Raw genomic sequence first — 451584 nt, 5'->3', positions numbered from 1 at the left:
CTGTGTAATTTACTGGTTCAGTACATTTATCACTACACAGTTTAACCAGGCATATTTGCATGTGTTTCCATATACCTGCCCAGAATGGAAAACCGTTTGGAAAGAGAACGCCCCTGTGGTGCTGGTGCCAGAGTGAAAGCCAACATATGACACTTCTGTTGCATTCTTTTTGGAGATACCATCTATCAAATACCAACAGATATATCTGACACTGTCACATAAAGTGTGCAAAAAGTGGGAGTACGACCAAGGAAACCAGACACTGGAAGACGTTCTTAAATAAAAAGACTTTATTAAAGATTTGAAGACTCGACACGTCGTGTTTCGGCCGTCAGGCCTGCATCAGGAGTTCAAAAACTGATATCGTATTTGTTGGCAAGACTGACCTGCCGTGCAGAGTGCTACGGAGCAATGGCGATGGAAATGCACTGAGAATTTTTCAGCAGTCTCTTATACGGATTACATTACAGATAGTGCGAGCAGCGCTTTTGACGAATTTTCTCAAAACAGTCTTTTTTAAGACTACCAAGCCATTTTTGAAGATTTAACCCTATCACTCCATAGCAACTCTCCGTATAAGAGACTGCTGAAAAATTCTCAGTGCATTTCCATCGCCATTGCTCCGTAGCACTCTGCACGGCAGGTCAGTCTTGCCAACAAATACGATATCAGTTTTTGAACTCCTGATGCAGGCCTGACGGCCGAAACACGACGTGTCGAGTCTTCAAATCTTTAATAAAGTCTTTTTATTTAAGAACGTCTTCCAGTGTCTGGTTTCCTTGGTCGTACTCCCACTTTTTGCACACTGTTGTTTTTACCGTGGGGTGCTTGAGTTTTCCACCTTCTAGTGGATCTTCCCTCACTGTCACATAAAGAACATATTTTTTGTGAAGTTAATAAGTTAAGAAAACTATTAAGAAAAAGCTTAAACCCTAGAGAATCAGTACATTTGCTTTCTTGACTGGTTTCTGTTTTCTCAAAGAATTTGGCTTGTTGAGGATAAATATGTGATCCATGTTTGTTACAGTATTCATGGATCTGTCCTCTGTGTGCAATTTACTGCACTATGTTTTTCTTTTAATGGAATAGAAAACCAGCATTGCTGTGACAGAATAGCCAATAGAGGTAGACTGTCTTATTTAAAAATTAAAAAAAAAAAGACAGCTTTGTACAAAATTACAATGGAAGCATGCGTCTTAATTTTATTGCTTTTTGTAGGAGCAGAAACATGGTTTACAAGATGGATTAAAAATAGATCTAGAACTCCAAGGCATGGTTGTGACAACTATTTTGAGATTGGAGCCAGCACAGGCAGGAGTGACTGGGGATCATCGTTCATAACATAATATATGTGTTGCCATACTGAGAAAGACTGAATGTCCAGTATCCTGTTTACAACAGTGGCCAATCCAGGTTACAAGTACCTGGCAAGAGCCCAAAACTGTAAAATAGATTTTATGCTGCTTATCCTGGAAATAAGCAGTGGATTTTGTCAAGTCCATTTAATAATGGCTTATGGACTTGTTTTTTAGGAAATTATCCAAACTTTTCTTAAACCTTGGTAAGCTTTTACCACTTTCTCTGGCAATGAATTCCAGGGTTTAATTACACGTTTAGTGAAGAAATATTTTCTCTGGTTTGTTTTAAATTTACTACTTAGTAGCTTCATTGTGTGCCTCCTAGTCCTAGTATTTTTGGAAAGCGTAAACGAGCAATTCATGTCTACCCATTCCACACCACTCAGTATTTCATAGGCCTCTATCATACCTCCCCTCAGCTGTCTCTTCTCCAGGCTGAAGAACCCTAGCCACTTTAGCCTTTCCTCATAGGGAGGTCATCCCATCCTCTTTATCATTTTTGTCACCCTTCTCTGTACCTTTTCTAATTCCGCTATATCTTTTTTTGAGATATGGTAACCAGAATTGCACACAGCATTTGAGGTGCAGTTGCACCATGGAGCAATATAAAGGCATTATAGCATTCTTGTTTTTGTTTGCCATTCCTTAATAATTCCTAACATTCTATTTGCTTTCTTAGCTGCCGCCGCACACTAAACAAAGAGTTTCAACCAGAAATTTAGCCAGGTTTTGATGACAGGGGTAGCAGACTTTTTGTAAAAGAGGTGTCAATATGCAGCTGAAAGGTTTATCTCCATAAGCACCATTTTATTCAGTATTTGTTTGGAGGAGTGGCCACTGCCCTTGCACCCCCTTTAGCTATGCCTCTGGTTTCAACATATCACAATGACATCTAAAATGCTTTGTCTGCTATTAAGACTTGGTTATTTCAACAAGCTTACAGCATGTAGTTCGGGTGGGGCCTGCTAGGCCTTGATCACAATCCTGCAATTTTTACATTTGATTTATTTGCTGTGACTGATTTTCTGTGATAATGAATTGAATCCTTTTTGCATCTTTTTTTTTTTTGTGTGTAGTTTATTTCTTACTTTTAACATAGTCTGTACCCTGCTTTGTCCTGCCTGTCAGCTAAAGCAGTATAGTACATTTTAATAATAATAATGAGGAGAGGAGCTAGGGAGGGAGAGGAAAGGGGAAAGTTGATTGTAAGGGACAGAAGATTAGGAGTGGTGGGAAAGGAATGGGGATGAGAGGATTCTGGATTAGGGAGAGAATTCAGGATGTTAATGGAGAAGGGTCCATAAGAGAATGAGGAGGAGGAATTGGGAAAGGCAGTCAAGAAGAGGGGAGCAGGAGAACACAGCAGACAGAAGTAAGGTACAGAAAATATTGAAGTATCCTCTTTAAAGGAAAGAGACAGACAATGCTGTACACCGCCTTGGGTGAATCTCTTCATAATGGTGGTTAGTAAATCCCAAGAAATCAAATAACTCAAACAGAAAAAAAATACACCAACGTTTGGCAACTATTTTAGTACCTTTATACAAAATATTAATAGCTACAATGGAAGATATTCTGGAACCCACTTAAAAGCCTCAGATTGGAATGTCTCTCTCACACAGCACTTATATATTGAGAACGTGGCTTTTGTTGGCTAATTGGAATTTTTCTGATTCGTAACTCCAGCTCTGAGGAATTTTGTATGGAGTTTGAAATATTGATTGGCAGTAAAGGGGTTGAGAAGTAGCCTAATGGTTAGGGCAGCTGTGGTCCTGGGTAGTCACCTTACCCTTCATTAATTTGGGATGGCTAAGGGCAGCACTGGCAAATCATTCCATTCATGGCCTGCTATAGGTTATCAATAGAAATCAAACAAAATAAAACATGGAAAAGAAAATAAGATGATACCTTTTTTATTGGACATAATACATTTCTTGATTAGCTTTCGAAGGTTGCCCTTCTTCGTCAGATCGGAAATAAGCAAATGTGCTAGCTGACAGTGTATATAAGTGAAAACATTCAAGCATTACTATGACAGTCTGACAGGGTGGGAGGATGGGGGTGGGTAGAAGGTATGCATGGGGACATCAAAGCATATAACTGATATTCTAACAGGATGGGTGTGGATAGGTGAGGAGTGGGGTGATCAACAGAGACATACAGCTTTATGGTTTATAATGGGCCAGGAACCCCAGATCCTTGTTAAGTCCTTTCTGTTGGGTGTTAAAATATTCAATCATTCTGACTTCAAAGGTCTTACGTTCTTGTATGGTTTTAAAGTTACCTTTCAGTATTCTCACTGTGAAATCACTGGTACAGTGTCCTGGTTCTGTGAAGTGCTGTACCACCATACTTGTGGCAACCCCCATAAGTTGTGTTCAGAGGAAATGACCCTACCATATTAGTAATAAATTTAAAGAAAGTGGGTCCAGTATTCAAAGGTGGAATGTCATTATCCAGATACTTCCCTTCACCTCAGCTAGCCAGGGATTTCAGCAGCACAATCCGCTTAGTACTTGATTCAGTACATGGCACTGAAAAATAGGCAGCTTGAAAAACCAGCTCTCAGCATTATTCTTTCAAGGGCACTCCAAAATGTGCATCCTTTATAAAATAGCATTCCCATATCCAACGTTAGGCACATGGACTTATGCCAGCTGAAGCCTGTTGTAAATCCTGACAGGCGGGTTAGAACAGATCCACAGAATTCCATAAACTGCACACATCTTTTGCAAACACCTGACCTGCCCATGGCACTCCCATGGCCACACCCTCTTTTGGGTTGAACGCTATGGGATTTGGGAGCCCAGGCTTATAGAATAGCATGCAGTCCCTAATTGGTACAAATTAACATCAATAATTGATTGCATCCAGTTGTTGCTAATTGGCTCGTTAATCAACTAGATTGCAGGCATTGCTTTGGATTATGCCCATATTTGGGCACTCTTTATAGAATCTTGGGGATAGGGCCACTGATTATCTCTGCAGAGCACCTTAGCCCTATCCAGATAGGACTAAGCAGCCACCTAGGGCATCAGCTTTTGAGGAGGCAGCAAAGAGCTGATGTAATCAAAGCAAATAGTATGTCATGAGAGCTGCACAAATTCAAAGAATCATCGATGCATACTTTTACCTGCATGAAGGATGGGCATACAAGCCCCCACACAGCAACATTTAGGGGTCCTATTACCAAACTCTGGTAAAAAGGGCCCTGCGCTATTGGCAGGGTCTGTTTTTGCTATGCACTGTGCCCCTTTTTACCACAGCTTTTTAAAAAAAAAATGGCCATGCGGTAAGATATCACTTACTGCGTGACCATGCAGGGGGTGCACTTAACACCACCCATTGAGGTGGCATTAAGGGCTCCCATGCTAACCCTGTGGTGACTGGGTATCGCATGGTGCTGCCCGATTACCGCCGGGTTAGTGCCATGCTGGAAAATAGCTATTTCCCCTACTGCGGCAAATGTCGCATTCCAGAGCTGGAACTACCACCAGTACAAATTGGGCTTACCGCTGCTCTGTGAAAGGGTCCCTTAATATTTAAAGATAGGATTTCCAGTGCTGCATTTCTACAGGATTGTTGTGGGATAATCATGATGTTAATAACATAAGAATAGCCATACTGGGTCAGACCAGTGGTCCGTCTAACCCATTATCCTGCTTCCAGCAGTAGCAGCAGTACCTGGCAGAAGCGCGGTTAGTAGCAACATTCCATTCTACTAATCCCAGGGCAACCAGTGGCTTCCCACATTTCCATCTCGATAACAGACTATGGCCTTTTCCTTCAGGAACTTCTTCAAACCTTTTTTAAACCCAGATATGCTGACCACCGTTACCACACCTTCTGGCAATGAGTTCCAGAGCTTAACCTTCGAGTGAAAAAATATTTTCTCCTGTTTGTTTTAAAAGTATTTTCATGTCTCTGATCTTTCTACTTTTTGAAAGAGTGAAAAATCCATTCACTTCTACCCATTCTACACTACTCAGGATTTTGTATACCTCAATCATATCCCCCCTCAGCTTTCTCTTTTACAAGCTAAAGAGCGCTAACCTCTTTAGTCTTTCCTCATATTTGAGGAGTTCCATCCCCTTTATTCTTTTGATTGCTCTTCTTTTAACTTTTTCTAATTCCATTATATCTTTTTTGAGATACGATGACCAGAATTGAACGCAATACTCAGGTGAGGTTGCACCAAGGAGCAATACAGAGGCATTATAATATTCTTGGTTCAGTTTAATTATCAAAATCTTGGGAGAGGGGATGGACTATGTTTGTTTATTAAAACAATTTAATGTACAGCCATTTCTGTGTACAGGTCACAGCGGTTTCAAATTTAAAAAAAAACAGTTAATAGAAAAGAACTCCATTTAGGATAGGAAAGAAGTACAATTATGCACTTAAAGAAAAGTTAAAACACCAGCCACAACCCAAGGATGCATTAGTCCCCAGTCCAACCAAACTCTACTGTTCAAGAACTCCAAAAGCAGACTGAAAGCAGTGGAATTTTAAAATAACTTTACACTTAAGAAACAAAAGCTCTGAACGGATGTAAGATGGCAAATTATTCCAGAGTAATGGGGATAAGAAGAAAAAACGCTGACTTATCTGTTGACTCAAAACTGGGCAATTTAGGAGATGGGAGAAACAGTAAGTGTCGAGGGATCGCAATGCATGGATGGGCGTGTAAAGGATTGTTAAGGATGACAGGATGGAACACCTAAGTGCAGAGATTTATGAGTAATACAGAGCATCTAAAACCAAAGGTGATATTTAATAGGTAACCAATGCAGCTGCTTTAAAAGTGGGGTAACATGGTCATGTTTCTTAGCAATACATAAAAGAGGGATGGCCAAGATTTGAAGAGTTTGGAATCAATGCAGTTGAGAATAAGTAATACCACAGTAGAGGTATTGTAGTAATCAGTGCAAGACTCAATGAATTTGCTAATAGAATGAAGATGACACAGCTAGAAGAAACAGACCTGAATAACCTGCAAAATTTGCTTATCAAATGACGGGTAAGAATCAGTAAGTATGCTAAGATGGAGGAATGAATCAACAGGCAGAACAGGAATGTTAAAAATCATTACCTTCAAAGAGGGAATGGGATGTCTGAAAGTTTATTGGGGGGGGGGGGGGGGGGAGGGATGTAATGTTGAAGGTTCACCTAGGGCACCCACTAGCCTTTCATCAGCCCTCACCCTAGGGTCATGCATGAGTGAAATCTGAAGTTATCTGTTATGTGATGATTGATTTCCAACCACTCTCCAGATGACTTATTGGATAAAGTTAAAGCAGCAAAAAAAAAAAAAAAAGCTTTCCTAACTGTGACTGGATATCACTGATATATGGGTAGAGGCAGCATTCACCATCCTATTCAGTTATTTAGTGCTTTCCGCAATCTAGATAGTGGTGCTGAAAATCTGAATTTTCTTTAACTGTCACAGCAGCCATTTAAAAACACACTGACCACGACAGCTGGATATTAGGCTGAGTGCTTTTTTTTTTTTTTTAAGAGTAGCTCACTGTCTTTTTAGGCTGTCTTTTCTTTCCTAGTAAATGATTGTAATTTCTCCTCCTTTTTCTTCTCTTGCTTGCTTCTTTTAAGCAGATGCTTGCGATATGAGTTGTTTGTTTTCTCTGTTATAAACAATCTAGATAGTGCTGTAATTAGGCAAAATATCAGATAAATCCAAAACTTGAATTTTGCATGGGAACAGGTTCACTGGTCAGCCACCCCTCTCATACCCAAAAATGAATTGTTTGCACACTACTAGCATTGCAGGGAACAAGTGTCCCAGGTTCACTCAGCAGAAATTTGAAAGATTTACACTAACTCACCACACATGTAAAATGTGTTCATATGCTTCTCGTTGTCGGCAATAACTTAATATGTAAGAGAAGCATGTGAAGGGCTCCATTACAATCCATGAGGATTCGGGGAGGATGGTGGAGGGTAGCACAGTAATTGTTTGCTCAGGGGAGCAAAACAGGTAGCACCAGTCATGCATGCTTTTCCCACTTATTAGCCTCCTTTAGATTTCCTTTTCCTATGATGGATCAGAAATATATGTGTACAACAGAAGTCCAAATCCAAAGCTTCCTATACTTATTAGTATAGTATTACTAGATGTATACAATGCTGCACAGTTACATATAAGAGGCTGTGCCTGTTCCATGGAGCTTACAACCTAGTCAAGAAAAACATAACAGGACAAAGATTTTAGGAATTTCATTTATTAAGAAAATGGTTAAAAATAATAATGGAAGATTTGGCACAAATAAAATCACACCCAGAGGTCTTCTGCACAAATCACAGGGTCATTTAAACTGCCACCCCAGGAGAGCACCTACTTCCATCCCCTTCCTATTCATAGCAAGTTGCTTCCAGATGAAAGGGTGGGTGTGGAGCAGAATATATCAATATTGCTTCATTTATTGACTGGCTGGAGGCATTCATGTTTAAGGCTTCCAGCTAATTCCATTGATCCCCAACAGGATGCTCCAGTTCTGCTTTTGTCTTATTGTATACAAGGAGATATAGCTCTGATTTCTCTGATAAAGTAGGACTACAACATTATGTATACTTTGGATAAAACCAGGTGGAGCAGGGCAGGCGGGCATCAAAATGGAGCCATCTGATAATAGTACACCTGTCACTGTGCGCTAACACTGTGCACAGTATGGGAAGGGAAAAGTATAAGAACACCTGTGGCAGTGTAGGTGTTTCTGTGCCAGTGAAAAATCAGCTTCAGCTTTGTCTCTGAAAAGCATGTTCTCTGTGTAGAAGAAACAGCAGTTGGGAGTTTGACATTTTAGGAGGGTTTGAATATGTAAATAGGGTGACACCAGGGAGACAAGAGGGACATGTTTTGAGGACTAGCTCACTTTGAACAGGGGTCAGATACTCTACCCATAAAGATAATGCTGTTGATGGCTACTTCCCGAATAAAGACCAAGAATGGGTGGTTAGCCCTGAAGACCACCCGGTCTATAGGAAAAGAGCGCCCGGTGATCACGATTGCTGTAGAAGCTGAAGCCTCACTGCCTTCCTCATTCACCTGCCAACCAAAGGAAATAGATTCTGTAATAGCATGCTTACACATAGGATGCCTAGAAAGCAAATTCTCACACTGAAAGCAAACATTTTGACTGAACATCTCATAATCTGGTCAAACATTATCCTCTCATTCTATAATTCCATGCCTAAATTTAAGCACCATGAACCAAATTCTATAAACAGGACCAAAAAATTGCTGCCAAAAAATATAACACATTAAGTGCAATTCTATAAACGGGGCTGAAAATTAGGTGCTGTTTATAGAATATTCTTTGCGCCAAGATCAGCACCTAACTGTAGACTTGAGGATTGTACAGCGCTGCGTAACCCTAGTAGCGCTTTAGAAATGTTTAGTAGTAGTAGTAGTAGTAACATAAACATAAACCCTGGTGTAAATCCTTGCTTTGAAATTAGGCGTGGATCCCTCTTATTCTATAACAGCATACATAAACTCTAGGAATGCCCCTCCTATCATCGCGCTCCATTTTTGGAGACATAAACTTTAGGCACGGATCATCACAATTAAAAATGCATGTGTAAATTTCAATTAAGGCCAATTAGTGTTGATAATTAACACCCAACTACTGGCTGTAATTGGCTTGTTATTCAATTGAATTGCATGTGCAAATTGAGTGCACGCCTAAACTTGCAAATGCTATTTTAAACATCATTTATAGAATTTCAGGGCAAGTGTGCAATTTACTTGGTACATAAATGCAAGGGGTTGTTCACAGGGAAGGAGCTTGGGTGGGACCATAACTTACAGAATACTGAAAGATCACACACTGAAGTGCTGCATTTAGGTGTGCGCATTTACGCCTGCTATTGGCATGGCATAATGGACGCACATACATGTAGGCATATAAAGGCTAACTTACTCTAGTATTCTATAGTGGAATCTTTGTCCCAGATGGCATTATAGAATTTGCACTCGGCGCACTGAATCTAGGTACCAACTTTGGCACCCAGTTATAGAATTGCCCCCTGTTTAAAAATAGGAGGGCTTAGAGGTGTTATCCCAGGAGGGCTACAAGATAAGCAGATATTCACTATCCGCTTGTCTTTATCGATTAAAATAGGAGTGCATACATTTCTGACCTATCTGAAAATCTGGTATAAAGAAAGGAGACGAAAGTCATTCATTCATGCTGTGGCTCTTCCAATAAATATTGACCTCATGATGTTAAATCTTTAAAATAACATGAGCTCTACATCTCAAACCTCACACCACATGTGCAGCAGTACTGTGCAGTAATTGAAGCTGCTTAGGCAATTTGGGGTTGCCCATTAAACACCACATTTCCAAAATCTAGCGATAACTAAGGCTTGAGCAACAATCTGCAACTGATCCATTGTCAAGGGAGGTCAAAGCTGACAAATCATTCTCAAATAGAGGTAGACTGATTGAGTCAGTTCTGAAAAGTGAACTGCAAATAACATCTCTCTATGAAACCAGACGCCTACATTTCTAACTGCTCTCTGCAACTGCACCCTCAGTATTCTGATTTTCAACGCAAAGTCATCTTCTAAAGCATCTCTACCTATCCACAAAGACTTAGTTTGGCATCATTTAGCACTACTTTCTGTTTTACAAGCCAGCCCACCATGAAGTCCAACTTTCTAGAGAGCAGCAGAATTTTCTCCATTCAATTCTGCCATAACAGAATAAAAATCTGAATGTTGTCTGCAAACTGTGGGGTTCTTTTTCTAAGCTGTGGCAAAAGGGGGCCTGAGCTGGTGTCGGCACCTGTTTATGATGCACGCTGAGGCCCCCTTTTACCGCAGTGGGTAAAAGGCTGCTGTTTTTTTTTTTAAAGAATGACGATGCAGCAAGTGAAGCCGTTTCAGAGGGGACGCTGGATAAACGCCGGAAATGGCATGCGCTGTGGGTGGGAACTACCGCCGGGCTGCTGCAGTGGCCCGGCAGTACTTCCGTTTTAGCAAGCGGTAAACCCGCATTGGGCTTACCGCCACTTAGTAAAAGACCCCCTGTGTAATTTTAACTTCAAAACTTATATAAAGAGGCTAAAAAGATGTTGAAAAAAAGAAGTGACAAGATGGAGTCCTGAGGCAAATTAATATAAATATTAGTTTTTAAAATCTGTGTAATTAATTTTTTACAATGCTACAGTGGGGGAAATAAGTATTTGATCCCTTGCTGATTTTGTAAGTTTGCCCACTGACAAAGACATGAGCAGCCCATAATTGAAGGGTAGGTTATTGGTAACAGTGAGAGATAGCACATCACAAATTAAATCCGGAAAATCACATTGTGGAAAGTATATGAATTTATTTGCATTCTGCAGAGAGAAATAAGTATTTAATCCCTCTGGCAAACAAGACCTAATACTTGGTGGCAAAACCCTTGTTGGCAAGCACAGCGGTCAGACGTCTTCTGTAGTTGATGATGAGGTTTGCACACATGTCAGGAGGAATTTTGGTCCACTCCTCTTTGCAGATCATCTCTAAATCATTAAGAGTTCTGGGCTGTCGCTTGGCAACTCGCAGCTTCAGCTCCCTCCATAAGTTTTCAATGGGATTAAGGTCTGGTGACTGGCTAGGCCACTCCATGACCCTAATGTGCTTCTTCCTGAGCCACTCCTTTGTTGCCTTGGCTGTATGTTTTGGGTCATTGTCGTGCTGGAAGACCCAGCCACGACCCATTTTTAAGGCCCTGGCGGAGGGAAGGAGGTTGTCACTCAGAATTGTACGGTACATGGCCCCATCCATTCTCCCATTGATGCGGTGAAGTAGTCCTGTGCCCTTAGCAGAGAAACACCCCCAAAACATAACATTTCCACCTCCATGCTTGACAGTGGGGACGGTGTTCTTTGGGTCATAGGCAGCATTTCTCTTCCTCCAAACACGGCGAGTTGAGTTCATGCCAAAGAGCTCAATTTTTGTCTCATCTGACCACAGCACCTTCTCCCAATCACTCTCGGCATCATCCAGGTGTTCACTGGCAAACTTCAGACGGGCCGTCACATGTGCCTTCCGGAGCAGGGGGACCTTGCGGGCACTGCAGGATTGCAATCCGTTATGTCGTAATGTGTTACCAATGGTTTTCGTGGTGACAGTGGTCCCAGCTGCCTTGAGATCATTGACAAGTTCCCCCCTTGTAGTTGTAGGCTGATTTCTAACCTTCCTCATGATCAAGGATACCCCACGAGGTGAGATTTTGCGTGGAGCCCCAGATCTTTGTCGATTGACAGTCATTTTGTACTTCTTCCATTTTCTTACTATGGCACCAACAGTTGTCTCCTTCTCGCCCAGCGTCTTACTGATGGTTTTGTAGCCCATTCCAGCCTTGTGCAGGTGTATGATCTTGTCCCTGACATCCTTAGACAGCTCCTTGCTCTTGGCCATTTTGTAGAGGTTAGAGTCTGACTGATTCACTGAGTCTGTGGACAGGTGTCTTTCATACAGGTGACCATTGCCGACAGCTGTCTGTCATGCAGGTAACGAGTTGATTTGGAGCATCTACCTGGTCTGTAGGGGCCAGATCTCTTACTGGTTGGTGGGGGATCAAATACTTATTTCCCTCTGCAGAATGCAAATAAATTCATATACTTTCCACAATGTGATTTTCCGGATTTAATTTGTGATGTGCTATCTCTCACTGTTACCAATAACCTACCCTTCAATTATGGGCTGCTCATGTCTTCGTCAGTGGGCAAACTTACAAAATCAGCAAGGGATCAAATACTTATTTCCCCCACTGTATTTCACAAAATTATTTGTAATATCAGTTTTTCTGCTACGTAAAGAACATAAAGAATAGCCGTACTGGGTCAGACCATGGTCCGTCTAGCCCAGTATCCTGCTTCCAACTGTGGCCAGTTCAGGTCAGAAGTACCTGACAGAATCTCAAATAGTAACAGGATTCATGCTACTGATCCCAGGGACAAGCCATGACTTTCCCCTTGTCTATCTCAATAGCAAACTATGGACTTTTCCTCTAGGAACTTTTCCAAATCTTTCTTAAACCCAGATACGCTAACTGCTGATACCATACCCTCTGGCAACGAGTTCCAGAGCTTAAATATTCATTGAATGAAAAAATATTTCCTCATGTTCATTTTAAAAGTAGTACCATGTAACTTCCTTGTTACTTGTGAAACAGTAAAAAAGTGATTTACGTTTACCTTTTCTATACCGCTCAGTATTTTGTAGACCTCTGTCTTAGCCCCCCTCAGCTGTTTTTTTTCCAAGCTGAAGAGTCCTAACTTTTTATGTCTTTCCTCATATGAGAGGAGTTCCATTCCCTTAATCATTTTGGTCGCCCTTCTTTGAACCTCTTCTAATTCTGTTATATCTTTTTAAAAATACGGCAACCAGAATTGCACCCAATATTCAAAGTGTGGTCACACCATGGAGCGATTCAGAGGCATTATAATATTCTTTGTCCTATTTTCTATACCTTTTCTAAAAGTTCCTAGAGTTCTGTTTGCTTTTTGGACTGCCACCACACACTGGGCAAAAGATTTTATTGTATTATCCATGATAACACCTATGATTTGGATTATTCTGCCCAATGTGCATCACTTTGTGGCAGAGCCGGTGGTGGGAGGTGGGGCTAGTGTTTGGGAGGCAGGGCTAGTGCTGGGCAGACTTCTATGGTCTGTGCCCTGAAAACGACAGATACAAATCAAGGTCAGGTATACACATAAAGAATCACATATGAGTTTATCTTGTTGGGCAGACTGGATGGACCGGGCGGGTCTTTCTCTGCCGTCATCTACTATGTTACTATCAGGCTTATTTTTGAAAGTGATCACCGGCGATCTTCCGACATAAATCGGGAGATGGCCGGTGATCTCGCAAAAGCGGCGAAATTGGTGTAATCTAACGCTGCTTTTTTTACACCATCGCTGCTTTCCCGTCGCCGAGCCAGCAAAAGTTCAAGGGGGCGTGTCGGCGGCGAAGTGAAGACGGGACATGGGCGGGCATAGGCATGGCTACCAGATGGCTGGCTTTTGCGGATAATGGGAAAAAAAAGCGGCGTTAATCAGTATTTCACCGCTTTTACTTGTCTGTTGCATGCAGAATGTTTTTTTTACTCAGTTCCCTCTTTAACATACAGTGCAACCCTGCCCCATCCAATTTGACCCACCCTATCATTGCAATATAATTTTTACCCTGGTAACAATGCTTCATTGATTGTCCTCCTTCCAGCAGGTTCAAGAGATACCTATTATATCTATCTGTTTATTTAGTGCTATATACTTTAAATCTCCTAACTTATTTTTTAGGCTTCTAGCGCTTGTATACAGACACTTCAAAGTGTGTTTTTTTTCCTTGCATCTACAAGCTGCTTAGAAGTTGACAGGGATAATTTGCAACATTTGATCTATTCTACCCTTAAAAACTCCTGGCTTTCTTTCACCTTTGTTGAAACTTCTCTATTGCGATTCCCTAAATCCCTAAATGTCCTATTATAATAGTAGCCTTCAATGATACCTCACACCGAACCATGCACTCCTGAGTAACTGTTGGCTTCTCTCCCCCCCCCCTCCAATTCTAAATGTCAGTTCCAGCAACCTGGTTCCATCCCTGTTAAGGTGGAGTCCATCCTTTCAGAGTAGGCTCCCCCCCTTCCCTAGAATGTTGCCCATTTCCTAACAAATCTAAATCCCTCCTCCCTGTACCATCATCCACGCATTGAGACTTCGGAGCTCTACCTGCCTCTTTAGTCATGTGTGTGCAATAGGGAGCACTTCTGAAAATGCTACCCTGGAGGTTCTGGATATTAGCTTTGTACCTAAGAGCCTATATTTGGCTTCCAGAACCCTCCTCCCACATTTTCTTATATCTGTGGTACCCACATGTACCAAGACAGCCGGCTCCTCCCCAGCACTGTATAAAATCTTATCTTGGTGATATGTGAGGTCCCCCAGCTTCCCACCAGGCAGTCAATTAACCAAGTGATCCTCATGTCCACCAGCCACCCAGCTAGCTACATTAGACTGTCAATTACTACGTTTTGGCAATCGTGTCAAATGTCTAAGTATGATGTTTTCAGGGCCAGGACATCTTTATCAATAGGTAGTGGGAAGTAACTTACCTCCAGGGATGCCTTATGATATGCATCAGAGACATACAGATCTGTACGGCCACCTGAAACTATACCTGAAAATTAGGAAAATAAACAAAGTCTCCCATAAATGTGACTTACTGAGATAAAAACTATTAAAGGGTAAAGGGTCATGGATCTGATACAACCGGTTTACATATATTATATGCAGGTACTTTCTCTGTTCCTAGTGGGCACACAATCTGAGGGGACAGCATTAAATTAATACAGAACTAGCACCAGCGTTAATCTGCGCAGAATGGTTAAAACATCCAAACCATCCTCAGGTCCACCCCTTATACACTTTTTAACATTATATGTTAAAAGACTTAAAAGCTCCCATGTGAGTCAACAGCAAATTTATTACTCTATTATGGAGACTAAATTCTTATCATTGGATTGGTACATCAAGTAATGAAATAAAAGCCAATCAGGTAAAAAAAAAAAAAAAAAAACTCCACTCAACCAATTTGTGGAGAAAAAAACCTCATGGCAAAATACAATAACACAATCATATATCAATGTGGAAACCCAAAGACATGGCTTAGATGAAAAAATGGAGTTCAAAAACTAAAATAAAAAAAACACCAAACACATGTGAATGGAAAACAAACAACTTATCTGGGTGTTCTCTTAGCATGCCTTTCAACTTACGCCCTAGGGGACCTTTGGATTCCTCTTCATCAACCACACTTTCAATCTGTCACTATAATTCCAATGGTAATCCAATATGTATGCCACTATCCAGGAGTTCAAACACCACGCATCACCTGATATTCTTCTAATTCAATGGTCAGGACCTTCGACAAAGGCCAATTTATTTTGCAACGTCTACTGCAGGAAGGAGAACTCATGCCAGTCTTAGCCAGCACAAGATGGTGCCAAGAACTTAAACAAATACCATCCCTTCTCTCAACCAATCATGTACCTAATATATTAGGCTGTAGAGCCTAATGGAGTAAACAATGCGATTGAGTGGAATGTATTTTTTTTTAGTGTGTGTCCCTTTAAATTATATTAGGTACGTGATTGACTGAGAGAAGTGAAGTGGTAACATTTGTTTAAGTCCTCAGCACCATCTTTTGCTGGTTAAGGCTGGCGTAAGTTCTTCCTGAAGCAGGCGTAAATTCTTCTGCCTGAAGCAGCAGTTGTGAAACAAGTTTTTTTGGCTTTTATTTCATTACTAGATGTACCAAACCGATGATAAGAACTGCGTCTCCATAATAGAGGAGTGATTTTGCTGTGGTCGCCCTTGGGAGCTTTTGAGGTTTGGTACATAAAGAGGGGCATTTTTGATACATCTAAATGATGCCAGAGACGTTTATTGCAAAAAATCCAAAATTGCACAGCCATAATTGAAAAAAAGATAAAAGTTCCAGACACACAAAAATAGGTGAAATATACATCTTGAAATTATACATCCCCAACCAGTGGCTAAAAACGTCTCCGGCATTCAAAAATATACTGTGCAAAATGTCCATTGTCAGTACATGTCCCAGAAAATGTGTGCGGCAACAGTAGGACATCTTCACATGCAACACATCCATACATAGCTCCATAGGCGGTCGGTGGCCCAACTGTTTGGGGAGGCTAAAGGGGGCGGGGTTAGGGGTGGGACCAGGGGTGGAGCTTAAATCCATAATTATCTGATAACACACAGAAAAAAATAAATAAATAAAAATAAAAGTCACAATACCTTTTATTAAATTTAGATATTAGATATGTATCATATGTAAAAGAATAAAGTGGTTTTGCTCAAAGCATATTCTAACCACAATCGCTCAACTGCAAAACACTATGCACAACTTTGTGCAAAAACACATTCAGAACCTTACTGTACCATAAATATTACACTGGGCAGAACCTAATACACCAATATATCACCCATATGGAAAATGCAGACCGTCAACAATATGAAACAAGGGATCATATCATCACAATTCTCATGTTGAGCCACAAAACACCCTAATTCATGTTTAATGTGGGTTAAAATACCATAAATAAGTAAATAAATATAAACTTTTAATGTTGAGCACCTGATTCTCAAAGTGGACATATTCCAAACACTATAATGAAAATAAAATGATTTTTTCTACCTTTGTTGTCTGGTGACTTTTTCTGATCATGCTGGCCCAGTATCCGATTCTGCTGCTATCTGTCCTCAGTGCAGGTCAGGAAGTCATCCTCGTTAAATATCTCCCTGGCAACCCAGGACACCTCCAGCCAACCCCCCCCCCCCCTGCTCTCCCAGCAGTAAGGTAAACAAATTAAACCATAAACCAATTTCTACAACTGGTTACACAAGGCTAGAGGGCTTTCAATGCAGCTCCTGCTGTGAGGATGGAGGTAAATCAACAATTTAAACCCCTCAGAGCACAGCAGGGGAGGCTTAGCCTCTCCAAGCCTCTTATACCGGGCGCCTATGCATAGCTCTGCATGTGGAGGAACATCCAACACTGTGCAAAGATGTCTCTTAGGAGAGAGCCTAATTATTCCCTCAAGGAGATATAGCTCCTGTATAAGAGCTTGGATACAAAAGAGTCATCTTGGCAAGGTAAGTGTTCAGCATTGCCCCCACCCTTCCCCAGATCATAACACCCTTCATGTACAAGCACCAGACATGGTACAGGCACTGAGGTCTCTTTCCTGTTGCAGTACATGTAATAGCTCCCTCACCACTCCAATTTCTTACTGTAGTTCCTCATTCAAGTGTAATCATGGTTGTAAATGTGCACATCCATAAATACAAAATGAAATACAAAAAAAAAAAAACAGCTATTGCTGAAATCTGAATGTACACCCAATCCAATGCCCAGAAAGTATGGGGCCACCCCATCTACTACTAATGCATTTTTGTCCTTTAGATTGTAAGCTCCTTTGAGCAGGGACTGTCCTTCTTTGTTAAATTGTACAGTGCTGCGTAACCCTAGCAGTGCTTTAGAAATGTTAAATAGTAGTAGTAGCTATAATGAGGGACCGCACAGACCTGCACCCCTTCCCCCACTTTCCTGGCCCCCACCTACATGGTGATGTGAACACTGGCAGCAGCTCTCTAAAGTACATGCGGATGCCCAAAGGAGCACCATCTTTACCGCACTGCCCATCCCCATATCCCTGCAATACTGCACATGCTGCACAAAAAGGCCACCATGCCATTCTCTGCCTCTATGTCCAACACAGCTCACATATCACCTGTGCTTGTGTAATGCATACTCCTCCCCACCCTCATCTTCCTGTTGCTATCTGTCACAGCCTATGTGAGGAGCATTGCACAACTTGGCTTCAAGATTAATAATGCATGTGAAGGTAAGGCCCATCACCTGAACTCCAGACTACCAACTTGTATTTTGCAGGTGGTATGGCATCCACAGGGAGATGGAGGCCCTGAGGCGCCGGAGGGACAACCCAGCTCTGATCCAGAGCATGCTGGAGCGTCTCCACACCCCATGTAAGTATTACAAACAGAGCACCCCTATAAAACCTCTGTCCCAGACTGAGGGCTGAGGATGCAGCTACCCTCCTTAGAGTGTGCCCACAACCCCCCATATGTGTTGCACCCAGCCCCCAACCTATGAGATGACATGGAAAGGAATGGGGGAGGGGGAACCCCTTGCTCACTATCCAATAGCCACCAAAACAAAAGGGCTCTACATAGTACAAACACCTACCTAGTACACTGCAGCCTCGACAACAGGGGAAATAAAAGAGTTACCACAAATCCCTGCAGTGGGAATCTAACCCACAACCCTTGTATTCAGGTACCACTGCCCTAACCCCTATGCCAAACACACAGCTGACAAAGAACTGGCACCACCAATGCATTCTGCACGCCCATTGCCAGACCACTCTCCAAGACTCCTTGCTATGTCATCTCAGTGATGCCACACCTCAGATATATCCCCCCAGGTAACAGAAACTGCCCACAGCCTCGACAGCCTGCTGTCTCACTATAGATGCCATGTAGAATGTGCTGATCTCAAGTGTCACCCTTTTACACACACGGCACCCTCTGGGTGAACAGGAGGCAGACAACTACAAGCCAGCAGTGCCCACAGCAGGCAGGAGCTGAGGCTGCAGCAGCTGCACAGCAGGCAGCATTGCAAGTAGCTCAGGAGGCAGAGGCAGCAGCTGTGCCTGGAGATGCCATGGGAGGAGGTGGTGGCAGAAGTGAAGGTTGACAAGGAGGAGGACAAATAGAGAGATATGCCCCCCCCTTGAAGGGGGAAAGAGGAGGAGCAGCAGGACCAACATCCTCCTTCCCCAGCGCTGACACCACAGCCATCTGCTGTGGATTCTGGCACACAGCCAGCCAGCCAGCCTGCGGACACTTGTCATGCTGGTGTCCAAGTCCAGCTCCATTCTGGAAGCTGGGTCGCATCACAGCTATCTCACGCCAGATATATTGGTGCCCTGCTGTCTGCAGGTAGAGGTTCACATGTACTGATGTGGGCTACAATTAGCCTACCCGAAGCATTTCAGTGTCTTTGCATCAAGAGACCAGCCCCATTAACCCCCCTGAACCTGCAACCCCACACCCTTTTGACACACAGCATAGAGCAGCTCAAAGTAAAGGTATGTTGTCTTGCACTAGCAACCTGGCTGGTAGCTACCAGCAGATATGCAGAGGCAGTGCCTAGACTACAGTTTACACTCTGTTCTGCATGCTTCCTTACCCACAAGCAACATGGTTGAAGGCTTGGAAAGACATGCAAACAGCTGCTTGGTATGTACACATTTACTGCAATGATATAAATTGGTGAGGAGAAAAGAAACATCAACCATGTACAACTATGAGGGATATATACATGAGTGAGGAGGCAAAGGAACAGTCAGACACATGTTTATTTTATCACAATTACAACCAGTCAGGCAGGGGTAGCCCAAGGCAGGGATAAGATGACACTCTGGTATTGCACCCCTCCCCCTCCCCAAGTCCAACATCTTTCTAAACTCTGCCAACTCCATCCCTGCCCCACAGGCCATGGTCTGGCATCTCCCCCCTTCCTCAACCCTCCCTTCTTTTTTTTTGTTGTTTTCAAAAGTAGGTGGTGGCAGCGATCCTCATACGCTGCCCTGCCACCAGCATTGGCGTCTCCTCTATACTGCTGCCCGCCTCCGAGGAAACAAGAAGTTACGTCAGAGAGGCAGCCCATAGAGCGGAGGAGTGGCCTAGTGGTTAGGGTGGTGGACTTTGGTCCTGAGGAACTGAGTTCAATTCCCACTTCAGGCACAGGCAGCTCCTTGTGACTCTGGGCAAGTCACTTAACCCTCCATTGCCCCATGTAAGCCGCATTGAGCCTGCCATGAGTGGGAAAGACTCCCAAACACAACTCATGGATTTCATCTCGAACTCCTGCGTATCCTCCTCAAACATCCTCATACTAGGAGACATCAATTTACACCTAGAAGATGACACCTCACCAAGCACACGAGAGTTCAAAGAATTCCTAAAACTTTGGGATCTGCAAGCACCCTACATGCAACCAACTCACGAAAAAGGACACACACTAGATATCATAATGAACAAATTCGAATCGGACTCAACTATCATACTCACTGACACAAGTTGGACACCTACACTATGGTCAGACCACCATAAAGCAAATGTCACTCTCTGTTGGTGAAAAACACACTTAAACACGACCAATAAGCCCAAGCGAACAACATACACAACGAGAGGAAAAATAGACTCCACAACATTCTGGCAACAGATCTACCAGTACGAATGGACAACAAACGCTGACACCATCCAATTCCTCCAAGAATGGGATGAGCTACGTACAACAACATTAGACAAAATCGCCCCAATCCAAACCAGAACATCACACAGGAAAAAAGCAAACCCATGGTTCACCGAAGAGCTGAAAAAACTTAAAACACAAGTCAGGAAACTAGAACGAGCTTGGAACAAAAAGAAAGACGAACAAACACTAAACGACTGGAAATTACTTCGGAGAAAATACAAATACACCATAAAACAGACAAAAAGACAACATTACAAAACAATAATAGGACCAAATTACAAAGACACACATAAACTCTTCAACCTCGTGAACAAACTGCTAGATACCACACCAGTTACAAACAACGGTAAAAACATACCAGACGTCGACAGCCTTGCGAAGTACTTCAAGGAGAAAATTATACTGTTACGACACAAAATACCCGCCAGTCCCATAGAGTACGCCACTCTTCTAGACTGTCTAGACCCAGAAGAAGGAACACACCCAGCAGACAGAACCTGGACCGAGTTCGAACCACTATCAGAAGACCTCATCTCTAAAACTCTCAAAAGATATGCCAAATCCAACTGCAAACTAGACGCATGCCCAAACAGCCTCATGAAATCAGCCCCTCAACAATTCATAATTGACCTAACGAACCATGTAAATTACATGCTACAAAATGGACTCTTCCCAAAAAAAAAGGAAAAATCTTACTCACCCCAATTCCTAAAGATACAAAGAAAAACTTGAGCGAAATTACCAACTACAGGCCAGTAGCATCCATACCACTAATAACCAAGATAACCGAAGGAATGGTAACCAAACAACTCACAAACTATCTAAACAAATACTCAATACCGCATGATGCCCAATCCGGATTTTGGTCGAACCATAGCACAGAAACAGTACTAGTCACCCTTATGACCAAATTTAAACAAATAATAGCAACCGGGAACAATATACTCCTCCTACAATTTGACATGTCAAGCGCCTTCGACATGGTCGACCACGAAATCCTACTACACATACTTGAATACTTCGGCATTGGAGGAAATGTCCTGAACTGGTTCAAGGGGTTCCTAACTCTGCGCTCGTATCAAGTCACATCACACTCAACCACGTCCAAGGCATGGACACCTGAATGTGGAGTTCCACAAGGATCACCTCTCTCACCAACTATTTTCAACCTAATGATGATCCCTTTAGCAAAACTCCTATCAAACCATAACCTCAATCCATATATATACGCCGATGATGTGACAATATACATCCCTTTCAAACAAGACATCAAAGAAATCTTCAACGAAATCAATCAAAGTCTACACATCATGAACACATGGGCAGACACATTCCGTCTGAAATTAAATGCAGAAAAAACTCAATGCCTGGTACTCACCTCCCAATACAACACTAACGAATTCAACGCGATAAATACACCAAACCTAAACCTTCCAATCTCAAAAACGCTAAAAATCCTTGGAGTCACTATCGACCGCCACATAACACTTGAAACCCACACAAACAACACAACTAAGAAGATGTTCTACTGTATGTGGAAACTGAAAAGGATAAGACCATTCTTCCCAGGATTCGTCTTTCGTAACCTAGTGCAATCCCTCGTCCTCAGCCATCTGGATTACTGCAACTCATTATACGCAGGCTGCAAAGAGCAAACACTGAGGAAACTTCAAACAGCCCAGAACACAGCAGCCAGACTCATCTTCGGAAAACCAAAGTATGAAAGGGCAACACCACTACGAGAGAAACTACACTGGCTTCCACTTAAGGAACGCATCACTTTTAAGGTATGCACACTAGTCCACAAGATCATTCACAGCGAAGCCCCAGCCTACATGTCCGAGTTGATTGACCTACCACCCAGAAATGCTAGGAGATCTTCCCGAACATACCTCAACCTCCATTTCCCTACTTGCAAGGGCGTGAAATACAAGACGCTATACGCGTCAACCTTTTCTCACACGAGCACGCAGCTTTGGAACACACTGCCGCGCAACTTAAGAGCGATCCACGAACAAGCATCCTTCCGCAGATTACTGAAGACCCATCTATTTGAGACAATTTACGGAAAGAACCAAAACACATAGAGTCCACACTCACTGTTCATCAATGCATCATACATCCACTTATGATCTCTCATCCCCCATAATTCCACATTACTCATACATTTACTCACAGAAATATGTACACCATGTGCCTTTGTGTCTTAACACTGCCCTTAAGCTTCCCATTGACTCCTCCCAATGTCTCAATGTTGATGTCCCATTGTGATATTCCTAATGATAATTCGATTATCTCGCATAACTTGTACAATATAACCCATAACCAAGTTGTAACAAATGTATTTTCATTATTCATATCTTATTGTAAGCCACACTGAGCCCGCAAAGAGGTGGGAAAATGTGGGATACAAATGCAAACAATAAATAAATAAATAAAGCGCGGGGTACAAATGTAACAAAAATAAAAAAAAAATAAAAATAGTACAGAAGAGATGCCAGTGCTAGCAGCAGGGCAGCACATGGAGATTGCTGCTGCTACCAACTTCTAAAAAACAAAAATAGAAGGTAGGCTGGGGAGGGGAGTTGAGGAAGAAAGGGGAAAAGATGCCACTCCAAAAAGAGTGCTGCCTGAGGCCCCTGCCTCAGTTGGCCTCATGCTAGGGCTGCCACTGCAATCAGGCACTACACAGCAGGAGAGTTTGCCCATATGAGCAACTAGCCTCAATCTGGAATCAGCAGGCCACAGGCCAGAGGAACAGTGTAGGCACCAGGCTAGAGGTGCCTGCAGGGGATGAAGAGCAGGATCTGTAACTGGATGAATCCCTCCACCCCCCTGAAATATGCTGATGGACCTGCAGAAGGTGAGGGGCCCCACCTCTGGCCTTACTGAATATGGGTTGCAGGACTAGAGAGAATATTTGAATTTCCACAAATAAGGAGGTGAGTCACTATTCTGGAAATGACAAACAATACAATGGTCCCCCCCCCCCCCCCTGAACCTTGGGAACAGGTGGGCACATGAAGAAAGGTGAACGGGGTTCAACACACATATACAGTAGAGATGGAGCCAACTGAGGAGAAATGTGAAGTGCAAAGCTGGAGAACAGCCACCAGATGTGGACCTCTGTGAAACAGGTGAAGATAGACATGAGATTTAAAGCTGGGGAAAAGCCACAGATGGGGATCCCTTGACCCTGAGTCCAGTGGAGAGGATAGTACACAGATCCGTTCAACTGGGTGTGTCCAGTTGAGAATGAGACATATATACATAGGCTGGAAACAGTCTGTATCAGTATCACAGTCCACTGCTGCCCTTTGTGTTCCTGCTGACCAGTGGTTGTGGTCTATCCTGTCCTGCAAACAGGTCATGAAAAAAGCAAGGAGTCCTTGGTTAGCAGATACATAGGACAGAGCATGTCTCAGGTCTGCTTCCTAGAAGGGGAAGGGTTGGATGAGAGGTCTGTGCTTACCTCCAGACTATGGCAAAAGCTGAGTCCATCTGGCTCCAGGCTTCCTAGGTGCAGCTGGCTAATATTAGGGGGAGAGAATGGAGGGCAAAAGAGTCAGGTATGGAAAGCACCGAACAGGTGAACAGCCACCTCTGTTATATGGGGAAATTACCAAAAGAGTTGTTACAGAAATGCAATCCCCCCAAACGTCTTCACAAACAGGCCATAATCAAATTACGTCTATCATGTCAACAATTTCCTGGAGACGTTTTCAGGTGTGGTCTATAATCAATAAAAACCCATCCATCTCCCAAATGTCTAGCCCACACCGCCCAATACGGTTGCGGCAGCCTATATAAATGTCCACTTTTGTTTCATTATGGCTCAAAAAAAAACTGGCCTCAAGCTGGAAAAGTAATTTTACAGATGCTGAGATAGAGCTGCTGGTTAAGGAGATCTCAGACAGGTAAGCCAACCTGTTTGCGACCAGGGGCCACAGGCTATCTACCTCCACTAAGGGGAGAAAGTGGGGGCGGGGCCACATGCGCAAGGATAAATACAGTCCACCACAACAACAGGGAGGTGGAGGACTGTAAGCAGAAATGGCGCCAGCTGAAGCACGAGGTCTGGCACAAAGCTGGAGATACCAGCAACCTCATTCCCCTGGACCGGATGGTGCACACTCTCCTCCCCCTGGAAGCCTGAGGAGTCTGGTATGTTTGGGACATGAAAGGTGTTCTGTCTCTTCTCTCTGTTTCACTCTCCTTTCCACAAACAGGGACAGTGTGGGGTACCTCCTTGATACCACTCCCATGTGTAGCCCAGGTTCTCAGGTAGGTGGGGGAGGGGTGAGAAGACATGGTGGAAAGCTGGTTATCAGGGGCCATGACCCAACAATTCAACAGGGAAAAGCAGTTAATGTGTAAGTCATGGCCACTCAGTTAGGTGAGTGGAGGGCCTCAGTATCAGTCATATTTTAGTGCCTTCTTTCCCCCCTCCGTCTTGAACCATCACTAACCAGTTCATATGTCTTCTTTCCACACCTCTGTGCTCCAGTAACTGTGCCCTCTGCAACTCTTCCACAATCCTTCTTTCTCTAACCACCTGCCTGTGTGGCTGTCATGTTGATTTCTTAAGTACACAGTGCACCATACTCCTTGGCTCCAGCGGTGTTGCATACAGAGACACACATCTTTGGGTTGTGTGACAATGACATTCCTCATCATCTGTTATCTTGCAGTGCACATAGAGTGATATGTACATCAATGTTGCAACACAGTGGCAGGTAAGGTACCTAGATTGTAAGCTCTTTGAGCAGGGACTGTCTCTCTATGCCAAATGTTCAGTGCTGCGTGCGTCTGGTAGCGCTTTATAAATGCTGCATCATCTAATGGCCAAACACCAGCAAAATGTGCCAGCCTGGACCCCCTAGCACAAGATCTCAGGCCACTAACCATCAGGTGGCCAGATTTTCAAGGGGCAGCAGAGGCAGCAAGTGTGTCAAGTGAGGACAATGGGAGCCCCACAGGGGAGGGTGATGATACTATGTCTGCAGCTGGGAGGGCCAGCATGCCTGTAGCTGCTCGTAGCCAGGGGAAGAGGTACATCCCAGAGGAGATATGGATGGGGAGGAGGACTACTACTACTACTACTATTTAGCATTTCTATAGCGCTACAAAGTGTACGCGGTGCTGCACAAACAAAGAGCTTACAATCTAGTAGACAAAAAATAAAGCAAACAAATCAATTAATGTGTAGAGGAAAGAGGAGAGGAGGGTAGGTGGAGGTGAGTGGATACAAGTGGTTACGAGTCAAAAGCAATGTTAAAGAGGTGGTCTTTCAATCTAGATTTAAAGATGGTCAAGGATGGGGCAAGACGTAGGGGCTCAGGAGAGGAAGTAGGCTGAGTGACCGGCTACTTAGCTTGCTGTGGGAGGGTGTGTGTGTGATGGGGTGTGTGATGGGGAAGTGCAGGGGAGGGGGTAGGAGGGTGTGATGGGGAGGGATGTGATGGGTATGTGCATAGAGAGGGTTGTGGTGGTTGGTGGGGAGTTGATGTGTTTACATAATAAATACTATTTGCCTTCGATAGAAACAAATGTGTCTGTATCAGTGTTTCCCTTGCTCAGACCCTCAGCTGATGGGCACTCTGCTCAGCTCTGTAGGGAGGGGGAGGGCTCCTCATCCTTGGCATCTTCGGCCTGTTGCTGGGGTTGTTGTCTCTCTTCTGGCAGGGCCTATCTTCTTCTGAGAGCCAGATTGTGCAGCATGAAGATCTTGGCTACCTTTTCTGGGCTGTAGAGGAGCTCCCCTCCAGATCGGTCGAGATATTGGAACCAATTCGTCAGCCGTTCAAAGGTTTGCTGAATTATGCTGTATGCGGTCCGATGTCTATTGTTGTATTCCTCCTTCACCATAGTTTGGAGGTGGACAATGGGGGTTGTGAGCCAGGTTTGTTGGGGGTATCCTTTGTCACATGTGGGGGAAAGCAGAATAGGAGACAAGGGTGTGTATTGGCAGGTCTGGTGACCTTGTGGTAGTGGGATGGTGATTGTGGGGACTTAAAGAGGGAGGGAGGGAGTCTATAGACAGTTTGTGGGAAGTTGGGGAATACCTGTAGCACTTACTTAGGAGCCAGCCACCAGTGATCACCCCTCGGTGGAACCTCCTGTAGATTCCAGAATGCTGGAGGATGTAGGAGTTGTGGGTTGAACCTGGGTACCATGCACATACATCCACAATCTCCCCCTGGGCATCACACACAACATGCATGTTCATGGAGTGGAAGGCTTTTCTGTTTCAGTAGCTGGTCTCATGTGCCCAGGGGGCTCTGAATACAACATGTGTGCAGTCGATGAGGCTTATGACCGAGGGGAAGTGGTCTACGGTGTAAAACTCTGCCATGTTGTTCTGGAGGGCATGGGGGTAGTGGGGAAGGTGATATAGTCTGACATGTGGGTAAGGAAGGCATCAAAGAACTGTGTGAGGCAATTAGAAATGGCAGGCTGGGTCAGTCCCATGTTCACAGCTAGGATAGACTGGAAGCTACCAGTGGCCAGAAAAGCAAGGGAGGCAGTGACCTTGAGGTGGACAGGGATGGGGTTGCTCCTATGGGTCCTGGGCTGCAGGAGGGGTTGGAGCTGGTCACACAGTTGCCAGATGGTAGCCCTGTCAAAACGGTACCTATTGAGGCATTGCTGGTCAGTAAGGTCCAGGAAATGGGTACAGGACTGGAAAACTCTGGGATGTGGGTATCTCCTGTGGGGCCTCCGCTCCAAACTCTCCTCATCGTCCACCATGGCGCAAGCCACCACTGCATACAGTGCATCCATATCCCACCACCACAGGTGCAACCCACTAACCCCAGACATACCACTGTGCACACCTTTACCTACTTACCTAATGAGTCCCACCACCAACAAACACCACCCAGCATTCATTTTCCCACCACCAGCACACAGTCCTTACACACACAGCAGCAGCAGCAGCAATTACTCACTCTCCCACCACCGACAAACAATGCAGTCACACACAGCAGCAGCACACAGCACTCTCTAAGCAACAGCAAACACGTTGATTCTCTTAAGACCGCCTATATCACGCCCACATCATGCCTCTGAAAGCCCCCTCTGCAGACATCCTGATGTAAATGTACTAGCAATTTGGACCGTTGTTTTTTCTTTTGTTTGATTATACACTTTGGACATTTTTTGGCAAGAAATACATCCATCTGCCTTTTGTGCCATTTTTTGGACAATAGGAGCCTCCTTGCGACCAGTACGTAAACTGCTCAAATGTTGAGCAATTCTTACTTTAATATTTTGAGTTGTTTGTCCAATATACCAAAGCTGGCATGGACACTGAATACCATAAATGCAATTTTTTGTGTCACAATCAGAGGCTTCTCTCAGTATGTATTTCTTACCATTAGAATGAGGGATTTCCACAGATTGAACTTGCATCGCAAATTTACAATAAACACAATGACCACATAGCCCGTGACCACCGCTACTCTTATCACTAGCATCTACCCCTTCTGCTGATATGAGCACAGAGTTTGCTGGATGGAGCAGCAGGAGCCTATGTCACAGTTTCCTACTGCCCTTCCTTCTCCTCAATGCCGGCCCTGCAATCATGTTCACAACTCATGGTTGTGGGCCAGCTCTGCTTGCTGCTGATGTGGGTATGGTGCCAGGATTGAGGAGGAGGAGGAGGAATGGTAGAGAACTGCAGCACAGGCTTCCAACATTCAGTTAACCCAAGGGAGAAATGCAGGCAAGGGCCAGATATTAGGTTGGAGTGAGAGGGAGGCAGGAAGTGAACTAGTGGTTAGAGCAATGAGCTGAAAACCAGGGAAGCAAAGGTTCAGTTTTCACTTCTGCCGCTGACACTCGGCGACATTGGTCAAGTCACTTTATCTCCATTTGCCTCAGGCACCTTATTAGAAAGTTCTGTGGGAAAGGGGCATGTTTTACCTGAATCCTCATCACTTGTGTACAGTTCTGCATATGCCTGGCAGTGCTAAAAATGCTAAGCAATTATTATTATTATTATTTTTAAGGGGAAAGAAGAGACAAAGAGACACAGGAATAGATGAATGCTTAGCAAAGGGGAAGAGGCAAGATGGATTCTTGTACTGTTATTGTTCCTCAGTTGACTAGAGGAACATGTTCCTTCTCTAACACATACTCAATCCAAAGCATACACAGGCAATATTTGTGTTTTTCTTAGTACATGCGCACAAGATAGAATCAAAGTTTACAGTGATTCAAATTTACATTTGGTTGCATAGCTAGCTGTGTGAGTAGATTTACTGGCAGTGAAATAGCCCATATCATTCATCAGCCCAAGAGATCCCTTTTGAGGTCAATTATCATCAGAAACTCTTTCTACAGTTAGCTGTTAGCTCTCACCACCTCCTGATCTCTACTGCGGATTATTACCATCTGGAGTTGGCAGAATATCTTGCCCAGCTCCCTGCGTTGTGTGGAGCCAGCTTCAGAGAAACTTCTCCACCCACCCATAACTTGGTCGGGGGGTATCGAGGGATATAAGGAGAGGCCCTATGCCAATGAAAGAGCACAAATGAGCAGTCCTTTGTCTCATGTAGACTTCGGGCAGATGTAGGGCTGCACACTGTGTAGGTTGAAGTAGTTAGTTTTGGTGAAGTAAGTAACTGGATAAATTTGAAATAAGTTTGATGGGTCAGTAGGTGAAGGATCTATGGAATCTTAATGGAGATTGGGTGGCGACGCCAGTATTTGGAGAATAAAACCGGTGCAGAGCGGACTTCTACGGTCTGTGCCCTGATCGTGACTGAATAGATATGGAGGGGCTGGGTTGTAAATTTTAAGGGGCTTCGACATTAGCTTCAGAACTTTTAGTACAGGAACAGTGCTGGGCAGACTTTTACAGTCTGTGCCCTGAGAAAGGCAGGAACAAATCAAACTCAGGTATACATATAAAATATTACATACCATGTAAAATGAGTTTATCTTGTTGGGCAAACTGGATGGATTGTTCAGGTCTTTATCTGCTGTAATTTCCTATGTTTTTGTTTTTACATTTGTACCCTGTGCTTTCCCACTCATGGCAGGCTCAATGCAGCTTACATGGGGCAACGGAGGGTTAAGTGACTTGCCCAGAGTCACAAGGAGCTGCCTGTGCCTGAAGTGGGAATTGAACTCAGTTCCCCAGGACCAAAGTCCATCACCCTAACCACTAGGCCACTCCTCCACTCTTGAATGTAAGATTTGATTGGGAATCTGTTTTTCTTACATTGCAGTCATAATAGGGAGAGGAAGAAATGGAGATTTGAAAGCAGGGGCGTATCTGTAATGGGGCCAACGGGTGCTTGGACCCCGTACATTTGGCCCTGGCCCCCGCTACCGCCGCCAACCCCCCCGTGCCGCCAATGGAAGCCTATGGGGGGGGGGGGGAAACAGCCCCCGCACTTTGGGCTCTGGCCCCCCCTACCAGAGAAAGTCAGATACGCCCCTGTTTGAAAGGTTATAGAAATAGGTTGAACTGAGTTAAAACAATTATTAATGTCCCATTAGAACAATCTGTGAAACCTTTATTGTTCTAACTTGAAGATACACAGGTCACAGGTATGGGGCAGGATATCCTCGATCTTCTTCATAATGGACCAATTGTCCTACAAAATTATTATTTTTCGCACCTCTTCCCCAGGCTTTCCTATTAGTTAGTACAAACTCCACCAAACTATTCAACATTACGATTGCAATAGCTAGTCATATCAATGTGCTTCACTGGAAAAATAACCAGCATGTTTTCTATCATAAATGGTGGAACACACTATCTGCTGGATTCTATATATATCGCACTTTAATTTCCGCATGGAAATCAAAGCGTATTCTATAACAATGCACGTAACGTAATTGGTTAACTAGCTAATCAGCACTGTCAAAGGGATGTTAAGCGCTTAGCACTAATTAGCATTAATTAAGATTTACGCGCACAACTCGCTAAGCATATTCTGTAATGTGCGCTTAAATTCTAAGTTGCATAGCTGAAAAGGGGGCATGGCCATGGGTGGGGCATGGGCATTTCTAAAATTTATGCGCATTGTTATTGAATACACCCGCTGTGGGCCCAATTCTATATATGGCGCCTAAAATTAACACGCGTTAGGCAATTACACGTAGTTCATGCAACTAAATCTACGCACATCCATTTACCAACGAAAAACTGGTGTAAATCCCTGTATATGGATTTACACGCACTGACCCATATTTTATAACAACGTGTGTAGATTTTGGAACACCCATGAAACGCCCATTTCCATGCCCCTAAGCATGCCTGTTTTTGCCTGCGTACATTAGAACTTAGACACAGTATGTTACAGAATATGTTTAGCAATATATGCATGTGAATTTTGATTTTTGCCAATTAACGCTCATTATTGTTAAAAGCTGTTAACAATGCTTAACAGCTTATTAAAACAATCTACTTGCATAGTTATAGAATACGCCTAGGCTTATACGCAGAACCGCATGTAACTCTAGGCGTGCTATATAGAATCCGGGCATCTGCGCCTAATCTAGGCATCAGGATTTACGCTAAGTAAAACATGGCATAAATGACTGCAACTAAATTTGGTCGCGTGAAGAGGTGCGCAGAGTATTCAGTATACCGTGCGGATATTTAAGCCTATTCTATAAAATTTAGGCATACTTTAGAGAATACGCCTAGGCATATTTTTTTCCCACGTGAAATTTTCAGGCGCCATATATAGACTCCAGCCTTATATGCCTATAGGAAATTTGAAGAAATAGGGGCTCTTAAAAGAGGGCACTTATTATTATTCCTCAAGTCCTGGTCTCTGCTAGAGAACTATTGCTCTCAATCTCCCGATTCATGACCTAATTGTCTGCACGCATATTTATTGTTTACTGTCCATTTCTTACCTCACTATAACTTTCTCGTCCCCATATCTTGAATATTTCTACAGCACTAGTACCACCAGCTGGATATTATCTGTTTATACTGTTTGTCATGCCTGTTTTTGACATCTTTTGTATACCTCTACAATTGTATGATCTTTGATAATTTTTAAATAAAATGGGAACAAAGGAGAAAAAATGTTTCTGAACAATAAAAGATATTAGTACCCCATTAAGACACATTTGTTTCTATTTAAGTGTCTGAGGTTGTTTTATATGTATTCCTGTATATAGCACATGGAGGCAGGAACTATAGAGGGAGGTAATGTTACAGTATAAATATATGATATATGTAGTGTGAGTGTTGTTTTGTGTGTGTGTGTGTGTGTGTGTGTGTGTGTGTGTGAATATATATATATATATATATATATACACACACACTATATATATACACACACACACTATATATATATATATATACTAGCCGTTGAGCCCGTAAAAACGGGCTGGTATAGAGGTTTTCCTCCCCCCGCGGTCACCACCGCTCCCCTCCCCCCCCCCCGCGAAGTCGCCACCGCTCCCCTCCCCCCCCGCGAAGTCGCCACCGCTCCCCCCCCCTCGAAGTCGTCGCCGCCACCCCTCCACCTGGTCCGGGCCCTCTCTTCACTTCTGAACTTACAGATCCATTCGCCGAACGCAGCAACGCACATCAGCTGAGCTGCCCCTTCCTTCTCTGCCTGTGTGTGTCCCGCCCTCACTGACGTTACGTCACAGGAGGGCGGGGCCACAGGCAAAGAAGGAAGGGCTCACTGCAGCTCAGCTGATGTGCGTTGCTGCGTTCGGCGAATGGATCTGTAAGTTCAGAAGGGAAGAGAGGGCCCGGGCCGGGTGGAGGGGTGGTGGCGGCGACTCCGAGTGGGGGGGGGAGCGGTAGCAACGTCGGCGGCGCAGTTTCCCTCTCTGTCCCGCCCCCCCCGTCATCACGTATTGACGTGGGGGCGGGACAGAGAGGGAAGTCTCTACTGCGCATTTGCAGTGAGTACGGTCACTCGCCGTTTATATGTTTGATATATATATATATATATATATACACACACTATATATATATATATATAAAATTATTATGTATGTTGATGGTATAATCCACCTAGAGAATTGGTGATAGAGTGGAATAAAACATTCTAAATATATAAATAACTATATTACAATACAATAAGGGGTTTTTTTTTCTATCTCAGTTCTAGTCCCTACTCTCTTAGTACCTGGGAGTCTGGCAGTTTCTGGGTTGAAAATATCCACCAGTCCCATCTGCTGTAGCTTCTCCTTCAAACTGAAACTGTCCTCAATACGGAACCGTGGCACGTAGACAGAGATGGTGGTCTCAGTAATTAACTCTAACCAGGCATGCAGCTCATCTGTCGTCAAATGCTGCTCCACCTGGGAAAGAGCTACATTCATACGGGGCAGGACCAGCACCATGGTGACGGCATCACCCTTGTAGGGCAGCTCAAGCACCTGCACCTGGTCATTCGAAACTGAGGCATAGCGGAATTTGCTTTCTTGGTACATGGTTGCAGTGGCACATGTCTGGCCATCACTCTTATGGAAGTTCTCCAATTTTGTGTTTTCATCACTAAACATGGACTTCCACTGACCCTAAAGAAAGCAAATAGGACAATAGTTAATATCAACATTTAGGCCTCTTACTTTCAAAGCCATGCAGAAAATCCAACAATCTGATAGTGCCTAGTGCTTCAACTGGTCTTGGAAAAAAGTGACATTTTTGAAGATTTCATTTAATTTTGCATTTACAGTCTGCAGTTTCAACAACTCAAAGAGGCTTACAGAGCAAAAGTACAAGCAGTCACATGGGCATTAAGTTTTGCATATATACAACAATTATACAAGATATTCAACTACAACACATTCATCAATACATTTAACATAATGAATGCCACTTTTTTGCTGAACGCTCTTAATGCAGCATTGTCTAAGGTTTGGCAATTAAAATTCAATGCGAAGAATTGCAAAGTGATGCACTTAGGGAGTAGAAATCCAAGAGAGGCGTATGTGTTAGGTGGTGAGAGTCTGCTAGGTACGGATGGGGAGAGGGATCTTGGGGTGATAGTATCTGAGGATCTGAAGGCGATGAAACAGTGTGACAAGGCGGTGGCCGTAGCTAGAAGGTTACTAGGCTGTATAGAGAGAGGTGTGACCAGCAGAAGAAAAGAGGTGTTGATGCCCCTGTACAAGTTGTTGGTGAGGCCCCACCTGGAGTATTGTGTTCAGTTTTGGAGGCCGTATCTTGCTAAGGATGTAAAAAGAATTGAAGCGGTGCAAAGAAAAGCTACGAGGATGGTATGGGATTTGCGTTACAAGACGTATGAGGAGAGACTTGCTGACTCGAACATGTATACCCTGGAGGAAAGAAGAAACGGGTGATATGATATTTGAAAGGTATTAATCCGCAAACAAACCTTTTCCGGAGATGGGAAGGCGGTAGAACGAGAGGGCATGAAATGAGATTGAAGGGGGGCAGACTCAAGAAGAATGTCAGGAAGTATTTTTTCACGGAGAGGGTGGTGGATGCTGGGAATGCCCTCCCACGGGAGGTGGTGGAGATGAAAACGGTAACAGAATTCAAACATGCGTGGGATAAACATAAAGGAATCCTGTGCAGAAGGAAGGGATCCTCAGGAGCTTAGCCTAGAATAGGTGGCAGAGCTGGTGGTTGGGAGGCGGGGCTAGTGCTGGGCAGACTTATACGGTCTGTGCTGGGGCTGGTGGTTGGGCAGCGGGGATAGTGCTGGGCAGACTTATACGGTCTGTGCCAGAGCCGGTGGTGGGAGGCGGGACTGGTAGTTGGGAGGCGGGGATAGTGCTGGGCAGACTTATAGGGTCTGTGCCAGAGCTGGTGGTTGGGAGGCGGGGATAGGGCTGGCCAGACTTATACGGTCTGTGCACTGAAGAGGACAGTACAAATAAAAAAGTAGCACATATAAATTTATCTTCTTGGGCAGACTGGATGGACCATGCAGGTCTTTTTCTGCCGTCATCTACTATGTTTACTATGTTGTTTGGAGTGGCGGCATTAAACATATTTTTTAAAAGCACACCTTTGCTTTACTGGAAGGATATTCTCTGCACTCCACCTATGCGTCATTGACAGGACTCCTGAGGAAGGCTTGTAACCGAAACACGGCCTATATTGGATCAGAATTGTTAGTGCACCTTGGGTCAGATTTGTCTACGCATCTTGCATTTTCAATATTGGAGAATAAACCTTTATATGTTTTAGAAGCATTGGACTTCTTGTATTTTATTGGTTTGGTTATCTTAGAACTTCTCCTTTTGGAGTCTTCCACCCCCATTTTTTCTTGTTTGACTGCTGTGAACGCTTTGTTTTCCCCTTTTTTGTGTTTGGTATATGTGTCCCTGATAGGATGTATTAGATAAGGAAACATAGAAACAGAGAAAAATGGAAGCAGATAAAGACCATATGGCCTATCCAGTCTGCCCTTCCATGCCTCATCACTACCGTAGAGATCCTATGTACTTGTCCCAAGCTCTCTTTTAATTCAGACACTGTTTTCATCTCCACCACTTCCACTGGGAAGCTGTTCCGTTAATTCACTACCCTTTCCATGAAGAAGTATTTCCTCAAGTTACTTCTGAGTCTGTCCCTTTTCAGCTTCATGCTATGCTCACTCGTTCTTGAGCTTCCTTTCAATTGAAAGAGTCTTACCTTCTGTACATTTGTGTCACATAGATATTTAAATGTCTCTATCATATATCCCACCTTTCTTCCAAAGTATACATATTGAGATCTTTACGTCTGTCCCTATATGCTTTATGACGAAGACCACTGACCATTTTAGCATCTGCCCTTTGGACCAACTTCATTCTATTTATATCTTTATGAAGGTGCAGTCTGTCCCGGCATGGTGACGCTTATGTACTTAATTCTTGGATGTCAGTTAATAGGTTGAAGCTGAACGTCTCCAAAACTCAGGTACTGGCGCTGTCTTATTCAATCTCAGTAGAGTTTCCTTTGAATTTTGTTATTGGGAATGACATTATACCTATTGAATAAGAATTGAAATATTTAGATATGATTATGGATTCTACTTTATGTTTTCAACCACATGTGAAGGGTTTGGTGAAAAAGATCTTTAAATTGATGGTCTTGCGAAGATTGAAAGGTCTGTTAACTGATGAGAATTTTAGAACCGTGTTGCAATCTTTGATAATCCATTATTCTATTACTGTAATGTTCTGTTTTTGAGTTTACCAGCTTATGTTTTCAAACCCCTGCAAGTGGCCAAGAATGTAACGGCTAGACTTATTGTTGGGTTATCCAGGTTTGAATGCATTTCTCCAATGTTGCGAAATCTGTACTGGTTGCCTGTTAAATATAGAGTCCAAATTAAAGTGCTTAGTTTGATTTATAGGGATATCAATGGCAAGGTCCCGATTCCTCTCATTACTGCACTTACAATATATGTTCAATCTCAAACACTGAGATCTACTGGAAAGTTATTGCTGTCAGTGCCTACTTACAAACAAGTTGCTCTTGAAGATATTGGATCAAAAATATTTTATATTGAAGGTGCATGCTTGTGGAGTGGAGTACCAGAAGAATTATGCTTGATGAATAATTACCTTGCTTTTCGTAAATGTCTGAAAGCATATCTATTTACTCAGGCTTTTAATTAATTGAATAGCTAATGGAATAAGTTATATTTGTGCTGCTGGATTTATGTTAGTTTAGATTTATGTTAGTTTAGATTTTGAACTGTCTTTGTATTGAATCTGTGTTATTTTATGAATGTTTTTATTTTGTAAACCACCTAGAACTTGGGATAGCACGGTCTAGAAACTGTGTGATAAATGAATAAATAAGAACAAAAAAAAAAGTTAAGAGACAAAGGAAAAAGAGAAAAAGAGGAATTGCTTTTTTTTTTCTTCTCTATACAAGGGATGGTTAGGATTTAGAGTTGGAGTTGTCAGATTCTCTGGAATGTAATTCAGTGGTCAGAAGGTTACTGACTTCAAGAAGCCCAAGGAGTTTGGGAAAGGAACACTGTGGCAAAATTTATCAAGGCCCTTGGGAGGACAGATCATGTTACTCCTCTTTTGATCCAATTGCACTGGCTGCTAATTCAGTTTCAAATCCATTATAAAAAATTTGTGTTGACTTTTAAGGTCCTGCTTGGCCAGTGGTGTAGCCAGACTGCCAATTTTGGATTGGCCTGAACCCAAAGTGGGTGGGCACAAAATTTTCTCTCTACCCCCCTCCCCCAGCAAAATTTAGTCACGCTAATCAGATGCATTTGTCACACAGGGTAAAGTGCTGCTTTTCAGTGCATCAGATTTCAGAAAATTTATTTAATAGCCTAACACCCTTTTCAGTGAGCTTTCAGAGGCCAAAACCTCCTGCCTCAGGTCAGTATAATGCTGTTACGGTATCCTCGCCTGACCTAAGGAAGGAAGTATTGGTCTCTGAAACTTCATTAACACAGGTACCATATTACTTTATCCTAAATTAAAAAATAAAATTATTTTCTTTACCTTTCTTGTATGGCCATTTACTTTTTCTCATTGTGTCGCTCCCAGTCTCTAGATTCTGCTTTCCTTCGTTTTCGCTTAACTCTTCTGCCACGGTTTCCTGGCCTTTTCTCATTTTTCTCTCCTTTTTCTTTGCTTTCTTCAATATTTTTCTGCCTCTCTCTCTCTCTCTGTCCTGATTTAATTCATTCTTACTATCCATTCTTTAATTTCCTTCATCTACTTATGGCTTTTCATCTTTTTCTCACCCTTGTTCTCCCCATGCCCCTTCCTCTTATTATCCAGTCTTTCACTACTCTCCTTTTCCATCCAGCAGCTCTCTTCTTTCTCTCCCCATCCTTCCAGTCTCCCCTCTCTCGCCCCATCCTTCCAGTAGTCTCCCCTCTTTCTTTCTGCATCCTTCCGTCCAGTGTCACCTCTTTCTCCCTACCCTTCCATCCAGCGTCTTCCCTCTTTCTCTCCCCATCCTTCCATCCATCTACCCTCTCTCCTGATCCTTCCATCTAATGTCTCTCTCTCCCTCTTTCTAACCAGTGTCTCTGTATCACTCTACCCTTTTCTGTTCAGTGTCCCTTCTCTCTTCACATCCTTCCAGTCTCTCCCCTTTCTCTCTGCATCCTTCCAGTCTCTCCCCTTTCTCTCCCCATCCTTCCATCCTGAGTCTCTCTCCCCATCCTTCCATCTGTTTTCCCTCTTTCTCTGCCATCCTTCCATCTGTTTTCTATCTTTTCTCCCCATCCTTCCATCTGTTTTCCCTCTTTCTCCCCATCCTTCCATGTTTTCCCTCTTTCTCCCCATCCTTCCATGTTTTCCCTCATTCTCTGTCATCCTTCCATGTTTTCCCTCATTCTCTGCCATCCTTCCATCTGTTTCCCTCTTTCTCTGCCATCCTTCCATCTGTTTTCCCTCTTTCTCCCCATCCTTCCATGTTTTCCCTCATTCTCTGCCATCCTTCCATGTTTTCCCTCATTCTCTGCCATCCTTCCATCTGTTTTCCCTTTCTCTGCCATCCTTCCATCTGTTTTCCCTCGTTTTCTCCCCATCCTTCCATGTTTTCCCTCTTTTCTCTTTTCCTCGACGAGGCCCGCCCTGCATGCCAGCCCCAGCCCCAGCCCCAGCTCCCATTGCCGGCCACTGCTGCTTTTCCTGTTGAGCAGCAGGGCCGGCACTACAAAAAGAAGAAGCGCTAACGGCGCTAAGGACGAAAAATGTTTTTAAAAAAAAAAGCGCGGCACCGGCAGGCACTGTCTTGGCAGCCTTGAGGCATTGGCTGCTGGCTCGCAGGCTCCTCCCGTCTCCTACGTCACTGCCCCTGGAGCGACGCAGGGGCAGTAATGTAAGAGATGGGAGGAGCCTGCGAGCCAGCAGCCAATGCCTCAAGGCTGCCAAGACAGTGCCTGCTGGTGCCGCGCTTTTTTTTTTTTTACATTTTTCGTCCTTAGCGCCGTTAGCGCTTCTTCTTTTTGTAGCGCCGGCCCTGCTGCTCAACAGGAAAAGCAGCAGTGGCTGGCAATGGGAGCTGGGGCTGGCGCTGGGCGGGCCTGGGCTGAAATTGGGTGGGCCTGGGCCCAGCCAGGCCCACCCTTAGCTATGCCCCTATGCTTGGCACCATGCCCGGTTACCTTTCTAGCAAGATTCACCATTATGTTTCCAGTAGGGTATTTTGTTCCCAAGGTGGGAAGTGGTTGAATATTCCTGGGGTAAAAGTCATGGGCGTAGTTTGGGGGGGGGGGTGAGGGGGCAGTGCCCCCTCAAATGAACTGCCTTTAGTTGAACTTGAAGCCCCCCCCCCAAAAAAAAAGCTTGCCACAGCACCGCTCTATTTTCCTCTCACTCTCTCTCTCTCCCTCTCCCTCCCCGCGACACCCGGTATCGCTACCCACCACCCCTCCACAACACCCTATCTGCAGTCCTCCAATCTTCCAGCTGCCGACAGCCTCAGCAATGAAAGCTCACTGCTTTCAGCCTGCCCTGGAAGCCCTTCTCTGTCCAACGACGTATGTTGGTTCCCGCATAGGCAGGAAGCTGTACAGAGAAGAGCTTCCAGGGCAGGCTGAAGGCAGTGAGTTTTCATTGCTGAGATACAGTGCTAGCATGGTGGCTAAAAGATTAGAGGACTGCAGGCGGGGCGAGGGGTGTGGAGAGCCATACCGTACCTCACGGAGTTGGAAGGAGAAAGATGCCACACCCACAGGGTAAAAAAATCATGACGGGGGGGGGGGGGATAGGGAAGAGAGATGCCAGACCCAGGGGAAGGTAGAGAGGGAAGCAAGAAAGTGAAGAAAAGCTGTATGGGGGAGTAGAGTGACAGATTCTGTGATGGGAGGGTTGGGGAAATTGGGAAAGACACTGGATCCATGGAGGACGACAGATAGTGTGTATGTGTAAAATCATAATGAATATGTATGCATGCAAATGAATATGCTAATGTGCCAAGCCCCACCAAATGAACCAGGCAAACTACGCCCATGGTAAAGGTGTTAGGAAGAACTGTCATTGTGATAGGGTGCTCCCAGTTCAGGCACTGTCAGCTGGGTTAACGGGTGAGTAGGATTTGGCTGATTAAGAGCTCTTAAAACTTATCTTTTCAGGTTTGATCTAAGTATTGTACTGCAGTTCAGTGTCTGTACTATTGTGTTCCCCACTTAGAAATATTTTGATTATGTGTATATGGGGGCTTTTTGGGACTTGAATATTGCACTGCTGTTCTTTTTGTACTAGTGTGTTGATGACATACTGTTGTTCCCACTTTCCTTACTGTGTGGGCTTTAAATGTAAATATGAATAAATAAATAGTTCGGAAGACCTCTCTCACAATGGTCAGCACTCAGTGTCAGAATAGCTGGACTACCAGGACAGGGGTTAGTCAAAGTGACTGCATGGCCAAAGAACCTGAGAATTAAGATTTTTTAGATCTTTTGGAGGCATCAGTCCAGAAGGTTTGGGAAATCTGCTTACCTAGATGACCTCACTGTGTTCAAGGAACCAGAAAGAGGAAAGCGTTAAGAGTACTGCTGGAGTTTGTGAAGTGTGCTCTGCAACTGGAGCAGCATGGATATGAGATCAGCAAGAAGAGGAGAAGTCTTATGTCTGATTAAGAATGTCCCCAAATTGGTAAATGGAAGTACTCATCCCTTGATACACCTAGTGGCTGGATGGAGAGCCCATGATACAGAGTTCTGGAATGTGTCAAGGTACACTCCCAGCCTCAGAACCATCACTTCAATGACCAGACTAGGAACAGTGTAGGAGAGTCTATTAAAATTGAAGAAAAAAAAAAAAAACAATCCGTGGGTATTTGTGAATGAAGGCTCATAGCGCCAGTATCCCATCAGTGGTTTGAACTGAGCTGGAAAGAAAAGAAGCAGGGAGGAACCTACTGAGACAAAACACATTACTTTGTAAAAATAAGGACCACAGGTTGCCCACAAGAAGCATTTTCAGAAACAGGATTGTCTTCTTTTTTCTCTCTCTTCTACTGGATGACCCTGCTCTGGAAATTGTAAATAGAGATATAAATAAGAAAGAACCATGCTCTCGCTCCCTATCCCTTCCAAAGGCCAGGGAGGAACTCCATACCTTGAAGTAGATGGTGTTGACCAGTACCAGCGTGGTGAGGTCTGTGATGGCCCCCTCCGGTATGACATTGGTGATATGATTCTCTGTTTTATTGGCAACCCAGGCATTTATTGTGTTTCTGGCCTCCTCTGCCTTTTCCTTAAGAAGGAAACAAGGAGTGTGATTGAAAAGACTACTTATTCATTTCTGGAATCCCTGAAAGTTTTATTTCAGAGATTTATTTTCTACTATAATTATTTCTGAGTTGACAGAGGAAAGAAAGAAGGAAGATAGACTATGGTAACACAAAAAAGGAATTCTGCAAAGGAAGACAGCCAGAGAAAATGTTAACAAACATAACTGAGTCAGATTGTTCTCACTTTCCTTCTCTCCTATGATGCTGCATTTTTGTGATAAGAGAGAGATTTGGGTTTTTTTGTTTTATTTTTGAGGCAAATTGTATAACAGGTCACCTATGTGAAAAGTCCAAAAAAGGAGCCTTGTCAGTGTGCATATTTATACATGTGTATATCCCCCCAAGAACACCTGTACAAGGTACACATACACTATAAGCACCACCTTGTCTGTGTGCATATTTATATGTGTGTACCCTCAGGAATGGCTATACATTGTACACATACAATATAAGTAAACACCATCTTGTCAATGTGCATATTTATACTTGTGTAACCCCAGAAACACCTACACATGATATACATACAGTATAAGTAAGCACAACCTTGTCAGGGTTCATATTTATTTGAAACTCCAAAACCACAGCTTCACACTCACTGTGTATAACAATGGATATAGGAACCAGTATCACTCCAAATTGAGTAAGAAACAATCAACATATAAAGTGGAGAAAAAAGGGAATTCAGTAACGTCACCCAGCCAGCCCAAGGTCATCGGACTATAAGGCATGGGATCGATGCAGCATCATATGGCCCCCCCCCAAAAAAAACTCCACACTTAGTTGAATGTCCAAATACCGACTGGATCACAACTGACCATCTTGACTTCCTACTTATCAGCGAAACTTGGATCCATGACCACAAAGATCCAATAATACTAGAGCTCTGCCCTCCGGGATACAAAATTACCCACTGGACAAGAGAAGGAAAAAGAGGAGGAGGAATAGCAATAATCTATAAATCTCAATTCACAGTCACAACAACAGCAGAATCTATTCTTCCCCAACTCGAAATAGCCTCAGTCAGAATCAACCACCCCAACCTATGTGATCACCTAAACCTATTTATTCTACAATTGGCAAGATTCACAAACGCACTTTCTGGACTTTATATCAAACACCTGTGTTACCACCCAGAACCTTCTCATAGCAGGAGACATCAATCTTCACCTTGAAGATAATAACTCAAGCAATGTACGCGAATGCAAAGACTTCCTGCAACTATGGGAGCTCCACTGGCCAAACACACAACCCACCCATAACAAAGGACATACACTAGACATCATCACCCACAAATTCTCACCAGAACCAATTATCACACTAATAGATTCAAAATGGACAGCTAGGCCATGGTCCGACCATTACAGTGCAAACTTTTCCCTCCACTGGAGAACAAAAAAGACACAACAAAAACAACAAACATATACTACGAGAGGCAAAATAGGCCCACTAACATTCTGGCAACAATTCTACACCGACGAATGGACAACACCTACAGACTCACCCCAATTTCTCCAAGATTGGGATAAAAGATGCAGAATAATACTAGACAATATAGCACCACTTCAAATCAGAACCTCACATAGAAAAAACTAAATACCATGGTTTAACGAAGAATTGAAAGAACTAAAAACACAAGTCAGAAGATTAGAAAGAGCATGGAGCAAGAAAAAAGACGAAAACACACACAAAGACTGACAACAACTACAAAGAAAATACAAATACACGATCAGACAAACTAAAAGGACCTATTACAAAACCAAAATAGGACCAAACTACAAGGATACACACAAACTCTTCTCGCTCGTAAACAATCTTCTAAATACTACCAAGGTCACCTCCAACAACTCAGATACCCCATCAGCAACCAACCTTGCAAACTACTTCAATGAAAAAATCATAAAGCTCCGACTCATGATACCCACTAACACAACGGAGTACACAAATATCCTCGAATGTCTAGACCCAAAACCCGGAGAATGCCCAGCAGATCGATCATGGACCGACTTTGACACGCTCTCATCAAAAGAGATCTCATATTGGCTCGGAAAATACGCCAAATCACAATGCAAATTAGACATCTGCCCTAACAGTCTAATAAGATCCGCACCCAAACAATTCAAAACAGACCTCATGAACCACATAAATTACAGGCTTCAAAATGGACTCTTTCCCGTGGATAAAGGAAACATCCTACTCACTCCGTTACCGAAAGATGCTAAAAAAAGCACAATGGACCTAACCAACTATCGACCAGTAGCATCCATTCCACTCATGACCAAACTCATGGAAGGCATAGTGATGAAACAACTTACTGAATACTTAATTAAACATTCAATTCTGCACGAGTCCCAATCAGGATTTTGGACGAATCACAGCATTGAAACTACTAGTGTCTGCAATGAATTCAAACAGGCAATTGCAACTGGTAACAACATCCTCCTCTTACAATTCGACATGTCCAGTGCCTTTGACATGGTTAACCATGATATACTAATACATATACTAGAATACTTTGGAATAGGAGGCATAGTTCTCAAATGGTTCAAAGAATTCCTGACCACAAGATCATACCAAGTAACAACGAATGCGGACAGATCACCCCCATGGACACCTGAGTATGGAGTCCCCCAGGGATCCCCTCTCTCACCAACATTATTCAACCTAATGATGATACCTCTAGCCAAACTACTAGCCAATCAAAACCTCAACCCCTACATTTATGCAGATGACGTCACAATCTACATCCCATTCAAACAGGATCTAAATGAAATCACCAACGAGATCAACCAAAGCCTCCAAATAATGCACACTTGGGCAGATGCATTCCAACTAAAACTTAATGCAGAAAAAACACAATGTCTGGTACTCACCTCACAACATAACACAAAAAACTTCACCACCATAATCACACCATACTGTTCCCTTCCTGTCTCACAAAACCTGAAAATTCTAGGAGTCACCATTGATTGAAACCTCACTCTTGATACCCACATGAAAAACACGACGAAAAAGATGTTCTACACCATGTGGAAACTTAAAAGAGTAAAACCTTTCTTCCCGAGATACATCTTCCGTACCCTGGTACAGTCAATGGTAATAAGTCATCTGGACTACTGCAATGCACTATACGTTGGATGCAAAGAACAGACAATCAAAAAACTCCGAACTGCTCAGAATACGGCCACCAAACTCATATTTGGAAAAACTAAATATGAAAGCGCAAAACCCTTAAGAAAGAAACTTCACTGGCTCCCACTTAAGGAACGCATTGCGTTCAAGATCTGCACGATTGTACACAAAATCATTCATGCAGATGCCCCAATCATGCACTCGATCTGCAGCCCCTCCTTACCTCTCTACCCTCATCTCCCCTTACGTTCCTACCCGTAACCTCCGCTCTCAAGACAAATCCCTCCTTTCAGTACCCTTCACCACCACCGCCAACTCCAGGCTCCGCCCTTTCTGCCTCGCCTCACCCCATGCTTGGAATAAACTCCCTGAGCCCATACGCCAGGCCCCCTCCCTGCCCATCTTCAAATCCTTGCTTAAAGCCCACCTCTTCAATGTCACCTTTGGCACCTAATCACTATACCTCTATTCATGAAATCTAGACTGCCCCAACTTGACATTTCGTCCTTTAGATTGTAAGTTCCTTTGAGCAGGGACTGTCCTTTTTTGTTAAACTGTACAGCGCTGTGTAACCCTAGTAGCGCTCTAGAAATGTTAAGTAGTAGTAGTAATCTACATGCTAAACCTAGTAGATCTACCTTCCAGAAACGCCACAAAATCATCCCGCAAATTTCTCAACTTGCACTACCACAGCTGCAAAGGACTTAAATACAAGCTGATGCGTACCACTACCTTCTCTTACATGAGCACGCAGTTAAGGAATGCATTACCTACAGACTTGAAAGCAATCAATGAAACAACTATCTTTCGAAAATCTCTGAAAACATTCTTCTTCAACAAGGCCTACAATGAGAGCCTACTACCTCACTAAGTCACCTCATCAACCCACTCAATTATGAACGCCCAACTTCGACAACTACCCCAATCACTCTCTTCCTTCTTCTCTCTTCCCTTCCCTGATCGCTACACATTACTAACTGTATCTAATATCCTGAAATGATAATGTTAACAAATCTATGTAAGCCACATTGAGCCTGCAAATAGGTGGGGGAATGTGGAATTCAAATGCAATAAATAAATAAATAAAGTTAGACCAATGCCTATATCCAAAGTGAGGAGATCACAGAATCAATTGATCTCTCAAAACATGTCTCTATTGTGTGCTTTACAATTTACAAGTTACAAGTTAGTGCTCTAATGAAGCTACCGATCACTTATCTTAATCCCACCACACTGGTGTTGCACTCTCGGTCTGTAGCTTCAGTCGTAACATGTGTACCCTCAGGTAGTACACAGTGCATAGTTATACTGGGATATACCTTCTTTCAATATTACAAAAGACTTTTTCTATGTGTAGCTTGACTTGCTTTCACAGGATACCTGCCTATTTACATTGCTCACCAGATGAGCGTGCACCGTGAGCCAGAAGATCCCAACCTTTAGGTCACTGAGCAAATTCTTTGGGCTTTTACCACAACCCCCCCCCCCCCCCCCCCCCAAGTGATTCTGTTTCACAACCGTTAATAATTCCTCTCCATATCCCCAATCACCATATTTTCACAGAACAAATATTGTGTAACTTTTCAGTTTTCAAAGCTGGAAATTTGCTTTAAGATTGTGAAATATAACTGGCTGCAGGTAAGCGTCCTGTGTTTTTAGTTATTAGCTTACTGCACAATATGTCCTCTTATCTCCACCGGTCCAGAGATAGAGGTCTGCTCTATAAATATGTCCCAGTCATTTTGTTTTTGTTTACAAATTTCTGTCAATTTACCTGTTCCTTCTATTACTTTAGTCACTGTAATTAAACCCAAAACTTTCAATTACCTGTCTCATGATAGAATAATTTGTTTTACAAAACTTGCATATATTGTAGGTACACCATTTCAATAAATTTGGGGAAAAACACTTGTTAAATGGAAATACAAGTATTTGGAAATTACGAATAATTTTATAGTTACAAAACAATGTGTTAATTTTAGGCGTTTTTCATGCTAGAAAACACAAGAGCATTTCAAGCTATAATTGTACCCTGTGCAATACGCCTTCTAGTGCCCCCATCTCACCCACTGTGACACAACCAAGCAGGGGAGACAGTGGATAGGAAGCAATTTTCACACCCCTGTCTTCCTTGCATCCTGCATGGCTGTACCGCTCACACAGGACAGCCCTGAGAAAACAGTTTATGGCTTGCTTGTTTTTTTTACATATTTTCTCAGTTGAAAATACTAGGATGAAAGTGTAACCCCAGTTAAATCCCAATCAATAAATAACACACTAAGCATAATATGTAATATTAGATCCAGCCACTAGGTGGTAACCAAGGGAATTACTGCTGAAAGTTCTGTCTGTGTGCAAGGATCAACTGCAGACTGCTTCTGACTAATCTTATGATAGCTGAGCAGGGTAGGCCCGAATCACCAGGCAAACTATGTGTCCACCTAGGGCAGCTCAATTTGGGGGAAAGGGGGCAGCACAGATGCAGCAGTCAAAGTATCTATGTTTAGAACCTTCCTATCAACCCCCTGTGGTGTTTGTGGTTCGTTTGTTAACTATAAGAAATTCACATTCCATAATGCAGAAAGGAGCACATGCCCATGTAGAAGGAAATCTGGCAGCCATGTTTAAGAGTTTCTTCTTAACAAATTTTTAAAGTAATGACCCAGCACGTTCCTTGTGGATTCCAACTCAATCAGAATTCTCTATAGAATCACTGGGGTTGTTTTAGCTTTTTATCCCCTTACCCTAGGCCAGCCCAGTGATGCTGATGGTAACTTCAAGTCACTGCAATGCAGAACGTCCCTGATTCCTGGATTGGAATTTCCATTCCTTGGGTTGGCCGGGGCAGGGAAAGCTGTGAAGGCAGTGTTCAGAGCCCCTCAGAGGAAACAGGCATTGAGGTCATTGAATGAGAGGGATGCCTAAATGGTCAGTCACAGCCCATAGTTGTGAGGTTCCATAGAACAGCCAAGCTGCATGGGGCCCAGTCCAGGATGATTGTTGCAATGATCCAACTGACTATAATAGGTAGGTGGAGAGGAATATAATACAAGGGAAGAACCAAGTCTGGTTCCAACTGAACTGGAGAGAAAAAAAGCAGGAGAGAACTGCCAGGTCAAGCCCCCTTCTCCCTCCTTTTTTTATGACTTTAACTAGTCTAAATATTGCTTCCTCTTTGTGGAATCCAGTGCATATACATCCTAAATTAGGACACCTGTCCCTTCGTTCCCCTAACGTAAGCCCTGCTTGAGCACATAAGTTATAGAATATTAGCATGTGCATAAGTGCTTACAAGCATATGTCACATAGGGCCAGATTCAGTAAACGGCACTGAAGAATTGGCGCCAGAAAAAAAATCAGCTCTATTCTATAAAGGACGCTCCCTGCTGAGAACAGATCATAGCACTGATTTCAGCACTTATGCCTACTGAAACTAGGCACATCCCCAGTATTCTGTAACTGCACCCAAATTTTTGAATGCCCCTGCCTCATCCATACCCTTCCTATGGCCAAGCCCCCTTTTGGGTTGCACGCTATGGGATTTGGGTGCCCAGCATTATAGAATTGCGCGCAGGTAGATGTACACACAACTACTAATCGGTGCCAATTATTGTCAATAATTGCCTGCTAGCATCCAATTATTGCTTGTTAATGGCTTGTCAACCAATTAGGTTGCCTGCGCACATCACAGGATCATGCCCAAATTTGGGCAAACTTCATAGAATCTGGGGGTAAGCCTGTAAGTACGAGGGGGTGTACACATGGGTAGAGCATGGGCAAGCCATGGGCAGTGTCCTAGTTACACACAGAATTTACAACATACTGTAAGTCAATTTTTTCAATTACCAGCGCAGTGGATGCTGGTATTAAAGAGGTAACAATATATTTTAATTTGATGGAACAATGGGCTACTCGATATAAATTGAAATTAAACACTAATAAGACAAAGATCCAATGTTTATCTCCTCCATCAATAGAACCAGTTATTACATCACTATTATGGGCTCCCATTTTATTTATTTATAGTACATTTCTATCCCATTTGTATTGGAATCTTCTTTAAGGGTATTGGGAATATTTTAGACAATCAACTGACTATGAAGAATCAGATTAAGTAACTTACTAAAAGGGTTTTCTCAAGTTGAGACAGTTATAGCGCATAAAATTGGTAATCACTCATGAATGTTTTCAAGTGGTGGTTCGTGCACTGGCACTGTCTCAGCTTGATTATTGTAACTCTTTATATTCCTGTTGTTCTAAATTGATACAACATCTGCAAATTCTGCAGAATGCGGCAGTAAAATTTATTTTTAATAAGCGAACATCAGATCATGTTACACCGTTATTGAAAAGCCTCCATTGGCTTCCACTGGAGGTTCACTACCTATTTAAAGTATGCACTTTAGTACATAAAATACTCTATGGTTTTGCACTGGATTATTTGGCCGATATCCTCTCTTTTGGGAAATTGAGTCTTTTAGCTTGTGAGACCAAGGCTTCCTACAGTTTCCCACGCCTAAAGGAGTAAGGTATAAATCAGTTCATACAACGGGTTTTGCTTACATCTCAGCATAATGCTGGAATTCGTTGCCTTTAGAACTAAAATTAACTCGCAATCATCTATGTTTTTGCAAGCTGTTAAAACCCCCATTATTTGGACTATACTTGTAGTTAAAGGATTGAGGTTCTATTTGATAATATTGGCAGTTTAAGATGATGTTACTTCCTAGGGTTACCTAGTTTCTTTTATATATTGTAATCCGCTCGGATCCAGCAATGGTATGTAGCGGAATATAAATTTTGTTGTTGTTGCTAAAATTCCACATTTATACATCAACAGTTATTCCTGTCATGAACATGGTGTGTTGGTGCCCAGCAGCATGGAAAGGGTCAAAAGCCTTCAAAATTGGGATAAACACTAGTCCTTTATTTATTTATTGCATTTGTATCCCACATTTTCCCACCTCTTTCATTGAACCGACACCTAATTGACCTCTGACGCAGGCATTTAGTGCCGAAACACGGCTCGTGTCAGGTCAATGAATAAAGCACTAGTGTTTATCCCAAATTTGAAGGCCCTTGTTGCTGTTATTTTTATGAAACTGTTGGTGCTACTGCCTACATTTATGTGTGTCAATGCTCACGTATGCTACTTTTCTACAATGGAATCTGAGGGCAAAGATGCTTTTATAGAATTAGCACTCAGATATAGAATTGTGGCGTCCTTTTATAGAATTGCTTGCTAGTGTCAGCCTAGTGTGATAGCTGCAGCTCCCTCCTCCACATCTAGCCAGCCTGAAGAGCAGAAGCCAGGCTTGCAGATCAAACCTAGATTTCCCACACGGCAATGCACAGCACTTCTAGTAAACCCTCAAGCTGGCCCCCTCCAAAATATTTGCAAAACAATTCTCTATAAACTCCAAAAGATACAGAACTGAAAGATTTGTTTGCAATGCTGACTGATAAGAATAGAATTTCAAGGTCACTCACCTTGAGCTACTATTGAAAAAGATATGAGGTAAACAAAATAAATACATTTCTCTGAAATCTGCCTAAAACATTGTCTGTAAGGTAAAAGAGAATTTCTTAACTAATCTGAAAGAACAGTTTTCAGTACTGCGCAGTTTGTTTGAGTGCTAGTATGTTCCAGGTAAACTTTAGAAATATTGTTATATACACAATAGAAGGACATCATGTTCTCTTTACAGTGAGGAGATATTTAGGTTAATAAACCAGAAGTCAAACCAACAAAATGACCAACTGAACAGAGTCTGCAAGATAAAGCTTCAAATCATATGACTCACTTTGAAGTTTAAGGGCCAGAGCTTGGCCCCATACACAATCTCACTGATGTTCTGGTAGGTCTCATTGAACGTGAGGGACTTCTCTCCAAAAAGGCGATTAGCTGACACCAACTCTGAAGATTCATTGACTTTCCTATACAGCCGGCAGTTCAGTTTAGCAAAAAAGAAATGTATTTGGTCTGAAGCCTTCTCTGAAATGGTATCAAAGTGAAAAACCTACCAACCAGAAAAGGAGAGAAAATAGAATTACATTATGCTACTTCCAAAATTCTTTTCTTCATATTTCATCCTTACAGCCCTCTAGGTATACATCCACGCTAATATTTTAAGAATATTTCAGTGCTTATTTGACAACGATCCATTGTTTTTCCACCCTAATATCTCTATGACATTCACAAATTACCATAACGTTAACAGAAAGGGTAAAAGGTTACTCTGTGAACAGGAGTCAGTTAATTTGTTTTTTGCCTACCTGAACGTAGTGGTTGCAGGTTCTCAGCTTCGGGGTGGAAGTCACTGCTTTCCTCTGGGCCCCCTTAACCTAGCTCTGGCATGGCCTTTTATACTTCCTGGGTCATGTTGGTTCCACCCCTCCCGTGTCATGTGTCCCTTAGGCGGGACTAGAGGTTTAAGGTGGCCCTGATACTGTGAGGGAGTTTTCTTAAGAAGTGTTAGCATTCTATAGACTTCCTCATATCCCTCCTCCTCAGCTCAACCATGTACGATTGAGTGCCTGCCACTAACACCCAGGATTCCCGAAACTCACTCGAGATAGATAAGGCTCCCAAGCTTAACAGCATGTGGGGTAAATAAGTTGTATTAGCCATTGGGACCCCCAAACCAACGGCTTCGACATCCACCTGGATCTCTGGCGTAAGGCACCAGTCACAGTGTTTGGCAACCAAATAACAGCTCTTTATCTGATAGGTGGCAGAATTCCCCATCAACATCCAGGAGAGACAAGTCTCCCTCCTCCTCTTCTTCTGCTTTGTCACTGTCTTCCTCAATACCACTGTAGTCATCAGCGAGGCCATCAACCTCCAGGTCAGAATCAAGGATGTCCTGGTTGTCCTCAGCGCAACCCACATCCAGGGCATTTTCCTCCATCACCTTGGTCCCTTGTCCCAGGGTTAAGTGCAACAACCCGTCAAGGTCCGTGGGTATTGGAAGCTCAGCTTCAAGGACATGCTTCATTACTGGCATGAGGCTATGGTCCACAGGTTGCATGCTAATTTTTACTTGCTAGAAGGTTTCAAAATCTCGAACCCAAGTTACTTGAGGTTTCAAAAACCTCAACCCAAGTTAATTCAATGGGGACGGGCTTTGGTTGACAGGCTGTGAGGTTGTTGCCGAGAAGAAATCTCCAGCAATAGAAAGCATTGATCTAGGTGTACGGTTATCTCCTTTGCCACAGCCCTGGGATTTCACGAACTCCCCACTTCCCAATAGGACTCAGCCAGTTGATTCCAACTATGTACTGGTGACGGTGCCTTCACTTCCTACTCCTTCTCTACACTGCTGCTCTGTGGCACCTCCAGGATAAGGGTAACCCTAGAGGATACTATCTCCTCTCCATATCCTTTATCAGAGTCAGCTGGCATGAAAGTGGATCTGCTTCCTAGCCTTTGATGCCCAATAAGACTTGTCTTGTTAAATAAATTGCTTGTACTCCCCCCAGTGGCTGGCCCAGTCCCTACTCGCCAAAGTTCTTGTTGCCACAGGAAATTAGCTGGGAGCAAGCTTGGTCTGTTGAACCCCGTGACTGGGCAGGACTCCGATCACTCAAGTTCTCATCCTCAGTGTCAGGCAGATTACCCTTCTGGGAAGTTTTCTTGAACCGACTAGTTAAGCCCTCCAGCTCTTTGTACATCACATGGTAGATGCTTCCACCTGGGTCAGCTGAGCCTGGGTGTCGCGTTCCGCGCCCCTACCTGCGCTCCCGCTGCGGGGAGCGGGAGCCAGCGGCCTCCACGGCACGAGAGGACGGCCAGGGGGGTCCCGCATAGGGGCCGGCGATGCCGCGGGACTGGCGGGTCAGGCCGGGACCGGCGGCCGGCGACGGCGAACGCCGACCTCTTGGGGGAAGAAGGTCGGGACAAGCTTCGTGCCGCCCATGTTGGCGGCGCTGGTCCGTGAGAGCCGACGTCTTCTTCGCTCCAGAGCCGGGGGGCTCTTGAGCTCCGCCTACCTAGCACCGGATTGGAGGACCAGGGCGATGACTCCGCCTGGAGCTCGGGCAGAGCCAATCCTAGGGGCTCTGCCGACTCCCGGGGCCGGATTGGTGGGTTTCTTCCCCGAGGGCGGGGTGGCGCGATATTTAAACACAGAACCTAGCTGACATCCTTGCTTCAGGTTCTGTTCCCGAAGCCTGCGCAGCGGTTCCATGTTGCATCTTCCTGGACCTGCCCAGAGACTGCTTGAACCGTCTATGATCCAGAGACTGTGTTATTCTTGACCAAGGATTGCTAGCCGTATCCAGAGACTGTGTTTATTCTTGACCACGGATTGCTAGCCGTTATCCAGAGACTGTGTTACTTGACCACAGATTACTAGCCGCCTGCCTAGAGAGCTGTTCTGCGCCCGACGGCGGTTTACTGCTTGCCCGTTACTCCCGACTCTGGTCAGGTCAGCCGTCTACCCCGCGGTTCCAGCAGTCCTGCTGACCGCCTGCAGCTGGGGGCTCAACCTCTGGTGAACGGCGGTCGCCGCGGGTGAAGATTGGGGTTGCACGGCTGTCCTCTGAGGTCTTTTGGGCCTTGCGGGACCTAAGGGCTCACTGACATTAAAGACAAGACACTGGGCCTATGCTATCTGCTCCTGCAGGACCCATTTGCCACTGTCCAGCTTTGTTACCTTCCCTGGAATTCTTGAACTTGCAGTTGTAGCATGGTATTCATGCCAGTCAGTATTTGGAGTTGTTCTCACTACGTATTATAGATCTATCAGGTTCCCATTAGTCACTCTTGCAGCTCAGAGTATTGCCACAGGAGTACTGTGCCTGCCAGCTCCTGTTCCAGCTGCTTAACTTCCCCCTTGATGCTTTTGTATCGTACCATATTCATGCAAGTGATCTCTTTGGCTTCCTGCAAGTCCTGGAGCAGTTTTTGGCCTGTTCCGGCGGAATCTTCTGGTAAGGGCTCATGGCAATTAGTTGCTCTTGTCGCTGCTTTTACTGCTGCAGTCTGGGTTTCCAAACCAGGTTTTAACTCTGTAGTTTCCTGCTTTTTTTCCTGGGATACTGATGGGACTTTTGGGAGTTTGGATTTCAGCTGCCATATTTCTTCAGCCTGTTGCTCAGTGGTTTCGAGCAACTCTTTCCTCTTTTCTTTTACAGCATCACAGATGGATCAAAGTTTTGCCATAAATTTTCCATTGTGCTTTATAAGGGTTCTCAGGTTGCCCTCATATTCCTTCACATCTTGAGCTTGCTTCCTAGTCTGGTTCTGAGCTTCGGCCAGCTGAACATGGAGAGATTCTTTCTGTTCCCTTAGTCTCCTTATATACTAGTCTCTTGTTCTAAATCTCCCTCCAAATCAGCAATATACTGGTTAAAACTCCCCACCTCACTATATTGACCTGAAGGTCGGTTGTGAACTCCCATTGGCTGACCCAGAAGAGGGTCCATACACTGCTGGAGTCTATCAAGGCCTTGTAGGGGTTCCCGTTTAATTCAACTTGGAGCACATATCTCCCATCTCTCAAGTGGGGAAAACAGCAAAAATGTGGGGCTACTATGTTCACCTCCATGATGTCTTCTACTTCAGGGCAGTCCCGGGCCATGTGGCCTTTCTCTCTAAACCTGAAGCAGGTGAGAGAGAGCTGGTCTCATGACTGAGTCAGTGGAGATTACTGTGCTTGTGGGAACGAGGGACTCCCTCGCTCCAATCTCCTTCTCTAAGGTGTCAGGCAAGGAAGTGGTTTCAGGTCCTTGAAGGTTAGGACCCTGTCTTTTCTCTTCTCTTCTCAGGATTTCCTATTTGTCTCCTATCTTTGTAGAGTTCAACTTGGGGTTGGGCTTGGAAAAAGGTCTCAGCTGTCTCCAAGGTGCCTTCCGGTATCAACTTAGGATATTGCCTCACCCACTATTTCATGGATGTAGGTAGATCTTCAAGGAATTGTTCAAGGAGGATGACTCTCGCTGACTCCAGAACAGTCTTCCCTTCCAGTTGGAGCCATCTCTAGGCTACTTCTTTGAGCCTGTAAAAGAAGCTTCAAGGATTCTCTTTTACTTGTAGAGACCCCTTTCAAAATTGCTGCCAATAGGCTTCTTGTGTGCAACCTCCCCTCTCCAGAATGGCGGTCTTTTCTGCTTAAGCGGCTATCCCATTGGAGTTGACATCCTGGAAGGCCGTCTGGCTACTACCAGTTTGAAGGTTTCCTGAATAGGTCATGATGCTTCTGGCTAACCAGATAAGCAAGAGGTCCTCTCAAAATTTGTCAGGAAATAGTCCAGTTCATCTTCCATTACCATTTTTTTCGGTACTGGAACTAAGGGAGTGGCTTGCACCCTGGGGGCCTGTAGCGCTCATGTCACTTGTTTCAAGGAGTTATGCTGCAACAGCTGCAGTTGTTCACATTGCGTCTGTACAAGTGCCTGCAGCAGCTGCTACTGCTGCTGCTGCTGCCCCTCTACCAAGGTGTGGAGCAGTCTTTCCATGTTTTCCACACACCTGCAGTGTGCACTGTGCGAGAAAACAAAATAAAAACCTGCCTGCCCAGCTCTTAATAAACTCTTTAAAGGTTCCCTCTCTCTCAGGGCAGAGCTAATCTCTTTAGCTTGTCGGTCCCACATGGCAGTCCTACAAGGCCAAGAGCCCCAGAGGCTAAGGATTCCAGATTTCTGGCAGGGTAAGCTCTGATCCTACCACTACTACACTTTGTGGTACCATGAGCAAGGGAGGCCATGGGGCCAGGTAAGACAAGCCACACCCACTCAGCAAGTTACAGTGAAAACAACAAATATTTATTAAAGATATCTGGAAAGGGCTCCTGTTCTGTAAATATAACAGTGTTCTTGGGTGGCCTGCTCCTGCAGGGTCACAGCTTACATGAATGTCTTTCTCTCAACAGCAATTCTTACTAATCTCTGGCCTGGTCCCTGGATACAGAGTTACCAGCACATTCTTTAGCAGGCACGCAAGGCTAGCCTGCAGCTGGCCAGGTCAAAACACAAATTCTTCCAGGTTCCAACCTGAACTTGGCTTGCCTAAACATAGTGGTTGCAGTTCTCAGCTTCAGGGTGGAGGCATCTGCAGTGAACATCACTACTTCCTTCTGGGCCCCCTTAACGTAGCTGTGGCCTGGCCTTTTATACTTCCTGGGTCATGCCCTCTTGGCTTCTCCCCTCCTGTGTCACTTCCTCCTTGGGTGGAACTAGGCATTTAAAGTGGCCCTGACACTATGAGGAAATGTTCATAAGGGGAAATGGCAGTGTCCTAAAGAGTCCCTCACAAACTTCAAACTTTTGACATGGCTGAATGAGATCTTACCATCATTCATGATGGTCTTGCTCAAAGTAAGGTCTGGCAAGGCCTCTTTTGGCGTTTCAGCTGAGTGGGAAGAGAAATGTTTCATAATGGGTGATTGCTGCAGTACCCTGAACTGGAGGAAGGCCCTGAATGTCCTTTCAGTTTGGTTTTACATTAAAGTAGCACAAAACATCAGAAAGGTTAATCCACAAGGCAGTATAGAAACACAAAGCTAAACACATACACAGCACTGCACATACTGAACTAGATTCTATATGGCCACCTAGACGTATTCTGTAAACTGAGTCTAGATTTAGGTGCGATTTATAAAATACGCTTAGCCAGTTTATAGAGTATTCCTGGTGGCTATGCCTGTGCCTAACTCTAGGCGTGTCCATTTACGCCAAGTAAAACTTGAAGTAAATACCGGCTCCTAAGTTAGCGGAGCAGGTGTATTCTATAACCATGAATTTAGATTTGCAGAACGCCCATGGTCTGTCCATTCTATGCCCATGGCCATGCCCCCTTTTTGGCAGCATGCATTAGAATTTAGACATACCACATTATAGAATACACCTAGCAAGTTGTGTGCGTAAATTCTAATTAACGCCTATTAGCATCAATACTTGCTTGTTAAGTGGCAATTATCAGCACTGATTGGCTTGTTAAATAATTTTATTGTGCACGCAAATCCAGAATACGACTGGATTTGCATGCGCAATTTCCATCATGCTATATAGAATACTGGGGACTATGTTTTGCTTACCACTGTCTTGTTCTCCTCACAGGATTTCATGTTGCACAGTACAATTTGTTCTAAAATACGTAGTGGCTTTTGACTTACCTGCATGATTTCTTTCAGAGTGTTTTCACAGGCACCTAGCTTAGTCATGCTGAAGGCCTGCGAGATGCTGAGAGGTGACATGAAGATGTTATCGGTGTCAGACTTGGAGTCTGCTACATGCTTGTAGAAATCCATAGCAAATCTGGAGTTCGCCTTAGACAACTCCCAGACACGGGGGTTAGTGGACCCTGGGAGCTTCTCTTGCTCTGCCCCAACTGTCTCTTGCTCTTTCTTTGCCGGGTTCCGGTAAATGCAGATGGGGTTCACAGGAATATCCTTGGGCTTTGCTGTGCAGATATCAGGATGGTGATGGGCTACAATACCCCAAATACTGAGGGAGAGCAAGAATAAAAGATGCATCCTGAAATCAAGAAACAAACAGTTAAAAGAGTGTCGCCTTATATCTTGTGTGCTTATTGTTTTGAGGGCATTACATTATCAGTATGAAAGAGGAAAGTGCCCAACTTCAGAACAAGAGAGGTTTTTGCTAAATGTGAGTGTGGCTGTGTAAAGAGTTCTGAAGAAGAACTGTATAAGTATAAAGGAAAGAGAAAGCAGAAGAAAGTGAGTATCAGCATAAGCATATAGGGTAACTATGAAGTCTTGGCAAGGATGGATGGAGAAAGAAAAGTTTGAAAACATTGGATGGCTCAATGGCAGTGCTTTGCGTTGCCATCTGCAGGGTCTTGGGTTAAATTTCCTGCTCAGACCAGATCCTGGAAGGAGGGGGACAGAACAATGGAATCAGGTGCCATAAATCTAGCCACTAGGTGTTAACACTAAAGGTGCATGATCCCCCTGCTGAGGACCATTGGTGCCATGACTAGGTGTAAAGTATGTCAAAAAGAGATATAAAATAACAAATGAAGGTTCATGACAATAGATTCCAGGCCTGGTTCCAACTGACCATGAATAGATAGATAGATAGATAGATAGATAGATAGATATTTTTTTTATTTGTTACATTTGTACCCCACATTTTCCCACCTATTTGCAGGCTCAATGTGGCTTATACAGTACTATAAAGGCGTTTGCCAAGTCTGGTAGAGAACAAATACAAGGTTATATTGTGGTCGAATAAGTTAGGTGTGTTTCAGGCACCATGAGGGTCGAAGGGAGGGAAGGTTGTATATTGTCCACTATAATTATTGGTTTTGCTGTGTAGCCGGGAGTGGGGATTTACGTTGGATCGGTAGGGTAAGCCTTTTTGAAGAGGTTGGTTTTTAGTGATTTCCTGAAGTTTAGGTAGTCATGGATTGTTCTCACATCTTTTGGGAGTGTGTTACATAGTTGTGCGCTTGTATAGGAGAAGCTAGATGCATAGGTTGTTTTGTATTTGAGTCCTTTGCAATTTGGGTAATGGAGGTTTAGGTATGTTCATGATGATCCGGTTCTGTTTCTGGTTGGTAGGTCTATAAGCTCTATCATGTATCCTGGGACTACGCCGTAGATAATTTTGTGGACCAGGGTGCAGATTTTGAAGATGATCCTTTCTTTGATTGGGAGCCAATGCAGTTTTTCTCTTTGGGCAGTCTGGAGTTTTTTTGTGAGTTGTTCTTTGCATCCTGCATAGATTCCATTGCAGTAATCTGCATGGCTTATCTCTATATCTATCTATGTATCTCTCTCTCTCTTTATATATATATATATATATATATATATATATATATATATATATATATATATATATATATATATATATGTGTGTGTGTGTGTGTGTGTGTGTGTGTGTGGCTGTGAGCAGAGCCAATGAGGCTGCAGCCCTGGCAATTTCCTTAAGCCTAAGACAGAATTGATTGGAGGATCAGGCAGAACTGGGTGGGCCTCAGCCATGATTGGGTGGGCCTGGGCCCACCCAGGCCCACCCTAGCTACGCCCCTGCTATAGCTGTTTGAAAATTGCTCTCCCTCAATGTGGCTGAATGCCTATGTGTGTTTTTCCATGATGTGTGTATAATTTCAGCTGCACTGAGAGTAAGCAATTCAAGGGCTGTGTTTTAGCATTTATAAGGAAGCAAAGTAAAATGCAGAGATTACATTGTCAAATCTGCAAGCAATAGATTCCATTGAAATAGCACCTGAACACTAGGAGCAAAGCCCAGGGGTAAAAAGTAACTGTGGACATTTGCCTCAACCAAGTTCTCCTTTTCAGCCCCCTTGTGCTTTTCCATTTTCTTCAACAATCCCATATACATACACATCTAAATCTATCTATCTATACAGTCTCCTGGAAAAAAAAACAGGACCCCCCCCCCCCCAACATTTTTCCAAATAACCCCAAAACAAATACTATTACTAATCATTTCTAAAGCATTAATAGACATACACAGTGCTGTACACATTATATACAGGTACTTTCTCTGTTCATAGTGGGCTCACAATTTATATTTTGTACCTGGGGCAATGGAGGGTAAGTGACTTGCCCAGGGTCACAAAGAGTTGGGAATCAAACCCAGTTTTCCAGGATCAAAGCCCACTGCACTGACCACTAGGTTACTCTTCCACTGTTAGTACTGTTATTGACAGGTATTACTGCAAGATGCTGTAAAAATGGATGACCTTTCTTTTCAAAATGATATTCATTAAGATCTGCTGTAGTAAAATGGTGTTTAGCAAAGAAGATAAAATTGCAATTAAATTTTTGCGACAAAATAAGGCATATGGTGCAAAGCATTTGCTAAGGAAGTTTCCTAATAAAGGTTGAACTAATGTATTTTTAAAGGTCATAATAACCCCCCGATTTACAAAGCCGCACTAGCAGCTACTGTGCAGCAATGCCAACGCTGCTGTCACTGCTTCTGGTGGCCTGCCCTCTTGCCTTGCTGTCGCTGCTGCTGGACACATGCTCATCCATTGCTGCAGCCACCGGTAAGTAATTTCGGTTCTCTTCTTCTCCCCTCCCCTGAGGCCTAGTGGTCCTGGTCCCTTCCCTCCCCCAATGTGGTCCAGCTGTCCCGGTTCCCTTCTCCCTTCCCCCCCACATGGTCCAGTGGTCCCGGTCCTCTTCCTCCCACCACATGGTTGGACCCGCCTCCCTCTGGCATGTTGTTAGGGTGGGGGAGGAGGGCAGGAGGGAAGAGTTAGTCGCGTGACTTACTGCATCTGTCTCCCCCCCCCCCCCCCCCCACAGACTGCCTGCCTGATCTGAGTGGAGGAGTGGCCTAGTGGTTAGGGTGGTGGACTTTGGTCCTGGGGAACTGAGTTCGATTCCCACTTCAGGCACAGGCAGCTCCTTGTGACTCTGGGCAAGTCACTTAACCCTCCATTGCCCCATGTAAGCCACATTGAGTCTGCCATGAGTGGGAAAGCGCGGGGTACAAATGTAACAACAATATATAGTCACAGACCAGGCATGCAGCACACAGTCTGGGGAAGGGGGGACTGGGGTGAAAGACAGATGCAGTCACACACAGTCTCTTTGACTGACTGCATCTGTCTCCTTCCAAAGTTTGTGTGCTGCATGCCTGATCTATGACAATCTGGGGAGGGGGGAGACAGATGCTGTCACACAGGCTGGCTGTGAGTGACTGCATCTGTCTTCCCACCCAATCCTGCAAAATTCCTTCCTAGCTCCCATTTCCCACAACTAGTGGCTCACAGGTTCCAGGTTTTTTTTTAATAGTGCGATTAATCATGCGATTAAAAATAGTAATGCAGCCCTAATATATATTTATTTTCTGACCAGTCCTAGCCAGTGCAAAGATTGAGATGGTGGTAGAGTATACTACCTGCCACAGAAAATCAATTAATTATTTGCCCTGAAACACAAAAATTATAAGATTGTACAATCACAAAATTAGTGAACTGGAAAAACTTTAGAAATTTTATAGCCCTGATAATTATTTCATAACCTCATGGTCTATAAATTTTAATCATGTGGCATAAAACCCTCTCACTCTAACATAAATCATTTAGAGGCCCTTTAACTAAAGCATAGAACGTGCTAAATTCTAAGAAGCCCATAATGGGCTCCTTAGCGCAACCTAATGCCTGCTAGCGCATGCTTAGTAAAAGGGCCCCTTAAATATTAAGTGCAATTGATTTCTCAGTATACTTTAATTTTCAACAAGATCTCAAATGTTCAAAACCCAATGAAGGCCAGTGTTTCCCCAACCGCTGCCTCAGGGGAAAAATTGTAATCAACAACTTTTTAAATTTAACTTGCCCTCTTTTGCCAACACAGCATGCCTAGGTCGAGAGGCCTGGAGAGAAGCTTGGGTTACTGGGCATTGTCCTTCTGTAGATTAGGAATTGGTTATTGGACAGAAAACAGAGGGTAGGATTAAATGGCCAATTTTTTCAATGGAGGAGGGTGAATAGTGGAGTGCCACGGAGATCTGTACTGGGACTGGTGCTATTTAACCTATATATAAATGATCTGGAAAACGGAATGACGAGTGAGGTGATTAACTCTCCTGTTTATTAAGCCATGCTAGTGGCTGCTGCGCGGCAATGCTGAATGGGCTATGTTGGCATTAGCGTGCGGCTTATTAAACGGGGGGGTAAATTTGCAGATGACACAAAACTGTCAAAACATGCAGATTGTGAAAAATTGCAGGTAGACCTTAGGAAACTGGAAGACTGGGCATTAAATGGAAGATTAAATTTAATATGAACAAATGTAAAGTGATGCACGTTGGAAAGAATAATTAAATCATATCTGATGCTAGGGTTCACTTTAGGAGTCAACACTCAAAAAAAAGGCCTACATGTCATTGTAGACAATACACTGCAATCTTCTGCCCACTGTGCAGTGGTGGACAGAAAAGCAAACAGGATGCTAGGAATTATTAGGAAAGGGATGCAAAATAAGACCAAGAATATTATAATGCCTGTGTATCGCTCCATGGTGCAACTTCACCTTGAGTATTGTGTTCAATTCTGGTTGCCGTATCTCAAAAAAGATATAGCAGAATTAGAAAAGGGTCAAAGAAGAGTGACCAAAGTGAAGGGGCTGGAACTCCTCCCATATGTAGGCTAAAGAGGTTAGGGCTGTTCAGTTTGGAAAAGAGACAACTGAGTGGGAATATGATTGCAGCCTATAAAATCCTTAGTGGTGTAGGATGGGTAGAAGTTAATCGATTTTTCATTCTTTCAAAAAGTACAAAGACCAGGGGACACTCAATGAATTAACATGGAAATACTTTTAAAACAAATAGGAGGAAATATTTTTTTTACTCAAAGAAAAGTTAAGCTCTGGAACTAGCTGCAGAAGGATGTGGTAACAGCAGTTAGTGTATTTGGGTTTAAAAAAGGTTTGGACAAGTTCCTGGAAGAAAAGTCCATAGTCTGTTATTGAGATGGACATGGGGGAAGCCATTGCGTGCCCTGGGATTGATAGCATGGAATGCTGCTACTAATTGGGTTTCTTCCAGGTACTTGTGACCTGGATTGGCCACTGTTGGAAGCAGGATACTGGGCTGGATGGACCATTGGTCTGACCCAGTATGGCTATTCTTATATGCTTGCTTTAACACTATGAATGGATAGCCCACAGTTTCAATTACTTATATAATTTGATAGCTCGGATTGTAAATTCTTCTATAGTAGAACATTTTGGTGCTTATCAAACGTTTTGTGGCCATGACCCCATGATTGCAGCCAAATAAAATTTGTGACCCCCCCCCCCCCCCCCCCCTGTGATGGAAAATATTAAGGACTGCTTTTCAGTCTTGCTTTGATTGATAATACATTTTTTAAATCTTCTGTCTTTGACCAAAAGTGACTTTCCTTGTATATCTCAAAGAACAGGCTGGAATGTAAGGCACACTCAAGAACAATGTATAAGATAAAGCACATCTCAAGAACAATGTATGAGAAAAGGCACATCTCAAGAACAGGTTGGAATGTCTCTGAAGTCAGCTTGTCCAGGAGGGAGGCGGGTTTTGCTTGAGGTTCGGGAGATAAGCCACCTGGCCAGTGGTTTGTTTACCTGAACTGAGAGCATATGACTGAATCCTCATGTACCTGGATAAGTTTTAGCTTAATAAAAAGGGGGCTTGTTGCAGCAGAGCTTTGGGGCTCATTCTGTGGATGGACGCATCGTGCAGAAAAAGACTTGTTCCTGGTCATATGGAGACTTTGGGCTTTTGCTGCAATGGACCTCCCAGCTGATGAGATAAGGGCCTGTGGTATGTATATATATATATATTTTTAATCTTATTTTACTTTTCTATAGCCTTCCTTTAGTAATGTGCTCGATTAGTGTGTGTATTTCTTAATCATTGTGTAGTCGGAACAATAATGACTTATACACTCTCCAATTAAAGTGCAAATAAAGAGTTTCATTTACCCAATACGAATCTAAAAGAATCTGTAGTATTTTGGTCTTTGAGCAGTCTGTGGTGATCAAGTGAGCAGGCTGCAGTACCAAACCAATACACCCCCTTCCCCCAGATGTGCAGAATGATGATGCACATATGGATAGCCCACCCAGGTTACAACCACAAATGCAGGTTTTGTGACTCCTTTTAGGATCCTGACCTACAGTTTGAGAAACTCTGGTTTATATTGTAAAAAATGTGAAAAATGAAGATTGTCTGTTTTTCAACATCACAGGAGGGTAACTAGTATATTGTAACAAAGTGTTCCTAAAGGAACAATGGGCTTTTGTAGAACTGTATTCTAAGAACCCAACAGATAGGAACACTACATTACAATATGATAGTAACCCAATCTCCATAAGTACATAAGTATTGCCATACTGGGACAGACCAAAGGTCCATCAAGCCCAGCATCCTGTTTCCAACAGTGGCCAATCCAGGTCACAAATACCTGGCAAGATCCCAAAGAAGTACAAAATGTTTTATACTGTTTATCCCAGAAATAGTGGATTTTTCCCAAGTCCAATTTAATAATGGTCTAAGGACTTTTGCTTTAGGAAGCCGTCCAAACCTTTTTTAAACTCTGCTAAGCTAACCGCCTTTACCACATTCTCTAGCAATGAATTCCAGAGTTTAATTACACATTGAGTGAAGAAAACTTTTCTCCGATTCATTTTAAATTTACTACTTTGTGGCTTCATCGCATGCCCCCTAGTCCAAGTATTTTTGGAAAGCGTCAACAGACGCTTCACGTCTTATCATGTCCCCTACCTCAATGCAAGTGGTGTCCTCGGGCTGCGCAGGGTCCTGGCAACACTCACACTTGACTGGCTCAGCCTTGAGCCATGTCTGTGTACTTCTTCTCTGGCTGCAGGCTCTTTGATTGCCTTGCTCTTATGCACCTGGATCTGCTCTCTCTGCCTGGCTTCCAGGCTCTTTAATTATCGTTTATCGTTTATTCATTTACTAGACTGTCACTTATTACAAAAGTAAATCAGAATGGTTTGCAATATAAAATAACATTAAAACAGTAAATAAACATACTCTGAAATCCATTTGTGATAGGAAAGCACTACAAAAAGACAACACACAGATTTCACAGACTATGGTTGTAAAAACATTAGTAAAAACACATAACTAATAATTTTTTTTTTACTTAATTTATCCTTTATTTTTGTTTTAAATATTTGTTTCAACTGACTCTCGAAAAAGATATGTTTTTAAACCTCTACGAAAATGAGTATAAGAATCCTCAAGCCTAAGTTCTTTAGGAAGACAGTTCCAAAGAGATGGTGCTAGAAAGAAGAATGCCGATGTCCGTGTTGATTCCCATCTAGCTTTAGATGGAGAAGGAATTACAAGTCTATTATCTATCAACGACTGAAGTGTCCGAGTTGGAGTATAAGGGATAATAAGGTTAGACAGATATGATGGACTGAGTAAGAAAAAAGCTTTATGTGCTAATGTCAAAACTTTAAATTTTAGCCTTGCTACCATGCACCTGTGTTGACTTTCTCTCTGCCTACCTGACCTATGGAAGCTCTCTTCTTCAGCTGGTTCCTGTCTATGTCAGAAAGCCCGCACTATTTCTGGGATGCTTTCCCTCAGCCTCATTGCTTCGTCTTCTACTTGGGTAAGCATTTCTCTTCAGTATACTCTTCTGTTTGCTGCCTGCCTGTAAAGACCCTGCTTGTACCTGGATTACTCTTCTGTTTGCTGCCTGCCTGTAAGACCCTGCTTGGACCTGGTTACTCTCTTGTCAGCTGCCTGCCTGGATATCCTGCCTGGACCTGGCTACTCTCTTGTCTGCTGCCTGAATATCTTGCCTGGACCTGGTTACTCTCTTGTCTGCTGCCTGCCTGGATATCCTGCCTGGACCTGGTTACTCTCTTGTCTGCTGCCTGCCTGAATATCCTGCCTGGACCTGGTTATTCTCCTGTCTACTGCCTGCCTGAATATCTGTCTTGCCTGGACCTGGTGACTCCCGGGTCAGCTACACGCCTGTATACCTGCCTGGACCCAAGACACTCCTTAGCCTACTTCCTATCACTCTGTTGTGACCTGCTCCTGAACTTCTTCCTTCTGCTCTCCTCTGGCTGGTCTCTCTGGGTACCCCTTTCCTGGCCTCTCAGTATAAGCCCTGTCGGCTGCCCACACCTGGGGGCTCAACCATCGGGTAATGGCGGTCACCACAGGTGAATTTCGGGGTTGCTTGGCCGCCAAGCAGAACCTGGGTCCGTGTCTTTTCACACCCGGTAGCACACTGCTCGGCACTGGAACTCACCATATCTGACACATCTACCTGTTCAACTCCATTCATTATTTTATAGACCTCTATCATATCTCCCCTCAGACGCCTTTTCTTGAAGCTGAAGAGCCCTAGCCGCTTTAGCCTTTCCTCATAGGGAAGTCCTTCCATCCCCTTTATAATTTTCATTACCCTTCTCTGCACCTTTTCTAATTCCACTATATGTTTTTTGAGATGCGGCGACCAGAATTTAACACAATATTCGAGGTGCAATCATACCATGGAGCAATACAAAGGCATTATAACGTCCTCATTTTTGTTTTCCATTCCTTTCCTAATAATACCTAACATTCTATTTGCTTTCTTAGCCGCAGCAGCACACTGAGCAAAAGGTTTCAACGTATTATCAACGATGACTCCGAGATCCCTTTCTAGGTCTTTGACTCCTAACGTGGAACATTGCATGATGTAGCTATAATTCAGGTTCCTCTTTCCCACATGCATCACTTTGCACTTGCTCACATTAAACGTCATCTGCCATTTAGACGCCCAGTCTCCCAGTCTCATAAGGTCCTCTTGTAATTTTTCACAATCCTCCCGCGATTTAACGACTTTGAATAACTTTGTGTCGTCAGCAAATTGAATTACCTCACTAGTTACTCCCAGCTCTAGGTCATTTATAAATATGTTAAAAAGCAGGGGTCACAGCACAGACCCCTGGGAAACCCCACTAACTACCCTTCTCCATTGAGAATACTGACCGTTTAACCCTACTATCTGTTTTCTATCTTTTAACCAGTTTTTATTCCACAATAAGACACTACCTCCTATCCCATGACTCTCCAATTTCCTCTGGAGTCTTTCATGAGGTACTTTGTCAAACGCCTTCTGAAAATCCAGGTACACGATATCAACCAGCCCACCTTTATTCACATGTTTGTTCACCCCTCCAAAGAAATGTAATAGATTGGTGAGGCAAAATTTCCCTTCACTAAATCCACATTGGCTTTGTCTGATTAATCCATGCTTTTGAATATGCTCTGTAATTTTGTTGTTTATAATAGTCTGTACCATTTTGCCCGGCACCGACGTCAGACTCACTGGTCTATAATTTCCTGGTTCTCCTCTGGAACTTTTTAAAAATCAGCATTACATTGACCACCATCCAATCTTCTGGTACCACACTCAATTTTTAGGATAAATTACATATTACTAACAATAGTTCCGCAAGTTCATTTTTCAGTTCTATCAGTACTCTGGGATGAATACCATCCAGTCCAGGAGATTTCCTACTCTTCAATTTGTAGAACTGCCCCATTGCATCCTCCAGGTTTATAGAGAATTCGTTCAGTTTCTCTGACTCGTCAGCTTCGAATACCATTTCTGGCACCGGTATTCCTCCCAAATCTTCCTCGGTGAAGACTGAAGCAAATAATTCATTTAATCTCCCTGCTATGGCTTTGTCTTCCCTGACCACCCCTTTTATCCCTCGGTCATCTAGCGGTCCAACTGATTCTTTTGCTGGCTTCCTGCTTTTAATATACCTAAAAAAAAAAATTTACTATGTGTTTTTGCCTCCAACACAATCTTTTTTTTCGAAGTCCCTCTTAGCCTTCCTTATCAGTGCTTTGCATTTGACTTGTTATTCCTTATGCTGTTTCTTATTATTTTCAGTCGGTTCCTTCTTCCATTTTCTGAAGGATTTTTTTTAGCTCTAATAGCTTCCTTCACCTCACTTTTTAACCATGCCAGCTGTCGTTTGGTCTTCCATCCTCCTTTTTTAATACGCGGAATATATTTGGCCTGGGCTTCCAGGATGGTGTTTTTGAACAGCATCCATGCCTGATGTAAATCAAAGAACGCATTGCCTTCAAAATCTGCACCCTGGTCCACAAAATTATCTACGGTGAAGCCTCGGGATACATGACAGACTTGATCAACCTAACAACTAGAAACACATCAGAATCAACACGATCACATCTAAATCTGCATTACCCAAGCTGTAAGGTCTTAAATACAAATCGACTTACGCATCCAGCTTTTCCTACATAAGCACACAATTGTGGAACACATTACCAAAAGCCTTGAAAACGACGTACGACTACCGAAACTTCCGGAAATCACTAAAAACTAACCTTTTCAAAAAGGCATACCCCACCGATCCAACCTAAATGCCTGATCCCTGCAACACAACAAATCTAAAGTACGTAATGGCCAAAACTCAACTCGTTGTATGTTTCCCTAATGTGGCTATGCCACATAAACTTTATTTTACCACTACATCACTTTGTATTTGTTCTCACCGGAGTCTGCATACGCCTCTCCGGTACTATGCAAGCCACATTGAGCCTACAAATATGTGGGAAAATGTGAGATACAAATGTAACAAATTAATAAATAAAATTTTGACCCTCATAGCCGCTCCTCTAAGTTTTGTTTTCACCGTTCTTCTCATTTTATCATAGTCTCTTTTTTTAAAGTTAAACGCTAACGTATTTGATTTCCTATGTATACTTCAAAGCTAATATAAAATCCGATCATGTTATGATCACTGTTATCAAGCGGCCCCAGCATCATGACCTCTCGCACCAGATCATGCGCTCCCAGTGGCGTACCAAGGGGGGGGGGCGGTCCGCCCCGGGTGCACGCCGCTGAGGGGGTCTCTCACGCGCCTGTCCGCTATGTTCATTCTGTGCTTCCTCTGCCTCAGAACAGGTTACTTCCTATTCTGGGGCAGAGGGAGCATGGAAACGAACGAAGCGGACAGGCGCGTGGCACCCCCCCCCCCACCCAGCGGCGTGCACCCGGGGAGGGGAGTTCTTTTGCCGGGGGAGGGGGCGCGCTGCACCAGGGGGGTGGGGTGCATCAGCGATACACCCCGGGTGTCAGCCCCCCTAGGAACGCCACTGTGCGCTCCACTAAGGACTAGGTCTAGAATTTTTCCTTCTCTCATCGGCTCCTGTACCAGCTGCTCCATAAAGCAGTCCTTGATTTTGTCAAGGAATTTTACCTTCCTAGCATGCCTTGATGTTACATTTACCCAGTCAATATCGGGGTAATTGAATTCATCCATTACTATTGTGTTGCCCAGTTTGTTTGCGTCCCTAATTTCCTTTAACATTTCTACATCCATCTGTTCATCCTAGTCAGGCAGATGGTAGTACACTCCTATCACTATCTTTTCCCCCTTTACACATAGAATTTCAATCCATAGTGATTTCAAGATGTGTTTTGATTCCTGCAGAATTTCCAATCTATTTGATTCAAGGCTTTCCTTAATATTCAATGATACCCCTCTACCAACTCGATCCACCCTATCACTACGATATAATTTGTACCCCGGTATGACAGTGTCCCACTGGTTATCCTCCTTCCACGAGGTCTCAGAGATGCCTGTTATATCTAATTTTTCATTTAGTACAATATATTCTAACTCTCCCATCTTATTTCTTAGGCTCCTGGCATTCGCATATAGACATTTCAGACTATGTTTGTTGTTCCTATTTACATCATTTTCAGTACTTGACAGTATTCATTTGCAATCTTTTGTATGATTTTTATTTTTTACTATGGTCTCTTTTGCAACCTCGCTATCGGGATACCCTATCTTCCCTGTTTTGGTGATATCTTTTGAAAGATATCTCGAACCATGCGCTTTTGAGCGACTGTCGGCCTTCCCCCTGTTTCTAGTTTAAAAGCTGTTCTATCTCCTTTTTAAATGCCGATGCCATCTCATTTCAAAGCAATATTAGGCATGGCTGTTGACCAAATATCAGACTGCCTAGGTTCCCTGTGTTACCTGCAAGATGAGCTTTTCTAGAGGAGTATCTGCATTTCCACTAGCTCTTCCAGTTCTCACAGTACTTGGAGTTGGCTTACTGTTCTTCCATGCTAGTTTGGTTCAATAATCCCAGCTTGATCTAAATAGCTATCATCGTAACATAGTAAAGACCAAAACAGCCCATCCACTCTGTCTAGTGAATATTTGTGAACTTTGGATAATTCCTATATGAAACCAGACATCAGCTCCCCTTTCCTCTTTGGTTTCTACTGGTCTTTCAACCTTTTTCTTCACTACTGCCCTTCATCCCTCTCCCAAACATGGCTAAGAACTTTGATTCTTTCCAAAAAAAGAAATCTTCCGAAGTGTTAATGCTGTTGCATCATTGCTTTTAAAGTTCATATCTCTGTGTAGGTTACCCCATGCATTCACCCTTAAACCACCACTTAGTGCATCATTGTCCTCTTATCTGTTCAAAGATTCATATCCAGGTGAAAATTAGTATGTTTTCCATATTCCTTGTCAGAGTTTTACTAGTCACTGAGGTAATGTGCCCACTTCACTTTTGACCCAGTAATGTGCTGAAAGTAGAATGAAGGAAAACTGGGACACTTTGAAGTGGCTTTACAGAAGAGGTTATTCTGAATGCCTAATTTTAGACACCAAGGGGTCCTTTTATTAAGCTGTGGTAAAAGGGGGCTTGCGCTAGCATCAGCGCGTGTTTTTGACATGGTGTTCAAAGCACACCATTGTGGCACCTACATTGATGCAGCAAGTTATAGAATTGCTACCATGTGTATAAATATACACTCTGCCCACATTCTGCCCAGACTCCGCCCATGTAAACACCCATCAGCAAAGTAAGCGCCATCGAATATTGACACGACTTACAGAATAGCACATAGTCAGAAACGGCTCATGTTGGAGCTTAAACACAAGCTGGCCACTAAACTTTCCCATGATGATCCTTGTTCACCTAAGTCTTCCATGATGGAATGTCCTGTGCTACTTTACTCCTGCAGTGCTTAGATAAACTTTTGCTGAGTAAAGCTGCTCCTTCCCTGGAAATGTTTATTTATAATTCAGTTTATTTGATGGCTGTGGTTTGTACACTTGGAAACCCACAGCTTCTACACAGTTTACCCTTCAGTTTGCCATTCAGTCCACTGGTGACCATATCATGCTGTAAATGTCAAATATGAAGAACATGGCCAGTCTTCCAAGAAGCAGCATACTGTAGACCAGGGCAGGAAACATCCTTCCAACTTGTATACCTGAGAGCCACTCAAGTATATGAACTATTAACCGTGTCCTACATTGGTTTATTTATAACATACTTGGGTGAGCACTTATGAAACAAAGACCTTGCTAACAACCATATCAAATACTCATTGGAAGATGGTGCTGGACAGGACCACAGGAGATCATCAAATCTGTTCCTCTGCCTTAAATCCCAGACAGAATATAAATAAATAAAATCCACTATATTTAAACTATCCTAGACAAATGTGTCCTAATTCTCTCTTCAAAAACCAGCAATGGAAATTCCATATTCTTCCTAGCTAACTTGTTGCAATGCTTAATTATCCTTACAGTTATAAAGTTCATCCTATCATCTAGCCTAAATCTCTTCCACTATAAGATAAGCACATTGCCTCTTGACCAGTCCTCAGTGGAAAAAGATCAGGAAGCTAAAGATCAGTGGAACATTGATAAGCCTGCCATCCAAACCAAATTTTTCTATTATCTTTATTTTCTTGTGTGCCAAATGATAATGATGTAGCATATTGTTCAGTTGTACAGAAAATTTTGATTACAAATTTTGAAACCAAAATCTTAATAAATCATATGTAAAAATATTACTAATAACTATGATGATCAGGAAACACCTGAACTATAAGCAAGAAACCCCCTTCAGCTGGTCGAACACTTACCTTCCGTTCTATCTGTTGCCTGTTTGGTGTTTGTGAGGCTAACCAGTTTGGGGTCAAAAAGAAGTGAAAAAGATGAGGCTGGTCTATCACAGCTCACTCACAATCTCCAGAGCAGGAAAGCGTGGGGGGATGGGAAGGTGGCTGGAGGGTCACAGGTTGATGACCAGCTGTTGGAAGGTTAGCCAAAGAATTCAGCCAGCAATGTTTAACCTGTTACGTCTGTTTAGTGGAATAAGATTGAGTCACACATGGAGATAAAACTTCAATGGTTTGCATTTTAATCTGCTTTTAATTCTGTGGCGTGGAGATAAGAACATAACATAAAAACATAAGAATTGCTATACTAAGTCAGATCAGTGGTTCATGTAGCCCAGTTTCTTGTTTTTCACAGTGGCTAATTCAGGTCACAAGTACATGGCCAAATCCAAAACAGTAGCAAGATTCCATGCTACCAAGATCAGGGATGAGTACTGGCTTTCCCATGTCTATCTCCAATGGCAGATTATGGATTTTTCCTCCAGGACCTTGTGCAAACTTTTTTTTTAAACACTGATTTGATAACTACTGTTACCACATATTCCAGCAGCAAGTTCCAGAACTTAACTATTCCCTAAGTGAAAAAATATTTTCTCCAATAGGTTATCTTCTCAGCAGCAGCAAATCAGTCCTAAAAATATGCTAATACAAAGCTGCCAGGTTTGGCTAGACTTCTGGTCACCCATAAATATGGCTGAGGTGCCACCTGAAAAGGTAAAAGTAACAACTTTGTGAAAAAAAAAAATAATGGAGCCAATTTTCAGAGGTAGTTGTACATTTTACTAATAGCTGGCAAGTGTATTACTTCCCTATCCTTGTATTTTCAAAAGATATCTGAATAGGGCTAGGGTGAAAATTTGTCTAACCCCCTGGCATTAGCCATATAGTGATAGGACAGAGGAAGATCAGAGCCAAATATCATCCATATGAGTATCCTATATAATAATTCTCACCTGGAACATTCTGTGGGAGGGAAACACTGAAGGCTAGGCTGTCAGCAACACTCACTCTCACTCATGCACCACTCACTGTCACTCAGGACCCGCCCTCAGCCACGCCCTTTCCGGACATAGTTCGCTACCCCAACGTTCTAAATTAAGCCTCAAAACCCCCTCAAAACCAGAACTGTGAGGCGTCAGAGATATCCTGTTTGCCCATGCCTGGAAACTGGAAGTCAGAACTATGAAGCGTCATGTGCCCCGCCCTCACGTCAAACGTCATGGCGACGAGGGCGGACCACACTGCAGGAAACAAACGCGATCTCCAGCGGACCACACTGCAGGAAACAAACGCGCGATCTCCCGCCTCAGTGCCCAGGCTGCAAACGCGATCTACCCACGGAAACAGCATCACCTGTGAAGCGTCGTGTGCCCCGCCCTTGCGTCACAACGTCATGACGACGAGGGCAGACCACACTGCAGGAAACAAACGCGATCTCCCACGGACCACACTGCAGGAAACAAACGCGCCATCTCCACGGAAACAGCATCACGGAGCGCGCAAGTGCCTCGAGGGGGGTTGGAGAACAGCTGCCTCACTGACGGTGGGTGGCGAGGCTGCAAACGCTATCTCCCCATGCCAGCAGGGGGCTTCAGGGACAGCTGGGTCGCTGACCATGGCTCTACAGGCTGCAAACCCCATCTCCCCCTGCCCCAAAACCTTGCTAGCGCCCGTTTCATCTCTCCCAGAAATGGGCCTTTTTTACTAGTATTCTATAAAATGGCACCTAAAAATCAGTGCCAACAATTTACGAACTGAGTGCTATTCTATAAAGGGCAACACAATAATAATGGGTGATTCCAATTACCCTGATAATTGTCTGGGCAAATGTAACATCGGGGCATGCTAGGGGGGGGGGGGGGTAAAATTCCTTGACAAAATCAAGGACTGCTTTATGGAGCAGCTGGTACAGGAGCCAACAACAAAAGGAAAAATTCTAGACCTAGTCCTTAGTGGAGCACATGATCTGGTGCGGGAGGTAATGGTGATGGGGCTGCTTGATAATAATGACCATAATATGATCAGATTTATATTAGCTTTGGAGTAAGAATACACAGGAAATCCAATATGTTAGCATTTAACTTTCAAAAACGAGACTACAACAAAATGAGATGAACGGTGAAAAAAAATTAGAGGAGCGGCTGTGAGGGTCAAATATTTACATCAGGTATGGATGCTGTTTGAAACGTAATGGAAAAAATATTAACAGAAAGGAGGTAGACTGGATGGCTCAAGGGAATCACCTCTAAGTCGTTGGTTTAGATCTGGCTTGGGTTGGCAGGGATTTCCAGAGTTAACCTTTGTAAAATGAAGAAGTGGTCTACATGACTAAAATCACCATCACAACTTGACTACTACTACTACTACTATTTAGCATTTCTATAGCGCTACAAGGCATACGCAGCGCTGTACAAACATAGAAGAAAGACAGTCCCTGCTCAAAGAGCTTACAACTTGACACCAATTGATGCCAGGCAGTGCGTTTTTTTCTAGCAAAAAAGGTACCGGTACTCAAATGCTGGGACACCCTTCAAGGGTGGGGTGATCACTGAGGGACCCACCCCACAATAGCCAGGTCCCCTGCAACCAGTCACAGAACCTATGACAAGGCAGAATTGCTGTGTAGAGCCTGAGCATTTTCATTAAAACTTGGGGCCCATGGGTCAATTTTAGCAGACAATGGAAAAGGTGCCGGTACTCAGTACCCCCTAAAAAAAAGCCCTGATGTCAGGGTTAATAACCTCAGAAAAAAAGGCCAAAGGTCACATGAGTGTCATCCATAATGCAAGGCTGAGGTGCACTGGCAGGACAGTATGGGGAACTTTGCATTTGTCCTAGGCTGAAGAAAAGGAACTGTGGATTCTTTGGTATAAAATTTTGTTCCTCATTATCAAAGAGTTTCTAAACTCTGCAGCCAATGTAGACTTTGACATAGCCTAAACATCAGTGACAGTTACTGGTCAAGTTACTGAGTAACTAATGTGGAAACAAATGTCAACAAACAAGTTGAGAGCGATAGCTTTCTATTGAATTAACGCAATGCACCTCTGACTGACTTTTGAGAGAAAGATTAGCCCTTGGTAGGATCTAGCTGCATATTATTTTTTTAAAGAAAAGCCAAAGATATTTTGTTTAATTCTGTTGAATTTTAATACACATGAAAGCTAGAGACTGATGGTACACAGTGAACCAAACAATGTTCTTTACTGTTATCCACAGCGGTTGTATATTTTCACTTTGAAAACCAGAACATGCTGGAGCCATAATTCTCTGAAAATATCAAAAGCAATGTATAAACATTCTGTCATCAGTTGTGCTATAGTTTATTCCATTGATAAAAATGATTGTCAGTATCATTCTATATAGTTATACAATATATAATAAGAACAGCAGGGCTAATATGGCCTTTTTTTCCCCAATGGACAGACTGAGGCAGTCATGATTTTACTCAACATCCATGAGCTACAAGCAGAGCAGGACTATAAGCCCATGTAACCAATGGGGGTTAAACAAGAGTAGGTTAGCCTGCAATTAAAAAACAAACAAACAAACAAACATTGCCAATCCTAAGAGAAGATCACTGTACAATTTGAGGGCCCTGTTTACTAAGCAGCGTTATAGGCATGTTAATGTTTTTAATGTGCATAAAGCATGAATGCGCATTAACCATGTATGTGTCTACAATATCCCTATAGGTGCCTACATGGTTAGCACCCACGCTAAGTGTAGGCGCTAAAAACACTAATGCATCTAAGTAAACAGGGCCCTGAATAATGAAAGTGCCACCTTCATATATCAGTGTTTTCAGACATGCTAAAACAGATATTTGATGAAAAATATCAAAATTATAAATATATTGTATTAGATATGTAACAGTCTGCTCATAAAAGGACTCGTGTGTCGCCAATTCTATGGTTTTCCAGCCCAATTGGGCTGCTTTTGAAAGTTGGTTGCAGGAAAGTTTGAGCAGTTGGGAGGTTTTGGGTTACTTACTTGCAGTGTGTGCTGTATTCGCTATTCAACAAGTGCTATTCTGGCTGTCTGTGCATTTCAGGCCTCATTCTGGGGATCCAATAGCTTCTCTCGTTTTATTCCAAGCCTCATTCTGGTGCTCCTAGTGGGTAGCCACTAAAAAATGACAAGGGGACAGGGACCAGCAGTAAAAAAAATTTGCTGCATTTAGGGGTCCTTTTACTAAAGGGTTGTAATACGGCAACCTGGAAATACTGCCAGCCCAACGTGGGTGCTGGCAGTAGTTCCACCCCCACTACATGCCATTTTTGACACTATGGAAAATTGTTCTGTATTTTTACTGCAGCAGTTACCGCCGGATTAGTGCAGGAAACTTTACTGCCACCTCAGTGGGTGGCGGTAAGTGCTCCCCCCGAAATGTCCACATGGCAAGTGCGAATTTACCACACAGCCATTTCTTTTTTCCACCTTTTTACCTGCTGCAGTAAAAGGGAACTCTGCATGCAGCAAAAACATGCAGTGCCACTAGCACAGGGTCCGTTTTACCACAGCTTATTAAAAGGGCCCCTTGTCGCAGGTGCAGGAGCAAAACATTTTACCGCCCCGTGGAAGCAGTAAAAAGTCTTGCTCCCACGGTTTTAACCTGCCCCCCCCCCCCGAGATTAACACGGGTTCAGCATCTCCTCCTTACCTCCCTTCCCAGCCCCTGGCATTTTCCTTGAAGATCCCCCACAGGCCTACTCCAGGTCCTTTCCTCCTCTGCCAACTCCCGCCTTCTGATGTAATTTCCTGTGTTGCAAAACAGGAAGTTACAGCAGAAGGCGGGAGCCAGAGGAAGGAAGGCCTCAGAACAGGCCTGTGGGGGATATTTGCTGTGAAAATGCCAGACCTGTGCAGGGGAAGGGGGCAATGCTGGACCCATGAGGGGGGAGAGTGCAGTGCTGGAAAAAGGGCTGTAACTGAAGGGGCAGTGCTAGAGGGAGGGAGCACTGGAACTGAGTGAGGGGCCAGTGCTGGGCGGAGCACTGGAAGTGAGGGGGCAGTGCAGGAGGGAGGGGGGAGCATCCCTGGAAAGAGGGAGGGCTGTAACTGAGGTGGGCAGTGTAGAGGGAGGGCTGGAGCTGAAGGGGAGAGATGCAATGCTGGAGGAAGGGACCGCTGGAACTGAGAGGGAAATGCTGTAGGGAAAGCTGGAACTGAGGGGTGCAGTGCTGGAGGGAAGGCTGGAGCTGAAGGGGACAGAGGCAGCACTGGAGGGGATGGAAGGAAGGGAGGGTGAGATGCTGCATGCAGTTGTTATATGGATACAGAGGGGGCAATGCCAGACATGGGAGGGGGTATATGGACAGAGAGGGATGATGCTAGACATGGGGGTAGGTAAATAGGAACATAGAAGGGAAATGCTGGACTTGGGGGACATAGGGACAAAGAGGAGTGATTGCTGGACACAGGGAGAGGGGATAGGAACAGAGTGGTGATGACGAATGAGGGGAGATGCCGGACAGGAAAGTATAGAGGACACAGAGAAGGGAGATGCTGAATAGGGGCAAAGATAGGTACACAGCCATGGAAAATGGATAGTGAGCATGGAGAAAGAAGAAATGTAAAATGGGCAGGAGACCCTGGCAAGTGAGTTGAGAAGGCAGAAGGAAACAGAAACCACTGTCTGGAACCAACATGATTTGAAAAATAAAATGACCAGACAATAAAAGGTAGAAAAAACATATTCTATTTTGTGATTAGAATATGTCAGACTTGAAACGTGTATCCTGCCAGAGCTGGTGTTAGACGTGGCTAGAGCCCAGGCAGAGACTTCAGAGGGGATCCCAAAGCCCACTACCAGGCCATGCCGCCTTCAGCTTTCAGCAGACTTGCTTTCTCTGGCCAGGGGGCAGCTGTCCTAGTTGCACTCCCTAATACCATTCCTGGCATGTGTGCTGTTTATATTTTGCATAGTCTAGGAGAAAATGTGTCTCTTTGTATTTCTTGGGCGTGGCTTCTTGGGGTTTTGGTTTAATATATGTTTATCATTTTTGGTCGGCTATTATGTATTTGGCATTTGTATTCCATTAGCATGAATTTTCCATGTGGCATACTGTAGTAATTTAGGGTTTGTTTTACAAAGCTGCGCTAGCGATTCCTTCACAGCAAATGAGAGGAAGCCCATAGAAATTGAATGGGCTTCCTCTCATTTACCGCACAAGAATCACAAGCGGGGCTTTGTAAAAGAGGCCCTAGGCTTGTTCAGTTTCCCCAATAGTGGAAGGGATATTTGTGAGGGGGCAAGGAAGACAGATATTCACAGATATATATATATTTTTTGTATCTTTGTTCCCTGTTGGTTGTGATTTATAAAACAGTTGTTGTATAGAATATTGTTTCTTTTTATCCTATATAATAATTCTCACCTCCAACATTCTATTCATCTTGTTGGCTAAGACCATGGCTCCTTGGTCTGCTAGGCTCCGTAGCTCAGGCTGACGTCAGAGCCGGAGGAGGAGGGGCAAAAGGGGCAGGGCACAGGGGCGGAGGCGGAGCTTCAATTACAAACAGAACCGTTGAGGGGCCTGGAATTGGAAGGGAAGAAAGGAGGAAGGGAGGGATGACGAATCTGGAACTGGGAGGGAGGGACGAGAGAAAGTGCGACCAAGATGGAGGGACCGAGCAAGGGCGGTACCGGGAGAGCTGGAGCACACAGAGAAGCCAAGTGCGGAGATGGCGGAGGCCGTCCGAAAAACTACTAACGCAGACCCGTAACGCTAAGGAGGGAGGGGACGCACGCTCACTTTAATGTCTGTTCCCTGACTTACAAAACCGTTCTTCAAACAACCCCGAGGCACTGCCCACCCCTGTGGAAAACGCACAGGTGTCAGAAACTGCAAGGAAGGGTGGACCTGCACCACGCACGGAATGGGTGGGGGACAGCCCCTCGGACAGAACCTGCACCTCAGACGAAAAGGGGGGGGTGGCCGGCCTGCACCTCCGACGGAAGGAGAGGTAAGGAAGGAATGGGTCATGGTAGTTGTAGCCACACACACACACACACACACACATACTGTGTCACACTGGAACTCACTGTCACACACACAAACACACTCACTCTCTCTCTCACACACACACATTTGTACGGTATTTAAAACACACACTACATCTCTCAAGACACTTTCTCTATCACACACAGAAACACTCTCTCACATACACACACTGTCTCAAACGTACACAATTCAAGGAAACACACACACGCACTCAGGCATACACTGTAGGGAGCCTGCACGTTGGACAGAAGGGAGGCGCCTAGACCCTGAAACTGGGCGGGGGAGAGGCGGAGGGGGGCCGGACGGACCCTGAAACTGGGAGGGGGGAGGGGCGGGCGGACCCTGAAACTGGGAGGGGGAGGGGACGGAACATGAAACTGGGAGGAAGGGGGACCCTGAAACTGGAAGGGAGGGAGGGAGGGGAGATGACCCTGGAACAGGGAGGGAGGGAGGGGGACCTCTGGCACACACTCTCATTCTCACACATAGTCTCTCTCTCACAGACAAACTCGCACCCAGTCTCACTCTCTCTGTCACACACACGTACATTCACTCTCTGTCTCTCACACAGTCACTCTCACACACACTCTCTCAAACATACACACTCCGAGGAAAACCTTGCTAGTGCCCGTTACATTTGTGTCAGAAACGGGTCTTTTTTACTAGTACTTTAATAAAATAATTTAAATATAAAATCATAACTGTCTGAGGCTTCTGCAGATGGGATCAAAAGGAGCTAATGGGGACAAGGACAGATTTCACGGGGATGGGACAGGGACAGGGACGGGGACTAACTTTGACCCCGTGCCATTCTCTAGTAGCCATTTTCTTCTTTCTGGTAGATGATCGTTCCTCTTTAACAGCATGAGGTCTGGCGTCCCTACTTACTACTTTCTGCACATTTGAGAGTTTTGGTTGTGAAAAACAACACATGATAGCAAAGTAAAGGCGGTTTGTCATTTTACAGGTTTTACACTTTTAGGCAGTTGTTTGGCACAGAGAAGAAAGTGGTAAAATTATAGTTTTGCTTCGTGAGCTCTGGCAACACACTTTAGGCTGCTTTAATCTGTGTTAACCATGGGCTTCCATTTGGGCTGTGTCACGTCTGTGGTCGTGACCCCTCTCAGGCTTACCTTATTTCTGGCGGTAAGCTTCTAAGCTGGCTTTTGTCTGTTCTTCCTGAGTTAGCTTTGTCTCTGTGTGCTGGCTGCTTCCAGCATGGCTCTGATTGCTCCACTGTGCTGCACCTGTGTATATTGAGCCTCTCTATGCTTCAGTATGCTTTCTGCCTGCTTCTTGGTTTGTGCTCCCCTCGCCCTCTGGTGGCCAGAACTGGTGGCTGCCATAGATGGTCTTGCTGTCCCTACCCGTTCCAGGCTTCAGCCCAGTCCGGTCCAGATCTTCCAGGCTGCCAGACTTGTCTTTCTTGTTTGTGCCTGAACAGCACCCATAGTTGCCTTGAAATTGCTGCAGCTGAGCCTCAGGTGCTGATGGGCTTTATTAATCACCTAGAAACTTCTGTGTTTGCCTTTGCATCATCTAAGGTCCCTGGTATGTGGGTGTGCTCTGTGCACTTCTGCCTAGTCCAGTTTATTGTCTGAGATTCTTGCCTGATTCTAGTCTAGTCTTTGTGTAGTTTATCTTGTACTGTATTGCTTGTTTCCCAGTCTGGTTTCTTGTTTGTATTTCTCTGTCTAGTTCTTGGTTGTCTGTGTTTCTTGTTTAGTGGCTGCCTGGCAGCTTTCAGTTCTGTCTCTTACCTGTCTGTGTTTCCTTTCTTAGTGGCTGCTTTGCAGCTTTCAGTCCTGACCCTTAAGCCTGTCCATTACCTGCCTAGTGTAGTATTGTCTGTCTGTGAGTCCTAGCCCAGTTTCCTGCCTTGCTGCCCATGTATATTCCTTTCCCCTCTGACCCTCAGTCCCTGTTCAGCCTAGTTGTATCCAGTGCCTGCTCTGGCCGGTTAGTCCTGCCGGCTGCCTACACCCAGGGGCTCAACTCCTGGGGAAGGGCGGTCAAGTGCAGGTGAAGTCTAGCTGTCCCTGTCAGACAGCTGCCTTGTCTCTGGTGTGGGGTGGTTTTGCCTGCCGCTGCACGGCAGTGGCCCAAGGGCTCATGAACCTAGTTTCTGCCTTGAAAATGTGACAGACTGCCTGTATCAATAGGCATCGGCTGCGTCTCTAAGGGGTCTGTTTGTATTTTGATGGTGTTCTTTGAGCGCAGAAACACTCTGATTCAGAAGATAATCCCTGCTGTTTTTTTCTTGAAAAAGACACACCTCTGATATCGGAGAAGTTCTGCTTGGTTTAAAATAGCAATTATTTGCTGTGAATAGAGCCAGAAGGGATCCGAGGCACAGAAACACCAATTTTTTTTAAACAGTGTTGTGGGTTTAGCGCATTTTTTAACATTGTAGAATGTACCCAAGCGCTTTTAAAGATTTATCTTAAATGGAATGCGTATTGTATGACTATTAGAAATCAGCAGGCTCATTTTCAAAAGAGATGGACGTCCAAAAAGGGACATAAATCAACATTTGGATGTTCATCTCACAGAAACATCCAAATCGGTATAATCAAAACCGCATTTTGGACGTCTTTCTCAGAAGTCCATCGGAAGGACGTCCAAATCTCAAGGGGGCATATTGGGGGCGGGTTCAAGGTGGGACTTGGGCGCTCCTAAGAATTGGACGTCTTTGAGCCATAATGGAACAAAGCAAAATTGTCCAGCACTAAAACTTGGACGTTTTGAGCTAGACCTGTTTTTCTTACGAATAAAGCACAAAAAGGTGCCACAAATGACCAGATGACCACTGGAGGGAATCAGGGATGACCTCCCCTTACTCTCTCAGTGGTCACTAACCCCCTCCCACCCCCCAAAAATTGTGTTGAAGAACATTACTTGCCAGCCTCAGATGTCATACTCAGGTTCATGATAGCAGCATGCAGGTCCCTGGAGTAGTTTAGTGCACTTCAGATAGGTGGACCCAGGCCCATCCCCCCATTACCTGTTACACTTGTGCAGGAAATTGTGAGCCCTCCAAAACCCACCAGAAACCCACTATACCCACATATAGCTGCCCCCTTCACCTGTAAGGGCTATGGTAGTGGTATACAGTTGGGGGTAGTGGGTTTTCTTTTTTTTTTGGGGGGGGGGGGGGCTCAGCATGCAAGGTAAGGGAGCTATGTACCTGGGAGCATTTTATTAGGTCCACTGCAGTGCTCCCTAGGGTGCTCAATTGCTGTCCTGGCATGTCAGGGGGACCAGTCTACTAAAAATACTGGCTCCTCCCACGACATTGGACGTTTTAGACTTGGACATCTTTTTTTCGAAAATGGCCGAAAATCAAAGATGTCCAAATCGCAAAACGTCCAAGGTATTTTCAAACAAAAAAGATGGACGTCCATCTTTTTCAAAAATGACCTTCTCCCCGCTTCGGAATTTGGACACCTTTGTAAAATGTCCAAATTCTGACTTAGACGTTTCTTTCGAAAATGCCCCTCAATGTCATATACCATTGTGCTATTTTACTCACTGAACTGAATTATTGGTCCTGTTATAACAGCCATTGATGCCCTTGATTTTTATGTGGACTATTATTAGTATTTTCATGCTAAAGGTAGTACTAGCAATGTTTTGCTGAAGTTAATTTTAAATACCTTGTTTCCCCGAAAATAAGACACTGTCTTATATTAATTTTTGCTCCCCAAGACCCGCTAGGTCTTATTTTCAGGGGAGGCCTTATTTTTCGGGGAAACATCGGGTCGCCCCCCCCCCCACCTGAGGTCGCCCTCCCCCAACCGAGATCACCGGCTCCCTCCGCCCTCAGTCGCTCCCGGAACTAACCTCTTAAATGCTTCCTTTCACCATTCATCTTCGCACTTGCAGCAAGCAGCAGGGCAGGCCACTCCTTCCTTCTGTGTCCCGCCCTCGCCTGACGTAACGTAACGCGAGGGCGGGACACGGAAGGAAGGTGTGGCCTGCCCTGCTGCTTACGGCGAGTGCGAAGGTGAAAGGAAGCGTTTAAGAGGTTATTTCCCGGAGCGACTGAGGGCGGGGGGAGCCACCGATCGAGGGGGGGAGCCACCGATCGAGGGGGGGAGCCTGTTATCTCGGGTGGGGGGGTGACCCCGATGTTTCCCCGAAAAATAAGGCCTCCCCTGCTAGGTCTTATTTTCGGGGGAGGCCTTATATTTTGAAATTGCAGCAAGACCTCTACTAGGTCTTATTTTCGGAGGATGTCCTATTTTCGGGGAAACACGGTATGTATTGTATGTTAAGTAAGGATAGTGTTTAATGTTATCTTTCTACTGTAGGGTAAATTTTGAAATGTGTTTTGATGGGCAATGTAAATTGAATGCAAACATTTGCTTCAAAATCTTAAAAAGACAAAAATAAAAACGTTAATTGTTCCATTAGCACACATTTACATCTGAGCAAGGATATTAAGTTCTGACTCGTATTTTCAAGGTACGTCTGCTGAATCTTTGAAATATATTTTCTGATAAAATATAAATGTTTATTATTACCATTATGTATGTTTTTCATTGTGCAGTATGGTGTTTATCATATTTTCAATATTTGGTCTTTGTCTATAAATGTTTGTAGGCCATATGATTGGATGTTATCAGTGACGTGCCACAGGGATCGGTCCTCGGGCTGGCTTTCTTTAACATCTTTGTGAGTGATATTGAAGAAGTGTTGTCTGGTAAAGTTTGTCTCTTTGAGAATGATACCAAACTCTGTAATAGGGTGAACACTCCTGAAGGTGTGGTTGGCATGTGGAACGATCTAGCAAAACTTGAAGAATGCTCCGATAATTGGCAACTAAAATGTAATGCTAAAAGAAATGCAGGGTCATGCACTTGGATTAGAAGAATCCAAGGAAACGGTACAATATCAGAAGGATCCTTCATAAATAAACTGACTCAAAACTTTTACCAGAACAAGCTATCATTGAACTCTTTTTGTTTACTTTAATCATAATGTCATTATTGAACGTTACACATTACCCTTATCCTCACATATCTGAAATGATTTATATATCTATTTACTTCTAATTTATTTTATATTTTCTGTACTTTAATTGCAATAATATTCTGTATTTCTCCTTCTGGAAATGGCGATCGCAATTACGGGATAATGTAAGCCACATTGAGCCTGCAAAGAGATGGGAAAATGTGGGATACAAATGCAGTAAATAATAATATTTATTTATTATCTCATTTGTACCCCACAGTTTCCCAACAGTGTCAGGCTCAATGTGGCTTACAATGCACCACAGAGGCAGACGCCAATGCAGTAAAATGAAGCTAATACAGCAAACCTACAAGAGATAATGGGGAAGAATAGGAATGGATGGAAGGAGAAGTTAATGCCACCTACAATAATAATGCTAGGACTAGTTAAACATACGTTGGAGACGAAGTCAGTAAAGGTAGTTCGCGATTTATTCCAATTACCAGGAGGTCTATAAAATAGAATGCATGTAAAGTGCTTCTGTGTACGAAAGAAGAACAAGACTTGAGAGTGATTGCGTCTGATGACCTTAAAGTGACCAAACAGGTAGAAAGGGCAATGGTCAAAGCCAGAAAGATGCTTGGGTACATAAGGAGAGGGATGACCAGCAGGAAAAAAAAGAGATGATAGTTCCCTTGTACAAGTCTCTGGCGAGGACACATTTAGCGTACTGTGTGCAATTGTGGAGACCACACCTACGGAAAGAAGTAAACAGGATAGAATATGTCCAGAGGGCGGCTACAAAATTGGTAAGTGGTCTCCATCATTATTATTATATTTATTGATTTTAAATCATATCACAAGCATTACATCTTGTTAAGAAAAGCAGAAAGAAAGAAAAAACATTTTTCAGTACATTATTCTGCCAACATAATTCAACTTCTTTCTTAGACCACAATAATTGTAGTGAAGGGGCCGAGATACATTAGGAGTAAATCAAAAGAATAAGTTGGGTTTTTTTAAAGAAATAAGGCCTGGATTCACCCACAAAACATTTGTATTGTGAATAACATGTTCTTAAACTAACAGAGGATCTATTTGTTCACTTTCTTCAAATCTATGAAATTTCTCAAGTGTTCAGGATCTAAGAATTGATATTTATTTTCCAGATATTTAATCTGACATTTACAAGGATATGCCAGTATAAAATTAGCACCTAATGCCTTGACTTCATCTCTCATTGCCAAGAAAGAACGCCGTCTTTCCTGGGTAGTCTTCACTACATCTGGATATATCCGAAGAGTTTCACCATAAAATGGTTTAGCCAAATTTCTAAAGTACAATTTTTTGATCATGTTCAAATCTTGTTCAAAGACCATTGAAACAAGGAGAGTTTGCCTCTCAAAAATCCCATCATTAGAATTTTCCAAGAAGGCCGATAGGTCCTGAAATCCTTCATTCCCCTCTATTCTCCTTTTAGGAACTGGTAAATAATATATTTTGTTGATTGGCGGTATTAAGTCTGAAGAAATAGATACATTTTCAACAAGGTATTTTTTAAACAACTCAAGAGCATTAATTTCAGAGGAGCGGGGGAAATTTAAAATCCGGAGATTCAAACGCCTATTGTAATTTTCGATATTCTCAATTTTTCGATGAATGATTGTTTTATCCTTAATCAATAAATCTGTTTTATTAGTCAGCAGTGAGATATCTTGTTGAACCTGCGTTTTATTTTAAGAAGTTTCCTGTTTCAATGCCTCGAACGCGATAGTTAGCGAATCCAATTTACTCACTATTTGTGTAGTCTCCTGAGCAGCTTGAGTAACTATGGAGGTTAAAGACCGAATCGCAGACAAAATAGATTCCAATGTTGGCGCCATGTTCTCCCCCACTGCCTTTGGAGTGTCTCCGCCAATTGGAAATTCTTGAGCAACGACTTCCGAATGCTCCTGGACCTCCAGACGCTCCCAGGCAGTTGTGGGGCATGGCGGCGGATTCACTTCCGGTGAGGACAGTGATGTTTCTAAACCTTGTGGGGTTAGTGCTCCTTCACTTTCCCGCACTGCAGGTAAACGTTCGCCGGTCATTCGTGGGGTACTTGTGGCAAATCGGTCCAGCGTCATCTGAGTCGTCGTACCTGAAGCTGTCAGCGGTACGCTTCTTACAACGCCCTTTCTTTTACTATGAGGCATATTCTACGATGATTTAGGTAAAGTAAAGGGAATTCAAAGACGCTCCGATTACCAACAAGTCTGATCCGCCATCTTGGAAACGCCCCCTTATATCAAGTGGTCTCCATCATAAAACATATAAGAACAGGCTTACGAACCTTAACTCATCTGCAATGTGGTACCATTTGTACTACTGGCCCAGCAGATTGAAGAGCATTTAAAGGAATACCATTATGATAAGTTGTATACGTCTCAATTTTCCCTCCTTCCAAAAGTTGTGTGTGTCTGGTTAGTAGATAAATGACTTACTACTTTGAATTAATTAGGGCTGCTATTGGCAGACCTTTCACTGTGGAAAAGCTTAATTTAGCAATTAAAAGTATAACAAATAATAAAGCAGCCAGCCCAGATTACTTGTCTGCAGAACTATACAAACAACTGATGTTCCTCTTAACGCCTACCTTCACAATGTATTGAATGCAATCACCCTGTTGCCTAAAATCCTTTGTGATCCCGATAGCCCATAAAGCCTTTTATATACTGGAAACAGATGGAGCCGTGTCGGATATTTCCTCAAAAAAGTTTTTCGACTTGGCACCCAGCTTCTGACCCAATCGCTCTACATCTAATGAGTTAATAAAATGTTTTAATTGGCAATGAGCAAATGTGTCTCCCCACTGGATGTGCTCCTCACCTAACAGCTGGTCCAATGGTCTTATCCTTCCTTCCTTCTGTCCCTCCCTATTACATCATCCAAACAAACTAAACCTCGCTCTGCCCAACGCATAAAAGTTGAATTTTCCATACCTGCCTGAAACATTGGGTTCCCCCGTATGGTTAATAATTCCGTTTCACTCAGCTCTACCTTCAGGCATTTCCCCAGAAACTTCCAAACCTTATTATTATTATTATTAGCATTTGTATAGCGCTACCAGATGCACGCAGCGCTGAACACCTGACACGGAGAGACAGTCCCTGCTCAATAGAGCTTACAATCTAAATAATACAGAGAGACAAGACAATTAAGGGCGAGGGAAGTACTGGGTGAGAAAGGAACAAGGGAGGGCAATTGAGTAGTGGCTAGGAGCCAAAAGCAGTGGTGAAAAGGTGGGTTTTCAGCATAGATTTGAAAACAGGTAGAGATGGAGCTAGACATACAGGCTCAGGAAGTCTATTCCAGGCATAAGGTACCGCGAGGGAAAAGGAACGAAGTCTGGAGTTAGCAGTGGAGGAGACGGGGGACGACAAGAGAGATTTGTCCAGTGAGCGGAGTTCACGGGGAGGAATGTAGGGAGAGATGAGAGTGGAGAGGTAATGGGGGGCTGCAGAATGGATGCATTTAAAGGTCAGTAAGAGCAGTTTGAAGTGTATGCGGAAGCGGACAGGGAGACAAACCTCCCTCAGAGGTCCCAACAACAAACTACGTCGGAAACATGCAGGAAGCGAAGCTCTATTGTGATAAAGTCACCTCCAGGATAGTTGGGTTAAGGCAGTTTCAGTCTGAAATACAAGTCCCAGAAGGCATTGCAGGCAAGGAGCCAGAGGGTGAGATGAAGAACCCGGACTGGACTCCTAGCTGCAATCAGGGAAGACATGGGTGTAAAATGGCAGGTTGTGTAGAGTGGCTGCCACTAGGCGGAAAGGAAGTTAGGAAACCCTATGTGCAGGAGCTCATCATTGGTCTCATTAGTCTAATGCTTAACTCAGCTGGTTTGGGTGTGAGGAAGCTAATGAAAGGAGAATGATTGGTTGTGGTAGCTGAAGCCAGGGATTGATTAGGCAGGTGGGAAGGAGTCCCAGGAGTTCAGTTCAGGAGTCAGAAGCTGAAGGAGAGAAGCAGTTGCAGGCTGAAAATCCTTGGGCAGGGAGGTCCCTAAAGTACTGAAGCAGGCTGAGATTCCTTGGGTGAGAAGAAGTCCCAAAAGTATTGAAGCTGATGCAGGGGAAAACCCTTGGGTAGAAGGAGTCCCTAAAATATTGAACTCTTCTGAAGGTAAAGAGGATAGAAGGTACAAAAAGGCTGCTTGGTGACTGAACTGTGATGATGAACTGAAAGAACTGTTTGTCTTGGGAATTGAATTACTGTTTATTGTGCACTGGATAAAGAGCCCAGACTGGTGCCTGTAAGCCTGTATTGAATCCTGGTATGTGCTATGCTGCTGTTGGAACTGTGTACTAGAAACCTGCATGGAATAAAAGTCCTTAAGATTGAAGTTACTGGTGGACATCTATTTCTTCATTGTACTGGGAGCCTGTGGCTAGAGGAGATTGTTCTATCCTTGGCTGCACAAGAGAGGTACCTGGTTACACTATCTACTTACAACAGGGAGAGCATGTGATAAGGAGCAAAGAATGCCTCCTCCATCTCTAAGGGGGTATAGGAAGTAGAGTCAAATAACCAATCTCTAACATGTCTTAGTATGCAGGCCGCATTATACAGCTTCACATTAGGTAACCCTAGGCCCCCTTGTGACCAACCACCCCATAACAGCTAATACCTAATTTTTGCCTTCCTTTTGGCCCAACAAAACCGCATCACCAGCTAATAAAAGCATCTCAGATCCTTGCTCAACAAATACAGTGGGAGCGTTTGCAAAATGTATACCCAACGGGGAAGAATCACCATATGAACAAGACCCAAACGCCCTGTCAAAGATAGGTGCAAAGTACTCCAATTCTCCAATTGGTTCTCAGTCTGTGCGAACAATCGATTTATGTTGAGATTGTAAAGGTCAGTTACCCTCGGTGTCAGTAAAATTCCCAAGTACCGAAAGGAACCATCCGCCCAACGTAACAGGAATGTGCCCGGCCAAGTCAAACGAACATCTGGGTCAATAGCCAGCGCCTCCGACTTCTCCAAGTTTAAACAAAAGCCGGAGTATTCTCCAAACTCCGTGAATACCTCCAATAAGGCTAACAAGGAGTCCACCGGTTTCGTAAGCACCACGAAGAGGTCGTCGGCGAACGCTGCCATTTTAAATTTGACCTTACCCAGAGACACCCCACGAATAGCCGGTTGACAGTAAATATCCCGTATCAGTGGGTCCAAATACAAGGCAAAAAGTAACGGGGACAGAGGACAGCCTTGTCGGGTGCCCCTCCCAATGGTAAAGTTGTCCGAACAACAATCATTCACCACGATTCTCGCCCTTGGTGAGGTGTAGAGCACCTTAATCGCCCCCAAGAACCAGCCAGCAAATCTATACGTCTCCAAAACCGTAAATAAAACGATAAAATCCATAAGATAACTTTGAATTTTCATCCAAACCCTCTCACCTCTCTCTCCCTTAGTTCACACCCCCTACTCTCCTTCCTCTCCCTCTTTTTCCTCCTTCTCTGAAGTTTCTACTGAGGAAACTGCCCTTCTTCTTTTCTCCTCTAAATGTTCTACCTGTTCCTCTGATCCCATCCCCACTTATCTACTTAACACTATCTCTCCTACTATAATTCCTATCATCCGTCACATCCAGGGGTGTGCTGGTAAATTTTTAACAACAGGCTCTTTCTTCGGATGTTTGGAAGGGCCAGGGGTGGGGTGGGGTGGGGGAGCAACACTTGCCTCTCTCCTCCCTCCCTTCGTGCGGGCACGCTAGGCATACCTTTGCTGGCAGCCAATAAATGGACTGCCAGCACTCCCAACGTCTTGCTCTGAGCAGCATGCTGGAATTTCTTTCACATGCTCGAGAAGTCCCAGTCTGCTGCCCAGAGCTGGAAACAAGGAGCGGGGAGCAGCAGTAGTCTATTTATTTGGCTGGCAGGGCTCAGCATCCCCACCAGCAAAGTAAAAGATAATTCAGTAGGGGGCCCAAGCCCACATTTTGGAAGCCAGTTGTTAAAGTAGCCATGGAGGGCCCTACTTTAACAACCGGCTCCCAAAATTCTTAAAAACTTAACAACCGGCGCTTGCAAGCCTGTGAGAGCCTGCTCCAGCACACCACTGGTCACATCCTTAATCTTTCACTCTCCACTGCAACTGTTCCTATGGCCTTCAAACATGCTGTTGTCACTCCACTCCTTAAAAAAACCCTCACTTGACCCTACCTGTCCCTTCAACTATCGTCCCATATCCCTTTCCTCTCCAAATTACTTGAACGCGTCGTTCACTGCCGTTGTCTTGACTTTCTTTCTTCTCAACCTATTCTTGACCCACTCCAATCTGGTTTCTGCCCTTGTCACTCTACTGAAACTGCACTTACAAAAGTCTCTAATGACCTACTGCTGGCTAAATCCAGAGGTCTCTATTCTATCCTTATCCTTCTTGACCTATCTGCTGCTTTCGAAACTGTTGACCACACCATACTCCTAGATACGCTATCTTCGATTGGATTCCAGGGTCCTGTTCATTCCTGGTTCTCTTCCTATCTCTCACTTCGCACTTTCAGTGTTCACTCTGGCGGTTCCTCTTCAACTTCCATCCCTCTTACAGTTGGTGTGCCTCAGGGTTCTGTCCTTGGACCCCTCCTCTTCTCCATCTATACCTCTTCCCTTGGTACCCTGATTTCATCCCACAGCTTTCAGTACCATCTTTATGCGGACGATTCTCAAATCTACATCTCCACCCCTGAAATCTCATCCTTAATCCAGGACAAAATTTCATCCTGCTTGTCTGACATTGCTGCTTGGATGTCTCTTCGCCATCTGAAGCTAAACATGACTAAAACTGAACTTCTAATTTTTCCCCCTAAACCCTCCTCCCCCATTCTCTATCTCTGTTAATGGCTCTCACATCCTCCCTGTTTCCTCAGCTCGTAATCTTGGTGTCATCTTTGATTCCTCTCTCTCCTTCTCTGCACATATTCAACAGATCGCCAAAACCTGTCGTTTCTTTATCTACAACATTAGCAAAATTCACCCCTTCCTTTCGGAATACGCTGTCAAAACACTTATCCACACCCTTGCCACCTCTCGCTTGGATTATTGCAATTTACTTCTTACTGGTCTTCCGCTCCGTCACCTCTCTCCTCTCCAGTCTGTCCAAAATTCTGCAGCACGGCTTATTTTCCGCCAAAACCGTTATACTCACACTAGCCCACTCCTCAAGTCACTTCACTGGCTCCCTGTCCGCTTCCGTATACAGTTTAAACTTCTCTTACTGACCTTTAAATGCATCCATTCTGCAGCCCCCCATTACCTTTCCACTCTCATCTCTCCCTACATTCCTTCCCGTGATCTCCGCTCGCTGGACAAATCTCTCTTGTTGTCCCCCTTCTCCTCCACTGCTAACTCCAGGCTTCGTTCCTTTTCTCTCGCAGCACCTTATGCCTGGAATAAACTTCCTGAGCCTGTACATCTAGCTCCATCTCTACCTGTCTTCAAATCTATGCTGAAAACCCACCTTTTCACTGCTGCTTTTGACTCCTAGCCACTACTCATTTGCCTCCCCCACCCCTTGTTCCTTCTCACCCAGTACTTCCCTCGCCCTTAATTGTCTTGTCTGTATTATTTAGATTGTAAGCTCTTTTGAGCAGGGACTGTCTCTCTATGTCAGGTGTTCAGCGCTGCGTGCGTCTGGTAGCGCTATACAAATGCTAATAATAATAAGAAGAAATCCCAACTAACACGGTCAAAAGCCTTCTCTGCATCAAAGCTTACCATCAAAGATGGCTCAACCTCCATCCCAATCTTCTCCAATGATATCAAGATCTTTCTAAGGTTCTTCGATACAGAGCGCCCCCTAACAAAATCTACTTGTGCCGCATGTACAATCCTCGGCGGCACCCGACTCATTCTGTTGGCCAAAATCTTTGCAAAGAGCTTCACCTCACAGTTCAAGAGCGAGATTGGACAATATGATGCTGGTAAGGCAACATCTCGCTTTGCTTTGGAAATCAATATAATCTGAGCCAGATTCAACTGGTTAGGGAGAAGCCCCTTCTCAGCCCAATCATTAAATGCATCAGCTAACGGTGAAGTTAGAGCATCGCCCATCATTTTATAAAACTCCACTTGCAACCCATCCGGTCCAGGTGCCTTTCCCGACTGACTTCTGCCAATTGCCCACTGAACTTCATCAGAACTTGTAGGTGCGCTTAACATTTCTCTCTCTTTCTCAGTCAGTTTTGGGAGTTCCACTCCGTCTAGATAAAGAGACCTGGGAGGCCTGAGCTATCTTCCCTCTCATATAATTGCTGGTAAAAATCTTTAAAGATGTCTCGAATTTCAGAGTCAGAATGACATAATTTACCAGTATGGTCTCTCAGAGCCACCACAACCTGAGAGGCCTGTTTCCGAGCTATCATCTTCCCTCTCTTGTCCCTGTATTTGTATAGCTGGAATTTACAGTAATCCTGCGACTTCACCTCTCGTTCATGAATTAGCAAGCTAAGGGCCACCTGGGCTGACAAAAGTTCCCTTCTCAATCGGACACTTGGCATCTCCCCAAATCTCTTACGCAGAGCACGCTCCCGAGTCTCCAATCTCAGAATTTCATTGTCATTTGCCCTTTTAAAGTGGCTCACATAACTAATCATTTCTCCCCTCAATACCGCCTTAGCCCCCTCCCAGAACAAAGTAGCACTGGAGGCCGTGTGCTCGTTAAAGAGTCTATACTCAGTCCAAGTAGCCAGCAAGCGCTCTTCAAAACCAACATCTCTAATCAGAAACTCGGGAAAAACCATGATCTTACTCTCTCTCCCAAACCTGCCGGATGCCAAGTTACCCAAACATCCGTGTGATCTGAAATTGCATAAGGTCCTATCCGAGCCTCTCCTATACCCCCGAATAGCGAGCGCGACATCAACAAGTAATCTATTAGTGACTGAGTGTTATGAGCTCTGGACAAATGCGTATAATCTCTGTCTTGAGGATGCAGAACCCTCCGCACATCCAAAAGATCCAAAATCAAACAAAAATTTGGCAGTCCTCTTGGTGACCAGGTTCCTGCTGTAGAAGAGACGCAAGATCTATCAAGGTGTGGGTCCCATGTCATATTAAAATCCCCTCCCAAAATCAATGGGGTTGAGTTTTCTTGTGAAAGGTTACCTAATAGTTTCTTATAAAATTTGGCTTCAAAATGATTAGGGGCATAGATACTGCCTAACAGTACCTTCTGCTTAGCAACCATCGCCTGACAGAAAATATAGCGACCTTCTTGATCTTTAGTTACATTACCTATCTGTGTCGCCAGTCCTTTCCTGATTAGAATGGCTACTCCCCCTTTTTTCCTCCTAGCGGGCGCTGCAATACACTCCCCCACCCACCATTTGCCAGTTTATCATGCTCTGTGTCCGACAGATGGGTCTCTTGTAGAAGAGCCACATCCGCATGGATCCGCTGCAAATATCTCAATATTTTAGATCGCTTTATAGTTGAATTGATGCCTCCAACGTTCCATGTGACTATTTTAACCATTTCAAGGTATATGGTGACATCCTATCAACCACAAATAACGGTTATCCACCAGAGAAGGCCACCCCAGCCTATGGCCTCCCTCGCCCCTACCCTTGTGATGTGTATGTATACCCGCCAACCTGTTACTCCTGATGAATTCCCCTGTCTCCTCCCCCCACCTTCCCCTCTTTAACCCCCTGTCCCCCCAGGAATCCCCTTCCTCTCTGTACCTAAAGAACAAGCCACATTTAACGCCCCTCCACGCAAATCCCCACAAAAATACCCAATAATCCATTACTGGCCCCCTATGTAAAGTAATCCTACCTCCCCCTCCCCTCATATACATCCTACTGCTGTTTATCCCTTCAGTCAGTTCCCCGTCACCGTATATACCCAGCCAAACATATACAAATGCCCAAAACATAACATTTGAGCAGAGTTACAACTTGCAACAAATCTCCCAACTACTACTAAGAGGCAACAAGCACTCAACCTGTGAACGATAAAGTCGTTTACATCAGAATCACCCACAAGACCCTCACACCAATCAACCCAGCAGATGCATCCTACAGTTGTTTATAGACGGACCATTCCATTTCCCCATTTTAATAAGGTACATCCCACCTTACACAGTCCGCCCTGTATCCACACATTAATCCTTTCACACTGCTCATCTGCTCACCATTCCCATTCTTATTCGCCCTTAATATTTATTAGAACAGATCAGACTGACTCTCAGCAGAGGTGTAGCAGGGCTGTACCCAAGTCTCACGTATCTTCAGCTACAGCAAAGCACCAAGTTCTTATGTAAAGCTTCCTAGCTCAGTGTCCAGAGCTGCAGAACTAAAAGTCTCACTGATTAATACATCGTGAACCACTGCACCCCCTCCGTGTCTTTGCCTCAGCAACAGAGGGTGCGCCGCTCATCCCTCCAGCAATTTGTTTCTCTTTCAGGCGAGTTTATACTGCAAAGGACCCCCTTAGTGTCCATATCCCGACCGCTTGATTGCCACTTTGGTCATTCAAATTACCTCTGGCTCTCAAATCAGCACAAGCCGTCCCGGAACAACTCAATCAAGCGATGCCCTTGCATCCTCCCAGCGGTCCCTTGCAGCCATATCACTAGGAACCACAACAAAAGCTTGTAATTCGCCCTCCACGCTATGTAGCATAGCGCATTTGCCAGTAACTTGTAGTCTCTTGTTTAATTAAATATCAACTGACGGTTGTACTCCTCAAATGGAAACACCAGCAGTTGTCACCGCAACCGACCGCCGCAAATCACTCATCTCTGCTCCTTAAAAGTTGCTTCACAAAGTCCTGTGTTTCTTGGATGGAATTGTAGGTTTTGGTAGTTGACTGATAAGTGATCCTCAATTTCGCCGGTTATAGTAAGGCGAACTTAATCTTCCGCTGCGCCAGCTGCGAACAAACCGGCGAGAAGCACCATCTCTGTGCTGCGACTGCACAGAGTAATCCTGGAAGCAAAGTATTTTGTGATTATTATAGAGCAGCCCCTTTCCTCCTCTCAGGGCTTGCATAATTTTAACTTTCTGGGCAAAATTGAGCATCTGGCAGATCACCACCCTTGGCCTTGTAAAATCAGTTTTCATCGGGCCTATGCGATGCGCCCGCTCGATGATCAGGGGCCCCATTTCTGGCGGCAGCTTGAGTTCCTTAGCCAGCCATGTCTCTAAAAATGGGCTAAGTTCTCTATCTCCTAGATCCTCCGGGAAGCCGACAAACCGCAAATTGTTGCGGCGAGACCTGTTTTCAAGGTCTTCTATTTCTCCCGCTTGCAGTTCCACAAGCTTTTGCAGCTTGGAGTAATTTTTCTCAACAGCCACCACCTGGTCCTCAAGCGCTCCAGTACGGTGTTGAAAGGCCACGAGGTCGTGGCTCAACTGCACCATGTTACTTTGCAGACCCTCCAACTTAGTATCCAAGCCCTGCAGTTTCTTATCCAAGATCGTTTCCCTTGCAGCTGTTACCTCACCCATGATCTCCGCTGCCCACGCTGACCCGACCGCGGAGCTCGACGGGCTTGCTGGCGCCGCCATTTTTCTTCCAGAGCCTTGCTTTTCTCTTTGTCCTTTCGCAGTGTCTTAGCTGCCATCTCTGCTTCCCAGCTCAGTTCCCAGCATGTCTAGAGCGGGGGGGGGGGGGGGGGGGGGAGGGAGAGATGCCACTAGCCGGTCCGACCCAAAACCGCTTGATTCAGGGCTTACAAAGAACAGAATTTGCAGGAGGTACACGGAGCAGAGCTATCAGCGACCGCTCCCGTACATAGCGTCATGTGACTCCCCCACGATCTAACTTTCTTTCTCTGGTCATATGAATTATCTTATGGCCATTTGGGCAAAGTTCCCTAACGAGTGGATCACCTTTAAAACACTATACACTCTATATCAGGCTGCCCCTCCTCTAGCCAATCCTTAGTTACATTAACTTTGTCGGCCACAGATCTAGCATGATTCATGTTTAAATCATCTTTATTAAACAAGCAGTAAGCATCAACAAACATCACTTGCGCTGAAATATAACAATTAAGTTCGCACACAAGATGATATCTAACAGTAAGTTTTTAAGATTAAGATGTTAACTCCCTCCTGCTCTTCCACCCCCAACCTTCTCCCCTCCCACTCCCGCCTCCTTCCTTCCCCCCTCCCTCCCCCTTCATGAAACCTTCCATAAACTGTACCTTACACCGTTAGGGAATAACATTATGAGAACAGTCAAGCCTGATTTAGTGGCCGGCTGCGAGCTGTGGGGTGTAATGTATCCCAGAATCGTTCCCAAGTGCGCTGGAATCTCACACGCCTTGTTTGGAGTTGATGTAACTAATGCCAACGCGCTCTAATTTGATTAAGTCTGTCATATGAGTCCGCCACATTGGCAAAGTAGGCGCACAGGAGTGCCTCCAGCAGAGCAGTATCACTTTCTTTCCCATGAGCATTGTCTGACATAAAAATGCCTTAAATCCTGATTGGCTTGTATCTTGACCTTGAAATATGTTGAAGAAAAGTAATGGGTTTTGAGCCACCTTACATTTCCAAAGCTTGGAAACAGCCTGCCCAAAAGTGGCTGACTGCCGGGCAATTCCAGAACATATGACTTAGATTTGCTGAACTCTGATGGCACTTTGGGCATTTCCCCTCCCCTCCAAAAGAAGCGCGATATGCTCTATGTGGCGAAATATATAATTTCAGCTTAAACTTATATTGCAATTCCACATACCGAATGAAGGGAAGGTGCTTCAATGCATCCACAACAAATGTCTTAAACTGTTCCGTAGTTAATACTGTTGCAAGTTCTTCCGACCAGACCCTCGCAAAATGGCTAAAGTTCAAGTCTTCTGTGGAGTCCAAGAGGTATCTATGATGAAACCTTAAGGGCACTGTTTGCGTCCCCAGTGTCAACGCAGTGTTGAGTCTCTTGAACATCCTCTGTCAAGTTGACCCAGCCCAGAGCTGCGACATAGTGCTGCAACTGCACATATGCAGAAAGGTCTGTTGTTGGTAACTTGAATTCCTGTTGCAGTTCTACAAATGATTTTAATTTGCCTTCGTCATTCAGCACCTGAAATAGACACTGTATTCCCACTTGTTCCCATCTGTGAAATGTGGCAGATGTAGTGCCTGCTGGAAAATCTGGATTATGATACAGTGCTAGATATGGCGTAGTCGCAGCTGAAAAATGATGTGTCTTACACAGCCACCTCCATGTGGCACGTGCTGAAAATAAAAGTAGTATGCAAACCCCCCTCTGTCCTCCCCAAAATCGTGTGGAGGAGCCAACTAATGTGTGCACCAGGATGTATACTCAGTTCCAGCTTAGTATTGGAGAATGAGTGCATTTGTGTTAACCAATCATTAATGTGCCTCCTAGAATGATTTATATAATACATTGGTACTGGGATAGATTCAGGTGCATCTATTCCAACTCCTTTATTAATTTTGGTCAGATAACTTGTAGAGTAAGGGCTACACTCAACCATGTTTTTAAACATCCACCCTCCATTATGCCTCCTTGTGTTAATTACCTCAATTGGGGAACGCATTATTCACATCTAATAAAACATTTTTGCATTGCACACATTAAGATGAATAATGATATACAATATTACTGGAATCTTAAAACTCTTCTCATCACAAGTTCCCCGCATATCCAATACTGAGACAACCAATAAACAATACACAGGTTTCCTCATCTTCTATCGTCCCAGGGCCGTGGCAGACCAGAACAGGTTTTCCTCCAGGATTTGACTGAAGTTTCCACCATCCGTCTTTCCAGAAGTGTTCACAAGCTTCCCGGTCTTTGTTGCAAAACAGCCCCACAAAATAACATCACCACCACTCTGCTTCATTGTAGGGAAGGTTATTAGATGGAACATGTCAGGAAAACTAGCCAAGGTGAAATTGAAAGGTTCGATTTTAGAAAAAAAATACCCTGACCAGGGCGCTCAAGGCCTAGTGAGCTGCTGGAAAGGAAGGAAACCTGACTGGTTAGGTGTCTCCTGAGAATGAGCTGAGATGTACTCTGATGAGGGCATTTGCTCTCCAAGGCAATAGAGATGATAAAAGTACTGCAGTACAGTACTTGGAAGATCATAGCCATTAGTTGAAACCCCAGATGGTATATCTCTTCCAGGAAATAAACTGAGGGACTGAAGACCATTGTAGAAAAGGACCAGCATGCTCAGAACTTTACACCTGAGTTCTGGGAGAGCTGGTTGGTCTTGATGCTGTGATGACATCATCACTTGTATGCCAGACTCAACCCTGATTGCCAACAGATATGTAAAACATTACATGGGGATCCTTGTATGGAGCTTATGCTGGAGAGTGGAGCAATGAGCTCCAGAGTTTAACTAGGATTTGAATATTTCTTGTGACACAGTCAGGTCAATCATTGTAGAATAGAAACATTTTGGCACTACCACTACATCCACAAAGCAAAAGCAACAATGGAGTGGCTTAGCAGGCAGAAAGCAAATATTCTCGAGTGGTCCAGTCAAGGCCTAGACCTGTGGCAAGACGGCTGCAGTCTACAGATGATTCCCAACCAACTTGAAAGAGTTTGTGCTATTCTGCAAAGAATGGGTGGAAATGCACTATACGGTGGTGCAAAGTTAGTAGATATTTATCTTAAATAACCTATGGCTGCTATTGCTGCAAAAAAGGCTTTCACCAATAAATGACTGCCTTGAATGAATCTCTTCATGAAGAGATTTTATTAAGGTAAAATGTGTGAAAATTAATGCAATCAAGACTTATTTTCAATATTTCTATTACTGGTTTTGAAGTTGAAAGCATTGAGTCTGTTGTGTAGGTCAGTGAAACAAACTCCTACTTTAATGGATTTTGAATTGCATTTTTTAAAGAGCAGAATCTGAAAAAAATGCAAAAGGATTTTAAATTTTTTACAAGACACTGTGGGCCAGATTCAGTAAACAGCACTAAAATTTAAGCATCAGGAAAAACCTGTGCTAAGCACTATTCTATAAAGGGCGCTCTGGGCTGAGCAGCCTTTATAGAATACCACTTAGCATGGATTCCTGCACCCAACTTTGTGCATAAGGACTTACACCTGCTGAAACTTGGTGTAAATTCTGATGTGCAAGTTGATTACATAATCCCAGTATTCTATAACACTGTGCCTAAATTTTGGGAACGTCCCTGACCCATTCATGGCTATGCCCCCTTTTGGATGGCGCACAAGACAATTTAGGCATGCAGTGCTATAGCATAGAATGCAGGCAGATGCAAACCCAACTTAGTGCCAATTTATGACAATAATTGATTGACACTTCATTAACCCATCTGTCCTGTGCACCCAAATTTGGGTGACCTATGGGCTTGTTGTATCACCATAGGATTGTGGGAGATCAGAAGTCAGAACATCGCTGTGTCATGGGCAGAAGGGTTAAAGCAGGCCTTCTGTATTGAATAGGTGAAGAGGTTCATTGCTGAAGCAGCTAACATGCTGACCGTAGTATACTAGTTGTTTTTAGCACCTTGCTTCACAGTCATTAACTCTCAGAACTACACAGCCATAAGAAAACTGAAGACTAGTGATGGTTGCCAAAGTGTACTATGCTAAGGAAGCATGGAAAAAAAGCCCTTAAGAATGCCCTTGTAGATACCACCTCTTATGACTAAGGACTCCAGCAAAAGAATCGGTTGGGCCGCTGGATGACCAAGGGGTAAAAGGGGCGATCAAGGAAGATAAAGACGTAGCGGAGAGATTGAATTCTTTGCTTCGGTCTTCACCGAGGAAGATTTGGGTAGGATACCGGTGTCGGAAATGGTATTTCAAGCGGACAAGTCGGAGAAACTTACTGACTTCATGGTAAACCTGGAGGACGTAATGGGGCAGTTCAGCAAACTGAAGAGTAGTAAATCTTCTGGGCCGGATGGTATTCATCCTAGAGTACTGATAGAACTGAAAAATGAGCTTGCGGAGCTACTGCTATGCAATTTATCCTTAAACTCAAGCGTGGTACCGGAAGATTGGAGGGTGGCCAATGTAACGCCGATTTTTAAAAAAGGTTCCAGGGGAGATCTGGGAAATTATAGACCGGTGAGCAGTGTTGCCAGGTGGGCGGTTTTCCGCGACCCGCCGCGGGAAATTTTTGCCCGCGGCGGGTTGCGGTTTTTTGGGCTGGTTTTTGGGCTTCAGGGCGGTTTTTTGGGCGGCTTTTTCGGCCGCGGGGGGCGGGGTTAGTGATGCTTTTGGGCGGGGTTAGTGACGTTTTGGGCGGGGTTAGTGACGTTTTGGGTGGGGGCCGATGACGTGGGAGGCGGGGCCGATGACGGGGGAGGCGGGGCCGGTGACGGGGGAGGCGGGGTTGATGACGGCGGGGGCGGGGGTGATGACGCAGGGGTGGGGGTGTCAGGGGCAGGGTTTGAGTTTGGGCGGGTTTTGGGCGGTTTTTGTGCTGGATTGGGTGGGAAAAAAATTTTCCACCTGGCAACACTGCCGGTGAGTCTGATGTTGGTGCCGGGGAAAATGGTAGAGGCGATTATTAAAAACAAAATTAGAGAGCACATCCAAGGACATGGATTACCGAGACCAAGTCAGCACGGCTTTAGTGTATGGAAATCTTGCCTGACTAATTTACTTCAATTCTTTGAAGGAGTAAACAAACATGTGGACAAAGGGGAGCCGGTTGATATTGTGTATCTGGATTTTCAAAAGGCGTTTGACAAGGTACCTTGTGAAAGGCTACAGAGGAAATTGGAGGGACATGGGATAGGAGGAAATGTCCTATTGTGGATTAAAAACTGGTTGAAGGATAGGAAAAAGAGAGTGGGGTTAAATGGGCAGTATTCACAATGGCGAAGGGTAGTTAGTGGGGTTCCTCAGGGGTCTGTGCTTGGACCGCTGCTTTTTAATATATTTATAAATGATTTAGAGATGGGAGTAACTAGTGAGGTAATTAAATTTGCTGATGACACAAAGTTATTCAAAGTCGTTAACTCACGACAGGATTGTGAAAAATTACAGAAGGACCTTACGAGACTGGGAGGCTAAATGGCAGATGACGTTTAATGTGAGCAAGTGCAAGGTGATGCATGTGGGGAAAAAAGAACCCGAATTATAGCTACGTCATGCAAGGTTCCACGTTAGGAGTTACGGACCAAGAAAGGGATCTGGGTGTCATCGTTGATAATACACTGAAACCTTCTGCTCAGTGTGCTGCTGCGGCTAGGAAAGCAAATAGAATGTTGGATATTATTAGGAAAGGTATGGAAAACAGATGCGAGGATGTTATAATGCTGTTGTATCGCTCCATGGTGCGACCGCACCTTGAGTATTGTGTTCAATTCTGGTTGCCGCATCTCAAGAAAGATATAGTAGAATTGGAAAAGGTGCAGCGAAGGGCAACTAAAATGATAGCGGGGATGGGTTGACTTCCCTATGAAGAAAGACTAAGGAGGCTAGGGCTTTTCAGCTTGGAAAAGAGATGGCTGAGGGGAGACATGATAGAGGTATATAAAATAATGAGTGAACAGGTGGATGTGAAGCGTCTGTTCATGCTTTCCAAAAACACTAGGACTAGGGGGCATGCGATGAAACTACAGTGTAGCAAATTTAAAACAAATTGGAGAAACGTTTCTTCACCCAATGCATAATTAAACTCTGGAATTTGTTGCCGGAGAACATGGTGAAGGTGGTTAGCTTGGCAGAGTTTTAAAAGGGGTTAGACGGTTTCCTAAATGACAAGTCCATAAATCACTACTAAATGGACTTGGGAAAAATCCACAATTCCAGGAATAGTATGTATAGAATGTCTGTACGTTTGGGAAGCTTGCCAGGTGCCCTTGGCCTGGATTGGCCGCTGTCGGGGACAGGATGGACCCTTGGTCTTTTCCCAGTGTGGCATTACTTATGTACTAAGCCGCACTAGAGGCACGTTAGAGTTTTTAGCGTGTGTTAAAAATTAGTGTGTGCTAACTGTGTAGATGCCCATAATATGGGCATCTACACATGCTAAAAATGCTTGCGTACCTTAGTAAACAGGGTCCTAAAGCTGCAGCAAAGTGGTTGACAATAACAATACGCTAGAAGTCATGTGTTTTAAATCTAAATACAAATAAAAGTAATACCAAGTAAAGTCATAGCTGACAGTGACTCATCAAAAATTCATACTTAGGAGGGTTTATTCTTTTTAAATATGCACTCCACATGCAGAAACACTCAAATATTCAAACAGCTTTCCTTCATCATAATTCTGAATTACCAGATGTGGAAACTTTCTTCCACTTTGTTCTGCACACTTACAGAAAAGGTCTGTTGCATGTCATTGCTTTTGAAAATTGCTTTTCTTGGGTTTTTCCTTTTGCCCATTGACATCTCTATCTATAATTCCCAGAAGGGAGGTGTTGAGATCCAAATTAAGAGCAGGCTGGAAAAAAGCCAGAATAGCAATTTTGTTTTGAAATCTCTACACTCACTTAACATTGTTTTACCCTCTGTAATGTGGAGCTTGCAAAATTCATGGGATAAACACTCCTTGTGGATCCTGCACACTGTGGATTTTAAAAGGGAAACTTCAGCAGCAGCTTCCCTTTGAAATCAGCTTTGTAGGTCAGGCCTGTAAGCACCATTGAAAGGCTGAGCTCTACATGTACCATACATAGCTCCTTGTCATTCTGTTTCTCAGCACTCACTCGTACATAGATTTCAATCAAAGACGGTTCAATTTTGTTCTCCATTCATGTATCATTTAATATAAATGCTGACAGAAAGCAGATAAACACCTTGGTGGACAACTTCCATCTTATATACAAACCAAAAAAAGGTGATTCCACTTCCTCTTTTACTCCTTTAAAAGAAATCCTTTTATCTGCAACTCATAAGAGCCTTTAACATTACGCAGGAGCAACAGGAAGCCGAGTCAGTTCCACATGGGGGAGCTGCAGGCAGCACTGTATCCAACCACATAGCAAATTGCATCTCATTGCCGTGCACACCCAATATACTTTTATACAAAATTAAGAGTTTGCCTCTATACCTCTCAAAAGCTCTGGTCTGTGCTCCCCCAGAGATATGGTGTTCCTTTGAAGTTTTTAATAAATTCTTCAGTGAAGCCTCATTGATAGAACTTAAAAGAAGACATACATCTCATATAACTCTTTGCAACATCCCATTTCAATTATTTCTGTTTAGAAATATCTGTTTGGCATATATGATCCACTATCAGCTTATTTTGTGTTACACAATTTTGAGTTAGTGGAGAATTTTTCTACTATATTTTGTTTTCAGCAGAAATATCTATGGACAAAGTCTGGAAGAATAAAGGTGGGATGGGCTTAGCTGGTAGGTTTCAATACATACATTATTATTATTATTTTTAATATATGTCTCTACAGGGCAACTGCTAGTTTGATTCCCTGTAGTACTTTATAATTTGTGATAGCTTTTACTGACTCAAATCATTTTTTGCTACATCAAGAGGCTGAAGCGCAGTGGAAGCATTAGGTTGTGAGTACTCACACTCGTATCCAATTCAGTATTTTTTTGGTTGCAGTAAAGGATATTTATCTTCTCATATTTTTTCAGGTTCACAAGGTTTTGAGAGGTATGAGTGGACAAAGACATGTCAAAATTAACATTTACTGTCTACTGTTCTCTTTCCAGGCTCTTGCTTTTGGGTGGGGAAGAGAAGTAAGAAGCTGAAGCACAGTTAACAGTTAACAATAAGTGCACTCAAGGACAACAAAAAACCAAAATCAAATTTTTTATGCAGCAATTTATGGGAACAACATGTTTGGGGAGCAGATTTCTTACTCACTTACTGCCCTCAGTTCCTAAAGTTGCTCCTAGTCCAACTCAAATCTCATGGACTCTCTTATTTATTCTATTTTCCTCTTTTTTTTTTTTTGATTGTTTTCTTGTTAAATATACCTCTGCAGGGCACAATCACATACAATCAATACGATTGGTAAATTACACAAGCTCTATCCCAAGCATATATATGCACCAAAATGTTAAAAAGTTATTTTAAAAAAACACAAATTAAACTCCACCCCAAAAAGGTGATAAATGGCTGCAAAATGTCTCGGGGAGACTGGTACAAGCCTGAAGATTAAAAAAAAACCAAAAACTAGCCTTTAACAGATAATATAAAAAGTAAACAATTTGTAGAGAAATCGAACAACTGGAAAATATTTGTGGCTTTTACAGCAGGAAAACACAATAGTTCCACTTCTGCCCCTTACAAAGCAAAGCTACAGTCACTGCCAGAAGCAGTCTGGGAGCATTAAATGTGGAGCACAATGGACATCCAATCAATCAAATTGGCAAAGAAGCTGCTATCTGTGCAGTCCTAGTGATCACCTCTTTCTTGTTCAGGAGAGGAAGGAAAGGGACAGGAACAGGCAGAAGCTCACTGCTCTTTCCAGTTGTAGGACAGACCTAGACATACATTTTCTCTTGGATACCAAAGACTTAAGAGTATCTGTCTTCAGGAACCACACTATAACACAAAAATTCCTTCTCCCCCACCCCCATGAACTGTTCTCCACCTTAAAAAATTTGGAAGACAACAAAAGTGAGGCTTGCAAGCAGATATGGTATTCAGAACACCCATTAATTTTGTTCAGTGATAGGTGTTTCAGGGTACACAAAATATGCAAATTAACTTATATTTCACCCAACAGTAGAGTTGAAAAATTAGAGTTTCTCAACACAATCCTCAGGGCGCACATTGCCAGTCTGGTTTTCAACATACTCATAATCAATATGCACAAGATTTCCATACAATGAAGCAGTACATGCAAATTTATCCTCATGTATATTCACTGTAAGTATCCTGAAAACTCACTTGGTGTGCCCCAAGGACTGAGTTGAGAACCCTACTGCAGACCATTAACACCCTGCAGACCATTAACACCAAATGTGCTACAGAATATCTATTGTAAAGGGAAAAAATATGTATTATCATTAGGGGGGATTCCAAGCAAACTGTTCTTTATCGACTTTTTTCACACTATTGGTTTTCTTTTTAACTCTGACCTGGTAAAGAAAGGACAAAAAGGCCTATAATGTATAAAGATAGCCCCTAGGTGACCATCTCTCATGTATTTCAAAATTTGCATGTTTGTTCTATTTCTCCTGTCTTCTGTAGTTATACTGCAGGTTTGCTCCCCTTATGCATATACAGAATGAAACATTTAGGGACACCTAAAGTTCATCCTCAACCATGGGTAAATTAAATGAACACAAATTGGAATTTCCTGTCTAGGAGAGCTCAGGCTTCAAGAAGGGATAAAGACTGCTGCTACAGGAGCAAACCCCATGGACACAATAAGTAGATCCAATCTCGGGAGATTTCTATTCTCAGCCAGTGATTAGAAGAGAAGGTGGCAGAGGGAGAGGATGACAAAAGAGTGAGAAGAAGCAACAAGACCATGGGTTGGACAACAGGAAGAAAGAAAACACGTATGGGCAGAGCGCCATGTGAAAAATCAAAATTATTATTTTTATGTGGATATAAATTCCCTTGGGTAGGACTTTTTTTTGTCTCTTTAAAAAAAAAAATGCAAAGCTACAAATAAATCATAGTCTTCTGATGGTATATACTTTGGTAAAAAAAAAATTAGAAATGCAAATGTTTAAATACTGTTAGATTATTTTTTGGTCCAGTTACAGAGTTTAAAAGCTTTAAATATAATTTACTCAAGTGCCAGTTACTGTCATTTCTATTTCAATCTCTTGTCAGGATTTGCCCAATGTGAAGAATTTATAAATTGGGGGGGGGGGGGGGGGGGGGGGGGGGGGGGGGGGGGGGGGGAATCTTTCAGTCTAAGTTACACCTCTCCTCTTGAAGGAAAGGGTCAAAGGATGTTCTCCAATCAATCAAGACATGCAGTTCTTCACTTCATGACACTACCAGCTGATATATAAATGTCACGCAATTCATTGTCCCCTTTCAAGCAAATGCACATGCAGTGGTTTCCCAAAGCTGTCCTGTGTACCCCACAACCAGTGTGCATTTCAAGGTATCTGCAATGAACATGCATGAGATAAATTTGTACATCTGCATATTCATTGTGTTTATCCTGAATTCCTAAATGGTCATAGGGGTCACCAGCCCGCCTCCACAAACCTAAAACAAAGACCCCTTTAAAACAAAGCAATATTTGTGGTAGAAGACAGAGAAACTCCACAAGTCTTTGGCCTTCCTTAAACAGAAAAAAGGCAATTTGTCAAGTCTATCATGAAAACAACCCTCATTTGCCTACCAGCAGGGCAATACCACGTTTGTGTATTAATGAGTAATAATATCATTAGAAAAGGCAACTTCACAGAAGTTATTGGCTAAGCGAATTCATTTGAATGCTCCATTTTTTTGTTTGTTTGTTGAGGCAGCAAACTGCAACTTTTGTATGATTGGAGAGGTGGTGACCATCAAGACATTGCTAGGTAGAAGGGAGATAGAATGAATGCATGAAATTAGACAGATACTAAATACTTTTTGGTGAGACACCCAAAAAGGCATCCACCGATCTGCTGGAACAGGATTTCAACTAAATAGGGTTTTTAAAGTAAGACCAAAAAAAGTATATAAAGATTTCCAATAATTGTTATAAAGATATTAACTACCTCCAAAGGGTGAAAACTAAATTTAGGAGTCCTTTTACAAAGGCATGCTAGCGTTTTTAGAGTGCACTAAAAATAAGCGCTCGCTAAACGTTAGCGAGCCCGTATATTCCTATGGACATTTCTAACGTTTAGTGCGCGCTTAAAACGCTAGCACACCTTTGTAAAAGACCCCCTCATTTTGCAATTCCAGAAATAAAATAGAACTTCCATGTAGGAATATAATTCACAGGATATAAGACTTTGTATACAAAATTTTCCCTATAATTCTCCTTATATTTTGGAGGGCAAAAAGCGTCTCATTACAAGGGTACCTCTGCTCCTTTCCAAATCCATTATTCTTTCACACTTGGCATAATTGCTACACTGAAACTGTGCTACTGAACTTCACAGTGATAACATATATATATGGATGAAAAGAGCTAGCACCAAAAAAATCCATTAGAAAAAAAAAGTTTGGCTGGAAGAAATTAGTGTTTGCAAATATTAACAAAATGTTTAAAAAGGGAGAGTAGTTTTGTTCTGTGCGGAAGGACATTCACCTAAGCAGGTTGGTGGCAAGGACAGTGGACATCAGGAGAAAGTACACAGCAGAGTAAAGAAACACAGGACAGGAGAATGCAGAGCCAATCTATACAGAAGCCAAATTATACAGAAACTGAGTTAGCCACAAAGACAGTCTCTCTCTTAGCAACTGAAGCATTTATTGCTTTGTTTTGAATTTGCAATGTCCATTATTTGATCAAGCAAGTTAATACGAACATTATCATGTATATAAAAGGCATCTCAGGCAATTCAGGCAGAACTGCCACACAGAGGCCTTTTTACAAAGTGGCGGTCAGCCCAAAGCGGGCTTACCCACGCTAACCTGGAGCTAGTGCTGGCCCAATGCAGGTGCCAGCGGTAGTTCAAGCCCCAGCACATGCCATTTCTGCACTGGGGAAAATAGGGCTGTATTTTTTAGTGAGGTGCTAACCCAGTGGTAATCTTACTACATGGCCATAGCTATTTCCAGCCTTTTTTATCCACTGCGGTAAAAATCCCCCCCCCCCCCCCCCCGCTTTACTGCAGCTTGGTAAAAAGGACACCTGAGTGCTTGCAAGCAGCTAAGTGGAGTAAGACGTGTTTTCATGCACTGTATGTAAAAGGGCAAGATGACATTTGGAGAAAAATATTGCTGGTTACATGAGAGCTCTAACAGACAGGAAAGGGTAGACTTTGCATGAAAGGAAATGAAAGGAAAAGAGAAAAAAAATGAAATTAAGTGGTATTTTTCTGCAAAGGATTAAAATTAGGGAAAATTCAATCTGTGGCCTACAGTAGCACATCCAATAGAAGTAGGTTAGTAGGCCCCTGGAAGCCAGTATTCAAGCACAAACACTAAAGGGTCCTTTTATTAAAGTACATTAAGCTGTTCATACATGAATCAGGGCATGTTAACAGCTACTACAGTGGCATGATCGTTTGCATGCACTATTTCACGTTAACTACATATTGTGTTAGGGTGTAGGAACTAGGCGGGTCATGGGTGTTGGCTGCATAATGCAGTCAGCACATGGTAATTAATGTACACTTCCATTTGTGTAGTTATCATGGTTTCACTTAGCACCTCCTCAGCAGGAAGTACTGTGCAGCCATGCCAACTGCAACCAAGGTTCTATGTAAGCTAATAGATATATCTATGTGTTAATTGCAGAGGACATGCTGAACACACCCCCAACAATTAGCACAGTCTTTGCACATAATGTACTCTTGAGTTTTGCTGTTAGAATGTGTTAAGTGCAAAAATGTAACGCACTTTAGTTAAGACTCCCTAAGTATAAAAGTAGTTTACCACCCATAAACCTGATGAGCACAAGGCATGATGCCTTATAGTTCTGCTACTGAAAAGCCCCCTTCTGTTTTGTGTTCATCACCACCTGACCAAACAATTCATTGCAACTTCTGCACTCATTGAAAAAATTCCTTAAAACACAGAATATATAAATATATATACATATATATATAAATCACATATATATAGGTATATAGATAGACATTATAACTTTTTATGTAAATAAAAAAGGAAAGCTCGAATCCCAAGCCAATATGTGAATATCAAATCCTTGACCAGTCAGGTCTGTAGGGCATAATCAAATTCAATGTGAAATAGCATATAATAAATGTGGTACCATGACTGGGCAAAATTAAAGAATCACGCCTCAAAAAAGTGTTGTTTGGATTTTTCTACTGGTAGGCAATAGTGGAGCTGCATTCCTACTATATCTTCCCAGAATGTATTTTAACAGTGTACTAGACATAAAGCTTATGCCAAGGCAGATATAACCCTTGACAGGATTTTAGGGTTAAGAAAAAACAAACCATAACTAGAAAAACAGAAATGAACTGTTGCTTTTACCCAACCAAAGCAATGCAATAACTTATTACATAGCCAGTGTTCTCTGAGTTAGTGGTCTCCTCCAGGAACCATAAGGAAAAGAATGGGTGTGACAGGGATGTAAAGAAAGGGAAGAAGGTGGCTGCAGTCACAGCAAACCACCTCAACTGAGATTTAAATACAGGGTCTTTCCTTAATGTATGGCCACAGGAAGCTTAGAACATGTGCAGCAGTATGACCAAAGGCAAAATTTTACCTGCTGATAAATCTTTACAGAGAGCCCCGGGGGAGAAACTCCAGCAAAAAAGAATGAGTGGTGCTAGAAGGACCAAGCTACTTTGAATCCATGGGTAAACCTGTCCTTTTGTGTGATCCACTGAATGTAAAATCAAGTTTAACTTGTACTGACCCCACTTCAAAAGAAGCACTCACACTGTATAATTAAAAGAAGCCAATTGTTTGTTTTCCCCTTTAAATTAAAGTTGTATCACAAAATGTTGTTAAAATGTCCTATCCCTAGATTTTATTTTGTTTTTTTTTTTCTGATCAGGAAATACCGAAGTCTGAGGCTTTTATGCTTCTTTCTTGGGTGTACGCCTACAGTATCTATGAACCTCCTCCTTTTCTCCATGCTGGTTAACTAATAATTCATATTCTATAATGAAGAAAATAGGAACTGGGGTGCTTTCCATGCTTTCTTCAAATGTTGTCAGAAAAACAGGTATTCTGTAATTTTGATAGTAGCCACACCGTCGAGGACCTTCACATTTTATTACAACACTGGTAAATAGGCTAGAAATGGTTGGGAAAATTATGTTCTGTAATCATGGATTCCCAGTAATACTGTATATATTTGTTAGGTGGACCTCACTGGCTGACAAGAAGTAACAGGAAAATAATACCTTCCCCCCTTCTCCAAATCATATCTGGGACTTACTTTATTCATTTCTTGTACTTTTTTTTTCTGAAGATGTGTGTTCATCCTCAGATAAACCCCTTCCATAGACAAATAATCACACTACAGGCATGATCTGAGGGAGTCTGTGGTGTCAATTACACAAGTATTTGGCCCAAGCAATTAGGAGTAACTGGTTGCTGGTACCTGAGGTAACCTGCAATGCTCCTAGAATGTGGCCGCTTCTACAAGTGCTGCTTACAAATTTTCCACAATAGTAAATATGAATTTTATAATCTGATGGATGGTGAGAAGTATTTGCTCACAGAGGTTGGCATATATCCTACAAAATTCCCTGGCCTGTGATGCTACAGTGATCAGGCAAGATGAGCAAGCTGATTCATAAAGAGAATTAGTAACAATGGGAGAGAGGATGCAGACAGGAATCTGGCAAAAATGGAAATGGATGTTTGCAGACCATACTGTGTAAGTAAGCTTGCTCCTGTGCAGTAGTCGCTACATGACTGATGTTGAACAAAACTATCAATATCCACTGTTAATGTCTACAGAAAAGAAAAGTCAGATAGAGGTAACAGACAGATGGGAAGACTGGTAATATTGCCTCAGATGCATTCTGCTGCACATTTTCTACCAAAGGAGCATTAGCAGCATGCTTCTTCTGATCACTGAAGAGTGCTTCCAGCAGGAGACAGTGAGAGTGAGGGAGATGTTCGGAGGAGGTCTGAATTGTACACTGGATATGTAATAACAAAATAAAATGAAAAAAAAAAAAAAAAAAATCTCTCTCATTAAGATCATACAATTAATCAAACAGAGTGTGTGTGTGTATATATATATATATATATATAATATCTTCCGTTTTTAAGCCCTGGATCCAAGGCGTCCAAAGTTATTAAAATAAAGTTCATTCACAGAACAAAAACGAATTTAATTTTGAATTGCTTGCAGATACTGCTAATTTTCATCTTCATATTTGTTTTGTTTAATTTTTTTTTATTAAAAAATGCATTAATGTGAACCTATGTGCTGGGGATGTTGCTAGTGGTGGTGTTATGCACATTATGTCCAGACCTAGTAATATACTTCTGGAGGCTCAGATGCCCATGAAGGGCAATATGACTGATATCACCTCCAGTACCCAATAATCTCAAAATGTAGTACTCCCCCTCTGAGAGGGAAAAGATAGTGCTTTATGAAGCAGAAGAGGATGTAACTCCAGCTCTCTGAGGGTCACTGTTGTCTCCTCCAGCCTCAGGATCCTCTGACAGGTTCAGAGAGGCAGTCTTGTTCGACAGGAGGCTCATATTTTCTTGAGACAAGGTTGATCCATTTGGCACATCACTGCTAAAGAAAGGAGAAGGGGAGGAGAGGAAGAGAAAAAACATAAATGAGAGGAATGTAATAAAATTCATCCTTAGAGGATGCCAATCATGTCAAAAACTGCTGCTGGAAATGTTACTGCCTGTAGGGAGGGAGTACAGTGGGAAAAGTACAGTGGGAAGACAGTATTCCAAAACACTCAGGGGCTCTTTTATTAAGCCACATAGGGCTAACGAGCAGGTAGCGAGTGCCAAATCGACACTACTGCAAGGGGAGCATGGGCGCTTGGCAGTAATTCCAAAACTGTGTGGGCTGTTTCTCACGGTAGAAAATAATTTTTTATTTTCTACCATGGGGGGCGTTCCCCGTGGTAATTGGCAGCGTGGCCACATTGGCACGAGCTGCCTGATTACCACACAAGTAGCAAGTGAGCCCTTTCTGTCAAGTAAATAGGTAGCATTAAGGGCTTAGGCAGTAAATAGCCACGCACTACTTTTCATATCAGCGCATGGCTATTTTCTGCCCCATTAAAAAAGGCCTTTCCCCCAGCCGCGGTAAAAAATGGCCCAGTGTGCTCCAATTTCATGCATCTAAACTAGCGCAGGGCACTTTTTACTGCAGCTTAGTAAAAGGTCCCCTCAATCAGAACAGGAGTGGAGATGGAATTTCCCGACATCAGAGTAGATACTTCAGCATTTTTTTTGTTTGTTTTGGCTTTAAATTCCAAAGGGTCCAATGCAGTTCATGTAGCAGACAAAATTTTAGTCTCCAAAGTAAAAGCATGTGGTGTCAGGAACTGAATACAGGATTTCACAGGGCACATAGTACTCAAAAGTAAAGCAGCACAAACCTTGTCTCCTCTCTAGAGAAATGACAGGATAGTGGACAAACTGTCATGGCAGGCACAAAGACAGGCATAATGTCAGGGGAAATGAGAAACACAACATAGTCTTTTGAAAGAATGGAAGCAGTTTAGAGGAGGGATATCAAAACTGTACAGGACCCATAACATAAGCCTTACAAATAGAAGTTTACAGAATATAATACGTATTTTCTGAAGCCCCGAAGGAAAGAAGTTTTCGATAGAAATATTCAATTTTTTTTGCAGCCTTCAATAAAACATAATGTGGTAACATGTTTACTACTACTACTACTACTACTACTATTTATCATGTTTAGATAGGCGGTGGAGGAGTGGCCTAGAGGTTAGGGTGGTGGACTTTGTTCCTGGGGAACTGAGTTCGATTCCCACTTCAGGCACAGGCAGCTCCTTGTGACTCTGGGCAAGTCACTTAACCCTCCATTGCCCCAGGTACAAATAAGTACCTGTATACAATATGTAAGCCGCATTGAGCCTGCCATAAGTGGGAAAGCGCAGGGTTCAAATGTAACAAAAATAAAATAAAAAAATAATGAACAAACAAGGCATTTATAATATGAAAGCTAGAGGAGTGTGTTCTAAACAACATTCTTTTGAGTGGTACATGCCTGGAATATTTTTATTTCATTTACTTATTTATTGAAAAAAATACCCCGCATATCTTACAATCCTAAGTGGGTTATAACCTATCAGCACAGGTAATAATAAACTGACAGTATTTACACAGGCTTGACAAATGTACAGAAAGTAGCGATGAGAAAATGTTTAGGGAGAGAGAATAAAAGAAATAAGGAGAGGGGACTTGAGAATTTGAACAGAGATAGTGATCTGTATGTTCCTGTATCTGAATCATCACAAGATTAAAAAAAGGGTGACAAAGAGTGGCGTTGCTCAACCAATACCATGTCATTTATAGACAACAGGATAGTGTGGCTATACAGGTAGTGGGATGACATCAGACAGTGCCAGGGTGGACCCATTCTCCTAAAACCTCCTCTAAACTCAGAGGCTTTCCCCTTTCACCCAACAGTCACACTATACCTCAGATGCAAAATATTTATTTATTACATTTGCACCCTGCGCCTTCCCACACATAGCACGCTCGATGTGGCTTACATTGTAAAAAGTAATAGAATTACAAAATCTAGAGGAGATTAAAATATCTTATTAAACTTTTAAAAAATGTAGGTAATGAGAGAGTACTTGGGGGGGGGGGGGGTGAATCATCCTGTTGACTACAGAGAACACTATTTACAGATAAGCAACTCCACTTTCTCCATCAATGAGCAAAATAGGTGCAGTCACACAGGTAGCAACTACTAAGCTGTTGGCTGAATGCCAGTGGCGTACCAAGGGGGGGGGGGGGGGGGGCGGTCCGCCCCGGGTGCACGCCGCTGGGGGGTGCCGCGGCGCGTGCCTGCTCTGAGTTCACTGACTTCGCGCGTTCGCTGCAGCTCCCTCTGCCCTGGAACAGGTTACTTCCTGTTCCGGGTCAGAGGGAGCTGCAGCGAATGCGCAAAGTCAGGGAACTCTGAGCAGCGCACTGCGGCACCCCCCCCCCCCAGATGCGTGCACCGGGGGGGGGGGGGGGGGTCTGTGCTGCACCCGGGGGGGGGGGGGGTGTCCGCCCCCCTAGGAATGCCACTGCTGACTGCTTCAACTATTTAAAGCAACTTGGGTAGAAAAAGTCGTGAGCTGAATGAAGTTGTAACTAATCATGCAAACAGGTTTTGGAAAACAGACTGCCCAAAGAATGCATCTGTCTTAAGGACTGGTCAAGGCAGTAGTGTTATGTGAACGTGTAAATGGAGAACCAAGCTGCAATCTTGCAAATGTCCATGATGGATGAAAATCATAGATTGGCTATGGAAGCTGAAATAATTTGCAGCTTAATGTGCCTGAATTCTGTGTCAATTAGCTATGTCTGCCTGAGAATGGCAGAAGGCAACAGAATCCAAATTCCTGTTGGAGATAGTACGCATGTTATCAAATATACCAATAGGCATATTTTCAAAGTACTTAGACTTACAAAGTTCCATAGTTACCTATGGAACTTTGTAAATCTAAGTGCATTGAAAATGAGCCCCAAAAGTCTGTTAACATCAATAAAGATGAAAAGATAGGAGTCTCTTTTTCCCAAGAGACACACCTTACGAATAAGGTGTTTAGCCCCCGTACTCTAACACACAAAAAGTTCATATTTATCCAGAAGAATTCCAAGGGGTTAGAATGGTATCCGTGAACCCAGTAGGGCTTCCAAATAATGTAAAATTGAAGTCCAAAAAACTTGGATAATCAGACATTAACAGGAGTGAAAGAACGAACCAGGCCTCCTCTGACATTGGGGGGTGTCCACCCCCCCATCTTGAACACCTGTGCTTTAGTCACGTATGCCCTATGCAGTACCTGAAACTGGCATTCCCGGAGTTCTGCACTCACCATAATATCTGGAATACATGAAGTCAAGTTTACAATATCAAAAGAAAGGTTTGGGTGACCCACATCTCGGGCCCAATGAGCTCTAAGGACCTCTACATCCCTCTGAGGGGAGATTACCACTAATGCCTTATAAAGACCAGACACCGAAAGTCTATCCTCTCTAGCCTTGGCAAAGAATTTGCAAACATGTGACTATGGCAAGTTCCTAAAGTGTCCCTATTTAGGGTACCAATATAATGATGTAATTGTTTATAAGCAAAAATATTACCAATTTCTATACCAACTCCCAAAGCTCTCAAACTTAACATGGTGCCTCCTCTACTCCATATACATTCCAATCTCGTATTACCCAATTTATCCCACACCTGGAATATCCTATTATCATTGCCTGGGGAAAACAGTAAATTACCCTGAATGGGCAAGAGATCCGAGGTTCCTGGATCAACTCATCCAGTACCTAGCCAAATCCCTCCACATATCTCGTAACGGGCACAGCAAAATGCTGCCCCTTACCACGGAGGGAACAACATGCAATAGGGCAGCAGCAAAAAAATATAGGTGGCATGGAGCAAAATAATCAACCTCAAGCTGCTTTGGAGTGTAAACTTGCCAATCCAAAAGCCAGTCTCCAAGATGGCGAAGATGACATGCCTGGTTATACTTCTTCAAATCAAGTAACCCCATGCCTCCCCTATTCCAGGAACCCAACAATATTCACAATGGGAGTTTAGGTTTGCACCCTCTCCAACAAAATTTACCCAGCAACTTATGCAATAATTTCAAATCTTTCTTTCAAAGGTGAAGGGGCAACATTTAGAAAACACAGAGCCACTTTGGGAACTCAATCACTTGAAACAGCTGTATCCTACCATGCAAAGTAAGCGGACACAATCTCTTATACAGAAATTGCTTCATTAGTTCATAAATGTTCTCATTCTCAATGTATTAGACTTTTGTCCAGCATATTTGATGAAACAATTTCCACCTCAAATGTTATGAATTACTGTTCTAGTTAATTCAATGTTGGATAAGGGCTATTTTCCTGGTGAGCTAGGACAAATTGTGCTCACTCCAATTCCTAAATCTAATAACTTAGATATGTCTAAACCTGCTAGTTTTAGACCAATTGCTAGCATTCCTTTATTAACTAAAGTGATAGAAGCTATTGTTGGAAGGAGATTGGTATGCTACTTAGAAAGGTTTTCATTGCTTCATGATTCGCAAATCAGATTTAGAAGTAATCACAGTACCGAATCATTATTGCTTGTTTTGTTGACTAAAATCAGAAATTTGTTGAGTCATGGCATGCAATCCCTATTACTTCAATGTGATATTTCATGAGCATTCAATACTGTGCATAACTCTATGTTACTTGATATTCTTAAAGACTTTGGAATCTTTGGTGTGGTGTATACCTGGTTCCAGGATTTTCTAAAGAAACGCAGTTATTGTGTATTGAAGAATGGGGAAAGATCTAGACCCTTGGTTCTGGTATATGGGGTACTTCAAGGGTCGCTTTCTCTCCTATACTATTTAATATAGTTATGAGTACTTTAAGTACTATCTCTATGCCAACAGCAGTATGCTTGTTTTCTTACACTGATGATAATTTTACCTGGCTCCCTGTGCTTGACAGTTTGGAATTAACTTATGCTGCAATATCTTTATGTATTAACAACCTAAAATCATGGGCCATGAGGTACATGCTGATGCTCACAGCGTTTTTGCTGTTTTACAAAGCTACTTGCTAGCCTGTGTTCTTTCACTGTTGTTTCTACACTGAAAGGTATCTAATTTACATATTGTCTATATGTGAACACTGCAGTTGTTAACCAGCAGTTCATGTAATCAGACCCCAATGCAGGCATTAATTTTCCCGAAACATGGCCATGTCGGGTCATCAGCATTTTACTGTGTCTGCTGAAATAAAGATCATTGGTTCTACAAAGAATGTACATTTCCTCACTGTGCTTGTTGCTCTTTTACAAAAGGGGTCTGTCCATCCATCCACCATGAGACCAAATTTGGCAGGGGAGACAAACCAGTGAAAACGTTCGACTATGGGTGAGATCGGAGAGGAAGTGACGTCACGGACCGGGATGGCTGCTTGAACGCGGAGCTCCGTCGGGGCTTTAATGAATGCAAGCAAAACCCATTGAATTCAGCAGCACCTTGAGGATTGGATTGTGGGGGAGAGGTCCCGGAGTTATGCCGCCAAAGAAGGGGCTGGAACGATTCCGTTTCGTGCCGAAGCAAAGCAGCAAAGCACCGGCGGTTGTGGTGGGGCCAGAGCGGAGTGAGGCAAAGATGGTGGCGGCCCCAGCGGCAGTTGAGGAGGAGCAGGTCGCTTCAGGCTCAGAGGAAGCTGGCGAGATTACTAAGGCGGATGTAGTGGGCTGGTTCCAGGACCTGAAGACTGATCTGGCGGGGGTCCGAAAGGATGTACAGACTGCCCTGAGAAAAATCAGGGCTGAACTCCGTGATCTGGGTATACGTGTCGGAGAGGTGGAGGAGGGGATGGTGACTCTTCAGCAAGACATGGGGAAACTCCATAAAGTAGTGGATACCGATGCGGTGGAAGGAGCAGGTGGAAGACCTGGAGAATGGGTCGTGCCGAAATAATTTGAGATTTAAAGGCATCCCAGACTTGGACATATTTAGCAACTGTGAAGCAGTGATTCGGGAGTTATGTGGGTACATACTGAATCTAGAGGACGGTAGGCAACTACTGGACCTCTGTATCCAAACAGTGCATAAAGCGGCTGGCCTGCAGCGAGAATCCAACCTGAGAGACATTGTAGTGTGTTTTGCAGATTTTCCCATGAAGGAGAAGATCCTGACTAAAGCGAGGCAGCAAAAAGAGATTCTTTGGAAAAACTATAAGGTTGGAGTGTGTCAAGATCTGGCATGGACTACTTTACAGAAGCATCGCTCCTTCCAAGAAGTCACGATATTCATGCGGTCAAAGGGGATTCGCTATAGGTGGCTTTTTCCATTTGCAAGGTGGCTAATGGTGGATGGGAAGTCTCGCAGAGTGAAGACCCCGGATGAAGCATGGTCTACATTACGGTCTTTGGGTTGTAGCAGCGTTCCAGGTCAACAGGAGATACTGGAGACAGCCAAGGAACCCAGAGCAGACGGTATGGATCGGGGAAAGAAATCTGACAAGCAGGCTTCCTGAAGAAAAGCAGAACAGTGCATGACTGATTCATTAAGGACTTTTTGAAGATAAGCAACCAATTTTGGCGGTGCTATATGTAGGGGGATGGAGGGGAGAGGGGAGGGAGGAAATGGCACCCTGATGAGAGTGGGGATTATGTGAGTTTGTGGGACAACTGAGAGGGGTGAGCTGAGAGAATGTGATTGGAGGGGTGTTGGGAATGTAATTATGTGGATCTGGGGTTGGTGGGGTAGATGGAGATTTGGCAGGAGTGCAAAGGCTGAATGAGAGTAGCAGATATGGGGGAGGGTTAGCTTTTGAGAGGTCTAAGCCCCGGTGTGTGTGTTTGTTCCTCATAGGATGGCTGATCATCTGGAAGATCGGCAAAGGGAAGGGGGAGGGACGGGGAGGATGGGGGAGGGGTGGGGATATGTTAAAACAGAGGGGATTGGGTTTGGAGCAGGGGGAGGGGATGGCTGTGGGGAGGGGAAGGTAGGGGACAGTCCTTATTGGCGGGTACATGGAATGTAAACGGGCTCAATAATCCGTGGAAGCGCAGTAGAGTATTTAAGGAGTTAAGTAGGTTAAAGTGGGATGTGACTTTCTTGTAGGAAACACATTTAAGACCAAGATACTCATATGTTGCGTCGTAGGCCTTTTCGGGAAGTAATGGTTCATCAGGGAAAAAGGCCAAAGAGGATGGGGGGAGTGGCCATTTTGATATGACAAACTTGTGGATTTGCAATTCAAAAGGTGTTTCAGGATACTAGTGGGAGGTGTGTGGCCCTTAGAGGGTGGTTGCAGGGGAAGGAGCTGACACTGATCAATATTTATGCTCCGAACATTGGGCAGCAGAAATTCTATCGCACATTAAAGGAAGAGCTTTTGGAATTTGTTGGAGGGCAGGTGGTGGTAGGGGGAGATTTTAATATTGCCCCCGATGCAAGATTGGACCATTCGGCAGGAGGAGGGCAGCAGAGTAGTCCTGGGTGGAAGGCAATGGTAAAATTATGTATCATACCTGATAATTTTCTTTCCATTAATCATAGCTGATCAATCCATAGACTGGTGGGTTGTGTCCATCTACCAGCAGGTGGAGATAGAGAGCAAACTTTTGCCTCCCTATATGTGGTCATGTGCTGCCGGAAACTCCTCAGTATGTCGATATCAAAGCTCCATCCGCAGGACTCAGCACTTAGAGAATTACACCCACAAAGGGACACTCTGCCCAGCTCACCACCGCCGAAACGGGGGAGGGGAATTAACCCAACTCATCCCCACACAAGTGAGGAAGGGGAATCCGTCCAGCTCATCCCCGCGGAGTGGGGGAGGGACACCACACCCGCCGATGCGGGGGGATCTGGCTTATCCTGCAACCGCAACCGCGGGAGGAGCTGACTGACCCTAACACCGCCGAAGCGGGAAGGGTACAAAGCTGCCCTACAGCCGCACGAAGCGGGAGGGAGTGCCGGCAGAATTTAAGTCTCAATCCAGCCCCGTAAAACGGAGGGGAGAGGAATGCAGCAGCTCACTGTAACACAAATTCGTCTCAACTCTTGAAGAATCCATTGAAAAACTTGAACACGAAGTCCTCCTGAACAGGAACTGAAGACTAAACTTGAACCATGAAATGCAACCAGAATATAAACAATACAGATATCTGGGAGGGACTATGGATTGATCAGCTATGATTAATGGAAAGAAAATTATCAGGTATGATACATAATTTTACCTTCCATATCATCATGCTGATCAATCCATAGACTGGTGGGATGTACCGAAGCAGTACTCACCCAGGGCGGGACATTGAAATCCCTGACCGCAACACTGAAGCTCCAAACCGGGCCTCCGCCCATGCCGCCACAGTCAAGCGGTAATGCTTGGAGAATGTATGGGCCGATGCCCAAGTTGCCGCCTTGCATATCTCTTCCAAGGAGACGGACCCGGCCTCTGCCATCGAGGCCGCCTGAGCTCTAGTGGAGTGAGCCTTCAGCTGGATAGGCGGCACCTTCCCCGCGGCCACATAAGCCGCTGCAATGGCTTCCTTGACCCATCTTGCCACTGTAGGCTTAGCAGCCTGCAGACCCTTACGAGGACCTGCCAACAGGACAAACAGATGATCCGACTTCTGGAAATCATTGGTCACTTCCAAATATCTGATGATGACTCGTCTCACATCCAGATATTTAAGAGCAGAGTATTCCTCTGGGTAGTCCTCCCTACGAAAGGAAGGGAGACAGAGCTGCTGATTCACATGGAAGCGAGAAACAATCTTGGGCAGGAAGGAAGGCACTGTGCGAATAGGCACTCCTGCCTCAGTGAACTGCAGAAAAAGCTCTCGACATGAGAGTGCCTGGAGCTCGGAAACTCTTCTGGCTGAAGTGATAGCCACCAAAAAGACTGCTTTCAACGTCAGGTCTTTCAGAGATGCCCTTGACAAGGGTTCAAAAGGCGGCTTCTGTAATGCTCTTAGCACCAGGTTGAGATTCCACGCAGGCACCACCGAGTGCAGAGGAGGGTGTAGGTGATTAACTCCCTTGAGAAAACGCACCACATCTGGTTGCGAAGCCAGGGAAGCACCCTTCAGGCGGCCCCTGAAGCAAGCCAGGGCCGCTACCTGGACTTTAAGGGAACTGAGCGACAGGCCTTTCTCCAGACCTTCTTGCAGGAATGCCAACACTGACGAAATTGGAGCAGTGAATGGAGAACATGAGCCTGCTTCACACAACGCTGCAAAGGTACGCCAAACCCTGGCGTAAGCAGTAGAAGTAGAGCGCTTCCTCGCTCTCAGCATAGTGGCGATGACCTTGTCTGAGAAGCCCTTCTTCCTCAGACGCTGCCGCTCAATAGCCAGGCCGTAAGACCAAAGGGGGAGGGATCCTCCATCACCACGGGACCCTGATGTAACAGACCCTGCTCCACTGGCAGCCGCAGAGGATCGTCGACTGAGAGCCTGATCAAGTCCGCATACCAGGGACGTCTGGGCCAATCCGGACCCACCAGGATTACCCGGCCCGGATGCTTTGCCACCCGGTCTAGCACCCTGCCCAGCATGGGCCAGGGCGGGAACACATAGAGGAGCTCTTGTGTCGGCCACTGTTGGAGAAGAGCATCTACTCCCAGGGATCGAGGGTCCCGTCCTCTGCTGAAAAAGCGCGGCACTTGGCAATTGGCCGATGACGCCATCAGATCTAGGCTTGGCTGGCCCCAGCGCTTCGTGATGCCCAAGAACGCCTGAGCAGATAGCTGCCACTCTCCGGGCTCCAAGGTATGGCGACTGAGAAAGTCCGCCTTGACATTCATGACTCCGGCAATGTGGGCCGCTGACAGCTGTTCCAGGTTCGCTTCCGCCCACTGGCATAGATTCATGGCCTCCTTGGCTAGAGGGGCGCTCTTGGTACCTCCCTGGCGGTTGACATAGGCCACAGCCGTGGCATTGTCCGACAGAACCCGTACTGGCTTCAACGCCAGTACCGGGATGAACTCCAAAAGCGCCAACCGAATGGCTCTGAGTTCCAGGAGGTTGATAGACCACTTTGCCTCTGCAGGAGACCAGAGCCCCTGCGCTGTCCTTCCCAAGCAGTGGGCTCCCCAGCCCGACAAAGAGGCGTCCGTCGTGACGAAAATCCACTCTGGGGTCACCAGAGGCATTCCTGCAGACAACTTGTCTGTCTGCGTCCACCAGCTCAGCGCCTTGCGCACTGCTGGGTCCAAGGGAAGGCGCACAGCATAATCCTCCGACATCAGAGTCCAGCGCTGCAGTAGAGAGTGTTGTAGTGGTCTCATATGAGCCCTGGGCCCAGGGCACTACTTCCACCGTGGCCGTCATAGAGCCCAACAGCTGCACATAGTCCCAAGCCCGAAGAGGAGAGGCTACTAGGAACTGGTCCACCTGAGCCTGAAGCTTGACAATCCGATTGTCTGGCAGGAACACTCTGCCCACTTGGGTGTCGAATCGAACTCCCAGATACTCCAGGGACTGAGTTGGGCGCAGCTGGCTTTTCTCCCAGTTGATGATCCACCCCAGGGAGCTCAAAAGAGCAACCACCCGGTTCACAGCTTTGCCGCACTCTGCATAAGAGGGGGCTCGGATCAACCAGTCGTCCAGATAAGGATGGACTTGTACTCCTTCCTTCCTCAGGAAGGCCGCGATGACCACCATTACTTTGGAGAAGGTCCGCGGAGCAGTAGCCAACCCGAACGGGAGGGCTCTGAACTGGAAGTGTCGACCCAGTACTGCAAAACGCAGAAAGCGTTGATGAGGAGGCCAGATGGGAATATGCAAGCACGCTTCCTTGATGTCCAAGGATGCCAGGTACTCCCCTGCCTTCACTGCCGCTATAACAGAGCGGAGAGTCTCCATGCGAAAGTGCCGAACTTTCAAGGCCCGATTGACCCCTTTGAGGTCGAGGATAGGCCGTACAGAACCTCCTTTCTTTGGTACCACAAAGTAAATGGAGTAACGTCCCTTGCCAAGCTGATTTTCTGGCACCGGAACGACCGCACCCAGGCGGATCAGATTGTCCAAGGTCTGCTGCACTGCCACAGCTTGACCGGAGACTTGCAGGGAGAGAGTACAAACCAGTCTCTTAAGGGTCGGCAGAACTCTAGCTTGTAGCCGTCTCTGATGACTTCCAGCACCCAAGCGTCTGAAGTTATTGTGGTCCACTCGCCCCGAAACGAGGACAGCCGTCCTCCAATCTGCACTGGGGGGTGGACCAAGGCCCCGTCATTGGGTACGAGACCCTGGGGGAGGACCGGAGGGAGCACCTCCGGGACGGCGGTCTCTGCGCAAGGAATGCTGCTTGGGGGAGAAGTTCCTCTTGAAGGAAGAGGAGGCAGAAGAGCCCGACCTGCCCGGGCGGTACCGACGGGCTTCCTGAAACCGTCCTATGGAGGTACCGGCCCGAGTACTAGCCCGAGCCCTGACCTCTGGTAACTTCTTGCCCTTAGACGTGCCGAGATCGGACACGATTTTGTCCAGCTCGACCCCAAAGAGCAGCTTGCCTTTAAAAGGCAATTTAGCCAGGCGGGATTTAGAGGCGTGGTCAGCAGACCAATGCTTCAGCCAAAGCCACCGCCGCGCAGAGATTGTCTGAGCCATGCCTTTAGATGAGGCCCTCAAGACATCATACAGCAAGTCTGCCAAATGGGCCAAGCCCGATTCCAGGGCCGGCCAAACAGCCCTCAAGGAATGATCCGAGGGGGAAGCCCGCTGCACCATAGTCAGGCACGCCCTGGCCACATAGGAGCCGCAAACTGAGGCCTGCAAACTTAAAGCAGCCGCCTCAAAGGACGACCTTAAGGTCGCCTCCAATCTTCTGTCTTGGGCGTCCTTAGGGCCGTGCCACCTTCCACCGGCAACGCCGTTTTCTTAGTCACCGCAGTGATTAAAGAATCCACGGTAGGCCACAGATAGGCCTCACGTTCACTTTCAGGCAAAGGATAGAGGCGGGACATAGCCCTAGCCACTTTAAGGCTCGCTTCCGGGACATCCCACTGAGCCGAAATTAAGGTGTACATAGCATCATGCACGTGGAAGGTTCTAGGCGGGCGCTTCGTCCCCAGCATAATGGCAGAACCAACAGGGGCTGAGGGAGAGACGTCCTCCGGAGAGGAAATCTTCAAAATGCCCATGGCCTGCACTAAAAGGTTGGGCAAATCCTCTGAGCTAAAGAGCCGCGCTGCAGAGGGGTCATCCGCTCCATCCGAGCGGGGATCCGTCTCCTCCAAGGAATCCGCAAAGGACCGTTGGGAGAACTCAGAAACGCTGCCCTCATCTACATCGGAGGAGATAAAGTCCTCCAAGGCCTGGGAATCAACCCGAGGGCGTTTACCTCCGGGGGCCTCAACCTCTTTACCAGACGAGGGAGCAGGGGCAGCGTTTTGCATAAGGAAGGCCTGATGCAGCAGCAAAACAAACTCGGGGGAGAAACCCCCCAGACTGTGCACTTCCGCAGCCTGGGCTACAGCCCTAGACGCACTCTCAACCGGCGCTCGCAAGAGCGGGGGAGAAACATGCTGCGCATCCAAAATGGCGTCCGGCGCGACACTCCGCGAAGGAGCCGCGCGGGAAGAACGGCGCTTAACTTTAGCCGCTTTTCTGCCGTCGCCCAAATTAAGGGCGTTCATGGCATTAACGTCTCCCACCTCAAGGGCGGCCCAAGAAGAAGCCGTCCGAGCCGCGTGGCCGGCCAAGATGGCGGAGGCGAGCAGCGGGGGATGGGCGTTTATGGCGGGAAAAACCGCCACACCGGAGGAAGGACCGGGACACTCATCGGTCACGAAACTGTCACCCAACAAGGGTGAATCAGACTTTAAGACCCCCGCATCCCCTCTAGAAGCGCACAAGCGATCCGGGGAGCGACTCTTTGCGCCCTCGCCCTCCGACGCCATAGGCCACGTGGAGATCAATCGGGAAACCCCCTGCCCGCTATAAAAAGGTAAAAATTACCTGCTTTCCGCTCCGAGCTGTAACGACCTGGTGTCCCAGTGAGTAGCTGCAATAAACGTTTAAATAACGTCGAAATAAACGCCTTTAAGGACGTTCAAAATTTTTTTTTTTTTTTTTTTTTTTAACGGAGCCAGCGGGAGGGGGGAGAAAAGGAGGGACCTGGCGCCACCAGGTTTGCACTTGCTCAAGAAGAGCCCTCAACCCCAGGCACTCAACAAAACCTAAAAATTAGGCTTGGAGGCCTAGCCAGAGCTGCTGCTGTGTGTGACCACCACCTGCTGAGATAGAGAACATACTGAGGAGTTTCCGGCAGCACATGACCACATATAGGGAGGCAAAAGTTTGCTCTCTATCTCCACCTGCTGGTAGATGGACACAACCCACCAGTCTATGGATTGATCAGCATGATGATATGGAAGCTGCAATTTATGAAGGGGCTGGAAGTGGTGGATTGTTGGAGGGTGTTACATGGGGTGCAGCAAAACTATACATTTTACTCACATGCAGCGCAGACCATTTCTCGTATAGATGGGTTATGGGTGCACTGCAATGGATGGAATATTTCATTTGTTAAACTTGTACTCCACATTTCCCACCTATTTGCAGGCTCAATGTGGCTTACATAATACCGTAACGGCATTTGCCAGTTGGTTGATAACAAATACAAGGTTGTATTGTGGTCGGATGAGGTAGGTGTGTGTCAGGCACCGAGACGGTAGAAGGGAATGGGGATTGTATATTTGTCAGTACGATCATTGGTTATGCTGTGTTGCTGGATATGGGGATTTACGTTGGATCAGTGGGATATGCCTTTTTGAAGAGGTTGGTTTTTAGTGATTTTCTGAAGTTTAGATGGTTATGGATTGCTCTTACAGCTTTTGGGAGTCCATTCCATAGTTGTGCACTTACGTAGGAGAAGCTGGATGCTAAGTATTTTTTTGTATTTAAATCCTTTGCAATTTGGGTAGGGTAAGTTTAGGTATGATCGTGAAGATCCGATTCTGTTTCTGGTTGGTAGATATATGAGGTCTGCCATGTATCCTGGAACCACGCCGTAGATGATTTTGTGGACAAAAGTGCAGATTTTGAAGATGATCTGTTCTTTGATTGGGAGCTAGTGCAACTTTTCTCGGAGGGGTTTAGCACTATTGAAGCATGATCTACTAAATATCAGCCTGGCAGCTGTATTTTGAGAGGTCTGGTTTTTTTTTGCGAGTTGTTCTTTACATCCCGCATAGACTGCGTTGCAGTAATCTGCATGGCTTAGGACCATTGATTGTATTAGGTTTCGAAAGATGTCCCTCGGGAAGAAAGGTTTTGGTGGAGGCAGCTGTGATAGAGACCATTTGTGTTGCGGATCATGCACCAATGTGGATTAAATTAACGGGGCTGGGTCAACACAGGCGGCAGGGAATCTGGAGACTTAAAGAGTCACTGCTGGGAGATGAGAAAGTGCGGGAAGATATTAAGCTTAATATTCAAGAATTCCGTCGCTTTAATGATAATGGGGAAGTAACTGATGGGGTGCTAAAGGATGCGTTGAAGGTAGTGGTGAGGGTGCCTTGATTAAATGGGGGGCGCGCAAGAAAAGGGAAAGAGGGCAATACTCGCTGACTTTGCATATGAGGTTAGTGAGCTTAGAAAAACTGCATAAAAGACACCCTACGCCGCAGATATGGGAAGACCTTAAGCAAGTGAGAGGGGAAATAGCACAATTGCAGATGGCGGACTTGGATTTTATGAGAACTAAATTAAAACAGCAGTGTTTTGAATTTGCCAATAAATCCAGTGCAATGTTGGCCCGTTATTTACAGGCGAGGAGAGGGCGCTCCCTTATCTGAAAGATGATAGGGGAGGATGGCACTATGCTGATTTAGATATTGGAAAATGTTTTGTGAAATATAATCAAGATTTATATAGTGCTTCCACGGGTACATCGGTTGCGGATATAGCTTGCTATTTGGACCGGGTTCCATTACACCGATTGGATGAGTCTGAAAGAGCTCAACTTGGGGAACCTATTAGAATAGGGGAGGTACAGGGAGTGATAAAACTTTATGTGGTGGATCCTGCAGAGACGCTACCTACGGTGTTGAAGATCCTTAGGGAGTTTGAAAGATATGCTGGTTGAAAGGTTAATATGGATAAAAGTGAGCTGTTGGGAATTTCTTTAACCCACATGGAGGAGAGTAGATTGAGAGCACTGTATGCTTTCAAATGGGCAAAGCATCATATTCAGTATTTGGGGATTCAGATTCCCAAGGATCTGGGAAGGGTGTATAATCTCAATTATGGGAAGATCATAGACCAAATCCGATGGAAAGGATTGTGGCTTTCTTGGTGGGGGCGCATGGCAGTAGTGAAGATGAATGTGCTGCCTAGGTTGTTATTTTTGTTTCAGGCACTGCCAGTGGCGGTTCCGAGATGGACACTTAACAACCGAAGGGTTTTTTTGTCACAGTTTATTTGGGAGGGCAGACATCCCCGTTTGGCGGGACGTGTGTTGTGGGGGGCTCCTGAGAGGGGGGGCAGGGTGGTGGCCCAATATTGAGTGGTATTATTATGTTGCTCAACTGCTGATGATTCTGGATTGGGAGAGGGGGGAAATAAAGCCAGCTAGCCAGGTGCAACTGTCGAATAGCCCTCAAGGGCCATTGAGTTCCTATTTGTGGACTACTGAAGGCACGGGAGTGATTTTAGCTGGGATACCAAATCCATTCGTGAGACATCTGGTGGTATTGTGGGGGGAAGTGCGGAGGAAATGGGGACAGACGGATAGGGTATCTACACTTGTGCCCTTGCGATGGGAACCGAAATTTGGGGCGGGGAAAGAAAACGCTATATTTGTGCGGTGGGAACAGGTGGGTATATTGAGTTTCCGAGCTGTGCTGCAGGGGGGTAGAGTGGAGAGTTTTGAGACGCTGCGCTCCAGGTATGGCCTGCCTGGAGGGAATATGTTTTCTTATTTGCAGATACAACATTTTGTGGGGACATTAGGTTGGAGGGGGGAGAACCCTCAAGAGATGGAAAGTCTGGAAAACCTGTGGTTTTTATTGAGAAGGGTGCCCAGACCTATATCAGTTATATATAAATTTTTTCGGGGATGGGATCCCAGACCATTTAGCTTTCAGGGGGCTTGAGAAGCAGATTTAAATTGTAGTTTTTCCGATCAGGAGTGGGAAGCTATTTGTGGGGAGGTTCAGAAAGCTTCGGTGTGTGTTTTGGTGCAGGAAAATGCGTATAAAGTTCTCACTAGCTGGTATTACACACCGGAGAGGCTGCAGCGGATGTACCCGGGTACTTCAGGTCTATGCTGGAGGTGTAACTCTCAATTGGGATCATTTTTACATATATGGTGGACATGCCCCAGGGAGGTGCACTTTTGGCAGGCTGTTATGAAGGCGCTGGTAAAGTTGATTGGATCATCTTTGGTGTGCCTCTTGGGCTTATGTAATGAGAGGGATTCTTGGGATGAGTGTAAATGGCTGCGCTGGGGGTTGGCAGCAGCTAAGTGCCTCATAGCACAGCATTGGAAGAGGGCAGACTCCCCAACACTAGGTGATTGGAAGTGCAAACTGGGTCAGTTAAAACAAATGGAGCGCCTAACGGCATACTGCAGGGAGGGGGTACTGTGACATAAATGCGGATGGGCTCGATTACAATAGTGACTGACATGCATTTAGGATGGTGGAGTATTATAGGAAGTGGGTGGGTTTGGGGGGAGGGGAGGTGGAGAGAGAGTGTCCCAAAGAATCAGGGAGCATTCTCAAGTTGATCAGGGGTTGGCTGTGGTTGGTGGGGTGGGAGAGGTGATGGTATATACTATGGGCACATGGTCTGTCTGGGGAGTGGATACTGTTTATGAGACTATTTTGATAACATGTGTTGTGGAGAAGTGTATATAGTTGATAAGCTAGTTCAAGATGTTATAGTCCAGCAAATGATGGTCCCTGCGTGGGCAAATGTGAGCAGGCTGTGCTCTTTGTGAAAATGACTGTTACAGAATTATTACAATAAAAAATTAAAAGTGGAAAAAAATGAAAATGGGTCCGATCAGACCAGAGGTTTCAGATAAAGCCTACCCCCCCCCCCCCCCCCCCCCACCAAATGGCCCAATGCATGTCTATGGGAGAAGCAGTTTCATGTTCTGCAAAATAGATAATTTGAAATGTTTGCACTACATTTATACAGCATTGAAGATCTCTTGGACTAAATAATATGCACTTTTGTGGACATTGTTTATGAATTTAGTCATTGAGCTCTATAACGTTAGGAATAGAAAGAAAAAAAAAGACAGGAGTCTCATCTTTAAACTAAATGAGGGGAAGTTTTTTTTAGACTAAGGATGTGTTTGTCAGTTGTGAGACTATTTGGCAAGTATTGCTACAAGCCGATTCATTCACTGAAGTCTTTTCCTCCTCTTATGCAGTAAGTCAACGTGGGCATATAAGAGTGTATTTGAATTAGAATTTCACATAAGAAGATTGGCTTTTAAACATGGGGATGAAATTCACAACTCCTTTTTGGATTGTGGTGTTACACATAACACACACACACACAAACGTATTGGAACAAGAGAGTTTTCCAAACGAGGCAAATCAAGCACTTCTAACTCTGATACCTAAGCTGGGAAAAAAATCTCTGGCAGTCCTATAGACCAGTATAATTGCTAAATGTATATCTGAAAATATTTTCCAAAATTAAAAAAAAAAAAGGTTACCAACAACTGATCCTGCCCCCGAAACCCCTGATTTTGGACCCTGAAAAGGGAGATGATCATTTCCCCGATGCCCCATCTCTGATTTTCTTCCCCCCACCCAATATCAACAAATGATCCCTTTATGAAATTAACTCCTGCAAACCATAGCTCTAACATCTAGAACCCCACTCCTGTTCTATGCCAGAAGGGCTACCAAAAGGTATGTAACAGAATATCAACTTATGTATTCCAACCTTCCTACCCCTTTTAAATCAACAGAATAAACCTGCCCGCAATAAATAAACTTGTGCCTTTCGTTTAACAATAATGAACCTGTCATGCTAGTAACAACCTCAAAACTGCCAAAAACAAAAAAAATAAAATAAATATTCAACTATAGTGATTAAACAGAACAAAAGAAACTGTTGTTTGGTTGCCAGCTGCTTCCCATCATCAGGGTAGGTCAGTATTAGTATCAAGTACACAAAACTACTATAGGGAACTAGCAAAAATACTTGGACAGCTCCTTGAGATAACATTAAACCAACGGTCCACCAGAAACAATGTCAGCTTAGCCTGGAACTTGGAAACTGGTCACCATCGTAGCTATATCCAACCAGCTCAGGTCATCACGGTAGTGTATTAAGTACAAAGTAGAGAGCTACATGGAAGCGGGGATAGTAGGGTACCGCAGGGATCCCCTCCATGTCTGTGGAGATGGACCCAGGTCTGCGTGAATCCCATGGGGATCGACCCAGATCCTGCAGGATCCCTGTAGAAGTGCTTTCTCTCCCCTGAGCACAGGGTGCCCTCCCGGCACATACCTCGAGGTACCTGGTAGTCTAGTGGCTTCTTCGGGGCAGGAAAGTCCCCAGTCCCTACTCTTTCCTGCCCTCTGCCGCGGCGCTGATCTTCTCCTCTCTGCTCTTTTAAAATGGCTGGCGACTTGTGAGGCTGCCGCTGGAAGTCTCGGCAACCATTTTAAAAAATCTTTCCTGCCCCCAAGAAGCCACTAGACCACCAGGATGCCTCGAGCTATGTGCCGGGAGGGCACCCAGGATCAGAGGGGAGGTGGATGGATGGAGTTGGGATTCAGGATGGTAAAAAGGGTGAGTCTGTTTCTCTTTCCTTGCGCCACTGTCATCGCCATACACTCAAAACAAAGCAAACAAACCTATGAGCTGCTGCATACACGTTGTTCTTTATTGTTGGTGGCATTTTTATTTAATTTCCCTTATATTTTCAAACATGCCGGCTTGTGCAGCATACACAGAGGAAGTATAATAACGGAATAACTGTTCATAGTTAGAGTAGTAATTTATTATAAATTGTAATCAGTCTATCATTTGGAGGGGCTGGTTATAGGGACACCCTAGCACTGTTATATTTGTGCAGAGATTTTTTTCTCCTGGTAAAGGGCCACTAAAACAGACAACATGTTACGAGAATCAGATGCTCACTATTCATAGTTTCTATCTATTTACTTATTTATTTATGGCATTGGTATCCCACATTAAACATGAATTAGGTTAAAACCTGGAAGCATTTAAAATCTTTTTTTTTCCTGCACCTACCTCAAAAGAAAAAGATGGCATGTGGAAACTTGCTCTTTTTGTTTTGTGAATTGCAGTAGTATATTATAAAAATGCACTTGACTTTTTTATTACTACTTTTTCCACAGAAACATATTGAATAATTAGGGAAGGGCTTCCTTCATACAGAAGTTTTGTCCAGCATCAGTCTAAATGTGCCAACATTGTCCAGTTCAGCACACTATTAGCCGCCAAGTTCATACAAAGTTAATTATGTTCAGTAGAAAATAAATCTGTTGCCTCAGGCTCCTTGCTATGTGAATATTCCATCACTGTTTCATTATTGCTACCAAGTAAACTGTTTTAATTCACTTATCTAGTCCTTACATGCACATAGTTTTGCTTTTAATCCCAAAAGTGAATCCTAAGGGTGGTTGAACAATTAGGTATAAACTGTGTTGTTTCTGACTTTACTTGTTTTGGAATTTGGCTGCTTTGGGTCCTGTGCTGATCTGTACATTTGCTGTCTTAACAGAGTATAGAAGAAAATGATTTATGTTACTCTTTTACTAGTATTTTTACTGCTTATAGAATCTGGCTTTCTTGGGGGGGGGGGGGGGGGGGGGGGGGGGGGTCAAGGTGACTGTGGCATGGCAAGGGCTTGGTGGACAAGGAGCTGGGACGGAGGAGATTACTTGTGGTGGGGATGGGCTAGATTCCCCACAGGGATGGATGGTGAGATGGGGATGAGAAGGATGGATTGGATTTCTGTCCCCATGCAACTCTCTAGTACAAAGTCATTTCTAACTCGAACTTCCAACACAATGCATGAGATGCTCAAATCAGTAATCAAACCTGAGCGAAAATGCACCCCCACCACAAAATATTGACCTGGAGTCCTATTACAATGAGTACAAATTCAGAAACTGAAGTGCTAATAGACCAGTATAAACCTGTGCAGTAGTGTATAATAACACTACATATGAAGGCAATTTTCAGCTGGCAACATACAGAGTTCCAGGTAGTCCCTGAAACCTTAGCCGCAGAGTCCAAAGTGTCCAGAGCTTGTAGTATTGTAATATGTCAAGTAGTTTAATTGGCCGACTAGCCATTCAGTTCTCAAGAGAACCCAAGACCAAGGCAAAATGAGGTTCCTATGATCCCCACACAGAAATCTAGAGATCCTCAGATACTGACACCTGAATGCTCGAAAACTGATATAAATTCTTGAGTAGCTTTGGGTGATTCAACCAGCCAAACAGAACCACTGAGGCTCACTCTCAATTTTGCTGGATACAGCAAAGAAAAGCAAACATGTTTTTGCCACAAGCAGCAAGCAGGCCTGTGCAAAGGTCTTTCTTTGGGCCAGCACACAGGCTAAGTAATCCTGAAAAGAGCATTTTCACTGAAGCACATTCCAAACTCTTACCCGTTCTCAATGCTTGCAATATTGCTTGCTTGTGACCAAAACTGAAGAACTTGGGAAACTACTGTACGCAGGTGGCCTTCTGTGTCCTTCCTTTGCCCAGTCTGTGTGCCTGTCCCAAGTGAAAGTGTCCCATATGGTGATCTAGTTGCAAGGACTGGCGAGCTATGTCTCACGGAACCCTCAGAACTCACCCTCAGCAACGCTCTCCAGGAGCCCAACCAACCTTCAATTTTCAATTTATCCATCTAGAACAGTTTTCTAGAGCATCGATTTTGTCTTCAAGGTACACGACTTTCTTTAGCAGCTGGGCATTGGAGGACTCCAGTGTGTGTAGTTTATCTTCAATGGTACGGTTTTTGTATTCATCAAAATCCAAGCCAAGGTTATCTAGTCATTTGTGTACTGTGTCCACTCTGTCCATAATTTGTTGAAAACTGTAGTGACTTCATTAACTATTTCCACAGACCATGTGAAGAAGGGATCACCATGGCTGCTATCTTGGATTCAGAAACCTGCAACTTTTCTCTTTCTTCTGTGATTTTGGTTGTCATTGCTGCAATTAAATGACCACTCACCACCATAGACTGAGAGAAATATATATCTGGGCAGAGGAATTTCATCAACAACTCAGTATGCGGGATGGAAAAAAAAAGGGGGAAAGAAACTGGGAGACAGGAGTTGTCACGTGATCTCTGGTCTTTTCTTTTTAAGGAGCGTTGCATAATGGTCATGCCTCAAACTTGTGACAAAACAGTAGCAATGCCTATTAATTTAGCCAGGATACATTGGGAAGACATGACATTCCTGTTTCAATGGGGTGAGAGTTCCTTTCACTATTTAGGAATTGCCTGACCACCCCAAAAGTAAATGTTAAACCACTTTTAGCTCTCATGAAAACTCTTTTCCAAAAGTGGAGTAAGTTACTACTCTATGTAACAGGGGAATAGTGTACAAGATGGTGCAACTGCCTTTATTAAATGGCTATACATATTGCAAACTGCCCCAACAAATTTATAGAAAAAGGACAGAGTACTGCATTTTCTTGCAAGGAGGGCATGACTGCATACTGGATGCATGCTCGCAAGAAAAGTGGTATGGCTATACCAAATCTAGATTTCTACACTAAGGCCTGCCAATCAATAAGTATTTGGCTGGCTGAAAAGCAGAGTGTATTTTATAGCAAGTGCAACAGAATAAGGTTTAGTGTATCACTAAACACAAGCTATATGTTTTACTAGTAAAAAAAACCCTGTTTCTGATGCAAATGAAACGGGGGCTAGCAAGGTTTTCTTCAGAGTGTGCATGTGGGAGTGTGTGTGTCCCTGCCCTCTGCCCTCTCCCCCCTCCCCCCTCCGAGTCCAGTCCTTCAGTGTTGTTTCCTGCTGTTCTTTGTTTTTGTTACAGAGAGAGTGAGGGCATCTCTCTCCCCTCCCCCCTGTGAGTCCTTCACTGTTTCGTGGGATTTCCTGCTGTGCTGTTTTCCTTCACTCATGGGGAAACCGGATATCTCTGGCGCTTCACACTTCCGGCTGGAGGCTTCAGTGGTGCCTTTTATATATATAGATATGCAAAAGCCAAGAGTTTGCCTGGTGAGATAAACCAGAGTCAGTTTATAAGGCCTTTGTGTAAAGCTTACCAACAGCTATGCAGAAGAAAAAGAATAGGAATTTTACAGGTTGGCTGCCCTTAGTGGGAATGACTCAAAAATAGACGATGATTCAAAAGGTCTATGAATTTATTGTACAACAACCAAGACTTGACACAGCTGTGTTTCGGCCAAAAAACGCCTGCCTCAGGAGTCTCCTGGATTGTTGGCAGTAAAATTCTCAAGGATATCGGATTGTCTCAGCCACTTAAAGCAATGTCTGCTGCCAATAAAAAAAACAAACACAAAGCACGCTATGCGCCAAAACGGTATCCTCCTCAGTCACTTCTCAACTCCGAACAGCAAATGGTCACAAATTTGCTGGATGATCTCTAAGACCCACTGGTCTAAGGTAATCAGGGATCCCCTCCATGAGAAGAGGCTGAGCTTTCTTCCAACATGAGGAAGGTTGTGAGTGGCCCATCACTCCTCAATAGGGACCTCTGAGGTCAGCAGAGGGAGCAATGAACCCCCCACCATCCCTAGTCCATTATGCCCACCTGAAAGGGCTGCCCTTTCTGACCCTTGGGCACCATGGTGCCCCCAAAGGACTCCTACAAGAATGATAATGTCATAAGTACATAAGTATTGCCATACTGGGACAGACCACAGGTCCATCAAGCCCAGCATCCTGTTTCCAACAGTGGCCAATCCAGGTCACAAATACCTGGCAAGATCCCAAAAAAGTATTAAACATTTTATACTGCTTATCCCAGAAATAGTGGATTTTCCCCAAGTCCAATTTAATAATGGTCTATGGACTTTTCCTTTAGGAGCCCGTCCAAACCTTTTTAAAACTCTGCTAAGCTAACCGCCTTTACCACATTCTCCGGCAACAAATTCCAGAGTTCAATTACACGTTGTGTGAAGAAAAATTTTGTGATTCGTTTTAAATTTACTACTTTGTAGCTTCATCACATGGCCCCTAGTCCTAGTATTTTTGGAAAGCGTAAAGACGCTTCACATCTACCCGTTCAACTCCACTCATTATTCTATAGACCTTTATCACATCTCCCCTCAGCCGCCTTTTCTCCAAGCTGAAGAGCCCTAGCCGCTTTAGCCTTTCCTCATAGGGAAGTCGTCCCATCCCCTTTATAAGAAGCATAAAATTTATTTTACTGTTTTGGGATCTTGCCAGGTATTTGTAACCAGGATTGGCCACTTTTGGAAACAGGATACTGGGCTTGATGGACCTTTGGTCTGTCCTGTATGACAACATGTATGTTCTCAGATCAGGTAGGGGAAAGTGAGTATAGACAGGGGATTTGAGTTGAGGGAAAAAGGGCAACAAGAAAAATGTGACAAAAGCAGAGACAATGAGATAGGGAAAAAAAAAGTATGTATCCCTTATACAGGTGGAATTCGGAAACACAGCTATATTTGTTGTTTTGGTTAATTTGTTAATTGTTGCTATTTTAGGTTTTATTTGTAAGAATAACAACTTATTTTGTTCACGGGGTTGGTGGACCCCTTTGTTGTTTTTTTTAGGTTACTTTATAATGTACCTGGTAGAGGACGGAATCTGTGGTGGTAAAGTCAGAATCAGAACTATGCGTACCTGATGTAACTCACCTTGAGCTATTACTGAAAAGGTATGAACTAAAACCAATATACTTTGTGAGTACTAATGGGGAAGTATCCCAGTTCTGCTTGCTACCATTGTTGCAGGGAGAAATGAGGATTCTGAGGATACAAAGTATATGGTTACACATAATGCCACGACAGTTACATGTGCACTGTGTCATGCATGTGAGCTTTGTCCATCCAGAGTGTCCTGATGGATAAAAGGTTGTGAACACTGTCTTAAAAGCGATCCGATTTTACCCCTTCGATAAGATACCAGCAGTGAGAAATGAGTGAGATACCTGAAAGTTAGCGTGAGGTCTTCAGCTGGAATCTTGCTCTGTGCTTCTAGCTGTCCGTTCTCTGCCTGTTTACCGATGTTCACTTTACTTTTCATATCCTGGGACTGACTCTCCTGTGAAAGATAAAAACATTCACTAATTTCAGCCCTCATGCCCCCTTTCTTCAATAAGTTAGGAATTACTAAATAGAAAGTGGAAAAGCGAGTTTATGTCTACAGATTTATTCAGGTTCAAGAAAATAAACGTGCTTGCTCATAAAAAGCAGTTAAAGCAGCAGTACTGTTAATGGAAAAATATACTGGGATAAGAGAAAATAAAGCCTTAATAGAAATCTCATGACACGGAGTTAAGTTTAAAACAGAAGGACAGAAGAAGTGATTATCACCGTGTGAGATGGCTGCTTGAGCAGGGAGCTCCTCACCATTGTATTAAAAATTAGCAGTTCCCGTTGTCATCCTGGATCTTGGGGGGGGGGGGGGGGGCTAACTATCTTTGACAGCCTTCCTGATACTACTGGGGTGCAGTTGAGATGAACATGTCACGTCTGAAGGCGGTTAATCTGCAGGATTTCGCTTACTAGCAATAAGCAGCAGAATACGCAGCAGCTCTGGGCCTAGACTGTGAAAAGGAGAATGGTGTACAAGATGAGCCTGTGTCATCAGGACTGCCTGCAGCCTCAGCCTCGCGCCCCCCTGATGCTGATAAGAAGCCAGTGGATTCCATGTAGCAGGTCTGTCTTTGGCTGCAGGAGATCTGTTTCAACCTCCTCGCGGTACAATCCAAACTTGCTGCCCTTGGGGTTGACTTGCAAGGGGAAATTGCTGACCTAGTCAAGCAAGTCGCTGATACAGAGGGGGACCTTGAGGAACAGACTGAATTGATTGCGGGGTTGCACAAGCAGATGATGGACTCAAAACAGACCACAAAATACCTCTTAGAAAAAATTAGGCAATTGATGCCGCTGCTCCAATCTTCAAATGCGTGGGTTGCCTGACTCCCCCTCAAGCCATTTTGTCTGTTAATGCTGAACCGGTTTATCTGATGACTATCACTCAGGAGAGAGCCCATAGAGCACTGGGCTCTTGTCGCTCTAATGTCCCTAAAAACATTATAGAATGTTTCCAAGACTATAAGGTAAAGGAAGCTGTCCTGGCAAAAGCAAGGACCAATGCGCCCTATGAGTGGGATACCTACAAAATCAATATCCATCAGGATTTGTCTGCGACTACTTTGAAGTGTAGAGGAGAACTTAACCCAACACCTGCATGAATCTGAGATCTGCTATAAATGGCAACATCCTTTTGCCTTGGTATTCTACAAAGATGGCAAATTGCAGCGCATATGTTCTTTAGATGAGGCCCAGGAGTTGCTTCCAGCAGGAGAGAACCCGGCAGTGGATGATTCTGCTGGCCAGGTGGGCCAGATTGGCACAGATGGCATTGGGTGTCCCAGAGGAGACCATCTGCAGCGCCATACATCTGATAAAAGGCTGTCATCCCAGAAACTTAAGACTTGATCTTATTTGCATGCTCCCGGTCTTCACTCTACTTTATTAGTGAGCCATTCACCTTTGGGACATCATGAATTGGGACATTGGCCCCTTTTGTTATGATGTGAAATTGCTCCCGTGACAGATTTGAAAGACAGTGTTATTGGGGTTCCTTGTGGTGGTGCTCTCTTCCTCCTCAGCTCGGTGTGCCACCAATTGATGTTTGACATACTGATTCTGTTGATGAGGACGGTTTCTACCAGTACCATTTGTTTTTGTTCTTGATAAATGTGGGTTCTAGGTATTGGAGTATGTCTATGTATATGGTGACTGGGGGGTTTTACGGCTGGGTGGAATTTGTGGATGGTTTGTTTGGAGTGGGTGCCCCAATGTCTGAGTGAGTTTGAATGTGCGTGGCCTTAATACCCCCGTGAAACATCAACTGATGTTTAAAGAGTTCTGCCACCTACGTGCAGATTTCGTTTTTATTCAAGAAACACACCTGAGGCAGAAGCATAAAGCTTTTGGTCTCTCATAAGCAATATCCACATCTTTTTTTGCTTCCTCTGGTTCCCAGACTAAAACCTGGGAGGTCATGATAGCTTTATTTGAGGCGCTTCCTTGGCAGGTTCGGACTGTGATTCCAGATCGATCCAGCTGTTATTTATTGCTGAAGGTGGCTGTAGCTGATACTTTATATATCATACTATGTGTTTATGCACACAACGATGATCAAGGGGCATTGTATTATAATGGTACTTTGTACTAAGTGCTTTGAAAATACACCTCTATGTAACTTTGTAAGCCTATGTGCTTTGAAAATACGCCTCAAGTGTAACTGAAGGATTGTTTTATGAATGAGTATGCATTTTGTTTTTATCAGGCTGGGTTTATCGAATTGTGTTTTACTATTATGTATGTCTTAACTGTAATCTGCTGTTCTTTTAGGCTTTCTTGACTGGCATCAGGGTTACAGCAGTGGTAATGCTGCATCTGAGTTTGCTAGACCGATGTTTCAGCCATCCTGCTGTGGCTTTCTTCAGTGCGATGCTGTGAGGCTGGTTTGTGTGCTGGTTTTTTTTTTTTGCTGTTGTTCTCACACCAGATTGGTTGGTTATCAGTCCAACCACATTTGAAAGGTGGAAAAAGGTTTTGGTGTCATCAAATTTAAAATCTCGAAGGTGGGAAAAATTGCTGGCCCTCAGTGCCAAATGTTTGGGCACTAAACTTTTCTTGTATGAGTGGTTGTCACACTTTGTTTATGTTGAGACCTTTGTCTCCACTGAGGCTATGAGGGTGTCTTGCTATTTCTACCAGTTCCTTTATCTTTCTGGGCAACTGTCAGTCTTCTTTTTCCAGAATCCTTGTCTTTTCGAATCTGACAGAAAGGCCAGGTTTCATCACATGGAGCATTACAGCTGCTTTGTCTGTGTTGCTGTGTTTGTGGTGTCTCATGTGTTCTTTAGCCTTTCCTTTATGGTGTAGATGGTTTCACCTATGGCCACAACTGCATGGACCCCAATGGCCTGGGGGTGGGGAGTCCTTCCCTCACACCAGTGTTAAGTAATAGCTATTGGGGCATGCTGTATGCTGTTTTGATATTGTTCTTTTGTAGCCACTTCCCTATGCAATTTGTCACCAATGACTTTTCCTACCTTCAGGAGTTTAAATTGACTGACAGGGAACAACGTTTCCTTCCTTTCAAATGTCATAAGAATAGCCATATTAGGGCAGACCTATGGTCCATCTAGCCCAGTATCCTGTTTTCAACAATGGCCAATCCAGGTCACAAGTATTTAGCAGAAATCCAATTAGTAGCAACATTCCATGCTAACAATCCCAGGGCAAGAAGTGGCTTCCCCATGTCTGTCTCAACAGCAGGCTATGGACTTTTCATCCAGAAACTTATCCAAACCTTTTTAAAAACCAGATATGCTAACTGCTGCTACTACACCTTGTGGAAAAGAGTTCCGGAGCTTAACTATTCGCTGAGTGAAAAAGTATTTCCTTCATATCACTGGACCAACAACAACCAATCCGGTTTAAAAACTGCTACATAAAAAAACAAACCAACCTCATAGCATCACCCTGAAGAAAGCCACAGCACAATGGCTGAAATGCCGATCAAGTAAACCTGTATGCTGCGCCACCTAGACAGCTGCTATAACCCTGTTATCTACTCTGAAAAGGCAGAATATACATGATCAAATTAAATTAATCTAAAAATGTGATTTTAGTTATTCTTAGTTACTATACATGACTCTGGATGCTGGCAAGTTTGTTTAAAGGGGAATGTCCAGTACTGCTGCTTTACATAAAGATGCTTCAGTCTTTGAACATGTTGAAGCTCTTTTTAGTCATCTATGGGAAAGCAATATTGCTTATCTGTAACAAGTGTTTTCTGTAGATAGCCAGAGTAATTAGGCACACAAGAGGGTGATGTCATATCATGGTACCAGGACAAACAGTTCTCCCAATGCTCAGAACTAGTGAAAGGTTTTGGAGCATGCAGCATCTCTTAAGTCTCCTCACTTAGTTCCACTCAAGTAATACACCTCATGGGGAGGGAGGACTTGTATGCCTGATTAAGCTACTGTCTACATAGGTAAGAAATTTTACTTCTGTGTCAACAAGCAGAATTGAATCAGATGTAAATTGGTGTCTTCCATGCTCAGGGTTGCTTCAGTTTATGAAATCAATGGGTAAGAGCTGTCTCTGTTATGAAGTGAGATTACCCATCTGAAGATACTGTCCCCTCCAACAGGTATTCTTTATACCTCAGCATCATCATTGTACTTATGAGCCAGCTCTATGAGTGCTTGAGCAGTCACAATACTCAAATAAACTCATTGACTATATCCAGGGAGGGGATTTCCACATGGCTTAGCCCTGATCATTAAGTTGGCTCCTGTGCTTACAACAGATGTTTACAATATGGACTGGGGAACACAGTCATTCACTTATGGAACCTGGTTGAAAGCCAAGAGACTGCTCAACATCAATCATTTGGAACTGAGAAAAATACTTCCTTTGAATGGTTGCTCATCTGCTCCCGGGTCAGTCAGTGTTAATTTTAGATGGACAATCAAGTAGTGGAGGTGTAGAGTCTCTCACACGATGTAAAGAGGTAACACGGATCTCAATGTACTCTATTTACAACCTAGGAACTCAGAATCAACTAAACTACATCCAAAAGAAATTCCCAGGAGACATATGGCCATTTACATTCAGGTTCATGACCTATTTTAAACACAGATGGTGAATTTTCCAGCATGTGAATTTTAAGAATATTTCATGAAGTGTATTTCTCTAGCTTGGCCAGCAGGTGGTGCATGTTTTACATTTAAAGCTATTACAGAGAAATGACTGTTCCCTCTTCAGTTTAACACAGAGAAGTTGTAACCTGCAGTGATATCGCCAGCTACTTTTTAAAAATGTTGTTCTGGGCTCTGACTGGCCCAGGAGCTCATATTCTGTCTGAAAATAATGGATTTTTCTCCAGTCTTAGTTTGGAAGTAGAGAGAGAAAGACCGCTTTACTGAGACCCTGTGAACAGTTATATTCTGTAACCTGTGAGCAGCTATATTTCCTGTACTTCGTAGTGATAAAATGTTTAGATAGTTTTATAATTGATGCTTTTTCAGTTACTTGTTATTTGCCTGCTATTTTCATCTGTTTTAAAAGTTCATTGTTCAATATTTTTTTATGACAATACATTTTTTAGCTTATTAACTCTGCTTGTCTGGAATGACTAAGAATCCTGGTGGTTTGTGGGACCACTGGGAGTGTGGCCCCAGTAACCTAGAAATCACCGGGGATAACTTCAGAGTGGGAGACTTGGCCAGAGGCGTCTGGGACCCAGTCGGTGGGAGGAAGGTGCTAGTATAGAGCACATGCCCAGGTGTAGGCAGACCTGAGATGTGCTGGGGATAGACTCTCTAAGTGACCATAGGGTTAGCCCCAGGTAAGTGGCTAGGTGTTTCGTGACAACAGGGCATGGTTTTATCTGCACCACCGCCTGTGATTCTCACATTGAGGAAGTAAAATATATATTTCTCTTTTATAATGAATACGAAATAAGGAATACACACTGGAAATTAAAAATACTCTTGAAAAGTCTTTGGAGAGCTTTGTTTCACATCCGTTTGGCACAGCAGAAAAAAATAAAACAAAGGGGACTTAAACTGGTCTATGCAGGAAGGACTGCATAAACCTTTCACTAGTTCAGAGCTCTGGGAGACCTGGGGCCATATAATGACATCACCCACTTGTGCACCCAATTCAGTTCTGCTTGTTGATGGGAGAAAATGATATATTGCAAAAATTAAAAGTGCTGCAGCCAACCAAGCAACACCATAAACCCCTCCCCCCCCCCAATCACCTGCACATTCAATATCCACTCACCAGGCTTAGTTCCCGAGTTCTCTTGCCGATTTCTCTCTCCACCTGGTGTAGCTCTAGGCTCAGCTGTTCACTGGATATCATTGCAGGCCACTTAGGGGGTAGCGGTGGCTGGCTTGGCTCCCTCTGCAACAGCAGCCTGTTACTAGCAGCCTAAATGCATAAAGCCAAGCAAAGACAACTAAGCTCACAACACACCATGCAGAAAAGGAGTGGCGGAGGAGAAAATTGGAAAGGAATAAAATTCAGGTATGCATTCTAATTGCTAAGTTCCCCCCCCCCCCCCACCTCTATCCCTTGGGATAAGGATCATAATAATCATAGTTTTAAAAAAAAATTTAAAGAAAGCAAAATAAATTAGAATCTTTGTAAGTTCAACCTGCAAATGTACATGTTCAAATGGGAATATTTTGATTACTGTGTAACAAACAATTTTGAAAAGGGAAATACACTGGCTACATTCACAACTGCTCTTTAATGAGAAAAATCCTTAAAGTACTGAGCTTTGATAAGGATACATATTTCTGCAAGACTGTACACCAACATTTTGAATCATACAGTGCTAGCCAGTGATATTTTTAAATTCTGTTATTGTTTTTGAAACCCCCCTAACTGGGAGCGCATTCTAGGCATCTACCACCCAATGCTTTTTCACAGAAAGGATTGTGGATGCTTGAAACACCTTTCTAGTGTAGGTAGATGGGAAAACAAACGGTGAAAATTTTCAAAAAGACACTGGGACAAACACAGAGGATTCCTACCTAGAGACAGGATAGAGCAAAGGATAACAGAGGGATGTACCCTACAAGGCTCAGCCGAAACAAAGGCATAGAGCAGAAAACATGCATGTTCTGTACAGAGCAGCAGGTACGACTCTAGTCACTTTGCAGAGCAGACTAAATGGATCACGCTATCTGTGGTCTATTACTATGTTACATATTTGATTTAAAAAGGAGATAGAGTTACACAGTTACATGTAACTACAATAGAAAGATGAGAGAAAGTCAGAAGGTCATATTTAACACAGACTTCTATGATCTTTAAATCACTTCCTAACTGATGTGCTGCACTACCTTTCTTGGAATTCTAAACAGCAAATGAATCCAAGATATCTGTTTTATTACAAGCTGTATATATATACACAGGTTTGAACTGGCTGGCTGACATCTCTGGCAAATGTCAGAAAGAACAGTACTATTATGGGCCCATGGAATGAGCTTACAGCCTGAATTTGGGTCGATGATAAAATTCTAGCTATCACACTGTTGTCTATAGTGCTTTCTGCTGAAAGTAGGTTGAGTTGAGGGGATTGAAGAGGCTAGGAGCATTCCCAGAGTAAGGGTTCTTACATGATACTGAGGCTCTGAACTCTCACTCAGCTAGTAACCTGAATCTATATGCCACAGCTTTGCTCTGCCATTCCCACTGAAAAGGAAAAGGACCAATAATGGGATTACCTCTTTCTAAAGCTCTCACTTCTTACTGAGGGCCAGATGAATCAACCAAACGTTAAAAAATCTAAAACGTTAAAGTCCTTAACGAATTTTAAAAAACGAAGAATGCACAAAAAAAAACAAGTCGCACATGTTCGGTGCGGTACTGTAAAGTAGAATGCATCAAACTGGTGTAATCCCCGTCGGTAATCGGCCCCTAAAGCATGCGCAGAGCAGCCAGCGTTATGCTGGCTGCTCTGCACATGCCACAAACGTCAAAACAACCAAAAAAAGAAAACCAAAACACAAACACGTTGCATAGATCAGGAAGGGGCAAAGGCGCTCGTCAGGAGCGTCCTTCACGGACGGCCTTGCCCCCCCCCCCCCCGAGTTCGCCGCTGCTCCCCACTTCTCCCTGCATCAAAACAAAAATCAAAACTTACGGCTGCCCCGGCCCCCCTCCCTTCCTCTCTTTCCCAGCTCTGCATCCCGCCATCCTTCGACCCCGTGCCCCGCCGGCCCCCCCCTGAGGTTGTCGCCGCCGCCGCCGCTCCCCCCCTCCACCGGGCCCCCTCCTTCTTACCGGGCCCGCACAGCGCCTCTCACCTCTGTGTGAAGGCGCTGCACGGGCAGAAAGAACAGCTGATGCCTCTTCGCATCTCTCCTTTCCTCTTTTTTTCGACAGCATTGAAGACGGCTAGCATGCCTGTCTAAGTTAAGTAATTTTCTACTCTGTTAATGTTGAGCTTTTTCAGTTGCTAAGATGACAAGAAAAACAAAGAAGGCGGTTTTTTGCCTATGATGAAGAAGTCCCAGCCCTCTGCCTGTCAATATATGGTAGAGGTGCTTCTTGAGGCGTTTTCCTCCTTTAAGAATAACTAGTTAAATGCTTACCTGTGTTTAAACTGTGTTTCTATATTTATACACAGGTATTTTTACACATGTTCTCGGAGGGCAATTTGGTGGTCTTTGATGCCAATGAATAGAGTAACCATGCCACTGTAACTGTAGTACACGGGGGACGGGCAGGTGGCTGTGGCAGCAAATGCCAGATCTGGGGGAGGAGGAGAGGGAGCAAGATGTAGGATGGGGGGGGGGGGGGGACGGGTAGTTTGGGAAGGCCCACCCAACTTAACTGTGGGCCCATCCAAAATAACAGGTCTGGCTACGCTCCTGCTCTGAGAGTAGTAGGGAGCTTCTTCTTTTGGCTGCTATCAGAGACAGGGTGCTGGGCTTGATGGACCCTTGGTCTGTCCCAGCATGGCGATGCTTATGTCTTATGTTTTACCTGAAAACCTCCTGGATGAGGAGGGTGCAGAAGGTGTCCGGCGGGAGAGAGTTTCAATGGTATCAGAATGCTTTTTTATGAGGTCAGTGACTTCCTCCACCTTCTCTCCAAAAAGGTTATCCCCCACCACCGGCACTTGGTATCCGCCAATCTCTGCTGGACTGCAGGGTCCAAGTCAGACACACAAGCCATGACAGTCTGCGCATCGCTATACTCTGCGCAGAGATCCTGGATGTCACATCAAAGATATCGTTAAAATTCCCCTATCTAAAAACTTAAGACACCTTCTGTTGCTTGGTCAGCTAGCAAAGAGATCTGGCTTGCTCTGGTAGAACAGAGTCTGACAAATCATTCATATTGAGCACCAAGCTCCACAAGTAAAGGCTCATGTACAGCTGGTATGATTGTATGCGGGAGATGAGTATAGAGGCCTGATACATTTTCCGACCAAAAGAGTCCAGAACTCCTGGCTCTTTTGAGCGCGGATTCCACCACCAGGGAATGAGGCAGCACCAGGGAAACTCTGGATCTGAAACATGGTGTCTATCTTCTTGGGGAGGACAGGGACCAACAGAGGGGACTCTCAGTTCTTCACCTGAACGTCTTACAAGATCTTGTGAAGCGGAACCATCACAGCCACTCTAGGAGGAGACTTGAACATCTCAGCCCTGGGCTCGTCCTCTATCTCCAATCGAATGGCAGCTGCTATTTCTCTAACAAAAGGGAGGACGGAAAGGCGCTTATGTGGAGACCCTCTTTTCTTCTGGAGAGGAGGGATCAGATGTGATACCATAGGATGCCTCTTCTGAGAAGTGACTAAGGTCCTCATCAGACATCCATGAGCGCTCCTCTTCGGTGTCAGCAACAAAACTCCTCATGGGGGGGCTGAGACCGAGCTTGCCTCGAGACAGAGGAACCATGTCCATGTGTGGAAGGATGTCAAAGTGTTGGCTCCACCCTTAACTATGGCAAAGCTTCCTCCATCAACGTTGAGGGGGTGCCAGCAAGGGTGGCTGTCAACACTGGAACCATAAGCAGAATTGGCATTAGAGACCTCACTATAGGCTAAGGGCCTTACAGGAAAGCAAAAAGAGGCATGGCTGGTGCAAGCATCCTAGATGCCAGATGCACTCTGTTGGATAAGACCCGCCAGGTGCTCATGGAGCATGGCCCAGATGTGCTCATTGAGAGCCGACAACGGGAAAGGCTGGGTCATCGGTTTATTTATTTATTACATTTGTACCCCGCGCTTTCCCACACATAGCAGGTTCAATGCGGCTTACATAGTAAATAGAATTACAAGTTTTGAATGAGAATATTACAAATTGTAGTAAGGATATGTAAATTGAACATGGAGAGGTAAACAAAGATGTGCATAGGGAGAGGTTCAAAGATAGACTGCTGAAATGTCGAGGGTCAGAGTGGGCGCCTGGTCCTGGCTGCATGGAGACCCCCGTGTTGGCACCTCTTGGCCGGTGTCAAGGCAGGTGGAGACCTGCTCGATGCATGCCCACTCCCAGTGTCAGACACAGGTCTTGTAGCCACAGGGACCGATTTGGAGCGGGCTCCAAAAATTCTCTCTTTGATCCTCTCTTGGCAGCCGGGTTCTTTTCAGAATACGCAGGCAAAGAATACAGCTGGCAGGGGAATGTTCTGACCCCAGACACCAAGAATGGGTGTATTTGCAAGAGATGGTCCGACTGCACCGAGCACAGCACTGGAAGCCACTGGGATCCTTCGATGACATGAAGGAAAACCAGCTGTGGCCAAATCAAACAACTCGATGGTGACTGTAAACAGGGACAAAGCACCAGAAAAATAGAGGGAAAAACTCCTGACCGAAGCTCAGGCCTAAGAGGGCCTAAAGAGTGTGAAAAAATGAAGGAAACCTATAAGTGGGGAACCTAACTAAAAACTGTAAAGGGAGAAGCAAGACACCCCGAAGGCAAATATAAAAAGAAGTAGGATAAAAATCCCACAGTGAAGGCATAAAAATCGCTCAAACTGTTTGCTCATGAACAGCCACAGACAGACGCTATGAAGGGCCACGGACAGTGCATTCTCTCCTCACTGCAGTTGAGAAGAGACTGCTGGTCCAACACTCTCATGGCAGACGGGAAGGCACTCATGCAAGCATAGTGGAAACTTTAGTGGGTGGCTCTTAAAAATTATATATGCTATTGTAGCATTCTGCACCACGCGACATTAATGACATCCTTGGAGATGCCAATGTCCAAGCTAAGAATCCAGGATGAAAAACCTATCAAAACAAAACAAAACAATTGTTTTGTTCGAGCTTCCACAATACAATCAAAATCAAACCAAGAACATCCTTCCTTGGTTAGTAACCCAAGACAAGACTTTAAAACAAGGGTAAAGCTAATTCCAAAAAAACTTCAAAATGGAAACCATGTGCTTGTTGTATTTATATTCAACTGCCATGACTTCCCTGAGTGGATTCTAGACTGGCCTGGCTTGGCAGGACTCAAGGAAATTAACAGGTAAATTTATGTTTCAACTGTTTTTATTGATGATACAAGAACTGTAACAAAACCTTAATATACAACCATTGATAAAGAAAATTGATATAACCTTGTGATCAAACATGTCTGTAACTTGTGTCACCAATTTGTATTTTGTAACTTTTTTCTCTCCCCCCTCAGGCCCACAAACTACGATCATTGCTGTAATTGTCACTTTTGGAACTCATAGACAAACAGGGCTATCCGAACCATCAGGGCCTGTAAATCAACAAGGGAGGCCCATGCTCAACCTGAGTATGGCAGTCCTTGCCCTCACATGACTTTCCTATAATCTGAAGCGATAAGCCTGCATTCAGATTGAAAGGGTGTACAACTCTCCAAAGACTAACCTGACAATATCTCATTTGTCATCTGCAAACTATTCAGAACACTGATATCAGAATACTCTCCCACGCCACTAGATTTGATCAAATCACCCCCCTATTCAAACACCATGGCTTACAATTGATTTTTGAATCCAATTCTACTCAGGTACCCCCACTTTCCTCTCTACTTTACTCATTCCTCATGCACCTCATAGGGTTCTTCAATCACTTAATGATAACCGCCTTCAGAGTCCCCCATTTAAACAGGTACATTACAAATCAACAAGAAACTGAGGCTTTTTTTTGCCTCAACCTGCCTCTCTGGAATTCCCTTCCTTCCAATATCAGACTTGAAGCTTCTTAATCAAAATTCAGATCATTCTTGAAGGGATCCACTAGTTTCTGCAATTTTTTACTGAACCTTTATTTTTACTGATTTTGTCTTTACTTCTCGTACTTTTTCCTTTTCTTTTGGAAATGATGTTCCTTTTCTCCTAAAACTTATTGTATTTGTACACACCACCTTGTTATCTCTTGAGGAAAGGTGGTATATTCAATATTAACAAATCATAAAACCCTACAAGGTCCAAGAGAAGGGGGAGGTCAGAGTCACCTGGACTAAAGCTCAGATTTCAAAAAAAGACCATTTGAAGTGGTGTTCTCTTATGCTTTCCCTTCCTGAGGAAAATCTCCTGTGAGCAAGCAAGCAAGCATGGAACTTTTCTGTCCAAGACCCTTGAAACAAAGCAGAACCGGACTCTGCCTTGAGAGATGTGTAAGTAATGTCTCCATCCAAACTGTGGAGGAAGAATTTGAATGAAGCTATGGAACCCTCAAGGAGAAACACTGCAAAGTTGTAAAGCTGAACCCACAGAAACTCCAAACTCTAACCTATATCAACCACCAAAGAATGCCAAAAAATCATCTCGCACATTCCTTAACCTTCACTTCCCTAATTGCAAAGGTCTAAAATACAAACTAATTCATGCGTCAACCTTTTCCTATCTGAGCACACAATTTTGGAATGAACTGCCATGCAACTAAAAACGGCCTATGAACTGATTACCTTCCGCAAACTATTGAAGATCCACCTCTTCGAAAGAACATACCACACAGATTAATACATGTGAACCCTCCTTATGAAACTAGAACTGTCCTACTCTAAGACTTGCTAAGACATTATCTTGTTTTATTATTACCACCTTTACCATAAGATCCTTTTGCTATACTAAATGTATTTTCTCAGACAGATTTCCACAACTCATGTTGAATTGTAAGCCACATTGAGCCTGCAAAAAGGTGGGATAATGTGGGATACAAATGCAATAAATAAAATATAAAATAAAATATATGGACCTCCTTGGTAGTAAACAAAATTTGTAACAACAACAAAGAGAAACATCCCTATGAAGGTCAAACCTCCTAACAGCCAAGATTCTAAGATAGAGTACAGAGAGTCTTCCAAGAAAGAGGTCACTGAACAAAATATGAAGGGGAATCCCTGCTTGTATTCTCTTTGGTTGAATAGCGAAGATACATACCTGTAGCAGGTGCTCTCCAAGGACAGCAGGCTGATTGTTCTCACACTTAGGTCGACGTCCACGGCGGACCCAGGAAAGGCAATTTTTCAAAGCAAAAATCAACAAAGTTTTGCCAGAGCCTACTGGCGCGCGGGGCGCGGCCATCTTCCTGCCTGTCGCGTGAGTGCTCCCGCTTAGTTATATCCAAAAGCAAGAAACAACAGGAACAACAACTCCAAAGGGGAGGTGGGCGGGTTTGTGAGAACAATCAGCCTGCTGTCCTTGGAGAACACCTGCTACAGGTATGAATCTTCGCTTTCTCCAAGGACAAGCAGGCTGCTTGTTCTCACACTTGGGGTATCCCTAGCACCCAGGCTCACTCAAAACAACAAACAAAGGTCAATTGGGCCTCACAACAGCGAAGACATAACAAGGATTGACCTAAAAACCAGAACATCTGAGAGTGCAGCCTGGAACAGAATAAAAATGGGCATAGGGGGGTGGAGTTGGATTCTAAATCCCAAACAGATTCTGCAGCACCGACTGCCCAAACCGACTGTCACGTCGGGTATCCTGCTGAAGGCAGTAGTGAGATGTGAATGTGTGAATTGATGACCACGTCGCAACCTTGCAAATCTCTTCTATAGTGGCTGACTTCAAGTGAGCCACCGATGCCGCCATGGCTCTAACACTATGAGCTGTGATATGACCCTCCAGAGTCAGGCCAGTTTGCGCATAAGTGAAGGAAATGCAATCTGCTAGCCAATTGGAAATGGTGCATTTCCTGACTGCGCCTCCCCTTCTGTTGGGATCAAAAGAAACAAACATTTGGGCAGACTGTCTGAGAGAGCTTTTCCGCTCCACGTAAAAGTCCAATGCTCTCTTGCAGTCCAAGGTGTGCATCTGACGTTCAGCAGGGCGAGTATAAGGACAGGGAAAAATGTTGGCAAGACAATTGACTGGTTCAGATGGAACTCCGACACCACCTTCGGCAAGAACTTAGGGTGCGTGCGGAGGACTACTCTGTTGTGATGAAACTTGAGATAAGGAGCATGCACTACCAAGGCTTGAAGCTCACTGACTCTACGAGCTGAAGTAACAGCCACCAAGAAAATGACCTTCGAGGTCAAGTATTTCAGATGGCAGGAATTCAGTGGCTCAAAAGGAGGCTTCATCAGCTGGGTGAGAACAACGTTGAGATCCCATGACACTGGTGAAGGTTTGACAGGGGGCTTTGACAAAAGCAAACCTCTCATGAAGCGAACAACTAAAGGCTGTCCAGAGATAGGCTTACCTTCTACACAACAATGAAAAGCACTAATTGCACTAAGATGAACCCTTACGCAGTTGGTCTTGAGACCAGACTCTGACAAGTGAGATATTCAAGCAGGGTCTGTGTAGGACAAGAGCGAGGATCTAGGGCCTTGCTATCACACCAGACGGCAAACTTCCTACATTTGAAAAAATAACACCGCTTCGTGGAATCTTCTTGGAAGAAAGCAAAACCTGGGTGACACCCTCAGAAAGACCCAAGGAAGTGAATTCTACGCTCTCAACATCCAGGCCATGAGAGCCAGAGACTGGAGGTTGGGATGTAGAAGCGCCCTCTCATTCTGAGTAATGAGTGCTGGAAAACACTCCAACCTCCACGGTTCTTTGCAGGACAACTCCAGAAGAAGAGGGAACCAGATCTGACGCGGCCAGAAAGGTGCAATCAGAATCATGGTTCCGTGGTCTTGCTTGAGTTTCAGCAAAGTCTTCCCCACCAGAGGTATGGGAGGATATGCATACAGAAGGCTCGTCCCCCAATGAAGGAGAAAGGCATCCGACACTAGTCTGTCGTGGGCCCGAAGTCTGGAACAGAACTGAGGGACTTTGTGATTGAGCTGAGTGGCAAAAAGATCCACCGAGAGGGTGCCCTACTCTCAGAAGATCTTGCGTACAACGCCCATGTTGAGCGACAACTCGTGAGGTTGCATTATCCTGCTCAACCTGTCAGCCAGACTGTTTACGCCTGCCAGATACGTGGCTTGGAGAAACATGCCGTGACGACGAGCCCAAAGCCACATCTGGACGGCTTCCCGACACAGGGGGCGAGATCCAGTGCCCCCCTGCTTGATGATGCAGTACATCGCAACCTGGTTGTCTGTTTGAATTACGATGATTTGATTGGACAACGTGATTGGACAACCGATCCCTGAAAGCCTTTAGAGTGTTCCAGACCGCTCGCAACTCCAGGAGATTGATCTGAAGACCTTTTTCCTGGAGGGACCAAACTCCCTGAGTGTGAAGCCCATTGACATGAGCTCCCCACCCCAGGAGAGATGCATCCATTGTCTGCACTTTTTGTGGCTGAGGAATTTGAAAGGGACGTCCCAAGACCAAATTGGGTCGAATTGTCCACCACTGAAGGGAATTGTGCAAATCGGTGAGCAAATCGGTGGACGGATGGATTGGATCCTCTAGATCCCCCACAGCTTGATACCACTGGGAAGCTAGGGTCCATTGAGCTGATCTCATGTGAAGACGCGCCATGGGAGTCACATGAACTGTGGAGGCCATATGGCCTAGAAGTCTCAACATCTGCAGAGATGTGATCCGCTGAGACGCTCTGGCCATGGAAACTAGAGACAGAAGATTGTCTGCTCTCGCCTCGGGAAGATAGGCGCGAGCTGTCTGTGAGTCCAGCAGAGCTCGTATAAATTCCAGTTGCTGAACAGGGAAAAGATGGGACTTGGGGTAATTTATAACAAACCCGAGTAGCTCCAGCAGTTGAATAGTCATCTGCATGGACTGTAGAGCCCCTGCCTCTGAGGTGTTCTTCACCAGCCAATCATCGAGATAAGGGAACACATGTACTCCCAGTCTGCGTAGCGACGCTGCAACTACTGCCAGGCATTTTGTGAAGACCCTGCGCGCAGACGCCAGACCAAAGGGCAGCACACAATACTGGAAGTGCTGCGCTCCCAGATGGAATCGAAGATACTTCCTGAGAGCTGGAAGTATCGGGATGTGTGTATAAGCATCCTTTAAGTCCAGAGAGCATAGCCAATCGTTTTCCTAAATCATGGGAAGAAGGGTGCCCAGGGAAGCCATCCTGAACTTTTCTCGGACTAGGATTTTGTTCAGGGCCCTTAGGTCTAGGATGGAATGCATCCCCCCTCTTTTCTTTTGCAGAAGGAAGTACCTGGAATAGAATCCCAGCCCTTCTTGCCCTGGTGGAACGGGCTCAACCGCATTGGCCTTGAGAAGGGCGGAGAGTTCCTCTGCAAGTACGTGCCTGTGCTGGAAGCTGAAAGACGGAGCTCCCGGTGGGCAATTTGGAGGCCTGGATATCAAATTGAGGGAGTATCCTAACCGGACTATTTGAAGAACCCACCGATCGGAGGTTATGAGAGGTCACCTTGGGTGAAAAAATTTTAACCTCCCTCCGACCGGTAAGTCGTCCGGCACGGACACTTGAACAGCGGCTATGCTCAGCTGGACATAGTCAAAAGCCCGTCCCTTGCTTTTGCTGGGGAGCCACAGGGGCCTGCCTTGGCGTACGCTGTTGACAAGAATGAGCACACTGGGGATGAGCCTGAGAAGACTGTCGAGAAGGAGGATTGTACCTACGCTTGTTATAGGCGTAGGGAGCATTCTTCCTTCCCCAGAAAAATCGTCTACTAGATGAGGTAGAAGCAGAAGGCGCCTGGCAGGAGAAATTGTCCATAGCGGTTTCCCGCTGCGTGATCTGATCAACCACTTACTTGACCTTCTCACCAAAAATGTTATCCCCCCGGCAACGGACATCCGCAATCCGCTGCTGGACTCAATTGTCCAGGTCAGAGGCACGGAGCCATGAGTGTCTGTGCATCACTATACCTTGGGCAGCGATTCTGGATGCAACATCAAAAGTATCGTAAGCACCCCTGGACAAGAATTTACGACACGCCTTCTGCTGCCTGACCACCTCCTGAAAAGGCATGGCCTGCTCCGGAGGGAGCTTATCAACCAAGTCCGCCAGTTGCTTCACTATGTTCCTCAAGTGAATGCTTGTGTAGAGCTGGTAGGATTGAATTTTGGCCACGAGCATAGAGGCCTGATACGCCTTCCTCCCAAAAGAGTCCAGGTTTCTAGATTCCCTTCCCAGGGGCAAAGTCTCTAGAACTCCTGGCTCTATTGAGAGCGGAATCCACAACCACAGAGTAGTGAGGTAACTGCAACTTCATCAACTCAGGTTTTCCGTGAATCTGATATTGGGACTCAGCTTTTTTGGGAATGGTGGGATTACATAATGGTTTCATCGAGTTCTGCATAAGTGTCTCCTTGAGCACATTATGCAAAGGAACCGTGGATGACTCCTTATCTGGCGAAGGATAGTACAGGACCTCGAGCATCTCAGTCCTGGGCTCATCCTCAGATACCACTGGGAAGGGAATGGCCACAGACATTTCCCGGACAAATGAAGAGAAAGAAAGACTCTCCGGGCGAGAAAGCTTTCTTTCTGTGAAGGAGTAGGATCAGAAGGAAGACCACAAGACTCCTCAGAAGAGAAATACCTGGGATCCTCCCCTTCATCCCACGAGGCATCCTCACTGGTGTCGGACAGGAGTTCCTTAACTGCAGTCCTAAACCGGGCCCGTCTCGATGCCAAGGAACCAAGTTCTCGATGGTGATGTCGAGAGGTCGACTCCCGTGCCGTCGGCGATGAAGCTCCCTCCATCGATGTCGACGGGGAATCGACCTGGGTGGCAGCGAACGCTGATGGCGGCACTGGCATCGGGGACCTCACCACAAATATAGAGCCAGCTGCCACTTCCACCAACGGTACGGAGGGCGCAAGAACCCCCAGCACCGGAGCAGACTGACGCAGCAACCCCTCCAGAAGACCTGGAAGAAGGGCTCTGATGCGCTCGTCTAGAGTCGCCGTCGAGCACGGCTGTGGGGTCGGTACAGGAATCGGCGTCAGAATCTGTGGAGGTCGAGGAGACGGTACTGAGCTGCCCGAAGACTGACACCTCTTGAATGGAGGATGAGCGTTCCTCCCGACGTTGGCGCTTCATGGGTGCTGAATCCTTCGACGCCCCGGAGCTCTCGGTACCCTGCTTGGAAGGAGACCGATGACGATGCTTCTTCGCCTTCGCTCGATGCACGTCATGCAGACTCCTCGGTACCGACAAAGAGGACGTGGAATCCACACGCTCCTCGGGGTCGGGTCTGCATCTGGTCGGTCCCGTGGGGCCTGTACAGCAGGAGGCTTTGAGACAGATGGAGACCCACTCGACGCCTCACTGCTCCCAGCTTGTGGTGGTCTCTGGACAGCCATTACCTGCGCGTTCCTGAAGTCGATGCCATCCCCGGTGCCGATGTTGACGCCGAGGAACCGGTAGAAGCTCCAAAACATCGGTCTCGAAGAGCTTTTCTCAACGTTTGTGTCCACTTTTTCAGGCTAAGACACAACTTACATGCGTCTGGGCGATGGTCTGGCCCAAGGCACTGAAGACACCATGTGTGGGGATCGGTACCCGAGATCAACCGGCTGCACCGAGTACACTTCTTGAAGCCGCTGGGAGTCCTCGATGACATGGATGGAAAAATAGTGGCAGCGAAATCAAAATCCACGATTGTGGCTCAAGGAAGCACACAAAAAGGAGAAAACGCTTATGCGCGGCCTAAGAGGGCCGCAACGGAAGCAAATGGAAACTTAACCAGGCCAAAAACTAAGAGGTAAAAGAAACTTTTTTTTTTTTTTAAATAAAGGGAACAGGGTAAAAGAAAAAAACGAAGAAAAAAATGAAGTAAAACTTCAAAAAACAGCAAAGGCTCGTTCCAAGGGCTGAAGAGAGAGACCACAAACGCAGCTGCTCTCTACCGTGGAAAAATGGGAACTAAACGGGAGCACTCACGCAACGGGCGGGAAGATGGCGCACCAGAAGGCTCTGGCAAAACTTTGCTGATTTTTGCTTTGAAAAATTGCCGTTCCTGGGGCTGCCGTGGACGTCGACCAAAGTGTGAGAACAAGCAGCCTGCTTATCCTCGGAGAAAACTTGCAACTCTTAGTAAGAGGTAAGGGTAATGGGATTTGATATACCGCCTTTCTGTGGTACAATCGAAGTGGTTTACAATATGAAGGTACTTTTTTGTCCCTAGTATCCTGTTTCCAACAGTAGCCAATCGAGGTTACAAATACCTGAAAAGATCCCAAAAGTGTAACAGATTTTATGCTGCTTATCGTAGAAATAAGCAGTGCATTTTCCCATTTCTATCTTAATAATGGCTTATGGACTTTTAGGAAATTATCCAAACCTTTTTTTAAACCCTGATAATTGCTTATACCACATTCTCTGGCAATGAATTCCAGAGTTTAATTACATATTGAGTGAAGAAATATTTTCGCCAATTTGTTTTAAATTTATTACAAAATAGCTTTATTGCATGCCCCCTAGTCCTTGTATTTTTGGAAACAGTAAACAAGCGATTCACTTCTACCTGTTCCACTCCAATCAGCATTTTATAGAACTTTATCATACCTCCCCTCAGCAACCTCTTCTACATTCAGAATCATTAGGTATTTTCCAGTTCCTGGAGGGATCACAATCTAAGTTTATAACTGAGGCAATAGTGAGTAAAGGGACTTGCCTGAGATCACAAGGCACATCAGGGGAATTTGAACCCTGGAGGAGCTCTAAACAAATGAAATCCTGCCCTGGCCAAGATCTCTTGGTGGGGAAGGAAAGGAGCAAACATATCTAAGAAGAAAGCTTCAGTTCAAGGAGAAACAGTACCCCCCTCCCTACCAGACATCTACAATTCACAGAAATCATTGTGCATTTGCTTCACTGGGCTCTCTTTTTCATATTTTCCTTTTTCCCTTTCCTAATAACTTCCTAAATAACTTTATGAAGAAGAATGGCTTCCCAGTGAAATGATTCTCTTTCAGAGAAGTAAAGACAACAAGGCACTTCAGATAAAGAGTTGGGGAGAAGGAAAGAGGGCAGAACAGGAAGCAACATCTGGATCTCTTGCTTCAGTCCTACTCTTTCTCCTTGTTCAACTAAAGGGCCATCACAGGCAGAAGCCCTGGAAGATCACTTATCAGTCCCTGGTCCACCAAAGGCACCCAAACCCCAGGAGCACACTTACCTGTCCCTGTTCCATTAGAATTAGTCAAAGCTGAATCTGAAACCTGGCAGTCTGCTCATTCAGAAGCTAGAGCCCTGGGGGCACACTAAACAGTACCCACCCTACCAGAGATAGCCAAACCAGCAGCCAGAGCCAAACTCTGAGTCTGCTCAACCTAAGGCTGGAGCCCTGACAGAATGCATACTAGTACCTGCTTTACAAGGGGCAGGTGACAGATGAATCCTGGAAGTATGCTCAGCTGAAGGCTGGAGCCCTTGAAGCACATTTACCAATCCCTGCTTTCTGGAAAGCAGTTTGACTTGAGGCCAGAGCCATGGGATGACTCTTACTGTTACCTGCTCTACTAACTGAATTGGCCTGAAGATCATTGCCCTCGGAGCTTGCTCAACGTAGGGGAATCAGCCATCAGGTTGTTGCTTTGGGAGCTGGGAATTCTGCTCTACCAGAGGAATCAGTCTGCAGAGTGCCACCCTGGGAGCTTGACTGGGATCTGCTCTACCAGAGAAGGTAGCCAGAAACCACTGCCCTACAGCCTAACAATTCTGCTGCACCAAGTCCACATGTGTGAACCATTGCTAAACAAAGAAAAACGCTGAAGAGTGGAAAGCAGCACCTAACCCTATAAGAGGAATGAAGTCAGCTCTAAGCATTTTTCTATACGCAGGTGGTGGTGGTGGGGGGGGGGGGGGCATTAACCACTTCTCTGGACTGCTCTTGCATGGATAAGAAATTCAATGTTTAGCACAAAGAGCTGTAGGACAGATCTTGGTGTTTGCCCATGTATTCTGAATGGCAGAAGAATTATTACAGTACGCATCAACTATTCTACAACATGAATGAGAAACGTGTATTCTAGCTCATAGGCAACCTTTTTCCTCACAAATATGACCCTGCTCCTATAAGAGTTATGTCTCAAAAACTGCACCCGAGTTGCCAGAAATGCATGCCAGCTTTCTCTTTTCTCTTGTGCTGACAAAACAGTACAAAAAAAAACAGGAAGCTTAACACACAACACTGCATTTGAGTATGAAAGACAGCCAGTTGAGCCACATAAAGATGGCACTTATCATGAGTTATCTTTCTTGAAGGTTAAGCTAAATGTGGATTTTGAAGCTATTATTGAGCAGTTTACAAACAGCTGTCAACCAGCAGTATCTGTGAAAAAAGGAATACCAGCAAGAAGTAACCCATCTTGGTCACTTCACCATTAGACAGATACAAAACCAATGAGGAGCTTTTTCCTTAATTAGTTTATTCCAGAAGCTCCAAAAGGCAACATTTGTATCCTATTTACTACACAGTCCTTTCAAAGTGGAGACCAAACTCAGTGCTCTACTATATAAAGGAACTATCTACTCAAAGCACTTCCCACTGTTTGCTCCTCAGCCCCTTTTCCATAAAACCTAGTCAAGACGATGGCTGCGCACCTCAATTCCTCGCATCTGTGTTTGCTGATTGATCTGATGGTTGAGCTGCTGTAGTTCCATCCTTAGCTGATCTCTCTCTGATGTGGGTATGGGTTTCCCATGGCCCGCCACATCTGCCATTGGTATTCGTTCTCTGATTAGGTTGAGGAAAAAATTGTAAACATATATTCTACTAAAAATAAAAAGAAATTCTACACTTGCAATATTTATTTGAATGTCTACAATAAAGATATTCCTGATGGAAAACCAAAGTTCTTTGATCCAAGTCACACAGAAATCAAGTACCACACAAATCTGTTAGGTTTCCTCTTTCCACCTCACCTATACCTGGCCACTCCAAATCACAATATAAAACACCTAAAAATATAGTAGTTACATAGATTCCAAGTAACAAAAGATGGAGGATAATTCAGTTTCAATTTGTACTTATGCATTCTGTTGCCCTGGTATCATGCACACAAACAATGGAAAAATGAAGATACATGCCTGTAGCAGATTTTCTCTGAGGACAGCAGGCTGATTGTTCTCACTGATGGGTGACGTCCACAGCAGCCCTGAGACCGGAATCTAGCTAGCAACAAAAGTTTGCTACAGCCTTCGATCTCGCACGGGTGTGCGCACCGCGCATGCACGGCCATCAGGTTTCCGCCCATCGCGCGAGAGTCCCATCAGTTTGATAACAAGCAAAGAAAAGGAAAGACAACTCCAAACGGGAGGTGGGCGGGTACATCAGAACAATCAGCCTGCTGTCCTCGGAGAATACCTGCTACAGGTATGTATCTTCATTTTCTCCAAGGACAAACAGGCTGCTTGTTCTCACTGATGGGGTATCCCTAGCCCCCAGGCTCACTCAAAACAACAAAGGTCAATTGGGCCTCGCAACGGCGAGGACATAACAAGGATTGACCTACGAAGAACACAACTAACTGAGAGTGCAGCCTGGAACAGAACAAAAATGGGCCTAGGGGGGTGGAGTTGGATTCTAATCCCCAAACAAATTCTGCAGCACCGACTGCCCAAACCGACTGTCGCGTTGGGTATCCTGCTGGAGGCAGTAGTGAGATGTGAATGTGTGGACTGAAGACCACATCGCAGCCTTGCAAATCTCTTCTATAGTGGCTGACTTCAAGTGGGCCACTGACGCTGCCATGGCTCTAACACTATGAGCCGTGACATGACCCTCCAGAGTCAGCCCAGCTTGTGCGTAAGTGAAGGATATGCAATCTGCTAGCCAATGTGAAATGGTGCATTTCCCGACAGCCACTCCTCTTCTGTTGGGGGTCAAAAGAAACAAACATTTGGGTGGACTGTCTGAAGGGGCTTGTCCGCTCCACATAGAAGGCCAATGCTCTCTTGCAGTCCAATGTATGCAACTGACGTTCGGCAGGGCGGGTATGAGGACAGGGAAAGAATGTAGGCAAGACAATTGACTGGTTCAGATGGAACTCCGACACTACCTTTGGCAAGAACTTAGGGTGCATATGGAGGATTACTCTGTTATGATGAAATTTCGTATAAGGAGCATGGGCTACCAAGGCTTGAAGCTGACTCTACGAGCTGAAGTAACAGCCACCAAGAAAATGACCTTCCAGGTCAAATACTTCAGATGGCAGGAATTCAGTGGCTCAAAAGGAGGCTTCATCAGCTGGGTGAGAACGACACTGAGATCCTATGACACTGGCGGAGGTTTGACAGGGGGCTTTGACAAAAGCAAACCTCTCATGAAGCGAACAACTAAAGGCTGTCCAGAGATAGTCTTAACCTCTACACATTGATGATAAGCACTAATTGCACTAAGGTGAACTCTTACAGAGTTGGTCTTTAGACCAGACTCTGACAAATGTAGAAGGTATTCAAGCAGGGTCTGTGTAGGACAAGAGTGAGGATCTAGGGTCTTGCTGCCACACCAGACGGCAAACCTCCATTTGAAAGAATAACTCTTCTTAATGGAATCTTTCCTGGAAGCAAGCAAGACTCGGGAGATACCCTCAGAAAGACCCAAGGAGGCAAATTCTACGCCCTCAACATCCAGGCCGTGAGAGCCAGAGACGGAAGGTTGGGATGCAGAAGCGCCCCCTCGTTCTGAGTAATGAGGGTTGGAAAACATTCCATTCTCCACAGTTCTTCGGAGGACAACTCCAGAAGAAGTGGGAACCAGATCTGACGCGGCCAGAAAGGAGCTATCAGAATCATGGTTCTGCAGTCTTGTTTGAGTTTCAGCAAAGTCTTCCCCACCAGAGGTATGGGAGGATATGCATACAGAAGGCCTCTCCCCCAGTGAAGGAGAAAAGCATCCAACGCTAGCCTGCCGTGGGCCTGAAGTCTGGAACAGAACTGAGGGACCTTGTGAATGGTCGGAGTGGCAAAAAGATCCACCGAGGGGGTGCCCCACGCTCGGAAGATCTTGCGTACTACGTCCGAGTTGAGTGACCACTCGTGAGGTTGCATTATCCTGCTCAACCTGTCGGCCAGACTGTTGTTTACGCCTGCCATATACGTGGCTTGGAGAAGCATGCAGTGAGCACGAGCCCATAACCACATCTGGACGGCTTCCCGACACAGGGGGCGAGATCCGGTGCCCCCTGCTTGTTGACGTAATACATGGCAACCTGATTGTCTGTCTGAATTTGAATAATTTGATTGGGCAGTCGATCTCTGAAAGCCCTTAGAGCGTCCCAGATCACTCGCAACTCCAGGAGATTGATCTGAAGACCTGATTCCTGGAGGGACCAAGCTCCTTGAGTGTGAAGCCCGTCTACATGGGCTCCCCACCCCAGGAGAGATGCATCCATAGTCAGCACTTTTTGTGGCTGAGGAATTTGGAAGGGACATCCCAAAGTCAAATTGGACCGAATTGTCCACCACTGAAGGGAACTGCGAAATGCGGTGGGTAGCTGGATTGCATCCTCCAGATCCCCTGCAGCCTGAAACCACTGGGAAGCTAGAGTCCATTGAGCTGATCTCATGTGAAGACGGGCCATGGGAGTCACATAGACTGTGGAGGCCATATGGCCTAGCAGTCTAAACATCTGCCAAGCTGTGAACTGCTGAGACACTCTGGCCAATGAAACAAGAGCCAGAAGGTTGTCCGCCCTAGCCTCTGGAAGATAGGTATGAGCCGTCTGTGAATCCAGCAGAGCTCCTATGAATTCCAGTTTCTGAACTGGAAGAAGATGGGACTTTGGGTAATTTATGACAAACTCCAGTAGCTCCAGGATTTGAATAGTCATCTGCATGGACTGTAGAGCTCATGCCTCTGAGGTGTTCTTCACCAGATAATCGTCGGGATAAGGGAACACATGCACTCCCAGTCTGCGTAGCGACGCTGCAACTACCGCCAGGCATTTGGTAAACACCCTGGGCGCAGATGTGAGCCCAAAGGGCAGCACACAATACTGAAAGTGCTGTGTTCCCAGACGGAATCGTAGATACTGCCTGTAAGCTGGCAGTATCGGGATGTGTATATAAGCGTCCTATAAGTCCAGAGAGCATAGCCAGTCGTTTTTCTGAATCATGGGAAGAAGGGTGCCCAGGGAAAGCATCCTGAACTTTTCTCGGACCAGATATTTGTTCAGGCCCCATAGGTCTAGGATGGGACGCATCCCCCCCGTTTTCTTTTGCACAAGGAAGTACCTGGAATAGAATCCCAGCCCTTCTTGCCCTGGTGAAACGGGCTCGACCACACTGGCGCTGAGAAGGGCGGAGAGTTCCTCTGCAAGTACCTGCCTGTGCTGGAAGCTGAAGGACTGAGCTCCTGGTGTGCAATTTGGAGGTATGGAGATCAAATTGAGGGAGTATCCGAACCGGACTATTTGAAGAACCCACCGATCGGAGGTTATGAGAGGCCACCTTAGGTGAAAAAATTTCAACCTCCCCCGACCGGCAGATGGTCCGGCACAGACACTTTGATAGCGGCACTGGAGCCAGTCAAAAACCCGTCCCTTGCTTTAGTGGGGGAGCTGCGGGGGCCTGTCTGGGCGCATGCTGTTGACGAGAACGAGCGCGCTGGGGTTGAGCCTGAGAAGGCAGAGTGTACCTATGCTTATTGTAAGCATAGGGAGCATTCCGCCTTCCCCGGAAAAACGGTCTACCTGATGAGGTAGATGCTGAAGGCGCCCAGTGGGAGAGATTGTTGACTTTCTCGCCAAAAATATTATCCCCCCGGCAAGGAACATCCGCTAGCCGCTGCTGGACTCTATTGTCCAGGTCAGAGGCACGCAGCCATGAGAGTCTGCACATCACTATACCTTGAGTAGTGGCCCTGGATGCAACATCAAAAGAGTTGTAAGCACCCCTGGACAGGAATTTACGACACACCTTCAGCTGCCTGACCACCTCCTGAAAAGGCCTGGCCTGCTCCGACGGGAGCTGATCGACCAAGTCCGCCAGTTGCTTCACATTGTTCCGCATGTGGATGCTCGTGTAGAGCTGGTAGGACTGAATTTTGAACACGAGCACAGAGGACTTATAGGCCTTCCTCCCAAAAGAGTCCAGAGTTCTAGATTCTCATCCTGGGGGCGGCGAGGCAAAATCTCTAGAACTTTTGGCTCTCTTGGAGAAATCCACAACCATAGAGTCGTGAGGTAACTGCGACTTCATCAACTCAGGTTCCCCATGGATTCGATACTGGGACTCAGCTTTTTGGGGGATGTTGGGATTAGACAGTGGTTTCGTCCAGTTCTTCTGCAATGTCTGCTTGAGGACATTATGCAGAGGAACAGTGGACGACTCCTTAGGTGGTGGATAGTCAAGGACCTCGAACATCTCGGCCCTGGGCTCATCCTCAGATACCACCAGGAAGGGAATAGCCACAGACATTTCCCGCACAAAGGATGAGAAAGAAAGATTCTCCGGGGGAGAAAGCTTCCTTTCAGGTGAAGGAGTGGGATCAGAAGGAAGACCAAAAGACTCCTCAGAAGAGAAATATCTTGGATCCTCCTCTTCTCCCCACGAGGCATCCTCCTCGGTGTCCGACAAGAGTTCACAAACTGCAGTCCGAAACCAGGCCCGTCTCGACTCAGAGGCACCACGGCCTCGATGATGACATCGAGAAGTCGACTCCCGTGCTGGCGGTCATGAAGCTCCCTCCAGCAATGTCGATGGGGAGTCGACCTGGGTGGCAGCCAAAGCTGCAAGCGGCATCGGTGACTGCACCACAGGCACAGAGCTTGCTGCCGCTTTCATCAACGGTACCGAAGGCGCAAGCACCCCCGGTACCGGCACAGACTGGCGCAGCAGCCCCTCCAGGAGACCTGGAAGAATGGTTCTGAGGCACTCATCTAGAGTGTCTGCCGGGAAAGGCTGTGGGACTGGTGCAGGAGCCGGAGTCAGAACCTGTGCAGAGGAAGGAGGCGGTACTGGACTGTCCAAAGGCCGACGCACTGACACCTCTTGGATGGAGGGTGAGTGGTCCTCCCGGGATCGACGCTTCTCAGGTGCCGAGTCCCTCGACGCCCCGGAGCTCCCGGTACTGTGTGTGGAAGGAGATCGATGCAGATGCTTCTTAGCCTTCACTCCATGCACGACATTGGTAGTCCTCGGTATCGACGAGGAGGACGTGGAATCCACACGCCTCCTCAAGGTCGGGTCCAAAAGTGGTCAGTCCCCATGGGCCTTTGCAGCAGGAGCCTTCGAGACAGGTAGAGACCCGCTCAACGGCTCACTGCTCCCAGCATGCGGTGGTCTCCGGACAGGTATTGCCTGCTCTCCCGATGTCAATGCCATCTCCGGTGCCGATACCGCCGACCTTGGTATCGCTGTCAACTCTGAAGTGCCAGGCAAGGCTCCTAACAGACATTCCCACTGAGCCTGCCTCGACGCCTGTGTCCGCTTTCTAAGGCTAAGACACAACTTACACGCGTCTGGGCGATGGTTGGGCCCAAGGCACTGGATACACCACGAATGGGGATCGGTACCTGAGATTGCCCAGCTGCACTTCTTGAAGCCGCTGGGAATCCTCGATGTCATGGACGGAAAAATAACGGCGGCGAAGTCAAAATTTGCGATGGTGCCAAGAAAAAAGGGCACTAAAAGGAGAATGCAAACGCGCGGGCTGCGACGGCGGCAAAAGAAAACTTAAAGAAGGCCCAACACTAAAAAAGATAAGGGAATTCTTTTTTTTTCCTAACACAGGAAATAAAAATGAAAAAGAAACAAAAGAAAAAAATTGCGAAAACTCGCGGCTAAACGAAGGCTCTTTCTCAGGGGAAACACACAGAGAGATGGCCAAACAACCACTCCCTACCGCGGAAAGAGAAAAAACTGACGGGACTCTCACGCGACGGGCAGGAACCTGATGGCCTCGCATGCCTGCGTGCGATCGAAGGCTCTAGCAAACTTATGTTGCTAGCTAGATTCTGGTCTCGGGGCTGCCGTGGACGTCACCCATCAGTGAAAATAAGCAGCCTGCTTGTCCTCGGAGAAAGTGTTATTACACTTTATTCTTTCAAACCCAATAGAATTCTGGAAAGAAATTAAACATATGAGGGTCGAGAAAGTCTCTCTCTGTGGAAAATATAATTCTCTGAAATGTAACGGAATAGTACAAGGTCTGGTGTGGGTGAAAAACCTCTGGAAAGACATATCAATTTGAAAAAGGGCCATATTAGACTGAAGATGCTAGAGAAAAATTCTCTCAAAAAATAGCCCAAAACTTGGTATAGATAAGCAGTTCGAGCTCTTGCAGCATACAAACTTTGATACATTGAAAATGGTGGCTTCTTTGAATCTGTTTCTCCCCTCTTCTCCTTCTCTCTCTCACAGACACACACAGAGGCAACATATACACACATGCAGACTGATGGAAAGTCTGAATGTTTTCCCCACCATATATCACCATCCCTATCCCTACTGGGCTGCTTATTACTGATTCAGATGTACATTTCTTTGTTATAAATCCTACTGTGAAAGCTAGTGACTGAACTATACAGCTTTCTGAATCGCTACAATAAATGGTGGCATCTAGTGACTAAACCATGTAGTTTTGCTCCTGGTTGCTATATGCATTGCCAACTAGTGGTAGTGAAGTATAGAAATATCTGTTGCTATAGGCAGTGGCACCCTATGGTTAACTGTAAAATCAATCCTCTGAAATCGGTTAACTACAACATCTAATAGGTTTGATATAATACTGAACTATTTTATTTTAGTATTCTTTACAAACCAACAGTTTATTGGATACCAGTTCATTCAAAAAGCCCTATCAGGGCAGGCACACAGAACAGACAAAAGATGCACATAGAGGGATTGGAAAGAGTTCTATGAGCCAATATCTGTAGTATCTTCTCACTTATTTGTACTTCATATTAAGTCGTCATAAACAATACCAGACTAACAGCCAGTGGAAACCTGGATCCAGCAACAGCAGTACACACTTTCTCCTTACTGTACAGCAAATGTACACTCAGAGATAGGAAGGACATTCCTGATAAACCTCTCTGCTTGAGACCAATAGTCATAAGCCTAAAGATGTTTTCAGAACAACATGAGCAAAACAAAGCTCTTCCTACCTCTCACTGAAATGTCCCTGAGAAGATATGGTTTGGTGAGGTGTATATTGTGGGGTTCCCCAACTGTTTTGAGTTCCATATGGAGTGTAATCTATAAAGAAAGGGAAAGGATAACACAAAATGTACAATATTCAAAATATCTTGTCACTTAAAAGAGAAAGGCACCCAGATTAGCAAAGTTTTCTTTATGTGTCAAATTTAGGCACTTAAAAAATGAGTGGGGACAAAGAAAGAGTTAAGCATGGAGGATGAATTTAAGATTCCTAAAATTAGGACTGTGTATAACAATCCTAAATTCAGGCACCTCAATTTTAGCACTTATTTTCAGTGAACCTGAGTGCCTAAGTTCTGCAGAAAATAGGTACTTACTTTTAACCACTCATCTTTTTTTGAATATTGGCCTCCAAATACAATTCACCTTTGTTTCATCCTGGTGTGACAGTGAATGATACATACCTGTAGCAGGTGTTCTCCGAGGACAGCAGGCTGATTGTTCTCACGACTGGGTGACGTCCGCGTCAGCCCCCCACCAACCGGAAGAAGCTTCGCGGGTGGTCCGCACGCAGGGCACGCCCACCGCGCATGCGCGGCCGTCTTCCCGCCCGTGCGCGACCGCTCCCGCCAATTGAATGACAAGCAAAATTATGAAACGCAACTCCAAAGGGGAGGAGGGAGGGTAGGTGAGAACAATCAGCCTGCTGTCCTCGGAGAACACCTGCTACAGGTATGTATCATTCACTTTCTCCGAGGACAAGCAGGCTGCTTGTTCTCACGACTGGGGTATCCCTAGCTCTCAGGCTCACTCAAAACAAGAACCCAGGTCAATGGAACCTCGCAACGGCGAGGATATAACAGAAATTGACCTACGAAGAACAACTAACTGAGAGTGCAGCCTGACCAGAATAAATTCGGGTCCTGGAGGGTGGAGTTGGATTTACACCCCAAACAGATTCTGCAGCACCGACTGCCCGAACCGACTGTCGCGTCGGGTATCCTGCTGGAGGCAGTAATGTGATGTGAATGTGTGGACAGATGACCACGTCGCAGCCTTGCAAATCTCTTCAATAGTGGCTGACTTCAAGTGGGCCACTGACGCTGCCATGGCTCTAACACTATGAGCCGTGACATGACCCTCAAGAGCCAGCCCAGCCTGGGCGTAAGTGAAGGAAATGCAATCTGCTAGCCAATTGGAGATGGTGCGTTTCCCGACAGCGACCCCTAGCCTGTTAGGGTCGAAAGAAACAAACAATTGGGCGGACTGTCTGTGGGGCTGTGTCCGCTCCAAGTAGAAGGCCAATGCTCTCTTGCAGTCCAATGTGTGCAACTGACGTTCAGCAGGGCGGGTATGCGGCCTTGGGAAGAATGTTGGCAAGACAATTGACTGGTTAAGATGGAACTCCGACACCACCTTCGGCAGGAACTTTGGGTGGGTGCGGAGCACTACTCTGTTGTGATGAAATTTGGTATATGGAGCATGAGCTACCAGGGCTTGAAGCTCACTGACCCTACGAGCTGAAGTAACTGCCACCAAGAAAATGACCTTCCAGGTCAAGTACTTCAGATGGAGGTTTCATCAGCTGGGTGAGGACGACGTTGAGATCCCATGACACTGTAGGAGGCTTGATAGGGGGCTTTGACAAAAGCAAGCCTCTCATGAATCGAACGACTAAAGGCTCTCTAGAGATGGCTTTACCTTCCACACGATAATGGTAAGCACTAATCGCACTAAGGTGATTCCTTACTGAGTTGGTCTTGAGGCCAGACTCTGATAAGTGCAGAAGGTATTCAAGCAGGTTCTGTGCAGGGCAAGAACGAGGTTCTAGGGCCTTGCTCTCACACCAAACGACAAACCTCCTCCACTTGAAAAAGTAACTCTTTTTAGTGGAATCCTTCCTAGAGGCAAGCAAGACACGGGAGACACCCTCAGACAGACCCAACGCAGTGAAGTCTACGCCCTCAACATCCAGGCCGTGAGAGCCAGGGACTGAAGGTTGGGGTGCAGCAACGCTCCGTCGTTCTGCGAAATGAGAGTCGGAAAACACTCCAATCTCCACGGTTCTTCTGAGGACAACTCCAGAAGAAGAGGGAACCAGATCTGACGGGGCCAAAAGGGCGCTATCAGAATCATGGTGCCGTGGTCTTGCTTGAGCTTCAGTAAGGTCTTCCCCACCAAAGGTATGGGAGGATAAGCATACAGGAGGCCGGTTCCCCAATGGAGGAGAAAGGCATCCGACGCTAGCCTGCCGTGTGCCTGTAGTCTGGAACAGAACAGAGGCAGCTTGTGGTTGGTCTGAGAGGCGAAAAGGTCCACCGAGGGGTGCCCCACTCTCGGAAGATCTTGCGTACCACTCTGGAATGAAGCGACCACTCGTGCGGTTGCATGACTCTGCTCAGTCTGTCGACCCTGTTGTTTACGCCTGCCAGGTATGTGGCTTGGAGAAGCATGCCGAACCGGCCGGCCCAACGCCACATCCCGACGGCTTCCTGACACAGGGGGCGAGATCCGGTGCCCCCCTGCTTGTTGGTGTAATACATTGCAACCTGATTGTCTGTCCGAATTTGGATAATTTGGCAGGACAGCCGATCTCTGAAAGCCTTCAGTGCGTTCCAGATCGCTCGGAGCTCCAGGAGGTTGATCTGCAGATCCTTTTCCTGGAGGGACCACAGACCCTGGGTGTGTAGCTCATCGACATGAGCTCCCCACCCCAGGCGAGATGCATCCGTCGTCAGCACTTTCGTGGGCTGCGGAATCTGGAATGGACGTCCCAGAGTCAAATTGGTCCGAATGGTCCACCAGAGCAGTGAAGTGCGGCAACTGGTGGAGAGGCGGATGACATCTTCTAGATTCCCGGTGGCTTGGAACCACTGGGAAGCTAGGGTCCATTGAGCAGATCTCATGTGAAGACGAGCCATGGGAGTCACATGAACTGTGGAGGCCATGTGACCCAGAAGTCTCAACATCTGCCGAGCTGTGACCTGCTGAGACGCTCTGGTCCGCGAAGCCAGGGACAGGAGGTTGTTGGCCCTCGCTTCGGGAAGAAAGGCCTGAGCCGTCTGGGTATTCAGCAGAGCTCCTATGAATTCCAGAGACTGGGTTGGCTGGAGATGGGACTTTGGGTAATTTATCACAAACCCCAGCAGCTCCAGGAGTTGAGTAGTGCACTGCATGGACCGGAGGGCTCCTGCCTCCGAGGTGTTCTTGACCAGCCAATCGTCGAGATATGGGAACACGTGCACTCCCAGCTTGCGTAGATACGCTGCCACCACCACGAGGCACTTTGTAAACACTCGTGGGGCAGAGGCGAGCCCAAAGGGCAGCACACAATACTGAAAGTGCCGTGCGCCCAGGCGGAATCTGAGATACTGTCTGTGAGCTGGCAGTATCGGGATGTGAGTGTATGCGTCCTTTAAATCCAGGGAACATAGCCAATCGTTTTTCTGAATCATTGGCAGAAGGGTGCCCAAGGAAAGCATCCTGAACTTCTCTTTGACCAGGAATTTGTTCAGGCCTCTCAGGTCTAGGATGGGACGCATCCCCCCTGTTTTCTTTTCCACAAGGAAGTACCTGGAATAGAATCCCTGCCCTTCCTGCCCGGGTGGTACGGGCTCGACCGCATTGGCGCTGAGAAGGGCGGAGAGTTCCTCTGCAAGTACCTGCTTGTGATGGGAGCTGAAGGATTGAGCTCCCGGAGGACAATTTGGTGGCAGGGAGGCCAAATTCAGGGCGTATCCGCACCGCACTATTTGGAGAACCCACTGGTCGGAGGTTATGAGAGGCCACCTTTGGTGAAAAAATTTTAACCTCCCCCCCGACCGGCAGATCGTCCGGCACGGACACTTTGAGGGCGGCTATGTTCCCGTGGATCCAGTCAAAAGCCCGTCCCCGGCTTTTGCTGTGGAGGCGCAGGGGGCTGCTTAGGCGCACGCTGTTGACGAGAACGAGCGCGCTGGGGCTGTCCCTGTGCCTGACGAGGCCTTCGGGCCGGCTGGGTGTACCTACGCTTTGCAAAAGAATAGGGTGCAGCCTGCCGGGCCCGGGAAAAACGTCCACTTGCTGAGGTGGATGCTGAAGGCGCCCGGTGGGAGAGCTTGTCGAGGGCGGTTTCCCGCTGATGCAGTTGGTCCACCAGCTGCTCAACCTTCTCACCAAAAATGTTATCCCCCCGGCAAGGGACGTCGGCCAGTCTCTGCTGGGTGCGGTTGTCCAGGTCAGAGGCACGCAGCCATGAGAGCCTGCGCATCACTATACCTTGGGCCGCAGCACGAGATGCCACGTCACAGGTGTCATAGATACCCCTGGACAGGAACTTTCTGCACGTCTTCAGCTGCCTGACCACCTCCTGATAAGGCCTGGACTGCTCCAGCGGGAGCTTATCGACCAGGTCCGCCAGTTGCTTCACATTGTTCCGCATGTGGATGCTCGTATAGAGCTGGTATGACTGGATGCGGGTCACGAGCATGGAGGATTGGTAGGCCTTCCTCCCAAACGAGTCCAGAGTGCGAGACTCCCGCCCCGGGGGCGCCGAGGCGGTATCCCTCGAACTCCGTGCCCTCTTGAGAGCAGAATCCACGACCGCCGAGTCATGGGGCAATTGGGGCCGCATTAACTCTGGGTCAGAGTGGATTCTGTACTGGGATTCCGCTTTCTTGGGGATGATGGGATTAGATAGCGGTCTCATCCAGTTCCGAAGCAGTGTCTCTTTGAGGACATTGTGCAACGGCACCGTGGAGGACTCTCTAGGTGGTGATGGATAGTCGAGGACCTCGAGCATCTCAGCCCTCGGCTCATCCACAGAGACCACGGGGAAGGGAATGCAAATCGACATGTCCCTTACAAAGGAGGCAAAGGAGAGGCTCTCCGGGGGTGAGAGTTTCCTCTCCGGTGAAGGCGTGGGGTCAGAGGGAAGACCCGCAGACTCCTCTGAGGAGAAATATCTGGGGTCCTCCTCTTCCCCCCACGAGGCCTCTTCCTCGGTATCGGACATGAGCTCATGTAGCTGAGTCCTTAACCGGGCCCGGCTCGACGTCGAGGCACCGAGGCCTCGGTGTCGTCGAGCGGTGGACTCCTGCGCCGGCGGGGACGAAGCTCCCTCCATCGACGTCGACGGGGACTCCACCTGCGTGGCGGTAGAGACCGACGCCGCAAGCGGCGGCGGCGTCGACGGCCTCGGCACCGGGCTAGAGCTCGCCGGCGCCACAGTCATCGGCGCCGCGGCACAGCCTGGCGCATCAGCCCTTCCAGGATCCCCGGAAGGATGGCTCGGAGGCACTCGTCCAGGCCTGCTGTCGGGAAAGACGTGGGGGCCGGTAGAGGCGTCGGTGCCGGAAGCTGCTCAGGTCCAGGAGACTGCACCGAAGTGCTGGGACCCTGACGTGTCGGTACCTCCACCACCGAGGGGGACCTGTCCTCTCGACGCGGACGCTTCGGCGTCGACTCCTCCCCGGTACCGAGTGTCGAGGGCGACCGGTGATGGTGCTTCTTAGTCTTCTTGCGGTGCCCGTCACCGGTGCCGGGCGGTATGGAGGAGGAGGAGGTCAATCCCCCTCGGTCCCGAGGAACCGGATCAGACAGGGTTCGGTCCCGAGGGCCGCGGGCTGAGGGAGTGACCGGGGCCGACTGCCCACGCGGCCTCTCACCCCTACCCTCACCGGAGGACCGGCGGGCCGACGGGACCTGTTCTCCTGGGGTCGATGCCATCGGTGCCGATGTCTCGGGCGTCGATACCGGTACCGAAGGACCGGGCGTCGATACCGATGCCGTCGAGGTCGACGTCGAGGGGCCGGCGCAAGTTCCAAAAAGACGGTCCCGCAGAACTTGCCTCGCAACCTGAGTCCGTTTCCGGAGACCGAGACACAGAGAACACGACTTGATATTGTGCTCCGGCCCGAGGCACTGGAGGCACCAAGCGTGGGTGTCGGTCTGCGAGATCGGCCGGCCGCACCGACCACACTTTTTAAATCCACTCGGGACCTTCGAGGACATCGACGGAAAAATCGCGTCGGCGAAGTTAAAGTCGTCGATGGTGGCGGAAATCACACCTCGAAAAAATAAATCGATCGCGCGGCCACAAGGCCGCAACGCGACGCCCTCGCTAGAAAATGAGGGAAAAGGAGCGCGTGCTCTCTTTTTTTTTTTTGAAAAAAAGAAACTGGAGCGCGCGGCAACCAAAACTAAACGAAAAAATCAACAAAATCGCGTAAACACGACGGTCTTTCCGGGGCTGTGAAGAGAGAGCGGCGACGGCACGACTCTCTCCAGGCGCGGAAAAGAAAAGACTGGCGGGAGCGGTCGCGCACGGGCGGGAAGACGGCCGCGCATGCGCGGTGGGCGTGCCCTGCGTGCGGACCGCCCGCGAAGCTTCTTCCGGTTGGTGGGGGGCTGACGCGGACGTCACCCAGTCGTGAGAACAAGCAGCCTGCTTGTCCTCGGAGAAATATATTTACATTCTCCAAATTAGTAAATCCATCCAGCATGAATCTGAATAAGTTAGGAAATTGTGTTAGTAGTCACTATCAAATATACAGGCCAATTCTTTCCAATCTCCAAACACCTTTAGGGAAAATATGACATGAACAGCTGAACCACCAAATCAGGAGAAATTAGTTTTAGAAATAGGTAGTTCAGCAATCTCAGCCAGAATAAAATGTGCTTACTGGAGCTGGCCCAACAGTCCACAACTGTGTGCTGTCTCATAGATTATATGTTTTCATGTTTCCAGTCTTACGGGGCTTGGGTGTCCTGCTCTAACCCCGTGCTTACAATTTTCTGCAGCCACCACCCCAAATCTTGTAGACGTAGAAAGTGCATGATCCCCAGCTGGAGGAGGACAATAATGTCCTATGAGGCAACTGCTTAGGTCATCACCCCAAACTCAGGTTTTGTGACCCCAAAGGGGCACAACACAGTTTGGGAAGCTCTGCTTTAACCCATGGAGGGAAAGAAGATGACTGTTGCTATTGCAGAGACTGGCAAGCCACAAAGCTCTACTGAGGAACCACCTCAGAACAGTCCTTCCTCTATTTGTTGGGGTGAGGAAGTGCTAATGTTGCACTGGAAGGACATAAGAAAGAAAGGATTGGAGGGAAGGAGAAATTAGGTCTTACCTGTTAATTTACTTAACTTTAGTCCCTCCGGACTGGCCCAGATTATGACTGATGGGTTGTGCTCGCCTTCCAGCACGTGGAGACTGAGAATTCTAATTCTACAGAGAGAACCAATAAGAGCCCTCGCTAGGTAGAGAAAACCCCAGTAATTCGTACCAAAGCAGGGAAAGAAAGGAACATGTTCTGTGCACCTGGGAACCTGAGCAGCCACCAGCAACAGACATATAATGAGCCTGTGCAACATGCTTTTGTGTGTCTTATGCTCTTTAGACACAAAGCATATCTCAGGTAACTTTTTTTTTTTTTTAAACAAACCATAAACGAAAAACACAGCTCTCCCAGAACAACACTAAGAAACCAACCGTTCTGAAAAGAAGAAGCAGACAGAAAATCATGGGAGGGTTCTGGGACGGTCCGGAGGGACTAAATGAAAGTAAATTAGCAGGTAAGACCTAATTTCTCCTTCCTTAGCGTCCCTCCGAACTGGCCCAGATTATAACTGATGGGAAGTAACAAGGCAGTAAATTTAAGGGCGGGACCCCAGCAAACCCACTGCGAGGACATGTGCCCCAAAAAATGCATCCCGGCGACTCTGTACATCCAATCTGTAATGCTTAGAAAAAGAATGCAAAGAGGACCAAGTCGCTGCCCTACAAATTTCCAAAGGCGGTACTAGAAAATGCTCAGCTCAAGAAGCTGCCTGCCCCCTAGTAGAGTGAGCCTTCACTCCTCTGGGTACAGGTTTTCCTGATAAGAGGTAGGCCGAAGAAATTATTTCCTTGAGCCACCTAGAGAGAGTGGGTTTGGAGGCCGCAAACCCTTTCCGAGATCTCCCAAACAACACAAACAGATGATCCATCTGTCGGAACTCCTCTGTAGCCATCAAATAATGCTTAAGAACCCTCTTGACGTCTAGACACTTCAACCGCCGCTCTACCTCAGAACTGGAAGAAGAGCCCAAGACAGGCAAAACTACCGACTGAGACAGATGAAAGCGAGACAAGGGTTTGGGAAGGAAAGAAGGGACTGGACACAACACCACTCGGTCCTTGGCAAATTCCAAAAACGGAGAACGACAAGAAAGAGCTTGCAATTCTGACACCCTGCGAGCTGAAGCAATGGCCACCAGAAAAACTACCTTGATAGTCAGATCCTTCAAAGTGCAGGCCGATAAAGGCTCAAAAGGAGGCTGAGAAAGCACGGAAAGGAGCAGACTGAGATCCCACAAGAGAAAAATGGCGCGCGGAGGTCTCAAAATAGTTGCCCCCCTTATAAATCTTACCACATCTGGATGAGAAGCCAGAGATTTCCGTTGAATACGTCCCTAAAACAAGATAAGGCTGTCATCTGAACTTTAAGCGAAGAAACAGCTAAACCTTTCTCCAAACCCCGCTGCAAAAAATCCAGAATTTGTGCTACCGAGGCTCGAAAAGGAGAAATACCTAACTCCTCACACCATGCCTCAAACACCCTCCACGTCCTGATATAATTAAGAGAAGTGGAGCGACGACGGGACCGAAGCTTGGTGGAAATGACACTCGCAGAATAACTTCTTTTAGTCAAGCACGCCCGCTCAATAGCCAAGCCGTAAGACAAAACCGACCTGGGTCTGGATGAGCCACTGGACCCTGTACCAGCAGACCGGGATCCTCCAGAAGTTTGAGAGGAGACTCGACCAACAGATTAATTAGATCAGAATACCAAGGCCTGCGGGGCCAATCCGGAGAAATCAGAATCACTCGTCCCCAGTGGCATTCTATCCTTTGGATCAGACGACTCACCAGAGGCCATGGGGGAAAGGCATACAGGAGGAGTGCCGGCCAGGGCTGCAGAACAGCGTCGACCCCTTGTGCCCTTGGATCCTTGTGCCGACTGAAGTATCCTGTCACCTTCGCATTGGATGCCGAGGCAAAGAGATCCATGTCCAGGAGACCCCATCGATCTACCACGAACTGAAACGCCCCGTCGCTGAGAGACCACTCCCCTGGATCTAGAATGTGGCAACTCAGGAAATCTGCCTGAACATTCAGTACTCCTGCCACATGAGCCGCCGAGAGGGCCTCCAGATGAGTCTCCACCCAGCTCATTAGCTGGGTTGCCTCCTGTTCCAACCTGAAACTTCTTGTTCCTCTTTGTCGATTGACATAGGCCACAGCAGTCGCGTTGTCTGACATTATATGGACAGAAGTGCCTTCCAGAAGAGAACTGAATGACTGAAGTGCCAGACGAATTGCCCTGGTTTCCAACAGGTTGATTGAGCAGGAGGACTCTTCCAGTGACCAACGTTCCTGGGCATACTGACCCTGACAGTGGGCTCCCCAGCCCGAGAGGCTGGTGTCTGTTGTAACCACTACTCACTGAGGGGTTTCCAGAGGCATTCCCTTGGCCAGGTTGGACATTCAGAGCCACCAGCGCAGAAAACCCCTCTCTTGCACTGGGAATGGCAACTTCCGAAGGAGAGAGTCCCTCTGTGGTGACCACCTGGAGAGAAGGGATCTTTGCAGAAATCTCATGTGCGCTGTGGCCCAAGGCACCGTCTCTACTGTCGCCGCCATGGACCCCAAAACCTGAAGGTAATCCCGGGTGCGTGGAAGAGGGGTCTGCAGAAATTGAAGAATTAAGGTCTGCAATTTGAGAATTCTGGCTTGGGTAAGAAATACACGACCCATCCGAGTATCGAAGCACACTCCCAGATAATCCAGGGACTGAGATGGTTGGAGACGACTCTTCTGGAAGTTGATCACCCATCTGAGGAACTGTAGAAAATTGACTACTTTCTGTGTGACCCGAAGACTCTCTTGGTAAGATTTTGCTCTGATCAACCAATTGTCCAGATAAGGATGAACTAAAATGCCCTCTTTTCTAAGAGCTGCCGCAACCACCACCATCACCTTGGTGAAGGTGCGGGGAGCCGTTGCTAGGCCAAAGGGTAACGTTCAAAACTGAAAACGTCTGCCGAGAATTGTGAATCGCAGAAATCGCTGATGCAAAGAATGAATTGGGATATGAAGATAGGCTTCGGTAAGATCGAGAGCCGTCAAGAACTCTCCGGATTGCACTGCCACAATGACTGAGCGTAGAATTTCCATGTGAAAAGAGGGAACTTTGAGAGCGTGATTGACCACTTTGAGGTCCAGAATAGGTCTGAAAGAGCCTTCTTTCTTGGGTACGAGGAAGTAAATGGCGTACCGACCCTGCCTGAACGCTGCCGAGGGAACGGAACAAATAGCTTGAAGACTGAGAAGCTTCTCCAGAGTCTCCCGAATGACCGCCGCTAAGCCCCTAAGCCAAAGCGACCTCCTAGCCGCTACTCCCAGAGCCATTGACTTGGCTGAAGCCCATAACAAATCATACAACGCGTCAGCAAGAAAGGTCGAACCCATCTCAAGCTTGGCCACCTCAGCATCAATGGTTGACAAATCGTCCGAAGATCTGTCAAGAATTCTTTCAGACCACCTAAAACAGGCTCGAGCCACTAAGAAACCACAGAAAGCAGCCTGCACTGCCAAGGCTGACATGTCGAAGCTGCTCTTCAACAACACCTCCATACGACGATCCTGCACATCCTTCAGAGTCGTACCCCCATCTACTGGAACAGTATTCCTTTTTGTGACCGCCGACACTACCGCATCCACTACAGGGGGTTTCAAAAGGGATTTGTCCACCTCAGGAACCGGATAGAGATGGACCATGGACTTAGCTGGTCTAAAGGCTGAATCAGGGACGTCCCACTGAGCCTGAATAACATCTCTGATATCCTGGTGCATAGGAAAGGTCCGACCTGGTTTATGGACACCTTTTAACAAAAGGTCAACCTTGCGGGGCTCTACCGCAGGAGATTCCTCTTCCTCAAAGCATAAAGTGGAGGAGACCAAAGCAATTAACTCCTGTAAATCTTCCTTATGAAAGATTCTAAGGACAGAAGGATCCTCTCCAGGCACAAAGGACTCCGCTGCCGCATCCCCCTGACCAGCTTCTTCCTCAAAAATACCTGCTTGGGAAAAATCATGATCCTCTAAAGCTGGCATGTCTGGATCTGGGTCAGAAAAATCTTCCTCCAAGGCCCAGGATTCTCTGGACCTTTTAGCAGAGACCTGCTGTCCCTCTGAAGACCTTTTTCCTGAAGCTACAGGAGCCGGGTTAGCCTGCTGCAAAATGAATGCCCTATACATTTGCAGCACAAATTCTGGAGGAAAACCTCCAGCCGACCCAGAAGGCAACAGGGGAAGACTATCCGAAGGAGACTGAATAGCGAGAGATGGCAGAGAAGGCTGCTCAGCTATCGCAGCTGGAGGAGGCAAAATGGCGGCGGTTCCCGCCTAAATTGGGACTACCGACTTCTCCTTACATGCTGCTGCTTCTTTACTCCCAGCTGACTGCGCTGGCGAAATCTGAACCGTGGGACCTGTCTCCGAGGGGTTATCAACGGCTGTGCAGTACTTACAGCAGCTGCTTGCTCCCAAACCGCGGCGATCACAGACCTGACACTGGCAAAGTTTCTCAGCCATCCTCACAAAGAGAAACAACGTTGCGGTTTGTTTGTTTTTATAAACGTCGGAGGGAAAAAGGAGAAGGCAGCTAACAACACAGCAGGAGAGCCGGTATGCCCGCTGACTCTGCGACCTTAAAGGAGACAAGACAGCTGCAGTTCTTTAGGATTTTTTTGTACAAGAGGTCTGACTCTCCCTGCCTAGAAACTCTTCCCTTGAAGAGACTAAGGTAACTTAGAGACCAACGAAGAAAGTGTTGTCTCAGGGAGGATTGGGAAGAGGGGGGACCCGGCCACCCCGGGTGTGACACCCCCCGAGGCTAGAATAGATCCCCGCAGACCACAGCCTCCACAAACCAGGTTAGAAAAACCCCAGGAGCACAGAAGGGAGAAAACCTAGCTAAACAAAAGACAAAGAAGGAAAAAGGAGAGAGACTGAAGGGCTCACCACTTTCCACCTGCTGGAGACTGAGGTTACTGGGGCTTTCTTTACCTAGCAAGGGCTCTTATTGGTTCACAGCTACATTGACAAGGCTATCCCAGACACAGGGGGATGCACTGTCGGCCCTAGTTACTTTGGATGAGGTGATGTGGGCTAAACAGGATTTACCTAATGGGAAAGCCCCTGGGGCTGATGGGTTTACTAATAAGTTTTACAAATGTTATAGCAAGCTAATAGCAACACTCTTGGTCCAGGCCTTCAATGAGCTAGAGTTTCAGACCGAGTTCCCGTACTCTTGGCGTCTGGCGAATATCATAGTTCTACTGAAGCCGGGAAAGGACCTGCAATATTGCGGCTCTTATCGTCCGATCTCATTGTTGGGGTTGGACTATATACTGTTTACAAAAATTTTAGTTTGGCGGCTACAGCAGGTGATGCCGAAATTAGTACACATGGACCAAGCTGGTTTTATTGTGGGGAGGCAAACATTCGATAATATAAGGAGGGCACTTCATTTGATCCATGAGGCGAATACGACGGAACAGCCTACATTGCTGCTTTCTCTGGATGCAGAGAAGGCTTTCGACTGGGTTCACTGGCCCTTTATGTTTCTGGTGTTGGAACACATGGGTTTCTCTGGGCGTTTTGTCTCGTGGCTCAAACTTCTTTATACGCCATTAACATCATTGCAGATCAATGGGACTTACTCAGACGCGTTCCCCCTGGGGCGAGGTACTCGGCAGGGCTTTGTGCTATCTCCACTATTGTTTGTGTTGGCCATCGAACCTTTGCCCCAGGTTTTATGGGTGCATCCAGATGTCCATGGTTTCTGTTTATGGACGGCTGTCCATAAGATAATGCTATTTGCTAATGATATCCTCCTTACACTGACAGACCCATATGATTCTTTGCCATCAATGATACAGAGTCTTTACCAATATGGGTGGATATCAGGTTTTCAGATTAATGTGAAAAAATCAGAAATTATGGGCCTGAGTCTGAGGGCTGAGGATGTGGCCTTCTTTCAGCAACAGTATCCCTTTTGCTGGAATACTCGTTCCCTTTGGTATGTTGGCATTAATCTTACACTTACAGGCCTATATGAGGCTAATTTTCCATCTAAAACCGGAAAATGTTTGCTTACATATGGCAAAAAAACCTCCACGAGTGCAGGCTGATGTTCTTTTTCAATCTAAGAGCGCGCGGGGGGGGGGGGGGGGGGGGTGTCCCAAATTACTCCCTCTACTATCAGGCAGTGCAACTGCATGTACTGACAGTACAAAACCATGGATCCAAATAGAAATACACTGGATAGGAATATGACGATTGGGCTCCTTACTCTGGGTGCCCAGGTGTCAACTTTCAACGTACATTAGGCGATCCCCACCAGCAATACGTTTCCTCGTACAAATCTCTTCGACGACTGAAGTACCGCGCGACCTGCGCACTGTCGGCCGATGCCATGAGATCCAACACCGGCCGACCCCACTGCAACACTATCCGCTCGAACACTGAGTGATGGAGAGCCCACTCTCCGGGATCCAACATGTGCCTGTTCAGATAATCCGCGTCCACATTGTCCACTCCTGCTACGTGGCCTGCCGAAAGAGCCTGAAGATGAGCCTCTGCCCACCCCAACAGCTCCGCTGCCTCTACAGCTAATCCTGGGCTCTTCGTCCCCCCCTGCCGATTCACATAAGCTACGGCCGTGGCATTGTCGGAAAGAACTCTGACCGCCTTGCCCTCTAGCAGACTCTGGAAGGACCGAAGAGCCAACCGAATTGCTCGAGTCTCCAGGCGATTGATGGACCACGACGCCTCTTCCGACGTCCATCGCCCTTGGGCCACCTGCCCTAGACAATGCGCCCCCCAGCCTAACAGACTCGCATCCGTGGTCAGTACCACCCAATTTGGCACCTCTAGCAGCATACCCTTCGCTAGATTCGGAGTGTGAAGCCACCAGCGGAGGCTGCGCCGAACCCTCTCCGGCAGCGCTAACCGCTCCTCCAACTCCTGGGACTGAGGGGACCAACGAGTCAACAACGAGCTCTGCAACTGTCTCATGTGGGCCCTGGCCCAAGGTACTACCTCTATAGCCGCAGCCATCAGACCTAACACCTGAAGATACTCCCGTGCCGCAGGCGCCCTCTGAGCTCGGAGCTGACGTATCTGAAGCTGCAGTTTGGAAATGCGAGGAGCCGTCAAAAACACCCGGCCTCGCTCCGTGTCGAACCGAACTCCCAGATATTCTAGAGACTGTGACGGAACTAGGTGACTCTTGGCCAGATTGACAACCCAACCCAGCGACTGCAAAAAGGTCACCACCCGGGCGGTAGCCTCCTCGCTCTCCGCCTGCGTTTTGGCTCGAATTAACCAGTCGTCGAGATACGGATGCACCAAAATGCCCTGCAACCGTAAAGCTGCTGCCACGACCACCATCACCTTGTAGAAAGTGCGAGGAGCCGTAGCCAGGCCGAACGGGAGCGCACAAAACTGAAAGTGACTCCCTAACACCACAAAACGAAGAAAACGCTGGTGCGCCTCTAGAATGGGGATGTGTAAATAAGCTTCTGTCAAATCCAATGAAGTCAGAAATTCCCCTTCCTGAACCGCTACAATGACCGAGCGCAACGTTTCCATCCGAAAGGAAGGAATCTTTAGAGCCGCATTGACCCTCTTGAGGTCTAAAATGGGCCGAAAAGAATCCTCTTTCTTTGGCACCACGAAGTAAATGGAGTAACAACCGGTACCTCGTTCTTCTGGCGGAACAGGCACCACAGCGCCTAACTCTACCAGACGTGACAGAGTGTCTCGCACTGCCCTTGCCTTGCGCCTTGAATGACAGGGAGAGACGAGAAAGAAATCGGACAGAGGACCGTTGAACTCCAGCGCGTACCCGTCTCGCACTATCTGCAGCACCCACTGGTCTGACGTGATTTGGGCCCACCTCTGGTAAAACAAGCGTAAGCGAGCCCCCACACGAACCAGAGGCTGGACCCCCAAACCATCACTGCGACACACGGGACGTGCTGGCCGCTCCCGAAGAGGCAGCTCGCCCCCCCCCCCCCGGCGGCCCCCACGAAAGGGCTGGGTTCTCTGAAAATAACGACCCCGGAACCCCCCCGAGGACCTACCCGGCCTATACCGTCTAGCTTCCTGAAAACGGCCTCGCACCGCAGAGCCCCTAGACACCTTAGGCCGAAGCTCTGGAAGCCGCGGGATCTTAGTATCACCAAGACCCCTAACCAACTTATCCAACTCGTCTCCAAAAAGCAAAGCGCCCTTAAAGGGAAGCGAACACAACTTTGCCTTGGACGCGGCATCTGCCAGCCAGCCCCGCAACCACTGGGCCCTTCGAGCCGCCACTGCGAGGGTCATATTCTTCGCCGATGCACACAACAAATCATAGAGCGCATCTGCCAAGAAGGACGAGCCCATCTCCAACTTTGCCAAATCCTGCACTAAGGCGGCTCTATCAACCTGCGGAGCATCTAGCAGCCGCTCAGCCCAGCGGAAACATGCTCGAGCCACCAGACCTCCACAAACTGAAGCCTGCAAAGCCAGCGCCGATAAATCAAAACTGCGCTTCAGAAATGTCTCCAATTTCCTGTCCTGAGGGTCCCGCAAGGCAGCCCCTCCATCTACAGGAATTGCAGTAGCCTTAGTCACCGCCGTCACTACGGCATCCACAGTCGGAGGCTTTAAAGAATCTCTATCTTCCTGCGGAAGGGGATAGAGCTTAGCCATGGCCCGTGCCACCTTACACGGTGCCTCTGGCGAGAGCCATTCCTGCGTTACCATCTCTCTAAGATCCGCATTCATAGGAAAAGTCCGAGAGACCCTTCGGATCCCCTTAACCAGCGGGTCCTGCTTCTCAGAGGGAGCTGGATCTACTGCCGGGTCAAATTTGAGCATAGCAGACACCTGCTCAATAAGATCCGCCAATTCCTCCCTGTGAAAAATGCGGACCACCGACGGATCCTCCCCGGGCACTGTCTCTCTCTCTGGGCCGGACAAGGACCCCTCCTCCTCCTCCAGGGGACTAAAGTCGCCCTCTGACTGGAGGAGAAAAACAGTCCAAGTCCTCAGCCCACTCAACACGTGGCCTCTTAGCGCTCAAGCCCGCCCCCAGACTAAGGGGCTCCGTGCGTGACGGTCCCGCCTGCCAGGCCTGAAATAAGGACCAAACAAACTCCGGAGGGAAACCCATCCTTCCCGAAACGTCCCCTCCAGAAGCACCAGCCACCGGGCTGCCCTGAGATCCGCTGACTAAATCCGGAATTCTCGGGCCCGAATCCAAGATGGCGGCAGTTCCTGCCAAAACCGGGATCGCCGCTGCACCGCTAACCGAAGCCCCTGCAACCTCCTGCAAAGCTGGCGTGGGAAGCTCCGCCGCTAACACCGGCGGAGCGGAGGCCTGAGTCTTCGGTTCCCGCAAAAGCGGCAGGAACCGCCAACCGCATCGACCCCCCGACGCGCGCAAGACTGACAGCGAAGCGGCTTCGTGGACATCTTCGCGCCAAAAAAAACAAACCTCTCCAAAGGTAAAAGAAATGGGAAACTCACCCCAAAGAAGCCACTCACAGCTCACCTCGGCGGGCTGCCCAGCTCCGGCACTCCGGAGTGCAGCTGCACAGCTCTCCACACCGTCTGGGTCTTTATTTATTTATTTTTTAAAACTTTATTGCAGCACAATTTGAGCCCTGCTGCTATAAAATCCCTGGCACTCAAGGCTGCAATATAAAAACTGCAGCCGAGGCACAAAGCTGCCCAAACTGGAGAGCTAGCTCGGGGGAGGGACCCGACCACCCGGGTGTGACACCCCAGGGGGGACAATGGCAGGCCCCACCGGCACCACCAACCCCCAGCACACAGAGTAGTCCAGGCACAGGGATGCTCCTCAGGAACGACCAAAAGACCAGCCTAAAACTCTCAACTGATTGACTCCTACCAGACCGGCCAAGCTGCACAGGCTGCCTGCCTACCCTCTGCTGAGACTGAGAAAATACTGGCTGTTGTGGGATGGGCACAGGTTATATGTACATAGTTGAAGTTAGTGTTCTCAGTCTCCCTCTGCTGGTAGGCGAGCATAACCCACGTGTCTTGACCGGTCTGGAGGGTCGCTGAGGAAGGATCATTTATATCAAATGCCAATAATGACTGCCATAAGAGTTGGTCACATTGTCCAATTTTATAGACAGTGGGATAAATATGCTAGTAGGAGATCCTGTGCTAGGACTGATCTTGAGTCCCCTAGGTTGATCATACCACTGGCCTGACGTCCTGGTGAGATGTTAGGTGACTGAAATGCTAGACACTGGCTATCAACTGGAATATACATGTAATTTGCTAGGTGAGAGAGTGGGGTTGGGATTTATGGGCAATGTGTGTATTCAATTATTGCTATGCTTGTTGTATGTTTGATGATTGTTTACATTTGAAACTTTAATAAAAATATTATTTAAAAAAAACAGCATATGATACAGCCTGATCTTGAATTGTATTTCCCAGGATGTAAGTATTATGAAAAATATTCCCAGCTCTGTCCCAGAGAGGAAAGGTGCATATGAGCAGAACTACTAAATTTTGTGCTGGGAAGATTTTCTGTATTTCCATTAACAGGTATACAGTTAAGTACACTTTAGGTCTCCCAAAATGGCACTCACATTTTCTTAACCAGGAACCTGATTATAGAATATCATTCTCAGACTGGTTTGCTGCTGTGAGATGCTTTACATACTATAGGGAACAGGCTGTCACACAGACTAAGAAACATTAATGTTCACAAATTCTGGCCCTTCCAATTACCAGGGCGCACCTGAAATGCTGACTGATTTTGTGGCAGCTCCTTGAGTTGCCATGGCCTGTAAAGGACCAGCAGCTTGATATAGGGTTTTAGAAGTGCGGGAGATGGCTCCAAACCGGGACACTGTTGGTCTATCTCCAAATGGGATGAGGTCATCATCACTAGCTTCAGGCACTCTCCTTTGCAAGTCCAACCTTTGCTCTCGCAGGCTTTTAGTTTCTACATTCTAGAAGAGAGATGAAAGAGAAGAGGGAGAGAAACAGAAAAACGATTAACCACAAACTCAGGTAAAATCAAAACCAAGTATCAATCATACCAAACAAAGCCTTTTTGAATGTCAAAAATTACCAAAATTTTGAAGAATGAAGATGAATATAGACATATATACATATAATATATGCAGACAAATGTTCAAGCTTATTTCCTTACATCATTTGATAACATGCCTCACAAAAAAAAATATTCCGTAATGGTTCAAACACAAAATTCAAAAACAAAAATATAATCATCCCCTAACTCCACACACCATCTCCATCATTCTATAATGTGAGAGCTAAGCACCATTTGTGCAGTCAGATTATAGAATACTAGCACCTATGTGAATGTTATAGATTTGTGCATAAGGGGAAAGGAATAAGGGAAGGGAATGGGACTAGATACACAGCCTTTCTGTGGTTTTTGAAACTACATTCAAAGCGATTTACATAGTATATACAGGTACTTAGTTGTACCTGCTAGTTGGGCACCAACCAGTTTATTATAATCTTAGACAGCTTGCATAGTGCACAAATACAAGGGGGACGTTCATTTGGGTAGGACATGGGCATCTCCCACAATTATACATATATTATAGAATGGTGTCATTTCCATACTTAAGTGCAACATTTACACCTGCCATAAACACGGCATAAGTGGACACACCTAAGTGTAAATGCCAACTCATGCTAGCATTCTATAATAGAATCTGGGTACCCAGATGTTGTTACAGAATTCACACAGTGCCCAGCAATTTGGTGCACTTAATAAAATTGCCCTTTTAAGTTCTTTTGAAGCATGACATTCTATAATATAGTCACCACATGCAGATTTGGCATGAGTTTTGTGGTCAACTGCAAGCAACCACAGCAATCCAGGTGGTCAGAGAAGGGTAACTGCAAAGGGTAGATTGAGGGCTAGGGTCTTTCTCTAGCTACCTATTGCAAACATATGAATTTTCTCTTAAATGGTTTCCCCATCAACACAATCTCACCACATAATTTCACATCTGTAGCAGCTCCTTGTATAAACATTTACATGAAGCCTATCTACATTACTGCATTAAGACATAAGGGAAAGAAATAATCTTCAATGCACAAACCAGAACTGTGCTTATAATTTGTTCCAAGATCAGAAAGGAGAAATGATCTTCCCTGCTAATTTTCTTTCCTTTAGTCCCAATACATCAGTCCAGAAATTGTGGGTTATGCCTATCTATCAGCAGGTGGAGATAGACAGCACAAACTGAATACTGCCATAAAGGTCATTATGCAGCTGTTCCAATTCAGTATTCTTGATAAAAAATCAGTGGAACATCTCTCTATATAAAACGCACCTCCAACATTCTAATGAAGCCTCACTTTCCCAACATTCTAAAGTGAGGCGGCTGAGACCACTTTTTTGCTCCATGAGTGTCTGCCCCGCCCACGCGTCAAACGTAATGACGTCGAGGGCGGAGCAATGACACTCAGCAAATAACAGCGCTCAACGTAAAATGACGTCCCATTAGAAGGTTGGAAACACACTATCCGCCCTTCCCAACTTCCCCCACCCCCCAAAGTCACCGACCGTCACCAAAACACCCCCCCCCCCCCAAGGTTGCCACCGCTAACACACGGAACAAAACCCCCCAGCACATCCCCCACCCACCAAAGTCGCTGCCCGTCACCAAACCCCCCCCCCCAAGGTTGCCACCGCTAACACACGGAACAAAACCCCCCAGCATGTCCCCCACCCACCAAAGTCGCCGCCCGTCACCAAAACACCCCCCCCAAGGTTGACACCGCAAATACACTGAACGCCACACCCCAGCAAACACCAAACCAGGCTGGTGCTACAAAAAAAAAAACAATCAGCTGACTAACCTGAGCGCAAACAACAAAAAATGTAAAAACAAAAAAAAAAAACACAGCACCGCAGGCAGCCTTGAGCCATTGGCTGCTGACTGTGCAGGCTCCGCCCGTCTCTTACGTCACTGCCCCTACGTCGCTCCGGGGGCAGTGACGTAAGAGACGGGAGGAGCCTGCGCAGCCAGCAGCCAATGCCTCAAGGCTGCCTGCGGTGCCACGTTTTTACATTTTCTTAAACATTTTTTGTAGTTAGCGCTCAGGACAGCTGAGCGCTTCTTTTTATAGCGCCAGCCCTAGGAGTACCAAAGATACAACATCAAGTGGCAGGGCGGCCCAGAGGAGGAGACGGTGGGTGTGTACCAGGCAGGGGGAGGAGTCACGAAGATCGCCGATCAAGAGGCAGGGAGGGACAGAAGAGGAGGAGGTAAACATCAGTGCTAGCAGACAAGGGGAGGAGTACCGAAGAACGGGATCAAGTGGCAGGGAGAGCTGGAGGAGAAGGAGGTGGGAAGAGAGGGAGGTGGGGAGAGAGAGAGAGGGAGAGGGAGGGGGGCCCCTGGCAGGGAAGCAGACAATGAGGGAGGGGGGCCACCCTGGCACACACTCTCCTTCATACACACACACTCTCTCTCTCTCTCTCTCACAAACACACTCACACACACTCACTCTCTCTCTGTCACTAACACACACTTAAATCTGGGAGGGGAGGGAGGCGCCCCACCCTGGCACACACGCTCATTCCCCCACACACACTCTCTCTCTCTCTGTCACAAACACACACTTGCACCTGGGAGGGAGGGGGCCACCCTGGCGGATGGGGGCCACCTTGGCACACACTCTCATTCTTACACACACTCACATTCCCATACACACACTCTCTCACAGAGACACTCGCACACAGTCTCACTCTCTCACACTCACAAACATACACTTGCAACTGGCAGGAGGAGAGGGAGGGGGCCACATCTGAGGGAGGGGGGCCCATCCTGCCACACACTCTCATTTTCACACTCACTCTCATTCCCACACACACACACTCTCTCACAAACACACTCACACACACTCACTCTCTCACAAATACACACTTACACATGGAAGGGAGACAGGGAGGGGGCACCTTGCAGGAGGGGGGACCATCCTGGCACACACTCATTCTCACACACACTCTCATTCCCACACACACACTCTCTCTCTCAGAGACACTCGCGCACAGTCTCACTCTCTCTCTCACACGGACACTCGAACACAGTCTCACTCTCTCTCTCCCAATCACTGTATCTGTGTGAAACACACTCTCTCACACTCACTGTGTCACACATACGCACTTCCACACACATCACACACACACTCATTCTCACAGACACACTCACACCCACACTCACTCAGTCACACACACACACTCACACATTCACTCTCTCTCTCCCTCTCTCTCTCTCTCACACTCTCTCAAAAATACACACTCCAAGGAAAACCTTGCTAGCGCCCGTTTCATTTGTTTTGGAAACGGGCCTTTTTTACTAGTAATGCATAATTGCATTGAACTTCTCCAGTTTCAAGCAAAATAACATTGAAAGAAAGCCAAGAAGCAAATTTTAAATCTGGCTGTTCTTTATTTTTTTTTAAAACAACAAGGAATAAGGTGGCATACTGAACAAAGAAGCCTTAAGAGCAGAAACATGAAGACAAATAAACAGATATGTAAGAGAAGAGTGGGTTTCTGGACTAATCTGTTGGGACTAAATGAAAGAAAATTAGCAGGTATGATCTAATTTCTCCTTCCTTAGCATCCACTAAAGATCAGTCCAGAACTTGTGGGATGTATACACAGTAACAGACTAAATGGCAGCAAATAAAGACACGCACAGTCCATACAATCTGCCTAACAAGGCGGCCCAAGCTGCACCTGCCACTTTGTGCAGGTTATAGTCATCCTTGATTAAACACTGTTTGGCAATTTGCCATCATGCCAATCACATATAGACAGTTAAGTATGATGCAATCTTGGGACAATATATGCTATAACTATGGCTGCATGTTAATTGAGATTAATGCTATAATTATTAGTTGTGATTAAAAAAATGAATTGCAGCTAATAATTGAGTGCTGCACATTTCCCTCCCTTCTCCCTCTTGCCACCCATGCACAGTCCGGCATTTCTCTCTTCTCTCTTGGCCCTACCTGCAGTTCCTTAAAACTTTCTCATTCCCCCCCCACCCCAACACCGCCCCCCCAAGTGTACCTGTTAAGAATCAAGTTTTCGCTCCAGCAGCGATACTCATAGGCTACCTATGACCTGTACTGGGTCTCTCTCTTCTGACGCAATTTCCTGTTTTTGCAAGGCCAAGACTAGTCAGAGACAAAGGCCTGGTACATGCTGCAGACAGCCTATGAGTATCGCTGGCACTGGTGCTGCTGGAGTAAAGACTTGATTTTTAAAAGGGTCATTAGAAGCAGGAGGGAATTGAGAAAGTTTTACAAAACTACGGGATGGATGGGGAGGGGAGAGAGAGATGCCAGAAAGTGCATTGCGGGGGAGGGGGGAGGATAGAGGGAAGGAATTTGAGGGAGAAGGAGAGAGAGAGATAATGGACCTGGAGAAGGTGGAGGGAAGGAAGAAAGAGAGAGAAAGAGAGAGAGAGAGGGAGAGGTGTTGGACTCTGGGGGGGGGGGGGGGGTGAATGGGAGAGAGGGAACAGCAAGAGATAATGGACCTGGGGGCAGAGGGGAGAGTTGCTGCACAATAGGAGGGGGTTCCCTGTGACCTGGGCCCCCCCACTTTGGGCTCAGGCTTCCTCCAAAGCTGCAGCACCTGTTTGATGGCTACTGGGGTAGTCGAAGCCCCACCAGCTGAAGAAATCCACTGCTTAAGTCGCCCCCTTCCTCTTTGTACTACCTCAGAAGGGAGGAAGTCACTGGTGTGCCTTCAGCCATTGATGCTGGCACTCCCCGAAAATGTCCTCTGGCAAAATGGGGGGCCCAGATCCCCAAGGAACCCCCATCCCATTGTCCAGAATCTCTCTCTCCCTCCCTCTTCCCTCTCTCCCATCCCCTCACCTACCTTTAATCATGTGATTAACTGCAATAAAAAATTTTTAATCGAAATACAGCCCTAGCTATAATCAAAACTATTTCTGACAGTATTTAACTTGCTAATTTCAACATTAAGATGTCTGCTCCTCCCCCTTGAGGTGACAGCACCTTCACTCGTACAAACTTAGATTGTGAGCCCTCCTGGGACAGAGAAATATCCAGTGTATCTGAATGTAACTCACCTTGAGCTACTACAGAAAAAGGTTTGAGCAAAATCTAAATCAAAATATGGGTGGCATCAATGGAGCTCAGCATTCTTTTTCAATAAGTTTTTTGGAAGTATGCACTGTGCATGCATACTCCTTCCCACCTGCCAGGGCAGTCTTTTTTCATCCGCAGAACAGAGATGATGTGATTTTGTTTGTCTCCCTTCAGCTCATGTCTGGCTTTGGCGTTTTGTTGCCTTCATAACTTCTTTTTTGTTCTCTCTTTTGTAAGTGCTGCACAGGATCAGTTTTTCCCCTTCCTTTGTAGTTTTTTGGCACTTTGTTTTGTTTATTTTCCATAGCTTGCTAGGCCCCTTTAGGCCTTACGTTCTCCATTCAGGTACTTTTTTTCTGTTCCTCAATCATGGATTTCACCTTGCCTACTTTCCACAACGTGTCCCAGAAAATAATGGTTTTAAAAAATGCTTCCACTTGTGCCAGGACAATGGTGTCGCACATAATTGATGACTGTCATGTCTCGGGCTGATCTTTAGGAGTCATGAAGAACAGTGCAAAAGCATTTTTGGCACCAAAATGTCTGATCCATTGACTTCGGCTTCCAGAGCTGCATCAGACCCTGGACATATGTTGGCATCAAGGAGGTCTCCCCCTGCATCAACACTGAGCGTTTAATAGTGCCTATCAGGACCGAGCATTTTTGGATCCCACCCTAGGACACTTAAGGATTCAACATCATCCTTGTCGCTGCCAAGGGATGATGTCATATTTATTTATTTACTTATTGTATTTGTACGCCACATTTCTCCACCTTTTTGCAGGCTCAATTGTAAGCTCACCTGAGCAGGGACCATCCTTCTTTGTTAAATTGTACAGCGCTGCGTAACCCTAGTAGCGCTCTAGAAATGTTAAGTAGTAGTAGTAGGACACTTAAGGATTCAACATCATCCTTGTCGCTGCCAAGGGATGATGTCATATTTATTTATTTATTGTATTTGTACGCCACATTTCCCCACCTTTTTGCAGGCTCAATGTGGCTTACACAGTATGGAAATGAGAACGTCATTACATGATTTAAGAAAACAGTCGATCATAAGCTGGGGTGAGAGAGGAATTTAGGTAGAAGGTGTTAGGTAAGGTCATGTGTGAGTGTTTTGGTGTACTTGGGTGGTTTAAGGAATGATTTGTTTCATTGAGGGTGACTTTTGTAGGCTCTGTTGAAGAGATGTGTTTTCAAAGCTTTGCAAAAGCTGGTTAGATTGGTCATGGTTTTTAGGGACATGGGTAGTGCGTTCCAAAACTGTGTACTTTTGTACGCAAAGGTAGTAGCATAAGCCTGTTTGTATTTCATTCCTTTACAGCTGGGGAAATTCAGGTTGAGGAATTTGCGGGCCGATCTTTTGGCATTCCTGGGCGGTAAGTCCATTAGGTTTAACATATAGAGTGGGGCCTCTGCGTGAATGATTTTGTGCTTGTCTGCCAGGACATTATTTTTGCCCATCAGATATGTGGCCCTGAGAAACATTCTGTGAGAAACCATCTTTTTTTCTGAAAGTCTTTAGAGCATTCCATATTGCTCTTAAGCTCTAGGAAGTTTATCCAATGAAGTTTTTCCTAAACATCCTGGGTGTGAAACCAATCTAAATGAACTGTCCAGCCCAGCTTGGACGCATCTGTCATTAGAGTCACCTGAATTGCAGGAATTTGAGGAAGGGGATTCCTTTTTCCCACCAGGCCAGTGAGCCCCACAGAGGACTGGTGACAGATGTAGCATCTTGGAGATTGTCCACAGATTGAGTCCACTAGGTGGAAAGGGTCCATTGAGCCTGTTTCAAATGGAGGTGAGCCCTCGAAGTGACATTAACAGTTGATGTTATGTGGCCCAACATCCTCAATATCTGAACAGCTGATACTTTCTGACTCTCCTAAATTTCCTCAACAGTGGAAATTAAGTTAATTATCCTTTGCTGTGGAAGATAGGCAGTTGTTCGAGAGTCGTGTCTAGCAAGGCTCCTATGGATTCCAAATTTTGAGTCAGCTCCAGATGTGATGTGGGATACGTTATGACAAACCCTAACAACTCTACCACCCAAATGGTTAAACAAACAGATCTTTCTGCTCCTTCTTGAGTTGCATATTTTACTAGACAATCATCCAAATAGGGAAAAATGTGCATCCCCAGTCTGCAGAGTTACCCTGCGTCAACCGCTAAACATTTTTTGAACCCTCAAGGTGCTGACGCAAGGCCAATTGGCAGAACGTAGTACTGGTAATGTGCTTCCTTATAATGAATTGTATATACTTCATGTGGCCAGAGAACATAGCCAGTCACCTTTTTGAAGAAGTGATATGAGGGAACATTTTGTTTGGTAAGATATTTGTTCAGGGCTCTCAGGTCTCAGATTGAGCGGAATCCTCTTATCTTTGTAATCATAAAATACTTGGGATAAAATCTCTCCTCTTTTCCCTGTGGTGGAACGAGTACTGATTGCATCAGCCTGTAACAGGAAAGAATGTTCCCTTGTTTACTGATGATGAGAGCTTAATCTTGATGCTCTCACTAGGTAATTTAGAGGCCGGTCCACTAAATGAAACAGTATCCTATCTGAACTATTTTAAGAACTCACTTGAGGTTATGAGACCATCTGTTTGCAAAAAACTTGCAGCCTCCCTCCTACAGGTAAATTGTCCAGAACAGATCCAGGGGACTGAAGCTATGTTTTCATGGAGGCAGGCAAAACTGTGTCCCTGGTTTTGGCTGCAGCATAGGTTGGGACTTTTAGGCCCTCTGCTGTCTTGGACGAGAGCAAGAACCTTGTCTAGAGAGCAGAAGGAGAGTGAAGGATACCTATGCCTATGAGAGTAAAAGGACCTCCATTGCCCTCCAATCTGATACCTCCTGGAAGAGGAGGCTGGGTTGGAAAGTTGGCCTACAGAGGGTCTTAGGGGTGTCACTAAGCTGTTGATGACAGTAACAGCTGCTTGCAACTTATCTCTGAAGAGATCTTCTCCACAGTACGGCATGCTAGCAAGCTTTTTCTGCACTTATTTTCTTAGGTCTGAGGCCCGCAGGCAAGTCTGCAGTTGCCAATCCCCATGGAAGAAGCTCTTGATATTGTTTTGAAAAATATAGGTTGCAGAGACTATGTACTGTATTTCCCTAACTTCTTTCCTTTGGCTACTAGCAAGCGGAATTCCTCTGCTTTGTCTCTAGGAAGAGTATACACAAAGTCTGCAACACTGTGCACTATGCTCCACAAATACAAGCCCATAAATAGCTGGAAGGATGTTATGAGGAAGAAAAGCATAGCATTCTGAAACAGTCTCTTTCCAAAAGACTCCAATGTTTGAACCTCCCTCCCTGGGGGCACCAAGGAGTGAGTTTTGGAACTCTTGGCTCTTCTGAAAGTAGATTAGACCACCATGGAATGGTAAAGAAGTTATTGCTTTTCAAATTCCGGAGCCTTCTTGTCTTGGTACATAGTCATCTTTCTTATTAATGGGAGGTACACAGATGGAGGTCTCCTGCATTCTCATCTGTACATCTTTTAGAATTCTGTGAATGGGCATCATTTGGGGGGGGGGGGGGGGGGGGGGGGGTCGAGGAATTTGAGGATATTCAATGTTCCTGCCCTGGGCTCTTCCTCCATCTCTAACTGAAATGGGGTAGCCTGAGCCACCTCACATATAAAATCAATGAGAGAGTTCTTCTGATGGGATTATACATCTCTCATATGTTGGGAAGGGATCTGAAGGAAGACCAGCTCCTCTAAGAAGCTCCATGACTCCCCATAAAAATCCCAGCAGCACTCTGATTTAGACTCATACAGTCAGTGAGTTTCTTCTGCCAGTCTTCCAAGGCATCCTATGGCGTCAAGACACCACCGATTCCGGAGGAAGTGACGTCAGCGGAGAAGATGGCCACTTAAGAGCCGTGCTCCGGCAGTCCCTCAATGAAAAAAGCATATTCCCCTAATATAAAAAGCCTAAATTTAACTGGAGAGCAAAGTGGAAACCGCGGAATAGCAGTGGAAGCATGACAAGAGATGCAGAGGCGCGGTGACGCGGTTAATCTCTCACAATTCGCGTTTACCAATACAGCATCCCGAAAGCACATGGCGGCAATGGAGGAGGAATCGCTTAGAACGCCGAAGCCTCCCATAGAGCAATCAGGCAGAGACTTATTTCAAACACAAAAGCCTGCAGAGGGAGGTGAGAGCGGTTTTCCCGAACTCCGGTTATGGCTGCAAGAGATTCGTACAGACATGAAGGTGGTACGAACAAAGCTGGAGACTCTAGGAGCTGAACTGCGGGGTGAAATAGCAGATATCAGTCGCAGAGTAGAGGAGATAGAAACTAGACTGGATGAGCATGCAGAAGAAATGGGAGCAATGGACAGGCAAATAACAGATGTAACAATTGGACAGCAGCACATAGCAGACCAACTAGAAGATCTGGAGAATCGCAGTAGGCGCTGCAACCTGATATTCTGCGGCCTCCCCGAAACGCCTGCATACCAAGAATCAGTAGTGCAGCAAATAGTTAGTGCACTGCTCAGTACAGAAGAAGCGCCGATAACTCCAGAGCAAGTAATATTAGAACGGTCGCATAGGGCGCTAGGACCAGCCAGAAACAACCTCCCGAAAGATATAATCGCATGCTTTCGTGATTTCAAATTAAAGGAGAGAGTCCTGAGAGCAGCAAGACAAGCAGGCGATTTCAAATGGGACTCCCACAGAGTGGAAATCTACCAGGATCTGGCGGTCGCAACTTTGAAAAGACGGGCTGATCTAAAACCAGTGACAGCCAAACTGAGAGAGATGGGCCTTCAATATCGCTGGAGACACCCATTTGCACTCATCTTCTATAAAGACGGAAAGCAGCATCAGGTTCAGACACTTGTGGAGGCCAGGGCGATCATCCCAGAAGGAGTACCAGAGACCAGATCATCTGAAGCCGTGGGGCAACGGAAATCGGCAGGATCGCGGCCCTACCCGAAATGGCAGCGAGCAGGCCGCAAGAGGTTGGAGCGCCAGCAGTCCGCGAGTCGTCTCCCATGAGTATGGGAAGGCAGGCCAGCATATGTACTGCAGACACTGGGTCCCATACCAGGACTTGGTAACTGAGACTTTGATTACAATGACTAATTAATGAGGAGGACTAAGGGATTAGAGGATAAGCAGTAAAATACAGAGGAAGTAAATATACCTTAGTCCATGGATAAATGTAAAAAAAAAAAAAAAAAGACACCACCGACTCCCAGTGCCTCAGTGAAGCTTCCTCCCCTGAATAGATACTGGTGCAGCTGACCACGACTCTTGAATTTACTTTGGCCTTGGTGTCAAGGCGTCTTTTTCATGCAGGGCATGAGTCTTGAGCATCAGCTGGACCGCCTCTGATCTTAACATCAAATGATATTGAAGCTGCAGCATCTTGTCAAGCGAAGAAGTGCTCCATCTGCTCCTCAAACTTTTGCATTAGCTGTTCCTTGAAAGCTAAGCCATGGGCATCACAGTAGGAGTGGCCAAATTGAGTTACTTTGTGTGAATAAGAACCAGGGTGTTGGTTCTGTGGAGGCTATCACACCATCTCCAACTGCACAGAGGATGAGCGGTATTCATGTTAAGGATGCTTCGAGGGCACTGGTGACCTTCATGTTGCACTTTAATGGGGAACGATACCAAGACATCTCAGCCTGATGTCCTGCATTGCACTCCCTTGACATCGATGAAGATGAGATTGAATCCTGTTGCCTTTTCAGACAGGAATCTGATGATGTCCGCTCCCTGATGGCCTCCAGCGATGCCAGTGTCAAGGGTGACAAAGATCCTCTTGATGTCAATGCATCCTCAGTGTACAGCGCAGCTCCTGGACCCACTGAGACCAAGGTTTCCCATATCGATGGACCAGTCTTATCATCAAAAAGCTTTTCTCTTCTTTTTTCTAGCATGACTCCCTCTCTTTGACATCTGTAAACAGATGAGAGTGATCAGGTATGCAGGCACCATAAATAGGTATCCATAGACCAGGAACATCTTTTGAAGCCGAATGGGGGGGGGGGGTGTAATCTTCTTTTGGGAAATTTCATCAGAAAACATAGCAGCAGCAAAATCAAAACAACTTGATGGTGACAAAAAGACTCCAGCCAAAACCTCAAGGCCTACAAACAGACCTCAATGAGCTGAAAAGAAATAAGTAAAAAAAAATAAAAAAAACCTAAGGAATTACCAGATACTCAAGGAAAGACCATGTGACAGCAACAGGCTACATAAGGAATTACTGGATACTCAAGGAAAGACCATGTGACAGCAACAGGCCTTACCGATTTGAAAGAAGAAATAGGAAAATACTCTTAAGGAAATGAGTCAACTGTAACAGAAAACACCTCTAAACGGCTCCACAAAAAAAATATTAGACTGAGGAAATCCCATACAACAGTGGCAAGTGGGAACAGGCTCGCATACATGTTGAGTCTATCCAAAGGCTTCTAGAAAAAGTTGCTGGGGTACTGCTTCCCTTACCAGGCTCCACTGGAGATGTTCCCCAATACATGAAAATTATCTGTCCTACCTGTCCTGAGAGAACACAATTTTCCTTCATCAAGAACGCTAAGATCAAGAATGCCAAGATCTGTTCAAGCATTGAGCAGGTGAATAAACATTCTTTGCCCAAACTGAAATGCATAAAAACTAATTTGATATCACCCTGATGCAGATCTACATTGCTGGTTTCAATAAGGGCAGATTATGAAGTTTGTGGACTTTTATTTTGCAGGGCAGCTCCAACTCTCTTCTGCCAATAACTAAATTTGACCTATCTACTTTTTTTTTTTTTTTTCTGATGTCAGATATTTCTATGCACCATTTCGATTCTTTAGCTCTGGCCCCCGTCTGAACTTACAAGACAAACAGATGGAGGCACAGCAAAAAAAAAAAAAAAAGACATCACAGTGCTGACAAAGACACTGGCACATAAACATTTAAAAATAGTTCCCAAAAATCTCACAAATTTGAACAAATCAGTTTAAAAATTTTTTTTCTTTTTTTTTTTTAACCAATATAATTTTTTGATATTTGTGCAATAGCACATACCGTCATCTCCACATTCCCGGCCACTACAGCGTCTTTGGGTTTTGCGTCTTTGGTTCCAATGTAGGAGCCGATGGTATCACATGACCAGGGAGAGTACTGACTGTAGTCATTTCCTTTGTATTTACCTGCTACTTTCAGGTCTTCGTTCAAGTACTGGGTAAAAGGAGGGAAAAAAAAAAGAAATGGATTTCATCAGTAAGTGAAGGTGAACAATGTTAGGAATTATCTTCACTTCCCTAAGGTCAAAACAAAATGAGTTTTTCTGACATGTGTGAACTGCCTCTGAATAGCAATGCCTTAGATGTGACAGTAGTTTTCCTCAGGGTTCATTTTCAAAGCACTTGGACTTACAAAGTTCTGCAGCAACCTAAGTGGTTTGAAAATACACATCCACATATCTTAATTTCTCACAGCAGTAAGAAGCAGGTGTAAATATTAAGCAGTATAGAATAGCTACAATGTAAAGAAAGCGAAGATACATACCTGTAGCAGGTATTCTCCGAGGACAGCAGGCTGATTGTTATCATATGTGGGCCGACGTCTGCATTGGCCCAGGAAATGGCATTTTGCAAGCAAAATATTAAAAACTCTTGCCAGAGTCTTCTGGCAAGCGTGCAGCGCGCACTGCACATGCGCGGACCAATTTCCCACCCGTCGTGTGAACACGTTCCTCAGTTAAATCAAAAGCATAAAAAGAAACAACAACAACTCCAAAGGGGAGGTGGGCAGGTTTGTGAGAACAATCAGCCTGCTGTCCTCGGAGAATACCTGCTACAGGTATGTATCTTCGCTTTCTCCGAGGACAAGCAGGCTGCTTGTTCTCACATAAGTACATAAGCATCGCCATGCTGGGACAGACCAAGGGTCCATTGAGCCCAGCACCCTGTCTCCGACAGCGGCCAAAAGAAAAATTTGTCCCGCCCATCCCTGAAATAGTGGATTTTTCCCACGTCCATTCAATAACATTCTATGGCCTTTTTCTCCAGGAAGCCGTCCAATCCTTTTTAAAATTCTGCTAAGTCAACCGCCTTAACCACTTTTTCCAGCAACGAATTCCAGAGTCTAACTATGCGTTGAGTGAAGAAAAATTTCCTCCGATTCATTCTAAATTTACTACACTGCAGCTTCATCGCATGCCCCCTTGTCTTAGTATTTTTGGAAACCGTAAACAGACGCTCCACATCGACCCTTTCCATTCCACTCATTATCTTCTAGACCTCTATCATATCTCCCCTCAGCCACCTTTTCTCCAAGCTGAAGAGCCCCAGCCTCTTCAGTCTTTCCTCACAGGGAAGTCGTCCCATCCCCTGTATCATCTTTGTCGCACTTCTCTGCACCTTTTCTAATTACACTATATCTTTTTTGAGGTGCGGCGACCAGAATTGCACACAATACTAGAGGTGCGTTCGCACCATGGAGCAATATAATGGCAGAATAATATCCTCATTTTTGTTTTCCACCCTTTTAATAATAATACCCAACATTCTATTTGCTTTCCTAGCTGCAGCAGCACATTGAGCAGAAGGTTTCAACGTATCATCAACGATGACACCTAGATCCCTTTCTTGGTCCGTGACACCTAACGCTGAACCCAGCATTACGTAGTTATAGTTTGGGTTCCTCTTTCCCACATGCATCACTTTGCACTTTTTCACATTAAACGTCATCTGCCATTTAGACGCCCAGTCTCTCAGTCTCGTAAGGTCCTCTTGTAATTATTCACAATCTTCCCGCGATTTGACGACTTTGAATAACTTTGTGTCATCAGCAAATTTGATTACCTCACTAGTTACCCCCATCTCTAGGTCATTTATGAATATGTTAACATAGTAACATAGTAGATGACGGCAGAAAAAGACCTGCACGGTCCATCTAGTCTGCCCACGATAAACTCATATGTGTATACCTTACCTTGATTTGTACCTGTCTTTTTCAGGGCACAGACCGTATAAGTCTGTCCAGCAGTATTTCCCGCCTCCCAACCACCAGACAAAAGATTGCCAATTAATACTGTCAAGTACTAAGCATGATGTACTTAGGAACAACAAACATAGTTTGAAATGTCTATATGCGAATGCCAGGAGCCTAAGAAATAAGATGGGGGAGTTAGAATATATTGCACTAAATGAAAAATTAGATATAATAGGCATCTCTGAGACCTGGTGGAAGGAGGATAACCAGTGGGACACTGTCATACCGGGGTACAAATTATATCGTAGTGATAGGGTGAATCGGATTGGTGGAGGGGTAGCATTGTATATTAACGAGAGCCTTGAATCAAATAGATTGAAAATTCTGCAGGAAACAAAACACTCCTTGGAATCACTGTGGATTGAAATTCCATGTGCAAAGGGGAAAAGGATAGTGATAGGAGTGTACTACCGTCCACCTGGCCAGGACGAACAGACGGATGCGGAAATGTTAAAGGAAATCAGGGACGCAAATAAACTGGGCAACACAATAATAATGGGGGATTTCAATTACCCGCATATAGACTGGGTTAATGTAACATCTGTACACGCAAGGGACATAAGATTTCTTGATGAAATCAAGGACAGCTTCATGGAACAGCTAGTTCAGGAGCCGACAAGAGAAGGAAAAATACTAGACTTAGTCCTTAGTGGTGCTCATGATCTAGTGCAGGGGGTAACGGTACGAGGGCCGCTTGATAACAGTGATCATAATATGATCGGTTTTGATATTGGCATTGAAGGAAGTGAAACTAGGAAATCAAGTACGCTAGCGTTTAACTATAGAAAAGGTGATTACGACAAAATGAGAAAAATGGTGAAAAAAAGACTGAAAGGAGCAGCTCGCAGAGTAAAAAACTTGCGTCAGGCGTGGATGCTGTTTAAAAACACCATCCTGGAGGTTCAGGACAAATATATTCCACGTATTAGAAAAAAGGGAAAAAAGACTAAACGTCAGCCGGCGTGGCTAAACAGTAAGATAAAGGAAGTCATTAGAGCCAAAAAACAATCCTTCAGAAAGTGGAGAAGAGAACCAACTGAAAGTAACAGGATAGATCATAAGGAATGCCAAGCCAAATGCAAAGCGGAGATAAGGAGGGCAAAAAAGGACTTTGAGAAGAAATTAGCGTTGGAAGCAAAAATACATAGTAAAAATTTTTTTAGATACATTAAAAGCAGGAAACCGGCCAAAGAGTCGGTTGGGCCGCTGGACGAAAATGGTGTTAAAGGGGCGATCAGGGAGGACAAAGCCGTAGCGGAGAAATTAAATGAATTCTTTGCTTCGGTCTTCACCGAGGAGGATTTGGGGGGGACACCGGTGCCGGAAAGAATATTTGAAGCGGGGGAGTCGGAGAAACTAAACGAATTCTCTGTAACCTTGGAGGATGTAATGGGTCAGTTCAGCAAGCTGAAGAGTAGTAAATCACCGGGACCTGATGGTATTCATCCCAGAGTATTAATAGAACTAAAAAATGAACTTGCGGAGCTACTGTTAGAAATATGCAATCTGTCCCTAAAATCGAGTGTAGTACCGGAAGACTGGAGGGTAGCCAATGTTACTCCGATTTTTAAGAAGGGTTCCAGAGGAGATCCGGGAAATTATAGACCGGTGAGTCTGACGTCGGTGCCGGGCAAGATGGTGGAGGCTATTATTAAGAATAAAATTGCAGAGCATATACAAAAACATGGACTGATGAGACAAAGTCAGCACGGATTTAGTGAAGGGAAGTCTTGCCTCACCAATCTAATGCATTTTTTTGAGGGGGTAAGCAAACATGTGGACAATGGGGAGCCGGTTGATATTGTATATCTGGATTTTCAGAAGGCGTTTGACAAAGTGCCGCACGAAAGACTCCTGAAGAAATTGCAGAGTCATGGAATCGGAGGTAGGGTATTATTATGGATTAAGAACTGGTTGAAAGATAGGAAGCAGAGAGTAGGATTGCGTGGCCAGTATTCTCAGTGGAGGAGGGTAGTTAGTGGGGTCCCGCAGGGGTCTGTGCTGGGTCCGTTGCTTTTTAATGTATTTATAAATGACCTAGAGATGGGAATAACTAGTGAGGTAATTAAATTCGCCGATGACACAAAATTATTCAGGGTCGTCAAGTCGCAGGAGGAATGTGAACGATTACAGGAGGACCTTGCGAGACTGGGAGATTGGGCGTGCAAGTGGCAGATGAAGTTCAATGTTGACAAGTGCAAAGTGATGCATGTGGGTAAGAGGAACCCGAATTATAGCTACGTCTTGCAAGGTTCCGCGTTAGGAGTTACGGATCAAGAAAGGGATCTGGGTGTCGTCGTCGATGATACGCTGAAACCTTCTGCTCAGTGTGCTGCTGCGGCTAGGAAAGCGAATAGAATGTTGGGTGTTATTAGGAAGGGTATGGAGTCCAGGTGTGCGGATGTTATAATGCCGTTGTATCGCTCCATGGTGCGACCGCACCTGGAGTATTGTGTTCAGTACTGGTCTCCGTATCTCAAAAAGATATAGTAGAATTGGAAAAGGTACAGCGAAGGGCGACGAAAATGATAGTGGGGATGGGACGACTTTCCTATGAAGAGAGGCTGAGAAGGCTAGGGCTTTTTAGCTTGGAGAAGAGACGGCTGAGGGGAGATATGATAGAAGTGTATAAAATAATGAGTGGAATGGATCGGGTGGATGTGAAGCGACTGTTCACGCTATCCAAAAATACTAGGACTAGAGGGCATGAGTTGAAGCTACAGTGTGGTAAATTTAAAACGAATCGGAGAAAATATTTCTTCACCCAACGTGTAATTAGACTCTGGAATTCGTTGCCGGAGAACGTGGTACGGGCGGTTAGCTTGACGGAGTTTAAAAAGGGGTTAGATAGATTCCTAAAGGACAAGTCCATAGACCGCTATTAAATGGACTTGGAAAAATTCCGCATTTTTAGGTATAACTTGTCTGGAATGTTTTTACGTTTGGGGAGCGTGCCAGGTGCCCTTGACCTGGATTGGCCACTGTCGGTGACAGGATGCTGGGCTAGATGGACCTTTGGTCTTTCCCAGTATGGCACTACTTATGTACTTATGTACTTATGTACCAGTCCCGCCTCCCATCACCGGCTCTGGCACAGACCCCTTATAAGTCTGCCCTCCCCTATCCTAGCCTCTCAACCACCAACCCCTCTTCCCCCCGCCACCCAATTTCAGCTAAGCTTCTGTGGATCCATTCCTTCTGCACAGGATTCCTTTATGCCTATCCCACGCATGTTTGAATTCCGTTACCGTTTTCATCTCCACCACCTCCCGCGGGAAAGCATTCCAAGCGTTCACCACCCTCTCTGTGAAGAAATACTTCCTGACATCTTTTTTTTTTTTAATTTTTGTTACATTTGTACCCCGCACTTTCCCACTCATGGCAGGCTCAATGCGGCAGGCAATGGAGGGTTAAAGTGACTTTCCTGAGTCTGCCCCCCTTCAATCTCATTTCATGTCCTCTCGTTCTACGGCCTTCCCCTCTCCGGAAAAGATTCGTTTGCGGATTAATACCTTTCAAATATTTGAACGTCTGTATCATATCACCCCTGTTCCTCCTTTCCTCCAGAGTATTAAAAAGCAGAGGCCCCAGCACAGATCCCTAAGGGACCCCACAACCTACCCTTCTCCATTGCAAGTGTTGACCTTTTAACCCTACTCTCTGTTTCCTATCTTTCAACCAGTTTTTAATCCACAGTAAGACACTACCTCCGGTCCCATGTCCCTCTAATTTCCTCTGTAGTCTTTCATGAGGGACTTTATTAAACGCCTTCTGAAAATCTAGATACACAATATCAACCGGCTTACCTTTGTCCACATATTTGTTTACCCCTTCAAAGAAATGCAGCAGATTGGTGAAGCAAGACTTCCCTTCACTAAATCCTTGTTGACTTTGTCCATTAGTCCGTGCTTTTGAACGTGCTCTGTAATTTTGTTCTTGATAATAGTCTCTACCGTTTTGCCTGGCACTGACGTCAGACTCACTGGTCTATAATTTCCCGGATCTCCTCTGGAACCTTTTTTAAATATCAGCGTTACACTGGCCACCCTCCAATCTTCTGGTACCATGCTCGATTTTAAGGATAAATTACAAATCACTAACAGTAGCTCTGCCAGCTCATTTTTTAGTTGTATCAGTACCCTGGGATGAATACCATCCGGTCTTGGAGATTTGCTACTCTTCAGTTTGCAGAACTGCTCCATTACGTCTTCCAGGTTTACAGACATGTGGGTTATCCCTAGCAACAAAGCTCACTGAAAATAATGAACACTGGTCAATTGGGCCTCGGAACGGCGAGGACATAACAGAGATTGACCTGAAACCATAAACAATTAACTGAGAGTGCAGCCTGGAACAGAACAAAAATGGGTCTAGGGGGGGTGGAGTTGGATTCTAAACACCGAACAGATTCTAAAGCACCGACTGCCTAAACCGACTGTCGTGTCGGGTATCCTGTTGAAGGCAGTAGTGAGATGTGAATGTGTGGACTGATGACCACGTTGCAGCCTTGCAAATCTCCTCAGTGGAGGCTGACTTTAAGTGAGCCACTGACGCAGCCATGGCTGTAACATTATGAGCCGTGACATGGCCCTCTAAAGACAGCCCAGCTTGGGCATAAGTGAAGGAAATGCAATCTGCTAGCCAACTGGAGATTATGCGTTTTCTGATGGCGACTCCCCTCCTGTTAAGATCGAAAGAAACAAACAAATGGGCGGACTGTCTAAAGGGCTTTGTCCGCTCCACATAAAAGGCCAATGCTCTCTTGCAGCCCAAGGTGTGCAAACTGCTTTCACCAGGGCGGGTATAAGGACGGGGAAAGAAAGTTGGCAAGACAATTGACTGGTTCAGATGGCACTCCGACACCACCTTTGGCAGGAACTTAGGGTGCGTGCGGAGGACTACTCTGTTGTGATAGAACTTGATATAAGGTGCATGCACTATCAAGGCCTGAAGCTCAATGACTCTACGAGCTGAAGTAACTGCCACCAAGAAAACAACCTTCCAGGTCAAGTACTTCAGATGGCAGGAATTCAGTGGCTCAAAAGGAGCTTTCATCAGCTGGGTGGGAACGACGTTGAGATCCCATGACACTGGTGGAGGTCTGACAGGGGGCTTTGACAAAAGCAAACCTTTCATGAAGCGAACAACTAAAGGTTGTCCAGAGATAGGGTTACCCTTTACATGGCGATGATAACCATTAATCGCACTAAGGTGAACTCTTACGGAGTTGGTCTTGAGACCAGTCTCCGACAAGTGTAGAAGGTATTCAAGCAGGGTCTGTGTAGGACAAGAAAGAGGATCTAGGGCCTTGCTGTCACACCAGATGGCAAACCTCCTCCATTTGAAAGAGTAACACCTCTTCGTGGAATCTTTCCTGGAAGCAAGCAAGACTCGGGAGACACCCTCTGAAAGACCCAAGGAGGGGAATTCTAAGTTCTCAACATCCAGGATGTGAGAGCCAGAGACTGGAGGTTGGGATGTAGAAGCGACCCTTTGTTCTGAGTGATGAGGGTTGGAAAACAGTCCAATCTCCACGGTTCTTCGGAGGACAACTCCAGAAGAAGAGGGAACCAAATCTGATGTGGCCAGAAGGGTGCAATCAGGATCATGGTTCCGCAGTCTTGCTTGAGTTTCAGCAAAGTCTTCCCTACTACTACCAATGTAGGAGAAAGGCATCTGACGCTAGTCTGTCGTGGCCCTGAAGTCTGGAACAGAACTGAGGGACCTTGTAATTGATCTGAGTGGCAAAAAGATCCACCGAGGGGGTGCCCCATGCTCAGAAGATTTTGCAGACTACGCCCATGTTCAGTGACCACTCGTGAGGTTACATTATGTTGCTCAACCTGTCTGGCAGACTGTTGTTTATGCCTGCCAGATAAGTGGCTTGGAGAAACATGCCGTGACGACGAGCCACAACCCACATCTGGACAGCTTCCCGACACAGAGGGAGAGATCCAGTGCCCCCCTGCTTGTTGGTGTAATACATGGCAATCTGATTGTCTGCCAATCTCTTAAAGCCTTTAGAGCGTTCCAGATCGCTCTTTAATTCCAGGAGGCTGATCTGCAGTTTTCTTTCCTGAAAGGACCAGGCTCCCTGAGTGTGGAGCCCATCTACATGAGCTCCCCACCCCTGGAGAGATGCATCCGTCGTCAGCACTTTTCATGGCTGAGGAACTTGGAATGGTCGTCCCATTGTCAAATTGGATCAAATCGTCCACCAGTGGAGAGAATTCCGAAAGCCGGTGGACAGTTGGATGACATCCTCTAGATCCCCCGCAGCTTGAAATCACTGCAAAGCTAGGGTCCATTTAGCTGATCTCATATGTAGACGTGCCATGAACTGTGGAGGCCATGTGCCCCAGAAGTCTCAACATCTGCCGAGCTGTGACCTGGTGAGACGCTTGAACCATGGACAACAGGGACAGAAGATTGTCCGCCCTTGTCGCGGGAAGATAAGCTCGAGCTGTCTGAGTGTTCAACAGGGCTCCAATGAATTCCAATGCTTGGACTGGGGTGAGATGGGACTTGGGATAATTTATGACGAACCCCAGTAGCATTAGCACCCGAATAGTCATTCTCATGGACTCCAGAGCACCCTCTTTCGAGGTGCTCTTCACCAGCCAATCGTCGAGATAAGGAAACACATGCACTCCCAGTCTGCGTAGCGACACTGCGACTACAGCTAGGCATTTGGTAAACACTCTGGGCGCAGACGCCAGGCCAAAAGGCAGTACACGGTACTTAAAGTGCTGTGTTCCCAGCCAAAATCGAAGATACTTCCTGTGAGCTGAAGTATCAAGATGTGTGTGTAAGCATCCTTTAAGTCCAGAGAGCATAGCCAATCGTTTTCCTGAATCATGGGAAGAAGGGTGCCTAGGGAAATCATCCTGAACTTTTCTCGGATAAGAAATTTGTTCAGGGCCCTTAGGTCTAGGATGGGATGCATCCCCCCTGTTTTCTTTTGCACAAGGAAGTACCTGGAATAGAATCCCAGCCCTTCTTCCCTTGGTGGAACGGGTTCAACCGTTTGGGCCTTCAGAAGGGCGGAGAGTTCATCTGCAAGTACCTGTTTGTGCTGGGAACTGTAAGAATGACCTCCTGGTGGACAATCTGTAGACTTGGATTCCAGATTGAGTGTGTATCCTGACTGGACTATTTGAAGAACCCACCAGTCGGAGGTTATGAGAGGCCACCTTTGGTGAAAAATATCAACCTCCCCCCAACTGGCAAGTCGTCCAGCACGGACACTTTTACAGAGGCTATGCGTAACTGGAGCCAGTCAAAAACCCGTCCCTTGCTTTTGCTGGGGAGCCACAGAGGCCTTAGGCGCACGCTGTTGACAAGAACGAACATGCTGGGACTGAGACTGGACAGGCTGCCGAGAAGCAGGAGTGTACCTACGCCTAGCATAGGAATAGGGAGCACTCCTGTTTCCTCCAAAAAACCTCCTAGATGAGGAGGTAGTAGCAGAAGGCGCCTGGCGGGAGAGAGAATCCATAGCATCATTGTGCTTCTTGAGCTGGTCAACCAGATCCTCTACTTTCTCACCAAAAAGATTATCCCCTGGCAAGGAACATCTGCCATCCGCTGCTGGACCGAATGATCCAGGTCAGAGACACGAAGCCATGAAAGTCTGCGCATCATTATATCTTGAGCAGCGATCCTGGATGCTATATCAAAAGTGTCGAACGTACCTCTGGCCAGGAATATGCGACACGCCTTCTGCTGCCTGATCACCTGGCGAAAAGGCTTGGCTTGCTCCAGAGGGAGTGCATCAACCAAGCTAGACAATTATCTCACTGAGTTCCGCAAGTGCATGCTCGTGAAGAGCTGGTATGTTTGGATCTTGGCAGCGAGCATAGCAGCCTGATACACCTTCCTCCCAAAAGAGTCCAAGGTTCTAGATTCTCTGCCTGGGGGCGCCAAGGCATAGTCTGTAGTACTCTTGGCTCTTTTGAGAGTGGAGTCGACCACCATGGAATTCTGAGGTAGCTGAGACTTCATCAATCCAGGCTCCCCGTGGATCCAATATTGGGATTCAGTCCATTTCGGGATCAAGGGATTAGACAGAGCGAACGACCAGTTTCGCATAAGGACTTCCTTCAGTACATTATGCAAAGGAGCCGTTGCAGCCTCTCTAGGTGGAGAAGGATAATCCAGGACCTCGAGCACCTCAGCCCTGAGCTCATCTTCAACCTCCATAGAGAAGGGAATAGCCACAGCCATTTCCCGGACTAAGGAGGTAGACTCTCCGGTGGAGAAAGTCTCTTTTCTGGTGGAGGGGAAGGTTCAGAAGGAATCCCATAGGACTCATCAGAAGAAAAGTACCTGGGATCCTCCTCTTCCTCCCACGAACGTTGATCTTCAGTATCGGACAAGACATCTCTCAGAGCAGTCCAAAACTGAGCCTGCCTCAAAGCCGAGGAATGACGTCCTCGATCGCAGTGCCGAGAAGTCGACGCTCACCTGGACTCAGGTGAAGCTTCCTCCACCGACGTCAGGCGGCACCGAGGTCAGGGACCTCACCACAGGCGACGGGCCAGATACCACTGCAGCAGACAGTATGGAAGGCCGGTGGCAGAATTTGTCGAGGCTTGGGAGCAGGTACTGGGCTGCTAGATCGACACATCGGCACCTCCCGAATAGAGGGAGAGTGATCGTCTCAGCGCCGACGCTTCTCGGGTGCCGAATCCCTCGACGCCCCAGAGCTCCCAGCACCATGTGTCGAAGGAGAACAATGACGGTGCTTCTTCGCCTTTGCTTGACGCCCGTCATCGAGACTCCTCGGTACCAATGAGGAAGACATGGAATCCTCATGTCTCCTCGGGGCCGGGTCCGACGAAGGTCGGTCCTGGGGGGCCTGCATAACAGGATGCCTTGAGACAGGTGGAGACCCACTCGATGCCTCACTGCTCCCAGCACGAGTTGGTCGTTCCGCAGCCATTACACCTTTGCTCCCGATGCCGATGCCGCCGACTTCAGTACTGATGTCGAAGGACCGGACCAAGCCCCAAAAAGCTTCTCTCGTTGGGCTTCTCGAGACGCTTGAGTCCGTTTCTTCATGCAAAGACACAGACTACAAGCGGCTGGGCTATGGTCGGGCCCAAGGCACTGGATACGCCAGGCATGGGTATCGGTACTTGAGATGGTCCGATTTGAAGTCGCTGGGTGTCTTCGATGACATGAAAGGAAAAACAACTTCGGCAAAATTAAAAGACGCGATCGTGCCTGTTAAAAGAAAAAAGGGCACGAAAAGAAGGGAACAACCCGACCGCGCAGCCAACAAAAACAAAGGAAACTTTAAAAGGGCAAAAAAGAAAGAAAACTATGGGAAGATTTTTTTTTTAAGTGTAAATTTCTATTAATTAAAGAAAAGAAATAAGGCAAAAGCCACAAAACGGATGAGACTCTTTCCCGGGCCTGAGAGGAGCCCAGAAAAAACTAGACCGCACCTCAACGCAGAGAAAAAATAACTGTGGAACGTGGGCAGGAAATTGGTCCGCACATGTGCGGTGCCCGCTGCACACATGCCAGAAGACTCTGGCAAAATTTTTTAAAATATTTTGCTTGCAAAATGCCGGTTCCCGGGCCTACGCAGACATCGACCCACATGTGAGAACAAGCAGCCTGCTTGCCCTCGGAGAAACATATTTTCAAAATGACTGAAGTATTTACTGGTCACAAATATCTCCGCTTACCTCTAGGCCATGTTCTAAAACAAATTTCCTAACAAGGTAGGTCAGACAAATTAGCAGTAACCATTCTCGGTAGAATAAGGGACACTGCACACTTGCTACAAAAATTGGCAACAGTCCAGGAGACAAAAAAATATATATTAGATTGTGATGTCTTGTTCTCTGTATTTACACCTTTGACTTGTATGTCAACAGAAACAATTTACTGAACCATACAAGTTTCCTGAAATGACTGACTGGGTTACCAGATTATCTGGTACAACCAACTGTTCCTTCTTCCCTTTCCTGCACTTTCTAAAAAAAAAAAAAAAAGTTTTTAGCAAATATACTTCTGCCTCCGCTAATCTCCTTTTGAAAACAGTCACCTAAAATTTCCTGTTCCCTTCCCCAGTTTAAATTGTGTACAGATGTGGGGTTAATGGGTATCTAATCTGCTTTATTTCTCTCCTCTTGCCCTTCTTTTATTCTGAGTTAGTAGTCATAAAAACATCACCACATGTTCCTAATTTGCAAAAGATGTATTATCTAGAAATCCTATCTGAAGATTCAACAGGCTGATCCCATGTTACATCACCATGACTGCTACTATAAATAACTGGAAGTTGTTTTGTTTCCCTGAAGACACCCGCTGGGAGAAACAGTGTGCTCCTGTTGGAATTTTGTGTGACAGACCAGTAACTAAAAGATGAGAATTGTTATTTCTTCTGCTACCTGAAAATTTGAAGACTGCTGATGTTTTTTCTTTGTTCACTGGAAGTTATTTTGTTAGACTTAATTTGTGCAGAAGCTAGACAGATATTAGCTCCATGTGGTTTTGGTTTAACCATTTGATGATTTATGGCGTTTTTTTCTGACTTATGGTATGACTCCTTATGACTGAGGTCTTTTTTCTCCACTCTTTTTTGTGCTGTGAGTGGGTGTTCCAGTACCACATTGGAAGAAAGTGGATATTTTTGGAATTTTGATTTTGCTCCATTTTGCCTAGCATATTTTTTCTTGGATTAAGAAATTTCAATTACCCCAATTTTGACTGGATAAATGTCACACCAAGGAATCCTAAAGAGGTAAAATTCCTAGATGTAATAAAATGACTGCTTCTTAGAGAAACTGGTCAAGGAACCGACGTGAGGGGGAGCTATTTCAGATCTAGTCCTTAGTGGAACGCAGGGCTTAGTACGAAAGGTAATGGGTGTTGGGTCTGCAGTGACCATAATATGATCAAATATGAACTAATATCGGGAGTGAAGTCAATAAGAAAATCTACTGTAGCAGCATTTAATTTTCAAAAGGGCAACTATGATAAAATGAGGAAAACAGAAAAATGTAGGCAGATAAAGACCATATGGCTGCGACTGTCAACCTTTTTCATCTCGAGGCACACTTACAAGGTGCAAAAATTGTCAAGGCACACCACTGGAATCTAACCTGTTCCCGCCTGTCCCCGCCCATCCCCTCTAAGATCCATTCCATCCTCACCCATACCTGTAACCTTGAGAAGTAGCTATTTAATTTTACTACTGAAATACATTAGAACACCAATATGCCAGCTACTGGAAAACTGGAGCAGGATGGAGTGTTACAGACATCACATACCAGCAGAATCCTTCACCTAGTTCCAGATGCAAACATGACTCTCACCTGATACAAAATAGGGAACCGCAAAAAACATGCAGACAAAAACTGAAAGCAGAGATAGTGGACTCTACATGTCTTGCAACACCAGAAAAATAGAAAAAGCCCCTGCATGTCCTCATGTACCATGCAAAATAAACCAACAGATGTAAATTCTCAACACCAACATAATTCAATCATCAAACTGAAAATAAAATGATTTTTCCTACCTTTGTGGTTTGTTGAATTTATTATTCCAATATTTGGTTCCTCTGTCTGTGCTCTTAACTCTGTTTCCAGAGCCTCCTTTCCATTTGCAATTTTTTTTCTCACCTAATGCCCTGTGTCTGTCTGGCACTGATCTTTTGCATTCAGCTTTCATCAATTTTCTCCGCCACCTCCTCAAATCTCGTTTTCCTTTTCTCTTCCCTTCATGTTCAGCTGGTCTCCCCTCTTCCCATATGTGCAGCATGTCTCCCATTTTCCTTTCATGTTTGGCTGGTCTCCCCTCTTCCCTCTTATCTTGTTCTTTTCCTTCTCTACATCTTTCTGCCATTGATCTGTTTTTGTCTTCTCTAGCACATGCCCCCTGTGTCCCCATCCCTCCCCCCGTGTCCCTGCCCCTTCTACTGCCCAGCTCTTTTCCCTCATCCAAGTGCAGGCATCTCTCTTGATTTTTCTCTTTCCATCTTTGGGTCCAGTGACCTTCCCACTCTTCTCTCTGCTCACCTGCCCCCACCCAATCTGTATCAGTATCTCTCTCTCCTTCCCTTCATTACTCCAGCCTCTCTACCACTCTCTTTCTCACTGATCTCTCTCTTATCTCTAGGTCACCCCCCCCCCCCCCCTTCCCAGCATTGTGGTCATGCATCTTTATTTCCCTGCCCACTCTGTACTGCTATGCTTAGCTGATGGGCAACATTTTTCTCTCTACAGAAATCTTCCACTCACACCACTGCCCTCACCCCCGCCGAACATCATCTTCTTCCACCCTTGCTCCCTCCCCTCCCTGAAACAGCATCTTCCACTCGCGCCTGTGCCCCTCCAGAACAGACATCTTCCACCCGTGCCCATGTCCTCCCCCAGAACCAGCATCTTCCACCTGTTCCCACCCCCCAGAGAACTGACATCTTCCACCTGTGCCCTCCTGAGAACCAACATCTTCCACTCATGCCTAGCCTCCCCCCTTCAGAAATGACATCTTCCACCCACGGTCTAGCAACTATTTTTATACTTTACTTCCTCTCCTTGATGCTCTTCAAAGTCTCTCATTCAAGACCAGGATAATTGGTGATCCAGGAAGGCCGCTCCCTGAAGCTATTTTCTGCAGTTCCCACCAATGTAGAAGTGGGAGCTGCAGAAAGAAAGCTTCCAGGATTGGCCTGCATTGATCAGTGACATTGCTGGTACTTAATAAGAATGTTGGAAAAGCGTTGCGGAAGGAGGAAAGGAATAAAAAGTTGATGGACATCACTGGTGGTGGTGGGGAGGGGGGGCAGGTGAAAGATGCCATTTGGGTGGGAGGCGCGGGTTAAAGACATCGGCTGTGGTGGGGCGCGGGTAAAAGATGCCAGTTCGGGTGGGGGACATGTGGCATGGGTGGAAGATGCGCATATCTCTGGGATCCCCACGGCTCACCAGTTGAAAAACGCTGCCATATGGTTTATCCAGTCTGCCCATCCATGCCTATCACTCCCTTAGAGATCCTATGTACTTGTCCCAAGCTCTCTTTTAATTCAGACACTGATTTCATCTCCACCACTTCCGTTCCATGAATTTATCACCTTTTCCGTGAAGAAGTATTTCCTCCAGTTACTTCTGAGTCTATCCCCTTTCTCCTTCATCTTATGCCCCCCTCATTCCAGAGCTTCCTTTCAATTGAAAGAGACTTGCCTCCGGTGCATTTGTGCCACATAGATATCTAAATGTCTCTATCATTCTGTCCCTCCCCCCCCCACCTTTCTTCCAAAGTATACATACTGAGATCTTTAAGTCTGTCCCCATATGCATTATGACAAAGACCACTGATCATTTTAGTAGCCATCCTCTGGCCTGACTCCATTCTGTTTATATTTTTTTGAAGGTGCGGTCTCCAGAACTGCACACAATATTCTAAATGAGGTCTCACCAGAATCTTATTCAGGAGCATCATAACCTCCTTTTTCCTACTGGCCATTCCTCTCCCTATGCACTCAAGCATCCTTCTAGCTTTCGCTGTCACCTTTTCTACCTGTTTGGCCACCTTACGGTCATCACATATGATCATGCCCAAGTCCCGCTCCTCTTTTGAGCACAAAAGTTCTTCACCACCTAAACTATACCATTCCCTCAGGTTTTTGCAGCCCAAATGAATGACCCTGCATTTTTTTAGCATTAAATCTAAGCTGCCGAATTTCAGACCCTTCTTCTAGCTTTGTTAAGTCCTGCCTCATGTTATCCATACCATCAGAGGTGTCTATATTATTGCAGATTTTGGTATCATTCGCAAAGAGAAAAATCTTACCAGACAGCCCTTCAGCAATATCACCTACAAAAATGTTAAAAAGAACCAGACCAAGAACCTAGCCTTATGGCACACCACAGGTAACACCCTTTTCCTCAGAATGAGCTCCATTTACCTTACCACTACCCTCTGTTGCCTTCCACTCAACCAGTCAAGTCACTCTAGGGCCCACACTGATGGCATTCAGTTTATTTATTAGTCGTCTATATCTTGTTAAGGATGTAAAAAGAATTGAAGCGGTGCAAAGAAAAACTACGAGAATGGTACGGGATTTGCGTTACAAGACGTATGAGGAGAGACTTGCGGACCTGAACGTGTATACTCTGGAGGAAAGGAGAAACAGGAGTGATATGATACAGACGTTCAAATATTTGAAAGGTATTAATCTGCAAACTAACCTTTTCCGGAGATGCGAAGGCAATAGAACGAGAGGACATGAAATGAGATTGAAAGGGGGCAGACTCAAGAAAAATGTCAGAAATTAATTTTTCACGGAGAGAGTAGTGGATGCTTGGAAAGCGAATGCTACATACCTGTAGAAGGTATTCTCCGAGGACAGCACGCTGATTGTTCTCACTGATGGGTGACGTCCACGGCAGCCCCTCCAATCGGAACACTTTCTAGCAAAGTCCTTTGCTAGTCCTCGCGCGCCGATGCGCACCGCGCTTGCGCGGCCGTCTTCCCGCCCGAACCGGCTCGTGCCGGCCAGTCTCATATGTAGCAAGACAAAGAGAAGGGAAGACACAACTCCAAAGGGGAGGCGGGCGGGTTTGTGAGAACAATCAGCCTGCTGTCCTCGGAGAATACCTTCTACAGGTATGTAGCATTCGCTTTCTCTGAGGACAAGCAGGCTGCTTGTTCTCACTGATGGGGTATCCCTAGCCCCCAGGCTCACTCAAAACAACAACCATGGTCAATTGGGCCTCGCAACGGCAAGGACATAACTGAGATTGACCTAAAAAATTTACCAACTAACTGAGAGTGCAGCCTGGAACAGAACAAACATGGGCCTAGGGGGGTGGATTTGGATTCTAAACCCCGAACAGATTCTGAAGCACTGACTGCCCGAACCGACTGTCGCGTCGGGTATCCTGCTGCAGGCAGTAATGAGATGTGAATGTGTGGACAGATGACCACGTCGCAGCTTTGCAGATCTCTTCAATAGTGGCTGACTTCAAGTGGGCCAGTGACGCAGCCATGGCTCTAACATTGTGAGCCGTGACATGACCCTCAAGAGCCAGCCCAGCCTGGGCGTAAGTGAAGGAAATGCAATCTGCTAGCCAATTGGATATGGTGCGTTTCCCCACAGCCACTCCCCTCCTGTTGGGATCAAAAGAAACAAACAATTGGGCGGACTGTCTGTTGGGCTGTGTCCGCTCCAGATAGAAGGCCAATGCTCTTTTGCAGTCCAATGTGTGCAGCTGACGTTCAGCAGGGCAGGAATGAGGACGGGGAAAAAATGTTGGCAAGACAATTGACTGGTTCAGATGGAACTCCGACACAACCTTTGGCAAGAACTTAGGGTGAGTGCAGAGGACTACTCTGTTATGATGAAATTTGGTGTAAGGGGCCTGGGCTACCAGGGACTGAAGCTCACTGACTCTACGAGCTGAAGTAACTGCCACCAAGAAAATGACCTTCCAGGTCAAGTACTTCAGATGGCAGGAATTTAGTGGCTCAAAAGGAGGTTTCATCAGCTGGGTGAGAACGACATTGAGATCCCATGACACTGTAGGAGGCTTGACAGGGGGCTTTGACAAAAGCAAATCTCTCATGAAGCGAACAACTAAAGGCTGTCCTGAGATCGGCTTACCTTCCACACGGTAATGGTATGCACTAATTGCACTAAGGTGAACCCTTACAGAGTTAGTCTTGAGACCAGACTCAGACAAGTGCAGAAGGTATTCAAGCAGGGTCTGTGTAGGACAGGAGCGAGGATCTAGGGCCTTGCTGTCACACCAGACGGCAAACCTCCTCCACAGAAAGAAGTAACTCCTCTTAGTGGAATCTTTCCTGGAAGCAAGCAAGATGCGGGAGACACCCTCTGACAGACCCAAAGAGGCAAAGTCTACGCTCTCAACATCCAGGCCGTGAGAGCCAGGGACCGGAGGTTGGGATGCAGAAGCGCCTCTTCGTCCTGTGTGATGAGGGTCAGAAAACACTCCAACCTCCACGGTTCTTCGGAAGACAATTCCAGAAGAAGAGGGAACCAGATCTGACGTGGCCAAAAAGGAGCAATCAGAATCATGGTGCCTCGGTCTTGCTTGAGTTTCAATAAAGTCTTCCCCACCAGAGGAATGGGAGGATAAGCATACAGCAGACCCTCCCCCCAGTCCAGGAGGAAGGCATCCGATGCCAGTCTGCCGTGGGCCTGAAGCCTGGAACAGAACTGAGGGACTTTGTGGTTGGCTCGAGATGCGAAGAGATCTACCAAGGGGGTGCCCCACACCTGGAAGATCTGTCTCACTACACGGGAATTGAGCGACCACTCGTGAGGTTGCATAATCCTGCTCAACCTGTCGGCCAGACTGTTGTTTACGCCTGCCAGATATGTGGCTTGGAGCACCATGCCGTGACGGCGAGCCCAGAGCCACATGCTGACGGCTTCCTGACACAGGGGGCGAGATCCGGTGCCCCCCTGCTTGTTGATATAATACATGGCAACCTGGTTGTCTGTCTGAATTTGGATAATTTGGTGGGACAGCCGATCTCTGAAAGCCTTCAGAGCGTTCCAGATCACTCGTAACTCCAGAAGATTGATCTGCAGATCGCGTTCCTGGAGGGACCAGCTTCCTTGGGTGTGAAGCCCATCGACATAAGCTCCCCACCCCATTGGGCAGATCTCATGTGAAGGCGGGCCATGGGAGTCACATGAACTGTGGAGGCCATGTGGCCCAGCAATCTCAACATCTGCCGAGCTGTGATCTGCTGGGACGCTCGCACCCGCGAGACGAGGGACAACAAGTTGTTGGCTCTCGTCTCTGGGAGATAGGCGCGAGCCGTCCGAGAATTCAGCAGAGCTCCTATGAATTCGAGTTTCTGCACTGGGAGAACATGGGACTTTGGATAATTTATCACAAACCCCAGTAGCTCCAGGAGGCGAATAGTCATCTGCATGGACTGTAGAGCTCCTGCCTCGGATGTGTTCTTCACCAGCCAATCGTCGAGATATGGGAACACGTGTACCCCCAGTCTGCGAAGTGCCGTTGCTACTACAGCCAAGCACTTCGTGAACACTCTGGGCGCAGAGGTGAGCCCAAAGGGTAGCACACAGTACTGGAAGTGACGTGTGCCCAGCTGAAATCGCAGATACTGTCTGTGAGCTGGCAGTATCGGGATGTGTGTGTAGGCGTCCTTCAAGTCCAGAGAGCATAGCCAATCGTTTCCTGAATCATGGGGAGAAGGGTGCCCAGGGAAAGCATCCTGAACTTTTCTTTGACCAGATATTTGTTCAGGGCCCTTAGGTCTAGGATGGGACGCATCCCCCCTGTTTTCTTTTCCACAAGGAAGTACCTGGAATAGAATCCCAGCCCTTCTTGCCCGGATGGCACGGGCTCGACCGCATTGGCGCTGAGAAGGGTGGAGAGTTCCTCTGCAAGTACCTGCTTGTGCTGGAAGCTGTAAGACTGAGCTCCCGGTGGACAATTTGGAGGTTTTGAGGTAGAAGCTGAAGGCTGCCGGCGGGAGAACTTGTCGAAAGCGGTATCCCGCTGGTGGAGCTGCTCTACCACCTGCTCGACTTTTTCTCCAAAAATGTTATCCGCACGGCAAGGCGAGTCCGCAATCCGCTGCTGGAGTCTATTCTCTACGTCGGAGGCACGCAGCCATGTGAGTCTGCGCATCACCACACCTTGAGCAGCGGCCCTGGACACAACATCAAAGGTGTCATACACCCCTCTGGCCAGGAATTTTCTGCATGCCTTCAGCTGCCTGACCACCTCCTGAAAAGGCTTGGCTTGCTCAGGGGGGAGCTTGTCCACCAAGCCCGCCAACTGCCGCACATTATTCCGCATGTGTATGCTCGTGTAGAGCTGGTAAGACTGAATTTTGGCCACGAGCATAGAGGAATGGTAGGCCTTCCTCCCAAAGGAGTCTAAGGTTCTAGAGTCCTTGCCCAGGGGCGCCGAAGCATGCTCCCTAGAACTCTTAGCCTTCTTTAGGGCCAAATCCACAACTCCAGAATCGTGAGGCAACTGAGTGCGCATCAGCTCTGGGTCCCCATGGATCCGGTACTGGGACTCGATCTTCTTGGGAATGTGGGGATTACTTAATGGCTTGGTCCAGTTCGCCAGTAATGTCTTTTTTAGGACATGATGCATGGGTACTGTGGACGCTTCCTTAGGTGGAGAAGGATAGTCCAGGAGCTCAAACATTTCAGCCCTGGGCTCGTCCTCCACAACCACCGGGAAGGGGATGGCCGTAGACATCTCCCGGACAAAGAAAGCGAAAGACAGACTCTCGGGAGGAGAAAGCTGCCTTTCAGGAGAGGGAGTGGGATCAGAAGGAAGACCATCAGACTCCTCGTCAGAGAAATATCTGATGTCCTCCTCCTCCTCCCACGAGGCCTCACCATCGGTATCAGACACAAGTTCACGAACCTGTGTCTGAAGCCGTGCCCGGCTCGACTCCGTGGAAACACGGCCATGGTGGGAGCATCGAGAGGTAGACTCTCTCGCCAGCACCGGCGAAGCTCCCTCCGCCGACGTCGTCGGGGAGCCTTCCTGGGAGGCTACCGCAGTCATGTCGGAGACCTCACCCCGGGCAAGGGGCCAGCCGGCGCCTCACTCGACGGTACCGGTGGCGCAAGCACCCCCGGTACCGGAGGGGAAGGGCGCAACAGCTCTCCCAGGATCTCTGGGAGAACGGCCCGGAGACTCTCGTGCAGAGCGGCTGTGGAGAAAGACATGGAAGCTGATGCAGGTGTCGAAGTCAGAGTCTGTTCCAGGCGTGGAGGCTGTTCCGGGCTGTCCAGAGTGGAGCGTATCGACACCTCTTGAACAGAGGGTGAGCGGTCCTCTCGGTGCCGATGCCTGCTGGGTGCCGACTCCCTCGGCGACCCAGAGCTCTCGGTGCCGACACAGGAAGGAGACCGGTGTCGATGCTTCTTCGACTTCTTGGGACGAAGCATGTCACCGGAGCTTCCCGGCACCGACGAGGAGGACGTAGAATCCAGCCGTCGCTTCCTCGGGGCCGAGGCCGAAGAAGGTCGGTCTCAGGGGGGGCTGTACCGCAGGAGCCCTCAGGGTAGGGGGAGACCCACCCGAAGGCTCACCGCCACCAGCAGGGGAATGGACAGCCCTCACCTGCACTCCAGACGAAGCACCACCGTCCGACGACATCAGCAGACGAGGAGGTCCCGGTACCACCGACGCCGACACAGCCTTCCAATGTCTCAGCCCCGATGCAGAGGGTCGATGCCTCGATACACTCGATGCAATCGCGGCCGAGGATGAAGGTCTGGACGCTGGCGACGTCGATGCACCCGATACTCCCAGTGCCGATGCCGACGAAGAGCCCGAGAACAAAACGTTCCACTGGGCCAATCTCGCTACCTGAGTCCGCTTTTGTAAAAGGGCGCAAAGACTACAGGCCTGCGGGCGGTGCCCAGCCCCCAGACACTGAAGACACGACGTGTGCCTATCAGTGAGCGAGATTACCCGGGCGCACTGGGTGCACTTCTTGAAGCCGCTGGGAGACTTCGATGACATGGGTGGAAAAATCACGCCGGCGAAATCAAAACTCGTAATGGCGATATAGGCACCAAAAATAGGGAGAGAAAAAACCCGAACCGAGGCCTCAAAAAAGGCCTACCACGAAAGCGAAAAGGAAACTTACGCGGGGTAAAAGCTGGAAGCACGGGAAAGGGGTAAAGACCGTAAAGGTCTTCTTTTTTTTTTTTTCAGTGAAAATCGCGAAGACGCGCGAGGGTCAACTTTGAGGGGCGAGAAACGGCGCAAAACACGACCATCCCGAGCGCGGACAAAAGAAGACAAACACGAGCCGGTTCGGGCGGGAAGACGGCCGCACATGTGCGGTGCGCATCAGCGCACGAGGACTAGCAAAGCCTTTGCTAGTAAAGTTTTCCGATTGGAGGGGCTGCCGTGGACGTCACCCATCAGTGAGAACAAGCAGCCTGCTTGTCCTCGGAGAATGCTATTAATACATCAGTTAGCCTCTGAAATAGAGAATATAGGGAAACATTCACAGAGTATTTTTCCTTGGAATGTCAAACGCTGAGAATAGTGACTGAATAGATTGTTCCACCCCATTGTGGTGGTATAAATTGGTCAATTGCGCACTCTCATGCTATTGATTTGGCTAGCATACTGGGTAAGATATCCTGTGGCATAAACTTGGGAGCAGCCTACGCCCCTGAACAGGTGACAAAAGAGCTGGTCTCTGGGGCGTGGCAAGATGACACTTGTGTGGCTAAAGTCATATAAAGTGTGCTTGCAAGCCTATTTTAAACCAGAGCAAAAGCCAGACTCTGCCACCTGACTGAATAGAAGCCTAATGAAACTGACCACAGAAAACTTAACCCAGATAGCCTAACTTTCAGTCATGAGCAAACAAAAATTAATAATGATGAGTCTTTTGCTTATAACAGTCATATTCCAACTAAGGACATATTCCAAGATTCATAGTGACGTGACATAGTAGATGACGGCAGGAAAAGACCTGAACGGTCCATCCAGTCTGTTCAATGTCCACTATTAAAAAGAGTCACCTCTCCCAATACACATGCCCATGTAAACAGTTCAGTATCTTTGCTACTGTTCTTTTTGAAATTATGCTACTTCACTAGGTTAGAGTTAGTTTTTAATTTTAGCTTTTATAGTTTATTTTATGGTTCCTCACTCCAATATATATATTATAAAATTGTATCTCGGAACCAAGAGAGGGAATTATGTAACATGGTGTCAGAATTATTGAGCAGATTATGCTGAATCAGATATACCAATATAAAAATGCAGCTTTTAAAAGATGTATTGAAACAGCATTTCAATACCTTCTTTCCACTTTTTCCTCGGACCCTCTGATAGCAGGGCCAGTCAATTACAAACACTTAACAGAGACAAAAGCTGGCTGGGAGGGTCACCAAGACATCTCTAGAGAACAAAAAACTGAAGCAGACAGAGAGTCTGGGAAGGTATAACTCCAGCTATTGACTCAGAATGAAAGGATAAACAGGAAGCCATAAACCACTTGCCACAAAGGACTCAGTGCCCCCCCCCCCCCCCTTCAGATAAGACTTCAGCACATGTAAAGACAAAGGGCTGATGACATGTGACCCCCTGCAAACTACAATACCCAAGATCCCCTGCAAACTACAACTCAGGGAACATTATAAAAAGCCTGGAAACAGCCCAGCTCTCTCTCTTGGGAAGCTCGCTTGGGACCTGCTGCTCTCTCTTGGAACCTGCCTCCTCTTGGAACCTGCCTCCTTTTGGGACCTGCCTCCTCTTGGTACTTGCTGCTCTCTTGCTCCTGACCATGTGCTCATTAATCAGCTGGACCACAGCATGCTTGTAACAAGGACTGTAAGTTAACCTACCTGTTACTTTGTTCTATTTTATGCACAAATTCTCTGTTCTAAGATCCTTTTAAAAGCTAGCTCTCATTTGTAACCTTATTTATATCATTGCATTAATCATATTGTAAAATGATAAACCTTTTGAATCTAAATATATAGTGTTCTTGTCTTTTAGATCTGGCAATGCAGGTTAATGCAATCCAATAAGTACACTTAATTCTTTTTATTCTTGAATCGTTCTTACCTTGTGGGTAAGTGGTGGAGAAATTTTAGCGAGTGCTCTTAAAATATTCCCCTGCTTTTTGTTCTTAAATATCATATTAGGACTGTGACAATTTTGTAACATTTTTAATGGATATTAAGAACATTTAAATTATTTCCAGTAACACCTCCATCTTCTTCATACAACGTAGAAGTCTCTTCATACCTAATTTGTGCAAATGCCCTGTATCACCTCCTGTTGAACTTTTACAAAACACTGGATGTGAAATTGCCTGATTTAAAGGACACCACCTTCTTAAGAAAGGAAGGAACCGGACAAAGAACCACTTTCTCTACTGAAAACTGAAGAAAGAGTTCCTTACAGAATGTCTGAATTCTTTTTGCAGAGCAAATGGCCACTGCCCAGGACACTCCTACAATGCATGAGGCGTCGGTTCCTACTGCTGCTGCTCACTCTCTCCCTCCTCCAGAAATACTTGAGCAGTTGCTGCAATAACCCAGTAATACAGCAATTAACTGGGTGCCGGGCTCCTGCCAAAACTCCACTAACACGCAGCTCCTCCCCCCCACCTTTTTTTTTGGTGGCTGAAACTTGCTCCCAGGCACTCAAGGAGCTCCCTTCCAGAGTTTTGGGGGGGTGGGGAGGCATAAGCTGACTACCCCCAATAGACTGCTATAGTGGCTGGAGGGGGGGGGCGATTCACCCAGATGTGACACCCACAGGCACAGAGACCCACCTAAACTTCCCTTCTCCCTCAAAGAAAAGGGAATATCATTTCTTTGATGCCCCCCCCCCCCCCCCCCCCCCAAGGATAAGGACCCTCAACCTGGCCTACCAAACTAGTACCAGAATGCACATATCATCCTACTCTTGGAGACTGAGGAGTACCGAGTAGTGAAGAACTGCACAGCATACTTAAAAGATGATTTCACTAGTTGAGTTCAGTCTCCATCTGCGTGGTCTGTGGGACACCAAAGAATTACCCCTTTAAAGCTTTGTATTATGTTGGTTATCAGTATCTAAAGACCATTTTCTGTGGTATTATCCCTCTCGCTCTCTTTGATTCTTACAAAGTACATATTTGAGTACTGTGTATGGCCCTTAAGAGGTTAATTAGGGCTAGGTCAAAGACCTGTTTCTTGTCCTGTCCCTCAACTGTGGGACAAATTCCTAGATTTTATTAGGCAAGAGAAGGAGTGTTATGTTCTTCAACTATTTTTTTTAATTCCTTGCAAAATAGCCAGTACTTTAACCTGGTTTGATTGTTTATTGTGATTTGCTGATTGTTGTAATATTTTCTCAGTGGAGATCCTAGGTCGGCTGCCACCCAGGGTGGATTGCCGCTGCGCACCCCCCCCCCCCAAGGTGCAGCGGTGTCCATCCCCCCAGGGTGCAGCACGACACCCCCTTCCCCGGCGCATTAAGCCCCCCCACCCCCCCCCCGGAAGAATTGTTGGCTGCTGGAGGGTGCAGAGAGCAGCCGCGCACCTGTCGGCTCCACTGGCTCCCTGCGCCCTGGAACAGAAAGTAACCTGTTCCGGGGTACAGGGAGCAGGGAACCAGCAGAGCCAACAGGCGCGCGGCTGCTCTCTGCACCCTCCAGCAGCGTGCACCCGGGGTGGACCACCCCGCCCTTGCTACGCCACTGTATTTTCTAATAGTTATTGGTTATTACTTTTTGTCAGCTGGTTTTAACTTTAGTCATATTGGGGGTCTGTTACTAAAGATTAGCTCAAGTTATCTGTAGCAGGGTCCATTTTATTCCTATGGGCCCTGCTACAGATAACTCGAGCTAATCTTTAGTAAAAGACCCCCATTGTATGCTGCTTTGATCTGACATCTTAAAAGTAATCATGGATCATAAATGATCAAATCAAATATGTGAACATGTGGATATCTGACACCATGGAAACTTTTATCATATGCCTCCTCATTTTCCACACATTCCTCTACCTAGAGCTCAGGCTCCAGAGAAATCAAACATCTTCTTCAACATTATGTATAGCCTCAACAAACCCAACTAGAACCAAAGGCTATTCTGCAAGCTAATGCTTACCTCATCTGAATGGAAAGGAGGTGGCAAAGTTGGTGATGGTGCGAAGGGCGGTGGGGAGATCACTTTTCTTTCCTCTAACTGGGCCATGATCTCTTTCCGTCGACGATGAAGATCGTCTAGGCTGGGATGAGACTGTGGTGGCAAGCGGCCATAAGGCTCCTGAAATTAAATAAAATTCACCTTATCTAAGCATGGCTTGTAGGACCTGATTTTGAAAAAAATACAGAACACTTAATAATTCTCCTCCCTAAAGTTTATAAACTGTTTCTATACCAGTGGCGTAGCCAATGGTGGGCCAGGCCCGCCCACTTTCAACTCAGGCCCACCCAGTAGCAGCACACCTATGCTGATTCCCTAGCCCCACCAGCTGAAAACTCCCAACAACTGTCCCTCCTGCATACCTTGTAAATAGCAGATGGCATGCAGGTGAGACAAGGAGAGACCAAATCACCTGTGGGACAGGGAGTGGTTCTTCTGCCCACCCATCTTGAGTCCAGGCCCACCCAAAGTTGGGTGTCTGGCTACGCCCCTGTTCTATACTAGAAAAAGATGGGAAACTAGGACAAACAGATTTTCAGTTACAAATTTAACAAAACAAAAAACCGCATACAACATAAAAGCCCAAGTCTGTTACTCCAGTGTAACCACACAGCACCAAGTCCTAACATACTATAAGGTCCTTTTTCTAATTATGGACTTAGCTTACAATATTAGTTAGCGTGCGCTAAATCTTTTTTAATATGGTACTTGTATCCCGTGGAGGGGTATAATCAGTAGCGTACCAAGGGGGGGGGGGGGGGGGGGGGTGGTCCCCCCCGGGTGCACGGCGCTGGGGGGGGGGGGGGGGGGGGGCCGCGTGCCTGTCAGCTCCGCTCGTTCCGTGCTCCCTCTGCCCCGGAACATGTTACTTCCTGTTCCGGGGCAGAGGGAGCATGGAACGAGCGAAGCCGACAGGCGCGTGGCACCCCCCCAAGCAGGTAAAAATGCACCCGGGGGGGGGGGGGGGGGGGTGTCACGCTGCCCCCGGGGGGGGGGGGGGCATCGGCGATCCGCCCCGGGTGTCAGCCACCCTAGGAACGCCACTGGGCATAATCAAACAGGGCGCCCAAGTTTTCCTGGGGCCGTCCTCGCAGGATGGCTCTGTGAAGGGGCGGGGAAACCCGTATTATCGAAACAAGATGGACGTCCATCTTTTGTTTCTATAATACGGTCGGGGACGCCCAAATCTCAACATTTAGGTCGACCTTAGAGATGGCCGTTCCCCGGTTTTCGGCGACAATGGAAACCAAGGACGCCCATCTCAGAAACGACCAAATCCAAACCCTTTGGTTATGGGAAGAGCCAGCATTTGTAGTGCACTGGTGCCCCTCACATGCCAGGACACCAACCGGGCACCCTAGGGGGCACTGCAGTGGACTTCACAAATTGCTCCCAGGTGCATAGCTCCCATACCTTGGGTGCTGAGTCCCCCAAATCCACCAAAAAACCCACTCCCCACAACTGTACACCACTACCATAGCCCTAAGGAGTGAAGGGGGGGTTTGTGGTGGGTTTTGGAGGGCTCACATTTACCACCATAAGTGTAACAGGTTGGGGGGGGGGATGGGCATGGGCCTGGGCCTGCCTGCCTGAGGTGCACTGCACCCACTAAAACTGCTCCAGGGACCTGCATACTGCTGTCAGGGAGCTGGGTATGACATTTGAGGCTGGCATAGAGGCTGGCAAAAAAAAGATTTTTTTTTTTAGGGTGAGAGGGGGTTGGTGACCACTGGGGGAGTAAGGGGAGGTCATCCCCGACACCCTCCGGTGGTCATCTGTCAGTTTGGGCACCTTTTTGAGGCTTGGTCGTGAAAAAAAATGGACGAAGTAAAGTCAGCCAAGAGCTTGTCAGGGACGCCCTTCTTTTTTCCATTATCGGCCGAGGATGTCCATCTCTTAAGCACGCCCCAGACCCGCCTTCGCTATGCTGCCGACACGCCCACGTGAACTTTGGTCGTCCCCGCGACAGAAAGCAGTTGAGGGCGCCCAAAATCTGCTTTTGATTTTGGGCGCTGATTTGGGTGACCCTGAGAGAAGGACGCCCATCTCCCTATTTGTGTCGGAAGATGGGCGCCCTTCTCTTTCGAAAATAAGCCTGATATGCAGCCTCTTGAGTTCAATGTGGCTGAAATTGTCAAAAATATCAAAAGAAAATAGCTAATACAACTTCAGTGTAGACCTATAATGTCAACACATAAAAAGATAGCTAATACACCCCAGAAACTGCAAGAAATTCATCTTCTAATAATTTAACAAAGAGAGAATTGTACTTGAAGAGGGTAGACTACTTAATCAACTATTCACTTAATACAAAATTTTAAACAAAAAAGTTTTAAGTTGCTTAAGATAGTTTTCTTGGATTCTAATTTCCACAGGTAACAGATTCCACCATTTGGTAGACTGATGAGAAAACCAAGCAGAGTATAGTGACTTGTAATACTATTCTCCTGCAATCTGGATAGTGTAAAATCATGAATTCTCTTGACTATAACACTGAGTTTCTGGTGGATAAATTGACTAATTCCTTCATGTAGCTCAGGGCTAAACCATGTAAAATAAGAAAAGTTACGGAACAGAGTGTAAATATGGAGAGTGCCACTACTGGCAGCCAGTACATCTTCATAAGCAAAAAAATTAATCAAGCTGCCTGAAAATAGGACCTAATTCATTTCCATTTCCTTAACACCTTAAAGATTTTCACAACTACTGCCCAGACTTGTTGTTCAAATGTGAGGTAGTTATCTATTAACACCCCTAATACTTTCAAACTAGATTCAAGCTTATAAGTAACATCATCAATCACAAAATAAGCCTAAAAGGGCTGCTTACTACCAAAATAGTTTCTCTATTTTCAGTTTGAAAGTTGTAGACCATGATTGTCTAAGCCCTTTTCTATTTCAGACAAAATCTCAACAATATTATCAACAAAAGGGATGAACATATCATCATCCACGTAAATGGAAAGGGTGTAATCCCCCAGTCGCCGTTTTTTTCCCAAATGGTGCCATCATGATGTTAAATAGTAAAGGGAATACTGGTGAGCCCTGAGGAACATCACATTCCGTGGTCCAGGCTGAAGAAAATGATCCCCAATCCCATTTTCACCTGATAAGACTGACTTTCAAAAAACCCTGGAACCAGTTAAGTTCCATCCCACTGATCCCAAAAAGATCAAGAAGTTCCAGTAATATTTCATGGTCCACAATATCAAACATGTTCGATATATCAAACTGCAATAGAATAACCTTTCTACCTAAACTAACCTCCTTCCTCAGCTCTGATATAAGGGTAGTTATTACAGTCTTTGTGCTATAACTCGGTCTAAAGCCCAGTAGTGCAAAATATTGTGTTAGATAGAAATTCGATCAGCTGATATGCTCTCCATCACTTTAACCAGAAGGAGTACTGAAGCCACAGGTCTAAAACTGGTCACATCATTCACTTTTTGTATTCTGATTCTTAGGAATGGGGGTCAACACTATATTCCCCCTTTCATTAGGGAATAACCCTTGAGATAACAAATTTATAAAGTCTGAAGAAGCCTCTCTCAACAAATAACTAGGACAAACATCCAACATGCAAGAGGCTGAAAAATATTTTATTAACAAGCCTTCACGGACATAGCTGACAGAGATATAAAAGGTGAAAAATATCAATCAGCCATTATTTGATTCTGTGAAACAAATTAGGTACTTAAATAAGAATCCAGTGCACAAGAGGATGATTGCGGCGTCTGTTTCCATGTATTAACAATTTTGATTTTAAAATATGATGGTAATTCGGCCTCTAAAGGAAGGGAATCATTTGTGGTAACTAATTCTTGTATATTAGATTGTTCACTGAACGATAAAGCTTTTTTGTATCTAAACAATCACTCCCTACATAGGAGAAATAGTAATTAAGCTTAGCTTGTTTAATTTTCTGCTTATAATCATTTATAGCAGTTCTCCAGTTACTCTTATTTATTTCTTTTTGTTCTTTATGCAATTTCCTTTCAAGATTCCTACAATTCGTTTTAGCAATTAATAAATCTTGATTGAACCATGGTGATTTTTTTTACCTGGTCGTTTTATAGACACCATAGGAGCTAGTTTGTCTAAAACCATACTACTTAAATTGGCCCAAAAAACTAAAAAGTTGGAAGGGCAAGATGGCGTCCGAGTAGGAGGTGAGAGAAGCAGCTCCACCGACTCACTTTCTTTTTCCTGCTTACTTCAACTTCCTTATTGAAATTTATGCCTAAAAGAAGGGGCAGACAGAGGGTTTCCCCAGCACCCTCAATGCAACCTCATCTGGGTCCGATGGATCGCTTCACCACCCGAGCAGGAGGAACAGGGCAGAACGCTTCGCTGCAGAGAGGGACGGTGAGAGGTGAACCGCTCTCCCCGCTAGAAGGAGACATCACATTGAGCCCTGAAATGCGGAGTCCTCCTGTGATGCCGGCAACGCTGCAAAATGGATGTCCCAGATCGTTAAGACCCGAAGTGGGGGAAACTGATCTGGGAGCAGGGGCAGACATTAGCAGTAGAGTGCCGAGTCCAATGCCGCAGGAATGTGACGCTGTGAATGCCACAGGAGGTGAAGGAATTACAATGGAGGGGAGAGAGCCTGAGCCTAGGGGAGAGATTCAGGAAGTGAATCTGCTACAAACAAAGGTTCTAACGACAGAAAGCCAGAAGTAATTACCTTGGGAAACATATGGGATGCCCTGGTGAGTCTGGAAAACTCTTTTACTCAAAAAATTACCTCTGCTTTAAAGCCTATTCAAACCTTTTCTGATAAAATTGAAGTAATGGAAAAACAAATTCAACAAACTAAAGTGTTTGAACAGTCTATTAAAACAGAAACTGACAAGATTAGAGATGGCCAAGTGGCACTAATGAAAGAAAATTTACTTTTGCAAAGAAAAATAGAACATTTAGAAAATAAACAACGGATGAAAACTCTAAGACTTATAAATTTTCCTAAAGTGCCATCAGTGGCCCCATTGTTAAGCTTTAAGAGATACCTCACGGAAGTTTTGAAAATATATGATCAATTATATCCGCCGATGTCAAGGATTTACTATTTAGCGCCTTATACTAAGCAATCTACAGATCAAGTGTTAACAGCAGGATCCGAAATACCATTTGAGGAGTTAAATTTAAACCTTTCTCAAACAATAGAAAATGAACTATTAGGCATACAAGCAGCTACCTTGATAGTGGACTTTGTGTTACAGCCTGATCGAGATTGGATTTTAAAGACCTTTTTTTCTCACCGTGAGGATATGTTTCTTAATTGTAAAGTTAAGATATTTCCAGATGTATCTAAACAGACACAGAAAAGGCGTCAATCCTTTTTGAAATCGCGTACTCGTGTCCTCCAATTAGGAGGAATCTTCTGGTTAAATTTCCCTTGTAAATGCGTGATAAAATTGCAATCTGTTAAGTATGTTTTCTATGAGAGTGAACATTTGCTGACCTTTTTGGACTCTAAACAAGGCCCGGCTATATCCTCCCCGATAGCAAACCCTCTGATATCTACTCCGTAAGAATTATAAGCACGGGTGGTATACCCCTACTATTTTCCTGGTAATAAGTATTATAACTTTGAATTGTGTCTTGCCTTTATTGTGGACTTGAGATGTATATGTCATTTGAGAAAATTTAGTTATTTGTGAAATTTTTGAGTTATAACAGGTGACATTATTCTTTCTGTACAAGATTGTTTCTTGTGAATTATTTTGAAATTAATAAATATTAAAAAAAAAAACAACTAAAAAGTTAAGAGAATCCAAATTTAGCTGCTTCTGTTCATTAAAAACCATCAACCAAAATGCCTAAACATGCACTTTTCCCCTAGATTCCGCCTGAACCATTATACACATATCACCCCTCTCCTCAGGTCACTTCACTGGCTTCCGATCAGATACCGCATACAGTTCAAGCTTCTCCTTCTTACCTACAAATGCACTCAGTCTGCAGCCCTCATTACCTCTCTACCCTCATCTCCCCTTACGTTCCCGCCCGAAACCTCCGCTCACAGGACAAATCCCTCCTCTCAGTACCCTTCTCCACCACCGCCAACTCCAGGCTCCGCCTCACCCTATGCATGGAACAAACTTCCTGAGCCCCTACGCCAAGCCTCCTCCCTACCCATCTTCAAATCCTTGCTCAAAGCCCACCTCTTCAATGTTGCTTTCGGCACCTAACCTTTATACCTTTCAGGAAATCTAGATTGCCCCAATTTGACTGCCTCTACTTGACTGACTGTACATTTGTCCATTAGATTGTAAGCTCATTGAGCAGGGACTGTCCTTCTATGTTAAATTGTACAGCGCTGCGTAACCCTAGTAGCGCTTTAGAAATGTTAAATAGTAGTAGTAGTAGTAGATTTGTACTGTACCGGTTGTGATGTGTTCTTTCAATTAATATTTTCCCTCCAATTTAGTGTAACTTACTATAATCTGACTAAATAACCTCCTCTCATATATAGTCTCCTATAAAAAAAAAAAGGTGTCAGCCACCTGAAATCTGTAGACTAACGAGTCCAACTGACATCCTTTAATGTAGGAGAAGAATGATTAAGAAATCGCAAAACCATGGGGAAATAAAAATTTTGCACATCCCTAGTTTTCCGATCGTCACAATTTTCTAGATATAAATTAATATCTTCTAATAAAAAAACAATGGCGCTATTAATATAAATATTAGACAAACTCCATAAAATCATACTGAGCCGGTCCTCCAACTTCCTGGCAGACGATAAAAAAGAATGCAGCTCAGTTGATCTTGCAGTGTAACACCTTGAATAGAACAGTATAAACTCTCTACAGAGGAAAACACATAATCTGAAATTAACGCAAAATGTAAATAGAATTTATAAATACAAGCAACACCTCCCCCCTTTTCCTTTGGTCTAGTAATACGGAAAATTTTAAATTCAATTGGATAAAGTTCAGTGATAAGCAAGCCATCTTTAGTATGCAGCCAGATTTCCACAATAAATACTATACTTGGTGATTCCTCCTCAATCCATTCCCTAATGATGTTAGTTTTATTAACTATCGATCTCGTATTAATATGATACATTGGAATGGGTGTATAAGAGCAAGGTGGAGATTTGCTACAAGGAACATTGACTATATGTCTTTTGTAAGCTCAGATGCTTTTGAAATTTTAATGGTAAAACTGGGCACTAATTTCCTTTTCCATACTACACAAAATATTACCAAAATTATCTGTACCATCTTGGCTACCATAATTATGAAATGTTAAAAGGGAAGATACTTACCTGTAGCAGGTATTCTCTGAGGACAGCAAGCTTTATATTCTCACATGTGGATAATGCAACCTGCATTCCCCAGTTCGGAGCTTATATCAAGTTGAAAAGAGCTTTGTGGAGCGAGGGACTCACTCCACTGCACATGTGCGAATACCATCCCTCACACCACAAGAGCGCAGGACTGTCAGTCCAATACTATAGCAAATAAAAAAAGAGAAGACAACTCCTAGGGGAGGTGGGAGGGTTTGTGAGAATATAAGGCCTGCTGTCCTCAGAGAATACCTGCTACAGGTAAGTATCTTTGCTTTCTCGGAGGACAAACAGGCCTACTATTCTCACATGTGGGGAATCTCTAGAAACCAGGCTCACCAAAAACAAATAACCATTGGTCAACTGGGCCTCGCAACAGCGAGGACAGAACACAGATCAACCTGAAACTATATACAAACTTGAATGAGAGTGCAGCCTAGAACAGAACAAAACAGGTCTAGGAGGGTGGAGTTTGATTCTAAAACCCAAACAGATTTTGCAGTCTTGTCTGTCCAAACCGAATGTCATTTCAGGTATGCTGCTCAAGGCAGTAGTGAGATATGGATGTGTGGACTGACGACCATGTTGCAGCCTTGCAAATCTCTTCAAAGGCCAATGCTCACTTGCAGTCCAAGGTGTGCAAGGACTCTCGCAGGACGGGCATGAGGTAAGGGAAAGAATGTTGGCAAGACAATCAACTGGTTCAGATGGAATTCCAACACAACCTTAGATAGGAATTTAGGGTGTATGCAGAGGACTACTCTGTTGTGATGAAACCTAGTATAAGATGCATCCACTTTTAAGGCCTGAGGCTCACCGACTCTAAGAGCTTAAGGAACAGCCAACAAGAAAATGACCTTCCAGGTCAAGTACTTCAGATAACAGGAATCCAGTGGTTCGAAAGGACCTTTCATCAGCTGGGTGAGAACGGCTTTGAGGTCCCAAAACATAGGTGGGAAACCTCTCATGAAGCAAACTAGAGGCTGTCCAGAGATGGGCTTACCGTCTAGATGTTGATGATAAGCACTAATTGCACTGAGGTGAACCCTTATGGAGTTGGTCTTAAGGCCAGACTCGGAAAGGTGTAGAAGGTATTCAATCAGGGTCTGTGTAGTGCAGGAAATAGGATCTAGAGCCTTGCCCTCACAAACGACGGCAAACCACCTCCATTTAAAAGAGTAACGCCTTTCAGTGGAATCTTTCCTGGAAGCCAGCAAGACTTGGGAGACATCCTCAGGAAGAGACAAGGAAGCAAATTCTAGGCTCTCAACATCCAGGATGTGAGCGCCAGAGACTGATGGTTGGGATGCAGAAGAGATCCCTCGTTCTGCATAATGAGGGTCAAAAACACTCCAATCTCCAAGGTTCTTCGAAGAATAAATCCAGAAGAAGAGGAAACCCAAATCTGTTGGGGCCAGCAAGGAACGATCAGAAACATGGTCCCGCGGTCTTGCTCGAATTTCAGCAAAGTCTTCCCCACAAGGGGGATATGGGAGGATACACATACAGCAGGCCTGTCCCCCAATGTAGGAGGAAGGCATCCGATGTTAGTCTGTCGTGAACCTGAAGCCTGGAACAGAACTGAGGGACTTTGTGACTGATCCAACTGGCAAGGGGATTTCCCGATGGGGTGACCCACACTCGGAAGATATCCCGGGAAACGCCCATTTTGAGAGACCATTCATGCAGTTGTCGGCCATGGTGCTGACTCTGCCTGCCAGATAAGCAGCACAAAGGAGCATACCATGCTGGACAGCACAACACCACATCCGAATGGCCTCCTGACACAGAGGCACGATCCGGTGCCCCCCTGCTTGTTGGTGTAATACATTGCAACCTGATTGTCTGTTTGAATGAGTACAATTTGGTGAGACAGCCTCTCTGAAAGCCTTTTAGAGTGTTCTAAACAGCCCGAAGCTCCAGGAGATTTACCTGGAGGTCTGCTTCCGGGAGGATCAAGCATCTTGAGTGTGAAGCCCATCTACATGAGGTCACCACCCCAAGTGAGATGCATCCGTCGTTAACACTTTTTGTGATGGAGGAATTTGGAATGGGAGTGCAAGAGTCAAATTGGATCGAATGGTCCACCACAACAGGGAGCAAGCAAGCTCCGGGGACACTTGGATGACATCCTCTAGATCCTCCTTGGCTTGGTACCACTGAGAAGCTAGGGTCCATTGGGAAGTTCTCATGTGAAGATGTCTTATGGGCGTCACAGTGGATGCCATGTGGCTCAATAATCTCAACATCTGCCAAGCCACGCCCTGCTGAAAGGTTCAAACCCCTAGAAAACAATGTGACTAGAGCATCCCCGCTCGGCCCCGGGAGGAAGGCTCAAACCTTCAGTGTATCAAGCAGGGCTCCAATGAATTCCAATTGCTGGGCAGGGTGTAGATGGGACTTGGGGCAGTTTAGGTGGAGGAGTAGCCTAGTGGTTAGTGCAGTCGACTTTCATCCTGGGGAACTGAGTTCGATTCCCACTGCAGCTCCTTGTGACTCTGGGCAAGTCACTTAACCCTCCATTGCCCCTGGTACAAAATAAATACCTGAATATATGTAAATCGCTTTGAATGTAGTTGCAAAAACCTCAGAAAGGCGGTATATCAAATCCCATTTCCCTTTCCCTAAAATGAACCCTAATACCTCAAGCACCTGAACAGTCCTTCGCATGGACTCCTGAGCACCGTCCTTTGATGTACTCTTCACCAGCCAATCGTCCAGATAAGAGAACACATTGTGAGAATCAGAGAAGCCACAGAGCCCAGAATGCAGGGGGGAAGAGAGAAAAGCCAGAGTGGAAAAACTACAGATCCCAGAATGCATTGCGGGAGGGGCGGAGGCAGGAGTGTAGAGAACACAGATTTCAGACTGCCTGGAAGAAGAGGAGAGAGGAAGACAAACGAGTACCTGAGCTGCAGGAGAGGAAAGGAGAGCGGGCTGATTGGGAGATGGAATCAGCTGAGGAGAGGGTGGAACACCTGAGGAGGGCGGGTGGATGTCAAGAGGTAAAGTGTTGACAAATGAGGGTGGTGGATCTTTAAAGCCTGGCTAAGCCGTGCTGTGTTTAAAGCCTAGCTAAGCTGAACTGTTTGAGACCTTGCTGAAGAGGGCGGTGTTTGAAAGCTGGGCTAGCTGAACTTTGGAGAGAAAGCCTGGCTAAGCTGGGCTGTGTTTAAAGCCTAGCTAAGTTGAACTGTTTTGAGGTCTTGCTGAAGAAGGCGGTGGGGGAAGGCCTGGCTAGCCGAACTGTGTTTGAAGTCCGGCTAGCAGAACTGTGTTTAAAGCCTGACTAGCTGAACTTTGTTGGAAAGCCTGGCTAGTCGAACTGTGTTTGAAGCCCGGCTAGCAGAACTGTGTTTGAAAGCTGGGCTAGCTGAACTTTGGAGAGAAAGCCTGGCTAAGCTGGGCTGTGTTTAAAGCCTAACTAGATGAACTTTGTTTAAAAGACTAACAAGCTGAACTGTGTTGCCCCGCCTTGCTAGTGGAACTGTGGGGCAGTGAGAGCGAACTGCACGGACGAGTGTGGAGTCGGAAGCAGACAGCACGGATAAGGGAGAGTGACAATTACGCGGCCGGAAGGAGCGGCTGACAACATGGACTACCAGTCTGAGTAGACATCTGGTAAAAACCCTGGGAACTGACATGAGACAAAAGGCAACACGTGGTACTGGAAGTGCTGTGTTCCCAGCCAAAATTGTAGATACTTCCTGTGAGCTGGAAGTATTGGGATGTGTGTGTAAGCATCCTTCAAGTCCACACAGCATAGCCAATTGTTTTCCTGAATGCTGGGCAGAAGGGTGCCCAGGGTAACCATCCTGAACTTTTCTCTGACCACCTTTCTTTGCCATCACAAAACAGATGGAGTAACGGCCTTGACCTTGTTTGGAAATGGGAACTGGAGGGACTGCGCCAAAGTTTTGCAAGGGCTGAAGAGTGGAAACAGCAAAGATACTTACCTGTAGTAGGTATTCTCCGAGGACAGCAGGCTTCATATGTTCACAAGTGGGTAACGCCGATCCGCATCGCCCAGTCCAGCATTTTGCCAAAGTAAAAAATAGAGCCTTGTGGAGTGCGAGCCGTGCTCCACCTCACATGCACGACTGCCTTCCTGCCCGTCACGCAAACAAGGTCTCCTCAGTTTAATACTAAAGCAAAAAATAAAATAACCAAAGAGACAACTCCAAGGGGAGGTGGGCGGGATTGTTAGAATATGAAGCCTCAGAGAATACCTGCTACAGGTAAGTATCTTCTCAGAGGACAAGCAGGCTCCAATATTCTCACAAGTGAGGAATCCCTAGCATCCAGGCTCACCCAAAACAGTGGGTAATTGGGCCTCGCAACATAACACAGCTTAACCTGAAACTATATACAAACTGAGTGACAGTGCAACCTGGAACTGAATAAACGGGCCTAGGAGGGTGGAGTTGGATTCTAGACCCCAAAAAGATTCTGCAACACTGACTGCCCAAACTGACTGTTGCGTCAGGTATCCTGGTCAAGGCAGTAGTGTGATGAATGTGTGGACTGAAGACCACATCGCAGTCTTGTAAATTTCTACAATGATGGCTGACCTCAAGTGGTCTTCCAATGCAGCCATGGCTCTGACATTATGAGCCGTGACATGACCTTCCAAAGCCAGCCCTGCCTGGACATAAGTGAAGGAAATGCAATCTGCCAGCCAAACTGAAATAGTGCATTTCCTGCTGGCAAACCCCATCCTGTTGGGATCAAAAGAAACAAAAAGCTGGGCGGATTGTCTGTGGGGCCTTGTCCGCTCCATGTAGTAGACCAAAGCTCTCTTGCAATCCTAGGTGTGCAAGCTGCTTTTGCCAGGACGGATATGAAGTCAAGGAAAGAAAGTTGACAAGACGACTGGTTTAGATGGAACTCCGACACCACCTTTGGCAGGAACTTAGGGTGTGTGCAGAGGACTACTCTTTAACATTGCTTTTGACTCGTAACCACTTGTAACCACTCGCCTCCACCTACCCTCCTCTCTTCCTTCCCGTTCACATTAATTGATTTGATTTGCTTACTTTATTTATTTTTTGTCTATTAGATTGTAAGCTCTTTGAGCAGGGACTGTCTTTCTTCTATGTTTGTGCAGTGCTGCGTACGCCTTCTAGCGCTATAGAAATGCTAAATAGTAGTAGTAGTGTTGTGATGAAACTTAGTATAAGGCGCATCCACTACTAAGGCCTGAGGCTCACTGACAATATGAGTTGAAGTAACAGCCACCAAGAAAACAACCTTCCAGCTCAAGTACTTCAGAAGCAAACCTCTCAAGAAGCGAACAACTAGAGGCTGTCCAGATATGGGCTTACCTTCTACAAGTTTATAAAAAGCACTAATTGCACAAAGGTAAACCCTTACAGAGTTGGTCTTAAGGCCAGACTCTGGTAAGTGTAGAAGGTATTCAAGCAGCGCCTGTGTAGGGCAAGTAAGGGGAACTAGTGCCTTGCTCTTACATCAGACAGCAAACCTCTTCCATTTAAAAGAGTAGCACCTCTTAGTGGAATCTTTCCCGAAAGCCGGAAAAGACCTGAGAGACACCCTCTGAAAGACCCAAGGAAGTGAATTCTAGGCTCTCAACATCCAATCTGTGAAAACCACAGACTGGAGGTTGGTATGTAGAAGCAACCACTCGTTCTCCGTGTGATGAGGGAGACTGGAGGTTGGTATGTAGAAGCAACCACTCGCTCTCCGTGTGATGAGGGTCTGAAAAAACTCCAATCTCCACGGTTCTTCAGAGCATAATTCCAGAAGAAGAGGGAACCATACCTACCTCGATCAGAATGGTGCAATCAGAATCACTGTTCCGCAGTCTTGCTTGAGTTTCAACAAAGTCTATCCCACTAGAGGTATCGGAGGATACACAAACAGATGGCCTGTCCACCAATTAAGGAGGAAGGCATCTGATGCTAGCCTACTGTGGGCCTGAAACCTGGAACAAAACTGAAGGACCTTGTGATTGAGTTGAGTGGCAAAAGGATCCACCAAGGGGGTGCCTCATGCTCGGAAGATCTTGAAGACTACGCCAATATGGAGAGACCACTCGTGCTCAGCCTGTCGGCCAGGGTGTTGTTTGCACCTGTCAGATAAGTGGCTTGAAACATGCAATGCAGGCAAGCCCAGTGCTACATCCGGACAGCTTCCTGACACAGGCGGCATGATCCAGTGCCCCCCTGCTTGCTGGTGTAATACATTGCAACCTGATTGTCTGTTTGAACTGGAATAATCTAGTGAGACAGATCGATCGAAGCTCCAGGAGGTTGATCTGAAGATTCATTTCCTGGGAGGACCAAGCACCTTGAGTGCTTGTCTGACATTGCTGTCTGGATGTCTCAACGCCACCTGAAATTAAACATGACCAAAACTGAGCTTCTCATTTTCCCCCCCAAACCCACCTCCCCGCTCCCCCCGTTTTCTATTTCTGTTGATGGCTCTCTCATTCTCCCTGTCTCCTCAGCTCGAAACCTTGGGGTCATCTTTGACTCTTCTCTCTCCTTCTCTGCTCATATCCAGCAGATCGCCAAGACCTGTCGTTTCTTTCTTTACAACATCCATAAAATCTGCCCCTTTCTTTCCGAGCACTCTACCAAAACCCTCATCCACACCCTTGTCACCTCTCGTTTAGACTACTGCAATCTGCTTCTTGCTGGCCTCCCACTTAGTCACCTCTCCCCTCTCCAATCGGTTCAAAACTCTGCTGCCCGTCTCGTCTTCCGCCAGGGTCGCTTTACTCATACTACCCCTCTCCTCAAGTCGCTTCATTGGCTCCCTATCCGTTTTCGCATCCTGTTCAAACTTCTTCTACTAACCTATAAATGTACTCACTCTGCTGCTCCCCAGTATCTCTCCACACTCGTCCTTCCCTACATCCCTTCCCGTGCACTCCGCTCCATGGATAAATCCTTCTTATCTGTTCCCTTCTCCACTATTGCCAACTCCAGACTTCGCGCCTTCTGTCTCGCTGCACCCTACGCCTGGAATAAACTTCCTGAGCTCCTACGTCTTGCCCCATCCTTGGCCACCTTTAAATCTAGACTGAAAGCCCACCTCTTTAACATTGCTTTTGACTCGTGACCACTTGTAACCACTCGCCTCCACCTACCCTCCTCTCCTCCTTCCTGTACACATTAATTGATTTGATTACTTTATTTTTTGTCTATTAGATTGTAAGCTCTTTGAGCAGGGACTGTCTTTCTTCTATGTTTGTGCAGCGCTGCGTACGCCTTGTAGCGCTATAGAAATGCTAAATAGTAGTAGTAGTGTGAAAGCCCACCAATCCAGGAGAGATGCATCCATTGTCAGCAATTTTTGAGACTGAGGAATTTGGAATGGAAGTCCCAGAGTCAAATTAGATCGAATGGTCCACCACTGTAGAGAGTTTACAAGCTCTGGAGACACTTGAAATGGCATCTTGTAGACTTCCTGTAGCTTGAACCATTGAGAAGCCAGGATCTATTGAGCTGATCACATGTGAAGACGTGTCATGGGTGTAACATACAGTGTGGAAGCCATGTGGCCCAACAATCTCAACATCTGCTAAGCTGTGACCTGCTGAGAGGCACGAACCCTTGATGCTAGTGAGACAAGATTGTCCGCTCGCATCTCCGGGAGGTAGGCTTGAACCGTCTCTGTGTGTCGAGCATGGCTCCTATGAACTCCAATCGCTGAACAGAATGGAGATGAAACTTGGGGTACTTTAAAACGAACCCTAGTAGCTCTAGCACCCGAATAGTCATCCGCATGGACTCCCGAGCACTGAGGTGCTCTTCACCAGCCAATCGTCAAGATATGGAAACACATGGACTCCCAGTCTGCGCAGCGATGCTGCAACAACCGCTAGACACTGGGTAAAGACCCTGGGAGCTGACATGAGGCCAAAAGGTAACACACAATACTGAAAGTGATGTGTTCCCAGCCAAAATCGAATATACTTCTGGTGGGCAGGAAGTATCAGGATGTCAGTATATGCATCCTTTAAGTCCAGAGAGCATAGCCAATCATTTTTATGAAACACTGGGAGAAGGGTGCCCAGGGAAACCATCCTGAACTTTTCTCAGACTAGAAATTTTGTTCAGGGCCCTCAGGTCTAGAATGGGACGCATCCCCCCTGGTTCGACCTAAATGGGCCTTTAGAAGGGCGGAGAGTTCCTCTACAAGTACCTGCTTGTGCTGAGAGCTGAAAGAATGAGCTCTTGGTGGGCAGTTTGGAGAGCCAAATGAGGGCATATCCAAGACGGACTATTTGAACACACCTGTCAGAGGTTAAGAGAGGCCATCTTTGGTGAAAAAATTTGAGCCTCCCCCCAACCGGCAAGTCGTCCGGGACGGACATTTTTGCAACTATGCTCTGCTGGAGTCAGTCAAAAGCTTGTCCCTTGCTTTGACTGGGGAACAGCAGGGGCCTTAGGCACACGCTGTTGACATGAACAAGCATGTTGGGGCTGAGTAGGCTGACAAGCTGAAGGAATGTACTTATGTCTAGAATAGTAGTAGGGACTGCTCCGTTGCTTGCCAAACACCCTCCTAGATGAGGAAGCAGAGCAGAAGGCGCCCGGCAGCACAGAGAAGAGATGGTATCAGTGTGTTTCTTCATTTGGTCAGCGACCTCCTCAACCTTCTCTCTAAAAAGGTTATCCCCCCGGCAAGGGGCATCCGCCAATCTCTGCTGAACAGAATGTTCCAAGTCAGAAACACGCAGCCATAAGAGTCTGCGCATTTTATACTTTGAGCAGAGCTCCTGTATGCCACATAAAAAGTGTCATAAATGACCCTGGCCAAGAACTTTCGACACACTCCCGAAGGAGCGTATCAACCAAGTCTGACAGCTGTCTCACCGAGTTTCACAAGTAAACATTAGTGAAGAGCTGGTAAGACTTTATACGGGAGATCAGCTTTGAAGCCTGGTACATCTTCCTCCCAAAAGCATCCAGGGTTCTAGCTTCTCTACTCAGAGGTGCCGAGGCATAGTCCCTAGTACTCCTCGCTCTTTTGAGAGCGGATTCCACCACCAAGGAATCGTGAGGCAACTGGGGCCTTACAAACCCAGGTTTCACTTTGGATTTGATACTGGGTGTCAATCTTCTTGGGCACAACAGGGACCGACAGAGGGAATAGCCAGTTCCTGACAAGAACTTCCATGAGTACCTTGTGGAGAGGTACAGTCACAGCCTCCTTAGGAGGAGATGTGTAGTCCAGAACCTCAAGCATCTTGGCCCTGGACTCATCCTTCACCTCTACAGGAAATGTAATGGCATCAGCCATTTCCTTAACAAAAGATGGGAATGAAATGCTCTCCAGCGGAGACAGTCTCCTTTCAGGTGGTGGGGAGGGTTCAGAGGGGATCCCCCTGAGGAAACTTATCTGGGATTTTCCCCTCACTCCCAGGAGTGCTCCTCCTCGGTGTCGGACAGTATCTCCCTATGGGATGTCCAAGACTGAACCCGCCTCGATGCAAGGAGCCAAGTCCTCGGGAGCAGCGTCGAGAAACTGGCTCCCATCTCAACTCTGGTGAAGCTTCCTCCACCAAAGTTGAGGGGGTATAGGCTTGGGTGGCAGTCAATATTGAGGCTGCAAGCGGTGCTGGTGTCAGAGGCCGCACCGCAAGCTGAAGGCCAGGCAGGGCCACAGTGGGAGTTATGGTAGGCGCAAACACTCTGATACCGATGCACATCGCTGCATAAGGCCATCCAACAACTTAGAAATCAAGGCCTGGATGCGCTCATCAAGGGCCGACACCGGGAAAAACTGATATGCCAGTTATGGCGCCAGTTGCAGAACCGCTGGGGTTGATACATGCGCAGGATCTCAGCTGCTTGGAGACAGTTGCATCGGTATCTCCTGTATGGAGGGAGAGCAGTCCTCCTGGCGTCGCCACTTCTCAGGTGCCAAAATCCTTCAATGCCCCCGGAGCTCCCTGCACCGTGTGTCAAGGATCACCAATGATTATGCTTCTTGGCCTTCGCCCAAAGCACGTAAGCCAGGCTCCTCGGTATCGACAAGGACAATGTTGAATCCTCACGTCGCCTCGGGGTCGGGTCCAACAATAGATGGTCCCGGGGGTCTGCTCAGCAGGAGGACTCAAGAAAGTTGGAGAACCACTCGATGCCTCACTGCTCCCAATGTCTAAGGGTCTCGAAGCAGCCATGCTTACAGATGCTCCCAATGCTGGTGCGATGCTAGACGCTGATGCAGACGCCTCCGACCTCGATGCCGATGTTGAAGACCCGAACTTGGCTCCAAAAATCTTCTCACATTGAGCCTCTCAGGAACCCTGGGACCTCTTCTTCATGCGAAGACAGAGAACATAGTTAGCAGGGCTATGGTTGGGCCCAAGACACCAAGAATGGATGTCCTTTCCCGAGATCATCCAATTGCAACAGGTACAGCGCTTGAAGTCACTGGGAGTCTTCGTGGACATGGACAGGAAAACCTAGTCAGCCAAATTAAATGACTCGATGGTGCCTAAAAATGGGCAAAGCACGGAGAAAAGAAGGGAAGAACCCGACCAGAATCAAGGCCTAAAAAACAGCCCTATGATGTCAAAAAAAGAAGGAAGCAGGAGGAAGTGACGTCACGAAGAAAGATGGCTGCCTAAGCGCCGAGCTCCCGATCACCCACGGTGGAGTTTTCGCATTCCCCCAGCAAAGAGCGATCAGGACGAGCTAAATTCGGGCAGCGGAGACCTCCCCCAGGTGCATGCGTTTCAGAGAGGGCATGGTAAAGCGTGGCAGCGCTGAGACCAACACTCGACCACGCGGCAGACAGGGAGAGACCGCACAGCTGCAGGGGAGAAGCCGGCTCGGCCCGCCAAACCCATCGCACAGATCGAACAGCTGTGAGCGGACTTCTCCGCCCGCCTCTGGCATCGCATCGAGCGGCGGCGATGAGAGAATACGGTGCCGAACTTCCACCGCCAAACCCAGCAGCAGCTGGCCGCCCACCTCGTGGCCAACCTCCGCCACCGCCGACTGACACCCGCCCGCCTCTGAAATCGCATAGAACGGCAGCGACAAAAGAGTGCGGTGCTGATCTTCCACTGCCGAGCGCTGCAGCAACTGACCGCCCACCTCGTGGCCAACCTACGCCACCGCCGACTGACACCCGCCCTCCAGAGCTTGCCGGAGACCCCCTCGTGAACGGCTTTTCTCCCTACGAGCTCATCCCCGGCACAACTGGCCAGACACGGTCGCCGGTTAACCACCGAGGCCCACTTTGCGGTCGCCCTCTGCCACTGCCAACTTGCACCCACCCTCCTGAGCTTACCGGAGACCACCTCATGGTCGACTTCGGGGGTTGACACAGGCTATAGCAAAGAACCTGCTCGCGCCCACAGTGAACTCCACATCTCCTGCCGAACAAGTAAAGGGAACCGGAGAGCAAGGAAGAAGACGCGTGGCCTAGTGGGGTCAGACTGGATCCAGCGACGACCTCATGGATGGGACAAGGCGCAGCAGAACCGTGACCCGTAATAACCAAATAACTGCCTGCTTTGCTTTAGCTGCACGTACTGCTTTCAGCTTGATTTAAAAGTTTATACTCTGCTTTGCTTGCTTTAAATAGAAGGCTTTAAGCGCATGCATCACTTTCAACTTGGATTTAAAAGTTTCTACTATGCTTTAATTGCTTCAACTAGAAGGCAAAATGAGCTGCCATACCAAAATATTTGAATGTTTAAATATTTGATGCAAATGCTTTTAAAATATTTAAATATTTGATGCAAATGCTTTAAATGTCTTGAACATAATACACAGAAGGCAAATGAACCGCTCAGCCAAAATAACATTATAAGGTAAGGGAAGAGCTTTGTACTTGCACTGCTAACAGCCTAATTTAAATGTAACTATCTCACTTGGCTTGTTCTGACCTCCAGACAAATGAGCCACCTTGCGCAGTAAGCTAACTAGATTAATATGTAACACTCACTATTATGCTCCAACTGTAAATACAGGCTTTGCTTAGCTCTGATTATAAACCAAGCATGATCAGTACGAAACGTTGCCAAGCTTAAATGCAAATGTAGGCTTTGCCTCGCTTTGAATGCTAACTAGCTGAATGTTTGCCACAGTGCCTTAAACACAGATATGAATACCAGTAAAACACTCCTAACCATTCATTGTCTCACCTACTCTTACACGCAAACACAACCCACAACCCAGATAACAACAACCCCATAACTCACAAATCACACAGCACTCACATACACACAATGCCCACCCTAAAGAACATCCATAATAACCTACCCACAATACACCAACCCTACGCACAACCTACCAACAACTCACCAAACCAAAGACATAACAACCAACCAAAAGGAAAAATCTCCGAACATGAACACCACCAACAAAAAGAGGAAAACAACAACAACAAATTCAACCACTGAAGAAACAGACAACTAATAAAAATAAACACATCGAACCCCCCACAGAACCATATCGCTCAATCCAACTAGGATACATCAATGCAAGATCAGCAGTAAGCAACTCAGTAGATATACTAGACTGGATCACCACAGATAATTTAGACCTTCTATTTATCACAGAAACCTGGTTCCATAGCCCCACAGACCCCGCCATCTTAGAAACATGCCCATCAGAATAGAAAATCACCCACTGGACAAGGAATGGAAAAAGAGGGGACGGAATAGCCATAATTTACAAACCCGAATTCACCATCACAACCACGGGTGAATCTACCACACCTTAACACAATCCTATTCTACAGACCACCAGGAAAATGGCAAGACTCCCAAACACAACTCATGGACTTCATCTCGAACACATGTGTATCTGCCACAAACATCCTTATAATAGGAGACATCAACCTACACCTTGAAGACGACACCTCAACAGGCACACAAGAATGCAAAGAATTCTTAAAACTCTGGGATCTGCACGCACCCAACACGCACCCAACACACAAAAAAGGACACACTCTAGACATCATAACACACAAATTTGACCCGGACTCAACTATCATACTTACTGACACAAGATGGACACCTACATTATGGTCAGACCACCATAAAGCAAATGTCTCTCTCTACTGGCAAAAAACACACATAAACACAATCAATAAACATGAGCGAACAACATACACAAGAGGAAAAATAGACCCCACAACATTCTGGCAACAGATCTACCAGAACGAATGGTCAACAAATGCTGACACCATCCAATTCCTCCAAGAATGGGACGATTTATGTACAACAACATTAGACAAAATCGCCCCAATCCAAACCAGAACATCACACAGAAAAAAATCAAACCCATGGTTTACCGAAGAGCTGAAAAACTTAAAACACAAGTCAGGAAACTAGAACGTGCATGGAACAAAAAGAGAGATGAACAAACACTAAATGCCTGGAAACTACTTCAGAGGAAATACAAATATACCATAAAACAGACTAAAGACTACACTACAAGACAATAATAGGACCAAACTACAAAGACACACATAAACTCTTCTACCTTGTGAACAAACTGTTAGACACCACACCAGTTACAAACAACAGCAAAGACATACCAAACGTTGACAACCTTGCAAAATACTTCAAGGAGAAAATTATACAATTACGACTCAAAATACCTGCCAGCCCTATTGAATACGCCACACTTCTAGATTGTCTAGACCCAGAAGACGGAATATACCCAGCAGACAGAACCTGGACCGAATTCGAACTACTATCAGAAGACCTCATCTCTGAAACACTTAAAAGATATGCCAAATCCCACTGCAAACTAGACATATGCCCAAACAACCTCATGAAATCAGCTCCTCAACAATTCATAATAGACCTAACGAACCACGTAAACTTCATGCTACAAAACGGACTTTTCCCAAAAGAAAAAGGAAAAATTTTACTCATCCCAATACCCAAAGATACAAAGAAAAGCGCAAGGGAAATAACCAATTACAGACCAGTAGCATCCATACCACTAATAACCAAAATAACCGAAGGAATGGTAACTAAACTCCTCACAAACTATCTAAACAAATACTCTATACTGCATGATGCCCAATCAGGATTCCGATCGAATCACAGCACAGAAACAGTATTAATTACCCTTATGACTAAATTTAAACAAATGATTGCAACTGGCAACAATATACTCCTCCTACAATTTGACATGTCAAGTGCCTTCGACATGGTTGACCACGGAATCCTACTACACATACTTGAATATTTTGGCATTGGAGGAAATGTCCTAAACTGGTTCAAGGGGTTCCTAACCCAGCGTTCATATCAAGTCACATCAAATTCAGCCACGTCTGCCGCATGGACACCTGAATGTGGAGTTCCACAAGGATCACCCCTCTCACCAACCATTTTCAACCTAATGATGATTCCCTTGGCAAAACTCCTATCAAACCATAACCTCAACCCATATATATACGCCAATGATGTAACAATATACATCCCTTTCAAACAAGACATCAAAGAAATCTTCAATGAAATCAACCAAAGTCTGCACATCATGAACACCTGGGCAGATGCATTCCGTTTGAAACTAAATGCAGAAAAAACCCAATGCCTGATACTTACCTCCCAATACAACACGAATGAATTTACCGCTATAAACACACCAAAACTAAACCTTCCAATCTCAGAAACGTTAAAAATCCTTGGAGTCACTATCGACCGACACCTAACACTCGAAACCCATGCAAACAACACAACCAAAAAGATGTTCTACTGCATGTGGAAACTGAAAAGAATAAGACCATTCTTCCCAAGATCCGTCTTTCACAGCCTAGTGCAATCCCTCGTACTCAGCCATCTGGACTACTGCAACTCACTATACGCAGGCTGCAAAGAGAAAATACTGAGAAAACTTCAAACAGCCCAGAATACAGCAGCCAGACTCATCTTCGGAAAACCAAAATATGAAAGTGCAAAACCCTTACGAGAGAAACTACACTGGCTCCCACTCAAGGAACGCATTACTTTTAAAGTATGCACATTAGTCCACAAAATCATTCACGGCGAAGCCCCAGCCTACATGTCTGAGTTAATAGACTTACCACCCAGAAACGCTAAAAGATCATCCCGAACTTTCCTCAACCTCCACTTCCCTAACTGCAAGGGCTTGAAATACAAAGCGCTGCACGCGTCAACCTTTTCTTACATGAGCACGCAGTTCTGGAACACACTGCCGCGCAACCTGAAAACGATCTACGAACAAACCACCTTCCGCAAATTACTGAAGACACATCTTTTTGCTAAAATCTACGGAAAGAACCAAAACACATAAAGTCCACACTCATTGTTTCAGTAATGCATCAATACATCCACTTCTGAATTCTTATCCCCCGAGATCACACCACACTCATACCTTTACCCACAGAGGAATGTATACCATATGTTTCTTGTTATTATATATTGCCCTTTAGCTTCCCTTGTTTCCTTCCAATGTTTCACTGTTCTTTTCCATTGCTATATTCCTTAACAACGTTTGATTTGTCTCATATAACTCTTCACAATGTAATCCATAACCGAATTCTAACAAATTGTAATTCCATCATTCATAATGTATTGTAAGCCACACTGAGCCCGCAAAAAGGTGGGAAAATGTGGGATACAAATGCAATAAATAAAGCATGCAGAACCAGCCGATCTCACGCAGTTCGTGTTTACAGGCAGCGTGAGCACAAACCGCATGGCGGCAATGGGAGAGGATGCCGTGGAGGAACAAGAACAGAGGTGAATCCCATCCTCAGAGGACATGTTCCCAACACAAGCCCAGGCAAGCGCAGAGGAAGGGACCTTCCCAGAGCTCAGGGTGTGGCTACAAGAAATCCGGACTGACCTGCAAGCGGTTCGAGCCGACCTGGCCACAATCATTCAGAAAGTGGAGAAGAGAACTAACTGAAGGTAATAAGATAAAACATAAGGAATGCCAAGCCAAATGCAAAGTGGAGATAAGGAGGGCAAAAAAGGACTTTGAGAAAAAGTTAGCGTACATACATAGTAAAAAATTTTTTTAGATACATTAAAAGCAGGAAGCTGGCTAAAGAATCGGTTGGGCCACTGGACGAAAATGGTGTTAAAAGGGCAATCAGGGAAGACCGAGCCGTAATGGAGAAATTAAATGAATTCTTTGCTTCGGTCTTCACCAAGGAGGATTTGGGAGGGACACCGGTGCCGGAAAGCGTATTTGAAGCAGGCGAGTCGGAGAAACTAAACAAATGCTCTGTAAACTTGGAGGATGTAATGGGTCAGTTCTGCAAACTGAAGAGTAGTAAATCACCAGGACCTGATGGTATTCATCCCAGAGTATTAATAGAACTGAAAAATGAACTTGTAGAGCTACTGTTAGTAATATGCAATCTATCCCTAAAATCGAGTGTGGTACCGGAAGACTGGAGGGTAGCCAATGTTACGTCGATTTTTTTAAAAGATTCCAGAGGAGATCCGAGAAATTATAGACTGGTGAGTCTGACGTCGGTACTGGGCAAAATGGTAGAGGCAATTATCAAGAATAAAATTACAGAGCACGTACAAAAACATGGGCTGATGAGACAAAGTCAGCACAGATTTAGTGAAGGGAAGTCTTGCCTCACCAATCTACTGCATTTTTTTGAGGGGGTGAACAAACATGTGGACAATGGGGAGCCAGTGGATATTGTGTATCTGCATTTTCAAAAGGCGTTTGACAAAGTGCCTCATAAAAGACTCCTGAGGAAACTGGAGAGTCATGGGATTGGAGGTAGGGTATTCCTATGGATTAAGAGCTGGTTTAAAGATAGGAAGCAAAGAGTAGGGTTGAATGGTCAGTATTCTCAGTGGAGAAAGGTAGTTAGTGGGGTCCCGCAGGGGTCTGTGTTGGGACCGCTGCTTTTTAACATATTTATAAATGACCTAGAGATGGGAGTAACTAGTGAGGTAATTAAATTCGCAGATGACACAAAATTATTCAGGGTCATCAAGTCTCAGGAGGAGTGTGAAAGATTACAGGAGGACCTCGCGAGACTGGGGGATTGGCCGTGCAAGTGGCAGATGAAATTCAATGTTGACAAGTGCAGAGTGATGCATGTGGGTAAGAGGAACCCTAATTACAGCTATGTCATGCAAGGTTCTGCGTTAGGAGTTACAGACCTAGAAATGGATCTGGGAATCATCGTGGATAAGACGTTAAAAACTTCTGCTCAGGACTACTGCTTACTCCCATTTTAGACCTGCAGGAATTCCTAATGCCATACACCGCTTTGCCGTACAACTATTTGTGGCCGCCAAATTGGTGCTGGCTGCGGCATGGAAGCAACCTACACTTCCAGAACTGCGGTCAGTGTTGCGGAAACTGGACTATATTCATCTGATGTCGAAGTTGACAGCCTTACGCACTGGCCATATTCCGCAGTACCATAAAACGTGGAATCCCTATGAACAGTGGTTATCCTCTCGGACACCTCAGATCAATGTGTCACTTGGACAAGTCTAAAGAGAATTGGTCACAAAACTTCCTAAGAGGAGGGAATATAATAGGGGAGGGGAGGGTATTAGTTGGAAACATGTTAGTTGAAAGAGGAATTCTAATCTCTGTATAAAGTGTGGATACTGTTATGTTTCTAATGGAAAATAATAAAACAAATTTGAAAAAAAAAAAAAAAAAAACTTCTGCTCAGTGTGCTGCGGCGGCTAAGAAAGCGCACAGAATGTTGAGTATTATTAGGAAAGGGATGGAAAACAAACACGAGGATGTTATAATCGACCGCAATTCTGGTCACCACAGCTCAAAAAAGATATAAAGGAATTAGAAAAGGTGCAGAGAAGGGCGACGAAAATGATAAAGGGAATGGAACAACTTCCCTATGAGGAAAGGCTGAGAAGGTTACGGCTCTTCAGCTTGGAGAAAGGCGGCTGAGGGGTGATATGATAGAAGTCTACAAGATAACGTGCGGAATAGAGCGGACAGATGTGAAGCGTTTGTTTACACTTTCAAACAACAACAAAAACCAGGGGACACAAGATGAAGCTAGAATATGGTAGATTTAAAACAAATAGGAGAAAGTTTTTCTTTACTCAGCATGTAGTTAGACTCTGGAACTTGTTGCCGGAGATTGTAGTGACAGCAGCTGGCCTTACGGAATTTAAAGAGGGTTTGGACAGATTCCCGAGGGAAAAGTCCATTGAACGTTATTAATTTTTTTTTTTTTTGGGGGGGGGGGGGGGGGTTGCCGGGTTCTTGAAGCCTGGATTGGCTGCTGTCGGAGACAGAATGTTGGGCTTGATGGACCCTTGGTCTTTTCCCAGTATGACGGTACTTATGTACCTGCGGGGCGAAATCAAGGATCTGGGCCACAGGGTGGAAGAAGCCGAGGGCCGCCTCGAGGAGCAAGCAGAGGCAATAGGGTCCCTGGACCGGCGAATCAATGGGGTGCACATAGGTCAAGAATGTATAGCTGATAAGCTAGAAGACCTGGAAAACCAAAGCAAGCGGAATAACCTCAGGTTCGGTGGCTTACCGGAGACCCCAACATATCAAGAAAGTGAAGCAGTGATAAAGCACTTGATCAGTACATTACTTGCTACAACTGACTCACCCATTGAACCTGATAAGGTAATATTGGAAAGAGCTCACAGAGCTTTGGGGCCAACAAGAAATAATCTCACCAAGGATATTATAGCCTGCTTCCGCGATTTTAAACTGAAAGAGCGAGTGATACAAACAGCGCGCCAAAAACAAGACTTTAAATGGGACTCATACACAGTGGAGATATATCAAGATCTAGCTTCAGCCACACTGAAAAGACGGCTGACCTGAAACCTGTTACAAGGAGACTACGGGAGATGGGGATTTGGTACAGATGGAGGCATCCTTTCGCATTGGTTTTCTATATGGATGGGAGAATGCACCAGGTGAAATTGATCTCGGAAGCCCGTGAACTTCTTCCCAAAGGTGACGTAGCAGCAACACCATCAAGATCTGGAGAGTCACGACCAGGACCTGCCATGAGAACCCACCCGAAGTGGCAACGAGTGGGTCACAAGCGCCTGCAGCGCCAGCAGTTGGCTGGCCGCCTCACTTGAGGAAGACTCAGGAGCATAAAATATGGTTTTTGATTTGTTGTTATTGTTGGGATACCACACAGGGGAAAGGTTTAAGCAGGAAGGAGAAGGCTTGGAATGTTTGAACAAGGGGGAGGAAAAGTGAATTGGATGTGATGATGGGGGTTGCAAATCAACAGTGCTGGGGGACCTACTCAAGAGCCACAAGATGGCAACCTGATAAGAAGTGGGGGAATAAGATATAATGGTTGTAAGTTTGGGTTTGGGTGGGTGGGTCATGACCTCTCCATAAAGCACTGTCTCTGGGATGGAGGGAGTGCTCTGGATAAGGGGGGGGAGGAGGGGGGGAGGAAAAGGGGATACGTTAGGGAACGAAAGAAGGGGAGGTGGGGAGGAGAGAGGGAGGGGGGAGACAGGGGGGTTCTTTAGTGCATGATGGTGATTGGTTTAGCGAGAGTACTATAATGGTATATGAAGGATGTTCAAATGTGTGACGTTGAATGTACGAGGCCTTAATTCTTCCCAAAAGCGAAGACAGGTATTTAGAGAAATGATACGTCAAAAATCAGACGTGGTGTTTCTTCAAGAGACGCATCTAAAGCAGAGTCATGAACATCTGATGAGAAATAGGCGCTTTCACAAAGTACATTGCACGTCCAGTTTAGATAATAAAAAAAAAACGGGGAGTACTTATAGTGCTATCCAGCGCCCTTCCTTGGGACGTACATAAAACGATAAGACACAGCAGGAAGATATGTGATGTTAATAGTTTCCCTATACAATAAGTATTACACTCTGGTGTGTGTATATGCACCCAATGAGGGTCACAGAGTGTTCCTGGGAGCATTGGAAAAGGTCATACAAGAAAATGTAAAGGGTGACCTCTTAGTTGGGGGAGACCTAAACCTTACGATAGATCCCCGAATAGATCATTCAGGGGGCAGGGTGGATATGCTAAGACAGACAGATTAGCTCTTAAGCGGGGATGGCAAGGTGGGGCCTAGCAGACCTGGGGAGAGAGATGCACGGGACAGAAAGAGACTACACATATTTCTCTCTGAAATATAGTACCTATTCGAGAATTGATTACTGGCTGGGTGATGGAGCGATACGAAGCAGAGTGAGAGAGGTGAAGATTGAGTCATGCACTTGGTCTGATCATTCCCTGGTGGCTTTGGGGTTCGGGGGGGGGGGGGGGGGGGGGACTAAAGGACAGAGACGCTGGCGCCTAAATGAAGCAATTTTGCTAGACCCACAGAATGTACTGGAAATAGAAAAATATATAGCAAAATATACTCAGTTCAATGATACAGAGGAGGTACAGCCAGCTAGTCTATGGGAGGGGCTAAAAGCGGTCATTAGGGGTCAACTTATTGCAATGCAGGCCCACCTTAATAAGAAGAAGATAGGAAGGGAAAATGCTCTTAGAAAGGCGGTGGCAGATGTGGAGCGAGACCATAAAAGAGATTCGACAGATAGTAAAAAGGCGGAAGAATTACATCAGCTTAGGTTAAAACTTAACGAGTTACAATTTGCAGATATTGTGGGGCAGCTACAACAAGTGCAACAAGAACATTTTGAATTCGGGAATAGAGCTAGTAGGCTGCTGGCCTGCAAACTCAAAGAACAGGTTCAACGTAACTTTATCGCTAACATAAATAAGAATTCAGGTAACCCAGTAACACAAACAGAGGAAATATCAAAAGTGTTTTGGGTATTTTACAATTAACTATATCAGCCTGAGCAGGCCATATCAATGGGAGAGATGGAGCAATACTTGCAGGAAATAGGTTTCACTAGATTATCGAGAGTGGAACAGGAGAGCCTGTCAGTGGTCATGACCCTGGAGGATGTGGAAAAGGCAATAGCAGATCTTCCTAACAACAAATCTCCTGGGCCAGATGGATTCCCCACTAGATTTTATAAACTATTTGCCAAATGGCTAGCCCCCATACTGCTTAAGGTGATTACCTCCTTTGACGATGCACAGGAATTGCCGTACTCGTGGAGGATGGCAGAGGTGGTCATACTTTTGAAACCAGGTAAGGACCCACTACATTGTGGCTCCTATCGGCCGATATTGCTGTTAAACACCGATTATAAGATCTTTACCAAAATACTGGCAAGCCGACTACAGGGGGTAATGCCACGGTTAGTACATGAAGACCAGGCTGGCTTTATTGCAGGCCATCAAACATATGATAATATTAGGACTCTGCTCCACATTATTCAACAGGCATGGGATGAGCTAACACCAATAGTATTATTTTCAGTGGATGCTGAAAAAGCATTCGATCGGGTAAGCTGGGAATTTTTATTTGCAGTATTAAAGCAGATAGGCATGGAGGGTAGGTTTCTGTCGTGGCTTCGACTGTTATATAATAAACCAATGGAGATAAATGGAATGCATACTAAAACACCAGAGCTTCATAGGGGTACAAGACAGGGCTGTGCAGTCTCCCCACTGCTATTTGCGTTATCGATTGAACCCTTAGCTAAGCTGATTAGGGAGCATGGGGACATACGGGGGGGGGGGGGGGGGGGTCAGAGGCAACCGTGAACACAAAATCATGCTTTTTGCTGATGACATACTGCTGACAATAGCCCACCCATAGCCCACCCACAGCGGTCAGTGAAAGAGGCGCTGGACGTGATGACTCATTATGGACAATGTCGGGCTTTAAAATCAATGTAAATAAATCAGAGATACTTAACCTTACAGCATCGCCCTCGGAAATAAGGGTGATAAAGGACACATATCCGTTTGTATGGGCAACTAAATCCATTCGCTACTTAGGGATACAGATTACACCGGAGATAGGAAACCTATATCAGGCCAACTACCCTAAAAAGATAAAAGAGCTTTTTGAGGAACTTGACAGATGGGAGGGTCTTACTGTATCGTGGCTAGGGAGAATTCATGCCATAAAAATGATGTTATTACCTAAAATATTATACCTGTTCCTGGCCCTACCGGTTCCAATACCGCGTACCTTTTTTCAACAACTAAATAGAAAACTCTTTGCATATATCTGGAGGAAGAGACCACCTAGGGTGCGTAGGGCGATGATGTTCCAGGCTCCTGCTGAGGGAGGGATGGGGGTGCCTAATTTCTACCAGGCAGCTCAACTAAGGGTATTAACTGAATGGGACCCCAGGGCTGCCAAGAAGTGGCTACACTGGGAGAGAGCACCTGCTTCCTGGGAGATATATTATGGAGGCAAGGGAGTGAAATATTGACCGTGGCTAGGATGGTCCCAGTGGGGATTAGCCACTTGCTAGGCACCTGGCTACAGATACGAAGAAGAGTCTTCCCGGACAGAATCTATTTTCAACAGTGGAGCACTGGGATTCCCACTGGGAGAGTCAGAGAAAAGTGTATCAGAGATGGGCCCACAAAGGGTTATACATGTTGGGACAAATCTGGAGTAATGGGAAAGTAAAAGATTTTGAGGAGCTACAAGAGGAATATGACCTGGAGGAAAGGGACTTGGTATATTATCAGTGTCTGAGGAACTATGTAATCAGACGCGCGAGGGAGGAACTGGAATTAGCGGAAACGGTTTTGGAGAGGGCAATAAGAAGGGGAGGAGGCAGGGGTAGTGTGACACGACTTTATAGAGCATTACTACAGCTCTCAACCCCCCAAGACTACTATACCAGAAGATGGGAGGGGGTGCTTCAGCAAACATACACCGGGAAGGGCTGGACAATGGGTTATAAATACTTGTTGAAACCGTCCATCACTCAGCCAGTGATTGAAAATGGATATAAAATACTATACTGGTGGTATTATACACCAGTACTCGAGGGTGTCAGCTGAATGTTGGAGAGAATGTGGAGCTCGGGGAACATTTATGCACATACGGTGGGAATGCCCTAAGGCACAGAATTATTGGACACAGGTCCTGGCGATGGTTAATAAGGAAGCAAAGGTGGAATACCCCTGTCGGGCAGAATACTGTTTGCTGCATTTCCGACCAGCAAAAAGTAAGGTTCACTGTCACATGCTGGTCATTCAGATTTTTGTGGCAGCCAAGGAGAAATTAGATCTTACCTGCTAATTTGCTTTACTTTAGTCCCTCCGGACCAGGATTGGACTGATGGGTTGTGCTCGCCTTCCAGCAGGTGGAGACTGAGAAAAAAACTGTGACTCTACAGAGCCAATAAGAGCCATGGTCATGTGACCCTAGCCTCAGTATTTGACTAACAAAGCAGGAAAGAAAGAAAGAAAGAATAGCTCCTGTGCCCTATGGAATCCTAGCAGCCACAAAGCACTCGGCAATGCCAAGTATAGAGCTCACCAGCAACTCTCACCAGAGAAGTGGTATGGCTCACTTGTAATATAGTTCACCAGCAACTCTCACCAGAGAAGTGGTATGGCTCACTTGTATTATAGGTCACTAGCAACTCTCCCCAGAGAAGTGGTATGACCCACTTAAACTTTTACATATATATACCAGCAACTGAGCACCCCAACAACTCTCACCAGAGAAGTGGCATGGCCCTCTTAAAGTGGAGGAGTGGCCTAGTGGTTAGGGTGGTGGACTTTAGTCCTGGGGAACTGAGGAACTGAGTTCGATTCCCGGCACAGGCAGCTCCTTGTGACTCCGAGCAAGTCACTTAACCCTCCATTGCCCCATGTAAGCCGCATTGAGCCTGCCATGAGTGGGAAAGTGTGGGGTACAAATGTAACAAAAAAAAATATATATATATATATATATATATATACATAAAAACAGATAGATATATGGAGTGGCCTAGTGGTTAGGGTGGTGGACTTTGGTCCTGGGGAACTGAGGAACTGAGTTCGATTCCCGGCACAGGCAGCTCCTTGTGACTCTGGGCAAGTCACTTAACCCTCCATTGCCCGCCGCATTGAGCCTGCCATAAGTGGGAAAGCGCGGGGTACAAATATAACAAAATAAAAAATAAATATATACCTACACATATATACCAGCCACTGAGGCCACCAGCAACTCCGACCAGAGACGTGGCATGGTCCACCTAAAGTTCCATATACAGTGGTGGAAATAAGTATTTGATCCCTTGCTGATTTTGTAAGTTTGCCCACTGACAAAGACATGAGCAGCCCATAATTGAAGGGTAGGTTATTGGTAACAGTGAGAGATAGCACATCACAAATTAAATCCGGAAAATCACATTGTGGAAAGTATATGAATTTATTTGCATTCTGCAGAGGGAAATAAGTATTTGATCCCCCACCAACCAGTAAGAGATCTGGCCCCTACAGACCAGGTAGATGCTCCAAATCAACTCGTTACCTGCATGACAGACAGCTGTCGGCAATGGTCACCTGTATGAAAGACACCTGTCCACAGACTCAGTGAATCAGTCAGACTCTAACCTCTACAAAATGGCCAAGAGCAAGGAGCTGTCTAAGGATGTCAGGGACAAGATCATACACCTGCACAAGGCTGGAATGGGCTACAAAACCATCAGTAAGACGCTGGGCGAGAAGGAGACAACTGTTGGTGCCATAGTAAGAAAATGGAAGAAGTACAAAATGACTGTCAATCGACAAAGATCTGGGGCTCCACGCAAAATCTCACCTCGTGGGGTATCCTTGATCATGAGGAAGGTTAGAAATCAGCCTACAACTACAAGGGGGGAACTTGTCAATGATCTCAAGGCAGCTGGGACCACTGTCACCACGAAAACCATTGGTAACACATTACGACATAACGGATTGCAATCCTGCAGTGCCCGCAAGGTCCCCTGCTCCGGAAGGCACATGTGACGGCCCGTCTGAAGTTTGCCAGTGAACACCTGGATGATGCCGAGAGTGATTGGGAGAAGGTGCTGTGGTCAGATGAGACAAAAATTGAGCTCTTTGGCATGAACTCAACTCGCCGTGTTTGGAGGAAGAGAAATGCTGCCTATGACCCAAAGAACACCGTCCCCACTGTCAAGCATGGAGGTGGAAATGTTATGTTTTGGGGGTGTTTCTCTGCTAAGGGCACAGGACTACTTCACCGCATCAATGGGAGAATGGATGGGGCCATGTACCGTACAATTCTGAGTGACAACCTCCTTCCCTCCGCCAGGGCCTTAAAAATGGGTCGTGGCTGGGTCTTCCAGCACGACAATGACCCAAAACATACAGCCAAGGCAACAAAGGAGTGGCTCAGGAAGAAGCACATTAGGGTCATGGAGTGGCCTAGCCAGTCACCAGACCTTAATCCCATTGAAAACTTATGGAGGGAGCTGAAGCTGCGAGTTGCCAAGCGACAGCCCAGAACTCTTAATGATTTAGAGATGATCTGCAAAGAGGAGTGGACCAAAATTCCTCCTGACATGTGTGCAAACCTCATCATCAACTACAGAAGACGTCTGACCGCTGTGCTTGCCAACAAGGGTTTTGCCACCAAGTATTAGGTCTTGTTTGCCAGAGGGATTAAATACTTATTTCCCTCTGCAGAATGCAAATAAATTCATATACTTTCCACAATGTGATTTTCCGGATTTAATTTGTGATGTGCTATCTCTCACTGTTACCAATAACCTACCCTTCAATTATGGGCTGCTCATGTCTTTGTCAGTGGGCAAACTTACAAAATCAGCAAGGGATCAAATACTTATTTCCACCACTGTATACTATCATCTGGTTTATTTATTTATTTATTAATTAAATATTCTGTTGAAAAGATGCCTAAATATGGGAGGGGCCTGGTCCAGTCCGGAGGGACTAAAGGAAAGCAAATTAGCAGGTAAGGTCTAATTTCTCCTTCCTTAGCGTCCCTCCGGACCGGACCAAGATTGGACAGATGGGAAGTACCAAAGCAGTAATCTTAAGGGAGGGACCCTATCAAACCCCTAAGAATATGCGAGTTGCATAGATTGCCTCCTGGCGACAATGAACATGTAGAGGGTATATCAATCAAAAAAGAATGAAGCTAAACCCAAAATGGCACCTTACCAAATGTGCACCTAGGGCACCAAAAATCGCTGTGAGAAGGAAAGAACCCCGCTTCTCAAGATATAGCATATGTTATAACACTCTCCAGAAATGGTCCCTCAGTGAGCAGATAAATAGAAGTTATCAATTCCTTAATCCGTCGAGAGATAGTGAGGCTGAAACAACGGCAACCTTACTTTAACTGACTAGAAGGACCAAATAGCTTGTAACAGCTCTCTAAATATATAAGAGCTGTTTTAATATGTAAAACATATGTAAAGCATATAATTTCCTGTGATCTTGAACGCCAGCAGAAGACCCCAGACCATTAAGAAAAAAGTGATTGGAAAAGATGAAAATGGGAAACTACGGTAGACCGAAAAGAAGTACCCAGGTGTAGAAGTATTCCTTACATAGAGTTACGAGCTGCTTGGAAAAAAATTCCAAAAAGAAAAAAAGCGAAACCTGTATGAGAGAAACTTGCAGTTCCGACACTCCTAGCTGAAGCCATGGCTACTAAAAACAGTGTCTTAAAAGAGAAAGAAACCTTCAAGAAAACAAGATTTCGAATTACCGTGCGAAGGAGACTAACGCCCTGCCACTCTAAGGTCTGACAATGTTGCCAAGGCACAGAGGCTGAAAGCTGAGAAGAGAATACTGCAACTACAAAGGATGCCATCCTGCTTAGCAAGGCTGAATGCCTCTCCCAGACTGAGAGCCTGTGCCAGCCTGAGTAAGAGAAAAACAAAGAGGCCAGACTGGGGAAGAGAGAAGCTCCTCTAGAGAAAACAAAAAACTCCCAGGCCCATACAGCGGGAAAAAAACCAAGGCTCCATAAAAAGTCAAAATGACAGCCCTAAAAAGCAGCCTGGTATATCTGCAAGGAAAACATAAGGGTTACCCTCCTGAGATCCAAATGCCTGATCGAAATGCCCGACCTGAAGAGAAGGCCACCATGCCAGAATGGGACGGTATGCTACAGGGCTTGTCAGATGGTAGATCTATACAAATGACCCCCCTGGAATAAAACAGACATCAACCATGGAATAAACCAAATGTCAGTGCTGCCAAAAAGAAAAAAAAATGGATGTGAACCCACCTAGGAGACAGGACGACTAGAAGTCAGAGTGGGAACCGAAGCTGGGCCTCCCCAATGATATCTCACTGCAATGTTCGCTAGATTACCCCTTAGTCTGCTTACAGAGAAGAGTGAAACATGCAGGAATAAAATGACGTACCTGTAAATCATGTAAAGAGGCCACATGCGAGCCCTGGAAAAAAGTAAAATGACCAGACAGCAGAACTGTCAGAGGAAAGGATGTACCTTCTGTACACAAGATGGCCACAGACCTACCAGGGGACCCAATGTCTACACCGAACGAGCCTAAGAAGGCAACAAACCTACCAGGAGACCGAAGACCAATCTGAAAGAACATAAGCTAGAAACAGTCCTGCCAGAGAGCAGGATTGAGTATTTTGAAGTAACCTAAGATGATAACAGTTCTATCTGAGGACATAAAGAGCATTCTGGACTAACATAACATGGTAACAATGCTGACAAAAGACAGAGTGCTCAGAATATGCCACAGGGATACCTACTTGATCCGAGAGCGAGTGACAGTCCCCTAGAGTGCCAAAATGCCACCCGGAGGAAAAGTAAGTTGCAATGTAAAGAGACCACATGTTAGCCCTGAAAGCAAACCGAATGCCAATAGGAAAAGAGGAAAAGTAAGTTGCAAAGTAAAGAGACCACATGGTAGTCCTGGAAGTAAAAACCGAATGCCAGTAGGAATGTCCTACTCAACTAATGCACAAAAACAAGACCAGCAGTCCCAGGAATGTCCTACCCCACTGAAGCAGAAAGAGAAGACCAGCAGTCTCAGGAGAAAAAACAAAAGGGAAGCTGAAAAGCAAAGGACCTGCCCCATAAACAACACGCAAAGGTTAACACTGGCAAAGAAGGCTGCAAATGCTTCAGAACACTCAAAAAGAGAAAGAGCACGGAAGTGCAGCTCATGAGACTGCAAAAGGCAATTGCCAAGGGAAAACCTTGCAACTATGTCGCAGGTGACCCCGAAATATTGTGGAGACTGCAAAAGATTTAGACGGTTCTTGGCCACCAGTACTAGGCATCCTGAGAACAAGAAACATTGCACTCCTCGGTCTGTGACCTGCTGACCTTGTCGACAAGATTTTTTTTTTTTTAATAGCTAGGTGACTAGCCATGAGTGAACAAGAATCTCTTCTTTTCTGAGGGGTAGCATAACTATGGTGAACTTTTAAAGACTGGAAAACAGTGTTGAGAGGGGACATGGTAAAATTATGTATCATACCTGATAAATTTCTTTCCCTTAATCATAGCCGATCAATCCATAGACTGGTGGGTTGTGTCCATCTACCAGCAGGTGGAGATAGAGAGCAATCTTTTGCCTTCCTATATGTGGTCATGTGCTGCCGGAAATTCCCCAGTATGTCGATATCAAAGCTCCATCCGTAGGACTCAGCACTTAGAGAATTACACCCACAAAGGGACACTCTGCCCAGCTCACCACCGCCAAAGCGGGGGAGGGGAAATATTCCAGCACACCACCACAGGGGCAGTGGGCGGGAAACCACACCCGCCGACGCGGGGGGAACTGGCTTATCCTGCTACCGCAACCGCGGGAGGAGCTGGCTTACCCTAACACCGCCGAAGCGGGAGGGATACAAAGCTACCCTACAGCCGCCCGAAGCGGGAGGGAGCGCCGGCATAATTTAGTTATCAATCCAGCCACCGCTGAAACGGGGGGAGAGGAAGCAGCAGCTCACTGTAACACAAATATCGTCTCAACTCGAAGAGACTTCAATTGGAAGAACTTGAACACGAAGTCCTCGTGAACAGGAAATGAAGACTGAACTTGAACCTGAAATATAACCAGAACACAAACAATACAGATATCTGGGAGGGGCTATGGATTGATCGGCTATGATTAAGGGAAAGAAAATTATCAGGTATGATACATAATTTTACCTTCCCTATCATCAAGCCGATCAATCGATAGACTGGTGGGATGTACCGAAGCAGTACTCACCCAGGGCGGGACATGGAAATCCCTGAACGCAACACTGAAGCCCCAAACTGGGCCTCGGCCCGAGCGGCCACATCCAAGCGGTAATGTCGTGAGAAGGTATGAGCCTACGACCAAGTAGCCGCTCTGCAAATCTCTTCCAAGGAGACAGATCTGGACTCCGCCATCGAGGCTGCTTGTGCTCGAGTAGAGTGTGCCTTCAGCTGAATAGGCGGAATCTTCCCCGCCGCCACATAAGCTGACGCGATCGTCTCTTTGACCCAACGTGCCACTGTAGGCTTAGATGCCTGCAGACCCTTACGAGGGCCTGCGAACAGCACGAACAGGTGATCCGACTTCCGGAAATCATTGGTCACTTCCAAGTATCTGATGATGACCCGTCTAACATCCAGGTATTTGAGCGCAGGGTACTCCTCTAGGTAGTCCTCCCTACGAAAGGAGGGTAGGTAAAGCTGCTGATTCACATGGACTCGAGAAACAATCTTGGGCAGGAAGGAAGGCACTGGGCGAATCGATACTCCTGCCTCAGTGAATCGCAGGAACGGCTCTCTACACAAGAGCGCCTGGAGCTCGGAAACTCTTCTGGCTGATGTGATAGCCACCAGAAAGACCGCTTTCAACGTCAGATCCTTCAGTGATGCCCTTGGCAAGGGCTCGAAGGGCGGCTTCTGCAAGGTCTGTAGCACCAGACTGAGATTCCACATAGGCACTATCGAGTGCAGAGGGGGGCGCAGGTGATTAACTCCTTTGAGAAAGCGTACCACATCTGGCTGTGAGGCCAGGGAAGCCCCCTTCAGATGACTCCTGAAGCAAGCTAGAGCCGCTACCTGGACTTTCAGTGAACTGAGCGACAGGCCTTTCTCCAGCCCCTCTTGCAGGAACGCCAACACTGAAAATATTGGAGCAGTGAAGGGCGATACAGAGCCTGCCTCGCACCACGACGCAAAGGTACGCCAAACCCTGGCGTAAGTGGTAGAAGTAGAGCGCTTCCTCGCTCTCAGCATAGTGGCGATGACCTTGTCTGAGAAGCCCTTCTTCCTCAGCCGCTTCCGCTCAAGAGCCAGGCCGTAAGACCAAAGGGGGAGGGATCCTCCATCACCACGGGACCCTGATGTAAGAGGCCCCGCTCCGCTGGCAGCCGCAGAGGGCCGTCCACCGAGAGTCTAAGTCCAGGGCACTACCTCCATCGTGGCCGTCATGGAGCCCAACAGCTGCACATAGTCCCAAGCTCGAAGAGTAGAGGAGGCTAGGAACTGGTCCACCTGGGTCCGAAGCTTGACACTCCGGTTGTCCGGCAGAAACACTCTGCCCACTTGGGTGTCGAATCGAACTCCCAGATACTCCAGGGACTGAGTCGAGCGCAGCTGGCTTTTCTCCCAGTTGATGACCCATCCCAGGGAGCTCAGAATACCAATGACCCTGTCTGTAGCTCTCCCGCATTCCGCATAGGAAGGGGCTCGGATCAGCCAGTCGTCCAGATAGGGATGGACTTGCACTCCCTCCTTGCGGAGGTAGGCCGCGATGACCACCATTACTTTGGAGAAGGTCCACGGAGCCGTAGCCAACCCGAACGGGAGGGCTCTGAACTGGAAGTGTTGGCCCAGTACTGCAAAGCACAGAAAGCGCTGATGAGGCGGCCAGATGGGAATATGTAGGTAAGCTTCCTTGATGTCCAGGGAGGCCAGGAATTCTCCCTTTTTCACCGCAGCTATTACGGAGCGGAGGGTCTCCATCCGGAAGTGCCGAACTTTCAAGGCCCGATTGACTCCCTTGAGGTCGAGAATAGGCCGAGCAGATCCTTCTTTCTTTGGCACCACAAAGTAAATGGAGTAGCGCCCCTTGACAAGCTGATCTACTGGCACCGGGACCACCGCGCCCAGGCGGATCAAGTTGCTCAAAGTCTGCTGCACGGCAGCTGCTCTGACCCGAGACTTGCAAGGAGAGTTTACAAACCCGTCTCTTAGGGGTCGGCAGAACTCTAGCTTGTAGCCATCTCTGATGACTTCCAGAACCCAAGCGTCTGAAGTTACCCTGGTCCACTCGCCCAGAAACAAGGACAACCTTCCTCCTATCTGCACTGGGCCATGGACCAGGTCCCCGTCATTGGGTATGCGACCCTGGGGGCGGGCCGGAGGACGAACCTCCGGGACGGCGGTCCCTGCGAAAGGAATACTGCTTGGGGGAGAAGTTCCGTTTGAAGGAAGCGGAGGCAGAGGAGGCCGACTTGCCCGGGCGATACCGACGGGCTTCCTGGAATCGGCCCTTAGAGGAACCAGGACGGGTACTGCCGGCCCGAGTCCTGACCTCCGGCAACCTCTTGCCCTTGGACGTGCCGAGCTCCGTCACGATCTTGTCCAGCTCGTCCCCAAAGAGCAGCTTGCCTTTAAAAGGCAACTTGGCTAGGCGAGATTTAGAGGCATGGTCAGCAGACCAGTGCTTAAGCCAGAGTCACCGCTGCGCAGAGACCGTCTGAGCCATACCTTTGGCCGAGGCTCTCAAAACATCATACAGCAAGTCTGCCAAGTAGGCCAAACCAGACTCCAGGGTCGGCCATTCCGCCCTCCAGGAAGGGTCCGAGGGGGAAGCCCGCTGCAAAACAGTCAGGCACGCCCTAGCCACGTAGGAGCCGCAAACCGAGGCTTGCAAACTCAGAGTGGCCGCCTCAAAGGACGACTTTAAGGCCGCCTCCATTCTCCTGTCCTGAGCGTCCTTCAGGGCAGTGCCACCTTCCACCGGCAGCGCCGTTTTCTTAGTCACGGCAGTGATTAAGGAATCTACCGTGGGCCAAAGGCTTCCCGTTCCCCCTCAGGCAAGGGGTACAGGAGGGACATAGCCCTGGCTACTTTCAGGCTCGCTTCAGGGGCATCCAATTGCGCTGAAATTAAGGTCTGCATGGCTTCATGAACGTGGAAGGTTCTAGGCGGGCGCTTCGTTCCCAGCATAATGGCGGAGCCAGTAGAGGCTGAGAGAGGGCCTTCCTCTGGAGAGGCAATCTTCAAAATGCTCATGGCCTGCACAAGCAGGTTGGGCAAATCCTCTGAGCAAAAAAGCCGCGCTGCAGAGGGGTCGTCCGCTCCATCCGAGCGAGGATCAGTCTCTTCCATAGAGTCCGCTAAGGATCTCTGGGAGAACTCAGACACGCTGCCGTCATCCACATCAGAGGAGACCGAGTCCCCCGGGGGTGGAAGATCCACCCGAGGGCGCTTAAGCATAGAGGCCTCATCACCCCTATCAGAGAGGTGAGCAGGGGCAGTGTTCTGCATAAGAAAGGCCTGATGCAGCAGCAAAATGAACTCAGGGGAGAAACTCTCCAGTCTGTGCATTTCTGCAGCCTGTGCCGTGACCCTAGAGGCGCCCTCCATCTGTGCTCCCAGAAGCGGGGGAGAGGCGTGTTGCGCGTCCAAAATGGCATCCGGCGCGAAACTCCGAGACGGAGCTGCGCGGGAAGAATGGCGCTTTAATTTCGCCGACTTTTTACCGTCGCCCGAGTCAAGGACGACCAAGCTGTTAACGTCTCCCCCCTCGAGGGCAGCCCAAGAAGACGCCGTCCGAGCAGCGTGGCCGGTCACGACCAGGAGGGCGGCCAGCGGGGGATGGCCGCCTAAGGCGGGAAAGGCCGCCGCACCGGAGGAAAAACCGGGGAACTCTCCCGACTCCGAAAGGACGCCCAAAAAAGGCAACTCTGCCTTCGGACACCCCACTTCCGCGCTAGGGGCGCGAACGCATTCCGGGGGAGCGTGTTTTCACGCCCTTGCCATCCGAGGCCATGGCCACATGGAGACCGTTCGGGGAACCCCCTGCCCGCTAGTAAAAGGTAAAAATTACCTGCTTCTTGCTCCGAGCAGCGACGACTTGTTCCAGTGAGCAGCTGCAAATGGACGTCCTTTTTGAACATTTTTAAAAATCTTTTTTTTTTTTTAACGGAGCCAGCGGGAGGGGGGAGAAAAGGAGGGACCTGGCACCACCAGGTTTGCACTTGCTCACGAAGAGCCCTCAACCCCAGGTACTCAACAAAACCTAAACAATTAGGCTTGGAGACCTAGCCAGAGCTGCTGCTGTGCGACCACACACCTGCTGAGATAGGGAACATACTGGGGAATTTCCGGCAGCACATGACCACATATAGGGAGGCAAAAGATTGCTCTCTATCTCCACCTGCTGGTAGATGGACACAACCCACCAGTCTATGGATTGATCGGCTTGATGATAGGGAATATTGCGTATTGTGAACTGGTCACCCTTCCAGGACCCAGCCAGGGCTGACCCTGCTTAGCTTCCTTCACACTGGGCTCTTTCCTTCTCAGTAATTCTTCTGAGAGAAATATGCAGAAAAGTTTGTATCAAAAAAATTAGCTGCACGAAGCGCCACTATGGATCGAAGGCTCTCGTGATAAAAACTTGAGACTTTGAGAGCGCTCTTGACGGCATTTAGAATTCAAATAGGAGGAAGGAAAATTCCTTCTTAGGAACTAGGTTCTTGTGATAAAGACTTGAGACTTTGAGAGTGCGCTTGACGGCAGTGAGATTCCAAATAGGATGAAGGGAAATTCCTTCCTAGGAACTAGAAAGTAAAATTGCATTCAGAAGAATCAAGAGAGGAAATGGTCTAAGGTCCAAGAGCCTTTGTAGGGAGACCCCTACTTCACGTGCCTTACCGTGAGAGCGATAGAAAACTACTGAAAACATGCAAGAGAGGAGGCGAAGTGAAGAGCATAACCAGCTAAAAATACACCGCAAGAACCCCTGGACAGAGGAAATAAGAAGATGACTGCCCTGTAAGAGTAGCATGATTTCATGACATAAAGTTAAACAGGTGAGAGTGGCATGTACCTATGATTGCATAACCTAAAACTAATAGGTGAGAACAACAGAAGAGACAAATATGCACACATAGAGCATATCTGAAAAAATCTGAAAAATAATGTGTAAAAGTGTAATATATAATGCTAGAAATAAATTATCATACCTGGACATAATCATTATGTATTTCATTCATTCATTCAATTATTTAGATTTCACTGCCAAAGATGCAGTGAATGTAAGCATGCCAGGAAAAGTAAACTTTGAAATCATAGTATTAGTAAAAAATGAAGGTACAACCATGCAGTATCTACATACCCTCAAAGAAAAAAATGTAAAGAAATATGCTACAGCCACAACACTGGGAACCCACAGACAAAAATTACTGTAGATTACAGAGCAACCCACCTGAAATAATAGGCGGAAAAGGATTTGCACAGAGGCACAAAAGCAAGCCAGAACGCCTTCCATTTAAAACCTAAAATACCTAAAACAGTAACACCCTAGACGAACCATGGATTCCCAAAACTTCCTCAAGGTAATATGAATTATAATATCTGGAGAATGTCAGGAGAAAAAAAAATGCCCGTCTCCTGAGAATCGACAGAGTACACGAACCACACTGCCTTCCTTTTTGCCTGCATACTAGAAGAACAGCCGAGAAGCGCTACTGCGAAGAAGCTGCAGCTGCAGGACCAAAATGGCCGCCTTCCGCGCTAAAGATTAAAAGAGGGAAAATAACGGAGGACACAGCCACAGACGCGAGGGATCGGGCAAACGACGAAGCAAGAAAAAACGCTGACTCCACCCGACAAAAAGGCCCCAAAGGAACCCGTAACTCCGTAGAAAATAATACTCTGGCGCTGACAAAAGCATGCTCGAGCCTCCCCTGCATGGCGGAGCTTTTTGCGGCCAAGGGCCAACGCTTCGCACCTTTTTTTTTTTTAAAGAAATTGCCGCTCGCTGCCCAAAACGCGAGGAAAAAAAAAATGAAGAAAAGAATTCTGAGAAGAAAATTGCTCGGAAGGCCCCAGACACTATTATCTTATTAAGTTTTTTTTTTGTTGTTTTTTTTTTTTTAAACAGCTGAGCTAAAAAATAGAAAGGTGCTGAAAAGAAATAAAATAGCACAGAGCTGCCTGCTTGTTAGCAGTCTGGGTTTTGTTTAGTTTCTTTCTTTTTTTTTTTTTTTAACAGCTGCGCTTGCTCAGTAAAAATCTGGGGAGAGAAAAAATATATATTCTAGTAACTTCCTAGAGTGGCTGCCTCTCCCAAAGGCAATACACCTTTCTAACCAAAGGGTAGCCCTTCCCAGCTAAGTTTAACACCCGAGTTTAACACCCCAGAGGCTGTAAAAGAAAGAAAAAGAAAGGAAGCCCTGTTCAGCGTCTAATTGAGATTCCAGGCACAGAAGAAATATTCTGAATATCTCTAATATCTTAAAAAGAAAAGAGAGAGACTAATGGGCTCACTTCCTACCTGCTGGGAGACTGAGAAAATACTGAGGCTAGGGTCACATGACCAGGGCTCTTATTGGCTCTCTAGAGTCACAGTTTTATTCTCAGTCTCCACCTGCTGGAAGGCGAGCACAACCCATCAGTCCAATCCTGGTCCGGTCCGGAGGGATGTTAAGGAAGATGGCATTACCAAGGGCATGGAAACAATTAGATACTCCACAGATGCGAACGGTAGTTTGCAAATTAGATTACCTGTACCAGATGTCGAAGCTGACGGCCATGTGAAAAGGTAATCTTCAAATGTTTCAGAAAATATGGCAATCATATGAACATTCAAGAGATAGCTTAATACCATCACCATAAAGCTGGTGGGAGGGGAGGGGGGTGGGAGAGGTGGGAGTGGGTTTCAATACATATGTTTAGGCAAGATTGATAAGAAGAAAATGTTTGTCATTGTATTGATCTGTAGAAATAAGAAGTGCTGTTATTACTAAAAAATTTAATAAATAAATTATTAAAAAAAAAAAGAAGGAAGCAAACAAACTCGGGCAAAAACAGCTAAGAAAATAAAGGATGGGTTTAAAGGAAGAAAATAAGAAAACCACAATAAAAATTGAGGAAAAAATGAGCTGAAAGGCATGAAAAGGATGCTGAACATGGATGCAGGGGGCAGGGAAGAAGCGAGAAATCGCTGAACATGGATGCAGGGGGCAGGGAAAAGGGGTGAAATCGCTGAACATGGATGCAGCGGAGGGGGCAGGGAAGAGGGGAGAAATTGCTGAACATGGATGCAGGGGGCAGGGATGAGGGGAGAAATTGCTGAACATGGATGCAGGGGAGGGGACAGGGAAGAGGGGAGAAATTGCTGAACATGGATGCAGGGGGCAGGGAAGAGGGGAGAAATCGCTGAACATGGATGCAGGGGGCAGGGAAGAGAGGAGAAATCGCTGAACATGGATGCAGGGGAGGGGGCAGGGAAGAGGGGAGAAATCGCTGAACATGGATGCAGGGGGCAGGGAAGAGGGGAGAAATCGCTGAATATGGATGCAAGGGAGGGGGCAGGGAAGAGGGGAGAAATCGCTGAACATGGATGCAAGGGAGGGGGCAGGGAAGAGGGGAGAAATCGCTGAACATGGACGCAGGGGACAGGGAAGCGGGGAGAAATCGCTAAACATGGATGCAGGGGGCAGGGAAGCGGGGAGAAATCGCTGAACATGGATGCAGGGGGCAGGGAAGAGGGGAGAAATTGCTGAACATGGATGCAGGAAGCAGGGAAGAGGGGAGAAATTGCTGAACATGGATGCAGGGGAGGGGACAGGGAAGAGGGGAGAAATCGCTGAACATACATGCAGGGAAGAGGGGAGAAATCGCTGAACATGGATGCAAGGGAGGGGGCAGGGAAGAGGGGAGAAATCGCTGAACATGGACGCAGGGGACAGGGAAGCGGGGAGAAATCGCTAAACATGGATGCAGGGGGCAGGGAAGCGGGGAGAAATCGCTGAACATGGATGCAGGGGGCAGGGAAGTGGGGAGAAATTGCTGAACATGGATGCAGGGGAGGGGACAGGGAAGAGGGGAGAAATCGCTGAACATACATGCAGGGAAGAGGGGAGAAATCGCTGAACATGGATGCAGGGGAGGGGACAGGGAAGAGGGGAGAAATCGCTGAACATGGATGCAGGGGAGGGGACAGGGAAGAGGGGAGAAATCGCTGAACATGGATGCAGGGGAGGGGACAGGGAAGGGGGAGAAATTGCTGAACATGGATGCAGGAGGCAGGGAAGAGGGGAGAAATCGCTGAACATGGTTGCAGGGGAGGGGACAGGGAAGAGGGGAGAAATCGCTGAACATGGATGCAGGGGAGGGGGCAGGGAAGAGGGGAGACAGCTGAACATGGACGCAGGGGAGGGCAGGGGAGAGTTGCTGAACATGGATGCAGGGGAGAGAGGAGAGTTGCTGGACATGAATGGAGGGGAAGGCAGTGGAGAGAGGAGGGTTGCTGGACATGGGTGGATGGAGGGGAGGGCAAGGGGAGAAATCGCTGAACATGGATGCAGGGGAGGGGACAGGGAAGAGGGGAGAAATCGCTGAACATGGATGCAGGGGAGGGGACAGGGAAGAGGGGAGAAATCGCTGAACATGGATGCAGGGGAGGGGACAGGGAAGAGGGGAGAAATCGCTGAACATGGATGCAGGGGAGGGGACAGGGAAGGGGGAGAAATTGCTGAACATGGATGCAGGGGACAGGGAAGAGGGGAGAAATCGCTGAACATGGATGCAGGGGAGGGGACAGGGAAGGGGGAGAAATTGCTGAACATGGATGCAGGAGGCAGGGAAGAGGGGAGAAATCGCTGAACATGGATGCAGGGGAGGGGACAGGGAAGAGGGGAGAAATCGCTGAACATGGATGCAAGGGAGGGGGCAGGGAAGAGGGGAGAAATCGCTGAACATGGATGCAAGGGAGGGGGCAGGGAAGAGGGGAGAAATCGCTGAACATGGATGCAGGGGAGGGGGCAGGGAAGAGGGGAGACAGCTGAACATGGACGCAGGGGAGGGCAGGGGAGAGTTGCTGAACATGGATGCAGGGGAGAGAGGAGAGTTGCTGGACATGAATGGAGGGGAAGGCAGTGGAGAGAGGAGGGTTGCTGGACATGGGTGGATGGAGGGGAGGGCAAGGAGAGAATTGTTGGACATGGATGGAGGAGAGGGAAGGGAAGACAGGAAGGAGATGCACATGGATGGAGGGGAGAGAGAAGAAATTCTGGACATGGATGGAGGGAAGGGAAGACAGAGGAAGGAGATGCACATGGATGGAGGGGAAGGGAGAGAGAAGAAATGCTGGACATGGATGGAGGGGACGGAAGAAAGAGGAAGGAGATGAGACGAGGGAAATGGAAGAGAGGAGAAAAACTGCACATGGATGGAGAAAATAGGCAGAAGTTGGATCCACTGGACAGTCAAGTCTGCAGAGGACCCAGCTTTTACTTATGAATATAGAGCAAGAAATGAAGAAGAAAGGAGGAAAGTAAAGAAATAAATGGAAAGAAAGCCCTGGAAATGGAGTTAAGAGGACAGATAGCAGCAGAATCTGATACTGGGCCAGCATGATCAGAAAAACACTTATGAAGTGGGTGAAAGATGGGAGAAGAACTTAGGAGACTGGGTAAGGGAGAGATAGAGGGGGGGGAATGGGAGTGCTGGAAAGGGAATGAGAGGGAGCTGGTCAAAGCTAGTAGGTAGATGAATACTAAGGACTAAAGAGTGAGTAAAAGGGGGGGGGGGGGGGGGGGAACATAAAATGAAAGATCAGTGCCAGACAGATGCAGAGAAGGACAGGAAGAAGACAAGAGAAGAGCAAAGAAAAGAAATGGAAAAGCCAAGCTGGAAAAGAATTTAGGAGAAGACTGACACATGAAAAGTGGAAAAGAGACTGGGACCAGCCCAACTAGAAAAACAGAATGCTCAGACAACAAAGGTAGAAAACAAAACATTCTTTTTATTTAATGCTTTTTAAGGACTAAGATGTGCCTGCTTTGTGAAATGTACATTTTTTTTTCATTTCTCTTTTACCAGTATTTGCACTGCTTACAGAGTCTGGCTTTCTTGAAGAGATCTATATTTCAGTTTTTGTGGGCATGTTTTTTGTGGTTCCCTATTTTGTATCACATCAGGGTCTGTCCGTGTCTTGCATATGTGACTGAGGTGACTGATTCTGCTAGCATGTAGTGTTTTGTGTAGGAATGTGTAACAGTCCAGCTTGTTCCATTTTCCAGTAGCAGGTATATTGGTGCTCTAGGGTCCAGGGTATTTTCATAGGTGAGTTAGGGCTCTTTTGTGTTAAGTTTTCTGTATAGATTTTGAGTGTCTTTTTGTAGGGTTTTGTGTTATTTCATAAAGTGTCTGGCCCTATTGTTTTTGATATGCTGGCTTCATATTCAGCATTTTAGTCTGGTGCGTGTGTGTTTTTTTAAATGGCCTTAACAAATATGTATGAGATGTACATATGCAAATGAATATGCAAATGTGCCAAGCCACATCCTTTGCCCCCCAAATTGAAACAAACTATGCCCATGTCTGGCGCCTATTTTACAAAGTCTGCTCCCCCAGACGCCAAAACCTAGCTACGCCTCTGCTTCTCCTCACGCAGAAAAAAGAGAACTGAGACCATGTTCGTGCGACGGGTGGGAAGGCACTTGCGCTCCACAAACTTCTATTTTTTGCTTTGGCAAAATGTCGGACCAGGAGATGCGATCAGCATCACCCACTTGTAAGAATATTGGAGCCTGCATGTCCTCAGAGAATATGGCCTTTTTCTTGTGTAAGGCCGTGCATGGGGATTCCAAGAAAAAACAAATCTGCAATTTAACCATGCAGCTTGTATGCGTGTATGAAAGCCATTTGTAGCATGCAAAGAGAAGCCATGCTTAGTGATTGGCTGTTCTGCGCATACTTGACACTGATTGGCTCCTCCCCCATACTGAGCTGCTCATTGTTTTTGTGAGCAGTTCATTTGCATCTCACTTCTTCTGAGCATCACTTGCTATTTCCAACTCGGTAATTTTTACCGAGTTGGAAATAGCGATCAGTGCGTCAATGTGTCTTTAGTGCATCAAGGCTACAGATTTCAGACTGCTGAGTGCTCATCTGTGCATGTGATGTGGTTATTGAGGTTACAATGTTTTCAGAGCCAACTTTAGCCCTGGTGCCCTGTGTAGGCTAGGGGTGGAAGAGGTAACATGTCCCTTCTCTCTCAGTCACACAGGAGTGATCCTTCCCCAGAAGAGCAAAATACATGCATACCACTTACATACCCCTAAGCTTAGCTCTAGAATTATTTCACACAGTTTGGTGCATATTATTAAATAACCTAAGCATCTCCTTTAAAGTAGTTAATAATAATTCATATATAAACCGTACTCTATGGTAAGAAGGTCTGATCTGTCCAGGATGAGGTCCCACAGGATAGTATCCCTCAACTTGCTGGTAGCGATCTCTTGTTTCAGGTATGTACGGTGACACTGTTGCTGGTGGGATGTCAATGGGTACAGGACTTGCCCTGACCATCTCTTCTCGCTGGTATGACTGAGCAGGAGGATACACACGCCGACTATCATAGTGTGGTGCATACATTGGCTGACCCATCGGAGGGTACTGCTGTGGCTGAGTGCCGTATTGGGAGCTCACCACACGATCTTGGAGGTATGGCGAGTAATGGTCTAAATAAGGAGGACCAGGCTCTGGAGCCGATGGGGGAGGTCGGACAAAACGGGACACACACTGTGAGGACTGAGATGTATAGTAGACATCTGAAAATAAGAAAAATAAGAAAAAAATATTTTAATTCTGAATTAGAGTTTTGCAGGTGTTACTCCACCCACTTTTTTTCTTAATTTAAATGTTTGTGATTTTAAATCTGTAACATGCAACATATAAACTGTAAAAATACAGCCTTCTACAAAAAAACTATCAGCTAAATCTCATCTGTTGTCCTTATATTAAGCTATGATTACAATGAAAATGACAATTTCAATTATAGTTGTAACCCCATCCCCATCCTGAACCTTTATTCATTTATACTTATTTTGCTTTTCATGGTGAAAGATCTCCCTAATACAAACAGCCCATATGAAGTTGATACAACCCCCAACCCCTTTACTCCACCCCCTTTGACTATATCTTTGCACTGCAGACTGTACTACTGCTGACCTCCAAATAATACTGTATTCTACAAACCCCAACTGTGATAGAGAAGACATATCCAGGAAGAATTATATTCTAAATCCTGGGAGGAAAAGGAATCTTCAGAATTACTAATGGTATTGTCAATTACCTATCTAGAAACACATCAAATAGACTGATCAACAGATGCAAAGGTTCCCTGAATAAAATACATACAGGCCTTAATTAGAGATATCCCCACTTGTAAAGAGCACCCTTTACTAATGTAGATTGGCTTGCATGTGTAAAAGCCATTTCAGGAAGGGTGTTTTTTTAAATATGTGTGGTAACCTCCAGGTTTACTTTGGCAGGAGGCATTGCAGAGAGCATCATATCCCATCTTACAAGGAAAAAAAATTCCAGACATCTGGATTTACACTTACCCCAAAGAATTTATAAGTACCTGCTCTAAGGGTCTGTGCCAATGCTGAGATCTGGCCCCCTGATCACACTTGCCAGCCTCCAATTCCCCTATCGCAGCCCTCCCCTAACCACAGCATTTAATCCCCCTGGGTATAACAGCCAATCCCCTCAACTTGAATTCACCCAGTAACAATGAATCCCTCTTCAGCAGACTCCCTGAACCTTCTGACCTCTGTCTCCAGCTTTACTGCTGTCATATGGGAGCATAAGCAATGCTCACTTGTTCCTGCTCGCACAACCCCCAGGTCTCAAAATGGCCATTATGACCAGAAGCAATAATCTCATGGAATGACATTGTTCCCGGCTCCCACTGGCCACCAGGAACCCCAGTTAGGCTGACAACGGGGGTCGGAATTTGGTCTGCTGGAAGGGAAATGGGGAGGGATTCACTTTTGCCGGAGATGGGGGTTTGTAGGTGGGGAATCAGCTACTGTGTCCATTGAAGGAGGCCAATGGGGAGGCTGAAGGGGTACTATAGATCAAGGCATATGGAGAGTGGGAGCAGCGATTTAAAAAAAGCTGTTCCTACATACACATGGGGGAGGCTGCATGTGTTTTTCCCATAGGCAGATTTTTGAAACTCATTGTTCCCACTGGACATGGAAGGACATACATGTACTGTCCAGCACCTATTTTACAAGAGGCTCTATACTGAATTCTCTACATTCCAACCTGGATGTGTGAATTCCCCTCTCCACATCACATCTAAAATCTGCCCCTATATGTCACACGCAAAGCTTAAAAAGACATGAGGATCTTGCATAAGAAAGCTGACAGCAGGGAGAAGTGGATAATCTCTTGGTAAGAGCGGGTAATGGAGTTTTGGAAGGGAAGTCTTTACTGGGCTCTACGGTGGAGGCAGGTATAACTGTTTTGCCAAAACCTAGGAAGGATCCTACTATATGTGGAGCTTATAGACCCATCTCTCTTCTTAACGTTGATGCAAAAATTTTAGCTAAGGTTTTGGCTAATAGATTGAGCAGAGTTTTACCGCAACTCATTCATATGGATCAGTCAGGGTTTGAACCGCATAGAACAGTGGGAGATAACATTCGACGCACTTTACACCTTTTGTGGGTGGCCCAGCAGAGTAAACATCGGGTAGCCTTCATGGCCTTGGATGCGGAGAAGGCATTTGATATGGCCTTTCTTGCAGGAGGTGATGAAGCGTATAGGATTAGGTGACAACTTTAGAGCTTGGATATCAGCTTTTTATACGGACCCTCGGACTTGTCTTCGGCTTAATAACAAGCATACATCCTTTTTCAATATTGGAAGGTGTACTCGCCAAGGGTGTTGTAGTGTCCACTGTCACCATTGTTGTTTGCTATGTATATGGAACTGTTGGCTACCTGGATTCGTGAACACTCGGAGGTTAGAGGGTTACGGGTAGGTGGGGTGGAACTCCAAGTGACCCTATTCGCGGATGATGTTTTACTATATCTTAAAGACCCGGGACTCATTTTACCAATTATTTTAGAAATCTTTCGGGAATTTGGATATGTTGCAGGATTAAAGATTAATATGGATAAGAGTGAGATATTAGGAGTTACTATCTTTGGAGAAGAGGAGGACAGATTGCACAGTGCTTTCCCCTTTAGGTGGGTATCTACTCACTTTTGGTATTTGGGCATTCAGATATTATGGGAGTCTATATAGTTTGAATTATGATATGGTCCTGAACCAGGTTTGGATGGATCTAGCATGGTGGAAGGGGCTTTGGCTATCTTGGTGGGGTCGAATTGCAGTAGTAAAAATGAATATCTTGCCGCAACTCCTCTTTTTATTTCAGACCTTGCCAGTGCCCATTCCGCGTAAATTCCTAGGTCGTTTACAAGCATCTCTTTCTAATTTTATATGGGGGGGGGGAGACCTCGGCTGTCCCATAGAGTGTTGTGGGGGGCTCCGGAGCAGGGGGGTAGAGCAGTGCCGAATTTAAAGTGGTATTATCTGGCAGCACAAATGAGGATGATTCTTGACTGGGAGGGGTGTCAGGATAAAGCAGTGGTGAGTCTGAACAATATATTTTTCTGGGAAAACCATTGGGTACACTACACTGGAACTCCCAGGAGGGGGGGTGAGGGGTTACCAATCCCTTTTTGAAACATTTGGGGGGAATATGGTTTAAAGTTAGGAAGAGGTGGGGTCAGATGAACCGGATTTCTACCTTAGAGATTATCAAAGGGGAGCCCAAATTTAGATTTAAATCTTTTTTTTATTGCCACAATAATCCAAACAGACATATGTAAAACTTCAAACAGATCATAAGACAAATGCAATAAAAGCATTCAACCTGCCTAGAATCAGCAATAACATTTTTTTGTTTCCCCCCTCCCTTTAGCCCCCCCCCTTTACCCATCCTCCCTAACCCTAATCCCCCCTTACATTCACTAATAACGTTCAACAATATTGCTAATATCTGCATAGCTCTTTACAACTGGCAATGAACACCCCTTCTTGATTCAACAGAGGACACTTAGAATACATGCCTTAAAATGTTACAATCATACCCTCCTACTCCCCCGCCTCCCCCTTTCCCATCCATTTGTGTGTGTAATAACCTATGTTCAGTCCCCCATCTCCCTCCCTATGCCCCCCTCCCCCTTCGCATTACATCGACATGGAGTTCAGAATTAAGCTGCGAGCTCTTCCCACCAATGACTGGATGTACGGCTCCCATATATCCCAAAATTCTATCTTACATTTAGCTGTGTTCCGGGCCCCTCTCGTTTCCAGCACCATCAACCCATGAAGTACATTCCTCCATCCCCAAAATGTGGGCGAGTCCTCCTGTATCCAATGTTGCAAAATACACTGCTTCCCAGTGATCAAGACTTTATACATAATTAAGAATTCTACCCTTTGGAGTGTTGTCCTACCCCTCTCCAGTCCCTGGACTATGTCCTGTAGTCTTAAATAGATCTCTTTCTTTAGAATAGTCCCACTATATCTCTGTATCTTATTCCAGAATTCTGTCACTAATGGACATGTATACAGCATATGTAATATTGACGCATTCTTCACATTTGAGGCACTGAGGCATTTCCAAGCAGCCAGCATAGAATGCCTGTTTAGGGGAAAAGTATGTTCTTGTAAGAATTCTAAATTGAATTTCTCTGTGTCTTGCATTATGTGTATATGCAGTTATCTCTCTCAACCTTTGTGCCACCACTCCCTCCCGCACATGCATCTGTAGCTCTTCTGCCCACCTTCTCTCTATGTCTTCATATATCCTGAGCGGATGTATTCCACCTAAAGCTTTATAAATCCCCGAGACTGTAATCTGGCCGCTCTCCGATGGTAGGAAAAAATTCTCCACCATTCTATATACTCCCGTAGAGCAGTTCTCCCCTATAGCTTGCTGCACATACTTCTGGACTTGTAGATATGTGAACCAATCCACTTTATCCCTCCCCACTATATTCTCCAAGCTCTCCCTTGTTTCCAACAGCATATCTGATATATAAACTATTCTCTGTTTAGCCCATTCTGTCACTCTCCCCGGTGTTAATCCAGATCCAAATTTCAGATTCTCTATTAACGGCACCATATCTGTATTATTTGGGTTACTCCCCAACCTCACCATCAAATATTGTCAGGTGCGTCTCATGGGATATAATAGTACATGATGTTTCCACCTCTTCGATGTATTTTTATGTGATAAATGTAGCAAATAATGTGGGTGCAGCGGCTGAAACAGCTCCCTCTCTATGTCCCAGGGCGTGTATTCTTCTTACCCATAATCCAGTCTGCCAAATATCTCATTAAGCACACCCAATTGTACCATCTCATATTTGGCAGTCCTAGTCCTCCCATTTTCCCCCCTCCATAGAGTCTCTCCAATTGAATTTTTGGTTTTTTACCCCCACCCAAGCAATAGGTGGAAAGCATTGATCTGAGCTTTCTCAAATCTTTTTGCAAAATATATATTGCCAATTGTCGCATCACATAGAGCCATTTGGGAAATACTTTCATACTAAACAGGGCTATCCTTCCACTCAGAGATAATGGTAAATATTGCCACTGTTTTAATTGCATTCCAGTATCCTGTAATAACATTTCTACATTCTTTTTATATAGCATCTGTGGGTCTGCTGACATCCTAACTCTCAAATATTTAAATTCCTCATCGGCCCATCATAAGGGGAATTCTCCTATCCATCTATCTCGTAGCCTTATGTTAGTTGGTAACCCCTCCGACTTCTGGGTGTTTAACTTAAAGCCGGAGAAGGACCCGTACTCTTTAAAGCATTCCATTAATACCTTCAGGGACTGGCAGGGATTGGAAAGATGTACTAATAGGTCGTCAGCGAACGCCAACACTTTGAAGTCCTCCCTCCCAATCCGGATCCCCTCTATTTCCGGATTCCCCATGATCTCCCGGATCAGCGGATCCAATGTTAAAGCAAATAGGAGCAGGGACAGTGGACAGCCCTGGCGTGTACCTTGTCTAATCTGAAATGTTTGCGTGTATGTACCATTAACCCAGATCCTCGCCAGGGGTCCATTATTTAGTGTGTGCACTGCCTTCTCAAAGAACTCTCCAATTCAATAGGCCCTTAATGTCTGAAACAGAAAATCCCACTTCACCCTGTCGAACGCCTTTTCGGCATCGAAACTTATTAACAGAGTGTCCTGCTGCATATAACGCACATACTCCAACGATGCCAAGAGCTTCCTTATATTTTTAACTGGCTGTCTCCCTTCAATGAATCCCACCTGAGGATCCGCTATGAGCTCAGGCAGAACCCCTGCCAAGCGATGAGCCAATATTCCCGCAAATCATTACATTGGCATCCTATCAGTAAACGATGTATTATTTCAAGGTGTTTGTACTAGGTTTTAAAGTTTTTCAAAATATGATTCCAACCTATGTGTCCAAAAAGTTACCAATATATACAACAAATTGGGTGTTACATTATCAGTTTCAGAGGATTTTTTCTTTCATCTTCTGCAAGATTTTTCCAGCTGGAATGTGCTCGTTCACTAGCTTTTTCTTATTCATTGGTTTGGTTATAGAATAAGCTGCCTTCTGTGGTGAGATTCATTAATGATCTTTTAAGTTTCCGTAAGGCTGCAAAAACTCACTTGTTTTAATGAGTTTTGATGGACTGTTTAATTGTTAAAATTGGTGGATGGTTTTATGTTTTATTACGGATGTAAACCATGTAACCAGTTCTGGGTGTGGTTGGTAAGATGGGCTATAAAATCGAATAAATAAATTCAAGAGAGCTTGAGACAAGTACATAGGATCTCTAAGGGAGTGATCGGGAGAGTAGATGGCATGGATGGGCAGACTAGAAAGACCATATGGTCTTTATCTGCCTACATTTTTCTATGTTTCTATGTAAAAAATTACAATGAATTTTCAAAAAGAAAACAATTGTCCAGGTTCTCTTAGGAAATCAAATATTTACAAGGGTACAAAACTGCCCACAATCCTTGTACCTTCTATTTTTGAGGCTGCAGAACAAGGGTAAAACTACATGGTAATATAATTTTACACATGCAGTTTAAACAATTCCTTGACCTATGTACATATCTTTTTAATCAAGCTGAAGGTAAACATGTATTTTTAACCACTAATGGAGAAATTTTATAAGTGGGTGCCTCCTTTTTTGTGTCCCAATCCCTCATGGTAAGAGGCTATTCTGTAGTGGCATCTGAGCATCCAGATTCCATTACAGAATATCTAGTGCAACCCAGCATATCATATCTATTTTGCTGGCAGGATTTTTTTTTTCTTTTACATCTCTGCATCAGCTGAAGATTTAATTAAAACAGAATATCTGTAGTTACGAATGATACACAACAACAGCTTCTTAAGCAGCAAGTACAAAAGCCATCATGGGAATTCAATCAGCCTTGACCATCACCAGAGAGTAGCAGTGAAGGCCAGAATAGCTAACAGTTGACCACAATTTTCTTGGCTTATACTGTTTTATCCTTGAATTTCAACTTGTTCACTTCTGGAACAAAAACCAGTGTACATTAATGAAAAGAAGAAAGGGCTCCTTTACTTGGTTGATAGGTGGCTGGCTCGGCTCCTCGAGGGTCCTGATAGAAAACATCTGCCTGCTGAGGAGGATACATCTGAGAGCCACGAGGTACCATCTGGAGTTGTTTGGCGACAGATATTGGGGGCAAATCTGCTGGTACTCGAGGGGGCACAGGGTGAGGATTCAAAGGTAAGGCAGATATAGAATTCTTGGGAAGAGACTCCAACCTGAAGGAAAAGAATAAATTATTATTCATAGTTTTGCCCTCCCACCTGTCAATGTACATAAAGCAGAAATGCAAAACACATAACAGTATACAGATCTCTAGAACCTCAGTCAAAATGTGAAAAAGTGGAATGCATACCTAGATCAACTGTGTTCTATAGATGTACACAGTGGCTTGCAGTATTTTAATTTTTATAAGGATTTCTATCTACTTTTTGAAGCTTTGGATCTGGTGCCCTCTACCACAAAGCAACAGAGTAGTTATAGGATAGCACCTTTAACACTGCAGGTAGATGGAGGCTGTAAGGAGCATGCAAAGTTTGGAATTTGGGAATCCTTATGACAGAGGCTTTAATATGGAAGCATAAGCCACGTAATGGGTTAGTGAGGGGGATGCAACAGAATCTGCAATAGCAGGCCTTGCAAACTAATTTCAGCCTTAGTTACCACCTATCTAGATTACAGTAATGCATTGTTGGCTAGGTCTCCAAGCAATGGACGTAGAATGTAGCCAGAAGTAGGATTATGGGGAGACCATGTAGGGATCAAGTTACTCTGCTATTTCCATTGGCTCCCTGTAGATTACATTCAAAATGGAGCTGGTGTTCAGGATGACGAGTGGGGACAAGTACACAGGATCTCTAAGGGACATGAAGGGATAGTAGATGGCATGGATGGGTAGACTGGATAGGCCATATAGGGTATGATACATACCTGTAGCAGTTGTTCTCCGAGGACAGCAGGCTGATTGTTCTCACGACTGGGTTGACGTCCGCGGCAGCCCCCACCAACCGGAAGAAGCTTCGCGGGACGGTCGGCACGCAGGCCACGCCCACCGCGCATGCGCGGCCGCCTTCCCGCCCGTGCGCGACCGCTCCCGCCAGTTGAATGACAAGCAATAAAATATGAAACACACAACTCCAAAGGGGAGGAGGGAGGGTAGGTGAGAACAATCAGCCTGCTGTCCTCGGAGAACAACTGCTACAGGTATGTATCATACCCTTTCTCCGAGGACAAGCAGGCTGCTTGTTCTCACGACTGGGGTATCCCTAGCTCTCAGGCTCACTCAAAACAATAACCCAGGTCAATTGAACCTCGCAACGGCGAGGGTACAACAGAAATTGACCTACGAAGAACAACTAACTGAGAGTGCAGCCTGACCAGAATAAATTCGGGTCCTGGAGGGTGGAGTTGGATTTACACCCCAAACAGATTCTGCAACACCGACTGCCCGAACCGACTGTCGCGTCGGGTATCCTGCTGGAGGCAGTAATGTGATGTGAATGTGTGGACAGATGACCACGTCGCAGCCTTGCAAATCTCTTCAATAGTGGCTGACTTCAAGTGGGCCACCGACGCTGCCATGGCTCTGACACTATGAGCCGTGACATGACCCTCAAGAGTCAGCCCAGCCTGGGCGTAAGTGAAGGAAATGCAATCTGCTAGCCAATTGGAGATGGTGCGTTTCCCGACAGCGACCCCTAGCCTGTTAGGGTCGAAAGAAATAAACAATTGGGCGGACTGTCTGTTGGGCTGCGTCCGCTCCAAGTAGAAGGCCAATGCTCTCTTGCAGTCCAATGTGTGCAACTGACGTTCAGCAGGGCGGGTATGCGGCCTGGGGAAGAATGTTGGCAAGACAATTGACTGGTTAAGATGGAACTCCGACACCACCTTCGGCAGGAACTTTGGGTGAGTGCGGAGCACTACTCTGTTGTGATGAAATTTAGTATATGGAGCATGAGCTACTAGGGCTTGAAGCTCACTGACCCTACGAGCTGAAGTAACTGCCACCAAGAAAATGACCTTCCAGGTCAAGTACTTCAGATGGCAGGTATTCAGTGGCTCAAAAGGAGGTTTCATCAGCTGGGTGAGGACGACGTTGAGATCCCATGACACAGTAGGAGGCTTGATAGGGGGCTTTGACAAAAGCAAGCCTCTCATGAATCGAACGACCTAAAGGCTCTCCAGAGATGGCTTTACCTTCCACACGATAATGGTAAGCACTAATCGCACTAAGGTGATTCCTTACTGAGTTGGTCTTGAGGCCAGACTCTGATAAGTGCAGAAGGTATTCAAGCAGGTTCTGTGCAGGGCAAGAACGAGGTTCTAGGGCCTTGCTCTCACACCAAACGACAAACCTCCTCCACTTGAAAAAGTAACTCTTTTTAGTGGAATCCTTCCTAGAGGCAAGCAAGACCCGGGAGACACCCTCAGACAGACCCAACGCAGCGAAGTCTACGCCCTCAACATCCAGGCCGTGAGAGCCAGGGATTGAAGGTTGGGGTGCAGCAACGCTCCGTCGTTCTGCGAAATGAGAGTCGGAAAACACTCCAATCTCCACGGTTCTTCTGAGGACAACTCCAGAAGAAGAGGGAACCAGATCTGACGGGGCCAAAAGGGCGCTATCAGAATCATGGTGCCGCGGTCTTGCTTGAGCTTCAGTAAGGTCTTCCCCACCAAAGGTATGGGAGGATAAGCATACAGGAGGCCGGTCCCCCAATGAAGGAGAAAGGCATCTGACGCTAGCCTGCCGTGTGTCTGAAGTCTGGAACAGAACAGAGGCAGCTTGTGGTTGGTCTGAGAGGCGGAAAAGATCCACCGAGGGGGTGCCCCACTCTCGGAAGATCTTGCGTACCACTCTGGAATGGATGCGACCACTCGTGCGGTTGCATGACTCTGCTCAGTCTGTCGGCCAGACTGTTGTTTACGCCTGCCAGGTACGTGGCTTGGAGAAGCATGCCGAACCGACACGCCCAACGCCACATACCGACGGCTTCCTGACACAGGGGGCGAGATCCGGTGCCCCCCTGCTTGTTGACGTAATACATTGCAACCTGATTGTCTGTCCGAATTTGGATAATTTGGCAGGACAGCCGATCTCTGAAAGCCTTCAGTGCGTTCCAGATCGCTCGGAGCTCCAGGAGGTTGATCTGCAGATCCTTTTCCTGGAGGGACCACAGACCCTGGGTGTGAAGCCCATCGACATGGGCTCCCCACCCCAGGCGAGATGCATCCGTCGTCAGCACTTTCGTGGGCTGCGGAATTTGGAATGGACGTCCCAGGGTCAAATTGGTCCGTATGGTCCACCAGAGCAGTGAAGTGCGGCAACTGGTGGAGAGGCGGATGACATCCTCTAGATTCCCGGTGGCTTGGAACCACTGGGAAGCTAGGGTCCATTGAGCAGATCTCATGTGAAGACGAGCCATGGGAGTCACATGAACTGTGGAGGCCATATGACCCAGAAGTCTCAACATCTGCCGAGCTGTGATCTGCTGAGACGCTCTGGTCTGCGAAGCCAGGGCCAGGAGATTGGTGGCCCTCGCTTCGGGAAGGTAGGCCTGAGCCGTCTGGGTATTCAGCAGAGCTCCTATGAATTCCAGAGACTGGGTTGGCTGGAGATGGGACTTTGGGTAATTTATCACAAACCCCAGCAGCTCCAGAAGCTGAATAGTGCACTGCATGGACCGGAGGGCTCCTGCCTCCGAGGTGTTCTTGACCAGCCAATCGTCGAGATATGGGAACACGTGCACTCCCAGCTTGCGTAGGTAGGCCGCTACCACCACGAGGCACTTTGTAAACACTCGTGGGGCAGAGGCGAGCCCAAAGGGCAGCACACAATACTGAAAGTGCCGTGCGCCCAGGCGGAATCTGAGATACTGTCTGTGAGCTGGCAGTATCGGGATGTGAGTGTATGCGTCCTTTAAATCCAGGGAACATAGCCAATCGTTTTTCTGAATCATTGGCAGAAGGGTGCCCAAGGAAAGCATCCTGAACTTTTCTTTGACCAGGAATTTGTTCAGGCCTCTCAGGTCTAGGATGGGACGCATCCCCCCTGTTTTCTTTTCCACAAGGAAGTACCTGGAATAGAATCCCTGCCCTTCCTGCCCGGGTGGTACGGGCTCGACCGCATTGGCGCTGAGAAGGGCGGAGAGTTCCTCTGCAAGTACCTGCTTGTGATGGGAGCTGAAAGACTGAGCTCCCGGAGGACAATTTGCAGGCAGGGAGGTCAAATTCAGGGCGTATCCGCACCGCACTATTTGGAGAACCCACTGGTCGGAGGTTATGAGAGGCCACCTTTGGTGAAAGAATTTTAACCTCCCTCCGACCGGCAGGTCGTCCGGTACGGACACTTGTAGGGCGGCTATGTTCCCGTGGATCCAGTCAAAAGCCCGTCCCCGGCTTTTGCTGTGGAGGCGCAGGGGGCTGCTTAGGCGCACGCTGTTGACGGGAACGAGCGCGCTGGGGCTGTCCCTGTGCCTGACGAGGTCTTCGGGCCGGCTGGTTGTACCTACGCTTCGCAAAAGAATAGGGTGCAGCCTGCCGAGCCCGAGAAAAACGCCCCGCCCGCGGGGGCGGGTGCTGAAGGCGCCCGGTGGGAGAGCTTGTCGAGAGCGGTTTCCCGCTGATGCAGTTGGTCAACCATCTGCTCGACCTTCTCGCCAAAAATATTATCCCCCCGGCAAGGGACGTCAGCCAGTCTCTGCTGGGTGCGGTTGTCCAGGTCAGAGGCACGCAGCCATGAGAGCCTGCGCATCACTATACCTTGGGCCGCAGCACGAGATGCCACGTCACAGGTGTCAAAAATCCCCCTGGACAGGAACTTTCTGCACGCCTTCAGCTGCCTGACCACCTCCTGATATGGCCTGGACTGCTCCGGCGGGAGCTTATCGACCAGGTCCGCCAGCTGTTGCACATTGGTCCGCATGTGGATGCTCATATAGAGCAGGTAAGATTGGATGCGGGTCACGAGCATGGAGGATTGGTAGGCCTTCCTCCCAAATGAGTCCAGAGTGCGAGACTCCCGCCCCGGGGGCGCCGAGGCGGTATCCCTCGAACTCCGTGCCCTCTTGAGAGCAGAATCCACGACCGCTGAGTCATGGGGCAACTGGGGCCGCATGAGCTCTGGGTCAGAGTGGATCCTGTACTGGGACTCTGCTTTCTTGGGAATGGTGGGGTTAGTTAGTGGTCGCACCCAGTTCCGAAGCAGCGTCTCCTTCAGGACATTGTGCAGCGGTACCGTGGAGGACTCTCTAGGTGGTGATGGATAGTCGAGGACCTCGAGCATCTCGGCCCTCGGCTCTTCCACAGAGACCACGGGAAAGGGAATGCTTATAGACATATCCCGCACAAAGGAGGCAAAGGAGAGACTCTCAGGAGGTGAGAGCTTCCTCTCCGGTGACGGCGTGGGGTCCGAGGGAAGGCCCGTAGACTCCTCTGAGGAGAAATATCTCGGGTCTTCCTCTTCCCCCCACGAGTCCTCATCCTCGGTACCGGACATTAGCTCATGTAGCTGAGTCCGGTACCGGGCCCGGCTCGACGTCGAGGCACCGAGGCCTCGGTGTCGTCGAGCGGTGGACTCCCGCGCCGGCGGGGACGGAGCTCCCTCCATCGACGTCGACGGGGACTCCACCTGCGTGGCGGTCGAGACCGGCACCGCAAGCGGCGGCGGTGTCGACAGCCCCGGCGCCGGGCTAGAGCTCGCCGGCGCCACAGTCATCGGCGCCGGGGGCGCAAGCACCCCCGACGCCGGCACAGCCTGGCGCATCAGCCCTTCCAGGATCCCCGGAAGGATGGCTCTGAGGCACTCGTCCAGGCCCGCTGCCGGGAAAGGCGGTGGGGCCGGTAAGGGTGTCGGTGCCAGAAGCTGCTGGGGGCCAGGAGACGGCACCGAGGTGCCGGAACCCCGACGCGTCGGTACCTCCACCACCGACGGAGATCTCTCCTCTCTGCGATGACGCTTCGGCGTCGACTCCCCTTCAGGGTGCACCGAGGGCTCCCGGTGACGGCGCTTCTTGTCTTTTTTCCGGTGCACGTCACCGGCGCCGGAGGGCATGGAGGAGGAGGAGGTCGATCCCCCTCGGTCTCGAGGTACCGGGTCCGACAGGGTTCGGTCCCGTGGCTCACGAGCTGAGGGAGTGACCGGGGCCGACAGCCCACGCGGCCTCTCAACCCCACTCTCACCGGCGGACCGGCGGGCCGACGGGACCTGTTCTCCTGGGGTCGCTGCCATCGGTGCCGATGTCTCGGGCATCGATACCGGTACCGAAGATCCGGCCTTCGATACCGATGCCGTCGAGGGTCGACGTCGAGGGGCCGGCGCAAGTTCCAAAAAGACGGTCCCGCAGAACTTGCCTCGCAACCTGAGTCCGTTTCCGGAGACCGAGACACAGCGCGCACGACTTGAGATTGTGCTCCGGCCCGAGGCACTGGAGGCACCAAGCGTGGGTGTCGGTCTGCGAGATCGGCCGGCCGCAGCGACCACACTTTTTAAATCCACTCGGGACCTTCGAGGACATCGACGGAAAATCGCGTCGGCGAAGTCAAAGTCGGCAATGGTGGCTAAAATCACACCACGAAAAAACTAGCCGACCGAGCGGCCACTAGGCCGCAACGAGGCGTCCCCGCTAGAAGCGAGGGAAAAGGGGAGCGCGTGCTCCACACGCGCAGTCTTTTTTTTTTTTTTTTTGTAAAAGAAAAGATAATAAAAGGAAATTAAATTAAATTAACGAAGCGCGATCCGCGTATACGCGATCGCAAGAATCCGGCGGCTGAAGTAGAGAGAGCGGCAAAGCACGACTCTCTCCAGGCGCGGAAAAAAAGGAACTGGCGGGAGCGGTCGCGCACGGGTGGGAAGGCGGCCGCGCATGCGCGGTGGGCGTGGCCTGCGTGCCGACCGTCCCGCGAAGCTTCTTCCGGTTGGTGGGGGCTGCCGCGGACGTCAACCCAGTCGTGAGAACAAGCAGCCTGCTTGTCCTCGGAGAAGAGAGGAGATCCAACTCCTTTATCATTCTGGTTGCTCTTCTTTGAACTTTTTCTAATTCCGCTATATCTTTTTTGACATATGATGACCAGAACTGAACGCAGTACTAAAGGTGAGGTCGCACCATGAAGTGATACAGAGGCATTATACTATTCTTGGTTTTATTTACCATCCCTTTCCTAATAATTCCTATCATCCTGTTTGATTTTTTATCCGCTGCCGCACACTGGGCAGAAGATTTCAAGGTATTGTCTACAATGACACCTAGATCTTTTTCTTGGGTGCTGACTCCTAAAGTGGACCCTAGTATCAGATAACTATGATTTGCATTATTCTTCCCAATGTGATTTGTCTACATTAAATTTCAGCTGCCATTTGGATGCCCAGTCTTCCAATTTCCTAAGTTCTTCCTGCAATTTTTCACAGAATAGTTTTCTGTCATCTTCAGATTTAATCAACTCACTTGTCGTTCCAATTTCCAGATCAATTATATGTTAAATAGCACCGGTCCCAGTACTCCCACTATTCACACTCCGTGCACTCCTGGACAATGGTTGGTTTTCCCCTTCCATTTTCGTTATCTCCCGCTGAGTGTTAGCAGTTAGACGCTGATATGCTATTTAACCAGTCAAAGGCCATGTCTGGTTGGTTATATAGTTTTGAATAGCGAGAGGATGGTTTTTATTTCCTCCACAATATCCGCTCTGTTAGTGATATTTGTGTCATCTGCAAAAAGTCAAACTTTTCCTACTAACCCTTCTCTCAGAAATTAAACAGAATCAGCCCCAATACTGACCCCTGAGGCAACAGTTACCTTAAAAAAGATGTTGGGTGGGAGTCACGTGACGCTATGTACAGAAGCAGCAGCTAGTTTCTCTGCTCCTGCCACCTCTACACAAAACCCCACCAGACTTGCGTTCCCAGCTCGGATTTGTGTCAAAAGAGTGAAAGCCAGTGGTGACCTGACTTCAGAGGGCCTTTTGGAGCGGGATCAGTGTGAGAATGGCAGTGAAAAAGCCCCGTAAAGAGAAAGTAAAATTGGGCGCGGACAAAATGGCGGCGCCAGCTAGTCCCGGCGGTTCTTCTGTTAGCTCCGTGTGGGTTGCGGAAATTACCACAGAGGTGATCGGAGCCTTGGAGCATATCCTGAATGCTCGTTTGAGTCCTACTGATTCGAAATTGGAGCAGTTGCAGGGTAATCTGGACCGTTTGGTAGCGGATATGGGGACTTATCGCCAGTGTACTAGCGATCTGGAGGATAGAATGAACAAGACGGAGGAGCTGCAGGCCTCGTTACAAAAATCGATAGCGGAGTACGCGGAAAAGCTTGAGGACTTAGAAAATCGATCGCGTAGAAATAATCTGCAATTTGTGGGGATCTCCGAATCGGTGGATGATAAGGACCTGAGAAAGTTCCTGGAGGACTGGCTGTCACGCCAAGTTGTGGGGTCATTTCATGGCGGCCCGTTGCTGGTGGAGAGGGCCCACAGGCTGGGTCAAAGGCAGAGAGAGGGCGGCAGACCGAGAGTGGTAATCTGCAAGCTTCTTAATTTTGTGCATAAAATGACTATCCTTCAGACGATCAGAGGAGGGGAACAAAGTGCTTTGTTTTCAAAAAAGATGTTGGGTATCTACAATTCATTTTCAAAGTGTCTGAAAGACCTCTATGCTCTCTTCAATGGGAAGGGCCTCTTCAACTTGCTACATCGTTTTGTCACCTTGAGATCCCTCTTCTGAGCTGTGCTTATCAGTTTCTCACTTCCTATCTGGTATATCTCCTTTGTATTTCTAGAGGTGAGAGACTGATAAGCACAGCTCAGAAGAGGGATCTCAAGGAGACAAAACAATGTGACAAGGCGGTAGCAATGACCAGAAGGATGCTAGACTGCATAGAGAGGGGTATAACCAGCACAAGAAAGGAGGTTTCCATGCCCCTGTACACTTGGACTGCTATGTTGTTCTGGAAGCCGTATCTTGCTAAGGACATAAAAAGACTTGAAGCATTTCAGAGAAAAGTGACGCAAACAGTATGAGGTTTTTGTGCCACAAGACATATGAGAAGACATTTGATGACCTGATGATGTATACCCTGGAGGAAAGGAGAGATATTGGGGTGATATGATACAGGCATTCAAATATTCAAAAGGGATTATGTACAAACAAACCTTTCCCAGAGATGGGAAGGTAGGAGGTGGTGGAGATTTTATTTTTATTTATTTTTTTATTTTTGTTACATTTGTACCCCGCGCTTTCCCAATGCGGCTTACATGGGGCAATGAAGGGTTAAGTGACTTGCCCAGAGTCACAAGGAGCTGCCTGTGCCGGGAATCGAACTCAGTTCCTCAGTTCCCCAGGACCAAAGTCCACCACCCTAACCACTAGGCCACTAGCTGAGAACAGATTTCAAAAATGTGTGGGATAAACACAAATGAATCCTGTATGGAAGGAGAACATAACCAAACAAACTTAGTGGTGCTTAGATGGCAACTCTAGTAATGGGAAGCAAAGCCAGTGCCGGGTATATTTCTACAGTCTGTGCCCTGATCATGGTGGGACTGATTTGGATGGGTTGGAGTGGGGCATCAATGGCAGCTTCAATAATTGGGGAACACAGCCAGTGATGGGCAGATTTCTATGGCCTGTACCTGAAACGGCAAGGACAAATCAAGATCAAGTATATGTATGTAGTATCGCATCATACCTTACATACGAGTATATCTTGTTGGGCAGACTGGATGGACTGAACAGGTCTTTATCTACCGTCATCTACTATGTAAACTAATTAATATGACCAAATGGCAATTAGTGAGCTTGAGAAATCTACCCCATTTTTTAAGGGACAGGATTTGTCTATTCCACATAACTTTGCATTCTAAATGGTTATACATAATGTAACAAATCCCTACTCAATTGTAGCAGAAAAAATTAATTATTCTGTCTACTTAACTTGCTAAAGTTTGCTGGGGAAGGAAAAAAAAATCAAAGCTGAAATTGGAGAAAATGTATGGTAAATGGAAATTTGGGGGACTGGGCTTACCAGATGTAAAGAAGTAAAATCATGCCTATTTGCTAAGACATGATCAGCTGATGGTTGAACACCCATGGCATGTCAACTACCATTTATATTTCCCCAGTAACAGAATACCCTTGCATCTAAAACAGTGTCTGCTCAAAACAATGCGAGATTGCTCAACTTTGACTTGGAGGCCACGTCCGCCGACCAACCCTTCAACCACAAAGATCGACGAGCAGCGACCCCCAAAGCCAAAGACTTAGAAGATACTCGGAGCAAATCATACAGGGCATCAGCCAGAAAAGCCGCCCCCGACTCAATCCTGGCCACCTCCAAATTGATAGCTTGCAGATCATCCGAAGTCCTGTCCAGGACTCTCTCTGCCCAACTAAAACAGGCTCTAGCGACTAAGGAACCACAAACGGCAGCCTGCACTGCCAAGGAAGAAACATCAAAACTATTCCTAAGCAGAGAATCCAGCCTTCTGTCCTGAACATCCCGCAAAGCCGTTCCCCCATCCACGGGGACCGTATTACGCTTAGTAACTGCTGACACCACTGCATCCACGACTGGCACCTTAAGCAGAGTCTTATCCGCTTCCGGAATCTGATAGAGACGAGCCATAGATCTAGTCGGACAAAAAGCCGCATCTGGAACCTCCCATTGCACTTTAATAACATCCCAAATGTCCTGATGCATGGGAAAAGTTTTGGCTGCGGATCTAGACCCCTTAATCAAGGAATCTACCTTTCGGGTTTGAGAAACCGGCGGAAGATCTTCAAAGTTCAACGTAGATGAGACCATAGCTATAAGCTCCTGCAAGTCATCTTTGTGAAAAATTCTAGCCACTGAAGGATCATCCCCCTGGACAAAAGATGCAGCCTCAGGATCTGCAGAAGAGAGATCAGGATCATTCCAAACATTTTCTTCTAGATCTTCCTCTTCCTCCAAATAGGGCATTTCCTGATCGTCCCAAAAATCATCATGCAAAACACCTTCTCTAATTCTTTTAGGAGGTGGAGGAGCAGGTCTGCTAGAAACTCCTGCCCCAGCTCCTGCATCACCTTTGTGCATCAAAAAAGCCTGGTACATCTGGAGCACAAACTCAGGAGGAAAACCCCCTGCCTGAGTAGGCCCAGCCTGCAACAGAGCTCCTGAAGAAAGAGAAAATTGCTGTACCAGTGTCTGGGGGCGCGCCTGCCCCCTCCGCAACTACTGGCTCCGAGCGCGATGGTGAGGCCGAAATCGCCGACTGACCTCCCGAAGAAGAAAGAACCGGACCCGACGTTCCCACTAGCGCCGTGCAATACTTGCAAGCGCCAGAAGAGGAACCCCCGACGCTGACAGACGGCGCATCGCTCGAGTTTTTCGGACATCACGGTCACGCACGTACGCGGTTCGCGCCGAAAATCCTTTTTTATTTTTTTATAAAGGAGGGCCCCACTCTGTCAAATAGCGCTAAACTAGAAATTCACCCCCGAAAACGAACAGGCCAGCAAGAACAAGGTAACGGTGTTGTATCTTTCAGTGTCTTTTATCTTTTTTTTTTTTTTTCAAAACAGCACGCATACAACTATAACAAACCAGAGCTGCCTGCTCGTTAGAGAAATGGGGAAAGAAAACTCCTTATTAATTATGTATTAATTTTAACCTGGGCTGCCTCTCCCAAAGGTATTAACCCTTTGCTATTCAAAAGGGCAACCCTTCCCTTAGAAATTGAATTATCAGAAGGGAGGTGGGGAGGAAAAGGGGGAGGGACTCGGGACACCCGAGTATACCCCTGAGGCTGAAAGCTAATAAAGCTGAAAGTTCTAACAAGCCTCCAAAGAATTCCTGTGGCACAGAGAAAAAGCAGACAAAAGCCAAAATAGAAGAGAAAAGGCTAAAAAGCAACCAAGAGAGACAAGTGGGCTCACTTCCTACCTGCTGGGAGACTGAGAAAATACTGAGGCTAGGGTCACCTGACCAGGGCTCCTATTGGCTCGCTAGAGTCAGAGTTTTTTCTCAGTCTCCAACCTGCTGGAAGGCGAGCACAACCCATCAGTCCAATCCTGGGCCGGTCTGGAGGGATGCTAAGGAAGGGAGCATTACTTTAATTGAACACTTACTCCTCAAAGATGGTAAAATAAATGTCCTTCAATGAGCTGCAACAATCAGGCTTATTTTCGAAAGAGAAGGACGCCCATCTTTCAACACAAATCGCAAGATGGGCATTCTTCTCACAGGGTCGTCCAAATCGGTATAATCAAAAGCCGATTTTGGACATCCCCAACTGCTTTCCGTCACAGGAATGACCAAAGTTCACAGGGGCGTGTCGGAGGTGTAGCGAGGGCAGGACTTGGGTGTGCCTAACATATGGACATCCTCGACCCATAATGGAAAAAAGGGCATCCCTGACAAGCACTTGGACAACTTTACCTGGTCGTGTTTTTCTTACGACCAAGGCACAAAAAGGTTCCCGAACTGACCAGATGAGCACCGGAGAGAATCGGGGATCACCTCCCCTTACTCCCCCAGTGGTCACTAACCCCCTCCCACCCTCAAAAAAAATCTTTAAAAATATTTTGTGCCAGCCTCAAATATACTCATGTCCATGACAGCAGTATGCAGGTCCCAGGAGCAGTTTTAGTGGGTGCAGTGCACTTCAGGCAGGCGGACCCAGGCCCATCCCACCCCCCCCCCCCCCCACCTGTTACACTTGTGGTGGTAATGTGAGCTCTCCAAAACCCACCAGAAACCCACTGTACCCACATCTAGGTGCCCCCCTTCACCCATAAAGACTATGGTAGTGGTGTACAGTTGTGGGTAGTGGGTTTTGGGGGGGGGGGGTGAGGGCTCAGCACACAAGGTAAGGGAGCTATGTACCTGGGAGCAATTTGTGAAGTCCACTGCAGTGCCCCCTAGGATGCCTGGTTGGTGTCCTGGCATGTCAGCCAGTGCACTATGAATGCTGGCTCCTCCCATGACCAAAGGGCTTGCATTTGGTCATTTCTGAGATGGGCGTCCTTGGTTTCCATTATCGCTGAAAATCAGAAACAACGAAGTCTAGGGACGACCATCTCTAAGGACGACCTAAATTTCAAAATTTGGGCATCCTCGACCGTGTTATCGAAACGAAAGATGGACGTCCATCTTGCTTCGATAATACGGGTTTCCCCGCCCCTCCATCGGGACGTTTTGCAAGGACATCCTCAGCAAAACTTGGGAGTCCCTTTCGATTATGCCCCTCAATGTGTCCCAACAGAGCAGGAAAATCAGTTCACCTACATTTAGTTGTGCCACTATCTTAATTCGCTCAATCTAGGTGAACTCCAATCAGGATACAGATGCCCCAAGGGGTAGGTCAATATACATGAAACTTTGCATATCTATTGTCTGCCTAAAGATAATGTGCATTTCATTAGTAAATGGGACCAAGTTTTAGGACCCTCCTTGAGGATCACAAATGTTCTGTAACAAATCAAACAGACTTTTGTGCATAGTGCCAATCAGAATGAATGACTATTTAGGATTACCCACAAAGCTCACTTTTCTGAAAGTCATGCTCATAAGACAAGTTGGTGATGGAGCAGAAGGTGCTCTAAGTGTCAAGGGGCAGACAACACTGATACATGTTCTGTGAACTTGTAGTAAAAATCCAGGGATTTTTGGCCTATTTTGGCCATTATCCAAAATGCTTCTTGAGGCAACCAATTAGAATTTCACCGTTAGGTGTATTTTTTTTTTTTTAAAGGGGGGGGGGGGGGATGGGGGTATGTAGAATAAGGGGTAAAGTAGCTAAGCTACTTCTAAGTCTGTACAATAGGAACAATTTATTTTACAGTTCTGGAAAACAGGAAACTGAACCCATATACTGGCAGTCGCAAAATACTTTCCATAGCCTTCTAAAACTGAAAGCTTGTGATGTCTAATACACATTAAAACATTGTACAGCCTTTTCATTGATTTGAGAAGCTTACATACAATTCTTATCTCTGAAGACTTGTAATTTGATCTTGAATGCATTGGACGGAGGTAAAGGTTAATTATATATATATATATATATATATATATATATATATATATATACATATATATACATATATACACACACACATACATATATGTATATACACACACACATATATACATACATACATATACACACACATATATATACATGCATACACACACATACACACACACACATATACATACACACATATACACACACACACATACATATATATATAGTAATATACATACATATACATATTGTATATATACTAGTAAAACATGTCCGTTTCTGGAGGAAATGAAACGGACGCTAGCAAGGTTTTCCTCCTGAAACCCCCCCCCCCCCCCACCCACCCCTTCGGCACTGTGAAGCCACTGACCGCCATTGCTCCGCACCTCGTCAACGCACGCCACCTTCTCCACTGACGCCATTGCTCCGCCCTCGATCTTTGACGCCATTGCCTCCGCCCTCGACGTCATCACATTTGACGCCGACCCTGAGGGCGTGGCCCAGACACCCAGTGATGTCGGTGGCTTCACCACCACGAACCCTTCGAAACCCAGAAGGAAGATGCCCACAGGGAAGTGACACTGACGTCAGTGTCCTCAGAACGTTGAGGGTGAGTTTTATTAATATAGGAGCATATATTTCACTTTATCTGTGTTGGCAACCCTGGGGGTGAGCAGGTAAGAGAAGTGGGAGAGGGGAGAACATTTGAAAGTACACGCTATAGGTGTGTGAGATATTAAGAACACACGACTCTCACACCATAGTGTATAAATAGAAATGGGGAGGGGGTATATAAGTGGAGGGAGGTACATGTAAAATAATGGTGATGTTTGCATAGATATTGGCTGCACTCCGGGGTATCCATTCTATCGGCTATCTTCATGTCATTCACAAAAAGTCAATTTTTTCCTTCTAATCCTTCAGCAATGTCTCTCACAAATATTAAACAGAATTGGTCTCAGTACTGACCCCTTTACCCCTCCACTTCTCGCCTTCCTTTCCTCTGAGTGGATTCCAATCCAGTTCACCACTTTGGGTCCTACATTCAAGACCTCTCAGCTTATTCATAAGAATTCTGTGAGGGACTGTATCAAAGGCTTTTGCTGAAATCCAAGCAGATTACATCTAGCGCATGGTCCTTTATCCAGTTCCTTGAATCAGCCCAGTCAAAGAAATTAATCAAATTTGTTTGGCAAGATTTTGCTTAGCAAAGGCATGTTACCTCAAATCTTACAACACATTAGCTTCTAGAAAGTTAACTATCTTTTCCTTCACTATTCATTATTTTTCCTTCAGCATTATGGAAAAGTAGAACTTACCAGATAATTTTCTTTCCTTAAGTCGCAGCAGATGAATCCAGGAACTGGTGGGTTTGTATCCTTCTTCCAGCAGGTGGAGAAAGAGAACACTGAAAGAAGGTAGGACCTAGTGTGTCCAGGTCCCTCCCCTTCCTATATAATAATTCTCACCTCCAAAGTTCTAATGTGCCTGGGACCGTGGCTCCCTCGGAGGTGGTCTGCTAGGCAGTTTAGAATGCACTGACGTCAGTGATGTCACTGACAGCTGATTCCAAGGCAAGGGAGGAGTAGGGAAACACGACGGAGCGTGTTTCACTACTCCTCTCCCTGCCTGGGAAACAGCTGTCAGTGCCCCCCTGCGGCGCAACACCAAAGCCCCTGCCCTGCAAAACCGCGAGCCAGGCAGGGGGAAAACTACTCCTCCCCCTGCCTACCAATCAGCTCTCAGTGCCCCCCCCTCAGCGCAACACCCAAGCCCCTCCGCCGCACCCAAGCCCCTACCCCCCCTCGACGCATCACCCAAGACCCTCCTCCCGGCGCATCACCAAAGCCCCTAACCCCTCCCCCCCCCCTCTCGGGCACATCAACTCCCTCGCCACCCGCAGCCGCCAATACTAACGCTATCCGGCCGCTGCTGCTTCTCCTGTTGAGCAGCAGCGGCAGGTACAAAAAGAAAAAGGCCAAAAAAAGATGCTGGGCTCGATGGACCCTTGGTCTTTTCCCAGTATGGCATTACTTATGTACTTATGTACTTATTTTAACCTGAAACGCGGCTCCGTAGACAGCCATCTGGCATTGGCTGTCGTCACTGCAGCTTCTCCTCCTCTCCCCTCCACGTCACTACCCCTGCAGGAAGACCTCGGAGGAGCGCTGCGATGTCAGAGGGGAGGAGCGGCTGCAGAGATGACAGACAATGCCAGATGGCCGTCTACGGAGCCGTGTTTCAGATTTAAAATCTTTTTTTGGCTTTTTTCTTTTCCTACCGGCCGCTGCTGCTGAACAGGAGATGCAGCAGCAGCCGGACAGCGTTAGTATTGGCAGCTGCGGGTGGCGAGGGGGTTGATGTGCCCGGGGGGGGGGGGGGGGGGGGGGGGGGGGGGTAGGGGCTTGGGTGATGCGCTTGGAGGGGTAGGGGTTTGGGTGATGCTCCGAGGGGGGAGGGGAGGGTCGCTGGACATGGGTGGCTGGAGGGGGCAGGGGGAGGGGAGGGTCGCTGGACATGGGTGGCTGGAGGGGGCAGGGGGAGGGGAGGGTCGTTGGACATGGGTGGCTGCAACGGGGGGCAGGGAAGAGGGAGGTGGAGAGGGGTCCTGAGACCAGATGAGTGGCTGCAAGGGAGGGCAGGGGAGACAGAAGGGATGCTGCAGGAGGGCAGGGGCAGAGGAGGGTCGATGGACATGGGTGGCTGCAGGGGGGGGCAGGGGAAAGAGGTGGGTCGCTGGACATGGGTGGCTATAGGGGGGGCAAGGGGAAAGTAGAGGAGGGTCATTGGACATGGGTGGCTGCAGGGGGCAGGGGAAGGAGGGTCGCTGGACATGGGTCAGCTGCAGGGGGAGAGGAGGGTTGCTGGACATGGGTGGCTGCAGGGGGGCAGGGGGGAGAGAGAGTCGCTGGACATGGGTGGCTGCAGGGGGAGCAGGGGAGAGAGGAGGGCCGCTGCACATGCCGTGACTGCAGGGGCAGAGGAGGGTTTGGTGGGGAGGGGGTCCTAAGACCGATGGAGGCGCAGGGGGGCAGAGGAGCAGGAAGGACGCTGCGGGGGGGGGTATTACCTTGCTGAGCGCCCGTTTCATTGCCTACCGAAACGGGCCTTTTATACTAGTTAGTATAGAACACATGCCAAGCAGCAAGAAGCAACCAGTAGCGAAACTTACAACAAACAACGCACTCAAAAGGAGTGAATAAAAACTTAAATGAAGAAAATTAGCGAGGTTTTTCTCTCTCGGGATCCCGCAAAACAATAGCTCTTGCTCATTTCAGATCCCACAAAGACAGCATACCAGAAGAAACCAGGGAGAGATCCTAGATTCATCTGCTGTGACTAAAGGAAAGAAAATGATCAGGTAAGTCCTAATTATTCCTTCCTTAGTTTCAGCAGCAGACGAATCCTAGAACTGGTGGGGATGTACCCAAGCAGTCCCTATACCAGGTGGGAAGATGCAGCTCCTCGCCAGAGGATCGCCAATCCAAAACACACATCACCATCGCGCTGGCCACATCTAGTTGGTAATGCCTCACACAAAATGAAAGGTGAGAAGCCCACAGCTCTATAGAACAGAAAACAGACTACCTCCGCCCAGGAGGCAGCCTGCACCCTCATGGAATGCAACTTTAAAAGCCTCCGCGGAGAGTTTCACTGACAGGATATAAGGTGGAAATAATCGGTTCCCAACGCAACGTGCAAATGGTGGCCTTGGAGCGCCAGAAAATCCCGACGCAGCCCAGACAACGAACGAAGAGGTGATCAGAACACTGAAAATCGTTAGACATGTGCAAATACTACACATCAGACGCAACGGGACATCCAAAGAGGTGTAGCTGCCGAAAGTAATCCAGGCAGTCCTCTCTGCGAAAGGGAGAAAAGAGGGGTTGATTCAGATGAAACGTGAAACAACTTTAGCAGAAAGGAAGAACCATGCGAACTGCTGACCTCAGACTCAGAAACCTGCAAAAAAAGCTCCCGACAAGAGAGTACCTGAAGCCTGACACCCGACATGCAGATGCCATAGCTACCCAAAAAAAAACGTTGAGGGTCAGATCTTTCTCTGAGGCCCCAGCTGAAGAGGGCTCGAATGGTGCCTGCTGCATGGCCCGCAGCACCAGCCCCAAACTCCATGTAAGAGCAAGGACTACGCAACAGAGGACGAAGCTGTAAGGCGCTCCGCAAAAATCAGACTTCATCCGGATGAGCTGCCAACGACAAACCAGACACAAAGCCCCGAAAACACGCCAGCGCGGCCACCTGAACCCATAGGCCAACATTTGGGATACCGATGCCCATAACGCGCACCAGGCATGGGCCGCACACCAAGCCTCGAAGGTCCGTCAAACTTGGGCGTAGACCTTAGTAGTAGACCGCTTCCGAGCCCGCAGCAAAGTAGCAATAACTTCGTCGGAATACCCCCTCTTCCTCAACTTTGCCCTTTCAAGAGCCAGGCCGTAAGGCCAATGCGACAAGGACTTTCCATAACCACCGGACCCTGAAGCAGGAGGTCCAGAAGCGGAGGAAGACGGAACGGGGCCTCCACCAAGAGACGCATCAAATCCGCATACCACGGTCAACACCATCAATCTGAGGCAATGAGAATCACTAACCCCAGATGACGGCGAATCTGGTGGAGAACTCACCCGATCAAGGGCCACGGCAAAAACACATAGCAGAAAACAGCCATGGCAGTGCCAGGGCATCCACCCCTGTGGAACTGAGTTCTCTCCTTCTGCTGAATAACTGGTGCACCTTGGCATTCTGACTGGACACCACAAGGTCAATCCTTGGAGTGCCCCACTTGCGACAAATCTGCAGAAAGGCCTCCGTTGCCAGCTCCCATTCCACCGGATCGAGGGAATGGCAACTGAGGAAGTCGGCCCGCACACTGTCCAACCAGGCAATGTGTGCCGCAGACAAGAGCAGGAGATGCTGTTCCGCCCAGGCCAGAATGGCCGTCGCCTCCGTAGCCAACTCTTTGCTTTGAGTGTCTCCCTGGCTGTTGATGTAGGCCACCGCTGTCGTATTGTGTACAGAACCCGCACAGCACGCCCCTGCAGGATCCTGTGGAATCGAATAGCTCTCAGTTCCACAATTGATGAACCAACCGAACTCCACCATTGTCCACAGCCCTTGAGCACAGTGATAAGAGTCAGTAAGCCCCCCATACTGAGAGACTGGCATCTGTAGTTACCAGAAGCCACTGCGGGGTAGTGAACGGCATCCCGTGCAGCAGATTGGCTTTGGCGAGCCACCAAGTCATGCTTTGCCTGGCCTTTGGAAGCCAAGGCAGCGCTGATACTCCAGAGACATTGGAGACCAGCGACTGAGCAAATCACACTGTAGATGCCTCATGTGTGACCTCGCCCATGGCACCACTTCCAGGGTGGCCACCATCAAGCCAAGCACCTGGCCGTAATCTCAAGCCCAGGGACGAGGCAGGCTGAGCAAGCACAGTATCTGAGACTGCAACTTGAGACGTGTTGTCGGGAAGAAAGACGCAGCCAATAGCTGTGTCGAAAGAAACCCCCAAATAGTCGAGAAACTAAGAGGGGGTCAGCTGACTTTCGGGATAACTGACCACCCATCCAAGGGACTGGAGGACCTTGATAACCCGGGCTGTGGCTAGCTGACTCTCCTGCGCGAAATCCACCCGGATCAGACAAATGTCCAGATACGGGTGGACCCGGACTCCTTCTTTCTCCAGAAATACTGCCACCACCACACCATCACCTTGGAAAAGGTGCGCGGTGCTGTGGTCATCCCAAACGACAACGTCTGGAACTGAAAATGCTGACCCAGGATCGCGAAGCGCATAAAGCACTGATAAGGCCAAATTGGAATATGAAGATATGCATCCTTGAGGTCTAGTGCCACGAGGAATTCCCTGGGCTGTACCATCGCTATCACGGAGCGCAGTGTTTCCATGTGGAAATGCCGCACCTTGAGGGACTCGACTCTGCGCAAATCAAGCACTGGACTGAAAGACCCTCCTTTTTGCGGGACCACAAAATAGATGGAGTATCGGCCTGAAAGCAGCTCTGACTGGGGAACGGACACCACCACCAAGTCTAGCAAGGAGTTCAACGTTTCGTGCACCGTCGCCCGTTTGACAACTGTGGCGCAGTGGGATTCTAAAAAGGCATCCCCAACAGGTGCCACAAACTCTAGCCAGTACCCGGTTCTGACCACATTGAGCACTCATTGGTCTGTGGTTATCTTGGCCCACTCCTCATGAGAGGGTCAAATGGCCCCCTACAGTCAGGAATGAAGAGTGGACCGGCACCCCATCATTGTGAAGTACAAGCTTGAGCTCTCTGCCTCTGTGCAGAAGCTGTGGGTCTTTTGTCTGAGCGAAAGGAAGAGCGCTGCTGAAATCTGGAACACTGAAAGGAAACCGAGGAACACCCTAGACGGTATCAACGTGCGTCACGAAACCTAGGTTTCGAAGCGGAGTCCATGGGTGCGGGTTTGGGCTTGTCTTCGGGAAGACGCTGAGATTTGGAATCCCCTAAATCCCAAACAAGCTTCTCCAAGTCCTCACCAAATAGAAGTTTACCCCAAAAGGCAATTTCAGAAGGTGTTGCTTTGACGCCATATCTGCCAACCTATTTATTATTTTATTTATTAGGATTTATTTACCGCCTTTTTGAAGGAATTCACTCAAAGCGGTGAAGCCATAGCAAGCGCTGAGAAGTCACTGCCAACGACATCTGTTTGGCCGATGTCCCCACTAAATCATAAAGGGTGTCAGCCAAGTAAGTGTGCCCCGACTCCATATGCGGCGCCATGTCCGCCAGAGAGGCAGAAGTCTCGAGGTTCTGCTCGTTCGCCTGCTGGCGCAGGCAAGGCAAGCTCTAGCAACATATGAACTACAAATGAATGCCTGCAGAGCCAAGGCAGAAAGTTCAAATGAGCGTTTCAAGAATGCTTCCAAACAATCCTGCATATCCTTCAATGAAACTCCTCCTTCTACAGGGGCAATGGTCTTCTTAGTGACAGCCATCACCAGCAAATCTATATTCGGGAACTCCAAGAGACTCAGATGAGATTCCGCCACCGGGTAGAGACGGGCCATAGTCCGAGAAACCTTTAAGCTAACATCAGGCTCTGCCCACTGAATCGTAATAAGCTCCTGAATAGCCTCATGAACGGGAAAAGCCCGGGAAGGCTTTCTCGTGCTTGCCATTTTGATATTACTGTACAGACGAGCCGCCTCCTCTGGGTAATACTCAAGGCCTGCAAGGTGTCCGCAATAAGAGAAGGGAGTTCATCCCTATGGAAGATAGACCGCCTTTGGATCATCCTGTTCCTCTAGCAAAATTTCCCCCTCTTCCAGGTCCTCCACCCCTGCCGGTCTGGAGGAGCTGGATGAGCCCCCAAACAGGGACGGGGTAGGTGAATGCGATCCTAGGGAGCCTGCGTCCAAAACTGTACCCACCTGCATTTAAGGGCAGGGGCATCTACACGAACCGTAGGTAAGACCTCCTCTTCAGGAGAAGGCACTCCTTGGGCCAAGGAAACTGACGGAAGTAGTGGCATACTGAAAGAACTTGAAGAGGTCCTCTTTAATAAAAAGGCTTGGTGCACTAAGAGGATGAACTCGTGGGAAGCGAGTCACCCTGCACCAGAAGCAGCCGGAGCTCCCATCCCCTGAGGCTCCCTTGGCATCAAAACATCCTGCTGGTGATAGTTATACTAAAGGGGGGAGGGACCTGGACACACTAGGTCACTACCTTCTTTCAGTGTTCTCTATCTCCACCTGCTGGTAAATGGATACAACCCACCAGTTCCTGGATTCATCTGCTGCTGAAGCTAAGGAATCATTATTTTTCCTATCACCTACTATTCATTATCCATTATTTTTCCTACCACCAACATGAGGCTTACCGGCCTGTAGTTTCCTACTTCTTTCCTGTCCCCGCTTTTATGAAGAGGGACCACACATCAGCCCATCTTCAATCCCGCAGAACCTCTCCCGTCTCTAAAGATCTATTAAATAAATCCTTAAGAGGTCCCGCCATGACTTCTCTGAGCTCCCTCAGTATCCTGGGATGTATCCCATCCGGCCCCATAGCTTTTTTCCACTTTCAGATTTTCAAGCTGTTTATAAACGTTTTTTTTCCATGAATGATGCAATATCCATTCCATTCCCAGATATACTCTCAGGAGCCAACTGCGGTCCTTCTCCAGGATTTTCTTCTGTGAACAGCAAAGAGAAGTATTTGTTTTGCATATTCGCTTTATCCTCATCACTCTCCACATAGCCATTCTCAGGATCTTACAGATTTTGCATTCCAAGCTTTTCTTTTTTTCTCAATATATCTGAAAAAGGTCTTATCACATCTCTTTACATCTTTAGCCAGTTTTTTCTTCCACCTGTGTTTTCACTAGCCATATTTCCCTACTGGCTGCTTTGAGTTTAATCCGGTAATCTTTTCCATGATCCTCTTGATGTGTTCTTCCGTACTCCGCTTTCGCTCTTATATCAAACCATATAGTGTGATCACTAGTGCCTAGCTAGGCACCCACAAGGACATTAGAAACACTTTCTCTATTTGTTAGCACTAGATCCAGCGTTGAACCTTCTCTTATGGGTTCTGTCACCATTTGTCTGAGCAAGCACTTGGACAGGCATTCCACAATCTCTCTGCTTCTTTACGATTCTGCCAACGGGATGTTCCAATCCACATCAGGCAAGATGAAATCTCCCATCAACAATGCCTCCCCTTTCATTCCAAGCTTATGGATATATTCTATCAGATCTTTGTCCACCTTTTCCATTTGTGCAGGAGGGTCTGTAGGTAACACCCATGTGACACAGGTTATATTTTCTCCTTCCAAGACGATTCATATAGCTTCTTCCTTTCCCAAGGTTCCCTGCATTTCAGCCGCTCTGATATTATTTCAGTTACAGTAAAAAGGCAGCTCTCCTGAAGGCTGGGCAATTCACTGGTTCTTGTTTAGGCAGAGACATCTGCTGCTGACAGAAACTCTTTGTTTTTTGTTTTAAGTTTATTCCCTTAACAAGGGAACAAAGTTTTAAGTGAGCCCAAAATAAAATTGTATTATTTTTATTTTACAGAGGGAGGAAAGGAGAAGGGAAGAAGTATGCCCTCTGGTAAGGCCCCATGGGAACCTATGCCAGATAGCCTCACTGAGTGAAGGCCCTTGGGCCAAGTCACATGGCTTACAGAGGGGCAGCAAACCCCTTCAGGTTCAATTAAGAGAAGGATCATAATCCAGCTCCTGGGAATGCAAACAAGCCATCCTCAACCACTGATCACAGACCATAATGTACATCCTGGGAAGTAAGGCTTGCTACCACAAACATCCTGCTGCACTAATCCAACTTGTATCAACTGCTAGAGGCAGAGAAATACTGACAGGGTCCTGGCTGCACCATCTGTTCTACTGGTGATGTCATTAGAATCTTCAGTTTTCTCTGCCTCCATCTACTGGTAAGGGAACATGACCCCACTAGTCTGGGCTAGTCTAGCAAGATAAGAAAACAGTATTTCACCAATGCATTAGGACAGTGGTTCTCAAACCTGTCCTGGGAGAACTCCGGCCAGTCAGGTTTTCAAGATATCCACAATGATTATTCATGAGTTAGATTTGCATGTACTGCCTCCATTTCATGAAATTCTAACTCACAGATATCCTGAAAATTTGACTGACTGGGGTTTCCCCAGGACAGGTTTGGGAACCACTGCATAGGAGAATGTGGTTACAAGAGGATGACAACATCCCTGTTGAAATTATGAGGAAACGCTATGTGTCACTGAGACATGCAAGTTCTATTGTGTTTATAATTCATTTTTTTCAGCTTTTCCTCCAATTTTCTATAGATCCTCTCTCCTCTGATATCTTATAACCAAACAGATAACACCTAGTAAACATAGATACTGTGGATGTCACACAAAATTAAAAAGATTCATACAATTCAGGAGGGGAGCCAGGAGCACTGCTGCTCAGATGGTCAATCTTCCCAGGCTTCAGCGCTGGATCATAGCTCGAGTCAGTCCCCCGAGGAATCAGCTGAGTCACCACATTTCCTGTGGGTACAATGCCATTCGGCAAACCTGAGGTTTTTCGGCTGGACATATCTACCGGTCCTTCGTCTGGGAGGATGGAACCTGTAGGGAGGCCCACCTCATTTAGCTGGCCCAAAGAGGCACTCAGTGGTCTTCTGGGAACAAGACGCTTGTTCATTTTACGGAATCTATAGGAATGTGTGAACAAGAAAACAAGAAATCAAGTTTTATACATGGAAGCAGAGAACTATTTTACATAAAAGATTCTATCAGCAGCTTGCAAGATTATCAATGTGTTCAATTTTCAATTTCATTCTTGTGGTGAAGTCTTCAAAAGCTCTTCTTCTTTTGCTAGTTTTTTTTATCTTTATCAGCAAGGTATATATAAGGATGTTGCTCTACTACACTTAATCTGAAACTTATGCTAGCTGCACCTTGAAATAGCCAAATATTAATAAGTAGAACATGTGTTTCTAGAACGAATATGAAAAATACATATATATTTTTAAGCTATCATAGCTAAATATAGTTAAGACATACAAATGACCTATTTCATCCTTAAAAAAGTTAGAAACAAAGAGGGTACTATTAACAGATCGTCTAATTTGTATAGTATATTTGCACTTTAAGTTATATCAATTGCATACTTTCCCTTTACATATTATCCACAGAAAATACCTGCACATATTCACACTTGTTCTTTGGTACATTCAAATTTCTGAGTATTTTACACACACACGTTTACTGAATAAAATATGTGGTTAAGTCCAAACTGTACCCCAACCCCACCTCTAGGAAAGTCCCTGCTCAGGTCAATAATCATATGCACAGGCTACATGGTCATAGGTTATGCATATATACACTAAGCACAACTATTTCTGCACATAAAGAAGGCACCAATATTTAGGTGCCAAGAACGCACATAAATGACCAGAATACCAGGATATGGAAAAGTTAGTTCTTACCTGATAACTTTCTTTCATTTAATCCTACCAGACCAGTCCAGACAAATAGACTGTGTCCCTCCACCAGCGGATGGAGAGAGAGGAAGAAAACAGCTCTTGTGACTTGCTCCTTAAGGGTATTACATAGCAGAGAATCTTCAGTATTTCGAATAGCCAAGCGATGGTGCCCAAAACCTGCCTGATGGCCAATATTGAAACTTCGAGACCAAGTGACTAAATCAGTTCATAACCTTACCAGCTAGTGAAACAAACTCTACTGACATGCAATATTTCACCGAGTCAGAAGACATGCAATATACAATAGGATAGGAAAAACTTAAGAATCAGTGATATCTGAAAAATATAATTTGTAAGCAAAATAAAATTCATCAACCACGCAGGGATTCTTGTCTAGTCTGATAGGACTAAAGGACAGAAAGTTATCTGGTAAGACATAACTTTTCCTTCCATAGCATCCTATCAGACCAATACAGACAACTGGGTTGCAGCAAAGCAGAGTACCTAATATAAGGCGTGACTAAAAAATCTAAACACTCAAAAAAGAGAAAGCACTTTGCAAACAAACACATCATTAATCTCCCCAGTCTAGTAAACTGACAGAGAGAGATAAACTGAAATAGCCTTAGAGGTTCTTTCCAGAGGTACCAAGTAGAAAAAAACAAGAGCAATCAAAAGAGCTCTGGAGAGACAAAAGATATGGAAGAGAAAGATGCGATTCCCATGATAAGAAGGAACAACAGAAAATAGCATCGATAGACCATGGAAGAGACATGAGGACCAAGAAATAAACTCAACTGATGTTTTCCTTGAAAGAATATTTGAAGGCAACAGCCTAAGACTAAGGCACATCTATAAAGGGAATATTGCAACAACAATGGAAGTCATAGAACAGTTGAATATCCAGAGGAGAAAATACAGGAAGAAAGCTATCAGGGGCTGAAAAACCACTGTGCTTCTCTATCTACATCTATGACAACCAAGAAAAATTATGAAGTTCCCTTTATTGAGAATAAAGGAGAGACCAATGAGAATAGCTATTGACTGACCTGGTGTCAAAGAGTGCTTTATTCTCACATGAAAACCCAGATTGCATTGTACTAGCAAGAAGAGGGCATAAGGGCCCTAAGACAAGAGACACTCAGACAGGACGACCCATGATGGGAGCCTATTATATGAGCAAATTAAACCACAATATTAGAGACTTTCTCTAGTTTGTATAACAGTGGTGGCTAATGCCAGTGCTATTGAGTTAGCTGCACAAAAGAGCTAGATTGTAGAATCGTACAAAGTAGGTGGCTTGTATAGCCTGAGCCATATAAGCGACCGGTGAAACCATACTAAATAGTTGTGAGGAAGATGAGGCAGAACCAGCTAAGGCAGTCTACTGAAACAGGCATGCACATAAGCAAATGCATCAAGAGATATTATATATGTAACCACAGTAGCCAGAGCTATAGACGTGGCTGCCAAAACTGAAGACATCCAGGTCATTGCTAGAGCAAGAGTTAGAGGTGGTTGTGCAGAAATACTGTTTCATCTTGTCTGCTGGATATTTGCCCTAGCAATTGCTTTGAGCTGCCCCACTAGAATTTGTTGGCTATTCAACACATTACCTGAATTTCATGTTGGCTCAAGTTCTTTATCCTGATGAGCAGGAGGCAATACTACTAACACCAATACCCAAGAATCCAAATTTGAAGCGAAATGAGCTATCTAATTATTGACCAGTCGCCCCCATTCCCCTTTTATATAAGGTAATGGAGGGTCTGATCACTCAACAATTAATACGTTCTTAAGATGATTATAACATACTCCATGAATCACAATCTGATTTTAGACCTAAGTACAGTATTGAGACAGTTTTAGCTACTCTTGTTTCAGAACTGAGGAGATTAGTTAGCTTGGGTGATAAGATACTCATTTTGCAGTTCGATATGTCAAGTGCCTTTTGAATAGTGGATCACAATATTTTACTGCACCTTTTTGACTATGCTGGAATTACAGGAAAAGTTCATCAATAGAAATCAAACAAAATAAAACATGGAAAAGAAAATAAGATGATACCTTTTTTATTGGACATAACTTAATACATTTCTTGATTAGCTTTCGAAGGTTGCCCTTCTTCGTCAGATCGGAAATTGAATCTTGTCTTAAGCATCTGGCCTGTTTCTCCAATATAGCATCCTTCGTTACATTTTTTACACTGAATGATTCAATTTCCGATCTGACGAAGAAGGGCAACCTTCGAAAGCTAATCACGAAATGTATTAAGTTATGTCCAATAAAAAAGGTGTCATCTTATTTTCTTTTCCATGTTTTATTTTGTTTGATTTCTATTGATAACCTTAAGAGTGGACTAACACGGCTACCACACTCATAAATGTTTTCAGGGCTTTCTGGGCTGTAGATCCTATAGAGTGAGGATGTCTGGTTCTCTGTCACCTGAATGGAGAACAAAATGTGGTGTATCACAGCGGTCACCTGTCTCCCCAGTTTTATCATCATTATGGTTCCACTGGAAAGAAATCTGGCTTCTCTTGGACTACATCCTTTCATATATGCTGATGACGTTACTGAGGCAAAACTGGGGACTTCCATGCTTTGTGATTTGTAATTCTGTCCTATGACATTTTTCTTCCCTTCAGTGTACTTCCTTCGATTGACCAGCAGGTGATGTATGACCTCTGCATTATAGCTGTAGCAGAGGTATGTTTTCATTGTAGCTTACCTTCCCCAAAGAAAAGAGGAAAACCCCTGAGAAGAAAAGTAACCTGCAGTGTCATTCATTGGACAAACATCCTCACTGATAATGCTCTGATAGACCCTGAAGCCAAAGACCTAGTCCAGAATGTGCTGGAACTCCCCAGTCCCAGTTGGGAATATGGAGGAAGCAGACCTCTGCGCTGAAGCCCAGTTCAATTACTATGAGCAGTTTCTTTTCCTGACCTCCCCAGGTACTATTTAGGTAGTAACGCGTTCAGTTAGATTTAACATTAAATCTTTATTTTACCTGTTCCTGTTTGCTATTTTAAAACTTTTACCATTCACTGTTCTTTTTTTTTTAAATAATAAACCTATTAGTTTGTTAGCTCTGTTGTCCTGGACTAAGAATCCTGGCAATTTGTGTTCTCGGTCTGTGTTTTCTAGGAACCAGGATTGCGGTTCCCAGTGTCCCTAGAAACCATAGGGGAATAATTTGCAGGTGGGAGACTCGCCTAGAGGCAAGCAGGACCCAGTGGTGGGTGGAGGGTAAGCAAGTGTAGGCACATGTGCACAGGTGCAGGCAGGCCTGGGTAGTGCTGGATATGACCTTGCAGGTGGCCACAGGGTTAACCCCAGGTGGGTGCTAGGGGTAGCGCTCAGGTATTATGTGACAGTTACCATCTATAGTCCATTTCAAAATTCTACTATGGAGATTCTAATTAATATAAAATGTAGTTTAGATACAATGGAATCTTAGGCTGTATTTTTCAAACTTAAATTGAATAAGGACAGGACAAAATTTTCATAGTTAGTAGTCCATTTACACTTGTCACAGAAATCAGCTTTACACTGAATAATGTGACTTACAATTTGAAGAATACTTTGAAAATTCAGGTATCCATGGTGGCTTCTAAAGCTTTTAGAATGCTATGGAAGCTACAATGGGTAAGAAATTGTTTTTCTTTAGAAGCTTATTTGCTAGTACAATCTCTGGAACTTATCAATCTAGATTATCATACATTGGCTATAAAAAATCATTGTTGTCCAAACTTCAGATGGTACAGAATACTGCCACCCGCCTGATTTATAGAGTACCAAAATCTGAAAGGGTATCTCTGCTATTAGCATAGGAGCCAACTTTTCAAAATGATTGGGGTGCTGAAAATTATTATTATTATTTTTACAGGCAGTGCATACCACCCCTCTGTTGATTTCTGAACATCGGCTGCCAGTTTCTTCTCGCATCATTTATAAATATTTAATCATTACACATCAGGTTATACAGTGGTATACCATCTTTTGTTTTTAGTCTTTTCATTCCACATATTCCCTTTCGTACCCTTAGATCTTCTACTCAACATCGTCTCACTGTGCCTACTCATTGCTGTATCTGGCTTGAAACCATTCATCACTCCGGTTTCAGCACTGTTGCACCATCCCTTTGGAACTCAGTTTCAACTTTTCTTAAGGCAGAACTCTCTTATCGGAGATTTAAGGGTATTCTGAAAACTCATCTTTTCAAACAAGCTTTATTGCAAGCCTAGTCCTTCAGCTGTATAATTGTTATCTGTTTGTTAGGCTCTCCTATTAGTATAGCTTTCTCTTCATCTTCACCATTTCGTCTCAGTCAGCTTCAGTCACACTGCCACAAATGTCTTCTTATCCATATGTTTTTCCTTTTCCACATATTTTTATATGTTTCTTATTGCATTGTAATTACATTTTCTCCCTTCTTGCAAACCCCCCATGTTTTTATCCTTTTTGTTCAAATCCCAGTCTTTATTTTAATTGTTATTGCATAACTCTCCATCCCCCTTTATTTTCTTAGATTTTTTTAACTGCTTAGATGTATTTTATATGATTTTGTGGTATATCAAAAATAAAATGATACTTGATACAACTATTAACAGTGAACTGTCGGACTTCCAGTGGAGCTGCCGGTCAAGATGGCCGTCGCGAGCTGAGCTCCTGAAGAAGAAGACTGGGATCCCACCAGAAATAGTATTATCGGCCCCCAAATTATGTGAGAAGAGAGAGCAACAGGAAGCGGAATACTTACTGTATGCTTCAGAATATCGTAAGTTGCACCCGGTTCGAATGAGGAGAAAAATTTCGATAAACGCTTGCCTGCTCGTGCCCGCGTGGAATCGCGATTGGTAACAGCCGGAAGACATATGCCAGAAGTAAAAAGAGCTGTGTAAGGAGGCTGAAGTGACGGTAAAATACCCACACTCGCTATAGCGAGCAAATACCGGAGCGGCAAATCAGAGGGGCAACTAAAGGGGCGAGCAAGCAATGAGACGCATGGGAGAGAGAGACGGAAGCCAAGACAAATAGCGAAGTGCGCACGAGGGGAGCGGCAGAGAGGGGGATTAGGCCAAACGTTTGGCTCCCACATGTGCTCCTCAAGCTGATCCGCGGAGGAAGAGGCTAGCGGTAAGAAAAGAGCTGTACTCAGTTGCTCACGCTGACCAGACCAGACAAATTACCAATAAAAAAGAATATAACTTTATTGAGACTGTAAAGGCAGGGTAGACCTATACACTCCTGGAAAGAAAACACGTATACAGGTTACCCTAGAACTATTACATGGCGACCAGAAGCACCAAGAAAGAGATAGAAAAAAACAAGAACGGAGGAACAAAGATGGCAGATAAGAGCTTTCAGTCATCACCGTCGATCAGCTCTGCTTGGGCGTCAGAAATTGTAACAGAAGTTAAAGCTGCTGTGGAGGACACCATGAACCATAAGCTCCAACAAATTATAGATAAACTTGAAAGAATGGATCAAAGAATCACCACTTTTACCACGGAAATTCAGGAGGTTCAACAGAGGTTGGGGGTCGTGGAAGACTCTTCGCAGGATATGTCTAAGTCAATTGAACACCTCCAAAAAAAGATTTCAAACTTGGAAGAAAAAGTGGATGATTTGGAGAATCGTTCTCGTAGGAACAATCTTCGCTTAGTAGGAATACCGGAATCGATAACCGATACAGAACTGCGGGGCTTCTTAGAGCCGTGGCTTATCAAGAATCTGCCTCAACCAGCTAAGAACGGACCACTTCAGATCGAGCGGGCTCATCGCCTGGGCCCGCGAAAGGAAGCAAATGCAAGGCCTAGAGTGGTCATTTTACGATTACTCCATTATCAGCATAAAATGGATGTGCTAGCAGCTCTTCGGCAAGGGAAGGCACTGGAAATAGACGGCCACAAGATACTGTGTTTTCAAGATTACTCTACCAAAGTTTCGTTTCAACGTAAACAGTATTCGCCAGTTTGTGGGAGACTACATATGATGAAGATCCGTTTTAGCTTATTATATCCAGCTAAATTGAGAATTCAACACAACGGCGCAGTAAAGTATTGTGACACAGTGGAAGCAGCCCAAGCATTTGCAGACAGGTTGGAAGCAGACAGACTAAATAATCCTGGAAACACCTGAACAAAGACCTAGAAGGAATAAAAAGAGCCTGAATGGAAGGAGGTGAAGAAGAAGAATTGGACAGATGAGTTATGATAATTTGTTCTTGTTGGGATAGATTGGTAATTAAACAGTTAATGGTTCCATTTGTAAAGATACAAGGGGGACGACAAACATTTAATGATATAATTCAATGGATTGGGTGGGATCCCAGATCCGGCGCACGGAAGTGAAGCACACAGGTGCTGTAAGATATGGAGGGGGCTTGGGGTGTGGGGAGGGTAGAGGGAGGGATAAAGAGGAATTTATGTTTCATGGTTGTGGAAGCACAGAACAAAGGAAATGTCATGTCAGACAAAGCATGTTTAAGAAATCTACTGTATAGTTATTGGTGGCGGGGGTATAGGCTGGGATGCCCCTTCCATCCACACAATGAACTATTAGAATCAGGGACTTTAGCCACAAAGAACACGCGGGATGACATTTAAAGTAGTGTCTTGGAATGTGGGAGGGATATCTTCACCGATAAAAAGACAGAAAATTCTACAGGAACTTTATAAGCAGAAAGTTACAATTGCATTGTTGCAAGAGACACATTTAAATGCCAAAGAACATGAGAAATTACGTCGCTGGTGGGTAGGTACCTACTACGAATCCCCGGCACAGGCCAAAAAAGCGGGGGTGATAATATTGATTAAGAAAGGGATACAGGTTGAGACCCACAAAATTATTGCCGATAAGGAAGGCAGGTTTGTGTTGGCGCATTTAACAGTAGAACATCAACCAGTGGTTTTATGTAATGTCTATGCTCCAAATACATATGCTAAGGGATTTTATAAACAACTTCTACGACATCTAATAAGCTTTGAGGGAATTCCCCTGCTGGTGGGAGGGGACTTTAATGCGGTGGGAGATGCCACATTGGATAGGTCGCAAGGGGGAAGGAAGGGGTCGGGAGGGGAATCCAGAGGAATAGAAATGTTAAGTGAGGTCTTTGACCTGGTGGATGTGTGGAGAACACTACATCCATCGGAGCGGGACTATACGCACTTGTCTCGGGCGCATGGCACCATGTCAAGAATAGATTATATATTTATTTCTCGACCCCTTTTTACACAAATTCATGCAGCGGACATAGGCCCTATTAAAATATCAGATCATGCTATGGTAACAGTAATGTGGGAAGCATTAGAAAGAAGACCTGGTTTGTTTCAATGGAAATTCCCTCCTCGATTATATAAAGACCAGAACTTTAAAGAGTTCATACTAAAAAAATATAAGCAATTTCTAGACGCTAATCAGGCACACCAGACGACTCCAATACTTTATTGGGATACGGCCAAGGCCGTACTTAGAGGGGAGACAATTGCATACACGAGCCAACAAAAAAAAATATGGGAGAAGGAACAGCTTCGGCTAGAAAAAGAAATAACAAGGGTTAGGCATGAATATGGGCGGCATCATAATATAACACTAAAAGCCCAACTTTTGGAATTGCAACAAACACTGAACGAGAGGCTACATTGCAGAGCAAAAAAAAATTATGCTTACTATAGATATCAATTATATAAATATGCCAATAAAAGTGGGAGAATGTTAGCCAAACTGACAAAGTCTCAGCAGGGTCCTTATAAGATAAAAGCATTGAAATCAGTTAATGGAATATTAGAAAACGAGGATTTTCAAATCAATAAAATTATGCAAGAATACTATAAGAATCTATATGCCATTCCAGACCCACCAGCAGTAGACAGTGAGATCTATTTTGCGGGACAGGTTCTACCACAAATAGAAGTATCAGGTTTAACTATGCTAAATGCCCCCATAGAAGTAGAAGAAGTCTCATGGGCTATACAGCAGGGACCGCTGGGTAAAGCCCCGGGCCCGGATGGATACAGAGGAGAATTTTACAAACTACTAAAAGACGACATAGTAACACCACTTACATCAATGTTTAATGCCATAGTACAGGAGAAACAAATGCCCTCCTCTTTGAGAACAGCACAAATTATAGTAATTCCAAAGCCAGGGAGAGATACCCAGAAACCTGAATCTTATAGGCCCATATCACTGCTTAATTATGAAGCTAAATTATTGGCTAAAGTCTTGGCAAATCGCCTATCTCGAATATTGCCAGATCTAATTGAGGAATCTCAGGTAGGATTTGTGCAGGGTAGAACCATTACCAAAAACATGAGGAAGATTTTGACAACATTGGAGGAAACATCCAAGCAGGGTATATCATCGGTACTAGTCAGTTTCGACGCCGAAAAGGCGTTCGATAGAGTGGTATGGGGATTTTTATTTGGAACTTTAGACGCCTATGGTATAAAGGGGTTTTTTCAAGAAGCGATTCAAGCTTTATATTATTCGCCACAAGCTCAGGTAGGGGTCAACGGTATTGTGTCCTCACCGTTTCCCATAAATCGGGGGACACTTCAGGGATGCCCATTGTCGCCCCTGTTGTTTTTCTTACTCTGGACCCATTGATAAGGGATATACAGAGAACACCGAATATACATGGCATTCAGGTGGGATCAGAAACTTTCAAAATAGCAGCCTTTGCAGATGATTTGCTAGCCCACGTAATTCAGCCGGAGACATCGCTGCCGGCTCTCTTAGAGTGTATGGCAGAGTATGGCGATTTCTCTGGTTTTAAACTCAACCTCGATAAATCTGAAGTTTTGCAGAGAGAGGGAGACCAAATCAGAGAAAGGTTGAGACATTTACCATTGAGATGGGCAGAGGAATCTTTTAGATACTTAGGGATACGCTTAACAATGGATACCACGAAAATTTATACAATTAATGTGGTAAAACATTTACAAGATACTAGACAGTCTATGGAACGATGGAATCTCTTACCGATATCATTAATGGGCCGAATAAATCTATTTAAAATGATTATATTCCCCAGATGGCTTTATTTGTTGCAAGTGCTACCTATATACATAAATAGTAAGGATTCACGACAGTTGAATAAGATTTGTCGGGGATTTTTATGGGGAGGGAAGAAACCCAAGGTGCGATTTGATCACTTGACTGACGGGTGGGCACGGGGGGGATTGGGATTACCCTGTATTAAAAGGTACAACCAGGCATGCCTTACGAGACATCTCAGAGACTGGCTCTGCAATACTACTCAGTATACACCATTGAGATGGGAACGGGCACTATTTAGGCCCTGGCATTTGAATTTCTTGTTACATGCAAAAACAAAAAGCTTACCGGGATGGGCCAGAAGCAGTATAATGCTTCAGCCTTTGAGGAAGATATGGAGAGTAGTAATGCAATCTTGGCAATATAATCCCAATGTTAGCGATCAACTCCCACTGTGTGGGAATGGAGATTTCCCACCTGGGTTGGAAAAGGGGCTATTCGAGAACTGGTCGACACAGGGCATCACCTTATTAGAACACTTAGTAAATGAAGAGGGAGTTCTATATAGCTTCAATGACATGAGGCAGAGATTATCACTAAACACTAAAGATCATTATAATTATAGGCAATTACATCACTACTGGTTTAGCATGGATCAAACTGCTTTGGGTACAAGACTGGGATCCAAGATCCGGGATTTTTTGAAAGGGGACGAGCGAGGGCAGGTGTCTGTATCAGGTTTGCACAAAGCATGGGTGAGTCTGAGCCCCCCCCCCCCCCCCCGTAAATATGAGTCACTTGAAAAATTATGGAGCAAAGACCTAGGATATGAGTTGACAGGTATAGATTTTGTAAAATTGATAAAAGAAATCCCGGGGCAAGTAGGTGGGGCGGATCTACAAGAGAGTCAATACAGGGTAATTCACAGGGGATATATATCGCAATCACAAGCAGTAAAAGCAGGATGGACAACAGATGTACAATGCCCAAAATGTCATGAAAACAACAATACTTTTTTCCATGCATTTTGGCGATGCGCTAGAATACAACACTTTTGGAAATTGTTACAGACATATTTTGAAAAACTCCTGGGACATAGATTGTTACCCTCATGGAGGGGAGTGCTTTTGAACAAAAGAAATGCGTATGGGATTTCTGATAAAGATCAAGAGCTATTTTTATGTAAGGCCTATGCAGTGGGAAAAAAATGTATACTTAAACACTGGTTGCAGGCTGAACCTCCATCCTATTGGTACTGGAGAAGTAGACTACATGAGTTAATGCTATGGGAAGCTAGAGAGGCATATAACGTTCCGAAGAAAAGGAAAATATTTGTTAAGATATGGTCAAGTTACTTACAATGTATCTCCCATAAGGCTAGGAGCGCAGTGCTTAACAGGCTGGGATCGTTATAAGCAGGGAAACAATCAGTAGACGTGGGATTTGCAATGGTTTATAAATGTAATAGACAGTGCTCATACCAACACCATGAAAAATAGTAATCAAAGATAAAAGGAATACTTTAGAGATTGAACACATGACACGAGCTAAAAGTTGTATTATTTTAATGTATGTTCAATACTATGTGGTTAACAAATAGTTGCAGTACAAAAAAATTTTTTTTTTTTTTTTTGAAGACTGTTAAGAGCATATAGATACACCTGTGTACTGGAACTGTAATATATCTTTGTATATGCAGAAAGGGAAGGGGATTTTTGTTTGAAGTGTCATCAATAATAAACAAACGTTGAAATATAAGCCCGGGGGGGGGGGGGAGGGGGAGAAAACGATGTTAAAAAACATTGATGATGCTGTTACGATGTAAATATGCAAATGTGACTTGTTCTTATGTTTACGAAGAGTTTGAATTTTTTTTTGATTATGTTCACAATGTTTATTATCATCAATAAAAACCGTTGAAACATAACAGTGAACTGTCATATAGTACAATAAGGACCTCATACAGCAGACCTACATTAAGCATAACCAAACATACTAATAAAAGAATAAAACTCTCTTTCCCACTTCCAGCCCTTTATCAATTTCCTCATATACATTGATACTTACTTTTCTAACTCCTCTTGTGAGTGTGCAAAGGTGCAGCTGGCTCCACGGGGACAACCTCCTCTTTGTTTCATGTCTCGGCACATGTACGTCTTATATTTACTGTGCTGAGGGGGCTGTAAGAAAGCAAGAAAGGATAAAAGTTGTATCTGGCTATGGACGTCTAATCAAAGACATTGGAAAGATGGGAAAGAAGAGGGGAGCTGGTGTTCATATTTTATAAATTTAGATTTACTTCACTCCTTTTCAGCTACAGTAGGTATTTCTGTGTCCCCAAAGTGCTTACAATCTACGGATTAGATATATTACAAGGCACTACCATGTACCAATGTGTGCTATTTATAACAGATCCAACTGCATAAAATGGGACCAATTTACTAATAACACACATGATTTTGATGCATACTTTGCCAATAAAATTAAAAGTCTCCACCAGGATTTACAGACTATCCCCCCCCAGTTAACCAGGGGTGCACAAACAAGCCCTCTCCTCACAAAGACAGATGGGACACTTTTAACCCAATGACAGAGGAGAGCCTTGACAAAATCCTAAGAGACCTTCAACCCTTGCCCATCAAAGATCGTGCAGCAGGCAAGTATGGGCCTCACAAAAGGCGCCACAAAAATTGTGAACACCTGTTTTTCTAATGGGCAACTATTACAACATTAAAAAGGGCAGTAGTTCGCCCTTTGCTAAAGAAAAACAACTTTGACCAGGACAAACTTGAAAGTTACAGGCCAGTATCCAATATCCCATTTCTAGGGAAACTCATAGAACAAGCTGTGTTCAACTTAATGATTGGCTAGCAGAGAGAAACTGGCTAGATCCATGTCAATCTGGGTTCACACCCGGTTATGGAACAGAAATGGTCCTTGTATCCCTACTAGATGATCTTCACAGAAACCGAGACAAGGGATTTGCTTTGATGTTAGTACTGTTAGATTCCTCAGCAGCTTTTGACACTGTGGATCACGATAGTGCTAGTATGACTGACAGAAACAGGTATCAATGGAACAGTACGAGCCTGGTTCAGATCCTATCTAATCAGACAGGCAACAATCCATAATGTTTGGCAGCAACTCATCACCACCATGGACACTAACCTGCGGGATACCACAAGGATCAATACTGTCACCCATAATTCAATATCTACCTCAAGACACCAGCTGAGCTGATTTGGTCAATGGACACTCAGTTCTACATCTATGCGGATGATGTGCAACTTCTCATACCCATTGAACCTGACGTACCTACAACCTTGAGTGCCTAACATCAATTCAAGAATGGGCTAAACACAACAAACTTTGCCTGAACCCATGTAAAACTGAGCTTCTCTGGGTCCCTAACACAAATGGATACATACCTGACATCAAAATCCCTTTTGGGAAGTACAAACTCCCCCTCAAATCACAAGTCAGGAACCTTGGAATACAGTTAGATTCAACACTTATTCTGATTCCCCAAATCCAAGCAACCTTCAAGAACTGTTTCTACTATTTGCAACACCTACACTGCCTCTCTCCTTACATCAAGAAGGTAAATCTTATCCCAGTTGTGCATGCCATGATAACATCACGACTGGATTACTGCAATGCACTAGACAATGGTCTGACTACAAAGGGCCTGCACCAGCTCCAGTTGATTCAGAATTCAGCAGCAAGACTCATAGAAAGTTGCCAGTGACGTGACCACATCACACCATTTTTGCAAAAACTTAATTGGCTACCAGTACAATACAGGGCTAAATTTAAAACTCTATGTCTGATCCTCAAGGCCCTGAAAGGAAATGGCCCTGAGTACCTGAAAAATAGGATAATCCTCCACACACCGCCAAGGACACTAAGGTCCTCTCAAGGACTATCACTAACCGCAATCTCTCCAAAAGACATTATACAATGTGATGCCTGCAAGCGAGCCTTCTCCGGAGTAGCCCCCACACTCTGGAATGCACTGCCTGAAAGGCTCCACTTAACACAAGACTATCTCTACTTCAGAAAGCAGGTGAAAGCTTGGCTCTTCAACCAGGCCTTTAATGGAAGAAGTAACTAACTTCTTAGTCTCACTCACACAAGGAGTGAGTAGGGATGCACATACTGCAGTAGGACATGTTTATCCACTGCTACCCTAGCTAAGATAATATTTAACCATCTTTCTGACCTCATGTACTCCTGTAATTGCCTATTGCTCATGTTTGATCTATTTTTACTGTACACCGCCTTGAGTAAATTCCTTCAAAAAGGCAGTAAATAAATCCTAATAAACAAACAAACAAACAGTATAAGCACACACCAATGTGACAGCACACTTTAGTAAAGCAATGGATAATTAAATCACTTCCTAAGGTTAACAGAAGGATCTGTGAAAGAGGTAGGACTTCAATCTTAACTTCCCTCATTCTCAGCCTGTTATTCTGATCACTAGGCTACTTCTCCATGTCTGCTGGATACAGACTCAGAAGTAGAGAGATCTTAAATTCTCTTAGTTCTGCTTATCCGATATGTGATAGAACCAGAGGAGATAACTACTAATGGACCAGATACTTACAAATGGAGATAGTCTTCAGTGCCCAGGAAAGAACCCAAATGAGTGCCATTGGCTATCAGACAATATGGCTTGATATAAAACTCAAGGTGGAGAGGCGACATACACAACTCAAACTCCTTAATTTCAAAAATACTGAAGTTGCTAAAATAAGGAAGTACTAAGGAGGTAGGAAGAGAATGATGGACAAATAGTGTTAAACTACAAGAAGTTATAGTGATGGTGACATACCATTTTCAGAAACATAAATAAAATTAATAATAGAATTCAACCTATATACCTGTTCACCACCTTGAATGAATCTCTTCATAAAGGTGGTTAATAAATCCCACTAAAGATTTGAATAATGAAAATAACTGCAATAGAAGTCCTGGAACAGCTGAATATCTAGAAAAGGGAATGTAAGAAGAAAGCTCTCAGAAGCTTAAACCCCCCCCCCCCCCCCCCCCACCCCCACTGTGCTTCCCAGTCTACATCTGTGACAACCAGGAAAATCCAGAAGCAATTGAAGAATCACCCTTCACTGAGAATAAAGAAGGAAGACCAATGGGGTCTAAATAGGATAGCTATTGACTGACCTGGTACCAAAGAATGCCCTATTCAGACATTAAAATCCAAATGTCATCACAAGAGAAAAAAAGCCCTGAGACATGCCATGAAATAGGAGTCACTCAAAAAGACAACCAAGAATGGGAGCCTATTAGGCTCAGAATAAAACCACAATATCAGAGGCTTCCTGATAGCAGTGGCTAATGCAGTGAAATCGAGTTAGCTGTTTATAAAGCCTGAGCTATATTCCTAGGGTACAGCAGAGTAAACACTGGATCAAATATTTGTACATTGGAGATGAGGAGATAACGATACAACCCCTGCCGTCGGTTGCACAGCTGGTGGTACCGACAGGAACAGAGCACCATAGCGATTGGATTTAAAGCTAAGTGTTATCTGGAGGGTACACCGGAGCTGAAAACAAACGGACATTTTGTATATGAAATTGATTACATCAATGAACTAGCAAATAATTCATCTAAGGAAGTTGAGACACACACACTGTTTGGACAAAAGTTGTGATTTATATACCTTGCAAAGCATTTTGGATGATAGATATTGATGCTGGTATGTTAAGCGATGGAGTTTTTTTTTCCTAAGCCAAATGATGGTAAGCCAAGCTCAAACCTTATAGTCTGCATGTTCAGGCTGGTTGAGTGGCTGGACAGAGGCTTTTTTTCTCCATCAGGAGTGGATGCTAGGTAGTTTGTTACTGGTGTGCGTGACTACATAAATTATACACAGCTGGTGCAAGGCTGTGTTTTTGATTTTCAGTTATTTAAACATTAACTAAACCAAAAAAGGCATTATATACCAAAAAAATAAAAAATAAATAATAAAAAATATATATAATAAAAATTATATATTTCTAAACAAAAAGAATGAAAAGAACAGACGCAATAAAAGTCCATAAAAAAGTATGTACCATGTAATCTGATGCTCATATCTAATATGATATATATCTTTAAAATAATGTTATTAATTTTTAATTAAAAAAAATTTTTTAAGTCAGTTACTCAGCATAAATGATGAAGTATATGTATATATGTGGAAAAATATTAAAAATGACTATAAAACAATAAAATATATTTGAAATAATATATATAATCGATTATTTATATTCAGACGTATGTGTATATGTACAAAAAATATGTCATCAATTATTTATATTCAGAAGTATGTGTATATAAACCAAAAATTAGTGATCATATGTATAGATAATGGTTATAAAATATCTAAAAGCATGTATTAATCTTATCATAAGAAATATATATAAAATATGTATGCCTTAATTGAACTTTTTGAATTAAATTTAATTCATTTATCCAAAAAGTTTAAAAATGGTCAAAAGAAAATAATAAATTAACAACATTAAAAGAGAAATAATATGATCAATGTTAAAAACAAAAAACTTTTTTCTAAAAAATATTTTTTACAAACGCTTTCTTAATAAAATGATCAATAAAAAACAAAATTTCAAATAATTCATTAAATGCCAGGAACTATTGAAAATAATATGATCGATATCAAAATTAAAAAATGCAAATGATATAAATAGCCATATATGATGAATCATATATAATGATAAAATGATTAAAAACATATCCCAAAACATATGAAAAAATATAAACGATCAAAATAAAAAATATAAAAGGTATATGGAAAACAGACATGTATATATATCAATAATATACACGTAAAAATTACATTACAAAAAAGAACTAAAATCCCTATTTTTATTTATTTATTTTATTTGTTACATTTGTATCCCACATTTTCCTACCTATTTGCAGGCTCAATGTGGCTTACATAACATAGTACCGTAAAGGCGTTCGCCAATTCCGGTATGAACAAATACAGTAATGTTGTGGTAGAATAAGGTTCGTGTGTCCAGACACATTAGGAAATTGTAGAGAGGACGAGAATCGTAGAGAGGAAGAGTTATTATATGTCCATTACGAGCTTTGGTTTCGTTGTGTTGCAGGGTACAGGCATTTAAGTTGGGTTGGTAGGGTATGCCTTTTTGAACAAGTTAGTTTTTAATGATTTCCGGAAGTTTAGGTGATCAGAAGTTGTTTTCACGGCTTTTGGTAATGCGTTCCATAGTTGTGTGCTTATGTAGGAAAAGCTGGATGCATAGGTTGATTTGTATTTGAGTCCTTTGCAGCTTGGGTAGTGGAGATTTAGGTATGTTCGTGTTGATCCTGTTGTGTTTCTGGTTGGTAGGTCTATGAGGTCTGTCATGTATCCCGGGGCTTCGTCGTAGATAATTTTATGAACCAGGGTGCAGATTTTGAAAGCAATACGTTCTTTGATTGGGAGCCAGTGCAGTTTTTCTCGGAGGGGTTTGGCGCTTTCGAATCGCGTTTTTCCAAATATAAGCCTGGCTGCCGTGTTTTGAGCGGTCTGAAGTTTCTTTATAATTTGTTCTTTGCATCCCGCATAAATTCCATTGCAGTAATCTACATGGCTCAGTACCATTGACTGTATCAAGTTGTGAAATGTTTCCTTCGGAAAGAATGGTTTTACGCGTTTTGAGTTTCCACATTGAGTGGAATGTTTACTTTGTTGTAGATTTCACTTGGTTCTCTAGTGTGAGGTTATGGTCGATTGTAACACCGAGAATTTTCAGGCTGTCTGAGATAGGGAGGATATAATTTGGGGTGTTTATATTTGTAGGTTTGTTCGTATTGTATTGGGATGAGAGGATGAGACAGTGTGTTTTTCTGTGTTGAGTTTTAGTTGAAATGCGTTTGCCCGTGAGTCCATGATATTCAAGCTGAGCTTGATTTCGTTGGTGATTTCTGTCAGATCACGTTTGTAAGGAATGTATATTGTGACATAGTCTGCATAGATGAAAGGGTTAAGGCCTAGGTTGGATAAGGATTTGGCTAGTGGGGTCATCATTAGGTTGAAAAGGATCGGTGATAGTGGTGATCCTTGAGGTACTCCACATTCTGTTTCCCACGGTGGTGATATGTTTGAGCTTGATTTCACTCGATATGTTCTAGTGGTTAGGAAACCCTTGATCCAACTAAGTATGTGTCCGCCAATCCCGAAGTAATCTAGGAGTCTTAATAATCTTAGGAGTCTAGTAATCTAGTAGTCTTAGTAGTATTTTATGGTTTACCACAATTCCAGGAATAACATGTACAGAATGTTTGTACATTTGGGAAGCTTGCCAGGTGCCCTTGGCCTGGATTGGCCGCTGTCATGGATAGGATGCTGGGCTCGATGGACCCTTGGTCTTTTCCCAGTGTGGCATTACTTATGTATTTATGTCGAACACACTGGACATGTCGAATTGGAGGAGAAGTATGCTTTTGCCTGTTGCTATTTCCTGCTTGAATTTGGCTAGGAGGGTAATTAGTACTGTTTCAGTGCTATGGAGGGGGCGAAATCCTGATTGTGATTCATGTAATACTGTGAATTTGTTTATATAATCAGTAAGTTGTTTGGTTACCATGCCTTCCATCAGTTTGACCACCAGTGGGATTGATGCTACTGAGCGGTAGTTAGTGATTTCGTTTGATTTTTTTTCTTGGGATCTTTTGGTATTGGGGTGAGCAGGATGTTGCCATTTTCCTTAGGGAAGAGATCTTGTTGAAGCATGTAGTTTAAGTGGGATGTAAGGTCTGCTATGAAGCGGTGGGGGGCGGATTTTATTAGGTAGCTGGGGCAGTTATCCAATTGACAGTGAGAGTTGAAGAACCTATTAATCGCTTGGGTGACTGCTTCTGCGGTGAGGAGAGCGAAGTTTGACCAGGTTTGCAATTTTTTCATTGAAGTATTTAGCAAGGTTGTCTGCAGATGGGATGTCTGTATTGGTTGTGGTGACCAAGATGATGTCTAGTAGTTTGTTCACGAGTTGGTACAATGTCTTCGTGTCTTTGTCATCTTGCCCTATTTTAGTTTTATAGTATGACCTTTTGGTCTGTCTTATTGCATATTTGTATTTTCTTTGTATTTGTGTCCATGCGTTGAGTGTGTGTTCATCTTTTTTTTTTCCAAGCTCGTTCAAGTTTCCTAGATTGTGTTTTTATTTTTTTCAGTTCTTCGTTGAACCACAGTATCGAGTTATGCCTACATGAGGTTCTTGTTCGTAAGGGTGTTATTTCGTCCAGTATGCTTCTGCATCTTTTATCCCATTCTGAGAGGTAGTATATAGAGTCTGTTTGTGCTGTCCATTTGTTTTTGTATATCTGTTGCCAGAATGTTTCAGAGTCTATTTGGCCTCTTGTGCTGTAGGTTGTGTGTTCTTGTATACGGTGTGAACCCTTTTTCCGCCATTTTAAGGATAGGTTTAGTTTGTAGTGGTCGGTCCATGGGGTTTCTGTCCATATAATTTCTGTTATTATCAGGTTCTGGGCTGTGGACAGATTGTGTGAGCTGAGGTCGAGTGTGTGCCCTTTGACATGGGTTGCTTGCATGTGTGGCCATTTAAGATCCCATGAGTGGAGGAATTCCTTGCATTCTCGTGCGTTGGTAGAGTTTGGGTCTTCTAGGTGGAGGTTAATGTCTCCTAATACTAGTATATTGGAGTTGGTTGCATAAGTATTTGAAATGAAGTCCATGAAGTTGGTCTGGCCTTCGTTCCAATTACCTGGAGGTCTGTAAAACAAGACACAATTCACATGATCGCGTAGGGTTTTGTTGTGGATTCTGATTGAGGAAATTTCAAGTTGAGGTGTTATGGACTCGGCAGTGGTTTCGCTGGTAAAGGGGGACCAATAGATTAGTGCTATGCCTCCGCCTCTCTTTTCTGGTCCAGTGTGTAATTTTGTATCCTGGAGGGCACAGGTCTAGGATTATAGCGTCCTTTTGGTCATGGATCCAAGTTTCAGGGAGGAAGAGTAGGTCGAGGTTTTCTGACATGATCCAGTCTGTTAGTAGTGTTGTTTTATTTACAGCAGATCTGGCGTTGACGTAGCCCACTTGGATTGTTTGGAATGGGTCTTCTGTATTTGGTGTTAAGTGGACTTTTGTTAGTTGTCGTTTCTTTGTTGAGGTGAGTTTGTTTGGGCCCTTCTTTCCCTTCTGTTGTGGTTGTTCGCATATAAGTGTTCTTCCTTTGTTTAGGTTGTTAACAGTTTGGTGAGGTGTGGTGTATTTGATCAATCTATGATGATTGTGTAGTATGGGTATAATGTTGTTTTCTGCAAGTGGGGTGGTTAGTGTTAAGTGGATCAGTGTTAGGGAGTAGATTATTAGGATTAGTTTGAGGGTATTCATTATGGTATACATTTCCTGTGGTTTCTATTAAGACCGTGTTGCCAAAATCTGCTCTCCTCACAAGCCTGCCTTCTCCGGTTGATCAAATGCAGTGCAAAAGGCTCCTTCTCAGGCACACCCGTCCTGTTGAAGGTGTCTTCAGTTCACTAGCAATTATTCAATTTTTACTTTGGTTTTTATTGTCAGGCCTTTCGAGCCTTGTCATTTGTAAAGTCTCAATGTCTTGAAATATAATAGGTACTTTACTGGTGATGATGATGTAGTTAAGTTTTTAACTATGTTAAAAAGTTCTTTTGATGAGTTACAACTCTCAGTTATTTTACTAGAAAAATAGATTTTTTTGGGGGGGGAGGGGGTTGAAAAACTTTTTTGTCCAGATAAATCTGCTGTCTCCAAAGTTTTTTCAATTCATCAGCTAGCATGAGAGTCCAAGCTCTCTCCAATTTTCTGCATTCCTTTTTCTCCTGCCTCAACTCGGTGGCCTAGTCAGTGCAGGAGCAATCCCCAGTCGCTCCTACTCATGCCAGCTCCACATTCAAAATAGCTGCTGTGTCATTCTGTGACAGTCACATGGGGGGGGGGGGGGGGGGGCAATTTGGCTTCATATGCGGTGAATTTTGGCAACAGATTTGGTTTCAGTTGAAACTGAAAACCTCAATCTTACTTGCCCTCTAACCCAAAAACCAGAGCAAGAGAAGCCATCGCAGACCCGTGACCCACTAATCCAAAGACTCCAGACAAAGGGAGAAAACAAACTAAAAAATGGAAGGTATACAATTGCTAATAAGCTAAATAGATCCTTTTCTTTGGTTTTTTTATTCCTAAGATTGCATTCCTGGGACCCCACAAACATCCCCAGACCTACCAGACGGCACAGGCTTATCACATTTAGCACTTGCTGAAGACTGAGAAATACTGACTAGATGGTACCTGCACAGGTTGGTTATATGTTTCTCAGAATACAAATGTTCTCATTCTGCATCTGCTGGTAGGAGTGCATAACCAAGTGTCTGAACCGGTCTGGAGGGATGCTAAGGAGAACGTTAGTATATGAGTCTTAAGGGTTGTTGTTTTTTTTTAACTAAACATAAATTCTGTAAAAATTTTCCCCTATTAATTTATTAATATCAATTACTTTAATGTTTATGCATTTTACTGAGCTTTTACACGTGTATTCTTTATTATTGTTATTATCATCATCATCATCATTATAAGATACTGTTTGGGAACTTATGAGAGTGTTTGGTTTTACAGTTTATTTTATATTTATTTGCTGTGCTATGCCTTAGCTATATAGATATATTAATGATTTGCAATATATAAGTAAAACCCACTGATATGTATGACATACCCTGCTGGTCTGCTGAGAACTGATACGATGCTGCAGTGAACAAAGCCATAGCAGGTCATTCTAATTAAATTTGGAAAGCAACAAGTAGAAGAATTCCCGGAAGGAACAATAAAGGGAATAAAATGGGAGCAACCAAAGAAAATGTGTATACATGGTAGTGACTAAATTACATCCAATACCATTTATGATTTGCAAATTTAACCAGGCATAAACAGATGGAAATTAACTGTTCCTTGGGATAAGATATCCCTTCCCCACAACAGAACTTGTTAATGCTCCTATACAAAGGTAAACTGGAACAAAGCATTGATCTATACCTGCTGCTGGTCTGTTCCTTTTTTGCTGTGGTTCTGAATGTAATCTACTAGTCCATGAACCACAGTCTTCACAGCTACTAGTCCGTTATCTAGCTGTTCCCATGTTGGTGGTGGGGCATCTACACACAAAATAGATATTTGATTTTTTTAAAAGAGGAATTTAAAATAAATCACAGAAGCCACACCAAGAATATAAATTAACAAATTTCACTTCATTATCCACGTTTACTAAGCTGTGATAGCAGCTGCCTTGCGCTAATGCCGACAGCCCATTCACTTTGAATGGGCTGCATCGGCATTGCCGCACGACTTAGTAAACAGGGGAGCATTTTTCTTAAACACTTTTATAATTACCTCAAAGCGATATACAAGTTAAAATACAAGCCTTGAGAATAGTGTAACGCCATACTTTTAACACCTCTCTTTATAATAAACAGACTGCACCACATCCACTACCACTGTATTCCTAGATGCCCCCATTCATCTCACTGCAAGCATGGTTTACCTGGGCTGGGGTCGATGTTGGCCAGCAGCTCCAAGTGTGGTCGGAGTCGGTTCAGATTGGCTGGATCACCAGTCCGCTGCAGAGCAATAGTCAATTCCTGGACGCTCTGTGCAAATGAGGCTGGGGTCTGCAACTTAAAATATTTTTTTGTAATAATTAACATTACACAAACACAAAAACCTTTACATCTCTACCAACTAAACAAAATGGGCATTCCTCTCATGTTATTAAAATTACCAATAAAGCAAAATTACTTACCTATAGCAATGGTTCACTGTAGACAGTAAGATAATGCAGGCACACAAGTCACTACCCTGTCAGCTGACATCAGGGCAGATTAGCTCTCCTGGTGGGTTTCCTGGGCATGCACATGGTTTCCCAATGTACTGTGGGTGCATCTGCTCCACAGTCAGTAATATAGCCGGGTTATGTGCTTCAAATCAAGAGGAGAAGATGGGGTGGGGCAGGGCATGGTATGGCTCCATTATCCTGCTGTCTATAGAAAACCCCCTATTACAGGTAAGCAACTCCATTTTATCCATCAACTAGAAGAATGGATGTAGCTGCATTCATAGCAAATAACAAGCTGAGTGTTGCTCTTCATTGTGTTGAGTGATTTTGGCAAACCAGAAAAATCGAGTGATTTTGGAATGGATACTTAAGTTAATCATCTGAATAAGCTTTGTAGCATAGTCTGTACGTGTGTTAGTATATCCAGCCTTAAAGACTGATCAAGGCAGTAGTGTTACATGAAGGAACCAAGGACCAAGTTGCTGTTTTATATGCAACCAGTACTGAGGATGACTGTAGGTGTGCTATGGAGGTTAATTTAGCACACTGCCTATGTGCTTTGATTCCATCTAGAGCAGAAGCTAATGTAGTCCAATATACAATTTGAGACTATGCATTCCGTAATGTCAGAATAGACATGGTTAGTCTCAATTAGGGATGGGCTGTTTGAAATGAATGTCATTTGCTGATAAGTGTGTGTATTATTTGCATACAGTGCACACTTTTATTAAAGCATGCACGCTATACACTGAATTCTATAAAAGTTGCTAAAAATTGTGCATGCAAATTTGAGTGCACGCCCAATTTGAATGGGCAATTTAACTGAATAAGCCAATTAGCACTAATTGTGCCCTATTATTGGTGCTAATTGACTTCATTTAGAAAGTGTTACTATGTCCTCCTAGACATGGGCTAAAGTACCAATTTTCTTTAATAATCTTGTCAATGAGTACATTACCTTTTGTGATTGACAGAGTTACTGCTGTTTATTGTGATTTTTGTTAAAATCTTGAGTAGGGAGATGTGGTAGCCATGTTAGTCCACTTTTAAAGGTAATCAATACAAAATAAAACAAAATAAAACATGGAAAAGAAAATAAGATGATACCTTTTTTATTGGACATACAATACATTTTTTGATTAGCTTTCGAAGGTAGTCCTTCTTCGTCAAATCGGAAATAAGCAAATGTTGGTATATGACAGCATATATAAGTGAAACATCAAAGCATTTCAGTGACAGTCTAAAAGGATGGGGGGGGGGGGGGGTCAGGTGAGAGACAGGGAGAGCCAGGCGGATGAGGGACAGGGAGATATGCATGGTCTCTGAACGCCTTTAGAGAGTTCCAGATCGCTCACCAATTCCAGGAGATTGATCTGAAGACCTTTTTCCTGAAAGGACCAGGCTCCTTGAGTGTGAAGACCATCTAAATGAGCTACCCACCACAGGAGGGATGCAACCGTTGTCAGCACTTTTTGCGGCTGAGGAATTTGGAATGGATGTCCCAAGGTCAAATTGGATCAAATCGTCCACCACTGCAGAGAATTCTGGAAGTCGGTGGACAGTTGAATTACATCCTACAGCTTGATACCCCTGGAAAGCTAGGGTCCATTGAGCTGATCTCATGTGTAGGTGTGCCATGGGAGTCACATGAACTGTGGAGACCATGTGCCCCAGAAGTCTCAACATCTGCTGAGCCATGATCTGTTGAGACGTTTTAACTATGGACACCAGGGACAGGAGGTTATCTGCTCTTGCCTCGGGAAGATAAGCTTGAGCTGTCTTCATGTTCAACTGAGCTCCAATGAATTCCAACTTTTGAACTGGGATGAGATGGGACTTGGAGTAATTGAGCACGAACCCTAGTAGTTCTAGCACCTGAATAGTCATTCGCATGGACTGTAGAGCACCTGCTTTTGAGGTGCTCTTCACCAGCCAATCGTCGAGATAAGGGAACACATGCACTCCCAGTCTGCATAGCGACGCTGCGACTACCGCTAGATACTTTGTGAACACTCTGGGCACAGACGCCAGACCAAAGGGCAGTACACAGTACTGAAAGTGCTGAGTTCCCAGCCGAAATCGAAGATACTTCCTGTGAGCTGGGAGTATCGAAATGTGTATGTAACCATCCTTTAAGTCCAGAAAGCATAGCCAATCGTTCTCTTGAATCATGGTAAGAAGGGTGCCCAGGGAAACCATCCTGAACTTTTCTCGGACTAGGAATTTGTTCAGGGCCCTTAGGTCTAGGATGGGACGCATTCCCCGTTTTCTTTTGCACAAGGAAGTACCTGGAATAGAATCCAAGCTCTTCTTCCCCTGGTGGAACGGGTTCGACCACTTGGGCCTTCAGAAGGGTGGAGAGTTCCTCTGCAAGTACCTGTTTGTGCTGGGAACTGTAAGAATGAGCTCCCGGTGGACAATTTGGAGGTTTGGGTTCCAGATTGAGGGTGTATCCTGACCGGACTATTTGAAGGACTCTTCGGACGGCGGTTATGAGAGGCCACCTTTGGTGAAAAAATATCAACCTCCCCCCAACCGGCAAGTCGTCCGGCACTGGCACTTTTAAATAGCTATGCGTAACTGGAGCCAGTCAAAAGCCTGTTCCCTGCTTTTGCTGGAGAGCAGCACGGGCCTTAGATGCACGCTGTTGACGAGAACAAGCGTGCTGGGATTGAGACTGGGAAGGCTGTCGAGAAGCAGGAATGTACCTACGCCTAGGATAGCAATAGGGAGCACTCCTCTTCCCCCCAAAATGCCTCCTAGATGAGAAGGTAGTAGCAGAAGACACCCGGTGGGAGACAGAATCCATAGCATCATTATGCTTCTTGATCTGATCAACAAGATCTCTACTTTTTCATCAAAAAGGTTCCCCCCCCCCCCCCCCCGGCAAGGAACATCCGCCATTCGCTGCTGGACCGAATGATCCAGGTCAGAGACACGCAGCCACGAGAGTCTACGCATTACTATATCTTGAGCAGCGATCCTGGATGCTACATCAAAAGTGTCGAACATAACCCTGGCCAGGAATTTTCGACACGCCTTCTGCTGCCTGACCACCTGGCAAAAAGGCTCGGCTTGCTCCGGAGGGAGCACATCAACCAAGCTACACAGTTGCCTTATCGAGTCTCGCAAGTGAACGCTCATGAACAGCTGGTATGATTGGATCTTGGCAGCGAGCATAGTGGCCTGATACGTCTTCCTCCCAAAAGAATCAACAGTCCTAGCTCCTCTGCCTGGGGGCGCCGAAGCATAGTCTCTAGTACTTCTGGCTCTCTTGAGGGCGGAATTTGCCACCATAGAATTTTGGGATAACTGAGACCTCATCAATCCAGGTTCACCGTGGATCCGATACTGGGAATCAGCTTTCTTCAGGACCACGGAGCCAGACAGAGAGGCCGACCAGTTTCGCATAAGGAGTTCCTTCAGTACCTTATGCAGAGGGACTGTCACAGCTTCTTTAGGTGGAGAAGAATAATCCAGGACCACGAGCATCTCAGTCCTGGGCTCATCCTCAACCTCCACAGGGAAGGGAATAGCCATAGCCATTTCCCAGACAAAAGAGAAAAAGGAAAGACTCTCCGGTGGAGATAATCTCCTCTCTGGTGGAGAAGGTTCAGAGGTAATCCCATAGGACTCATCAGAAGAAATGTACCTGGGATCTTCCTCTGACTACCACGAACGCTCCTGCTCAGTATCGGATAAGACCTCTGTCAAGGTACTCCGACACTGAACCTGCCTCGACACCGAGGAACGATGTCCTTGATGGAGATGTCGAGAGGCCGACACCCGATAAGACTGCGGCGATGCTCCCTCCACCGACGTCAAAGGGGAGTCGAGCTGGGTGGCAGCTGACGCCAACGCCGCACCGCAATCGGGGACCTCACCGCAGGAGAAGAACCAGACACCGCTGCAGCAGAAGGTATAGAAAGCACAAGCACCCCCGACACCTAAGCTGTCACAGCAGTCCCTCCAGAAGTTCTGGAAACAAGGCCCGGATGCGCTCGTTGAGAGCCACCATCAGAGAAGGCTGCGGGGTCAGAGGAACAGGCGGCGTCAGAATCCGTGGAGGCTCGGAAGCAGGTACCGGGCTGCTAGGAGGCCGACGCATCGGCACCTCCTGTATCAAGGGGGAGCGATCCTCTCGGCGCCAACGCTTCTCGGGTGCCGACTCTCTTGACGCCCCGGAGCTCCCGGTACCGTGTGTCGAAGGAGAACGATGACGGTGCTTCTTTGCCTTCACTCAACGCCCATCATCGACACTCCTCGGTACTGACGAGGAGGACGTGGAATCCTCACGTCTCCTTGGGGCCGGGTCCGACGAAGGTCAATCCCGGGGGGCCTGAATAACAGGAGGCCTCGAGGCAGGTGGAGACCCACTCAACGCCTCACTGCTCCTTGCGTGAGTTGGTCTCTCAGCAGCCATTACCTCCCTTCCCGACGTCGATGACCTCGGTACCGAAGTCGATGTCGACGTCAAAGGACCGAACTGAGCCCCAAACCGAGTACAACGTTTGAAGCCACTGGGTGTCTTCGATGACATGGAAGTGAAAACGGCTTCGGCGAAATCAAAAGACGCGATTGTGCCTGATAAAAGGAAAAAAAAGGTCACAAAAATAAGGGAATAACCCGTCCGTGAAGAAAAATAAAGGTAACTTGAAAGGGGAGAAAAACTAAAAGTACACTACAGAAACTTCTTCTTTTTTTTTTTTAAATTTGTAGAAGTCTTTATTCAAAGTTGAGAGATATAACAGAGGCAAATCAATTACAGCCAATAACATCTGGGTCATTCCATGCCAAGTGGTCTAAAATTAAAAAAAGGTTCCACCATTATGTTCTCCAATTTTGTTCAAATTTTATCTGTTGCGCGAGTCAGGTGTTAAACGAAGTTTCCCAAAATTTGAGGTCTCTAACTGCAATAGTTGCAGATCTAGACCCCCTTTTCTGAAAGGTTTGTCAGTCCATGAGCACGTGACATTTACCAAAATGCCATTTTTGGGGTCTAACAAAATCCAAACACATTTATAAGAATGGCTAAAAAATTCAAATCCTGTACAATTTTTGATGCTAATTCCGATAAAAATACATTTTAACATTATGGATGCAAAATCCAGTCAAACAAGTTGACTCAAAGTGTGCATCAAAATTAGTCGCGACTCATCGGAACATATTTGGACCAATATTCAGACTGCAACAACTTCCATGCAAACAAAGATACGGGCTTGAAATTTTGAACAAGCATTATGCTTGTGCTGGACATAATACTGCTAGATTTGCAACTAACCAGCATCTATAACTGCCCTGCAGGATCTCTTCAAAGTTGGCACTGGTAAAATGGTAAAATGTACCAAAGTTCAAAGCCAATTATTAAAAAAGAGTCTGCCTGAATCAGCTTGTGAACAGTATCATCTGAAAGAGAAAATTGTGCTCTACAACACTGATATGTTTTTGTTTTGCAATACCACCATTAAGTAGCCATTTACTCAGGTCAAAGTATATTATATTTTGTGTGTGCGATGTATTACATTGGTCCATGATGGCTGAGCCATTACTCGTCATCACATTGAAAACAGCATCCCCATCGTCATAGGGGCCACACCCGATAGCCATGCAGTACTTTGGCTGAAACATATATGCTTTCTCCTAAGGATATATTTGTTTATACTCAAGTGAAACATTTTCTTTCTGCTGTAGAGATAAAGGCTAAGGTAATTCGAGAGGACTCCTTTTTGGAGGATTTGTATGAGGACTCTAGGGGAACGAGAGGGGTCTGATCACTTGTCTGTATACTTATCATTGTAGGCAGGTGCGGCCCCACCTATGAAAGTCCTTATATAGGTGGTATTTGACTCCAGCCCGCCTTCACCACATGTTTCCGACAGTATCCCCACTTTGCTGGAAGGAATGTTGGAAGCAGGGTACCATGGGTCATCTCTGGTGGTCATTTGTAGTGGAGTGGCGGCCTAGTGGTTAGGGTGGTGGACTTTGGTCCTGGGGAACTGAGGAACTGAGTTCGATTCCCGGCACAGGCAGCTCCTTGTGACTCTGGGCAAGTCACTTAACCCTCCATTGCTTGCCGCATTGAGCCTGCCATGAGTGGGAAAGCGCGGGGTACAAATGTAACTAAAATAAATAAAAATTAGTTACATTTGTATCCCACATTTTCCCACCTATTTGCAGGCTCAATGTGGCTTACATAGTACCGGAGATGCGTTTGCAGACTCCGGTGTAAACAAATACAGAATGATGTTGAGATAAGATAAAGTTCATGTGGTACAGCCACATAAGGGAATCATACAACGGAAGAATTATGTTATGTCCATTCCGTATTTTAGTTTTTATTTTAGACCAAATGAAGCAAAGGAGGTGATTCTGGAGACTGGAGAGGAATCCACGAGACAAATGAAGGGGAAGAACCTGGAAGAGATACATCAGATGTGGCAACACATTCATTTTCAGAGTAGCAATCCGTCCAAACCAAGATATTTCAAGGGAACCACAAGCCTCCAAATCTTTATATAAATCCCTCAAGAGGGGAGGATAATTAACCGAGAATAAATCAGAAAAGTTCTTGGTAAGGAGAATCCCTAAATACTTGATACCGCGCGTTACCCATCGAAAAGGAAAAGCTTGTTGTAAAGATTGCAAAATCGGACTCGAGATACCAATAGCCATGGCTTCTGATTTAGTCATATTGAGCTTAAATCCCGAAACAGAGGAATAATCCGCTAAAAGCTTAATTAAATTAGGCATGGATAGTAACGGTTTGGTTAAGGAGAGCAGGATATCATCCGCAAACAATGCCAACTTATATTCCTGACCACCCACCAAAATGCCCAAGATATCAGGATTAGAATGAATAGCAATAGCAAGGGGCTCCATTACCAAAGCAAAGAGCATTGGTGAAAGAGGACACCCCTGGCATGTCCCCCTAGATAAAGGGAACGTAGGAGAATTGCCCCCATTAATGCGTACACATGCTCTGGAAGAATTGTTAAGAGCTTGAGTCCAATCCTTAAAACCAGGCCCAAATCCCAACCGCTCCATGACACTGATCATGAATGGCCAATGGACACGATCGAATGCCTTCTCGGCATCGAGCCCCAGAAGACACAAAGGAGTTTTTGACTTTGTAGCTACGTGCAGTAGATTAACCATTCGGCGAACATTATCCTTAGCTTGTCTTTGGGGAACAAACCCAACTTGATCAGGGTGGATTAGATCCGGAAGAACTTTCGTTAGTTGATTCGCTAGAACCTTAGCTATTATTTTTAGATTTTGCTGGAAAAATCCTCCATTCCTGGGCCACCGTGGACGCCGACCCATCAGTGAGAACAAGCAACCTGCTTCCCCTCGGAGAATAAATGCTACCCAAAATCCACAAACCTGGAAACCCTGGCAAACCAATCATATCGGGTATTGGCACACTCACAGGAGGAAATATCTGAACTTATAGAGAGGATTCTGAAACCTCTCGTGCACAAGACAAACAGCTTCATACAAGACACCACAGACTTTCTGAATAAATTGAAAAATATCAAGCAATTACCACCGGGTACCCTTCTGGTCATGATGGATGTAGAATCACGATACAGTAACATTCCCCATGCGGATGGCATAGATGCATGTGAGAAGCTCCTAAAAACATCCACACTGGACCATCAATACTCACCAGAAACCATTACAAAATTAATCAAATTTATTCTAACTCACAACTATTTCTGCTTTAACAATGATATCTATCTACAAATCATGGGCACTGCGATGGGCACCAGGACAGCACCCCAATATGCCAACCTACTTATGGCTAAGCTGGAAGAGATATTTCTGAATACATACCAGACCAAACCCCTAAAATACTACCGGTACATCGATGACATTTTTATGATTTGGACTGAGGGGGAAGAAACTCAAACAATTTTACAGTTCCTTCAATACATACCATCCTACAATCAGATTCAAAATTGACTACTCCCCAGAAAAAGTCAATTTTTTGGACACCACAGTCTCAAGCAGTGATGTCTATATACAAACATCCATATACAAGAAACCCACAGACAAATGCAGCTACCTCCACAACTCCAGCTTCCACCCTTCACATACAAAAAGATAAATTTTTTACAGCCAAGCCACAAGGTACCACCGTATCTGCTCTGACCCAGGAGACAGAGACAGACACCTCAGAATCCTGACTGCATCCTTCGAACAGAAAGGCTACAATCCTAAAATAATCTCCAAGAATACTGCCTCCTCCCTCAAAACACCCAGGGAAAATCTGCTACAGTACAAGGAAAAGAAAGCCACAGAGAGAATCCCCCTTATAGTGACATACAACCCAGAGCTGGAAAAATTAAGAAAAATCATAAGAGATCTACAGCCTCTACTCCAGGAGGATGAATTACTGAAACAGATATTCCCATCCCCACCAGTGCTGGCCTTCCGACAGCCACCCAACTTAATACACAAGCTAATTAAAAGTTCCCAACACAGACTCAAAAAGAAGAGAATGGCACACATCCTTGCAATATATCCAGCTGCAAACTATGCCAAAACATTTCATAGGACCCCACGGTCATTCAAAGGAAAAATATTCAACATTAAGGAATCCTTCACATGCTCATCTTCCAATGTGGTATATATCATTCAGTGTAAAAAATGCGATGAAGGGTGCTACATTGGAGGAACAAGTCAGATGCTAAAGAAGAGATTTAATTTACATAGACACCATATGAAAAATGCTAGTACCAACCAGGACGTCACCTCTATGCGGCAGCAGTTTACAAAACCAGAACACTGTACAAGTGATTTTATGGTAAGAATCCTAAAAGGGAACTTTAAAACAATACGGGAACGTAAGACCTTTGAAGTCAGAATGATTAAATATTTTGACACCCACCAGACAGGACTTAACAAAGATCTGGGTTTTCCAGCCCATTATAAACCGTAAAATTGTACTACTTTGTCACCTTATCTCCATGCATATCTCCCTGTCCCTCATCCACCCGGCTCTCTCAGTCTCTCACCTGAACCCCCCCCCCCCCCCTCATCCTGTTAGACTCACTGAAATGCTTTGATGTTTCACTTATATATACTATAATCTACCAATATTTGCTTATTTCCGATCTGACGAAGAAGAGTTACCTTCGAAAGCTAATCAAAAATGCATTTAAGTCCAATAAAAAAGGTATCATTATATTTTCATGTTTTATTTTGTTTTATTTCTATTGTTAACATCTTGAAATTTCAATAAAAAAATACAAAAGAAATTACACATATAAATTTAGGTACAAGATCCATGAAAGGATCAGGGATGTTCCTTTAACTTAAGCATATTGTTATAGAATAAATGGGCTCTGCACCTAATTAAGTGCAGAGATTTGCACCAAGGTTTCATTGGTGTAAATGGTCATGCCTAAATGTAATCGCAGTTCCTGGCACTAAGCACTATTCTACAAATGGCGCCTAACTTTGCGCGTCAATTATAGAATAGTGCTTAGTGCTTTTTTCTGCACTGATTTTTAGGTGAGAAAAAATAGATGTGATCTGAATATTAACATTATAGTAAGTGAAAGAATAATATATATAATCTATTTTTTCTCACATAAGGTTATATAGCACATTGATCCAGGTTTGTAAAGGCGGAATCTGCATCAAAATCATTCCCTTCATGTTTTCCCCTCATTAAACTTGAAGTCATATGTACACGCCGATCTCCAGCGCGTCAGTGGTTTTTACCTATGCAGGTTCTTGCTCACGAAGCTACTAGCTGGTAAGCACTTATTATTATCTTTAATCCATGTTTTACAACTTGGCTATTTAGCAATTTATCATTTTTACAAAAGTGTTTACCTTTTCACTTTTTCTAGTACTCACGCTGCTTTTGGTGTCTTTTCATGTTATGAGGTTTGCAGTTGCCATTATTTCTTTTTAGTGCATTATGATTGTTTTATGTTTATAAACCATTATTTTTTAAATATAACACTGCATGACAGCTTTTACCATTTGTATTTTTATTATTTGTGTTCTTCAATGTATGGCAGTCATAGCACAAGTTATTTTTTGCATCGACATTCCCGTTCTGGAGCAGAGCATTCCCTTCCCTTCCTTTTTTGTTAAGATACATTCCTGCTTATTTTCGAAAGGAGAAAAACGCCCATGTTTGGGAGATGGGCGTCCGTTTCCCATGGGTGGCCAAATCGGTATAATCGAATGTCGATTTTGGTCGTCTTCAACTGCACTCCGTCGCGGGAACGAATAAAGTTGACAGGGGCGTGTCGGAGGCGTGGTGCAGGCGGGACTGGGGCGTGGTTATCGGCCGAGCAGAGATGGGCGTGCTCGGCCGATAATGGAAAAAAGAAAGGCGTTTTTAGCGAAAATTTAGGACACTTTTTTGGACCCTTTTTTCTCACGAACAGGTCCCAAAAAAGTGCCCTAACTGACCAGATGACCACCGGAGGGAATTGGGAATCACCTCCCCTGACTCCCCCAGTGGTCACTAACCCCCTCCCACCAAAAAAAAACACACTTGCAAAAACCTTATTTTGCAGCCTCTATGCCACCCTCAAATTCCGTACCCACCTCCATGACAGCAGAATGTGTTCGATCCTCTCACAGCCTTTCCCTGGGTCAGATGTGGCTCTCCGGTGCACTGCAGGGTCACATCAGCATTGCATTGTGGTGGGTGTAGGGTATTGGGCTCCGTGATTTCACTAGCTTGTGTTACAGTCTCACGATGTTGGTAGTTGGTAGGCTCTTCTCCCATGGTGCTTTTCCCTCTGCTTACTGGGTCAGAGTGTGCCCTGTTTTGTTTCCGGTAGTCCACGAGGTAGTGGCCATTTTTGTAAGTCCGTTTTAGATCCCTTTCGTGTGTTAGCCACGTTACAGAACTTAGTTCTTACCTTGAATGTTGCTGAAAGAGGGCACTGTACACCATTCTGCCAGCTCTGAGCTACTGCTAATCTTAGTACCAGGGAGACTCATTGCCAGTGGGGCACAACCTCTGATCTGCAGTTAACTGTAAACGCGGTTATTGAAATAAAGGACATTTTCAGCGAGATTAGTCTTATGGTGTGAACTGCTGTGCCAAGGTTATACAGCAGCAACAAGTCCTGTCCCTGGAGCAGTTTTAGTGGGTAATGCAGTGCACTTCAGGCAGGCGGACCCAGGCCCATCCCCCCCCTATCTGTACCACTTATGGTGGTAAATGGGAGCTCTCTAACCCCCCCCCCAAAACCCACTGTACCCACATTTAGGTGCCCCCCCCTTCACCATTAAGTGCTATGGTAATGGTGTTGAGTTGCGGGGAGTGCGTTTTGGAGGGGATTTGGGGGTCTCAGCACCCAAGGTAAAGGAGCTGTGCACCTGGGAGGTAATTTAATGTTTTTTCCTATTTTTTAAAAGTGCCCCCTAAGGTGCCCGGGTGGTGTCCTGGCATGTGAGGGGGACCAGTGCACTACGAATCCTGGCCCCTCCCACAACCCAAAGCCTAGGATTTGGTCGTTTTTGAGCTGGGACGCTTCGGTTTCAATTATCGCTGAAAAACAAAAACGCCCAGCTCAAACAAACGCCCACATCCAATGCATTTGCCTCGCACAAACCATATTTTCGAGACTAAAGATAAAAGTCCATCTTTTTCGAAAATACGATTCGGCCCACCCCTTCACGACCTGTTCTCGGAGATGGACGTTCGCGTTCGATTATGCCCCTCATTGTCTACTTCTAGTAAGTCCAGTACTCAGTATCATCTGGCTTCACTTGCACTAGCAATTTTACAACTGTATGTTCACAAATAATAATAAAAATTATAAGAGCACTTCATTCACACTTTGGTGATACACTCTTTTTCACTTTCTGAAACATCTTTTGTAATCACTTACTGTTTTTTTCAGACTACTGCCCCTGACTTAAGATTATAATTTATAACTTTTTTATGACTTATGTGACTATTTAATCATATTTTTTTAACTGAGATTTGTGTTTTTAATTTTGACTTATTATTTTATATACCATATATATACACACACACACACAACTTTTACCTATACCCCTGAAGCAGAACACAGAGCATGTCAGATCTGTTCAATATTGAGTTGATGCCCCCATTCTTGAAGGCTCCATGTGCTTGTCTTTTTCACTTTTGTGCGAGTGTACTTCAGATTCCCCCTCTTGTATTTCTAATGGACCCTTATTTATATAGGACAGGATGCTCATATTTCATCACTCTAATTTGCTCTGCAGGGGTGGTTTACTTGTTATTATCTAAACACCTGGTTCTAATTATCCAACTGTGGTACAGAAATGGGGGTTCAGATACATTTATTGCATTTGTACTCCATATTTTCCGTCCTAGTGGTAGGTTCAATGTGGCTTACAGTTATTAAAGAGAATAGCAGTTTGCAGGTTCAAAGGCATAGATGGAAAAGATGAGACATGTTTTCTTTAGGGGGATCAAGTGTTCTCAGTCTTCTGGTGTGATTGAGTCAGGTCCAGTTTCACTTCTTCTTTCTTTTTTTTTTTTTTAATTCCTCTTTTCGTTTGTTTTGAGGTTCATGATTGTAGGGGTGTTGACCGATTAGTTGCTTGGTTGTGGGATCGTCAGGTGGGTAGGTTCTTTTTTTAAGAAGTGGGATTTCAGGTGTTTTCTGAATTGTAGGTAGCTGTTCTTGTGTTTTAGGTCTCTTGGGAGGGAGTTCCAGTTTTTGGTGTTTTCACACAACAATTCTTTTCAGTGAATATTCTTGTTATATAATCTAAATATATCGTTTTTGTCCGAGTTATTTATACAAAGGAATTGTCTCTCAGAGTTCAGATTAAGATCTAATTATGTTCTTAATATAAATTGTGCTATAATACAGACACAAGGATTTATACCAAGTAAACTCTGATGTAAATCCTTGCATCTAAATTAGGCACGGATACTCCTTATCAGTGTGCATAAATTCTAGGAATGTAACTGATACACCTATGACCCTCCCATGGGTGGCCCCTTTTTGGAACCGAATGTAAAATGCATAAATGGATTTGCACGACTAAAATGCACATGTACATTTCAATTAAGGCCAATTAGTGCCAATAATTAACACCCAATTATCAGTGCTAATAGGCTCATTATTCAATTAAATTGTGAGTACAAATTGGGTGCATAATTAAATTTGCGTGTGTAATTTAAAGCACCATTTGTAGAATTTCAGGCTTTACGTACGTTCATGCTACTGAAAGAGGCTTTTTACCTTGTCAATGATGGACTGCATGTGGGATTTGTGAGACTGGTCCCCATAAAGAAGCGAAGACCACTGATCTGGTGCAATGCGCAGGCCAGCCTCCATTGCAATCTGCACTATCTGAGAGTCATGCTCTCGCCGCAGAGCTTCATAAGTGCGAAATTCCTCTTTTAACTGCATCAATGAGGAGTCCTCGTCACGTTTTGTTACCTGAGGAGTTGCGAAAGGAAGAAGTCAGCTAAATCATGCTCTATAGGCAGTAAGAATACCTAAAGGAAAATTATGTTCTTTCAGTAGCCTACCTGGTAATCCAAATATAGTACAGAACTAACTTATAAAATACAGAGAATATGCAAAGCAGTATTTTTGCTCACCTGTAACTAGGGCTTAATTTGTAGACAAAAAGGAAGTGGAACTGTGAATTTGGAAAAGGGAGTGAACCATGGGTAGTAGCAACAGAAGGGGAGGGGCTTGATTACAAGGACTGTTTTCTGCTCTGTTCCATGTTCACTCCCTCCCTTCCTCTTCCTTGCAGGCTGCCTCAAAGGGAGGGTCTGGAGCATTTGCTGCTCTAGAGTCTAAAAGAAGTGGTGGAACTTCATTTCCAGTCATTTGAAATTAAGACCAGCCTGTAACGTATGTTTTCCAAAGACAGCAGGATTGATCAGACATACAAATGGATGATGTAATCACATGCTGCCAAACAGCTTTCCCAGATCTCAGAACTAAATGTAAAATTCCGAGCACGTCTGGCCCTTTCCAAACCCAGCTGTCAGCTATTCAGTTAAGTTTCATAGCTCAAAAAGTAATGCTGTTCTTGGGGAGATGGGAGAGGCTAAGACCTTGATAAATTCTGCTATCTAGAAAACACAACTCTTACAGGTGAGCAAAGTGCTTTTTCGGTTGATGAGGGCACACAAATGAGAACCCCTGCCCCAGAGGGAAACAGAACCTGGCAGTCAAAATCCTGACAGGTGGCACCCAATAAGACAAAAGTGCTGACTGATGGGGTGTATATGAGCATGGGCCCAAGGTACCACCTCCACGGTCGCCGCCATGGACCCCAAAAACTGAAGGAAGTTCCAGACCCTGGGAACCCCAGATTCAAAAAGCTTGAGAATCTGGGCCTAAAGTTTGCCCATGTGCTCTTCCAGAAGGAACATTGCCCCCCATGACATGTCAAACTGAATCCACAGGTACTTCAGAAGTTGGGTGGGAGAAAGTTGGCTCTTAGCATGAATCACCACCCTGCCTAGGCATTCCAGGAGCAGAATGACTTCGGAGGCTGTGATCTCTGAATCCATTGCCAAGATGGCCCAGATCAGCCTCGTCCAGAAAGAGAGGGACCCAAATACCCTGACAATGAAGCTGAGCCACAACAATCAAGACCTTGGAGATGGTAGTGGGGCAGTCACTGGGCCAAAGGGCAAGGAATCCCAGCACACAAACATGAAGACAGTGCCTGCCTCCCTAATGAGAATATGAATGTAAGCCTTGTTAGATTGAGGGAGGTCAGAAACTCACCCAGAAGAGCATTTCCATCTGAAAATGTTGGATTTTAAGGCACACCATAGGCTGAAAGGAACAACTTTTCTTTGGGACCACAAAATAAATGAAGTAGACCTCCTACCCCTGCTCCACAGGTGGAACTGCCTCCACCACTACCAGCTCCTGGAGATGCTATCATGCAGTGGCATAGCAAGGGCGGGGCGGTGGGGGCGGTCCACCCCAGGTGTTAGTGGGTGGGGTGGGGGTGCTCCGCTCCCGCTGCTCCCACCCTACCTTTAAAAATAAATCAGTGAAGCGGCGGCGTGGCAGGCAGCACCTCGTGTCTGCCCTGCTTGTAAAAGAAGTAAATCTATTCTCCTCCTCCTCGTCGAGCCTCACTGTGTCCCGCCCTCCTCTGAGGTAACTTCCTATTTCCGCAATGGCGGGACACAGTGAGGCCTGACGACGACGACAATAGATCTCCTTCTTTTACAAGCAGGGCAGACGCAAGGCGCTGCCTGCCACGCCGCCGCTTCACTGATTTTTTTTTGTAAAGGCAGGGTGGTGGCAGGAGAAGAGGGCTGTCATCTCGACGGAGCTGGTAGGTGAGGCGGGTCGGGGGGCCCAGATGGGAGAAGGGGATGGGGTGGGGAGCCCAGATGGGAGAAGGGGATGGGAGGAGGGGAGCCCAGATGGGAGAGGGGGATGGGGTTCTCAGATGGGAGAAGGGGACAGCGGTGGGATTCTCAGATGGGAGAAGGGGGCTGGAACTGGGGTCTGAGAAGGGGCCATGCCTGGGGATGGTGGGAAAATGGGGCATGCCTGGGTAATGTGGGAGAATGGGTCTGGGGCTGAAAAGGGGGGGCCCTAATGCAAGGCATGTGGATGAAGGGGGCTAGAACTGGGGGCTGAAAAGGAGGGTAGGTGGGATAAGGGGGCTAGTACTGGGGGCTGAAAAGGAGACAGGGAGAAGTGGCTGGGGCTGAAGCTCGGGACTGGTGAAAAGGGCTGGGGGCTGAAGCTCGGGACTGGTGGGAGAAAAGGGCTGGGGCTGAAACTGGGGACTGGTCGGATAGTGGGACTGGAACTGGGGGCTGAAAAAAAGGGGCAGAAAGATGGGACAGAACCTGGATGGAAGGGGGAGTGAGAGGGAGGGCAGACCCTGGATGGATGGGAGAGGGAGGGCAAATGGTGGATTGAAGGGGCAGAGAGAAAGGGCAGAGTGGATGGAAGGGATAGAAAGGGCAGACAGTGAATGGAAGGGGGAGAGAGTGAATGATGCATACCTGTAGCAGGTGTTCTCCGAGGACAGCAGGCTGATTGTTCTCACGACTGGGTGACGTCCGCGGCAGCCTCCACCAACCGGAAGAAGCTTCGCGGGCGGTCCGTACGCAGGGCACGCCCACCGCGCATGCGCGGCCGTCTTCCCGCCCGTGCGCGACCGTTCCCGCCAGTTGAATGACAAGCAAAAATGATGAAAACGCAACTCCAAAGGGGAGGAGGGCGGGTAGGTGAGAACAATCAGCCTGCTGTCCTCGGAGAACACCTGCTACAGGTATGTATCATTCACTTTCTCCGAAGACAAGCAGGCTGCTTGTTCTCACGACTGGGGTATCCCTAGCTCTCAGGCTCACTCAAAACAAGAACCCAGGTCAATTGAACCTCGCAACGGCGAGGATACAACAGAAAATTGACCTACGAAGAACAACTAACTGAGAGTGCAGCCTGACCAGAATAAATTCGGGTCCTGGAGGGTGGAGTTGGATTTACACCCCAAACAGATTCTGCAGCACCGACTGCCCGAACCAACTGTCGCGTCGGGTATCCTGCTGGAGGCAGTAATGTGATGTGAATGTGTGGACCGATGACCACGTCGCAGCCTTGCAAATCTCTTCAATAGTGGCTGACTTCAAGTGGGCCACTGACGCTGCCATGGCTCTAACACTATGAGCCGTGACATGACCCTCAAGAGCCAGCCCAGCCTGGGCGTAAGTGAAGGAAATGCAATCTGCTAGCCAATTGGAGATGGTGCGTTTCCCGATAGCGACCCCTAGCCTGTTAGTGTCGAAAGAAACAAACAATTGGGCGGACTGTCTATGGGGCTGTGTCCGCTCCAAGTAGAAGGCCAATGCTCTCTTGCAGTCCAATGTGTGCAACTAACGTTCAGCAGGGCGGGTATGAGGCCTGGGGAAGAATGTTGGCAAGACAATTGACTGGTTAAGATGGAACTCCGACACCACCTTTGGCAGGAACTTAGGGTGAGTGCGGAGTACTACTCGGTTATGATGAAATTTGGTATAAGGAGCATGAGCTGCCAGGGCTTGAAGCTCACTGACTCTACGAGCTGAAGTAACTGCCACCAAGAAAATGACCTTCCAGGTCAAGTACTTCAGATGGCAGGTATTCAGTGGCTCAAAAGGAGGTTTCATCAGCTGGGTGAGGACGACGTTGAGATCCCATGACACTGTAGGAGGCTTGATAGGGGGCTTTGACAAAAGCAAGCCTCTCATGAATCAAATGACTAAAGGCTCTCCAGAGATGGCTTTACCTTCCACACGATAATGGTAAGCACTAATCGCACTAAGGTGATTCCTTACTGAGTTGGTCTTAAGGCCAGACTCTGATAAGTGCAGAAGGTATTCAAGCAGGTTCTGTGCAGGGCAAGAACGAGGTTCTAGGGCCTTGCTCTCACACCAAACGACAAACCTCCTCCACTTGAAAAAGTAATTCTTTTTAGTGGAATCCTTCCTAGAGGCAAGCAGGACCCAGGAGACACCCTCAGACAGACCCAACGCAGTGAAGTCTACGCCCTCAACATCCAGGCCGTGAGAGCCAGGGACTGAAGGTTGGGGTGCAGCAACGCTCCGTCGTTCTGCGAAATGAGAGTCGGAAAACACTCCAATCTCCACGGTTCTTCTGAGGACAACTCCAGAAGAAGAGGGAACCAGATCTGACGGGGCCAAAAGGGCGCTATCAGAATCATGGTGCCGCGGTCTTGCTTGAGCTTCAGTAAGGTCTTCCCCACCAAAGGTATGGGAGGATAAGCATACAGGAGGCCGGTCCCCCAATGAAGGAGAAAAGCATCCGACGCTAGCCTGCCATGTGCCTGAAGTCTGGAACAGAACAGAGGCAGCTTGTGGTTGGTCTGAGAGGCGAAAAGGTCCACCGAGGGGGTGCCCCACTCTCGGAAGACCTTGTGTACCACTCTGGAATGGAGCGACCACTCGTGCGGTTGCATGACTCTGCTCAGTCTGTCGGCCAGACTGTTGTTTACACCCGCCAGGTATGTGGCTTGGAGAAGCATGCCGAACTGTCAGGCCCAACGCCACATCCCAACGGCTTCCTGACACAGGGGGCGAGATCCGGTGCCCCCCTGCTTGTTGGTGTAATACATTGCAACCTGATTGTCTGTCCGAATTTGGATAATTTGGCAGGACAGCCGATCTCTGAAAGCCTTCAGTGCGTTCCAGATCACTCGGAGCTCCAGGAGGTTGATCTGCAGATCCTTTTCCTGGAGGGACCACAGACCCTGGGTGTGAAGCCCATCGACATGAGCTCCCCACCCCAGGCGAGATGCATCTGTCGTCAGCACTTTCGTGGGCTGTGGAATTTGGAATGGACGTCCCAGGGTCAAATTGATCCGAATGGTCCACCAGAGCAGTGAAGTGCGGCAACTGGTGGAGAGGCGGATGACATCCTCTAGATTCCCGGTGGCTTGGAACCACTGGGAAGCTAGGGTCCATTGAGCAGATCTCATGTGAAGACGAGCCATGGGAGTCACATGAACTGTGGAGGCCATGTGACCCAGAAGTCTCAACATCTGCCGAGCTGTGACCTGCTGAGACGCTCTGGTCTGCGAAGCCGGGGACAGGAGGTTGTTGGCCCTCGCTTCGGGAAGGAAGGCCTGAGCCATCTGGGTATTCAGCAGAGCTCCTATGAATTCCAGAGACTGGGTTGGCTGGAGATGGGACTTTGGGTAATTTATCACAAACCCCAGCAGCTCCAGGAGTTGAATAGTGCACTGCATGGACCGGAGGGCTCCTGCCTCCGAGGTGTTCTTGACCAGCCAATCGTCGAGATATGGGAACACGTGCACTCCCAGCTTGCGCAGATACGCCGCGACCACCACGAGGCACTTCGTGAACACCCGTGGGGCAGAGGCAAGCCCAAAGGGCAGCACACAATACTGAAAATGCCGTGCGCCCAGGCGGAATCTGAGATACTGTCTGTGAGCTGGCAGTATTGGGATGTGAGTGTATGCGTCCTTTAAATCCAGGGAACATAGCCAATCGTTTTTCTGAATCATTGGCAGAAGGGTGCCCAAGGAAAGCATCCTGAACTTTTCTTTGACCAGGAATTTGTTCAGGCCTCTCAGGTCTAGGATGGGGCGCATCCCCCCTGTTTTCTTTTCCACAAGGAAGTACCTGGAATAGAATCCCTGCCCTTCCTGCCTGGGTGGTACGGGCTCGACCGCATTGGCGCTGAGAAGGGCGGAGAGTTCCTCTGCAAGTACCTGCTTGTGATGGGAGCTGAAGGATTGAGCTCCCGGAGGACAATTTGGTGGAAGGGAGGCCAAATTTAGGGCGTATCCGCACCGCACTATTTGGAGAACCCACTGGTCGGAGGTTATGAGAGGCCACCTTTGGTGAAAAAATTTTAACCTCCCTCCGACCGGCAGATCGTCCGGCACGGACACTTTGAGGGCGGCTATGTTCCCGTGGATCCAGTCAAAAGCCCGTCCCCGGCTTTTGCTGTGGAGGCGCAGGGGGCTGCTTAGGCGCACGCTGTTGACGAGAACGAGCGCGCTGGGGCTGTCCCTGTGCCTGTCGAGGCCTTCGGGCCGGCTGGGTGTACCTACGCTTGGCAAAAGCATAGGGCGCAGCCTGCCGGGCCCGGGAAAAACGTCCACCTGCTGAGGTGGATGCTGAAGGCGCCCGGTGGGAGAGCTTGTCGAGGGCGGTTTCCCGCTGATGCAGTTGGTCCACCAGCTGCTCGACCTTCTCGCCAAAAATATTATCCCCCCGGCAAGGGATGTCGGCCAGTCTCTGCTGGGTGCGGTTGTCCAGGTCAGAGGCACGCAGCCATGAGAGCCTGCGCATCACTATACCTTGGGCCGCAGCACAAGATGCCACGTCACAGGTGTCATAGATACCCCTGGACAGGAACTTTCTGCACGCCTTCAGCTGCCTGACCACCTCCTGATAAGGCCTGGACTGCTCCGGCGGGAGCTTTTCAACCAGGTCCGCCAGTTGCTTCACAGTGTTCCGCATCTGGATGCTCGTGTACAGCTGGTAAGTTTGGATGCGGGTCACGAGCATGAAAGATTGGTAGGCCTTCCTCCCAAACGAGTCCAGAGTGCGAGACTCCCGCCCCGGGGGCGCCGAGGTGGTATCCTCGAACTCCGTGCCCTCTTGAGAGCAGAATCCACGACCGCCGAGTCATGGGGCAATTGGGGCCGCATTAACTCTGGGTCCGAGTGGATTCTGTACTGGGACTCTGCTTTCTTGGGAATGGTGGGATTAGATAATGGTCTCATCCAGTTCCGAAGCAGTGTCTCTTTGAGGACATTGTGGAACGGCACCGTGGAGGACTCTCTAGGTGGTGATGGATAGTCGAGGACCTCGAGCATCTCAGCCCTCGGCTCGTCCACAGAGACCACGGGGAAGGGAATACATATAGACATATCCCTAACAAAGGAGGCAAAGGAGAGGCTCTCAGGAGGCGAGAGCTTCCTCTCCGGTGAAGACGTGGGGTCAGAGGGGAGGCCCACAGACTCCTCTGAGGAGAAATATCTGGGGTCCTCCTCTTCCCCCCACGAGGTCTCTTCCTCGGTATCAGACATAAGCTCATGTAGCTGAGTCCTTAACCGGGCCCGGCTCGACGTCGAGGCACCGAGGCCTCGGTGTCGTCGAGCGGTGGACTCCCGCGCCAGCGGGGACGAAGCTCCCTCCATCGACGTCGACGGGGACTCCACCTGCGTGGCGGTTGAGACTAGCGCCGCAAGCGGCGGCGGTGTCGAAAGCCTCGGCACCGGGCTAGAGCTCGCCGGCGCCACAGTCAACGGCGCCGAGGGCGCAAGCACCCCCGGCGCCGGCACAGCCTGGCGCATCAGCCCTTCCAGGATCCCCGGAAGGATGGCTCGGAGGCACTCGTCCAGGCCCGCTGTCGGGAAAGACGGGGGGGCCGGTAGAGGCATCGGTGCCGGAAGCTGCTTGGGTCCAGGAGACTGCACCGAAGTGCTGGGACCCTGACGCATCGGTACCTCCACTACCGAGGTGGACCTCTCCTCTCGACGTGGACGCTTCGGCATCGACTCCTCTCCGGCACCGAGGGCCGGGCACACCGATAGGGACCGATGACGGTGCTTTTTCTGTTTTTTGCGGTGCCCGTCATCGGCGCCAGGTGGAACGGAGGAGGAGGAGGTCGATCCCCCTCGGTCTCGAGGGGCCGGGTCAGACAGGATTCGGTCCCGAGGGCCATGGGCAGAGGGAGTGACCGGGGCCGATTGCCCACGCGGCCTCTCACCCCTACCGTCACCGGAGGACCGGCGGGCCGACGGGACCTGTACTCCTGGGGTCGATGCCATCGGTGCCGATTTCGCGGACATCGATACCGATGCCGTCGAGGTCGACGTCGAGGGGCCGGCACAAGTTCCAAAAAGACGGTCCCGAAGAACTTGCCTCGCAACCTGAGTCCGTTTCCGGAGACCAAGACACAAAGAACACAACTTGATATTGTGCTCCGGCCCGAGGCACTGGAGGCACCAAGCGTGGGTGTCGGTCTGCGAGATAGGCCGGCCGCACCGACCACACTTCTTAAATCCACTCGGGACCTTCGAGGACATCGACGGAAAAATCGCGTCGGCGAAGTTAAAGTCGTCGATGTTGGCGGTAAATCACACCTCGAAAAATAAATCGACCCGCGCGGCCACAAGGCCGCAACGCGACGCCCCCGCTAGAAAACGAGGGAAAAATACAAGCGCGTTCTCTTTCTTTTTTTTTTTTTTTTAAAAGGAAAAAGAAAGGTCTGGAACGCGCGGCAACCAGAAACAAAAAATTAACAAATTCGCGAACAACGCGACGGTTTTCCGGGACTGACTAAGAGAGAGCGGCGACGCACGACTCTCTCCAGCGCGGAAAAGAAAAGACTGGCGGGAACGGTCGCGCACGGGCGGGAAGACGGCCGCGCATGCGCGGTGGGCGTGCCCTGCGTGCGGACCGCCCGCGAAGCTTCTTCCGGTTGGTGGGGGCTGCCACGGACGTCACCCAGTCATGAGAACAAGCAGCCTGCTTGTCCTCGGAGAAAGAGAGAGGACAGACAGGGGCAGAGATAGAGGGCAGATGTAGATGGAAGGAGCAGGGAGAGAGGGCAGACATTGGATGGAGGGGATAGCAGAGAGGGCAGACACTGGATGGCAGAGAGAGAACAAAGATGCTGGATGGAAGACAGTGAAAAGAAGATGAGGAAAGCAGAAACCAGAGACAACAAACTGTAAATAAAATATATATTTTTATTTTTTTGCTTTAGGATAAAGTAGTATTATAGCTGTGTTAGTAAATGTTTATAATAGAACATGTAAACAAGGTAATATTTTTATTGGACTAATTTTAATACATTTTGGCTAACTTTCAGAGAACAAAACCCCCTTTCTCATGTCAGGATAGGATACTGTAACAGCACTATACTGTATTGACCTGAGGAAGGAAGTTTTGGCCTCTGAAAGCTAAATGTATCAGTTCAATAAAATGGTATTTTATTTTCTATATTTATTTTATTTCTATTTGTTAATTTGTAAAGTGGTGATTGGTTCTTGTTAGTTTTTTTTTTTTTTTCTTCAAATTTACATCTGCTGTCTTTATATTTTGCACAGTACTAGGGGACATTTTCTGTTTCTGTGCGTGTTGCATTGTATGCAGAGTCTGGCATCTTGGGGGTTCAGTTTAATTTTTGTCTAAATAGAAAGTTTATTATTACTTATTCTATAGTGGATTAGGGTGTATCTGTGTTTGTGAAAAAGACATGGCTTTCAGTTGGCATTGACTGTGCAGGATCGACGATCTGTACTATTCTGTCTGGTTTCGTTTTACAATAGGTGAATTGATGTTCTAGTGCTCACTGTAGTGTTTAAGATGCTTTCCTTTTCCTTGTGTGATTCGTAGAAATGACTGCTTATGGTATGGTAGAATTGCTCTATAGTTCCTGAGTGTTTTGTATTCTCAGCATGCCTAGTACTAGATTTTGGAGGGGGGTGTTAAAAAATGACCGGCCCCGGGTGTCAACTACCCTAGCTATGTCACTGCTATCATGTAAGCATAACCGCCAGTCTCTTTACATCTGAGCCACAGGGAAATAACGTGAAGGTGTCAGGCACTGGACAGGTCAACTCTAGGGTGTAGATGTACTTGACTACTCTAGAACCCACTGATCTGAGGCGATGCAGACCTATTCATAGCGGAAGAAACCTTCTGCCCTCTACACAATCCACTGAGGGGGGCCTAGTGCACCCTTACTGGGCAGCCTCCAATGCATTTGGAGGCTTGAAAGGAATCTAGATTGAAGGCCCCTCCAAGGTCTGAAGCTGAAGCAACTGGATGCCTATTCAACCAAAAACAAACCCCACACTTGAGCAGCCGTTAGTCACTAGGGATTGTTAGGAGCGTTTCTGGTACAATTCAGGCAGTCAGAAAGGCCACGCCTCTCCCATATCCTCAACAAACTTCTCTATATTCTCCCCAAAGAGCAACCAGCCCCATAAGGGCAACTCACTGAAAAACTTCTTAGAAGCTGTATGTGCTGCCCAATGACAGAACCAGAGCCACCTCCAGTTAATCACAGTTGAGGCCACAAAGTGGAAAGACACACACTAAGGAGGCTGCCCTGACTCCAGGTAAGAGACCTAAGGGGATTTGGCAGCTACTTTAACCACCACAAACAGCAGCCTGCACACTAGCAGTGCCGGTGGAAAAGCTGAGCTTAAGCTTTTGTTCCACTTTACTTTTGTGAAGTTCCTTGACAGCAGAACCACACAGCATAAGAATAGTGGTCTTTCCTGTCATGGCCATGACCAAGGCGTCCACTTTGGGATACCTACAGTAACTGTCCACCTCCTCAAGGGTAAAGGGATATAACTGGTTCAGTGCCCCATCTGGGGACTCCCATTCTGCTAGCATCTGATGGGAAAGTGCCTTATGAATCAGAAAGTGTTGGACAGCCCTGTCAAACCCACCAAAATGGAGTCACATAAGACGTGTAACCTCCCAAGGACCTCAAACACAGAACCAATAAGACGGGAAAGCTCATCCCACCAAAAAGATAAATGATGGTGGCACGCTCCTCCTCGTGAGGAGGGATATCAGGCTCAGAATCTAAATCCCAAGATGAAGGAGGGTCCAGAAGACCTCTTACATCTCCAAAAGTGGAATCCATTACCACCAGAACCTCTGTGGGATCCAGTCTCCTGGCATCATATGACCCCCCCCCCCCCCCCCCCCAATGGAAGGTGTCACAAAACGCATAGCGACCACCTGGACAACCTATCCCCACAACTGCTCAGGTCCGCCTGCACCTGCCAATTGTACTCTACACTAGAACCCTCCACACCACCGACTGGGTCTCACTTGCCTCTGGGCGAGTCTCTCGCTCTCAAGTTATTCCTCGGTGATTTCTAGGTTACCGGGGTTATACTCTCAGGAGTCCCACAGTTCCTAGAAAGTACCCACAGACAACACACAAACCACCAGGATTCTTAGTCAGTCCAGGACAACTGAGCCAATAAACTAACAAGGTTTACGGTCACAAAAATAGAACAGTGAACCATATAAAACAGATGGAAAAGTAACAGGCAATAACTTCATGTTTCAGCATAGGCAGGTCGCTCACTGCAGAGAGAAGGTTCCTGGCATGTGAAGATAGCATGCTTACATTGCTAACGCTGCTGGCAGCCCAAAAGATGGAAAGGTTGCAGGGAAGCATAGCAGAGAGGTGGAAGAGTGACACCGGAGCTTGCAGAGGGGGTAGGGAGAGTGCAACACAGGACACGGCAGCGGCCGGAGGGGGGAGGGAGGGGGGTGAATGAGCAACACTAGGCTTTGTGGGAACAGAAGGAGGAAGAGTGACACAACAGGTACTGACAAGAGGGGACTCCCAGTTCTTGACGAGGACTTACTTGAGTACCTCATGGAGTGGTGCAGTCACAGCCTCCTCAGGAGGAGATGTATAGTCCAGGACCTCGAGCATCTTGGCCCTGGACTCATCCTCCACTTCCAAAGGAAATGGAATGGCCTCAGCCATTTCCTTAACAAAGATGGAAATGAAAGGGCTCTCCAACAGAGATCGTCTCCTTTCAGGTGAAGGGGAGGGTTCAGAGTGAATCCCATAAGTCTCATCTGAGGGAAACGTATCTGGGATCCTCCTCTAAATTCCATGAGGGCTCCTCTTCAGTGTCCTCCCTATGGGACTGCCAAGAATAAACCTGCCTCGGTGCCGAGGAGCCATCCTTCAGAGCAATGTTGAGATAATGACTCCCACCTTGACTCCGACAAAGCTTTCTTTACCAATGTCGAGGGGGTGCCGGCTTGGGTGGCAGTTGACACCTAGGCCACAAGCGGCGCTGGCATTGGAGGCCACACAGCAGGCTGAGGGCCAGGCAGGACCAAAATGGGAGGTAATGCGGGCACAAGCAACCCTGATATTGATGCACACTATTGCATAAGGCCATCCAGCAGCTCAGGGAGCAAGGCCCGCATGAACTCATCGAGGGCTGACACTGGGAAAAGCTGGGGTGCTGGTTACGAAGCAGGTTGCAGAACCGCTGGAGTCAATGCGGAAGTGGGATATCGGCTGCTTGGAGACAGGCACATCGGTACCTCCTGTATAGAGGAGGAGCAATCCTCCCAGTGCAGACACTTCTCAGGTGCCAAATCCTTCAACGCCCCGGAGGTCCCGGCACCATGCGTCAAGGGTGATCAATGACAATGCTTCTTGGTCTTCGTGTGAAGCGTGTCACCAAAGTTATTTGGTGCCAAGGATGATGTCAAATCCTCACGTCACCTCGGGGTCGGATCTGATGATGGGCGGTACTGGTTATGAAGCAGGTTGCAGAACCGCTGGAGTCAATGCGGAAGCGGGATCTCAGCTGCTTGGAGACAGGCGCATCGGTACCTCCTGTATAGAGGAGGAGCAATCTTCCCAGTGCCGACACTTCTCAGGTGCCAAATCCTTCAACTCCCCGGAGGTCCCGGCACCATGCGTCAAGGGTGATCAATGACGATGCTTCTTGGTCTTCGTCTGAAGCGTGTCACCAAAGTTCCTCGGTGCCAAGGATGATGTCAAATCCTCACGTCGCCTCAGGTGGGATCCGATGATGGACGGTACCGGGGGGGGTCTGCACAGCATGAGACCTCGAGACAGGTGGAGACCCGCTCGATGCTTTACTGCTCCCAATGTCTAAGGGTCTAGAAGCAGCCATGCTTACCGACTTTCCTGATACCGGTGCGATGGTCGACGTTGATGCCCATGCCGAAGTCGAGGAACCGTACTTGGCTATAAAAATCCTCTCTCGTTGAGCCTCTCTGGAAACATGGGTTCTCTTCTTCATACGAATACAGAGAACACAGTTAGCAGGGCTATGGTCAGGCCCAAGACACTGCAGACACCAAGAATGGGTGTCTTTTCCCAAGATAGTCTGATTGCACAAGGTACAGCGCTTGAAGCCACTGGGAATACTCGTGGACATGGATAGAAATACTTCATTGGCTAAATTAAATGACTGAATGGTTCCTGAAAAAGGGACAAAGCACAGAGAAAAACAAAGGGAGAGACCCAATTAAACTCAGGGCCTAAAAGTGGCCCGATGAGGCGGGAAAAAAATAATAAAACTTAAAACAGAGCAAAACAATTTTAAGTAAATTAAATGAAGGGTAAAAAGGGTCCAATAAAGGAGCCACAGAGAAGATATAGAAAAATAGCCGAAAAGTACAAAATAGCTCTGAAAAAGATGGGTGAGTGAGGCGAGGACAAAAAACAGCACCTTCTCCTCACGTGCAAAAAAAGGAACTGAGGAGACCGTGTTCGCGTGACAGGCAAAAATGTACTCATGCATACGTGGTGGAGCGTGGCTCACGTTCCTGCAAAGCTCTCTCTTTTACTATGGCAAACGTTGGGCCGGGCGATGCGGATTGGTGCCACCCACTTATGAGACGATACAAGCCTGCTTGTCCTCAGAGAATGCCACATGACTTGATAAAAGAGGCCCTAAGGGCCTTATTTATTAATGAGTTTTCTCAATCAAAGAATGGAGAAAAGTCTTAGGGCTTCTTTTACAAAGCCGCGCTAGCTATTCTTGCACAATAAATGAAAGGAAGCCCATTCAATTCCTATGGGTTTCCTCTCATTTGCTGCGCAGCTTTGTAAAAAGTCCTTAGTAAATGAGAACCTTAGAATAAAAAAATTATTTTTCAAAAAATGCAGAACACAGAAGAGGCAAACATGGCTGGGAGATAAAATGGTAGCTATAGCTCATAGGGACATTATCCAACAATGAAAAATAAAAAATAGCAAACACATAAGAAATCCACACACATGATGAAATACTTTCCCACAAAGCTCTAAAAGAATCACTCAGCTTAAAAAACAACCTTAAGTCCATCTGTGTAGTTCACTGTATCAGCTTGACATCAGATAACTTGCTTTTGTTACACTCACAAAGTAGCATCATTAACTTCCCTTACTTTTAACACATACCTTGAAACAGGAGGCCCTGTAAAGGAGTTGGACAACATGCCCAATGCTAGTCTTAGAAGCTTGAGGAAACCGTGGCTCTAGCCTCTGGACCACAAAAAGAACCAGCACCTTCCGAGACAATGCAGATCCATCCTCCAAAGCCAGCAGAACTAACTTCAAGGCTTCTTCTTGCATTGCTGAAATACAACAAAGTAACATTTAACATAATTCAGAGGAAAAGAGCAAAGAGTGAAAGTTCTAACTCATAAGACTGTACCTGGTCCGAGGAACTGGCAGCCACGGGCCCTTACAGCTGCCCAGAGGTTTGAGGAGAGTTGCTGAGGATTCTGGTGCTGAAGAATGAGCTCTGTGACCGTTCTTTCACCCAATGAACGTGCAGCACGCATTGCACGGATCCGCCCTTCCTCCTCCACCAGCTGACAGTGGACCAATGTCACCAGTTTCCTCTGCATGGGACGACTTAGCACACTTTGAGTGGTGCTGTTCAATCCCACACCTATGAAATTGAAAAAGAAAAAAAATAGTACTATTTATCTGAAAATGAAAAGCTATCAGCCTCCTTCCTTCTTTCACCTGTTTCCCTCTCAAACTTGCTGGATCATGGAGAAGAGACACAAAACAGTACAATGCCTATTCTTCACTGTATTCAAATTAGTGTATGTGATTACTTTTAAATTTATTTAAAATATTGTCATATTCGGGAGGATGCTGGTGCCCCAGCCCTTGAGGCTGACCCCAAAATCCCTTTCCCACGAAAAGCAGTGGTTCCTGAAACAGAGGAAGGCGACAAACACAGAAGAAAACAAACCTTCACACTGGACAAGCCAAAAGAAAAAAGTCACAGCGAAGGGGACGAGACAGATGATGTCGAATAACTTCTACTGGACACAAAGAAAGTTCACAGCAAAAGTTTTATTATTAAAATCTGGACTCGACACGAGTCATGTTTCAGCCATTCAGGCCTGCCTCAGGAGTCCCTGTGGATAGCTGCTAGAGTGGTATCTGGAGTGATGCAAAGATCTTCTGAACATATGAAGCTGACGTACTTGAACGAGCTGCGATAAAGAAAACCTCTTAATTCAAGGGCTCGCCGTCACAACGAAACATTTAACATCTCAAAGAGTTTTTCCTGAAACAGAGTACACGAGGAGACAACTCCCAGGCTGGAGGGGAGGGGCGGAAAGGTCGCAGGTGCCTAGAAGACTTTGCAGGGGAAGGATTAGCAAAGGGAGAAACCCTGAGGAAGATGAACCTCCTTGGATCTGTAGACAGTATGTAATGGCTCCCAGCAGGTCCAGGGGGTGAAACTCCTAGCAGGACCCGAGAGACTGGTGCACACCTGATAAGAGTTGACCCTTTACATATCGCTGCCGCCATCTCTGATCCCTTGAGAAAGTGTTAGCGAAATAGGAGCCTGTTGGGGGGTCTGATGAGCTTGCAGATTATGTAGATACAGTGGTGGAAATAAGTATTTGATCCCTTGCTGATTTTGTAAGTTTGCCCACTGACAAAGACATGAGCAGCCCATAATTGAAGGGTAGGTTATTGGTAACAGTGAGAGATAGCACATCACAAATTAAATCCGGAAAATCACATTGTGGAAAGTATATGAATTTATTTGCATTCTGCAGAGGGAAATAAGTATTTGATCCCCCACCAACCAGTAAGAGATCTGGCCCCTACAGACCAGGTAGATGCTCCAAATCAACTCGTTACCTGCATGACAGACAGCTGTCGGCAATGGTCACCTGTATGAAAGACACCTGTCCACAGACTCAGTGAATCAGTCAGACTCTAACCTCTACAAAATGGCCAAGAGCAAGGAGCTGTCTAAGGATGTCAGGGACAAGATCATACACCTGCACAAGGCTGGAATGGGCTACAAAACCATCAGTAAGACGCTGGGCGAGAAGGAGACAACTGTTGGTGCCATAGTAAGAAAATGGAAGAAGTACAAAATGACTGTCAATCGACAAAGATCTGGGGCTCCACGCAAAATCTCACCTCGTGGGGTATCCTTGATCATGAGGAAGGTTAGAAATCAGCCTACAACTACAAGGGGGGAACTTGTCAATGATCTCAAGGCAGCTGGGACCACTGTCACCACGAAAACCATTGGTAACACATTACGACATAACGGATTGCAATCCTGCAGTGCCCGCAAGGTCCCCCTGCTCCGGAAGGCACATGTGACAGCCCGTCTGAAGTTTGCCAGTGAACACCTGGATGATGCCGAGAGTGATTGGGAGAAGGTACTGTGGTCAGATGAGACAAAAATTGAGCTCTTTGGCATGAACTCAACTCGCCGTGTTTGGAGGAAGAGAAATGCTGCCTATGACCCAAAGAACACCGTCCCCACTGTCAAGCATGGAGGTGGAAATGTTATGTTTTGGGGGTGTTTCTCTGCTAAGGGCACAGGACTACTTCACCGCATCAATGGGAGAATGAATGGGGCCATGTACCGTACAATTCTGAGTGACAACCTCCTTCCCTCCGCCAGGGCCTTAAAAATGGGTCGTGGCTGGGTCTTCCAGCACGACAATGACCCAAAACATACAGCCAAGGCAACAAAGGAGTGGCTCAGGAAGAAGCACATTAGGGTCATGGAGTGGCCTAGCCAGTCACCAGACCTTAATCCCATTGAAAACTTATGGAGGGAGCTGAAGCTGCGAGTTGCCAAGCGACAGCCCAGAACTCTTAATGATTTAGAGATGATCTGCAAAGAGGAGTGGACCAAAATTCCTCCTGACATGTGTGCAAACCTCATCATCAACTACAGAAGACGTCTGACCGCTGTGCTTGCCAACAAGGGTTTTGCCACCAAGTATTAGGTCTTGTTTGCCAGAGGGATTAAATACTTATTTCCCTCTGCAGAATGCAAATAAATTCATATACTTTCCACAATGTGATTTTCCGGATTTAATTTGTGATGTGCTATCTCTCACTGTTACCAATAACCTACCCTTCAATTATGGGCTGCTCATGTCTTTGTCAGTGGGCAAACTTACAAAATCAGCAAGGGATCAAATACTTATTTCCACCACTGTAAGTGACCCAATTATTTTTCTCTAATGTCTACTGCCTGTCACTTTATAGACAAATATAAGTTTTCATTTAAAAAAATTCTATTTAAAATTTTAAAAAAACAATGTGTATACTTCAAAAACCATAAATTCAATTACATTTTTTGCATAGATATACATTTGGTAGGTGGGGGTATTTTGTCAATGATTATACTGTTCACAACAGTCAGTTCCCTGTGACAGTATGATAAAAGAATGAAGTGATGACTATATTGTTGCCCGACTGATCTCCTGTAACTTGACAGAATTCAGGGCCAAGCCCTGATCTAAACCTTGTTGCAAACAGGCTAAGACCTCAGTGGCTTGCGCCTTCCATGAGTACAGACCTGAATTGAGCTGCCAGATCTAACAGACCACACATGTCTGCAGGCATGTCCAGCCATGCAACAGACACATGCAGTCCTGCCTCCCTGCACAGGCCGACTTCAGACCATGGCTCCAGTATCTCAGCCGTTCCCCTGCTCTTGTTAGATGTGCCTTTTTTTTTTTTTACTCAAATAGCTTTATTTCCCCAGTAGGAAGAATAAAGCTAACCACACAAAGCCAATCAATGTTTTTCAAGTGCCTGGGAGCTGCATGGGGAGCCCAGGAAAACAGGGTGTACAGGGTACGAGGGGCAGGGGGAAGGGGACCCATGCTCCTCTGGAGGAGTCTAACAGGACTGAGCCACATGCCTCGCCCAGTGGGTGCTAAAACGCATGCCTGGGGGCCGTGGAGCAAGGCTCTACATTTGACCAGGTCCGATTCGAGAATCGAATATTCTTGGAGCAGCCATCAGGCGCGACTTCCCTGTGTGGCCTCAGCCAGCAGAGCAGGGAGTTAGGCCAGGGACCAGGAGCACCGGCCTAAACAACGTACTATTTGCTAAAGGTAGAGAAAAATAGTGGAACATTCCCAGTGCACTGGAAAAACCTAGTTTTTTTCTCTATCTGCTGGTAGGAGGGGATAACACACACATGTTCAGAATGGTGCAGCCTTCAACATTAAGGAAGCGTCAACTACTAATTTGCCTGAATCTTTCAAGGCTTTATTTTGATGAATTGAAAAGTCATATGGACGGCCCAATCTATCTGGGAGATTTCAATTATACAAAAGACTGAGAGGGATCAAGAGTACAACAACCAAGGCAAAGCAAAAAAAAAAAAAAAAAAACAAAGAAAGCACTCAAGGGCCTTCAAGCCTGGGAAAATCAAAAATTCCTTTTTCAAAAATGACCGACATGGGCCGTATTTCGGCAAAAAAAAGTCCAAAATTCCTGAATGAATACTGCATACAAATCCTTAATGAGCAAAACAGAGCTCTCTCTTCATATACAGTGGGGGAAATAAGTATTTGATCCCTTGCTGATTTTGTAAGTTTGCCCACTGACAAAGACATGAGCAGCCCATAATTGAAGGGTAGGTTATTGGTAACAGTGAGAGATAGCACATCACAAATTAAATCCGGAAAATCACATTGTGGAAAGTATATGAATTTATTTGCATTCTGCAGAGGGAAATAAGTATTTGATCCCCCACCAACCAGTAAGAGATCTGGGCCCTACAGACCAGGTAGATGCTCCAAATCAACTCGTTACCTGCATGACAGACAGCTGTCGGCAATGGTCACCTGTATGAAAGACACCTGTCCACAGACTCAGTGAATCAGTCAGACTCTAACCTCTACAAAATGGCCAAGAGCAAGGAGCTGTCTAAGGATGTCAGGGACAAGATCATACACCTGCACAAGGCTGGAATGGGCTACAAAACCATCAGTAAGACGCTGGGCGAGAAGGAGACAACTGTTGGTGCCATAGTAAGAAAATGGAAGAAGTACAAAATGACTGTCAATCGACAAAGATCTGGGGCTCCACGCAAAATCTCACCTCGTGGGGTATCCTTGATCATGAGGAAGGTTAGAAATCAGCCTACAACTACAAGAACTCTTAATGATTTAGAGATGATCTGCAAAGAGGAGTGGACCAAAATTCCTCCTGACATGTGTGCAAACCTCATCATCAACTACAGAAGACGTCTGACCGCTGTGCTTGCCAACAAGGGTTTTGCCACCAAGTATTAGGTCTTGTTTGCCAGAGGGATTAAATACTTATTTCCCTCTGCAGAATGCAAATAAATTCATATACTTTCCACAATGTGATTTTCCGGATTTAATTTGTGATGTGCTATCTCTCACTGTTACCAATAACCTACCCTTCAATTATGGGCTGCTCATGTCTTTGTCAGTGGGCAAACTTACAAAATCAGCAAGGGATCAAATACTTATTTCCCCCACTGTAGGTATCTGCACAAATGTAGATAGCGATAGCAGCTGCTTTAACTGTGCCGCGAGTTTGAAAAACGCTGTCACTTGAAAAGCACTGCCAAACCAAAAACGAGATTTCAATTATACATTGTTACCCTCAATTAGTTGTCAACGCTGGCACTCATCTGCTATCTTATATAACTCAGCTACTGTAAGTTTGACAGATGTTTGCATCCAGGGAAGCATGAATACACATATTACTCCACAGTCTAGCAAACATATTCCAGAATACATTTTTGGCTTATTTCCCAAACAGTGAGAGCAGGGGTGCTTTAGTCCCATCTTAATCTCTGATCATGCTAATATGACCTTGGAGATATTAGAAATTTACCCAAAAAGGAGCCTGCCCATCCAGTCTATGAATAGAGCTTTCCTTTAGAGATAAATTGGTGAAAGATTAGGAGGAATTTATTTCCCTCATAGCCCCAAAGTAACCCCATACTTACAGTGGAAAACAGCAAAGGTGGTGTTGAGGGGACACTTTACATTCATTGCCTTGATGCTCAAAACACAGAGGCAGGCTCAGTTTTTTGTCCTTTAGATTGTAAGCTCCTTTGAGCAGGGACTGTCCTTCTTTGTTAGACTGTACAGCGCTGCATAACCCTGGTAGCGCTTTAGAAATGTTAAATAGTAGTAGTAGTAGTAGTAGTAGTAGTAGTAGTAGTATACTCTGAACATTTGGAGGAGTTAAGGGAACAAGGGATATGCATGTTTTGAGGCAATTAACATGGGTGAAAAAGGAGCTTAATACTCTTGAGGTTGCACATATAGCAAAATACATGCAATTAACAAAGAGGCACTTTTGTAAATCTTCAAATAAGCCTAATAAACTCCTTTTGTTACAACTGAATAGGATTATATTTAAAAGACTAAAAAGAGACAATACTACTTCAATCAGAGAACATGGTGGTCTGCTTTGTAGGTATTATAATTAACTTGCTAGTCACACATTAACAAGGACTAACACAGGCTGTACATATTGTAGCAGGACTTGCTTATCCACTTCTACTCTAGCTAAGATTATATTCATGCACCTTCCTGACTTCAAATGGAACTTTCTTTAAATTAGTCCCCTTAATTTGTAAGTCCTGTTGTTCTATGTTCCACCTTTGCTTACACCCTATGCGGTCTATTAAAATGTTTTATCATATATTGTGTTGACAATGTAAAGAGCATACTATGCCGTTTTATACACTATTTGAATATTTTTACTGCTATAACTGTCTTTTGCCTATGTTTGACTTAATTCATGCTCTATGCTGCCTTGGGTGAATTTCTTCAAAAAGGTGGTAAATAAATCCTAATCAGGGGCGTATCTGCGTGGGGCCACCCGCAGATTTCGCCTTGGACCCCCCCCCTATCGCCGCCAACCCTCCCCCGCCGTTGCCTTGGGTACCTTTGCTGGCGGGGGGACCCCAACCTCCGCCAGCCGAGGTCCGCTTCCTCCTGCCGCTTTTAAGTTCTTCTTCGTCCTAGGCTCCATCACTCTGTGCTGTTCAAAGAAGCTGGCGCTGCTACCTCAATCCACTTTCGGAGTCTGACGTCGCTGAACGTTGTACGTTCAGGACGTCAGACTCACAGAAACAGAGTCTGTGAGTCTGACATCCTGCATGTACAACGTGCAGCGACGCCAGACTCCAAAAGTGGATTGAGGTAGCAGCGCCAGCTTCTTTGAACAGCACGGCGTGACGGAGCCTAGGACGAAGAAGAACTTAAAAGCGGCAGGAGGAAGCGGACCTCAACTGGCGGGGTTGGGGTCTCCCGCCAGCAAAGGTAGGTGACTGGCAGCAGGGGGGGGGGGGTCGGCAATGGTGGCCGGGGGGGGGGTCGGAAATGGCGGGGGGGGGGGGCTATAATGTGCCCCCTCACCCTGGCTCCGGCCCCCACTACCACCGACTTTCAGGTACGCCCCTGATCCTAATAAATAAATAAATAAAATTATGAACAGCTATGTTCACCCCAACTCAGCCAAAACAGAGGACCTAGAACAGTGATTATGGTCCAGAAATCTCCCTAACCTGAATGAAACTTAGAAAACATTTGGAACAATCCTTTGGCATTGAAAAGATATATTGAGCCTTATCAGCCGGATTACCTACCTGCAGTTATACAAACATTTCAAAAATCAGTCAGATAACACCTTTCTTTATGGCAGTCTTTAATTACATTGGTAAACAGCATAACCTTGCTGGGTGATTTTATAAGGTGGCAATTATGACAATCCTTAAAGAAAATACAAACCCCACACTCTGTAGTAACCAGAGTCTGTTCCGTTTGCTGAATATCTACTATAATAAAACTCACCCTCAACGTTCTGAGGACACTGACGTCAGTGAAGCCAAGCCCTGACTTCCTTCAAAAAGGTTCGAAGGTTCGTGGTGGTGAAGCCACCAAAATCGCTCCGGGCCCCGCCCTGGAGGGCGGAGCTATGGCAGAACAACGAAGGGGTTGGCAGGGAGGGAGGCAGGGAGGCAGGTGGGGGGGTGGGAAATCGCTCCGGGACCCGCCCTCGCGTCAAACGTCATGACGTTGGGGGCGGAGCAATGGCAGAACAACGAAGGGGTTGGCCAGGGAGGGAGGGAAGGGGGGGGGTGTTGGCGACGAAAATCTTGCTAGCGCCCGTTTCATTTGCTCAGAAACGGGCCTCTTTTACTAGTCAATATATAAATTTAACTAAACTATTTTGTTTCCACATGGACAGGTACATGCATAAATCCATCTGGAGAAGGCTGGGTTCACCACAGACAGGTTTGAAGCAGATAGTATCTGATGCCTCACTGGTATTTTCCATGAAGTGAAAGTGAAAGATGCCAACTACACTCTCTTAACTCTGGATGAAGAAAGCTTTTCGCAAAACTAAATGGCCGTATCTCTGTGCTATGGGAGTATGGCTTTAGTCAATTTTGAGGCTGGACTGAAGCACTATGGAGGCCATTCTATAAGGAGCCACCTAGACTCAGGCAGCACGAATGCATGGACACAAATGGTTGCCAGTGGGTGTTTACATGGGTGCAGTCTGGGTAGAGCATAAGGTGGGTGCATAATCACGCACACAAGTTACAGAATACTATGGTATGATTTATGTGCATTCTTTCCCAATCTGAGCAGGAACATTTACACCAGTTCTATGGCTGATCGTAAGTGATTGCACCTAAAATATAGTTGTGCAGTATTCTATAAAGAAGAGTAGGCACCTTCTTTTCTTTATAGAATAGGCTCCAAATACTGTTGGTGCCCCTTTATATAATTATCCTCCATATGCTGCCCCCACTGCCTCAGTTTTTGTTAATGGTCATCTATCTCCAGTCTTCATTTTTTTTTATTGAAAATTTTTTGAAATAAACACATCTAACAAAGCATCCCCCCCTCTAAACCAACCCCCCTCCCTTAACATGAGAGATGATATGCATATGGCCACTGAAAGTTCATTTCCAGTTCTCGCTCAGGTGGGTTCCAAGAATCAAAGTCACTGTCTTTATCACAGGGAACACCCACCCAGGGGGCATCCAAGTCAATCCCCAATAGAGATCTCCATTCTCTATATTTGTCCCAGAGTTTATAGAAGTGAGTCATCTGCCCAGATCGAACAGCCATGAGTTTCGACATCTGATATAAATAGTCCATTTTGTGAACCACCTTAATCACTGGTGGTGTGTGTGGGTTTTTCCATGATGAAGCCAATATTATCTTGCCCGCCACCAGGAAGGTCAAAGCCAAGCGATGCATAGCTGGTGAGATTCCAGTCTTCATTTTAAGTGGTACACTAATCAGGGCTGTCCCCTGTCACCACTGCTCATTGCTTTAGCTATCGAGCCCTTTGCCAAACTAGTCCATGAAGAATTTGGGAACTACAAAATAAATCTGGCTGGGAGATGTGATTTCCCTATATACAATGATATTTTAACACACGAAACACCCTGACGTTTTCCTCTGTTGTCTTACATATATGATTCGAGAACTTGGTAAATTTTCAGGATATATACTTAACTTTCAAAAATTCACTCTATTACTATTTAAGACCCAACAGAGCAGAGCCACATTTCCCCATGACTTTAAAATAGTACAGCAACTTAAAGATTTAGAAGTGGTAATATCTAATGATGTATCCCAACTTTATATGATGAATTAAGATACACTAATAGGTGAGAAAAAATACATTTAGGATTATTGTGAGATATGGCGATCTGAATGCTGGGGCACATTAATTTCATCAAAATGCTAATAACTGCCACAGTTATTTCTATTCTCAAAGCTACATATTAGGGAGTAACACAGTTATCATAGTAGATGATGGCAGCCTCGAGACTGGCTTCAAGTTGTTAAGGAAAAGGCTGCTGCCATTCCATTTCCTTTGGAGGTGGAGGACGAGCCAAGGGCCAAGATGCTTGAGATGCTGGACTACGAGTCTCCTCCTAAAGGCTGTGATTGTGCCACTGCACAAAATCCTTCAGGATGTTCTCGTGAAGAACTGAGAGTCCCCTCTGCCCAAGAAGATCAATACCATGCAGGGCCGTGCCTAGGGTCTCTGGCGCCCCCCTGCAGACTATCAGTTGGCGGCGGCGGCGGCCCCCCCCCGCCCCCCCCCCCCCCCCCCCGTGAAAATGATCGCTCACCACTTGCCACACTGACAGGAATTGTCAGCAATATTCTTAGAAACAAACTGCTATACACTGCAAAATAAGATAGCAGATGTAAATTCTCAAAGTGGACATATTCCAAACACTAAAATGAAAATAAAATGATTTTTTTCTACCTTTGTTGTCTGGTGACTTTCTTTTTCTGATTATGCTGCTATCTGTCCTCTTAACTCCGTTTCCAGGGCTTCCTTTCCATTTATTTATTTCTTTTCCTCCTTTCTTCTTCATTTCTGGTCCTCAGCTTCTGCCTATTTTCTTCATCCATGTGCAGTTTTTCTCCTCTCTTCCTTTTCCCTCATTTCATCTCCTTCATCTCTCATCCCTCCCCTCTATGTCCAGCAATTTCTCCTCTCTCCCTGAGCCCTGCCCTCTCATCCATGCTCCTCTGTCCCCTGTCCCCTCCATTCATCCCTATCCAGCAATTCCTCTCTCTCCCTGAGCCCTACCCTGCAATCCATATTCATCCATGCCCATCTGTCCCCTCCATTCATCCCTATCCAGCAATTCCCCTCTCTCCCTGAGCCCTGCCCTCCCAATCCATGCCCATCCATGCTCCTCTGTCACCTGCCCCCTCCATTCATCCCTATCCAGCAATTCCCCTCTCTCCGAGTCCTGCAATCCATATCCATCCATGCCCATCTGTCCCCTCCATTCATCCCTATCCAGCAATTCCCCTCTCTCCCTGAGCCCTGCCCTCCCAATCCATGCCCATCCATGCTCCTCTGTCCCCTGCCCCCTCCATTCATCCCTTTCCAGCAATTCCCCTCTCTCCCTGAGCCCTGCCCTCCCATCCATGCTCCTCTGTGCCCTCCATTCATCCCAAATTCCCTATCCAGCAATTCCCCTCTCTCCCTGCCCCTCCCATCCATGCTCCTCTGTCACCCTCCATTAATCCCTATCCAGCAATTCCCCTCTCTCCCTTCCATGACCCCCCCCCCCACCTCACATCCATGCTCGTCTCTCCCCTGCCCTCCTGCTCCCATTGTTCAACTACTGCCCGCCCTCTTCTCTCCCCCCCAACATCCCTTTTCTTGTTTTTTCTTTTTAAATTTACCTCCATGGCGGTTCAGCAGCGCAGTGTCAGTGAAGGAGGCGGTGCTCGCCTCCCGACGTCTATAGCCTTCCCTTCGCTGTGTTCCACCTTCTTCTGACGTCATTTCCTTGACGTCAGAAGAAGGCGGAACACAGCGAAGGGAAGGCTAGAGACGTCGGGAGCGCCGCCTCCTTCACTGACGCTGCACTGCTGGACCGCCATGGAGGTAAATTTATAAAGAAAAAAAAAGAAAAGGGATGTTGGGGGGGGGGGGGGAGAAGAGGGCAGGCAGTAGTTGAACAATGGGAGCGGGAGGGCGAGCGAGGTGAGCATGGTGCGGCGGCGCCCCCCAGAGGGAGGCGCCCCCCTGCCATGCTTACCTTGCTTACCGTGTTGGCACGGCCCTGATACCATGTACTGGATCCACAGTAAACTTGCATTTGATAAGCCTCAGTTGCCTCATCATTCCATGGTGGTAGAATCCGCTCTGGAATGACCAGGATCTAGACACTATGCTTCGGCACCCCTTGACAGCTAGAACCTTGTACTCTTTTGGGAGGAAGATGTTCCAGGCCTTTATGCACATTGAGCCTGCAAATTGGTGGGAAAATGTGGGATACAAATGCTACAAATAAATGTCAAGTATGCAATCCTACCAGCTCAAGAGGATCTACTTGCAGGAGTCGATGTGCAAGATGATCGACTTGGCTAAATCTCTCCCACCGGAGCAAGCCGAGTTACTTCGCCACTTGGCCAAGCAGCGGAAGGCGTAAGTTCTTGGCCAGGGACTCTTACAACACTTTGGATGTGGCAGCCAGGATCTCTGCCCAAAGTATAGCAATGCGCAGACTCTCATGGCTGCGTGTTTCTGACTTGGAACTAGCGGTTCAGCAGAGATTGGCAGATGTCCCTGTGCCAGGGGGATAACCTGTCTGGAGAGCAGGTTGAGGAGGTTGTTGATCAAATCAAGAAACACACTGTTACCATCTCTTCTCTCTCCTGTCGGGCACTTTCTGCATCTGCCACATCACCTAGGAGGTCTTTTCACAAATCGAGAAGGGGTGCCTATTACTCTCTGAGGGGAAGGTATGCCACCTCTTCTCTCCAGCCTTCTCAGGCTTAGCATCAGCACAGCCATTCCCATCAACAGCATGCGCATAAGGTCCCTGTGGCTCCCCTGTCAAAGAAGGGGTGAGCTTCTGACTGGCTCTAGCAGAGCACAGCCACTGTCAAAGTGTCAGTCCCGGACTTGGCAGAAGGGGGGAGGCTGAAGTTTTTCAACAAAAAGGTGGCCCCTTATAACTTCTGACCAGTAGGTTCTTCAAATAGACCATCTTGGATACATCCTCAATTGGTGTCATAACCTCCAAATTGACCACTGAGAGCTCATTACTTCAGCTCTCAACACGACCAGGTACTTGCAGAGGAACTGAAGGCCCATGCGGTCGAGCCTATTCCACCAGGAGAAGAAGGGAAGGGATTTTATTCCAGGCAGGGGGGATGCATTCCATCCTAGACCTAAGGGACATGAACAAATTCCTGGTCAAAGAAAAGTTCAGGACGGTTTCCCTGGGCACCTTTCTCCCGATGATTCAGGAAAACAATTGGCTATGCTCTCCGGACTTAAAAGATGCCTATACCCACACATCCTGATACTACCAGCCCACCAGAACTATGATTTTGGCTGGGAGCACAGAGCACTTCCAGTACCGTGTGTTGCCCTTTGGCCTTGTGTCAGCTCCAGGGTATTTACCAAATGTCTAGCAGTAGTCGTAGCATCCCTACGCAGACTGGGAGTTCGTGTGTTCCCTATCAGTGACTGGCTGGTGAAGAGCACGTAGGACGACAGTACTTGGGAGTCCATACAGAGGACTATTTGGGTGCTTGAGCTACCAGGGTTCATTTTAAACTACCCCAAGTCCCCTCTACACACTGCACAACAATTGGAATTCATTGGAGCCCTGCTTGATATGAAGAAGGTTCGAGCTTTCCTTCCAGAGCCGAGAGCAGACACTCTGGTTGCACTGGCTTCTTGAGCTCAAACATTTCAGCAGGTCACAGCTTAGCAGATGTTGAGATGCCTGGGCCACATGGCATCCACAGTCTATGCGATACCCATGACACGTCTTCACATGAACTAACCAATGATCTCTGGCTTCTCAACGTTTAATTAAAAGCTGGAATTTGTTGCCAGAGAATGTGGTAAAAGCAGTTAGCTTAGCAGGGTTTAAAAAAGGTTTTGCCGGAAGACCTTAGGAAATTGGAAGACTGAACGTCCAAATGGCAGATGAAATTTAATGTAGACAAATACAATGTGATGCACATTGGAAAGAATAATCTGAATCATAGTTGCCTGATGCTAGGGTCCACTTTGGGGGTCGGCAACCAAGAAAAAGATCTAGGTGCCGTTGTAGATAAGCTGAAATCTTCTGCTCAATGTGCAGCGGCGGCCAAAAAAGCAAACAGGATTCTAGGAATTATTAGGAAAGAGATGGCGAATAAGACAAAATTCTAATGCCTCTGCATTGCTCCATGGTGCGACCTCACCTAGAGTACTGCGCTCAGTTCTGGTCACTGTATCTCAAAAAAGATATAGCGGAATTAGAAAAGGTTCAAAGAAGAGCAACCAAAATGATAAAGAGGATGGAGGAAAGGCTATGAGAGTAGATATGATTGAGGGTCTACAAAATCCTGAGTGGTGTATAATGAGAAGTAAATGAATTTTTTATTTGTTCCAAAAGTACAAATACTAGGGGACACTGAAGGAAGTTACATGGAAATACTTTTAAAACAAATAAGAGAAAATATTTTTTCACTCAATGAATAGTTAAGCTCTGGAACTCTTCGCCAGAGGAAGTAGCAACAGCGGTTAGCGTAGCTGGGTTTAAAAAAGGTTTGGACAAGTTCCTGGAGGAAAAGTCCATAGTCTGCAATTGAGACTCTAGGCAAGGGTGTCCCCTTTCCCCTTTATTGTTTAACTAGTAAAAAAGGCCCGTTTCTGACACAAATGAAACAGGCGCTAGCAAGGTTTTCCTCGGAATGTGTATGTTTGATAGTGTATGTGCGAGTGAATGTGTGTGAGAGAGAGAGTGAATGTGTGAGTGTGTGTGTGTGAGAGAGAGAGAGTCTGGGTGTGAGTGTGTCTGTGAGAAAGAGAGTGTGTGTGTGAGAATGAGTGTGTGTGCAAGTGCGTATGTGAGACACAGTGTGAGAGAGAGAGGGTGTTTCACACAGATACAGTGTGTGCGAGAGAGAGAGAGAGAGAGAGTGTGTGTGAGACACAGACTCTCTGTGAGACTGAGTGTATGAGACCAAGAGAGTGAGTGAGTGACTGTGACACATAGAGAGTGAATGTGATACAGTGTGAGACAGAGTGTGTGAGAGAGAAAGACTGACTGTGAGCGAGAGAGACAGTGTGTGTGACAGAGAGTGTGTGTGTGTGACAAAGATACCTCCCCCCCCCTTTCTGATGTCAGGCCCCCCCTCCCTCCCTCTCTCTAGTGTCAGGCCCCCCCACTCTCTCTCTCTCTCTCTGATGTCTGAGAGTTACTGTGCAGGACGCTGAGCTCTGGCTGTGCTTCAAGGAACTGACCAATCCTATTTAATAGAATGCACCTCCAACATTCTGAAGCCGAGAAACCTCGTGTGGTTGGTCACTTCTGCTTGTGACGAACCCGGAAGTACGTGATGTCAATTCAGGAGATGGATACAGAGAGCAGGAATGCCTCAGCCATGCAGTCAGCTTCAGAATGTTGGAGGTGCGTTTTATTATACAGGATATAGCTTTGGAACCTTTTTTATTAGCAGTTCGTTCTTCCCAGGATATATCAGGAATCAAATTTTCATCTCTAGAATTTAAAATCTCAGCTTATGCTGATGACATTATGCTTTTTTTTATCTAACCCTGAATCTTCTCTAACACATTTTTTAAAATTAATCGATTTGTATGCATCTTTCTCTGGATATAAAATCAATATCCAAAAAACGGAGGTTCTTCCTCTAAATATATTAGCTACTCCTGATATGATAGCTCCATTTGGTCTTACCTGGTCATCCTGTAAAATAAGATACCTAGGAATAGATCTCGTTTCTTCCCTAAAGGACACCATGGAAATTAATTCAAAATAATTGCTGGACATGGTTCAGGCCCTTCTTAAAACCTGGTCTCTTCTTTACCTGTCCTGGTGGGGTCAGCTGGAGTCAATAAAAATGATGATCGCCCCAAAAATCACATTCATTTTAAGTATGGTACCTATCTTATTTCCCCCTTGCTTTTATAAAAGTATTGACAAAATTTTGAGTTTTCCCCTTGTGGCCTGGGAAAACTCCCAAAATTGCGCTTGCTACTCTTAAATCCACTAAGGAGAATTCTGGAGTTTTATCATAGAGCCTTCATATTACAGCAAGCCTCCAAGTGGTTAGTAAGTGATCTGGCCTATTCCCCTTCATGATTGCAAATTGAAAAAAGTGGTTTCCCTTAGACCTTAATTCATATCTACCTTTAACGCTCATGGACAATTTAAAACAAGACCCCTTGATTTCCACTGCGTTTTCATCTTTACTAAAACTAGATAATCTTTTGCTCATTCCATCTGACACTTCAATGAAGTCATCCTTATGGTATAACCCTAATATTCGCATAAATAATCATCCTCTCCAATGGAAAGAATGGTTTCACAGTTTCTTCAATCACATCAAAAGGTCATGTTGCCTCTACATGTTTATGATTACTTCACTCTACAGTGGAAAAGCTAGTCTATATGGGAATCTGAGCTGAAATGCCACTTGACAGATCAGCAGTGGAGTTCGTTCTGGACCAAAATCAGTAGACCCATAGCATCTGCAAATTATTTGCCATCTCTCTTCTTTCTTCATCATAGGTCGCTATGGACTCCTCATAAAATGAAAATTGCTGGTCCTTTGGATAATAACTTGTGTTGGTCTTGTAAATCAGCTACAGGAACCTTCAACCATATTCTTTTTGATTGTTCTTCAAATTTTGGAATAATATTTGGCGAGTGATTTCTGATATTTTTCATTTGTCTGAAGTGCTTTCAATCAGTAAAATCATATTTGGTTCGCCTGTTACTGAAAATGTTTTAGACAAATATTCCTCCAAACTGTATGATACGTTAATTGCTATAGGCTTAAAAATGGTTTTAGCAAGTTGGAAGGATAATTCCTTTCTTAATTCTCACTTTTGGTGGCATTCTGTTTTACAAATACACAAATTTGAGTTATCTTTAGCCATCAAAGTTAGAAATTCCTTATATTTTGACAAAGTGTGGTTGCCTTTAAAAACGTATCTTTCTTTAAACAAGAGTTCTCCATAATATTTGAGTGTAAATTGCAGATTCTGTTTTGAATATATTTATAACTTGCTTTCCCCTAACCTCCCCTCCTTTACCGCCCTACCTTTCCCTCCTCTGTTACTTAAAAATTGATATTCTTTGATATGACTATTTGATTATTCCTTGTATTTTGCATTTCTTATCCCTGTATCATTATAAATTAATAAAAATTTCAAGACCCTGAGACAGACATGGGGAAGCAACTGGGATTGGTAGCATGGAGTGCTGCCATGATTTGGGCTTCACACTCAAGGTGCTTGGTCTGCCCAGGAAACAGATCTCCAGATCAATCTCCTGGAACTTCGAGTGATTTGGAATGCTCTAAAGGCTTTCAGAGATCGTCTGTCTCACCGAATTGTGCTCACTCAAACAATCAGGTGCCAAGCGGGGGTGGGGGGGGGGGGGGGGGGGAAAGAACCAGATCACACCCTCTGTGTCAGGAGGTCGTTCAAATATGGTGTTGGGCTGTCCAGCAGGGTATGCTCCTCCATGCCACTTATCTGGCAAGCAAAAAGAACAGCATGGCCAACAGACTGAGTAGAGTTATGCAACCACACAAGTGGTCTCTCAACTTGGGCATTGCCTGAGAAATCTTCCGAGCATGGGGCATCCCCTCAGTGGATCTCTATGCCACTCACATCAATTACAAAGTCCCTAGTTCTGTTCCAGTCTCCAGGCCCACGACAGACTAGCATCAAATGCCTTCTTCCTTCATTGGGGGACAGGTCTTCTGTATGCTTGTTCTCCCATCTCTCTCGTGAGGAAGGCTTTGCTGAAACTCAAGCAAGACAATGGGACCATGATTCTGATCTCGCCTTACTGGCCTCACCAAACCTGGTTCCCTCTTCTTCTGAAGTTATCCTCTGAAGAACCTTGGAGATTGGAGTGTTTTCTGACCCTCATCGTGCAGAACGAGGGACCTCTTCTGTATCTCAACCTTCAGTCTCTGGCTCTCACAGCCTGGATGTAGAGAGCCTAGAATTTGCTTCCTTGGATCTTCCAGAGGGTGTCTCCCAGGTCTTGCGGGCTTCCAGGGAAGATTCCACTAAGAGATGTTACTCTCTTAAATGAATGAGGTTTGCCATCTGGTGTGAAGGCATGGTCCTAGATCCCCTTTCTTGCTCTACACAGAACCTGCTTCAATACTTTCTACACCTATCTGAGTCTGGTCTCAAGATCAACTCCGTAAGGGTTCACCTTAGTGCAATTAGTACTTATCAAACTGTAGAGGGTAAGCCCTTTTTTGGACAACCTCTAGTTGTTCGCTTCATAAGAGATTTTTCTTTTGTCAAAGCCCCCTGACAAACATCTGCCTGTCATTCTCACCCGACTGATGAAAGCTCCTTTCGAGCCACTGGACTCCTGCCATCTGAAGTACATGACCTGGAAGGTCATTTTCTTGGCGACTGTTACTTCAGCTCATAGAGTCAGTGTGCTATTAGCATACATTTCAGGGAAAAGGCAAGCTGTAAGTCAGCAAATGCTCTTTTTTTCAACTTTGATAAGACCTGCACATGTTTCAGTATTTACCATTATTTTACTAATGAAAACACAATACTAAAAAGCACTCAAAGTTAAGTACCACATAAGTAAATAACAGCAGGGGCATCTAGCTAGAACCCCAACCCTGACACACTGTGGACTGGATTCTGTAAATGGTGCCCAAATTTGGGCACTAAAAAAAATTAGTGTTAAGTGCTAGTCTATAAATGGCACCCAAATTTGGGCACAGTTTAAAGAATAGCACTTAGCTCCAGAATCCGCACCCAATTTTGGGCACAATTTACACAAACTGAAACCTGATGTAAATCCTCACACCTAAATTAGGCACGGATCTGCCATATTCTATAACACTACGTGCAATTTCTAGGAATGCCCCTGATCTGCCCATGCCCCCTTTTCAGATCCATGCAGAAAATGTATACACACATGTTTATAGAATACCCAACTAGAAAGATGAGCAAGTAAATGTTAATTGTTGCCAATTAGTGCCAATAATTTTTAGCGCCCAATTATTGACAATTAACTGCTCTTTTTGCCAATTAAATTGTGCACACAATTATGGAACACTAGTGTGAAAGGCCCGTTTCAGAGAGGAATGAAACAGGCGCTAGCACTGCTTCCCCCCCCCCCCCCCCCGATGTCTACGCTGCCACTGTCCCCCTCACCAAGTCGCCGCCGCTGCTCCCCCCTCTCCATGCAGCCAGCAACTCTCTCCATCCACAGAGGCGGCGCGGCAGTACAAAATCAGCATCAGGTGTTTGAACGAAGCAGGCGAGGCACCGCAGGAGGCCATCAGGACTGGCAGTTGGCTGTGCAGCCGGTCCTCGCGCCTGGACGTCAGTGCCCCTGGAGAAGGACCCTGTAGGAGCGACGTGAGGCGAGAGGAGCGGCTGCAGAGCTGTGTACACGAAGCTGATGTTGTTTTTGTTGGTCCGGTACTGCAGCTTCGGGCAGAGATCGGAGCGGCACGGCAGGTCTGTGTGTGGGTGGGACTGGAGGGAAAGTTGCTGGGTGGAGGGAGAGGGGGTAACGGCGGCGACTTGGGAGAGGGGGTGTAGGGGGGGGACTGTCATCTCTGGAGGCGCTCCTAGGGGGTTTGTTGATGTGGCAGGGGGAGGGGCTTGTGTGATGCTGCGAGGGGGGTATTTGGGGTAGGGGGTTGTGTGATGGGGCGAAGGGGGGTAGGGGCTTGGGCTGGGGGTATTTCTTTTGGGGGGGGGGGGGTAGTGAAGGTTGCTTTGTAGGCTGGGGGAGGAGTGTTTCCCTACTCCTTTCTCCTGCCCCTCTAGTGTGGATGTGGTTGTGATTCGTGGAACCGGATATCTACACCACCATGCAAAACAGAAGTGAGGCTTCATTAGAACGTTGGTGGTGCCTTTTATATATATAGATGCCCGATGCGTACCAAATTTCATCATGCTATTTTGGGTGTATGATCAAGCTGTGTTTGGACTCTGAATTGTTTCTTTTGAGAGAAGTAGTATAAAGCATCTCTTACCTCTTGCACTGCTAAGTGGTTTCAGGTACAGTGCTAATTCTTCCACACATTTCTTGGCTTCTTCATAGTGTTTGGTGTCTTCAATCCCACTGCACAACATGATGGACTGCTGCTCAGGAACCTGTCAAAGAAATGCCAAAATAAGTGATTTATAATACTATCTGCAACCTCCACCAACACATAACTAAACTCCACCACCTTTACATCAAGCACACATACTCAAAACACTGTGAACACAGTGTTCTATCATTTTTCTCAACTGAAATTTCCTTGACATTACAAGAAAAATAGCCTCATATTTTCTACACCTCTGTCAGCAATTCACTCTTATAGTACAGAGGAAGTGATACTTTACAATTATTTTTTTTAGTGAGCTTGTAAAAGATATCAGAATGTCAACCTTCCCCAAGTTCAGGGAAACGTACTCATAAAAACATGACCAAAAATTTACCTGTTAGGAAGTTGAAACTTGGCCATAAGACACAGATACCACAGCATCAACATCCTACAGCATATAAAAGAGGGTGCTTCGTGCTGCATAGTACTAACATGCAAGTTGCACATCTCTTCCTTGGTTTCAGTTTATGATTTTCAGAAGATTGGATGGCTGCTATAATTGTATTACCTGTTGTTTTCTCTGGCAGTAAAAAAAAAAAATAAAACCTAAAAGCAACTCAAACTGAAGATACTTATGTGCCATGCCTACATCATACAAGGAGTGCTTCCAGTACAAAGACAAAACGGAGAAGAAAGCTAATACAAAACGTGCCATACTGCGAGGGCACAGCTCAACATATTTACTACCATCGGTCATAGCTTCATTCATTACATCAAGCTGAGCCATTTTAAGTTCATTTGAGAGTGAGCTGAGGATCAGACAAAGCAGGAACAGTCTGGCTTCCATTCTGACTTTTTTTGTTTCTTTGTTTTAATCAGTCATTTTATGACACTTGTTTGGACTCCATTCTCTAAAATTACAGAGCATCACAGCCAGAAAACAGTAGCTTGTAGGTGATACTTTCATGAATTCCCACTTAATCTTCTCCAAACACAGAAAGATTTAACAGGAAGGCAAACAGTAAAGGGAAGTATGATCCTCCCACCACTAATACTGAATATCATCTCTCTTCTCCAGACTAACATTCAGTGACCAAAATAAAATTTCAAATATTTAAAAAAAAAAAAAAAAAAAGTAGTTATGTTCTGGGCTACTGTGTTTAAACAGATAGAAAACAAATGCACGTCCAGGCTGATCAATCTTTTAGAACATACTGCTTTGTCCTAGCACAATAGAGGAGTGTGGTAGCCGTGTTAGTCCACTCTTAAGGTTATCAATAGAAATCAAACAAAATAAAACATGGAAAAGAAAATAAGATGATACCTTTTTTATTGGACATAACTTAATACATTTCTTGATTAGCTTTCGAAGGTCTCCCTTCTTCCTCAGCACAATGAATCTGGTGCATTCAGATATAAGAGAAGTCCAGTATTTACGGTCTTTAAAGATGGTCATATTCTGAATGTACTGCTTTGGTCTATCTTGACCCTTTTGAATCAGTTGACCAATACAGATGTTTTATGCTAGCACGTATCTAACCTGCACAAAGAGGACAACTAGCCTTTGCTAGGCTTTAGAGTTACAGATAGGACTCGACTACAAAAGAAGTCATTAATATTAAAAGTATACAAGTACATTAAATGAAGATACATACCTGTAGCAGGTATTCTCCAAGGACAGCAGGCTGAACATTATCACATATGGGTCGTCGTCCACGACGGCCCAGGAGACTGGAACTCTTCAAAAAGAAGAAACTTTGAGAATGCTGCGTCGCACGGGACAAAGCACAACATGCATGTGCGAGCAGCTTCCTGCCTGCGACGTGAGACTGCGACGTTAGTTAATAAAGAGCAAAAAAGAGAGAGAGAGAACAACTCCAAAGGGGAGGAGGGAGGGTTGTGATAATGTTCAGCCTGCTGTCCTCTAAGAATACCTGCTACAGGTATGTATCTTCATTTTCTCTGAGGACAAGCAGGCTGAAGATTATCACGTATGGGGTATCCCTAGCCCTCAGGCTCACTCAAAACAATGAACATTGGTCAATTGGGCCTCGCAATGGCGAGGACATAACACAGATTGACCTAAAAAGAAACGCAACTAAGTGAGAGTGCAGCCTGGAACAAAACAGAAATGGGCCTAGGAGGGTGGAGTTGGATTCTAAACCCCGAACAGATTCTGTAGCACCGACTGCCCAAATCGACTGTCGCGCCGGGTATCCTGCTGAAGGCAGTAGTGAGATGTGAATGTGTGGACTGATGACCACGTTGCAGCCTTGCAAATCTCTTCAATGGAGGCTGACTTTAAATGAGTCACTGACGCAGCCATGGCTCTAACATTATGAGCCGTGACATGGCCCTCCAGAGTCAGCCCAGCTTGGGCATAAATGAAGGAAATGCAATCTGCTAGCCAATTAGAGATGGTGCGTTTTCCAATGGCAACTCCCCTCCTGTTGGGATCAAAAGAAACAAACATTTGGGCGGACTGTCTGAAGGGGCTTGTCCGCGCCACGAAAAAGGCCAATGCTCTCTTACAGTCCAAGGTGTGCAACTTGTCTTCACCAGGGCGGGTATGTGGACGGGGAAAAAATGTTGGCAAGACAACTGACTGGTTCAGATAGAACTCCGACAACACCTTCGGGAAGAACTTAGGGTGAGTGCGGAGGACTACTCTGTTATGGTGAAATTTAGTATAAGGTGCATGGACTACCAAGGTTTGGAGCTCACTGACTCTACGAGCTGAAGTAATAGCCACCAAGAAAATGACTTTCCAGGTCAAGCACTTCAGATGGCAGGAATTCAATGGCTCAAAAGGAGGTTTCATCAGCTGGGTGAGAACAACATTGAGATCCCATGACACTGGTGGAGGTTTGACAGGGGGCTTTGACAAAAGCAAACCTCTCATGAAGCGAACTAAAGGCTGTCCAGAGATAGGCTGACCTTCTACACATTGATGGTAAGCACTCTTACGGAGTTGGTCTTAAGACCAGACTCTGATAAGTGTAGAACGTACTCAAGCAGGGTCCGTGTAGGACAAGAAAAAGGATCTAGGGCCTTGCTGTCACACCAGGCGGCAAACCTCCTCCATTTAAAAGAATAACACTTTTTCGTAAGACCAGACTCTGATAAGTGTAGAACGTACTCAAGCAGGGTCCGTGTAGGACAAGAAAAAGGATCTAGGGCCTTGCTGTCACACCAGGCGGCAAACCTCCTCCATTTAAAAGAATAACACTTTTTCGTAAGACCAGACTCTGATAAGTGTAGAACGTACTCAAGCAGGGTCCGTGTAGGACAAGAAAAAGGATCTAGGGCCTTGCTGTCACACCAGGCGGCAAACCTCCTCCATTTAAAAGAATAACACTTTTTCGTAAGACCAGACTCTGATAAGTGTAGAACGTACTCAAGCAGGGTCCGTGTAGGACAAGAAAAAGGATCTAGGGCCTTGCTGTCACACCAGGCGGCAAACCTCCTCCATTTAAAATAACAACACTTTTTCGTGGAATCTTTCCTCGAAGCAAGCAAGACTCGGGAGACACCCTCCAAAAGGCCTAAAAAGGCAACTTCTAACTTCTCAAAATCCAGGCAGTGAGAGCCAGAGACTGGAGGTTGGGATGTAGAAGCGCCCCTTGTTCTGAGTGATGAGGGTCGGAAAACACTCTAATCTCCACGGTTCTTCAGAGGACAACTTCAGAAGAAGAGGAAACCAGATTTGACGGGGCCAGAAAGGTGCAATCAGAATCATGGTACTGTGGTCTTGCCTGAGTTTCAGCAGAGTTTTCCCTACTAGAGGTATGGGAGGATATGCATACAGAAGGCCTGTCCCCCATTGCAGGAGAAAAGCATCTGACGCTAGTCTGTCGTGGGCCTGAAATCTGGAACAGAACTGAAGGACTATGTGATTGATCTGAGTGACAAAAAGATCCATCGAGGGGGTGCCCCACTCTCGGAAGATGGTCCATGTTCAGAGACCACTCGTGAGGTTGCATTATCCTGCTCAGTCTGTTGGCCAAACTTTTGTTTACACCTGCCAGGTATGTGGCCTGAAGAAACATACCGTGATGGTGAGCCTAAAGCCACATCCGGACGGCCTCCTGACACAGATGGCAAGATCCGGTGCCGCCCTGCTTGTTGGTGTAATACATAGCAACCTGATTGTCTGTCTGAATTAGAATAATTTGATTGGACAGTCGATCTCAAAGCCTTGAGAGCGTTCCAGATCGCTCGTAATTCCAGGAAGTTGATCTGGAAATCCTTTTCCTGAAAGGACCAAGCTCCCTGAGTATGAAGACCATCTTAATGAGCTCCCCACCCTAGGAGGGATGCATCCGTCATCAGCACTTTTTGTGGCTGAGGAATTTGGAATGGATGTCCCAAGGTCAGACTGGATCGAATGGTCCACCACTGAAGGGAACTGCAAAAGTCGGTGGAGAGATGGATGACATCCTCTAGATCCCCTGTGGCCTGGCACCACTGGGAAGCTAGGGTCCATTGAGCTCATCTCATATGTAGGCGTGCCATGGGAGTCACATGAACTGTGGAGGCCATGTGCCCTAAAAGTCTCAACATCTGCCGAGCTGTGATCTGTTGAGACGTCAGAGCCAAGGACACTAGGGCCAGAAGATTGTCTGCCCTTGTCTGTGGAAGATAAGCTCGAGACATCCGTGTATCCAACAGAGCTCCAATGAACTCCAATTTCTGCACTGGAACAAAATGGGACTTGGGATAATTTATTACAAACCCCAGTAGCTCCAGCAGTTGAATAGTCATCTGCATGGACCGTAGAGCCCCTGCTTCCGAAGTGTTCTTCACCAGCCAATCGTCGAGATAAGGGAACACATGCACTCCCAGTCTGCGTAGTGATGCTGCTACAACCGCCAAACACTTTGTGAAGACCCTGGGCGCAGATGCTAGGCCAAAGAGCAGTACACGGTACTGAAAGTGCTGAGTTCCCAGCCTGTGAGTTCCTGTGAGTTGGGAGCACTGAGATGTGAGTATAGGCATCCTTTAAGTCCAGAGAGCACAGACAATCGTTTTCCTGAATCATGGGAAGAAGGGTGCCCAGGGAAACCATCCTGAACTTTTCTCAGACTAGGAATTTGTTCAGGGCCCTTAGGTCTAGGATGGGACGCATCCCCCCTATTTTCTTTTGCACAAGGAAGTACCTGGAATAGAATCCCAGCCCTTCTTCCCCTGGTGGAACGGTGACCACATTGGCCTTTAGAAAGGTGTAGAGTTCCTCTGCAAGTACTTGCTTGTGCTGGGAGCTGAAGGATTGAGCTCCCACTGGGCAATTTGGAGGCTTGGATGCCAGATTGAGTGTGTATCCTAACCGGACTATTTGAAAAACCCAATTGTCGGAGGTTATAAGAGGCCACCTTTGGTGAAAAAATATCAACCCCCCCCCCCCCCCCCCTCAACAGGCAAGTCGCCCGGTACAAACACTTTTACTGCGGCTATGCTGCACTGGAGCCAGTCAAAAACCCGTCCCTTGCTTTTGCTGGGAAGCCCTAGGGGCCTTAGGCACTGTCCCGTTTCGGGTCCTTACCGGTGCTCCCGCGGCGGGGAGCGATGATCAACAGGGGTCGCGGGCTCCGGTGCGGCAGAGACCAGCCGCCGACGGGGCCAGCGCTTCCGCGGGTCGGCCCGAGGCTGGCGACCCGGGGGAACGAACGCCGGCCTCAGGGAAGGGAGGACGCCGGCCAAGATGGCGGCGCCAGCATCGTTGTCTCCCCGGCCAGAGCTGAGCAGCAAGCAAGTCCCGCCCACTTGCGCCGGATTGGCGCATGGAAGGAGGAACTCCGCCTGCGAGGCGGGTCCACCAATCCCGGCCCTCCTTGCCTGTCAGGGCTGAAGGAATTGGCTCCTCTCCAGGGAGGGGATGGACGGGCGGGGGATTTAAACCCCGGAACAAGGAGGGCTCAGCGCTTCCGTTTCAATTGTCAGAAGCCCCACGGTGGATCGGAAGGCTAGTCACCTTCAGAGACTGTGTCCTCTTCAGCTAGCCGTCCTTGCTAGCCACCTTCCGAGACTGTGTCCTCCTCAGCTAGCCGTCCTTGCTAGCCACCTCCAGAGACTGTGTCCTCTTCAGCTAGCCGTCCTTGCTAGCCACCTTCCGAGACTGTGTCCTCTTCAGCTAGCCGTCCTTGCTAGCCACCTTCCGAGACTGTGTCCTCCTCAGCTAGCCGTCCTTGCTAGCCACCTCCAGAGACTGTGTCCTCTTCAGCTAGCCGTCCTTGCTAGCCACCTCCAGAGACTGTGTCCTCTTCAGCTAGCCATCCCTGCTAGCCACCTCCAGAGACTGTGTCCTCTTCAGCTAGCCGTCCTTGCTAGCCACCTTCCGAGACTGTGTCCTCTTCAGCTAGCCGTCCTTGCTAGCCACCTCCAGAGACTGTGTCCTCTTCAGCTAGCCGTCCTTGCTAGCCACCTCCAGAGACTGTGTCCTCTTCAGCTAGCCGTCCCTGCTAGCCACCTCCAGAGATTGTGTTCCTTGTCTGCGCTAGCCGTCCTTGCTAGCAGCCCTTTAGAGACTGAGTTGCTGACTACCAGCCAAGCCGACCGTCACCCCGCGGTTCCAGCAGTCCTGCTGGCCGCCTGCAGCTGGGGGCTCAACCCTCGGTGAACGGCGGTCGCCACGGGTGAAGATTCGGGGTGCGCGGCGGTCCTCGGAGGTCTTACCGGCCTCAGGGAACCTAAGGGCTCACCAACAACCGCACCAGGACAGGAAACGAAAGCCATGAGCGCCTACGCAGCCCGATCCACGGGACCTGGCCAAGGTACTTCAGCAGCAGCAGGAGCAGCTGAACGCCCTGTCGGGGGCGCTCCAGAACGTATGCTCTCAACTTTCTACGCTTCAGGTACAGAACCAGGCCGTTGCGGTCCAGGGGGCCGCAGCGGCTCCCCGTTCGGTAGGGTTCCGCACGGGACCTCGGTTCCCTGAGCCAGGCACGATATAATGGGGCCCCCGGAGGTTGCCGGGGGTTCCTCAATCAGTGCAACTTGGCCTTCCGGATGCAACCAGAGACATTTGCTTCGGACCAAAGTAAAAGTGGGATATATCATGGGCCTATGTGAAGGGAAGGCCTTGGCCTGGGTGGCCCCACTTAACGAGCAACAGGACCCCATCTTGGATGACTATAGTGAATTTCAGCGCCGATTCCGTATGGTGTTCGACCTTCCTGGGAGACCATCTTCCGTGGCATCGGAACTGCTGCGAATTCATCAGGGTGAGGGAACGGTGGCCGATTATGCAATTCATTTCCGGACTTTAGCCACGGAGCTCCGTTGGAACCCAGAGTCCTTAATGGCCATCTTTACGGAAGGGTTACAAGAACGAATCAAGGACGAATTGGCAGGGTGGGAAGTCCCAGGCCAACTTGACGCCCTGATTTCGCTCTGTATCCGCGTCGATACCCGGTTCCAGGAGCAAGCGAGAGCCCGGGCGGAACGGCAGAAGTGGGCACGGGGTACGTCCCGGACTACTAAGGGGCCATCTCCTCGCCGTGGGAACCGGGACTCCAAGGAGAATGGGGAGGAGCCGATGGTGATGGGCCGTCAACGGCTGGCCCCTTCCGACAGGAAGAAACGCTTGTGGGACGGACTGTGCCTCTATTGTGGTGAGACCGGACATTTTATTCGAGCCTGTCCCTCCCGGGCGGGAAACGTCTCCCCCAAGGCACCTTGAGGGGAGGGGTCTTGGGGCATTCCGTTCCCCTACCGGATTCCTTGATCACACTGCCAGTAATTCTACGGTGGCACGAGACCGCTATCCAGACCCGGGCCCTGGTGGACTCTGGGTCGGGGGGCAACTTCATCGGGCACGAACTGCTACAACAGATGAGCTGGCCCACGCTCCCGCGGCGGCCGTCGTTGCAAATCACCTCCATCCAGGGAACTACATTACCGCAGCCGGTCACGGAGATCACCTCCTTTTTGGAATTGCAGGTGGGGGAAGATCACCGGGAAGAAGTTCAATTCCTGGTACTATCCCGGACCATTCATCCAGTGGTTCTAGGATTGCCCTGGCTACGGAGTCATAGCCCTGTTATTGACTGGACCAAGGGAAGTATCCAAGCTTGGGGTAGTTCCTGTCGGGAGAACTGTTGTAAGGGCCGGACCGGCAGCTGCCCCGCATTTACTAGTATGCCCGGGGGGGCGCGAATAGAGCTGGGCTCCCTGCCCATGGACTATAGAGACTTTGCAGATGTGTTTTGTCCAGTGGAGGCGGAAGTTCTACCGCCTCATCGGTCGTTTGACTGTGCCATTAACTTGATGGCAGATACCATGCCACCGCGGGGCCGACTGTATAACCTGTCCCGAGGGGAGTCCAAGGCTATGCAGGAATACATCCGGGAGAATCTGCGAAGAGGCTTCATCCGGCCCTCTACGTCCCCGGCCGGGGCCGGATTCTTTTTTGTTACTAAGAAGGATGGCTCCTTGAGGCCCTGTATCGATTATCGGGGGTTAAATGCCATCACGGTAAAGGATCGCTTCCCTCTACCGCTCATTCCCGAACTCTTTGACAGGCTGCAAAGAGCCCAGATGTTTACCAAGTTGGACTTACGGGGGGCCTACAATTTAGTGCGAATCCGGCGAGGGGACGAATGGAAGACGGCTTTTAACACCCACGAGGGACATTTCGAGTATCGGGTGATGCCATTTGGCCTATGTAATGCCCCTGCGGTGTTTCAGCGACTTATTAATTTTGTGCTCGAGGATTTGCTGAACTCCACGGTAATTGTTTATCTGGACGACATCTTGGTGTTTTCCCAAAACCCCGCGGAACATGTGGGCCATGTTCGCGCAGTGCTGCAGCGGTTACGACAATACCGCCTGTTTGCTAAGCTCAGCAAGTGCGCTTTTCATCAGAGATCGTTACCCTTTTTGGGACACATTCTGTTACCCGGGGGGCTACAGATGGAGCCGGACAAACTCCGGGCGATTCGAGAATGGCCACAACCGCTGGGACTGAAAGCACTGCAACGTTTTTTGGGATTCGCGAACTACTATCGCCAGTTTATTCCCCAGTATTCACAACTGACGGCGCCATTGACAGCGCCCATTAGAAAAGACGCGAAGGTCCGGGACTGGCCGCCCGAGGCGCAGGTGGCTTTTCGCCAGGTAAAGGAGGCATTCAACTCAGCGTCCATTTTGTTAGCCCCGGATCCAGAAAAACCCTTTATTGTGGAGGTGGATGCGTCTGCGTTGGGAGCCGGGGCGGTCCTCTCGCAAGTGAATTCCAAGGGCCGGCGTCAGCCTTGCTCTTTCTTCTCTCGTAGATTCTCCCCGGCGGAATGTAATTATACAGTAGGGGACAGAGAGCTCTTAGCATTGAAATTAGCCCTGCAGGAATGGAGACATCTGCTGGAGGGAGCGGAACATCGATTCACAGTGATCACTGACCATAAAAATTTACTGTATCTACAAGAGGCTCAACGGCTCAATCCCAGACAAGCCCGGGGGTCATTGTTTTTCGCCAGATTTCATTTTCAATTAGTTTTTCGAGCGGCTGCTCAAAATACCCCGGCGGATTCCCTCTCCAGAGCATTTGAGGTTCCTGAGGAGACTAAGGAGACCTATTCCATGTTGGATCCGGCATGCCTCAGCGCGGCCGTGGGGGAGGTGGCTCCTACGAAGGAACTAGTGCCGGCCGCTGAACGAGCGAAGGTAATGCAATGGGGGCATTCGTCCAGATGGGCGGGACATTTTGGGTACCAAAAGACTCTGCGTCTCATTACCAGACAGTATCAATGGCCTCAGATGAGGCGGGACATTCTTCAATTTGTCACCACCTGTCCTGTGTGCGCCCGGACCAAACCGGTGATCGGGACCCCCATGGGGAAGCTACAACCACTGTCCGTACCGACAGGGCCCTGGACGGAGCTTTCCATGGATTTTATCACCGACCTCCCCAGTTCCCGGGGACATACGGTGATTTGGGTGGTAATTGACCGTTTTTCCCGAATGGCCCATTTCGTTCCCTTGCCGGGACTTCCTTCGGCGGTCACATTAGCTCAACTCTTCATTCAACACATTTTTCGACTTCATGGGCTGCCTCTTCGGATTATTAGTGACCGGGGCCCCCAATTCACCTCGCGTTTCTGGAGGGCCTTGTGTACAGCATTGGGGGTGAAGACCCATTTCTCATCAGCATACCATCCCCAAACCAATGGCATGGTCGAGAGGACGAACCAAACGTTAAAAGGGTTCCTACGAGCATTTGTCAACAAACGCCAAGATAACTGGGTCTCCCTACTTCCCTGGGCCGAGTTTGCATATAACCACAGTGTCCACTCGGCCTCGGGAGACTCTCCATTCTTCTTGGTGTATGGACGACATCCTCGACTTCCAGCACCTTTCCCGTCTGGATCTCCGACCCCCATGGTTAATGTAACTCTGGCAGATCTGCAAAGAGTCTGGGAAATGGCCCGAGAACAACTGCAGAAGGCAGCCACCAAATACAAGGTCTTCGCAGATCGGCATCGGAGACCCGCTCCCGACTTGCAACCAGGGCAGAAGGTCTGGTTAAGCACCAAATATCTCCGACTTCGGATGCCCTCTCGGAGATTGGGACCTCGGTATATTGGACCGTTTGCAATCCAATCACGAATTGGAGCTGTGACATATCGGTTGCGATTGCCTAGTACCCTGCGAGTACATAACGCCTTCCATATTTCCCTATTTAAAAGTTTTCAAGGATCTCGATGGCACCCCCAACGGCAAGAGACCGAAGATCTTGAGGCAGATCCCGATCCAGAGTATGAGGTGGAGGATGTTCTGGATTCAAAGAAGCGGCGGGGAAGGCTATATTACTTATTGTCTTGGAAGAATTTTGGCCCCGAAGACAACTCCTGGGAGCCCGCGGCGAATGTCCATGCTCCGGAGTTGGTCAAAGCCTTCCACGCCCAGTATCCTTCCAAACCCGGGCCCGGGGGAAAGGGGGCATCCGGGGAGGATACTGTCCAGTTTCGGGTCCTTACCGGTGCTCCCGCGGCGGGGAGCGATGATCAACGGGGGTCGCGGGCTCCGGTGCGGCAGAGACCAGCCGCCGACAGGGCCAGCGCTTCCGCGGGTCGGCCCGAGGCTGGTGACCCGGGGGAACGAACGCCGGCCTCAGGGAAGGGAGGACGCCGGCCAAGATGGCGGCGCCAGCGTCGTTGTCTCCCCGGCCAGAGCTGAGCAGCAAGCAAGTCCCGCCCACTTGCGCCGGATTGGCGCATGGAAGGAGGAACTCCGCCTGCGAGGCGGGTCCACCAATCCCGGCCCTCCTTGCCTGTCAGGGCTGAAGGAATTGGCTCCTCTCCAGGGAGGGGATGGACGGGCGGGGGATTTAAACCCCGGAACAAGGAGGGCTCAGCGCTTCCGTTTCAATTGTCAGAAGCCCCACGGTGGATCAGAAGGCTAGTCACCTTCAGAGACTGTGTCCTCTTCAGCTAGCCGTCCTTGCTAGCCACCTTCCGAGACTGTGTCCTCCTCAGCTAGCCGTCCTTGCTAGCCACCTCCAGAGACTCTGTCCTCTTCAGCTAGCCATCCTTGCTAGCCACCTTCCGAGACTGTGTCCTCTTCAGCTAGCCGTCCTTGCTAGCCACCTTCCGAGACTGTGTCCTCCTCAGCTAGCCGTCCTTGCTAGCCACCTCCAGAGACTGTGTCCTCTTCAGCTAGCCGTCCTTGCTAGCCACCTTCCGAGACTGTGTCCTCTTCAGCTAGCCGTCCTTGCTAGCCACCTCCAGAGACTGTGTCCTCTTCAGCTAGCCGTCCCTGCTAGCCACCTCCAGAGACTGTGTTCCTTGTCTGCGCTAGCCGTCCTTGCTAGCAGCCCTTTAGAGACTGAGTTGCTGACTACCAGCCAAGCCGACCGTCACCCCGCGGTTCCAGCAGTCCTGCTGGCCGCCTGCAGCTGGGGGCTCAACCCTCGGTGAACGGCGATCGCCGCGGGTGAAGATTCGGGGTGCGCGGCGGTCCTCGGAGGTCTTACCAGGCCTCAGGGAACCTAAGGGCTCACCAACAACCGCACCAGGACAGGCGCACGGCGTTGACGAGAACGCGCATGCCGGGGCTGAGCATGAACCAGCTGCCAAGAGGCAGGAGTGTACCTACGCCTATTATAGGAATAGGGAGCACTTCTCCTCCCTCCAAAAAACCTCCTGGATGAGGAGGAAGTAGCAGAAGACGTCCGGTGGGAGAGAGAATCCAAGGCATCATGATGCTTTTTCATCTGATCAACCATATCCTCTACTTTCTCTCCAAAGAGATGATCCCCCTGGCAAAGGAACATGCGCCATTCGCTGCTGGGTCTTCTGATCCAGGTCAGAGACACGCAGCCATGAGAGTCTGCGCATCACTATACCTTGAGCAGCTACTCGGGATGCTACATCAAAAGTGTCTTAAGACCCCATGGCCAGGAATTTGCGACACGCCTTCTGCTGCCTGACCACCTGGTGAAAAGGTTCAGCAAGCTCCGCAGAAAGTGCTTCAACTAAACTGGACAGTTGCCTCACCGAGTTCCGTAAGTGAATGCTCATGTAAAGCTGGTATGTTTGGATCTTGGCGGCAAGCATTATGGCCTGATACGTCTTGCTCCCAAAAGAATCCAAGGTCCTAGACTCTCTGCCTGGGGCCGAGGCATAGTCTCTAGTACTCTTGGATCTTCTGAGAGCAGAGTCCACCACCATGGAATCCTCAGGAAGTTGGGCTTTCACCATTACAGGCTCTCCATGGACTCTGTACTGGGACTCGGACTTCATGGGAACCATTGGATTAGAAAGAGGGCAAGACCAATCCGCATCAGCACTTCCCTGAGTGTATTGTGCAGGGGGCCGTTGCAACCTCTGCAGGTGGAGAAGGATAATCCAAGACCTCGAGCATCTCAGCCCTGGGCTCATCCACAACCTCAATAGGGAATGGAATGTCCTTAGACATTTCCTGTACAAAGGATGAGAAAGTAAGACTCTCAGGTGGAGACATCCTTACTTCAATCGGTGGAGTAGGATCAGAGGGAAGCCCACTGGACTCTTCCTCCAAAAAATACCTGGGGTCTTCCTCTTCGCCCTATGAGCCTCTTCGGTATCGGACAGTAGCTCCCTAAGAGTAGCCCGAACCCGAGCCTGCCTCGACTTCGAGGATCGACAACCTCGTGGGGGATGCCGAGAAGTCGACCCCTGTCTGGACTCGGTGAAGCTTCCTCCACCGACGTCGAGGGGGAGTTGACCTGGGTGGCAACCGGCTCCGGTACTGCAAGCGGCACCAAGGACGAGGACCTCCTCACAGATGATGGCCCAGATGCCATCTCAGCAGTCGGTACAGGAGGCGCAAGCACCCCCGACACCAAGGCAGACTGACAAAGCAACCCTTCCAGGAGCTCTGGAAGAAAGGCCCGGATGCGCTCGAGAGCTGCCATCAGAAAAGGCGGTGGGACCAATGCAGGAGTCGATGGCAAAATCTGAGGGGGCTCAAGAGCCAGTACCAGGCTGCCGGCCAACCGACACATCGGTACCTCCTAAATGGAGGGTGAGCGATCCTCCCGGCGCTGACACTTCTCAGGTGCCGACTCCCTCAGCTCCCCGGAGCTCTCGGTACCATGCATGGAAGGAGATCGATGACGGTGCTTCTTAGCCTTCGCTCAACGCCCGTTATCAAGATCCCTCAGTACCGATGAGGATGTGGAATCCTCACGCCTCCTCGGGGCCCTGTCCGACGAAGGTCGATCCCGGGGGACCTGCATAGCGATGGGCCTCGAGATGGATGGAGACCCACTCGATGCCTCGCTGCTTCCAGCTCAATACAGTCTTTCGGCAGCCATTACCTGAACTCCCGATGTCGATGCTTCCCTCAAAGGACCGGACCGATATGAAAAAAGCCTCTCACGCTGAGCCTCTCGAGCTACTTGGGTCCGTTTTTTCATCCATTTGCAGAGCTTACACGCAGCAGGCAGATGGTCGGGCCCAAGACACTGGAGACACCACACGTGGGGGTCGGTACCTGAAATGGTCCGGCTGCACCGAGTACAACGTTTGAAGCCGCTGGGTGTCCTCGATGACATGGAGGAAAAACGGCATTCGCAAAATTAAAAGGCTCGATGGTGCCAAGAAAAAAGGGCACAAAAAGGGAAAAAAAACAGCCCAACCGAGCAGCCTGAAGCAGGGCTGTGGAGTCGGTACAAAAATCCTTCGACTCCGACTCCACAATTTATGGTATCTCCGACTCTGACTCCTCAGTTTTTAATATGTATTTTTTTTGCATGTTGACTGAAAGAGTGCAGCATGCAAGGCTGCATGTTAATGTTTGGGTTTAAAATCTATGTCATTGTGACTTTTTATTTTATTTATTAAAGAATCTATAAATATTCATTAATCCTAAAGTTTAAACAAAAACACACATAAAAAAAAAAGGTTATGTTTATTGTTTTTTTATCAAGTATAAAGTCATCATAGCATTAGCAAGTATAAAAATCTGGAACAACCACATCCTTTGGAAATTCTAGAACAACATCCTTTGGAAATTAGAACAAAATCAAAGTTAACCTACATAAACCAAAAACATTTGGAAAACCTAAAACAACTTATATATTATTTAAACTTGGCATATATAGCTGTAGAATAGCTGTTAAACATAATCCAAAATTACCTAATAATATATTGTTCTAAGAACAGAATTGCTTCTGCCAGATCCTCCTTCATAGAAGCCCTTAAATCTGATTTGATTATTTTCAGTGCTGAAAACAGTCTTTCAACACTGACTTGGGTGGGTGGCATTGCTGTTACGGTTCTAGCTGCATCACTGACAATCTCTGGATAAACAATGATGGCTTCTTCTATAGTCAGTTTTGATGAGCGGTCAAACTTTTCCACTTCTTTAAAAAAAATCTTGCATGAATTTCTTTATATGGACATTTACAGGTTGCTTTTCCATGCTTAACCGACATCGCTTTGCTTTTGAAGCTTCCATTATGTCCAAATAGACTTGAAAATTCTCTTCTTCATTTGAAGAGGATGAACCTGAGTTACCATTACCACCAGTATTTATAGCTTTAGCTTCATCCAGTGGTTTATGAGTTTCAGGTAGTAACCCTTTCATGCGAACTGCTATGTCATAGAGTGCCTATTTTCCTGTAGCAATTTGGTCACTGCTCAACAAAATTCGGCTCATTGGATCAACATAAATAGCAGCTAAGAGCATTTGATTATCCAGCAAGAGCTCCTCTCTTTTCCTCATTGAAGATACAATGCCATCAGCAATTAACCCCCCCACTTTTGTTAAGGTTATATATCAAGCCCTTCCATTCCAAGAAGAATTTACCTGGTGTTAAATCTTCATATTGCAGCTTCTTGGTAACAGCAAAAGGGTAACATAGTAGATGACGGCAGAAAAAGACCTGCACGGTCCATCCAGTCTGCCCAACAAGATAACTCATATTTGTTGCTTTTTGTGTATACCCTACTTTGATTTGTACCTTTGCTCTTCAGGGCACAGACTGTATAAGTCTGCCCAGCACTATCCTCACCTCCCAACCACCAGCCCTGCCTCCCAAACCACCGGCTCTGGCACAGACCGCACAAGTCTGTCCAGCACTATCCCCGCCTCCCAACCACCAGTCCCCGCTTCCCACCACCGGCTCTGGCACAGACTGTATAAGTCTGCCCAGCACTATCCCCGCCTCCCAACCACCAGCCCCGCCTCCCAATCTTGACTAAGCTCCTGAGGATCCATTCCTTCGGCACAGGATTCCTTTATGCTTATCCCACGCATGTTTGAATTCCGTTACTGTTTTCATTTCCACCACCTCCCGCGGGAGGGCATTCCAAGCATCCACTACTCTCTCCGTGAAAAAATACTTCCTGACATTTTTCTTGAGTCTGCCCCCCTTCAATCTCATTTCATGTCCTCTCATTCTACCATCTTCCCATCTCCAGAAAAGGTTCGTTTGCGGATTAATACCTTTCAAATATTTGAACGTCTGTATCATATCACCCCTGTTTCTCCTTTCCTCCAGAGTATACATGTTTAGTTCAGCAAGTCTCTCCTCATACGTCTTGTAACGCAAATCCCATACCATTCTCGTAGCTTTTCTTTGCACCGCTTCAATTCTTTTTACATCCTTAACAAGATATGGCCTCCAAAACTGAACACAATACTCCAGGTGGGGCCTCACCAATGACTTATACAGGGGCATCAACACCCCCTTTCTTCTGCTGGTCACACCTCTCTCTATACAGCCGAACAACCTTCTAGCTACGGCCACCGCCTTGTCACACTGTTTCGTCACCTTCAAATCCTCAGATACTATCACCCCAAGATCCCTCTCTCCGCCCGTACCTATCAGACTCTCCCCGCCTAACACATACATCTCCCGTGGATTTCTATTCCCTAAGTGCATCACTTTGCATTTCTTCGCATTGAATTTTAATTGCCAAACCTTAGACCATTCTTCTAGCTTCCTCAGATCCTTTCATGTTTTCCACTCCCTCCCGGGTGTCCACTCTGTTACAGATCTTAGTATCATCCGCAATAGGCAAACTTTACCTTCTAACCCTTCGGCAATGTCACTCACAAATATATTGAACAGAATCGGCCCCAGCACCGATCCCTGAGGCACTCCACTACTCACCTTTCCCTCCTCCGAGCGAATTCTATTCACCACCACCCTCTGGCGTCTGTCCGTCAACCAGTTCCTAACCCAGTTCACCACTTCAGGTCCAATCTTCAGCCCCTCCAGTTTATTTAAGAGCCTCCTGTGGAGAACCGTGTCAAAAGCTTTGCTGAAATCTAAGTAGATTACGTCCATAGCTCGTCCCTGATTCAATTCTCCTGTCACCCAATCAAAGAACTCAATGAGATTCGTTTGGCACGATTTCCCGTTCGTAAAACCATGTTGTCTCGGATCTTGCAACTTATTGGCTTCCAAGAAATTCACTATCCTTTCCATCAGCATCGCTTCCATTACTTTTCCAATAACCGAAGTGAGGCTTACCGGCCTGTAGTTTCCAGCTTCTTCCCTATCACCACTTTTGTGAAGAGGGACCACCTTTGCCGTTCTCCAATCCCTCGGAACCTTTCCCGTCTGCAAGGATATATTAAACAAATCTTTAAGAGGACCCGCCAAAACCTCTCTGAGCGCCCTCAATATCCTGGGGTGGATCCCATCCGGTCCCATGGCTTTGTCCACCTTTAGCTTTTCAAGTTGTTGATACACACTTTCTTCCGTGAACGGTGCTCTATCCACTTCATTCTCAATTGTACTATTTCCAGTCCATCGCGGTCCTTCTCCAGGATTTTCCTCTGTGAAAACAGAACAAAAGTATCTATTTAGCAAATTTGCTTTTTCTTCATCATTTTCCACATAGCGGTTCGCAGTATCTTTTAGTCTCACAATTCCCTTTTTAGTCATTCTCCTTTCACTAATATACCTGAAGAAATTTTTGTCACCCCACCTTACATTTCTAGCCATTTGTTCTTCCGCTTGCGCTTTTGCCAGTCGTATCTCTCTCGTGGCATCTTTCATTTTCATCCGGTATTCCTCCATTTGTTCCTTTTCTTGAGTTTTTCTGTATTTCTGGAACGCCAACACTTTAGCCTTTATTTTCTCAACCACTTGCTTGGAGAACCATATCGGTTTCCTTTTTCTCTTGCTTTTATTTACTTTCCTTACATAAAGGTTCGTGGCCCTATTTATAGCTTCTTTCAGCCTGGACCACTGTCCTTCCACTTCTCGTACTTCCTCCCAGCCCATCATCTCCTTCCTCAGGTATTCCCCCATTTTACTAAAGTCAGCACGCTTGAAATCCATGACTTTGAGTTTTGAGTGGCCGCTCTCCACTTTAGCTGTTATATCAAACCAAACCGTTTGATGGTCACTGCTGCCCAGGTGGGCACCCACTCGGATATTTGACACGCTATCCCCATTTGTGAGCACCAGATCCAGTGTCGCTCCCTCCCTCGTGGGCTCCATCACCATTTGTCTGAGCAAAACACTTTGGAAAGCATCCACGATCCCTCTACTTCTTTCCGATTCCAATCTACATCCAGCAGATTGAAATCTCCCAGCAACAGCACCTCTCTCTTACTTCCCAACTTTTGAATATCTGCGATCAGGTCTTTATCTAATTCCTCCAATTGTGTCGGAGGTCTGTAGACAACACCCACGTGGACAGAGGTTCTATCATCTCTTTTTAAGGTGATCCATATCGCTTCTTCCTTTCCCCAGGTCCCTGTCATTTCAGTCGCAGTGATATCATTCCTCACATACAGAGCTACTCTGCCACCTTTACGACCCTCTCTAACCTTCCTAAATAGATTATAGCCTGGTATGTTTGCATCCCATTCATGGGAACCATTTAGCCACGTCTCTGTGATTGCAACAACATCCAAGTCTGCCTCCAACATCAGGGCCTGAAGGTCATGAACTTTATTGCTTAGACTGCGAGCATTTGTGGTCATCGCTTTCCATCTACATTTCCTGGTATGCGTTTCAACATTAGTGATTTGGGGGTTTCTTTTCTCTTTGGGTGCCTTCATATCTTTTTGTTCCACTTTTATTATTTTTTCTTTGGCTTCCGTTCTGTTTTCAAGAACATCACAGTGCTGTAATGGAGTAAAAGAATTTTGTAGGGGTAACACTTGTGAGGTCGGATGTTTTCTTGTCACATAACGAAGTCTGCCTGAGCCTACAGTGATCCATCTATTTTTAGGGTAAGAAAGTAGCCTTTCTAATTCTGTAACTTGAGCCCACTGGTTTTCTTTTAATGAAACATTTACATTGTCCAGTTCTTCAAGAAAGTCTTTTAGTTCAAGCAAACGCTTTATCATCAAGTAAGTGCTTCCCCAGCGCGTTGCTTGATCCAAAATGGCTCCTTTTCCAGCACGTCTCTTCAGAATAGCATCTGTTTTAGGGATCCTGGCTACAACAGCTACTTGCCTCAACTTGCTAATTAGTGTAGCCGCATGACGATCCTTCAATCCATCTCTTATTGCTAGTTGCAGAGTATGAACAGCACAACGCATATGTTGAATGATAATAAGCTTAGATGCTTCTTCAGCAATATCATCCAAACTTTCACAGCTTTCTTGAATTGCAGAAGTCATCTTCTGATATTTGTATGCTGCTTTCTTCATCAACTTCCTTCATTTTTTCAATTGTGCTTAACATATTTGAAGCATTATCAGTTACAGTACATAGAATGTGTTCCTTTTTAATTTCAAAATCTTCTAAAACACCTTCCACTAACTTCTGCAGATACTCACTGGTATGATGTGCCTGAGTGTCCTTTACTCCTAATGTCCGGGTTATTGTTTTTTTGTTTTCATCAGCAAATCTAACATTAATTGCAAAATAATTGACTCTGTGACGTGTGCATGCATCCATTTTAATAAAGACAAAACGTCCCTTCAGACTTTTTCTTAGTTCTTCCTTCTTACATTTGGCCTCTTCAAGTATAAGTTTCCTTATACTTTCTCGTTCCAGAGAAACTCCAAGCTTTTTACCAATTTCTCCATTTAAGCCTAAAAAGGCTGGTTGTGAAAAAAAAAAGATAGTGGTATACTATTCTTTACTGCCATTTCAATGATGTGGTTTTTGAATTTTTCTGGTGTCATTGTTATAGTAACTTTGTCAGCTGTAAAAAATCTTGATAGTTGTGTCTGGCCTCCAGTAGATTTCTGATCTTTTATTGACCCTGAAGTAAATGGAATGTTTTCATTGCTATCTTTCTCATTCACAGCTTCTAACACTTTAGGATGGAAACGCAGCAAGTGTCTTTTTAAATTTGATGCTCTTGTAGGTGCATTTTTTTCATAACCACTGAAACTGCTAATTTTTGCATCACATGCTTTTTCACCATCATCATCTTCTATAATATATTGACATACATAATGTTTCCCATCTGTTGATATTGTAAAGTGTTCATAAACAGCAGACTTTGTCATGTTTCCTGACATTCTTTTTGCCATTGTGAATGGTGTGCCACTTCCACTAAAATATAAAGCTCTTCTTGCAAAGAGAGAGGAAGTTGGGTGGAGTCTCTCTGCTGCCTTATCTGTGTGTGCTGAATGATCTTCTCTTGGAGCTTATGTTCACTGTGGGGTCAGAGAGGAGGTGCTCTACAGCAGGTCAGTAAATGCAAAGGGAGACTAAGCAGAGGGAAGCTCTCCAGCAAAATAGTTCAGCTGGACTTTACACTAGTAAAACAACTAGGTACTAAGCTTTATTCACAGCAGAGAAGTACTTTATTCAAATGTATGAGGAGTCGGAGTCGGTACATTTTTGCCGACTCCAACTCCGACTCAATGTACCCAAAATTGCTGCCGACTCCAACTCCAACTCCGACTCCACAGCCCTGGCCTGAAGGACGGCCGCGTCGAAAAAAAACAAGGAAACCTTAAAGTGGGAAGAAAAAACTAAGAAATAAAGGAAAAAAGTTCTTTTTTTTTTAATATTTGACAAATCGGAACAAGATAAAAAGAAAATTGAAAAGAGAATCAGCGATAAAAACACTGAACGCGGTTTTCCTGAGCCGAGTAAAGGAACGCTGGCAAAACACAACTTTCCTCAATCGCGGAAAAAAAAAGAACTAACATCGCACGCTCATGTCGCAGGCGGGAAGCTGCTCGCGCATGCGCGGTGCGCGCTTTGTCCCACGCGACACAGCGTTCTCGAAGTTTCTTCTTTTTGAAGAGTTCCAGTTTCCTGGGCCATCGCAGATAATGACCCACATGTGATAATCTTCAGCCTGCTTGTTGTCGGAGAAACAGTATTACAGTAACATCTTTAAACATTGTTTCAGGATATACAACCTGCTATTCTGAGGATCCCAAAGTAGAGGATATAAAGCGTTACTAATGTACACTAACATTGTTCATATGCGTTATTACTTCACTGCAAGCCCAATTTTATGCAACAGAACCCAGTCACTAATTAAGTCACATTAATAATGTTACATACAAACTCAGTAGCACATGTTTTCGAACTGTAGCTGATAAATGTCTGGTTACTATTTTGGCGTAGCTAAAACAACATTTGATCCCAATTATAGTAGAGAGAAATTTCAAGCCTTATGGTGCTAATGGCCCTTTGGTTCCCCTGCAGTCACCCCTCATTAGGAAACGTAGTCAACAAGTGTATCTTTGAAAAACCCAAAAAGTTTAAAGTGGGTGAATTGTCTCCTTTATAATATGACCTTGAACAAAACTTAAGAAAACTGCTTTTCTATATAGTGTGCAGGAGTCTGTATTTTACATGAATTACATGAGAAACGGAACAAGGCTAAGGAAATATGCAGGTTCTAAGAAAGCACCACAATATTCAGATCTTACCTGAGCACCTACTAGTTGTAGCAAGGCAGAGTTTACAGGAAGGAGTTCAATGTCAGTGTTGATAGTGGTCTGGTCAAAAGGGCAAGCCTTGCGGTGGAGTTTGTTCAGGCACATCTTGCACACTGTGTGGCCACAACCCAGACTGATGGGCTTCCGAATGGTCTCATCAAAAGTTTGAGTACAGATAGGGCAGGAGAGAAAATCCGTCCATTGTGGAGCTTGTACAGGCATCGCTTCCAAGTTACAAATCACAAAACTAAATCTAAAGTGCAGATTCCACTGGAATCAAAATTTTCGCAAAAAAAGTTTTCTTTTTAATATCTTCTGTAAATACAGATAGTCAGCACATAGTGTGAAACATAGCCTAAAAAAGAAAGAAAGAGAAAATAATTACTTTATTTTTTAATTCATTTTTCCTCTTTTCCATTTTTAAGACTGTTTATTCATACCAGAAAACAAAACTGACATTTTTTTATGCATTCTTGTAGCCCACTGTTATTTATTTATTGCATTTGTATCCCACATTATCCCACCTATTTGCAGGTTCAATGTGGCTTACATAGTTTTGTAAACATTGTCATTACAGGATAGCAGATACATTTAGTATTGTGTAGAAATTAAGTGAGGGAAGGAAGCAGGGAGGAAGGGAGTGGTTAGGGTAATAATAGGAGGTGGGTTTTCTTAACTGAGTGGGTTGGTGGGGTGGATTAGTATGGCTATCGGTTCTCATTGTAGGCCTTGTTGAAGAGATAAGTCTTAAGAGATTTGTGGAAGACAGTTTTTTTGTCGATTGTTCTCAGGTCTGCAGGCAATGCATTCCATAATTGCGTGCTTATGTAGGAGAAGGTGGTGGCGTGCATCTGCTTGTACTTTAATCCTTTACAGCTGGGGAAGTGTAGGGTGAGAAATTTGCGGGATGATCTTGTGGCGTTTCTTGGAGGTAGGTCAACAAGGTTTATCAAGTAGATTGTGGCATTTCAGTTCAAAGTGGCTTACAGTTTATAGTCACAAAAGAGAGGGTAACAGCATAAAAAAGTACAACCGAAACACAAAAAAAGTAAAGACTGGGCCTTCAGGATAGAGAGAAATGTAATTCTTTAATTCGGAAGATGACCCAACACGGGCCGTGTTTCTGCGCACAAGCGCCTGCCTCAGGGGTCAAATATATCCTACAAGCCGTTAAGCCCATTAAAACGGGCAAGATTTTTTGCTAATCTTCAAGATGAGTTACCATCGATTGTTAAGCCGTTAAGCCCATTAAAACGGGCAACATTTTTTTTTGTTGTAATATTTTGTGTGTGTGTGTGTGAGAGAGAGAAAGTGTGTGTGTGTGTGCACCTGTCTGAAAGAGAGAGTGTGAGAGTGAGTTCAGAGAGAGAGTGCGTGTGTGAGAGAGAGACAGAGAAAGTGTGTGTGTGCGCGTCTGTCTGAAAGAGAGAGAGAGTCAAGGAAGGAGAAGATAAATTTCTCCCTGCTTCTGTTTGTCTTGTAAAAGTACAGGAGGTAATATTTTGTGTGTGTGTGTGAGAGAGAGAGAGAGAGAGAGAGAGAGAGAGAATGACCATCTCCTCATGGCTCTCTTCTCTCCAGGTCCCTTCCCCTCCATGGGCACCATTTCTCCCCTTCCCGATCACAGTCTCCTCCTGTTTTCTCCTCTTTTTCCTTTACGTCCCCTCCATGGGCACCAGCTCTCCCCTGCCCTCCATGATCACCATTTCTCCCTTCCACTCCATGACCACAGTCTCCCTTGGTTTTTTCATCCCCTATTTCCAGCATCTGTCCCTCTCAAACATCTCTCTCTCTGCCCTCCTTCTACCAGCAATTTTTCCTGCTCTCCTGAATCCCTACCACTCCCAGTGGTCCCCTTTCTCTCTCTCTGTTCACACCTGAACCCTCACTCCTCCCCCCCCCCCCCCCCAAGGCCACGTTCTCTCTCGTCTTATACGTGCTCCTCTCAGCCCTCCGACTTCGTCTTTAGTGCTGCAGGCATGCTTCTCCTTTCAATCGCCCAAAACCGCTGCAGCGTCCTGCCCGGAAACAGGAAGTTCTGTCAGAAGAGGCAGGATGCTAGAAAGGCTTCGAGCATCTGAAAAGAACAGCATGGCTTCATAGCTGCAGAGCTAAAGGCAAAAATCGGAGGGCTGACAGGAGCAAGTATAAGGAGAGAGAACCACTGCTGCTGCCTACAGCCTCTCCAGTCTTGCACCGGACCCAGTGGCTACTTCTGGGAAGCGAGACGTTAAAGTTCTGTGGGTAGAGGGAGGGGAGAGCAGGTCACTCTTCATCTATATAGTAGGATAGGTATAAACATATGAGATCAAACAAACAGTCAAGATGTATTTCCCAGAATATGCTGATTGTCCGTACAAACTTTAGAATGTCGAATGTCCAAGAAGATCCCTAGTGGCTTCAAGTGACATGCCAAATGTTGCCGCGTTATTTCACTCATCGACTTGCACAACTGAAGCATTTTGTGCCTTGGGTAAGATCATGACCCCACTCTTTGTTATCTTTGTCTTAATATGCAGGCTAGAGCATGAGAGAGTGCGAGTAGCTCAACAGAAGTGAGTTTTTGGCTCTTTGAAGGCCGAACCATTGTCTTCGGCACTGGTGGCATCGCCCTCCATGGCCGCTTCGACACCGGAAAACATTGGGAATGCACCGGCATCAAGTGAGTCTCAACCTTCCTCGACATTGGGAGCTGTTAGCAGACCCGGGACTGGTCAGCATCGCACCTAACACCGGGGAGATGCTCAGATTTGGCGTCATCCTCTTTGACACTGGGGGACCGAGACTCTATGCATTAGGGGAAGCCCAAGAAGCATAAGCATCAGTCCTCCTCAATGCACGGTTCCATGAGCTTGAGATACTACAATACCCACCGGCATTGAGAGGAGCGCTCCCCCTTGTAGAACTGGTGCCAGTGCACCAGTCATTCGAGCGGCCAGGTCCCAGCCATGGGAAAATTAGGTTCTTACCTTGGTAATTTTCCTTCCTTTAATCACAGCAGATGAATCCATTACGAATGGGTTGTGTCCACCTACCAGCAGGGGGAGATAGCGAGCACTGAAAACCATAGTGCCTCTTGGCCAGCTAGCTCCATCTGCCCCTCAGTATTTGAAGCTTCCAAAGCAGTGTTACACCGCAAAGTAGAATAACATGAACTTTCCTCACAGCGAACGAATGCCCCAGAACAGGAGCAGTAATTCAAAGGAGGGACGAACTCAACCTCCTGTAACAGAATAGAAATCCTGAAGTCTGTTTTCCAACTTCTCCCAATGAGGGAACATATCTACAGGAAAAACTGACAACAAAACAGCATCAATCAGGGAGGGCTCATGGATTCATCTGCTATGACTAAAGGAAAGAAAATTGCCAAGGTAAGAACCTAATTTTCCCTTCCTTGTCATCAAGAAGATGAATCCATTACGAATGGGATGTATCAAAGCAAATCCCTAGATAGGGTGGGAACAGGCTACACCACGCACCAGCACTTGTGCTCCAAAATGCTCATCCCTCCTGGCAGCCACATCCAGCCTGTAATGTCGGGCAAATGAGAGCTTAGAAGCCCATGTCGCTGCACTGCATATCTCTTGAAGAGAGAGTGCTCCAGTTTCAGCCCAAGAAGAGGAAATCGCTCTTGTGGAATGTGCCTTAAAGGCTTCAGGCGGAGGCCGGCCAGACAGCAGATATGCTGAAAAAATAGCTTTAGACGCTGAAGACCCTCTGCGAGGACCTGACAACAAAATAAAAAGGTGATCACAGGTCCTGAAAGCATTTGACATGCGCAGATACTGCAACAGAGCCCTTCACACATCTAGAAGGTGCAATTGCAGAAATGGGTCTCGACAGGACAGCACCTGGAGCTCAGATACCCGTCTCGCCGATGTAATGGCCACCAAAAAGACCGTCTTTAGGGTCACATCCTTCTCCGAAGCTCGCCTAAGCGGCTCGAAGGGCGAACACTGAAGGGCCTTTAAAACTAACCCCAGGTTCCCGGCCAGACACGGAGCCTGCACGGGAGGACAGAGCCGAAGCACCCCTCTAAGAAACCGTGCCACCTCCGGATAAGCAGCCAGGGAGAGGCCAGCCACCTTCCCCCGAAAACATGCTAAGGCTGCAACTTGAACACACAGGGAATTATAGGCCAAGCCTTTTTGTAAACCATCCTGCAAAAAGTCAAGTATCGGCGAGACCGAAGCCCGCATGGTTGTAACCGCTTTAGCAGCACACCAAGCCACAAACTGGCGCCAAATCCGAGCATAGGCAACGGAAATGGAACGCTTGCGGGCCTGAAGGAGAGTGGAGATGACCTTGTTGGAATAGCCCTTGTCTCTCAATTGCGTCCTTCCAATAGCCATGCCGTAAGACCAAAGCGGCAGGCATCCTCCATGGTTACCGGCCCCTGTGACAACAGGTTCGGTACCAGAGGCAAAGGAAGGGGAGCCTCAACCAGCATCCGCCAGAGGTCCGCATACCATGGCCGCCTGGGCCAATCCAGGGTAATGAGAACCACCTCTCCTTGATGTAGCTGAATCCACAGGAGTACTCACCGTATCAAGGGCCAAGGAGGCCCTGAGGCCAGGGTTGAGCCAAGGCATCCAACCCCGCCGAGCGAGGATCTCTCCGTCTGCTCTAAAGCACGGGACTTTGGCATTTGCGCTTGACTTCATTAGATTCGCTACGGGCATCCCCCATTTGGCACAGATCTGAAGGAACACTTCGTCTGCGAGTTCCCACTCCACTGGGTCGATTTGATGCCTGCTTAGATAATCGGCTTGCACGTTGCTCTGACCTGCAATGTGAGCTGCTAACAGAAACTGCAGATGTAGCTCTGCCCAGTGGCAAATCTGCATGGCCTGCGCGGCCAGTGCCCTGCACTGAGTGTCACCTTGTCGATTTATGTAGGCCACTGCTGTCGTATTGTCCGACAGAACTCTGACAGCCAGTCCCTCAAGGGTCATGTGAAAGGCCAGAAGCGCCTGGAATATCGCTTTCAACTCCAAGCGATTGATGGACCACTCCGACTCCTCGGGTGTCCAGAGACCCTGGGCATGCCTTCCCTGGCAATGTGCCCCCAGCCCTGCAGGCTGGCATCTGTTACCACCAGGCACCAATCGGGAAGCGCTAGCGGCATTCCTCGCCGTAGCATGCTGTCTGAAAGCCACCACTCCATACTGAGCCGGGCCACAGGGAGCCATGTGAGTCTGCGCTGGTAATCCTGAGATATTGGAGACCATCGTTGAAGCAGGGAACACTGCAGAGGTCTCAGGTGCGCTCTCACCCATGGCACCACTTCCAAGGTGGCCATCATCAACCCAGACCAGTACTGAGACCACTCTGGCTGTTACATGACGACTCTCTTCTGCAGAGTCCGCTCTGATGAGCCAGTCATCGAGGTACGGGAGAACCCGGATACCCTCTCACCTGAGAAAGGCAGCTACTACCACCATTACCTTGGAAAAGGTTCGGGGAGCTGTGGCGAAGCCAAAAGGCAAGGCCCGAAACTGGAAATGTTTTCCCAACATCACAAACCGGAGAAACCGGTGGTGTGGGGGCCAAATAGGAATGTGCAAGTAAGCTTCTTTCAGGTCCAGAGACGTGAGAAACTCTCCTGGCTGTATCGCCACAATGACAGAGCGGAGAGTTTCCATGCAAAAATGACGCACTCTTAGTGACTTGTTGACTTCCTTTAAGTCGAGTATGGGCCTAAAAGACCCTCCTTTTTGTGGCACCACAAAGTAAATGGAGTAATGACCGTAGCCAATCTCGCCGGGAGGCACAGGGACCACCGCCCCGAGGTGCAACAAGTCTTGCAAGGTCTCCTCTACCTCCGCCCGTCCACATCAGGACTCCACAAACACATCTCTCACCGGGGCATTGAATTCTAATCTGTAGCCATCTCTGATCAGGTTCAAAACACACTGATCTGAGGTAATCTTGACCCATTCCTCGAGAAAGAGGGAAAGACATCCTCCAACTGCAGGAATCGAGGAGTGGGCCGGCGCACCATCATTGAGAGGATCGCCCCTGAACTCAAGGCCTTGAGCTGGCCGCTGTGGAACGTTTGTCCGAGCGAAAGGAGTTCCTCTGCTGAAAGCGGGCACGTGAAGTAAACCCAGCAGAACGCCCTGGACGGTACCTTCTAGCTTCACGGAAGTGAGGTCTGGAAGAGGAGGGAACTGCCTGACCCTTGGAAGAAGGCAGCAGCCTATCCTCAGGTAAGCGCTGCGGTATAGTTTCCCCCAGGCCTTTAACAATTTTCTCCAACTCCTCACCAAATAGGAGAAGGCCCTGGAAGGGCGACTTCACCAACCTTTGCTTTGAGGCCATGTCAGCCGCCCAATGCCGTAGCCATAGAAGGCGGCGAGCAGCCACCGCCACAGCCATCTGTTTAGCCGAAGCTCTGACCAGATCATAGAGGGCATCAGACAAAAATGACAAGGCCGACTCCATCCACGGTGCCACCTCCGCAAGGGGCTCCGCTCCAACCCCGGGCTGTTCCACTGCCTGTTGCAACCAAGAGAGGTAGGCTCGAGCAGCATAAGAACTGCACACAGATGCTAGGCCTGAAATCTCAAAGGACCGTTTGATTGCTGATTCCAGACACCGGTCCTGCATGTCCTTCAGGGCGACCCCTCCCTCTACTGGGAGGGTAGTCTTTTTCGTCACAGCCGTGACTAGGCATCCACTTTACGCACGGCCAAGCTTGCCAAGTGCTCCTCACTGAGAGGGTATAAGTGCCCCATTGCCATGGCAACTTTCAAAGGCCCCTCAGGGTCAGCCCAGTGAGCCGAAATAAGCTCTTGGATGGAGTCATGCAAAGGAAAGGCTCGAGCAGGCTTCTTAGTACTTGCCATCCTCGGATAACCAGAGGAGGCTTCGCCCATCACAGGATCTTCAATAGAGAGGGCCTGTAAGGCACCAGAAATAAGCACTGGCAGCTCCTCGCGGTGGAAAATCCTAACCGCAGTGGGATCATCTGGATCCAGTGGCAATCCTACACCTTCCTCTGCCTCTTCGGACCATGAAGGCCTGCCAGACCCCTCAGAATCCCCACAGCTCGACCACGGGGGGAGGGGGGCTGCGCCACTCTCTGAAGGGGAATTTACCCTTCTGCGCTTGTCTTCTGGCCAACTGTCTAGGGAAAAAAACACCTGACGGCAATCCTGGGCCAGTCTCCACCGGAGGGGAACCAGTTAGCAACGCAGAGTCAGACATCTGCGGCAGAGCTCTTTTAACATGAACGCTTTATGTAAAAGCAACACAAACTCAGGGGAGAAAGGCTCACCCTGGCCTCCTGGTTCCAATCCAGGGTAGGCAGCTCCTCTGGTAGCCTCCATCCGAGGCTCCCCTCCGGACTCAGACCCCTCCGCTCCTGTGGGGGTCGAGCCCTGTGGCACATCCAAGATGGCGCCCACTGCCAGATCCACCAACCGGGAAGAAACCTTGCTCACCATGCTCGGGCCAGCCCTGACATCTGAAGAGCACGATTTACAGAGCCCAGCTGCAGATCTGCGCTTGCCACAACATGAACAGCGCTTAACAACCTCCACAGCCACAGCCGAAAATGGCGGAAAATTTCCAAAATGGCGGATTCGCACCAAAAACGTCCCGATCGCGGGCCCTCCCTGGAGGAGCTACAAGACTCTCTTACCTCACCAGACCGAGTCACAGAGCTCCGGTCATGCTGCACAGACAGAAGGAAGCCTCAGAATCACAGCGCTAACAAGCGCGTCACGTTTTTTTTTTTTTTTTACGCTGTGAGGAAAGTTAGAGGCAACAGCTACAGAGGCACTCCGGAGGTCCAGGAGAGTGGGAAAGCCAGGGAAAGACGAACCAATGTGCCTGCATCCACATAGAAGAGTGTAGGAAAGGCAGGGAAAGGACATACTGTAGGGGTATTTCCCTGTGATCTAGCCTAAGCTGGTCTTGGCCTATACAAGCCTATGACATCTTGGTATAATAAGATGGCTGCTGCAACATCTCTGTGTCAGCAAGATCCAGCTTCAGCTTGTGGAAAATCACTGACAGGCTTGCTAAAGCCAAGGACAGTCTGTGTTCTAAACACCTCCTTCTATCACCCTGAGAACAGAGTAGGGAGGCAGACCTGGCTCCAGAAGTTACCATTCTCCAAGGTCACAAAACAAAGAACTCTTCTTGCCCATGTACTGAACTGGACAAGATCATGATTGGTTCCTACCGTCACCTGACCGAGAGGTATGGGGAAAGCGGGAACAGAACAAGGTTAGTGAGTCGGAGACCCTTGGAAGAGGGGTAACTGGTAAGAGGACCTGAGAAATCCAGCAAGGCTCGGGGGAGCCAGAGACTTTGTATGATACCAACCTCGTGACCTGCATCCTGGTGCAAATACCTGTGGCAGAGATGTTGGCTCTGATAACCAAAGGAGTGACGGGAACCTACTTGCTTGCTGATAAAGACCTGCACTACATAAGACACAGACAGCTAAGATAGCGTCTGGGGAGATTCTGCTCCGGTCTTATCTGAAGCCGTCATCAAGACAGCGTGGTAAGATCACAGTGATATATTTCCTGGTCTGGGATTAGGCAGTGGTTTTATCTAAGTACGACTGGTTTATGTCAGCTCTTGGTCAGGGACAGCTGCTAATGTGTATTTTGCATAAGATGTGATAAGTTTCATAAGGATTATTAGGTTATCATTTGTACTGTTCTAATCATTACCATACTTAGTCTCAGGATAATCAGAGTGTAGTTTAGACAATATATTTTCGGTAGTGCTCATATCAGTAAGGGATATTTTATTGCATAAGCTAGCGCAGAGTATTTCTATTTTCTTATCCATAATAAAGCTAATATATATATATATATATCTATCAGCTGTGTCTTTCTTTTTCACTCTACACACCAACACACCTGGAGAGGTGCCAGAAGCAAGATTCCTGTATCTCACCCTAGACAGAGCTAGTGAGTCTGTGAGGCAGACTTATGCATCAGGGAATCTTGGTATAAGTAATCTGTGGGTACCTGTTACCCTAAGTATTATTTATCTCACCCTACAATACCAATGTGCCTGCATCCACATAGAAGAGTATGGGAAAGGACATACCAATGTGCCTGCATCCACATAGAAGAGTGTGGGAAAGGCAGGGACAGGGCAAACCTATATGCCTGCATCCACATAGGGGAAGGGGAAGGCAGGGAAAGGGCAAACCTATGTGCCTTTAAAGTGAAGCTGCAATAGCCAGAACACCCCTGCTACAACTGGCAAACGCACAGGAGCCACCCCAGGCAGATTTTGAAGGAGCTGAATAAGCTGCGTCCAACCCTGCTGGGGAGATAGAGAATACTGCGAGGCAGATGGTTTTCAGTGCTCTCTATCTCCCCCTGCTGGTAGGTGGACACAACCCATTCGTAATGGATTCATCTGCTTGATGACAAGGAACGGTTCGATACAACGACTTCGCAGACTGCCTCTGCCCTGGCTCCCATGCCTTTTGCCAATGCTTGCCCTTAATGAGTGGTTCTGGAGCATGCTCTGAGAAGAGCTGGTGCAGTTGCAGGGCTCTTCCGCTCTGGCATTCAGGGTTCTTGCGTCTTCAGTGGAGCAGCCCCAGGCCCTCTCCGAGGCTCAGTCAATGTCGGTGCTCAGATCATCGACACTGGTATCTCGCAGGGTGCCGGAGCTGTGCCCTGAGTAGGTAGTACTTCCTCTGACATTGGGGGAGAAAGCTTTCCAGAGTCTGAGGGAAGGACTGCGCTTCTCTGCTCCTTGGAGTGTGGACACTTTTCCACTAGGTCGAGGCCAGCGTAGACCCAGTCTCCTGATCATCAAGAGGAAGAGAATGACTGAGAACCACTTATGGGAATCAGATGCAGATCCACATTACTTCTCAGAGGAATCATATGGAATACCATCTGATCCCGCACTCAACTGTCAGGCGGGAAAGCACCAACGCATGCATGGTGGGACTCTGCTAGAACTTTCTATACTGCTAGCGAATCAGTGTCCGCACTGGGGCTCCATCGGATGTCACCCCATGTGGGAATAACGCGGCCTTGCTTGTCCTTGGAGAAAATCTCTTATCCAAAATTCTAAAAACCAAAAAGCTCCAAAAAACAAAATCTTTTTCATAGACATTTTCTGTATACCAAAGCTAACATTTGATGCCAAATATGCCCCAGTGCAACACATGCTCAACTCAAAAGAGTTGAGGATTCCTCTATGGGTAACAGCGAGAAACAGAAAATGAATAATATTTACTAATTAGTACTGATAAACACTTTCAATAAGCTCCTAAATCCTTAATCTTCCTGACTACAATTCCAAAATCCTAAAAATTCCAAAATCTAACATGTGTCTGGTTCCAAGGGTTTTGGATCAGGGATTGTGTATCTATGCTTGAAAGGCATTAATATACAAATATTTTTTTTCACAAACTGGGAAGCTGGGGATATGGATGTTTCCAGATGGTAACACTTGTCCATTAGATTGTAAGCTCTTTGCGCAGGGATTGTCCTTCTGTGTTAAAATTGTACAGCGCTGCGTAACCCTGGCAGCGCTTTAGAAATGTTAAGTGGTAGTAGTAGTAAGTATGGGAAAATTAGGATCTCACCTTGGTAATTTTCTTTCCTTTAGTCATAGCAGATGAAGCCATTACGTATGGGTTGTGTCCATCAACCAGCAGAGGGAGATAAAGAGCACTCAACTTTTCACAGTGCCTCATGGCCAGCCAGCTCCAGCGCCTCTTCAGTATTTGAAGCTTCCAAAGCAGTATGGCAAACCGCAATGGGAATAACATGAACTTTCCTCACAGCGAACGATGGCCCCTTAACAAGGGCATGAACTCAAAAGGAGGGAATAAACTCATCCTCATTGTATAACTGGAGGAGATACACGCAACCTCCTGGAGGGAATGGACTCATCCTCCTATAAGTGAACATGAATCCTGAAGACTGTTTTCCAACTTTCTCCCAAGGAAGGAACTTCAGGAAACAAGAACAGAACCTGAAACAGATTCACAGCATACAGACAATCATACAGGGAGGGCTCATGGCTTCATCTGCTATGACTAAAGGAAAGAAAATTACCAAGGTAAGAACCTAATTTTCCCTTCCTTGTCATCAAGCAGATGAAGCCATTACATATGGGATGTAACAAAGCAATCCCTATATAGGGTGGGAACAGGTCACACCACGTGCTAGCACTTGTGCTCCAAAACGCGCATCCCTCCTAGCAGCCACATCCAGCCTGTAATGTCGGGCAAAAGAGAGCTTAGAAGCCCATGTTGCTGCACTGCATCTCTCTTGACGAGAGAGTGTTCCAGTTACAGCCCAAGAGGAAGAAATTGCTCTGGTAGAATGCGCCTTAAAGGCTACAGGCGGAGACCGGCCGGCAAGCAAATAAGCTGAAAAGATAGTTTCTTTGAGCCAGCGGGCAATAGTGGCTTTAGACGCTGGAGACCCTCTGCGAGGACCTGATAGCAAAACAAACAGATGATCATAGATCCTGAAAGAGATAGTAACTTGCAGATACTGCAGCAGAGTCCTGCGCACATCCAACAGGTGCAACTGCCCAAAAGATTCTGGAAACTCACCCTTATCAAAGGAGGGCAAGAAAATAGGCTGGGTTTAGGTGAAACCACCTTAGGCATGAAGGAAGGCACGGTCCGAACCGTGGCCCCGGACTCTGAGAATTGCAGAAATGGGTCTCGACAGGACAGCGCCTGGAGCTCTGACAACCGTCTCGCCGAAGTAATGGCCACAAGAAAAACGGCCTTTAGTGTCAAATCTTTCTCCGATGCTCGCCGAAGCGGCTCAAAAAGAGAAGCCTGCAGGGCCTTCAAAACTAGCCCCAGGTTCCAAGCTGGACAGGGTGCTTGCACGGAAGGCCGGAGCCGAAGCACCCCACTAAGAAACCGTGCCACATCTGGATGAGCAGCTAAAGACACACCTTCAACCTTACCACGAAGGCAGGCCAACGCTGCCACTTGCACCCGCAGGGAATTATAGGCCAAGCCTATTTGTACACCATCCTGCAAAAAGTCCAGAATCGGCGAGACAGGAGCCCGCATGGGTGTGATCGCTTTTGAAGCACACCAAGACTCAAACTGGCGTCAAATCCTGGCATAAGCAACGGAAGTGGAACGCTTGCGGGCCTGCAGGAGAGTGGAAATGACTGTGTTTGAATAGCCTTTGTCCCTCAATTGCGCCCTCTCAATCGCCATGCCATAAGACCAAAGTGGCAGGCGTCCTCCATGGCTACCAGGCCCTGTGACAACAGGTTCGGTACCAGAGGTAAAGAAAGGGGAGCCTCTGTCGGAGGTCCGCATACCAAGGCTTCCTGGGCCAATCCGGGGCGATGAGGACCACTTCTCCTGGGTGCAGCTGAATCCGCAGGAGCACGCACCCTATCAAGGGCCACGGAGGGAACACATATAGTAGGCCCGGAGGCCAGGGCTGAGTCAAGGCATCCAACCCTGCCGAGCGAGAGTCTCTCCGTCTGCTGAAGAAGCACGGGACTTTGGCATTTGAACTTGTCGCCATAAGATCCATCACGGGCTTGCCCCATTTGGCACATATCTGCAGGAATACTTTGTCTGCTAGTTCCCATTCTGCTTGATCGATCTGATGCCTGCTTAGATAATCGGCTTGCACGTTGCTCTGACCTGCAATGTGAGCTGCCGACAGAAACTGAAGATGCAGCTTGGCCCAGTGGCAAATCTGTTCGGCCTGCGCGGCCAGTGCTCTGCACTGAGTGCTGCCTTGTCGATTTATGTAGGCCACTGCTGTCGTGTTGTCTGACATCACTCTGACAGCCAATCCTTCCAGGGTCACTTGAAAGGCCAGAAGCGCCTGAAACACCGCTTTCAACTCCAGGCGGTTGATGGACCACTCCAACTCCTCGGGTGTCCATAGATCCTGGGCATGCTTCCCCTTGCAATGTGCACCCCAGCCCTTCAGGCTGGCATCTGTCACTACTAGACACCAATCGGGAAGCGCCAGTGGCATTCCTCACCATAGCATGCTGTCTGAGAGCCACCACTCCATGCTGAGTCGGGCCACAGGGAGCCAAGAAAGTCTGCATTGATAATCCTGAGAAACTGGAGACCATCTTTGAAGTAGGGAATACTGTAGAGGTCTCAGGTGCGCTCTCGCCCAGGGCACCACTTCCAATGTGGCTGTCATCGATCCCAGCAGCTGGACAATGTCCCAAGCTCGCGGCCGGGGCATCCTCAGGAGCAGACGGACCTGATTCTGAAGCTTGCACCGCTTTAGCTCGGGTAGGTATACATAGCCCGAGTCTGTGTCGAACCTGGCCCCCAAATATTCTAGAAATTGCGAGGGGGTCAGGTGACTTTTGGCCATATTGACGACCCAGCCTAGAGATTGAAGTACTGAGACCACTCTGGCTGTAGCTTGATAGCTCTCTGTTACAGAGGCTGCTCTGATGAGCCAGTCGTCTAGGTACGGGTGAACCCTAATACCTTCTCGCTTGAGCAAAGCAGCTACTACCACCATTACCTTTGAAAAAGTTCGGGGAGCTGTGGCAAGGCCAAAAGGCAAGGCCCGGAACTGGAAATGTTTTCCCAACACCGCAAACCTCAGAAACCTCTGGTGCGGGGGCCAAATTGGTATGTGCAAGTAAGCTTCTTTCAGGTCTAGAGACATGAGAAACTCTCCTGGCTGTACCGCAGCAATGACGAAGCGCAGGGTTTCCATGTGGAAATGCCGCACTCTCAGGGACTTGTTTAATTCTTTGAAGTCCAGAATAGGGCGAAAAGACCCACCTTTTCGCAGCACCACAAAGTAGATGGAGTATCGGCCGTAGCCGTGTTCAGCGGGAGGTACCGGGGACACGGCCCCTAATTGAATCAGACCTTGCAAAGTCTCCTCTACCGCCGCCCGTTTGGTGGCAGAACCGCATCGGGACTCCACAAACACGTCTCTTACTGGGGCGTTGAATTCTATTCTGTAGCCACCTCTAACCAGGTCCAGAACCCACTGATCTGAGGAAATATTGAGCCACTCCTCGGCAAAGAGGGAAAGACGTCCTCCGATGACAGGAAGCGAGGAGGGGGCCGGCGCACCGTCATTGAGAGGGTCGCCCCTGAACTCCAGGCCTAGAGCCGGTGGCTGCGGAACGCTTGTCCGAGCGAAAGGAGTTCCTCTGGTGAAAAACGGGCATGAGAAGTGAACCCAGCAGAACGCCCTGGCCAGTACCTTCTAGCTTCACGGAAGCGAGGTCTATAAGAGGAGTGGACCACCTGGCCCTTGGAGGAAGGCCTCGGCCTATCTTCGGGCAAGCACTGGGGTTTAGGATCTCCCAGGCCTTTAACAATTTTTTTTTCCAACTCCTCACCAAATAGGAGAAGGCCTTGAAAGGGCAACTTCACCAACCTTTGCTTACAGGCCATGTCCGCTGCCCAATGTCTTAACCAAATAAGACGGCGAGCCGCCACTGCTACTGCCATTTGTTTAGCCGAAGCTCTGACAATATCATAAAGGGCATCAGCCAAAAAGGACAAGGCCGACTCCAGCCGCAGAGCCACATCTGAGAAGGGCTCCGCTCCATCTCCGGGCTGTTCCACTGCCTGTTGCAACCACGCTAGGCAGGCTCTAGCAGCATAACAACTGCATGCAGACGCCCGAACAGTAAGACCTGCAATTTCAAAGGACCGTTTAAGTGCTGCTTCCAGCCTACGGTCTTGTATATCCTTCAGGGCAACTCCTCCTTCCACAGGGAGGGTAGTTCTCTTTGTCACCGCAGTGACTAGGGCATCTACTTTAGGCAGAGGGTATAATTGCCCCATAGCCCTGGAAACTTTCAAAGGTCCCTCTGGGTCAGCCCACTGAGCTGAAATAAGCTCTTGGATGGAGTCATGCAAAGGAAAGGCTCGAGCAGGCTTTTTGGTACTAGCCATCCTAGGATTCACAGAGGAGGCCATGCCACTGTCAGGCTCTTCAATAGAAAGGGCCTGTAGGGCATCTGAAATAAGCGCTGGCAACTCATCACGGTGGAAAATCCTCACCGCGGAGGGATCATCCAGATCCTGTGGTAATTCTGCACCTGACTCTGGCTCCTCAGACCACGAAGGCCTGCCAGAACTCTCCGAATCCTCACAGCTGGTTGATGGACACAACCCATACGTAATGGCTTCATCTGCTTGATGACAAGGAACAGGAAATACTTTTTCACAGAGAGGGGCGGTAGATGCCTGGAATTCTGTCCCGGTGGAAGTGGTGCACACAAAAGCCATGATGGAATTTAAAATAATGTGTGGTACAAACACACAGAATCCTTATATAGAAAGGATGAAACCAAAGCAAAAATTAAAAAGACCATCACATTTTTAAAACAAAGCATAGAGACATATAACCTGTATGAAATGACAGGTACAATTTTGGTCATTTTGGGCGGAGTGAATAGACTGTCTTCATTTACTAAGTTACTGTGTTAAATTATCTTTCATAAATACAATCTTACAACATCCCAATCTAATCGATAAGAAAAAAAAATACATATATTTCCCATCCCTCCCCCATCATTCATTTCCAGTTCTTCAAAACAAAGAGTTCAAAAGAATGATATCAGCAAAACAGCCAAAACAGAACACATCACACCTATACTACTCCAATACACACAAGCCCCTACTCTACCTCAGGCATCTCACCCTACAGCAGACATTCTGCACACATCCCTACTGTCTTAGATACCTCCTTCATATCCTACATGTACTCCCTGACCAAGGCACCAAAACACTAGCCCCCTCACATACACTCCGACTTCCAACATCCACACACATACTCTCTCTCTTATGGGCAGATGATCAAAAACAAACGCAGGCGCTAGAGGTCAACAGAACCATACTAGTACCCGACTTGCTCCTGCCTGATGATCAGAGCCAGCAAGCGCATATAACAACACACTCACCAACTGTGAACACAATGAGCATGTATGCATGCTGAACAGGGCATTACTATTCCTCCCCAATGATCAGCAGGCAGCGCTCTAAACAAGAGCTATGTTCACGCAGCAAACCCTATGCCAGCTGGCATTAGGGTTTGCAGAGCACTGAGGAAGAATGGAGAGCCCGGTCCAGAATGCATCTGCATGCTAGTAGACCTCCCCATCCCACCCCAGACAGAGGACCTGACCCCCCCCCCCCCAACACAGAACCCAATACCCCCTGGTGGTCTAGCACCCCCAACCCAACACAGCAAACCCTAACCCCCCAACCCCATCAATGACAAGAGGAAAAAAAACTGACTTTCCCCTGAACAGGGAAGGCTCAAGGGCTTGAGGTCCAGTGGACCTCCAGCACACCCCTCCTCCCCCCCCCCCCCCCCGGTGGTCTAGCGCCCCCTCCCTCCTGTGTAACTCAAAATGATGGAGGAGGGAGTAGCACTCTCTCCTCCTTCCAGTGATACCTCCAAAATGGTGGAATTCTGCTCTGCCCAGCGCATCCTGAGATGTGCTGGGCGGGGCTTCCCTATCACCAATGGGAGGTCCACCAACCTCTAGCCCTCAAACCTTCTGTCTGGGGGGAGGGGGTTGCCTCTATATCACACTCCTCTAGGAAATATTTTTCCAGGCCAGCCTTCAGTGACAATAATACTAAAAGGTGGTGGGAATTTTATCAATTTGTAATTTTGATAATTTGATCCACCTTGTAATGGTTGTAGCTAAAAAAATTAAATTTAAATGTTTTATTTCAAAAAATGTAATATACATTTATCTCCACATATCCATGTAAAGCTGATAGTGTGAAGGAGTCTCCTACTGATACATGCCTATCAGTTAATTAAAAAAAAACAAACAGTGGATTGTTTAGCTGGCAAGAGATAGTTACCAGGGCATATGCGGGTACAATCTCTGCATCTCTGAGGGAATGCAATTATAAGATGCTTATGCGTTGGTATCTCACCCCGTGCATCTTCACAAATTTAATAAAAAGATACCAGAAAATTGCTGGAGGGGATGTGAAACCAAGGGTTTGCTTTTGCATATGTGGTGGTCTTGTTCCAAGATTCAGTCCTTTTGGTCAAGATTTGCGGATTTTGCTGAGACATGTTTACCTCATACACCAGAACTCTGTTTACTGTTAGGGGGGCTTGGGGACTACTCTGAACACCAACAAAAGTTTATTTCTGTATTCCTTCTAGCAGCAAAATGTGTTTGTACTGATCAGCCCTGGAGCTGGAGGAAGTGAGCCCTAAGCACTCCAAGTGGACCAACAAACCTCTGGGTTCTTCACCTCGACCAACTGCCATTCCCCAGAGGTTAAGCCCCCAGGTTCAGGCAGCCAGTGGGACTAGTCCACAGCTATGAAATATCAGAATCAGAAAACAAGCACAGCTCAGGGAGAAATAAGGCTGGCAGCAGATAGCAATCAGTAGTCAGCTTAGGTCAAGGCAGGCAGCAGGCAGTGTGCTCAGAAGTCAGCTCAGGTCAAGGCAGGCAGCAGGCAGTGTGCTCAGAAGTCAGCTCAGGTCAAGGCAGGCAGCAGGCAGTGTGCTCAGAAGTCAGCTCAGGTCAAGGCAGGCAGCAGACAGCGCGGTCAGAAGTCAGCTCAGGTCAAGGCAGGCAGCAGACAGCGTGGTCAGAAGTCAGCTCAGGTCAAGGCAGGCAGCAGACAGCGTGGTCAGAAGTCAGCTCAGGTCAAGGCAGGCAGCAGACAGCGTGGTCAGAAGTCAGCTCAGGTCAAGGCAGGCAGCAGACAGCGTGGTCAGAAGTCAGCTCAGGTCAAGGCAGGCAGCAGACAACGTGGTCAGAAGTCAGCTCAGGTCAAGGCAGGCAGCAAACAACGTGGTCAGAAGTCAGCGCAGGTCAAGGCAGGCAGCAAACAACGTGGTCAGAAGTCAGCGCAGGTCAAGGCAGGCAGCAAGCAGCGTGGTCAGAAGTCAGCAGGGGTCAAGGCAGGTAGCAGACAGCATGGTCAGAAGTCAACTCAGGTCAAGGAAGGCAGCAGACAGCGTGGTCAGAAGTCAGCGCAGGTCAAGGCAGGCAGCAAGCAGCGAGGTCAGAAGTCAGCAGGGGTCAAGGCAGGCAGCAGACAGCGTGGTCAGAAGTCAACTCAGGTCAAGGAAGGCAGCAGACAGCGTGGTCAGAAGTAAGCTCATGTCAAGGCAGGCAGCAAGCAACGTGGTCAGAAACCAGCAGGGGTCAAGGAAGGCAGCAAAGTCAAAGCAGTCAAACAAAAGCGCACTCACAGAAGCAGCCAAAAGCTGTTGCTAAAGACCTGAGGAGGCTGTGGAGCCAGCAGAAGAGGGAGCACGTAGCTGACATCACAAACTGTCCAAAGGGTCAATGCAGTCAGAAACGAGGGAACAGAGCCCCCTTCCAGTGCTACGGAGAAACGCACGCGAGAGAAAGGAAGCCACAATGCCCCCTGCCAGAGCGCGCCACTGCGAGCAAAGGATGCTGTGTCTCTGTGCCGCCTGCCGTCGGACAACCCCCAAAGCGTGTCCAACCCCCAGGTATGAGAACGCAACAGTGTTATTGCAAAGGAATAGAAATCTGTTATTGCAAAAGGAATAGAGCCTGGCATGTGAAGCTTCAGTTTATGTTTTTGATTGAGAGGCTAATGGCCTATTGGAAGTGAGCTCTACAGAAGTTTTTAGACCGGAGAGCACCTCTTCAACAGTACTTTGAATCTAGTTTAACCATCTTCTTGAGTGATATACGTTACTGAACGTACTGTTACTGCACTGTTTGAATTATCTCCATCTTAGAGTTCACTTGAGTTTCTTATACCTTGAGTCAACAGAATGGGTAAAGGGGGATGGTGGGGAAGGTTATTATCATTTCAATGCCATGTTTCATTTTGATAAAGATGTTTTTCATTGATTGCATTTTTTTGCTCAGATTTCAATAAAAACAACAAGTAAAAAAAAAAAAAAACACCGGAATGCTCTTCCATTGTAACAGGTCCATGTGTTTTTCCCCCATTTCTGTTTGGTTAAAAATCTGGAAGAGACTGGTGGTGCTTTCAATGCTTATTTCATTGCTTCCCTAATTCTTCTTTTCACCAAATGAGTCCCCCCACCTGTCTCTTCATTGCCTCACCCACAAAGATTGCTGTGCCGCAGATTATTATTACCGCACACGTACCTTGGACTTGAAAAGACTAGAAAACAGTGCTCCATGAATGCCGTGTGTTTCTTCTGCAATATTATGGGCTATCATTACACAGCATATTTGTTATGACTGTTAGAAATAGATCTGCTCCCTCGGTCACAGGCATTTTTATTATGTGTCAGTGCTGCTAAACCTATATGGTACTCGGGCCAGATGCACTAAACAATCGTTAGAGCCCTTCCCTTACCAATTCCCTTAGCGAATCGGTAAGGAATGGGCATGCATTAAGGAAAGGGAATGCAAATGAGCTGCTCGTTGTAGCTCACTTGCATTCTCTATTCCATCGTTACACAGTCGCCCAATCGGCCGGTCGAGCATGCGCAGAGCAGCCAAGCATTATGCTGGCTGCTTTGAGCATGCCATATACGCCTCCCTGTGCCGCCCGAAGACGCCGCGCTGCTCATCCCCTCCAATGTGGCTCGATCCAGAGGACAGTGCAGTTGAAGACACCCATCCAAAAAAAAACGTCCATTTTGCCTGTCATTCCCCCCTGCAATAATAAAAACGTCTTTTTTGGCAGTGCTTCACTCAGCTGAGAGACCAGGAAGTCTCTGAGCCAATCACAGCGCGTTTAGCTCGCCTGAACGCGTTGTGATTGGCTCAGGGACTGCCAGGTCTCAGCTGAGTGAAGCACTGCCAAAAAGACGTTTTTATTATTGCCGGGGGGGGGGGGGGGGGGGGGGGGGGGGAAATAACAGCCAAAACGGACGTTTTTTTGGATGGGCGTCCATTTTGGCCATCACTCCCCTCCCCTCCCCGCAATAAGAAAAACGTCTTTTTTGGCAGTGCTTCACTCAGCTGAGAGACCAGGAAGTCTCTGAGCCAATTCACAGTGCGTTCAGCCGAGCTGAACGTGCTGTGACTGGCTCAGAGACTTCCTAGTCTCAGCTAAGTGAAACACTGCCAAAAAAGACGTTTTTATTATTGCAAGGGGGGAATGACAGCCAAAATGGATGTATTTTTTTGGATGGCCATCCTCAACTGCACTGTCCTCTGGATCGAGCCGCATCGGAGGGGGTGAGAAGTGGCGTCTTCGGGGGGGGGGGGGGGGGGGGGGGGGGGAATGACTGCCAAAATTGACGTTTTTTTTAAAAAGCGGAGCGCTAGTTTTTTTTTTTTGTTACTTTTGTTGCAGTTTTTCAATCCCGCGCAGCCCCAACGAGAGGTACAGACCTCTTGTTAGATTTTCCAGCGTTAAGGCAATCGGAAAAGGTTAGTGCATCTCATTATAATAGGGTTTCTACACAATTTGCTCATCTGCATTCCGTTTTTGTTAGCTGCTACCGTCGTCGGGGAAAAAAGTCTTTAGTGCATGCCAGGGTTTACTACTTGCTCGTTAATGGCTCGTTAAGTTTAGTGCATCTGGCCCTCAGTACAGTTCAAGAGTCACTAAAACTGTAGCCTGCTTTCTGTGTTGGGGGGGAGGGGGAAGGTAAAGAATCATATAAGCTTTGTTTCCAAGAAAGAAAGAAATTAAGAAAGAAAGAAAGAAAAAAAGAGGGATTGCTTATGGTTCAGTGGCAGCACTGCACACTGCGAAACAAAGGACCTGGTTTCAATTTCCAGGTGAGGTCTTAGGGCCAGATGCACTAAACTTTATGAGCCAATAACGAGCCATTAACGAGTAAGCAGTAAACCCTGGCATGCACTAAACACTTTTTTCCCCCGACGACGACGACGGTAGCAGCTAATGAAAACGGAATGCAGGTGAGCAAATCGTGTAGAAATCCTATTGTAATGAGATGCACTAACCTTTTCCGATTGCCTTAACGCTGGAAAACACTGGAAAATCTAACGAGAGGTCTGTACCTCTGGTTGGGGCTGCGCGGGATTGGAAAAATTATTAAAATGTAAAAAAAAAACCTGGAAGTCTCTGAGCCAATCCCAGTGCATTTAGCTGAGCTAAACACGCTGTGATTGGCTCAGAGACTTCTCAGCTGAGTGAAGCACAGGCAAAAAGGACATTTTTATTATTCCGGGGTTGAATGATGTCCAAAAAAGAGCCTGCAGCATCAGAGCCTGTTTGATTTTTTTAATAAAGCTTTGCGTTAAAAAAAAAAGTCCATTGTGTGCGTCCTCCCCCGCAATAATAAAAACGTCCTTTTTGCCCATGCATCACTCAGCTGAGAGACCTGGAAGTAAGTGAGGGACATCCAAGCAAATAGAGCTGTAGCGAGTAGTTAGAGCACCGGTCTTGTAATCCAGAGGTGGCGGGTTCAAATCCCACTAATAGTTTTGTTAAAATTGGAGTTATTTATTGTTTTCTCCCCGTTTTTTTATTTATTTATTTGAACATTTGTTATTCTGCCATTCATGAACCAACAACTTCCAAACTGCACTTGCTTGCTATGAGTGAAATTCAGTCAACACATTAGCAGAAGCAGCATCGGAGCCTGTGATTTTTTAAATAAAGCTTCGCTTAAAAAAAAAAAAAAGTCCATTTTGTGCGTCCTCCCCCACAATAATAAAAACGTATTATAAAGGCGTATTTGGCATGCGCAGAGCAGCCAGCATAACACTTTGCTGCTCTGCGCATGCTTGACCAGCCAATTCTCCAACTATTTTAAGGACTAGAGAATGCAAGTGAGCTACAACGAGTAGCTCATTTGCATTCCCTTTCCTTGATGCATAGCCGTTCCTACCGATTCGCTATGGAATTCGGTACGGAACGGCTCTAACGACGACTTTAGTGCATCTTGGCCTTAGTCTCCTCAACGCAGCTAGGACTGAAGAATCCACAGTTAACGATTCACAGCCCCTTAGGGGAGGAATTATAGTCATTATGCAATGACATTTAATTGTTGACTTTAAGACTCATAATTGCAGACTTCAGCAAGCAGCTCTGGTACATAGCCCCAAATATCTACCCAGACTGTTGCTAGTTTAAATGAGCTGAGAGGGGATTCAAAATGAATGTCAACTCCAGTTCTGACTGAGCAGGAAACCCAAGACAGCATGAGGAATCTGCCAGCTCATCTCCTTCCTTCTCAAGAGAAGGATGGACAAGAAGACAAAAATGTACGCAAATATTTATAAAGCACCTTTTCATAAGTTTGTGAGATCTGTGTTCTGTTTATAACAAACAGATTTGTCATAAATACCTTAGGGCTGCTGTCTTCATTCCCAGTCCTCAAGGGCTCCCAACAGGTCAGATTTTTAGGATATCCCTGATGAATATGCATGAAAGATTTACACAAAATAGAAGTAGTAGGTATGCATATCTGTCATTCATATTCATTAGACATAGCTAGAAAATCTGGCCCGTTGGTGGCCTTCAAGGAGTGAAAGCAAACGCTAAGGCCTTGAGAAAGGCTCTATTCTAGTGTTTCCCAAACGTTTATCAAATATGACCCCATTATAACACTAGTGGTTAGTGCAGCAGACTTTGATCCTGGGGAACTGCGTTCAATTCCCACTGCAGCTCCTTGTAACTCTGGACAAGTCACTTAACCCTCCATTGCCCCAGGTACAAATAAGTAACCTGTATATACTATGTAAACCACTTTGAATGTAGTTGCAAAAACCACAGAAAGGCAGTGTATCAAGTCCCATTTCCCCTCCCCCCTTATGACCCCATACGGTACCAAAATAGCAGACCCTCTAGTGCCCTCCCTTCCCCCCACTCATCCAAAGTATGGGGGATGACAACAGTAGTAGTCAGTGTACTGTGTGTCAATGTGCACTCAGAGACCCAAGCCTACAAGGAAGTCCACACTGGCTCTGAATCAGGTGTATTCCAGTAACTGCTGCCCCTATGACAGGCTGAGCCTATCAAAAAGTCCTACTCACTGATATAGGGGCAGACGCAGAATGTCCTGCAATAGAGGCTATGCAGTCAGCGGTTCTAACTCAAGGTTCCTGGTAAAATTACCACTGCCATGCAGTAATCAATGAGAATGCAAACTACTGTTACATTAAATTAATGGCAGTAATCTATGATTCATTAAAAAACGTCCCTGATAATGTATGAGCAGTGACTAGTTCATGCTCAGACAGGAATGGGAATATTAAAGAAAAAAATAGGTGTTTCTGTATGAGCCCCAAATTCACCTCCTCCCAACTTAACACCCAAAAGCCCTGGTTGTCTAGTGGTCCCCTTCTTTTTTTGTGGCCCAACCCCTCTGCCCTAGACTCTGCCAAAGAAGTCACCAAAGACCTGATAGAATGAGCCTTGACGTGCTGTTTTTAACTTCTAACCCTTACTCACTTGTTCAGTACCCTTATCTTATCATCCCCACCTTATTAATTCCCTTATCTGTTATTTGTCCTGTTTGTCTGTCTTAGATTGTAAGCTCTGTCGAGCAGGGACTGTCTCTTCATGTTCAAGTGTAAAGCGCTGCATACATCTAGTAGCGCTATAGAAATGATAAGCAGTAGTAGCAGTAGTAGGGACCAGATGTACCTCTCAGAATGTAAGCTAAAGAAATAGTTTCCTTAAGCCATTGAGCCACTATCGATTTGGAGGCCGGCAAACCCTTCCGGGGTCCCGAAAAGAGGACAAAAAGATGATCAGACCACCTGAAATTGTTGGTAGCGGTAAGATAGCACACAAGGAGGCGCTTCACATCCAACAGTCGCAGGGAAGCATATTCTGCAAAATAGACCTCCCTGGAAAAAGAAGGAAGAAACACAGTCTGACCAACATGGAAAGGAAATACAATCTTCAGCAAAAAGGATGGAACTGTCTGTATGGAAACTGCCAAGTAAGAAAAGCAGAGAAAGGGATCCTGCTAGACAGCTTGAAGCTCTGAAACTCTCCATGCTGATGAAATGGCAACTAGAAAAACTACCTTTAAAGTAAGATCTTTGATAGTTGCTGAACAAAGAGGCTCAAAGGGGGCCAACTGAAGAGTCTTAAGAACCACTTGAAGACTCCACTGAGGACAAATATTACAGAGAGGGGAATGCAGATGAGTGACTCCCTTGAGGACCTGCACTATATCAGGTTAAGCAGCCAGAGGCATTCTTTATCTTACCTCTATGAGACACCGTTGCCACCTGAACCTTGAGCGAATGAGAGCCAAGCCTTTTTTGAATTCCTCCTGAAGGGAGGATAAAGTTTGAGACAAGGAAGCACAAAATGGAGAAACACCATTCTCTGCAGACCAGATCTCAAAAGTTCTCCACACTCTAGCATAACAAGAAGTAGTGAACTGCTTTCAGGCTTGCAGCAAGGTAGTAATATCATCATCTGTGAAATCCTTCTTCCTCAATCATGCCCTCTCAAGAGCTAGGCAGCAAGACCAAAACAAGAGGGATCCTCCATAAGTACTGGACCTTGGTGGTGCAATAAGCCTCTCTGTGGAGGAAGAGCCAACTGAGGAGCAATTTGAAGATGGATGAGGTCTGCATACCAAGGACATCTGGGCCAGTCTGGAGCTATAAGAGCGACCTTCCTGGGATGATACACAATTCTGTGCAACGTCCTTCCCACAAGATGCCATGGAGGAAACACGTAAAGGAGGTCATCTGACAGCCAAGGCTGTACCAGTGCATCCATTCCTAGGGAGTCTTTCTCCCTGAAGCAGCTGTAGAATCTATGTACTTGTGCATTGAGTTTGGATGCCATGAGGTCCAGAACCAGAAGGCCCTACTGTGTAGAAATGAGGTGAAATGCAGTTTGACAGTTGCCATTCCCTCGGATCCAAAAACACTCTGCTGAGGAATGTTCAATTCCGCCAGCTGAAAAACAGTTGTGCCTCCTGGGCTACAGATACATTCTTCCTTTCTCCTTGTCTGTTGATGTAAGACATGGTTGTGACACTGTCCGAGAACACACACACCGGCCTCCCACAAAGAAGCAGCACAAAGGCTAGTAGAGCTTTCTGGACAGCTCAAAGTTACAACCTGTTGATGGTCCAGGAAGCCTCCACTCTCGACCAGCAGCCCTATGCAGTAGTGGAGATAATGGGCTCCCCATCTGACGAGGTTGGCACTGGAAGTAAGAACCCACCAACTGGGAGTCTGTAAGGGCAATCTTACCTGAGTGTGAGCAGGGAGAAGCCAACAAGTCAGACTCCCGTTTGGCTTGAGGCATCCACAGCACCAGCTGGTCATAAGTCCCTGAGACCGGAGACCACCGGACAACAGGGAGGAGAGGATACCCACGGGAAAAGGAAAGTTTAGAAAATTTGTGGATTATGTTGGAGAGAGTACCAAAACCTATATCAGTGATATACCGTTTTTTTTCAAGGGGACGAGGACAAGAAATATTCATTTCAGGAAGCATGGGAAAGGGATGTGCAGTGCCAATTCACAGAGCGGGAATGGGAAGATATATGTGGGGAAGTACAGAAAGCTTCGGTGTGTGTGTTAATATAGGAAAATGCATATGAAGTGCTCACGCGGTGGTATTACACACCAGAGAGGTTGAAGATGATGCATTCAGGAGCATCGGATGTATGTTGGAGATGTAAAGCACAGAAAGGTACATTTCTCCATGTGTGGTGGACATGCCTGGGAGTGGTATTATTTTGGCAGGCAGTGATGAAAGCGCTGGCCCGAACCATGGTAGTTTCTCTGGTGTGTGGTCTACGTGAGTGCTTACTGGGAATGTATAATGAGCGAGAGGTGTGGGAGGAGAGTAAACTGATGTGGTGGGGATTAGCAGCTGCTAAGTGTCTTATTGCGCGCTGTTGGAAATCAGTGGATCCCCCAAATATAGGGGATTGGAAGGTTAAAGTAAGACTCTTGTGGCATATGGAGCGTTTAACGGTATATAGGAGGGAGGGAGAGCTTCGACGTGAAAGGGAATGAACAAGACTTCAACAAATGATTGAGCGACTTTAGCGGGGATTGGGACATATTCCAGGGAGGGGGGAGGAAGAGGGGGTAGGGTTAGGGGACTAAGGGTGTATATGGAGTGGGGGGGGATGGAAGGGGAGGTATTGGGGGCAACGTTGATTCCACCACCTGTGTTAGGGAAGCAAATAGCTAAGCTGGGGATAACACGGGGGGAACATGGTTGGAGGGAATTGTGTAAAGGGAATAGTTTGGAAATAATAGGTTGTGATGATGTTTTGTAATACCAGTTAAGTTGAAAAATCTGTATGTTGAGACACTGCAATGAGATGGAAACAGTAGTGGTTATATATTGAATGGTTTGACTGTTCCAAAATTCTCAATAAAAATTTAAAGTAAAAAAAAAAAAAAAGAATAAAGAACTCATTCCGGAAGGGGTACCCAAAAGGGTAGCAAACGATGACCCACACCTCACAGAAGGCGAATCCAAACTGGAATAGCTGCTAAAGAAGACCACTACAAACGGCCCTGAAAGCAAGGCAGGGCTGCCACAGGACCTTCAAGGAACCCAGCAAAGGAGTCCAAAACCTCACAGCACAGCAGCCTGGGAAACACACTCTGGCAGATGCTGAGGAATAAGAGCGCTTCCCGGCCTGAAGTACGGAAGCCACGACTTCAAATAACCCTTCTTCCTCAGCCGAGCCCTCTCCAGGGCCAGGCCGCAAAACCAAAGGAATGGGGAGAGGGATCCTCCATGGCCACTAGGCCCCAACAGAAGGACCTCGATCCCAAGGGAATCGCAGCAGCTCTTCAACCAGGAGCCTCACGAGATCTGCATACCACGAGAGCCGTGGCCAGGCTAGAGATTAGAATCACTCTGCCCCGGTCTGCCACTTTTCCCCACACCCAGCCTAACAGCGGCACGGGGGAAGGAGTATGGAGGGAAGGAGTATGGAGGTCCCTCGCTCAGGCACAAAAGCAGCAGGGCGACCAGATCCTTAGAGTCCCATTCCCGGCAACGGCTGAAGAATCGAGGAACCCAGACACAGGACTAGGCCACCAGCTGAAACGGCTCGATCAATAGCTCCCACTTGCTGGAATCCAGAGCGTGCTGGTGAGAAAGTCGGTCTCCATGTTGAGGAACCCCACAAAACACCTGAAAGGCACAACCAAAGTCTCTCTGCCCTGGCCATTAACAAGATGGACTCCATTGCCAGCAGACTGTTAGGAGTCCCGCTCCCTTGCTAGGCGAAAAAGACAACTGCCGCAGCAATGTCCGAAAGGCCCAAACCATGGCATTCCCAACAGCAGGGCAAAGGCCTCCAGAACTCGGCGCACTACACACAGCTCCACAGGATAGAGGGCCAATGTGATCCTTCTGTAAACCAAGAGCCCTGGGCCAGGGAACCCCTGCAATGGGCCCCCCAACCCGAGAAACTGGCATCTATAGACACCACCTCCCGATGCATGATTGGGGAGGACCTTCCCAGGGTCAATGACTGGAGAAGCAGCAACTCCTTCATGCTTTGTCTGATCACCAGTGAGCAAAAGAGCCGGATGCCGCAGCCCTCTGAAACCTGAGACCAGCGGCTAAGCAGCCCCCCCCCCCCCCCCCCCCCCAAAGCAGCTGCATGAGTGTAGAAGTTACCACTTCCATGGCTTGCTGCCATAGATCCAAGGACCTGCACGAAATCCCAGGCCTGTGGATGGAGACAAAGAAGGAACGAGAATTTGGCATGCAAACTTCAAGAACTATCCCTCTGGTAGAAACATGCAACCTCACCGGGAAACAAAAGGTGGTGCGCCAGCACCAGCCTGCTCCAGTTGAAATTGAACACCCAAACCAGACAAAAAAGCTAGAGGCGAACCATTGCTGAAGGGGTCTCCACTCAGGCTTGGCAAGAAGAGGCCCGGATCAGACAGTCGTCCAGGTACTGAAGAACATGAAACCTCTGTCTCCGCAGAAAGACCGCTACTACGAGCATGACCTCAAAAAAGGCTCCTCGGACCCAAGACGGGACCAAATGGCAGGATCCAGAACTGGAAATGAACTGACAAAACAGCCCACAGCAGGGAAAATAAGTACGCCTCCCTGAGATCGAGAGCAGAGAGAAACTCTCTCTCCCAAACATAGGCAATCAGAGACCTCAGGGTCGCCATCTGAAAAAGGATACCTATTGACCCCTTGAGATCTAGAATAGGATGCACAGTTCCCTTCTTCCTGGGAACCCCAAAAAGGGTGGCGTACCGACCCAGACTGCGCTTGGCGGGAGGGACGGGAACAATGGCCCGAAGAACAAGCCTCCACTGCTCTTCTGCTCTGAGCCAACAGAGACCCCCGACAAGAAGACTGTAAGGAGCTAACGGACAGGAGAACTCCAGCTAGAAGCCATCACCCAGAATATCCAGCACCTAAGTTGAGGGGAAGGTAGGTCACACATCTTAAAATGCCTGAAAGCAGCCCCTGTCAGCCCGGACAGGCCAGCTGACCTGGCCACCGAGGGTTGGTTGGGAGACAGCAGACATTCGCCCCGAGTGCCCTGCTGGTTCCCCGTCCCCCAGAAGGATTGCTGCTGGGCCCGAAACCGAGCCCTCTGACCAAAGTTCTGACAACCAGGCCTACCCTTCGTGCTGACACGAAACCAGGGACTTGCTGAGCCTACAAGGTATGCCAAGAATGAGGAACATCCCCTGGAAGACACTGGGGCCTGACTCACCCAGCTCGTGAACCAAAATGTCATGGTCATACCCAAAGGGGTAACCTGGCCTTGGAGGCGGCATCCACTGCTCACGCACACAGCCAGAACTGATGCCTCGCACAGAACACCAATGACATACCCTTGGCGAAAGCACAGAATGTAATACACTGTGTCCACCAGACAGGCCAAGCTTGCCTCCAGCCAGGCAGCCCAGGAACTGTCCTGGGAAACAGACTGCTGATGACACTGCAAACAGGCCCGTGCTGTAGCCCTTGACCAAAGGGCTGCAAATAGAAGCCTACAGCTCCAAAGCAGTCACCTCCAAGGCGTGCTGCAAGGCCTGATTCAGCTTCCCATCTAGCAGATCCCAGAGGCAATCCCGCCAGCAACCAGGAAGGAAGACTTCGAGGTGACTGTAAACACTAAGTCCAACTTAGAGAAAGGATATTTTCCTTCTCCTCTCTAGCGCTAGAAAAAGGAGACGGGCCATGGTCCTCCCAATCTTCAGGCCTGTGTCAGACACACTCCACACTGTGGTAAGCAAGTCCCAAAGAGCAGGTGCATGGGGAACACCTTGGACGGGCCCCTGAGGCCGTATGTAAGGCTAGCCGCCAGACTATCCTCCCGAAACCCCCAAGGGAAGCACTATGGGAAGCACTGCCAGGCCACCAAAAACTGGGAGCCGAACTCCCCCTGAAACAGCACCTGAGGGTCATCTCCCTCCCCCAGAGGAAGCTCACCTTCCACCAAGGGCGCCGACAGAGGGGACCCCACCAAGCAGCTCAACTGCAGCAAAAGCAAACTAAAACTCCCCGGGTCAGCAGCTATGATCTCCTGGGAGCAGGCAGAGCTGCCAGGCCCACCAGAGAAGAGACTCCTTGCACCAACCCAATGCCTAGAGGAGCTGTAGAGCAAGACCAGAAGGGCAGGCCCCGACCCCAGGCCCCCCCCCCCCCCGAAGTGATCCCCCTCTCTACAGATGCTCACACGGGGCCTCACGTCTGCAGAAAAACAAAATGGCTGCCATTCCTGCCTCCCTCTAAAGTGAAACACTGAGACGCTGCACTGGGGACCAGAGTTGAAAGAAACGCGCTGCTGTGACTGAGCGCGGCCTAAGTGCACGAGCCCTGAAACAAGCCCCTCCACTCGGGAACCAGTCTGCACACCGAGCAGCAACCCGAGGAAACATCACCCACTGAGAAACGGGCAGCATTTCGCACCCCCAGCAGGGGTACCATGTCCGGAGACTGAGGTAGCGCGGGAAAACACGTGGCACACCTGCTTTTCTTTCTACTTTTTTCTGTTTTTTTACAGACCGGACCGCAGCACAATTCAACATTAAAGCTTTTTCTTTTCTTTTTTTTTAATAGCACAGACACGCAGCACTCCCAAGGACGTCCCGAGGCCCAAAGCACAGCAGGAAGAACACACCACCCTGGGTCCACGCTCCCCGTGGACAAAGCCACCCCCTTGTCATGGCAGGGAACAGCACCACCGGCCTACCAAACTCACTGCGTTGCCTGCGACTGTTCCTTATCATCTTATGCAGACTGGTTGCTGAGCAGGCTCCCTCTCTGCCCCACTCAGAGGAAAGACAGGAAAAAGGCGCAGAACACTCCAGGGGGAAAGCACCACCAGGTATGTTTGCTCAACTGCTCACTATGCTGAACTGGGAACCAGTTGACTAACTGGACCAGGAGAAAGGTCTCAGAAGCAGAGACAGAGGAAGTCTGTCCATGCACCTGCTGGAGATGGAAGATACTGAGCAGCTTAGCTGCTAGCAGGGAGCTATGCAGTGCTGCTCTGTTCTGTATTCTCTATCTCCACCTTCTGGTCGATGGACATAACTACCCACTTGTCCTGGAATACTGGGAATAAACGTAATGGAAAGACACATTTCGTCTGATCAGGAGTGTTTTCCCATTGGTCCTTTATCCTCCACAAGAAGAAAGCTTCTGCCAGAGGACCTTTCCGTCATTAATTTTGTTACGGAAATTCTAAGTTCGTAATATTTAAGTTTGAGAAGAAGGTTGAACCCAGGGAAAAAATGCTGGAAGGAATATTTTGGATTTAACCCATGCTTTTTCACTTGTAGCTCAAGGAATGGTACATTCAGGTATGTAGATATTTCCTGTCTCCAGAGGGCTTTCTGAGAAGCTCTGAAAGAAGAGGACATTTCTCTGAGGTAGCACGGCCAGTGACCTCAATTAGGTGTTAATTAAGGTGTGAGGAAGTAGAATATTTGAATAGGTTGCTAAGGGCAACCTGATTACTGATTTAGCTTGAAAGAGCCTGTTTTGAAAAAGTCCCCTTAGATTCAAAACTATATAAAGAGGAAAGGTCCCACTGAACTTTCTGAGAAGTTCTGAGAGAAAAGGATATTTCTCTGTCCCCTTCGATTCAACACCATATAAAGAGGAAAGGTCCCACTGAATTTTCTTTCTGAGAAGTTCTGAGAGAAGAGGACATTTCCCTGGTAAGCAGTGGCGTTCCTAGGGGGGACGGTGGGGGCGGTCCGCCCCGGGTGCACGTCGCCGGGGGGGTGCCGCACGCGCCTGCCCTCCGTTGTTCCATGCTTCTTCTCTGCCCCGGAACAGGTTACTTCCTGTTCCGGGGCAGAGAAGAAGCATGGAACAAAGGAGGACAGGCGCGCGCAGCACCCCCCCCCCCCCCCGGCGGCGTGCACCCGACAGGGGGGGGTCCGCGCTGCATCGGGGGGGGGGAGCGCTGCACCCGGGGGGGCAGGGCGAATCGGCAATCCGCCCTGGGTGCCAGCCCCCCTAGGAACGCCACTGCTGGTAAGTGAACATTTCCCTGGTAAGTGAACACTTTTTTGCTTTGTGTTTTGGGAACTTAAAGACTGGGGTTTAAAGGAGGAATTGTAGGTTAGTGATAGGCAAACTAAAAATAAAAATATAAAAATGCAAATTTTATCAACTAATCTCCATAGTCTTTTCGCCTTGGTTTTAAAACTTAAACTTCGTAAAACATCATTAACAGGCACTGCAGTATCTAGTTTAGTCTTCCCAACCACCACTAGGACAACTCTTCATTTATAGTCAGTTATTGTAATAGGGATAACAAGCAAGGAGTGCTCTTACAGAGTTTTAAATACATTTCATTATCATCTAAGAAGGGAACACTAAATAAATCACAGGATATACCATATAAACTAAAAGACATTTTTAGTAAGTTTTAAATTATTGAAAAACTCAAAAATACTAAGATGGAGTCAGCAGTCCAGCAGTGAGAGGGGTGCTATCCAGTCTTTTGCACTGTCACATGTATGATTATCTCCCAGCTGGTGATCGGTTATATGTGTGTGCCCAATGGAAAGAGCTCCTTGCTCTCAGAGAACATGTCCGTTCTCTTGAGGCTAGAGTAGCAGACTTGGTGGAGCTGAGGGACACAGAGAGGTACATAGGAGACCTACAGGGATCTTGTAGAGAAGTCCCACCTCCAGTTTGGTAGCCCCTGTGCTACCTTGGAGGAGGAAGGTCTCTTAGAAGGAGAGCATCACCTTGGTGAAGTAGGAAGTACTCCTGTAGCCAGGACCTGCCTACCAGGGGATGTACTATCGTCTCGCACAGAGGATATGTCTCCAAGTGCTGCCCAGGAGGGAAGGGTTAGGACAGCTGTTGTAGCTGGTGATTCGATTAGGCATACAGATAGCTAGGTGGATGGTGGACGTGAGGATGGATGGTGGATGTGAGGATCGCACGGTGACTTGTCTGGGTGGCAGACCTCACGTTTCACCTAGATAGGATTTCAGATAGTGCTGGGGAGGAGCTGGCTGTCTTAGTATATGTGGGTACCAATGACACAGTAAAATGTGGGAGAGGTTCTGGAAGCAAAATTTAGGCTCTTAGGCAGAAAGCTCAAATCCAGAACCTCTAGGGCAGCATTATCTGAAGTGCTACCCGTTCCACACGCAGGGCCCAAGAGGCAGGCAGAGCTCTGGAGTCTCAATGCGTGGATGAGACGATGGTGCAGGGAGGAGGGTTTTAGATTTGTTAGGAACTGGGCAACATTCTGGGGAAGGCTCCACCTTCACCAGGGTGGGACCAGACTGCTGGCATCAGCATTTAAAAAGGAGATAGAGCAGCTTTTAATCTAGAAACTGGGGAAGGCCGACAGTCAATCAAAAGCGCAAGGTTCGGGATAAGGTATCTTTCAAAGATATCATCAAAACAAGGAAGATAGTGTATCCCCAGCTTTTAATCTAGAAACTGGGGAAGGCCGACAGTCAATCAAAAGCGCAAGGTTCGGGATAAGGTATCTTTCAAAGATATCATCAAAACAAGGAAGATAGTGTATCCCGATACTGAAGTTGCAAAAGAGACCATAGTAGGTCAGTTGTCCATAAATACAAATTAAAATCAGACAAAAGATTGCAAATTAATACTGTCAAATACTGAGCATAATGTAAATAGGAACAACAAATATGGTTTGAAATGTCTATATGCGAATGCCAGAAGCCTAAGAACTAAGATGGGAGAGATAGAATATACTGAACTAAATTAAAAATTAGATATAATAGGCATCTCTGAAACCTGGTGGAAGGAGGATAAACAGTGGGACACTTTCATACCAGGGTACAAATTATATCATAGTGATAGGGTGGATCGAATTGGTGGAGGGGTAGAATTGTATGTTAAGGAGAGCCATGAATTAAATAGATTGAAATTTCTGCAGGAAACAAAACACATCTTGGAATCACTATGGATTGAAATTCCATGTGTAAAGGGGAAAAGGAGAGTGATAGGAGTGTATTACCATCCGCCTAGCCAGGATGAACAGACGGATGTAGAAATGTTAAAGGAAATTAGGGACGCAAACAAATTGGGCAACACAATAATAATGGGTGATTTCAATTATCCTGATATTGACTGGGTATATGTAACATCGGGGAATGCTAGGGAGGTAAAATTCCTTGACGAAATCAAGGACTGCTTTATGGAGAAGCTAGTACAGGAGCTGACGAGAGAAAGAAAAATTCTAGACCTAGTCCTTAGTGGAGCGTATGATCTGGTGAGGGAGGTAATGGTGCTGGGGCCGCTTAATAACAGTGATCATAATATGATCAGACTTAGTAACATAGTAGATGACGGCAGAAAAAGACCTGCATGGTCCATCCAGTGTGCCCAAGAAGATAAATTCATATGTGCTACTTTTTTTTATTTGTACTGTCCTCTTCAGTGCACAGACCGTATAAGTCTGGCCAGCACTATCCCTGCCACCCACCACCGGCTCTGGCACAGACCGTATAAGTCTGCCCAGCACTATCCCCGCCTCCCAACCACCAACCCCGCCTCCCAACTACCAGCTCTGGCACAGACCGTATAAGTCTGCCCAGCACTATCCCCGCCACCCAACCACCAGCCCCGGCACAGACCGTATAAGTCTGCCCAGCACTAGTCCCGCCTCCCAACTACCAGCCCCAGCACAGATCGTATATGTCTGCCCACACTAGCCCCACCTCCCAACCACCAGCTCTGCCACCCATTCTAGGCTAAGCTCCTGAGGATCCCTTTCTTCTGCACAGGATTCCTTTATGTTATTCCTTTATGATATTAGCTTTGAAGTAAGTATACACAGGAAATCCAATACTTTAGCATTTAACTTTAAAAAAGGAAACTATGATAAAATGAGAAGAACAGTGAAAAAAAAATTAGAGAAGTGGTAGCGAGGGTTAAAAATTTATATCAGGAGTGATGCTGTTCAAAAACACCATCCTGAAAGCCCAGGCCAAATATATTCCGCATATTAAAAAAGGAGGACGGAAGACCAAACGACAGCCGGCATGGTTAAAAAGTGAGGTGGTGGAAGCTATTAGAGCTAAAAGAAAATCCTTCAGAAAATGGAAGAAGGAACCGACTGAAAATAATAAGAAACAGCATAAGGAATGCCAAGTCAAAAGCAAAGCGCTCATAAGGAAGGCAAAGAGGGACTTTGAAAAAAAGATTGCGTTGGAGGCAAACACACATAGTAAAAACCTTTTTAGTTATTATAAAAGCAGGAAGACGGCAAAAGAATCGGTTGGACCACTAGATGACCGAGGGGTAAAAGAGGCAATCGGGGAAGACAAAGCCATAGCCAAGAATTCTTTGCTTCGGTCTTCATCTAGGAAGATTTGGGAGAGATACTATGCCAGAAATGGTATTTGAAGCTGATGAGTCGGAGAAATTGAATGACATCTGTATAAACCTGGAGGATGTAATGGGGCAGTTCTACAAACTGAAGAGTAGCAAATCTCCTGGACCGGATGATATTCATCCCAGAGTACCAATAGAACTGAAAAATGAACTTGCGGAACTATTGTTAGTAATATGCAATTTATCCTTAAAATCAAGCGTGGTACCGTAAGATTGGAGGGTGGCCAATGTAACGCCGATTCTTTTAAAAAGTTTCCAGAGGAGATCCGGGAAATTATAGACCGGTGAGTCTGACGTTGGTGCTGGGCAAAATGGTAGAGACTATTATAAAGAACAAAATTACAGAGTAATTCAAAAGCATGGAACAATGAGACAAAGCCAACATGGGTTTAGTGAAGGGAAATCTTGCCTCACCAATCTATTACATTTTTTTGAAGGAGTGAACAAACATGTGGATAAAGGAGAGTCAGTTGATATTGAGTAACAGGATTATCTCAGTATGGCAATACTTATGGCTTACACTCTAAAATGGACCTCTTTTGATTTCTTTATGCTCCATATTTCCAAGAATCATGTGACAAGACCTGTTCACAGTATCTTTAAGGAGTCAAAGGTAACAGTGTGAGAGACCTCCCTCTCTGTGCAACTTGTGAATAAAAAAGGCCAATGTTTGCAAAGTTCAGAAGGCTCTCAGATTTAAGAAACAGCAGCTATGATAGGATTCAGTAGTGGCTGAATCAGCTCATGTGACGTCTAAGTAGACAAAAACCCACTCCTTATTACACCCTGGGGATGATGTAGACTGGACCAAGTTGAGGTAGGTCCCCCCCCCCCCCCCCCCCCCGAACACTCTGTTCATCTACTGTATGGCTTCTTAACCAGTTCTTTGTGAGCTAGTACATGCAAAACCTTCTGGACAAAGTAGAATATATGTCAGATTTTCCTTAAGAGATGAATAGAAATATCAGGAAACTAGAAGACAATGGAAAGGAAATATGAAAACCCATGTTCAAGTTGATTATAATGTTTTCGAGATGAGCTACCACAGATGTCTGTGCCTGCAGACACTCTGGCTCTGGGCTTTAAACCTTAAAAATAATCTGGAAAGGCTCGCTGATGCCTTGCAAAGAAGATCATCTCTTCAGAGATTAGGTTGAGAAAACAATAGATCAAATTAAAGATCACTGTCCTATGTATCAGACGTTCTCTACAGCTACTTATGACTCATCCTCCATATCATCCAAGAGAAAATCAAACTGGGCACTAAGGAGACTACTGTCACAGCTGTGGCCGTGCCCCAGCATCCCGATTCCAGACTCACCTTTTACCTGTGATCTGGCTCTGAGGCTTGTCTGGACTGCCCTTTTCCTGCATTGATGCTTCTGTACGTTTCTCTATTATCCAAGCCTTACTCTGGTGTTCCTGCTTCCAAGCTTCACTCTGGTGTTCCTGCTTCCAAGCCGCATTCCAAGTCGTGACATCATCAGGAGAGTTCTTTACAATGCACCTTAGAACTTTCATGCTTTGCCTTTGCAAGAGGTCTTTTAGCCTTGTCTTTGCCTTCCCTGCTTGGCGCTAGTTTCTGCTCCAGTCTTCCCCTGTCAAGTTCTGCTTGGTCCCTGAAGCTTTGTTCCTGTATGTTTCTTGTTCCTGCCTAGTCTGGGTTCCTGTGTAGTCTTGTTCCTGCCTACTTGTGTTTCTATGAATCTTGTACCTGAAAGCCTTGCTTCTGTAAACCATGTTCCTGAAGCTTTACTCCTATGTAGTCTTGCTCCTGTCTACCTGTGTTTCTAGGAGTCTTGTACCTGAAAGCCTTGCTCTTGCACACCTTGTTCATGGAAGCCTTATTCCTGTATGCTATGATTCCTGCCTGGCTTTGTTCCTGTGAATCATGTCCCTGTGTGTCTTGTTTCTGAACCTTGTTCCTGAAAGTCTTGCTCCTGCTACAGCCAAACCCTGCTCCTGGTTTCTGTTACAGTTTGACTCTGCTTCTGACTCTTGCTACAATCTACCCTGCTACTGCCTCTTGTTACACAGTTAGACTCTGTTCCTGCTTTCTGCTACTGCCAAACCCTGTTCTTGCTTTCTGCTAAAGAAAAAGCTCCGTTCCTAGTGCCTGCTAAAGAAAAAGCTCCATTCCTGGTGCCTGTTCCTGGCAATCCAAGCCCCACTCCTGGTTCCTGTTCCTGCCAAGCCAAGTCCAGCTCCTGGTTCCTGTTTCTGCTACAGCCAAGTCCTGCTCCTGCCAAGCCAAGTCCTGCTCCTGGTTCCTGCCAAGCCAAGCCCTGCTTCTGTCTTGTCTATAGTCTTGCTCTTTCTCGTGTTTTGATCCAGTTCTTGCCCTGTCTAGCCTTGTCTTGTCTGAACCCAGTTCTAGCCCTGTTCCTGTGTTATGCCGTGTTCCTGTCTGGGTCCAGTTCTAGCCCTCTGCCTTGCTTTCTTGTCATGGCTGGATCTAGCTTCTGTCTTGCCTGTCTGCTTTGTTCAGTTGTGCCTAGCCTTGCCTTGTCTCGTCCTGTCCAGATCCAGTCCTTGCCTTGTCCTGCCTTTTCTGGACCCAGTTTTAATCTAGTTTACCTTGTTCTGCCTTGCCTTGTCTGAACCCAGTTCTAGCCCTGTTCCTGTGTTATGCCGTGTTCCTGTCTGGGTCCAGTTCTAGCCTTCTGCCTTGCTTTCTTGTCATGGCTGGATCTAGCTTCTGTCTTGCCTGTCTGCTTTGTTCAGTTGTGCCTAGCCTTGCCTTGTCTCGTCCTGTCCAGATCCAGTCCTTGCCTTGTCCTGCCTTTTCTGGACCCAGTTTTAATCTAGTTTACCTTGTTCTGCCTTGCCTTGTATTGCCTGGGTCTCAGTCCCAGTTTTAATCTAGTTCCGAGTCTTGCCTTGCTCTGTCTGGGTTCCAGTTCTAGCCCCTTTGCCTTGCTTTCCTTGCCTCATCTGGATCCAGTCCTTGCCTTGTCTTTTGTATCTTGTTACCTCTGCCTTGTCTAGTCCTGACTTGTTCTAACTCCTGCCCAATGCTAGCCCAAGTGACTTGTCTGCCACAGCTCTGGCTGTGGTAGAAGGGCTCACCACCCCGGAATCCGTGACAGATTGTAAAGGCCCCCATGGCCATGACAGATTGCAAAGGCCCCCCAAGATCGTGACAATGCTAACCTGTTGAAGAAGCATTATCCTCAGGCCCTGTGATCCTGTCAACCAGAGGGTCAAAAAGCTACAGCCCACTTCTCAACCAGAAAATAGGGATGGGGCTTTGACTGGATCGATACTGACATAAGCAGTATTATGGTATCTGTTCTACAGAATCCTCCTGTTACCATAATACAAAGTTGTTTTTTTATGTAAACTATTGGGCCAGCATGAATCTTCAGACATTTGGGTTCTCAGTATAGTATGAAATGGTTACAGAATATGCTCCCAAAGGAAATCATGCTAGATTGTCCACCAAGAGTATCCTCATCAAATTCCTGGCATAAGGATGTACTTTTAAGAGGAACTTGCCTCCTTCTTACATAGTGCAGCCAAATCTGTTGCACCTGGGGAAGGCGGGTAGGGATTTTAGTCCAAGTATTTCTTGATCCCAAAGAAAACAAGGAACTCCATTCCATCCTAGACCCAAGAACCTAGAATGAATTTTCTCATAGACATTTTAAGATGGTTTCCCTGGACAATTTAATCTCCTTTTCTTCCCCCTCTACCAAAAGAGAGAGGCTGGCTGTTCTCCCTGTACCTACAAGAAGCTTATACCCACATAGAAATACATTCAAATCTCAGGAAGTATCTTGGATTCATATAGGGAAATACACCACGAGTATCGCATATGGTCCTTTAGTCTAGCATCAGAATTTACAAAATCTCTAGATGTAGCAGCAGCGCTCCTAGGTAAATTAGGGACAGAGAAGTACAAAGGAGGGCATGGATCATTTCCCTCTCAAGATGACCACCTCTTCAGAGACAGGCCCCATAAATACTTTTGTTGTGCAAAGCGGAATGCAAGCTATATCCAGAGCAATCCCAGCTTGGGCGATGATGGTGGAGACCTTGAGCCTGGATCACAGACCAAACCCTCTCAACTGTGAGCATCTAGCCAGTCTCGGTAACCCCTGCGTTTTGTAGGAAGATGCAAAAATGTTGGGACTGAGAGGAGGTACAGTTACTGGACCCACCACCAAGCAGAGGCCCAGTTCACATGGACCTGACCTCAGAGGATGCTGCGGACAGGGTGGAGCATGACCTGAAGTTCACAACCCCTCAGTATTGATATAAGTTGGGCGGCCCAGTCTTCTATTTTCTCATCCTACAGTGGTCAGTCTTGAGGTAATCTGGGAAGCAGTTTCAGAATTGACTAAATTATTATTTCTACACGTGAATGATCTGGCTCAAAAAACTGAAAACATGGAGGATATAGTAAACATTTTTATGACGTGTCTCAATGCAAAAATTGTTTGGAACAGAATGAACAATCCCTAACTGCAGTTAAGGAGGTGCAAGCAAGCAATGATTCTTAAAGAAACTTCTGCACTGAGACAAAGTGAAAAATTTGGAGAACTCAGCTAAATGTTGTGACTTGAAAATTTATAAGGCAAAGGTTACATCTGTGTTCAGTGAAACAAATGTTTAAAAAATATTTGACTATGTTCTCAAGGTCACAGTTACTAATTACCCTTTTGTAGTCAAGATATATTGAAGCTCATTTTCAAAGCACATAGACATACAAAGTTACATAGGTTACTATGCAACTTTGTAAGTCTATGTGCTTTGAAAACGAGCACCATTATCTTCCAATGAGAAATCAGAGTTGCTCAGTAGGACAGGGAGTAGAAATTCCTGCCAGTAATTGGGCAGTGCTGCACGCTGCTCGATTAACACTGGGTCAGCACATGAACTCTTACTGCCTGCTAAATAGGTGGCAGTAAATGGCTGCCTGCTAATTTTTGTATTAGCACATGGCCATTAACAACTCCAAAACAAAAAATGCCTTTTTCCCACTGCAGTAAGAAGTGGCCTTCTCACGTGGAAATTCCACACGACAAACTAGCACCACTCAAAATGAAAACTAAGAGGAAATGACAACCGCGCCCCTCGTTCAATGAGGACCTATTAGAGATTAAAAAACTGTGCAGGAAACTGGAAAGAAAACGGTCCAAAAATAATTCAGACATGAACCAAACCACATGGAGGAAAGCCCAAAATATGTACAAACACACCATAAAAAGATCCAAGCGGAATGCTATAGCACATATGTGTGCCCAGAAGAGAGAAACACAAAAAAATATATGAACTAATGAAAAACGTACTGAACACACAAGCTCTGCTAACGTCAAACAAAAAACCACCAACAGCAGACAAGCTGGCACAATATTTTGAAGAAAATAAAAAAAATATGATCAAACTTAGCTGCAACACAAACAACACTCATAGATTGCCTACATGAATGTAAAATCAATGAGGACCACATCAAGGCAGACAGAATCTGGCCCTTCTTTATAATAGCAACAACCAGCTCAGTTAAAGCACTAAACAAGCTGACAAAAACAATGGATGGACCAGTAGCACAACAATCAATGGAATACTTAATGCACTACTCAGTCCTTCATGGCTCTCAATCAGGCTTCAGACCATGCTCTAGCACTGAAACAGTCATAACCACCCTGATCACAAAACTCAGAATAATAATAATAAGCCAAGGCCAGTCAATACTACTACTACTAGACCGGTGAGTCTGACGTCGGTGCCGGGGAACATGGTAGAGGCTATTATTAAAAACAAAATTACAGAGCACATCCGAGGACATGGATTACTGAGACCAAGTCAGCACGGCTTTTGTGTGGGGAAATCTTGCCTGACCAATTTACTTCAATTCTTTGAAGGAGTAAACAAACATGTGGACAAAGGGGAGCCGGTTGATATTGTGTATCTGGATTTTCAAAAGGCGTTTGACAAGGTACCTCATGAAAGGCTACAGAGGAAATTGGAGAGTCATGGGATAGGAGCAAATGTCCTATTGTGGATTAAAAACTGGTTGAAGGATAGGAAACAGAGAGTGGGTTTAAATGGGCAGTATTCACAATGGAGAAGGGTAGTTAGTGGGGTTCCTCAGAGGTCTGTGCTAGGACCGCTGCTTTTTAATATATTTATAAATGATTTAGAGATGGGAGTAACTAGCGAGGTAATTAAATTTGCTGATGACACAAAGTTATTCAAAGTTGTTAACTCGCGACAGGATTGTGAAAAATGACAAGAGGACCTTACGAGACTGGGAGACTGGGCGGCTAAATGGCAGATGACGTTTAATGTGAGCAAGTGCAAGGTAATGCATGTGGGGAAAAAAGAACCCGAATTATAGCTACGTCATGCAAGGTTCCACGTTAGGAGTTACGGACCAAGAAAGGGATCTGGGTGTCGTCGTTGAAACCTTCTGCTCAGTGTGGTGCTGCGGCTAGGAAAGCGAATAGAATGTTGGGTATTATTAGGAAAGGTATGGAAAACAGGTGTGAGGATGTTATAAAGCCGTTGTATCGCTCCATGGTGCGACCGCACCTTGAGTATTGTGTTCAATTCTGGTCGCCGCATCTCAAGAAAGATATAGTAGAATTGGAAAAGGTGCCACGAAGGGCGACTAAAATGATAGCGGGGATTGGACGACTTCCCTATGAAGAAAGACTGAGGAGGCTACGGCTATTCAGCTTGGAGAAGAGACGGCTGAGGGGAGACATGATAGAGGTATATAAAATAATGAGTGGAGTGGAACAGGTGGATGTGAAGCGTCTGTTCACGCTTTCCAAAAATACTAGGACTAGGGGGCATGCGATGAAACTACAGTGTAGTAAATTTAAAACAAATCGGAGAAAGTTTTCTTCACCCAACGTGTAATTAAACTCTGGAATTCATTGCCGGAGAAAGTGGTAAAGGCGGTTAGCTTAGCAGAGTTTAAAAAGGGGTTGGACGGTTTCCTAAAGGACAAGTCCATAAACCGCTACTAAACGGACTTGGAAAAATCCACAATTCCAGGAATAACATGTATAGAATGTTTGTACATTTGGGAAGCTTGCCAGGTGCCCTCGGCCTGGATTGGCCACTGTCGTGGACAGGATGCTGGGCTCGATGGACCCTTGGTCTTTTCCCAGTGTGACATTACTTATGTACTTATGTAACACTACTACAGGCCACTTTTTACCGTCGCTTGGTAAAAAGGCCCAAAAATGTCTTACCAAACATAACCTCCCAGAATACTTCTGAACCATAACTTTCACCTGGTGCTATAAGGCCTGAATCTAAGATAACCCCCCCCCTGTAGCAACAAAGCAGCAAAGTTAGTCAAAAGGGACAGTTTAGTTTAACAACAAGGCAAGACCAGTGTCAATTTCTTAAACTCCCACCTCCTCTTACTAGAGGATCCAAAGCTGTCATCTGCATTGGGTCTCCCCAGAGGCTTCATTTCTGACCCCAATGACTACATCTACACAAGTACTGGGGGACAATGGAGAATCCTGGAGTCAACAGGTAAGGGAAAAATAGAAACATTTTTCAGAGAAGTCTGCTCTACTAACAAAACGAAAGAGACAGTGACGCTAACACTTCCCCAGCTCCCAAGGAATCCCTATAAATTCCCTTACAATCTGAAAGTTTTCCGTATCAAAGGCTGTAGAAATGTCAAGGAGTTTCACTACATCAGATCTTCCCAAGCATAGGAGAGAGACACAAAGATCCCATGAAAGGCAAGATCACGAGACATTTAAATACCTATGGTACATGTGCAGGAGAGGCAGGTCTCTTTCCATTAAAAGCAAGCTATGCAACTAGGGGTTATATTTATAAGAAAAGGGTGAAAGGGGATATAGCCAGGAGAAAAATATTTCTTTACAGAAAGGGTGGTAGATCCATGGAACAGTCTCTTAGTGGAGGTGTGAAGACAAGGACTATACTAAACTGAACAAGCATGGGATAAACACCTTTAATGCTCTTGGTTACATCAGTCCATGTTACTGAATGAACTACTCATTGTGGTTAAAACATACCCTCTTCAAAATAAGCTACCAACTTGGCTATTTGTTAAAGTATATGGAGACAGGGTAGGTTAATATGCTGATTTCATTTTTAAATTATAAGCTATTATATTTTACTGTTTAATTTTTGTATTATTTGTGATGCTACTACTAAAATCGCCTTTGCTACTGAAGGTTGCTAAACGTGAAACATAAAGAATAAATTAACACAATATTCATGGCAACATCCAGATGTCTACTATAGAATAGAGAACTCAGCCCAATTACTAAATGGAGCCCTATTTATCTACTGCACAGTTCCACTCACTGTATAGTTCACACCTGGCTCATAACAAGTAGGGATACACATAAACAGATTAGCATTTTTGTTACTCAAAATTACATTCTATATTTGTCCGTGGTGTAGCATTAAAAAAAAAAAAAAAACAAAGACACAACTGCAGCACTGAAAAGGAAATATTATACAAACACTTCCACACCCTGTTCTGCAGAATCACATGTGAAAATGAAACTACAAGAGAAGTAAAATAAATTCTTCATTTTTCTCCAAGAGATGATTCTAGCTAAAACCCTAGAAAAGGTTTTCTTACCTTCCTTTAGGTAGTTCCATGAAAGCAGCACTGGAGGTACTAATCTGTGATTCTGGCTAATCTGTCTCTCAAAGAACTAATGGACAGATGACCAGAAGCAATGCAGGTACTAGAGCCTATCAGCATTTGCTACCACCCCATGATCAGAGCCCCCAAGCGCATGAAACAACGCACTCATGGGCTCTGACCGCAACTAGCATGCAAATGCATGTTAAACAGGGCTCTTAGCACAAGTAGCAGCAAATGCATGCTAAACATATTCCTACTCAATGATCAGCGAGCAGCACACCAATGTCCGCAGCAAACCAGCATTTGCATGCTAGCAGACTCCCCATTCCCCCCAATACAGCCCCCCCCCCATAGGAACCCTGACCCCTCCCAAGCCAGGACACAAGTTCATGGGGGGCTGGAGATCCCCCTCACACACTCCCAAAAAGCCCTGGTGGCCCAGTGGGTCGCAAATCAAGCCCCCCTCCCAACTGGTGGTCCAGTGGCCCTCTTCCCTGCCCCCTGTACATTTGTTAGTAGTACATTCCCTTCTCTTCCAGCAGTGCCGCCTAAAAATGGCAGCGCCCAGCCCTGCCCAGTGCATCTGCACTGGGCAGGGCTGGGTACCGCCATTTTCAAGGCAGCGTTGGAAGAGGTGGGAGTGTACTACTAACAAAGGTACGGGGGCGGGGAAGAGGGCCGCTAGACCACCAGGTTGGGGAGCTTTTGGGGGGAGGGATGCGAGGGGGATCTCCATCCCCTGTGAACTTGTGTCGGGGGCGATCAGGGGAACTGGAGGTCCACCAGACCTCCAGCTCCTGTGTCACTGGCTTGGGGTGGAGGTTCAGTGGGGGCACTAGGCCACCAAGACCTTGCTGTTTCAGGTCTGGTGGTCCCATGGACCTCCAGCCCGGTGTTTGACAGGTCTGGGCTTTTGACAGCCAAACCTGTCAAATAAGTGGGGGAGGACAGGCACAATCCTCCTGCACTTTACCCTATGATCAAAGATAATAGTGTGTATAAATTTGCATGCTATTATCTCTGATCATAGGGGCGGGTGAAGCCCTGCACTGTTCCAACACTATTTTTAGAGCACTGTTTGGAACAGCGCAGGGCTTTCAATCATCAGGGCATAAGAGAAGAGGATTGGCAAGAGGAAGTTTTCTAGTCAAATTGACAAGCAAATTTAGAGGAGTGCTTCCTCATTCTTTATATACTTTAAAAGCAATGTCCAATGCTCTCCTCAAAGGCACAACACATTTAGGGGCCCTTTTACAAAGCGGCAGTAAGCCCATTGTGGGCTTACCATGTGTCAATCTGGAGCTACCGCCAGTCCAACATGGGTGCCAGCAATAGTTCCACCCCCAGCAGTTCCGGCACTAGTAGAAATATTTGAAACACATTTCTGCAGGCACTAACCCAGTGCCACGCGCTACCCAGTTATCTCTGGGTTAGAGTGGGAGCCCTTACCGCTACCTCAATGGTTGGTGATAAGTGCTTCCCCCTCCCTCCCCCCCTCCCCCCGGAAGCCACATGGTAAGTGAAATCTTACAGCATGGCCATTTCTTTTTTCGGCCTTTTTACCTGCTGCGATAAAGGAGCCTTAGCACGTGGCAAAAATGGCTCTCGCAGCTAATGCAAGGCCCCTTTTACCGCAGCTTAGTAAAAGGACCCCGAGTGCCAAGACCCGCAGTCTAAGAGATCACAGAAAAACTGCTGAAGATTATATAGGTACAGGCTTGGTACTGTAAACTGCTGTCTGCAAATCTTACACACAGACTATCAAATGTGAACAAGAATGAGAAAAGAGGACTTATTTCTTTTCCGTAGAACATGTAACAGTATCACATAACATATAAAATTATGTATGAAAGGAAGGAGAGAGGAACCTTTTCACCCCATTATTACTTCCAATACTTTTCAAAATACATCATATACCATGTTATATATGGTACACTATTTTCAAAATATCAGTCCTTTAAAACAGATATAAGTACATAAGTAATGCCATACTGGGAAAAGACCAAAGGCCCATCAAGCCCAGCATCCTGTCCCCGACAGCGGCCAATCCAGGTCAAGGGCACCTGGCAGCTTCCCAAACGTACAAACATTCTATTCATGTTATTCCTGAAATTGTGGATTTTTCCCAAGTCCATTTAGTAGCGATCTATGGACTTGGCCTTTAGGAAACCGTCCAAACCCCTTTTGAACTCTGCCAAGCTAACCGCCTTCACCAGGTTCTCCGGCAACGAATTCCAGAGTTTAATTATGCGTTGGGTGAAGAAAAATTTCTCCTATTTGTTTTAAATGTACTACATTGTAGTTTCGTCGCATGCCCCTAGTCCTACTATTTTTGGAAAGCGTGAACAGACGCTTCACATCCACTTGTTCCACTCCACTCATTATTTATATACCTCTATCATGTCTCCCCTCAGCCGTCTCTTCTCCAAGCTGAAAAGCCCTAGCCTCCTAAGTCTTTCTTCATAGGGAAGTCGTACCATCCCCGCTATCATTTTTGTCGCCCTTCGCTGCACCTTTTCCAATTCCACTATATCTTTCTTGAGATGCGGCGACCAGAATTGGACACAATACTCAATGTGCGGTCGCACCATGGAACGATACAACGGCATTATAACAACCTCACACCTGTTTTCTATACCTTTCCTAATAATACCCAACATTCTATTCGCTTTTCTAGCCGACAGCAGCACCTTTCATATCCATAAATCCTTCCAAACTTTACTAAACTTAATTCCACAGGATCCCTTTTGATTTTTTATTACTTCATCATGATTATTTAACAGGCAGGTTACAGTTTTTGTTATTAACACTAGCAGATTTCAAAGGATGGATTTTACAGTTTAACCCACAGACACAATTCCAAGGCAGCAGTGTTCTCCTCCTCAAGACCTTCTGAATGGGCATATCTACCTGGCTTACTTTAATGACCACCTAACTTGACATAAATTTTAGATTACTGTGCAGTACTGCCTGCCCCAACCCAGCTACTCTTTCTTGCCACCCAGCTGGCACCAATTTACTGGGGAGAACATTGCAACCAGTAATGACACATACATAGCAACCAAAAGCAAACTACTCAGTTTGAACACTGGGTATCACTATACACAGCAAACATTAAGAAAGCTATATAGTTCAGTCACTAGGTTTCACAGATGAATTTATAACAAAGGAAATGCAATAGAGGAATAAATCACTAGGATCCAGATGCATATGCTCACGCGTACATGAGCCACATGCATCTGTATTGGCTCTCTGGGTGTCTGTGATCGGGAGAAATGAGAAGAAAGGGTAGTTTGAAAGATACAGATCCCTAACCACTATAACAGTGAATTAAAGCTGCTGAACTCATTCTCCCAAGAAATGCATTTGGCCATCTGGGGGAAGAGGGGAGGGCTCTCTATAAAATCCCCAGTTTGACTTAGCTCATTTTCAAACCCTGTTTCTTTTCACCAGTTTTTTCTTCCATGCTAAATACAGTCCAGTTCCATTACATTTTGGAAAATTATTTTGCCCCCAGGATTTCTTTATGAAAAATTTGTACCGTCAACGTCCCATGGCTGGCTGGGTTCGTACATCCTGACGTCTGCAGGCCTCCAGCGTTCCATTCCCTCTCACTGTCCCGCCCTCGCGTAAAGACGAAATGACGTCAGAGGGTGGAACAGTGAGAGGGAAGGGAACGCTGGAGGTGAACTGATGTCAGGATGTTACGAACTCAAGCAAGACAAGTAAAGGCAAAGGAATGCTAGACATGGGAGGGGAGGACAGAATCGAGGGGAGGGGCAGGGCAGAGGAGAACTGATATGGATGGGAGGAGAGGAGAGAATCGCGGGACATGGATGGGAGGGCACGGCAGAGGAGAATCGCTGGACATGGACGGGATGGGAGGCAAGGGAGAATCACAGGACATGGAAAGGAGGGCAGGGTAAAGCAAAGGAGAATCGCTGGACATGGAGGGGAGGCAAGGGCAGAGGACAATTGCTGGGCATGGAGGGGAGGCCAGGGCAGAGAAGAATCGATGGCATGGAGGGATGGGAGGGCAGGGTAGAGGAGAATCGCTGGACACAGATGGGAGGGCAGGGGTAGAGGAGAATCGCTGGACATGGGAGGGGATGGCAGGAGAGGAGAGAATCACAGGACATGGAGGAGAGGGCAGGGCAGAGAAGAATCGCAGACACCAAGGGGAGGGCAGTGCAGAGGAGAAACGCTGGACATGGAGGGAGGCCAGAATCGCGGGACAAGGAGCAGATGGCAGGGCAGAGGAGGATCACTGGAAAATGGAGGGAAGGCCAGATTGCGGGACACGGAGGGGACGGCAGGGCACAGGAGAATCACTGCACGTGGAGGGGAGGTTAGAATCGCGGGATACGGAGGGGATGGGAGGGAAGGGAAGAATCAATGGATATGGAGGGGAGAGAGAAGAAATCACTTCAACGAGAGCCTTAAAACATAATCACCATTACAAGACAGCCTTGCTAGTGCCCATTTCATTTTTTTTGAGAAACGGTCCTTTTTTACTATTTTCCAATATTTCATTGGATTACAAAAAATAAAAACCAAGTCCCTTGGAAGACAGGTCTCTTGTTTGTTTTCAGCCAACCTAACCAATTAATCAACTGTGTAGGCCATAAACATTTGACTTCAGGAATTAGTCAGTATGTTCTTTTTCCAGAACTTAGAAAATAAAAGGGGAAATTAAGAAAAAGTATTCTTAAGTCTGGAACCAGGAATCATCTTCATATAAGGCACAAACAGTTCACCATGAAAAATGACTCTTTAGAACAAGCAAACATAAGAGCATAAGAATAGCTATACTGGGTCAGACCAATGATCCATCTAGCCCAGTATCCTGCTTTCCAACAGTGGCCAATCCAGGCCACAAGTACTGGTAGAAACCCAATTGGTAGCAACATTCCATGCTACCAGTCCCAGGGCAAGCAGTACTTGCCCCATGTCTATCTTAAAAACAGACTATGGACATTTCCTCCAGGAACTTCCAAGCCTTTTTTAATCCAGATACACTAACTGCTGTTACCACATCCTCCGGCAGCGAATTCAGACCTTAACTATTCTTTGAGTGAAAAAATTTTCCTCCTATTTGTTTTAAAAGTATTTCCAACGTAATTTCATTGAGTGTCCCCTGGTCTTTATACTTTTTGAAAGAGGTGAAAAATCAATTCACTTCTACCCGTTCTACACCACTCAAGATTTTACAGACCATCATATCCCCCCTCAGATGTCTCTTTTCCAAGCTGAAAAGCCCTAACCTCTTTAGCCTTTCTTCATATAGGAGGAGTTCCATCCCTATCATTTTGGTCACTCTTTGAACCTTTTCTAATTGTATATATTTTTTGAGATACAGCAAACAGAACAGAACACAATACTCTAGTTGAGGTCGCACCATGGTGCAATACAGAGGCATTATAGTATTCTCAGTATTATTTACCATCCTTTTTCCTAATAATTCCTAGCATCCTGTTTGCTTTTTTGGCCTTCACTCACACTGGGCAGAAGATTTCAGCAGATTATCTATGACAACCTAGATATTTTTCTTGGGTGACGGACCCCCAAGGTGGGCCTTACCATAAGGTAACTATGATTCGGAATGATCTCCCAATGTGCATCACTTTGCATTTGTCCACAATAAATTTCATCTGCCATTTGGATGTCCAGTCTTCCAATTTCCTAAGGTCTTCCTGCAATTTTTCACAGTCCACATGTGTTTTAACAAACCTTGAATAGTTTTGTGTCATCTGCAAATTTAATCAACTCATCTGTCATTCCAATTTCCAGATCATTTATAAATATGTTAAATTAATAGCACATTCCAGTACAGATCCATGCGGCACTTCACTATTCACCCTTCTCCATTGAGAAAAAGGTAAAATTATGTCTTACCTGATAATTTTTTCTTTCCATTAGTCCTCAGATCAATCCAGAGACTTGTGGGTTATGTCCCTCCTCTAGCAGGTTAGATAGAGAGAACTCAGATGTTTGCCTCAACTGAGCATGTGCAGCCATTCCAACTTCAGTATAAGATACCAAAGCAGTAGGAAATCCTATATAATAATTCTCGACCTCCAAAGTTCTAATGTGCCTGGGACCGTGGCTCCCTCGGAGGTGGTCTGCTAGGCAGTTTAGAATGCACTGACGTCAGTGATGTCACTGACAGCTGATTCCAAGGCAAGGGGAGGAGTAGGGAAACACGCAGAGCGTGTTCACTACTCCTCTCCCTGCCTGGAAACAGCTGTCAGTGCCCCCCCCTCAGCGCAACACCAAAAGCCCCTGCCCTGCAAAACCGCGAGCCAGGCAGGGGGAAAACTACTCCTCCCCTGCCTACCATCAGTTCTCAGTGCCCCCCCCCCTCAGCGCAACACCAAGCCCCTCCGCTCACCCAAGCCCCTACCCCCCCTCGACGCATCACCCAAGAACCCTCCTACCGGCGCATCACAAGCCCCTAACCCCACCCCCTCGGGCACATCAACTCCCTCGCCACCCGCAGCCGCCATACTAACGCTATCCAGCCGCTGATGCTTCTCCTGTGGAGCAGCAGCGGCAGGTACAAAAGAAAAAGGCCAAAAAAAGATTTTAACCTGAAACGCGGCTCCGTAGACAGCCATCTGGCATTGCTGTTCGTCACTGCAGCTGCTCCTCCTCTCCCTCCACGTCACTACCCCTGCAGGAAGACCCCGGAGGAGCGCTGCGATGTCAGAGGGGAGAAAAGGAGCGGCTGCAGAGATGACAGACAATGCCAGATGGCTGTCTATGGAGCCGTGTTTCAGGTTTAAAATCTTTTTTGGCTTTTTTCTTTTTCTACCGGCCACTGCTGCTAACAGGAGACGCAGCAGCGGCCAGACAGACGTTAGTATTGGCAGCTGCGGGTGGCGAGGGGGTTGATGTGCACCGGGGGGGGGGGAGGGGGGGGGTAGGGGCTTGGGTGATGCGCTGGGAGGGGTAGGGGTTTGGGTGATGCGCCTAGGGGGTAGGGGAGGGTCGCTGGACATGGGTGGCTGCAGGGGGAGAGGAGGGTGCCTGGACATGGGTGGCTGCAAGGGGGGGCAGGGAAGAGGGAGGTGGGGAGGGGTCCTGAGACCAGATGGGTGGCTGAAAGGGAGGGCAGGGGAGACAGAAGGGACGCTGCAGGAGGGCAGGGGGAGAGGAGGGTCGCTGGACATGGGTGGCTACAGGGGGGCATGGGGAAAGGAGAGGAGGGTCATTGGACATGGGTGGCTGCAGGGGGGCAGGGGAGAGGAGGGTCGCTGGACATGGGTAGCTGCAGGGGAGAGAAGGGTTGCTGGACATGGGTGGCTGCAGGGGGGGGCAGGGGAGAGAGGAGGGCCGCTGCACATGCGTGGCTGCAGGGCAGAGGAGGGTTGGTGGGGAGGGGGTCCTAAGACCAGATGGGAGGCTGCAGGGGAGACAGGAGGGGCCGCTGCACATGCGTGGCTGCAGGGGCAGAGGAGGGTTGGTGGGGAGGGGGTCCTAAGACCAGATGGGAGGCTGCAGGGGGGGCAGGGGAGACAGGAAGGACGCTGCGGGGGGGGGGGATTACCTTGCTAGCGCCCGTTTCATTGCCTACCAAAACGGGCCTTTTATACTAGTTAAACTATAAATTAGTCTCCTGCCTCTGACAGAGCAGCCAAACTTTTTGGAGAATTCTCCAAGCTGCTATGAAATAGAACGTCTAACAGAAAATCACACTAACATCAAATTGGTCCAACAATAACCGGAACATGAACAAACTGACATTACTGAATCGGATAGCGCAACAACTGATCCCAGGGCAGGACTCTGGATTGATCTGAGGGACTAATGGAAAGAAAATTATCAGACCTTCCATAGCGTCCCCTCAGATCAATCCAGAGACTTGTGAGATGTACCAAAGCAATCCTCATCAAGGGTGGGACCGTACTAACCCGGCCGCTAAAACCAACGCCCCAAAAATTGCATCCCAACGCGCAACCACATCAATACGATAGTGTCTTGTAAAAGGATGTAGCGATGACCAGATGCCGCTTTGCAAATGTCCTCCACCGGAACCAGACGGGCATCAGCAAACGAAGCCGCCTGAGCTCTAGTGGAATGCCCTCTAATGTGAAGAGGAGAAATCTTTCCCATCAAAAGGTACGCCGACTCAATTGCTTCCCTAAGCCATCGAGACATTGTGGCCTTAGAGGCCATGTTCCCCTTTGTACTGCCAGCAAAGAGAAGAAACAGGTGATGACTTCCGAAATGGATTCGTCGCTTCTAGGTAACGAATCAGCACCCTGCGAACATCTAAATACCGCAACTCTCGGAAGGAATCCGGATAATCTTCTCGCTTGAAAGAAGGTAACACCACTTCCTAATTAACATGAAATCGTGTGACTACCTTAGGCACAAAGGAGGGAACCGTCCTAAACCGATACCCCCCGCTTCCGAGAAGCGGAGAAAGGGGATCTCTAAACGACAGTGCCTGAATCTCCGACACCCGTCGAGCCGAAGACATCGCTACCAGAAAAAACTGTTTTCAAGGTGAGATCTTTCAAAGAAGTCTTAGCCGGATGCTCAAACGATGACCGCTGTAAGGCCCTGAGTACCAAATTCAAATTCCAAGCTGGAACTACCGGAACTCGCGGAGGTCTCACATGTCCTACCCCACGGAGAAAACGAACTACATCTGGGTGAGAGGCCAAAGACTGTTTCCCCCCAAGCGGCCTCTAAAACATGCCAAAGCCGCCACTTGAACTTTCAAAGTGCTCAACGACAACTCCCATACCCTGCCTGCAAAAAGGCTAGGATAGACTGCAAAGAGGCTGCCTGGGAGAAATCCCCGTCCCATCACACCAAGACACAAACATTCTCCATACTCTGGCATACGCGGTGGAAGTAGAACGCTTACGAGCCTGCAACATCGTCCTAATAACTGCTTCCAGGTAACCCTTACGCCTCAGTCGCGACCTTTCGATAGCCAAGCCGTAATCGCAAATGGAGAGTGATCCTCCATTACCACTGAACCCTGCACGAGAAGGTCCGGAAACCGACACAGATGAAACGGCTAGTCGACCAGAAGACATATCAGATCCGCATACCATGGACCGCCTGGGCCAATCCAGAGCAAATCAGAATTACCGCACCCGGATACCGAGAAATCCTGGCCACCGTGCGTCTGACATCGGCCATGGAGGGAAAACATAGAGAAGATCCGTCGGCCACGGCTGAAGGAGAGCATCTATGCCCTCGGACCCAAACTCCCTGCCCCTGCTGAAAAAAACCGGGACACTTTGGCGTTGGACCTCCCTCAGATCCATCACAGGAACTCCCCACCGATCCACCACCTGATGGAAGACCGACGGAGAAAGTTCCCACTCTCTGGCGTCCAAACGATTCCGACTGAGAAAATCCGCCTGTCCATTTACAACTCCTGCTATATGGGCTGCCGACAACAGCGTCAAGGCTCTCTGCCCAACGGCAAAGCACTGCTGCTTCCTTCGCCAGAGGAGCACTCCGCGTTCCCCCTTGGCGATTGACATACACTACTGTCCTTGCGTTGTCGCAGAGGACTCGAACCGGACTACCTCTGAGAAACATCTCGAACGACCAAAAGCACTAACCGGATCGCTCGAAGTTCCAGCAAATTGATCTCTGCTGGTGACCAAGTCCCTTGAGCTGCATGCCCGAGACAGTGAGCTCCCCACCCGACAGACCGCATCCGTCGTCACCACTTGCCAATCCGGGGTGGCTAGAGGCATACCCCGAAGTAAATTCTCTGGTCGTAGCCACCACCCTAGAGCAAAACGAGCCTGTGGCAACCACGGAATCTGTATCGCATAGTCCTCGGACAGGGGAGACCAAAGGCTGAGCACATGCCACTGTAACGGACGCATGTGACTCCGAGCCCAAAGCACCACTTCTAGAGTCGATGCCATGGACCCGAGCACTTGAACATAATTCCCAGGCCCTTGAAGCCATCTTTTGAAGAATGCGGGAATTTGATCTGACAATTTCAACTGTCTCTGACCCGGCAGAAAAACTCTGCTTCGACCGGTATCCAGGAGAACACCCAGGTACTCCAATGTCTGAGTTGGGCTAGATGACTTTTTGAAAATTTATCACCCAGCCCAGAGATTGCAGAAGAACTACTACTTCTCGAGTTGCCCTCATACTCTCTGCATAAGAGGGAGCTTGGATCAACCAATCATCGAGATAAGGGTGAACCTGAAACCCTCTGGTAGGGAGAGCGACCGCTACTACCACCATTACCTTTGAGAATGCGCTAGGAGCTGTGGCGAGCCCGAATGGCAGCGCCCTGAAACTGAAAATGCTGTCCCAACACTGCAAAACGAAGAAATCTCTGATGAGGAGGCCAGATCGGAATGTGCAAGTAGGACTCTTTTAAATCTAGGGATGTCAAAAACTCTCCTGGCTGTACCGCCGCTAGCACCGAGCGAAGAGTTTCCATCCGGAAATGACGCAATGCCAGGGCCTTGTTGACCGCCTTTAGGTCTAACACTGGACAAAAGGTCCCTCTCCTTTTTTTGGAACCACAAAGAAACGAGTAACGACCAAGACCTACCTCGTCCGCTGGCAGTGATAGCACCACTTCTAACCGCAGCAATTCTGCTAAGGTATCTTTACTGCCGCGTACTTTATTGCAGATTTGCAAGGAGATTCGAGATAACTGTCTCGCAGGGTACGAGCGAACTCTAGCTTGTAACCCGGACTTATCACATCCAGAACCCACGTCTGTAGTCACCCTGGCCCATTCCTCCCCAAACTCGAGCTTTTTCTCCTGCGGGTCCCTGAGCGCCGCACCGCTCTCCACGGGTAAAGCCGTCTTTTTCGCTACCGCTGAAATCAAAGAATCAACAGCGGACAAACGCAAGGAATCTACGTCCTCCTGTCGCAAAGGACAAATCTTGCCCATCGCCCGTGCCACTCGAAGACTAGCCTCTGGAAAATCCCATTGCGCCCTGATGAGCACGTGCATCACCTCATGAATATAAAAAAAACCTCGGCGGAGCTCTAGTTCCTGACATAATAGACGTGCTCACCGCGAGCGGAATAGCAGTATCAGGAGCCGATAAGTTTAACACTTAACACCTGACCTATAAGCCCATGAAGTTCATCTTCCTTAAACAATCTAGCCGCGGTGGGGTCATCCCCCTCCCCCGCAGGCAGTTCACCTTCTTCCACGGACTCAGGCCCCGAGTTTCCCTGACCCCGGGTCACCCTCGAAGTCTGAGTGACTCGAAACGTCGCCCGCCTCCTCTAGCAACACCCGAGCTCTTTTTGAAGGCTGCTGAGGAATATCTGGGCATGAGGAAACAGGCCCATTCAACATAGCCTGCGGCTGACGCGCGCTCCCGGAACGGAGCAAAAACGCGTTATGTAATAAAAGAACAAATTCTGGGGGAAAACAACCCGAAACCGCCGGATCTGGGCTCAATACCAGTCTGTTTTCAGGCATCGCTACTGCCGGAGAGCCCACTAACGCACTGCCCTTGCTCCGAAGGCCCCAAAGAAAAAATGGCACTGGCGGAGGTGCGCGTCGACGCGGAGGTAAGTTTTCCCGCCAAACTCTTTTGGGTCCCCCCCCCCCCCCGATGCCTCAGCGGTTACCCCGCGTCCTCTGGCTCCGAAATAGCCTTTCCTATGCTTCCTAAACAAGCTTCACAGGACCCTGACACCGACCTCCGCGATCCACAACGCGAGCATCGCTTCACTGACTCTGACAGCACAGACATAACCAAAGCCCTATCTGATTTCCCCCAAGTGTTACTCACGTTCAGCAAGTTGAACTGCAATTTCTCAGTAATAGGAAAACAACAATGCTGTGGGGGCCCGTCAGGCTCAAGCTTTAGAGTTTTGTTTTGGGGTTTTTTTAAGACAGGAGACTAAACAGCCAATTTCTTTCTTCAGGCTGACAGGGGGAGAAGGGTAGGGACCTGGCACCACCAGGTGTATCCCAAGCTGTGCCACAGCACCTCAACCCCAGAAAGATCTCAACACACCCGAGGGAACGGGATAGGAGTCTTTTCCACAGAGCTGCACTGTACTACTACTACTTAGCATTTCTATAGCGCTGCCAGGGTTACACAGCGCTGTACAAGTTTAAACACGGGGAGGGACAGTCCCTGCTCAACAGAGCTTACAATCTAACGGTAACAGACTACGTAGTCAGTGTAGGTAACAGGAATGGGGAAGGTGGTTAGGCGCCAAAAGCAAGGGAGAAGAGATGGGCCTTGAGTAAGGACTTGAAGATGGGCAGGGAGGGCGCATGGCGTATGGGCTCAGGAAGTCTGTTCCAGGCATAAGGTGCTGCGAGGCAGAAGGGGCGGAGTCTGGAGTTAGCGGTGGTGGAGAAGGGTACAGATAGGAGTGATTTGTCCTGAGAGCGGAGGTTACGGGTGGGAACATACAGGGAGAGGAGGATAGAGAGGTAATGGGGGGCAGCAGATTGAGTGCACTTGAAGGTCAATAGGAGAAGCTTGAATTGTATACGGTAGTGGATTGGGAGCCAGTAAAGCGACTTGAGGAGAGGGGTGATATGAGAGTATCGGTTCACGCGGTAGATAAGACGTGCGGCGGAATTTTGGACAGAGTGAAGGGGGGATAGGTGGCTAAGCGGGAGGCCAGCGAGGAGAAGGTTGCAATAGTCAAGACGAGAGGTACGAGCGAGTGGACGAGGGTTCGGGTGGTCTGTTCAGAGAGGAATGGGCGAATTTTGCTAATATTATAGAGGAAGAAGCGACAGGTCTTAGCTGTCTGCTGGATATGGGCAGAGAAGGAGAGGGAGGAATCGAAGATGACTCCGAGATTGCGTGCTGAAGAGACGGGGAGGATGAGGGTGTTGTCAACAGAGACGGAAAGTGGGGAAGAGAAGAGGGTATGCTCCCTTCTACCTGCTAGATTGAGAGAATACTGAAGTTGGAATGGCTGCACATGCTCAGTTGAGGCAAACTTCTGAGTTCTCTCTATCTAACCTGCTAGAGGAGGGGCATAACCCACAAGTCTCTGGATTGATCTGAGGGGACGCTATGGAATGGCCATTTAACCCTACTCTCTGTTTTCTGTCCAATAACCAATTCCTATTCCTCAACAGAACATTACCTCCTATTCCATTACTTTTTAATTTTCTCAGAAGTCTCTCATAAAGAATTGTGTATAAAGCTTTCTGAAAATCTGGATACACGCAACTGGGTCACCTTATCGACATGCTTACTCACACCTTCAAAGAAATTAAGCAAACTGTTGAGGTATGACTTCTCTTGGCCCTATATCAGAGGCACCTTGCTCAATCTAGGGTCATCAGGCCCTATGTGTTGTGTGGAGATATATTAATCTATTAAAAGGGCCAGAGGAGAAAAATATACAACAGCTTGTAAGGCCATGGGATTGTCATGATACCTATTCCTCTGGATCCTTTTCACAGATCTGTTGGACGAGTTTCCATTCTCCAGCCTTCAGCCAATGATAGCTTAGAAAGCCCACCAGCACACTGCCAGTGCATGAAATATTGCATAAAGCAATACCTCCAGATTTGCCTCTGCCCATATCATTACTGCCATGTGGTAAGATGTGAGCACGTACTACTACTACTATTTAACATTTCTAGAGCGCTACAAAGTGTACGCAGCGCTGTACAAACACAGAAGACAGTCCCTGCTCAAAGAGCTTACAATCTAATAGACAAAAAGTAAAGCATTTAAATTTAAAATATTTAAGCAGTCAAGCACAAGAGAACAGTCACAGAAGGACTGAAGATGTTGAAGGGTGGTCAGTGTGATTAGGTGTAACTCTGGTTGGAGTAGTGGGAGAAGGTGATAGAAGAATAGAAATGGGTGAGGTAAAGTAATGAGTGGGTTGATAGGGAGGTTATATAAGACATGTCACTCTAGGGGTGGGTGGGTAGAGGGGTAAGTCTAAAGCAGGAGAAGGTATTCTCTGCAGCCTATCTGTGAGATGGAAAATGCTCTCTGAAGCTGCTGCTATAAGTTGTTAGTTTTCTCTCCCTGAAAGAGATCCAAGCCACGTACTACCCCAATTGCATGCAAATCTGTCTGATGCATATTCACATGGCTATCCTGAAAACCCAATCGGACTAAGCGTGCTCCGGGTACTGGATTGGGAATGGCTGCTCTAGAACATCCACAATGATGGCGTAAAGCAATTCAGAGAGGACATTGAGATCTCCAGAAGAATCTGGTCACTGAGAAGGCAGGAGAGAGATGTGGTCACTCTATGAAATGACACCTGGACAGATACTTAGGAGCTCACTGTTGTCAAGTTCTGAGCCAGAATATAGCCACAACAAAAGAAAAATCCCTCAGGAGTATTAAGACTCATGGCACTAAATCCCATCCTGGTTCTGACTGAGCTAGAATAAACAAGAGCAGAAGAAAACTGCTGCCATCAACCAGAGAGAGAGAGAAAGACAGGTTCTGGGAATGGAAGATATTGGCTCCACACTGCTCAAAGGAGCTTCATGCTCTAATACAGCAGACAAATAGAGTCAGCCTGAAGAAAGGATCTATGTTTTGATGTCCTGGCACCATCCAGGCCTAGATATGATATAAAGGTGATATACTCAAGCAAAGGAAGTGGGAGATGCCAGTAGCTGCTTCACTAGGAGCTCCTATTGCCAAACGAATGGTACTGAGAGTCACTCAGAGGCATCATCTTTTGAGCCCTTGAGTTGGTGTAGGTCCCTCTGCTACCTACAGCAAACCACATAGGATGAGAAGACAATTTGGGGGAAAAATACAGATCACTACCAAATACTTCTCAAAAGTTCAAATAAAACAGTTGTGGGGTTTTATTGCACATTTTGAAATAAATAAAAACTTTTCCACTGGAATTTTCTCCTCTAGCTAGGTACATACATAATACAGACAAGCAGAATGTCAGGTGTTCAATCAAAATGGACAGCTCATCTCCTTCCTGTTCTATAAAAGCCATTACTATATATAAATTTGCTTACTCACCGCTCTAATTACTTAGGGGTCCTTTTACAAACCCGCAGTAAACAGTGGCCTGCGGTAAAGTGGACGTGTCTTTTGGGCACGTGCTGGGCCACTTTTTGCCCTGGCTGGGGAAAATGCCTTTTTCTAATGGGCCGGGAAATGGGCGTGCACAAAAATTAAAACTGGCATACGAACCTATTTACGGCCTGAGCTCTTACCGCCAGCCACTGACAGTGGTAAGGGCTCCACGCACTACCTGTGCAGTAACCATGCAGCATTCACCAACATGGCCGTGCTGCCAGTTACTAATAGGAATGCCCCCCCCCCCCCCCCAGTAGAAAATAGAAAAATATTTTCTATCGAGGGATTCAGCACACGCCAAACTCAGAATTACCATTGGGCACGCGTGCTACTCACGTTAGCCCTCCTGCACCTTTGTAAATGGGCCCCTTAGTCTGGACCAATGATAATAGGCATTAATATGTTATGTTAGGGAATAAATATTATAGCATTGTTACTACTACTACTACTACTATTTAGCATTTCTATTGCGCTACAAGGCGTACGCAGCGCTGCACAAACATAGAAGAAAGACAGTCCCTGCTCAAAGAGCTTACAATCTAATAGACAAAAAAATAAAGTAAGCAAATCAAATCAATTAATGTGAACGGGAAGGAAGAGAGGAGGGTAGGTGGAGGCGAGTGGTTACAAGTGGTTACGAGTCAAAGCAATGTTAAAGAGCTGGGCTTTCAGTCTAGATTTAAAGGTGGCCAAGGATGGGGCAAAACGTAGGGGGCTCAGGAAGTTTATTCCAGGCGTAGGGTGCAGCGAGACAGAAGGCGCGAAGTCTGGAGTTGGCAGTAGTGGAGAAGGGAACAGATAAGAAGGATTTATCCATGGAGCGGAGTGCACGGGAAGGGGTGTAGGGAAGGACGAGTGTGGAGAGATACTGGGGAGCAGCAGAGTGAGTACATTTATAGGTTAGTAGAAGAAGTTTGAACAGGATGCGAAAACGGATAGGGAGCTAGTGAAGGGTCTTGAGGAGAGGGGTAGTATGAGTAAAGCGACCCTGGCGGAAGATGAGACGGGCAGCAGAGTTTTGAACCGACTGGAGAGGTGACTAAGTGGGAGGCCAGCAAGAAGCAGATTGCAGTAGTCTAAACGAGAGGTGACAAAGGTGTGGATGAGGGTTTTGGTAGAGTGCTCGGAAAGAAAGGGGCGGATTTTACGGATGTTGTAAAGAAAGAAACGACAGGTCTTGGCAATCTGCTGGATATGAGCAGAGAAGGAGAGAGAAGAGTCAAAGATGACCCCAAGGTTTCGAGCTGAGGAGACAGGGAGAATGAGAGAGCCATCAACAGAAACAGAAAACGGGGGGAGCAGGGAGGTGGGTTTGGGGGGGAAATGAGAAGCTCGGTTTTGGTCATATTTAATTTCAGGTGGCATTGAGACATCCAGACAGCAATATCAGACAAGCACGCTGAAACTTTGGTTGGATGCAAGGTGAGTTATCAGGGGTAGAAAGGTAGATTTGGGAGTCATCAGCATAGAGATGGTAGGAAAAGCCATGGGATGAGATTAATGAACCAAGGGAAGAAGTGTAGATAGAAAAGAGGAGGGGACCAAGAACAGAACCCTGAGGTACGCCGACAGGCAGATGGATAGAAGTAGAAGAGGATCCACCAGAGTGAACACTAAAGGTGAGGAGGGAGAGGTAGGAAGAGAACCAGGAAAGGACAGAGCCCTGGAATCCAAGTGAGGACAGGGTATCGAGAAGTATGCTGTGATCGACAGTGTCAAAAGCAGCAGAAAGATCAAGAAGAATGAGGATGGAATATTGACCTCTGGATTTAGCCAGTAATAGGTCATTGGAGACTTCAGTAAGCGCAGTTTCGGTTGAGTGGAGAGGGCGAAAACCAGATTGTAGTGGGTCAAGAATAGCATGTGAGGAGAGAAAATCAAGGCAGCGGCGGTGAATAGCACGCTCAAGTAATTTGGAGAGAAAAGGAAGGAGGGAGATGGGTCGGTAATTAGAGGGACAAGTAGGGTCGAGTGAAGGCTTCTTAAGGAGAGGTGTGACCACAGCATGTTTAAAGGCAGCAGGGACAGTCGCAGTGGAAAGTGAGAGGTTGAGAATGTGACAGATAAAAGGAATAAGAGCAGGAGAGATGGCATTAAGAAGGTGGGTGGGAATGGGATCAGAGGAACAGGTGGTACATTTTGAGGAAGAAAGGAGAAGTGTAGTTTCCTCAATAGTAACTTCAGTGTAGTTGAGGTGGTCAGCTGAATGAGAGAGCCAAACAAATATAATCGGTTTTCATGAAGCATGCAAACTGATTACAGTAACCTGCCTGCTCTATCTTTACCATGAAAGGGACTACAATAAACCATAAATTCTGGGTGTTGATGGGACCTAACCAGGAAGTTAAAAAATGAGAAATTGGGAAGAAGGAATACCAGTCTGCCCTAATGTGAATTATGATAAGAAACAACCACCCCTCAAAAAAAAACATTACATAAAAGGGATCTTAAACATATCTGATAATCGATGGCAATGCTTAAGGCCTTTCCCCGCTTGACGTTTCGTGTCGTTCTGAAGCATCACTCACTAGAAGGACGTTAGTCTTTACAGTGCCTGCTCGCTGTGATAGCCTTAGAGCTTCGGTTGCTTGGGTGAAACAAGCATCTCAGTTTTCCCTAACTAAATGAAAATAATTTCCACAACGAGCTCTAAATCATCCCTCCACAAACCTTAACCTTTTTCATTTCTCTCCACCTCGTTATATTTCCCCCCCCCCCCCCCCCCCCCCCCCAGTGAATGTTAATTGATTACAACTGAGGCCAAGCCCTGACTATGCTATAGAGCGCAGCTGATATAAGGAGGAGTAACAAAGTACACCCACCCCGGGCCTATTTCTTGCGGCTCCGTCGGAGATGAAGGATGGGGGCCTAGAGGCCTCAGGCCCGGCCTGCCTCCTCCGCCACCCCGGGGCCCCGCACGTCCCCTCTCCCCAGCGCAGCGCGCGGCCGGAACTCACGGGGCGAGGGCGGCTGCCGAAGCTCCGTCTCTCAGTGCTTCCTCTCAGCTTCTCGCCGAGCCGGCGACAGCGGCGGCGGCCGGCAGCGGGCTCTCCTCTTCCTGCACTGCTGCCATCTTGTTCTTCCTGTTGTTGCGGCTGTCGCCTTGTTCCCTCCTCCCCTGCTGCTGCTGCAGCGGCGGGTGCGGGCATAGAGAATCCCCGCCCGCCGCCCCTGCCACCTCCCTCCTCCACCCCTCCCCCGCAGGCCCTCCGAGAACAGTCACGCTCGCCTCGAAGGCAGCCCAAGACGAGCGTTAACTCCCCCAACCTAAACGGAGGAGCGAATCACTCCCGGCGGCGACCCCCCCCCACCACCACCAGCTGCAGCGATCAGAAATCCGCTGCCGCCCTCTGCTGGGGGAAATGCGCCTACGGCCTGTGCACTCTTCTGCGAGGCTAAAGATAGTGTCATCTGCCTTCTCTTTAAAACAAAGGGCTATAAAGATGATAAAAATTCATAGTTTCTGTTCATATAATGTTTCTGCTGTTGATTAGCCTTACGTCCCTGGAAAAAGCGATATTGATAGAAGGGGAAGCGATCAACTGTGACACTGCACCAGACCTGAGCGAGCCTTTTACAAACCAACGGTAGATAAAGACCGTATGGCCTAGCCAGGCCGTTTGTACTATAATCCCGTTTGCTTAGAGAGTCTCTTGACTATTTACTAGGTAACTACATACATTAGAGAACATGGCTGAGCCCCTTTATGGTTATTACAGCGTCACTGTCAGACATTGCAGGTCTGTTTTTCTTGAAGGGAGAACTTTTGGGTTAACAAAAATAGGTTTACCGCCTGATACAAGAAATGTAGGCTTGGTGCTTTCTCCCCTTCAGTCTTTTTCTCCAGACCTTGGATACATTGCAGCAGTCACATGATTTTAATCTTTTCGCTTATGTAGACGCCATTGGAGTAGTGGTGGCCTATGGAGATAGTACCCATGGTCAATAAAATGTTTGGAACATGTCAATGAACAGTGGCCAAGCCAAGTCACAAGTACTTGTCAGAAACCCAAATTGTGGTAACACTCCATACTACAAATCCCAGGGCAAGCAATTGCTTCCTATGTCTGTTTCAATAGCAGACTATGGAGTTTTCCTCCAGGATTTTATTCAAACCTTTCTTAAACCCTGATACACTAACCATCTTTTGTCCCATTCTAAGAGGTAATATATGGATTCTGTTTGTGCTGTCCAATCATTGTATATCTGTTGCCAGAAAGTATTCGGGTCTATTTGTCCTCTTGTGGTATAAGTTGTGTGTTCTCGTGTGTGGGGAGAACCCCTTTTTTGCCATTTTAGGGCTAGGTTTAGTTTGTAATGGTCAGTCTATGGTGTTTCTGTCCAACTAGTTTGTGTTGTGGTTAGATTCTGATCAGTGGACAATTTATATGAGATGAGGTCGAGTGTGTGACCCTTCACGTGGGTTGTTTGCATGTGTGGCCATGTAAGGTCACATAAGTGAAGAAAGTCCTTGCAATCTCATGCGTTGGTAGAGTTTGGGTCTTCAAGGTGAAGGTTAATGTCTCCTAATACTAGTGTATTGGAGTTAGATACACATGTATTTGAAATGAAGTCCATGAAGTCCGCCTGGCTTTCGTTCCAGTTACATGGTGGTCTGTAGAATAGGACGCAATTTAGGTGGTTGAGCAGGGTTCTATGGTGGATTCTGATTGAGCCTATTTGGTTGTTATAGATTCCGCAGTGGTTTCAATTGTGAGGTGAGATCGGTATATGAGTGCTATGCCCCCTCCTCTTTTTTCTTTTCCAGTCCAGTGGGTGATTTTGTATCCTAGAGGACTTAGATTTAAGTTGATAGGGTCCTTCTGATCGTGGATCCAGGTTTCAGTGATGAAGAGTAGCTCAAGTTTCTCTGACGTGATCCAGTCTGTTATTATTGTTGTTTTGTTTACTACGGATCTGGCATTGACGTAGTCTATTTGAATTTTTTGGTATGGGTCATCTAGGAGTAGATTGGAAGGAGCAGTTTGGTGGTGTTCATTATGGTATCATTTCAGTTATATTTAAAAGAAGATTATTGTTGTATTCAGCATTGGAGATTATTCTCCCGGACCCTCGTATTTACATGGCAATCTTGTCCTCCTTAAGAGTTGCGAAGTCTCTGTCTTGCGAAGGTAGCGTTATGTCGCAGGGGTGTGATTTAGCAGGATCTAGCGTTCTTGGGATAATTAGTTTACTTACATGACGTGCGCTTCTCTGTTTTGATGGCTGGCGCCACTCACGG

The 451584-nt window shown here is 46.2% G+C and overlaps 2 protein-coding genes across 6 annotated transcripts; both read right to left on the bottom strand.

The window, feature by feature from the left end:
* Window positions 1-5615: 5615 nt before the first annotated feature.
* On the bottom strand, window positions 5616-70055 carry SERPINC1 (serpin family C member 1). 2 transcript variants are annotated; one of them, XM_030205469.1, is made up of 7 exons: window positions 69947-70055; window positions 55662-56022; window positions 49350-49565; window positions 40242-40379; window positions 32357-32750; window positions 14485-14549; window positions 5616-8421 (listed from the first exon to the last, which is right to left on the bottom strand). In XM_030205469.1, exons 2-7 carry the CDS (start codon window positions 56019-56021, stop codon window positions 8245-8247), a joined length of 1350 nt encoding a protein of 449 aa, XP_030061329.1. In that variant the 5' UTR covers window position 56022; window positions 69947-70055; the 3' UTR covers window positions 5616-8244. The 2 variants fall into 2 exon arrangements, with proteins under 2 accessions (XP_030061329.1, XP_030061330.1); XM_030205470.1 differs by lacking the exon at window positions 69947-70055 and adding an exon at window positions 62755-62857.
* Window positions 70056-105596: 35541 nt separating this feature from the next.
* RC3H1 (ring finger and CCCH-type domains 1) lies at window positions 105597-449506 on the bottom strand. 4 transcript variants are annotated; one of them, XM_030205363.1, is made up of 20 exons: window positions 449300-449506; window positions 388004-388367; window positions 366650-366770; window positions 347500-347739; window positions 347244-347419; window positions 333024-333224; window positions 319507-319639; window positions 319002-319120; window positions 309014-309126; window positions 296885-297166; window positions 272956-273161; window positions 265712-266100; window positions 218198-218356; window positions 192605-192757; window positions 180167-180380; window positions 162314-162404; window positions 154806-154938; window positions 139168-139317; window positions 133275-133387; window positions 105597-109195 (listed from the first exon to the last, which is right to left on the bottom strand). In XM_030205363.1, exons 2-20 carry the CDS (start codon window positions 388232-388234, stop codon window positions 109042-109044), a joined length of 3378 nt encoding a protein of 1125 aa, XP_030061223.1. In that variant the 5' UTR covers window positions 388235-388367; window positions 449300-449506; the 3' UTR covers window positions 105597-109041. The 4 variants fall into 4 exon arrangements, with proteins under 4 accessions (XP_030061223.1, XP_030061224.1, XP_030061227.1 ...); XM_030205364.1 differs by having other exon boundaries at window positions 105597-109192; XM_030205367.1 differs by having other exon boundaries at window positions 139168-139290.
* Window positions 449507-451584: the final 2078 nt, after the last annotated feature.

This window comes from Microcaecilia unicolor, chromosome 6 (genome assembly GCF_901765095.1).
Source record: "Microcaecilia unicolor chromosome 6, aMicUni1.1, whole genome shotgun sequence".
Classification (NCBI taxonomy): domain Eukaryota; kingdom Metazoa; phylum Chordata; class Amphibia; order Gymnophiona; family Siphonopidae; genus Microcaecilia; species Microcaecilia unicolor.
This window is presented reverse-complemented; position numbering and strand designations above follow the sequence as displayed.

Excerpts from the sequence above, each read along its gene's own strand:
- RC3H1 (XM_030205363.1), bottom strand. The coding sequence starts at position 388,234 with ATGCCTGTACAAGCTCCACAATGGACGGATTTTCTCTCCTGCCCTATC. Across the intron at positions 266,101-272,955 it reads GCCAGCCACCTATCAACCAA|ATGTCTACTATACATCTCAG; the intron begins GTAAAGGAGCCC and ends TCTTATTTTCAG. Across the intron at positions 162,405-180,166 it reads AAAATCAGTCAGCATTTCAG|ATTACACTCCATATGGAACT; the intron begins GTGCGCCCTGGT and ends CTTTCTTTATAG.
- SERPINC1 (XM_030205469.1), bottom strand. The coding sequence starts at position 56,021 with ATGCATCTTTTATTCTTGCTCTCCCTCAGTATTTGGGGTATTGTAGCC. Across the intron at positions 49,566-55,661 it reads CTCTGAAAGAAATCATGCAG|GTTTTTCACTTTGATACCAT; the intron begins GTAAGTCAAAAG and ends TCTGGTTGGTAG. Across the intron at positions 8,422-14,484 it reads ATCATAAGGCATCCCTGGAG|GTGAATGAGGAAGGCAGTGA; the intron begins GTAAGTTACTTC and ends TTTGGTTGGCAG.